Source organism: Vanellus vanellus, assembly GCF_965231255.1.
Source record: "Vanellus vanellus genome assembly, chromosome: 2".
NCBI lineage: Eukaryota > Metazoa > Chordata > Aves > Charadriiformes > Charadriidae > Vanellus > Vanellus vanellus.
The window spans coordinates 38,569,425-39,019,012 of record NC_138906.1 but is presented as its reverse complement, the minus strand read 5'-3'; the positions used below and the strand labels follow the sequence as shown (position 1 = coordinate 39,019,012).

The 449,588-nt window shown below is 39.2% G+C and overlaps 3 protein-coding genes across 7 annotated transcripts; 2 read left to right on the top strand and 1 right to left on the bottom strand.

Annotated features, from left to right (window-relative positions):
* Positions 1 to 79,188: 79,188 nt before the first annotated feature.
* JAZF1 (JAZF zinc finger 1) lies at positions 79,189 to 274,497 on the top strand (the record flags this gene model as incomplete). The annotated part of the gene is made up of 5 exons (XM_082479950.1): positions 79,189 to 79,303; positions 188,130 to 188,202; positions 245,653 to 245,849; positions 267,197 to 267,366; positions 274,077 to 274,497. The coding sequence occupies 5 exons, from the start codon at positions 79,189 to 79,191 to the stop codon at positions 274,251 to 274,253; spliced, it is 732 nt and encodes a 243-aa protein (XP_082336076.1). The 3' UTR covers positions 274,254 to 274,497.
* A 3,069-nt stretch (positions 274,498 to 277,566) lies between these two features.
* On the bottom strand, positions 277,567 to 342,485 carry TAX1BP1 (Tax1 binding protein 1). Of its 5 annotated transcripts, XR_014270592.1 has the most exons (19): positions 342,420 to 342,485; positions 339,226 to 339,409; positions 322,244 to 322,346; positions 318,254 to 318,441; positions 316,433 to 316,591; positions 306,238 to 306,386; positions 305,998 to 306,088; positions 304,205 to 304,390; positions 301,294 to 301,521; positions 299,830 to 299,976; positions 298,988 to 299,081; positions 297,680 to 297,798; positions 296,326 to 296,451; positions 294,332 to 294,403; positions 288,210 to 288,384; positions 287,719 to 287,867; positions 279,397 to 279,482; positions 278,161 to 278,720; positions 277,567 to 278,122 (listed from the first exon to the last, which is right to left on the bottom strand). XR_014270592.1 is itself a non-coding variant. In XM_082499647.1 (18 exons), exons 2-18 carry the CDS (start codon positions 339,400 to 339,402, stop codon positions 278,519 to 278,521), a joined length of 2,451 nt encoding a protein of 816 aa, XP_082355773.1. In that variant the 5' UTR covers positions 339,403 to 339,409; positions 342,420 to 342,485; the 3' UTR covers positions 277,567 to 278,518. The 5 variants fall into 5 exon arrangements, 4 of the variants coding, with proteins under 4 accessions (XP_082355773.1, XP_082355775.1, XP_082355774.1 ...); XM_082499647.1 differs by having other exon boundaries at positions 277,567 to 278,720; XM_082499649.1 differs by lacking the exon at positions 304,205 to 304,390 and having other exon boundaries at positions 277,567 to 278,720.
* Positions 342,486 to 358,339: 15,854 nt separating this feature from the next.
* On the top strand, positions 358,340 to 445,571 carry HIBADH (3-hydroxyisobutyrate dehydrogenase). Its single transcript, XM_082479838.1, has 8 exons — positions 358,340 to 358,439; positions 366,857 to 367,017; positions 371,561 to 371,670; positions 374,161 to 374,282; positions 431,262 to 431,395; positions 431,952 to 432,028; positions 439,087 to 439,243; positions 444,582 to 445,571. Exons 1-8 carry the CDS (start codon positions 358,358 to 358,360, stop codon positions 444,738 to 444,740), a joined length of 1,002 nt encoding a protein of 333 aa, XP_082335964.1. The 5' UTR covers positions 358,340 to 358,357; the 3' UTR covers positions 444,741 to 445,571.
* Positions 445,572 to 449,588: the final 4,017 nt, after the last annotated feature.

Here is a 449,588-nt window from a genome sequence, read left to right as displayed (position 1 = left end):
ATTATTTCTGCGTGACAGTGGCTTAGGAGAAAGTTTCCCTTCACCACTGTTACTTGACACACTGCTGCTTGTCCAAATGGCCCGACAAGGAAAGGCTAGTGCAAGCCAGTGGGCGAGTATCTCTCTGAAAACTGCACGGTCTCAAGGAAAGCCCAAGCAAGATGCTTTGCAGTAATTATTACACTTCTGTCCCAGCTATAATTTTATCTAGCTAAGCACTGTTTCTTACTGATAATATACGGAAATCTTGTAATCTTGCTGCTTAAGATACTCCTAATATCGTTCTGGATTTAAAAAAAAAAAAACAAAAACAACCATATGGACATTTAATTTTCCTTTATTCCTACCCCCATCTTTGAACGACCTCTCTCTTTCCAATTGTAAAGCTTATATTAAGCCCTGGAGATGAAGGATCACTCACCATGCTTGGACATAAATAATAGAGGAGGTAGAGTTTAGCAAGTATTCCCCTTACACTCCTGAAGCTCTTAGCGTCCTGAAAACTTCGCTGGGGAGAGAGAGACCCCTGTAAGAGAGGATAGTGGCGGGGGGGCGCGGAGCTGGGGATGGGGAGGGGGGGCGATGAGCAGAGCAGCGGGGCTGAAAAGGGACAGCGGGGATGCAGAAGAGGGGACCTTGTCAGCACTCCTCCCCCCTCCCCCCCCCCTCCCGGGACCCGACGGTATCAGAAAGCGGAGCATCAGCCCCGCAACGGCCCGCAGCATGACGTAAGGGCCGGGAGCAACCCGGCACCCGGGGTGTCTCACGGGGGAAGGCGGCCGGGCACCGCTCCGCGGCCACCGCCGGCGGGTCCCGGCTCGGTGGGGCGCCCGGCCACCGCCGCCGCCGCCAAACTTGCCCAGAAGTTTAGGGGAGGCAGGGAGAGGGGGGGCGGCGGGGCAGCGCGCCGCCGGGCTGTCACTGCCGGGTGCCGCCGGGGCAGGCGGAGGCGAGGAGCCGTCCAGCCCGCCGTGGGGCGCGGGGAGACCACGCTCCCCTCCGCCGGGAGCTGCCCGCCCGGCTCGGGGCAGCGCGGAGCGAGGTGCTGCATGCGTGCCGCCCCATCCCATCCCATCCCATCCCGAAAAGCGGCGCGCGGAGACTTCCCAAACTCCCCGACGTGCGGAGGGGGAGCTCGGCTGCCCCGCAGCTCGGCGGCGGCCGTGCGCCCCCGGCCCCCCGCCGCCCTGCCCTGCTTTGCCCGACCTTCCGCGGGGCGCGGGGGTCGCGCACGACCCTTCTCCCCGCACCGGCCCGGCGGAGCACCGCGGGGACCGGGGCGGGGGGGGGGGGGGGGGGGGGGGGAAGGAGAGCGGCGGGATCCCCGCGCCCGGCAGCGGCGCGGCAGACACTGGCGCTCCCGCCTCCGGAGCAGATGCGGTGGCGGGGGGAAGAGCCCCCCGCGGCCGCAGGCTGCCCCCTTCCCCAGCCGCTCACCCCAGCGCTGCTGCCCCGCTCCGCTCCGCGCCGAGCCGTGTGGCGGAGCGCGGGGTGCGCCGCGCCGGGCGCCTTCCCGGGGCAGCCCCGTATTTTTAGGAACTTACCGCCCGGCGCGGCGCGGCGGGGACGGGACCGGCAGCGCGGCCGGAGGAACCACGTTGGACTGAGGGACGGTTACAATACGTTCTATTTAGAGAAGCATTACATCACCCTCCGTGACGTCACGTGGGATTCCTGAACTTCTAAATCATTGCGGTCCGTGCCGGGCGGGAGGGGGGGGGTGAAGGGGAGGCGGAGGGGGGGGGGGGGGCGGCCTGGCGGTGCGGTGCGGGGGCGTGGCCTCGTTGTGCCCCGCCCCCGGCGGCGCGGGGCGGGGGGCGGAGCGGGGGTGAGTCAGCCTGGAAACAATGTCCCGCCCCCCGCGCCGGGGACCGGCACCGCCCGGGCGGGGGTCGCCCCGTGGGGACCGGGGACCCCCGGGGACCCCCGGGGACGTGTAGCCCGGAGAGACGGCTGCGGAACTCGGCTGTGTGTCCGCCGCCGGGCGGGGATGGCGGTTTGCGGGGGCTGCCAGCCCCGTCTCTTTCCCCCGGGACAGCGGCTTGGCGAGGCGCAGCGGCTGCGGGGGACGGGGCGGAACAGGGGGGCGGGGGGGGGAGCCGGTCCTCCAGCCGTGCCGGGGGGGGGCGCGGAACCTCCGCCGACCTCAAGTGGGACTCGGTCGTGCAGCCCCAAACTCTTGTTTGTTTGTTGTTTTGGTTTGTTGTTTTGGGGTTTTTTTTGGTTTTTTTTTTGTTTTTGTTTTTAACCTAGAAAACGTCTAATCAATAACTCAGTGTCCGAAAAGGGAGGAAACCTCCGTCCCGAGCTGCAGCCCTGCTCGGGTGTACCCCGTCCACGCGTGTCCACTTGCACAGGTGTGCCCGGGCCACGCGTGTCCCCCCGGCGGGGCTCGGGTGCCGGGGCGGACTCGGGGGCGCTGGGGCAGCACAATAATAAAGAGTCTTAACTGACATAATCAGGTATTTCACTGCTTTTTCAACGCTTAACGTTCCGCACCAAGTTGCAGAACGTCTGTAGTTATCTGGGTCGGTGACCAGTGACAAGTTCCACCCTGTAACTACTTCAGCGCCTCCTTTTCTGGGTTTTCTTGTATTAAGAATAATTCCTCGGTCTCAGCCTAACGCTCCTCCGCCGCGCCTCTAGCACCTGGCTCTGGAGGTTCCTCTAGCACCTAACTACCCACACCGCAGTTGTTCAGGAGGTATTCTTACCAAAGATACGCGTGATAATTCACTGGATTTAGCTGCTGATTCATGCCATGTATGACTTAATTTCGATGCAGTGTTTTAGCACCTAAGCCTGGGGTGACTCCTGAGGAAACCTCAGTGTTTCTAGGCAGGGACTTAGAATTTGCAACATATTGCTCGGTTTGGTTTTTCTCTGATACTTAATTAACAGTGGAGAGAGTAATATAACGTGCACTGCCAAAATCAGGAGATACTTTATAAATGGCAATAATACAGCACTTTACTCCCAATAATACCATTCCTGCGCAGGCTTATATTAGGCTATCCAAAAGTCGTCCTCAGCTTTTAACAATTCATTGTCACTTTATGCAGGATTTAAGGCAGATAGAAGCGGATCCTATCAGTGACTGATGATAGGTTTTGAACTCATTTAACTACTTAGGATAAGGCTGGATGATGCTGTCACTGTAAGCCTTCGTTTTGTCAGGTATTATCCTTGGAAATTGCATACCGAGTGCAAAGTGCCTTACCTCTAGATGTCCTGAAATTATAAACTACAGAGATGACTAAATTAATAAATGCAGTTACTTCTGTCACACAGGAAGGGTTTTAACATACAGAAACACTGCAGTTATTTAAGGCCATGACAAAAAGATTTAAGTGCGGGAAGCAGCTCTGCATCTCTCATTGAGATTTCATCAGACAATTTATGTACTCACACTTTTCGCAGACGCACAGCCGGGACTGTGGCTGATCAATGGGTTTTCCTGGGGTAGGCGTAGCATTTTTTTCTCCAGGTTTCTCATTGAGACCAAACTGGAGCTGGCAGTGGAGAATTCAGATGCCGGTCAAGGATAACAGGGCCTAAATCCCCCAGGTACCTGTGAAGTAAGAATCAGTTATGGCAAATTTGACACAGACAGAAGCAAAGAAAATGTGAGGTGAAGTATTAGCCATAGTTTCATGTTACCAGCCTAGTGGTGATGCTTTTTTATGAATGATATTGTAGACCCCATGTGACTTGTACACCGATTATAGTGAGTAAATAATTGGACCCACTTCGGGTGTGCACTGTGCTTTAATTTAATAAATTTTGTTTAAAGTTCCTGACTTGAATATTCTGCATGTCCTTCTGCCCTGTGCAGAGTGTTGTGCAAAAAGACATCCTAAAAGCAGGATGAACAAGACCGCCACATTAGTCAGATCAGTAACTTTACATGTCACGTACCTATTTGGACAGACCTCTACCACTTGAAGAGACAGGCAGCTTGCAGCAGCGGTTTGTGTGTGTCTGCCACTGGGAGGGTAGTGACAAAAGCTTTGATAGGTGGTTACGTTGGTTTTCGCTGACAGCAGAGCAGAGAGATTCTGGATTCCTGAAATGAGTCTCAAGTCCCGAGGGAAGATTCTTGACTCTTGAAATGAGCTGTAGTCTTGGCGGGGAATGAGTACAGAATAAAGTCAACGGTTCCTCTCAGGTTTAAATCTGCTGCAATACATGTCACATATCATTGCTTTCCCCCATGCCCAACTTCTGATTCACTTGTCACCCTCAGCTCCTGTTGCTCTCCCCACTCTTCCAGGTCTTTCCTTGCCTATTTCTAGTTTCCTCTTACCTGTTACCAACTGTCTCTCCATCCTAAGGCAACTACTCTGATCTCTGAATGGGGATATGAAAAGGAGCACTGAGACATGCAGCTTTGTTTGTTCTACACCCACTTCAGTGCCTGGTAGCTGAGCAGTTCGCAGAGGAGAAAATGTGCCAATCCTCCAGCCTGAGGACACCGACCAGAGAAGGGACATTGAGAAAATGCAATTGCCGAGGTCTTTCTTGATGCGAACTGTGAGGTGATGACAGGACAAGAGGAACTCCCCTGCCTGCAAAGTTGCTGCTTTCCAGCTGAGCCGATGTCTGCTTGCGTGTTGTCACTGTGAAGAACAACCCTTTAATATGAACTCCTATAAAGGTGGTTTAGATTAGCATATTTTACTCAGCAAATGAAGAATGTGTGCAGAGTCAGTTACCACAGCTCAGCTGACAAGCCGTAACTTGAGAACGTGCTTTATACAGGGGACAAATTTGGGCAAATCTTAGAGGCTAATCAAAGGCACCTCCTGTCACAGCGAGACGATCATTCTGCAGAACTTCAAGTTCCTGCTCCAAAAGCACCAGATGTTCCCAGCAAAAAAAGCCTTGTGAGATTTGGGACCATGGTAGGCAAGGAAACCTACCTTTTCTGGAATATTGTTTCTGGAATTATTGACTTTTGGAAGCAGCTTTCCAAAATACTCCCACCTAGGGCAGGCACCTGGCATGGAAAACTCCATCCTGAATGCTTCAAAACTTGGCAATGTTTTTAAGTGGCTGAAGAAACTTATAACGAAAATTACTGAACAATCAACTACATGAGGCACTACCTGGTTTATCTGTTGTTTCATAACTAATTTAAAGGTAGAAAGTCATACGCTGCTTTTCTATTTTCATACTCAGGCTTTTATAAAGCTGCTTTCTTCTGATGGCAAAATCCCTACTTAAATACTTTTCTGTATTATATGTTCTAATAAATGTTTTCCAGATAGGTCATTGTCATTTTTATTCTTTAATTATAAAACCCCAAAAGAAGAGCATACTCTTTACAGCAGTAGCTTAATTGGTATGAATACTACTCAGACTTTTGCAGTGAAATGAGTTAGAATGACATTTGGTTTGATTGATAGTAAATGACAGTAGTGCTGTTTCAGCAAACACCTAAAATCTTTGTCATATCATTAAAATCATTGGGAAGTAAAGATATTAAAATAATTACAGGAGTTTTGTATGTCAAATATCAGTCTCAGTAAGACACTATTGCTGTCACATAAAATTAATATTTACTGCTGGCACAGTTGAATATTTTACATACCCGTTCTTCCTATAACATCATTAACCACATGTTTAACTAAGCTGCTGCCAGTGTTGAGTGTTACTCTCAGCTTTGGCACTTGCAATTATCTCGTTACAAGTACTTTTCAGCAATATCTTTTAGTCTAATCGAACAGTAATTTATTCACCTCCTTACACGCTACTAACACTTCAGATCTCCCCATTTATCATTTGAAACTACCTGCAAAAAGTAAAAAAAAGTCATTCAGCACTCTTCTCTCTTAATAAAGATCTATACTAGTCACGCACAAGTGAAGCCTTAGAAATAAAATGGTAAGGGGGAAAATTGATTTCTAGATCTTAACATATGCTTTAATCCACGGTGATAGTCAAATGCATTTTAAAAGGGGGCAAAAATTATGCTATTTAATGTATAATAATCCCAGTGATATCCTGAACAAATGTAAATCTGGTGGTTTTATGCAACACTTGATTCCTTAATTATTACGTCTCTGTTCAGATCTCATCTCTACTTATTTTAGTAACAGACTGAAAGGGATATGAGCAAAGGGAACCAAGTACTCTCTATGGTTTCAGGGGCTCACTAGGAAGTACCAGATTAGGCTTAAAGCTGAGACAGAAATTGGAGAATAAATCGAGTTAACCAGAAGTCAAGTAGTATTCAACATTTAAAAAAACTTCTATTAGCTGAGATTTAAATGGTAAGCAGTGTTCCTGTTCAGACTTGTCATTTCTCCAGTGGGCTGGAGAGGAAGGGAAGTGTGATATATCACAGGGATGTGAAACAGTCCTGTGGGATACCAAGCAAGTCATAGCTGCATGTCTTCGCTTTAAGCACATCTCCTCGCTCATTCATCTGATGGTCTCACCTTTACCTAATGACATTCCTCTGTCTTAATCAGGTGACATAAAATAAAGGGAGATAGGTCTCAGTAGAAGCACATGCAATGCAAAAAAAAAAAAAAGCTTTGCGAGAGAAGACTAATGTGCCCTGTTTCTTCTACGTACATCTATAGAATGGATTTGCGTGGGAGCAGTATTAATTCCCACAGTTCTCTGTTTTCTAGAAATTAAGATGCCTCCTGGTTTTACAACATCAAATTGAAATCTTCTCTCCTATTTCTGAATGATGTCCTAGACTCACTTTGATACTCGTACAGGTACTGCATGACACTGAGAATGGATCTAACAAGGGATTCACATTCTCTTTGACAGTGTTTATCTGCAAAGGCAAACTGACCTGAATTTGGTTGAATCAAACAGGAGCAATCTGTGTTTCACCACATCTATGCTGCAGAAGCCACAGCCCAGAAATGTTGCCATTTCTTTTCCATTTCCTGGAAGGTTACCTGTGAAATCTCTTAATGCCAAACTCCCCTGTCTGAACTAAACTGCTGAGTGTAGAACCAACCCAGTGTGCATTACTACTGAGAAGCAATAGAGCTGGCGGTGGAAGGAGACTCTTCCTAGATCTGCAGGCTTCTAACCGAAGTTCGAGATGGGCTGGTCAGGGACATCCAGCTGAGCTTTAAGCAACACTTTAACTCTTCCCACATTACACAAAGTCAGTTTTATGCCACGTTTCTCCTTACGCTTGGTAAACTTAAGAGGAGCTATGGGTTATGTTTGTGCCATATAAAAAGAATGGGCAGGAGAATGGAGAGGCACAGTCCTTCCTGCAGATAAGACCCTGATGGAAGTTAATCCTTGCAAAAAGGTGTGTGTCGGCCTCCTCAACTCGCTGAGAACAGCCAGGGTGCGCTCAAGGCCCAGAACTGCAAGATGGAGAGTTGTCTCTCCTCTTATTCATCATTTCTCTTGCTCCACTCATGAGGGATCCCAGTATGTCAGGAAGCACATGGTGTTTGTCCAACCTCCTCCCCTTCAGATCTCAGCGTACATCTGTTCTTGATGCCTGTGCTGAGCACACATGTTCTCCCAGCTCTGACACGCAATTCCATTTAACTCCTCACCTTTTGTGCACGAGTGAGTTCTCCGAGTGGGTCTGATCTCAGATACCCGAACGATCTCTTCATCATAGCTCTGTGCCATGTGGTCCATTCCAGGGAGACAGAAAAGAGAGACTTTGTATTTCCTTCTATATCCTTAACAATTCAAAGAACAGTCTGTCTCCTCCATACTTGGACATCATTATTTCATGCTTTTTTGGGATGAGACCGCCAAATTATCCACATTTTTGTTCTCCCATAGAGCTCCTGCATGATTTATTTTATATTTAATTTACCCTGTTTGATTCTTGTTGGAATACTCCTTGTTATAACTTAATTGTTTAGTGCATGAATATGGATAGTATAGCTCCAGTCAGACACATATGGAGGTTTATAGAGATTTTTGCTGTTTGATTGGGCTTTGGGGTCTGTTTTTTGTTGTCTGGGTTGTTGGTTTCTCTAGTCTTAGGGGCAGAATGAGAAATAAGAGGTGAAAGAGATAACATTTTGTATGTTTCTGAGAGTCTAATTTGGAAACCATATTGAAATAGGAAGGCAAAACCACAAATTCTTCTACAAATTCTGACCTGCCTCATTTGGTCACACCTGCGATTATTCATGGACTGGAATAACATGGCAGCTCTATCTATTGCTAAAAATCATGGGGTCATGTGGCAAAAAGATCTTAAAGATATTGTAAGTGTAATTAATTTTTTTTTTAACAGACTCTCTCTTACCAGTTCTCTTCTTGGGGATGTCAAGAATGTCAGCGGTACAAAGGTTGCTCTTCCTCCTTTAAATGTGCTATAAAGATGGCTCATTCACACCTTCATATGACTCATTTGGAGTTTTTTGCTGCTTGAAACAGAAGTGGGGAAAATATTTTGCACAAGAATCCACAGGTAGTCTATTTCAAATGCTTCTACTAACACTGACACTTACATCAACTCAAGGGATGGGGAGAAATACATCCGCTCTCCTAACAGAGAAGTCCTGCAGAAGCTCAAGTTGTGTCAATCAAGCGTAAAAGTGTAGACTGTCAAGGGCTCATTTTCTAGCCCACAGGTGAGGGCTGCAGAGGGGTTGTAATGGAGCCTCCCCACAGTTAGTGGCTTTACAGCCCCTCTTAGAGTTCTCTGCACTGTCTGCTTAGTTAGGCTTTGTGTGGGAGAGTCAAATTTTTGCCTTATTTTCTCGCTGAAAAACTGAGAAGGAGATGACAAGGAGTAACTCCAGCAGTTCCCAAGCAATTGCAAAGTTCATAATCGTGACGGAGCAGCAGGAGAAGTAGAGTGTTTGCTACTGGGCAGCACTGCCAGCATTTCAGTAAGGAAAGGTAATAACAACTTTTTAGTGCGATTTGGTTTAGACACGTGCAAAGAGCAGCCCTATCAGGAAGAAACGAAAAGCCATAGTGACCCAAGGGTTAAAATGCTTTTTTTGGCAAGAAAATTAATAAAAAACAGTAAAGCAAAAATCAGTCTGCGCTACTAAACCTCATCTGCCACTAAGAACTTGCATAATATACTGCTGACATCATGACTATATAAATTACACGGTACTTTCACATGTGACATACAGATTATATTACTAGTGTATAAAAAAAGCCTTTAACTTTCAAATTTTTAATTTAGGTAGAACTACTGCAATATGTATTATAAAATTAGATGCACATAAGAAAACAACGACAGCAGTTTGACTTTTTATTACTTTTACCCCAACAGGTGCAAAAACATTCGTTTAATCAAAAGCTCATAGATGCACAAAAACCAGCTTTAGAAAGGGTATAGCTTTGCTTTCGTTCTTCTAACAAAGAATGTGTCATAGGTTTTATTTTAGCTGAAGTACAGAATCAGGTTTGTAGCATTTTGATGCTGTAAATCCATGGGTGAAATCCTGGCTTCACTGAAGTCAATAGGAAAACTCCCATGGATTCAGTGGGGCCAACATTTCATCCCGTGTCTGTAATCAATCACTAAAATGTAGCAGGGTCCAATGAGTGACTACATTGGAAAAAAATTACAGCAAAATACTTGGAGCAGTTTGCAAATATTTTGGAGGCTTGAGACTCGGGCATTAATGCCTCTCCTAGTTACTCCTAGAAAAACATTTACAAAACTTGTACTTGTAGGTAGGTGAGTTCCAGATTGGATTTTCAAAGCATGTTCTATACTTGACACTAAAAAATACATCAGTTTTAACTCTTTCTCAATGATTCACTTGCTATTTTTGCAAGTTTCGTTTGCACATTTTGTTTTTTGGTTGGAAAGGAGAAACATTCAAATATCGTCACTTCCGAAATGGAGACATTCATTGATCTTAGATGATAGTGCAAGAAAGCAAGATAGATAAATATTTGGCAAGTCATGTATTTTATTTTGTAATGCATTAAGTTTGTCTCCAAACTTCAGCACAGTAGTATGAAAAAGAAGAAATGACATATGAAAGTGACAGAAAATTGAGAAGTAGGACAACAGACACAGTACATGGCATGAACCCCGATTTCCTCTTCTCCTCCCCCTCCTCTCACGGATTGGACAACACACTGTATGCTCCAAAGACAGTTATATTTGCAATGTAATATTTAAGAGGAGCAAATTAAAAAGGCTTCTCAGGGTTACTAAAATGCAAGATACATGAAGTGCAGTGAAAGTTCCAAGGAGAGTTTTTTTCTTACGTGTTACGCAAAGTTACAAGTAAGACAATTATTCAGATATAGCCGAACTTTAGCAAATAGCAACACTAGCAGCCAAATGAACATGTTATGTAAATAAACAAGAAATTCCAATTCAGACTTACCTGATACAGAATAATACAGTAAATTAATTCCTTCTTTTAAAAGTGATGTGTTTCATTTGTAAGAGCAACAACAAAAGAAAATCCCCAGTATATTTGTCATCATAAAAGTCTCTCAAGGCCCCATCAATAAATTGCAAGGAAGCATGGGTGGATGGGGTGCTCTTTATGAGCAAGTAACAGGGAAGCAAGAAATTAAATCTCATCCTTCTGGCTCAGTAAAAGCTCACCTTAAATGCAAGGGAATTGTATCTCCATAACCGCCGTATGAACCAGGCACAGAGTAGCCATCGTCCCCACTCATATAGCTGGAATGGACATATTGGAGCTTGAAGAGAACTCACAATGGGGAACAAAACAGCTTTTCATATTTGCTGCTGCTGCTAGAAAAGATGAATGCACTTAAATATACCAGATGGATTACCTAGCTCCTTTAAGCAAGCAGCACCACTAAAAATCATTTAACTATAGCAAGGTTGACTAGAAATGCCTTTAAGAAATACAGGTGCATCGTGGAAAAAGAGAGAACTTGTTTTTCTGAAGCTGTAATTCTAAACGGTTTCAAGTATTGTTTTAGTAGTGAAGATAAATAGCTAATGTCAGGAGAGAAAACCGACACAACTCTTGCCAGAAGATCCGATGACACTCAGCACAAGGTAGCATGAAATAAACAGCGCTGTAAAGATCACAGGGTTCGAATGGAAATTAAATGGCCAGACAGCGATAGAGTTGGCTTTCTTTGGGAAAAATACCTGGGGAAAACACAGAAATGTGGCAGCGTATTTGTGCGAAGGAGAGTAGAACAAAAGAACGCAATTGCCACTGATTGAGACATCAATTTGTTTGTGGAAAGCCCTAAGAGATGGCAAAAAGCCTGCTGGAAACGCAAGGGGAAAAAGACTTATGCTGAAATCCTAGACTCAGCGATGCTCATACAAGTTTCACTATTAATTGCTGACTCAGTGTTTACATCCCAGATTTTCCCCACTGGGTAGGACATACAGGACACACCAGGTAAGACGATCAGAGACAGTGAAGAAGTGCTGTGAGTTACTAAAATATACACACAGATAAATGCCGAGGCCGTCAATGACTCAGGAATGAAATTACAAAGAGAAAGTGTCTAGAAGTCTGTTGCTGTAAATATTCTAGAAGAGAAAAACTCTTGACGTGAGTAATTTTGGAACAGGGTGCTGAGTATTTCCTAAGGAGTTTAATTTCTTTTGGAAGTGTTGGGCTTGAAAGTGAAGCAGAAAATAGCCAGGCAAACCATAAGATGTAGTATGTGGGGACATCTTCAGGGAATCAGAAAAGAAATAACACTGATCAGAGCTTATGGGGATATTATTAGATACTTGGCTGTACCAAAGTCATTGTACTTCCAAGATGGTGAATGCTACCATCTAATTATATTTTTGTTTACCATATTTAGAGAAACACATGACAATTTTTCAGACTTTGTAATTGAAAACTTTTTTCAGTGTACATAAGCAGTAGCTTGTACTTTGGTAGATTGTGTTTAAAAAACATTATAAAAAACAAAGTATGCTAAGTTGTTCAATCTGAGAAAAGTTCCTGGTGTTCTAAAGATTATTGTAAACTTAAGGAAAGCATCTTTAATTTTCTGTTTTAAAACAGCACTTAAAACTACTATCTCATCATGCAGATTTGTTTTTTTTTTTTTAATGTGCGGTAGTTTTTAAAAGTATCTATAGACTGTGCCTGCACAGACATAGCTCTTATGGGGTAATGCAAACTCTGAGCCAAGCCTACTATCAGAGATATTAACACAACTGATTACGCTGATGGAGTGAAGCCACTATTTTTATCTTACCTGAGATAAGGCACAGAGGATATAAATTGCTGTTCGAAAGGCAAGGGGTAAAATTTTTAAAAATGAAAAAAAAAAAAAAAAGAAAAGAAACCTTTTATTTTAAAGGTATGTCAGCAGTAAAGACTACACGGGAGGGAAAATTGTATTAGGCATGTTCTGTGTCCCCACAGCTGTCCAGAAAGACACACCGGGAGGGAGACAGAGCACCTCTGTCGGGCCTGCAAGCTGCAGAGCCAGCTGAGGCTGTGCAGCTACACGTGGGGCTGCCTATGGCCCAGGGCACCATGGCAGAACCAGCTTCCATCTTAAAGCAATTATTAAAACCTCTTAATCCCCTTATCCTACAGAGCACTCAAGGCACATTTGCCAAATGCAACTAATAATACCCCCCAGCGCCATTCCTGCCCCCGTGGCCGGTGCTCCAACACTTCCAGGTCCTGCACACTGCAGGGAGGCACCAACAAAGCCTGGCAGCTATAAGAGAATTGAAGTTTGGGACTTGAAAGATTTTTGACTAAGAATTGCTTTCCTTTATCTTTGGTGCCTTCCCGTGTGGCGAGCATTAGCTAACATATGTGTCTAGAGACCAAGAGCCAGATCTGTTTGTTGCACTGAATTTTTGTCACGAGGGTTGTGCTTAACCTTGACAGATCCCGCATTTTCAAGACATATTGCTCCTCCTGTTGTTTCAGAGCTCGTGAGGCTCCAGATCAGAAGCAGACCTTGAGTTTCTCTACCTTTGTCATATCTGGGATTGAAGACGAAAACATGCAAAAGTTTCTCTGAGCAGCCCAACACGAAGCCAGCAGGCGTTTGATTGGCATGTAACCCCTGTGATACAGGGATTGCTGGGATCCCTTGCTGCTGCCAAATCTAATGTTTTAAAGCAAAGTTCTGGCTTCTCTGAAAACAGCAGTAAATTTCCTGGTGATTCGTACAGGGGTAAGATTTCACCCCTGAGGTGGATGACAGGAATACTCACTGACCTACCTCAGCTGCTGGCTTCAAGCACACAAACCTGCAGGCAACCGTCTCATTCTCAGCTACTGATAGATAGAGTGACATAAGGCAGACTTTTCAGCCATGAAACATTAGCTTTATTGCAGCCTTCAGAGCAAAATGTAACTCCCCTCTTTTGTATTAGCTTTCCTAAATTAATTTCTTCAAAGACAGGAAACAAAAATTAAATAAACAGAAGTCCTAGATATAAATGTCAAACAAAACCACCCGAAGAAACCTGCTAGGAAGTGCAGAGTACCACTGTGTCTCATTATTATGTGGCGCTGGTTTTTCATCTGCTATATGTAAATGAACTCCCCTTTTGTTAGCCTAGTTGCAGCATCTTGTTGCTGACATTTTCAGAAATTTCAGGCTAGCTAAAAGAACTGCTGGTTCTAATCTAAAATGTTAATAACACTTGTATCAGAGCCTCAACTACAGAAGTCAGAGTAGGTCCATTGATTTCAGCACAGTTATAACTATTACCCCGATTAATGTACTGAAGTCACAGAATAGTTTTCACTAGATAACTTCCTAAAGTAGATCTTACAGACTTGCCTTCATCTAGGACAGAGAACAGCAGTAAAACCTTGAGAATATAAAATACTCATTTTTTCTTTCATAAATAAAATCTGCCATGTTTTCAGCACACGCTTCACCCCAGTGTTATTTCACAAACACAAGGTGTTCTAGAAGGCAGACCCTCCCCAGCTTCTCCAGTAAAGCTGTACAACATACATGATTTATCACCAGGTTATCTGGGAATGTCTTTAATAGGTGCATCTTACCATTTTCAAGATACAGGTTAAGACTCAGGCTCTGTTTCACCTCCAGTGGTAACAAGTTCTGTAGCTCCAGGCCTTCTGTTAAGAATGCCTGTGCTGTTCCCCACTAGTTACATCACCCCGTTCATCCCAATTACATACACTGTAGCTGATGTAGTGCTTTAATAATTTGTTTTATTTGTGCACTGATTAAAAATTTCTAGATCAAACATTTAATGAAAAGCTCTTCAACCTGACAGGTTTGCTGCTGAATGCAGTCATTTACAACTCAAACCTTATAATAACCAGAGCAAGTGTTGGAAAAGCTGTTCATGCCAAATGCTCAGCAACTGACACATATAATCTTATATCTTTTCATTCAGACTTTTTCTTAAAAAAAAAAAAATCTGAGACCTAATTATATTGGTTGTAACTGTTCTGAAATGAATGGTGGCAGGAACTAATACTTGTTTATTTTCTTTCCTGACAAGTGCTCTGAATAAAAACAGTTTCTAGACATGATGGAATGACTTTTCCTATGACTCAGACACATTCAACGAAATAAGGTTTGAAGAAACCGGAGCTTGTTTTCTGTCTAACAATAGTAATTGAAAATACCCAGAACTTTTAAGTATTTACACCATTTAGAAATGTCAGGCTAAAAACTACATAGGGAGGCCAAAAAGTCTCCAGCAAACAAGCTCTCGCCCCACGCTTTTTTTGTGTGAGTGAGATATTGCACTTATTCACTCAGGCTTATTTCAATTTAATGAATTTCTCTTTTCAGTTTGATTTTCTATTTCATTTTTAATTTACAGGTGCCACTTAAAGTAAACAGTCATATTTCCAATTGGCAACATATTTAATGTTCTTCACAACTCCGGGGCAAACTGGAGTTTTAAAATATACTACTCAATAATATAGGAAAGGCACATAAAACTTCGTGTTTATTTCCATGTTGCAAAGCTCTAACTAGCACACTTTTTGCAAGCTGCTTAGCTCCCAGTGCTTTAGCTATTTCAGCTTTTCTACCTAGCTACCTAGTTTGGCTCTGTTTTATAATGAAGTTATCTTAAAAGTTTGTTATTGCTCTGCAGTAAGTAGTTATAAAGAAAATAAATATCAGTAAATATTATTTTAAAATTTGGTAAAGTGTCTGCTGAAAAGAGACATATCTGGTAATTTAAGTACAGTAATTGCAAAGGCATGAAAACCTGCTCAGAATACAGATTTATCTTTTTTAACTAAATTACTAAATATCTCTGTCTATGTTCTTCCCTCATCCCCAATAATACAAGTATCTTTTTTGATCCCAGGAAAGCTCTCAGGCTGCCAATTCTACTCCGGCAATTGCAATTAAAGCCCCTTGGCCTTTCCCCTTACATCTCATGCTCAAAACACGCAAGACGTATAAGCCGCAACGCGCACCCCGTTGTGCTTCCTTGCTCACGCTACCTAGGGCCATCTGCTCTCGCGCTGAAACCCCACAGTCGGTGTTTCCACACAAACAGCATCTCCGAGCAGCCTTTTCGAGGCGTGCACTCAAGCACCAAACTCCAGCAAAGAACTAAAGTCGCGTCGATAACCCCAACGTTAGGATGGTCCGGATGCATTGGCAATACTGCTGCTGGGTAAAGGACGGACCGTAACGCTACAGATTTGTGGTAGGTAGGGGTAGGCTTAGCACAGGGCTCGGCCACGCTCCGTCTCCGAAAGGACGGGAGGAGAGCCGGCCGGACGCGCCTTTGGCTCTGCCCTGCCGGGCCATTCCCCATCGCAGGGCTCCCTCTAGAGGGGCCCGGCCCCGCTGCCGCCGCCCGCCGCTCTCCGCACACCGCCGCTCCCGCACCGCCTCTTCCCGCACACCGTCGCTCCCGCACCGCCGCCCCCCGCAGCCTGCGGCTCCCTGCACACCACCGCTCCATGCACCTCCACTCCCCGCGCACCTCCGCTCCCGCACACCACCGCTACCCGCACACCACCACTCCCGCGCCACTGCTCCCGCTCACCGCCAGTCCCCGCACCACCATTCTCCGCACCTCTGCTCCCCGCACACCACCACTACCCGCACCTCTGCACCTGCACTGCCACTCCTGCACCTCCAGTCCCTGCACACCGCTGCTCCCCACACCACACCACTATTCTCCATACCTCTGCTCCCCGCACATCACCACTACCCGCACCTCTGCTCACGCATCTCTGCTCCTGCACCACCATTCCTGCACTGCCGCCCCATGCACACCGCCACTCCCGCACCTCCGTTCCCCACACACTGCTGCTCCCCACACACCACCGCTCCCCACACCACCATTCTCTGCACCTCCGCTCCCCGCACACTGCTGCTCCCCACATACCACTGCTCCCACACCGCTGGTCCTGCACTGCTGATCCCCGTACCTCTGCTCCCCACAGTACCACCACTTCCCGCATACTGCTGCTCCCGCACCACTGGTCCCCAGCACATCTGGCCGCGCTCGGCCAGCAGCCACCCCAACTCTCCTCCACCGGGCTTGGGGCTCAGCTCCTCAGTGCAACGCAGAGGGGGAAAAACCACAGCAGGTTTGATGGGGAGGCAGAGAAGCTGAGGGAAACCAAATTCCTCCTGTTGTCCACAGTGGTGTCAGCAGCACAGTTGTGCTGTTACTGAATTTACAACTGATGCAAATATGACTTGTGAAAATACCAGATCATTGGAGTTCATGCTATTTACAAGAGAGCAGTTACAATGCATTGCCTCAAATTATTAAAATACAGCTTGGCCTGTAGGATGGGTTTTGGAACAAAAGGACACATAAAAACCACCCTAGATAAATCAGCCACTGAGGTAGACTGCAAAAATCTCATAAACGTAGCCCGCAGCCACCCTTCTTCATGCTCCAAAAATCCACCATGTTGAAGGACCCCACTGCTTGCTGATGTGCTTCATCACCACCACCACAGAGATCAGCAGATGGATTTCCAAAACAGTGAAATGAGAGAGAGATGGATCTGAGGGAGGGAGGCGTTTCACAGTGACTTGGAATAAGCCCTTCTCTAGAAGTGCTAAGAAGTGGCTTAAGCTTAGGCTTTCAAGGTTGAACAGAAGCAGCATCCCTGTTCCCTCACTCCACATTTGGGTGATGAAACGTTGGCCTCAAAGGCAAATTCCAGCCTGCTCTACGGGTGCTCCTGCTGTGCTCAGCACCTCACTGCCAGGGGAGCCTCATCCACCACCCTGACCTCTGCTGCATGCATTTCCTCACTCATCCCAAACATACTTCACCTACATGGATATTCCTAATCACAAACTAGAACAACTTCAGATCATTTCTTTGGTTCTACATTCATACTCAGTATGGCAGTACTTACAGTATTATTTGTACTGAAGTACCTAAAATATATTAAGTCCTGATGTCAAAACGGCATGTAAAGTAATGACAAAGCATGTTGCACCTACAATACTTGAGGCATTTTCAAGGAACTAAAAAACTGCTCTGTAATAGCAATGCAACACAGCATAGGTGTCTACTACTTGTGTGGTAATTCATCCTCCAGAAGAGCACCACTCCCTCCACCAGCTACAGAGAGGTCTGGATAAACAGCATAGATGAACTTCGTGTAGGTTTCAGACATACAGGATAGTGGAGATGAATCTCACCTGTAGCTTATATAATACTTGCAATTAACTAATCTGTTCCTTAAAATCTGATCTCTCTATACCAATAGACCTCTATCTAGACTTGTCCACTCTTACTTCCAAGTAAGAATGCAACATCACAGGACGAGGGGGAATGGCTTCAAACTGGAAGAAGGTAGATTTAGATTAAACATTAGGAAAAAATTTTTCACTTTGAGGGTGGTGAGGCAACTGGAACAGGTTGTCCAGAGAAGTTGTGGAAGCTCCATCCCTGGAGGTGTTTAAGGCCAGGCTGGATGGAGCTTTGAGCAACCTGGTCTAGTGGGAGGTGTCCCTGCCCACAGCAGGGGGGTTGGAATCTTCAAGGTCCCTTCCAACCTAAACCATTCTATGATTCTACGATTCTATGATTCTATGACTCTAGGACTATGTTGCCTCTGCCTTTGGTAATCATTAGCCTGAGCATCTGCACTGTGCCTGTAGCCAGTCTAAAGCAGAGAGAGAGATTTGGACCAAAATTGCAACCTTGAGTTTATAAGCCAGCTAGCTTGGATCGGCGTGCAGTTGGTCCTGTATATAAGTAACACCACAGAAAGCCACAGATGGAGGTACTCCAAAGACCATTTCAATAGCATTGTTGAAAGAAAAAAAAAAAAAAGCCTCAAAAATAAGTTTAAGTGGCCCTAACATTTTCTTATCTGTGTTCAATTAAACAAGTGCAGTTATTTTCTATTTATTTATAGATGACATTTTTGTTATGCCAGAGTTTTATTATATGTTGTCCAGCTTCCAGAGAACAAAGGACTGTGTTTATAGAGCTCTTACTTATAATTAGTGTCACCCAGTTAAACAAGGCACCTCTGTTTTATAACTGCCAAAGCTGTCACGCTTTTTTTCAGAATGAATTTCAGTGATGGACTACTTGAGCCACAGTTTCTTTAAAAAGTAGCACAAAAATGTGTTACTACTCTAGCCCTGCTATTCTAACCAACCATATCAGGTGGCAGGCTCTGCCACAGTGCCAGAGCTCAGAAAATGCTTCCTCTATTATATTTCCACTTAATTATACTTGTACTTTTCAATAACTTTGTGTCATAAAATCATGGCATATAGTCGATTTGGATTAGCTTTATCCTACCAGGTTATGACAGACTTTCAGCCTAGTCATTAATCTGTCGTCATAAGTTTTGGAATCGTATAGACATGGGAGTCAGCCATATTTAAATTGGGAAGGTATACTTTTTTATGAGTCTACATTTAATTAGAATTCCAATAAAAGTGACACATTCATTTGAGGCAGGCTTAATATGCTGAGGTTTAACTTTTCTTCGAAACACCTTTCTCTTAAAGAGAAATGTCTGCAAAGAAAAGCAGTGTTTTCTCCAGACATAACAATCTTCTTGGCCTTTCCCAAGGAACTACAGCCCCCAGGAAATACTGCAGCTCAAGAGGAGACTGGGAGGTTGTTGAACTACTCAGCTTGAGTCTATCGCTGCTTCTTGTTCATTTACTCACCTGCCGTGAGTTGCATTAGCAGTGTAAAAGGTGAACCAAGCTTCATGGGGACAAGCGCGTTAGGTGTCACCAGGGCTGCTTCTGCTGTGTAAAGGACGTGTGAGCTGGTGATAGATTTCTCCATGACCCACACATCCTCTTTTCCACTCTACAAACCTCTCCTCCCTGCTTCACATGGATCTCAGAGAGCCCCTGGCTGATGCTGATGCATCACCCACTGCCCAGGCAGCTCCCTGCAGATGAAAGAGTGGGGAGAAGGTGGTGAGGGTGAGTTTGGATGGCAGAGGGCATAGGCAGAAGAGGCAAGCCACAGTCACAAAAATGATGCAGAATTAGGCTCTGCACCTACCTGCTTCCACGAGCCACCAGAACTCTCACAAGGCATTACCTTGTTCTTCAAATGAAGGCATAGGTTGGTTTCCAACCTGGTCAGCCACACCCTGCTGAGAAGATGGGATTCTGATCCTCCCCCCCCGGAGTCAAGGAAACAGCCTCTGCTTTTCATGGCCAGTCTATCAGCTCCCACAACACTTTTTTACTTTCCTGGCCGAGGAAACAAATGGCCTCTCTGTCTAAAGACTTCAACTCAATCAGTCTCCACGCTTTAAATGCCCACAACAAACTCACCAACTAAATACCAGAACTTTAGTACCTTGGGCGGATGGACACAGGCTATCGGCGTCAACAGCCTCAGTCAGGCTGATAAATTTTAATTTACATGAGCCAAAATAACCTATAAAACTGATGCATTTTTAAACAATTCTAACAGGATGGATAACATTTGCTGCTTTATAGCAGCTAGTATTTTTTCCTATTTAAACATACTTTTATTTAAAAAAAATAGGCCCGCTTAAACTTACATTTAATTTTATAACACACTATATTAAGGCCAAGATTTAATACCTGAAAACTGTTTACGTACACTTTAAAAATATTCTGAATCAATGAGTTCTCCTTAAACTCCAATGAGATAAAAGGTGCTATTCTTTAGTTATATGTAGTTAAGGAAACTTTTGAGGTCAGCTCACCTTATAAATATGTTGCAAAGTCATGCACTACATTAAATATTTACATTATTTTCAGTCTTTGCAATTGAGCAAGTTCTGATATTTACATTTCTCCTGACTGAAAGCACTTTCAGACTCCGTTGTACATTAAAAAAAAAAAAGTTTGCCTGAATTCGTGCTGAGCATTTAAGTTAGCTCACAGGAGCAGGAAGAATCTTTACTTCATTTGCACTGCTGAGAAATGCATGAGACAGTTGAAAAAAATAAAACCAAGAAATTTGATTTCCCTGTTGAAATCATTGAACAGATCATATTCATTATCAGGATCAGTTCTTGGAGAAATGGCACCCACTCTTCAAAGGCATGAGAAGACGCAGAGGTTCCGGAGGGTGTGATGCCCACTGACTTCATCCCTCATTGATTATTATGAAAGTGGCTGGGCACTGAGCTGGCTGCACAATTCCAGAAATCCTTCCAAGGACAGAGGTTACCTTGCACGACTCTCAGATACCATGCCTGTGATGCACAGGCCTAGTGTCTGATATCATTATGGCTTCTTTCATAAAGCCATTAGTTTTATTAATTTTACATGCAAAACAATGATTTCATAAGCTATTTTCTTTACTCCTTACTTTCTGACAAGTAAGTTACTAAAATTATAATGTTAGCTTTTGACCATTAACAGTCAAGTTACAGTTTCCACCTAAATACAACTCGGTAAAATCTCCAGTAAAAATTACAATTCAGTAAATAAGAAATGCTTTATTTGCTGTTTCTTTAGATGAGGAAATGTAAACATTGAGAATCTGGATAAACATTAAACTATTTAATCGCTTAAATAAATATTTCTAGATGTGTCCTTTTGGGCTAACAAAATCCCCAAGTACCAAATTGAGCATGAAGTGTTCATTTGTTTTAATTGCTTTTCTAACCAATGAAAATGAATCTTTTCTAGGAAAAGCAGTATATAAAAAAAAAGCAGCACAAGTTTAAGCATCACTACTTTAAAAATAGAAGCTTACTGCTTATATCATTGTTAAAACTGGCGATTCAAATTACCAAGTATGGGATTCCTCTGATCAACTCTGATACATATCTACATCTGAGTTTAAAGGGCGCTAACTTTCACTGGGAATAAAGAGGCACTTTTAGGGCATAATTCCTCTCATCTGAACATAGACATCTTAAATCCAATGAGATGTACATCATTAGATATAGAATAGAATAGTTGAGTCGGAAGGGACCTACAATGATCATGAAGTCCAACTGCCTGACCCCCTTCAGAGCTGGCCAAAAGTTAAAGCATGTTGTTAAGGGCATTGTCCAAATGCCTCTTGAACACTGACAGGCTTGGGGCATCGACCACCTCTCTAGGAAGTCTGTTCCAGTGTTTGACCACCCTCTTGGTAAAGAAATGCTTCCTAATGTCCAGTTTAAACCTCTCCTGGCGCAGCTTTGAACCATTCCCATGTGTCCTATCACTGGATCCCAGGGAGAAGAGATCAGCAGCTCCCTCTCCACTTCTCAGGAAGCTGTAGAGAGCAATGCAGTCACTGCTCAGCCTCCTTCTCTCCAAACCAGACAAACCCAGTGTCCTCAGCCTCTCCTCATTGGACATGCCTTCCAGCCCTTTCACCAGCTTTGTTGCCCTCCTCTGGATGCATTCAAGGACCTTTGAATCCTTCTTAAATTGCGGGGCCCAGAACTGCACACAGTACTCTAGGTGAGGCTACACCAACACTGAATACAGCAGGGTAATCACCTCTTTTGACCGTCTGGTTATGCTGTGTTTGATGCACCCCAGGATGCAGTTTTCCTTCTCGGCTTCCAGGGCACACTGCTGACTCATATTGAGCCTGCTGTCAACCAGCACTCCCAGATGCCTTTCTGCAGGGCTGCTCTCCAGCCCCTCCTCTCCCAGTTTATAGTTCTGCCCAGTGTTACTCCGTCCCAGAATCCTGCATTTGTTCTTGCTAAATTTCACGCCACTGATGATTGCCCAATGCTCCAATGTATCTAGATCCTTCTGCAAGGCCTCTCATCCCTCAGAAGAGTCAACAGCACCTCCCATTTTGGTATCATCAGCAAAATTGCTATTGGTGCATTCAACTCCTGCATCCAGACCATTGATAAAAAGATTGAATAGAACTGGCCCTAGAACTGAGCCCTGAGAAGCACCTCTGGTGACCGGTCACCAGCCAGATGTAGCCCCATTCACTACTACCCTTTGATCTCTGACCTTCAGCCAGTTCTTCACCCAGCGCACTATGTAACACCTTACAGTTTGACAACTTGTCTAGAAGGATGCTGTGAGGGACAGTATCAAAAGCTTTACTAAAATCCAGAAAAGCTATATCTACTGCCTTCCGTTCATCCACTGATCCTGAGCTGTTTCCCTTGGAAAAAAGATAATAAAACAAAAGAGCATGAAAACAACAATACTCCATCAGACTGAAGGTCCCTGTATCCCAGTACTCTGTCTCCAAAGTGGCCAGCCATCAATGTTTAAAGAAGAGTACACGAGCAGTGCAGGTCTACTTCTGTCAGGGTCCTGGGAGTGCTCACAGGCCTCAATGGCTGGGACGGGCCTCTCCTGGGACCCCCACCCACATCATCTCCTGCCAAGGGTGCAGGGGACGTGTCTCAGCTCAGCATGGGGCCTTCAGTCTGCCTGAGCGATGCTGTAGGTGTGCCCGTCTCTGACCCTGTCTCCTGGATGTGCCTGGGACCTGCACTGCGGGCAGCTGCTGTCCTGGGTGGACCTAGATCAGAGATTGTCACACATAACGCTAGGCATAACACTGCATAACTATTCTATTCCATGCTATTCTATGCTATTCCCTGCACTCATAATGGAGTTGAATAGCTCCAAAAACACTTTCAAGGACAAAAATCAGAAAGGTAACAGGATTTTATTTTATTTTTCTGAATCTGTTTCAGGGCCAATGCTTGCAAGGATTAACAGGACGAGCATGTGTAGCCAGGAGTAGGCTGATGTATAGCTTCAGTCTAGCTTGAAAAAACATCCCTTTCAGTCTGGCAAAGGAAAGCCACAGAGCTACAGAAAGTAGCAGCAGGAATACAGGCCAAGCAGCCCCTGTTTCCTGAAGAGTGAGAATTTGAAGAATGAGGATCAGTACTGATCTCACACAAAAGAAGAAGAAGAGGTGTGTGGTACTGTGCAGTATTACACCTTATGACGACCATCATAATTTTTTGCCTTCAAAAAATTCCTCCACTGTATTTCTTGGCCAGCAATGCATGAAAAGTGCTCTCATGGCAGCGCTGTGCTTGCATTGCATGTGGGGAGATCTGGGAAGTGGCAGCTCCTGATGGTACAGCAAGCCTGTAGCCCTTTCACACAAGCCAGAACACCTGGGGAAATAGAGCCAAGGAAGAGCAGAGCTTGATCCCACTGCAAATTTCCAATGGGAAAGAGCCAGAGAGAGCCAGGGCATGACTGGTGCCTTGGTGGTGCAAGAGCAGCAGGCAAGAACCTCGCCAAAATGGCCCAGAGGAACCCTTACAAGGGGCTATACTCAGTGCTGAAGAGGACAAGAAGCAACCGCCGGGGGCCACCCTTGAGACCAGCCTGGGAGTCCAGAAATCTTCCTCCCTTGTGTGGGGCACGAGGGTCACCTTCATGGAGCATGGGCAGCAGGCACCTAGCCAAAATGGCCCCAAGGAGACCTGACAAAGGGCCATGCTCAATGCTGCAGAGGAAGGCAAAAAACCCACAGGGACCAGTGACAAGCTGCCCCTGGGGAAAACTCCTTCCTGACCCCAGAGCTGGCAGTCCGCTATTCCCTGAGCATGTGAGCAAGACCTGACTCCTCATCCCACAGGCTGGTCACACCTCCTAGGAGACACTAGCACTGCCCATTCCCTTTCTTCCCTCAGCCTGGAGCCATCTCAGAGGCTTCCAAGAGTAGCAAAATGCCCCCAGCCTGATTGACCTTGGGGGCAAGAAGCCTTCCCATGCCTGGCAGGAAACTAGTGGGAGTTCAAAAGCACTGGGGGATGGCACTGGGATATTTGTGCATCCCATTTCTTATGGCTGCTGCCCCTGGCTCCACAGGGGACGAGGACGGCAAGCTCTGCAGTGCTCCTCAAGTGCCAAGACTGCATTCCCTTGGTCTTGCCACTGCTATCCAGCTGATAAAGCCTAAGAGCCTCAGGCACCTCCAGGGGTTGGTGGTTCTTCTCATCTCCTGAGGAGCTTGCCTCTGTTCCTCGAAGGCTGAAGCAGGATTTCAGTGCATCAGATGAGCTTTGAATGTGACCCCACCAGGAGCTGGAATTGCAGCAGAGAACCTCCAGCAGCCTCGTCCAGCCTCAAGTCTTCCTCTCTCAGACCCCTCCAAGTAATTCCACCAGCTCCTCAAGGAGTTCCTCTTGGATGTCTTCAGGCTGCCCCCAGGCCAGCTCTGTCCAGGTAGCGAAGCCAGGCAGGTTGGCAGTGGGACACAGGAGGATGCGCCCTTTATCCTGCTCCAGGGCATCGTGACCTCTGCGTTGCTGGGTGGTGGGACTGTGACATGGGGGAGACAGGGCCCCCTGCAGCCCCGGTCACTGCCCCTCTGTCCAGCATCCCTCAGAGGAAAGCTGTTGGTCAATGGGCTGTGTTTATACGGGATACAAACCACACTTCAGCCATGGGCTAAAACTTCCTCAGCTCATTGTTGACTTTAACCTTTCTGAGACATATTTGCCTAACTCATTTCTTGGGATGGTGTTCAGATCTTATCTAAAATCATGACAAATCTTTTTTTTTTCCTTTAGGATTTAATATTTTTAGTAATGAAAGAGCAATGAAAATGTTATTCTTGTCATTTTGTATGGTTTAATCATACTTTCCTGGGTCAAAATGTTCAGTGTCCTTTGATTTAGCCTGAATAAAGAAATAAATAAAAAAATCTTTTGGTTTTTAACGCACATATTCCGTAGGGCTTTTTTTGTTCTTTCACTGCACTGAACTGATATCTATCAAAGCGACCTCTGCCACCAACTTCTTAAAGATATTCTAGCAGACATGCTGATTTTAGGCCGGTCTTCCCCATTTGCAGTAATTACTGAGTAACCTTCAGAAGCCCACCTGAACCCAGGCGAGAGCTGCTGGTTAATCAGCAGCATGCTGGGAGGAAGATTTCTCAAAGCCATCTCCGCTAAAGAACTACAGAGAAACCCAGAAGATTGCAGTCTCAATCACCCAACGGATATACGTGTAATCAAAGAAACAGAATGAGGTCAGGAAAATACAACTCTGGAGGAACTGTGGAGAGGTAATGACATGCTTTTGGCACTAAGGAGAATAGCTTTTATCTGCGTTATCAGGCAAAAGAGTTACAGCCCAAACTGCAACCTGGATTCTCACTTTCACTCCCAAACAAGTAAGAGTATGGCCTCAAAGAGCTCCAAACCCATGGGTTATGAGACTGCCGCACGTTGCAATGCAAACACCTAGGAATGCTTTAATATTTCACGGACAAGCCCAGAAAACCTTCCTGCTGTGCTCTGCACACAAACATTTACCCTCCAATACTATACTATTCCTATATGTAGCTGTCTCTTTCTGCAGCCTGTCCCAATGGCCGTAAATGTCCATTTTTGTTTGGAATTGACTGTTCTTCTTCAGTTTCTTGTGTTAGCGTGATTTATTTGCTTGCAAAATGTAAGCCTCCTCACAGGCTGTAGGAACTTTTGACTCGTCAGGATGCCTTCCCTCTTGCATAAAACCTCAGGTGAGTTGTGCAGCTCTGCCATGGTGGTGAGGCTCTCTGTCTCTCCAAAAGTTTTATTGAGCATCACACTTTAGATACTCTTAGCCCAGTGCTGTTCACTGAAGGAAATGGCTGGTCCAACATAAATAAACCCCAGTTGAGGAAGAGCTGCACAGAGGAGCTTTGACAAAAGGAGGAAAGGGACAAGGTCTATCCACAGCTCACCTACAGCATCTCTCTCTCTATCCCACCACACAGTGCCTTAGCTCATTACACAGGAGGTTTCATCCCAAGTGATTAGGCAGCAGTGACACCTAATGCACAAGCTGGTAATTCCTTTTAATACAAAAATACTGAAGGCTCCTCTGGCTGCCCATTTCTAGAGCCAGGGTGTACCCTCATGGACAGTTTGCAAGTTTTAATAAGCATCCAAGTGGCTGGTGGACGCAAGCCCATCAGCACAATTTCTGAGCCCTTGCTTATTATCAAAGTCAACAAAAGTTCTTGAAAAAATAGCAAACATGCTTCTGCCATATAAATCTGTTTTTTATTTAGTGCTCTCCTTTTAAAATTTTAACTGCTTAATTTGAAATTATGGTCACCTACTTATCTCTTTTAAATTCAGATTTTTTTAATTGTTTTTAAAATAATCATAATAAAGAAATACATATTTGCTGCTGAAGCTTTTTTTTATCTAACAGATACCAAGTACTGAGTTGGAGGAGTCTTTTCCTTACCCCATAGAAACAGAATATGTTAAGGGATAAACTCACGACTGATATAGGCTCTTTTACAGCTCCAGAGAGAACATCCTCCTCATTTCTATTTATTCAGTTTTGCCAAGTCAATAATGAGTTCATTCAAACCGAGAAACTGCTTTGGATTTGAATAGTACGAAAATTTGTTTTCCTTTTTCAAGCTATGAATAAAAAGTCTGAGGGGCTTGGTCATGATAGTTCTAAAATTCTGAAGGACTGAATGACCAGAAATAATAAGTTGATCATTTATTGGTAGAATTTCTTTAAAAGAAATCCGTTTTAAATGAATCATATTTTTTCTATGCATCCAGCATATTCCACTTTTTTTTTTTTTTGGCAGATCAGATTGTTTTCAGAAAGCTAGTTTTCTGCACTGTTACTTGAATTTCTCTTTCTATCCAAAAGCATTTCTACCCAACAATGAATAGGAGCAAGTATTCCAATAAATAAGAAATATCCTTTACTATACCATAATAACATTTAGGAATTTTCTTTAAGTTTTAAAAGGCAAGTTCTATTTTCACTTCTATATGAAAATGAAGCATACTGCTAGTTAACAAAAAGAAATATTAGATAAAGCATAAAAGCAATCTAATTGTAAATCAATATATATGAATATTTACCTATCAAAAACCTAACTTTCTTAGGAAAAGAATTAAATTGTACAAAGGCAAAACAGGATGAATGTTGCTCATTAAAATCGTGGTCTTCTGAAGGTTAAAATCTTTTATTTAAAACAACGAGCTCTGCTTATTACAGCTGAGCTCTTTGGGAATAAAAGTATTTCTCTGGGCATTGCTATATCCGTTTCTGTGGTTCTTTATACTTTAGCTTGGAATTTTGAAGGCTAGTGGTGATTTTGAAGGTTGATCACGATACAAGGTTTTCCTCCATTATGAACTATTATGTAAACCTAGCTTGAACAAGCTACATAATTTTGCCAAATGATTCCTGAACCTTAGCCAATAATCTGATTAAAGAGAGCAGGAACTCACTTTTTATATTTAAAAAGTGTGTTTGGAGAAACTCCACCGGTCATTCAGATTTCATTAACCTCCACGTTAATAATTCACATTCTGTCCATTATATTACATTCTGTCTTCAGGACAAATTCACCCCTGGTATGCTCAAACTTGGGAAAAAGTCACTCAGAATGACTCTGTTTGCTCAGAAACAAGTAAAACTAGAACAAAAAGAAAGAAAACGTTTTACATTGCAGGTCCCTTCTTTAAACTGCTACAAACGTGCTCTGCTGCTGTGAGTCTCCTCTAGAAGGTAACATAGCAGCAGCTCTCAGAATTTAAAAACTAAGAAGCATAGGCAGCAGCACAGAGCGGGAACTGTAGAAAATAGCTTTCTTACCTAACATGTACCCAAAGCATTACCAGCTATGCTGAACGGAATTCTGCACACTGTTAGAGGAGCAATGATGATTCATAAAAAGATAATACACTGAGCTATCTCCGACGGAGTCCGTAGCAGATCTTAACAGATGGGACAGATCTCCCAGTGTGCTCCCCTGCCAGCATCCATTACCTCTCTTGTAAATATGGAGCCAAAACATTACTCAGTGCGTGACCTGTCCATTCACAGAAGTCATATGCTCCTTTGAGAAGACCCAGGGAGTAGAAGCAGGAGGGAAGGCAGATTTTACGTAAGTCTCTTCTCTTTAAATGCTGTCTACAGTTTCCTCTGCCCTGAATCCCAAAATGTGTTGCTTCCGTGTTCCGCTTCTTCACAGTGTAAGAAGTATGTGGCCTTAAAAACACGTTGACCCTTTTGCAGAACATAGTCACTTATGCTGAGCTACCTGCATGAATAAAATAAAAGTCCAAAGGGCTCAAAGATTATTTTGGAGAAAAATCTAAATATATGTATCTCCAAAGTCTCAGACTGGAATATCATGCCTTATCCCCAAGGTTTGCTTGTTCTTACCCATCCTCATCAGCAAGGCCTCCTGCTGAAAGTTCTCGTCCGGTTTATCCATTCTAACTCACTTGTGTCAAGAGCAGGTCAGTTCTCTCCCTCTCTCCCTCCCTGTCTTTGAGCTTCATCACTAGATACATTACAGTAGAAAGCAAAACAATACTGTCTTGATTTTTCTAAGGCAAGATGATTGACACCTAGGTGATAGATAGATCCTACACACTTCTTTGAATGACTCTTATAAATAAGGTAGTCCCTACCACCTAAAAAAATGCAGTTCCTTGCTTATTTTTGTTGATTCGATCACAAAAATCCAAGACACTATTCCCATGGAGAAAAGAAACCAAGTAATCTTCACCCACCGTTTCTGAGAGCAGGCTAGACTTGAAATGGATAACATATAGCTTGAGGCTTGCGATTTTTTTCACTTGTCCACTCCCTGCCCAAACACTCCAAGTCTAATGCATCTATATAATCTGCTTATAAATGTTTCCAGACTTCCAGACAATGCAAAATTATATTCATGCCCAGCTCTGACAGCCTTTTTCAGAGACATCGCAAAACATTGTCCAAACTGTGCTGATCTGCAGACACTTTTCATATTCAAATCTAAGCAATTTCACATCAAATATTTCTTGCAGGTCTAATTTTAGAAAAATTCCTGAAGACTATTATACTGTAACAAAATCTAAAGTGAATTAATATGACCCCACAAAGTGAAGTACAAAAAGCCTGTATTAATATTCAAAAGCCTGGATATTCACTTCTTAGAGGTCTTGTTCCCATCAGCTTTTGCAATTCTTTAAAAAATGAAAGCAAGCCCAATAGCCAAAAATTAGAAGGTGGGTTTTTTTAATAAGCTAATGGGTGAAAAAAATTAATAGATGCCTGATACACCTGGATGAAGCATTCATATATATGGCTGCCTTATGTTTCTGTGAAAGTGCTGCTCTCATGGGAGTCTGTTCTACAGCATTTTGGTGTGTGGCTATTGAAAAGTCTTAGTATCAAGGCAAGTCTAATTTATATTTTTGTTGCCAAAGACCTCAAGAAACCATTTATGAAAACAAAGTAGTATGTCTGATATCACACAAAGCAGTATCTACCAACTGTAAGAAATTTGTGTTGTGCTGCCTTTTTTCCCATGAAGGATACAGTGTAATGTAGCACTCATAAGAGTAAACCACGTTTGTACTAAAAGTGATCTGATTTGGATCTAACAACATGATTATATATACAAAAGGATGATAAGTTGACAATATCATTAGACCATTGACAGAAACCAGAAAGTTTTCAAAGATAATCCCCACCCTTTCTTTTAAAATTCCTGATTATGCTATAGATATTACCAAATAAAAAAAATAAGTCCAAGATCACATCTGTACTGCTCTCAAGGTAAGCAAACAGTGTTTCATTGGAAATTATTTTATTATGGAAAGACATGTATATTTTGTAATAACTGTGTTTCAGAAAGAGCTGAATAGTGGTCCTTTCTTCATAAAACTGAAGAAACAATTGACAAATCTTTTACTATAAGAAGTCAGGGAAGTATACCTGAAGGGTTAAGACGACTTCACAAAACATGGGCATCTCTTGAAAAATTGCTTTTTCAAGCAGAAGGAAGCAGGTGACGATGCTTCACATCCCTTCAGACTCATGCAGTTGACCCAGACTATCTTTTCTCAGAATATAAGGATGCAAAGTGCAAATGAAAAAAAAAAATCTATAAAAAGGGAAAAAGCAAGCAAAACCACCAGAGCTGCAGAGCAGCCCTGCTGAGTCAATTCACATGGGCTGGAAACAGGACCCTATGTGCTAAATGAGAATTGACAGATTACCTGCTAATTAGATGAGTATTTAGAGTGATGGTGGATTTGGAGATCAACGCACAATAAAAGAGTCGGTGCACATCACCAAAGCTGCGGGTGCCCATGTGGCTGGGATTATCAGCCTCTGAGTGGATTAGCATGAGCAGAGTGCTGATGTGCAACTCATGCTGCTGTTGGGCAGGGACTAGAAATTGGCATACAAAAGGTTGTTGGGCTCTCTAGCCAGACTGCTATTGGCATTCAGAACATGTGTAGATCTTCCCAGTTTCCTGGTTTTATAATTTGAATGCAAGGTTTCTTCAGCTACTTTTCAACATCTGGAATGTTCACCTTTTTAAAGGGGTGGGAGGATTTGTCTTGGCATACGTTGATACGATTGATTATTTTAGCCAATCTCAGGAAAAGGAAAAGCCTAATACTGAAGAACTGTTCAAATACAGGGCTGATTTGATGGATGAAAATCAATAAAACAACAGAAGTGAATTATCCCAATGATGGAATGGAAAAATATCAACACTAAACTAGAAATGAAAAAAAGCCCTTCATCTGGCTATACGTCCAGGTATTATCAAAAACCATGTATTAATGTTATCTCCTTGACTGCATGCACCCCGCAACAAAACATGCAAGAATAATAAACTAGATGTAGCAAGGGGACCCCACTAAGTGGTAAAGCTTTCATAAGACCTGACAGAAGCTCTGAGAAAGGTTCTATTAAACCTAGAGAAACATTTTCCCATGACAAAAATCGTATGAAGACTGCAGCAGATAGCCTGAGTAGGGATGAAGAATCAGGAATTCTCTAAAGAACCAACCCTGCTCTGTTCTTTTCTCTGCAGGAAGATACAGGGAAGAAGGAAAAGGAGATAACTGAGGAATAAAGGAAATCTCTCCATTACTTTATAATGAACATTCTAACAATACTTTTTTACTCACCTGCTTGCCTACATGGAGCTATATCAGAAAGTGTCATTATGAGAAGAAAATAGGAGACAAAGCCATGATGGCTGAGAGATCATATATTCAGTAAGAAAGACAATGATACTTAAGAACAGCAAGAAAAAATATTTATTGGAAAATATTCTCTCCATATACCATCTGTATGTCTTAGTCCTAAGACAATGCCCTAATAAAATAAAAAATTAAATAAATAAAAAAAGCCTAGAGAAAAAAGAAGGATGTGGGGGAAAAGCTAACAACCACTGAGATAATGTTTGCTGGACAGAAGAGACCATATATGAACTAAGTAGAATTCACCAGCCTTTACAATGAAAAATAAGATTTATTAAGAATCAGTTGGTTTTGCCTTCTTTTTTCTGCAGATATCTATAGATGGATAAATAATAGTTTGTTGTGAACAGACAACACATTAATAGACTATATCATAGGCCTCTAAGTAAAGAGGACTTCTGGTGTCATACCCGTGTGGGATGGTCATAATGACTGGGAAATTGGAAGATTGCTGTTCAGTGATCCAGTCCTGGGACAGAGAGGGAGAAGGAACATAAGATTCCTCCATCACATCAGGATCCAAGCCTGTTACCTGGGAGCTGAACTCCCAATGGAATAAAAGCTTAGTCTATAATCATGGCATGCATCACAGATCAAGCAAGTGTCCCAGATATGACCCATGCACTTTGAAAGCTTTGGTGCAACTAACACATCACAGTCATTCAATAACATCTTCTACAGACTGGATTTCCAGCATAATCCTGTGTTTTCTTAACTTTTTGAAACCTTTGCATTTTGGGCTAATGCCCATTCTGGGGAGTAGTACTGTTAAAATAAAAATAATAATAATAATTAAAATAAAGCAGAATGGCTGTGAAAACTTTCAAAATTAAAAAAAAAATTCACCATAGGACTGTATAGAATGGTCATGTTTTTAAATTTGGTATTTGGAGTGATGTGGGCAATAGTGCATTGCCGGTTTGAAGAAAAGATTAGATTTTTTTTTTCATACAATGTGATTATTGAGTTATTACATACCAACCACGCTCAATAAAAAGACTAAAATAAAAGAGTCCATAGGATCACCTAGAAAGGGAGAGACACTGGATAGATACACACAGCGAGAAAAGCATGCACTAGTCTGTTTTAGTATTAGGGGACTTTAAAACATCACAGGGCTAATTGGCTACCGTTATCTCAGCTAAGTGTGAACATGGATAATTAGATCTATGGCAGAGAAACAGAATGATTCCAACTGAATCAATGATTTCAACAACTGAAATGAACACGTGTGTAGGTCTGGAGGAGGACCAGGTTTAACATGCGCACTGTTACCTCTAGTACCTGTAACCATTTTGAATTTCAGGAGTCTCTTGTAATTTAGCTTGTGTCAGAGAAAATGATTAACAGATAGACTAAATGTGCATCTATACATGTAGAGATATATATTTATATATCCATATGTATCAATCATAGTCTACCTGTCTCATACATATTATGCTTCATAAAAGCGTTTCTTGCTTATGATCCACAGACCTCTGAGGTTTGCAAAAGCTTCTGAAGGAAATCAGTACTGGAATTGTATGGGGCTCTCCATGTTTCAATCTCCAGGTTGAATTCACCATGGCATAACTGTTTCATTTTTATCTTTTTCCTTTTGTTGTTCTTTCCAGAGAATAAATCAGAACATTTAAATGAAATTAGTCAGAAGAAAATGGGTACTCAAAAAAGAAAAGAAGTAGCCCATCTTATTTACAAAGCTCCAACTCCTGTCCATTATTGACAATACCTTAGGTTCCAAATAAAGCTTTGCCAAGAATGACTTTGATAAGATTTGGGCTAGTGGGGAGAAATGGACCTGCAGTTACAATACAGCATACACCAAAGACTGGGGTTTGTACTGCACAGAAATACAGAAGATGTTTGCTCAATATTTATACTCACAAAAGATGGTAACATCCTCCCTCCAGTATAGAAATTAGTTAATCATGGCAAGATAAATTGATCAAAAGTCTGCAGATCTGAGTCACTGGGAGCAGCTGGTGTTTAGCAGCCTATGTGTTAGATACCAAGGAAACCTTAAAAACAGGAAATATCAAACGCAACTCAAGAGAGTAGAACTGTTGTGAATTTGTACTTTTCTGATTCATTCAATGATTTGCAGATGTCCTCCAAAACCTATGGCCAAGTTATAAGAATCTAGGCAAGCTTAGTCTTTAAATGAAGCTGACCCATCAGTCACTAATAGCAGACCCAAGCTAAAACGCTACGGATTTTTTTTTTTTCTGCCAGATAAGAAAAATGAGTTTCTAAGAAGTTTCAAATAATTTTGTTCTTAAAGAAACCTGTGTCCCAAAATCTAGTGGTTAAAGAACTAGTAAAGCATCTGTTATTATTTTTAGAATTTCAGTAACTAATTACATTACAGCACATCAGCCAAATTCCGACCTGCAGCCAAAATCTGCTCTGCTATGTTGTTGTAAATCTGAAATAGCTGAATTGCTTTCGGGGAAAATTTAAACTGATTTCACTGAGATCAGAATTTGGCCCCTAAAATCAGCAAGCACAAGTCTTCATCAGCCCAGTTTGACCCCATGCTGTTGGAAAGGTTACTTTGCCTTCAGGAATTGTACAGTAATGTCAAACAATTTGAAGGGCATCGCCAAATACCACTGGTATCAATAAAAGTCTCACCATTAGCACTGAGGAGCGTTGTTAATCCTTAGAGGAACTGAATAAGCAAATACATACATAAGAAAGGAGCTTGTTCTTTCCCCTCCCAAAAAAATGTTATTGACAAAATTCCTGCCTTAGGAGAGGGAATTGCTGTGTTACTCTAATATTAAGCATTGGGAATAGAAATTCCCTCCAGGAATGCAATTTATTTACTGTGCTTTCAGCTGGACAGAATTTGTTTACCTCCTATTCTGGAAAAAAAATTTAACAAGACTTTATCTGTTCTATTTTAATTAGAGATATGTACACACACATGAAGACCAGCAAATCCAGGTCTTTTCTTCTTGTCCTTCCCCCACTGCAAGCAAACTTTAAAAAAAAAAATTATAATTTTGTAATTAATAACTACACAGGAAAGCAATAACCTCAATGCTTAACTTTGCAAATTAGCTATTGCTGACCTAAAACCACCTTTATTATAATGTCTGAGAGAACAGTATACTGAATTAGAGCTGAGTACAGCACTACCACCCTCATACATAACGCTGTTAGAAAACTTCTTAACCTACAGAGAATAAAACATTCTTCCTCTCTCTGGAGTAAGTTCTTCCCACCAGCTCAGGAGGTTTATTGACTAGTTGTTTGAGAAAAATGAAAACTATTACAAAGCCTCTTAAGCAGTAAATAAAAAAACAATCAAGGAATTTTTGGAAGAGATCCCACTATCCATGGGTAGACGGATTTAAAAATAATTCCCTAAAGACTACTGGGTTCTAAATTGACAGTTTTATTTAAAGAGAGGGACCCAGACATTGCCCTGGACAGCCAAGTCACTCCAATGCCCAGATAAGGTCAAAAAAAGCAAACAAAAGGTAAGAGGGCACAAAAAAGGGGGGCTGAGAAATGTTGCCATATGAATGATGCTATTATTTATATCAGGAGTTCATGCTCCTCTGCAAACACAGTCAGCACTATGAATGCTATCTCAATAAAGACACTGCAAAATTAGATGGAATTAAGAACTGGAAGCGAAAAAGGACATGAAGAAAGATCTCATAGAAAGAGAACTTGAAAATGTTGGAGTTGTTTGCTTCAAAGAGAACACTAACTACAAGCCATCATAAGAAAATACCAGTCATCTAGAAAAAAAAAAAAAGAATATAGACATTAATTTACATTATACACAACCAAGTAGGCAAACAGTGAAAAAACAAAAGGTAGTAAATGTAAAACTGCTGAAATTGACTTTCTCCATGCACAATTCTTCTGCAGAACCTTTTGAAGCCAAAAATTCAGGAAGGAAATGGAAAGATAAATGCAAGACAAAAAATGTATAGAAATATTTTAAGGCACAAATGCTTCATTTATACTCCAAAGAACACAGTACAAGTCCTGAGTCAAAACTTTCTGGAGTCAATGGACTGTTTTTCCATTTGTCTTGAACTCAGATGAGCCTATTGTTATGAATTTCCATGATTTGTGAGAGAGGATATAAATCCCAACTTTAAAAGAATACAAATGTAGTTTCTGTGTTATTATTATTTCAAAAGTACTTGTCTTGGTTTCTCCCTTGGGATAGATAATGGAAATGGTATAAAAAGAAACATAATGAAAATGAAATTTGGAAATAAAATTTACCAGAAAAAGAAGCAATATCAAATAACAGCAGTCCCAAAATTGAATACAGTTATGGAAAGCTGCCATCTGAAGAGTTGACTTGTTCACATCCATTACTCAGAAATCACTTCGAAGATGGCAGATGCCTAAATGTGTGATACTTAGTACTTCATAGAAATCTACAGTAGACACAGATACATGTAAGACGTATTTCAGCTGTTTAAACAATCTCTTTTGCACAGAAAAGCTTTTGATCTTTTGGCTGGTAGTTTTCATGAAATATGGGGAAAGAACTTAAATGTAATAACACCATTAGTGACAACAGTACTTGGAGGCACCTGAAACAAAAACAGATTGGTAAAATTAACACACACACACAGAGAAAAAAAATGGACTAGAAAATAAAATAAATGTAATTATGCAGTTCAATTCACACAGCAACTGGACCAAAACCTTCATTATTTCAAATACTTGCAGCATTGCCCCCCAGTGAGTTGGATGTGTGAAAACTGTCTTCATGAGAACTGGAATATATTTGTACCTTAGTGACTAATAACAAAATCAATGCTCGTTTGTGCTTGTAGCAAGCATCATGTGGGCCTTTATCTCTAGCACTGATCAGTCAGGAGAGCAAGAGGGAGGAAGACAGCAGGTAGAACAAAGGAGCAAACAGTACAAGAAATAGGAAATGGAAGAAAGTGAGAAGAAATCAAGGAAACAGCAACATAAGCAAAAGACATAAAAAAAGAGAAACTAATATCATATCTACAGATGAAGTGACGTTTCATCTTAAACTCCATTTTTTGAAGTCAGAGAGGGATTTCCATGGCCCATTGACCTTGTGCTCACCTTTCCCAAAGGGCTGTTTCATTCACCCTGCTCTACAGCTACAGGGACTCTGTTTGCTTAACAGAATTTTGCAACAAGGCTAATTACTTTGCAACTTTTTCACCAAGTACTGAAACCATTTTTGCTACAGGAGTTGTTCCCCACCCTTGTTTCTTTTCCTAACTTACTATTGAAAAAAAAAAAAAAAAGATATAACCAGAGAAAACTGTTCAAAAATTAAAAATATTTACAGAAGAATGAACACACATACACATACTCAATGAAAACTAGGTGAACAGAAATAAATTAAGATTATGGGAGGGAAAGAAGTCTTGCATAGAAAGGAAAATATGGAAAAAAGACACAAAGTGTTGTGGAAATGAAAAGAAAAATAAAATATGACACAAGAAAAGCTGTAAAGCAACAGTGGCTGATTTCATGAGTTTTTATAAATATCATAAATATTGTAGCTACTGAAATCTGAGATAATCCTGAATCTAAGATAACTCCATAAATTTCCCATCTTGATTTACGAAAATGCTTTAAAATGGATTTGCTGGCATTTAAAAAGACATTTTGAATCAATGCAAGGTATACAATCTTGAATTACCTCTCAGTTACGGAGGGCTAAGAACCAACAGCCCAAGTGGTAAGTTCCTGCAGCTTGGTTACTCCCATCCCACTGCTCCAGCAAGGAGCAGGGCAGCTGGGGGGCAGTTGGGGCAGCCCCAGCCCTGTGCGTGGGGCACCTCCTTGGGGATGGGTGCTGGACCAGGATGTCCACCCACAGGTGGGGTTCAGGATCAGCAGAGACTGTGGCCCAGCAGGGGTCCGAGGGCTTTTCCAGGCCCTCAGCAATGACTTGAAAAACAAGACTTGCTTCCCCTTAGTGTCTTTCCTGGCCTTTTTCCCACCCCAGAGGTGAAGTCATTGCCTGTGTTGGGTGGACTTGGAGCACGTGACTGCATTGGAGGAGAGAAGAGATGGTCCTTGCAGAAGATGGACTAAGAAGGCAGCTCCACGCTCGTGAAACAAAACTGAAAGGGGGTCCCAGAAGTTGAGATGGAAAGAGAAAGCTTCTTGTAAACCCCCAAAATCTGTCAGCTCTCTAATGGACTCCTCCACTCAAAACATTACTAACTCCACCCAGCCCATTCCCTCAGCAAAATCATAATGCAAAATTTTGTAGCCCCTCCATGAACAGCGCTAAGAAAAGCCTGGTAACTGTTCCCAATCCTCCTTCCCTTCCCCACTCTCCTTTACCTGCTCCAATATTTCTCGGCCACCACTGCAAGACTGAGTCATTATGATGCTGAGAAACTTTGAGCCAGCTCTGGGACCAGCTCCAGCAGCAGTGCAGCTGCTCTCACACGATGCTGAACCTGAATCATTAAGCTCTGCCAGACATGAGCCACAAGGGTATCTGGGCACACAGATCCCCAGTGCTCCCACTTGTCAGAGAGTTTATTAGCCCAGGCAACATGCCAGACCTTGGCAGGCCCATGGGTCTATGGGGTGCAAAGCTTCAAGGTGTGGGAGCGCTTCATGCTTTTCCAGGTTTTCCATTAATTGAGGTTAAACTGAATTTGCCAAAGGGGTGACTTGAGCTGTTTTTCCTTTTTGGTTATTTTCTCTATAAACAAGTTGACTTAACTCAACACCTATTATAATTCTTTCCATAATAGCTTAGAATACAGAATTCATGGATTATCACTGAAAAGTTTTGTGTCAGTCTTTCCCCCTGCTGCTCTGGTACCTGGTTCAGTCATGCTTTTGATCAAACTGGTAGACTAGGTGGCATCTCCAGTTCAAAACACTGCACCTAGGTGAGCAATTCAGTTGTTCAAAGATAATCTTGAAACCTCCAAAGCAATCCATGTAATGGATCCAGTGCACAGATCTCTTTCTGTCAACCTGGTGATCATAGGCCCAGTACCCACTCTCCAACTACACTCTAAAAAGAGGAGCCTGGGGCAAGTTAATGACTTGTACAGGTATGACATAGTAAGTACTTGGGTTACTGAGCTGTGGTGGTCCTCAACCCTTTTATTCAAGTTATGTATCAGCCCAGCTGTATATTATTTGGAATAATTTGGTTGTAAGATACCCAGATCCAAGGGAAAACAGTATAATCATCAGAGAATGAGTTGTCAGCATGCTTTCGGAGCTTATTAGGAAAGAAGTCTTTAAATTCAAAGGATAAACACAAAAGATGTTTTGCTTGCTCCAACAGATAGAAAAGTGGAGGACAAACTCAAAATATAATCTAATATAATAAAGTTACATAAATAATAAATACAGCAGAAGTTACATAATTCTGTGTTATGTCAAAGGAAGAGTATATGAGAAGCAGTGAGCCATTAACCCTTGGAAAGACTAAGGAAACTATGTATTTTGTTGGTTTTATGAACTAGGCTTAGTTAGACAGAATATGGCTTGCCTAGGATTTCACTATGGATTCACAGATTTTGCTTTACGTCAAGTGTTAGAGGCTAAACCGACACATCTTTGGAAAAGGCAGTGAGGCAGCATGTCCACCTGGTGAAAGAATGAAAATCTACTGGATAACAGGGTTCATGGTGCTGGGGGATATGGTGTAGGAGAGAACTTTGTAGAGTAGGGTAGATGGTTGGACTCGATGATCCCAAGGGTCTCTTCCAACCTAGACAATTCTATGATTCTATGATTCTATGTTTTAAAATTACTTCTGCAGTCACAAAATACACATCTTGTTATCATCTCTAGAGTTTACCCTTTGTGCTCCCACCAAAAGCATATAGTTGAAAGTAACTAGCATTACCACCACAGAAACAGAATTCCCCCATTCTCAGTGTGGAAAGCATTTTAGTAAGATTATTTAATCATAATGGTAATGATTGTTGTGAGATTCACAGTACATCAACTTAGTCTAGAAAAGTGACTTTACCACCTCTGTGTATAGAAATCTATTACAATTTCTTTTGTTGGTACCTTAACCACCTCCCCAGCCCCTAACTTTTAGAAACTTAGCACTCTTTCTCTCACTGAAGTTTTATATTGCATTTATCACCATGGTATCCAAACACAAAAGTTTTTTTAAATCTCTCTGTAGGAGCTTTCGGTGTTCTGCAGAGAATGAAACAGACACCTTGTGAGTAGAGGAAGGGCAAGAACCATGACGCTAATGACAGCAGCAGGGAAAGGTGGGATTTCAGAGCAGCATGTCAGAAGACAGACCCCTTCCTGTGCATTTTTCCACCTGCATAAAGAGCTTATAAAGCACAACCATGTTTCTAGAGTTCTTTGAGCTTTACAGAGAAGAATTATTATGAGAACAGAGAAATTGTTACCCTACCAACAACAAGACAATGATGGGAAAAAGGTGTAAGAGCCTTTCTTTGTTGAGCTTGAGCCGAGTTTCAAGTTTTCATAGTGCTGCTCATGCTGAATCTCCAGGCATCTATTTGAAGAATGTATACCAGCCTTCTCAACCTACTCTCACCTTCTCATTGTTACTGTTTAAATTGAAATAACTGCTGCTGGCCATACTTTACATCAGACAAAACAACAAACCAAACTAACTTTTCTATCTCAGGTTTTCACTAAGCATTATATTTTGGATGACTACTGACTATCGGGTACAGAACAGAGTTCCAAATTTTCCACTGACCACCTTATATTCTCTGTCTCATTCCCTAACAACTGTCTTCCCCCAAACCAATATGACACTGCAAGATAGTCCAGAAGGCAGACTTCCCCAAACACTTCAGGGAAAGCATATTAAAGAGCTTTTCCGTGCCAGAGAGGAAAAAAAAAAAGTGTTATAAATAAAAAAGGAGGAAATGTGACTACTGGAAAATGTGCTGGAACTTGTCTTTCTCAAAGTAACCCTTGTGGCATCCTTGCATTTGGTGTTATAATCCAGATATCCACTTTTCAGTGGCACAATGCCATCTTCTGTGAAGTCATAAGAGGGAGCATATTTTAAGCTATATAAATAGTGGGCTCTTGGAACATAGGAGGACATCATTACACAGAATTATCATTAAATAAAATGGTCCTACTCTTTTAAGTTAGGACATAACATAAGCTAACACCCAATATTGTCAGAAAGCTAAGGAACATAACACACTGGACAAAAATGTGATTTCTTTCTGGAAAGGAAGAATGAAGATAAAAATAAGCAGGTAAGCGGATGGGTGCACTTTGTTTATCCTCTCTAGGAGTACTTCCATCTACCTTTGTCTAGTTAGCTGGAGAATTCTGGCAGTTTCTTATTCTCTTATTTAGCAATCAGGAAGACAGATCTGTTTTCTTTTCAACTTGGATTATCTAAGAGACTTTCCTGCTCTGATTGACTACCGGTCACCATGTACGGTCACAAAGCAGCAGCATACAAGTTTTCTTAACAGCACTATCCCAAAACTGTTCCACAACAGTGACTTTCAAGAGAAAAAGAGAGTATAATTCTAGTCTTCTGTCTTTGCTGAGACTTGTAAAAGAGCAATTACTGAATGGAACAGCTGCCAGTTGAGAAATGGAACTACAGAAGCATAGGATACGCTATCCATACAGACAGCAATCGTTTTATTCCAGAGATTAATTCAAATTAAGATATGGTTTCCAGGACAGATGAGAACTGGTCATCTAAAGGTGAAAAGATTTGGACCTTATGGAAATAAGGCACCTTTTTGCTGCACAAGTAATAAACTGTACATTGGAGATGTTACTGACTTCTGGAGGAAGGACCAAAAGCTTAGCAGCATGTTCTGAACAAATACAAAATGCAGCTAATAGGAATACACAATTCATTGCTCCATTGTAGGTCAGAGCTCACAAGCGTTTCAGGGTAATTCTCTCTGTATTCAGTAGAACCAAGGGAAGTATAATACTTCCTGGGAAACCAGAGATCTCATTATATTAGTTTGGTTTTCTGCTAAGCACATACTCCTGTCATCTGATATATTGTTATTAGCAGATCCTAGAGTTATCCTGAAAAGGTAATCGCAAATCCTTCAAAATATTTTTTTTTAATAAGTATGGGTTGATTTGTTGCAATTTGCTAAAGAAAACAGTCATTAAAAAATCTAAATTTTTTTTCCTAACTGATTCTGATTTACAGCTGAAATGATTCAACAAGTATTATTATCCCTCTGTATCACAATTATTGCTTTTCACACAATTTGCAGTCCAGTCTCTGAGATTTTGCAGTTGTCCTCCTCCAGGCGATGTCTGCAAAAACTATATGTTACTATAATTCTGCATAAAATCAAATTCAGTGATAAAATGGAAAGTGGAGAGGGAGGAGGAAGGAATGAGAGCAGATCAAGCCTCCTAAACTGTTGATTTATTAGCATATAATACTGAAAACCTTCTTTAAAAAAAAATGGCCCACAAGGTCTGTTTTTGATAATTTTGCCTAGAACAGAAAATTGACATATAGGGATACATTTTCAAAGCACTGCACAAAGTTTTAACAACATGATTCCCATTGACATTAACGAGTCACATGGCTGAAATCCTGCACAGTGCTTTGAAAATATACCCTACAGCCTTTTAAGCCTGCTTTTGGGAAACCAGAGCACTTGCCTCCTAAGTAACCTTTCGGTTGCAAAGTCCAGATTGCAACTACAGGCTCCGTTCTTCACCCACCAGAGAAAGCTTCCTTCCATGATGTGTGAGGATGGATGCAGCAGGAGTGTTTTGTGGGTGTGTGTGGAGCTGCTCCAGTGACCAGGAGGGGGTATGGGTAGGCAGAGGAACGTGGTCTGATGGCAGCTGCCATAATTGGAAACAGCTTCCAAAATGGTTTTAATTATGATGAGATTTGGCCTGGCATCTACTCTAGCTGGAATCAAGATTGCCCAGCCCTCTGTCTTGAGCTATGCTCTCACTGTTGTAGTGCAAGATCTTCAGATATGTCAACATATTGTGTTATCGGGATATTTTTTTTTCCCTTTTCTCTACTAAATGGTGCCACAAAAGGAAACAAACAGGAAAGTTTGCAGGGAAATGCGGCAATTGTGTTATACCACCTGCTAATTTACCCCTTCACACATCTTGCCTGCCTTATATCTTTGGTCCATCATAGCAATAACTTTACTTCCTCACTACTTTCTCACCAATAAAATGAACATTTGAATAGAAACAGTTCCTCTCTAGTGAAAAACTGCTTTCCACTACAAGAGTATTTTTCCTTTTTTTTTTTAGATTTTGGGTGACTCTGGTTTTGTTTGTTCAATACACTAGCTGGTATATATCATGACATACAAGAAGATAATACAAAGGGTCACATCATTACCAGGACCCTGATTTAAAAACAAAACAAAAAAAAAGGCCCACTTTTTTTTCAGAAATGTTCTACAATATAATAGCCAGACTATTTCTTAGCTTACATGGTGGCAACACCATTTTCCCTAGCAAGCTCTGGTCAGCAAAATGCAAGGCAGACTAGGAGACCTGTGACATGACTTGGAACAATGTATGAAGTTACTCCATTTATTTACCTGTTAATTACTGCCTTTCAGCAGAAGGTTACTGCTTCCCGAGACACAGGACCTTACAGCATGAATGCTCAGTCTTCTCAGTGAACAGTAAAACAGGTTAATTTGGGTCATCGTCAGTGGAGGAGACCACACAATCCCTACAAGTTCTGTTTCTGCTTTGCAGATAAGCTTCATCTAAGGTAACAGTGCCTGTCAGTTTTAATAGCAACTGTATAGCAGCACTGTGTTTAAGACCAATATACACAGGTACATTTAATAAATAAATAAATTAAGTAATAATTCTTCTGGGATAACACTTTGTTTAAAATTTCTCTGAAATTCTTCATGTTTTGACAAAACCTGGATGTGAAATATTTCCTTCTACTTTAAGATTTTTTTATTCAGTATTCCAGGTTGAGTTTCAGGAATATACAAAGGAGAAAAGGAAAGACACACACACAAAAAAATGTACTGCTGGCTTCAGACCTGTAAATGCAAGCACAAACAAACAAACAAAAAGAATTTGCTACTTCTCTTTACACAGAGGACAACACCATAAAACAGAATTTGCAAATCACTTGTTTCAATATTCTGAGGAGAGTTGAGGACTTAGCCCAAAGTCATCATTTTGTAACAATTCTATAGCCTTGTGTAACAAAATGTTTAATTTAGATATTTTAAGTACAGAAAAAAAAATACTCAAAATTATGGATGTTCCTAAGATGCATTCATTCTGCCTATTTTGAAATAGCACAACAAACTTAATAAGCTGTTAAGAGTAATAAGGACATCATATTAGTAGTTGAGAAAGTAGAGAGAACACAGCAAGCTCAGACTTTATCATCTGATGAAAGTTGCAACACATATTCCTGGTGAGCAATCTTCATGCCACTTTCCAGCAGCATTAACATATTACAGTGTAATTTTTTCATTTCTAGAGTCCCTTAAACAAACAAACAACAGTAGATGCAATCAAGAGAACCGGCCATTGAGTAAGGCCTCCCATATTAGAATTTCATTAAAAATATTATGTCCAAGGATTAACACAAGGATGGTGTTACCGAATCTGTCAGTGCAAACTGAGTTACAGAACTAATAATAGTTGAAAGTAATAGCACAAAGCAAACAAAGAAAATTCATCCAACTCTACAGATGGCCAGTGCTGAGCTTTATCTTGCTCTTCTAAAATCCTCAGGAATAAAAACTATGTTGTTTTGTCTTTCCTGCAAGATATTGGCCTGGACTAATCTGCAGTGCAAGCACTGGTTCATAGATCCCTTACAAATCCTTGGGAAAAGGAAATCCCTGTGAGCACCTAACACCATCTCACTGCAAAATGAATGTCCAGTATAGTACATGCACAGAACAACTACAGTGAGCAAGGATAGGCTGACACTGATACCAACAGCTGTGCTGACTTTAGAGATCCACGTCCTTGCACACATCCTAAATCAATGCATGGGCTTGAGCTCTTTCATTAAGCTGAAATATGTTGTACCTGGCAAATTCACCACTGCTTTGGATAGTAGCTTCATCTGAAATATTTTATTAAATGTCTGTGCTCACCAGTCCTTCTAACAAAAGGTGCAGCCATGGGTGGACACCAGCTCATTCAGTTTGACCCAAGCCCGTCCAACTCTGAGTCTGCTCTAAATCATTTGCAATACAAATGATCTGCTGTAAAGTCAGACCTTTTGTCATTGCCCATCTACCATAACCTGTGGCCCACCCAGATTTCTGTTCCTAGCTAGGCAACTGTTTCCAACAGCAAAGTTACAACATTATAATGTACTGAATAACACATTTCGCTTGTCTCATGTGGTTTATGACAATAATACTTTTGAATCCCTCTTCTCATAAATACTGGAAACTTTTTACTTTATTTTTCTTTTCTACGAGAGCTAACAACACTAATATGTACAAAGAATAACTCAGCTGGTAAATAGCTAGGACCTATTCAGAACAGCATGCATTTTTTGTTCGGACTATAAACCTTCTTTTACTTCAAATAGAAAGCAGGCAGTTAACTGTGTAGGTCCTGCCTGATTAGATGCACATATCACTTAATGATTATGATAAAACAAGGGCTATGTTATGCGAGGCCAGATAGAGAAGACAGTGGTCATTATCGACTGGGTGTTGTTTCAAGGAGATGCAAACTATTAATTTTTCCTGGAACACCAAATATAAACAGAGCAACATTCTTTGCCATGTTAAATGGATATCTGAGTGCTTTTCCCTACAGTCCAAAGCACTGCTTCAGAAGTATAAAAAAGAGAAGAGAACAAGAAAGAACACACAAGTAACCTGAGAAACCTGAGAATGGTTTCCTTTTGCCTGGATGTCCTCCACGCAGATGGGAGTTCAGCAATACGTTCCATTGAAAGCTTCATGCAACAGACTCATGAAACAACATACTATCAGATGTAGACAAAAGGTGGCTCCATAACTTCAGTAACTGTTCCAAATCACAATGAAGATCCAAGCCTTATTTGCTGTATAAACATAAAATAAAAGATATTTCCTGCCCCAAAGAGGTCACCATTTAAGTAGACAAGACAGACAAAAGCTTGGGCAAGAATAATATTTATGTTTCCTAAACACAGTTGGGAACTGCAGCACTAACTGATGGAATCCATTGTAGTCCTAAAATACTATTCACATTACAACCTACACCACGTCAAAATTTTAAAGTAGCTTGCTTGGGTTGTGGCGCACAATACTTAAATATTGTGGTGCACAACACTTAAATCACTAGTGTTACCAATTGAATATCTATTCACAGACTCAAAAGGATTATGGCAGTGCACTGAAGTTCATGCTGCCATTCTCAGCAGTTATGACTGATTGAGCTAATACAAAGTTAGCCCACATAAGTAAATCCAAGCTGCAATTACACCTCCAGGTAGAAGTATACCTATTCTCAGTGACTCGCCCAGTATAGGAAATAAAGACTGCAATAAAGCTAAGATCTGAACAATGATATTTGAGTCCTGATCCAGCATCTCACAAATCTACTCTTACTCTCTAGGGTCTTTTTAGGTCCAAAAGTTCATTCCTATATCTGTAAAATTCAGACTGCACTAATATTTCTGACTGTGGTGTATGAGATGTAGGAAGCACATGAACTCAACAGCGGGAGAAACTCTTCCCTCAACACTCAAGACAAAACCAGCTTCACTGCCAAGAAAGCCATGTAACACACATATGAATCCCTGTATGATTTAGGTGCCTTGTCCCATGTTAGACCTGGCTCTGGATTTATATGGCATTGAAACTAAGTCCTGCACCTGAGGAGGAATAACCCCATGCACCAGTACAGGTTAGGGGTTGATCTGCTGGAAAGCAGCTCTGCAGAGAGGGACTGGGAGTCCTGGTGGACAACAAGTTGACCATGAGCCAGCAATGTGCCCTTGTGGCCAAGAAGACCAGTGGTCTCCTGGGTTGCATTAAAAAGAGCATGGCCAGCAGGTCAAGGGAGGTCATCCTCCCCCCTACTCTGCCTTGGTGAGGCCACATCTGGAGTACTGTGTCCAGTTCTGGGTTCCCCAGTTCAAGAAAGACAAGGAACTACTGGAAAGAGTCCAGCAGAGGGCTACAAAGATGATCAAGCGAATGGAGCACCTGTCTTATGAGGAAAGGCTGAGAGACCTGGGGCTGTTTAGCCTGGAGAAGACTGAGAGGGGATCTCATCAGTGTTTATAAATACCTAAAGGGTGGGTGTCAAGAGAATGGGGCCAGACTCTTTTCAGTGGTGCCCAGCAAGAGGACAAGGGGCAACAGGCACAAACTGGAACACAGGAAATTCCATCTGAACATGATGAAAAACTTCTTTACTTTGGAGGTACCAGAGCCTGGAACAGGCTGCCCAGAGAGGCTGTGGATTCTCCTTCTCTGGAGTTATTCACAGCCCACATGGATGCATTCCTGTGCAACCTGCTCTAGGTGACCCTGCTTTGGCAGGGTGGCTGGACTAGATGATCTCCAACGGTCCCTTCCAACCCCTACCATTCTGTGATTCTGTGAAATGGGAGGAGGGGAAGGACAACACAAATTAACTTGGGTTGTCAGTGATTGCTCTGGGCTTGGGCACTTGTACTCTTTATAGTTCGGTGTTACTTCTAGATACATTTCTTTAAGTTAATACACTCCATAAAAAGGAATGCCTTTTTAAAATAAGTTTCCTTCAAAAGAAATTTAATCTCACAGCAGCTTGTTGATTAAATCTTTAGCTTTGTGGAATACCTGAGCAAACAATAGCAGCAAATTTCTGACACCAATTGACTTTATTGAAGCAAATACACCAATAGGCAACCTTCTCCAGAGTAGCTGCTGAACTACATTGGGTGATAAATTCTGTCTCTCCAGTGATGGCAACGAAGGCATTTTCCTGCACACCACAAGGTGTGCCACCCGGTGGCAATCCTTTTGGTGTGACTCTTCTCCTCCCTGCCAGCACTGGAGCAGGAAACGTGCATTATCTGAAATGTTGTTCAAAGGTAGCTCACTGACAGACAGCAAGGACTATCTTGCAGAAATATTGTCAGCTTTAACTATTTACACCACAGCCATTTAGTTGCAACATTTTTTCCCAGCAGGGGACAAGCGGTCAGTATCTCCCATCGTATTTTGACAGCTTGTGAGATGTGAATATAGCTGGACAATACATTACAATTCTGCAGACCTATGCGAAGGGAAAGAGTGTTACATTTTACATTCGGGCACTTCACACTGGTGGACAAAGGATTAGAAGATACATCAAATTTTGATAAAGAATAGAAATACTTTTTTCAAGTCTTCTGGATTTCAGCAAATTCAAACGATCTCTTTGTTTTCTTCTTTACTTTTCCTGAGGTAAAACATTCATTTTTTAAATCATACTTAGATGATTTCTTAAATTATGTAAGATGAGCTCTTTAAAGATATCCACAGCTCTTTAACTTCAGTTAATTAATATCCATCCCACTGAGGTAGGTAACTAACAAAGCTTTACTTTTTCAGTCACACTTTTGTCAAAATCCCAAATTAAATCAACAGGAGACAGAATACCTGCTCAACATGTGGTTCAAAGAATTCAATATGGATATCTTCAGTTACATTAAAAAAAGTGGGCATTAGGCTCCTGCATCTGAACTTCACTCCAGAGCCACTTCTGATCTGCTATCCAAGTAAGCTGAATACTATCTGCTGAGTTTCCCTGCAAATGGTGCCTCGTGAATATTATTCCACACGCATGCCTCACACCTTCCACCTCTCTGCTCTCATTACTTGTCATGATGCCAACTTCTGGGATGCTTTTCCACCACAGAGAGCAAGTGGCTCCAGCAGGCCTGGCCATTCACCTCATGTAGGCTTTCCTGTTCACCAGAAATGGCAAAATTCACCGAGGCCAAACATTTACTTGTCCTTTCAGGGATACAGAGGCATATTCAGTTTAGGACACACCTGTGATAGCCAGGAAAAATGCTGTCCACATTTCTGGATGGAACTGCACATGGACAGCATGGAGGGCAACAAATGGACCTGGAGGCACATGGGCTGAGTTGTATCCTCTCTTTCCATCTTTCCACAGGCACATGAATCATAGCAATGACTTGCATTATAGAGGATCCTGCCAACTGTAGCAGAAATCTTCCTTCAGACATTATTACAGGGGGCGGGAAAGTGCCAAGTCCAGTTGGACTGAGACTAATTCAGGTGACAGACTTAGGTAATTTAAAATCAAAACTATATTTGATATTCAAGACCGGTCCACAGATTGACTTTATTGAAGCAGCATCAATTCCAGTTGAAGGTCTGACAAATAGTGACCAGGCCACTGAAGATTTACATGCTTAGTTTTGAAGGCTATTATCCTTTGGGCATATTGCACAGTCTGACTCAAATGATTGGTAGTAAACACATACAATCAAGACCTCTGTATTGATTTTGCAAAGCCGTTAAAAAGCACTGGAATCTGTTTTTTCCAGAAATACATTGTTAAGGTGAAGTGATTTAATAAGGAATAACTTCAAGTAAATATGCTGCTGGGCATCTTAGATCCCACTTTCTTTCAGCCAGGAGCCATGCACACCTTTTCAGCTTCTTGTAAAGTCTCCTGTGAAAGGGAAAGGTAGATATTCAACTGTCTCTAATGTAGGAGGACAGAAGATAAGTACAGTAAACCCAAAGATTTTTCAGGTAGAATTTCCTTCAGTGGCTTCCAAATGGTGGCCAATGATGCTCTTGTGCCTGGAACATCAGCCTGTACTTTAATGTTTCTGGGTACAACTGAAGAAAAAGAGCAATCGGGAACTACCCCTCTTTAGATATGCAGTTGCAGTGACTTGAAGCTTATGCTACTTCTCCTGAGAGGTAGTACAGTGCCTCCACTCCTATTTGAATGACATACTGAAGCAAGGTCCTCATTCAGATATGATCCTCTGTGGCCTCTACACAGTTCCGTGGATTTGTCAACATCTGTCCCTTTCTATAATGAAACAATGCTGCAGGAGTGGTGTTGGAAGTTCAACCATACCTCTTGCGATGGAAGAAAAGATAGCCTTTAAGAGCTGATGAATAAGGTATGCAACACTGTACTGGGATGTTTACTGTTCGACCACGCTGAAGCATATGTGAGCAGGTTTAGGAAATCAGTATGGTGATTTAGTTAAACAGCGCTGAGTTGCTGACATGTTCCTTAAGGAAACTGAGGTGTGCCTACACAAGCATATCCACTCCCAGCCCAACCTGTCTGAAGTGATTAGGCTGTTCAGGGATCACAGGAGTCCTAGCGGAAGACATGGGTAGGAAGCTAATGGCTGTAAGATAGACATAGGTACTGTACACTGTTGTGTTAGAATGGGATCCTTCACCCAGGTTGTCCTTTCTTCTTTCTTAGCCCTGAATCTGGTTCCAAGATGGCCTTTTGTTGACTGACTTCACTACAGGGCTAAGACTGGCCAAGGGACACCCATAAGAGTGAGAACTCAGTCTCAGATCTTAGGAAGTATTAAAAATAAGTTGGAGTCAGCCTAAGTGAAAGAGGTAGATCAATCTTCCCCATTGGAGGTGGTGTCACAATATAAAATACAGAACGGGTGCATGTTTATAAAAATCAGGACATCTTTGATGTAGCTAGTGCAGTTGTTATTACACTACTTGTCTTTATCCATTCAAAATTGTGGCATTTACAGTGGTAAACATTAAAAATACAATACTCAATAGTGACCAATGTTTGTGCCCCACAGTATTCAGAGAGGACAGAAGCTCCTTCAGAGGGTCTGATGATTGGCAGCAATAATGCTTTCATTTATACTGCTTCTTTGTGTGAATGTAGCAGCTGGAGAAAGTCTTTGACTGGGGTTCTTGAGACTACAGACTCCACAAGAGAAAAGCATGGTCATATAAGGAGGTTTGTTTTGCTGCACTGCCAATATGACCACGTTTTACAACAAGAATTAAAATGGTTTACAGAAAAAGAAATGCCATTCTTGATCCTTTGCATGAGGCAGATGTGTGCTCCTCCTCCTCTTTCTGAAGGCAAGGCTTTCCAGTGGTTCCTCTTGGGATGGCACAAGGAAAACTCTCCCTTCCTTTGCTATCTACTTTAGCTACAACCTGACCTCAAACTGTAATGAAAGAACAGTGTTTTTATGAGGCCCATTCCACGTTCAATTTCGCTACTGAAACTGCTAGCAGCCATGGTCCCCTTCAGGACGGCTTTTCCAAGGACACCTCTATGGTCTAGAATTTACAGGACTAGTGTTCTCTAATGTCCTTTAGTTTGCTCTTGCTTGTTTGGTGGTTTTAGACTTTTCTTGGGGTCTCATCAACTTAGTCAAGTTAATCCAATGTAGCAAATGCTGTATCAGCCTCTAACTTAGGTGACCTCAGACAAGACTGGAAAACAAAAGAAATGTGGTAGAAGTTATGTTGCTTATGCATTTGAGACAGGGATCTTTCAACAGCGCCGTGCATTTGGGGAAGGTTATAGAGACAACCTGCTTTGCTGGTTTATGTCACTAGGACCACAAGTGTTATTGCCAAAGAGGCTGCACCCAGCCTAACCTATGAGGTTAGTGTGCAGAGGGATGTTTTTCATATTTCTCTTTAATATTCTGACCACCTGAAAAGAACAAAGTAGCAACACTGTAACAGCTATGCCTTACTTAGCACTGAGGATGTTATTTCTCAATTGGACAAGAAGGTTTGATAATACCATTTTTATGGTTTTACCTACATTTTTAATGCACTCACAAGAAGCCCTATTGTCAACCTTTTAAATCTCTGAATGAAAAGGGAAAAATAAAACACTACAGTGGTAGCAAAAAGAGCTACTGGAGAAATGCAGTTCCACTAACTTTGCTGTTACATACCTGTGCATCTTCAGTGAAATTTAAAAATCACCTTTATGAAAATAATTGGTTTCAATACATCACTTGTTCTAAAACTTATTGAAAACTGATTAAGTATAATTTAACCATTCCATTGCCAATCTTTTGGAGTTGTTCCAGGGTCATCTGAATATCACAGAGCTGAGCTGAAAATATTGAAGATCCTAATAACTTGATCGGCCAATCCAGTATGGGTCTTGAAGGTCCTGCTTTGTCCCTCAGCCTCAGAATGAGGAAGGAATCACAGAATCACAGAATGGTCAGGGTTGGAAAGGACCTCTGGACATCATCTAGTCCAACCCCTCTGCCAGAGCAGGGTCACCTGCAGCAGGTTGTACAGGACAGCGTCCAGGCAGGTTTGGAATATCTCCAGAGTCGAACAATCCACCACCTCTCTGGGCAGCCTGTGCCAGCACTCTGCTACCCTCAAAGCAAAGAAGTCCCTCTTCATATTTAGATGGAACTTCCTATGTTCAAGTTTGTGCCCGTTACCTCTTGTCCTGTCACTGGGCACCACTGAAAAAAGACTGTTCCCATCTACCTGGCACCCTCCCTTTAAGTATTTATAAGCATTGACAAGATCCCCCCTCAGTCTTCTTTTCTCTAGACTAAAAAGATCCAAGTCCCTCAGCCCTTCCTCATAAGAAGGATGTCCCAGTCCCCTAACCACCTTTATAGCCTTTTGCGGGACCCTCTCCAGCAGTTCTCTGTCCTTCTTGAACTGAGGAGCCCAGAACTGGACGCAATACTCCAGATGTGGCCTCACCAGGGCAGAGTAGAGGGGGACAATAACCTCCCTCAACCTGCTGGCCACACTCTTCTTGATGGACCCCAGGATGCCATTGGCCTTCTTGGCCACAAGGGCACATTGCTGGCTCATGGTCATCCTGTTGTCCACCAGGACTCCCAGGTCCCTTTCGACAGAGCTGCTCTCCAGCAGGTCGGCCCCCAACCTGCATAGTGTTATTCCTCCCGAGATGCAGTACCCTAATAACTCATTTAGGAGAACTGAAAGATTGCTAGGAGTTGGGATGAAAGAATGAGCTTCTGAGAAGTACTGGGAATTAGGAAGTGTCTCAAAGAAATGGAAGAGAAAAGGGTGACATATAGGAATCTTTTTGTTTTTATTAAAGGCCTTCATACGCAGTAATATTTACATCAGCCTCACTGCAAGATGAACTCAAACCACAAGCAGAAGGCTCAACTGCTTATTACCCTAGGTATACAGTTTTGCCCCCCTTAGGTAACAAAGTTATTTTTTATACTATTGGAAACGACACAAAACTCTCAAAAAGAAAATACACTTTGTTTTTAAGCTACCTGTCTTTTGTTTATTTTCTTCAAGGTGTTTTTGAATCTCAATAAGCAAAAAAACCCACAAAAACACAGCTCACTCTCTCCTGTTAGTATCAGCTATTTTTTAACATCACTGATGTTTTTAACAACACTGATGTTGTCCAGTTCTCCTAAAAACAACAGGACTTTTCAACATTTGGTTAGCTTACAATTTCATGTGAATGGGTTTAAAGAACAGTACTTGACATAGATGAGATACCAGCTAAATTTAAAGGTCTTCTGATGGAAATTATTGCAGTCCTGCCAAAGTCAGCAATATCGATTTAGGCTATCAGATGACAGAGTTTTTAATATTCTTCATAGTGCAAGCTGATGAAAACTTCCCTACAGTTACCTGGTTTTAATTTTGCCATTCTAAAATCACTCTAATTTCACTCTGATATGTGTAATATGAATGGAATGGGTCCTGACAGTATCACACTCTGCTGCTTCTTGGGGTACCAATGAATTGTCACCACTGCTGTTGGTTAGGCTGTTTGTGGTTTTCTTACCTCAAGGTCAGCTAAACCTTACAAGGGCAAAGCTTCTTCTATTAGCAGATATTATTTCTGTAATAATCTTATGATTCTGCTCTATCAGTATTTGAAAAACCTAATAGTGTGTAACGACACTGGTGTGCATTAACTGAACATGACCATTTCTGTACACCACAATCATCAACTCTACCAGCAGTCAGAGAAGCAGCAGAAATGTAACTCTAATTTATCATGAACTAGGATATTCTGATATCATAATATTTCTGACATCATTTATAAGTATAATAAGGAACACGAGAAGCATTTGCCACTTGCATTTTCTTAATAAAGATTACTTCTGCTTAAACTCAGAAATATTTCAGTTGAAAATCAAACCCATAGTATAAATAGTTCAAAAGCCTTTAATTTTTTACACACAGTCCCAATCACAATGCAGAACAATGAACTGCCCTGCTTTATTATATACTTTGTTTTTTTCCTCAGGCATTTCTTAAAAAAACACAGCCTATACCTGGAATCCTGGTTTACTCCTCTGCAATGACTCAGGAAAACTAACCTTTCAGTAACTAAATTCAAGTGTTATACAATCTACGTAACCACAGGCCTAGCCAACAGACTGCCATAGAACAAATTAAATGTTACTACAATTCAATTCTGCTTAGAAAAGAAGTGTTACATTTCACAGAAGCCACACAAAGATTGTTATTTAAAAAAAAAAAAATCAGGATAGATTTTCATGGTAGTAACAACCGGTGAGTTTTCACAGAAGTTACTAGAACTGTGCCAATTACTCCAACACATGATTTAGCCCAGAAGTCTAATTATTACAGTAACTTTTGGGTAGCATTGAGTAACCCTTGCTTACCAAATTTATTCTCATGAATTCTGAAACCTCTGCAGGCTTCTAATATTCTGGTTAAGTGTAAAATTTAATTATTAGAAAAAGTTTAGAATATCAACTGTTTTCATATTTTGTAGGCAAGATCTGGGACATAAAACTGGAGTTTTGTCCTAAAATGAACAGAAAAATCCTCTACTTCTTTCAAAACAGGCTTTCCACAGGCTTTCAGAACAGATTGAAGAAAATGAAATTACTTTCTTTTGCTTCCCTCTATCCCCTAACTTCTGAGGGAAACAACTAAGCTTTTTGATAAAAGAGCAAAACCAATTAACTTCTGAGAGTCTGCAGGATAAGGTTTTGTTTTGGTTTTGTTTGCTTGTTCCACAGATAGTACGCTTCTTTCCCTACACCTATGCAATTGGAGCATCTGTTTGTAGATAGAATTGGCTGGACTTTATAGCTCACGCCAGAGGAACTCCATTTAGAAGGGCATATCATCCTGATGCTGTAAGTTTATTTTTGCTTTGTGGAAGAAGGGCAAGAGTAATAATTATGTGCTCTGCTTCTGGGTCTCAATATACAAGTCCTCATCCAGAACAATAAACAATCACAGATAGCAGACACCTATGATTTACTAAAGTTAAAATAAATTTGAGGCCGGGCTTGAGGCTTTGAGGCTTGTAAGGCCAGGCGCTGTCTTTTGGGGAATTGTTTTTTGTTTGGTTGACGAGAATTTTAGTTTATTAATAGAGCAAGGGATAAATGCAAATACAATACAATTATTTCCTTATTATTTCTCTGTTTTCAGAAGTTCTGTGTTAAATCACAATTCAACACTCAAATAGCCTGGTAAGTGAGAAACCCTGCAGAAAGTAAACTTCCTATTCAAACAGAGAAGAGATCCTACCCTTCTGTTACCAGACATAACCTCTGAGATATGTTTAGTGAAGCCAGAGTGGTTTCCAGCATGCAAGCAGTCAGCAGTGAAGAGGTCTTGCAGTTTTGCTTTCTGTCACAGCCCTAAATAAATCTGAAATATATTTTTACGGCATTTACTACAAATTCTGAGAATGAAAGAAAGGCTTTAGACTTGTGATACGGTAACAAATGATGAGAATTCTATTTTCAGTGGCTGTGAGAGTAGCAACTTGAATAGAGGAGCTTCTGAAAGGAAACAATTCTCTCTTGACACAAGAGCCTGTTGGCCCAGAAGCAGACAGCATGCTAGCTGAAGCCCAGGACTCTGCTAAAATAGCTGTACCTGGCCCTTGTTCACAGCTGGTGTGCAGCCAGTAAACACGAGTGTAGGATGAGCACCCTCTATATAGATATACCTTGAGGCTTCCTGGAAGCAGCTTCCAGCTTCCTCAATTTTCAGAGCTCATATAGGCTTAGAAATACCTCTGGGGTACTTTTAGTGATGATATGTAGTTATTCTTTCCAAGCTAAGGAACGTCAAAATGCAGCAGTGGTCCATTCTTATTTCTCTCACTTTCTATGATCCGTCCTGGAAACCTTTGACAAACACTTTGCTTTTTCAGCACTGAACTTCCCATACACACACTTAATGAGTCTCAGGTGAGATACAGGGCCACTTTGCTTTCCTGCGAATCTCAAAGGAGCTGTAAGGAATGGGAGGGGCTCATGGCATTGTGTGTGTTTTGTGTGGAACAGAGGGTTCAGAAGTAGATTACAAAAAACTACTCCTGGAAACTAAAATATGAAGAACATAGGATATAGTGCTCATCAGGCTAAGGGCAATCCAGGTTAAGAGACTATTACATCTAGTTCTTAGTTAAAGGCTTTATTTCCAACAGAAGGTGTTAAGACTGCTGTGCATCTGCCATGCATCTTTCTCTTAATTCCACTGTTTCACCGCTCTTGGAACTGCACCCCTCGAAACTCATTTGTCATCCCCCAAAGAGACGAGTCAGCTGAGAAACACCTTAAAAATCCACTCTGACCAGAGAACTTCTGGAATTCAGAGAAAGGACTTTCTCCTCAGGCTGTTAGAACAACCAGGAAAACTAAGAACTGACCATGGATGTCTTTCCAGGGCTGCAACTAATTCCCAGCCTCATCTAACATTAAATATGGATTTCAGAATTACTCAGACTAGGAAAATATACCTTGAAGTGAAACTTGACTCGTGAGCTCATCCCACATTTAGAGAACAGGAAATATAAAATAGTCAAGAAGTCTCTGAAAAATGCAAAGTAAAAGTAGAAAGATCAAAAAGGAAACCACAAGAGGGCAGATGGACTACATAATGGATGATGAAATGATTAAACACAGAAGGAAAAAAAAGGAAGGTGTCCTATCTCTTAAGAGAAACCTCATCTGGAGAAACAGGTATTTTATGCAGAAGATGACAAGTTAGGAGCATTAAGGGAATTCTACTTTTTCCACTTAAAGACTGTGGAATTTTTAATAGTTGAATAGTGTTATATCAATGGTTACGGAGATTCGGAGGTCCTCCAGTTATCCACGGGAACGACTGACATATACACCTTTGCTCCCACACACTTTAGCCTCTCTGGAGACACTGGCAAGCAAAGTGACAATTAAATCCTTGGTCTTGTGACAGAGACTTTTAAATCCTCACCAGCAATGAAATCAGAGCTGAAATGATAGACCAAGCCTTTATTCACATAGAAAGTCACAGGAACCTAACCATTTGGAAGGAGACTAGTTAGAAAAGGGATTACTTGCAGGAATAAGACATATATGGCTGGGACCATATGCTTACATAGCCTTTCTTCACTTATGGACAAAACCATGGTCTTCTGGAAGTCCATGCTATAAAGCTGCCCCTGACTTCCATGCGGTAGCATTGACCTGTATCTACTTTACTCCTAGAGGGCTAGTCAACCACTGTACAGGAAGTTTTTAGCATCTTTTTGCTTTCCTTAATGTGAATCAGCTCTGGATGAGGCCCTTTCAGATTTTTAATTCTCTAGGGGACACTCAGCTTTGGGGAACTCTGCAGCAGTGATTGTTCGAGCTGCCACCAGCACTTTGCTTAAGGAAATAGTCTGGACCTGCAGCTTTCCTGCAAAAGCAAACCAGCAGTTCTGAAGCTTTGTTAAAAAGGATACAAGCAATGTGTTCAAATTGGGTGGTACTATGATGTGGAGAATAAAGAGCCGGCTCAATTTATAACCTGAAAGATGTACATTAGATGCCTGCTTAGCTATTGCCAGGGTCCTTGACTAGAAAAGCCTAAAACCACCAGCTGCCACTTCTACCAAATACAGACTGTTCATCTTTCATTAAGCGTGGCTATGTTCTCTACATTAAAACATTACGAAAACCTCCCAATCCCATTTCCTATCTGCTATGTAGCTTACTTTAAATGTATTTGAGTAATCTGTAAAACTCCTGATTTCAAAGGTTCCTTTTTTTTTCATGTTCACCCTTCTGTCTTTTTTATTTTTATCCCCTTTTAATCTTAAAGACATACAATAAAAAAGAAACACATGCCTATGCTAAAGCTTTGGTCCAGGTTCTGCTTTAATTCACAGGAGTTTTCTGCTGACTTCAGAGGGAAGGGATCTGATTCCAAAAGGGAAAACAATGTTTAAGATAAAAACCAGTTTAGTCAGATTGAACCTCACATTTCTTGACATCAGTTCACATTGCTACACAGATGACAATGTGAAGGTCGCGTGCTCTGAACTATACAAATATTCTCAGCGTGGCAGAGTTTATGGCAGCAACTGTGCTAATATCAAAATCTGCAGACAAATTATTCAGAACGGCTGGTACCAGGTGTAAAAATGGGAAGTATCCTCATCAGGAATGTGTGGGGTCTGTTATATATATAGATCTAAAAATGAGATTGCAAACACTGTAGGAGCAGAAGGCTGGAATCTTCCCTGGTTTATAATGTTTTAAATAAACAGCTTTCATTTCATTAGATATATACTGGCTTAATCAAGAGTTGACTTTGACACAGAAAATTTCAGAATATAATCCATCTTAGTCCTTTATAAAAAGACACTTTTACAATGTATTCCTAATGTCACATACAAAACCACAGCAAATGGTGGAACGAAGGCTTTACAGTGATGGGACCTGAGATACTTCAGCTCTCAGCGGCTTGTTCCAATCCAGCCTAGGTAAGTGTGATCAAACCACTAACTAGACCACAACTATCTCATGATCTCCATAAAAAGAGCTTGTTGTTACCTCAGCTGCTAGCAGATATCTGACAAAAATACCACTGCACCTTAAGTTCTTATTGTTAAGTTTCAGGTTAGCACTTCTAAATGGATAACCTCAGGATAACCTCAGAGATAGCTTCCCCAGGTAAGATTTGAAATATGTTCATGGGGCAACACAGAAAACCACAGAGTGCTGATTTCCACATTCATATGATCCATGCCAGAGGACCTGAAATTTCAGGGGCTATCACAGTGTCATGTCTGATGGCACTGATAAAAAAAGGTAGATTAAATAATCATATATATTCCAGGGTATTGGAGGAGCTAAGGAATCTGAGATAGTTGAGCTTGCCTAAATGTTAGCAGAACAAAAGCAAGAGCTCCTTGGGGTGTTGTTCCTTATACCTTGCTGACGCATACTCTTTCCACAAGGTAGCAGAGCCCTTGGGAATCCCAGCTGCCATGCTCTACTCCCACACAAAGCACTTCCTAAGTGGGAAGGATCCACAGGGAGATATCTCTCTCTCTCAAGCAGTACAGAAAAACCATCATAATTTCTGATCCTCTGTCCAAAGCTGAGAAGCTGAGGGAAAAGGAAAGCTGGGGAGAAGATTAGCATGTGGTCACCTCTCAGCTGATCATAGATGATTTAGTTCAGGAAATGAACTAAGATTTGGATCCATTCCAAGCTATGGGATATCGGTTGGGTGGTAAATGTAATTTACTAAATGAACAGCTACATCAGGTACCTTTTTCTTTCTTTTTTTCTTGTAGGGTTGTGACAAACAAGTTTATACACAACCCTAATACTCTATTTGAAATTTCTGCTTTCAGTTGTTCATAATTTTGCTGCAGTCAAAACAATGTTAATTAAGTTAAGTTGCCTGTGTAATAAATACTAAAAATGTCAGAATTAACTCTCTCTTATGCATAGCAGAAAACAGGCTATCACATAATATTTTTTTCTGTAATTCCTTTATTGCATTGGACAAAGAGTAAGCTCCTCTTTCTAAGGCACTGGACGGGTTCCAGGAGATCTGTTTCTCTCCCTAATTCTGCCACAGAGATGTAATACAAAATATCATCATGAATTTGCTTTTCTATGTTGTAGTCAAAGGATTACCTAAGCTTCTTGAAAAAAATCCATCCATAGGACCATCTTTTGTAGCACTTCCATGATTGTTTCATCTAAGTAAATAGCTAAACACTCAAAGTTTGGTTTTGGACATTTTGCTTGCTTTGCTGTATGTACAGGAATATGGTTGAACAGTTTTGCAAGCCTTATGGGCCATCAGTAGTTCACAGACCACAAGTAAAAAAGCATGGTACTTCAGGATTGACTTAAGCTTGTTGGAGCCTCAATTTTGACATTTACAGAATGAGGCAAACTTGATTTTGAAAGCTTAACATTTTAATGTTTTTTTGTATGTTGTCAGGGGTTTTACCTACAAGGTTTGTAGATGGCTGGGCTTGACCCCAAGACATTGTCTCTTTAGCTGCTTCACCTCTGAAGAAATCAGGGCAGCCATTTCCCCCAAATTCTTATGTATAGATAGAATTAGTTTAGCTTTGTGCAGTAGGTATTCGTAGACAGTATCTTCAAAGAAAAAAAAAAAGAAATATTGCTGCTTTCCTATTGTTTCTTATCATTTCCTGTATTCCTATCATTTGTTTTCTTTTTTTGTATCTGATACAACTAGAGAAGATTTTTTTTTTCTCAAGCAGAGGTAAGATAAGAATGAATCACTGTGATTCCACATTGTCTCTGACTTCAAGACTCCTTGAAGTCCCTCATTCATGAGGTGAAAAAATCTTGCTATAGGGGGTAGATTGTATCCCTTGACCCACCGATCACAGAAAAACCCTCCGTCTCAGGGAGTTTTCCTAGTACAGAGGAATCATCCGCAAGATCCTGCTGAGAAAATCATTGTTATGCAATTTATAGTGCAACCACTTATCCATGTGCCTCTCTTGAGCTCCACACAACTTACACAGAAAAGCCCTCAGTTAACGTTCATGGGACACACCACCTTCTCCCTCACCATCCACAAATTTTAAGTCTCATTTCCCTGTGAATTAAGGCAAGTATTTTGCCTGTAGGAATCCAATCTTATATTTAATATACAAAGCTATGGCAAATTACTGTATGACTATCAGAAGACTAATTTATCTCAGGTTGAAAGTATAACTTATAACAATTTATAACAACCTTACCCAGAGTGTTAAAAATGGTCTTTTTCTACCACATATCTTATGAAAGAATATGTGCAGGAATTAAAAAAATCCTACAAAACACATCATGCTTCTTTAAAAGTTCATAAATTATTACTTACATTAAGTTATGAAACAAAGTGAAAATTGGAATTGAAGTGCATGATCTCTCATGTCAGACAGATTATATTCTGGATGTGTGAATAAAAGGAAAAGTAAGATGATACAGTGTTTTCCTGATTCTAAAGGAGATTCTAGCAGAGATGAATTAAATTTAATTCTGTCAATATACTCTTTGAGTGTACCTAGGTTAGCAATTTTTCCATGGAAATTTTCTGTTTAGATTTCTATTTTTTCATTAGATTTCTATTTTTTATGTAATTCTCCTTTTTGAAGTTAGAGTGAATTATATTCTGAATAATTAATATACTATATAGTGAATACTGAATATACTATCTAGTTGGGCTTATAATTTTATTATAAGTAATTTCATATCACATATATGCAATCCATCCCTTTAAAAATAACATGGGACACCTGATTGTACAAACCATTTATAGAAGACAGAATTATTTTAGGTCTTGGTTGTGTATCGACAACATGGATTTTGTAAACACAAATAAAAAGGCAAAGCTTGATTTAATAAACCTGTATTTCAAGAAAGCAATTCAGAGAGAATAAAGTTAGCATTTACTTGTGGGTGTTATGTGTTAGGTACTGCAAGTGAGATACAATTTTCTAATCCGAGTCAAGCCAGAACAACAAGTCTGCTTTATTCATTTGGTGCTTCTTGTTCCATCTAGGAGATATGATAGTTGGAGAAGCCAAAACAGAGACTTAACACACAAAGTTTTGAACTCTCTGATACATTCAGCAGAGAGGCCGAAGTTCTGCAGAGATTAAAATGTTCCTATAGAAGGTTCAGGCAACCTGTCAAAGAAGCCAGTATAGGAAGTTTAGTGAAATAGCTGTCGTGTAAATAAATAGAGGGCAATATCTTCCAGGGATTTGATATCTTCACCAACACTTGTTAGGATGGACTTGAACCCACAGAAAAGCAGTCCTCTGTAGCAGTGAAATTTTTTTTTGCTCTGGGCCACATATATTTATTTACCCACACAAGTTTGAGTTTGCAGTACACCCTGCTGTCTTTGAGAAATCCATTGAATAATGGTTGTTCCTGCATTATCTGCTCTTGCCCTTCCAACATTGAAAATGTTACAGTTGTCTCACATGCATAGATGACATCAGTCCATTTTCCTGATCTGTTCTTTTCACCTGTCTTGCAGCAAAACCGGACTATCTTCTTCAGCAGTAAAGCTGCAGACTTTTTAAAGTGAAGATTAAGTTTGCTATATGCAGTTTATTTGCAAATCCACAAAACAGCAATGAAATGGTTCACAGAAAAATGTATGGATCAGCAGTTATCTGCAAGACCTCAGGCACAAAAATGGAGCCACATTTAAGAGCCAGCAAAAAACAAAGCAAAGTCAAAACCTTAAGACCCTAAGAATCTAAAATGTATCCTATCATAGAAGCTGAAAGCTCCCATGCACCTGGAATGCTCTGATAAAAGTTGTATCGCTTATTTACAGTAAATTCCAGTTTTTGCTTCAGTCATATTGTCATTCCTAGAAGAAGAAATGAGGGAGGTAAAAGGTACTGGTCTATGAAATTCAGCATCACCATTTGGCAAATACTGAAGATCAATAGGGCTTTACTCAATACATTTATAGTCCAGTTTCCCTATTACAGAAGCTCATTCAAAGATACACATGCCACAGGAAATAGCCTTAGCTTCTTTAGAAAACTTGCCAGGATTTTAGTTGTAACTGGTACTTGCAGTGAAAATATAAAAGGCAAGAATCTATGCTTACAAAATGTTCAAACATATTTGTAGGCCATATTGCAACCCAAACTACCATGGTTTCAGGGGCTACAAGCATGAACAACACTTAACTAATGTGAAGTATACTGAACATGCTATTTCACCAGACATCTCAAATGAAATTCCATAGGCCTGCTTTTCCACTGGAAGGAAAAGAAAGATTTTTCTGAAGGAAAATAGTACTTCATGAAAGAACCCTTGCCCAGATAACTTAAAGGATGACACCACCTGTCTCAGTAACAGACTGACAAAAGTTACTTTAGCAGTTGGAACTCATAACAGGACTTTTAAAAATAATAACCAGACTTTTAAAAATAATAACCCCACGCTGTATGTTGTAAACTATTGTTCCTAATTTTTCCTGGGTCAGCTTTACTGTACAGACGTGAATCATAATCTTCTTTGCAGTTTTTGAGATTTTTAAAAACTTTTCAGGAAGAGAGGAGGTGGGTAGGACTGCCTAATTATTCAGGTTTAGAATTTCCTTAGAGCAATATGTCATGCATCATTAAAACCACAAAATCACAGAATAATTTCGATCAGAAGGGATCTCTGCCTAGCCCAATGCCTTCCAGAGAGCAGGTTTCTCGGATCCTTGTCCAGTGAAGGTCAGGCTTTCTTTAGCACTGGAACAGGCTGCCCAGGGAGGGAATCTCCCTTCTCTGGAGATTTTCAAGACCCGCCTGGATGCAGTCCTGAGTAATGTACTCTAGGCAATCCTGCCTTAGCAGGGAAGTTGGACTAGATGATCTCTAGAGGTCCCTTCCAACTCTGAAAACTCCGTGAATCCGTGATTCTGCAACGATGGAGATTGCTCACCCCCTCTGGGCACCCATTCCAACATTTGACCACTCTTGTGGTGAAAATGATTTTCCAAATATCTAATCAGCATTTCCCACGATTTGATTAGTGTCTGTTGTCACTTTTCCTGCCACTGTACACCTCAGAGAAGGGTCTGGCTCTGTCTTTTTTGCACCCTCCCATTAGGTGGGTTGTGAGAGTAGTAAGATGTCCTCTTAGCTTTTTCTTCTGCACGCTGAAGAAAGTCTCTCCCTGTACATCACATGCACCAGCCCCTGATTGTCTTGGTTGCCCTCCACTGGACCCACTACACTATGTCAGTGCCTTTATACTGGAGAGTCCAAAACTCACAAATAACAAGTAAAGGCTATTATATATTCTATATAGTACATGTACTCCATATGCATACATATATAAGCATAGAGAGAGAGGGAGGAAAGGCAAAAATACTTTGCATTCCAAAGTAGTATTGTCTTTTGATTAGACTTTCAGTTTTAGGTCCTCATTACTTCTATTTAATTATTTTCACTGTAAAATTCAATTTAATTACATTTCATTTTCATTTAAATAATTGATTTTATCTGAGGGGGAAAAAAGTCAATATCTGTGGGTCTTAAACTGCAGGCACATTTAATTCTGGGTGAAAAATCATACACGCTGTAGTTGCTTTTCCCTGTTGAAGGCAGAAAGGTAGAAGCCAAACTCTGAAAACGCTCAAATTACTTAAAAAACCATTAAATGTTTGGGCAATTAGCATTAACCACACCATTATTCCAGAACACACATAGTGAATGTTCATACAGTCACCACACATAACAAACGAAACCAAAAAACCACCAATGTTCAGTAATGTGGGCTGGCAGTGACAAGCCAGATCATTCCCCTGCAGAGAGAAGGCCTTTTCTGAAGTTTACTTCCTTCTAGATAGGATGGCTTCTTGCCTCTGCAGACTGCAGATGAGGTCTGTCCAAAGAACTCGCTTTCAATTTTGTGGTTAACAGACTTCCAAGAATTATTATCCCAACTAGGAGGGGGAACTATTTTCTTAAGTGATATAAATTACCTTGTGCAAAAAGTGGTGAGGACAGTCTTATTCTGGTCCAGGCTGGGCTTATTTCAGTTTGTGTTACATCAACTGCTTTAACCAAATGGAGACCAAGCCATTTCTAAACCAAATAAAGTGCCTTTGTAGAGGTTTACAATTGCAAAACCTAAGCAGAGCAGTTTGGGGTCGATATAATACAGCAGGCTAAACCTTGTAGAACTTTACATGGTCAAATAAAAATAGAAAAGGGGTGGTGGTGTGCGCATTATGGAGAAAATCACTCTTTTAGTCCGCAAAATTTTTTGCAATTATCATTCAACATATCAATAAATCAGGATACTCTTTATGCTGCCTTTTTGAGAAAGTCAAGAAACTTCCAGAGATTTTATTTGAAGAGACATCTGTGTTCTTTTTTGTTTATCATCCATGCATCACTTTCAGTGATTTAAATGGAGCCAGAATAATATTGCAGGTATTTGCAGAGGTGCTTCAGATAGTAGTATAAGCATTTTCTCCAGGCAAATTCTGGCTTCTGCATAGGTTCATTATTTTACTTCCCTAATGCCTTTTTCTGATCACACCGGTAATCTAGCCTCTGTTCATTTGAGAAGGAAAAGACTTCTAATGGATATTGCACCTTGCCTGGGTACTTATTAATGCCTGTTCTTGTTCAGTGATTATACAAAGATTGTTTGTACAAAGAAGTTGCACTGGCTTGAGTTGAATGGTTTTTTTTTTTTTAAAAAAAAAGAAACAACAAAAAACCACAATGTATTTAGGTCAGTACAAATTCCTGGTTGGAAACTTTTAGATAATCTCAAATCTTTAGCTATATAAACTTCAAATACTTTACTGGAGAAAAGCAGTGTCAACGCAAAAACTTGCGATAAGATAACAAAAGTTAATTTTATGAAACCCAGTTGCATTTCTGACTAAATCAAGCTGGGCAAATTCCCCCCACCTAGTTTTATTTTCAGAGAAGGAAGCGTCTTATTTGGAAGGAAGCTCCTCTTCCCACTACTAAAGTTGTACAGCTGTAACCAATTGCTTCATAAGCATGCAACCTGATTGCTTTTCTTTTGTTTGAGATGGAGTTGAAAGGAACAACTTCAGCTGTAGGTGAACTAAATCCCTGTTTGCAGAGATTTAGTGATTTTTGGTTCTTGTTTAATGGTTTCAGATCTTGCTGAAGGAATTTTTTAATTACTAAAAGAAAAAAATAGGTTCTCGGAGAGACAATGTTTCATCTGTATTAGGCAACATATAAACCTAACTCAACAAAATACATTTGCAGTATTTTACACAGGTTTGTTAATAATTACATATTTTATAAGTTTTACCCCTATGCTTTTTGCTGTATAGAACCACTGCATCTTTTCTTTTCAAGTTCTCCTAGCCTCTGGCATTATTGAGGCCTTCTAATAGGATTATTACTTGACTCTCTAGTTAGCGCTTGAGAAGGAGCAAGGCACTGTTCTACAGTCCAGAACTACAAATTATGATCCCCTCTCCCTGTTAGGTTAAATGGCAGTTTCATCCTTGGAACACCATGCTGTCAGAAAAACCAGGCGCTCCACTAAACAAATAAGCAGACCTATCAAAAACCTATCACAAATAATGTAAGCATACACGTTTGTGTGTGTGTATATGTGCATACTTTTACACACATGTATACGCATATATGTGTGTATATATACATGAGAGAGAGAGTGTGTGTGTGTGTAAAAGCCTGACTTTGTGAACAATTCCCAGAACTCCAAACCTCAAACCCCTGCTCAAGCAACCCTCAGCTTCTACAAGCAAGGGAGAAAAGATAGTCCTGACATATTATAAGCTTGATCTGCTACAAACCAAGGAAAGAAGATCCAATGGTCCAGGGCCCTACAAACGACTGGCTTGTCACAACTCTTTCCTTAGACCATTCACTCTCAACCCACTTTTAATTTAGGGACATCAGAGAATTCTTGTGCTACTTCTGATAAATCCAAAGAAAAAACAAGGCCTTTGTCTGTGCCTCTGTTAAAAAAGCTTTAAGGGATCTGCAAACACTAAAAATTGATGGGTTTCAAGCCAGGCACCTCAGCTGGCCTCAGGTGCATTAGTATATCATACAGTTGGAGTAAAGATCTCTGCTAAGTAGAACGCTGGTCATTTATGGTTTTACAGATCACAACCAACAGCTAAAAATGAGTTCAGAAAGCAGAAGGCAGACAATGCAGACCATAAGGAAGACTTATAATGTAGCTGGGAAAGCTTAATAAGGAAACCACTGATTTTTTCTGCAGTGGCTCAAATTTGTTTGAGATTAAGGTTTCTAATGGAGTAGTCATAGGAAAATGACCAGTGTGTATAACAGATTACAGAACTCCACTGTCCTACTGATTTATGACACCCTCACAACCTTCTTTGTACTAGCTGCCTGCTCCCCTTTGCAGTGGGTCCTCTGTCCCATGGGCTCTTGTCTCAAGACGGAATGAGACTAATCACCCACAAAAATAAAGTACAGCTTTCCCATCCTTGAACAGGCAGATGCTATCCTGTCTGAAAAGAGAGGAACGAATGAGCAGCTAGGTGTCTAACAGGTTAGTCAAAACCTCCTAAAATCAATGAGACAGAAACCATCATTATCTCTTCCAGTTGTTGTACCACCTTGCTCTTGCCTTGACTAAATAACAACTGCTTGTCCTCACCCATCCTGACCACTTTCTTCTGCTACTAATACACCCACCTTGGTCACCACGTGTGGAAATGGAGTACAAAAGACACTTTAAGTGTACTCTCAAATGACCACTTCTATGCATTAAATGAGGAGAAACAAAGCAGGTACTGTATGGAACTCAGTGAGGCAACAATCTTTGGCCACTGGAAATGCTCAGCAAGGTGAGAATACCACTATTCAAAGGGTACCTCATCCATGTTTAGTAACAAATGAGACAAAACCATTTTGTGATCCAAGGCAGTGAGAGTCTTTATACTGTCAGCACAGATCTTAATCCATCTGCAGGAGGAGATGCCAGTGTGTCTCTATTCTGTTCGCTGCTCAGCAAACAAAATGACGTAGGTCAGGTAGTACCGTGGCCAAAAGACAGTATGTCAACTGTCCCCATACAGCCTCAAAATTGAAATGGAGAAACACTAGGTAGCATCTGGTAATAAGAAGAGTATCGGGTATTAATTAGCAATAGATTATCACTAGACAGTAATGAAATTGTGTGTTTCTTCAAGCCACGTTGAGAGTTTATGGTCCTTAAAGAAGCACTGACAACTGTCGCTATGGGACCCAAGACTTCCCCATAAACTTCCAGAAGCAAAAAGAAGACAAGTCTCAAACATCAGAGACAATTAGAAGTGCTCCCAAAACTTCTATTATTACAGTGAAAAATGCTGGCAATGAGGATGTGGCCCTCTGTGCACTTCTACTACTCCCTCGCAAATGAAAAGTTCTGACAGAATTAAGCAGCATCGCTCACAAAGCAAGAGGAAGTTTTGCAGTGAAGGATATTCAAACAATTTGGATGAGCAATGCTGGTCTGGACTTACTTAACCTGTCCAGCAAAATCAAATCTGCTGATTATGATTATGCAGATGCTGTGGTGACAGCATTAACTTCCCCATTTCTTGAGCGTGAGAAGTCTGGCCTGATAACTCCAGAAATAGATTTAGCCTGGAACTTTCTATGAAATAGACCTCTCGCCTGAAAATAGCCTGCACAAGCACAAGACTACTTTGTAAAATGAAGAGGGGCACTGGAAACATGCTTAAATCAATAATAACAGTAGTTTTCAGGGATAAATAGTTCTTAGGCTCACTGAGGTCCTTAAAACTCACTACTGTGTCAAATGCTCCCACCTGGAACTTAAACAGTAGTGAGTAAAATAAAGGCCATTTTCTTCCACTTGCCCAAACTGTCCACATCCCTCGTAGACCCATCAACTGCCTTTCATTATGGTTTTGATTTGTCCTGGCCTATTAAGGTGACACACAGCAGTTAGAGAAATACTGTCACCAACACTAGCCTCCTGTGGTCCTCCAGTGATCATTCCTTTTTCTCTCATCAAGGTGCAAAAGACAGCCACTGCAGAATTGAAGATATTGCCTGAGTACTAATACTCATTTTAATGTTTATCAAACACACACCCCAGAGGAAAGAGGAAAAAGTATTTGGCTCCTGCTTTTCCAGGCAGTAGAAACAAAAGAAAATCAGAACAAAACCAAAACAAAGTGAATCATAAATTGTTCACTGCCAATCTTGTAGTTTGACACTGCAGATGAGACAGAAGAACTCTACTCAAAAAACATTAATGCTGCAAAGCAGCTGTGAACTGCATGTAAACCCATGTAGGTGTGGAACCCCTCCGACTTCAGCTGGGGTTAGTTAAGGGACGGGGGAAAGGAATCCATCTGCTTTCTGTGAGCAGTGGTGGAAAACCTGTGGCGTGGAGGCTAGGGTATGGCCAGAGTTCCACATCACATAGTCTGATCTCTTCTTTTCTTTGAAATCCTACCCCAAATGAAAGCTCCAACAACTTTTACAGATCTATGAGAGTTTACTTCAGCTGAACAAGTTCTTCTAATCTACATAATACACTAAGTTCACAGATGTAATTATTCTTTCATCCATATAAAAATCATTGTGACAATGCTCAAAGGACAAAGCAATTACTAAAAAAGGCCAAACACAGCAACATCTGACTACTAATACAACGAGGCGATAGGAAGACAATACTGTTACATATTAAGAGTTTTTAATTAAATGATAATTTTTCTGTTTGTACATCAAAGAATCATTTCAGGTTTAAAATTTAAGAGGCAATATTTGTGTGCATTTCCAAGACAACAGAATGTGAACATGCAGTTTCTCAAGCTACAGCTAAGCTGGAAATGTGCCACACAAACCAGCTGAAGGCAAAGTGTGAACCTGTCAATGCTTTTGAGTACATTTCTACTATCATCACAGTCTCACATCTGTTAAACATGTAAGAAGCCTCTAACTGTACTCTTCAATACATTCACACATCTGTACACCCAAAACTATACAAAATGAAGTATTAAAAATAGACGTAGCACAAAAAAAAAAAAAAAATAATCACATATATGCAATGGTGAACCTCTTTCAGAGAAAAGCTAAGAAAGTTTTTTGTTTATTTAGCTCCCCGAGTGTTTTCTTCTGGTACAATTTTGGGTGTTCAGATTATATGATGGAAGATAGATTGGTACAAAGAATTAAGCACAAATAATCTGAATACAAAACAAGAGCAAAAAGAAGCAAGTGAGCTCTTGCAAATAATATCTCTTCTGTTTGGTCCACGTACAGGACAAAAGCAGTGATAAGGATTCTTGTTTCACTATGCCCTTTCATACTTTTGTGGGGCTGGCTATGGTCTAGTTACAATATACACATACAGAAGTGGGAAAAACAACTGAAGATCTTGGCATTGTTATCTGTAGATATACACAGACACTATTACAAATATATATTTCCATTAAGAGTTTTGTAAGAAAGAAAATGAAAATGAGTAGGGCTTAGGATATGCCTTGTTTTCCTTCTGTAAGATTAAGTATCTCTAGGCCCATGGAACATTGTTTTTTCTTTTTCATACCGTAGTTTGAAAAAGTTGTTGTTGGATAGTCAGTAATTTGTTTAGGCTGAAATATGATGAATTTGCAGGATACAGATATAAAAGCTGGAAATAAGAGGCAAGACACTTCAGCATTCTGCCAGTGCTTTATAATACCTTATTAAAACACCACAAACCTGTCTTTTATTACACACCTTCCCTCACTAGGAGCTCCTGGCATCTGATGTACAAGCACGTTAGCTTCTTTTGTTTCATGTGAGATAACTAAATCAGGAGATGTTCTGAAGAGTGAGTAATGTCCAAGTTTGTTTCCAAATACTGCATTATGCATTGAGCATTTTTGTTTGTTTGTTTATAAAGCAGACCCATGACTTTCTAAGACTATGATGAGTAGTTTTTTGTTTATGTAAAGCAGGAGCTTCTGCAGTTGTTTACAGATGAAATTCTGCAAAGTGCTGAATACCTAAAATCACAATGAAGACAGTGGGTATACACAAGTCAGAATATACACAAAATGGGTGGGGGTTTAAAGTATCTCATTGCTTCCAACCCTTGCGCATTGTTATGCAGATGAGGAAAAGGATAAATTTTGTGGAAACATGCCAACTTTTTTTTAACATAAGATTTATGATGTAATAGACATTGAAAGGTATCAGAGGAATCCTTGAAGCCTTCACAACCATGCATTCCTCTGAAGGAAATGGGGAATCTTCGGGTTGTCTTGGCACTTATCTTCAATGGGCATTCATATTTTCAATGATCTAGAGTTGCATCCCTTGCCTTGGATGGAAAACAGCAAATACTGTCTTTGTGGAAGTGTTAGATCCCCATTATTGATCGCATTTCCCATGTTTCTCTCAGACAACTGTTCACATAGTTTCTGCCCATTCCTTTTTCTTTTTTCTTAGTATTGTACTGTTCACCTGGGATTTTCCTCATTTTGGATTTTTGCACAGCACCATTTTAGTATTCCAGAGATTTTGCTGTCTCAATTCCTATTCAATATCTAGTCCAAATAATGCAATGTATTTGTGGATTTGAACAGATGATTCTAAGTAAACTATGTGTACCAATCTCCTCAGTGGACGGGAGAGTCTCTTCAGAGGTGCTCAGCTGCTACTGGAGAACTACACAAATATTCACTAGTTGATGTTGTTCTGTTCTTTTGTTCAGAATTTCAGTGGCCACATTCAGTCCTCACGATCTGCATGATGATAACAGCCAAGTTATTTGTACCTCTGATTTAAGCTGTCACAAGAAATACATGTTTATTTGACAAACCATCATTGGTGGTGATTGCAAGTGATTTGCAATATTCTTGCAGCTGAGCTTCTGACAGTTCATTCACCACAGAAGATCATTTGAGAGGTTTACTAAGATGGGGGTTTCTTTCATTTTAAAACAGAACTTATTCTGAACTGTGGATCTCCTTTTCAGTGATGTCAGGCTCCACAAGCAACCATGGCCAAGCCTCCTGTTAACAAAATTACCTGATTTTCTTTTCTTAGAGACTGCAAAACATCACAAGTGCTGTAAGTTAAATTTATGGCAAAGCCTTCTCCCTAACTAAAGAATGTGAGAAACCCATGTCTTTTAAGAACAGGAAGAATTCCCTGTGTAATTGCCTGCTTGAGCACTGGGGATTCTCCGACCCTACGTATGATTTAGCTTGCGTCCATGCCTCAGTGCAGAATTCTCCCTGTCGCTGGTATTCTTGGCTCAATGAAGAATTTTTTAAATGGGAAATTCTCAGGCTAAACAGAAGAGAGTCTGTTCTGAATTTGCAGGCTCTAAAATACACAGCTCCCTGTGAGTGGGAGAACCAGAAATGAAGGACCTGGATTTTCCTAGGTAAATTTAGATTTGGGGCAGAGGAATAGGCAGGAAAACATGAGATGGCACTAAACCATACAAGACTTGTGTCCCATGTCTTTGCACTCCAGATCACTGATGTAAGTTAAAGCTGCCTTAGGATTGCTGTAGGATTCATCCTGTAACTATAGCACCCTAAATGGTTTTCAGGGTCAGCGGATAAGAGAGTTTGACATTCCATCCGTTGTGATGACACTTCTACTCCAAAGAAAGAAAACTAGGAAGTGTTTGTTCTAATACAGGATTTATTTTGGGGAAAATGATACTATAATCTCAATACATTTTGGAATGAATTTGACTTTTTTTAATTGACTTCATGAATTATTATGTCAGTAGATACCATGAAATCCAGGTACTCAATTTAGGAAGTTAAAGTGAAAAAGGCAAAAATTTCAGAATTACAGACTTCTGCATTTTTGAAGATGCTGTAAAAGCTATTAAATTGAAAGTTTCACTCTATACTATTAACCTTCATTAAAGAAAAAGTTTACTTTTCATTGAGATAAACTTACAAAATTGTGTTATTTTTCTAGCCAGTTATTTAAAAAAGTATATGTTAATTATCTTTGATTGTCTGAATGAAACAACATTAAAGGTTTTTGTGAAGTATTCCACCATAACCCACAGTAAGAATAGGTTATTCAATACCTATGTAATTGCGGGTTCTTACAAGAGACCACTGAAATAGCTTGCATTTTATAATTCCAAGGCAGACTAACTCTGTAACAGTGGTTTACGCTATAACATCATGTTAGCTCCAAATTTCATGAAGTAGCCAAGACAAGAAAATTCCTTTTTTTCTAGGTTACAGGTAACTGGAAATACAAAGGCAGCTTTGATCTCCTGTTTATCTGAAGCTTTGTCCTTCTGAAAACATGGAAGTCTCTCAGAAAGTTCAACTAAGCAGGATTTCTATCTATTGTTTTGGGGCATCTGGAACTAGTGGGGAATACAGTGCTTTCCCAGCTCAACATTTTGTTTTTCCATTGCACCCTGAAGCTACACAGTGCACTGCCAAGAGAAAACTAATTCAGCAGTATAAATTAAAAATAGGATTCTCATGACACAAACTGCATAAATATGTTTTACTTGTATAATGATTTTGCAGCAGTGATATGTCTCTGTTATGAATTCTTCCCAAACTGCAAGACATTTCTTATATGGCCAGTATGCAGAGGCAAACAGAAATAACATGATTAAAACTGTTATTGAAAAATGAATTTTTTTATTTTTTTTTTTTAGGGGAAGGTGTTGCCAGCCATTTCTTTGTACTATCCAATTATCCTTGGTTTATTTTCTCTTTAGAACAAACACAAGTAGATATTTTCAAGTATGCCTTCAATAGTGTAAAAATCAGAATTGTAGTAAGACCATAATTTTAAAAAGTTTCACTGATTCACATCATTCTTGTGCAAGAGTAATAACAATCTTCTCAGTAGAGCTCCACTATTATAAATGCAGCTGAAAACAAGTACTTAAACTATGCTTTAAATAAGACTCTGAAGCAACTACTAGCTTTTCTTTACTATTTGACAGAGGGATGGTGTCTTCAATAAAAGTCTTATCACCCTCAAAGCACCAAGGGCAGCAACTACCAAGTTTTTAAAATTCAGACTTCCAGCGTTCCAGAGAGCATCAGGACAGAATAATCACAGAATGGTTTAGGTTGGAAAAGACCTTGAAGATCATCGAGTTCCAACCCCCTGCCATAGGCAGGGATGCCTCCCACTAGACCAGGTTGCCCAAGGCCATGTCCACCCTGGCCTTGAACACTTCCAGGGATGGGGCCTCAACAACCTCTCTGGGCAACCTGTTCCAGTGCCTTACCACCCTCAAAGTGAAAAACTTCTTCCTAATGTTTAATCTGAACCTGCCCTCTTCCAGTTTAAAGCCATTCCCCCTTGTCTTATCGCTACATGCCCTAGTAAAAAGTCCTTCCCCAGCTCTCCTGTAGGCCCCCTTTAGGTACTGGAAGGCCGCAATAAGATCTCCCCGGAGCCTTCTCTTCTCCAGGCTGAACAGCCCCAACTCTTTCAGCCTCTCCTCATAGGAGAGGTGCTCCAGCCCTCAGATCATCCTCGTGGCTCTCCTCTGGACACGCTCCGGCAGGTCCATGTCCTTCTTATGTTGGGGACTCCAGGCAGGTCCATGTCCTTCTTATGTTGGGGACTCCAGAGCTGGATGCAGTACTCCAGGTGGCGTCTCACAAGAGTGGAGCAGAGGTGCAGAATCACCTCCTTTGACCTGCTAGCCACACTTCTTTTGATGCAGCCCAGGATACGGTTGGCCTTCTGGGCTGCAATTGCACACTGCTGGCTCATGTTGAGCTTCTTGTCAGTCAGCACCCCCAGGTCCTTCTCCTCAGGGCTGCTCTCCAGCCATTCCTTGCCAAGCCTGTACTTGTGCTTGGGATTGCCCCAACCCAGATGTAAGACCTTGCACTTGGCCTTGTTGAACTGCATGAGGTTGGCTTGGGCCCACCTCTCCAGCCTGTCCAGGTCCCTCTGGATGGCATCCCTCCCCTCCAGCATGTCTGCTTCGCCAAACAGCTTGGTATCATCGGCAAACTTGCTGAGGGTACACTCGACCCCACTGTCCACGTCGCTGACAAAGATGTTGAACAGTACAGGCCCCAGTACTGACCCCTGAGGAACACCACTCATCACTGGTCTCCACTTGGACATCGAGCTGTTGACCACAACTCTTTGAGTGTGACCGTCCAGCCAGTTCTTTATCCACCGAGTGGTCCATTTGTCAAATCCATGTCTCCAATTTAGAGACAAGGACATCATGTGAGACAGTGTCAAACGCTTTGCACAAGTCCAAGTAGATGACATCAGTTGCTCTTCCCTTGTCCACTGCCGCTGTAATCTCTTCGTAGAAGGCCACCAAATTTGTCAGGCATGACTTGCCCTTGGTGAAGCCATGCTGGCTGTCACCGATCACCTCCTTGTTTTCTATGTGCCTCAGCAGAGTCTCCAGGAGGATCTGCTCCATGATCTTGCCAGGCAGAGAGGTGAGACTGACTGGCCTGTAGTTTCCTGGGTCTTCCTTGTTTCCCTTTTTGAAAACTGGGGTTATGTTTCCCCTTTTCCAGTTGGCAGGAACCTCGCCAGACCTCCACGACTTCTCAAATATGATAGCTAGTGGCTTAGCGACTTGATCTGCCAGTTCCCTTAGGACCCGGAGATGTATCTCATCAGGTCCCATGGACTTGTGCACCTTCAGGTTTCTCAGGTGGTCTGGCACTTTATCTTCACCTACAGTGGGCAGTTCTCTGTTTTCCCAATCCTCGTCTTTGCATTCTGTGTCATGGGCAGTGTGGCTGCGGTCCTTACCGGTGAAGACCGGGGCAAAAAAGTCATTGAGTACCTCAGCTCTGTCTCTGTCCCGGGTAACCAGTTCTTGTGTTTCCTTCCGGAGAGTGCCCACATTTTCCCTAGTCTTTCTTTTCTCGCTGACATACTTAAAGAAGGATTTTTTGTTTGTCTTAATGTCCCTGGCCAGATTTAGTTCTATCTGGACTTTAGCTTGTCTAGCCCGATCCCTGACTGCTTTTGGCAATCCAGAACAGTCTGGGTGGCTGGTAGCAATCTATCCTCAGATAAGGTCCAGCAGTTAATTACCACAATATAACTACTAAGTTATTAGTAAAAACTGGTTATTAGAAAGAGTTGTCAAAAGTCATTGAAAAAGGTCTAAGAGCCAGACCATCTAAGGAGATAAGGGATCCAAGACCATAAACCATCAGTTTAAGGAAGAAATTAATTAAAGTAACTCTAACCAAGTTTCTTGCATTATCAAAATGGACTTAAAATAAGGCACAAAGATAAGAAGTTAGTGAAGAAAAGATGTAGTCATAATGTATGCATTTATAAGCAGATAATAAAATGATCTAGAAATCTACTCAACTAATCAGCCCACAGCCTTGTGCGGAGGTCTGAATAGCAGCGCATCCTTCTTCTCACAGGCAGTCCTGCTCTCAGTTGTGCCTAAGAGTCTACCTAAGCTGAAATGATTGTTAAACTAAGGATCTTAGGGGCCTTCAAAGTAACTTCTTCAAAAACAAATAAAACATAGCCTACCAACCATTTGAGCTTTTTCTCAGCTCCATTTATTTGAAGTATCCTTTAAGACAGCTATTATCATGTCTGAAATGGATCTACTCAGCATTTAGCCCTCGCTTGACAATCACTTGGGTCCAATTTCTATTTATTTCTCCCACAGAACCAAATGACAGGGGGCAACTCCTGAGCACTTTCTCCTAGTTTGCCAGTTTGTCGTATGGATACCCTAGTTCTCTCTCCTAGTAAGGCCTGAATAAGAAAATGATCACTTGTAATAAAGAACTTCAAAATACATTGGATCGGGTAAACTACTAGTAATAAGTTTGATAAGACTACTCTGTCTCCCTGATACTTGAGGAAAGAACAAGTACATGGGGAAGAGTACATGTTCTTTCTACAAACACCACTTATTATCAGGACATAATATGTTTTGTCTGTAATCCACAGATGGTAATATGACAACAATGGTGAATCAGGGATGACAAGAGTTAAGTTCAGGGCACTCTTCCCTGGGTTTGTTCATGCCTGTCTGTCACGAGCCTGGTCCCTTGCCCTGACACTCAAACCAGGGACAGAAGGCCCTTAACTAGACTGGGAAGAACCCACCCCCCTGACTCTTAAGAAAATAAAAACAAACAGGAAGATTGTTCCAAGTACTTAAATCATAGGGGAAAAAAAATGAAGTGGTTTAACTATCCTAACTTCTAGCGAAGCCGTTAAAGCTGAATATCTACAAAATCAGGCCCTACAGAGTAGGAGGAGTACTTACATAAAAAGATACTGACCTGAATCCTTACCCTAACGGATACTGAATAACTCCTGACTTTCCAACTTTTCTCAACTGCTGCAGGAGTTAAGTGCTCTCCCTAGCTCAAAAGGTCTTAAAAATCCAGAGAATTTAGCAAACAATGAATGAAAAGAGACCTGCAGCTAACTGAACAAGTTCACACATCAGAAAGCATTCATTACATTGTCTATTACTAGCAGGTGGTTAACCATGGACGTTTATCACTTGACAGCTACAAAACTACTTTAATTTCTTTTAAGTGACCAGTGTTCTTTGTTAATAGCTATTCAAGGTTATTGATATCAAACCAATGTCCATTACTGTTTTGTTTCATAACAAATAGACTAAAACACGCATCTGTTGACCTCGACAGATCAGCCACATGAAATCCTTGTATCTTATTCTCATTCTGATTAGCTTAATTTCCTGCCTTAGAAATTTTGTTTGAATTATGCTGGTGATTGACACTGAGAGTGCCTACTCATATGTAAACAAAAAAGTAAAATCTACAGTCCTGATATTGTTAACAGTGCTGAGGATTCACGCTCACCAAAACCACTATAGTTAGAAACAGGCCTATGTGTTTGACTGTACAAATTAGTCTCCAAAACTGCAACTTATTAGGGAAGATGCTTACCTTACCATTTTACTCCTCTTCTCCATGCATTATTTATTGCTTTATGTCTTGATCCACACGGGCACTTGCACGTACCTGATTTTGTAGCTTTATTCATGACAGCAGCTTGTGTGGCATGAGTTTCCAGGATCATGGTCTTAAGCAGGAACTCCTTCGCTGAGTCAACTCACAGTCAGCAAGTTCCTTCGATAAGATCAGAGAGATAGCGGAGAAATTAGAAGAACAGTAACCTGTGAAGTAGCTATGTTCGAAATAGGTGGATCAAATGACAGATGTCTGATACCAAAACCCTCTGTATTATTCAAAAGAGCTACACATTTTCATGAAATGCCTAACAGCAGCAATTCCCCAACCCTCTAGACTACAGGTTGACCGCAGTCAATCCTGAAAATGTACTGTGGACTACCCTGTGTCCATGTTACCATTTTTTTTTTCAAGTGTAAAATCTACAATATTGTTACAGTTCTGTGGTTCAGCATCTCATGGCTATGCAAACTCTAGCTCTATGCGTTGAGAAGGCTTCTTCACATGGTATTTTTCTGGAAAGTAGGGTTTGTGCTTGCTTTGTTTTCTTCAATATAAACTAAGTGGAGTGGATTCATACATCAAGAAAAATACAATTGGATGAAGGCAAAACATCAGAAAAATATTAAAGTAAACCTGTAAGAAAATGACTAAAATAACCTGCAAAATAAAGCTTGTTTTCTCACCGCATACAGTAAATTCTCTGATATACAGGACACCAGGAGCTATCTCCAAGATTTTTCATGCTTTACACAAATGGGCAAATACTCATCTTCCCATTCACTAACCATTCTACCACATTTTTAGGCTTTACTACTCTTTGGCTCCTGCAGCAATGCTAGGAACATCCCCACCTGCAATAGAGTTAATAAAACAGCCAAGGGCTCTGCTTATTCTTACGCACACGCTTAATTTTACAGAGGTGAGAACAGTCTGGGACTGTTAGCCATTAGCAGGATGAGTGGAATCACTACAATTAAGAGAGCCTTATGCAGATTTTGAGGCTTTTTTTAGTCACACTTTTGCTCAAAATCATTAATAACATTGTAGAGCTGTACAGAGAAAAAAATTATAAACCAGAAAGAGGGGGGTGGGGGGGCAAGAGCCTTCCTGACAAGCAATCTCTCGCTTCCCCCCCTCCCCCCCCCCCCCTTCTTTTAATTTTAAATAAAGCTGTCTGCGAATTTGAGCCTAGGGAGACCTTCATTAAAATCAATTAATCAGTCAGCCTCTCTGCTGAATAGCTTTCCGGAGACGAAAAGTCAAAACAGGGTTTTGGGACCGCGGTGTGCGCGACTTCCAACAACTCTCCCCCCCCCCATCCCCTCAGCCCCCTCACCAGGGCTGCAGCCTCACGCCCCGGCCCCGCCTCAGAGGGTACGTTGGCGGCCGCCGGGCGAGGGCGGGAAGGATTCGGCCCGCGGGCTGTAACCGCCTGCTCGGGGCTGCGGGGGGACGACACACAGAGGCCCCGCTGCCCCCCGAGGCCTGGCCGGGCCGCAGGTGCCCCAGCCCCCCCTCCCCCGGCTGGTCACCAAGCAGGTGAGGGCTGGGTCCAGCGGCCTCCGGGAAGGAGCGGCCGCCCCTCAATTTAGCGACCTCGGTGACGGGGGGGGGGGCTGCTTCCCGCCCCCCCCCCCGCGATGCGGTGGAAGTGACCGGCTGCGTTCGGAGCCAACTGCCGGCGGCCGGTAGAACCCCGGGGGCGGGCGCCACCTTACCGGCCTCAGCACCTACCCAGGGGAGCAGCCCCCCGCCCCGCCGCCTGCCAGAGGCTGAAGGGGGAAAGTTAGCGGCGCGGCGCGCCCTCCTCCCCTCACCCGCCCCCGCTCGGTGCCGGACGGCCGCTTCCGCCGGCCCCGCGGCGAGGAGGCGCGGGTGTCCCCCCGGCGGCGGAGGGCGGCCCGGGTGCCCCTGCTCCTCCCGCCGCCGCTGCCGCCGGCGGCCGCCGCCGGGGCAGCACAGCTGTTACAGAGCCGCGCTGGTCCCTCCTCCCAGCTGCGGCTGCCTCATCTCCCCCCACCCAGCCCGTCCCTCCCCTCCGCCGCTCCCGACGCTGCTGCTGCTGCCGCCGCGGCCGCCGCCACCTCCTCCTCCCCACCCCCACCCGCTCGCTCGCTCTCTCTCTCTCTCCCCATCTCTCTCTCGCCGTCCCGTTCCCCCCTGCCCCCGCCTCTCCCCGCCCTGCCGCCGCCGGCCCTGGCAGAGCAGGCACCGCAGGGGGATCTCGATGTAACACCATGACAGGCATCGCCGCCGCCTCCTTCTTCTCCAACGCCTGCAGGTTCGGGGGCTGCGGGCTCCACTTCCCAACCCTGGCGGAGCTCATCGAGCACATCGAGGACAACCACATCGGTGAGTGCCCCGCAGGGCCAGGGCCGGGGCCGGGGCAGGGTAGGGCAGGGGGGGGGCGTGGGGGCCCGCGTGTGCGGCGGCGGGCTGGGAAGGAGCTGCGGGGGGGGGGGGCGGGAGGCACAAGGTGCAGCGGGAGCCGGGGCGCGGTGGCGGCCGCCGGGGGAGGGAGGGTGAGGAGTGGCAGGAGGGGTCCTGCGGGCGACGTGGAGGGCTCCTCGGGGAGGCGGCGTGCGGCGCGGCGGCATGGGTGGGTGCGGGGGAGGCGTGCAGCCCGCCGGCCCTGGCGAGGGGGAGTTAGTTTGCATTGGCAGGAGGGAGCGCAGAAGCCCGGAGGAGGCGGCGGAGGAGGGAGGAGGAGGACGGGCACAGCACGCCGCCTGCTGCTTCCGCCCCGGCTCTGGCTGTCAGGGCTCCGGGGAGGGAGGGAGGGAGCCGCCGCCGCGGCAGCCATTCCGCTTCCTACTCCTCCCGCCGCCGCCGCTGCGTCCTGTCAGCGCTGTTGCTAGGTGTGGTGGGGAGGACGGGTCGGGCTCCGGCCGCACCGGCCGCCGCAGCGCGGGAGGCGCCTCTCGGCGGAGGGCCGGCGTGAGGGAGGCCGGGGCCGGCGGCGCGGTGGGCGTGGAGGGAGGGCCCCGCAGGCGGGCGGGCGGGCAGCCAAGCGGCGGCGGCAACGGTAACGGTGGGGCCGGCGGCCCGCGCCGCCGGTGCAGCCCGCCACTCCCCCACCCCGGGGCCGCGCGGGCGGCCGCGCTGGGAGCCGCTGCCGTTAGCCGCGGAGCTGAGGCCGGGCCGGGCGGCGCCGCGCCGGATCATCACCTGTGGGCTTCCCCCCCACACACCTCCGGCACCGCGAAACGGCCGCTGCCCGGTCGGCCGCCGCCCCCCGCCCCGCTCCCCCCAGCCGCCCGTCCCGCCGGGGGCGCGGGGGCGGGGACGCCTGTGGGGCGGCGGGGCGATGACTCGTCAGTGCCTTCCCGGCGAGGGCGCCTCATGGGCGGCGGGCGGGAGCGTGCGCAGGGGCCGCCGGGGCCGCCCCTCGGCAGGGCGGGCGGCGCCCGAGGGGGAGGAGGGGGCGGCGCGGCTGCCGGCCGGCCGCGGGCGCCAACTTTCCCTCTCCCCCCGCCCCTTTCCCTTCTCTCCGGCGGGACCGGCCTGCCCGCCGCCGGCCGGCCGGGCCTGAGGCGTGCTGGTGTTGGAGGGTCTGCCGGCCGACACGGCGCCGCCAGCCCCGGCTTCTCAGCCGAGCATCTCGTCCCTGCGCCGTCCCCCGCCGGGCACGGCGCTGCCGCCGCCCCGCACCTCCGCTCCCCTGCCTCGGCAGGTGTGCTGCCTTGGCTGGTAGGCTGCTTCCCTTCTGAAACCTCTCGACTTTCTCTCTTCGCTAATAAAATACAGCGCTTAAACTGTCAAAAAAACCTGAGCGAATTCTTTGAAGCAGACCAGGTTTTAAAATCTGGGGAGAATACTGAAGTTTTAAGTACCTGCAGACCAGAGGCTCCCATGTTTCATTAGAAGTGTGAGGAAACAACGTGCTGCTATGTAACAATGAACCTACCGTGCATTTCACTTTATTAAGTTTTAATAGGCAGGCCTGAATACCTGAAAAATAATCAGTCAAGTTTAAATTGTGAGTGTAACGTTACGTTAATGTAACGTTATAGGTCAGTGAGATGAAAGGTGTGGTTCTCATAATTATCACGATGCCTAGTTGAGGTAACAAAACCACATACCACAAAACACTGTAATTTATGACTCGACATGGTGCAAGCGTACTGTTGTGATATTGTTGGGGGATTTTTTTTTTTTTTTTTGAATCTCAGATTCTTAGCTTTTCCTACACCGTGCATCGTATTACACCAGAAAAGCTTAGGGGAAACAGTTCCCCAAAATGAAAGTTCATAAGTCATCTTCTGTGTCCCGCAAGTGGATTATCAGCCCCTAAGTGCCACAGCCCACAGGGTGTCAGAAAAGATACAGTCCAGCCCATGTAGTCTGTATGTACATTGCTCTTTAGTCCCTGATCACTGTGTCTTAGACTTCTCCACAGAGAACTATATGCTGAAATATTGTAATTTCTCTTAATAACTGTATATTGAATTTTGTAGCCAGTATTCATTACTTTTTTCCCTACCTCAAAATTAAGAAAGTGTTACAGATTCAGCACACATGCATTTAATTGAGTGTGTCATTTGCCAACACTTGCAGGACTCAGAACTGACACTTTGCACACACAATGTCACACATGCAGCTGATTGAATACAGACTGGTGGAGAATGGTGTACAGTTGCTCGTGCTTCATCTTTAGTGCTTCACCTTGTAGTGATGGCAGGTTAAACTTGACCTGCTTGTGAATACAGGATGGGGGTATGTTATGTTACTCACCTGTATCAAACATTGGAAAAATCAGCAGGGAGTTGCACTGGTGACATTGCGTATGGATCCCAGATCTCACGTGGAGGCTCAGCTGTACGGTTTGGTGTTTGTGAGGGGCTCCTAGCACAGCCTGAAGGAAGAGAATCTGTGAAAAGTTACCAGATAAGTGCTCAGCCAAAAGTGATTAACCTTTCTGGAGGTAGCTGGGAAATAAAGGGATAAATGTCTGAATAGGAGCTTATGTTGGAATTACTTTCTCAGTAGGTCTGATGCGAAGTGGTCAATGTTTGTTCTCATACAGGTTTAGAAATGCACACTGAAATTTGTCGTGTTAAAAACTGACTGTAGTTTTCGGCATACAGAGCAAAGAGTAACATGCCATATAAAACATACATTGCTTTGAACATTCAGCATGTGCTGCAGGAATAAAGAAAACTTGATTGAGTTATTTTCCATTATTAGTTTAAACTGAAGTGGGCGATTGCTGGGCAGACAGTGTTATAGCACAGATAACAAACTTCATGCTGCAAACAGCTCTTTGCGGGGAGGCGTGTATGGCATGAGCTCTTGATGGTCTGGCTGCTGCAGTGCTGCTGCTCTGCCACCTCGTTCACATTATCAGTGGAGAGCTGGTAAGAATTTGGTCATTATTCAGAGCTGTATTGTGTCTCTGAAAAAGTGGGAACAAATACTTATCAAGGGATCTTTTTTTGGTCAGTCTTGCAAATAAAAATGTAGTATAAGGCAAACGCTGTTGTGGCATTCTGGGGACGGAATATATTTGATTTCAGAGGGCTTCTGTAGTTGGTTTCCTTCCTCATTATGTAACAGAAATGAATAATCATATGGTAATGAAATAATTCAGTGTATAGTGGTTTGGTTTTTTTTCTCCTTTGTCTTACTAACCACCTGATAAATTGCCAGGTACTTGAAAAAGTATAACTGCAGATAACCTGGGGGAGTTGTGCCCATTGGATGAAATATTCAGTTCTGAGATGGTGCTACATGTCCATCAGCATACCAGCTGCTTTCTGGGTTTTGCATTTATGTATTGAAGACTTCTGAAGAGTTAAGTTAGCTTGGGAGCACTGCTCTGGGGTCTTTCAGAAGGCCCTACCAGTGTCCTCTGCAACAAGATCATGTTTTGCAGGAGAAACTCATTGAGTCTATAACAATACTATCAAAAGGACTGTATTCACATTTTCTGTGGCTCACAGCTGAAAATAGATATTGATTTAAAACTGCTGATTAGTAAATGCTTCTCTGTGAGCTTTTTCTACCAGCATGTTGTCCAAGCAACCTGAAGTGCTATTAACCTTCTCTGCAAGAGGGGCTCTTAGTTTGTCTTGCTAGGCCATCTCCCTGCCTCTTGGTTTTGGCTGCTCTGAACCCTTACAGGTAGTTTGGTTGACTTTTCTGATGTCTCTAGTCTGGGAGCAAAAGGCCTCATTTACTGTTATTTGCCAGATTCTCACTGTAGAATGGAATGGACTTACTCCAGTCAATTCCCCAGAGTACTGTCAAGAGAGGAGAAGAAAAAAAACAACAAACCAACCCTGAACTGCTGAGTATTCAGCTGTGGCAACGTGGCAAATTTTATTGCATCTCTGCAGTCCTGGTAGTGTCTTCAGCTGTGATGTTAGGAGTGGCACCTCTTGTTCCACAGAGTGTTTCTGACATTACATTTAAGTCTTAACTTGGTATAAGTAATCTTCTGGGGCATTTTCAGTTGTTCGTAGAAGTCCAGAGGGTCACACACTTTGGTTTCCTGTGTTTTTTGGGGGTGGTGTCGTCTTCCGTCCGTCCCCCTGTCCCCCTCCTGTGATTTGATTCTTCCTCAATCATACCCATAGTTGAACTGCATCCTTTAGAGTGGGGGGTGAAGTAGCTCCTTAAAGCTGGTTGCTAATACAAAGTTTACTCTGATGCTGAAGAGCCAATATTTAAACTGAATGTCTTAATCAGATTTTGACCACGTCAGTTTGGGGTTTTTTTTAACTTTTGCTTTGTATTTATAGTTGAAAAGTATTTTTAATCACGTGTGGAGATGAGGTTGTTGCTTGTATGAGCCACTATGTGTTCACTTGGTCCATGCTGAGTACCGACATGCTGTATGCACCTGTGTAGCTGTATGGCTTATTTGAGCAGTCCTGCTTCTCTGCAACTCACTGAGCATTGAGGAGATGGATGTGAATGAAATGAGTATCTGAACACACAGTGGCGGGCCCAAAGAGATGGAAGAGTGGATAGGAAGAGATACAAATGATAAATCTGAAGGCACTTACCTTAGTGGAAGTAGAGTTTAATTGTGTTGCACTGAAACTGCTAGAAGAATTTGAAGGGAAGAAAAAGACTATCTGCTTATACAGTAATTACACAAACTAAGATGATCTACTGCCGCTGACCATTTCATCATAACTTTGCAAGAAGTCCCAGTGTTGGATAGCTTCCAGTGAGGTATTTGTGTAGTACTGCTGTCGGAACTGGGAGCTGTGATGCTTCTCATCACAGTTGACCAATTCCCAAATATTAGGATGGAACCTGTAACAGGACAGTACTTACAGTGGGAGCAGAGGCATCTGCTTTCCTAAGTGACAGGATTAACAAGAAAAATAGAACTTCTTTAATAAAAGAATAGTTGCAGAAGACGGACCAAAATCTTATATATAAAATACCACCCATCTGGAAAGTTCAGGTCATACGGAGGAGGAAAGAGGCTTCTGAAATTCCGTGTCTGGTGGTAATTTTGGCATCTGCTACCTTCAGTGACTTCAATTCTTATTTAATATTAGGCAGTCAAGGGGCCAAATTCCTTAGCAAGGAGATCGAGTGGTTTAATAATCCATTGGCTGATGCATGCAGCTTGCTTAATGTTGTCCCTTTCAATATTTTTTCAGAAATGCTAATAAATGTTGGGCTGTGTCCTCACTTTGATGGTGAAAGGTGTTGGGTTACAAGCTGGCTGTGAGCACATGCAAAAGTGGTATTTAGTATTGCTGAAGTGTTTGCTTCGGTCCCTTCTCTTGTGTTGCCCAAACTTCCACCAGCATATTGGGTGAAGTGCAGTATGACATAAATGACAGCTTCTGTATTGGACCTCACAGCACGGCATGTAAAGCATAAGAAGATGCAAGCCTTTTGTGTTGCTAGTGATAAGGATGAGGGGCTACACGCTTCTGCATTTATGGAAGGCCGAGCAAACTTAAGTCTCTATGAAAGATTTGATTTGCTTAAAGCTGAGCTCTTTGAAAGAGTGTGAACATCATCTAAGTGGTTACTGTCATATAGCTCTACTGTCATATAGCATTTTTCAGCATTTGGAGTTGAGATGGGCTGTTTTGAGGAGGTGGTAGATCTTAACCTAAGGCTTTTTACACTTGAGTGATGTAGCAACCTAGCTATATGGGATGCTCTGTTTGGTGTCTGGAAATAAGAGGACAGCCTATGCTTTGTTGCCATACTATGTAATGTACATACACCTGTGGCCTTGCAAAATAAATGAACAATTACATGTATTTACCTCAGCAGTAGTACTAATTACTGTTCATGGAAAGCAACTAGAAAAACCTAATTGTGGCTATGTTGATTTTAAGTTCATCCTCTGCCCGGTACTTCTACACCTGTAATTTTTCTTATTTATGGGAAATGCATTTCACAGTGGAAGGATGTATGTTCCAAGGACGTTGCGCATTCACTTTCCAAGTTGGTGTAGTGAGGAAAGCTCTTTACTTCAGGAAGGCTTTTCTGTCAATTAGAGTCTTTTTTTACTAACAGTTCTGATCAGCACTTTTTCCCCCTACTCATAATCTTGAGCAAAGCAGGGTTTTGGATTATTTTCCAGTTTCAGGTCTGGTTTCTTTTGGTCTTTGGGTTTGAATTTAAATAGTGATAAAATGTAGGTGCAACAGTTGTTGCAAAAGCTAGGTTATATTAATCATATGGAGGTAAATGGAATTGCCATTAAACTTTAACTAAAACATGATTTTTGATAGTTCTATGGCGTGAAGTATGTTTTTGCTCTGAGGTTACCAAGTACATTGAGGCTAAAGCATAAAGTGTTTTAATGTTGTAAAGCTTGAAAAGTGTATTTCCCAGGAAGAAAGGACTGAAAACAAACATCTGCAAACATGCTGCAAACTTATTTTTCCTTTTTAAGATCGAAGGCCTTGCATAAAGCCAAGAGGGATCTTGCCTTTTTCCTCTGTCGGCTTGAGTGGCTTTGGGTGAGGCCCTTCACCAGGGCTACAGAGTCACAGAATGGTGGGGGTTGGAAAGGACCTCTGGAGATCATCTAGTCCAACCTCCCTGCCAGAGCAGGGTCCCCTACAGCAGGTTGCACAGGACGGCATCCAGCTGGGTTTGGAATGTCTCCAGTGTGGGAGACTCCACCACCTCTCTGGGCAGCCTGTGCCAGTGCTCTGCCACCCTCAAAGTAAAGAAGTCCCTCCTCATGTTAAGATGGAACTTCCTATGTTCAAGTTTGTGCCTGTTACCTCTTGTCCTATCACTGGGCACCACTGAAAAAATCTGTTCCCATCCCCCTGGCACCCTCCCTTTAAGTATTGGTAAGATCCCCCCTCAGACTTCTTTTCTCTAGACTAAAAAGATCCAAGTGCCTCAGCATTTCCTCATAAGAAAGATGCTCCAGTCCCCTAATCATCTTTGTAGCCCTTTGCTGGACCCTCTCCAGCAGTTCCCTGTCCTTCTTGAACTGAGGAGCCCAGAACTGGACACAGTACTCCAGATGCGGTCTCACCAGGGCAGAGTAGAGGGGGAGGATGACCTCCCTCGACCCGCTGGCCACACTCTTCTTGATGGACCCCAGGATGCCATTGGCCTTCATCCCTACCATCAGCAGGGATTGTTGCTCTTGTGCACAAACAGACCTAAACAAATATGAATCAGAAAATTAAAAACTGAAGAAACATCAGGTGACTTGTAGCAGTTGTGTTGTACTTCACTTGTGTAGGGCATACTTTGGGGGAAATTTACAGTGATTATTATGTGTACTCTTCAGGGTGTGAGAGGATGTTTTTGTAGCTAACCTGCAATCTTTATGAGAAAAATAAAATAGTCAGGTGGCTACCAGTCAAATTATCTTTTTATCACTTCATCATTTCTTAGGGAATGTGAAAAGACCAGGAATTGTATAATAAAAATTTGAGGAAGAGGTGATGCTAGAAGGTAAAGGAACATATCTGTTCGATCTGGAGACAATCTTACCTACCATTCCTTCCTCCTATAAAATATAATGCAAATACAAACAAGTAGTCAGAAGTATTTTGTGTCAAGCTGCAGAATACTTAAATGCAAAAGAAATAAGCACTGGAGGCCAGCTGCTTCCACTGTACTCTTCAAATTGCTCCTGAATGTGCTCTTTTTCCGTTATTTATAATTCTTTTTCTTGAATAAGCTGTGTTTCACTGAGAATTAATTTTGTCTCTAGTAAGCACCACTAATTCAAAATGTAGATGATAAACATCTAAGTAGCAGCTATATACACTTTGAGAAAAGCAGAGACAAAGATTCTACTGTTAATTTGAAATGGCGGCAAATAGAGAATTGGTATGATAAATCAGCTGTATCTAACAAAGAAAAGTCCTTAGTTTTAGAGGAATGTCTCTGTGAGGAATTTCACAGTTAAAATTAAACAACCAATTCCTTTTACTCAGTGTCTAATTCTACCCTGAGACTTTTGCAAATACTTTGGAGGTGTACGTATGCTTTATTAAACTTATCTTTTGCTACAAGAGGCTGGAGCAATATTCTGGTCTGTAGAATAATTTTCTTTTATTTTAATTTTTGTGGTTTTCACCCTGAATTACTAGGAGGATCCTTCTTAATTTTGTGCCATGATAAACAAGGTGAATGCATTTCTTCACCAAAGATGCTCATGACACTACGGTGCTGTTTGCGTGTCTGATGAGTGCCCAGGATGGAGTACGTTACCTCTGTGCAATTTAAGATACTGTAATTCATTAAAGAATGAATTGACTTAAATACAGGTGTTAGTTATACCTTTTTAACATTCCATCTTGTGTTACAAGGGATGTAATAGAAATAGAAAAAGAAATTAATCAGTTTAATAGAAAAAAATGAGTAGGATTTTGAAGCCAAGCTGGTCAGTTCTCAGTGGCCAAAAAGATTAGAATTTATTTGTGGACAAATTTTGAAACATTTCTTCTGATTTTGAGAAAGATTTCACTGTGTGCTAATAGAGGCCATCTTATTTTTTAAGATTTTTTTTGTGAAAGGCTGAGCACTTTCATTTTGAAATGTTGGCATTGCTGAAACTGCTCCAACAAAATGTTTTTTTAATTTAGGAAATATTTGGACACTTCTGAGATTCCTCCCTTCTCCCCCCCCCCCTTTTTTTTTCTTCCCCCCTTCCCCCGCAAGACTACTTTGTCAAACTTGAGTAAGCTGCAAACGTTTCTGTTCCTTCTGGAAATAAATTTTTTCCCCAACATATTTTGACAGATAGTAAAATGTACATTGAATAAAAATAGAACTGCTGAATAGAATAGACTATCTCAGTTGGAAGGGACCTGCAATGATCATCTCGTCTAACTGCAAATATGAGTATGCTGTGGAAAGGAGAAATAGATGTAAAGTATCACTTATTTCTTCAGCAGTGTGTAATGTAGTCACCATCTTACTTTCTGGGAATTATCCCCGTAGAAGCAAGTGAAGCTGTAGCTGAGAAACTGGGAGGTAGTATATTTAAGACGTGAAAGATCCAATTTCACTGCCATATGAGATTGGAGTGGGTATGCGAATATGAACTCAGCCCCTTGTGTGGTGGTGGATGACAGTGGCATTCAGTGAAGAAAACAACACAATGTCATTATTTCAGTCCTTTATTTTGATGCAGTTCTACAGTGTATCTTCATCAGAGAAAGTGTGTGCATTAGTGTTATGGGAGTGACCTCAAAATGCATTTAAAGGCTTCATGCAGACTTCAGATGCTTGCCTGCTTGCAGGTGAAAGCTGAATACCAAATTACTGAGGTCTACCCTTGCTTTCTTTGTCTTCACATCAAAGGACTGACATTGATCCAAGTAAATTTGGTGAAAAAAATTATAGGAAACCCTGGAAGTTTACATGTTTTTCTAGCAATCTGTTGGACACGCGTTGCCGCTCCTGTAACTTGCCGTTGAGGAGCGTCTGTTACCTCACAGGCATCACCGATTGTTGTACTGGGTTAACTGGGTGAAGTGAGAGTTGTTAAGGTCCCAGCTTTGATGCAAAGAATAAAAATAAACCTCTTGTATACTTATCTGTATTTCAATTTGGGGCCAGGGAGCTTTTCTTCCTGTTTGTCCCGTTATGCTCTTGGGATGTCTCCAGAGCCTTCCTACTGAGGCTTCAGGTCTTCATTGTCTGAACTTTTTTTTTTTTTTTTTTTTTTGCATAGGGGCGGGGGGAAATATTAATGGGGTTTTAAGGAAAACTCCCAATAACTGCCTTTCCCCATAAATTTGTTTGGGCCGTATTGTAATACTGACTCAATGAGTATGCTGATGTCAAAAAGATGGATTTGTGGAAGGGGAGCAAAAAATCTCTGCAGCAGTGACAGCACAGAAAGGGGAAGAGGCTCAGGAGTGTGCTGCTTTGCACTCTCAGTCTTGGGCTTGTTCATCCCAGTGCAGAGTACCATGGTTGTGGTGGGGTGAACCAGATAGTCAACAGCTTCATTGACAGTGAGAAAGTCACTAGAAGTTGCATAGAACTACTGTGATATTTGGAGGGAAAAGGAAAGCTAAAAAGTGTTTAATAAGAAGTCCCATGGTTGCACAACCTTCCAGGGAAGAACTAGGGTGACCTGGGGTCCTCTGCTGTAGCTGTAAGTGCTCTGTGCTCCTGGGAAGACACAGGGGAAGGCTGTGGTGTGGTTGTGGAGGGTGGGAAGATAATGTCGCATGGATTTTTTTGCATGTGCTTCCACTTCAGAGGGCTATGCTAGAGAGTCTTCCTTTTTCCATGCTCAGTGTAAACACTTGCTATGCTTTAGAGAGACTTTCTAGCTGTGCTGTAGGACTCTTTCCACACTGTCCTAGCATTGGTAATAATTACATTTTCCTTACACCTCAGAAAATCTCTTAAATTGACTAAATACTCCTGAACTGTGTAAATGCGCTTACAGATGGGAAAGACTGACGCTGTAGCTGGTATCAGTCCTCATGCTTTCTCTTCAGCAGTCATGCTTAACAGTGATTCCAGATTTTGGGTTCTGTCCTAGGGCAGCTATCCAGAGAGTTAGCTACCTGTACATAACATCTTGTTCTTGTTTCAGCTATCCACAATAACCCCTTTCTCACTGGCAGATTTTTTGTGAGCTTGTAAAGAGCCTGTCTTCAGAACAGACCAAATACCTGTCTTTGCTGACAGTTACCTTGGGGCAATTATGCAGGGCACTCTTTATGCTAGATTCAGCAGGGAGATAAAGTCGATGTTAGACACCGTGATCTGGAACATAGTTAATGCCAAGGAGTTTTAGTGGCTTGCTCAACCTGCTTCCAGAGCCAGGGTAAATATCAAGAGCTTGATCAGGTATGCGACAATAATTGGATGCCCAGGATGGGGAAAAGATATTTGTTGCTGTTACCTTCTGTGGATATTTCTGGTTGCATTCTTGTATTCCAATATTAAGTGGTTGGATTTGAATTTTTAAAAATGCCTTTAAACTGCCTTTATCTGATGAATTTTAGTTCTCTACCAATTGTCATATCTTGGAGATAGAAGTCATTGTGAAAGAGATGGGTGAGAAATTCTATATCTGCTCTTGCTATATCTGAACTGTATGTATGGCCTCAAATGCATTTCAAATATTGAAACAAATATAATAAAAATTAACATTAATTTGTAAGCTTAATGGATGTTCTGGAGATATACTGCGTTAATTGGTAGCTGCATATTTTATCTCAATGGCAACTTGACTTTTTCCTTCCTTTCTTTTTTAAATAAAAAGTGTAGTCCCTGTAGCAGTATGATCCTAATTCTACATTATTCCACTGACCTCTGAAACATGATGGGTGTATAGCTAGTGACCCCTTCTTGCAAAGTGCACAGTGTGCCAGCCACAAGATTGCTTACTACCACTAAGTATTCTGGAAATGAAGGAATGCCTCTTCCCTGACCCTGCCTGTATGGAAGCCATAGGATTTGCATTTGGAAACCAAATCCGCTTGCTCCCCCCTGCTCCCAAACACCAACTGTTTAATATTGGAAAGGAACAGAGTTTTGCCTGCAATGGTATAAGCAGCTGCTAAAGATACTTGGTACCTCATGAATTCGAAGATTGAGCCCAAACACCTAATTTTGCAATTGCTTGTTCTGCAGTAGCAGGTGTGCATAAATATTGAAGGGGTGTTAGTATTTGTTTATAATCTCTAGTGGTGGTGTGTGGTTAAGAACCATGGCATGGAATTGAGTATACAGTTTTCTAGAAAGTATTGTTAACTTATGTGGTGTGATAATTTAAAATTTATTATGCAGTCATTGTATTCCATTAGACTTGTTATATCAATAATTAGGGACAATAATTCATGCTGATCTTTCTGCATGTGTAATTTAAAAATATTAATTGTAATTGAAGACCAAGTAAATCTTTCTTTCAGAAGCCTGCAGAGATGCAGGTGGTTAGGATAAAAAGTGAAAACTGAAGAGAGGTGGCTAGGAAGAGCCCACATATTTAGTTTGGTTTTGGCAAATTGATACAAGATCGTAAGCTGCAGGGGTAAGAAGAAAAAAAGCCTTCCAGTGCCTGTATTTTGGTAAGACAATTGCATGGGATTAGTCATCCTTTCACGACTGGAAAAACAAGATACATACTTGGGGGTGAAGTTAAATTTTTTTTTTTTTCTCGTCTGTGTTGACCTGTGGAACAAAGATGGACCTTTACATCTTTCTCCCGTTCCCTTCTAGCTTTGCTTCCTAAACTAGCAAAATTCAACTCCCCTCATCCCCTGCCACCTTTCTTCTTACCTGCCAAGCCTTGGCTGGCAGTGGAAGGAAAGGGACTATAAATTCCATACCTACCTGTTACTGTCCATGGAGGAAACTCTGCTCAGGCAGTGTTTAACTTTTGATAAGCAGTTATGTTCAGCAGAGCGTTCTGCTACACGTACACACAGACCACAGGCTTTGGTTCTGGGTGCCCCAAAGTGGTTTGCCCCTTGCGTAATAAGTATTTACCTACAAAGGCATTCTGCATGCGTTCTGTGGTAAGAGTGGGTTTAGTGTTTTTAGGCAAAGCAGAAATTGCCTACTGTTCTGTTACTGCTTTAAAAAATAAAAAAATCTCCAGCTGGTGTCTGTGCTCACCTACTGCTGACTCTTCTGACTATGTTTTGTTCTCCTGTTGCTGCACAGATGAGAGGTTTATTGGATCCTTTCTATCATGGCTGCTGCTGCTGTTCCTCTGTCCTGGAACCACTGAACCATTTCATCCTGTAAAATCTCAAAGCCTTCTTTTATTGTGAATGCTGATTGTTCCAATTTATTTATTTTTGATGCTCTGTAGGGCAGGTGTGGCTTAGGAACAGGACATTTAGGCATAATAGTATGATACACTGTACTTGTATTGTTTAGGCCTCTGTGTTAGTACTTTAACCCTATAAACACAGAAGGTGCCTTTCTCATCTTCACCACGTGTGATGTTTGCCTTTCAAACTGAAGAACTAATGCCGGAACAGCAGGTTTCGGGGTTGAGGCAACTCTGATCTGCACATATTGGCTCCATTCTTTACTAATGTCTAGTCTAATGTTCACTTTCTTTCTTCTGGAGAAAACAAAGAAGCAGAGTATAGCAAGGAGTATAGATTAAGAAATCTGAAGTTGAAGCAAGGAAAGGAAGGAGTTCGTGAAAGACAAAGGAGTGCTTTTTTTAATGAGCTCTTTGACAGGAAGTCTTGGTTAGCGTTTTTGAATCTCAAAAGCTGGGCAGAGTTACCTGCTTGAATAGAAACAATGCTTTTTTTCTTGCTAGTCAGAGATAACCCTAATTCAGGGGCAAGTATACAGGCCACCCACTTTCTCCTGACTCACTTTGAGGTTGGATGCTCGGGGTTGTTCATGCAGTCTGCTTGAGGCATGTACTTGAGGGAAATTCTGAGCTCTTAATAGGTGCCAAAAGTATCCTCAGTACACTGCCCTCAAAGTCCTTCACTAATTTATCTTGAAAACCCATCTTGTCCATATTGCTACACTCCTCCTGATATCGGATCATTTCTATAGGTTATTGTAGCTGTCTTTCCAAGCTGTCTGAATTCCTCTTAGTATTTTGAATCTCCTTCCTCTGCAGGTGACCTGTCATGGTGCTTATTTTTTTTTTTTAATTAATTTTATGTAGATCGCACTCCTCAATGGCAGCATTAATGATCTGGATGTAGATTATTCCCCTCCATATTTCCATTTTGAAGCAGAACTTTACATACCCGAGACGTGAGATTTTTTTGCTTTGTTGTGCTCCTCAGGATGCTGAGAACCGAATGCCTTATCCAGAAGGCAGGCTTCAAAGCACTGGTTCTCAGCTACTGACTGTGTATGCTGAAGTACTCCTGGTGAAGAAATAAGCAATCTCCTTCTCAGATATGACATATCCTCTTTCTGTTCTTCCAAGAAAACAGCAGACTTTCTCTTAAAGTCAGTTTTAAAGCCATCCTGTTTGGAGTCCTTGGATTCGTTAAACCTTGGGCTGGTGGCCTGTCCCTTCTAAACAAACATTGCTTTGTTGCTGTTGTAGCAGAACTGCTTTTTTTCCTTTCCCCCATTTTTTTTTTCTTCCCCTATCCCCCTCAGTGATTCCCCGCCAGAATAGCACTCTTTCCAATATCATAAAGGCCTTCCCATCTGGCTACCGTTTGATTGCTTTCTACCTTGTTGTCATGGGTAGGTGGTTTAGTAGAACAGACTTGTTAATCGCTTCTCTGGCAGGCGGTCTGCAGCTCATTTTGAGACTGGTTTTGTGGACCTTCTCTCCCGACTTGTCCCCAGATTTACCCACCACGAGCCCATTGCAGCTTCCCACCTTTGAACCTCTGGTGTTAAGCAATCGCACATCTTGTGTGGTGGCAGTTTTTAGAATCCCGTAGGCAGAGCTAATGACAGGCATTCAAGAAAGCAATTTTTTATTTTGTGGCTTGGTTTGTTGTTTTTTGGGGTTTTTTTTTTGACTTTTTTACTACAAGCACAACAGAAGCATGAAGACCGTTACCAGAAGGTTTCATGTTTTTATTTGGGTAGATACAAATCTAATTTGGATTCCTTTCCAAGACAGACTTCTCTCTCACAGGCATCTGAGACAGTAAATTGGCTGTCCCCCATTTTAAAACAATGCACTAAGTTAAACTGTGCTGTGTTGTATATTTTGAGCCCCAAAGTGTCTTCCAGCATGGCAAAGATCTGCTTTCTCTGTTGGTATCCTTGCTGTGCAGTGGAGTATCATATGTTGTTGATCATTAGGTAGAAGAAGATGAAGTCTCGCAGTCCTCCTGTCTCCTTGCTCTCTACTAGTTGATTCTGCGGTGTCATGGCTGTACAGTAGGATGTGGAAAAGGATTCCTACAAACAAACAGCTAGTGAGCAATCATGTCCTAAGCAGTACAAGTTTACCTGGGCCAAACAACATACTGCCACTTCTAGTTGAGTGTATATCCACGTGAGTTCAACAAAACAGGAGCTTCCCTGTATGGTATCTCACAGAACATCTCAGCTGACACTGAGACATACCCACTGTTTGGTGCCTCCAGTTGCATAGGTGATTGCTGGGCTGTACATCCCAGGGAAAAGCACAGCTGTGATGTTGCTCTGTTTGTAACGCTTTGGCTGTCATATAACCACAGATACACTCTGAGTTTTCTTTACTTTGAGAGGGGAGAACTAGCGGTATGGGGGATGACAACACGTATCCTAGTTTTTGCGTAATCAGCATAAGATACTTTTCTAGAGGGGTTGATACTTAGGAAGTGCTGAGCCTCTTCACTGTCTGAAAACTGATGGTCTTTTGTGGTGTCTCCTTTTGGTACTGAGTACTTTTTAAAATTGACTTATGTGGTTTAGTTCAACAAAGCTCATTGACTGTTATGTGGAAAACCTGTAGTACTTATGATGACTAAACTGAGCTTGGCAACTCTTCCTACTTGATGGCCTGAGGAAAGAGAAGATGTGGTAGTGAGAGGTAGATCTGTGTATGGGCTGCTCCATCCTCCCTTCTTGGATGTTGTTTCTGGAGATGGTGCAGGGGAGAGCACAGAGCTCCTTCTGTGCTGTAGCACAGATTTGAGAACATTGCATTTCTAGTGATTTGATGGGCCTGTTAATATAGTAGGAACTTGTTTAGCCATAGTTTTGTTTCTATTGCTTAGGATGTGTTGTAATATGAAAGACATCCAGTAACAGTGACGTGACCTTACGAGAATGGCTTGAATAACACATTAGCTGGATTGGGGAGATGCAGACTTTTTAGCAGATATCTCGGTTGGAGGAGAACAGAGAAAAGCCTGTATGTTTGCCTGGCACAAAAATGTAGTAATAATGAGATATGTTGCTAAGTGCATGTCCGTCAGTTGTGTTCAACCGCTCAGATAACTGCAGTGATGGTCACAGTTTAAGGAGTTAGATAAACGGCATAGTGGCTTGTGGTATTTTAATGTTTGCTTGGGGCTTGAATTTGAGGATTGATTTCCTGAGAAGGAACAAGTTCCTACACGTTTTGTGATCTGCAGGTCTTATGCTGAGTGAGTGCGTGTATGTGGTTGGCTGATTTTTATCAGTTCCAGTTTTGAGGGAGCAGCTAATACAGAGGTCTTCTGGTGAGGAGTAAAGATTTTCAGATAAATACAATCTTTTCCTGCTGATGTACACTTGTGGTGGTGTCAGATTAATGGTACTATTTTGAACTTGATATAGGAAAATGAAAATGGTGCTCTTTGCTACCTGAGCATGGGTTACAAGCACTGCACCGCATAGCTAGGTGTGAATATAGGGGGTAGCTAGGGATTGAGTTTTCCTTCTCGGCATATATCCAGTGTTCCCAAAGAACTGAAAGTGCCAAAGATGACTTCTAAAAGTCACCGATGACTTACCACTAGATAGAGATTTCGGCATTGTGTCCAACTTCCATAATTTCTTCTCCGTACCCAGCTTTAAAGTTAGTCGATTTGGATCGAGGATTTAGTCCTATATTTTTGTTTGCAATTTCCCACTGCTTTAGGTGAACAGATAAAGCATTGCCTGTAAGAGATAGCCAACACTTTTCTGTGCATATGTGGACCACAGGAGAAATGAATCTGTTTATTAAATACATGTAGGAGTTGAATTTGCATGTTTTTGTCTTTAGGTAACTGAGAACCAGCATGACTGGTGCAGATTCTGTCTAGTGGGGTGAGGGAAATAGGAAGGCCCTTTGCAAAGCAGATTGGAGTAAGATCCAAAATACTCTTGTCTACACAGTGCTAGTAGGTCTGGGGTTTTGTAAGATTTGTGTTACTTGTTTTGCCATCTGATCTCCTTCATGGCTATTTCATTTAGTGTAATACATCTCGAGCTTTTGCTTCAGCAGTAATATTGTAAAAGAGAAAAGAATAAAATGCTAGCTCTGTGTGGTGGTGTTGGGTGTTGCGTTTGGGGGTGTGGAAGGTTTTTTTGGTTGTTTTTTTGAAAGCTCTGTCACCTTCCCCTTTTTTGCTAAATCTTTCAACCAATCTTAAAACTGGTGAAAATCCTAATACTCAGCTTTCCTGCATCTGGCCATGCCACTGTAGAAGTGAAAATATTGTTCCAGATCTTGGTCTGATTCATGAGCATTCACCTTGATTTAGGTAGGGGGAGGAAGGGAATACTTTGTTATGAAAGAAAATGTTTCAGCTCCTCAGTAATAAAGTAAACATATCTTGCACTTAAGCAGGAGAAGTGTTGGTGGATAACAATAGTAGAATTATAGTTCAATTGATTGACGGTAATAATAAACTAATGTTTGGCAATGTGTCTTTTCCGTTTAGAAGTAACTGCATGGCTCAGCAAACCATGGAGGAGGAGAACCAACCTGGGAGGTGGAACCAGTCCTGGGCTGGTGGCAGGGCTGGGTCTTCTCCTTACAGGAATTGTTGTGAGATGCCGGGGAGGTGCGTGGGCAGGCAGGATTTGTGCACCTAGGACATAAAGAGGTAATTTGCACCTCTTAGAAGCAAAACCTTTGAATGATCCCTGACACTTTTGGATTGCACATGAATGATTTCTCTGCTGAAAAGATCCCAATGAGCATATCAGGAGATTTAGGCTCATAAATAAGCCTATGCATAAATACATAAAAATGAACATATGCATGCATGAAGGATATTTACACTTCATTTGTCTACATGTAAATGCATGTAAGTAGATACTTTGGTTTTGTTTTCCGTAGGAAACTGAAGTCCAATTTCCCTTTCAAGGAGGTGAGATCACAGAATTCAAAATGGGTTTTACTCTAGAGAGAGTAGATAAATACTTTCTATTTCTGATTGTCCTCTTTGTTTTTTTAAACAGATGTTTACAATAACTATGCTCTAGCCATTGTTTTTTCTCTGTCATACAAACTGTGCTGCTGAGGCTTTGATAACCATCTCCTCTCAGTTGGTCGTGAAGGAGAAAATCTTAAATGGTCCAAGTATGTTGGCAGGTGAGGTGAACCATGAATATTTATCCCAGCAGCCAAGTATTTTAACTTCTGAGCTTTGTGTTGTGTCTGTGAGCTTTAATTTCAGAGCAGTGTCTGTGAGACCATTTCTGAATGCTCCAAGGACTTATTATTTTTATTAGTTGCTGTATTTATTTCTTGATGCCTTTTGAATTTTCTGTTTTTATACTTATTTGTTGTTGATTCTGTCTTTTTTTTTTATTTTCCTATTCTAAAGTTTTTCTGTTTAGAGCTTTTGATGTTGCAAATGTTGAACTTTGCTATACACCATCTGACTACAGTACGACTTAATGACTCGCTTATACGTTCTTACTTGTAGCTCTATGAATTTGGCAATAATTAATTGGCTTTTTGACATTGATAACCAAAAGCTGCTGTAAGATGTGTATTAATAATACTTCAACCTGGCTTGGGGAAAAAAGCAACAAATAAAAAAAAAAGTCATACCCTGAAGGAGATGGTATGAGAGAGAAGTTATACAGCACATGCATACTGTGAAGACCGGCAAAGTATCTTGTGTGGTCAATAAAGCTGCTGAGGCTGACACGGTAGGCAGGGGTGTGCTGAAGGCAGCGACTCACAGTTTCAAGGAGGGTGATGGGTTCTCAGAGGAGTGCAAAAACGGCTGTGAGCTAGAGGTCAGCAAAGAGAAACAGCCTGCCTCTCTCTGCCTCTTTTTTTTTTTGTGAAGTGATGGCATCGTACTTCCATTGTGTGTGCTTGGGCCAGGAGACTATGCCAAAAATAGCCCCATGGAAGGTAAGGGTGAGATGGAGACCCTAGGTGGGTAACAAGGTGCTGTTTCTGAGTCCCTTACTAGAGTTTTAGCTGTTGGAGGAGTACCTTATCTCTTTTTTTAATTATATGGGATTACATTTGACTTTGTATTGAGTAACAAAATGTGGTGCTGCCAGTTTGTCTTTGCAGGGGGAGAGAAACTGGAAGAAGAAAGAATTGATGAATAAAACGTAAGCAGTGGTTGGACAGAGATTGTAAAAGGAACACTCTTTCCTACAGTTAGCAAACCTTCTTCCTCTCTTCTGTTTTGTTTTTGTTTTATTTTTCATCTCTCATGTATTCTCTCTGTTCTTCATAAACGTCAAGCATTGAACTAAATGTAGGCTGGGGTAACAGATTAGCTAGCTCTTTTAAAACAGAGCTGTATTAAAAGATTTCTGAATGATTACTTTTCACACAGAAAGTAATGTTAAGTTGTGAAGTCACTGAGGATCAAAGAGGGTGCTGATGAGCAGCTTGTCCCTTAATGAGTATCACTTGCCACATCCTTCTACTCTTTCAGTGTTTGTATCCCTCGTTTGACTTTCTTAACCACATCACAGACTGTCCCTTGTCTATTTTTCTGTGCATAGTGCCAGTGATGGGGTAGCTGGAAAGGAGTGTACCTGTGATATTAGGTTAATTTTAAGTTACTTACTGAATCCCCTTACTCTTGGATCAGTTCATCTATAGAAACCACTGCCTGTAAAAGAAGTTATGGCAGAAATCGCAGGTTATGGATGTACCGTAGCTTCTCTTTCTATAAATCAAACCCGTATTGTGGTCTGGCCTAAGGGTGCCTTGGGGGGTCTGACACTGCCATGAAGACGGCTTGTATTTATTTTCTCTGCTGCCTTCCTCCTCAGCCCACACCCACACACTCCCGCCTTCTGTCAAGAGCATGAATGGTGATTGAGGTCTTCTCCATCATGAGGCAGGGCAATGTTTCTGGGTCACCACGCTGTTCTCAAGCAGCACATATATTCAAGGTGTGTGGGTTTCGTTTTTGTTTGGTTTGTGTTTTTTTTTTGTGGTGCTGTTCATCTTTTTTTCTTCTTTTAAATCTAGAGAGGTTTCCCTGCAAAATATTAGGTTAAAGTGCTTGCAAGGGTAATTTAAAACTGTGCGTGGTTCTAACCAAATTTTTATATAAACTCCAGCTCTGCCCTTTCTCAAACCATGTCAGTTCTTTCACATGAAAGCTAATATCCAAAGACCAAAAGAGGGTTTTCTGTTGTCTTCTAAGTCATGCTAAAGGTAAATGTTGCTCTTGGTATTAGAGTGCTGGAGTGAGAGTTGTCTTACCTTGACAATATTTACCTTCCAGATGAGAACAGGAGTTTGGTGTGATTCTGTTGGCTGTAGGTGCTTACAAAGGAAGTTTTCTTTCACTAGGAGAGTTAGGAACTTATGTTAACATTTTGCAGTCATTTGTTTTATTTCCCTCCACTCCGTTTTCCTCCCTCCTCTGAGTTCGCTGCTCCTCAGCCTTAGCTGTTCTTGCATTGGTCTGTCCTTAATCCTTTTGTGCCTTGGATTGTGCCTTATTCTGCACAGGACTGAACGAGGTCTTCTGGATCACCAAAGTGCACAAGCAGTTGTGTCTTGTAATCCTGTTTATAAGTGTTTTGGCTTCTGTTTTAAAACACATTCTGATGTGGCCTCCCATTAAAAATGCAAAGTGTTAAAAACTAATTTTCTGTGATGTTTACAAATCTTACTCAAATTTCCTGTCTAAATCTGGGCTAGTTCTTCTCATCTTTCTTTTTATAGTTCTCATCTTTCCGATTTCAGTGTCCAGTGTACCACGTTTTGTGCTCTTCTCTGTTGCGTGTGAAACTCAAGGAGGAACGTTTAACTTAACCTGCTCTGGTCTTTAAGAGCGTGATGAGTGGTAATAAAACCTTTTTCAAACTAAATTTGACATCTGTCATTGTTGTAAGCACACTCAATTGAATGCTGGCACTAAGCATATGTAAAAGGCAGTTATATGTACAGCTATGGATTTCAGGTGTTTTTTATTCAAAATAAAACTTTTTTTTTTCCTGTGAAAGTTGGGCCATTGGTTAATTTAAGGAATTTTAATTTTCTGTAAACTGGGGACCCTAGTGCATCATGCAGTTTGAATAATTGTTCTCTCAATTTTTAGGAGTCCCCACAACACCTCACCTAAGGCTCAACAATTCCTTTGAGGCTATTTCTTTGAGACTATTTCTTTCTATTAAGGTCTCTGTATAGAAGTAACGGTTGTTGGTTCCCTGTCTGCATTCAATTAATTTCTGATGATTTTTAAGGTCCCGTTGTTTAAAATCTTCCTCTCTGGAACTTTCTTGGCAGTAATAGTCCATATGGTGTAGGACAACATTTTGTGCATGTCTTGCCTTTGTTTTGTTTACATAGTTTTGTTCTGTAGCAAATATTTCTCATGTTATTTGTAAATGTGCCTTTTCTCCAGGCACTTTATATGTTGCATGAGAGTCAATTACTTTAGTTCCCAACTGCAAATGTGGTGCTGGTTCAACAACTACTGCTTTATCTCTTTCAGTCACTGTCGTTGGTATGAGCTTCCGACCCCTTGTGTCATGGTCTTGAGGTGAGAGTCCAGTTAGCCACTAAATCACATGCTAATGATCTTTCAATGCACAGCTGTCATATCACGTACACTGATGGTATATTTAATTGTAAATCATGCAGTCTGATGTAGGTATTTCAGATTTTTTTTCTAGGGTTCCAGCTAAAAACAGTTTGGAAAAATCTGGTTTTTAGCCATCTATTCAGAGAGAGTCATAAGATTAAAGAGTATTTTGTTGTGTGTTTAATTATAGTACCATATGGTCAAATAAAGTTACTTTTTCAGTGCAGTGGATTGTTGGAACCCAGTGTGACCAACCTTTGCTTTCAGACTGTAGAAGTCACTTGAAAAAAATGTATTAATATGGAGAGAACAGTATTAATTTTCATGTGTATATACTATACTAAAAGGGTTTCTGGAAAATTTCCAAACAAACACAAATTGGACTATCTCAAGATTTTCACAAAAGTCTGCATTACTCTGCTCGTTTCTCCTACCAAGAGCTAGATTTGGATGGAGCAGCAAATGTGCAGTATAAGAGTGAAAGATCAGTGAAGTAAGGTCTAGAGATCCTGCTGCTTCAGGCTTTGCTGAAGAAGACCAGTTTATATGTGATTAGGATGCCTCTCCAGACACGAGCTATACCTTTGAAACTGGATTCTGGCTAATTGTTGTCTGGCACATGTAAGCAGTGGGGGAGCAGGCAGGAGTTGGCATGGGAGGACGAAGTATTCTTGTGTGTGTCATCCTGGGTTTCCCTCCCTTCCCAGCTTTTTGGTCAAGCCCAAAACTCACTTTTGGCTCTGTATCAGACCCATGATTTTGAGGTGGGATCAGCTTTTTGAGAACGGGATGATTTGTGATTCATGTGGATGTAAACATTTTTACTGATCGTGCCTTCTCAGTACTCATTTGTTGTGCTCATCTGCTTCTAAAGAAAGTCTTCTACTTCAGCTTTTAGGATCAGACATCACTAAAGTTTGCAGCCTAGAGCTGTAGAGAGAGGGATTATGTCCTGTCTAAAATACTTAAAGTAGCAACTCTAATCTGGGATAGAAAAGATAATCCTCAACAGGCTTGTAAACTATATTAAAAAAGTAGTGGAGGAAGAAAGTGCTTCTGCTGTTCTTTAAAAACGTAACACCATAAACTATTAGAAAATGGCTGATGGATGCTGAATTATCCAATTTCCACTGATGTAGTTGATGCCATGAAGTCCTAATGGCGTAAATGTGCTGGACTAGCACATGCATGTCACAGTGAGCCATCAAGGCAGCTGTCTGCATCAGTATGAAAAACAAAATCTCACCCTATTGCCAAATGCAAGTTTGTATAATGTCTGTAGATGTAAATCTTTTATTTGAGCTTACTGTCCTTCTTGAGATGACTAAGAAGGAAAGGTGGTGTTTTCAACTAGGAAAACACTCTCAGCTGAAGAGGTTAATGCTGAGTGCTTGCTTTGTGCTGAAGGTACACTGCATCTGCTCTCAGCTTCCTTTTGGCTAGGTAGCCGTAAATCAGCCCGATGTAATGCGAATATTGTAAAACAATGTATTTTAATGTCCTTATTGTGGAAGGCTGCAACATGAAGACGGGTTTTAAGATCCCCTTTGAAGCATCTTCTATGTTTTATGCAAAAATAATCTGGCCCTGAGTGAATACATACCTGACTAAGGTGTCTGAATCCCATATTTGATTAACTGTGCAAAGGACAAACTTTTAGACTTCGGGAATAACGTATGTTCATTTCCCCCCCTACCTCTTCTTGTTTTTTTTCATGCAACAATTGCAGCTAAAAGAGGTGAGAAAATTTACAAGCTTGTCAATGGCTACATGGTAGTATGAGTTTTACTGCCTCCCATGTGCTATATGTGTTTCCTATAAAGCGCGAGTTCTGTGACTGAGAAATAAAACAGAATTTTTCACTCCATTGTATTTGCTAACAACACAAGGTATGGCATTCAGATACAGCTCATGCGTTACACTTTTAAACTGTTGGAATTTTGCATGCAATCCAAAAGGCTTTACATTTTTGCCTCTGTGGCTCTTAAACAAAGCAGGAAGGAAGGAGATGATGGAGAAGGTGATTCTCTATCCAATTTCCATTTCCTTCTGTCTTTAAAAGGTTTGTAATAATGTTGCTGTGTACATGCAAATGATGTTAATCAGGAGATTTTCGTATCAGCTTTGTCAACGTTTACATTCACTTTACACATTGAATTTGCATTTGAAAAGGACTGTTATAATCAACATTTAAGGGATAACATAGTCAAATTTACATTTGATTGAGTGGAAATGTTAAGTAATTTTAGCTGAGCTGTTGCTAGGAAACAAGCCAATGTTTTTGTAATTTTTTTTTTTCTTAATCCATACTGTCTTTCTATTTAATCGGTAATTTGTCTGGTAATACAAGACCACCAGTACAACTAATGTCTTTACTAATTTCTAGACGCATAATTTTCTTACTTCTCAGAACTTAAGGTGAAGTTTTGGAGGAATATGCTTATAAATGGTTTAATAGTCAGCTCTTTGACTTGTTTAAAAAAAACCATACATTCTGGATGTTTTTATGATAAGCTATCTTTTTGGAAGTATACTAATGCACTTCCTTTTTTCATGATCGATGTTTATAATGTTAGTCACCATTCAAAGAACATCACGCAGCTGCCCAAGAATTCAGCTGAGTTTTATGTACAGCTCCTCAGGGTTTGTGTAGTACACTGTTTTGGTCCTTATCCCGGGTGATCATTTTGATAATTGCGTTATTTTCGTTCAAGTGGGCAAAACGAATCATAGCCGCAAAAGGAAATCTTCTGATTTGGGGTATGCTCTGGCCGTCAGTTGTGCATCCCTTGGAACTTGCAGGAGGACTCCACAGCTTGGCACTTCACAGCAGTGTTCATCTGGCAAAAATGCTAATTAAAGGGAAGAATAGTTCCTATTCATATCAGTCCCAAAGCATTTCAAGAGCATTATCTGTGTGGCGCATATAAATGTGGCTATCCCCCGAAATTTGTTACAAGGCAATTGAAGGAATGTGGCTCCTTACAAGGCCAAATGGAGACTCTCTTGCCTCCCCGCCCCGCTGAAGCAGACAGAATACGATTTTGCTGTAGATATACTGTCCTTCTCGCTTTGTGTACCCCAAAGCTTTTTACAAGGCAGGCAGGCAGAGGCTGGTGGTACGGTGACTCTGTTGGCAAAGATAGTAGCTGTTACTCACACATCGATAGCTCGGCAGCATCCCGGGGCATCCAAACTTCTGCAGACCAAGGCCCAATATTATCCCTTTCTAATCCCTTCCAAAAGCAGAGGTAATTCTTATCTTTCAGTCTTCATGGCCAAGTGAAGTGGGCAGACGGGCTTATACCTTGCGGGCAGAACTAAAAAGATCCAAGTCTCGTCGTGACGTGTAAACCTCGTGGCTTTCTGGCTGGGGCTAGGAATACTGCTGGTTTTAATCATATTGACAGCAGTTTTGGGGCTACTATTATTGTAACGCTGCGTAAACAGTACAGGCATTCCAGATCCATGCTGCAGGAAAGACTGCGGATTCCTTATATTTTTATGGTCTCCCAGCGGTATGGGCCGCATTCCTCAGATTCTGAGTAATCCGTGCATGTGCAAAATATGTATTATAAAATCTGATCAAGCAGGGCCTACCGTTGCAGTGGAGCAGATGTGGGTTTCCTTCAGCTCTTAGCACCTGTTGCATTCCTTACTGGAAAATACTGATTAAAATAGTTTTTTCTCACTATTCATTTTATTTGTCTTGGGGGGGGGGGTGTAAAAAAAAAAAAGTAATAATTGGCCTCAGTGGTGCAATGCTCAGGCAGCTAATTCTCGTTTGCATACTCCTGATTTTCACGTGTTGGTGGCTGCGAACAGGCAGTTCTTCGGTGGCTTTCGGAGCCTCTGACTCCAGGAAAAGGCATATGAGCTACGGAGCCTAAGCCCTGCTATGGAGCAACTGAGAGCTGCATTTATGGAGGGAAAATGGATTGACTTGATGGAAGAAGGTGGGGAAAGAACATAGGAGGAGTATATGTGTACATCAGTGTAACAGAAAGGGTTCCTGGTCATACAACAGGACTAGGAAGAACAAAACCCCTTGCTTACAAGTAGTGAATCCTAGTAACTTTAAAAAGCCAGGAGAATTCAGATGCTCTACCCAGCGTTTTAAACCGTTAGTCTTTTAACGTGGTCAGGCAGAGTACAGAAAACTAAATGAGCAAATTTGAACAGAATATTGCGGACTTTAGTGTAGAGGGTGGGGCATAGTGTGGTGTATGTGCATGGTGGGAGCTTTTGTGTCAGTCCTTGCTTGTCTAACGTGTCCCTCCTCTCTCTGTAAGACAACTTCATTTAGCTTTCTCAGCACGAAATCTTGGTGGAGACAGAATGCACTTACAGCTGTCAACTGTGTCTACATAAAACTTCATGTAAACGCCAATGCCTACTTCATGGAGAAATTACGAAATTACCTTTTTTTTTTTTTTTTTTTAACACTGAAGCACTGAAGCCTTACAGCCTTAAGGTCTGGACAGGGTCTCAGGTGGGATGCATAACAAAAGACAGAAGCTATTACTTAGCAAAGTTGTCTCATAGTTCTGTTTAAATACTACTTTAAATGACTGTTATTTTCCAAGAAACTTTAATACCTTCTATTGCTCCCATGTTTTACGTGAAATGTTCAAATAACATATGTGGTTGCCTTTTGGGATGCTGGCCATTGATAGTACATCTGTGTTACACAGTGCAAGATCAAGATCACTGTCTATTGCTAGCTTGTGCTAACCGGATGCTTACAACTCCTTTAGAACTTCTGTTTCCCACTTTCACACCCCCCCCTGCCGGAACAGTAACTGCAGTACAGAGCAGGTGTGGGGCCTTGTTTTGCTTTTTCCTGGACAGTATTATCCTAGAGATTGAAACACTGTCTGATTTTACAGGCATGAAGATGCGCAAAAAATGTTCTTACCTGATTAATTCTGTATGCTAAACTTTTATTCTGGGTGCTGGATTGAATTTTTTGTCATACTTGAATTTGTCCGTTGTCCACCCCTTTTCTGGAAAGGGGGAGGATAACCTAAAGATGGATGCAGAAATGCAACTTGTGTTATACTCTTCTTTAGAAAGGTTTCTTGACCTAGCAGAATCTCTTTAAGTAGGTGAACTTACTTGTTCACCCCTTAATTTTCATTATTAGAAATAAAATATCCCTGTTTTGTTTTGTTTTGTTTTTTTTTAATTGATCTCAGTACCATCTCTGAATCTTTTCCTAGTTCCTTTCCTGGGTATACAGCAGTGCTTATTAACTCATGCATTCACTGTGTTTTATCTTCACCTTCAGGAAGGAAGCCCAGGACTTGCTACGTGTTCTTAGTTCTGCTGATCCTTCAGTGTTTTTACTGGTTGTATATTATTATATGCTTGTAGAGCCATTAATTTTATTACTTACTGCTTTGTTTTAGTTTCAAAGAACTCTCCTTGTTATTCCTCTATCTTGCCAATTAGCTTCCATTGCTATAGTAATTATTGAGGTTGCTTACTGTCAAGTGATGCTACTGGATTTACTTTCTCCCTGTGCTTACTGTGTAGTTGTTTTTATGGTGTTAAATTTCCAGGTGTTTGTATGCACCTCATTCATGAGAGTTTCCAGTGATATACTGTTGCTAGGAACTGGAAGGTAGAAGTTTATGTGATTTTAGTAAGGTTAATTTCTTTGTGGGTATCTCTCCGCAGAACAAAAAAAGCACAGCAGCAGTGGACAGCCAAAGGGGGCTCCTAATGTAATTGAAAAAATTACCTAGATTCTTGAATGTGTACTGCAGTAGTCAAGTTTTTAAGAGTAATGACGTACTGGAGTTATTGTAACAGAACTTTAAATGTGGGGGAAGCAATCTATTTTTTTTTTTTTCTATGAATGTGCAATCTTTGTATCTCATCAGTGTATTCCTTTGTGTTAAGCTTCTTCACAGGATGTAAGTGTAATTGCATAGCCCTAAAAGTGGATATTCATCGTTCTTGGTGATAGATTAATTAATTTTTAACCGCAATTTAAATATATCATGGAACTGTGTACAGCTTGAGATATCCAGCATATCTTGTTTGAGTGCGTGCAACATAAAAAGTATAGTCTAACATGGAAGTAAAAGGATTTCCAGCTTCCTTCCCCATAAAGTGTTGCAGCTTAATGGGTATAAAAGGTGCAGTCTAATCAGGTTCCTAACTCTGATGTGGCAACATCAATATTTCTGTTTGAAATAGAAGTCTGTAAAATTGAGCTCCATGAGTACTTCAAGGTGCACAGAAAGAAAAGAAAAAACTTTAAATCTTAATAAAGCCTGTAGCTAATTCTTCATCAGAGCTGACCTCTCCAAAGCTCTCATGTATACTATTAATACTGGAGGCAGGTTGTGTTTGACCAAGTTCTTCATTTTGTGGAAGAGGAGGAAGGCTGATTATTGAAGGCAGGTATATTGGCTTCATCATAATGATGAAATGTCATGCATGGATGAGATGAGAAGCAAAATTGTGTCAGTTCTAGTGATGTTCAGTTGATAGTTTTAAATAATCTGCTTGGACTTCTTATGACTTTGCAGCTTCTTCCTCAGAAGGCAGCACAAGTTCTTGAAAAAGGTCAATAATTTGTAAGTAGGTACTGAGAATAGGCTGAAAAAGGAGGGAGAAGAGGAGGGGACGGAAAAAGGACTTTTTTTGGTCTGTCACGTCTTTTCATGACGTCACAAAATACTGTTCATCGGGTGTTTGCAGTATTCAAACATTGTATATTTGGGTTTGGCTCCCTAAGATGTTATTCAAAACTTAGTTTTTCCAGCTTCATTCAGAAGTATATTTTGCCAACTTATGTTTTAATGCACAGACACAGTGTATGTGTGTTATGACAACGTTATGTTAAGTCAGCATCGTTATATTTGTTTCTTTGTAGGAACTCTAATTATAATCTGAACTTCTTTTATTAGAGGAATGAAGAGGTTGAGCTGGTTGCTGAACTTGATTTTGCTAAATCATTACTTATGTCATTCTCTTGCTGTATTGCCAAGAGAATGATTTTTGGCACCCTGGTATGAAAATGATTATTTAACAGTATTTTTATATCCAATTTCTGTATGAGGCTCTCTGAAGGCATACTGTAAAGGTGAAATACTCCATAATGTGTGTGTGTAAGGGAGACAGAATTGTGTTTTCATACCCATGTAGCAGAAAAGGCAGCCTGCTGTTTTGGGAGCTGGGGCTGCTCTCACACATGGAGTGCTTCTGCCTCTGGCCCCTTTGTGTCGGTGGAGAGGGTCAGTTCCATCCTACCTTGCTGATGCACCTGAGTTGCACAGTTGGTCCTGACGTGTGAAAGGATGGCAGAAATGTGAAGTGTGAGAGTGAATGGCAAACCACAACTCATTCATAGAATGTATATCCCTACAAATGCAATAGATACTGTCCGGGGATTGAGGGAGGGACTTGTGCTGTATGAGTCTATGGCTGGAGGCCCTGATATGGTGTCCAGTTAACAATGACGATCACTTGAGGAGCAGAAGGTTTGTTTGCACCACGGGGTATGCATAGTCTGGCAGCTTGTCTTCTGTCTATGCTTCTGGATTCTGTACTGGCTGCTCCCTGTGTTTCAATGCATACCACTGTGGTATGAGACAAAGACTGAAAGATTGTTAATGTTATTCTTCTGGTCTTGGCTGTGGAAATGAACTGGACTGTGTCTGACGTCATCTTGTGACTGTTCTGCCTCACTTTTCTAATGCTTCATTAGTGTGATGATGCGTCAGAGTTTTTTGTTCCCTCCAACCTGGTTAAAATTGCTTTGTCTGTTGTATGGAGACTACTTTTCTTGGGTTTTTTTATTCCTCCGTGGAATTATTGTTCAACTGATTTTCTTCGTAGTTGTAACTTCTCTTAAAACCTTATAATTGGACCACATGCATAATGTGATAAGCTTCAGGTAGATGGAGTGGCACAGACACTTCAACAGCAAAATGGACAATGTGAAAAAGGATGGGAGGCCACAATTTTCCCTTTTATTTTCTATACCAGAAATAATTCTTATGTTGTTCTTCCTTAACAACTGCGTGTTGATGTACGGCTGTTCTGGATAGCCCACAGGCTGCAGCAAAAGCCGTAAGTTGTTGCCTTTGATACTGCGCCACAGGCATGAGATTCTTCCAGAAGGTCCAACCAAGCTCTCCTGCTTTCTACACTGCTTTTTCTGGGCCCAGCGTCAAACAACATCCTGTATATCGAACAAACTACTTGTGTTGTGTGCCTCCTGCATGAACTGGAAAAGAGATGATAACTGGAATAGTTGGCTTTGGAGCTGATGCAACTCCAGTGTGAATGACAGTTCGACTACTCAGTTGGCCAGACTCCTATCTCCAGACCAGCAGGAAAACTCAAACAATTCTCCCTCTGGAGTGTAATTCTCATGTATGTGAATATGTAGGAGAGCCCAGTCTCAGTCATGTAGAAGTCTTCTGAATGGGCACCATCACTTTCTGGCCCTCAGCTAGCCATGTAAACTCTTCCCTCCTTTGGTTGGTTTTCAAATGTTTAAGGAGAGTATCTCCTAAACTGCCAGCTGTGCCATGTGTATGAACTCCCTATGAAACAGAGATAGTTGGGGCCACAACCTTCAAAGAGAGTAACACTCCTGTCAAAGTATCCCCTCTTGTACTTGATGGTTTCTGCTTCAGCCCAGAAAAAAGCCACCAACCCATTCAAAAAGATCAGCCAGGTACCCCAAAGCAGCACTTACAGCTTGCTGTCTGCCAACAGAGTGCCCCCAGGAAGCTGGTGGTGGAGCTTGCTAGTCTGCATCCTCTCTCCTGACCTGAGTTTCTTGCACCTTCTCTGGGCTAGACCTCTGTAACCTTCAAGTCTTTGGCACAGATACTACTTCTAGCCCCTTCAAGGCTGATTGCATCCAAGGTTTCAGAGCCAGGATGGCGTCTCCCTAGGTTGCTTGCTGCCTCTGGGAACTGATCTTCTGAAGGTAAGAAAAGTATCTGCTAAGCTGTTATGGCTCGCTGGCCTGTGCCGTGCCTGGAAAGGGACAGCAAAACCCTAAGGCACTTATGAGATTGGGAACCTGTGAGGATGGACTGTATGTCCTGCTGTCTGATGTTGGGGAGGTGTTGTCAGCTGCCTCTCTGTTAAGCTGTCCCTGCTGGATCATCATAGGTTATTGAGATCACTCAGTCCTTCAGGTTGGAAGGGACCATGGGAACTCACGTAGTACAACCTCCTCAAAGGGAACACTGAGTTCAAGTGAGGTTATTATGATAGTATCTAAGTAGCTGTCTAAATTGGCCGAGATAATCTTTTTACTGTATTGCACCTCTCACCTTAAAATGTATCCCTCAGTCCTCTCTGTGTCTGCACCTGAGGCTGCCTTTTGCTGTTGATTCTGAATGCAGAAGCAACATCCCAGACCCAAGGAGGTCCCATACTTTGAAACCAGCCTTGTCAGCTCTTATTGTTCTAAACTGCACAGTGTTCTTCAAATTGGTGGCCTGGCACAAAATGTACTGCCTGCTTGCTCTAGCAAGTAAAGTTAATGTAATACAGCAACACCTACAGTTTCCTAGGGATTCCTCACTTGAACAGGTTTTTATGTTTAGACCGAGATATTTTTTCTGACTTCATTCTGGCAGTACTCTCCCATGCTTGGGGTCTATGTTTTGATTTTTGAGAGCGGATGGTTTTTTTGTGGGTGTCAATTGTACCCGTGGCAGTCCCAAAAGCAGCCAGAAGTGCAGTGCCCTCTCTGGTCCCCATCGCACCTGCAGACAGTGAGTTACCAAGGTGATATGTTGTCTGTGGTATCTCAGCTTCTTCAGTCTGGCAGCTCACCTGTTGAACTGAACTGCTCTGCTGCTGAGCAGCAAATGCTACCCGGCAGCACAGGCTTGTTGGTAAAACACTGCCCCATAATGGGGAATCCTCAATAATTAAATGTTGCAGCTAGCAAATGGAATATAGACTTTAATTTTTTTTTTTTTTTTTTTTAGTATGAGTAGACCCAGAAGACTTCAGTTCTGGATTACTGCTCTGGTTCATTCAAATGTCCAGTAACACACAAAACCAGCTGGTAGGTCAGTGTTGCTGCCACTGATGTAGAGTAGGAACGGTGAGAAGAGTTGCAAAACCATTCAAGTGGGCTGGAGCGAAGTGAACTGCAGGGGATTCATCAGCACTCTGACTTCGTTGCTACTTTTATTCTGACCTTTCTGCAGTCATCCAGATTGTGGTTGAGGAAGGCCACGGCAAATTGCACCTAGAACATGAAAGCCCTGCTTTTCAGTGTGGCTTCTGACAGCCTATAAGCCTTTTTTTTTTTTTTGTTGGGGGTGATGGTGATGTTTTTCTGTTTGCTAGGTTTTTTGTGTGTGTTTGGTTTTGGTTGGTTGGTTTGTTTTTTGTCCCAGCAGAATATTGCCAATAGAAATCTGTTAAAAGAAAGGGAACTGTAAAAACAACAAAAAAAATCCTAAATTTAAAAGCTAGGACATCCTCCTACTACTTGCTGTGGCTCCCTGGCTGCTGGGACTCTTGGTTGTGTTGCAAATGCTTAGTAAAATAAGCGTGAGACACCCACTGTAAATCACTTACTGAGGCAGAGCTGGCTTGGCCCTCTCCAGGGTTATGGTGACACTACTGAAAAGTGAGGAACTTCAAATTACTGTCAGGATCTGAAGCCCAATCAGGCTATTTTCTCCATTCTCTTCTCATTACTTCCCATTGTTTTTTTCTAACCGGTTGTGCCCAGTGGGTAGCATGGAAAGCCGTGAGTCCAGCTGTGCTGGAAACAACATTTTGGTGCAGTTGTGGTACCCTTTATTCGTAAATGTGAAAAAACGGAGATCCCCTTCAATCTGGGGAGGTGAAGAGTCTGCCTTCCTGCTTCAGTACCTGCCCTCTGCATCAGCAAGACGTTTCAGGCAGAAACTGCTATTTTGCATCTTTTAAATACAATAGAACACAAAACTCTTCTCTTCTTTGCAGCTTACATTATTTAGCCTGTACTGATCCGTAGCTTCATTCTCTCCCTGCAGCATGTGGTGCCAAAGCTGCCGCTTGACACTTCATTGGCAGCATCTGAACTTTTTGGGGGAGGTGGGGAAAGGGATGGAGGGTGAAGCCTTTTTTGACAGCAAAACATGCTTAAGACAGATGGGTTTATGGGGGAAGAAGCTCATCTTCCAGTGTGTGTTCCTGACATAAGTGGTCTGACACCGTGACTTGGTAGGGCACTGAACTAAAATGTTGTGACAGCAAACTGATGTTCTTGTGGACGAGATCTTCGTGTTCGGTTTGCTTTGCAAAACGGTGTGAGATGGTACATCTCCCCTCTGGACCCTGCGTGTGCCTACACGCATCACTGCACCCAAATGTCCCTTACTTTTCAGAGCTGAAGCTGGATAGTTTTTGATCAGAAGTACTTGGTTCCCATCTCTTATTTGTTTGGATGCATTATTACTTTTCAACCTGAATATGGGTTATTGAACTTTTCTTTTTTTTTTGTTTTTTTTTTTTTGTTCCCGCCTGGCGTTGAAGCCTAAATCTCAACTTGCTATCTTGAGAAGAGCAGTAAGCTCGGCCGCGAGGGCCTCCCTTTTTACCTTGAGCTAAATAAACATTGCTAGACCGCAAGGCCCTTCTCCTCAGGAGCCGTAGCCGCGCTGGCGCTGCTCGTCATCATCCGCGCCAACAACCGACAGATTCACGCGTGGCGCTTCGATAGCTCAACCGCACCATGAAGCAACGCGCCTTTACAGCTGCGTGTCACGATTGTCGCGTTCACCTCTCTCACTCACCCACCCTCCCTTTATCGCCTTTAAAAAAATATCTATATCTATATCTATATCTATCCCCCCTTTCCGAGGGCGCCGCTGTAGCGGAGGCGGCGAGCGGCGGGCGCCCCCCGGTGGCGGCGAGGGGGAGGGGCAGCGCTCCGTGCTCCTCCGGCGGCCGCGCCGCACCGCACCGCCCGGTCCCGGGACAGGCTCCCGCTCCGCGCCCGGCCCTGGGGGGTGTGTGTGTATGTGTGTGTGTGTGTCATCTCCCACACCCCCACTCTCTCGCCCCCGCCCGGGGGGAGGCTGGTAAGCCAGCTTTGAGTTGCTCTTAATAATAATTTTGTTTTTCTTTTTTTTTTTTTTTTTTTTTTTTCTCTTGGCTTCCTAGTTCGTGGCACGGCAGGTGAAGACAAACATGGTTAAGCCACTCTTGAGATTTATTCCCTTTGCTTTCCAAACAAGCTGGTTTTACAAAGCGGGAGCGTGTAATTTCTTTACTTCAGAATGCTCATTATATTTTACCTTTGTGTGATTTATTGCAGCGCCTGTGCTAGGTATAAATATTAAAACAATTTATCATAAATTGAGTGTTGTGAAGCCAACATCTGGTTTAGATAATGTGTTTTTTTTGAGGCTAAACTTTCACTTTATTCTTGTACAGTTCATAAACTACAAGCAGGTTTTAAATCCCTTTCTTTAAACCCAGGTCTTTCATTCTGTTGTTGAGTGGACGGACGCCTGCAATATTTATTAAAGTATTGGTATGCTCTGTCGTGGCTTTAGTGTGTATTTTTGGAGCTAAAATGTTAAAATTCCCTAGTTAATGCGTGGGGGTGAGGATGCGCTTTATAATGAGATTGCTGGGTCCCGTACTGCTTTCTGTCTGCTGTGGCCCTGATTCTGTTTCATGTGAAGTGTTTCTCTCTTGGATACTTGATCAGGAGGCCAAGTACTAGTATTGTGGTACAGTTTACATAGCTATGGCACCACCATAAAAACTGACACCACTATCCCACCCCTATCCCCCAGTTCTTAGTTATAACTTAGTTATAACATCCTAAGGAGAAAGACATCATGTAGTTGTCCATTTTATATGTTGTGAAGCTGTTTAATAGCTTAAAAAAAGGCTCTGCTTTCCAGTTTCTCCTTCACAGGAAGAACTAGGCGGTTGGATTGACAGTTCAGTGTATTATAATGGGTTCTTCCCCAGATTTGAACTTCTGTAATAGAACAAGTGTTTCTGTCATACGCTGTAATCCCGCTCTCTCATGAGATATCCTGAGAAACCTCAGAAATAGCATATCAAAATTGTAAACCACAAAGCATAACCCCTAATATAGCCCTGGGGCAAACCTCTGTCTTCTGAATTGCATGGCACAACGGAGATCATAGAATAAAAGAATGTTTTGCCTTGGAGGGTTTTTCCCTTCCTTTTTCAAGCCAGTTCTAGTATTTACAGTATCTCTGTTCTCTGCAGATTTAATTGAGTCAATTAAGATTCTTAGGCTTGATTCCCCCAGGTGTAGGTTAAAAGTTTCTCTCTTTTTTTTTTTTTTTCCTTTCCTTCCCTCCCCTCCTCCCCCCTCGTTCTTACCAGCTGCTGCTTCTTGTTCTTGCCTGGTTGTAGAGGAAGCAGCTAACTGGGATTTTGGTACAGTTTGAAAAGCTCCCTCAATTGCAACGACTTGATCTACTGTATGGGCAAGCATGAATAACGCCTGACTTCATGTGCCTTTATTTCTGCTTCCTTTTCTGCCCTTTACAGTGTTTCAGCTTTTTGAACTGTGTCTTCCCACATTTTTTTTCTACGTAGAAAAGAGTCTTCGTGTTTTTCAGTAGTCTTATCACCTTAAACAGTTGCTGATGTCTTATGCCTTGCTGCAAGAACTGGCAGTGGGGATGCCTATATTTCAGCCTTTCCCATATTCAGTGCTGTTCCTCATCAACACGGTTACCAAGGAGCTAAGCTGATAAATTCATGCGACTGTTGGTGACCACTGACGTTTAAGCGGTGCACCTTTCTCAGGTCTGTACTTTGTAGCCCATGTATTCCTTTTAGATATTTCTGTTCTCTGCTGGCAATGTGGTGTCTCTCACTTCTTGTTTGGCTTCTTGCTTTGGTTTTGGGCTAACTGCAAATACCCAGATACACCCACAGACTGCGTTTATTTATGTATTCAGGCATGTGCCAGACTCCTGTTGGAAGTGTAGCTGTCAAAGGTTTCAGTTTAGTTACTTTGAGGACGTTTGGTTGGCATCTATGTCTTGTATATCAGATGGGATGCTGCCAACGAGCATTTCCTTGGAAGCCCAGAGTAAGGAGTGTTGTGGCTGTGGGTACCAGGAACGTTTTTAGTTCATGCACACAAAAAAGCACTTTCTCGTCTCTGAGATCAGTCTTCTTCATTTGGCACAAAGAACAATGTTGTTCTTGGTGCTGTACTTCGCATGTGGCTTGGATCCTTGTATCTGAACAAAATATATGTTCTCAGAACTCCATAGTCACTTGTTCAGGGAAAAAAACAAATTTATATACGGTTTTCCAGAAAGCACTGCTCTAGGTATTGATGCTCATTTGGATTACCTAAGTTGATTTGTCAGTATGACAAATTTAACTGGCAATAATCTAACTTTAAAGGAATATTGATGGGAGTCTGTGTTGTGGCTTTAGTCAAAAGAAGAGTGTCTTTAAAGCAAACCTTGCTGGTGGCCTTAGTTTGTCCAGTAGGTCCAGGCAATAATAAAGTCTGTTCTTGCAGGCTTGTTTCAGAGGCCAAGTTAATGCCTTGTTTTCTGTTACTCTGTCTTCAGCTAAAGGCTTGAGAACAGCTCGCTCCTCCTACATTTCTTGCATAGGTAAGATTACCGAAGATATTTGGTAAGTTTGTTACTGGATTGCCAAGAGGAGTGAGTGATAACTGTGCTCCAAACAGGAACAGGGGAAGAGCCAGTGCCCAGAAGACCCCCACGGGTGTGGTCGCAGTGTGTGTAAAGACTGCAGGTTTGCCATGTTGTGTCTTGGAGTGGTCTTCTGTACAAATGTTAGCTAGACTGTAAACTTTGCTAGGGATTAGATGTGGCTTTAGGACTTTCTTCCTGTGCACAACCTGGTGTGGAAATCGGCAAGGTTCCCACCTCCAGCTTCTACACTATTAGATACCCTTATAAATGACAGCTGTCAAAACAAACCAGCAAAAATACGTTTGTGGTGGACTTCTTTTTAATGGTTTGGGTGTTTAACTGTGACAAAACTGAGCTGCTAGCCATCTCTTCCCCCCACTTAATAATGAAGATTGGCAAAGCTTTGTAGCATATTAAAAAAAAAAAAAAAACAAAAACAAACCACAACAAACACCTGATTTTGAACAAATAGACTTGAATGTCTTTATGTGCATGTCAGGCAGCAAAATCTGTGTGTGCTATTGAGAGCTTGAATTTCTTTCAAAGGACCAAGTTTGTGGGAGTGAGATGGCTTCTGGGGAAGGAAAGGGGCGTTATAAACCCTATGCGGATAGCTTGGGTACATGTGGGAATGCATAAGCAGAAAGAGAAATATTTGCAATGGGTTTTAGTCCCAGTGAAGTACTTGCTTTCCTGTGTGCAGGCATTCATGTGTCATCACTGACACAGGAAGGGGCCAGAAGCGTGCTGAGGTTGGGTGGGTTTGGCCTGTGTAAGGAGAGGGAGGAAGAGGTTTGTGCCTGTGGGATGTGGGTTCTCCTGACTGGTTTTGTTGTGGTGATGTCACATTGCATGTTGCAACTGATATACAAGTGATATTGTGCTATTCAGTGGGATTCCCCAGTTGGTTTGCTTTAAAATGTCTAAGATTTATTTATTTATTTATTTATTTATTTATTGGTTTGGGGTTCCTGTTGCATAAGGGAAGTCTCAGGTCTTCCAGGGCTGACCCCATGCTCCAGAGAAATGAGTTGTGGGGTAAGAATTTTGTGGGCTTGGTAGTGCATTTGAGCAGCAGGAGTTTTAGCTCTGTTTGGCGTGCTTCTGTAGATAATCCTGGCTCAGAGGCACAGATAAAAGTGGCTGTGTACAATTGTGATTTATGTTTAGGCTTCGAAGCCAAGTATTAGCCAGCTGTCTGTTCTTCCCCTGGGTGCAGCAGCTGTTTCAGGTTTGAAATTCTTACTTTAAAAAACCCCAACAAAGTACTGCTATCAAAATTTGGTTTGCAGACCAGGAAACCTCACTGTGTTGATCTGCTCTGAGCCTCTTGCACAGCACTGATTACAGGACCTTGTCGCCCTAATACTTTTCTGAAAGCACATATCCTCTGATCTTGAGCTTAACATTTCTAGTATCCAGTCATCTTAATACTTGGTAAGCTCTTCCAGTGGTTTATTTTCACTATTAAAAACATGTGCTTTATTAAGAATTTGGACTCCTGTGAATTAAAATTTGAAATCTTTCTATTGCAGCCTTCCCACCTCACTGCCCTGTAGTTATCCACCTTGATTCCCTAGTCTTTCCAACACATATATTTCCTAGACAGTCATTCCCTCTCCACCATGTTAATGTTGTGGGTGTTCTTGAGGGGACTTCTCACACACGGACCAGCTTTGGTTTCCTTCATCCCAATTCCTATTAGCAACATTCTGCAATTTCTGTCTGTATCTCAGGATTTGTATCCTTGGCAAGCATGTCAGTAGTAACCTACTTAATAACATAAACTTTAAAAAGTTGCATAATAATGGTTTAGAAGTAGTGTAGCGATGCTACTGCTATAGAAGCTCATCTGCTTGTGATGACTTCTAAGTTACAAGAACATTTTCAGACTTGCAACGAGTCTTCAGTTTGTTCAGTTAGTAAAGTAGGGATTTGAGTTTAAAACTCTATTTAAAAATTTATATAGTACTGAGGTAGGATGTTAACTGAGTAACCAGCATCCCCAAATGTTAGGGGAGACGAGAATTATTAATATTTTGTGATGGGCAGTTAGTTTTTTGTTGGGGGGTGAGGTGTGAGAGAGAATGAAAAAAGAAGGTGGAATACAGCATGGGTGAAGCAAGTGTGTGTTGGTACCTTATTTCTAGTCGATAGAGAATAATGTGGATTCAGTTCCTCGCCCAGGAAGGGCTCTGTTCCCATTCCCTTGGTGCTGGTGTGTGGAGCAGAGCCCTCAGTCGCCATGTCCTGCCCTGGTGGTGGCCAGGAGCTCGTGGCTGTACTGCATGTCTGTGCCTGCCTTGGCTATGACAAGTTAAGGAAGCAGGCAGAATAGTCAGCCCCTTGGCTCAGGTTGGCCATCCCTGCTTTGGTTAGTGCAAAGGAGAGCAGCCACCATGCTTCATGCACAGGAAGAGAATTGGTGAGCCTGGTCTCACGGGTTCCGCTTACTAAAGAACTGTGGTCTGTCCCCCACCCCATGGTGAGGAGGAGGGGACACATAAATCGTAGCTGTGGAAAAGATTGATTGGTGTTCAGGCACTTACCCAACAGGCAAGTGCATTCTGCTGGTGCTAGACTTGTGCTGGCTCTAGACTTGTACTGGCTCTTTTGGCACTACTTGTGTGGAAGAAGACTTTATTGTGGCCACTGTAATGCTAGGTATGTCTGTGTTAGGACAGTCTCTGTGCCACCAGATCTTCAACTCTTTTTGGCCAGGCAGGGGTGTGAGATGTGCTCCTTTCAGCCTGCAGCCTATAGGGCCAAGGCTGTGGTTGAAGCATGCTCTTTTGGGGTTGCTGGTTTTCTTTTTGTCTTCCCTTTCCCCCACTCTTGTGCATTCCTGGATCTCAGCAGAAGAACCTACTGTGGAGTTTCATTTCTGACTTAAATGCTACTGACATTGTCAACAACAAATTTTACTTTGTCAAAGCAATGAGAAAGCTATTCAGTAGTTGGACTTGATCTTCTTTCTGTAAGTCTGTAGTGATTGGCATTAATTATATTCTCTTCCTTTATATTTTTACATATAGAAGGCTGCTTTAGTCACTGTCAGGTTAATACATTAATTGCATATGTTACCCTTCTTTAAATGTTTTCTTTCAAATTTGCCAAAACTTGTTTCTATGTTCTTTGACTTTTTGAAAATAAATTGCAATGACAGTGAAGATTTTTTTTAAATTTTTTTTAAACTCACAGTGAAGAAAAGCTGTTAACAGCTAACAAGTGTTTGAAACTTCATGAGCAGACATTGAAAAAAGGCTTGAGATGCCACTGCAGTCTGATTCATTCCATGCCTCTAATGAATACAGCCGCTGTATCAGTAGCAATTAGGAGAGTTTCCAAAAGAAATTTCCTGAAGACTACATTGGAGAAGAGTATTTCTAAAGTGAGTGTCATAGCTTTCAGCAGGGTTTCCACCACAGCATCTGTTGGCGATACCCATGCCTGTTGATACGACAGGAGAAGGCTCTCAGTTGGGTCAGGGGCCATGTGGAGTGGTCACTCTGCTCCCTGACTTCAGGTTTAATACCTGATGCGGTGTGGCATGCTGGTTTGAACAGGATTTGGCAGTCACTCTGTGGCCTGTGCGCTTCCGTCTGTGCTCACCATTTTCTCTCTAACGTGAATGAAATCCCACTTCCTCACTTAATATTAGTGACAAAGAAGATGAGTGCTTTGCAGTGTTTTGTGTGCAGTATTAGTGACCAAAGAGAACTGTCACCGAGTTTGTCGCCTTTAAGAAGGCGTGTTTTTAAAATCGGTTCATGTTTATAAATGCAGAGTTAAGAGCAGCCACGTGTCCTATTGGCAAAATCTTACTGTAGCTGTGAAAATTAAGCAGGTAGTCAAAAACTTTCTTCTTGATCTGCCAGTGGGAAAAAATGTTCTTTACTCTGACATAGGTCCCTACTGTAGCCTCAGACAGACACGTACTCACAAATTTCTGAAAATACTTGAAGATTATATATTGTTCAACTAAATTAGGATTAATGTCTTTTTAATTCATTTCTACTAACAGATGTCATGCATACTAAAGACCTGTGAAATGGCTTGGCTAGCCCTAACATTATGTTTAAAAAAGAAACTTCAAAATACCATCCCTAATGGAATGTTATTACTAATGGTAAGACTAATTTCTGTGTCACTGTTAAATGTTGTTAATCCTTAAGAAACTCACATGCATTCCTTAACACACTAGAAAAGAACCAAAGAAAAAAAAAAACAACAACAAAAAAAGAACCCCTTTGACCCAGAAGACCAGCAGATGTTTTGGTAAGGTATTTATATGAAGTTTTTTTTTTTCTTTCAGGTTTTGCCTTATTGTCATTTGAAGACTTTAAAATTTTACTGCTTTTTTTTTAAAACTTCTGTTTGAGGGATTTATAATTCTCATATAAAAAAAATAATCCTGTGAACAGATATTGAGCATGTTCTTTTAACTCAGCAGCAAAATAGAAGAAAGGCTATGAGAGTTAAAAACTGGTGGATTTTCTCTCTTTTTTTTAATTCTGTTTTATCTAGTTTCAAAACATGATTAGTTGCTACTGTTTTAATAATGATGAAGTATTGTGAAAGGCTTATGATATTTTGAAAGACACAAACGTATTTGAATTGCCACACTACCTCTTTACCCCCTTCCCTCATCTCCCTCTCCCCCTTTTCTACAACTTTCTTGCGATAGTTTTTTCTATCAATTGGACCCTAAATACTGTCAAAATAGATGCTCAGTTGAAGTGGGTCTCGCAGATACATACAAACTGGTAACGGGCCTATTATAATAAGCAAATCCAGCTCCTGAATTTACACTTGAACTAAAAAAACAATCCAGTTTTCAGTTGGAGTGATGAATGCAATGAAAAGCCCTTCTTTTTCACCAGCTTAAATGGCAGTCTGACCACAGTGGATTCCGATTTCATCTCAGTGTAGTACTTGATTTTTAAGCTGTGGAGCCCAGAGAGCCAGCCCTGTTCTTACAGCTTAGGACACGAAGGTTGGATAACTCATTTTAGTAGATTTGCCCTGTCAAGGGAGAAGCTGCTCTGCAGGTAGCTAAGGTGTTCAAAAGCAGATGAAAAATCAGGTCTCTGTCTCTTCATGTGTTTGCTTTTTAGGGCAGTGTGTGGGAATAAAGATTTTCATTTTTCCTCCTAAACAGCATTGAAAAAGTGTCTTAAAGTACAAACATGGTACAATTTTAAGTGCTCTCTTGTATACTTCCAGTTAGTCTTTGAACACCTTCATTTCCAAATGCAAAACTTTACCATTTTGCAGGGGTGGAGGGAACTACCCTGCAATATGCAGCTGTAGAGTTTTGGGGGTTGAAATACTGCGCATCTGTGGTTTGGACCATTTGGTGTGAATTAGTGCAGTTTCAAAAACTAATGGAATCAGGAAATAAATAGCATTGTGTGATAATGTAGCCAAGCAGAGTTTTAATCCATCCTTCTTTGGTATCAAAACTGCCAGTGCTGTGGAGGAAGTGACTTCTATGGAGCAAGTCCTCTGGGCACTTTTGGGACCTTCTCAGGCATGGCTGAGGCTGGCACCTCTGCGATTTCATAGCTCTTGCTAACCCAACTGGCAAGGTCACTGCTTGGCCATGTCCACATACCTTGCAATCCTACCTCTGATGGACACATAACTGTAGAGAAACCTGGCTAGGGTTCTCATTCACACAGTGGTCCTAACCTGTTAGGGGTCAGTGATGAGTGCAATGCACTTTTTTTTCCCTTTTTTTTTTTTATGAAATGTAATATTGGCTTTATTTTTGCTCTCATTCCATTGCACTTAATTACCTTTTTAGCAAAGTTACAGCAACTTTGGGGACAGAATGGGGAAGACCCTTGGTGGTAGAGCTTTACAGTACAACCACATGGCTGTCTTTGAATGAGTTTGAATGACTTGCATGAGTTACAGGCTGATGTATTTCAAATTAAGAGTGAGAACATCTTGCCTGCTGTTGGTTTTGTTTTGTTTTGGTTTTTTTTTGTCTTGTTTTTTTAATTATTCTATTTATAAACTTGAGAGAAGACTGGTTCCAAGTTTTTACTGTCTTAAAGAATAAAAAAAGTGAAAAAAGGGAAACTCTTCCCCAAATGCCTTAACGGTAACTCCTTTGATTAGAGTAAAAGGTGGGATAGGAAAATGCTGATGCCAAAGAATAGATAGTGCTGAAAGTCCAAGTGTTTCCTAGGCTTTCTGATAGTCATCCTGGAGAGACGGAGAATAATCTGTCAGTTCTCAGCTTTTATACTCCAAGATGCAGTTAGTCACTGAGATTTATTCTAGTAAAATTCCTGCTCTAGTGGTTGTGGTTATCACAGCATTAGTTTTATTTACTCAAAAGTTTAAGAACACTGCTTGCAACTCCTACTTTTGAGATGATTATTCTGCATGTGTAATGTACCGTCTTCATGTGGAGCTTGGAGCCTTAGTTTTAGGAGAGAGAAGGAAAGGAATTATTGTGCAGAGCTGCTTTCCTACATCCATTATTCTTTGGGGAAGATGGAGAAAAATCTCTTCCTGTGCTTTTTAGGATAATGTGTTTTGGTGAAGTATGACCATGTCTCTTCGATCATTGCCTTCCTGTCCAGGCTATTGCTCTGCTTATTAGTAGGTGCCACCAACCCAGGCTAAGCTGGATGTTTGCCAGAAGACAAACTTCTAGCACAGTTCTGCAAAGTGGCATCTTAAAAACATGCGTTTTAGTGCCTGATGTGTTAAAATGTGTGCTCTCTGTCACATAAGTGATGGATTCTTGTATTTTACTTATTTTTGTTTCTTTTCAGCAACCTACCAAAGTTAACAGCATTCTTTACAATCCATTCATAATCATTCTAGAAAGTGATCCTTTTTTCATTCTTTTTTTTTTAATTTATTTTTTTCTTCCATCATTGAACTGCCTGGATGTTCACAGTTATAAAATACAAATGCAGTGACTGCAATCCATCTGATATTACTAGCAGTTTTATTGTCTGTTTTACAAAGATTCCATCATGTTTTTGCTGTCTGGAATTCTGAAGAAACACTTTGATTATTCCAGAAACCTTAAGTACCCGTACCTGCCACTGCTTACAGCTTCAAGTGCATATAATCTGTGATTTGAGAATCTTCTGGCACAACTAAATCTAGAAATATTATCCTTTTTATTTAAATGCTTGTGTGGTGCAATAAGGTTAGCTTTCTAAGTAACTTGTAACATTAGTGGCTAACATCTCTGCTCCAGCATTGGTAGCAAAACTTGGCTTATTGTTGAAAAAATGCACCACCTTCCCACGGAACTGCAGGGAACTTGAGATATATTGGAAGAAAGTTGTGTTAGGCCATTTTTTTTTAAAATGGTTGCTTTGAATGTTCACAGAATCATTTGGGTTGGAAAAGACCCTTAAGATCATTGAGTCCAACCATAAACCTAACACTGTCCACCACTAAGCCATGTCCCTAAGCACCACATCCACCTCCAGCGATGGTGACTCCACCACTTCCCTGGGCAGCCTGTTCCAATGCTTGACAACCATTTCGTTTCTTTCGGTGAAGAAATTTTTCCTAATATCCAATCTAAACCTGTCCTGGTGCAACTTGAGGCCATTTCCTCTCATCCTATCACATATTACTTGGGAGAAGAGACTGACCCCCACCTCACTACACCCTCCTTTCAGGTAGTTGTAGAGAGCAATCAGGTTTCCCCTCAGCCTCCTTTTCTCCAGGCTGAACAACCCCAGTTCCCTCAGCCACTCCTCACAAGAGTTGTGCTCCAGACTCCTCACCAGCTTCGTTGCCTTTCTCTGGACATGCTCCAGCACCTCAATCAATGTCTTTCTTGTAGTGAGGGGCCCAAAATACTTCTGACATTCCCTGTTTGTTGAGGGGGGCGGAGGGAGGTTCCAATAGCAATCCTGGGCCAGAGCTTTGGGTGGGTGTGTTGTCATGAGCACTTGGGCTATGGAGTAAAAAGGCAAAGCAAAGCAAACTGAGATGGCCCCCGCGGGTGGGTGGGGGAAGCGTACTACATGTGGATTGCTTAAGTGAGTCTTCCCAAACTACTCTGAGGTGTCCTCAGGAGAAAGAGCTTTGATGATGTTTTTAATTTGGAGCTAAGTGCAATTTCTTATTGTCCCTTCGTGTTTCTAAAGCATCTCTTATCGTTGTGAGAGTATACTATTGAAAGCATCTATCTGTCTGTATTGCTTATTGAATTTATTTTAATTTTTTTAAATCACAACATGACTGTCATTGAAATAAAGCATCCCTAAATTTCTGTGGTTAAGGTTATGGGTGTTTATCAATCTTTTAGCTGGGAAGAGGGGATTGTGTCCTTTGTAGCTTCCAAAAACTAAAAGAAATATGGGACCTGGAGTTTTGTGAACAGGTGGAAATATAATTCTGACCTTCCCTCGTTGTATATTTTTATATTCTGGGATAATTTGCTGGATGCTCCTTTTTCAGGGAACAGTTGTGTTGTAGGTTTCTGTTTCCTTGTGGAATTTTGTTCTAGCGATGCCTCGTGCAATTTAGCGCTTTTCCCACAGTTAAGCTCTCTATATTAAATAGGTGCGTGTGTGATGAAATAGAAGCTGGAGAATTTTTTCGACGGGGGGTTTATGACACCCATGTTTAATCCTTTCGCCAGGCGCTGTGGGTGCCGTCAGCGAGAGCACCGAGACGTTCCACTTCTGTGGGAGCAGCAGCAGAGGGCACTGCAAGGCAGCGGATTGCCCTGCGCTGGCTGCACGCCGGTTGGCAAAACGCAGCTCCTCCTGCTCCTTAATTTTCTTCCTTTTCCTACCAGCTTTGTAATTAGCTTTTAAAATGCCGATAGCTACTCTGTTCCTTAAATAAGTTAACTCTCTCTTGGAAATTGCATGTCTGTTTCAGTGCTGAGTACTACCCATACTTGTAGATTTCAAATTTTTGTGAAGCTTCAAAAAATAATTTGTAATTAATTATTTTAAAAAAACCTTCTCTATTTACAGTTCAGTCTTATTTATCACTTCAAAATATCATCCTGAGGTCACTGACAAAAATATGACTGATAGGAAAAGACAGACTGGGCAGTTACAATGGTGCCATATTAAAAGCCTTAAAATCTCTGCCTCCAGTTTTATTTATGAACAGAGCAAATGTATGGTGAGTTTGCCCGTAATCTTCCTCTTCTCAGCCTTGTAACCACTTTTGAGAATCTTTATAACTGGAAATCATATTCCTTCCTGTAATGTTTATAACAACATGACTGAATTGGAGATTTAGTTAAGTAATTGAGAAAACTATTTGGAAGGGATATCTTTTATTTATTTTTTAGCTTATTTTAAACTTGATTAATTTTCATGAAATTTACTGACCAAGTTTGACTAAGCAATTGAGTTTTAAAATGTGCAGTTTTGTGAGGAGGGTTTGCAGATTTGATAATTGTTCCCATTTTATTTGAATAATCAGCATTAGATGATCCGTTTTTTGAACCTCTTAATTCAATTAAGGACATTTAAAATTAGACTGGCAATGCTTTAGAGTGAGATATTACAGGTACTAAGAATCTGTTCCTGTTGATACCCATGAAAGCAAAGGCTTTGGCATTTTTTTAGTGAGCTTTGGTTTAATATCCTGCTGTCTTTCTACCTACATTTTATGATGGTGTTTGACTGTGTGTGTGGTACTTCACTAATCCCCTGAAAGGCAAGGCAGTTTTAGCAAAGCATGTGATTCACAACGGTTTTCTGCATATTTAAATATGTGCCTGTATGCTGCCCTCCTTAGGGCACTGCCTGCTTGTGGGAATGCAAAGCAGGTCATTTTCCTTGAGCTCCCTGTATGCCCATGTCTGCGTGCTGCACTACTATTTCATTTTGCCTGCAAAGTAATGCCTTCGAAAATGTAAATGTATGCCATGTTTAATTTCAGATTAGAGTCATAGGAATTAATGATGGCTTTTTAAATCAGCACATAGAATTATACTTTTGTTCTGGTTTCAAAAATCCTTTTTTTTTCCCCTAGGCTCAAATCTGTGCAAAAGCTACAGAACAAAACAAGCAGAAGTTGCAGTTTAGTTGTGGCTAAATCCTATCCAATTCAGTGGTGCCTTCCCGTTAATGTTGTTGGACCTTCATAGATTTCTGTGGTTAAATTTCTGACTGGGGCTTAAAAAGAGTCCAGAGTACAAATCTGTTTATCAAAGAGCCTGTTACATTGAACTCGGGCTATTGGGAAGGCGAAAAATGTGTCTCTACAGTAACCTGCCCACTGGTGTGATGTGTTCTGGGCATGGTCGCTTTGCTGTGAGCTCTGATGCAGAAGTGACTATCGTCAGTCAGACTTGAGGTCCCTGTTAAGCAGCGTTTTTGGCATGGGCTTCATTGAGGATGCCTTTCTGGGTGATAGGAATGGGGGAAGGTTGTGTTGATCCTGCTGGAGAATATTCTGCTGGTCACCTGCAAATTGTGGCTCAAGGCCTTCCTGAGCCAAAGTGGCATCTCTGTATGGTTTACAAGTAGAAAATGAAAATTAACAAATGCTGCTGTAAGCGCCTAAAAAAAAAAAAAAGTGTGTCTCCAGTTTCCATTTTTCAGAAGTAAAGTCTCATGTGAGAGGGTGAGAGGATGACGCAGTGGAGAAGCTCAGGGCCGTACAGGTTCTCAGGACTCATCTGTGGGGAACAGGACAGCTCTTCTGTCCCTGGCGGTAGTTCTGCCTTTTGAGAAAATTCTGGTGAGAAGTGTTGGAGGTTTCCTGATGCTTCTGGCCACGGACTGAGCTGGCCAGAAGCAGGTGAGCTCTCCGTGCTCAACTTCAGGCTATGTTGGAGTAAGATGCACACATAAAAACATGTATGAGGGCGAGGGGGCAGGAAGGTGTACGTAAGCGTGCATGTGTACACACGCACAGGACCCATGTGGGCTGATTGCAGCTGTGTCACTTCAGAAAGCCTTCCTCCTATGACCTAAACCACAGCCATCGGCAGCACTTTGCACATTCTACATACACTTGAATAAAACCACGGCTTTTAAAATTAGTGTAGATGGTGTGAAGTCAGTTTTCAGGTAAATTTTCAGGTAAATTTCCAAAGTTTTCAGGTAATTAAAAAAAAAAATGGCATGTTTTGGAAAACACATTCACAACAGTCTGGACTTTCAGAGGAATGGACGGAGGGAGGGAGGATGACATGGTTGCATTTCATTTCTCATTCTGTGTTTATATCTCGATAAAGACTTTCAAAACCAACCTAGATTTTCTGTTTTCAAACAATTTTCACTCAAGCCCAGCTAACCCTGTGACTGAACTGAAAACTCTTTCTGCAAACTTACATAATAATTTCTTAGTTTTCTATTGTAATTCTCTGACAAGTTGAAAAATAAAGACATTGGGTCCTGTGAGTGAGAGAGAGTGTGTGTGTGTTTGTAAGTTAAAAAAAAAAAAAAAAATCCATGTGGGTTATCGGTCAGTAATAGTCAGACCATGGAACAGCTGAAAACATGGAAACAATTTCCTCCCTAATTTGGGCAGATTGGAATGCATCCCCAAAATCCAAACGGAAATAGTAAAATTTAAAAACTTTTTATTAGTACCTAACCCAGCTGCACCTGGCTGGCCTAATTGCCTTCAACCTGGTCATTACTCAAAGGCATGAAGTTTAGCCACCAACAGCACTTATTAATGTATAATAGGAATTTACTTGTAAAACAGAATTATTGGAACGGTGTGATATCATAAAGACTGAGGTGCTGACATTTTAGATTGTTTTATATAGGGAAGTTGAGTTATAATTTAGGAGTTGGATATTCTTTGGGTGATTAATCATTCTTAGGTATAATTTTAAATGTCTGGTGGATATACATAGAATTAATGTTTGTAATGACCAGCTCATGAAGCATACTTATGTGAATAAGGTCACATTTGGTTTCTGGACAATCTACTTCTGCAGCATTTTGCGAAAGGTTGGTGCAAAACCTAGAAATGCTGAGGGCAGCAGATTAATGAATGTTTCAGCAAGACAGCCCCTCGCTGATTTCTGTAAAGATGTCAAAGCCGAAGCCCATAAAAGTGCCTGCAAGTTCTCCCCTTCATATCAATGGTGTGAGAAACTGAATACATTAATTCTGTTGGACCTCAAACTTAGAATCTGTCAATATGATTCTGGTGATTGATGGTTACAGACTTTTACCTACCTCATAAATATAATGTGCCTTGATTACAGAGGCACTGCTAGTGCTACTATAGTTAGTTATGTCAGCACTTCCATTGTAAACCCTGTTTCTTTAGGGGTTTATAACTCCATCATAAAAATTCACTCTGGGATGAAATTTATACCGTAGGCTTCTAGACTGTAAGCAAGGAATTTAAAATACAGATATACTAAAAAAAAAAAAAAAAAAAAAAAAATCAGTTGAACAAAGGCAAAAACCCCAGACTTACTAATTTTTTCATCTGTATGTGGTATTTCTGTAGCTAAGAAATTCCTTTGGTTTTGAGATGAAAGGCCAGTACTTTTTGCTCCCTAGTGGAAGTTAGGCTCTGTGTGGGTGTCTCTATGTAGCCACATACATACATGTGTAGATTCGTCTGTCATAAATATTTTTAAAACACGATATTGTGCAATAACTTTTTGAAAAAATTCTTGTAGTGTTAATACCTTGAAGGTTTTATCCACAACATAAACCAACACTAAACACCAATTTATAGATAAAATATAATTGCTGCAATGGAGTGTGAAGGTCAGGGGGAAAAGCATTAAAAACATATTCAGTTAAATACAGGGATTTGGGTGTGATCCTCACCTGGGCTAAGTTAACTTCAGTAAACCTATATAGACTTCTACTAGCAAGGTATCACTGACCCTGTGTGTGATCTTTTTTTAAAGGATGAATTTTTGAAAAGCTTATTTTAAGCAGGCGTATAATCTGTTATCTTAAAACCACATTTTTTAATACTTTATGATTACCTGCTAGAGGTTTTATTTTAGTAATATTTTGTGTTTCTTGTGTCTAATGCAGCAGAAGAGACCCAGAAAGGTTTCTGTGCTGTTGCTGGTAAACAGCACTGTAAGATGTGAATTTTCTTAAGTTACAGTAGAGTTTTGAATGCTTTTCAGTGCTCTTTAATTCAATGTTAAATGTATTTTTGTGTTTTGGGGTTTCTAACTACGTATTTGTGGTTTCCTTTTTTTTTTTTCTTGCTTTTACATGTTGTAAAGCTATTGTTTGGATTTCAAAGAAAACTGAAAACAGTATATGTAACATACCAGAATGGTGTTTCCATATGCAGACTTGGTTATATGGTAATTAATGATTGGACCTTAATATGTAACACATCTTCCCAATGGGGAGGTATTTACAAGTAGTGTAAAATTGGTCCATTACCATATAATTAGTTAATGTGTCTTAAATTTTATTAATCTTGTCTTACTGTGCGTGTAACTGCTTTTCAAAGACTACTGAAAAAGAGGAAAACTTCATTACTTCTTTCCCCCATTCTTTCCCATTGCTCATTAAAACAAAATTAAGATATCTAGCTAGCTATCATCTTTATGAATTATAGATAGAAATAGCTGAGGAAGAATCCATTAAAATATATTTCTCTCTTGAAGTACCTAAATACCTTTAAAAAAAAATCTAGATCGGTCTGAGATGATGGTTGTTTCCATTACTAAAAGTCCTGCTGCTTCAAAATACCACAGCTTCTGATAAAGAATTGAGCTTAGCCTTTTTTGTTTTAAAGATACAAGTTAACCTCAGACAGATACCTTCATTTCTTTTACTGACATTAGCTCTCCAATTCGTTCACTCTTGGGTTTTTGGCATATAATTTCTAGCATGACTGTGATTTTTAGTAGCCTACAGTTTTTCTATTTGTAATGTGAACTGAAGCTACGTAGTTTTGATTCTTTCCTCTCTCTCCCTCCCTTCTCCCCCTCCCCCCGCCCTATCTTCAAATAAAAAGACCAATCCTCCCAAAAAGCAGCTTGCATATATCAAAGAAGGAACCTGGAATCTTGAATAACTTTATTTATGAAAGAAGAGGGAGTGGGTGGTGGAACGCTAGCACTAAACCTTTTGAGGGCGGGCATCCGGCTCTCACAGTTTACTTGACTGGTTGGATATCTTGAAAGCCTTAATTTAAAAGTCATCTTACAATCCTTTTTAATTGGCTCCAAAGTAAGTAGTTGAGCATTTATTCTGATAAGGAGGTTTTTGGCTCTACGTGTGCCATAAAATCAGCAAAAAGAGGGATCTGTTTAATACAACAATGATGCTGGGCTTTTTTGTTTCTAGGGTTTGCCCTAAACAGGATTTACCCCTTAAGGCAGCAGTAGCACACCATAAAAAGGCCATTCTTTTATTCCATGGCAGCAAGGCTTTAACTTTCTGGTTTTCAGATTTCTTTTTTTAATAGGCAGCAATAACAAGACTTCCATAGGGTGGTTGCTCTAAGTACTGTACATGGTGTCTAAGATCAGAACGCTTCGCCTACAATGTTTTATTGCTTTTGGTTTATAAAGGCCTGGGAAAGAGCATCTAGCAAACTTCAAGGTTCAGCTTGTGTTTCTGGAAACTTTTCTGGGTGGGGAAAGCTTGTAGATGGAATAAAGTCAACCCGGTTTTGCTGACTTACACTTATATTATTGCTTCAGAGTTCTCAAATCTGTGTACTCCCAAACCCTGATGAATATCCTAAGTAGTTTGCATTGTAACCAACAAAAACCAGTGAAAGCCAGAAAATTTAATTGAAAAGGTGGAATTAAATACTTCCACGCACTATTAACTCTGTTGCTATAGAAATGTCAGCCTTTCTTTGCTCCCACGTATCTATTCATTAAGTAGATGTGTTTTTTATCTGAGGATTTGTTCCTGCTTCCCCAGGAACTTGAAATCTACTTTACAGCCGTGGAGAGTATTTATTTGGAGAAGCTAGTTACTTTGTACCACCCTCTCAGTTCCTTTTATCATCTGTAATTTCACAAGGGTTTAAAGTCTCTCCTCCCGACTAAACTGTAGGCGGTCTGCTTTGACAGGTAGCCTGTAGAGCAGGCAGGCACCCGCCCCCACCCCCCCACCCCACCCCCACTGTCTAGTTCATGTGTTTGGTGTGTGTGATGTTGAAATTTCATGCAAGTCCTATGCTGTTATAATTTGCTTGTTTGCACAGACAGCTTCTTTTATGTTGCTTGTCCAGCAGGTTGATCATGATTGTTCGTTACCTGTTCAGTAAAATTCCATTAGTAAATTCTTTGTCTAATAGCAAATTAATGTTGTGAATTGTATGGCTCTGAGAGGTCTGACTTCTCTGGAATTTCATGTTTTTCCAACCTTATTTTAGTGTGATGAGCATCCTGTAATGGTGGTGGTAGTCTGATGAACTGTCTTCAAATGCTGCTGAAGCATGTTTGAAGGTGCAGCCATGCTGCTGAGGATACGGAAATTTTTTCCTCTCCTGCTGTGTAAGTCCGTGGTCCTGAGTGCTCCTGGTGCACTAGAGAATGCTGATAAAAAGACAATAATTTCAAAGGGAAAAGAGCAATGCCTTAGAAAGCGGTTCTGACCCAAGGTCTCCTTCTCTTCCAGTTGCTGAATAATTGCTAGAAATGTTTCGGTTTTCTGGAAGTTACTAGGAACTCCTTTTATTGAAAATTGTTCATGGCTGTCCCCGTGAAGCTGTATGAGCGCCTGTCTTTTGGTGCTTGTTCGCTCATTCGCACCCGGGTTCTCATGGTTTTCATTTGTACTGATTGATTCAGAAAATGTGGCAGGCTTTTTCTGATGTTTGTGTGAACCGGGTCATCTTATTGCCATGAAGTTCTTTGGAAGTGAAGGACTAGCAAATCAAAAGAAGGGTACTCGGACTGGTACAGATGAAACAGCGTGTCTTTCCCCTTCTCCAATAAAAATGGGTCCTCTGGCCCTCCCTCCTGTCTTCCCTAATCCTCTTAAAGTATTAGTGTGTCTGCTTTCTTTGCATGTAGAAGTAGAGTGGGCTTGCAGGAAGGAGTGGTTATACTCATTCTGGCAGTGTGAACTTGGAGCACTACGTGGTGCATGCCCTGTTTTTTTGCTCATGTGGTAGGGTGTAAACTGAGCCTGCTCCTCAGAAGAGATGAGATTATTCAGTGGTCATATGCCAAAGTACGCATGTGGTACTTAAAACTGCAGAACTGCCCTCTAATGCAGCCCATGCTGCTTATTTTCTCCTTTCTCTTTCAAATGCCCTTTGTAATTGAGGATGCTGGGAGCCTTGAGCTCCTTGGAGTAGTAGCCTCTCCTTCCTCCATAAGGCTCTGTGTATATGCTGACAACTGTGCAAGAAACCAGAAGTAATGGCGTACCTGACTAGGGATCAGATGCTTTTTCTCTCTTTCAGTCCCTCACCCACGGCGTAACATAATTCTGTTGCTGTATCTAGCAACAAAATGGCCTGTCAAAATGTCTTCTGGTGACACTTAACTTCAAAAAATTTTGGTGACATTTGGCATACAGTGTTAACAGTGAGAACCTGAAGAGCATATCTGAAAGGTCACTTAGATATATAAGAACAATGTGTCAGAATCTAATGATCTTTCAGATGATTGTGAGGAGCTCAAAGAGTCTGGAGGAAGGTAATCTGGGTACTAATGAACTTTACAAACTGTCCAGCTCTGCGGAGGTTGCTTTAATGCCCCAGTTAACTGGTGCATTTCTGTTAATTCTGAAGTATGGATGTCACTTGAATGCTGACAAAATACAGGGGAGAACTTTGGTGGCTTTTGAGGCTTTTCTTTATTCTTTTTGTGAAATCGGGGACTTTTTTACAGCCAGCAACTCCTTCATTAGCTTGATGGACTATTCTGACATTCTTAACTCAAGAATAACTGTGTCCTTTCCCCTCTCAAAAACTGTTCATATGCAGTAGATTCACCATGACTTTTCAAGCTGGGTATTTTTTTGGAGGGCCTTGGGATGTGGAATTCTTGAGATGGTGAAAGAATTAAATGCTGATCATCTATCCTTAAAAAAGGAGTGAGGATTTTTGTGTGTACATGCCATGTGTGCATACATGCAGTCTCCCATACGAAAACTGACTTTCAGATAGATCATTTAGGATATAGAAAATCCTTCTTTGGTGACTGTAAGTGCACATAAAAATCTTGAAGCTTCTTTTACAGAATCATAGAATGGTTGAGGTTGGAAGGTACCTCTGCAGGTCATCTTGTCCAACCCTCCTGCTCAAGCAGGGTCACCTAGAGCAGGCTGCCCAGGACCATGTCCAGACAGCTTCTGAATATTTGTAGGATGGAGACTACAACCTCCCTGGGCAACCTGTGCCACTGCTTGGTCACCCTCACAGTGAAAAAGTGTTTCCTGATGTTCAGACAGAGCCTCCTGTATTTAATTTTTGTGCCTATTGCCTCTGGTCATGTCACTGGGCACCACTGAAAAGAGCCTCGCTCCGTCCTCTTGGCACCCTCCCTTCAGAGATATTTATACACATTGATGAGACAGATCCTCCTGAGCCTTCTCTTCTCCAGGCTGAACAGTCCCAGCTTTCTCAGCTTTTCCTCATAGGAGAGATGCTCCAGTCCCTTTGTCATCTTAGTGGACCTTTGTTGGACTTCCTCCAGCATATTCCTATCTCTCTTGTACTGGGGAGTCCAGAACTGGACATAGTACCCCAGGTGTGGCCTCACCAGTGCTGAGTAGAGGGGAAGCATTACTCAGCATTGCTGGCAATACTTTGTCTACTGCAGCTCTGGGTACCATTCTTTGCCACTAGGGCACATTGCTGGCTCATGTTCAACTTGGTGTCCACCAGGAGCCCAAGGTCCTTTTCTGCCAAGTTGCTCTCCAATTGAGTGGCCACCAGCATATGTTGGTACCTGGGACGGTTGTTCCCCAAGTGCAGGACTTTGTACTTGTTGTTGAACTTCATGAGGTTAAGGCTTCTGTGAACAACCTACATAAGTTTCATAAGCTGGAAGTACTTTCCAGGCTCAGCTTCATTTTAGTATGTCCAAATGTAAAACCAGTTGAAATTTTTCAGTTTATCTAGGGGGTGAAGGGGAAAGCATGAACTTTGTTAACTAGTGCTGTTAGGAAAGTTTTTAGCAAGTCAGAAATGCAGACTGTATTTTTTTTTTTTCTCATGCAAGCAGTCTGTACAAAAAAAAAAAAAAAATCCCATAGGATCTGGCCATAAATGTTTGCTTTTAAACAGACACAGCTTAATATTTTCAAGGAGAGTAGGCATACTGTTGTGTCTGCATTACCCTCAGGTTTCAGTATTTTTCTCAAAGAGCAGGTAGCTGCTGATAAATTAACCTACCACACTTAGTCATGCAGAAGTAGATGAAATATAGTCCTTCTGATCTTTGAATGTTCTTCATATTGCCTTTATTTAGTACCATGGCTACTGGTGTTTTGTAAGCCTCTGAATTTTCTAAAGGCTGTGGCTAGCAACAAATTGTAGGCATAGGTCAGACTATGAGGATCAGAATATTCTTTGATTTTGTCCCCCTCTGTTCCTTCTGAAAAAGGAAGAAGGAATGTCTCTGTTTGATAAGTGAATTTATTTAGCAGACTTCTGGATGCCACAGTAAAATTTGCTGTGTGTTCCCAAATGAATAGACAGAGCTCTATAGCTTTTTGTCATACTCTGGTGTCAAGGGGATAGATGTGCCAAACAAACAAAAAAAAAGATAAAGATGGATAAGTTTTGTTAATACTCCTCTAGATTTAGTTGTTTTACCTTTGAGTCCAGTGTTGGATTTTATTCTGTTGTCATCATTCACAAGATGATGGCAAGAATCTTGCAAGTTGTTTGTGGTCCAAAGATCTGCTTGAAACTTAGGCTGAAGAGGACCAGGTGGAACTGTTGAAGCTGGAAGTGAAAATGTGGCATTTGAGTGTTTTTTCTAAAAATAAATAAATAAATAAATATTTTAAAAATGCTTTTAAAAATATAGAAGATGGAACACTTCATTAAAAACACATCAAACATATTGCAAGAATTTGTTAACGTGTTTTTTCAGGTACTGTGGCCCATAAGAATGTTCCTGAAGCACATTACTGTTCATGGCACTTTTAAGAGTCAAACATACTAGATACTTTAATCGGGATAATAATTTAGAGTGTCAAAAGGGTAGTGTACCTTCTCAGCATTTCCATTTGGTATTATTTTATTCCTTTAATAGTACTTTATATTTCTCAACCTTACCTCAATTAGCAGTACTGACAGATGCTAGTTCAGCATTTTACCTCTAGCCAGTAGGGCTTTCTTTAGAATAAATGTCAGTAATTTTATGTTGCTAATTTGAGGTGATATACCTACATGTAAAATTACATTTTAACTTTCTTGTTATACTTGCAGTGAGAGATGGCAGCATAAAGAAATATAAGTGAATGTGCCTGAGAGATAGTTCAGGACTGGGAGGTTCATTATGGAACTTTTATAGCTCATTTTGAGGTGTACTGCAGTTTTTGTTAACTCTTTCTTCCACTCCCCATCTATTTCTCCTTACAAGTCTTCCCTCTTTCCTCCTGAGATTTTTTTTTGTATTTGTTTAAAAAACCCATTTATTTCATTAGAGGCTTCGCAGAAAAGTGTGGTAGGGATTTGGATATTTAAAGATCTTTAAATGCTGTTACATGCCACTTCTTAATAACAATCATTGCTTGTTTAGTGAAAAGAAGACATCTGTTAGTATGCTATAAAAATGTCAATATAAATGTTATGAAAAATGTCTGAAAAACGTCAGTATAAATGTTATGTAGTTGAAGTACAGAAACGTGATGGGTTTTAATGTCAGGCTGTTCTTGAGAAAGACAATAGGAAAGCTTGTCCCAGGTAATAGGGAAGCAAGCAGAAGGAAAATATTTCTACGAAGTATGCTGCTGATCAAGCACAATAGTCATGACAATACTGATGATTGGTATCAGCAGATGCCGTCAAGAAAAGCCTGTGCTTGGGCTTTGTTCTCTAATTCACCATGCAGAATAGAGGGGAAATTGCATGAGAAGGCAGAGCCGCAGCTTAACATTACAAGAAATTGCAGTATTAACTGTTCCGTAAATTACTTGGGATTAATTTTTAAAGATGGTGTATTTTTACCTGTGTAGTTAGGTATTTCAGTCTTTCTTGAATGAGGTGGTTTTTTTAATAGTTTAGATTGTACTGCAGATTCTCTCAGTCAGTTACTAAATTACACTTTTATCTCTTTGGTACAGAAAAATACCACATGTGTGCATACTAATAACTTTATATGAGGCAGCAAATCTGGCCATACATACTGATTGGAAAGTAAGCCAGTAATTGCCAAGCAGGAGGAAATAAATGCTTTCTACTGGAGTACAAAACCCAGTATACTGATTAAAGAATTTATGTTCTCTTTTTCAGCATATTCTTATACCTGAATAGAAATTCCCAAGGCGTAGAACTCAGATCTTTATTATAAATAGTATGGAATTGCTTAATGTGGAATAATTTGTTTCTTGGTTTTGCGACATACATTTAAAATTGTTCCTAAATGCCATTATTTATAAATGAGTTAATTGACGCTTCCTATGTCGTTGCACAGTCGTGAGTCTTTCTGTAGCCTTTGCTTTACTGTGTGGATATGCATTCATTACTGTAAAGCAATTTCAGTATTTCAATTTCTAAAATTAAAAAAAAAAGCTTAGTGCACTGTAATACTCAGTTATTCTGTACCTGAGAAATCTTCTATAAATTTACATAATGACTGTAATTTTGATTTAGTTGTAGCTGCAGACATAAACTTGGCCTAATTTTGTGTTGAGCAAGAATGTCATGTTCATAAAGGTTCGATTAAAAATAGCAATGGTATTTTTCAAAAAAAAAAGAGAAAAATTATTAAAGTCTCTTTAACACTATAATAAATTTCTCAGTAGCTATTCACTCATGTCTCACTACTGATCTGAAGATTTTATAATATTAGCCTGTGTGCGTCTCCTTGATTTTTACCATATTAGCCTGTGTGCGTCTCCTTGATTGTTAATGTTGGGGTGAGGGGAGGGGCACAAACTGGACAAGTTAATATGAAAAGTAGAAAAAACCTCTTTTCATATCACTTGTTATTCTGCTGAAGCTGAAATGTGCCACTGCTTTGGGTGGAATGAGTGGTACTACTTGCAGTCATCTAACACAGAATGAAATTAAATATGTCGTTTTTAGTAAAAGCTCAGCAATTCTTTCAAAAAGTTACAGAGACTTTTTTTTTTTCTTCCAAGCTAGCTACACAGATTTCTTCTTTTCTCTGCCTTGAACTTTTGGCCTTGCCCTCAAGAATATGGGTGGTATATGTTTTAAAATTGATGTATTAATGTTGAATTTTTATTGTCACCGTTTCTGTTCATGCGCCTTTCAAATCCTTCATTTGTTTGTTTCTGAACTTCGGACATATCGTAAAAATGTCACCATTGTGGCTGAACATTAAGCACCTTCCCATTTTGCTCTGGGCCGTTGAAATAAATTTGGACCAGGTGCTCCTCTCATAACAGAAGTCCTTGATGTGCCCTGATAGCGAGCGGGAGAGCGGAAGCTGTCAGCCTTCAGCTGGCTTGAAGAATGCAATTAGAACAGTTTTAATACTGTTGAGGGACCCCATCCAATCAAAGCTGTTTGAGTTAAGCCAAGTCTAGGATCCTAAACATGTACTTTAAGCACGTCAGCTTTGTCTTTTTAGTTGGAGCGGATCTGTCATTCCCACACATTATATGAGGGTGCTTTTTTATTTTTTTATTTATTTTTTTTAAATACTGGAAGAGATACTCCCATTCCTTACCAACTGGCTGTTATTTTATCTGTTAGCTTTGTCTTTATGGCATTGTTAATACTTGTGGTTCAAAGCATTTATTGTCAAATTAAGGCTTAAAATGCATTTTTAAATGTCAAAAGTGCCTATGCCTTTACATAAACCCTAGATTAGGTAAATTCATAAGCAGTTCATCACTAGGTTTTCCAGATTTGGCTGGTGAAAGAAAAGGGAACATCAGTACAGATCAGAACACATGAAGTATGTAGAAAAAACCCTAGAAAGCAGGCAGTACTACAACAAGACACTATTTTTACTGAAGACTTAGCTTCAGTTAATTTCAAAACTGGGTGTGATTCATTGATACTAAAAGCAAAGGGTTGAAAAACTTGCAGGCTCATCTTTTTTTTTTTTTCTTTTTTTTTTTCTTCTCCTTTGTTTAGTTAGGATTTTCGAGTTTGCTTGTTGCTTCCTCCATTGCTCAGTGTTAGGGTTGACTTCACTGGAATTAATACTTCCCTGAGGGATACTCCTCAGCTGGATGTTTCATTTGTTTCCCTGCTTTTCCTTAGTTGGTAAAGTTGTGGCTCAGTTGCCCATTTTGAGCCTCACTAGGTTGCAAAGTAGATAACAGAAGCAGATAATGTAAAGAAGTTTCTTGTAAACTGTTTATTAGAGATTTTTTTTTTTTCATTGGTTGTGTTTTGGGGCAGACGGGATGGTCTGTTGCGTAGTCTGACCTAGTTCTAGATCTACCTAAAAGAACAAAAAGGTAACAACTACCTGCTCTGATCCCTCCCCAGGTAAATTCTAGTTTTTCAGATGAGGAAGGGAGTAGAAAGTGAACTTAGTTTGTGTGGGATTTGATAGACCAAATTGTGTTTTGTTGTATCTTTGGTTAAATCAATGGCATTAGTGGCTTAAAAATATATGATTGTCTTATTTTGACTTATGGTTGCTTAGTATGAAAACTCTTTAATTGTGTTCATAACTTGCTGCATAAAGACATTTCCAAGGCTTGGTTCTTTGTTGTGAGTTGGAAAGGGAAGTACTTTGAGCTTTCTAAGTAACTGTCACCCATTTCAGGAATCTTTATATATGTATATGTAAACTAGAAAAAAGCTCAACTTACTATCTGCATCTTAAAAGGCTGAAAAGAGGAATTACAGACCAGATATCTTAATTTTGATTCCTGAGAAGATACCGGGACAAATCATTGAATAACAGAGTAGCGATGAACTGTGCTGTTTGGTCTTGGTTAATATCTGCTGCTTCTCCACAGGCAGCGTCTCTTCCTTCACCCTTGTCTTGTCTGTGCAAAGCCTTTTCACACAGCTTCTTATGAGAGCACCATGGTGTAGACTGTAGTCTACACTGTAGTACTGTAAGAAGAATGCCAAAGTAGGAGGGAATTGGCTCCAAGCAGACAGTGATGGGCAGACTAGGTTCTGGAGATCGTGGTTCTGGACCAAATGCTCATTCTGCGCTTTCATTTGCCATGCTGCAGGCAGTGTGAGTTAGTACAGGCAGCAAATCAATAAACTCCTCTCTCCGCTAGTTCCTACTACTGCCTTTCCTACTGCCGGTGAGTAATTCTTGACCCTTTCCAATGGTGTCTGGCCTCTTCCCCTTGAGCCTGAAATCCAGAGCAGAGTCTGTATTTCACTGCTGTTAGTGGTGGTGGTAAAGTCAGAGCTGAAATGGTTAAGTCCAGTTTTGAGTCAACAAAAGAAGTTGGCCAGCCCAGCTTAGTCCCAGCTCCCAGAAAAGCCCTCAGTGAATCAGACCTGACGTCTTGTCACAGTCAGGGAGAAATGTATGTCTTTTTCACCCTCCCTAAATACATATTTGGACAAAAAGTAACCAGCTGAATTTGCAGTAAGAAAGATTTGGGTGTAATGGGAATTGTTTGAGACTGGTATCTCTGTTTCTGGAGGTTATTCAGGCAAATGCTAGGAATCATATAGCTGATCCTTTTGGCAGATGAGTGGACTAGTTAACCACCTGAGGTCCCCTGTCATCTTTTTTTGGTCTCATGTTTTGGCCGGTTGTAAACAAGTTTGTCATTGGGATGAAGATGTCAGAGAGGTGGTGTTCCTATTAAATTTTCCGGAGAAAGACTCCTTTTATACCCTCAGGTGATGGAAAGGCTATGCGGTGACCTTACTTTGTCATCTGGTGTAATGGAGAGGTGAGGAGTGCTGTAAGCACAGGGAAGTGTTCAGGAGGAATTAATGCTGTGTTAATTATCAAAGAATGGACTTTCCAAGCAATGTTCCTCTCCATACTGATCTTCTGGTGTTCATTCATGTTTTCATCTCAGTCAAAACTTCTTCTGCCACCAGGGATGAGTTCATGGGAAGTTTCTGAGCCTCACTGGATGGAGCTCGTGAAGTGTGACTGGTGTGCTTTTCACTGCCAGGAGCCTGTCCTTTGCAAGAACTGTGGGTCAGGCTGTACCACAGGATTGTCTTCAAAACAGTATTGTGAGCCCAGTTTGGGTAAGACCGCAAGTGAAGTCAGAAGCCCATTTTTAGTTCTTCTGGATAAGGCGTTGTCTGGCACAGTGCCTACGAGGAGGGGGCTGTAGTAGCTGGAGAATTGTTGAAGGCAGCACATGGCCCACGGGCACAGTGCCTAGATCGAAAAAGTGCTATCAATCTCCCATTAAAAAAGGGAGGAAAAAAAAAAAGAAGTATGTATTAGAAGTTCATTACATCTCCCTAAAGCAATTATTTTTTTTTAAAGTGCAGAAATCAAAAATTTTTTTAGGACCAATATTTAAACAAATATTAAATTAAAGAATTGGATGAATTTTAGACAAGGGTAACATTAAATCTGAAGAAAAAAATTACTTGCTGCATTGGACTTGACTTCCTTCACTCCAGTAATTACTGAGTATTTTAAATATGCACGAGCTATGTCCCATCTGTAATTACAATTATTTGCTTTCCTGATGCACTGAGGATGGTGAAGGTAATGATTCTACAGCAAATTTAAAGCAGGTTCTGCTCATAAATTATTTTCCTTCTGTGTTGCAGATCTGTCCTTGCAAGCCGTCTGCTTTTTGAGCATATTTTTGTTATCACTTGCAAACACTTTAATCAGCCCTAAGTGCTGTCACTGTGGATTAGAATATTTGCAGTGCAGGAGGGCACAAAAAGAGGAAAGGAATTGCAGGAAAAATATTTGGAAGCAGCAGAGAAGTCCAGGTAGCTTTGACATGTCAAGTTATCATGTGGAGTTCTTCCATACTCCAAAGCAAATAACGTTGGGAGCTCTGCAGACAAATATACTCGGATTCTTTTGTCATAACTCTCAGCAGAAACCGTGTAGTAGAGCGATGGTCGCCAAACTGCTGCTTGTTTGATGCAGAGATGGGATGTTTCCCTGAGTGGCAGAGAGGAGGGGGGTCAGAGGAGGCAGCCCTCTGTGCCTTTTAGTGAGTTAAGATAGGAAAGCGAAGTCCCTGCCTTGCTGAATATGATACACGGCTTAGGGCAGTTGTTTGCCTAGTATCAGTCAGGAGCTGATGAGTGCTGGTACAGGGTTTTACTCTCATACTAGGTTCACATCTGACATGCATGCCCACGTGTGAAATGGTCGACTGTCCACTGTTTAATCTCTGTGCTGAGCTTGGCAGCAGTTAATACAGTCTAAGCAGTAGCTGTGCGGGATATATAGGGAATAGCTTTACGTAACATTGAACATTGCCTTTTCTCCAGTAGCAGAAAATCTGACTGTGCCTTATGCTTTGTGCATGACAGTGTGCTGGGTAATTCTGGGTGCCTGCTGTTGCATAGCTTGACATAACCATCTGCAGCAGTACAAGCACTAGTGATTTAGCATTTGCAGGGCAGCCAGACCTTGATGAAATAAATCCGCAAGCCCTTCTCCTTAATACTGCTGTGAGCTATAGCTCTGAAACGGTAATGTCTAATGTATTGGCCTTCCTCCACACGCATACCTACACAATGTTTGAACTGTAAGTTCAGTTTTGTGATACCTCTGCAAAAGCTGGAAGTTATTGAAATACTAAAGACAGAAATCCTCAGTCTGTATCTTCGAAGGTTCCACATTGATATTCCACCCTTTGTTCAGCTACCGGTGCCACAGGAATGCTATGTCCTCATGGCTAAAATGCTGTCTAAGTTCCTGTACTTCTTTTAATGGTGTTCTGAAAACATGGGGTTTATGAAGCGGCCATGGCCATTTACCTATGAATGAATGTGCGCGTGCATCTGTAGATGTGTGTAAATACATCTATCTATCTTGTGCTTGCATGCATATGTATATATATGTGCGCACACAGAATTTGCTACCTAGTCAAGAGACAGTGTGACACGCAGTGTTTTATATCTACCTGTAAATAGGGGGCAGTGAGGCAGAGAATACAGCCATGGTAGGATATAAGAATATGATCATGTGGGATCACACTGGAACCCTTTCTGCCTGTTGGCAACAAGGAGCTTACTTCATTCATCAGTGCAAGTTAAGTGGAACACAATGCCCATAGGCTTAATTTGGTGTCTGGAAAACTAGAATAACCTTCTTCATCTGTGATATACTGTGCACAACACAAACAAATGAAGTCTGTCACTGCGTTCAGCAAGCCTGGTTATAGACTTTGCCGTTGCACATTGAAGGCCACTGCTGGTGTCCACAAGGGATGAATTTCTGTGTTGTTTTTTTCCCCCCTACCTCAGATAAATAATAGTTGGCAACTCAGTAGCTGCCTGAACATCCAATGAGTTTTCAGTTCCTGGCTTTCTGAAGTAACCTCTTCAGAAACCTCTTTAAATGATATGAATGCAAGACTCGGAGAATCTTGACCTCTTGAAACTCTCTGAGTCTTGAATTCATATAATTTAAACTGTGGAATCATGTCCTCTCCCTGATAACAGTTTAAAATTCTCCTGACTTAAGCTGAACAAAGATTTCTGCATAGTGTCTGTCAATGACTGTTCACTCTTAGAATAAGTACCCTTTATTTACCATTCAAAAAAAGTCAAGAATAAAAAATCACAACCTGCTTGTGGAATAGTGGTAAATGATTGTGATTTTTCTGGAAGAATGGCTAGCAAGGTCTGTAGTTACATTTGGCTTAGCTGTTGCTATTACTTTGAGACTCGGTTTTACCACAAAATTAATTTGATCAGCTATCAAAATAAAGTTGTATAAATCAGAAGACCAGGCATGTATTCTTATCAGTGATAAACCAATAAGAGAATTAAATTAGATAATAGATAATAAAAATAAGATCAGAACAAGTCTAAGAAACAAAATAAAACCCTAAATCCAGCAGCAGTGACTTTTAGCAGACTGCTAAAACATAAAGTTGTGGTTCTTATGCTATTATTTAAAAAGAGTAAATGCAGGAATCCTGTGGGGAAATATTGCTGTCAGTGTTACTCTTATGATAAAAAGATATATGGTTATTATGCTTTATAATGTACAGTTTGAGGGGTTTGGGTTTTTTTGGGGGGGGGTTTCTTACAGGATCTACTCTACGGTCAGTATCCTTAGTTTTAACTTGAGGAAAGATATTAAAGAAGTCTTTCAAATTCCAGATCGATGGTACGTTCTTGCGTGCAACCTTTTCTTGCTCACCAGCCTCAGGGGTAGCACATGCACGTGTATTTATGAAGAGACAGTTGTGTTGACCCTTTAAGACCAATGTGGACTTCAAAACATAGGGGAGTGTCCATGTTTTTGTGCATGTAGCTGACTGCAAATACTAATCTTTATGGTAGGAAGAGATAGTTCAGTGTAGCTTATTAAGGTCCCTCAAGCATTTCCATTTAGAGAGTTCCAATGTTTATCTTATTTTCTTTTCTATTGGAACAGCACAAGAGAAGGCTTGTGTTGTGTACCTTTGCCACGGATCTTGCATAAGCATGTGGAACTTTGCTCCAGTGGATGTGAGTTGACCCTTTTAGGTGGAAACTGCTCCTTTGGACTGGAAGAGAAGCAGCCTGACTATGGGGCAGGCAGAGAAGCTTGTGAGTTACGGGGGAGAGGAAGCAGGAAAGGTAGTAGTGGAGATCTGAATGGGAGAGACATGCTGATATTTGCGAGAAAAGACCCATATTCAAATCAAAAACGTGATGGTTATTTTATGCATAAAATGCTAGGGATCAAAAACAAGGTATCACTGATCAGGATCAGTTAATAAACCAGTTAAACTTACTGGTTAATAAACCAATTGAAATAGATAAGCTTAGGTGTATAATGTTTTCCTTTTTGCCCAGTGTCTCCAATTGGTAGGGAGGCTGTTAACAAGAACATGAGATGATACATTTTCTTATTTACTTTCTTGTCATGTTCCATGCTAGAGGAGAGTTAACATCACTATCAGTAAACTGGGCAGGATCATATGGAATTGAACTAAGTGGTAGTTTAGAGAATGCCTCACTGGAAACAATGTTTGATAGCTGAGATGGGTGAGAGACTTTCCAGAAAATGTTTTTCTTGGCAGCTCTGTTTGGCATTTCAAGAGGAAATCAGGTAATGATATCAAATAATAGCTTTTCTGCAGGAAGGTACTGAAACATTATCAGTCAGTGCCTAGCAGTTTCCTATTTGAAAGACCAGAGGGTTTCAAGGTAAACTTTAAACTAGAATAAGCAATGAAAGTATTAGAAGAAATACATAGAGTAGGTGGGTTCAAAAAAGACATACTGGGATATCGGCAATGGGTTTATGTTAAGGGAGATATGCGGTATTGATAGATGTCACTCAAAAAGTTTAAGGCATTCATTTTGTGAAAACTATTGTGAAACCAATTTGAAAATTAGAGTGCAGAGAAGTACATTATTCATAACAAAGTTTACTCTGGTTACAAAAAGATAGATAGACATTAATTAAAGACATGCTCCTTTGTTAGTTATAAAAATCTCTCAAGTCTTCAAACTCCAAAGTTATTTCAAAATATCAGGAAGTAGCAGGCTTGCCAAGATGAATTAAAGTGATAAAACACACTTGAAAGAAATTCAGAAGGAAAGATAACCTCAAGGCAATAAAAAGCATGCACATTGGTGTAACTCCAAAAATAGATTGTATGGAGATAAATATGTATAAGGTCTTTCACAAACCTGTGTGGACGTGTGCTTTTGTGGGAGAGCGTTGGTTTGTGATCTATAAGTGAATACTCCAGATTGGTGTGAAATATGATTTGCCCTTTGTGAGAACTTCTGGTAAACACACTAGCAGAAAACAAAATGGAAAAAGGAAAAGGAAATAAGTACTGTCATCTCTTGTGTGGACTTTACTGGTAGCTATTACTTGGGGAGAAAGTTCTCTGATAGAAAACAAAAAGATGTTTTTAAATTGTGAAACCTTCACTAAAAAGATGGATATTTGCTGTCATAATTTGTCTGTATTGTAAAAACGTTTATTTACGTATTAATTTGAAAAATACTCCTGGGAGGATAAATAGGTCATTAAGGTGCTTGGGTTTTCTTCTGTTGAGTGAATGCAGAATGCTGAACATTACACTTCACTAATAAAGCAGCCTCCTGTTGAACTGCTTGTTACTTCACTGCATCATGCCTCTTTTAGACAAAAATAGGCTGCGATAGCTATTTTTTGTTCTGTTATTTAAATAGTAACAATGTGTATAGCAGCTGACTTTGTCCGCTTTGGAATAGCTGACTTCTTCCTTGGTTTCATCCATCCACTTTCACCTCTTCAGACAAGACGAAAGATACAATGGTGGATATGGGCAGGAGGTTTCTGCTTCTTTTAAGAAGGTGGAATTACAAGACTGCTTAGAATTTTGCATTAAAGTGTGTATGGATGTGTGTGGTGTTAGTAGGTTTTAGTATTTCACAGCTGGTTAGCACTTAAATGTTGCCAACATTGTACTCCAGTACCTGAATCTATTGTTCTGTCTGGTAGCACTACTGGAAACTGCTGGTCCTTCTGAGGAATAGTCTTTTAGCCTTAAACTACAGTTTCAAAGCTGCGACATTGCTTTGAAGTTTCCTGTTCATATATTATCACGGGGGGAGCTGCCATGCTGTTTGACAGGGACTGTGGGGTGAAGGACTCGGGGTCGGGGGGCTGCTTTTTCTCTGGACACAGTTTTGCACCTCAAACGAACATTCTTTTCCTGATTACTTTTGGGGCACTTCTTCGAGAGCAATTCATAGTAGGCATAAAATTTCAACACAGGCTATTTAAAATGCTGCTTTTATTCTTGCCTGTTAGCTCTCACAATTGAAACCCTAAGGAATACTTGAAAAGTGCTGGTCACAATTTCGCAGGTAATAGGATCATAAATAAACATCTGTATGCAGATAAGGACTTAACAGAAATCCATCCCTTGCAGGAAAGCCTGCTCTGCAGCTCTAAATTGCTGGATTTATCTCAATAACATGCAAAGTACTACAAAATACATGTGCACAACACCCCCTAAACAATTAGAGACATCTGTCCTGTTGTGGTGGGATTTAGGATTGGAAAGCTGAGGTTAGATTGACTAGATATTATGGGGGGGGGGGAGTCTTGAGAATGTGTTGTACTTGGAGTGATTTATTTTATTTCCTTGAAGTGATAAGCACCTGCAGTTCCCATTGAATTTCCCTCTAAGAATCACTCTAACCAAAATATGACTTGACTTACACACATCCCTCCATAAAAAAAGTTAAAGCTTTGCTTGCGTTTTAACTCTGGTGTAGTTCGATCATATTAACGTGTAGATAAGGATAAACTTTCACATACAAACGTGGACAAGTAAATAGAAAAAAATAGTAACATTTTATTCTAAACTGTATACTGACTACAAAGGGGGGGGGGGAAGCTGAGTGGGCCATGAGAAACAAGAGATGGTAGGGGTTCATTTGAACCCATTGGAGAAAGGTGGCTAATGGAAGAAATAAATGTGCAATGGATTTTTTTTTTGCCAAGTTTTGCATGGAGAAAGTGGGTAAATTTTGACTTGACTCAGCTCTGACGGAATAAGCACCGTGATTATTCATGCCCTGTTTAACCACAATATGGGTCCAAAATTAGTCTGACAAGCACCAATATGCCAGTTATTTTGTGCAGAAGAAATTATTGCTGTTAACCAGGAAAAAAAAAATTGATGAAGGATGAGTAGGTCGAGGTAGCTCTGCTTGACGGTCCAGTTTATGCCTAAAGAGAAGGGTCAGAGAGGTTTTTTTCTGCATGAGCCTCAAAAAGATCATAAAAAGCTAAAGAAGGTAGAAGATGAAGGGGAGAAGGTCTTGGTTTTTTACTGTTCCATTTTACTTTAAAATACTGTTAATTTGCATATTGCTTCTTGTCCGCTGAGAAGTGAGTCTGTGTTTATGATTTTTTTCTTTTTCTAATGAAATCACTATATTAAAGACTAAATTTTAGTCACTGAGTGCATGAGTTGATAGTGATAGTGGACTTACTCGTGAACTCTCATAGCGATTAGTAATGTTTTCAAAAACATACAAATGGAATTTCAAGGCCATCCTTCTGTTACAGGTATTTCTTACTTAGTGTTTTGTATTTTGTATCTCAACAATGCTTGTTGATGTAAATGCCGGGGTAATGTAACAGCCATAAAAAAGAAGGTGCTCATTTACTGAAATTAAATCAAATGTAGGTTTAACAAGTGCCACTGAAAGAAAATTGTGATTTGAATTTGTAGGCTGCTGTAAAATCTGTAAAATCTGTTGTTCACACAAAAGTAATAACAGAAATTACTGTTGCTTAACTTTTTTGATAAAAATCTAGAAACTTGCATAGCTGAAATTCCAGATATATCTTCCTTAATTTTTAAAAAATGTATTATAGATAGATAGGTAGTATAAAATGATACATAAAATGTATATACGGGTTGGTGGGGTTGTTTTAGTCTGTTTTCCTGCTAGCTGGTAGATGAGTAAAAAGTACACTTTTTTACATATAGCCAGCCAGAAATAAATGTATTTTAGGTAGCTAAAACACACACAAATGATTATTCAAGTTTTCTTTGGCATTGTTTGGTGAAGATGTTTTTAGTTTTTGGTTGGTTTTTTTCTATTTGTGTGTGCTTGTTCTGTGCCTGTTATTTCATACACCACCCAAACTTAATCCTATTACTATTTTAAGTATGAATCTCCTTCCACTTGTGCTTGTGCTATCTTGAGAGGAGGAATTTTTTCCTCTCATTTTGTTCTCCTGAAAGGTGAAAATTTAGCAGCTTTTGCACCCCTTTTTTTGCATGAATGTTTCTAAATTATCTGCCCATGTTTTTTTCATTCCCATTAGCAGAAGTGAATGGGCAGGAGGTCATATCTGAGGACCTTGGTAATTTCGTCACGTTATTTTAATACTGTTTACAACTGCAATGATTATGAAGACCACTGTAATTTGTAGGCTGTTTTTTCTTTTGCATTTTCACGTGTTTTTGAAATATTACAGCAACATCTTATGTAGCACGTCTAAACCAATTATAATTTCTGTATACATTAGATATCTAATGTTCAAGACTGTCGGATTTGTTGTAATCTTCAGTACTGCTGATGTTTCTTTGTAACATAAATATTTACTTGAAATACTACCTTTAATTTTAACAATGTAAATACAAAATGAGTTCTTGCAGGTTTCTTCTTTTATGCTGCAACTGCACCTGAGCCTTGCAAACTACTACTTTTATTCTCTCGTTTTGGTGCTCTCTTGAGCAGAGGCTGCCAAATAGTTTGAATTCCTCCTCCGTTTTACTGTGCCTGTAATTGTGGTGCAACTGCTCCTAGCTTTCTGCACACTAGTCCTAGAAGGAAATTCCCTCCCTTCCTGCCCTCTCCTGGATACTGTCAGTACATGGATAACTGTAATATTTGAAATACCAACCAAATCCGTCCCCTGTTACGGGCTGGAGAGATGGGAGCTGTGATGCCCTTTCAAGACGGGATATCCCATGCCCTTCTTTACTAGCTGATCTGTGTTGTAAGAGGCAAAACCAGCGAGCCCTTAACATGAATCCTGAGAAGGATCCACCTTCCAACTCTAGTTGATTAACAGCTATTGTAAGTCTGTAGGCAGTAATACCGGTGCTAGCATCTGCAGTAGGGCAGGGTGTGGAACCCCGTATTGCAGTAGTACCTCATTAAAAGTTTCTGAGGTACGCTTTGTAGCTTTCTAGTGTGCGACATTAAAGCGGGAAGTAGGGAAGCATTAAACATGTCTACACTTGTGATTTAGGGTGAGTTTTGCCCAAAATAAATAAAGCATGCTTGTCTCGGGATAATTCTCCTACTCACAAGAAGCAGCATATTCCCTCCTTGTAGAACACCTTCTTTAGTCGTTCGATGCTATTTTCAGCTGAACCCTGTGGGCTGGGTCCTTGGAATCTCCCTTCTTAATGCTTTGAAGGAAAATTAGATCTGGAATCAGTGAAAAAATACTCTTTAATACTTCACAACACTTGCTTCACTGTTGTGCTTGTAGGTATTTAGAAAACAGACCGTAGTATTTTGCTCTTCATAGTATAACTTACTTAGTGACACTTACTGCATCTGTCCATATGTTCTAAATTTGTGCAGGGTCTACAAAATCTAATTATTGCCAGTTTTTTTTAATTGTTTCAGTAACCCCATCATACCTGTTTGCTCAATGTCCATATTGCTGAGAGTTTCCCAACTAAAAGTTGTTCTTGCAGTCTTTCAAAATGAAGTCTTCAGTACTTCTGAAGACGAAAAGGAATCAGAAGTTGAATCAAATTAATTACCTTCAAGTCACAGCATACACTAATAACACACTCTGAGCATACTAAGAGTGATACTCCACATGTTTGGGGTTTATTTTATGTATGGACACGGGGATTTAAGTACAAATAGAGCAATGTTTTGATGTTTTTCTAATATTCTGATTTTTAAATACTGAGAAGTAATTTATTTCGTCTGTTCCACTACAGTTGCTGGGACTCTTTTGAGGCATTGATAACACTGATCAGAGTGAAGAAAAGCAGTTCAAAATCTGAGCTGTCACGTCAGTAGGAGAGCCCACTAGAATAGCCCCTCTGTTTTGACCCAATAGAGTTACCATACAGGGGGTGAATTTCTGCTGCTGCTGAAGTCAGCATGACTTTACTGGGACAATGTTTTCAGATGTATTACCTAAAATAAGATATTTTTATTTTAATTGCTATTTCTGGTACACCATGTGTGATCCCAGATTACATAAGCATCAATTCTTTCATTTTTAAGATTTGAAATTATCATCAATATTTTAACGGAGCGTTAGCATGTATTAGTTTGGGGTTTTTTTAATGGTAAGTATATTTATATAATGTACTTTACTTATGCTATTTTCCGTATTCAAAGAAAAATGAATGACTGTTTCTATACAATATTTTGTTCTAAAAAGTATGTTTTTAAATGGTGAAATGTCCCTTTTCCCCATAGGAACTGTAAAACTCCTACACTGTATATAATTGTCCAACACTGAGTAGTCGCTGTATGTTTGACATCAACAATGGTTGGCCGTATTCATATTATTACAGCTGCTCCAACTTCAGATGCTGATTATTTTTTTTTTTTAATTCACTTTTAAAATAAAGTTAATAGTGAAATATGTTGCCTTTTGATTTCCAGGGGTATCCTTATGTCCTGGTGAGGAGCGTGTGTGTAGAAACATACATTTAACTTCCGTTGTATTCCTTACATCCTCATCTCCTCAGTTTCTTCTTTGTTTGACCCTCTGTATGTTATATAGCAACAGAATTACACAATTACATTACAAATTGCACTAAATTCTTGTTTGCTTGTGTTTTTTTTAGTGTATGGAATGTCAATTCAGGGTAGAAATGCTAAGGTTTTGGAACTGCTATAGTAGAAAAATATCTTTCTGCGATCAATACATTTAAGTTGTTACGGCATTTCCTTCCAGTCTTTTTTCTGTGAATTTTTCGTAATTTTCTGTCTAATGAAGCTTGTTAAAAATACTTGCTAAAAAGCTGTGTTTGACTCTCTAATAGATGAACCTTTTAGTTTTGGGTTTTTTTTAAGTATGATTTGCAATCTCTTATGAAGACTGTGCAAAATATAAAAATTTGTCTTTCATCATGGAATAAAAAATTCAATTATGGCAAAAATTGGTACCTAATTAATGCTGTATTAAATTGGTGGTAACACTTCAAGTTACCATCTTTCCCAAGTTGACATTGTGATGGATGACTATTTTTGAGGTATACATGGTAGCTAAATGTCAATTCCTGTTGATTTTATTGAGTCTTTGGAATTTAATTAGTGTTGTGCCCTTGAAAATGTCCATAATAAACACTCCCATTCTGTACACGCTTTGTGTGGTAGCACTTGCACACAGTATGGTAATCCCATGTATAAGAGTGGGGCATGGTTAATACCAATGTAGTGATTTCTTTTTAGATTCATTCAGAATCTACATTTTGTCATTGTTGATACTAGAATTGTTAAATGGCCCATATTTTTTACAGTACCGAAAGAGGAAAGTCCACTTTGTATTAAAATGTAATGTTTCTGGAGATAAAAGACTAGTCTTTCTAGGACTACCTGCTAAACAAAGCTTTTAAGATTATTGCAGGGTTGTAATAAATTCAATGTGTCTGTACTTGCATGCATTTTTAAGAAGTTAGGGGGTTTTATGTGGGGGAGATACAACTGTTATGTTTGTTCAGCAGTGACTTCCAGCATTAAGTATAACCAGATAAATTCTGTGTATAAATAACATCTTGGGTTTGTCTTTGGAGTTACTGCTGGGAAAAAATGGTTATTTTTTGTCAGATTGGATTCCCTACACAGCTACACATACACCTACCTGAGCATGTAAGGCAGACAGGTCCATGTGAGAGGAGGAGGTGGTGTAAGATACCTAGATGCTATAAATTCACAGCTAATATGATGTGATGGCTTGGAAAAGTTCAAGAATGTATCTTTTACTGCCATGGGAATGTTGACATTTTCTTCTTGAATCACTTAAGACCGTAGGTTTCCAAACCATTAAGGAAAAGCATTGTTGGTGTTTTACTGGCAGAAGCATTCATTGGACTGTTGTCTAGGGCCAAAGTGACTGTGGGTGCCGTTATTTAACTTCACAGTTCCTGGTTTGGTTTTGGGTTGGTGGGGTTTTGGGTTTTTTTCTGGTTTAGTTTTGTTTGTTTGGTTTTTTTTTTTTGGGGAGGGGGGGGGGGGATGGTTGGTTTCTTTGTTTTATATCAGAAGAAGTAAAGAACACAGCATTAGGTGAAGTCTAGAGGTTGATGGAACTATCTTGAATGAGAATTTGGGATAATTTAAATTTCCAAGGCTTGTAATATGTGACCATTGTTAATAGCGCTAGCAAGCTAGCCATCTTTCAATATTGACATGATTTACAGTATTGGTATTAAGCTTTGCACTATACCAAAGGTAAAGTTGATTTACCAGCTCCTAGTAAGGATGTTTCTTCTGATTATGCAAGAAATATTTCATATTCTGTGACAGACTAGGGTGAATCATATTTATCATTAGCAAATATTTCTCTCTTAAAAGAAGGAGGAGACCAGTAGTACCAGGAAAGAAACCCTGGCAAACAATGTAAGTGGAAAATGGGATATGAACCAAGATTCAAGGGAAATATTGGTAATTTAGAGACTGATGTAAATCACCATATCCAAATACGGGTTCCTTATCCATAAACCGTATTGGTGCTCTGAACAAGATTAAAGGAGTCTAATAATGAAATTACCCATTTAGCAAGCTGTTTTTCAATATTAAATTACTCTTTGCTTTCTCTTCACTTCTCCTGAAGGTAAAATTTAAAAAGGTTGAACATTTTCGTTTATGAATGGCTAAATTACCATAGATTACTATTAAGGTTTGATATCGGGCCAAGATTCATTTTTACTTGATGTCTAGTGTTTAAGAACAAGAGATGTCTGATGGGGTACCCACTCTTTCTTGAGTGCCTGCCAAATCTTGTATGTCAGCATTCCCTCTGATCTTTTAATGGGGGTTAAAAGGAGAAAACCAGGGTTTTTATTGCAAGTGGAAAGTAGTTTGCAATACACAGATTTCGTTTTCTTTTAGTTATTGTTATGATGGTAGTGCATCAAATACCATTTTATTTTTATAGGAGCTTTTTTCTTTTTTTTAAACTCTGAAATATGGTAGAGAATAGGAAGAGGGAAAACCTCTCAGAATTTTTGTTAGATAATGAAATACTTAAAAAATATTCTTTGAAGATTACAAATGAATGTCTGACTGAGCTTCACAGTTGTTTTGGGATACCATGAAAGGCAACAGTTTGGCACCTTTTTAAAATACCTTTATTAGCGCTGGGGATGCGTTGTCTGGTATCTGCACCCACAGTGGTCACGGGAGCTGTTTGACCCCTTTGGTGGAATGTGCTGGAAAGCAGCCAGTGAACCACAATGCAAATCTCTGCGGCTTTTTCTTCTCTGCTTTCTGTTATGGCAAAGTCCTGGGCAAATTAACAGGGCATAGATGTACTTACCAAAACATTATGCTATCTTTTTCTATAGTACTTAATTGAGACTGTAATCCCCTCAAGGATTTAGCATCTTTTTTAATCTATTAGTACTATTTTCTGTTCTAGTACATTCTACTTCTGAATAATATTACTGTTTCATCTGAATTAAATGCTTCAGGTTTGGGTGGTTCTGGTTGGTTTCACCCCTACCTAACTATGGGAATTCAGATCTGTCTGCCATTGTACAATCCTATCTGTCTTCACTTTTCTTTACAGCCAACTCAGCTGTAGCACTTACAGTGCCACCAGCAAAAAATAGGAGACTGCAAGCCTGCAGCTCTTCCTGGGAGCTATGGAAATCCATTATCTCTTTCTCTGACCAAATGACCTGAAATGTGAGAGAGCTGAAGTTGCTTCTGCAAGTGTGTTTTTCTATGGAATATAATGGCTATGCTTTGTCAGTTCAAAATCTACTTTTTCAGGCAAAAATGTGGGGGTTTTTAGACTACCAGTGAATAGTGGATCTGAGTTCACTGTGTGTTCTTGGAAAAAGGTTACTCACAGCATCAGAATTTATGCAGGGTATGTCAAACCGCAGTTGTTGTCAAAATCGCAATTAAAAAAAACCACCCCAACCAAACCTATGTTTAACCTCAGGACAATAATTTAGTCTCCTATAGGTGAGTAAATGATGGAATTACCCACACAGATTCTTTCCACAATTTTTTCTTTTTCCCATTTCTCTCTTCTTTTCAGACGAGGTAGGGAAAAAATAACCTGGAAGTGCTGTTTTTCCTAAAACTACCTATGTATATTCCCCATTCTGGCCCCTTTGGCCTGAGAATAAGTGTGGCAGGTTTCTGAAAATTTTCTGAGCATTTTCTTGTACCTTATTGATCGAATCACTAATGCTGTAGGAACCACTTCAGATTGACATCTCTGGTTGAGCAGTTCAAACTATCCTTTCCATAAAATCTGTGTATTTAAGAGGACTGTACCCTTCATAAGGATCCATTAATCCTACTAATGACTTTGGTGAACCTTGTCAGTTCATGGGGGTTTAATACCCATACGCTAAAATAATTCTGCCTAAATCTCATGACCCTACTTATTCCAATAAATATGCAATGTACCTTGTAATACAAAAGAGCACGGAATGCTGCTGCTGCTGCTGTTTGATTTCAAGGGGTAGAGAGGGATGGCAAGAAGTTTAAGCAGGAAGCAAACACTGAATAAAACCTTGGAAATACCTGTGGGGGGCAGCAATGACTCAGTTCATTCAGGAATGGGGCCATAATTCCCCTAAGGGCTACCTTTGTGTCTAGCCAGAGTTTACAGAAAGCACCTTAGTATAAAAAAAATAGCCAAATGAAGAGCAGAGCACCACTAAGATGTTTTGGGTCTTGGGAAACCTTGTCTTTTCTCTTGGGCTCTCTAGCTGCTGCTGCGTGCTGGCCCAAGCAAAGCAGGACTTGGGCACCTTTTGATTTTGCCTCCAAGAAGCTGCTGGAATAGCTGCTCTGCTGCCCTTCCTGCAGCTCTGGTGAAGATCCAGCGATTTTATTTTGAACGGCAGCTGGACTGCATGAATCTGTTCTGCTGTCAGTGAGCTTGTATGTCTCCCTTTGTTGGTAGACAGCTAGGCAAGAGTAATTTGTGTGGATGGAGAAAAAGACAGAAGCTGTATGAAGTGTGCGGATGATGTAATGTGGGTCAAACCCCTGCAGAAAGAGGTGTCAGAGATGTAATGTTGATTTTATGTGCCATAGGTTTTTCTTCTTTGGACGCAGTTCCCATTGTACAAAGTTGGGAGGAGGAGATGCCTAATTTTTAATACGAGCAGTTTACAACCATTCACAGTTAAACAGTTTATAGGATTCTTGGTAACAAAAGGTGGTCTAATTATAGAGGAAAGGAAAACAATATAGTGAGGATATTTACAATGTGCGACCTATTTGAATTATGATCTTGTTAACTATGCAAAAATGACAAAAACCAGAACCATCCCAGTGAATTAAATGTTTAGCCTTTCATTAATGAACTTTTTTAATATAGCAGATATGAAGGAGGTTAATTTTTTTCCCTGCAACATCAAAAGAAGCTTGCACTTCGGGTGAACCTGTACTTTCATAAGATTCAGCGCGCTAGACTTCAAACTGGAAAAAAAATGACAATATTTTTTCTTTACAACTAGCCCACACTAGAGTGTTTAGTTTCTGCCAGTAAATCACATGCCAGGGTTTCTACTGCCCTTTTAAATCAATTGAAGGTGTGATTCCTTTCCCTGTGATTTTTGTTTAACTTCCCTTTTGTAGTTGATCTTAATTGTTCTTATTTGCAGGCTTTAAATGTTGATGGACTGTGTCATTTATAACCCTTTTTCATTGCACAATGACCTTCGTAGGGAAATTTCATACATGTTTTCATTAGGCTTTGGTGGCGTTTTTGTTTTATGCATGTAAGTGAAACTGGCAATAAAAATTAGTACACAGAAGTATAGCTTTCTGATTAAAGCAGTGTTATAAAAAATCTGCTTGCACTATAGATAGAAACATTTCAGAGTGTTTTGCAAACCTGCACTGAAACTGTGCTAACACAGATTGCCAAACGTTATGTCCCCAGTGAATGAAATGTCATGTTTTTCCTGGACAAAAGCAACGAACCGTGAATTTTGCCCCTAGACTAACACTTCGTGTAATCTCAGTTGCGGTACTTCTACCCATTGCATCTTATTGCTGTGCTCGGTGGGAGGAGTTGTACCCTGTACAAACTGAGATGCCAAGAAACCCCATATCCCCTGTTAGAGGATTTATTGGTCACCCTGTGAAGATGAGTTTCACCCAAGATAATCCTGTCTGTGCCACGAAGCTGCTGCTGAACTAACAAGGCGGCAGGGGTGTGATGAGGCTATGGAGAAAGAGGAATGGTGTTTGCTACAGTGCAGTGACAGTAGCGTGTAATAAAGTTAAGGTAGCTTTAGAGGTGCTCAGCTGAAGTGTAGTAACAGCAGCATACCCATGTCAGCACGTGGCTGGGCACAGGCTGCAGAAATGTAGAGCTAAGCAGAGTAAGTTAGATTTAACCTCCAGGGTAGCCACAACCATTTTACCTTGGCTCTTAGATTAAATTAGACGCGGAAGTCCAGAACTAATGGTTTGCTCTGATTATTTTAAGTAGCAGTGGTCAAAAAAGACCACTTTCGTATGTTCTTGCTTATTTGCCTTAGTCAAAGTTGATCTGCACTTTTCAAAAGGGTATGAGATAGGTAAGCATGACATGACAGTCGTCTTTGTTCCTTTTTTGGCCCCATCCACTCCATGCAATTTCTGAATCCCAGACTTTCTGGCATACAAGCCAGATCATGTGAAAGCTTTAGCACTTAGACTAGGATGTTGTAACCAGTGCAAATTTGCCTTCCTTGCTGGAGGTTGATAACATCAGCAGCTCCTCTCCGGGAACAAGATGACCCTCTTCCCCTCTTGGAAAGATGCAACTCAACAGTTTCAAGTTAGAAAAACATGAACTAATTTGGGTTTAGCTAATTTACAGCTGTACAAGAACAGAACTTTCTAATCTTAGTCCTTCCTTGCTGTACTTTTGAGAAGCCTGTTCCAACCTTTTTTTCCCCTATTTTGGCCAGGCTGACATTAGCTGACTGTGTTCTCTTGTTTTTCTTTGTTTTCTGTTTTTTAGGAAGCAAGGCAAATCACATGCTTTATCACTCCTTTTCTTTTCCTCCTTCCACTTCCAACCTTTAAATACATTGGCTTTTTCAACCAACCCTGATTCAAGAGTAGACATATCAGAGATGTATCGTTCCCTTAAGCTGCATTTTAAAATTAAAAATAAAAGGGGGGGGGGGGGGGGGGAGGAAGGAGAGAGATGCTATTTTTCTGGATGAAGGGACTGTGGGAGAAAGGAAAACAGTGGCTTAAGCCTGATTGTATACCAGAGAGTCCGAGGGGAGAAAAGCCCCTGTGGTACAAAGGAATTGGGGATTCTTCTTTTACTTCTTGTGTTCACAAAAGTCCTTGAGCTTTGCATTTGTATTTTCCTCGTGGCTGCTCTTACAGCTGTAGTATGAACAAGGTCTTCTGGGTGGCAGCTCCAAATAAAATCCTCACCAGTTTCTCTCTGAAGAAGTTCTATGCACTGCCTGAGAATAAATCAGATTGTAAACATTATGCTTTTGATGCTGTGTCTCAAGTGAAAGTATCATTAGTAGCAGAAGCCCAGTACAAAAAAAAGCAGAAATTTAGGCTTTTTTAGCAGATATTTAGATTGCACATTATAAATAAGTGTTTCTGCCCCACTACTTAGAGGGTTGGCTGCTTTCTCATGTATTAAACAGAATAGCTTCTGACAGTAATTTGGAAGAATGTATCCAAAAGTGATAGAGATGTGTTCTTTGGTGGTACATGAGCTAAGTGGTGGTGAGGCTGCCGTGTTTTCTGTTGCTATTTCAGTGGTCATTACTGCAGATTGACATGCAGATTTATGTTGCGTTAATAAACAGAGATTTGTCCTCCTATGGCTGTTGGTGCTGCTTCTAAACTTAATCAGAAGATATACTTGAGGGCTAAAGGGGGAATTAAGGATATGGGTGCTGCTGATGCTTAAACTGGTACTGCATTTCCCGTTGAATAATTGCCAGGTTTATCTGTGTTTTAAAGGAATAAAGCTAGCCTGCAGTTCTCTCGCAGAGCAGGTTAGAGGGCAATATGAGGAAAGTCCATTTGATCTCTCTGCTCCTCCCTTCTCTCTATTCAGTACCTCTGCTGTGTCCTGTCTTTCTCCCTTTTTCTGAGGGAAAATGTGAACGTGTTGTATGTGAAAATACTATGCTCTAGGGATACAGCCAGTAGTGCCAGCAGTTCAGCAAAGTTGAAATAACATCTTTGGTTCATAATAGCGTTTTCTTCTATAATATGTTCTCACTTCATCCACCCTCTCATAAATTAAGCTAGTTTTGAATGGGCTAGCTATCATTTAGGTCCTTTCTGAGGTAGGGCAAGTACAAGAAGTTTATCCTAGCTGTTCAGAATGGGCAGATGAAGGTTGAACCATAGTCTTTCAATTTCCACACTAGTCCCGTCTCACTGGATGGTCTTTTTTTTATCTTCCTTGTACTGTTGCGCTTTCTTTCATGGTGACTTAATTGATCAGACAGGGAACTGGCCATTAGTCTTTGTCCTAAACAGACTTACCTAGACCACAAAGCTTGTTTTTGGCTACTGTCAACCAAAACCATAAAGGTTTACACTATGGGAGTCAGATTTGTTCTGAATAGTTCATTTCAAAATCACTTAAAACTGTAGTACATGTTGTAGATCTTGAAGTATTGTGTGTTAAAGAAACAGTTGAACATAGTTTTAAGTGCTCTCTGCCTCAGGTTCTTAATTTAGAATATAAAGGTGTTTGCCTTAAGAGTCAGTGGAATAATTAGTGTTCCAGGTAATTCTATTTAAATTGAATTGCCTTTGCTGCCTCATATGTTGCTGGTGGTGTGACATTAGGTAGAATCCTAATGGAACACCTTTTATAGGACTGAAATTTTTACTGTGAGATCTTGTACTTAACCTCAGGGCCTGAATTGTTGAACCATTAATGCAATTGCTTTCCCAAACTGTTGATTAGGTATTAGATTTGGAAAGAAGAAGAAAGCAGTGAATCAGAGCTTAATTATAATTCACTCTGCTGCTTCTTCATGTTGCAATTTCATTGTTTCGCTAGTTTTTTGTCACCATGGTCTGCTAGAATGGACAAGACCTGAATTTTAAAATTTTAGTCATGATCCCTCTTCTCCCACAGCTTTTATCATCTATTTAAGGGTGTGAAAAAGAGATCAGTATTTTTTCCTTAGTGTATTGCTCCTTAAGCTGAAGTGTTAAGCAAGGGAAGCAAGACGGAAAAAACCTGCTATGGCTTGTAGCATAAAAACCCTATAACCTTTCACACAGTCTAGGTGTTCAGCTTCTCCCCTTTCCCCAAGTCTGTTTTGAAATTGCTCTTTGTTTGGTGTCTCAGTACCCATCTGGTTGGTTCCCATGTCATTCTCTAACCTAACATAGCTGGAAGCGTGCCAGGACTATTAGGAATCATATGCAGCTTCATAACCTTGGCTGTGTGTCATGAGTGTTTGTCCCCCATCAGCAGTTTCACATTCCAGCACCAAAAGGCTGAATTAATACAAATGATTTGCAACAAGCAGCAGTTTTGCTATTAGATGTTTGTCATGTAATTACAGGAAGTGGATCGGGTGTTTGAGGACGGCAAGAGAAAGTGGCTGAAAACGTGTAACAGCTGGGACAATTTTTCAATTTTAGTGTGGTTGAACATTCTGTTCTGTTTGCCTTTAAAAACAGAAGAGTGATCTTGCTGCGTCTGCACCAGGAATGAAACACTACTGTGTGCACACTCCTAGCAATGGAGGCTTCCACTGTACAGCAGACATACTGAAAAGCGTCCCCAGGATGGCAGTCATGCTGCTGCAAAGATGCTTAGGAAAGAAGAGGCTGCCAGAGCAGGCTATTGCTGATTTTAAAGTTTTGAATGTTGCTCCTTTTGTCTTTACAGTTATGCTGCAATAGGTCATGGGGGAGTAGAGGAGGGGAAGCCATGCCAGGGTCAAGTCACCATTGCTTCTACATTCTCTACAAAGCTTATAGCTAGGTGAATTAATAAACCACGGAGGTGGTAATGTGCTAAGTGAGTTTTTTAAATAAAATGTATGCACACGTTTAACTGCAGTGAATCTTAACCCAGCCCTTCCTGGAAGATGACAGCAGTTGGTTACGTTCTTTAGATTCCCTAGGAACAAAAGTTAAAGGCCACTTTATCTCCTTCTAATAGCTTTTGAATGTGTTGGCAGGTGCGTGCGACAGCTCAACGGTGGGCTTGAAATCTCAAAGATAGTAAGATTCCAGAAACTTTGTGCAGGGTTTGGGGGTGGGGGTTATTATTGCCTCTGCATAGTAAGTGACAGGGAGGAGTGTGGAGCGTCCCTTTATTTGGCAGTCAGTCGGTGTGCATGGAGCTCAAACAAGGCTGTGTCTGCTTGGCCAGTGACAGGCATAGGGTTGCGTATTTAAAGCAGTGGTATGTCTTGGGGAATCTGTGTGGAAGCTGAGGATAGGTTACATGGGATTTAGAGTGCATGCACTGGGAACTGGCAGGGAAGAGTAAGGACAGTAGAGGTGCTACTGTGGAAGGTAGGGTGGCCACTTGAAGTGGAGACAGAAGGTATAAGTGACATACAACAAATCCAGTGGGAACTGGTTTGGCTCTTCTTTATGTTCATAAAACAGTCGATCTTCTAAGCTGAATTTTGGGATAAATTCATGTGGGTTCAGGTCAGAGAAGTTTTATTCTAGAAGTAGCTATAGAGATGCTTTTGAGACATAATGATGAATGAATGCATAATTTGGTCTCTGAAGCTAAATGTGGGGGACATATTACTGAATTTGAAGTGCTGTAACATTCTGCTGTTGAGGGATACAACTATGCTGCTGAGATTTGCCACAGTACTTGGAAACAAATCATGGTGCCCTTCCCATATAATTGCTGGAAATCTGCAAAATGAGATTACTGGTTATTGTCTTTCTTAATAAATAATAGAGCTACTGGGTTTTTATTTACAGTTCCCTAGTTCAAATTCTTGTAGACTTAGATATCTCATCCTCTAAAACATTCCTATATTACAAGTAACTTGCTAGACTGATGCTGTTGAATTAGTTTTGTGTAAGAGAATTTGCAAAACAGTCTCCTGAGAACTGCTAGCGTATGGTTACAGAAGAGCTGAATCCATTAGGTTTAGCCCAGGTTTATGAGAGTTCATGGGGGTAAGGAGCAGTTGTTACTATGAATGCATTTGTCAACTTCATGAAGTTTGTAATTACAACTGGCATTTCTTAGCCTGTTGATATCTGAAAAGAGATATTATTTGTGACGCTTGTAGTGGAGAGTTCAGGATAGGGGAATGTAAACCGCTTTATTAAAACCTGCTGTGCTAATTGTTTTACTCTTGGGGAAGAATACATTAATGTTTTGCTTGAAAATATTTCCTTTAAAAATGTTAACTTTCAGAGGAATATTGGATGACTTTAAATAAATAAAACTGAGCTGTGATAATTATATCTTCTATTTGGCTCTTGAGTGCATGTATTTCAGTTTAAAATGGCTACAAATTGAATCTGAGCAACTTTTAGCTTTGCTTGTGGTAATAACTGCATCTTATTCCTTCAGAACTTTTATGCAGCTGGTTTAAATAAAATAAATGCAGATTTCCTTTAATAGCCTTCCAATGTATTTAACTACTATTAGACTTTTCTGAGGCTTCTTGATGTGAAGTTCCCTTGCACCATCATTAATGTAATTGCAACAGGGAATTACTGTATTTAGTGGTCCCTAAATTGTTTTAATAGGTTTGGAGTATGTGTTTGTTCTTCTTGAAACTCCATTTGAATTTCTAACTTCCTTGAGCACCTGAAGAGAGACTTAATAACTGTGTAAGTCTCCTGAGGCATGATCCCAAGCTGATACAAACACACTTGCTGACTTGGACTTTCAAACCAGGCTGCTGTGGGAGAGTTAATTATTTAGTTGATAGCTTTGCTAGCATTTTTATGTGTGTCATGGTAACAGGTATGAGATTACTTAAACTGGAAACAGAGACCTTACTCATCTGTTATCATAGCTTCACTTCTGTAACATCTTCTCTGGGAAATAAATGTTTGTGTTATTCTATCCTGTGTCAGGTAATATGTCAGAATAAAATATATACATTTACCTTAGTGGTATAATGGTTGTCTTGAGTCTGTTACAACTCAACCTGAAAATGTGAAGTGTTGTGATGCTACTGGATGAGGAGAGGGGCATGAACAAAGGGATCTGGGTGTGAAAGAGGTTGTTGTTGTTGTCTCTTTCTGTGGCTTGTATAGCAGATGTCTAATTTGATTTCTCCTTTGTCTGTCTTACCTTGTGTCATTTTAATAATTGCCTTGATTCCATTTGGAGTCTTGAGCTCTGATATGGAGCAATGTTTTTGAAAGAAATGCTGGCAAAAAAAGTTACAACTCTTTGAGAATGTGACTACTTTGGAAATTGAGGTAATTTTAACCTGGGGCACCATATAACGTATTCATGTAACTATATTTTTTCAGACATGAAACCATAGTTTCTTTATACACCCACTGAGAAGCAGTTGTTGTGTCTGCGATATGGCTCCTAGCTGCATTAAATTACAACTATGTGGCTTACAGTGTGCATTTTTCTGTAATCTGTGTAGAACAGATTATTTGGCTCACCCTAAGAATGTCTTGTACAGATGGTGGGTTATCTCCACATCATGATTCTTAAAAATTAAGTCTGTTGAGCATCCTAAAAGGTTTTCTCATTCCTAAGATGGAGAGCAGATGGTGTTTGTAGAACTGGTTGTGTTTGCTCATTGCTAAATTCTCCAAATCGGGTATTTGAGGTATTAATCTTAAAAGAAACCCCATATAAAAGAGAAACTATTTCATGTGGTACTACCTCTGGATGACTTTGGAGAAGGGTTAATGAAGTTCTTTCACATGTAAAACTTACCAAATAAAACTGTAAGTTATGAAGAACTACAGGTAAAATTTTTTTCTCGTTAGTTTTTTGCATTACACTGGAATTCAGAGGTTTGACTATAATTTTGAGACTCCTATAGAGGCTTAGCATGTGAACTGTAAAAGAAAATGAAATGCTAGGAATATATGTGGGGCAAGTAGGGGGAACCGTGTGAAAAGAAAATCCAGAAAAAATGGCCAGCCTGCGTAGAGTAGTATCTAATGTTTTCTGTTAACTCAGAATGTTGTCACTTACTCCCTGAAACATTACGTTTTTTTAAAGAAGTTACCTTTGGGACATACTGTAGCATCTCTAGGTCTGCATCATAGATCTGCCTTTTGAAATGTAACAAAGAAAAATGGCTAATCACTTGAACAATCTTCATCTGGTTTTACTGTGTTAATTAAAACAATATTTTGCTCCAAAGTGTTAAACTCAAGGTTTCAAAAGCTGATTAACAAAGCCCCTAAGTGCTTATGTTGTCAAAACATCATAACTAGATTCCATTGCTAATCCCATGAAAAACTGAAAGTGCATTTTTTTTCTGGTGCTTCCCAACTACTTCGGTAGTTGAAGAAACTTTGTATCAGTTGGGTTCCTGTTGATTCTTAGCACTGTCAAACTAGTGCGTATTTTTAAAGGTAATAAAAGTCATTGAAATACCTCATTGCTGCCTCCCAAACTTGATGACGTATTTATCTTCATCCTTCTTCTAAAATACTATGCAGTCATCACGTTTAACACATCTAAAACGTGCAGTCACCATGGAGACATCCTTGCTACTAGTGGTCTCCGAGGAGTGCCACTGCTTTGGTGCTCTCCAGTCTCCCAAACAATATCTGGTACAAACTTGATTGCTGGAACATACCCATTTGCCGTATGTTCATAAAGAAAACAAATGAGCTGAAATGAGGTATTGTTTATATGGCGTGTTTTTGCCTGTGTGGAAGTAAGGCCTGTGTCATGTGGAAGCGGGGCAGGACATACATAGCAAGATGTCTAACAGAAATCAGATCAGTCCCCCTAATAGTGAAAATCCCAGTAACGAACCTTTCTGAAAAGGACATAAGCAATCACAGTGAAAACACTTTATTCATCTAGAGTGTGTGGTCTTGTAACTTCCACAGCTGCTTGTTTTGTGAGCCACTGGTAAAGCAATGCAAAGTGGGACCACTCCGGATACGTCTGTCCTCTGGTTTTATGTGAAACAGTTGCGATGTGATTGTTTGTTGACAGCAGGTATTTCCATCTTTGCAATGATTCATGAAACCCCGCAGTTCTCTACTGAGAGACTTAAGACAAACTATTTAAACTCAAAAATGGTTTGTTGAAAGATGTCATAATCCTGCACTGAAAGGTGTAAGGCCATAGCAGGAGTTCAGGCAGCTGTGCCATGCTGTTGTGAACCACATGGAGAGGTTGAATATAAGGACTTTCTCACTTCCACATAAGTGGTTTTGTTGAATACCTAAGAAGTGGAAAATGAGTGGAAACTATGAAAGTGGGACAAAACTTAACACTTCATGCAAAAATCAAGGTCATGATAGCTGATTAGCTTACAAGATTTATGGGCATACTCGTATATCTCAGTGCTTGTATTAGCCAGCTGATGTCCCTTGATGATAATTTCCTTGACATTATTTTTGGGCTACTGGTTTCTTGTTCCTTGATAATGGCATGCTCTCATTTTCTTGCAAATTCTCATCTGCATCACCTTTCACTGTGCAATCACTTAGCACAAATGTAAGCAGACTTAAGAATTTTAACTTTCATCTCAGTTGAAACTTTGAGTGAATTCTGACTCACAAGGAAGCTTGTTCTCAGAGGCACTGCCACCCTTGTCCTCTCTTAGCCACGATGTATTATGTATCAGAGGTCTTGTTTTTGCCTCATGAACTTTTCACAGAGCAAATTACCATTTATCTGAGGCTTTGCAGGGTACAGTTCCTGCACGCTTCATTTTATCCTAGCTGATAAATTCAGTAATGACAAATTAATTGCTTCCATTTTTTGACTGCTTTGCTGGAGAGGTCTGACCCCAGAGTCCTTTTGTGTGACAGCAGTAATATTTTGAAAAGTAAAATCTCTGCTCTGTTTCTGTAGCCGTGGCCCAGTGCAGTCTACCTATTTTCCTCTATGGCAGCTATTTTAAGAGTTTGAACTTTTACTGTGCTGTTACCAATAATGCTGCAGTGCTGCCTGGCTTGCAGTTTGTGGAAGGCAGTGCCTGATTTCACTGGGCAGCCTACATCTGTCTGCCACTACCACCGTGATTATTTCTGAGAGTGGGAGCATCTGATAAGAGCATTCTCCAGCTTCTGTGTTCTGTTGCCAGTGCTGTCATCGTGGCTTGACGGCCCAAAAGATGAATGTAATGCATCACTAGAATTCTAAAAACAAGTGTCTTCATTACTATGTGCACCTAGTTCTTAACCGGTTAGACTCAATTCTTCTAGTACTATTTTCACTTTGGTATCTGTCCGAGTTATTTGATCTCAGGGCCTCCATTGTTTACTCTCTTATCACATACGTTACTCCTCAAAGGCAGTAAGATTAAGCTGTGTGAAGAAGGATTGCAGGATCAAGCTATTTGTTCTTCTAAGCTTATGCCAGAGGCTATAGCATATAAAACAAATCCATCTTAATAACCGTCTAAAATACCTGGAAAATTCTTTTGTAAATACCTGTTCTGTTCTTGTATCTCTTCTTTTCTGAGTTAATTTTGGTTTTGAATAATATTGCTTAATCCCTTACCTCCTAGGAAAGAAACAGCAACAAAGACAAAAACAGTTTTCCATGTGACGTGCAGAAATTTATCACTATATATAGCATGCTGTAAATTCAATTTGCATAGTTACATTCTTTTCAAACTTGTGATGGGCAAAGTATCAAAGTACAAACAGTTTTCCCATAATTTGTTGTGCAGTTTTGAGTTCGTATGATATACTCTGTTATTTCCTGTGACTTCTGGAAATGAAGGATAAAATTCTTCATTTAAAAGTTAAATTTGTCTTTGCAAAATTACTAAGTTCAGAAAGTCTCCCCCCTCCCGGTTTGTGTTCTTACCCTAGGCTCCAGCTCTTCCACACTGTTACTGTACCTTTTGTTCCTGTCCAGCATTTTGTCTGGTTTATTTCTGAGATCTCAAAAGACCGGTTGCTCATCTGAACAGGCGAGCTGCTCTCTGTCCTGGCAGCATTTGAGAGTTCAAACGTCTGGCTTGTCTTTTGGTTACAGTACCTGTTCATTTGGCAGGTCAAATACAGACCCAAATTTTGGTTTTGGAGAATGTTTTTTGTTGGTTTTCAGATTTCCTCTGAAATTAAAAAAATTGCTGCATAGCTGCTATAAGCAGGTTGGAGGGGGCAGAAAGAGGGAGAGACAGAGAACACATTAGAATGGGTAAATAAACAAGAGTTATAGCAGTTCTCACACATAGCAGTATTTTCTGGTTGAGTATGGAGCCAAATGCCAGTGGCTTGTTGGGTGCGTGAAGTTCCAGGCATGGCGAGACTGAATGTACCAATTCCTCAAACTGGGAGTCCTCCCAGAAACACTTGTGAGATGAGGCTGGGGGCTGGGGAGAAGAAATGCTGCTGCTTATCCAATGGAGTGAGAGGTTCCTTATGGCCCACTATTGCTGAGAACATGGGAGAACAGCTTCAGTGTTACTCACCATGATAAGAGTTAAAGAATTTACCTCCACCCAGAAGGTGCACCACTCTTCTGCAACTGGTGTTTTCAGGAGTTCTGTCTTTTTCAGCAGGCTGACATTCCTAGCTTAAAATTTCTTGATGCTTTTGAGCTAGTTTCAGAAGTTTATGCTTTTTTAGGATTTTTTTTTTTTTGGTGATGAAAATATGCAAATAAATAAATTGTTAAAATACAGAACTAAACTAATTGTTGTTAAAAGAATTATTTTTTTAGTTGAAGCAATGATTTTTTGCAAAAACAAAAATTTTTTTTTTGCTACTAATTTCTGACTGGCTGACTTAAGAGGTATATTGGAGTTAATTACTTTTCTGAAGAATGTGCCGTAATTTTGGAATTGCGGATATGATCTAGTTCCTAGCTAAATCTCTTAATGCAGCCAAAAATCTTATTCACAACACTGCTTCCATATTGATATGATTTTTTTCTTTTTCCTGAATTTTCTTTCATTACTTTCAGTTCAGTCATCCTTCCCATACATAGGTGGATAGTGGTAAATTCTGTTCCATGGCAAATTATTTGGGAAGCTTTAAAAATAGCAGGACTTGTATTAAAAGGTGTTCAGTTGATCCTGTTATTGCAGAAGGAGTGCAGTTGATTGTGATGACAAACATCAAGTGAGGTCAGAAAACACGTATATCTAAGAAGTTGTTGTCCTTTTGATCTGAACTGATTCCCTTTGCTAATTCTGTACTTCAAGGAATGTTTCAGATTGTGTGTATGGAGGTAGCTGAAATTACAGGTTTTGCAAGAAACAAACTCAGGAAGCAGTCAAAAAGGTGAAGGAAATTTGGAAAAATAGTACAAGAAATAAATGCTGATCGTGCCAGAGGCTGGCACAAATTAAGCTGGGAAATTCTGAACTGGGAAGGGTTTAGTTTTCCCTTTCAGAGGTTGGCTTCTATTAAATAGATAAGGTGCGAAGTTATCTGGCAGGTTTTTCTCTCCACCCTTGTTTCAAAGTAAAGGAGAGGGGTTAAAGAAATACTTAGAAGAGCAGAACAAAGAAGGTTCTGCTAGATAGTATCTCTATGTTCATGTTGTCAAGATGCTCTTGTTTTGTCAGTAAGACTATTTGTTTATGACAGTTCCGTGTTCTATCCCTGTTCAACAGATAACTTTTAAAATACCGAGCCACCTGAGATCTGTAAAGAAATTGTGATAAGACCTCTCAATGAACTTCCATTTTCCATTTCAAAAATGTTGTTAATTGTATCTTTTGCATATCTAAACCATTTGGACTGACAATTCTGTGTTCCATGTATGAGTTTGGACATGTTCTTTGTAATTTTTAATAAAGTTTCATAAGATTTTTAAAAAAAATTAGGAAACAATGTGTTTCCCTAATGTTAAAGAAAGGACACCCATTTCATTCAGATGATCCATAGCTCTGTTTTGGAACAAGTTTTAGAATTTAACAGAGGGCAAAGAGGACTTTTTTTAATGAAAAAGCTGTTCAAATTTGGCCAGGTTACAGGTCTCTGAAAACTGTTCATTGTTTTAATATAGTAGATGTTTGTTAGAGATTGTAAAGAAGGAGAAGTTTCTAAAATTGGAGTTGTCAAAGGCTGGCTGTTGAAGAGATTGAAAAATTACTTCCTTTCACCTCTTCTTGTAGGCTGCTGGAGCCTCTTGGGCTCCAAATATTGAAAGGCAGAATGAAAGGCTTTCTCTCATTACTCTGTTTTCATCTGATCAAAACATGCACGTAAGCACAAACTACCTTTATGGACTCGTGACAGGTGAGGGGTGAAGGAGAGAAGTTTTTCAAGCTTGGGTTTAAAGGAGAATGGAGGTCCAAGGAAACAGGCCAAGGTTTTAATTTATTATAGTGCATTTCAAATTGTTGAGCTTTGTAGGTCCATAGCTCTATACACAGTCTTGATAAGTCAAACCTGTGAAGGTGGCTTCACTGCAATAAGGATCTAGGAATCTGATTTTCCACTTGACTTATTTCCAGATCTGGCAAGCTGTGGTATATATATATATATATATATAAAATATTATTTAAAATTATTACCTAAATAGGACAAAGAAAGTTCTGGTTGTCATTTAAAAATACAAAATGCATAAACCAACTTTTTCTGGAGCTGTCAGATTTACCTGTCTAACAAAAAGGCTTAGAACACATACTATCTTTCATTAGTAAGTATGAATTTTCTTACTGAAATTAAAATTTACTTTAAAAAAAAAAAAAAGGGCAAAAAAAAAAACCAAACAACCAACAAAACCACATGGCTGGTTTCAGACATGTAGCTTACGTTACTGGGTATTAGTACCAAAACTGATTCAGAGTTTTGTCTGATAGTTGATTCTTTTGGTCCTTAGAATCTTTCCATCTTATCTTTTATGCATGCAAAGGAAAATGTATAGAATATGATGGTATTTCTAGCTTGTGTGTGCCTCGTGTAGCAACTGTGAGGTCATCAATGATGGTTGGGGATTTTTTTCCCAGTATAGCGTCAGTCACTAGAAAAACAGCTCTTAGACTAAAAGGTCAGTTGACAGAAGGAACACACAAATGAGCTGTGTATCTGTTCTGTCATGAAAACTATCCACGTTTAACTGTGTGTACACAGTGAGAAACAGCTTATATTCATTGCTTATAAAAGAGTAGTTCTTAAACCTCTGAGCAATACTCAAATTGATTAAAAGAACAATTAGAAGTGCCTTTTTAAAATTCTTCTAAATATCATCATACTTGATTTCTCTGCTTTTACATTAAACTCATTGCTTGAAGGTATTTTTTCAGTCACGCAATGTAAGAACACTTCAGGATTTTGTGGCAGATGAAAGTTTATAACATAAACCATAAATCTCTACACACACGCACCCCCTCCAATACAAAATAAACGAAAACTGAAGGTTAGGTGCAATAACACCCATTACTTATGCAGACATATCCATAACAACTAGTACTTACCTCAGTGCTTTCTGCTCGAGGATGATGAGCCTATATATACACTGTTTTTTCTCATCAAGGCGTACTGTATCCCCTGTGTTTTCATAAAGCGCTGTAATTGGACATAGTGTGACAGAAGCTTTCTAAGTCTTCATCTTGGCAATGAATCTGGCTGCAAAGTGATTCTAGTTGTATGAAGCATTTGAAACTGTTTATCTCTCGCTGCTGGTATTCATAGATTTGTTTGTATTTCTTCAGTGTCTCCTCTAGGCCTATAAAATTCTCTGCAGTGCTTCAGCAGACATTTTGCCAGGAACATGACAGTGAACTCAAACTGAGTGCCTCTTTTTGATTTTCAGGGTGGTAGTGGTGGTTTTGGGTGTCATCCTCCCCACCCACCCTGATCCCACTGTTCTGGTGGCTCCAAGTACTTGTAGATCATTGAATGTTTGGATGCAAGCAGTGACTAGTGTTATATACATAGAATCTCCGGCATTTTCTCCTCAGTGTTGCATCTTACAGCTCGAGTTCTTTATGTCTTTATTTACAGTGGTAAACTGTAAAGTATGACTGTCTTAACACTACAGGTAATAATGTAGGCAAATGGCATTTTTTTTGTTGGAACTGTGAAAAGTGTGTTTATGGTAAGATACTGAAGTACAGTTATGCTCAAATCTCACTGTCTGTAGATACTTAGTTGTGCCAGCAAACATAATGTAGCATAAGGAATCTCATTTTATTTTATCCACAGAAAACAGAAGAAGGGTTGAGGTGTAACAAAAAAAAAAAAGTGAGTTAAGCAAAGAAATTAGTTTGTCGGGACTCTTAAGTTATCTGTGGCTGAGCTGGATATGGAACTTGTAGCCTTTGACCCTAGCCAGCGCAGAACAGTCACTCTGTTGTTTAAAATTTGGACCAAAATTAACTTTGGTACTTAATCAAGTACTTAATTATTTTATTTAAGATAAGCTTTACTATTACTGATGGTGGGCTAAAACAATACTTCGTGTGCACTGTTTTTCCAGTCGCCTCATGACAATTTTCATCTTTGCTTTAAACCTGGAGGAATGAAGCTGTTATAATGTTATATGAAGATCTTTGTACCTGGACAGAAGACAAGATCTAAAATGTCTTGATTATGCTGGAGACTAGGACTGCGTCCAGACTTGCTGTAAGAAGCAGAAAAGGATATAATATTCTATGTCATCTCCTAATCTGTTCAACAGAGTCCATGAAACACTCACATCTGCTTCACTTCTTAGGGGTCCTGTTTGAGAGATCTGTGGCATAGCTGTTACTGTCTCTGGGTCCACTATTGCAGACGGTGTTCTAGCTAGTAGGCTCCCTTCCTGGTTTATGTCCATAACTGGACTTCAACAAAATTAACGGTGGTTCTTTTACTGATGGGATCCATTCAGATTTCATAACGTGCTGCTCTTCTCACATTCAGAGTCCAAGTCTCAATAAAAGCACTGAGCAATAGCTGCAGCTATTGATCATCGTTAGCCAGAGAATTCAAGGATCCTTTAATGGTCATGATAGATACTACAATGTTCCTTTCCCCTTCCACTCCAAACCTACTCTTAAGTAACCAGATCTATAGTGTAAGGCAGAGATGCAGTTTGCATAGGTAACACATGAGGGGAACTACAGCTGCTGTTGAGTTGTAGAAAAAGTAGTCTACTTTCCTTTTTGGTAAATTAAGTGATTAGCTGGCGGTTTGGAGCGATTTGACTTCATATGAGAAAATAAACTGATTAGCAATGACCTTTTTCATGCCTGTGTGAGGAAGAGCTAGTGTGTGGATTCCCCAGACCTCTGGTTAGCATGCTGATCCTTCTGACAAATACCTCAAACTGTATCCCCACTGATAACTTGACAGGCATTTATAGCAATGGGGAGATGAGATCTGAAGATGTTCTTCAAGCCAGGGTTTTGTCTTAATTCAATACAATATCAAATAGAATATAAAATGTAATCTTTTTAAGAAACAGAGTTAAAACCTTTTGCTAAGAGCTGATTTTTATTTTTTTTTCCTCATGGGTCTTTTCCATCTCCTGTAATAGCAATTAAATTTGAAGCAGGTATTACACAGCTGTCTAACGTTCTCAGGAAAGCCTCGCCACTGCCTGATGCTGTTCAAAGGTGCATTGAAAAAAATTTATGATCTTGGTTCCTTTGCAGCTGGAGTGGCTTTTAATATTGCAAAACATGCTGATTTATAATCTTAGCTGGTAGCTGCAGAGAGGCCATTTATTGCATGGACATGGAGAATGGACTATTGTCTTTCCAGCAGACACTACCTCAGGCTGCATCGTGACTGTAGTGCCAGTCTGCCTCCTGTAACCTCCTCTGTCCTAGTCCACTGATGATTTAGACTGAGGCATGTTAGAGCATGTTGTACCTTTACCGTGCCTTACTTCCAAAGCCTGCTCCACCTGATATATTTCTGTTGAAGACAGATTGCAATGGGTTGTTGGAGTATCTGGGTCTCATCTTGTATTGGAATGACATGACAGTACATGCCTTCAGACCTGGAAGCTGGAAAGTGTTTACCCCAGTGATATGACAGAAAAACTTACATTTTGACTGCTCATATTGAAATTCTGCTTACCAAGGCAATACAGAGGGCGTTTTTGACAGCTGTCGGTCTGGTACATTTCTTATTAAATTTAGTAAAGTGTTTCCAAGTACATAATGGAGAAAAAGGTAGATACAATTAGGAAAAGATGTAAGCAAGTCTAATTACTTCATCAAATTGGCAAGCTTGGCTTCTGAGCTGCTGGCAGTGGAGACCCTTTGGTAAGGAGTGTCTGAAGTTTTTTATGATTCAGCCAAATTGTAGGACTTTGTTACCCATTTCAAAACAAAAACAAGAAACCTTCAACCCCAGCATTTTACATTAGCACTTGGCATGGACAGATAGCAGTAAAAGCAATCTTCTTTAGATACTTTTGTTTGTTTGTTTTGATTTTAACTCCCTTCTTCTCCCCAGAAGGAAGAAAAGCAAAAGAAAAGTTATTAATGTTTCTGGCTTCAGGGGTGGTGCTGACATGGGAACTTTCAAACAATGTGCAGCTTTTTCTTTGTTATGGGGCTTTTCTAAGCATCTTGTCTGCAGTTCATTGGCAGACAGACAATGTCAGTCTCCCACTGAGGTGGTTTATTTAAGGTGTTTATTTCCATAGTCTTTAATTCATGCCACCTTCCCAGCAGTTTTCTGTCATAGAAGATATTTGTCTTCATTTTGACTAGGCTATTAGGTAGTCTACTGACTGTTGTGAAAAGCTTTAGACCTAGAATAAATTATAGAGGGGTTACTAGGCATTTCTCTGCTTCCTACTGCAAATCAATACCACTCTGTAGAGAAACGGGTGAGCACACTGACACTGCATTAAGGAATGACTGTTAAAAGATGCTAAAGTCCAAACTGAATGGAGAGGGAGATACATCACTTAGCCTTAGTTGGATATATTTATAAACAGGAGAGTAGGGAATAGAAGAGGCTTGTTGGGAGGCGCAGGGAAAATGCTTTGAGGGAGGGGAGTATTCTTGCTGGCAGTCTTAACTTCTCTTGTAATCCAACTTCCACACTAATTTACTCCATGTTAGTTCTGAATACAAAGAGTGTTCAAAGCAACTTCAGCTAAGTATTGTGAACTAATCCCAGCAGGAATGCAGTTATATTGTCCTGATCCTGATACTTAGGTGTCTGTTGAACCTGGAGAAAGATTTGTTGCCAGTTGGATTCTTTTATTAGTTTGCTTAGAAACTGAAAACCAAACAAGCTCTTCCTCTGAATAAGTACCCTTTTAATAGGCCATACCTTTTTAAATAAGTGTTTGATGGCAACGTTTTAAAGAGATTGGTTAAACTTTTTAGGCTATTTCTTGACAAGACAGAAACAGACTACAAATGGGAAGCCATCTGCTGTTGCATATAGTAACACACTTGAAAAGGCAATGTTATTTTTTGAATGTTATGTGCAATTACATTTGTGAGATGATTATTGAAATATGTTCTGAGAAAGAATTACTATTTTTAAAGTTGAAAGTGTCTTTCTATAGACTAGTAGTCTTTTCGGGCCAAATTATTTAATGCTCTTTAGGGAATTTTTAGAAATTGTGTTTAAAAGTAATTCCAACAGAGTAAGTAACAGCATAGCTGAATAAACATTGTGCCAAATTCATCAAAGTTTACATTGTCCTTAAATTCGGCATCAGAACCTTTATCTAAGTATCTCGATTTTATCATACCTTTTAGGTAATTTGATAAATGTGTGCTTTTTATTTCATAATCAGCTGTTGATCAGGAAAAACAGTACAGAATAAAAATAATATTAAAATTTATTACTGTAATAATGGATATTGATATCAACTTCTAACAGTTAATTGCTGTTTAGTAGCAACAATAGTAGAATTTAGAAGATACTAAACCATCACTTTAGGAAGCTAATTTTACATTTAATTGCTGCCAAAAAAAATTACAACTGGATTGTTTAGAGGAATGTGCATCTTCTGTTTGAGATACCAGGAAAGGTGTGTGTATATATATATGGTAGATATTAATCTATCATAATCTAAGAAGGCCTTGCTTGAGTTTTCAACAGCACTGATGTCCTCCTTTTTCCCCTACCTGTTTCCAAGTTCTTCTTGATTCTAATTACTTACAGTGCCTAAGAAGAGCAAAATAACTGATGTTTTGGGGATTCTGAATAATCCATTTTTCAAATGGCTACAGACTTGTAGCCATACAGTAAATTTAACACTGTTTTGAAACAGAGCAGTACTGCCTTTTGAAGCTGTACTGAGCTAGGAGTGAGGCATTGCTTGTCTGCATTCTCACAAGACAACAGAAATACACAACATAACAAGCTCATGTGCAAAATTGAGTAAACGTATTTTCTTCATACATAATTCCGTGCAAGGAGACATTTCACTCTTTGTAGGAAATTTTCTCTTTTGTCTCTTTTATCTCACCCTAAGTTAATTAAAACATATTTTTGACATATAGGTGTATTTATTAGATTGCTTGATCCTCTTAGGTGTTCCTGAGCAGAAAATGAGCTTTGTCTGCTGAGAAGACTTCTGAGGTTGACTCCTTTGAACCTGGAGCACCGCTTTCACCTGCCAGAAGTGCAGTGTCCTTCTGTTGCTTTCTATTACCTGAAACATTAAGGAAGCACAGACACTTCAGCGTACATGAATATCAGGCAAAGCTGTGGAAGCTGAATAATTGAATGTAATGTTTTGTGAGCTTTTTTAGTGAGTAGTCTTCCCGTTGCCTTAATTTTAAATACTTTTTTTTATTATAGTAAACTAACTTTGCATTCATTGGTGTGACTATTTGATTAATAATTCCATATCCAAATTCCCTGTGAAGGCAAAGAGAGTATTAGAATTTTAAAGGAATTGTTAACTTACTGCATTTCCTTTGTGTTCATGCTGGGGCATTCAGTTTTATTTGTTGAACACAGCATGTTTTCAATTGGGATAATAAAGTAAAAATACAATGTGTAAGAACATGCCTTGGCCTTCAACATCTTTGATTTTTAAGCTTATTGATCTCCTTAAATCTCTACTTAATGTCAACATTTTTAGGCTTATCTGAATTTATTTTATATTTTAAACTGATTGTTCACACACACACCCCTGCCTTAAGTTTTGTCTTTCAAAGACATTGAGGCCTAACTTAATTCAATCTGATTCATGTTTTATCTACATCAGAGCTATTGGAAGTAGAAAACGTATCTCAACACCTTTCTGTTTTGAAGAAATGACTGAAAAAAAATAGCTAAGGAAGGGTCATGCACTTAGTGTTGAAGCAGTGGATAATATTCTAACAGGAATGTTTTAATGGTACCGAGTGGCGATAGCGGCCGAGGCTGCTGCACACCCCTCTGTTTGGCGAAGGGGAACCAGCGTACCTGCCCTGTTCCTCAGGGAAGCCATTTCGGGAACCCCGTTTCAGACCACAGGGACCTGCAGCCGCGGGGCCTTGGTGTGGCACTGGCGGTGCCCTGTGTTTCTGTGGCAAGGTGTCACCTTCAGGTTTCCTCTCGTCCGCTTGCTCTGACTGACTGCTCCGGCTTCCCCTGACAGGAGAAGATATTTTTTTATTTTATTATTATTGTTATTAAACGCGGTACCTCCCTATCATCCTTTCCCGTCACCACTGGCGTAGAGCACCTGAGGGGTGACAGTGCCCGCCAGAAATGATAGGGGAAACACCGCGGCTGCCGCCTTGCGAAGGGAAAGCTCGGACGGTGAGAAACGGCTCAAAAACCCCCTCCCGTTGCGGGAGGTGAAACAACGTCTGCCCGACGGCAGGCGCCGGCCGCTCCTTACCTCAGCGGCACCCGGGTGAGGGAAATGGCGGCGGGCGGCCGGGCCCGCGCTCTCGGCGGCGCCACGAGGGGGCGCGGCGGGCCCGGCTCTCCGCGGGGCTGCGGCCTCCGCCGGCAGCGCAGCGGGGCCGAGGGCAGCGCCCGGTCGGTGCCTCTCGGTGTTTGCGGGCCGGGCGCGCCGTGCCCGTCCCTGGGTGGAAGCGCACGGGAGGTTTGCAAAGACGGTGTTAAATCCAGTGCGAACCGATCCTGGTCGCTGGCACGACCTGCCCCCGGCGGTATGTCTGTTCACACCGGAGCCGAGTGTCTCGTTTCCCTTTTAATCTCCGGGTAAGGAAGGGCTCGTACGAGGCGTTTCTTTGCGCTTGTGTCTCCCCGTGAAGGAGTGGCCGCCGCTGACGGGTTTTTCCCCTCCCCGGCTGGTCGGGTTAAGAGTTAAAAGCGGCTTTTTCTCCGTGAGTTGCAGCTCTGCTCCCCTCCCGCCCCCGGCCCCGCGGGCGGCCCAGGGGGAGGCTGCCTGTGGAGATTTTGCAGCCGGCTTTAACGGTGAGGAAAAATGCATTTGGCTCCGCTGAAAAACTGGTTTTCTCGCCAAAGGAAACTGGCACGGCTTTCCTGGGCACAGAAAATGTGCCTCAAAAATGCCCTCATCCCTGTGGAAGCAGTTCATGAGGGGTTGGGTGAGGGTGAAACCTCAGTTTTATCTTTGTGTGGTATCAGTTGTGATCATTGTGCTGAGACAGCAAATTACAGGATCCATTTTCAGTCAATCCGCGAGACTGCCTCTTCCCTGCTCTGCAAACTCTGTCCTGTAGGAGTTGGACCGTGGTGGCCAGACGTCAGTCAGCGAAGGGTACCAAACCACTTAACACACTTGGCTTCCAGTGGCTGGAGATACTGGAACTGAGGTGGTAACTTCAGTTAGGTGAAATAATCTGAGGTGGTATCCAGGGTACAAAAGTGCAGAGGATCTGCTGCACCATTAGTACTGAAAACAAAATAGTCTTGTTGCTCAACGCTTCTGGTTAACAGCGCTTTAAGAATTTCCAACATACCGGTCCTTGTTATCTGAGTGTTTGAATATTAGACTTTACAAAAAGTGCTATAGAAGAGATGCAATAAACCTAAATAAAAACAGTTGTCAGTTATTTTTCAGAGAAATCGATGTTTGGCCTCACAGTAGTGCACAAAAGTGAACCTAATATCTTCAGTGATGATGATGTCTTCCTCTTAAAGAAACCCTACCCCTCTGCAAGAAATACAAGATGTGTGTGTGTTTCTTGTTCCCTGTAGGGTAGGCTTGTTGCTGGATGTTTCACACATAGCACTGGTGACAAATGTGGAGTTGTTCATAGTCTTGGATAAGGCACGCTGGTGGTGAAATTATTTCCAATGAAATAAAATTGTGTAAGGCACAGTATGTCCAAATGAAATTTGGAGAAGATGTTTCAGGAAATAAAGGTTATGTGAGCACCTGGCATTCTTAGGCAGTTGGTTCCCATCCTTGCTCCACCAGCCACTGGCTCCACCACCCATGGTTACCATCTTCTGGAGGGGGCTTCTCTTGAGTAACGCTAAATAATAATCCCATTTCCCTCTTCCTTACAAGAAATTGCCTAGTTTTGTGCACTTCCTGTTTCTGTCAGCAGGAAGTGAAGATTAGGAATCCAGTCTGTCTTCTACAAGACTGTGCAAAGTAGTAGCCCAGAAGTTAAGCTTCTTATAGCAATTTTAGTGACTCACAGGAAAAATATGTATTGTTTCCTTCTAATACAATCCTCCCTCAACAAATAAACCAAAAACCCTTCAACCACTGTTTGCAGAGGAGTGAAGACACAGTAAATAACTTACAGTAAAAAGCTTTCCTTTTTGATTCCTGGTAAAGATGAAGAGGTTTAATTTGTGAAATACTAGCTGCACTGCCTATAGTGGTTCATTTTAGTGCTTTCAGCCAAAATTAGAAGTGGCCTGTTTTCAATGATACTTGAAAATTTAGTGCTGTGTTGATAGTCTGAAATGGAGATCTTCTGACATTGCAAATGAAATATGTGCCACTGAAGTTGTTCAGTTGTGGTTTAGCTGGCCATGGAGTTGGGATATAATCATATTATTTTAACTCCTGGAGATCATTACTACTTTGGGAAATAAAACCCTCAAGCATCAGAACTGTCAAGATATATATTTTGAACTTTTATTTAAAGTAATACTAGGTTTTATTTATTTTGGAATGTTTAGCCAGGTTTTCATTATTAAAACTAGATGAGAACAAGGGTTTGAGTATTTGAGTAATAATAATAAAAAGGCAAAACACAAGCCTATAAATTTTCAAATTTTTTAATAGGAAAACTAGCTGTTTTGAAATAACTGCTTGCTTTATGCAAAACTGTTTATCCTAGAATATGGATTTAAGTGTGTTACTCACCTCACATGATTGACTTGAAAAAGCACAGACTTGTGGTTTATGTAAAGATGGCTCTTCTACTACTAATTAACCAGGTTTTGCCCAAAAAAGGCCAAACCTCCCAATGGATTTGCCCGGGCCAGGCCTGCGTTCTCATAGAAACCCACTAAACTCAACCCTTAATCAATCCATTGCCAACTTCAAAAATTATTTCCTCATAATTTTGGCAAAATACTGAACACAAGATGAGTGTTCCTCATTTTTCTTTTTTTGTCGGCTTCCAGATGTAATGGGTAATGATGTGTATGACCTTAGAGAGGGGAGAAATGTGTGAATTTTGGAAACAGAAGTTTTTGACTGAACACCTAGAAAACCCACGTGCAGGACTGGGTCTGCATTCGAAAGCATCTTCCAGCCCTTTTCCTCCTTTCTCTCCAGTCTGTCAGCATGGGGAATGAAAAACACTTTCCCCGACTGCCATCCCCATACCCGCTTGCCCATGGGGGCTCACAGCCATGCTGGCAGAGTGTTTTTATTGGCCTTGTGTGTCATCTGGGGAGGTGGTACAACTATGTCAACATCCTTTTGTTGTGCTCTTGCTGTGTCCCCATTAGAGGGCTCTGCCAGCATAGCTGTGGTGTTGCCAGTCGTGCAGAGGGCACCGAGCGTACTTGGGATCTACAAAAGTGATTAAAAAGACCATCGTGCTGGTGTGTGTGTTTGGGGAGGGTGCTGCATGCCACAAATGTGGGTTTATCATTGTTGCGGTATAGGATAATATCCCTAAACTTTGGACTTCTTTTTCTTTTAATTAATTTTAGGGACGTTCTCCAATTTGAGTGAATTAAAGGTGAGTGCCTTTCCACGGTACGTGAGTTTTTAAAACTCTCAGACAAAAGAAACATCATAGTGTGGTGAAGAATAAAAATACTCATTTCATTACTGAAATGGGATCATTTTAGAGTTTACTGATAATATATGTTATGTCCTGTGTGCTTGACTGTTAACTGTGAATGGGCTTTTTATTTTAACACTCTCCAGTGGCATCTCATGAGATTATTTGGCTTGAATTAAATGTTAGGAAATTCTGTGAAAATGGCATTCTAATTTTTCTCTATTTCAAGCTTCATTAAGTATATTTGCACTTAGAAGTTGCAAGCAAGATGTTAACATTTCAAATGCTTAAAAATTGAATACATCTCACAATTTAAAATAAAGTAGCAGTAGACCTCTTTTTTCCCCTGCTCTAAAGGACCTTTCCAGCACTCTGCTGATCTCCTGTTGATTTGATTAATGAATATTTTACCGATTAAAAGTAGCCATTAATTATTGCATTTGGTTGCAGCAATAATTGTGTGTTTCAAATAAAAACTAATTAACATAATAAGTGGAAAAGCATCACGGCACATGAATTGTGCTTGCAGTTCACTACACCTGAAAGATCACGAGACGCCTTTTTGACATTTGTAGCTCTGCAGCTAGTTACCAGCAATTACGTTCCATTTGAATAGAAATTAAGTATCTGATTTACAGCATTACTTTTTATATTCTGAGATGTGAGCTACTGAGAATATTATGAGAATGTCTGCAATCACAGTGCACAGTAATATTCTCTTAATGAATCACGGTTATACCCTCCTGCACAGCTCCCTGCTTCATAGTTGCTGCTGGAGTTTTGGTTGGGTTTTGGGAGGAGAAGGTGCATGGGAATTGCCTTAAAAAGCGGTTGATCAAGTGCCATCCTTTCTGCCAGAGGCAACCGCAGGCTGAGGCTGTAGGCTGTTGTTTAGCTGTGCCAGAGGTCAGAGGAGGTACATGTGGACTGGACTGTATCTCTGTAATCAGCCCAGCTTCTAACAGGACCAGGAAAGGCCACAGCTTGAATCTCTAAGCAGAGGGAGGATGCTAGTTGTGCTCCCGTGCTGGAGAGAGGGGATTTGGATGCGGGATGGTACGTAGAGAGCTCACATACCTTGTAAGGATGGGAAGGGAGCTGTGATGTTGTTCTTTACAGGCTGCATGTGACCTTCCCACTGAGAACGCTTACAGTATATGGTCCTTTTTTTAAATTAAAAAAAATATTTTAAATAAAGAATTTCACAAATTCTGAACTTGGTTTACAGTACTGTAAATTAATGTAAAGCAAGAAAGCAACTCTTAGGGCAACCTCAGGCAAGTTCTGGTCAACCAGATTGCCCCACTGAGGAACAAAGGAACAGATCAGCTGCTTGGATCTGTCCGCTACCTCGCGGTTATCCTAGCATGTTTGATACTGTACAACCTCGGTTAACGCAAATTATTTTGGGGACAGAGGAATAGAAGTTTCTTTTTGATTTCTGGCACGGGAAAACTCTTCTTAAGGCAGTAGGTTGTCTGTAATAAGGATTGCAAGAGTAGCAAAGTAATATATTTTCAAATAAACAGATGAAGGCATGACTAAGTTGATCAAGTGTTTGGGCAGAGAACTTCTGTCCTGTTCTTATTTGTGTGTTGTGTTATTTATATATAATATATGGCACTGGAACGTTATGCACAGTCTCATTTTTCACTTTAATTGCCTATTTGAAGACAGCATGACAGATCCAAAGGTTGCTTTCAGCAACTGGGGAGCACTGTGGTCACTTACTAGTGTGCAATAATTAACTTAATTGCAGAAATTAGAACACTTTAAAGATTCAGGATCTGTGATTGGACTCAATGCATTGTTTCTCTTTTCTGTTGTGCATATCTGAAATATGTTTTTCTTACATGTGGTTATATCAATTTTTTTTGTTTGTAATGAAGGATACTTTTCAGAAGATTTGCAAACCCTTGTGTTTATGTTTACTTGGCTGTTGACTGAAAATGTCAAATGATCTACTTGGTTGTGTTGCTGAGCTACTATTTTAACCTGAAATCCTTTTAGTAATTATGCATTAAATTACTATATGTGAAGCTGTAATCGGAACCCTATTTGGCTGGGCAATGGGAGGTAAGGGATGGCCTTTATTTCTAAGAGTTCACCATCTGAATTAAATAGTGGCAGCTTGCAAGGATGAAACAGGATTTCTCAGTAATGGTGTTATATAAAAATGTTCTATTCTTCTGTTTTTTTTTTATATAAAAAATGTTCTACTCTTCTGTTTGCTGCAAGACTAAAGCACAGATTTGTTTCTGTGTAGGTTATCTGAAATAGCATATACTACCTTATCACCCAGCAAGATACCATTTTCTCATATGACAAAGCTCTGAATTCTTGTGTCTCCCAGAGCTTGTCTTAAAATGGAGTTTCACGTGTGCTGGTCTGCAGCAGTGAATGGATGCTGTTGGTTGTCGTGTTTTTGGAGGTTTTTGTGCTTGAATTTTCAGCGAGCTGCTTTTGAACTTCTGTGACCCCCATTTTTATACGGTCACTCTTGCAGTGATGTCCTCTGACTACTTCCTACAGGTTCTGCAGTCATAACACTCAGTGAAGGTAAAATGCTGGAGTGTTCTCTCTGGGATCAGGGTGTATTTCCTACGAAGCGCCAGTTTCTACAAATTCCCATTTTGTTCAGGAACTTTGCTGAAGACCGCCTTGCTTTCCTGTGAGGGGCACCAATGTGAAGAGGCTAGTGTGTGCTAAACCAGGGTGTTAAGTCAGCAGATGCTGCTTTCTATGCCTTCCAGCTGCCTGTGTGTGCATTCCCAATATATACTTGTTGGCTTTTTTTCCCGAGGCAACCTTCATTTAAATAAACCTTGTTTGATATTTCCTTTTGCTAACCACTTGTCTACGTGCGTAATATGTAATTTGCAGTTGTTAAGATTAACGCTAACTTTTTTGTGCTTGCGGGCTTTAGGAGAGATTCACAGTAGTTTAAATTTTGAACTGTGACCTCTGATGCCTTACCTTGGCTTTGGACTCCATTATCCTTCTGCATTAATGCAGCAATTGCAGTCAATCAGTTGCTGACTGGAAAGTAGCAGTCCTGGTTTAAGTAGCAGCAGAGTGCCAGTAGAGCACCGTCAGCCCGATAGAGCTGTCTCCCAGCAGGCCAAAAAGGCTGAGGTTTCATGACCTTCTTGTAATATTTATGTGGCCTGTGTCTTTCAGGTTTGGTTGGTTTTTTTTTTCATGTCTTCATGCACTTAGGATCAAGTTGATGGGGGAAATAAACTGCGTTCAGCTAACTGAGAAATTCTTGCAAGTCTGGGATAGACCAAACAGGGAGAATTTTGTACTAAAAAATATCCTGAAGCATCTAGTATTTGCTGCAATTGTGAAAATTGAAATAAATACAGTGTTTTCTTGTTTGTACTTGCCTGAATGTAGCTTTCTTGGTCACCTATTTAATGAGATCTTAATCTGAAAATGTGGAAGAGTTTGGTAACTAATCAGTTTCACACATTTTGATAACTTAAACTTGTGTGTAAATATTAAGGTGTTCTTCAAGTCAGGTTTAAAACTCTTGCAAAATCATGGTATTTATCCTCCCGTGTTCTGTCTTTGAAATGTAGAGCATCATCTCCTTTTTGGAGATGAGGAAAATTTTTTTTCTATTAAAGGTATAATTAGGGGACCGTGTTAATATCTGTAAAATCATAGTTGTCTGGGATCTTATCCTTTAAATTCATAAGAAGACCTGAGTATCACTGCTATTTGGAATTGAAACTGTGATATTCATAATGGCTTTCCTGTAGTGGAACTTTTGGGTGGGGAACGGTTTCCAGTAACATTGAATTTATCTGTTTCTGGTTTTTTAAGCTACATCCATGTTAAGAACAATTGCAGACTTTTGAGGAAGCCAACAGAAATGTTTGCCTTGGCATCATTAGTGAAGCGAGCTAGTTTCAAGGGAAGTGTAGGTTTTAATTAATTAGCTGAGCTGACTTATATCAGCCAGTTTTCAAGGCCAAGTGAAATACAAGACAGGCACTCCACAAACGTGGTGGTGGGTGAGTGGAATGTGTATACGGATGTTCTGACAAAGCCAGTTGTGAATCTGGGGGACTTGGGGTTGGCAGTTCATTCCACTGTGATCTTGCACCAATCTTGCACATAAAGGTGAGATTATCATAAATATCTTCAAGTGACTTGGGAGATAGATTATACTGCAAGTCCTTGGTCATTGTAAATATGAGTTTTAGCGCTTTTAAAATCCTTTGCAGGGCCTTTATTTTCATAACATTTGAGGTGTTTTGTTACTCTTTTTGAAATGAAACAGAAACAGAAATAACCCCCTTGGGCTGGCAAGGGGAGTTTGTCTTACTGCTATTGTTGCAGCTATTTGACTTAAGTAATGGCATGACTGATAGAAGACATGCTTTTCAAAGCTAAGTCTTTTTAAGATGTGTAAACCACTCCTGTCCGTCTTGCCTCCCAGTGTAATATCTACAACATCGGTGAAATCTGTTGGAGGGTTACAGGTACCAAAAAATCTTGAAAATCCCTTCACTTCATTTGTATCTGAACAGGCATTCATATGTCCTTCTTTCGGTACCTGGACTCTTGTCAATCTTGACCTCAACTTCTGCCTGTTAATTGGTGGTGCAGTGGGGTAAAGGCAGCACTGGCTACTTCATATTCAAGATGTTGAAGAGTAGTTTAAACTTTACCTCCTTTAAGTCATTATTTTTTCTTCTGAGACTACCTTTACCACTTTGCTAGTGGTAGTGACCTTTCCTAGTCCCTGTAAGAAGAAAGCTTGCGGTTGTAAAATAATGCCACTGAAATTTGTTAGCACTTTCCTGTGTGCCCTTTATAAGGTGAAAAGTGATTTTTCACAGTGATTTAAGTGCAGGAACTTTATGAAAGTGAAGTTCTCATATGAAGTTCCTTATGATAACTTTCATATTTTTTTAGGGCAAAACTTAGAACTCCATTATATAATGACAAAGATGTGGGTTTGTGCAGAAATACTCATGTAGAATAAAGTTATATAATTCATGAAGACTGTACTTACACAGGTTGCATATGCCTGTTTTATTATTTGCTCTTTTTAAAATACTTCACCAGGTTAGGATTTTGCAGTTTTTTTTCAAGCTCCAAGTTATTTCTGCATAGAGTGAGATGATTTAGTAATTGTAGCTTGGTTCAGTAGTCAGGGATTCATTTTGTTAGAATACGCTCCACAGAAAATGCCTGGCTTCATCTGAGTAGTTCAGAGATGGCACAGTGCAATTTATGGTCTTAGCCTTAATTATACACTCGTACTACTTGTCTGGTTGCCCAGTATGAAACAGGTTGTGGATATGAGAAATTGAAGGTGTCTAATCCTATGGATGATTAGTTGAGTAACTCTGTCTTGTGGGTGTTAGCACCCATGCTTTATAATCTTCTAGTAGTAAGGTGGGGGGTGACCTGGAACAAAACCCTGGGGTAGTGGATATGAAATGAAAATTTTATTTTTATAACATGTCATTAAAGAAAAAGAAAAAAACAGACTTTCCAAAATCTTAACACCATAGTAAAATAAAAGAATATAGCTAAAAAAAACCCCACAGCATTACAGGAAGTACATAGTGCTTTCTTCCTTCCCACTGTGGAATGAAATCAGTGGAACGTAATGCTTATGAGAAGAGACGAGTAATGAAGGCAGCTAATGTACAGCGGGTGGCAATTTGTTCTACCAGATTTAAAGTATTACAGCAAAACTAATGAAGTAGTGAGTCTTCGATAGGCTGTGTTAATTCAAGAAACGAGAGTAGCTAGTTAAAGTAATGCTAATTTTGATGGTTGGATTTGATGATCTTAAAGGTCCCTCCCAACCTAGACAATTCTATGATAAGCAACCAGTCCCTTTAAAATCTGTAGTTGTTTTGGTGTGTGCTGTCTGGATATTTTTCTTACAAGAAGGGGAGCTCAGATCAGTCCTAGGTTGTACTTTTAAAATACTTTTCAAGAACTAGATCTGTCATCCGTGAGTGTTTAATCCATTATAGATGTCTGTTTGGAAACTGGCTGGCTACTTTTGGCTGACTGACCAGCCTATGCCTGTTTGAAGAAACATTGACTAAATATTTTACGTTATAGAGGCCCATTTTGTGAGATTGATAACAGATTTTTGCCTCCCCTGCTCCTCATCCTTGACTCACATAGTTCAGTGTTGGCTGATACATAACATCCTGGTCATTGGGGTAATGTGTTCAGAAGCTTTGGCTTTGGGCAGCATGTGTTAGAAAATGGTCCTAGTGTCTGCATGAATGCGTTTAGGCATGAGAGAGTAGAGCGCTGGAAATCCAGACTTGAAGGTCGTGGAATACTGCTACTTAATCTCACTGTAGCTGTGTTTGCCATCCTTAAAAAAAAAAAAAAAAGGCAAACTAATTATTGTCATGTGGGTTGGGTGTTTTGGGTGTGTATTTTTTGGGGGGTGGTTTGGGTTTTTTTTGCAAGCCTATGATGGTTGTGGTCTTTCTGTAGTTGTTAACAATAATGTATATTCACCCTGTGCTCAAAAGCGTTGTAACATTGAGAAAGTAAATCAAGACTGTCTAAATTGGAAGTAAGAGACAATAGGGAGGGGGAGTCAGGGGCCACAGGGAAGAGGGCAGTACAGGGAAAGGATTGTATATATGTTTAGTCCTGTGGTACAAGAATGAACAAGTGGTTATAGATGTCTCCATGTGATTTTTACCTTCTTTGTATGTTGGGACATTTTGAGGGGAGAGGAGTGGGCAGTGAGGGCAGGAGAGAACAACAAGGGGGGACAGGAGGAGTAGCAAGAACCAGAGTTAGGAAAAGGCCGGAGAGAGGAAAGGTGTTGGTTGAAGTTGGGCAGAGGATGAGGAAGAGGGAATGGAGGTGGGAAAGAATGGACTGGGCAATTCTAAGACAGAAAAAAGCTGGCGATGGTGAGCAAAAGTGTACATGTGCCTTAGATTACAAGGCTGTACAGATTTTAGTGGGGCTGCTGGTGTGGCCTTTGTGCCCCTCCACCTGGGCAAGGGCTGTGCTGGGGCCACGTGGCTGCTGACACCTGTGGCACAGCTGGCCTGGTCTCTGCTCCTCTCTGATCTTCTCTGGGGCGGTGGCTTCAGTGCAAGTTTCTCTGCTTTCTTTTTATCTTCTGTCATTATGGCTGGGGAGGAGAAATAATATCCAAGTGTTATGTATTGTTCCTGCTACAGTGCAGAAGTGAATGCGACATTCTCATGAGTGGCAACCAAGCAGCTGGTTGCAAGAGGAATAAAAATGTGTGAAGTATTTTGAGAGCTAAATTAATACAAGATTTTCTTGACCACCTCCTGGATTATTTTTTGGTGGAATTGGGGTATACAGTGCAATCAACTTGAAATACATGTGAATTCTGATACGTGGAGGGGGAAAGGACTGATGCACTGAATGGAGACTCTGCAGTGCATTCTGAGCGTGTCAGACAGCACCTACTGAGAGACTGGATTCTGATTTGTGCAGATGCTAGCAAGTGAATTTCTCTGTGCTTTGATAACGTGCTCCTACTAAAGTTATGGGGGTTTTGGTTTTTGTCTTTGCATTTTCATCTTCAGCTGGTGTTATGGTGAGCCGCTGGCAAGCAGCGGGAAGGTGGTAGGCTCTTCATTAGAGCTTTCCCTTGTCCTCTCGCATGGATACATACAGCACTCTGATTTAAACCAGTCCTAATTTTGTCTCCTTCCGTCACAGAAACTGTTGTTTATAGATGGAGGTTAATCCCATTGAAGAACTGGGTTAGTAAAGATGTAGTCGTTTAACCACAGATGCCTAAACTTGGGCTGAGGTAGTTCTCAGATAGTCCTGGCTGGGATTAATGCTCAGCAGACATTCTGGATCGAGACAGTTTCACGGCAGGCTGTACACTATCGAAGTGTAAATCTAACGGAGCTCACCATGACAGCAGTAGTATGCTTGGCCTGCTAAATGACTGTGGGGTTTGTAGAAACAAAGGCAAGTAAAAGATCTTTGTGTGTTGCATGAACCTAATTTTGCCTCAGAGAAGTCAATTATAAAGGTAACTCGGAAGATAGCTGATGCTTTGCTGTCTTTGATTAGCTCAATAGGAAGCAGAGTGTGAGCATGGTATGCTGGTAATTACTGCAGAGTTTCGCTAGGCACCAGCAAGATCTGCTTCTTTTAAGGATAACAGGCTTGGGGTTGCTGGTTGGATTGGCACTTGTGCTTTTATCTTTCTTGTCTGAACTTCCTTAAAGGTATTTATCTCTTTAGGGACATACGGATAAAGGCATGTTAGCAAATCCTGGAGCCTGAGCTTTGCAGGAGCAGATGTAGGAAGAAAGATTAGAATCAGTCTGAGCTTTGAGGGGGCGGGACAGGGGATTCCCTATTCACCGAATAAAGACATTATCTGCTTCGGACAGTGGTGTGACAAATGCACCTTCCTCAAGCACAGTCCCCATTCAGTTCAGTTAAAAATCTTCCTTAAGGCAGGGCAGCAAAGACAGATTTCAAAATAATTGTATCATGTTTTAAAAACACAACAAAATCCACAAAAACCACCAGAAGCAACTGATAAGTCAAATAAATGTGGCTATCAAGATAATGAGCTTTTAAAGATTAGCAATGCTTAAAGTTGTAGGATGAAACAAGAACAATCCAAAATATGGGTTTTACCTGAGGTTTCTCCTCCCAAAACAAAATAGATACTTCTCAGAAATAAAAGATGGATAGCAGCAGTGCTATGGGGAGCCATTTAGTAAGAGCAGTTTGTGTTCTTTATAGATAAAATGCAGAAGTTGCACCTAGAATTGCTTTTAAAGTAATGTGTAAAATATGTTGTTAATGTTACGTAGAAATCTGCACAGGCATGATGCACATTTTCCATTGGGAACTGTTGCAGACTGTTGATGCTCAGCTCCGAAAAGTGGATTTCTACAATGTAGGACAAGGCTGTATTTGGAAGCTCAATATAATCCTATTTTTTTGATATAAGAAAACTACATAAACTATGGGCACACTCCCTTGGTTTTGGTTTCAGAAATTTAAACCAAGACTACTTCTTTGTTAGATAAAAGCAAAACTTAACTGAAAAGGACAATGAAAACAATGATTGAAAACATATTCTTTCATCTGAGTGAGTGCACTCGAGGGAATTGGATTATGTTTGCTTCAGGGTGTTTGGTGAGCAATGCTCTGCTTGGCAAGCATTTTGCTTCAAGTGCGTTTTTGTATGACTTTTCTGATTGAGAGCTTCAGAAAATAAGCTGTAGAGGAGGGAGAAAGCAAAACTCACAAATGCAGAAGAAAAGCATCAGTCCCATCTTAAGAGAGCTAATCACTCTTGAAACATCTCAAAATGTGTCAACTGTATTTAGAAATAGCTACATTAAAAAAGAAGAAAGCTTGACCCTTTTAACACTGTAAATCATGGAAAGCAGTGAAAACTAATATTTATGAGGGGGATTATGAAAGCTTGTGTGACAGTTGGAAATTACATCACTGTTGATGTTTCAAATTCTTGTGTAAAAGTAATGCAATACTGTATTTATGAATGAATGAACAAATGATTGTGTTGTGCTAAGCATACTCTACATGGATAAACTGGGTTGAGCTATTTTATATCTCTTGTCTTTGCTTATGTTACTTTGCAGTATACAGTCCCATATGTTTCAATGTAAATATAGAAAACTCAGTGCATGTATTTTTATTCCAGATACAGACCCACGTGTATTAGAGAAACAAGAACTTCAGCAGCCAACCTACGTTGCTTTAAGTTACATTAACAGGTAAGTGTGGTTATTTTACAGGTGTAACTGATCTTGGTTTGCACAATATGTGTATATATCCATATGCCAAAATGGTATGCTTATGTATGCATTCTGGTTTTTTTCATGTTATATGAGGCCATGATAACACCTGTTTTGGAAAGACAGCTGAATTAAAATTTAACTAATTTTTTTATCACTTATATACGGCACAAGTAGCACTTCAGCTGCAGGGTTCAAATGCTATGGGGATGAGATTTTAGCCTTTTATGTTTAAGCTAAATCTTGTGCAAAACAAGACAATTTATCTTTGCTTAATTTTTTACTATCTTGTACTCCACACAAGTGAGTGGAGAAAGACTTTTTTTTTTTTTTTGCAATTAAAAGTGAAATTTAACTGTTAGTAGTCCAATGCATAAGAGATATTTTTTTTTATGGTACTTTGGAAGTTTTTCAACCACTGCATATATTTTTAAAAATCTTGCTTACCAGCCCTCTATAACCTAGAACTTTGAAAAATTTAAGAAATTAAACCAATTTTTAAAGCATTTATCTAAATCACAGAGCCTTGGCTTTTCAGTTACTGACTGATGACAGAACTGAAACCTCCAGAGTACTCCAGCATGGAGGACTGGAAGGGTTGCTCATGTCTCAGGCTGTGTTATGGTAAAGAGCAACCTAAGAGCTGTTTGTTATTTTCGATCTCACCTAAGCACATTGCAGAATTCAATGAAGGTAGCTCAGATTACTTTTCCTCTGGGACAAGAGTGGCCCATGGAGCATGCTGCATGGCAGGGAAAGATGGCAAGGTTTTGTGCAGCTGTGGTGCCCCTTTTTCAGTACGTTTTTCTAACTGTCTTCTAATCCTAAACGAACACTGCATGGGTAGTGTAATTCCTCATTTAAAACCCTTTTTCCTGTTCTAGGTAAATCAACATGCTGCTCTTCTGGGATTATTTTGCCTTCTTTTGTATCACAGGGTTTTTTTGATCAGGTGTACTGTGGTTGAAAGTTAGTGCATTTTGGAAATGCATTTCTCAGAAAATACTCTGTATGGGATTATTGTCTTTTATACATGGGACACCAGTTTCCTTTTGTATCTTTGCTGTGTAGAGGATGAGACACAAACTCACAAGCCTGGAAGATTAACCCAAAATTTAATTCAGGATAGGGTGAGTTGATTCAAACTCTCATGGGTTATACATAGCACAAAATTTTTCTTTCTAATTCTACTTCATGTTAAAAATTGGAAAAAAAAACAAAACAAAACAAAAACAACCTAACCAAACCCAACAAATGTTTTCAAAGACAGAATCCACCGTTTGGCTTTGTATAATATTTGCTGTAGAGAAAGGGTGTTGGGGGGGGGAGGCAGGGGGGAGAAGACTTTAAAGTGTGAAAGTAAGAAGTGGTGTTCACTTGGTAAAATGACTAAATTTTCTCCACTGCATGAGGCTGTGATGATTAAGAATAGCGAGTATTGACATGATTTCCTGCTTGGCAAGTAACTCCTGTTCTTCCTGGAGACAGTCCTACCCTTTAAAGCATATTTTGAAATTAACCATGACCCTTTTTAACACTTATTTCTGTTGATCTCATTTAAGGTATAAAACTCCCCCCTGGCCCCCAAGATGAAGGTTTGGTATGTTGTTGTGTATGTTGGTATGTTTCCCTCTTTCCATTATATACTTGGGCATTTTCTCTTGTTGCTCCTGTGATTATTCCACTTAATGTGAGGGAGAGGGAATTTTTTTTGAAAATTAGGGAAAAGCTGTTTTGAGACCACAGAAAGTGCCACGGGACTTGGTTGTATGATTTGGAATCAGACTACTTTTGAAGTAGTTTGAAAGTGATATATCATCTAGATTTCATGATTTTGGTACCCTTTTTAACTGAGTGCTATGTGACGAGAGAGTTTTAGTTACTCACTACATATTTTGTCCACACTTTTTTACCCTTTCAATTCTGAGAAATAATTCCGCAGAGCTGAATTGAGTTGTTCTTAATGTAAAACCCAATCTGAATTGACTCTTATTTAAACCAGCTGGTATTTAATTGCTCTTTTAATTGTATTTTAATTTTTTCCAAAGTGCTGATGTCTTTCATTGAACCACCTGCTCTATGCAGCTCAAGCTCTTGAGGGAGCAGCAATATCCATTACACTACAAGACATGCCTTTCTATTTCCCACTACATATGCCAGAGCCGAGTTCTGCTTTGTTGTCCCAGGCTATGAACTCAGATTTTGTAGCCTAATACATGTCATAAACATGTTGCATACTGTTAGATATCAAACACCAGATACTGCTGCACTTTTTTTAAACCCGTGCTTTTATGGCTTCCAAGTGGAACTGAACTTTAGCTTGGTTCCTGCTGTGAGTTCCAGACCTTAAAACAGTCTTCCTCTGCAGGTTTGTATATTCAATATGTTCTGTGTGGGCCATGCGCTCTTGTGGACCCTGGGAAAATAGGGACTTCTGATTCTCAGGGACTGTCAAAATTGTATGATAAGATGTACACTTAATATATGTTGTGGTAGAAAGATTAAGTGGGTGCGCTTTGTGCTCTGCCGATTGCCCTGTTGTATGGTGGCCATTATAAGCTAAACCAAAACAAAACATAAATCTGGGTTGTCTGGTTTGATAGCTGGGAGGATAAAGTTATCAGTAAAGCAGACAGTAGAGACAGAAGGGTACAGGAGCCTTTGTTTCCAACCTGAAATGTACTCTATTTCCATTTCCTTTCTACCTCTGGTTATTTTCTCAAGCATATTAATATGGCAATATTGTATGTGCCCTGAAGTTCTGAAACAACCTTCAGATTGTAGATGTCTGAATCTATAAGGCTCCGTCTCTTTCTCTGCTGGAGATTTACTGCTGTTACAGCCTTCAGTAACTACACACAGATGCAACTTCCATAGTGTGTGATCCTCATGTAGACAGATAACATTCCTTTTAAAACCAGTGGGCAAAATATAAATTATAGATCATAATGGTTTATTATCGCTACATCAAACACTTGCACCAGACATTGACTGAATTGGCACAAATCCTTTTCTCAGACGAAGTTTAGTGTAGCCTTAATGCAGTCCCCAGTATTGATGATTGTTCCCTACTAACGTACGGTTTGCATTCTTAGAAGTCAAAATTAGAGTCAGTAAGGCATGCTACTGCTAAAGCAGATGCAGTTCATCTGCTTCTGCTCTGTAAATACAAGAGTGGTTTGTCTGCAAGTAGTTCAGTGGTGCTGCTATGTGAATGGGATGCTGTCTGTGATCTCTCAGGAGTAGTTGCAAACGAGCACTTGGGCCAACATCCTCCACTGCTTCATAAAGGTATTTCCTTTGTATATGGTTCAAGACACCTTTATATTTTGTATTGCATTAAAATGCAGTGCTGAAAAGTATTGCATTGAAAAGTAGTGCTTTCAGAAGGATTGTATGTTTGCTGTATGAAAAAATTGTATTCAGATATTTCATTGTCAGTGATTAGTGGCAATAATTAATATTGCTTATACTACTACTTAGATATAGTATTTACAGCTTTAAGTTAACTAACGTAACTATGAGTTTTCCTTGGTGTTCATTGGAACCTACGTAGTGCTGTTTGTGCCTCTAAGTCTGTTGGTCTAGGACTTTGGCAACGGTGGTTCTCAAGATTGCTGTATCAGCATGGGAATGTGAAGCCCTGGCATTGCAGCACACTGCCAAAGCTTTTAGGCTTGTGCAGTCTAATGGAGAGAGACTCCTCAGTACTTGCACGTTTTAAAATTTGTTTAATATGGATACTGCTGGTTACCTGTTAGTGATGAAAGCAGCTGTTGTGGGAACAGGGTTTGTGTGTGGGGGTTTTTTAAACCAAACCAAACATTCCAGTGTTATTAGTACAAGTGAGAATGCAACAAATACTTTCTTTGGCTAAAAAGGTAATAGTAAAAAAATGCTAAAAATTAAAAGCTTTTATTCCAAAACTTAATGAATGAAAAATCCTTTACAATAAAATTTTAAAGGAGATGGTAAGTACCAGAAATAGGAAGAAAGCATAATTTATTGGAGTAAATTCCTTTCACTTTGAAAATGGAAGGTAGGAAGTGCCATAGTAACTTGGAAGCATATGCTGTAAAGAGAACAACTAAACATGCATTTAATACGGTTTCTATAAATTACATGTTCCTTAGATACAGAAAATGCTTTGATTAAAAAATTTTCATCATGGTGGGGAAAAAGGGAAACCAGAATGCACCTACAACTGAAACTAAGCTGCCTTAATTATAGAGTATTTCTATTGCAAATCGCATAAGAGCTATACTAGGGAAAGGTTGAAAGCAAAGACTATTGTAATCTTAAAATCTTTTAAAAGCTACCAAAATACTTTTAATTACATTAATCCTAGGTTCTTTTTTAATAGTGGTTTTCTGTTGATAATTGAGGTGATACAAGAAAGGTTATATCATAAAATAGGTTTTAAGCATCAATCCTGCAAGCACAGTTACAGCACACTGAGTTGAACAGTTTCAGTGTTGCATGTGGGCAGTCTGTTGAATGAGGCTGTTGAATGTCTATAAGGTTTATTCTTGTGCACAGCTGGAAGAACAGATGAAGCCTGTGATCAAAACTGGATGGCAGTCTTGGGTGAATAGTCGAAGATTGTCATTGCATATCTCTGAGCCAGTCCTAACATTTTTGCTCCTCCTTCTGAATTTCCTTTTAAGTAGCAAGATTCTGCCTCAGTCTTACCATTTATAAGTTCTTATAGGCTTCAGGCTTCTCCCCCACTTCCCTTTCCTCTCAATGGTCATTGACTTCTCAAGAACAAATTTCCCTACTCTGCTTCCTTTTTTAATACCACTAGCAGTAAAATCAATCATTTCTATGGGCATATGCATTTGTGAAAGGAATTAATTGCATGTAAAGTTCTAACCGTTGCAAACTGTCCCTGTGTCTTGTCCAGCTCACTAATTCTGGTTCTACTGCTATTACCTATTTTTTCCAGCACTAAAATTAACAGCCAACACCACAGGATTTAGTGATCATTTGAAAGTTATTTTAAAAAGTGGTAAGTCTTCAGGTAGCGATATATTTAGTATGCACTATGTTACTAATGCAATAACAAGAAGAATGCTTTGGATTTGGAGGCAGTGCCCTTTGACTACATACGTGTGGTTTCTTAGCGGAGCATCCAAACCACATGATACTGGTCCTTTATTTCTTTGGCCTCAACTCTTAACTTTTTTTAAGGTACTTTGCTCGGTGCTGGGTAGAAATTTAAAATGCTTCTTATGCCTTTCTATACAGGAGGTTTACTCTTGCCATTGGCCACTTCCATTCATATCTGATCTTTATCACTGGGGATATCTTCTGCTGTGTGTTTAGTGGGTTTCCTCTGACAGTTGGTTCTGCATATGCATTTAGTTACAGCAGTTAAACACGCTTTCGGTAAGCGTAGGGATTTATGGTAAAGCTACCCAGCAGCATCCACAGCTTTTGCAGTACCATTGCACTTTTTCCTGTGGTAGTGCTATGACAGATTTTCTGGGGTAAGCTATCAGCAGTAGTTAAGCTGTCAAGAGGCACTGTCAAGAGACTTCTCCATTTCAGGAAACCTACTGGAGATCAGTTTTTCTGCACAAGAAAATCCAGCCAGTGAATCTGATAAACTCTTGCTGTGCCACCTGTTCAGACCCGCTACATTTTGTAGTGCCTAGCACCACAGTTCTTGCCCTTTGTCTGAAAATTTAACTTTTCCTTTCTGTAATATGATACTGTCTTATTTGAATTGCATATCACTGCTCTGTAAGTGCAGCGATTCCCTCAGACTGTTGGTTCTCATCACATTGAAGGGGCACGCTGATGCTTCCAGTAGCTGTTGGATTGGATGTGTGTGACAGAATACAGAAATGAAGGGATCAAAGTAACATGTCAATTGCTAGATAAAATTTTTCTGTCTGAGCTTATTTTTAGGTTTGCAGTGACCAAGTTGATCATGTGTTTTTATTCATGCAGCCGTATCTTTATGCTCTGCTGTTTGACTTGTTCTGGAGATGGAACAAGACTAACTTCAGATGATAATTCAAACAAGATGCGTAGAAATAAATGTTAGTTAGGGTAAAGGGAATGCCTTTTGGTTTGGAAGGATTTATGCAGTTGGCTTTGTTTTCTCTTTCTCTTTTTATCAGTTTCAAGCTAAGTGAAACTGAAGATTTATGTAATGTAGAGCTCTTTTATTTCATGTCAGCAGTAAAGATCAAAAAGAAGATTGGCATTTTAAGGAAAAGCCGTAATGCTGTGCCCTGAAATAAAAATTACATGGTGAATTAAAGCGTGTAGGACACTGCAAGAATGTGGTTTTGTTTTTAATTGAGAGATAATTAGCTTTCTTCTGGCAATGCTTATATGGAATACTCAGGGATAGAAAAAATTCCATCTTGTGAATTTCAAGTAAAAGCAGCACTGCTGAGTCAGCATAATTCCTTGTGAGTGTGCGTACAAACACCTCTCTGTGTGTAGTTTAGTTAGCAAACACTCAAGCCATCAGTATAAATTCTCCAAACTTTCAGGATTCTTGTCTTTAGTGGTGTTTCTTCATCTGTTGTCAATGTGGCATGCCAAAATTGATGAAAAGATCATCTTGCCTTTCTGGCACTGTTTTTTGTCTTGGCTGGTCCTGTTTCAGTTCTCAGCTTTCTGCATATATTTGCTATTTACCTTTGCACAGGTCACTTTCTTTTGGGTAGGAAGAAATTCTTCAGTTTCCCTCGCTTTGAAGAGGAGTGCATTTCTTTTCTGTGATGTTTTAAATTTGATCGTAAGCAGCAGTAGTGCTTTCAGAAGGATTGTATGTTTGCTGTATGAAAAAATTGTATTCAGATATTTCATTGTCAGCTATGTGGGGTAACAGCTCCTTCAGTATCTATTTCTTTGTATGATCACACAATGAGGCCTTTACTCTTATTGGACTACGGTAATAACATACATTCATTCTTTATATTACAGTTATTTAACATACTCACAAAGCTATTTGAAAAACATACTAATGTGCCAGTTTCATATCCTCTGCAGAAATGACAATTTGTGGGAACTCTATTGTGCTTTGATTTCAGAGTGAAGGATGAGCAAAAATTTTACATTTGTGCATTAGTTTTCCTTCAAGTACAAACTGAGATAAAATGGCTGAAAACAGTGGCTCTTCTTCCTATCTTTACCACTCACAGAAATGACTGCTGTATACAGCTAGTTACCTCCTGTCCTGTTTTGTTTTGTTTTGTTTTTTTCATTAAAGCACCATCAACAACAGTAGCAAAATATTACATGCACAAGAGAAAATTACAGAGTAGATAACTTTCTAGGAAAGGTCCTTGCTCTCCAGTGTTTCGCTAAAAGCTTGTTGTGACTATCTGAGCTACATGTGATGACTTGCAGACTGGCAAACTTACTATCCCTGGAATCCCAAGGTGGTCCAGACCAGCTGCTGTTAATATTCATTGACTGTGGCCTGAATTTTTAAATTCTAAAGGTTGCTTATTGTTGGTCTTTTGTACAAAAGTAGTTGTTCTTTTTTATTTTCTAATGTTACTGCTTTTTTTTTTTTAAAAAAAAAAAAAACAACAATATTTCATGGCAATGCTACCCATTTAGATTAGTTGCAAAAAGGCATGCATCAGATTAATCTACAGTAAGACTAAAAATGTGAATTTTCAAATAAAGTTAGTAGTTCAAAATGCAAATTATTGCATTACTTTGGTTTTCCTATATTAGCTTTTAGATGTGTTAGTACTTTGCGTATTCTTAGATTCCTTCCCATAATCAATATCCCACTAATTTGTAACTTATTAAAATGTAACAAACCATATTCTGGAGTAATTCCTGAAGTGTCTGTAGGCACTTGGTGTTTCCCTCCCTTCTCCCTCATTCTTATTTTTGAATATAACGCTGCCAGGTAAGGGCGCTCACACATCATTTGCAAAGTCTTGCTAGTATTAAATGAGGGACTGTGAGCATAAAAGCCACGTAACAAAATAGAGTTGCAGCACAAAGTATGTCTTTGTATCTTGTTTTAGACATTTAGAAGTAGGGCTTCAGTTTGGAGGCTGCACACCGAGGCTGTTCCGGTTATGCTTTAGAACAGCCTATAGCCTAGCCTAAAGATTAAGCACAGATGAGAGAATATTCTTAGTGCTGGAGAACTTGGCTCGTAAGGAAAGAATATTGATGTCATCTTCCGCTACATAAAATCTACTCCGAAGTGTTAGTCTCAGCCTTAATTTTCATTAAATATTTTTGCAATTGGGTTGACCTCTCAATTTGATTTTGAGCCAGAGAGAAAGTTTGTATATCCTGCAAGGATGCATTCATTCTCCCACCACTTCCTCTGCAATACTCCAGTGTCCCAAGAAATGGAGACCAGGTGGAGAGGTTGACGGAGTTGGCTTCTTCACTTTTGTTCCTAATGAGGCCGGGGGTGCGTTCAGCAGGCTGACAAGGGAGTTTTGCAGTCCATCAGCAAAACGCTCATGGAAGATGGTTCTCTGAGATCTATGACTGGAATAACACAGATTATAATAGTCACCAAGCACTTTCAATACAGAGCTGGAGGAACCTGTGTTGTGCACTGGAATCCCAACTAGGTTTCATGCCATGGAAATGTGAAACAAAATGAAGGTTAAAACTGAAGTCAACTGAAAGCAACTGGTAGAAATGAAACGTGAGCACAAGAGAAATGAGGATATATATTATGACAAGGAATTAGTGAAGCTTGACTGCCTTGATTGTAAGCAGATATTAGATAGTAAAGGAACTTCTAATATGATCAAAACAGAAGTAAGAAGAAAAGGTTCCTGAATTTTATTTTGCTTTTGATTTTTCCTTTGGAGCTGCTCTCATAAACATGCAAAGTGGTACTAATGCTAAGAGGAGGAAGCCCTGGCACACCATCTGTGAAGGATTTTTTTTTTTATCTGGTTACTTTTGCTAAGATAGTATGGCATCACGTAATCAGAAAATAATTTTTCAACAGTGTAGAGACATATGCAAAACCATGGGACTACCTTTTTGTTGTTGTTGTTACAAGTGCAAAAACAGAGAATAGCTTGCTCTGATCTTGTCCTTGGATTTTTCTGAAACTTGTTGTCCACACCTCAGAATGTGAAGACAATTTACAAGGCTGTAAAAGTGAGAATTTGCACTATGAGGTAGAAATAAAACCCTGAAAGTGGTGAGCATACATGGGCTACTTCTGATATACAGCTGTTGAACCTGTTTGTGAGTACAGGTGGAAAGTTACATACCTTTGACTTCTGAAAGGCTAGCTCTAAAGTCTAATACAATGCATTTTAACAATAGTTGTTGTATATGTTTGCATTACATGTTGTTTAAGCAACATGTGTTGAGTTAAGGTGGCCTAAAACAGTCAAAAAGCTTGCTTGGTTCAGTGACCAAGTGCTATTGAAGGGAGGCTTTATTCAGTTAATTTGGCTCAATTATCATACAATTAGTCAGGCTGATTTTATACTTTTGGAGTCTTGGTTTCACTGAAGCAATACATTTGCAGACATTAGATTTTTTTGTTCTAATTTCCCAGAGAACTGTCAGAGAACTGAGAAAGGTTTTCTCTTTGTTATTGTTGGGAGTTGGTTTGTTGTTTTTTGTGGTTTGTTTTTATTTTTTGATCAAGCACATCTTGTTTCCCCAAGTGGTGTATGAGGATACAGGCAGAGATGGAAATAATTACAACAGTAATTCCATCTACAGGTGTAGATGGTCCACAGGGGTAGACAGTGCTGATTAGTCCTTGATTTACAGAGGAATTGTGGGTTTGCCTTGCAGGGTTGTTTATGATCTAGTCAATATTAATTTAATGTATGTGAAAGACACCCTAACAGAGAGGGGAAGTAGCTGTGGATTGGGGTACGTGCTCTACAGCCTTGGTATTACCAACTGTACTGACATGGAGAGCTATTTCAGTGAGACTAGCCTCATCATCCTAAATTTGTATGTAAGCTCATGTTAAACTCTTCTCCTGTAATAGCGTGACCTTCCTTTTTCAACATACCATTTTTTCTTTGGTATCTGCTGCTGTGGTGTACTACAAGGAATAGTGAAGATTTGAGTAATTTCCTTGACTTTCTTTTAATGCTGTTAGACTGAGATTACTCAGTTTGGTGGGTTTGGGTGTGTTTAAATATAAGAGCCTGTTTTGAATATTTCCAGCGCTGATACTTTCAGCTTATGCTTTTAGTGTGATCTTTGGAATCTGACCAACTACAGAAATACTACCTGTTACCTGTATTGAGATCCTAGAAATGCTCTGAATTTGCACACAGTGCTATATAGCAACTCTTTAATAAAAAGAAAACCAAGAGTGTTACCACTTTCAATAATGAAAAAATACCTCTTGCTAAATGCAGTTCTCATAATCTGCTAAATATACTGTAAAAATTACAGTTTGTGGGGGATTTCACATACATGCAGGGGAATACTTAGGTTTCCTGTTCCCATTAATTTTGCCACGTAAAATATATCCCTTTATTTTTTATAGTTTTTATACTGATTTCTTTTTCACAGTTCTTAGTCATTATGCACCCAGAGGTTACCCTTTTTGTTGTTGTTGTTGGTCCCCATTTAATGTAGAAGGCTGGGAAAAGCGTTTGAAGAAACCTGTAGTACAGTTATATAAAATTAATGTGTTCTTTGTGCTAGTAGAAGGAACATATAATCAATAAGTAACAACTCTAATTTTTCTTTTAATGCTCCATGTAGTGCAACCTCATTTATTCTTATTGGCAGCTGAGGTCCTGTGCACATAATTGATCATTTGCACCATACATTTTAAGGACCTGTGAAATGTTGCTGGTAGTTTTGATTTTGTCCATCTGGTTCAGGTAGAACAGTGTAACTCAGCACAGTTAGGCTAGAAATTGTAGACAATGCCACTGCTCTACTGTAAACCAGTGTACATTCCTTTCAGTCGACAGTGAGTTCCCTATAGACTTAGGACCAGCCCAGTAAGGGCCCTTGACTGGAATAGCACATTGACTTCAGGTGTATCCACCTCGAAATCTGTTATAGGAAGCTTCTTGTCACAGTTTCTAATTGACTTCTTTTACAAATCACATCTGCGTCAAGGAGGACTACCTTCAGTCACCTCAGCGATGTGTTGCTTGTGAGAGATCGTGTTGACTATCTTCCTACATGACTTGGACCATTAATATTATGAAGCTTATTTTTTCTCTAACAATATTTTTGTGCAGGGATTAAATCATTCCCCAAACTGAATGTAACAGATTTAGTTTTGATTTCAGACTACAAAATTTACAAGATTTTGCTTACATGATGTGCAATATAAAATCACAACCTATGTCCTTTCCCAAAAGTATAGTAAGTCTAGGGATTTATTTTTTTTTTAAATTTAATTATTGTTTTAATATGATTGAGAGGTAAGGAAACAATGCTAGTAGTGCAGGCTTTATAGGAAAAGATGTCATATGTTCAGTGAGCTAGGCAATTAAGTGCATTTTGACTTCATATTCATGTGATCCATAAAAGATGTTCAGTTTCCTCATTATTATTTTTCCTTTCCCTTTGCTACCTCAGTGATGGTATATGCAGGCAGAAAATACTGTTTCAGTAAAGTTTGGGCTTAGTTATTTCACAACCCAATGTCTGAAAAGCATGCTGGGGGTTTTGTTCATATGTTGTGATGAAAAGGCTTACAGTTTTGTAGTAAATGATTATGATGGGGAAAGAAAAGAACTATGGCACAGAGGTATTCCATCCACATTTCTTGAAAATAATTTCTTGGCAAAAGTTGTAATAAAGTAGAAGTCCATTAACTGTGAACAATTTTTTATTTGTAACAGCAGTAATTGTATGCATACTGTTTGTCAATGCACGTTCACACATTTGGTATAAGAAACACTGCTATCTGAAGAGTTCTTCAGTCTTGCTGATGTCCTCATTTTGTTTAAGACATCGTTTGTTGGGGCAGCATGTAGGGCACAGTGAAACTTTGAGTGAAACCTGAAACTGGATGAAACAAACCTTAAGGCTGGATCAAGTTCACAAGAACATTTGCTGAGGTTTGTAAGTCTGGGTTGAATTTGCAGCCGATCTGTGCTCACTTACTGTCCGTTGAAAGAACTGCAAGAAATGTATTGGTTTCATATGGTTTCAGCCTTCGGTCATTTCATACTACTGGTCACTTCAGTAAAAGCTGGACATTGCTTGCTCAAACTCCAGTAAAAGTGAACTGAGGCCTGTGTAAAGTGATTTTAAAAAGCCAGGTGTGGCAAATGGTTTGACAGTATCATCAGGTAAGAAGGAGACAGAAAGCAAGAGACTTCTGTGCTTCCAAAAGCACGAAGAGGGAAAGGCAGGCATAGTCGGGATCTCCTGCCACTCTTGAGAAGCTCCCAATTGGTCATAATTGGGCTGCAGGACAAGTGTTAGGATTGGACCATGCATGCAAGGTGGGGTTTTTGTTGACAGGGAAGAGAGCTTAGGGAAAGGCTGAAGAGCAAAAGTGAGGATAGCTTTCCCTTGTGGGTACAAACATGGGAGTTTTGTGGAGAATTTCTTCTAGTCAGGGGAAAACAAGGGAGAAATTTTAATTGCCGTATATGAGTATTTGGGGGGAATAAAAGACTGGATTCAGCTGAGTTTTAGGATGACAAACGTACAAAGAAAGGAGAATTCAAGGGAGGGGATACAGAAGCTGAGTCCAGGAAGAGTCCTTCAGTGTGATGGGTGGGGGCCAGTATCTCATTTTGGCAGTTAGAGAAGGGAGGCACTAAATTTCTCATTGAAGGGTTATTTCTGGATACTGATGAGTAGATGTAAAAGGAGAGCTTTCTGTTTTGAATCATCTCTAGTAAATATCATAGAATCACAGAGTCATTTTGATTGGAAGAGACCTTTAAGAGACCATAAAATCCAACCGTTAACCTAGCACTGCCAAGTTACCACTAAACCATGTCCTTCAGCAGTACATCTACACGTCTTTTCAATACCTCCAGGGATGGTGACTCAACCACTTCCCCGGGCAGCCTGTTCCAATGCTTGACAACCCTTTCAGTGAAGAAATTTTTCCTTATATCCAATCTAAAGCTCCCTCGGGGCAACTTGTGGCCATTTCCTCTTGTCTTATTGCCTGTTACTTGGGAGAAGAGACCAACCCCCACCTCACTACAACCTCCTTTCTTCTCACTGCTGGGAGAACTTTGTTTCCTCATCCTCAGAAGATATTGCTTATACTGCTGCTTGCAGCTCTGCCTTGTGAGCACTGTATCACAGGAGAAGTCACGTGGATGCATGTTTGAATATCTAGGACTTGGTATTGTTCTTTTGAGGTAATACCACTAACAAATAGTTCCCTTTTTATTTCCCTGTCAACAATGCTGGAATAAAATTAGCTAGCACTTGAAACTGCTGAACTTTGGTTTTAGTGCCAAAGTATATGGACATGTATTTGGCAAAAGAAAATTCAATAATAAATTAAAAGTGATCTCCCAAAACATATGTAGGAAGCCTGGTTTCTGGCAACACAACATATTTCATGCCAATCAGAGTTGTGGAACCTGCTGGCCATTTTTTACTAAGCTTAACAGTAGGGTAGAGGTCTTAAAAGTTAGATAAATTAATCTAATCTTTGTATAATAAGTTGTTGGCTAGGCAAGAAACACCCCAATGAACGCTCTGGGTACTGAGGGAAAGGACTCAGCTGCTAAATGCTGTCTGGCAATGCAGCCCTTGAGTAGCCTTGGCACATAGGAGTCTAGAGAAAGCAGGTTTCCATTATTTTTGCTGGTCATAGGCAATTTGTTTTCTGTCTATATCATCTAATGGCAGACTCTCTACGGCCTTCTGTTTGGCGCTCTAACGTTTCTCGCAGTACTTCCCAGAACTACTGGTTAGTCCTTAGGGAATTCACTAAACACCTATGAGAAATTAAGTGCCTTGCTGTAATGCTGGCTTCAGATCAGGAGGAGTTGTAAAGAACAGCATAAGGTAGAAACAGTTCTAGGAGGAACTTATAATAAGAATAATCACCCAGATATGCAAGAAACCTCCCAAATCAAATCTTCCAGTTATGTCTCTTTGGCACTTGTCTTCCTGAAGATATTACGCGTTGCAGACAAAGGCAGGCAAAGTCTGTGGAGCTGAAACTGGGACTGGGGATCCCATAGTAGCCATGACAGAGAACGGTATTTAAAGAGACAAATCCTATTGGTCTTGAATAGTGGGTCTCCGTGCTTATTTCATTTGTAACCAAAAGTTTTCTGCTAACTTTCAACAACTAGTCCACAATATCTGAACTATAACCCTGGTTTTCAAGTGACAGATGATGACAACTTGTCTAGATAACTACATTAACATTTACTTTTGGGTATCGATCCTAAAAACTGCATGTACAGAAAGAGGGCATACTGACAGGACTTTTACATGATAGCAGCAGTTCACAGAAAGTAGCATTTTCATGATCGTGTCTGTGATACAGCTTTGAGGAGAACAAAACCAGATAGTCCCTGAGGAGCAGTTCAGCCAAAGCGACTCAGAGGGTAAGAACTGGCCACCACTAGCCTTGTTGCTCTTGCTGCCTGACTGCATATTGGCTGTCTTGTTTTCCCCTCCTGATTTCCTGTGAAAATGAAATTAATGCAACTCAAACTGTGCCTCTGAGGTGTTGTTTTTCCTGAATAGAGCATTTCTAGTTCTCGGTGCCTTGAAACAATAGAGACAGAGCTGATGACTTAGATTTTATTTGGTGAGATGCTATGCGATTTAAGAAGTATCACATAGGTTGAGAGGTAGTGACAGGATATCAAACACTCATTGCTGTGAGAAGGAACATAGGATCTCACCAGATAGGAAAGAAAAGTGAAAGGAGAAAAGAGTGAGGTCTACGAGGAGGCCATATTTGCTCTTTACTTCCGTTTGTGCGTTATAGCTTTGAGACTAAGAATATGTATTTTTCAAACACTGCTGGGTGAGATGCAGAGGAAGGGAGGTGTTTTGCATGAAATCCCTTCTGTTGCACCTCTTGTTGAAGACTGTTGCAATTGCTGTTACCAAAGAGAGAATTACTGACAGTAGCCAAGTTAAGATGAATGTAGACTTTCAGTTCTTCTGTTTATCTCTTGAGGGGATGAAATGAGAAATGTTTTCTATGGAAATTAGAGGACAATTATAATAAATATTCCCAGGAGCATGTAAAACACCTAAACATATTCTTCATCAAATATTGTCTCTGTTATCGTAGCACAAGTCAGAAACTGCTCTTTTCTTGCATCATTTGATTCTTGGGAAAGCCATTAGTGAAGGTATGAAGCTGTGCGTCAAGATGCACAGGTTCTGTTCCCCATCCCATCAATTACCTCCTTTGCAATCTGAGGCAAGTCATTTTTCTGCCCCTGTGTCACCTCCTAATCTGTCTGATGCTTTGGCTGACTCTTGACAGATCCCACTATATCTGTGATAAAAAGTATTTTATATCAGACAGGTGGTGTTGTCAACTGCATCTCTCTAGTTGGTGTCTGTTCCTGCAGCATATTGAGAATTACAGTTAATAAGCTAATCAAATAGAAGTATGTTAATTTAATTTCAACGAAACAGATGTTACTTTAAATTCCATAATACGTAACATAGAGATCAGTTTTTCAAGACTGGACAAGATGGGCAATATAATGTAAATTAAATGCAGAAATTTCCACTAACGTAAGTGGAGACTCTACTGTGGTTTATAAAGGTTTGGTTAGTTTTTCTGCCCTCAACGGTTCATTTTCCTACATATTTCTTCTGCTTTGGTAGTCTGGTTTAAGCAAGAAACAAAACTGTCAAGGTGCTCTGCTCTCTAGTAGAAGCCTGCACAGAAACACGCAGCTGTGTGAAAACGTATATGCTGGGAGACTTCTTTCAAATTTCAAATTCTTTGTGCTTGGCATTCATATAATAGCTTAGATCTGTTGGCTTCCTGAACTTGCCATTTGTCAGAAAATGGGCATTTATGAACTTGAATGTATGGTATGAATCTAATACGACTAAAATTAGGCTATGTAAGCTTCAAAAATTATATTCCAAGAAAATACCAACATTAATTTGTAGTCCATTCTCATCTCTTAATTTCTTTTTTTTTAATGGTGATTGGTAAAAAGCCCACACCACAAAATACCATTGTCCACACTTAATATATCGTCCTTAGTTCTGTGGAATTAGTGAGCTTGAAAACCTACTGACAGGAGAATATTTTAGTCCAGATGGCCTCAGCTTTGTGTAATTTACCTTTTAATGTATGGCTTGCCAGCTGGGACAACTTTGCTTTGGGTGAAATTTGCATAGCCATCAGATATTTGTTACATGCCTGGAAAGAAAAGTGGGAGCAAGTTCTGGCTTATGCTAATACTTTGCTATCGCCACATGCTACCACTAAAGCAGCAAAAAAGAATTACACTTTTCATTTGTTCTCAGCAGTTAAACTATGAGTCTCTGCCTTATAAAGATTAGATATTTTTCCATGAGCTCTTTAGTACTGATGAAGCAGGCAGTGCTTTAATCGTGAAATTGTTTCACCTTGTTAAAATACTGCCGTTCTTGTTGAACAAATTAAGTTATAAAATACTGAATACGTGCACCAGGCATTTCCAGACTTCAAATAAATTTTCAGACAAAACAAACTAAAACATTATGGGAATTCGCTTTTTAATGCTTGTTTTTATTCTAGTTCTGTTTTTGTTACAGTAGTTTTAAAAGATTAGACATTACTGGTTCTAAAATAGTGCCATGCTATTCTTGTAAATGTCCCAATAACAACAATAATTAATATCCCCACATTTGCATTTTAAGCCACTCCATTTCCCTAGTCATCTATTACTTGGATGTAAAAAATAATTTCTAGTCAAAACTTGGCACAAAATACCCAAATTCCATACTTTTTACCAGATGTAAAAATAAAAGTGAACAAATTCATCTTTTTTCCCCTCAATTAAGGGGCTCAATAAAGTATGAGTTAAATTTTGTCCTTGTTTTGATAAATTGTTTTCATTTTTGAAAGTTCAGAAAAGCTCTGATTTGAAAAAAAAAAAGAGGGGGGGGAATAATAGAAAAATTAAGAAGGGAGGTAGAGGAAAGGGTATCTGCCTCATGACTGTTAATAACATGAAAACTGCTGCCTTCCGGTATGCTGAACAGCCTCAGCTCCTTGGTGATTTCAGAGGAACACTCTCTTTGTATAGCGGAGCACCGTAAGAAAACAAGTTGCCATCTCCATTTATAGGCTGCCTCCATATTTAGATGGGTTTGCTCACAGGCTTTGGTAGGGTGCTGATCACATCTGTCTCAAAATCCATCCAAGTGGTTAATTCAGGCCAAGGGCCTTGTCAGAGGTGTAGTTGCTTCAGAGTAATGTGTGTCCTTGTCTTCCTGAGAAAGTTTATAAATGTTTTTCCCCTACATCCATTTCTTATGAAGACCCTGGTTAGCCCAACCCACAACTCATTACATAAGCCTGTAGCTTCCTATTGAACCTTCTGGAAGGAAACTTCTCGAGCCCAGAGTGAAATTTCTGGATATTGAGAGAAACCCATTGAAAGATGGATTTAAAATTATACTTGATGAGATGCAAGTTTTATTCTGTTTTTGCTGTTCTAATTTTAAGTTTTCATTGGGGAGAAAAGTTGAGAAATGTTGAGACTCTCAGAAAATGGCAGAAGTGTCTCTTGCTTTGGGTTAGCGGCCGCACAAAGCCCCCCAGTGTGCTGGCCAGAGCTCTGCCCTGTGGCACTGGGAGTGAGTGGGCGGTTGTTTCATACAGAGCTCAGGCGCGGTTTTCCTGCTGGATTGGTAAAAGTCTGTTGCAATATTATGGGTTTTATACCAGTGAATCATCTCTAGTTAGAAAAACTTTTCCTTCAAGTCTGACTTCAGTTCATGCAAATATCCCAACTGCGTCTCCCATCAGGGGAATTGTACGGTTGTGGCAGATTTCTGTCCAGAAGTGCTAGCTTGCCCAAGGCGTAGGTGTGAAAGTTGCATGCAAGTAAAGTACACTATTTTCTCTTCAATAAATGTGCATTGCCAGCACCTGAGGAGACTAGGACAAACAGTGGCATGTAATGACCAGAACAGGTTTGAAGCCTGGTGTCAACTGTTGTTTTTATTACCGCAGTGGATTTTTTGTAACGCTTTGGCTTTGTTACAAATTGAGTTGAGGTTTCAGGTCTATCTTTGAAAGTGATATTTTTTGAAAACCATAAATGTGTGGAAGTACTCTAATGCATTTCCAGAAGAAGGAGCAGGGAGGGAAGGGAACGGCGTCAACCTATATCACTGGAAGCACATTTCCTCTGTGAAGTGCAAGGTGCTCTGCTGTTCAAGTCCCAGCTACTTGCCTTGGCAGAGGACAAGATGCTCATCCTTGCTGTCTGGTCCGCTTTATGTCCTGCGTGGAAGAGGACACGGATCTACTAAGGCAGTTCATTGACACAGTCTTGGTGAGTGTAAGATACTCATTAATTTAAGTGGATGAGGAGTTAGGCTGATATTGAGCCTAAAGAAGAGGAAGGGAAGAAAAAACTCAACTCAACCTTGCCCTAAATACGTAAATATTGGCATACAGGAACAGACATTTAAAATTTATCACAGAAGTGAGAGTACTTTGCAAGGCGGTGCCCCGTCAGAATGACAAAAGAGCAGGCGTGTTTTGGAACTTGAAACTTGGGATTCCTTCCCATTTCTGTCTCTCGTGGTTAGAGTTCTTCACTCTTGCTAGATTACAAGTCCACAGGGACTTTTAAAACTACTTATTCAGACTTTACTGTTTTGGATGTACAAGAGTTAGTTGCATTAAGCTGTAGCTTGGAAAAAAAACTGAAACCATTTTTATAGCATTTTTAAAATAACTTTATTAAAGGATAGCATAAAAGATCACAGTTTCTCTATTTTTACAACTCTGCTTTGAAAAGATAATAAAGCTACTACACAGGACATGTATTAGGCTGGTGATTAATGTGTCTGTGTGTTACAACTGCGAATACTCTGAAACATACTTTATATTGGAATGAATGAAAATGTCACATAATGAAACCGCAGAGGAGGAGTACAGTGCTAAGAAAATACTGTACACTAGTCTCTCACTAGGTAGCATTTTACATATAGCAGAGTGGGCTAAACTTTTTGTGCCTTCCATATGGGGATCTTAAAGTACTTAACATCAAAGAGGAGCTCTGTTTTGATAATTGATAGAGCCTGGGTAATCCTATTACCCAGACCTTAGCAGTAAGCTGGGGCTCTTGACTTACTGAAGGCTACAGTGGAAGTTTTAAAGTAGTTTTTCTAGGACTATTCTTTAATCACAGATCTATATTTCAGGCGCTTGAGTTTTAATAGCTTGGTTTTAAGATGAGATTCAGCATTGAATATCTAAATAAATGTTGTTATTGGGAGGGACATACTAAGACAATTCCTTTTTCCTCTAGGGCAGGAGGGATATCTTTCCTCTTTTAGACAGTGAATAATTTAGGCTGGAAAGGATCTCAAGAGGTTTTGTAGTCCAGCCCCTGGCCCCAGGTGTGGTTAACCTCAAAATTAGATGACGTTGATCAGGACCTTGTCTCTTTATGCAGCCTTTTCCAGTGCCAAGGTACTCTTGTGAAACCTTTTTCCTTGATATAAAATTGAATTTTTCTGTGCTAAAACTTCTGTCCATTGACTTTTGCCCTTTTGATGTGCACGCACCTCTGAGGAGAGCTCAGTTCAACATCCTAGCTAGACAAAACCAGCCAGGTTGCTCAGCTTCTTCACGTCTTGTGTGTTCTGGCCTCAGTCATCTTAGTGCTTCCCTACTGAACTGGCTCCTATTTATCCCTTTCCCTCTTTGTTGGGGTTGCAGAAGTGGACATACTCTTCCAGATCTGTCCGTAGGAGTGCTACATACAGGGGAGTAATGGCTTCACTCAACCTGCTGGCTGCCATCGTACTAAATGCAACACAAGCCATGACTTGCCTTCGTTGCTGCCATGATGCATGGCTGCCTCATTTTCTGCTCCTTGACCACCAGAATCCCCAGGTATTTTTCTGAAGAGCTGCTGTTCATCCGGTCAGTCCACAGTCTGTACCTCAGCATAGGGTTGTTCTGTCCCAGACACAAGATTTTGCAGTGATTTTTGCCACCCAGGAAGGCTGCTGGGAGCAGTGGGACAGGAAGTCTCTTTTAGAAGGAAGTGCATGCCCTTTAGTGGAAGCCAAGGTCAGGATTGTTTGGGAGTGCTTGGTACAGATTTTTAAAAGTACCCAAGCTCTGGCACTGCTGCAGAGAAACTCCACTAGCTGTGGCTTTTTCCAGATCTCCAGAGAAATGCTGCAGACAGCAGAACATTGTGAAAGGAAAGCTGTGGCTTTGTAAGTGGGCAGTGGGAGAAATTCAATGCCCTCCTGTCATTCTCAAGATGATGTCCTGTATTTAGCCACACAGACTGTGTGGGAGAGCTGGAGATTGCTGCCTCAGGGCTGTGGTTATTTTCTTTGAAAGGAGGAGAATGTTGTCACTTGCAGAGGGCTAAGACACTTCTCTCTTCGATCACCAATTCTTTGCTAGGAGGTAGCATTTCCCAAGACCTTACTTACTGCAATGATCTGTAGTAGCCATGCTGAACTTTAAAAAATAAAATAAAAGAAGTAGCTCAGGCGTAGATAACTAGTTGTCTTGTCGTATGTGGCTGGCTGTTGAACACCAGAAGTTTGAGTATTAGTCACCAAATACCAAGTTGCTGACTAACACAAGTTTGTGTGAGGAATTTATTTTTGGGTAGCATGTCTCTGAGAGTTTGCTGTAAGAATAGCTCAGGTGACCTAGTCAGCTTATGTCTTTTGTGAAATTTATCTCAATTACAGATACAACCACTAAGTATTTTAATAAGTGTATTACTAATAATTTTAAAAAACCATGAAGGATTAAGGGCCATATGTTCTCCCAGGCATGTGAACTTAACAAATGCAGCATTTTTCTATAAAACCTTTTTTTTTTTGGTATGTAGCCACTCCATCCCTTGGCAGAAGCATGATTCTATACAGCAGATCCACAGGCTACAGGCGAGGGTGTGTGGTCTTACAGCAACATGGGAGGAGTCGGGTCAAAGGCAAACTTTTATATATGCACTGTGCTACCGACAGGAAAGGAAGCAGTAAACCACTGCTGCCTTCCTTCAGTACTGGCTCTTTTTCATTTCCCCTTCTGCAGCTGAGGAGTTCCCCTCCCTTCTCTGCTTCTCATGTAAGAGCACAGATGCAATATTACAGAGCCAGTAGAGCTGTGCTAATAGGGTTGAAGTCTAAATGAAGAACCAATCCTGCAGAGACAACACTGTAGATTGTGTTGCCTGAGATGCATTATGTGGAATACAAACCATGTTGGATGTATGCAGTATGAAAAATAAATCAAGCAGCAAGGGGAACAGCATGGTATTTTCTGGACAGATCTGTGCTTCTGGATGCCAAACATGGTTACAGTAATCTCATATTTAAGGGGTACAAATTGAAACCCGATTTGAGTGTAGCCTGACAGTAGAAGTATTTTAATTGACACAGCTACAGTTTGCTGCACAAATTTTGTTCTTTGCTGTGTGTGGATGTGAATCAATTTTCATTATTCCTTTTGAATGTGTTTAAGCACAAGAGGAAAGGGAACAGCTTAGTATGTTTTGTCTGATCTTTGATGCTAAACTTCAGATTGATACACGTTTAATAAGTGTAAAAGATGCCTATTTACATGCCTTTCATGTTTCTTTCATAATGGTTTTATACTGTTTAGTATTCTTGGGTCAGCTATACAGGAGTATATGGAAGTTCTATAGTATTACCACAGTAACTAGTTCAGCTTCCAAATAACAAAAAGAAATTCTGGTTTTTAAGTCTGAAGGCAAAACTTTGTGAATCCTCAAGTCTGTATTCAGCTTCATCTGTTTCAAGTGCGATGGTTGTGCTTGCACACCTCTAAAACTACAGCAAACAGCTAGTAGTTCAGCAAAGGAGCCAATTAGACAACCATTGAAGAGCAATCAAGAACATTTTCTTTATAGGGAAACAAAGAGTACTTTTAAAGGATGATCGTTAAAGGTTAAGTGTAGCCTGCAAGAAAATCAGGCCATGTAGAACTTGTGAAACACTTGATTTCAGTATTTGCTGTACTAATTTGACATACTATTGGCACAAAGATCAGGTCGTTACACTGAACTCACTTCTGAAGAAGAAATAATACCGTACTGAAATATCTTCTTCCAAAGCATTTTATATTTTTTCAAAGTTTTTGGAGTTATTTAATTCCATTTGCAGCTGGGATTGCAATCTTCCTGCTTCACTTCAGAGAACCATCGTGTCTGAACCAAATATTCCTCTCTGCTGTGGGACTGTTTCAGAAGATATGTTATTGGAAGAATGTTATGCAACTTGATATAGACATTTAAATCTGTTCCATCTTCTTGATTTATAAACTGACACAATCTTCACAAGTTTTTCATATATAGTGGGATAGTCTCATTTCTCAGCATTTGGAATCATTTAACTGAGCAAAGAACTTAACCTATAAAATAGTGTGCAAGACTGGGTGGTATTTTAGTTTTGCTTCATGAGTATGAATGTTGGTTGCCAGTCTGTTATGGTCTTTAATCCAGCAGTTGCTGATACTGTGTTTTGTAGGCTCAAAATTGAACAATGAAAGAACAACGCAGACAGAGGACACAGTTGCACGAATGAGAACGACCTTGGACACAGTGACCATCAGAAATATGGCTGTGGACAAAAATGTAGCAAAAGGCTTTTTTTGTATGTCAGGGTTTTTCCTAAGCCCATATCTTAGTTGAAGTCTTTGGTGTCCACATTTTGGCTATCTTTTTTTCTCAAGTGCTTTGTAGGTTTCCTATCTGCCCTGTAAGCTTTCTTTTTCTCTTGCTTCTGTTTATGGTAAGAAAATACATCATAGTTTACCTCTTTCTCACTCATTTTGAAATCAGTCCAAAGAATTCATCAATCTTTTTCTTTCTTCAAGAAGATGTGAATTTTATCCACTTCAGAGTAGCAAATACATATTGGGAACTGATTGAACTGAAAAATTTTTTTCCCTCTTCTCCATGGTGCACACACCTCTTTTGCAGGAGCTGATGACATGAGAGCGCCAGTTGTCAGAGTCACATAAGAATATCTTCCCGAAACACCACACATACATCATCATAGTTTAGTTCTTTCTCATACTGTTTAAACAGCAATATCCTTGGTAACAAGACTGTAGGAGTTGTAGCTCAGTGTGCACTCTCGAAAGATCTCATTGCGTGCAATTGAGAAAACCTTAAGTCATTTTAGTGGCCAAGTTGTGCTTTCAGAAATAAACTGTATTACAAAGCAAATCTGCATCAACTTCTTAAACGACAGGTCTGATACTGTGTCCTGCAGAGCCTGATGCTTTTATCAACTGCAGCCAGCCAGAAGGTAGATGGAATGGATTGACTAGTGCCAAAATCAGAGCAGACTTTTCCAATAATTTTAAATCTCTACTGCAACATCTGGGGGTGTGTTGTAAACTTCTTGGATGATATTCTGGTGTAGGGGTCCCTGTAACGCTCTGAGGGAGCAGGAAGGTTGAAGTTTGCTGAATGGTTTTCAACTTGTTTCTCTCTCTCTTACTTGTTAGGCTTATAAGTGTATATCATTTTAATAGAGGCACTGCAAGATGTTGTGAGTTTGTAGGGCAGTTCTGGAGACTGAGCCATGTTTATCTACAAAGTGTCTGTATGTGCAGGCAGAAGCATTTTGCAGAATCCTCATCCTGTTAGGTAACCTGTGTGGGTGAAAGGGTTATTTGGTTTTCCTGTTTCTAGTACTTGCCTGCATTCTTTTGTTTGCCTCAGTAAGTTGCCAAGGATGGAAGTCCTAGGGTCTGAATCCAATTCTCACCTGAAAGGTTTCAGTTCTGATTAAGGTTTACAATATGGTGAGGCAATGGGAAAGAGTTCTGTGGTGTTTTGATCTGATTGATGCTCTTCAGTGAAGAGTATCTCGGTTTTATAAATTCTTGAAGCAGATCATTCTTTGCCAATACCTATGTTTATGTGTATATATTAAAAAAGTAAATTATTTCATCAGTCTTTTTAAAAACAAATGATGGGCATCATACTGAAGAGGAAAAACAAAGGATGGAAACTCTCCTCCTGTGGGTCAAAGTTACTTTGCTGTCCCCTTCTGATGTGAAATAAATGCCTAACCCTACTGGTTTGGCCGACCTGTAGGGTCCATTAGCAGGGGAAGTCAATAAAATGCATCACAATTAACAATGTCTTGTTGATCTCCCACGGACTGGAACTGTAGTGGATAATTGTCTAGTAGTGGGAGTTTTGCCGTGACTAGCTTTATCATTTTGTCAGTTTGCTAATAAAAGGTCACCAAGGGTACAGAGCATCTGAGATTTACATATGGCAGATAAGAAAACGTTCTGGGGAGCCTGCTTCAGAGAGGGGCCTGGGCGTTTGTTGCAATTGACACCCATGCTGCGATTTCAGAATTGACAAGAAATGCTATTACTAAGCGGATCTGCTGAGATAATTAGGATTCAGGGTTGCATTTTTAATCTGACTTGAGTCAGATAATTTATCACAGCAGTAGCAGGCTGTCAGGGTCGCACAATAAATACTGATTATGGAAGAATAAAGATTAAGTGTGGCCTTGCAAAAAATTAGGCCAAGTAGTACTTAAAAAACATTTTATTTCAATATTTGCCACGATAATTTAATGTAATACTGGCAAAAAGATCATGTCGCTAAAATGAGCTTATTTATGAAAGAAGATAACGTTGTGCAGGAGTGTCTGTACTTGGTATCTGTTTAAATTTTAAATTTCATTCCTAATTGATTGCAAAGAAATATTAATTTTGAAAAGCTGATTTAGCATGACTGTTCCATTCCTATCACCACTATAACAATTTGACGTGTTAAAGAGAGAAATACTCTATCCTGAAGGCAGACCTAATTTGTTAGCATTAGTAAGTTACTGCACTTTTAATTCAACGCCGCTTTTGTTTTTGATTAGCACATGGACAGTTTATGGCACTTTCATTTAATTAAAGAAACCCATTTATTAAAATATGCAACTTTGAAAAATGTTTTTGAAAGCCATTTACAAACCAATATATTAAGGATTCAGCACTTCCATACTCACCTATAGCGTCTTAAGGATATGGAATCAAATGAGAACATAGCATTTATGAACATAGTGTGTTTTCTTGAAAAAAGCTAGTGCAAAGATGAGTAATTAATAGAGGTACATTGTATTAAAAAAGAAATTTCAAGGGATCCTGAAATGTAGTAGCTACCTATAGAATACGGTTTCCCAATTAGGCATCTCATACCTCTTTAGCAATACAAAGCAGCTTTAGCAGGCATGTTTAGATGATGTGTTCTATTTGTTACATTGCTTTCTTTTCTCCTACAAGATCTTAACTTACTATTTGTGTCTGTAAGAACTCTTTAAATAAGTAGTTTGTTGTTACTGAAATATCTACAACTTCATACTGTCAACTCTGCTCAGCTGAAAAAAATATGTTTTGAGATTAGCAGCCTTGCATTTTGAGTCCTTTTTGATTTGCTTTGTGGCATTGAGTATTTCTTGTAGAGTGGCTGATGTTTCCACTTTTCTGTTGGCAGCATTTGTGGCTAACTCATTATTTTGGTTCTGGAAGCAGAGTTTGTGGTCCTTTTTTATAATGATAAGACTCTAGTAATCATCTGCTTAAGGAGAGCACTAATTACTGTGAAATTTCCTCAGGTAAAATTGAGAGAATGAAGCATGGATGAGCGATACTTAAAAAAGTAGTATGTTACAAAATCTTAGGAATATATACATTTTAAGGGTAACTGTAGGAAATGTAAAATATGTTGAAGTATTATTTCAATTCCAGAAAGTAAGTAGATAATTTTCAATTATTAAAAGTCTTTAATAATCTTTGAGCATAGATTGTCTTCTAAGGGGCTATGCATGACTGTTTTTTCAACAGATACTCTGCCTTTGTCTTAGGAGAGAGTAAGGGAGGTGTTTGTGTTACAGTGTGAGAACACAGTTTTTGGATCAGGAATTTCAAAATTCCCCAATATTGACTCTAAGGCATCGTTAGAAAATGTTTCCGCTTGAAGTCATGAAAATGATGAATTTTGGTAGATGCATCAATAACGAATTATCTTGTTTGTGGAGAATAAAGAACTCAAATCTCTCTTTTGTCGTGCAGGTCTCTCTCATGGCAGGCATTTGAAATAAAACTTCTATGTCACTGACTCTTCTGGTATACCTGTAGAAAGCTTTAGTCTTTATTCTTTTGAATTATCTCATTGTAACCCGTGAACAACTTAACCCTTTTGTGTTATTTGCATAACTCCAGGAAGACATTCCAGTAGTAGTAATTATTATTATTATTGTTGTTTATTATTGATTATTTTCTAGGTAATGAAGTGACCTACTACCCCACTTGAATAACAAGGAGCAGAAGTGTGTATCGCTATAGCATTCAGCTATAGTGTGAATTATAGCTGAATGTGAGCTATGGTGTGAGCTATTGTGGGAACGACACACTGTCTGTGAGACTCTAATGCTTGGGCCACAGGATATTAAAGCTAAAATTGAGGCGAACAATGAGAGCAGAGCACTATGTTGACCACAGCTTGTAAATAGTTTGTTACTATTGCCATTGGGCAATGAGCACTGAGGGCCACTAACCTAAGACACAGCTTTTGTGGACCCAACAGTCTACCCTGCCCAAGTCTGGGGCAGAGTTTTCAAATTAACATTATTAATGTATTGTTAATTTTGTGTTAATACAGTACAGAAATTCTGGGAAGGTGTGAGCTTAAATTCTGTACAGTGAAAGAGCTCTGTTTGCAGGCAGGTTGGGAATCACATCTGCTCAGAGGGCATTATTTAGGAATTTGGTTTCAAATAGTTCCTTTCATAGTTTAAGTACAAGGGACAGTGGCTGGAGTTGTGCCTGGAATAAAATAGGAAAAAGAAGGGAAGCCGTTCCCTGGAAGCCTGGCAGCTCCGCACCCTGCAGAACCTCTGGGCTGCTGTTTCCTAGGTGCATATCTGTCAGGTAAGGATAAAGGGTGGCAGGCAGAGAGGGTTGCTGAGTGCCTGGGTGATGAAGAGAGGATACTTTAAAGAGCCCTCTCTCACCATCCACACAGCTCCTGTAGCTGTTGTCTGCTCCAAGTGTCCGGTAACTCGCATGGTGATTCATTAAGTATACCTACCTTAGCAGTGGTGCGGACAAATGCCCTCAGTGACTTCGCTTTCTGCGTACAGCCATCTTCTCTGTAAGAGCTGTTTTTGACACCGTGAGGTTTTGCAGCCGACAAGCTGAGAGACACACATAACTTCCCCTGTAGCAATATTGGCAGAAGATGTGGTATCAAGTTCCCTTTACGTAATTATTATCTATTTATAATACAACCCTTACATTAGCAGAACTCTCTAAAACCGGTTACATCATTTACATGCATGTTTGTCAGAAAGGTTGCTTGGTTTTGGTAGCGTCATGTTAATTTACAGACAAGGAAAGAAAAAGGTCAGAGGAAGAGATAACATTTGTCTGTCTTCTGTAGTGGTCTTGCACTGATTAATTGATGAAGTCTTAAACTTACATGATACCATATGTTATGACAAATTAATTCCTGATAAAATAATAGGAGAATAAAATAAAAAGCAACTTGAGCATGCTTGTGTTCCTCACTAGGAACAGACTTTAATCATCTTACTGAACCCTATTCAGTCATCCTGCAATATAGCGATTGATGTAAATGTGCAAGTCATAGAAGACCTAATGTGATGTGTTGGAAAAGTTATTTCCAGTGGAAGTAAGGTGAGACCAGTGCTGTTGCAGTGAGCGTTGTGACTTACTTGGGGGTGGGGTGTAGGGAAGCAAGATACAGCGAAGGGAATAAAGTCACGCATAAGAGGTTAGATCTCCTTTAGAGGCTAACCAAGGCTAGGAGAGAATAGCTTAGAGAGAAGTAAAGAATCATATAGCTAGCAGAACAAATGGTTATAAAATTGTTCATGGATCTACTGAGGCTGGAAAATGAAAGGAAGTTCTTCGTTTTAAGAGTTGTAGTGACCTTGATACATAAGTTACTTTAGAAAATAGAAATTTTTCATCTGGGGCACTTATATGCTCTGAAATTTCACCAGTGGTGACTAGGCTAGATGATTTGTCACAACTGTTTAAAATGCTTTAAAAAAATTCTCCTGTCTACGATGTATTTGAAATACAATATCATTTAATTTCAGAGTGGAAAAATCAGGACTATAAATGTATTTGCCAGTTGAACCCACACCCTTTGATTCATACAGTACTGTGAGCTGTATGGAAATCTAAATGTGAATAAATATGTATCAGGATTTGGTTAGCCAGCACTCAAGCCATGAAGAAATACTGTGCTACAATTTTATAATGCATATTGCAGCTGTATAAATACGAATAAGGAATCTGTAACACCTCAGATGACTTTTTGCACTGTTTTAGATGGGCCTTAGGTGGTGCTGTTGCATTTTTTGCTTTCAACTGTTACTGTTTTTAGAGCTTCAATAATTTTTATTCTGCTTTGCTTTCTAGATCATACTAGGAAACTAAGAATAGTTGGCTGCACTAATATTTGTAAAATTTACCAAGGTGGAACACTAAAACGTAACCACTTTTAGGGTGCATTTCATTTCCTAATTTGAAACACTTTAGCACCTCTATGTAAGAAGTAAGTAATACTGAACTATGCTCATAGCATAAGGCATATCTTGTTCTACGTGTGTTATTTTGTCTAACGGTGTATAAATGCGAGTATAAAAATAAATTAAAGACACAATATTGAGTAAAACCTCTCAGAAATTAAGCTCAACATGTGGGACTGATGCTGTAAGTTCACAAGTCTTTCAACTTTCCATATGGCTAATTAAAAAGAAAAAAGTGGCTGAATTTTAGAAAAGAAATGTGTATGTCACATTGGCAACTTGCAGAGTGCCTCCTCTGTTAAAGGACCTATGCACAAGTTTTACATCCAATTTCCTGCCCTTATCTTCCTTATGCCAGCTCACAGTGTGGTTCATTGGGAAACAGTTTGCTTTTTTTTTTTCCTTTTTCTTTTTTCACAACATAAAAAAAATTCCCATGAAGGTTTTTTCCACTACAACTGCCTACCCTTTATGTTCTGCAGCCTGCCAAGCTTGCCAAAACTCAGCAGGTAGCCCACATGGTATGCATGTCTGTGTGAGAACGCTCCCCTGATGTGGACAAGATGTTGGTTGTAAAATGAAGCCAACATCTTGTCCACAAGTGTGCAAAAAAATATCCTCAATCTGGACAGACATGTTTTTGTAGGCTGAATGAATTGACTGTACTAATTCAAAGACCAAACCTTTTAAAACCAGGGAAAAATAATTATATAGTTACAGTACCAGTAACGCTATCAGTAGTAAGCTGCAGACATATTTGTTAATCTGAGACCATTTGGTTAGACTTTTACTGCCCCTGTATTTACAGTCATTCTTTTAGCGTCTGTAATTTTAGGGGTTTTACCGCTCCTCTTTTAGTCTCTACAACCTGGGCAACTAATGTAACCCCAAGACTGTGGGCTAGCAAAGAACAATACAGGAATTAAGAGGAGTGATGCTGTCAGTTCAGTCTGCAGTTAGCCCAGAACTCCCCTTGAGGTGGATATTTTTGCTTTGTACCTATGCTCTGTGGGTTGTACATGAGGACTGAGGGAAAGAGTAATGTAAAGACAGGGAGGGATAGCAATGACAGATAATCTTAAACCAGACTCCCTTACTCCAAATGGTAAATGCCAGAGGCAAAGTTGGTTGCATAACCAAAACAAAAGCAAAAAAGCCCTGCAGGGTTATTCCTTGGAACTGTGCATGCCTCATATTTTCCAAACTAAAATTGTCAAAATATTCTGATTAGTTTAAAACTTGGAAGTATTCAAGTTGGATTTTCTTATGGGAGAAAACCAAAAAATTGGCACAAAACCCAAAGCTAAACTTTGGTGTTTTCACTTATTTTAAGCTGAAATATGGAAAAGGATAGAATGTGTTTTAGTTTTCACTTTGATGTTCTCAGTTTAGGTTTGTGGTTTAAGCTTTTCTAAGCTATCAGATTTTGAGTACTCATGTAAGTTAAAGGTGTTCTGAATTGCCCAGGTTTGTCTAAAACTGTAGGTTTTCTCTGATTCATGTTAAGGATTTTTTTCTCAGAAATTTAAAACATCACACTATTACATTACACCTAAGGGTGCAGGTAGTGACTAAGTATATCTACACTTTAGCTCCAGACCACAACTCCTGCTGACCCACACAGCTCACCCACTGAGCTCATTAGGGTGGAAAACCAGGATTCACTCTTTTCTTTAAAGGATGCCTTTCCTTGTGACCTGATAGTATATGCTTAGCTTAGTTGCTTCTGTTTCTCTCATCTGCCCTTCCAGCCTGTGTGTTAAGGCTTGGGACACCTGGAGTCCAGAGCATTTCCTGCACTAGTGTGGGTGTGCTGCAGAGGTAACCTCGGAGCTGCAGTTGCTTCCTCTAGATTCCCACTTGAAGTTAGTGGAATATGGAGATGCTTAGCATACCTGGACATTTCCAGTAATACAGATTCATGGCACTTACTTCAGGCATTTCATTTGTTTGATGCCTTTTTTCCTCTTTTTTTTTTTTTTTTTAAATTTAAGTTCTTTGCTTTTTACCTGGCAAAGTACATATTGCATGTTTTCCATTTACTTGCATTATTGAGTAAAAGCCCATGAAGGTTTAGGCTTTTCTAAATGCATTACGTAGCATGTGGACACATCTTTTTCTGTAGACATAATGGCCAACAGCTTTGAAAGAATGTTTGGCTGTTTTAAATCTGCAAGTTAACATGTAGTGAATGTTTGGGCATGTTCTTCCACACAATGCTTTTCATATCTAGATCATCAAGGTGTGTGGTTGATGTGTGTCTGGCTTAAATACCTTCTGGTTTTGTCTTGATTCATTTTGGTTTGAAATTGCATGTTATACAAGATTTTAAAATTGAACTTCAGCATAGCTTTCTAATGGAAAGACAAGATTATTTTTTTTTTGGTAGAAAAAGATGAAACCTTTTATACATATGGACATTTTCTTATGAATAGTTCATGCTTTGTTTCAGGGAGGTAATTTTCTTCATTCCTTTAAGAAGTCTTTCTTGATGCACTAATATGCTTGACTGTCTTGAAAAATGACTGCATACTACTGTTCAGTATGCAAGAAAAAATTATGGTGTGTGTAAAACTCCTTCTTGATCGTGCATGACATTGCCCAGTTTATGAGATCTTGCGACTAAAGAGTAATCTGTTTTTAAGCATGTAATTGTTTTTGGCAGGCAGGTATTGCAAAATACCTAACTTAAACTTTCTTCTGTTCTGAGTCTACTGCAGACTGTGTGCTATGCCCATTCTCATGGTGAAAAGGACTTTTTCATTTTTCTTCATAAATGTCAATTTTGAAGTTTCATTTCAGTCTATTACAGGTGAACATGGCTCATAATTTATGTGTTACACTGACAGACTACAAATAATAATGTCTCTTGGAAGAGCAAGTCAGGAAATCACCCAGCATATTAATTACAATTGTCATGCAATGACTGGTCATAAATTTAATGTCAAAGACCCAGACTTCTTAAGAAAGCATCTTAAATGCTCCATTAAAAAATTTGCCCTTGAAATTGCATGTTAAGATAGTATGTATTAAAATGTAACAGTGATTTTTTTTAATTTTTTTACCCTGGAAACATCTTTTAAAATAACAAATTGGTAGAAAAGTTGCAGGGTTTTTTATCACTTTGTTATCTAACCAGAATAGAATAAGAATTCTACACCTACGTGTCAATAAAAATATATCATTAAAGTTAGTTACTGGGTTTGGTTATTTAATGTCACTTCAGAAGCACCTGAGAAGCTTAACAAGGCAGAGAAAAGGACAGCCTCCTCCATGACGATGTGTAGATGTGGTGTGTGGTACAGAGTGGCTAAGCCGCCGCCTTCTCTGTGTGCCCTGGTGTCTCCAAATTTCAGCCTGTAAACTGCATGTTTCTGAGCAGTGACACATGTGGGTGCTCAGTCATCCTACATACCTGCTTGGCTTCCAGACCACGCAAGGTCAGCTTCTTGAAAGAAAGATTCCAGTTGGACTTTTCTGTCCTGAGTAGACCATTTGATTTTGCTCCACCACAGAGGCAGTACATGGTAGGGGATTCACGCATGGAAGTCTTGACCACCTCGCCCATGCCTTATAGATGAGTCACGCTCCAGTTCTGCATGTGGAAGTTGCACAGATTTAAACTTTGGCCTCCCTGCTGTGGGTTGGAGGTTGCCTGCTGCTGTGTCTGTACTGTTTGCTACATGCAGCTGGGATGAGAGCCAAGGTCTGGCTTGAGTGCAAACCCCAGCCCATGCTCAGAAGGTTTCCCGGGGGTACTGGCTGAGATGGGTGGGAGTTCTGGGCTCAGTACCAAGAACCGGGAGTTTACATGAGGATTTCCAAGTGACTAGCAGTTTGAAAGACCCAACTGTAGATGCCTTTGCAGGGGCCTCATTTTCAGAGAACATTGTAGCTATTGAAAGTCAGTAGGAGCCAGTGAATATTTAGAGATTTGTCTGAGGTTCCAGTCGTGGTTGAAACAGCTATAAACACTGTTAAAGAAGATCTGGGCCTAAATGTGGAGGGAAATGGGTCACAAAGGAAAATGAAGACGAGAGGAGGGAATTGCAGAAAACACAGAAGGAGCTGGTGTTTATTGCAGTAGGAAGTTGAAGGAAGTGGTTTGCATGTCCTTAGGAAATCCAGCTTCATTAGTTCTGTTCTTTACATAACTTTCTAATTTAAGCTGGATGGGTAGTGGACTCACAACTGGGGAATGACATGGTGACAAATAGCTGTTAGGATTTTGCACAGTTGAAGTCCTGTCCTTTTCTCCAGTGTATCTCAGAAATCGCTCCCATGGTGTACGTCCAGCGCAATGTCTGGATTAGTATATGGGAACAGGCAATGGAAAGACTTGTCATGCAAAAAAAATTGAGGAATATTTGGAGAGAGTCTGTGATGAGGCAAGTCAGTCTAAAGTTGTCATCACTTTCGTTTGGCATAAGTTGGTGCTGCTGCAGAAAGGGATGATTGCCTCTCCCTGCTCAGGCTACCTGTTGCCTTTGTGTGCTGTCTTTGTGCATCTGACGTGGTTTTGGTTGGGTTAGCTTTAGCTTTCACTTGGGACCAGGCCCATGTTCCAGCTTGCCCACAAGTGCACAAACACTTCTGTTGGGAAGAGACAGTGGTGCGAACAGGCAGGTTGGTGTGGAAAGAAAGGTGGAACCGTCCGCCTTGCCTGACAGCAGCAGGGAGTTATGCCAGGCAGGGGGATTGCAAAACCATCACATCCATTGGGACAGCAGGAGAGTCGGAGGCTGGGTCCAGGGAGGTGTGGTAAAAATCAATAATCAGCAATAATGTTCTTAAGGACTTCTCAAAATCATTAAAATAACATGTTGTATCACTTAAATTACTTAATTTCCAATAATTATTCAGTAATTATATTGTCATTGACTTCTGACACTTAATATTGATAACATAATATGGGGCCTTTTTTTTTTTCCCTCTCTTTTTATTTCTTTCTTTTTTTTTTACTGGGTCTGATTAGAGCACACCTTTAAGATTTAGGACCATTGCCCTTGGGGGTACAAGCCTGTATTAAAAGACATTACTTGCCCTGGGAGCTGAGCGCCTTGTGTAAACCACAGTGCTGAGGTGTGTGTGGGAGCTGGATAAAAGACATCTGGATGCTGGAACATCCATATAGGCTTACCAGCAGGCGTTAGACAGAGACTTCTTGTAGTTTTTACTGAGGTGAACTAGTTTGAAATAGGTGATGTACAGGAAAAATAAGTAATATCTGCAGATGTTATCTCTTACTTGGATCCAAGGCATACTTGACAATGAGGCTGACTTTTTGGAAAAGATAAACATATTAAATTCAGAATTAGCTTTGAAATGCAGGCAAGCAGACTTAGCTTCATCATATTTGGAATCCTGAACACATCATGGAGAAGTGGTTTTAATGTCACTACCCAAAATACAAAACCTGAATGGCGGTAAAACAAGATGCTAGCAGAACACTTACTTCGGTTAGTGTTACTCATTCTATGTTTCCACACCTGTATGAGATGCCTGGTCATGGTACAGAAGTTTGTCTTCCACTCCTGATAACACACAAGTTACTGGTGGGACAACCATCAGATATTGGACATTATCCTCACCTGGGAGAGATTTCTTGTGGCTTGATGCTTTCTGAGAGAACAGCCCTATGTTACAGTGACACTGCATCTGCGGGGACTGAGTTTGGGACTTGACACTGTTAAAAATTTCATTAGTTTTGGCTGCCTCATTATGACAAAATAGCAGGTCTGCCAGATGGAGACATTATTAAAATCCTAAATTTCCACATTTAATCTTATGAAAAGTGCAAGAGTAGTGCAAGAGTAGCTTACAATGGCATGTAATTTTGCAATTTTCTTTCTGAAAGGCAACGTGGAAAATGTTAAAACAGTGCAGAAACCTATGCCCTGTTTTCAGCTCTTTTTGAGTGACTTTTTGCAAGTATTCATGTCATCTTGTTTGCAAAGCAGAATGCCATTTGTCTCAGGGCATTGGCCGATAATAAAGATTGTTAAAGAATAAAAACAAAAACAACAACAAAAAAACAGTAAAACTAACACAGCTCATAAAAGTAGCTTGTTTTGATCTGTTGTTTTTCAGATTTACCCCTGAAACTGTACAAAGGCTACTTAGACTGTCTGAGAGCTGAGGGGTCATTACATGGTTATAAGATGCTCTTGAGAGATGAAAACAGGGGAGGCAGAGACAGCCTGAGGATACGCTCTTACCTTTTCTGTGTTGCTTGCCTGTATGCACTGGCTGAGGGAGTTTACTGGAGGAATGTATAACTTGTCCTCTAAAGCTGCTTCTCCTTATTTTCCCCAGAAGTAGCTTGGGAATCTTTAAAGATGAATATTTGGTATTTTTAAAATCAGTTTGGTTTAGCCAGCCCAATTGCCTGGGCAATGGTGAGAGCCCTGCCATGCTTTTGGGACCACATGAAAAGTGGAGAAGGAACTTTGGACCTGAAAGTGGATATACTGTTGCATAGTTCCAGATGCAATTTATAACATATGAGAATAATCAAGTCCTGAAAGGGTAAAAGTAGAACAAGAGGTCCCCTTTCATTCTTTACAGAAATCTGTTGTTAGTGTGGTCTTTTGCATGTAAATAGCAGAGGGGTTCTAGACGGGAAGCTCAATACTTAAGAGCCAAATAAAATCTGTTGTAGTGGATTAGGCTAAAATGTACTAAGAGCAGCCCCTGTTAGAATTATGTTTTATTTCTCATTAGAGTGTAAATTGCAAAGGATTGTCAGCAATAAATTTGGAGTTAGGTTGATAAAAGACATCTTCTACAACTTGTTAAATCTAATAAAACTCATTAATATGCCATGATTCAAGATTTCTATAAAGGTTAAGAAAAATATGGCTAAACCTAAATAAAATATTATTAATCGTGTGTTTATTCTAGACTTAAGCCACATTAGCAATTATATTTTCACTTCATTGTTCAGCAGTTGCAAATGTACCAAAAAATATTGGCAGAAGACTGTTCCTTAAGTGAAAACAGATAGCCTTAAACTTGGGAAAGACCTGAAGAAAAGCTATTTAATTGTTAAATATATAAATAATCCCATTAACATTAGGAAGAGAAATCAAATTATTCTTTTCAGATTCTGTTATGACCTTGCAATAAAGTGCATGATTTTAAGCATTGCAGAAACTGTTTCTACAATGCCAGTCGTGACTTGAAGGCCAAGGAATTTCCTGAAAGAGTTTGTTATTTGGGCAGTAAGTTTGTTGCCGTTGAAGGTGGTGAGTTGCTTGGTGTAGACTTTGTCTTACTGGCTTTTAGAACTGAATAGCAGGGGGTTTCTAGATAAAAAGTGCTCTACTGAGGAACCAGAGGAAACTTAGAACTGCATAAATAAATGAGGAAAATGCATCTGATTTTATGAAGTCAATACAGAAGTACACAGGTGTGTATGTTGGGCTAACAGCGACACCCAGGAACTCAACTGAATGAGTTTTTACTGAAAAATATTAATGAAATAGTGGGCAAGTCATCCCCAGAAGTTGGTTGGGGTTGCTTGTTTTAATGTGGTGTTGCCTTCCACTGCCATGTTGCTACAGCACAGTTGGAGGGCATTCCCCAGTTGAGTTCAATGGGTAGCAACAAGAGATTTAGATTGCAGATTTGCCTGTAAGTAAATAAAACAGAAACTAGTTTTGTTTGAAATATTAACAGGGGTTTCCTCCAGCAAACATGAAGTTAGTTGCTGCTTTCTCTGAACTGGCATATCTCACAGGTGTGCCCATTTCACTGGTGTATGTGAGGAGAAATTCAGAATTTCCCAGATTCATCTTAACCTTTATAACAAAATTTCAAACTAGTCCTTTTTTACCCCCACATCCTTCTCTCATCAGAGTTCTGCATGTCCTGTTTTTAATTTTATTTTTTTTTAATTTTTAAAGAAGACAGTGAGATAGTATCTTATGAACCCAGAGGTGATGATTATCCCAACAGAGAAACCAGTTGTGGGCTCTTTCGTCAGTTCCTGGATGATGATGATAGAGGAATGGGAAAAGTACGTTCTGATTCAGCTGTTTATTCCCACATGTAGTTACTAGTTTCTTAGTGATGTTCGTTTCCTTGACTAAGAATTGCAAAACCAAGAACAACAGTGGTGAAATAGCCAGAATATTTGAAAGCACTTTATTCCAAAGTGGAAATAAATAAGACATGTAGAGAGCTAAATCTTTATGGTTCTTTGTGCTGATTGTCTTGATTATGCCCAAGTTTTCAATTAACAAAAAAGTGAAACAAAACCACCACAGAAGCAACTATTCCTCATGTTTCTTAAAAGATGAGGTTTTGTACATCAAAACATCTCTTTTGTTTACCTGTTAAGTTCTTATGATGACAACAGAGAGCCACCATGTGAAGACGACTGTAGTACTGATGTTACACATCTTTTACGGTCTGTAATTTAGCATTTTGGAATGAATACTCTTACTGTATGTCTCCTGTGCTCGAGGAAGCTCTCTGAAATTTGCCCAATGTTCAAACATGTGGCCTTATCTTTTGCAGTTATATAAGTACTTTTTCCTAAGTCTGATAGCAGGAAGGTAGTGTTTGCTTTTGGCCGCATGGGATAAGCTGTGTTCGAGCAATATATAGTTTAGAGGCCAGCTCTAAAGAGTGGTGACTCTTAAGAGTGGTGACAGTCACTGCTTATCTTATGTATACTTTACCTGAAAAATTATGGGGGGGGGGGGGTCTCAGGTTTCTCTTTCCTACCTTACCTCTTCTGTGTAATTTCCCTGACAAATTGACTCAGATTTTTTGAATAAAAACTAGAGGGAAAAAAAAAAAAACCTGCTAATGTTGAGGGTAAAATGAACTGTGATATGAAAGATTACTAATCTGGTCGGTGGTATCTTCTTGATCACTGTCTGGTAGTTGACACTGAGAAGGTGTTCACAGAAACTAGGGATTAGACTCCCCAGGGAAGACTTAACTGCCTCCCTCAGTAATCAATGGAGAAGAGAGATGCTTCTCAAGGAGACAGTTGAGACTAGCCAAATTTAAGCCCTTCTCTCTGCATCAGTGGCAGTATCAGTGAAGTGGAGTAAACCAGCCAGATTAGGTAAGTGAAGTACACTGGACGGAGAGGTAGATGAGGAGGTTTATGTGTATTGCAAGGAGAGGAATTCGTGGCGACTTGGAAACATTAACTTGATCTCGGTAACTAATGGAAGGAGGTTCTTCCCAATTACTCAACAGTGGTTTCCTGCTTATTCCATGAAGGAGTAGTGCATTTAAATGGCTCTACAGAGATACTCACAATTATAAACTGAACAGGCCCCTGATCAATTGTCTGTATCAAGGTTTACAAAGCTTTTGATAGTACAGGATGGTTACCTAGTCTTACTTCAGATGAAACACAGGCAAGGAAGTTCCCTCACCACTTCTGGAAAGAAGTTGGACTCTTTTGCAGCCTTTTCCAGTTGTACTCTTTTCCAGTTGTACTCTTTTCCAGTTGTACTCTTTTCCAGTTGTACTCTTTTGCAGAGTTTTGCAGTACTCTTTTGCAGAGTAGAGTCCAAAATCTGTACCCTGTGATTTGGAGTAGAGCATACATTTTATAAAAACATTCAATATTGGTTTGAAGCCAAATGACAAACTTTGTTTCACTTGGTAAATTTTCCTTACTGTTAACTAGGTGTTGGTTTTTTTAATTTGAAGTCAGAATGTTTCCAACTCCCATCTATTAGACAATGTTATCCCTCTGTTTATTTAAATGTGAGGACTTTTATGTATGTTTATAATCCACAGTGAATGGTTCATTAAGTTATTCGTTGAAAAATTAAGAGCTTTTTAAGATGGTCATCTAAAATAAAATTTCAGACTTCGTTCTGTGGCTGTTGTGGTGTTTGCGTGCTCTGGAGAAGACTCCTCTTTTTTTTAATGGGTAAAAATTATGAAGAGTTATTTTCCGATTTCTAACTTGCTGTGATAGCCAAAGGCTTAAGAAGACAAGTCAACCACAGCATCAACTCTTGGAAAGGAAATCAGATGTCTATCTGGTTTAGAACCAGATTTTGGCAGAGAGAAAGTTTTCTCAGTAGTAAACCGATTAATATGGATAATAATGTTTAGCTTGCATAGATTGTTTTTTAGAGTGTTACCAGCTAATTATAGTCATTAATCCATTGGTAAAATGAGTCTTGAGCCTTCTGTTCTCATCTTTATTTTTGTTTTGTTTACTTGAATGAATTTTTAATGTGATAGTGGCCAGATTGTTTTTGATAGCCTGATGTCATGGCTGATTGAACTGTTCTGTTTCTTCCATTAGCTCTCGTCAGCTCATCACTGCCAATATTACTCTGAGTAGCTTTCCTCCTCCATTCCTGCATCAGTCGTGTGGGTTGGGGGACAGAAGGGTTAGTGCTCAGTGGTTTTGGTTATTTCTGTCAGAGTTTCTTTAAATGTTATGCTTTTCGTGTTCATGTTTCTGCCATTAAATCATGACACCGTGGTGTGGTTTTCCTCTGCTATGCTGAAGATACTCAAATTTTATTTTCTCTTAATCCTCATCACCTGTGCCCTCCCATAATCTGAAGAAGAAAGCATTGACGCTGTTGAAATTATGCTCTGGCCCATAAGAGTTAGCAGCAATATTCCTGGGAGGATGGGGGAGCAGTCTGTAGATGTTGCTGGGACTTTAACCCCATAAACTGTGCCAGCTTTTACGCAGCTCCCATTCTTGGCAGTCCGATGTGTAGAGACACGTGGTGTGCTGAAGCGCTTCTCCAGGTATGCAGTGTCAGATAAGCCTAAGCGAGGGTGATGCTCCCCTCCAGTTGGGAAGTTACTGGGAGAGTCGAATGATCATGATCTAGAGAAAGTTTTCTCAGTGAGTTCATGGGCGTACACAGACACACTGTCATTTTTAACTAGAGAATTGGGCGATGTCTTACTAATCTCGATGATTTAGGGACAGTTATATGAGGCTAGCTGTTTGGAATGAATGAGCATGTCATTTTACCTATTTATTTCTTAACACTGAGCTTCCACTGTGGTAGATGATTTCAAACCAGCCCTCCTTTTCTGTTATCATGGGACTACTGTAAGTGAAACACCCACCTTAACTACTCCTATCTTCTCTATCCTGCACATTTTAACTCACCTTTGCAGTGTCTTCTCCTGTCAGGTCGCCATGTGCTTTTGAGTTGCTGCTGACAAGAATGTGAACACCCCCAGTATCGAGTCCTTCTGTGGTAGCACTCCCATCTTATTCTACTTACCTTGGCTCCCACTCAAGTGCTGCAGTGACCCTGATGGTTTCATTCCACTGCATGCAGGATTCGAGCAGCGCTGAAGCTTGCTGGGCGTTTGTATTTGATTTTGCAAGTTGTTGAGCACCTCATGCAAGTGTTTTCAATTACTCCAGTGTCAGTGGGAGATGAGGATAAAAATGGTGCTGAGCCGCTCCAGCAAGTTGCTGTTATGTCGCCCCTGAAAATAGATCAGCCTGTATGTGAACTTAATTACGTAAGAGGGAAGGAGGTAACTTGGGGAGGGGATTAACTTTTGGTGCTAAGTGCCGCAGTTTTTACCGCAAATACACATTTCTCTTTTTTTTTTTTTCTTCTTTTTTTATTTTGGTAGACTACAGTGTTTTACAATAATTTGTAGCAAAAGCAAATAAAAATATTACATATATTTAGTCTTTTGATGTCTCTAGGGTAAAGAGCACTCCAGCTCAGGAGTACGTTCAACAATATCCATCTTATATCAGATACATTTAATCTGAGAATCTCATTTAGGGTTATCGAAGTAGGATCAAGTGTTTGACAGCTTTGCAGTAATTACTCCACAGCTATTGAAAAATTAACTGAATCTGTTTGTTTTTAAGGGACAAATAGGGCTTTCAGACAATACCAAAATCAATGTAGGAATTTTTTTTGCATTTAAATTAATAACTTGTATTAGTCTTATTTTCATAATTGTCATTAAAATTAATATTTTTATGAAATTCATATTTTGCCTTTAAAAAATTCAGACCTTTATGAGTCTTCCATTTAAAAAAAGGTATGGGCCCTGCATATAGGGTTTTGTTATTCATCCTCTCAGTTATGCAGCACAATAGACATGATTTGTTATGGGGGTAGAGAGGAGTATAAGTATTGTAATTGATTATATGTGAGCATTCACATACAATTCACATACAAAAATACTATAAAAGCAATTTCAAATTCTTCCCTTTATAGAAAGGGGTCTGTGTCAAGGGGCAAGCCTACCCGACTGATCCAGAAAATCCCAGTAGCTTTAAAAGTTCCTGAGTAAAATTTATTGCAAACTACTGTTCCTATATTTTTACTCATGCTGAGAGTATGTTGTAAAGAAGCGACAGTTCAAATAAAAATCAGCTTCCATGAATGAAAAACTGTTTTATGAAATCAATTTGGACAGAAAAAAGGACACTAGCATTGAAAGAAAAAGATGATGATTCAGGGAAGACAGTTCATCACACAACTTTTGCATTTGCAAAAATTTGTTTAAAAAAAAATCCTTCTTCCTTCTTTGAAATGTTTCTTTGTTCCCCTCTCCTTGTGAAAGATTAGGAGTGTCTTTCAGAGTTTCTAGGAAGTCAGCTCCAAGAAAACTTGTGAACTATCTATTATAATTGTATTTCATCATTTCTATAGAAAATAGGTTTTAAAAATCCATTCTGAGCAATGATCTGAGCTCTACCTTGATCCTATTAATAAAAGAGCCTTTAGATTTTTTTAAATTGATAAATACAGAAATGGGAAAAAATATTTAAGGAGCTGGCCTTAGAAATAGCTAAAACATTTTTGAGGACTTGCATTAAATCATTTGAAGATTAAAAGCTCTTGCTTAAAGATTTGCAAGAAGCAAAGTGTTTTTTGTCAGTGCACTAAAGCATTAAGTTTTTTACCACAGATGTTGATTGATGAATTAAAAGCATTAGGGGGAGCTATTATTGACTTATATTGACAGCAGTCCATAGGTTGTTTGCCAGGCCTGTAGGTTGGAAAATTACTCCTCTGATGCTTGACATAGGTTTTGGGGGGAAAAAAAAAAAGGACATGTATCTCTCCAGTCTCTCAGTATTTAGTGGGTAGTTTATGTGGTAGGAATATGCCAAAAGCAGACTTAAAAATATGCCAAAGGTGGACAGAGCGGGAAGGAGCATGAGGAGGTTTAATAGATTTTAGCTCCAGTGAATGAAATTAAATCTGAAAATCAATATCCCAAAGATTAAAAAAAAAAAAAAAAGGAAAAGAAAAAAAAGTCTTCCCATTTCCAGAGAGAGTACCATGTTAATATGTAAAGCAAAGTTTGGGAAATACTTGTGACAAGCAACAAACAGGAAGCTATTTCATTGTCTGCCTTTTAAATCTCTCTCTACATGATCGCTGATGTGAGAGGAGTGCCCCTTGCCAAGGGGCCCACTGGCCCGGGTCAGGGTTATGGGTGAAACGCCCCCACGGAGGTTCATGTGTGATGCTCGGGGCAGAAATGGGAGCAAACCCTGGCCCTGTGCCTTTTGACCAGGACAGTGGTTCTCCAATGTAGCAGTTCAGCAGACCAGAATCGACATGCAATATTTTCTCAGACCATAATGCACTAAATTTTACCCTCTGGCTTCTAGTGAACTGCTGTTTAATATTATTTTGTAGACCGTCAAGGAACCACTAAGCATGCACTTGTGGGAACCACTGTGCTAGCTGAGAGGGCCAGAGGTTTCAAGTCCCTGTAGTTGGTCGGGTCAGCTATTAAACATAGCTAATGTTTGCACAGAGGTTGGTGTGGTTTAGGATTTTCATAGGATGAACAGAAATTTGCATTTAAAGCATTTTATTAGACTAGCTTTTTGCAGGTAGATGAAATAAAACAGGAATTTGAATATGCATTGGAAGATACCATGGCATAACGGCTTAGGGACTGACTGAAGAATGCAGATAGCATTAGCAGTGTTTTGAGGCTGTTTCTGAATTTTCTCTGCCACGTTTCCTCTGTTTGCCAGCTTTTCCGGAAGCAGAAGGGGATGCATGGTATCGTGTCGTCTTATTGACAACCTCAGAAATTAAATTAAAAAATAGTGTCAGCCCTGATCACGGTTTATTACGGTATTTCAAAATTTGAGTTTCTCTTTTCTCACTTTCCAGTTTGTGAGCTTTTAAGATGTTCTCAAAATATATTTGCAAACTTCTCTAGAGTAAACCACGTTAAAAAAAAAAATCTAAAACTACAGGGGTCAGAACATTTCCCTTCTTTATATAAATGCTGTGGTCCTCTTCTCAAAACAGATCCTTTTTTCAGGGCTTAGCTTAGAGAACCATCAGGAATCACACAAATTTATCATTCTGTTATGTGTGCTGAATCCTGTTAGGTATGTGCTGCATGAGTAAGAGGTCTCAAAAAGCCATATTGTCTTAGCCTCAAATTTTTTTAAACTTCATTTTTTAATTATTTTGGCCCTCAAAAGAAGTTATTTTACTTGGCTATTAAAATGAAAAAAGAATGTGCATATATGTTTAGTATCCATACATATATTTAATTAATATTTATGCATGTAATAGAGTGTATGTATATACATGTCTGTTTGTGTGTGTGTGTGTGTGTGTGTATGTGAACATATGTTCTAGCAACTATATAGGGCTACTTAAATTCAGGATATGGATTCTGAATCAGGGCAGAAGACCTAAACCAGAGCAGAGGTGTGAAATGGAGAGGGCTGAGATCAAAAGACCCAAAGTCAAAAGGAGTGGTGCAATGATACTGATAATGCATAGAGTATGCACGTCACACTTGGGTGTAGAAAAGTTATTGGAGAACAAGGCAGAAATGCGAGTGTGGTTTGATAATACATGTAAACGTAATTGGAGTGTAAAGAAAGAAGTGTAAAAGGTTGAGCTCTGATCTTTTCCAGAAGAATGGTAAGTGGAAATGATGGTAAATCTACCAAAAAAGCTGTGGAGATTTGTTAGAGAAAGCTCTCTGTTTAATTATCTTCCCTGTACGTATTCACACAGCATAAAAAACTGCAGAAAGATCAAGGAAGTAGATAAATTATATGTTTTGGCACACAAACTAACTTAAAAATAATATAGACTATATCGGTCCCTGGATACCAGCTGGAGTTTGAGCTGAGGTAGATACTGCTTTAGGCAGCACCATGTGCACGTCATGTGTGTGTGTATGTATTTTATACACTGACATTGCATGTATTTTGTGTTGCAGAAAGTAAAAAGTGAATGCCGATGCTTTTGGATTTGTCTCGAGGATGTGAGAGGTCGGATGTTTTTGCTGGTCACTTTGTGATGGGTGGTGCTGGTGAGGTTTCTGAAGGTGAAGTAGGTGAAGATTTTAGGTTTTGTTCCTCATTACTGTTACTAACACAGAGTTTTGTATTTAGAGTTGCATGAGGCCAAATTATCTAATGCATCCCATGGGGTGTCCAAATATAACGGTACGAACTGATCACGGTTAGGAGCCATGGCGTGAGGGGCCTGTCAGGGATCTCCTAAGCCACCAAGTCCCCTTTCCTCCTGCCTCCTGGCTTTGTAAATCCGCACTTTGAAAAAGCGAGATCTTCGGGGCATCCTGAATTCGCAGATGCCGTTCACACAGACTCTCTGCCTTCCCATGGTGAGTCTTTTCCTGCCTCACCGGCCCTCACAGCCCTTTCCGGATCCTTCTGGAAAAGGCGACTCTTAACGATAGGGGAGGAAGTAGAAGGGGGCATGTTTTGGGGCGGTGGCGGGTTGGTGAGGTGAGGCGGGCCGGGGCGGTGAGGCGAGGCGGTGAGGCGGGCCGGGGCGGTGAGGCGAGGCAGTGAGGCGGGCCGGCGGCGGCAAGGCAGGCCGGCGGCGGGGCGGTGAGGTAAGGCGGGCCGGTGGCGGCGAGGCGGCGCCGCGGCGGGCGCCTGCAGAGGGCTCTGTGACACCGCGTTTCCCTCGGCAAAAGTGCAGTCGGCGGCGGGGGTGGGGGGGCACGGGGATAATGCTTCCAACAGTCTGGTCTTAGTCTGGTAAACAGACTAGGAATTGTGGGCTAAGTCCTTTTCCTCAGGCTTTGCACCAAGGCTGAGATCAGATGACTCAGTCCGGACTCATTATTTTAATAGCCTACAGCTAGTTCACATAGCAGCGGGAGTCCACAAAAAAGGCATTTAATTGTTGAAACTCAAACTGGTACATTGTAACTGCAGATTATAGTATTCAGATTTAAGTGATTCAAGTAATTTATAAAGCTTTTGCACAAGCAAACTGAAAGTTAAAATACTGATATTGTAATAAAAAGTAAATAAAACATACTTTTGTGCATTAAGACCCAATTAAAGAGCATGATTTCATTTAACAAACTTAAAATAGGCAGGTGATATTTGCCAACATTACTACAGCTGTGTTTTATGTTAGGAAATTAATTAAAATAGTCATTTATACTTTTTTCCACTTGCAAGTTTTAGGCCTTTCTGTATTACACCATCTATTTTCTCTTCAATCATTGTGTTAAGGTGCATTTGTAATCTCACTTAGCAGGCTGCATCTCAACTTCGGGTGTTGGGTTGATTTTTTTTTCGATACCTAATGAAAAACCGGCTTTCTGCAATAACGCCAGCAAAGCAGATCAAACAGCACTGAAGGAACTTCCCTGCTGTCTGCCTGAGAGGCAGCGCGTTGTTAGTTATTCAGATGTCAGTGTTTTCTTCCGCATCCTAGCAGGGTTTCACTGATTTCATCAGATCAGTCCGAGCTGGAGGTGGGAGGGTGGCTGCCGGCGAGGGGCGCGAGGGAATGGTTTCTGTTAGACTGAGCGAAACCGGGGGATTTACTGCGCTCACATATGTGCCCAGGTCTGGTACAATAGCACACCCAGAGAGTTAACGAGGACAAAATTTCAAAATGCAAATCAGTGTTCTGCTTTTACACCTCATAGCTGAATAATGGAACCTCGGGAGTTATTCTTGATTCTTAGGTACTTTTTCTTTCCCCCTCTAAACTACTAATACAGTGATTACATAATGAACTGTGAACTTTGTCAGTCATTTGTTCCTCCAGGCAAATCAGCTTAAAGTGTAGAAAGGTACATTTTTAAAAGCACATAATTACAGAAACGAGAGTTCATTCTTCCTTTCATATAAAAGAGCAAAACCGTGTATGATGGTTATCTTCTTCCTTCTCCACTTTCCCTTGTCTACCTTCACCTGAACTTTCTTGCCTTTTAGGAGGAACCTTTCATATCTTTTTTTTATGAATGTGTGACTCATTGCAGCAGAGTCTGAAGGATTGAGAATGTTCACTTTGCCGTTTTAGTGGGGCTGGTTTGTTTGTAAGTTGCTATCGTCCTTCCAAACAACTCACGATGCCTGAAAATTTGGTTTATTAAGACCAGACATTTCACATTCCTAATGTTAAGATTGCTGCAATTTTCCATTATAAGCTTTACTCCACCCAGTACTCTGAATACAGTTTTTATAAATTAATTTTAAAAAATGCTTTTCCATCTAATTCCTCACTTACATTTTAAGTTTGGGAGAGCATCTTTTGAGCCGGATGCTCTTTCTCAATGGGAGGATTATATTCTGTATCAGTGTTCTCCCAAACAGATTTAGTGTTTCTTTAAAAATGAAATTGAACAGTGAATGCATTGTAAGTTACTTTGGTGTCTTTGTATTTGAAAGAAAAACAGCATCTATAGGTTTTAAGAATTAATTTATTATGCAGCTTACTACTACAGTTTCTTTTTTTACCATATTTTTGTTGAATGGGTATTTTGGATTGCTTACTGTATTGATGCTGCTGGAGGAGCTGCTGCAGACAGTATGTGACACGTTTCTGAAAAACGTATTGGTTAATGTGTTTGACTACTACTATGTAAAATACCAAAGGTTGGCGTATTTATGCAGATTGGTATTAGACATCCTTATAGCTAGTAAGCAATGCTTTGTGAAAATATCTATTTTTAAATTCTTGCTTGATGAATCTGTCTTTGGGTGTTGACTTGAATTCTCAGAAGAACTTGGTATGAAATGACACAAGAATACCCAGACATAAATGGAACATTACAGGAATAAAACATCTGACATTTCAGCTCCCTGCTTCTTAAAGCTAAAAGTCCTTGAGGCATCAATAAAACCAAACCGAGTCCAACAGTAAAAGTGCATGTCATGCATACACAGATCTATTTCTATGTAGGGCAGACTGAAAGAAATTGTTTTTACATAAATAGTTATAATAAGCTCTTCAAGAAGGAAAGAGGGTGGACCAGTAATGGAAAAAATACGATATTTTAGGTTAAGCACATCTGAAAGTAAAACGTCCTACTGGAACTAGGCAATTTGACAATACTGGAGCCTGTGCAGAGAGCCAGAACAGGGCTGGTACACTACTTAGTCCCACATAAGAATTATTTTGAGGTTCAAGTCAAACTCAGGAGATGCAGACCCCTTATTTTTATTCTATGAGCAGCTTAATTCCATCTTCTCCAAGGAGATTGGAAATTTATTGAAGTTTACAACGTCTACAACTAAAAAGGCAAATACAACTTAACTCCCCTGCACTTTCCTCCCACTAAAATAAAAGTTAGATTTTTACTCTGCCTTCAAGAATTTTGCACTTCATTCATGTGAAAGTACAGAGTAGTCTAATAAGTCATAAAATCTGAAATAATAATATTTAAATTGAATAACTGATAGGTTAAATTAGAGTGTTACTGAAAAGATACCATCAGTAGTCTTTCATGTGAGACTGTCTTTAATCATTACAGTAACTTCATATTAAGAAAATTAATTTGGGGGTTTTGTGATGCAAATTCAAAAACTGTCAGTGTGCATTTTTAAAACTATGTATTTTCAAAAATACTTTAAATGTAGAGATACTCCTTTGTATTTCATGTAATTGATGTCTGCTAAGATGCTCATTTTGGTCTCTTAACATTTTATGGTTGTGTGACATTACATTATTCTTCTATATTAGCAAGGGTATGAACTGAAATGTAAGGATTCAAGAAGTTATATTCAAAATTAATTAAGCAATAATCCATAAAGTTGTTAGCAGCAGGCAATGGCTGGTTCATTTATTAATGGCTGTAAGTAAAGCCAAGGCTGATGAATGTCTTCATAAACCATTTAGTAAATGCAAGGAGGATGATTTCTGAAATGACGACTGATAAGTTACACTAAAGGCAGGGTTTGCTGCAGCGTTTTGAAAATCTTTCCCAACTGCAAGAAAGTCTGCAAGTGTTTTACACCATCCAAATGCTTCTTTTTTGCCAATGGCAAAACTCTGGGTTTAGTTTGATAAGAAATAAGTTTATGTTGAAGCAGAGCACAGCTATATAGTGTGCACTTTGATGGGATGGGCTTGAGAGGGTTATCACAACTTTTTAAACTCTTATGTGTTAGTGACAGAGGTGACAGACAATATCATGCTGAACAGCAGTTGCCTTCTTGCTAATTACCTCCTTGAATTATCTCTTATGTTTAAGCATTGCCTCTCACTCCGCGGAGATTACAGAATTTTGAAGTTGTAGATAAGTTATAGCTCCTTTCTGAAACTCACTCGTTTACTTCAAAATAGAGCGGAAAAAACTGGGGAAGGAGTGCGAGAGGAAAGGAAGAGGACTAGGAATATGTTTGTAATGTTTTGGAAATTACATTTGCTGTCTTAAGTTGATCTCGGTGAGCTCTAATTTTGTTCCTTTTAAACACAGAAATGTCACTTGTTTATTTTAAAAATGGCAGAAAACGATGTGGGCTTCTCCTCGAGTCCCCATTATCAGTCTAGGGGATAAGTAATGAACTCTCATTATGAATGAAATATCTAAAATAAGACTGCATCTGTCCTGATTACATTACTGTTCTAATATTATCTATTCAGTGTGCGTTTTTTCTGTCAGTGTTAAAAAAAAAAATAAATAAAATGCAGTCCTGGATTTTGCATTTGCTGTACAACCTACACAAATTCAAGAAAGAAAAAGCCAAAACACCATGTTGTTTAAAAAACGAACGAACAAAAAAAAGCCCCCCCCCGCCCCTCCAAAAAAAATCCTTCTTTAGAAGATTCAGAACAGAACGTTCATTTCTAAGTAAACAGCTATTTTTATGGTGGAGTGAACTTACAACATAGACTACTTTGGTCCTCCGTGAAAAGTAGATATAGTACAATAAGTGTGAGCATGGTACTAACAGAATAAAGGAGAAAAAAAACCGTGAAAGACACAGAAGAAAAAGAACTCTTTCCCAAACAGAAAATATTAAAATAAATATAATAAATATGTAATATATTAAATAAATATGAAATGAGAAGTTAGGGCTTATGTCCAGTGTTTGGGATTTATCTTAACCTAAATATGAAATGTAATTCACACTGACGTTTTTGTCTGTATATTGCCAAAATTGAGAGATACTAAATTCCTTTCCAGTACTTTTAACACTGCTTGTATTGATCAAGAGTGAATAAACACACCTTTCTCTGTAGGCAGGTATGTGGTTTGGGATGCTTAGGTAGTTGCTGCTTTATTTTTAATCCATTTGAGTGATAATACATTATTTGGTATATCACTGTCCATTAGGTCCACTTACATATGTTTAAATATGAAATTACTCAATCTTCTGAATCAGTTTTCCATGCTAGAAACACAAAATATCTACTTGGTGGATATTTTATTGTGTCTTATTGTATCTTTTAAGAATGTGTGAAGAGCAGGCAATTAAAATACACCCACTGAACTCTTGCTGATACTGAACAGATTTCCTAAGGTTGCAGCCTTGAGTCTACTGACAGCAATATGACTATGACTAACTGCATGCTGTGTTCGAGTCTTTTCAGTGATGAGCCAGAAATGCAATGCAAAGTCTGCTTTTAACTTTTTTTTTTTAGTTACATGTGCATCCTAATAATCTCTGCTACATCTGTTGAAGATGCGTATACTTAGAAAAAATATGTATTATACTATAGCTGATTTTGTGGTGATAATATTTTTACATCTCAAGAAAACAGTTTGAATAATGGAAATGAAAAAAATTGTACCAGCAATAAATTATTCCTAAGACTAATAATAAAAAGAAATCTGATTCTGTCCTGTCTCTAAGATACTCATCAGTTTGTCATAAATATTCCTTACTTAGGACATAGGGAAAGCTTTCAGTAGATGAGCCTGAATACAACTGGTACTAAGAATGAACACTGAATTCCTTTGTAAGACCTGATCTCAGATGTGCATGTTGAAGTCCAACTTCAATGCGTGGTGTTTCTACAGTATATGTTGGGCTGAAACTGCACTTTCCAGAAACTTAGAAATGCCCTTTAATGATTTGTTTCGTGGGGTTAGGGCCTGTGAAATGTGATATAGGTTTGGGGGAGTAATTGAGAGGGAAGTCTGATTTTGTGCTGTTTCTTCCTCATTTTTGATGTTTTCTGTGAAATCGGAAAAAAACAAGACAAGCAAAAGGGAGTTTTGTATAAATCATATGCTTTAGCATTATGGAAATACTCTGTAATCTAAATAGCATGGAGGCATGTGTGTGATTATGCACGCATCTTGATGGGGCTTTTTCACATCAACATTTCTTTTTAGAGTTTTGCTAGAACTGTGATAGAAGATCTCTAAAGAAAAAAAATGGTTGATAGCTTCTGTGAAGCAAGAGAGGTTTGTGCAGAGCTGCAGAATACTTGTTTCCCCCAAACTACAAAGAATGGTATGTGAAAGTGCTCAAGGGTGTTCATCAACTAATTTGAGTTAATAGATGGTATGAAACTTTCCTCATTATCATGCAAATAGTGTGGCAGGGCATTACTGGGGACATTGATTGTCTTTGCTTTGGCCCAGTTTTGTGAAGTTCGACAGCAAAAAGCCTTTCATCCTTGCCAGGAGACAAGACCAAGCCTACTGCTTAACTCCCGCTGTTTAGATTTCACCAGATTTCTCCTTAACCCAATAACAGTTCAACTTAACAGTTGTCTTCTCTTCCCAGCATTAGCTAAACCAAACCATGTTGCTTTATCTGTGCTTGTAAAGGCAGCAAAGGGTGTGGAGGAAAGTTCTTGACTTAGGAGTTCAAGAGTGCATTTCGGGGTCTACAGAGTCCCACCCTACTGAAATGGGGTCCTGCCTTTAGAAGAAGATCCTCCTAATCCCTCTTCAAACTAGAGGTCTCCTGAAGTTTTAAAATCCTGTGCAACTAGAGGTGCTTTCCTTCCCCAGCCTTTTTTTTTTTTTTAAAACACTGCTAATGTGATGAGGAAGACTGGGAGCTAAAATTACCATCCCCACCTCCTTATTTCTCTTGGTACAGCACTGACAAAGAATTGCATAAATGTCTTGAGACAAAAGTGGGAAAAGATTGAGGAGAAAAGCAGATACAACCAGCACCTTGCTCTGATAGGCATAAAGAGTAGTAGGAGAATTAATGTGAGGCTTTCAGTATGTAGTTAAGCTAGTGTGTGCCCCATCTGTCAAGTAAGTTTGACCACTTCTGATCTAGATATAATAGAACCAGAAGGTAGCACAAATCTGCTATGAAGCACTATGGATTTTTTTCCGCATCTTTTCAATCAGTCTTGGTGTTGACAAGTGTTAAGGATCAGTCAGCTGAAAGAGGAGTGATGGAAGCTTAGCAGAATGATTTGTCATGTTCTGGGAAAGGTGATGGGCTTTTCCCAGTACAGGTTAGCCAAATTAGGAAAACGTGAATACGTGATGAATGTTACTAACAATGTTTTTCCATAATTTTCTGTGTGATAATGAGAAAAGGTCAGAACTCACTGTTGATACCTTTTCCCTTTGTGGTTTAGTGCAGCTTGTCAGTGATGAGGCACAGGGCAAGGTATGTGTATTATTATCAGGTAGTGCTGTCATTGTTTTTTAAGCTGGCATGCAACTGGACAGTGTTGTGAAGCAGTCCTGGGCTTGAGCATCTCCGCAGTTTAATCTACTTGTTTTGCAAGCTCAGAATAATCCCACTCCCCTCTCTAGTGTGCATATGCAGTAACTGGAGAACAACAGGCTTGTGATTGCATCATCTCCTCTGTTTGCGTATGTTTTAGAGGCTAGATCATGAAGCAACCAAATGTAGCAAATTAATATTCAGACCCCACAAGGTAGCTGTGATGCATGTTATTCACTGTCTGTATAAATGTCTGTGGACATAGAACCAGATCTGGTCCAATCAGGGGTGACTTCCCACATCAGCAAGTTGTATCACCAAGGAAGAGGAGGAAAAGGCACTTGGTGCCCTTATGGCCATTATTAAGAAGATATATTCTGAAGGGGAACCTGTTTGTTTCTTTCCCTTTCAAGTGAGATCTCAAGTAAAAAATTTCAGTTTATTTACAACTCACTTTACTACCCTTACCCTCAGTCTGGGTGTATGCATCCAGAGCTCTAAAACTGTCTTAGAATTGTGTGTAGTAAGGGTTTTATGATAAACCAACAGTGGCATCGTCACGTGAGTCATACTGATGATGGGGCACGATCCTGAAACAGTCAGTACACGCTCATAGCTCAAGAAAATTTCTGTGAGTGTTCTGCTTCTGTTCTTTCTTGATTCCAAAGCTTTTGGGGGCAATGAGACTTATAAACGTTGAAAAGGTTTGATTTGAAAAGGCTTTTTTTAATTTTAATGTCACCTCTGCTTTTTTTGTGACTTTTTATGTTGGCAACAACAGCTAACACTCTTTGTGTTATATTGCTACCTATATGGAAGGTTGTGCAACACTTTCCATTATAAGACTGTTTCAGTTGCTTATTACGTTGCCAACATTCAGCTGTTTGGGCTGAAATTTTCCATGCTGGGTGTCTCCTTCAGGCTGAATTTCTTGGGAAAGTTTCAATAAAAATACTTGAACCATTCCAGGGAATGAGAGGAGGGGGAAATACTATATTTTGCTCATGTTTATTAAAGTTGCTGTGAGCACTTGATTCAGAAATCATTGCACCTACGTGTTTTGGAGCAGGGAGTTGAATTATTAGGAAGGTGAAAGGGTGAGGAAAGAAAAAATGGGTCTAGAAGAGATTTCTTTCTTAGAAATGGGCTCCTCCCTGACTTTATCAGCCATCTGCAAGAAAGTACACAAACCCTATGCTTTTCAAAACAGGGTCAATGAATGACTGGGAACTGAATGATTCTCCTTATTCCACTGTGCCTACATGGGATATTGGATTTGGAGAGAGAGGCTTGTGAGGCGTAAACACAATCCTGTGCAACAGGGAAGATGACTTAAATCTGTGTAGTGGTGGAACTAGAAGGGTAGGGTTATAGACTTAAGAATAAGAGGTAAATATGCTCAGCAAGGAGATGGATCTGAAGGTGATGAGAGAGACTATTAAGCAAGGAGATGGGATTTAACCTAAGTGGTCTTTGAGAAGCCTTTGTTAGTTACAGTTCATTTTCTGTTTCCCACGCATCTCGTGCATTTAAATGAAGCAGGGAAAATTGTATGCAATTGTGTAATTTAGAGACCAGTATTCCAGCATGTTTCATTTCTGAGCACTGGATGTTGCAACCATAATGTACTTTCAACGTGAAAATTAAAGCCTTAGTTAGAAATGTCATTCTATACCCACCATTAAAACGCTTATATGTAAGCTTGGAAGAACACCACCAAAGTTAGATACAAGTGCAATACTGCATTTCAGTTAAAATAATGAAAAATGTTTTATTTTAATCCATTTAGAAAAGTTTCCTTTTCAAAACCATAGCGCTGCCAGTGCTTCAGCAAACATGTATGGGACTATTTAGATCTGAAAAGGTTAACTGCATACTTGAGATATCAGGAGCTGAACTTCTCAACGAGCTCTGCCTTCTATTTCTCTCAGGTTGACAGTCTGGACAACAAATGATGTTTTGGAATATACCCAACATGCTTAGCCCAAATGGGAGTGAGTTAACAGGACAGGGAGAAGTTTCAGCTATAACTTCAAATTTTCCCGATTTTTATGAACTTCAGCCAGACTAGTTATACCTCAATATTATTTTAACATTGTTATTTGTGGCTGAGTTTATTAAATAGCAGCGTTTATGCTGCTGCTTTTAATGTCTCACACTTGAGGTTATCTTCCAAGTTTTCAAGGATTTATAATGTTGCCATAACATTTTCTTAAGGAATAAGGCTTCCCATCCAGAAGCAAGTATACATCATAGTACAAATTCCAAATATAGCGAATTAGATGTTTCCTAGTTAGAGGAAAGCAAATGGGTACTGAATGCCTATTTTATTAAGATCCCTTTACTTTTTTTTTTCTTGAATGAAATTGAGACTTCTATTTGGGGACTGTTTTGTTGATATCATCTGCACCCTTGTTCAGAGAAGAGAATTTAAAACTGAACTGTTACTATGGATATCTGCTCTTTAAATATTAACTTCATAGAAATGCCATATCTGGGTTTGACATGATGTATTGTTTCTGTTCAAGGAAGATAAGCTTTCATGTCATATACCTGTTTATTAATGTTTGCAGGCTGTGTTGATGTTATGTATCGTGGCAAAGATCCACTTATTAATGGCTTCACGGTTTGGATGGACAGGATACATCTTTATTGCTTTAATGGTACTTAAAATTTTATGCCACAGTGTTTTGAGGCTGTGTGAAAGTACACAGATCTCTTTTGCAAAAGAGCTGTTTTTTTGATATCTAGGCCAAATATTTCTTTCATATTTCACACAGATGCCTAACCCCCCCCCCTTTTTTTTTCCCCCTTTCCACTTCTCTATGCACCCCTTACTATTCCATGAGAGATAGTGTTTCTTAGAGGTCTTTCCATAAGTGCAGTCAGGTCTGGACTCACAACCAGCAGAATCTACCCAGCTTCTACCCAAACAGCCCATGTGTTGTGAGCAGTCACAAAATGTTGGGTTTCTATGGAGCCCAAATGAATACAGTGATTCATATTAATTTAAACTGTTGTTTGGGGCCTGGAGAAGAAAATGGACTATCCTACAGCACCATGTTGTAGATGCTGTGGCAGATACTATGTATTGCTGAGACCCAGTGTGACCTGATGGTCATGTTCAATGCAATTGTTGTGGGACTGTGGTCTGCAGAATCAGTTTGTCCAGCCAGCCTGTGGTGTGATCCTTCTTCATACAATGGCGGGATATAAACTTTGAACCAGATGACTGATGAAGCAGTATTCCCTCTGCCTCCCTCTCCTCAGGGTCTGCTGCTCTTCCTCAGGAGCAGGTGGATCTCCCAGTCCTCTGTTGGATTCTGGATGTAGCTCAGTGGTTACCTCCATGTGTTCTCCTATGATAAGGAACGTCAAGTCACATGACAGGCAGTTTGGTCACATAGCAAATATAGTGGTCACATGACAAGAAATTTGGTAGAGTGATGAGTTGGCCCCGGCTAGCAGCCAAGTACCCACATAGCTGCTCACTCACCCACACGGCCCCGACCCCAGCAAGATGGGGGAGAAAATAGGAGGAGCAGGAGCAAGAAAACTCACAGGCTGAAACAAAGGGAGTTGCTTACCAAGTACTGTCATGAGCAAAACAAACTCAGTCTAGGGAATTCCCTGCCTATGGCAGGGGGGTTGGAACTAGATGACCTTCAAGGTATCCCTTCCAACCTAAACCATGCTATGATTCTAATTTAACTTAATTTATTGCCAGCTAGCATAAATATTTAATTACTGATTTGGGTATTGGTTATTGAGAAACAAAAGAAAAACCCTAAAACACTTAGGGGGGGCGGGGAAAGCCACCTTTCCTCCCCCTTTCCCACGTTCCTACACTCACCTTCGCTCCCAGGCTAACTTCACTCCGGACATGTCACTTCCCCTACTATCACTGCAGGCCACACTCAGTCCCTTCGGTGAGGCAACAAGTGGTGCAGGGGTTGGGGTCAGGTTGTAGTGGTTTCTCTCTGCCACCCCTTGTTTGTCACTCTTGTCCTGGGCTCTGATGTTGGTCACCCATGGGCTTGCAGTGCCTCTGGGGACATACCTGCTCTCCACCATGCAGCACCTCCTACTCCTCTGACCTCGTTATTCTCTCATTCCTTCTGTTGTTTTCTCATCTGTTCCCTTCTCCTCTCTACTGCCAGCATTTTCTACCCCTCCTTAAATACGTTTTCACTGAGATGCCACCAGCTTTGCTGATGGGTCCAGCTGTGTCATGTGATGGGTCCATTTTGGAGCTGGCTGAAACCAGGCAGACCCTGACCTCTTCTCACTGTGCAGCCCCCCCACTACCAAAACCTTGCCACCTATACCCAATACAAGAATTCAGGATCTTCATTATTTCCTCCATAGACGTGTTCTCTGTGGCCGCTTGTATCCCTGAGTCTGCCTCATTCTATTTCGGAGGCTCCTCTGAGGAGAGTGTGACTATTGAAAGAAAGCCAGGTCATCCTCACTTAGTCCAGTATAAGTAATTGCTGGTAATTTTTGTTATTCTGTTTCCTTACTGGATTGCAAATGTGAGTTTCTGGGTGACAGCTAGCTCTGAGGCGAGGTCAGTGTACCACCAGCATGGTGCTCTTACCTCTCTGAATTAATTTATTGCCAACTAGCATAAATTTCATGGTTTGCCAAGGTTGCAAGAGCTCCTTATGTAAAGATTGTGTCTTGGCTAAAACCTGGTTTAGTCTCTCTAACCTGGTCAGACAAATGTCTGGGTGTTGCCTAACTTCTCATTCTGTATCACGTGCTAATGTGTATTGTTTTATTCACTGACAGGTGCAATTTGTACTTTCACATGAAGGACTGAGGATTGTATGGGCAAGGTGATTTACTTTAGCCTGTCTTCTTAGGTATCCTTCAGGATGGCTCCTTATGCAGTGGAAGGGAAACACAGAGGATTAAAATACTGCTTGAATGCTAAGTTTGAGTTGCAGAGATCCAGTTGTGGGGGAACCCCAGTCTTTTCAAGTGAGGATAAATACAGGTGCCAGCAGTGATACTTTGAATGTCATCATAATGCAGTATCGGGTGTTCTGTTGTAACTCTGTGTAGGCACTTGGAATAAAAGTGTTCTTTTTCACTTCAGTTGTTCTTTTGTGGAAGGCATCAGAATAAAAGTGAAAAAAGCTACTTTCATTCCAGGTGAGGGATCCCATGCAAACAGTTGCACTGCTGGATTTAACTGCACTACCGGTGCACACCTTGCATCGTGCTGGTGGAATTCTCTCTCAGCATCCCATGGAGATGAACCTTTAGTTGCATTAGGCCTTCAGCAGCTCTATAGAGGGACCTCATTAGGTTTTCAAGAGTTGGGAACTCCAGTCTGGTAGTCGGACATCTTTTATGTCGGGCAACATTGTCTAAAACCTTTAGAAGAAGGATGTGATTATTCTAAGTTGGAAATGATGTATCTACACAATCTAATTCATACTGTCCCTTTGATCTTCAGATTCAATACATTTGCCTGTAACATTTTTCTCTGTTATAGTTACTCACCTACCTTTTCACAGGATTGAGTGTAATTATTGTAAAGGATTTAATATAGTTATTATAATATTGTGCGCAATGGTGATCTCTGATTGGAGTTTAAAAAAACTTGTGTGTTTGCACATGATGCAAATATCTAATAGAGGTTCTGTCAAAATCGGAAGAAAATGGCCCAGATCTTGAACACTGGAATAAAGCTGTTGATGGAGAAGTTTGTATTCTTGAAATCTGTGTGTTGTGGAGAAACTTGTCATGGCTACGTTTGAAGCTCCATTTGGTCACTGAGGGTGAAAGACACCTACTTTACCTTTACCTAAACCTTGCTTGTGGACAGTGTTTCACACCTCTTGTCCTCATGGTTGTCCTTGTTCTAGATTTATGACTGATGCAGCTCGACGTGAGCAGGAGTCTTTGAAGAAAAAGATTCAGCCGAAACTCTCTTTGACTTTGTCAAGCACAGTGTCCCGTGGGAATGTATCTACGCCACCTCGCCACAGCAGTGGAAGCCTTACTCCTCCAGTCACCCCTCCAATCACTCCCTCCTCTTCGTTTCGCAGTAGTACTCCTACAGGTAAGCACCTACTGTTTGGTTTATCCCAAATAAACTAGCAATTTTGCTATGTGGCATTTGGAGAACAATAGACAAACTGAGGCATTGGGAAGAAGAACCCCTAAAAATAAACCAGAAAAGCTTTGGACTCTTTTATTTGCATTTGGTTTGCAATCCCTAAAATGCATTTGGGCATTTGTTTCCAAACTCTTTGCTAAAGCAGAGAATGCCACTAACTTTAAAAATAGCAGCTGAAATTATTACACGAAGAAACTAAACTTAGCAGAAATTCCAAATGTGCAAAAGACCCCCCCGATGTATCAGTAGTTCTGCACATGGTACAGTGCCAGTTTAAGATACAAATAAAAGTGGTTGGGATCTTCCCATCTCTTCCCCCCTGCCCCTTTCCTTTCTTTTGTTTGATGGTTTGTGTTTTTTTTGGAGGGGTGTTGAATTCATAGATAAAAGTTGTAGCGGTCCTTGCGACGCTCTATCTGGAAGTTCTGAAATGAATTGGTTGTTCAGTGTGTCCCTGTATATGAAAAAGGGAAATATGTTGAGAACAGCTAAATAATAAAGTCCTAATGTAATACAGAAAATTTTAGAAGTAAGATTTTCTTCATTAACTCCTATTTGAAACAAACTGATTCATTTCCTTGACATCCTACAGATGTCAAGGAATTTCTGCTTTCTTTTGTTTTACTTTTTGTACAGCTCCTCCTGGGAAGGCTAATTCATGATGTGGTCGGGTAGTATAACTTTGCACATCTGTCAGGAACGTTGGTTAGCAATGTACTCTTTGAAACGCGTTCCATCAAATATTAAAGAAAAAAGCCAATATCTGTCTACTGAAATACTTATATTTTTATTATTTATATATTTTTCGAACTTTTTAAGTTACTCAGAATGTTGTTTTACCTGTAGCTAGGAGAATCAGCTTGTTTTGGCTAACTGAGTTTCTGGGAATCCTGCCTGCCAGGTTATAAATAATACCAGCTTCCACTTTCTGCACCCTCTGTTCCAAGTTCCCCATTGGAGCCCTGTTCCAAGGTCAGGGTTTTTAATAGCCTGGTAGCAAAAACCGTATATTCTTTCTTGGAAATTTTTTTGTGGGTTGTTTTTGGTTTGTTTTTTTTTTTTTTTTAAGTAACTATCAACTGAGTTGCATTTCAGAAGCCTCACCCCAGAATTTCCATTTCCATTGTCATCTTAAAAGTTTTTCTGGACCTAAAATAAGCATTGGGATTCTCCTGATAACTACAGATTTTTTTGCAGTGTTTCCTTGGCATAGGATTTTGTTCTCTGCGATGGTTATAATTTACACGGATAAGGTGCTCTGGGTCCTGCTGTGGCTGAGTTTCTGTTGGTGCAGTGCCTGCAGAGGGAGCCTGGGAAGGCCAGCAAACTAATTTTAGATAGGCAGCTCACATGTCTGTTATTGGCTGATGTGAATCTTTTTCCCTCAAGTGCAAGTATATATGGCAGTTGACTAGCAAGGTGATAAAACCAAGGATAGTTAGGCAAGATCTGTTTCAGGGAAACAATTTAGAGCATGTAAATCGTCCTGCATTTCACCCTCGCAGTGCCTACACAACTTTCAAGCCCTACAGGCATACCCTCCACTGCATCCACTAAGAATGAAGAATATTGCAGTATTCCTTCTGTGTGATCCTGTTTGATTTGTACTCCGAGCAAACTCTTGTTAACTCGTCTCTGAATACAGGTAAACATGTATGTTGTGGTAACTTCAGAAAATATAGAGGCTGTTTTTCCTTAGGTTGCCTGAAAGGACATAATCTGGGTTGATATTAAGTATTTGTTATAATCACAGTCATAGAAGTCAAGTAAATCATTGTCCTTATCCTCCCTTAGACCCTTACTTTGTCAAAAATAAAATGGGATTGCTTTGACCCAATTTATTCACGGAACATTCAGAGTGGCAGTTTCTCTTCTATCATCTCCCATCTCGGTTGTTCGATACTTTGTTAGGGTACCAAACTTCAGCAGCGTGTCTAGCATTATTGTTACTGCATAAGGCATAACTCCAAGATGGTGCCACTTCCGATGCCAGAGGCAAAGCACACCTTACAGGCTGGTGAAATGGCATACAAATATGTATGTCCCTCAGCAGAGAGTGTCTGTCCTATATGGCTGTTTGCCATTCTTGTTCAAGGTAGAAAGCAGGAACCTCATTGATTTTTTGGGTCCCATTTTCCATGCAGTGTCTTCCCTTTAGGTATGCTGCTTGTCTTGGCTTTGCTAGGTGTGGTAGTCTTATCTTGGGTGAAGCCAGTGGCTGCCTGAATCCCAGTCACCTCTGTGCACATCCTTACAGCTAAGTCCCACCATTTGCTGATGCTGTTAAGCTACTGTTGTCATTTTTCAGCAAAGTGTAGTTTCATATAATGCTCTATAATGATCTCTCGTCCATGTATTGACCAGACACGATCCCACTTAGCTTGTGAAATTTGATAAGAAACAGTTCAAGGTGGTTTGGCTGCAGAGAATGTTTGTTAAGTTTTGCAGTAAAAATCCATGCCAAAAGACTACGGGCCAAATTCGCAGACAGAGCTGAGCAGCTTCCAAGCTGACACACATACATGCTGCAAATGTCGCATGCATATGTATAGCACCTTCTTCTGCATAAATGAGATTATTCATGTAGAAGCAGAAATATTCAGCAAAGAAGTGTGCTCTTTAAGGCTCTTCGCAGGTAATGAGGTAGGCATGTATTTATCTGCAGACTCTGTATGTGTTAGTCCCCTGAAATGGCCCGTTTGTGGTTTTGGTGGGAAGTAGAAATGCAGCAGTTAATTTTCTATACCTCCCCTCTGTTCCCTCAGGGGTGACTGGCATGTGCTCTCTGCTTACATTTGGCTTTTTGTTCCCTCTCCTGTAACAAGTTTTCTCTTCTTCTTAAAACCTGCATCCTCTAATGATTGCAGAAAGTTCACTTTAAAATTTTTTTCCAGTTTTTATTTTAACAATAGTGTCTCCCAGGAGACTGTGTTTAGTAGGCTTAAATTCTCTTGCTAGAGTTCGTAGGCAGGATTTAGCAAAAGAAATGGCTTCCATCAGCAATACAGACTCCTTAGGGTGATAGGGAAATACAGCTAAGTAGCACCAGCACATAGCTTATTTTGGAAAGAAGTTAACAGTCTGCAAACATTGAAATATCTCTTTATTGAAGGAGCACTCAATTAAGTCACAAAAACTTATGTTGCCTTTATTTTCAAATGTCAGTTTTAAACCCACAAAACTAATGAAGTCTAGTTATGGATAAAAATGGGGCTGACATTGCATCTTTAACATACGCTGTTAATTTTTTAAATGTTTTCATACATCTGTGTGGCTCACAGATGAAATTTCCACCCCTAACTTCCTGGCTTTCGAGTGTAAGTCAGAGCGTTGACATTCCTTTGAAAACTATGATATCTCTTCATATTGAAAAGCTTTAAAAAAGATTCAGTGATAGCAACTTATTGGTAATTCATTATTAAAATAACCTGGTCCCAATTTTACTTACGAAAGTAATTCACAGTAATGAGTCTCAGACTTAAAAAAAAAAAAGGCCACTTTTGCATTGAAGGAGTGCCAAAAATCATCTGAAACCACTGTTTTGTGTTTGTTTGTTTTTTCTTCCATATTTATGACAACTTTTTTTTTTTTTTAAATGATTCCATGCCTTGGATTGTAAATTTCAGCCTGGAGTGAATTTTTGGCCTTCTTATAAATCCTAAAGCAGGAGTTTAATACTACCAACTGGCTTTTTAATGGCTCACCCCTCAGACTTGCCCCCCGCCCCCAAAGCTGGAATATTTGAAAACCTCATAATTAACATTATATTTTGCTCTGAAGAAACTGGCTCTCAGACCTCCTTTCCTGTTTATTTTTATTTTAGTAGATTACAATTAACAACATTTATGCTGTTTTAATAGGTTTGTAGACCTACTTACTGCCTGATCGTGTTGGGCAGCGGATGGCAGCCAGTCCGCGCAGCAAGCACTGAGGATGCTATGGTTGGCTGGAATAGCTGCAGCCGTCTGTCAGTCCTTCCACTTGTAAAGGAGATGAAAGAGTGAAGTTTTCATGGGTGGTCATAGCTGACCCCATGAGAGAATTGGCAGGTCCCATTTTGATTTGCAGCTGTCATTTAAGTAGGTGGCTAACTATTAGTTTATCTTATTAATTAGGATAAATGCCTTTCTGGGGAGTCATATTTGTGCAATCATTTTTGATTGACTGCATTTGAAAGATTTTACCTTTCCTTAATATGGCAAACTTCCTTGAAATTTCTTGAACTATCCCAATTTCAATATTTACAAAAGCAACCCCATTTTTCTACCCACAGAAAATACCTAACTTTTCAATCTCTCTTTTTTTTTTTTTATTTCTAGTAAAACATGAAAGTAGTAATAATTTTAATTTGGAGTAAAAAACACTTTGTAGGATTGGCTTTAAACTTTAAGGAATATATAATCTAAAGAGTCATACTGTAAGCAAATATGCCTAAAAATTTAGTACAGCAATATTTTAAGACTATGACTGAGGCTTTCAAGTTAGTACTATTGATGTAGAAACCATTGCATTTACCATGTGAGGATACTACCTGAATGATGATTTAGTAGACCTATAGTAACTGAGTAGTTTTTTAGATATATAGAGCATATTCTTAAACTGAAAGCAAGACTGCTTTGTAGCTGTATCAGTAATCCTAAAGCTGCACTTTTTCAGCCAGTTAGAACATACCATGTGAAATGCGCCAGTTTTTTTCTAATAAATCATACTAGTGATGAACCATGACTTTATATAATATGTGATTTAAAGACAGAAAGTGAAATTCAATATATTTTCAATCAAAAAAAAAAAATCAGTCTTCACCTAGTGTGTATTTTCAGAGCCTGGTGTAATTAGTAGTACTTTTGATACCTAATATGACTGCATTCTTAAATATCTACAAGGATTTAAAATATGTTTGTGTTTGTTGGAGGTTTAGTTAACAAACTAAAGAGGATCGTGTCCCATTTACATCATTGGGGAGTATCCTCTAAGATTAAAATAGTGTATATATAAACTTTTATTCAATAAAATTAATAGATTCTTCTAACACAGACTATTAATCTTTTCTCTTATTCAGCTGGATTTTGTTTAGGATTCAAATGCAACTACTGGCAAAACTGTGACCAAAAAATTACAGCTTCCTTGTGTTAACAAGAGTTCTTGCTACTGATGAAATAATTTAGAGCTTCATTGTTCCCTCTACGGGTGACTAATTTACAGGGGCGGAAGGTCTGCGTATTACAACTACAGATCTCCTTTCTGCTCCTGCCAAACGCAGTTGGGATTCAGAAATTAATCTGTAAAGATGTACCTTGCTTCTGGTCCATTAAGGACTTGTCTGCTGTGGGAACTTTGGTGTTGGGAAGCAAAGCACTCTGTGGCAGTTTATGAGTTTTCCCAATAAACCTTGTTATCTCAAGTAATGTTATCTCAATGACATGAGATATCATTGCTATAATTCTGCTGTATAGCATTTGCCTTCATGGATAACTCATAAAGGAATCCCAAGGGCCTTCTCTTGAATCTATTCCCTTTTCCACTAATGCAAAATTTGAAAGAAAACCACCCATTGTTTGCTGGTAATAGCAATCAAAAACACAATAGTAACCAGCCGTTGGAATTGGGCATTGAAATAGAGTAACAGGCATGCCAGAAACTAATATGGTTTAGATTCTAAATGTGTGTTTAATTTTTGTTACTTTAAGTTGTTTAAAAAATGCGTTGTCTTGTTGTAATGCAAAAGCTCGTTCCTATTCATAGGTATCAAAGCAGCTAACATTTCGGTACAGTTTCCATATGTTGTGCTTTCAACAATGAAGTAATCATACGGCACAGACAGCTGTTATGCAGAGTGCTATAACAGCACGTTAAACAGAATCCAGTAAGAAAAGGAGATCTGCTCAGCTAAGCTATTTCATAAGTTTAAAGTGGATGGTAGAAATGTAAAATAAAAGGGATCCCCCCTCCAAATGAATTGAGGACTGAGAGGAGGAGTTAGGTGCTCAAGCTTTTTTTTTTTTTTATGTGCTATTAATATGTAGCCAAATTAATCTGAATTTGTAGCAGAACTGCTATTTATATCAGAATCTCTTTGGCTTCTGTCAGCAGGTGGCATTTCTGAACTCCATGTTAAGTTGAATCAGAGTAGACTGTGAACCATTAAATCTGCTGTTCGTTTGATAATCTACAACAGCTTTTTCTTTGGGCAATGCAGATTGGCTCAATACTGCTATGGCTAGAAAGAGCGTGCTCTTTTGTAGTGGGCTGCTTTTTTTTTTACGGATAGTGAACTGCAAAGTATTTTTCAATTAAGATTTTAAAGGTACTTGAAATTAGACTTGGGAGTCAGGGCATGTCAGTGGAAACAAGTAAACGTTGATAGCTCTCTGAAAATCGTGCTACAAATCCAGATCATGTGCACTTAAGCACATGATTAATGTTAAGCACCTAATACCGAGGAGGTGAATGCCTGACTTGGAGCACTTAACAAACGTTTTGTCAGACTGGAATGAAGTGTTCTGCACTTGTAGAGTTGCAAGCTCAAGTATTTATGTATGCACAAAAGACAAACTTTAGCCATTCGCTTCAAAAACTCTTCACCTGCGTTAGTGTATTTTAAATGCTTAGCTTTAATTATTACACCTTATGTTACTGTAGTGGAGTATCTTGCAGGTGTAATTGAAAAAATAATGAAAAGTAGAAATATGAGATCAAATCCCAGGGCTTTTTTATTAAATCGTTGCTGAGAAGTGGGCTGACAGTGCTACATTTTTGTGTGTTTGACTTACGGGATGTGTATAGCATAGTAAAGCATGAATCAACTAAGTTCTACTGCAGCTTGAAAAAACACACTTTCAGATATCTGAGGAACCATCTCATTGACAGAAGTTTCTACTTGCTTAATTGCCTGTTCAGAGACTAAAGAACTTGTATGCTATGTTTTTATTAAAAATTATATAGATAGATCCACTCTTGTATAAACAGTACGGGCAAACAACTAAGCGATACTTCACAAAATGAAGACCAAATTTTGTTCTCCAACATAATGAAAGTTTGTCTGAACGCATTCGATATTTCAGGCCTACAAAGTACAATAAAATCTGTGATAAAATATCTTGAGGCAACTGTATTGTGGTGTGTAGCAAAACCTCCCTCTGAGGGACTTCACTGGTGCCAGCATTTCACATTTCTGTGCAGATGACGAAAGAGAACTTTATAATTATTGGAGCCAAAATGGTTCCATCTAATTGCAGGTTTGGGGGCTTGTATTAATTCTCCACGCTAATTAATATATACATATGTTTGCCCAGCATTTAGCAGTCTGAGGCACCTATTCTAACAGCCTTATGGGTGTTCTTGTAAAAAATAAATATATAAATAATAATTAAAAAATAATGAATGGCATTGTGGAAAACAGTTGATCAACATATGAGTTAACTATAATATGTGTGTGTGCTTAGACATGGTATGAGATTTTAACCTGAGCTTTTGGCTGAGGTCGTGACTGAGCATGAATAATAAGTAAAATCTGTGGTAGTTTCTAGTTTCTGCCTTAAGGAATAAAGCTATAATAGTAGGAGGTTTCCAATAACAATGAAAAATAGTAAGTAAAAGTGTAATTATTTCCTATAGGGGTTTTCTTAGCACAGGTGGGATTTGTTCCCAGCAACAGCTAAAAGATGTTTTTCCAGAGCTAGATGCCACATTCCCCTTCTGCGGAGCCAGGCTTTAATCTCTTACATGTTCATCTCTTTCTTCCAGTAACCCAGAGTAAAAAACGCTCAAGTGCTTGTCACTATGCTTAGCAAAATGCTTCAGAAATGGATGGATTTTTATTCTAGCAGTCATCTGCTGTCAGGTGGTTGTCCAAGTTCCTTAGAGAGAAACAAGAGTATGTGTTATATTGGTTACTCACTGACAAAACCAAACCAAAACAAACTAAAAGACTTGTGTTCCCAGAACATACTGAAACTTAAGCCTGGAGGATCTTTGGAGCAAAGATGATCTTGTATTGCATGTACAGCAACAGTGCTGTGGTCATATTTCGAGCGTGACTGCATAGCAAATAATAATTACTAACTTACAGCCCCTAATCAAACAGCTTGAAATTATCATGAAGACCGAGAACATTATCTAAGTCAAACCTGCACAAATGGGTGGCTTAGTGATTTCTAAGTACACCTAGATTGTATGGGAGTTACTGTATCTTGATGTCCTGAAGCAGCTGGAGCTCTCTTCTGCTGAGGGACCACTGGCAGACTGCTGGAATTCTTGTTGCTCCTGTTTTCTTGATCAGTTTTCATGGTATTCTGATAAAGCAGTGGCAATAAGTAAAAGTAACTTCCAGTGATGGATTAGTTTCTCTTATTTACTGTTGGAGATAAACAATTAACATCTTGTAGGAGCACGGAGGGGGCTCTAGCATCAAGGTGTTGCTGAGGGTCAAGAGTCAGGAGAGGAAGTGGAATAGGTGTGCAGAAAGGAAAGGGGAGAGAGATTTTGCCTAAGAAATCTAAACAGGACAAGTGTGTTCACAGACAGAACTTTTCTATTTAATTCATGTCATTTTTATCTTTGATCTACCAAAGAGGATCTTGATTTTTCTCCTTTGTACCATTTTGTGACATACTATTTATTGAAATTTAGCTGCATTGTTATCTGGGTATCTGCTCTGCAGTTTGGCTGGGCCCTAAAAGAAGGATGAGAGTTGGCCCAGGCTTGATGGCTATTTCTCTTGCAAGGGAGATCATGGTGTCCTTTTTTTTTGTCTCCTAGGCAAAACTGGAGTCTTTAAGGACTCTGCAAACCCCAGCCCCCATTTTCCTTGCAGGAGTTACCTGGTTTGTTTTACACAGTGGGTTTGGGACTCCCCGAAGGCCACCTCTTTGAGTGCAGATGGAGTGGATGAGAGAGGAGTGTCAGTTAAGCGTTTGCAAGGAGCACATGGCCCCAAGTGCGTGCCTACGGTTCTTTCAAAGTCCTGTAGCTTTGGGGTACGGATCCTGGAGTATTTCTGCAGGGCTGTGCTAGACAAGCCAACATAGCCCACGAGCATCTTACTTTTTCAGTGGTTTGGGGTTCCCAGTGATCCAAGGATGTAACCTTGTAAAGATGGAGCAAAATGATGGGGACTTTCCTGTAAATAACCTTTCTATGGTTTTCACAAGGATGCGTATCATGATAACCTCCCCTGCTTAGTCCTTTTTTTAACTCCATCCTAAACTAACTCATAACCTAAGTACAAAAAAGCCTATACAACAGTCACAAAATTAAATTCTTTTAAAGTGGTGCTTACAACATTTGAAATTACTTTTAAAGCTAAAAGGCTGTTTGTAAGTGTATACAGAAGAAAGTAAGATTGAGCTGATGCAAGACAATAGGGCTGTGCTGTGTGGGGAAAATACATGAAGGCTATTTTTTTTAATCACAATTCTTCTCATAGCTTTCCTCTGCATTTTCTGTTCTTCCTTTTCCTGCTTTCTCTGTGCATTTCCCTTATAATTTGATTAAATTTTTCATTTGCTCTTTAATTTGGCAGTAAAAATGTGTTGAGCCCAGCTTGCTATAAAAATATGTTCTGGGAAGATTGACACAGTTGTCAGATTTTGTGCTTTCCAGTAGAACTCTGAGTCTTGCCGGAGGAGAAGGCTCATCAAAAATTTAACATTGCATCTTATTTATCTCATCTCGCTCACTTACAGGTAGCTTTACACGTAACCTCCAGTTTGTTGTACTTTGTCTTCCCAACCCCTTCAGAGCATTCTTGTTTGATACAGACATAAATTGCACTGGCAATTGTAAAGCTACTCTGCTGTAGAATTGTATTTTAGTTGCATATACCTGTAATTAATTGTATGGGAATTTTCACAGTACTCTCCCCAAGGAACAATTTCATTGAAAAGTAACCAAGTTGTCTAGACTATACCAACTCATAAAATCATCACTAGTTTTGGGTTTTGAGCTACAAAGCAGCGATAGAAACACGGTTTGTAGATTTAAAGTACTTCCAAGCACAGGAACTGTTTTATAATCCCCATCGTAGTAGTCTAACTTCGCAAAGCATTTTTAACAGGGCCAAGAACAGAAAATGTACAATAAGCTTAAAGTAAAGATTATCTCTGTGTTAATTTGTGATAGTGTTTTGGGTTTTTTTTTATGTAGAAGTGCACTTGCTGTACATGGACGTTTCTTCCTCCAAATGTGTAAAAAATATACATTTTGTAGAAAGCACATTGTGCCTGCCTTTCACAGCTTGTGGTATAACTGGTTTAATGTAGCAATAGCTTCACACTCAAAAAGGAACTTCAGTGGTTCTGGGTAACAATGATGGCATTCATGTTTGTTTACACTGCAAGGGCCAATTGGTGGAAGGATTTTTTTTTTTTTTTTTTTTTTTTTACTATTTAGCTTTATAAGTAATCTGCTAATTACCTTGAAAATTGCTAACTGAAAGCACAAACATTTTTCAGAAGATTTGAAATGGTAGTTGGGCACATGGAACTTTCAGGTGCTTATTTAAATCATGTCTATGTGTATGCACATATATATACACAGACGTATATATATAAAACATTACACTGCAATTGAACGGGATTTATTTGTAGCATTGTAGTGTCTCAAGAACTGAAAAAAAAATCACTCTAGCTATACTAGTGCTGTACGCCTGCATTCTGAAAGCAGTTATGGTTTTCAAGGAGTTTTTACAGTGCCTAGCAGATAAAAAAAAGCATACTTATTTAGGCCAGCACTTCAGTATGCTGAAGATGGTGAAACTTAAGCAAATGTTTGAGTTTTCCTTGTGCTGTAGCCAAAGCAAATCAGAAGTAGAAAAAAAGCAAGGACTAACTCACCATTTCACACTCGATGACTTAAAACACAGAGAGGTTTATTTCACTGGGGAAATGGTGTATTATGACTCTGTTAGCCAGTACATGATCATCAAAATGATGTAAAATTCTAAGAAAAACAGGGTGGTTTGTAGCTCTCATATATTACTAAGTGAGCTAAAAGCTATGAAACATTTGCTGACTCCAAAACTACATATTCTTTTGTCTTTTTAGCACTTGTGGCCTGGCAGGTAAAAGACACCACCCTAATTCATGCTGAAGATGAAGCCTGGTGCTTTGTCCGTGCTAGCATAGGCTCCTTCTTGTAAGGTTTTTCCATATATAGTCAGTCAGCATCATTCACAGCCGTTTCTCAGCACTTCTGCCTCTAATGCCAAAGGATACAAGAAGCCAAGGAGCAATGGAAAATAACAACTTGAAAAGTACTTCATTTCAACCTCAGTGTGGTGATATATCATCTGAAACAACTCACACCTGCTAGTATATGTTTTGTACACCTGATTGAAACAGTGATAGCTCAAAGAAAGGTTTGTGACAGCACACCAGGCACAGTGCAGATTTAATTTTATCAGTATCTTTGCTTTTAAAAAAGAGGAGACATGATTCCCCACTGAATGTGTTCTTAGGTTTGGGTGTTAAAAATGCATTTCTTTCTCAAAAGCACAAAGTGGGATTAATTTAAAAACTTAACAGCTCTTTCCTGTAGATTTTGTGTGTAGGCAGGATAACAAAAGCCTTGATCCCGGCTCAGTAATCAATAAGCATTTTAGACCTAACTGGTAATTTTGAGTATTATCATTAGGGCCGTCTTTCAAATTATACTGATGGAGTTTCTTGAATCTAGATGGTCATAGCATTTAAAAGCACGTAGAGAGAAGTGTTAGATATGTTTTTGTGCAAATCTTCCCACCCTTCAGTGCATTGAAGTGGAGAATCTGCCATTGCCTCCTTCATTGCCAGTCAGGGGTTTGTAACCCTCCCGGGGCTCGTAAGCATGAAATTCCCTCGGCCCAAAGCTGCTGAAAGAGTGCTGAGCTGTCCTGGGTCTCTGCAGCTCCGCTGCACCCTGGTCCTCCATGGGCAGCCTGCCACAGGATCCCTTTGGCATGATTCAGCCCATTCACACATGAGGAGGGTCTAAGGTCCAGCCAAGGAACATCTCTGAAATCCCCACATAGTTGAATACTGCTGAAATCAGCAGCGTTCCTCGTGTAGTGAGTGCTACCTGCACAGTGATAGCAATTCCTTGGATTGGAGCCTGGTCATAGCTCGATGCATCCTTGCTGGGTTTGTGCGCTGATAAAGGCGAAGCACGCAGCAGTCAGGGTGGGTAAGGACTGTGTGCATTAGCAGTTTTATGGCCTGCACTGTAAGTGGCTGAATAGCTTTTGTACAGCTGTAAAGCATGTTTAACCTAATGTTATAAAACACGTCTCAAATGTATTTTCATAGCTTCATAAACTGTAGTTCATTTATGTAGGTACTTTTTATTGTAATCCTTTATCTTAAACATGAAACTGTTTCCTGATACCATTTCTATTTTTTCTTCTTTTTTATGAAAAAAGGGGAAAAGAAAAAAAAAAACATGCCTTTTTGTTACATGCATCAGGAGAGTCCTTAAGTACAGTAATAGTGCCCTGAACTAGTATTTTTGTATTGCTAACCCAGAATGCAGGCCTAGCAACTAAAAAGCCAAAATAACATTAATTATGACTGTTCTTCGCTGTGGTTTTTGGAGTATAAGTTTGGAACAGATGTTTGGGGGGAGAGAAAGGGGGGGAAGGATGGATTGTTTCTTTTTCTCAGCCCCAACTGGTTTTAATTCTTTCTTGAACATTTTGAGAATATCTTTAAACATTTGCCAGAGTTCAATTAACATCCCGTGACTAAAGGTGGAAAATGTCCTACTTTGTTTTTCTTCAAACATATACCTGCTCTTGCTGCTCATGCCAAAGCCAGAGAAAGAAAGTATTCCAGCTGGCATAGGTTTTATTAGTTACATTAATTTGCAGGTTAAGCCTCAAGTTGGGAGGGGTCTGCTGGATTGATTTATTTATTTACTTTTTTTATTTTCATGAATTAAAAAAAGTGCATGTAAAGCACTGCTGTTTAATTACAGGAAGGTTATGCTCTTTTTTGGTGAGTGTTTAACAGCTTATTCTTGTTTATATGAAGTTGTAGAAATCCAGTTTTAAAATAAGTTTAAAGTAGAGATTGTGTTCTTGGGTTTATCATGTTTTTCCTGTACTATGTATAAACAGAAGATTGTACATTATTGAAAGCCCTTTTTTGTGGAAAACAGGATTGGGGAAAAAAAGTTTATATAAGAATGCAAAATAACTTCCCGAGACTATTGGCACAGTGTGACCATAAAACCTCAACAGCACATTGTGCAGTGACATTATAACAATTTGCTTTAGCACCTCTGCAGCGTTCTCAGAAAGTCCTGTTCTACAAAACACATGCCATGGTATCAGTTGACTGTTTTTTCCAGAATCGGTTCTTTACATGCATGTTTTTGTGATTAGTTGCTGTTTCACAAGTAATTGGAAGTGGAAAAAAAAATTTATTTAGCTTATTACATCTATGTTTTATTTGCATACATTTATACATTCAATAAGTTGTGACATCTGCTTATATAGGTGTGTAAACTCCTTTTAGTGGCTTTATAAACTGTAGATTGGGATTTTCTGTGTTTTAAAGACTGTTCTTTGATATAACGATATCAAGATACAGCTATATCAAGATAGAAAAAGGCACACAATTGTTCCTAAGGCCAGATAGAGCCCAGCTGCTCCACCAACCCCTATATTGGCTCTGGAGAACTATTTTTTTTTAACCTGAGTGTTACTAGTTCTGTTTCTCTTGTAGCCCAAAACGGTGAGCAGATCTCATGTGTAAATAGTCCTCAATTTTACTAACAGTGAATAAGAATATATAATACTAATGTCATACTAGTAGTACTTTAAATAAAAACATTTATGTTTACTTTGTACCTTTCTCAGTTTTAGCTCCAGGATTTTAGGATTATACCCTGTATAGGCTAGCTCAACTGAAATCATTCTATACCAAAATACAGTATACTCAGTTCTGTGTTTTACCTGTAGGATCTCGAGTTTCTGTGTGCTTCCAAAGTGGATTCAAACCTTGTAATGGAATACGTTTTTAATCATTTAAAATTCAGCATGAGTTTACACAAAGTATCTAAATGAAAACTAAAGGTGATTTGAAATGTTGGAATTGACATATCTACCATTTCATTTTAAACCCCAAGATTATCTATGGATTGGGTGCATAACTATTTGTAGGTTTGTCCTGTTTCAGCTACCACCGTCCAAAATAGCTGTGGAAAGTATCTTTTCAGACTGGCTCTGTGACTGTCCAAGTTAAAATTGCCATTTCTGTGTCGACTTGTGAGAGGATAGAGGATGCCCAGAAACATCTACCTATATCCCTGCTTGCTTAAATGTTCCTTCCTTAGGTATAGCAGACCCTACTGGCTAAAAGCTACTCTTCAAATGATGCAAACAAACAAGAAAAGGTATTTTTTGTCTAACTTAGTTTCTCTAGTGCTTTTAAGTATCTTGTGCATAAAAATAATGTTAAAAAGCATATTGCTCTTTGTATTTTAATCCATATTCACATCATTATATTAGGTACATTTTTAAAATTCTCATGGTGCTTATTCACTAACTGAGCCTTGCTTCAGCCAGAGACAATAGAAAATTAGTTCTTCTGAGTAGTAATAGTTCCTAAACAGCTCATTATTTAGCGCTTGATACTTGATCTGAGCTAGGAGAGGTCTGGAAGGAAGGGTGGTTTCTCCAGAAGACTTTTTTCTGGCCAAATCCTGCTCTGACTAGAGTCATGAGGAAGAGTAGGATGCTGGCAGCGGCACCGGCTGAAGCGCGAGATGAGGGCTGTGCTCCTGGTGCGAGCATGTGTGAGAGCAGCCCGGCAGCAACAGCCGCAGACCACACAGCCCGCGGGACCCGCTGCGCGGGGGCTGGCAGTGGCCAGCAGGACATGCCCCATGCTGCTGCCCCACCCCGCACTCGGCACAAGGCCATATCAATAATAAGTTGTAATTGTTATTTTGATGGCTCTTTTGTGATCACACAGAGGGATGGAGGTCTCTGCCAGCGTTGGCAAGTGCCCATTTGACAAACTATAACCATCTCGAGCAGCTCCCTCGAGTGACAGCAGAGCTGCCAAGCATGCAGTTGGCTTTGAGAACAGATTTGCCTCTCCTCTCCCAGGAAGGAGGTTCAGAGATATTTACTGGGATAAGAAAGAAAACTTTTAACTGCGTGTGCTTGTGCCTGTTGGCTGAAGAAAGGCTTCAGCCTTCACCGTGGTGAACTTAGTGCTTGCTTTAAGTAGCTGCTTAATCTAAACACTGGAATTTCACTTGCAATCTGAAATACCACCATCTGTAGCGCTACACGGGGTTCTGTTTACACTAACTTGGGTTTTCTTCAATTCTGTTACATACGTCTTTACATTATCTTCGTGGACATGAAGGACAAAAGTATTTTTGAAAATACAGGAAATTAATCTGAATGGAACTTTCACAAAGGCTGAAAAACACTGTCCTCTGTCCTCTTCTTCCCCCGCCCCCAAAACAAGCACGCAAGCAAAGGAAAAACCCTGGCTTAGTCTGTGTGGATGATCCAGTGTCTGAAACTTGTTGCCTGAGTTTGCAGAGCTAATGTGTTGTGCTACCCGTACCGGCTCACAGCCGAGAGAGTCCTGCTACAGCTTCTAGACTAAAGACCTGCTCTGGCCCAGGGGGTTGGACTAGGTGATCTCCAGAGGTCCCTTCCAACCCTGACCATTCTGTGACTTGCATAGTAGCCACGATGCATGTTATTTAACTGCTTTGTTTTTCATTGCCCCTAGCATTAATTTCCTGTGCTTTATTTAAGAAGAATATTTCATTTTGAATTACTTAATAGATCTGTAGCTCAGCAATGAGTATCAGCTGTGGGAACATTCTCGCTGCTGATGAGCGTGGAGGAGACTGTGTGCGCCCATGGGCACAGAGGGAAGAAGTTTGACAAATCCATAAATGTGCTTTAGTGTTAGACCAAAATTCACATAATATTAATAATTCACTTTTTTTATCAAGGAAGCTGTCACAGTATATGGGAATGCAAACTTCTTAACATAAGAAGTGCTCTCATAAAACTGTTTCTATGAAATACAAACTGCTAGTCCCGCACGGGACAAAGTGTGAAGCTGAGTTTTCATGAGAGATCATTGGAATTACCATGAACTTTCAGTGACACTAGCAGTGTTGGTTCCCACTGCAGTAAGATATTTGCTCATAGTTATTCATTGTATACTTAAATGTATGCTTTCTGGTCACAAAAATAATTGGCAAGGATGTTTTGGGTTTGTTTTTCGTCATGGGAGGAGAAAGGAAGAACTCATAATGTTCTTGATCAGAGGTCAAGATAGATCATATTCATTGTAATGACACACACAGCTCGGGCTGGTTTTAGTCAGCTTTGTCTTTTTTATATTTCAAGGCACAGTATAGAAGTCTTTAGATTTAAAAAGTGACAGAACTACAAATAATGTCCACCTGCTAGAACCAAGATTCATTCAAAGTTGAGGGGAAAAATCCCTTGTAAATCTCATGGTGGAATGAATCCACTCACGCAAAAAGCAGAATTTATCTTGGCTACAGTGGTGTGAATACCAAGTAAACCTCAGAAACATAAAAGATAAGGCTCTAGATTTTTAGCAGTGTAGCTGGGATGTTGTCTATTCCGGAATGTCAAATGATTCACACTCTGCAAAATGTTTCTGAGCTATTTGAATTACTGACTGCATCTACTGTAAAAAGAAAAAGTAATGTAAAAAGATAGGCATTCAAGAGGTGAGATCTTTGCTGTAGGGATTATGTGATGTTCTCGCTAATAGCAGAACTGACTGGAAGAAGAGGCAGAGGAAGTCTTTATGGTGCAACTTTGCTTTTCATCAAACTACTAAGACTTCTTACCACGCAGGCAGTGACCATAATCCCTTTTTGTGCTTGTATTTACTTTTGGCAAGTAAATTCCTGTGATAGAGACAGCCTTCACATTTGTGATGGGTTGTGTTTAAACGCAGCATAAAAATTAAGAGAAATAACTTGCTGGAATACTTTGTGACCCTGTATGTTTTCTGTCTTTTCATAACTAGCAATTTTATGTACTACCTGCCTCTGATATGGCATACTATGCCAGCTGTGCCTAGTGGTGTCCACCTCAAGTAGGTGCCCACCTAAAGTTCATCTCCACCAATGGAGTCCACCTATTCTTTGAGGGAGCAGTGGAAAATTCCAGGAAAAAAAAACAAACACATGCAACACCCCAACAAACTAGCATTCTTTCCTTGCCTTTGTTTTGTTTTGTTTCACTTTTTTAATCTGCTGGGGGCAGCACAGATGAAGTGAGCCTTTTGGCAAGGCCGCTGGAGTGAGGCGCGAGGAAGTGACTTTGTGGGCCAGGACTGAGGGAATGTTGCACGCGAGGGCGGGGGCAATATTAGGAAGATGTTACTGCGTCATTTGGACAATAAAGCATTGGCTTTAGGTTAGGCTGAGATAGAACTATGTAGGGTCTCTGAATGAAAGCCAGATGATGAAACTGGATATGGTAAAAAGCAATGAGCTACCAAGGAGCCTCAGAAAGAGCATTGCCAGAGGAGAGAGGTGGAGAAGACAGTTTTCTTGCTGTTGTAGAACTAGTATTTAGTTACCATAATAATATTGTGTATTTGTACATCACCTTGCTGTAAGCATGTGCTTTGCTATCAGCCTTTCCCCTCCAGATATTTAGACGCTTCATCTTAGAGAAATGAGTGGTGGTGAGTTTGGGGGGAGTTTTTTTGCTGTTCTGATTTCTGAAACCTAATTCCGATATTTTTCCTTTGAGTATTGTTGGGGGGGAATGATCAGTCTGCCTTCCAAGCAAGAGGAGAAACGATAAAGCCATTATTAGCACACGTGCTACAGGAGCGGCTCTGCTCAGTCCCCTAGAAGGGCAGCACGCCCCGGCAGAGTGTCCTGTTTTTCATGTGCATGGCAACGTCCAAGTGGAGATCCATGAGCCAACTCTCTTGGAGTTATTGCACATACTTGTCCAAGTCACGCAGTTGTTACACCCTGGAACAGGCCATAGATTAGCTGCAAAGGTGCTTTTTTTTTTTTTTCCTTTTTAAAAATAAACATTTACAATTATTATTGTGAAACACCAATCAAGTTTGGGGCTTTGTTGTTTGTTTGGTTTTTTTTTTAAAAGAAAGCAAGCAAGCTATATCTTGATCAAAGTGCAGTGCTGTGCGCTTCCCCTTCAGTGCACTGCTGGTACCCTGGCGAGCTGCCCGAAGGAGCTGGGGGCTCAGGTTGCAGTTTGTACACCTGACTTGTAGCTGAGGGCCAGGGACTCCTGCTCAGCGTGGGAACGGCTTTGCAAAGCCACCATCCTCAGCCTTACAGTACTTAATTAAAATACCTCATCTAGGGGCTGTTTATTATGGCAGCGCCAACCTGTGTGTTGTGCTTTTTGTTTTTCCTCTTTTTTTTCTCCCTCCCCCTCTCTGATGTGTTGCGCGCAATCAGTGAGGCAACTGAGGAAATTAAATTCTGAGGCGGAATCAGTTAAAAGTCTGACTAAATCAGTGTTGTTTTTCTACGGCAACTGAAACAACATAATTACTTAAAGGATAAATTTTTATTGCTAATGAATTTTTTTCAAGACAGTAATTTTTTTTCATTTTGTTTATACCAGGATCCTCCTAAATACATTTTGGGATTTTTAATATTATTATTTTTTAAAGAGAGTATGAACAATTGAGTTCAGTAGGATACTGTTAGATAAAAGCAGTATAGACTGCAGTTCCAGCTTTGTATAAAGTAATATGCCTTTCAGGTACTTGGCACTATTAGTATTACTGTTTTGTGCAAGAAGAAATATATATTTATGTGGTTATTCATACTTGAAAAAGCTCATCATATTTGTAAAATCCATAGTGACACGTCTGGATTTAAAAAATTTACCCAATGTAGCATTTGCTTATATTGTTCAAACAACTCTTTTAACTATACTAGACAAAATTTTGTATTTTTGTTCAGGTAAGCTAATTAAAAGGAAACCATAAGGATGGTCTGACCTCACAGATGCTTACACACACATTTTGGTTTCTTCTATCTCTCTCCTTCTGTGTGTCTGCCTCTAAGTGAAGCATGGGCAAAAGTTGTTACAGAATTGGGTCTTACTGTACAAAGTTATTAGAAAAATTGAAAGGATGCCCTGAAAGTACAGGAAAACCTATGGAAATGCATAATTGTAATGATTGCTGCTTCTCCTCACTGTTCTGTGTATTTTTTCCCTTATATACCATATTGTGTATTAAGTTTTATAGAGCACTGGTTGTTGTTTTATAAAAGCATGATCCTTGTTATCACTAAAAGTAGTGGTATCCTTAGTAGATGTCATACAGACTCAAATAATATTTTCTTTGGGAGGACAAAATCCTATTTGGGAGCAAGTCACCGCCTTTTAAGGGGGCTTACAAGGGGTATGATTATAATGGCAGAAATTGTTGGTATCAGGGTTGAGAATTGTTGTATATTTTCTCATCCTAGGAGTGCATATGTGTATTTACAATAGGGTTTTCTGTTGCATTTGCTTAAAAAAAAAAAACAGTGAGCTAAAAAGTTTGAAAGGAACAGCTTGAGGAATTTTTTCCATCAAGATACAATCAAGGGCAGGAAATCGTAGAAGCAGAGTTGTGGTTTTGCCTCAATTTTTTTATTAGTTAATTAAACTATAACAACTCTTAACTTCATTTTAGGTTAACTGTTCCTAGAGTTCAGAAATATTTTAAGAGGTCAATAATGCTTTCTTTGGCTTTCGCTCATTCGGTGTGGGATAAGGAGTCACAGTCAGCAGGGCAGAGTTTTACAGATGTGCTGCAGAGCGTGTGTGCGTGCGCTCATGTCGACAGTTGTTGACGGTGGGAAGCCATCCATCTTTCCTCATCTGCGCACCACCCTGTATGGATGAAAACTACAGGAAAGAAACGTGGATAGCCTGACATCTGTAAGCGAACTTACAGTATCTGATTAAAGCTCAGGAGCCCCAAGTACTTGCAGCTACCAGTTGACATGCGTTTTTACTCCATGATGGAGAGGTGCCGAGTGTGAGAGTACTGGGGGAGGGGGAATCCAAAGGGAAAAATTTGAGACAATAGGTGCGTATTTAGTTTTGCCAGAAGCAAAAAAACCTCAAAGACCCCATTGTACATTGCAGTATGGGTTTCCTCTGTGAAGACGGGACATTTCTTTTTTAAAGTGCCGTAAGGCATCTGTCTGCATTTTCTTCTCGGTGGGTAGAGCTGCTTAGAGGCGTGCACTTAAAGGGCATATGAGGGAAGCAAATACAGCTATGCAAGTGTCACATAACTGTCTTTAATAACGGGAGCTATTCCAGCACTCGGAGCCAAGTCGTCTTTCAGCAGAAAGGATAAAATTGAGCAGAGCTGGAAAAGGGAAAGAAGAAAGGGGAGGGGAAACACAGCACCACCTCCTGCTGACACCACAGAAGTTTCCCTCAGCTTTCCCTCTCTCTCCCTCTGTGCATATATTTTCTTTTTAATCAGCTGGGGCTCTTCCCTCCCCTGCCTTTTTTTTTTTTTTAAACTGTATTTTTATAGTTGGAATTCTGCTTTCCTAATTTCTCTTGTTTCACGTTTAACTTCTTCAGAGAATTTCATTAATAGTTATTGCAATTAAAAATAATAAATAAACTCAGCACCAGCAGCTCAAATGGCTGTCGTAGCATATCTGGAACATAATGCAGTCTGTTCAGGGCAGCCACACAATGCAATTTATCCCCACACCTGAGGGAATGAATTTCACAACTATAATTGCTACAATATAATTCTTATTAATGTTGTGCTATAATTCCTATTAATTCCAAAGGGCTAGTAAATGCATTAGGACTTGTCAACATATTATTTTACACTGTTTATGATCTGTAGAATTACGCTCTTCAGTATTGTATTGCATAAAGAAAAGCTTTAAAATTAGCTTTAATTGCAGGGAGGGGGAGAAACACATTTTCTGTTCAGGCGCTGGGAAAGAAGGAAGGATCCTGGTGTTTGAGGAGTAATGAAACTGCATTTTAAAATCAGTCCTTTGAACTTTCTGTGCCATGCAGTTAACTGTTTATGAAGATATATTAATAATGCCTGTCCTGGTTATTAGTAAAAGAAACACTGGTGTCTTTATGAAGGAATAAATAACTATAAGAAAGATAGGTTTATAAAATAAAAAATAACTATCTTCCAGCAAAGACAAAAGTGGGGAAATTACAAGTCATTGTAACTGATGTAATAAATGCAAAATGTGTTATCTTGCTGTGCTCTTATTTATTCTTGTTTTATCTCACTACCCCACTTTTCTAGGTAGTGAATATGATGAGGAGGAAGTAGACTATGAAGAATCAGACAGTGATGAGTCCTGGACTACAGAAAGTGCTATCAGCTCTGAAGCTATCCTTAGTTCAATGTGCATGAATGGAGGGGATGAGAAACCTTTTGCCTGTCCCGTTCCTGGATGTAAAAAAAGATATAAGGTAAGCAGTAATGCACACCTACTCTATTTTTTGCTGATGTAGTGAGGGGGGGAAAAGCCTCTAAAATCAGTTTGTACCTTTCTCTTTTCACATTTATTTTTGTGGTATTTTAGCAGAGTACATATTTTATTCACTGATTTCCTCTCAAGCACAGCCAAGTTACCAGTTTTACAAAGGATGTAGCCTTTTGCATTCCTGTCTGTCAAGAGAGATTACATATGGTGACTCTTTTGCTTTAGACATTTTAACTAGCTTTCTACTATTTAGACAAATTAACTGCAGAATGCAGGAGGTACCACCAGCAAAATAGTCTCTTGAGTCCCTTTCAGAGACACTGAATAAAAAGCTTCTGCCCATCAGATCCAGATTGAATTCCTTCTGTTTAACTGCTAGAGATACTGCCTCTCCATGAGTGAGTCTGTGCCCGCGGTGCTTTTCCTGATAAAGGTGATGTGCTGAAGGTGGTGGTGAACATTTTTTAAGTCAGAGGTCACCTCGGGAAGGCAGACCCTCGGAGAAATTCTGGCATCTTTCCATCCTAGGTCTGAGTCCCCGTGACCCATCTGCACAGCCGTCAGTGCAGGGCTTGCATCCCTCTGCGTGACATGCTGAGAAATAATTCCCCCCTTGCTCCCCTTTTTAATTACTCTACATCATGAGAAATTTTTGTCTGTTTATGGGAGTGAAGCATCTTTAGCTTTGAAACTTAAGCTGGCTGGTACAGAACATGCTGTGATGTTGCAAGGACAGTATTGCTTCACATGAACTGGTGCAGAGACAGGTGAAATTGTGTTGAACAGCTTGGACTTCAGTTTGGTATTCTACAGTCATTGACATTTGGGAATAAAAATAGCATGTTGGCACAGTTCCACTAAATAATTTTCTAAAGTTTTTGCATGAAGTACTGGAAAATTCAACCACTGACCTATGCCCTAGAAAAAGCAGTGGTGGTTGGGTTGGTTTTATGCTAGTTTTATTTTATGGCTTCTCCTTTAAATAACTGAAAAGTAGGGACTTAAAAGAGAACAGAAATATGAAAGAGAAATATAGGAAGACCCATAATAGTTGAGATAAAACAGTTGTGACAGGAATGAATAAACTGTGCATGAAATTATGTAGTGGATGAAAACGTGTTTGAGTGATGCTGCAGCTGTTCTGGACTGCAGCAGCTCCCGTAGCAGCAAATCACAAGACTCAGATTCCTATACAGAACAGTGAATACTGATAATACTCACTTAAAACATGAACAAGAAAGCAGCGTGCTCATTTCTTAGTGACATACAAGTCCTTTTTGCTGAGATTAGCCTGAACTACGTAATAGTTGTTCTCCTGTTCAGTTACAGGAAAAACTGAACACCGTCTCCAGGGGCAGGGTAGAGGGAAAGATGTTTTCAGACTATTTGCAAGTATTACTTCGTGGATATACCCACGTTATTCAAGATGAATACTTTTCTTGCGTGTGGTAGATGCTGTGCCAGATGAAGGGTATGGTATAAAAGCTAAATCCCTAGCTCAGGAAGCAAACAAGCCATGGTGATTGTTAGAAGTCAGTGTGCCCACAGGGCATCTATGCATTGCAGAAAACATTCACTTAATGGCAAAGGCTAGAAGGAGAACCCTGTAATTTGCTATATCCTGCCTGTTCTCTGTTTGACTGCCGGCCCTCTGTCTTTTTATTGCCCAAATAAGCAAGCTGTTTCTGCCTGCTTCTGCTATCTCACTACCTTCATCTCAAATGCATGAGGACTGTCTAAGGGATATCTTGTATGCCATTAATGTTAGAACAGTCGGACAGGCAACGAATTAACGACCCTTACAGAGGCTGACAGGCAGAGAGCAGCAGCAAATAAAAAGTACCGTATTTTCCTACAAGGCTCACCTCTGTTTAGTCCTGATAGGAAAACACATTTCCTTAAACTCTGCTTCACCTCATTTCTCCTTTCTGTGGGCTCTGTTTCCTCCCTTTTTTCTTTTCAGCCTAATTTTGTTCTTTTTTCTTTTTATCTTTGTTTCCTTCCTTTTAGCTTTGTGTCAGCTATGTTTCTTGTTTCCTCTTCATCTTCCTTCTGCTTAACCCCCTCCTCTGATGAATTATTTGCAGAGTCTGGGTAGGGAGTCTTGTGATCAAAGCACTGGGATTTTCTGGTGGGTACTGGATAATCACAGTCAGGGCTGTAAAACAATTATAGTGCTCCAAACAGGAACACGGACATGCACATACAGTAATTGCCAGGCTCACTTTACGGCTGAGAAAGGATGCGTTCCTTTAGGGAGCGAGGAGGAAAGGAGGATATATACAGATTTTTCTTTTGTCTGGCCTTAGGTGACGTACATTTGAGAAGCAGAAGTGGTATTTTTAGATATGTTATTTGTATTACAGTACTGCTTAAAGGACCCAGTAGGGATGGGGCTCCTTTTTGCAAACAATGTACAGGGATAAAAGATGGCCTCTGCACTGAAAAGTCATTATGGAAAGGTAAATAAGACAAGAATGAGTACAACAAATACTCCCAAGGAATGGGCTGGGGCGGACAATGGAAACTGTAATGAGAACATGTTTATACACCAGCCCAGATGAGTATCAGAAGACCCTACTGGCCTCCTGCCTAGCTGCTGTCTCTTGCCGATTTCCGACAGGCAGTGCTGTAGAAGTGAGTCATAAACGTTGAGGTGCCCTGTCCAGAAGCATGTGGGTATTGAGTAGTTAACGTGCTGTGCAAAATGCCACCTGTAACAGCTGAAGTGTGGATTTATGAAGGTGGCAATTAGTTTCCCTTTTATTCAGTACCACCTCTGCGTGCCAGTTATTTGGTCTCTAGCTCTGGAGAAGGACGTTCAAAATGTATGTATGATGTAGACAAACTTATTCAGGCAACCTCCAAAGAGCAAATGAAGTTTGATACATAACAGATAGATAGATAGATAGATAGATAGAAAAAAAAAACCACAAATAATGCATATATACTATTATAGAGAAAACCCTAGAGTATTTTTCATAATTTTTCTAGTTTGTGCAAATATAATAATAAAAGAATAATTTCCATGCATACAAAATGTAGCTTATGTGTATGACTGCTTTTTGGCCTTGGGCAAGAGGAGAAGTGGTGCCTTCCAAGAATGCCGAGGTGTTGGGTTTGTCTTTCTGGCAGGTAATGTGACAAGGGTCATAGGCCTGTCGGGTGGGCAAACCCCTGGGAAGGCTGATCTGAGAGCAGTGAGACTCCACGGGGCTTAGGGAGGGGGAATATTGAAGTGAGAGAGGGAAAGAAGGGAATTTACTTGAAAGAAAGGAGCAAGCCAGAGCTTGCAAGTTGAGCAAAGAGGAACTGGCTGGACCCACAAAGAAAACTTCAGGAGGAACAGACAGGAGATACAAAAACATATATGAATGTCCAAGTCTGAAACAAGAAATCTTCCCAAACTATCCTTGATGTCTGTGTTCCTATGTGAAGGGGGTGGCGAGCTCTCAAACCTTCCGCAGTGTCGTGGCCTGCCGTGTACTGCCGTGCAAGGGGCCCTGCCCAGCAAGTGCCCTTGTGTCCATGCAAACCAGGTAGTGCTAGTCTAAACTTTTCTATCTCCTCCTGATCTGGTCCCAGGTTAATAATTGTTCCCTCCTGTTTAAGATTTTTGAGTGCCCTTCTATACTGCCATCTTCTTCCTCAATCATTTGTGAGAGTAAATAATGAGCAACCTAAGTAACCAGAGCAATAAAAGTGATGTATGAGTTTGGCAGTGGGTTTTGCCATACCTCAACAAACTCAGCCCAGACATACAACAAAGTGTTTACATTACAGCAGTGGAAAAAGTACTGAAGAGTGGACTGTAATTCTAACAACAGTTTTCTTTTAGACGGGAGAACAGGTCAAATTTCATGTTATACTAGCTCCTCATACTCTGCGTGGTTTACTATTTTTCAAACCTTCCATGGCCCAATTCATTCCACGTAGGTTTCTGGTTTAGCATTTCCTTAAATTTTTCTGCCTCAAAGTACTTTCCCCCCCTTCATCAAAACACGTGGTGTACTTGAGGCTGAGTGGATCGTTAAAAATATCTGGATCAGGAGAAGAGTACCATGGGCATGGAATAGTGAGGACCTTTGTGATTGCAGATTTATAGCATCTGTAGCAATTGATAATAGTTTAAAAGTATCTTAAAGCAATTTCTTACAACAATTAAAAGTCTGAACAGGTTTCTGTAGTTCCCAAAATATATACAGAGTTTGGGGATAGCTTTGTTTTTCAAATTTCACTGCAGTAGCATAAATTTAGCTGGTCACCCCCAGATATTCTCTTCTTTGAAGGCGCAGGTCTTTAATGGTACTTAGGTGTTGACAGATGCCTTATGGCAGTCCTCATGCCACCCGGTGACATTCCCACAGGTGCTGAAGGTTGTAACTATGTGCAAAACCATCTAAAAGCTGCCTCAGGATCTCAGAAAACTTGTAGGAAATTCACTTGGCTGCTCTTGAGGATGATCTGCAGTTGTCATGTGCTCTGGTCTCTCTTGGTGGTACAGCATTCTACCTCCTCTGAACACTCTTCACCCAGAAGTAACCTGCAGTAAAGGCTGGTACTCGTATGTCTGCTTTGTGTTGGAGGCTGAAGATTCTCATCTCCCACATCTCGGATGACAGCTGTGCAGGAGTTCTCCAGTATTTTTAAGGGTGTAAAGGACAATTTGGGGGCTGGATTTGCAACTTCAATTGAGGGATGCTCTAGAGGAGACAGGCGTGAATTTGTGGGCAGAGCAGTTGCCGGCAGTCTTGCACCATACCCTTTTTCCAGGGTGGATATTTTAGGTTAAGTTTTTCTTTTAAAGGCTTTCCACAAATCAGCCTCTCAAGACACCCCGGCTGCCCTAAAATGCCACTTCAGCGGTACAGAGTACACTGGGCGTTACGGGCTCTGACAAGAACAGTAACACGCTCGACTTTATGATTGAAACCAGAGAACTGTTTTTGCTTAATATATTGCTGCCGTGGCAGACTTAACATGTAATGAATTAATAAGGATCAGCTTTTTACATGGTACGATGGGGACACGGTAGCTATCTGGGAGACTGGGTGGTTTCTCTTGCAATTACGCTCCTTCCTACTTTCGTGATGGGATCTGCAAGTTCCTTGTACTTCTTTTGCTTGCTGTTGTGAGCTGTGGCTAGAGCAGGGCAGGGCAGCACGCAGGGGACTGTATCCCTCAGGAGTGGGACATAACACCTGAGATTCTGACCCAGAACAAGTTGGATTAGGAGGTAGGGGAGAACAGGAAGGGTTGGCAGGAGGGTGATATTGAAGGTGTTAACCTCATGTCTTTCCAGGGTTTGCTTTCTGATGTATGTAGAGCCTGCTGAAGTTTTAGGAGCTATAGCTGTGCTCTGTTTATGAAGGCTTTTTCTTTTTCCTTTTTTTTTTTTTTTTTTTTTTTTTAAATTGTCTAACTTGTCTAGTTGCTGTGAGTTCCAAGCTGGAGCTTCCACTTACTGTAAGCTGCACGTTGATAAAAGTGAACTTGTTTGCTTCAAGAGCCAAGGGGATGTTTTGTTATGTGTAACACCAGACAGCAGTTCAGCAAAGACAAAATCCCTAAAACTTAATTCAGTGGGTTAATTGATATTCAGGCTGTTAACTGATGTTAGCTTAAAACTATCAGAATAGTTTTTAAAAAACCCTGCGATATGTATCTGGAAACTTCAGAGAGCACACAGTACAGCCTCGGAGCTGTATCTTCTAGTCACAAATTGTCTTGGCATCATCTTTGATTTTTTCCTAGGAGAAGCTCTAATGAAAGAGAAGTTTACCTTTCCTTATTTATCCCAAAATCCAAGCTCTTTTGGTGGTGGAAGTAGATAAGAGAGGCTCCAGTAAGACGAATCCTACATAAAGAAGTATGACAACAGCTGTTGGGCCCGCAACAGCTTCTTCCATTTTTGCCAGAAATACGTGAAAAGGAGGACAGGGATATGATGTTGATTTAGATTTAATAAGGGTTTTGATTAATCTAGCAAAAGTGTTGCCTGTTTCCTGACCTTGCCAGTGTAACAGTGTGGTGTGGTGCTGTCTTTTGCTCTTTGCAAGGTAGTGGAGATCAGTTCTTTAGTTTTAGCTGTAGAATATTCCCAAACAATAGCTATTTTGAAGACGGCTTCTCTGGATTATTTTCCATGTGCACTGTGTAACTCTTTAAGTGTTCCCTGCAGTTAATTCTTTGGAGACAATGTGTAAACTATCAGAATTTGCTGGTGCCTAAAGACATATCTAGAAACAATGACACAAAACGGAACAAACACACCACAGGGGGAGCTTCAGCTTTTTGAAGAAGTGTGACTCGAGTCTTCATGCCAATTCTTTGTTTGCTTGTAAATGAACCTCTGAACAAAATTTGTCAGTGCTATATGAAAAAATGTCAGGAAGCAAAGGACACCCATGTGTGAGCCCATTGAGTGGTATTTTTCGGAAAGTGCCATACATTGGGAGATAAAAATCAGAATTACCTAGGTAGATATGTTTCATACGTTGGAACCACACAGATTATTCTTCTTGTCCCACCTCGTATCTTGAAAGGCCACCACCACATGCGTAACAGCAAGCAAGTGGGAGTTCCTAGCGATTTGTGTGATTTTGCCCATAACGTTAATGAATTTTTGGTTTTTAACTGGAAGCTAAGCTGTTATCGGTCCACTTGACCACTAACGTTTTACTTTCTCACTCGCAGAATGTGAATGGCATAAAGTACCATGCCAAGAACGGCCACAGAACGCAAATCCGTGTACGCAAACCATTCAAATGTCGCTGTGGAAAGAGTTACAAGACAGCTCAGGGCCTGCGGCACCACACAATCAACTTCCATCCCCCCGTGTCTGCTGAGATTATCAGGAAGATGCAGCAATAACATGCTGGTCACAAATGTGCCAAGAAATCCTCACCAGCAGTTGCTGATTTTGAGAACAGCCACCTTTTTCAGGGGAAGCATTCAGCAACCCTTTAAAAAAATTAAATGCATGCTTTAAAATTTTCTGTAATTTTGGAATGATGTATCTTTGTAGAGTTAATGATTTTGTACATTTGCACATGTAATCATCATACCCATTTTCATTACTCTGAGATAAGGTGCTATAAAAAGCTATAGGTTCTTCAGAACATTTTTCTCCAAAACAAAAACAAATAAATAAATTAGGGGGAGGGGGGGCATTGCGTATTTAGTTGTACTGACGTGTTGAACAGGAGCGAGAGGAGGAGGAGGAGAGCTTGGCACTGACATCCTTTCAAGATTGTAATGTGACGAATACTTTCAATGCATCTGTCTGTGTGTGTGCAAAACCAAAACAAGACCACCGTCGTCAAACTATAGTTAACATGCCTTACATAACGGAGTTATCAGTGGAGTAGCAAGTCTTTTAGGTAATGGAAATATAAATAAGAAAGAATGTTTAACATAATATGCTAAAAATATTTTCATACTTAAATAACATACATAAAAAGGTGTGCTTGCTGTATTTTATATTATCTTGCAAATCTTTTTTTTCCCTCTTGAAATGCTGAAAATCTTGCCATTCGAACTAGTAAACAATCACTTTAGTGTTAGAAATTACTTTTTTTTTTTGGACAAGATGTCATGTTATGTTCATGCCCATCAAACTTTGGAGGACCAATATCCCAGTCCAACTAAATATTTACCCCTGAACTATCTGTTAGAAAGACACTTGGAAATACTTAAGTGCAAATTTATGTGTGTGTGAGAAACAATTATCTTCATCTCAGATGAAGTTTTAAAGCACTTTGTAGTTCTCTATTGCCAACAGATTTAATGTTTTATGTGTTGCCAATTCTTGCAACTACTGTACAAGCATGTGCCTGTGGTTGCAAATAAAAATTAAAAATTCTACGCATGGTTTAAGGAGGTCCATTATTTGTGCTAAGGGAGTTTCTAATGCCTCTCCCTCATGTTCATTGTATTCTGAGATTTTCTTTGTGCAGTTTTTGCTTCTCATTGTAGGTCACTGCGTTCCGTTTGGAAGTGTCTGTTTAGCTTTACAATTAATTTTGCTGAAATACGACATTATGAGCCTTATTGAAGATTAAGTGCTTCTTGCAGCAGGTGGTCAGAGAGTGACTTAAAACAAAAGCCAACGTGAGAGCGCTTCGTGTCTGGACCATACCTGAGCACGTGTTGTTGCTTACCGCCCTGCCTTCAGCATTCTTCTCTCACAAGTGCTATTCGCGGAGCTCAGCTGGCCCAGAGCGGAGGTGGGCACCCCCCGCCCTGCCCCAGCCCTGAAACACTTCTTACACTGCCAGGGCTGGGGAGGAACTCGCTGTGTTAAACACAGCCAGCGCCTTCGCTTAGTTCCTGTTCTTTTAAGTGCAAAAGAAAGCTCAACTAAAGGAGGAATGAGCTTTCCCTCTTTTTTTTTTTTTTTCCCCCCCAAAGCTTTAAAGGAAAACATTGTAAGGATGACAATTACCTATTCTCCAGCAGAGTGAAAGTCTCATTAAAACACTTTTTAGGAATCATCCTAATAAATAAGCGTTTTGAACGAAACGTCGCTTTTTTCAGATCCCGGCCAGGTGACAGTGCTTGCCTTGGCCAGTGCTGTCAGCTGGCTTCAAAGGATGATCCAGACATGGGAGTTACTGGTACACACAAGGCCCCAGGCGGCTGCTCCCCACCTTCTGCAATTTTGGCAACAGATCTGGCCAACAAACAGGTTTTGGCTCTGCTCCTAGTGCAAGAAACTACAGGCTGGGTAAGTTCGTTCAACAGCTAAACAGTCGTAAAATGTCATTGTTGCATGTAAATTCCTTTCGACTATAAAAATGAAATTCCAGTTTCTATTTACTTATTCATTGTGACAGTATTATTAAACAGGTAAAGATGGGACTATTTTGTTATACTGTGTATAGTGAATGTATTGTACTGTGTCTGTGAAAAGTGTGCTTTAAATTATATTTTCATATGTTTTGTTGGGGACAAAGTACTTTAAGTTTGAAAGTGACAGAGGTTTGTTTTAGAACTGAAGGCAACTTAAAGAATTCCTGTCAAGAAAGCTGCTTATAAATGTAAATCAAATCACATTTAAAATAAACTGCCTCTGACCTAAAAAGACTGCTCTTTGCTTCTTACCAACCTGAAGAGTTGAGTTCTTGGGCTCTATGGATGTAGTTTTTTATTTGTGTGTTTTACTTTGGTATCAGCAAACTGTATTCAATAAGCACTACATCATCAATGCACAAAATTACACCAAATGCTACAACCTGGAGGGGGGGGGGAATTGGGGAATTATTATTTTGATTTCATCTGTCAAAAGACCTTCAGATTTCACAGGCTCTTTCCTTCCAACACCGCAACAGGGCTTGATGCTACAAAAGCCCCTTTGATGGCAGGAGATGGGTTCCCCTTTCTTCTAAGAGTTTTCAGAAAGGAAGCAGCTACTGCTATGAAAGGAGACATCATTAAAATTTTAATTCCATGAGGTTTTGGTAGAGGTATGTCACGTACCTGCAAATTCACTGGGTTGGTTATTTTAAGCAGCCCAGTGAGGGTGGCAGTTTAATAGGGAAACTATTTCAGTAATTCCCTGTATACACACACACAGATATATATCTAAGAGAAGTCTCTGCTTCAGCAGTGTCAGGTTTGGGAGTTGTCCTGCCTGTGTGGGATACCAACCTCTAAGATTTTGTAAGTAAGTCTTTAATAATACGATAACTAATAATATTTTGGGGTTTATAGCCTGTCCTAACTGTTTTCACATGCTACTGAGTTATGCTAAAAAAAAAAAAAAAAAAAAACAACCAACCAAAATATTCTTTCTGTATTTCCATGCCTTACCTTAGGCCATCTTTTGACATTAAGTTCCCAGTGAAAAAAATTAATCTGAGACTTCAAACGGAAAGCAGAGGAGTGATGGAGTAGCTGCTACCCCACCCGGACACTGCGATTCATCTGTGTCACGCAGCTTTTCATAAACCCAGCGCTGCACAGGATATTGCACATGTCCACAAGAGAACTGCAGGCAACAGACACTACTCAAAACCTTTATCCCTGAGTCCCTCTCTCAAACCAAGAACATACATAGACATGAGCAACAGTTTCTTTGTCACACAGAGCTGAAACATCATTTACTCAGAGCATTTAAAGCCCAAACTCCGAAATAAACTCTGGTTTATTTCAAAATAAGCAGCAGAAAAAAAGGACCACTGCCTCCATGAATAATTTTGCTTTTAATGTAACAAGGCTACTGTACAACAAGTGGAAAGCAAATTTACTTAATACAGTTAAAGTAAATATAAAATGTTTAGATATACACACATGGTTTTACTTATTGGAAAGAAATACATAAAGTTAAAACGCAGAAGGTTTTAAAAGCCCTAAGCCAAAAGGAACACAATTCACTGTTGTGAAAATCTAACAATATCTTCTACTGAATGCAATTGCAACATAATGGCAATGATTTATTTTTTTTTAAACTGTTACTTTTAGGCATTTAAGCACAGCGGTTTCTTTCAACTGAAAAATACTGCCTTAAGGTATAATGTACTTAATTTAACATGACCCCTTAAGGCAAACATTCTGTATGTAAAACTGAAGTATTTGCCATTACTTTTGTTGCAAGCATGTAGTCTCACAGTACATGCATCTACATTTCAGAAATGTACTAGAAAACTATATTTTCATAGGGTAAGTAATGTAACTTTCCAATTTAACTGTTACTCAAGGAAAAGCTACACAAATTTCTAGGAGAAACATCTGTTCATTAACTTTTTAATCATGCCTCAGTTATCACGGTCAAGAGAACTTTTTTTTTTTGGTGACTTTTTATGTAGCAGAAGAGCATCATGAAGCCGGTCTTATTTATTCTGAGGCTAAGTCATTCCTGTGTTCTTATAAATTCCACTAAGTAGGGGAATAAATAGCTACTTACACAACAAGGTGGGGGTTTTGTGGTGTTTTTTTTTTTTTTTTAGTATAATGTTAGGTAGAGAGAGAAGATAACCCAATAGCAGCTTACAGCCACGATTTACCATGGCTCCCATGAGAGTACATTAGCTTTTAATCAGAAGTTCGCACTGTTACAGAAAAGCTGCACTGTTTTTGTTCCGTAGATGGACTACTCAAGAGTGGTGGTTTTTAAGCTACACTGCAAAACAAAGTATTTAATCAAAATTTAATACATTCTGATCAAAGTGCGTCTGAACGTGCCTCTCAAACCCCTGCTGATCGTAGTCAGGCGGGAACTGCTCACTGCACATGGGGCACACCTTCCAGTGACTCTCAACGTGTTCCTCAAACTTGCTCTGGTCATAGTTCGGTGGGAACATCACATCGCAGAGAGGGCATTTCTTGTGCACATCAAAACTTCGTGAGGAGGTGGAGAGAAAGAAAAAAGGAAATGGCTGTTCAATCTGTTATTGCCAGAGAAAATATAAAAGCAGGATCCTGTCCCTACTGATGTTAAGAGCTTTACTAAAAACTTAAATTTGAGCAGATTTTGTATCTAAGTATCATACCGTGAATTTAAATGTCTTGGCTGAAAGTGCTCAATACAGTTAAAGTAGTTTTACAGAGGAATTCCAAAATAACCTGGCGTTTTAAAAGCTACCTAATTTTGACATAATTCCAGCTACCACTGAATACAAATCTATTGAATGTCTTAATAGCCAAGCAGTTTCATGGGAAACCACTCTCTCTGCTCATAAATGCTTGCTCTTAGCAAACATAACACTTTATAAAAGCTCTAAACTTAGGTTTCACAATTAGGTTGGAAAGAGAGAGGGGGGAAAACCCAAAAGTTATTCATTCATTTACTGAAGAAATTGTCCACATTCCATCAAAATAAGGTATAACACAAATAGTCTTCCCAGTCTCCCAGCATATTCTCTGACAGTTAATTGTAAACCAAACGTTCATTGAAAGTTCTTAATAGCTTTTCATCTGCACCCCCCACCTTTGAGTAAAAAAAAAAAAAAAAAAAAAGTCTAGTTATATACAAACGTATGCATGCCATTAAAGACCAATAAAAGAGAACATTTACCTGGAATCAAAGCAGAAACCTGTTCCACGTTCATGCAAGAGAAGACTTGGAGGATCAGGAGCAGAAGGTACAGTGTTCTCATCATCCTATTTAAAAAAAAAAAAAAAAAAAGGGAAATATTTTAAATAATACCCACTAGAAACAGCTTTTTTCCTTTCCCCTCCAAAATAAATTTTTCTCATCGAGCATAAACACAGATGAAATTTACCTTTTGTTTTATAATCTCTGCATCATAAAGTTTTACTTTAGCGTACAAAAGGCCACCGTGGTTAGTGAACGTGAAAAGCTGAACACGGGCTGCCTTTTGACCACGCGCCTGGAGCAGAGATCCGCACTGGCACTGCTCCTACTGACCCAGTAACTGAGGGACTGTGACCCACCTCACTGCTAACGCCCAGGGACCACGTCGGAACAGAAAAACCTGTGTTAAACCAAACGCAGGGCATCACACTACAAATCCTAACAGCATTTTATCCAGAGCTAAGACTCAAAAGTAAATTCTAGGCAACAGAATGTCAAGTCAGACTTTAGAAGCCTGTTAATTTAAATTTCAGCAAGGGGAAAAAAAGACATTGATTTCGATGCACGTGCTTGCCTCCCAACCGTCAGTTTGGAGGGATCTGCCTGTGCTGCTCTCAGCGGCCGAGCGTGTCACACCTTTGGCGCTGCCATCAGGCACATCAGCTCAGCTGCCCGGTTTGGCTGCTTCCCCTCATCAGCTCTGTCAGCTGTGCTCTCCCTTCACCGACGCTAATGGCACATAAATAGCTTCGGCAGGCACTGATGAGGATCGCTCGGCTGATGGACAAGCAGGTTTGCCCTGGAGCTGCTTTCAGGTTCGGAAGGCAGGTCAGCCTCTAGGGAACACGCCATTCCTCGCTTCTCACAAAAGCAGGAAGAAATCTGCCCACAATGGGAAATTCTCAAGCAGAAAAAATAAAGAATACCTCCAGTGACTGGATTCTGAGTTCTCTTCTGACAAGAGAGGGGTCAGAGCACTTACATTTTTTTGCAGGGGTTTGGGTTGGCTTTTTTAATTCCGTGATGACGCTATTACGAATTAATATTTAATGATGTAAGCAAACAAAATTGGGGGAAAAAAACAGCACAAAAGGAAAAGAAGAAAGCAGGATGAAAATTAGAACTGTGTTCGTAAACCTATTCTGGGGGTCCAGAAGGCTGGAGCACCTCTCCTATGAGGAGAGGCTGAAAGAGTTGGGGCTGTTCAGCCTGGAGAAGAGAAGGCTCCGGGGAGATCTTAATTGCAGCCTTCCAGTACCTAAAGGGGGCCTACAGGAGAGCTGGGGAAGGACTTTTTACTAGGGCATGTAGCGATAGGACGATTGGGAATGGCTTTAAACTGGAAGAGGGCAGGTTCGGATTAAATATTAGGAAGAAATTTTTCACTTTGAGGGTGGTAAGGCACTGGAACAGGTTGCCCAGAGAGGTTGTTGAGGCCCCATCCCTGGAGGTGTTCAAGGCCAGGCTGGACGTGGCCTTGGGCAACCTGGTCTAGTGGGAGGCGTCCCTGCCTATGGCAGGGGGTTGGAACTCGATGATCTTCAAGACCCTTTCCAACCTACACCATTCTATGATTCTAAAACTATTTATTATACAGCATCTTGGTTCTATTCTGCTATTAGATAACGCAGCACAAAACCTACTCATTTCAAGGTGGGAATTCTACAAGATTTTTTAAATTCCAGCTCCTAGTTAATTTTCCTTTTCATCTCAAAGACACCTGACATGCAAGAATTACAAATTATCTAGCAGATCTTCAAAAACGATGTGCGAGAGAACATATATAACAGCATGCACGCTGTATGTTTTGTACAGATAGTTATCACGTATATTCAAAGATATCTCATTTTTAGGCTAACATACTTTTTCCTCATGAAGAGTTAATGGAAACAGGGCAGGATGGCAAGATTCCCTCAATTTTTTTCTTCTCCTGACAACAGCTGTTTAGTTTCAACCATTTAACATTTCCATTAAGCAGCTAGTGGGGCTTGCTGTGACAGATGCTAGCAACAGACATATTTTCCCATCTAACTTGCTTGCTTCGCACCTGCAGTAAAAGGGTATATGGGTTTTAAAATATTATTTGTTCCTTTTGTCACGGAAGAGGTAAGATGTATGCATTAAAGAAGAAAAACTATTTAAAGTACTCTCATGCTACAATGCTATACCTTCTGTAGTGCCAAAAACATGACAAATGTGCTGAATACCAGAGTGTGAGCAGACCAAGACTTATCTGAGAAAATGAAGGTGCATCTTCCTTCAAAAAAATAGTTACACTACAAACACAGGCCTAATTAACATTTAAATCTTTTGGGAAAGACTTTCTTATAATTCTTTACTGATTGTCACTCAGTTACTTCTTGAACACAGCGCATTTTTGTCACAGCACTTATTAATACTTGGTCACAAATGACAAGGTGGATGAGGTACTTCTTTGGTGAAAGGGCTCTTCAGTCTCAAATTCCTGAAGTACGCTTTGCTTAGGACAGATTAGCAGACCCAATGACAAATTATTCAACATATTAAGGGTTATTAATTTTAGTTGAATAAGGAGTCAGGATTTACCAATGCTAAATATTAACTTGGTATATAAGGGCATTAACCAAAAATTATGTGGCTAACACAATACCCAACGGGTCTCTTTTCCCATTCAAAATTCTTAACACACTCAACAAAACCCAACTTTTAGAAAGGTTCTTTACACAGACCTGAAAGAAATCGCTAACCTGAATCCCCAGTTGTCACGGAACTCATCATTCCTGAATTCAGAAGGCTGGATAATTAGGTTAACGAATTATAAAAAAATGCCTTTAACGTCATGACTTAACTATTATCACTGGACTGTTACTATGACTCTTGCAAATCATCACAATGAGTTGCACAGATTATATGAATCAAAGATATACATAGTATTACACAATAAACCATGGTAAAAAGAGGGGGTTTGCCACTAGAAGAGGAAAAAGGGAAAGCCAGATATTAACTGTCAGAAATAAGCACAACTCACCTCGTTTTACCAAAACTAACCAATTTTGTCTTAAGTACTTTTTTCTTGACCACAATTGTAATCAGTTCCAAGATTGCCAAACAGAAACTAGAAACAAAGCCATGTGACGCTGCACAAAACCCACAGACCTGAAACAATCCCCATCTCCCATTTCTACAGATCATTTTAACATGCAACAGTGAGAGAAGTGACGCCCATCTTAAGCTTTAAACAATCCATGAACGGCCACAGCACTAATGTATAGTGTGGGTAAACTGGAAAGAAGAATACATACATTTTCTTTCTGTGATTCACAGCTCTGCCATGGGAGTGAAATCAAACCAACTCTTTTAGGTCTCTCTACCTCTCAGGAAGCAGTCTGCTCTCCCAAGAGGTACCTGGATACCAACTGCTCCTTTTATGTCTATCCTGTACAAAAGACAGCAACTGGCTGCCAGGGTAAGACCAGGCTAATAAAATGTAGTGGGGTTTTTGTTTTGTTTTGTTTTTTTTCCTAGAAGAAAGGCCATTTTGGAGTCATCTCAAAAAATATCTTGACCTGGTTGTCAGTTGCCAAAAGTTACGCCACCCACCCCCCACAAATTTACTGGGACTAACAACATTGTTTAAGAGTCTCAGGATAGTTATTCTGGGCTTACTGCCAACTGTAATTAGGACTACATTTCTAAAACTCACACTTTAGTATTAAATATATATACGGTTTGTTTATGGATCTCTCCCATACATACCTCCTTCTAGAAATCATCTGCTCCAAATGATTACATTTTGGTCAATTATGGGAGAATAAGCAAATGGAAAGTTAGTGCTGAACAGATGACGGCAGGAACTTGGGGCAAGTCAACTACTCTACACAAAATCACCCACTGTGTGCATGCTCATCTGGCACGATTAACATAGACCAGCTTATCCTTCTCAGAAATCATGGTTTAATTGGCCTAAGAGTTCCAAAAGCCAAAGCTATGAAGCATTCCAGAAAGTCTTCAAGTCATATAGAACTGATAATTTTTTCACGTCAACCAAATACATGGAAGTGTCCATTCCCAAGGAACAAAGTTTTGGAAGAAACAAAAGCAGAACACAATAGCAACATTAAACAAAAACTGTGATGCATTTGCAGATTTATCCTTACTTGGTCTACAACTCAGAGTAACTGAAGACGGTAAAGGCAGCGTAAGTCTCATTATAGCAGCAGTGTCACCATCACCTGATCTTACACTGCTAGTTGAGATAATGGGCAGTAACGAGAATGTCTTCACTGAGAAGGAGAAAGGGAAGCCTACTACACTTGGGGTAAGAGCAAACAGCATTCTCCTTGGCAATGTGGAAACTAAGTTCAGGTCACATTAGAAGCAAATGCCTCAGCAGAAGGATCATCTCAATCATGAGCTTGAGGATTTTGTAACCTACCAGTAGGAAAGACAAAATTACTTTGTTGAGGGTTACAAAGCAGCGGTACTCCACAGAATTGAAGATCAAATCATTAGTTGCAGGTACAGAAGCACCCCCGGGAAAATAATTCATGCACAACTTTATCATGAAAAGAACCCTCTTAAAGTGAGCTTATGGCATCTCTGATGTCTTTCCTTCTATGAACGGGAATGGTACACACCTTAGCACCCATCCAGTACTACAAGGCTATGCAAAATTCCTCCCTCACTAGGAGTGTACAGAATGTCTGACAGTAGAATGAGAAAGAAGCAGTGAGTGAACAGACCAAGCTGGCACCCTTCTTCCCCATTGCCAGCCAAAAAGCTAGTTATTATCTTATGCCACACCTCTAATCTATTAATATAATTTTGTCCTTGGGATAGGTAGAAAGATCAACCAACGCTGCCTCACTGGGATTTTTAAGGGTTATACTGCTAGAAAGTAAGCATGATGGCAGCCACGTTAGCTCAACAGGCTGAGAGTTTTTCTTCATTGGGAAGGGAAATGGAGAAGAACCTCTCTGTTGATGTAGGAAACTACGGTTGATCCATTATAGTAAGCAATTTACAATTATAGTGACACAGAACAGAAACACGATCTTTTTCATATATTGCAGACAAAGTACCATGAGTTAGATTTTTTTCAGTACAAGACAAAAAGCATATACATGGATCATTACTCAGGAACATAATATCCTTTAGGCAAAAGTAAACTCAGCACCTCAAACAAGTCTGTTACACGACTGATGAAGAAAAAGTTTACATTAAAAAAACAAACAAAACCAGTAACAAACAAAAACACCTTAGGAAGACTTTTGAAAAATAAGGAGACACATGGGATTCCTATACAGAACGTTTGCATCAATTCAGACAGGTCCAAGATATTCCACTAAAGAGGACAAATACAGTTCAAGTAAAAGAATCAGGTTTCTGATTCAAAGAGAACTGAGTCCTGACTTTCTCTGGATTTGTCTTGCATTCCCCCTAATGCTTCTCCCCCCACATCATCTCATGTTCTCTTCCTGTTTAGTTGGATTAGTGACCAGTTTGCAGCCAAATTCAGGCTGCTCAGCCAGCTGTTGGCTGCCTGTTAGAATGAGAATTTATTAAGGTCTCTCTCTTCTCCCAGGCAATTGTCAAAAAAACGTGTAGGAAGTCAGTATCTAACACCTCTACCACATGTCAAACATGGCTGAGGTTAGCAGAAGAAAGCAAAAACAATACCCAGAAAGAAATAAAAAATAGGGGCAAGGCAGCAAAATGAAAATCTGAACAAACTGGAAGAGAATTCTATTTTGAGCAAACGCCAGAGTGCAGATGATGAGAAAATAGGCACTCCACTTACATCAATTCACAGCACAAATAATGCTGTACAAGTTGTTTACATGCTGGAATGGTCCAATGACTTTGGACCAAGGCTTTACAACTCGACGACTATCAACATGTAGAGTGAAAACGTGCAACTGGACAAATGCACAAAGACAAATTCTAGGTTCTTTCCCCAGTGCCAAGAAAGATATGTCGCAGTGGCAAATAGAGTAACAACATATACAATGAAAGAAGGTCAAGTTAGTAACAGTGCAGAAATGCAGTTTGTAAGTTTGAAGCAATTCTACCTGATTTCCTGTCCAGAAAACACTTCTGGGTAAAGCATTCAAGTTCTCTCCTCTGTCATCCAGATTGTTTACAAAGTTATTCAACTGCACAGGAATGTAAACAGCCACTACAGCAGGTAAATTTGACTTGCTAGACCCCCTCATAGTTTGCTGACCTATTCTAGATCTAGGCTAGATGAATACCCTAAAGGAAAGGAGTTCCCATTTCGGGCCTTCATTCTGTAGCAGAATGCTAGACAAAGCTGTCACAAAGCTCTTCTCACACGTGAGCGTGCACTTCCCTACTCTCACCTTATAAACTGAAAAAAGCCTATTTTAGTCATATCTGAAAAGTCTGTTTACAGTAATGCACATACAACCTCTACTTCATTCTCCTATGTATTGGCCCAGGGTCTCAAAGATCTCTCATCTAAAATAAATGATGTAGACATGTTCATCATAATAGGTAAACCACCACCAAAACAGCCATGAAGTGGTGGAAGCGATCCTTTCCTTCTGGGAAGGAAATCCTTTCCTTCTGGGAAGAAAACCCTGCTCCAACAAAAGGCTCCGTATCTTACTGGTTTAAAAATGCGCAAAATTACATCTTAAACAGCTTATTTCAAAAAACAGTACAACAAATAGTAATCTCTTCATATTTATTATTTTATATTTGCTGTTTCTTCTGCACAAACCACAGGCTCCCTTTTACAATGAATTACCTACACATATGGAAGTTTTCAGTGGTTATTTCTTTAAATACTGCATTGGAACTGTTTTATCTTTGGCATACAGACTATTTTTGGGAGGAGCGAGCAACTGAAACTCATTTGAAAGTAAAACAATAAAGACATAAATTACTTGATTTAAAGGCACCTTTTCTCAAGTTGAACTTTATTTAAGCCTGTTACATTCTATCTCATTACAAAAATCCAAGCTGTGTCAGCAAATGAGCACAAGACTCTAGTACTGTTTCTCTTGGGTTTGCAAGAGGGCAAAGCACATAGATCAGAAAGAACACCCTGCTAATTAAACTGAAGCAGATGACTAAAGAAGAGAAGAGCTTGTCATATGCAATATCTACGTCAAGAATGATCAGATTAAATATGCAAAATGTGAAGTAAAGGTGGGGAACAGCATTAGGCTCACATTCTAGATCTTGAACAGGCTGCAAAAGTTCTGACAGTTTCTCTAATTATTCACAGTAATGGACATCAGGGGCAAAAGGTAGGAGGGAGAAATACATTTTTCTCCATTATAGGTGCTGAGCACAAGGGCTAAAATCATGCCTGTCTGAACACTGATCAGTTTCTGCAAAGGTTAATAGCAATTAAATGTGGCAAACTAGACTAAATGAGAAACAGGTCATGATACCACTGTACTTGCAAAGAGCACAATACTTTGCAGAAAGGTATTTCTTGTTTAATATTTTTTAAGGTGCAAGAGTACTTAGAATAAGAAAGAGTAATGAAGTCTGTTGCTCTTCAAATGAAGACATACAGTCCAGTTTATTACAGAAGCCAATTTACTAAACCCATTTTTATACTAGAACGTGAAAGTTAACTGTATCAAAAAGAACAGCTAACTAGTTTCCACTTAAAACGTATAAAGCCCTAAAAAAGAAATCAGTGACAATCTGTCGAGTTTAATGCGCTCTAGGTAACAGTCAACTAGCTCTTCCAAATACATTTCTAACAGCAAAAAACCCATGCAAAATGGAAATTGATAAATGCAGATTTGCAAAAGACAGAACAACAGACTAATACATTCGAATGAAGTATCTAATATGAAACAAATCTTCATTCAGCAATTAACTGAAAAGACTGGTATCAGAATCCTTTAAATTTTTACTTGTTCTATTACAATTTAGTTCCTACATACACATTATGAAATGAATAAGACCTGCCTAGCTATATTTTGAGCCCTCATTCTGCCACACAGGAGAGAAAAATCAGAATGAGTTGAGATTACTTGGATTTTTCTACTTTAGTATTTTAAAAGATTAAGAAGCTACTGTCCTAATACCAAAACAAGCTGTCAGTAACTCAAGAGACTGGAGGAAAAAGTATACTATCATCAATTAATGTAATGGGCAGAGTTTTTTCCTTCAAAGCAACCAAAATTCACCAAAAACACTGTTCAGGGAAAAGAAAAATCAATTTTCATAACAATAAAACAGGCTTAACAAATACTGAAAACCTACGTGCAACTCTTGATTACTCATTAGTAAACATATCTCCGGGAAAGAAAAATAATAAAAAAGGTAACTTACATTGCTATCCTCAGGATCTTCTAAACCATCAGGCCGACTAAGGTTGCGTGAAGGTTGACTACACACAACATCATCTTCCAGCTCCCAAAAGGAAGTTCTAACAGGTGGTCTTTGGATCTCATCAGGATTAAAAGCGCCATCTGCTCCATCTGAAGAAAAATTAATTAGAGCATCTTTGTTCAGGAGACTTAGTATTTTGAGATTACAGATGTGCTACCTTACATTTAAAAATCACAACTTAAACACATTTTTGTTTTAGACAATATAAAATAATAGAAGAGAAATCACCTTTTTCAAAAGATGTTTCTTTAAAACTTTATTGATTCTCATCAGTAAAATAAAGGCACTATATTGATTCTCATCAATCAATAAAGGCTTTGTATACCAGTATAAAGATTGTTGGTACTTAACCAGCATTAAATGAGCCATTGCTTTTGAAACAACGAGAGAGAAATAATATTGAGTGGGGGTGGCATGTGGAATTTACTGACCTCTTCTTTCCTGAATTGCGTAAGGGTTTCCATATTGCAATACTGGTAGTCTACTTGGCACTGCAGGAACTGGTCCATTTTCCTCCGAATATGGGTTGCGAAAATGTAATGTCTGTTGTGAAATTTGTCCTTCCATCATCCTTCCAGCTTGATTTCCTGGTGTCCTGCCAAGTTCCTAAATAATGCAAAGTTTAAAATGTAATTAACCTATGGAGTCCTAGCAAAGTTTGAAATTTTTATGAAATGTTTTCTATGAAATATTTGTTTTTAAAAGCACATCTGCTAACCTTCCCACTGTCTTTTCATCTTGATCTTGTACCAAATGTACCACACAAACCAAAAACAGTCAATAAAGAAAATACAAAAGAAAATTTAAAGAAATTTTTCCCTTGTTTTGTCATCAGTTAATGTAAATTCCATAAATAGAACTGCCACATTTTTCAAGAAATATCTGCATCCTTTTTACAATGAAGAAAAATCAATTAAATAGGTAAAGAATGGGTGGATTAACAATAACAATTAGAGATAATGTGCAGTGAGAAAAGTTTTTTAAAGTTACTATTAAAAATAAAATATTTTTTTTTTTCATATCATACCATACCATTCAAGAATGTACCATTTTAGTATGTGAAGTACATATATGTACATACTTGATGGAATTCCCTATGAATTTGTGAGAGGCACATATTTTAAGAACCATTATGTACATTGCACTGGACCCTTTCTGATATCTAACAACTGGTTGTTGACCTACACGAAGTGTAACTTAACATTAGCTAAGATGAGCTCAATCAAGGCTGTCAGTTTCAGTAGGAAATGAAGAATGTTACAACAAACTTTTGCTCAATGTCCTTCGCATGCACACACACAAGGAAAGTAACCAGCACAGAGAATTTCGAAGCAGTCTTTATGTGATCTCTACAGTGTAACTTCCTTAGAGTTACCCTTACTTGTATACGCAGTCATGCATTGCATGCACGCTAAGCTCTGTACCTTATCTGCAGATGTGTTAGATGTAGCTGTGTTGAAAACCGGAAAACAATTACTTTGTTCAAATTCAGAGATCCTATCAAACATGTTATCCTACAACAATACTTACAGAGGCCAAGATCTAGTACTTATCCTTGTTCTCAGTTCGATTTTTAACTATGTGGTCGAATATGTTAAACTGGTTGAAACAATTTTGTCCTTGTTTGTGATTATGCTTGGTAATCGTGTTCCACTAGTAATTACTAGGTTTTTTAGTAGTTATGCTGAAATATTTCTATTACCATTATACCAAGTATAGCCAAAAACTCCCTTGCCCTAGGCACTGCTAACACAGCTGAAATTTTTGCACACTTCTTTTTGTGAGCAGAAAGAAGAAAAAGGGATGTTTTCAATTAATGTATAGTATTATCTACAACATTGATTAGTGGTCTGAGGCTTACAATGACTGAAGATATGAGAACACTTTCGAGCTGCACTGTAAAGCAGATAATCTAGTTGGTACCTATTTGTTCTTACATTCAAAAAAGACCGACTATAATCTATAAAAAAAATTATGATCTTAACGTAAACAAAGGGAACAGGGGGGGGAAAAGAGAACAATAAAGTAATGAGTCAACATGATAAGCAGTGGTTTCCACATCAATAGCATGAAGTTGTCAACTTCTTAGCTGACATGAGGAAAAGGCTAGTTTGCAGGAGCACCCTGAAGAAAATATTGTTTCTTGGTTGAAATCCCTCTCCAAAACATAACAAAATAGCATGGACAAAAGCACACAAGTATGCACACTTGAAAATGTAACAGGAAAATGATGAAGCATGGTCTCTCAGATCAAGTCATGATATCCGAACAGGGGAGGGAAGACGACAGAGAATGGTAGGTCAGGAAAGATCTGGAAAGGATCCTGGAAGCATAACAAGTAACTCCTGATAAATGCAGCACAGGCTGACAGTAAAAACAACATGCTAGGAAAATGCTGTGTACCCTACAGCACTTTCTGAATGAAAACAAGTGAGAAAAGGTTTCTCCCGTCAAGGCCAGAATGGGCTACAGCAGGTGTGACAATTCTACTGAAATTCCAGGCAAGATTTTTAACCTCATGGACAGCTGGAGGAGACCACATTACAGCTACTTTACATTGACAGGATTTATGTAAACACTGGGATAACAAAAAATTAAAAATAGGTTAGAATGAAGACAATTTGCTCTATCATTCTGTAGAATAACCTAGGTATGGCGGCCATACCACTAGCAATCATGCAAAGGCCCCTGAATATATATGTAAACTCAGCACTAACTGCTAGACTGATTGATTAATTCTCTATTCTTTGATAAATTTCAGACAATTGATTCTAGGACATAGAACTATTACTCAAGATTGGTATTTTCTATTTATATTAACAAATGGAAATCAGTGCTATTTTTAACAAAAATAATCCAGACTAAGTTACTTATTTCAAATATAAATGTCACAAGCATCATATGGAACAGAACTGCACTTGTCTAATTACAAATAAGTGAATTTTAAAACCATAAAAATTTGTATTTTCATTCACAGATTTCAAAGTTATCTCACTTCCCATGAAAAATAATTTGCCCTCTATGAACTTAATAAACAAACTTCTAATTCATCCTTCTTCCTCCTTCTTCATATCCTCACCTATTTTATACATGTATACTTACAGTTTAGCAAGGGTTTGTGCGCAGCTTACTTCCAAAATGCAATGTTTTCATCCAAAATATAAAATTGCTGAATTTATTGAGAGGCTTAAATGGCCTGCTTTACATAATTCTGTTGTTTAAATATTTGTGTAAGAAAGGCAATTAATTCTTTCAGAAAAGCTTAAACAAAACTTCAAAAAATTAATATACTTAAAATTCTAGATTCTTGCATATAATCCATAGAGATAGTCATTATTACTAACTACTAAAGGGTTTCTGTAACTTATAAACTGTTAAAACTCTAAGTCATATATTATGTTATAAGACAGTAATTAAACTGACTTAAGTGTGGTCAGTGTATCAGCTGTAATTCATCCAAAGAAAAGTCTCTCACCCTTCTGTTTAATAAAATGAGTAAAGGGAGAGAGAGCATGTATGCCAAGAATATCCAAAGGAATACGCAACTTAAAATTCAAAGCCCAGCAAAAAATTCTGAGACATAAAAATGAAAATAATAATTCAAAAATAGAGATTAAGACAGATATGCTTTCCAATCATTTTGTTCCTTCTGGTCAGCATTTCCTTCTGGGTTCATGTTTAATATTTGCTAATGTAATGTTAATGAAAACCTCAAAGATGGAAGTGTGACTTTTCCTGAAGAGACTTTAAATTGAAACTTAAAACCAAGACTTCAATTACCAATTTAACTACACGACAAGTAAAACGTCTCTGCTATTAAAAGGAACAGCTCAATATATTTTTCTTAAAAACAGGTAGACTTCAGCCCTCCTAGAATACAAAAATGCAAAATCAAGTAGCAATAACTACTCTGAAAACAAAACACCACCCTTTAAAAGAGACAGAGATTATGGCAACCTGGTCTAGTGGAATGTGTCCCTGCCCATAGCAGCGGGGTTGGAACTAGATGATCTTTAAGGTCCCTTCCAAATCTAATCATCACTTACTGTTATACACATACTATCAGGTTTCAGACATAAAGGGTTTGGACTCCAACAGCAACATCAAAAAGTCGTTTTCAAACAGAAAAAAAAAAAGTAGTATCTACAAATGGTAAGGCAGCTTACAGAAAGTTATCTTTTTGGAGCACTGGGTGTAAAAACAGTAATGTTTTTCTTCTTTCTGATATGGGACAACACAATTTCTGTCTAACATCCTCCAAGTAAAAATATGCTCCTATAGGTATGATATAAAACTATGCTAGCATTACTTAAGATTTATAGACTAAATTGCATATGTGATTGAAGTGGTTAGGATTACATTTTAAATTTTTACTGAGCGTGTAAAATCTAAATAATTAATCTTTACTCAATACAAAGCAGGAACAACTAATTATCAGTGAAATTAATATTTTCCTTTTAAAAATCCATTTCTTCTGCAATATGGAAGCCATGTAGAATGAGAGGCGGTGGCATTAACGCTTTGATTTTACCATCACATAAGAGTAAAACAGAATCTAGATCAAAGTGACTGTAAGAAGGTGCTGTAAAATAGCCTTAGCCAGAAGTTGGATAGCTAGGGTAGAGACTGATTTAAAAAAATTTAAAAAAATAATCAAAGGCTATATCAGTATGTAAATAAAATGTAAACCAAGTAATTTTATAGGTTTGAAGAGAGAGCAAATGAACATTTTCAGTATGTATGTTTGGTGACATTTACAAACAAACACTGATAATGGAGTATAAATTGAAAAGCTGTTTACTATACTGGCTTAACCTTTTAAATCATGGTTCCAGTCTAGCAAGGCACTTTGATTCTTCTTTGTAATGTAAATATCTATAAATTCGGTAGACAAAGTTCCAAGCTTTTATAAACTCCATACATTATTATTACAGTTGTTCTCCTTATGTGTGATGTTTAAAATTACCCTCTCCAGCTAAACTAGATTCATCAAAACACAACTTCTATTTTGCTTTTTTTTGAATTAGAAAAATGAGAGACATCTATTAAAAATTGCATCTCTGGTAAGAAAAAAAGAAAAAATCATTTAAATACCAACTACTTAAGAATCTAGAATTTTACAAAACACTTAACTAGCTTAATCTGAAATTAGTTTAATTTTAATTTATCAGTACACAAATTCCTGTTTTTACTAAGTATCTGTCCATACTGGATTTTTAAATCAGTCCTAACTTTTCCACAATATCAATACTATCTGAATGTAAGAAAGACATTTGTTATTTCACTTTTCAGTAAAACCTAGCCTTGATTAATTGTCATATACTACCTTAGCGGTACTTCCAACATTAGAACATTAGTATTCATATTTCAGAATGTCTGGTTTAACAGTAATGTCTGGTTTAACAGTAATGGTAATGAATTTGATTAGACAGTGAACTCTTGAGAGTAGCAGTCCATTTTCTATCACATATTTAAAAATCAGAGTACTGTTTGTGTATCTTTTCTGAAGAAGATATTTCTCCAGTTGTAGTTTACCAAAGTCACTACTGTCACATGTCAAGGCGCTCTTATTATTCTAGTCAATAAGAGAACTGCAGATGTCAAAAGGATTTGGTTGTATGCACACATTATAAAAAACCTGGAGATTATACTGCTGAAACATCATTTAGTTATAGGAAAACACTGGACAAAAGCAAAAATAATCCAAACCAGTGACGGAAAAAATAAACTGTCACACTAGATATGTACCATTCATGTCTTATGCCAGGATTCCAAAGGGAATAAGGTTTATTAATTGTGCTGCCTGTCAGCCAGTAACTCCTGAAAGTATCTGGGAGAAAGTCTGTCTCAAAGAAATTAAATTCCTGCAAGTTCTGTTAACTGATGTTCCTTTAGAGGCCTGAAAGGCTGCAGCATGAGCTCAATGGTAATCTTTTCTATTTGGTCAAGAAGCACATGCACTAAGATGGTATGACCCTCTAGACACAACACAGCTTGAACCTCTTTCACTAAGAGAGAAGAGGCTGAAAGTCCACTGAAAACTTGTAGAAAAACAGTGATGCTGATGAGATGAGAAAGGAATATAGAACAAAAACTAGCAGCAATTCCTGTGTTCTGTATAGCTAGCTGCAATCTCAGATTATTAGTTTACAAAGAGTAATCCCTATCTGCAAACATAATACTTATTTTAGATCCTGGATGGAATACCATTCAAGACAGAAACAAAAAAATAATTTTTGACACCTTAACATTTTTGTTAGATTATATGTAGAAAATATTCTAGAACACTGTTACTGAATAATAAACAACATTTTCAAAGGCTGAGTCAGTTTTGGCAAGTTGGTATAGTAAGGTGTACATTTAAAAAAATATATTAGTATTATTAACAGAATTTTTACTTTAAGATGCTAGTTCATTTTGGAAAAATATCCAAATATGGAAAAGTATGTTTAAAGAGCAAGCAATTTCTCACTTAAAAATAAACTGCAATTCCTCAAACCAAAGAACATCACAAGTGTTAATTTACGAAACTTAACAGGAATCCTGACAATACCTTCTCACTGGTAAAGAGTTCCAACTGTGATGCCAGTTCCTTTATTCGTCTCTCTTTTTCTGCCAGCTGAACCTATATAAAAAGAAGTTTAAGGTTCATGTATTAGTAAATAGGAACTATTTCTCTGCATGTTATATTGTGAAAACAAGAAGTTCAGTGATTAAGTTCATCTTTTAGATGGAAATTATTTTGTCTACTATAGTTACATGCAACATCTTGTACAAATCAAAACCAGCAATTCTCACTAAGTTTATCTACTGGATAGCAGGAGTACATTAGCTGCCTTTTCTTGCCACTTTTCAGGGAACAGTTGTAGAATGATAAAATCCCAGGTTAAAACACAGGAGTAGTGCCAGTAATACTAACAGCAGGAAAGACACCACTGCCCAGAAACAGTTGCAGGTTTGCAAGCTTCATGTCATTATTTCTACAGGAATTTGTTGGCAACCATTTCAGTGACTTATTTCATTCACTTCTCTCCAGCTCTTACATCCCACCACAGAACTGAGAGAACCAAAACCTCCTCCTACCTCAAAGACACTACATTTGTTTCACGAACATTTATCTACCTTGTGTCTCTGTTGCATGCTCTGGGAGGAGATGCAACTGACACATGACACAATTCTTCTAGGCTTCCTCCTTGCTTCAAAATGATTATTTAAATAATCTTTCTCTACAAAGGGCTACTTTATTTGGATTCCAGTTACCTTGGAGACTGCCTCTCCACTTATTTTTCTAGCATAAAAGGTCAACGTTCTGCACGGTTACATATCAAAGTTTTTCAGTTCTGAAATTCCCTCTCCTAGTTCAGGTCAACAGAGAAAAATTTACCCACTGGGAAGAAAAGCTGACTTTTTCTCCCCTACCTGCACACTCGTGAATAACAAGTTTTGAATTGCAGTCAAAATGCTTTCAATTTTGGAACCAATTATTTATTACTCCTGCTATTGAGAAGTTAAAAACAAACTTGTTTTACATTAAATTATGCATGGCAATTGATGACTGCTAATTAATAAAATTAAATTGCAAAGAGTCATGCATTTTATAAAACTGAAATTAGAGCTTTGAAAAGCATCAAAAAAGGACAGCACAGCCTACAGAGAGTGCTGAAATAAGCTCTACAGTAATTCAGTATTTTATAACAAAAAACTGCTGTAATTTCTAACGGAAAGGGGTTCCTACTAGAACTGATATAATCACAGTTTAATTTAATCATTGCTCATCACAATTGGCAAAAACGGGCAGAGAGTATTCAATCCTGACAACTACACTATCACCATTAGACTGAAAACAAGCATAAAAGTTGGCCTTAAGGAAATTTGTTGCTCTTATCTTGTCTTTGTTGACCTAAAAAGCCACTTCAACATATGTATTATCACATAACCTCAAAGACTAAGGCCTCTTGTAAGCTAAAGCTGCCTATTATGCTTGACTTTGTGGTGCGTATGTTACATCACTCTAGTCAAACTATAGTTGAGATCCTCCAAATTAAAACAATTCTCTCACAATGATTTTAAAAACAAGTTATCACTCATCTTGTATGTCTCCTTAATTCAGAAAAAAATGCATTAGATATTACTACACTGGTAATACAGCATGCAATAAGAAGGTTTTGGACAAACACACCAATCGATATTCCTGTTAGTATTATAGTAAGTAACAGGATATTGGAACTCTTTACCCCCCCTTTTTTTTTTTCCTGTAATATAAGATTAATGCCATTTAGAGGTTTGTCTAAATCCACAATATGAAAAGACTGATAGCCATTTGGTAATATACTTAGCAAATCTGTCTTACTTTCAAAAAAAGCATTACAAGACTGTGTTGTTTCTACAAGCACAAAACAGAATTTCTATTTACAGCAAAAATACATTTAGTGTTTTTCCCCATTAAAACTCTTCATAACTTGAACTATTAGAAATAAGCTATACTAAGAACATACTATACTAAGAACACGATACCATTCATTGTCATCAACAAAATCTGTAACTTACTTTATACTGATCCTCCATTGCTGCTCGCTGTAATTTTATACCCTCATTGATTTTCACTTGTTCTTTCCACTTCAGTTCCAGTTTAGCTAGTTCATCAGCATAAACACTGCATTTCATCTTCTCATCCTAAAGTAGTTTATACCATGGCATGAAATATTTACAATTTTAAGGAATTTCCCCTCCCACCCCCAACAATGACACTGCATAACTCTATACTTTTCAAACGAGACCATTTACAAATGGCTTCCACAACAAATCATGCCCAACTCAAGACGTTGAAGAGGATAGGACCCCTGAACACTGCATAAATGATGTTCAACACGTTTTTTTCTTGCTTGAGTTTTCAACAAGCTGATATTTCTCTTTAGCTTCACAGTTTCAAGGGTTTTTTTGTACCCTAATACTACACTGTAATCATGACTATCCTTTCAAGTGTCTCGCTTCAATACAAAACCTTCCCCCGCGCAACTTTTACAACCTAAATATCTTTCATCCAGAAGGTCAAAGGCAAAGCTTTCCTCAAGCACCACTATAGAAGAAATAGCCAGCAGAAGCTAACGCAGGCTCTCCCATAGACAGGGTAATGCACAGAATTATGTGACAGTTGTTACATCCTGAAGAGCACATTAAAATAGAATAATCTCATTGTGATAAATAAGAGAAACAAGATGAAGAGACAAGACAACACCCAGAAAACATTTCTAACACAATTCTACAACAGTCAACTTTTCACAAGAATCAATGATGCAATACTCCATCATCATACATACATCCAAACTGGTTAAACTAAAATCAAGTTAGGATTGATGGGTAATTATATTTGAAAGGCAGTACTATTGTGGCTGCAGCGCTACTGGTGCCCAGTTTGGTCCAGAGAACCATATTTATGTATGGCTGAGCCCAAGCTAGTAGGCAACACCCACTCAGATGTCAAAACACTGTAAAAGCAGGAGTTGTTACACTTGAACAGCATATCAGATAAACACTGCTATACCTGTTCTAGACATTAGCTGGCTTATAGCAACGTGCTGTATTTGATTTATAAAATCAATTACACTTAAAACATAATAAAAAAAAAGTATTCAAAACCTTAAGCATAGAAGTAGTATTAGTTTTGTTCATTGTTTGACTGCATCTGGGTTTTCCTAAGGGATCCTTGTTTGGACCCCCCAACACCACAGGTAATCAAGAGCTAACTGAATAAAAATGTGTTTTCTAATGTTAAGATTTCTACCATAATAGCAGTGTATCACACAAACAAGCACAGCAACTCAGCTGGGTAGGTTTTGTGGTTTTAAGAATGAGCACTTATAGCTACTTCCTGGTCAGCTTTCCGAAGCAGCCATTTACTTACTGCCAACATTTGCTTGCATTTCTTATACTTCTCTGTTTTCTCAGCAATTTCTTTATTCATTTCACGTACTTGCTCCTTTACCATGAATTCCGAAACTATGTCAGATGAAATGGGGCTAACTGCAAACATTGAAGAAAAAACAAGAATATTGATTTTTTTTTTTGTTCCGTACATAAAGTCTGTATAAGAGAGATGACAGGCCAAATCTGACAGTGCATCAAGAACAGAGTGCTCCACGTTATCCAAGCAAACAGTTTATCATAGACAATCAGTATCATGTGGCTAGTGATATGTAAGATCAGTAGTCATATTGGCATGTCTATGTTCAGTTCTCTCACATGCTGAAGATGAGCATAATAAATACACACACACTACGCAGGTCAACATTAAATAAAAAACAAACAGAAAGACATGTCTCCCCTTAGCTCCCAAAAAAGTGAACACCAGAATATACGTTATGATATCAAGCTAGAAATTTTATTCTTCTGTAAAAACATGAAGTGCCTCAGCAACCTACTTCATCCCATTACATACTATAACTGAGCTTGCTGGGATTTTATTTGTCTTAGGAAGCACTTGTATTTACTTAAGACGGAAACTGACAGAAGTTACAACCTATAGTCTCTATAGACAGAAAGAATGTGTGAATTATAAAGTAACACAAACAAAATTAGTCCGCATTTACTGGCATTTATCAATTTAATTTGAATAATAAACCAGGCTTAGTTTTAACTTATTCTATGTTTATGTTTTAGAAGATTAGTTTCATAAGAACTTAAGAGTTCATAAAAATTATAACCTAGTTAAACATTTTCTAATAAACCACTACTGCCTATAAATCATGAGAACAGTCTGTAGACTTGACCTTGCCATCACATAATCACAACTTCTCAGTTATTTGATTTTACAGTAGAATGTAGCAGCAGATAGTCATTGTAAGAGGACTGCAAAATTACTATGCTATTGTACACAATTTGCAAATTTGGGGAGATCTGTTTGTTGGGTCTTTTTTAAATGACTTATTAGCTTGGCAAACCAGCTGTGTGTTAACTATCAAGCGGAAATGCAAGAGTCCATTCCCACTGGCATTAACAAATATCAACTGAACTGTTTTGAAAAGATACATGAAGTTATTTGTGAATGTTACCACTTGAAAAAAGACACATTCTGGATGAATTTTCACATTTCTAATCATTGCTTTACTAGAACAAGTCCACATACTTTATACTATAAACACTATTAGGAACTGCTTCACATAGACAACACTTTCAGGCTGATACAAATAGACAAAATTTAAGTTGTTGATACCTGGAGATGCAGGCAACTTTTTTTTTGTAACGATGGCAGTAGCTGTCTCAGTGTTAGATGCATCTGTCAGTTTCTGTTGATGCCCTATAATTTTCTTTGTGAAAAGAAGTTTTGTTTTGGTATTTAATTAAATTTAAGCCAAAGCACAAAGTAACATATATCTTGCACTATCATCTCCTCCAAAATTGGACTAGACGGAACTGCTCATTAAAACAGGAGATTTAAAATAATAATTAAATAATTTAAATAAGTATGCAAACACATTTAATTCTAATAGTATAATTGCCTCAGACTACAACTCTTATAATCTTATGTTATAAAATTCTTTCTTCCCTAGAAACAGTAATTTCTACACAAATTATTAGAAAAATATCATTTTCTAGAGAGTCCGTTACACTTAAATCCATCAACTTAAATCTAATATTCCATTAGAAAATGGAGTCTTCTGCTAATGAGTTCTGGACTTCTGGTGTCAAAGTAGTGAAGTTTGGTGTTTGTTATCAGATGTACAACATAGCCAAAGATGCGGAAGATTTTTAAGGAAAAGCCACAGGTGTTCTGATATGACACCTCATTCACCATTGACCTTCTGGATGAGAAGACAACTTTTTGAAGTAATCTGTGGATCAAAGCAGGGTAACTACCCCATTTGTTCTGTGGATAGCAGAAATATTTAAGTCTGTTTTCCTTAAGAATTCATATTTGTACACTTTCCCATTGCTCAAATGCAGAGCTTACTGCATGTTTTAATCCTTTTTAAAACCACTGGGTTTTGCAGAAGGAAATTAAATAGTTGCTGAAAAGTTACAAAAAGCAAGTGCAATTTCTCCCATTCTACTTACTGCTTGTTCTGTAAACTTGTTTACTTGTTTTTGAAGTTTTTGACATTCTTTGAATTTTTCCTTGTAATGGTCAGCAGCCATTTGCAGACGAAGCTTCAGATCTTCAACTTCTCTGCGCAGTTCCTGCTCCACTGTGTTTGAAGCTTCCTTAAAAAAAAATAAAATAGAAACTATTCTCCCTTTTGTTCAAATACTGCTATTTCCCAAAAAATCTTTTTTCAATTAAAGAAAGCATAAAGCTCTATGTAAGTACAGAAGAAGTTCCTATTTTCTTTGTGGGAAGAAAAGGAACATAGTAGTAGAGCACAGATAGACGCAGCATCTGTGCTGAACTTCATTTCAAGGAGGACACAGTAAGGGAGTAAATACACACTGGTATAATACCAGAGACAGGTAAAGAGGATTCTTGTTCCGAGTTGATTAACGTATACCAAAAGTCTGAACATATACCAAAAGTCTGAACACCTTCCAGAACGTGTTCTAGCTATCTTATAGACAAATATAGCCACGTGGCAATACTGGACAGACCACAGACTATGTTTCTACTGGAAGTGATTCAGTTGAGCTGTTATATTGATATACAAGTTGAGCAAGCTACATTCACCAACTGGATCTATGCCGTACTCGGATACTTTCTAGTAACTTAAGTCATTCGGAGGATCTGCTACTTCTTTCAGGATGCGTTTCAAAGACATTGCGTACAATTTTAATTCTTAGAAAAAACATGTCATTCTTGGATATTTAAAATATAATAGTTCTTTTGAGGGTTGTACTTAACGGGCACTTTGTATTTACTGCATTATTTTGAAAAAAAATATATTGAGCAGAACAGTAATTAAGCTGCTACATTATTACAGGAATCCTAGTAGCAAATTAATCCAATACAGCTGCAGTCACAGAAGATCCGATACAAAATTCACTTAAGTCAGAATGATGATACTTATATTGGTCACTAGATTTTTATCCAAGATGAAGAAAGTCAAGACAGTTTCCATTATATTAATATTTTTATACTTATAAATACTAAAGCAAATTAACTTCGATCACAAATATTGGAAGGAAGAATCAAGATAGATTTAATCAATGAGGAAGGAACATTAATAAAAAATTCCATCTGCTTTCTTATCTAAATGAATTTTTAATGCTACTGTGGCTCACACAAAAGAATTAAGAAAGGGAGAGGACTCAAAATAATAAAGATAAATACTGTGTTATTCTGTGAAAATAACCTGGGGGTGGAGAGGAGTTGCTGCAAGTAGTAGAAAAAGCCTTCTTTGTTACCAGCCTTCCAAATCAGCTAATGCACACGTGATTTAAGGTAGCAACTTGAGTGCCAAAAGAGAATTTGATCATAATTTGTATTAATCATCCAGAAACACATTTTATTCCCCAACTTTAGGAAAGCTAGCTCTGACAGATTTTATAAATACAGATAAACTTCAGTACTAAATACTGGCAACTTACCTGTTCATTTTTCAAAGCCGTGATTTTTTTAAGTTCAGCTAAAGCATCAGCAAGCTGCTTTTTCATTTTTTCATTTTCCAGACGTGCACTGTGAAGATCTGCCATCGTCTTATCTCGCACATTTACTGCATCACTCAGCTCTTTTGACATTAGGACAGCTTCTTGTTTGCTAGCCTGAATCTGATCTTCAGCTTTCCGAAGCTGTTCTTTTAAAATACTTGCATCCTCCTGAGAAAGAGAAGAGAGCAAAGAGAAGCCATCAATTCAAAGCTTAAATAAAGCCTGGTACATGGATTAGAAAGATTAGGAAGAAAATCAAGTTTTCCTGGTGGCTTTAGCAAAACCACTAAATCAAGAAGTAGTACACAAGTACCATTTTCCCCATTTGTCTTCTTTGCTAACAGTGGTGTGCAAACATATTTTACTGACATAAAGGCAAATTTAAATATTATTATTTTATCTATATTGGATTTTTGTTGTATTTTCAGCTTTAGTTTTAAACATATGCCAAAAAAGTCTTTATTTGTTGTTGTCACTGTAGAACTCTTAACAGGCATAAATGGCCATCCACCTTCAAAACCCAAGTTCATCATCCCACAGTAAGACACTGCAGGTAACAACAGAGTAAGAGGTTTTACAATGCCTATAAGGGGTTGACATAAGACATCATAAAGCAGCATTGGGATGTTTTTCTCACAGCTGCATTTCCCAAGATCTTGTGCAACAGGCTTCTCAGAAGGAACTGAGAACAAATAGTAATAAAAAGCAAGCTGCAGCACGCAGTGCTAAGACTCTCATAACTGCTATAGCTTCATAGGGCAGCTCAACGACAAACTGACCAAGCTGCACTACTGGCCTCTCATTCCTCAGAGAAGCCCAGGATCACCACCCCCACCCCCCAAAAATAAAAAAAAAAAAAAAAAAAAATCACCCAAAGCTACTTGCAGCCTCTGGGCTTCCTGAAGGCATAATTATCTCATATTCTTGAGTCTAGACATAAATTCAGGTATTCTCTAGTCCATTATTTGTTAATTTTTGAATAATCATAGAATCAGTGAGGTTGGAAGGGACCTTTAAGATCATCAAGTCCAACCGTTAACCTACCCTGATAAAAACACCACCACTTCTAAACCATGTCCCTAAGCACCTCATCTACCCTTTTCTTAAACACCTCCAGGGATGGTGAATCCACCACCTCTCTGGGCAGCTTATTCCAATGTTTAATAATCCTTTCAGTGAAAAAATGCTTCCTAATATCCAATCTAAACCTGCCCTGACATAACTTGAACCCGTTTCCTCTTGTCCTATCACTTGTCGCCAGGGAGAAGAGGTCAGCTCCCATCTCTCTAAAACCTCCTTTCAGGTAGTTGTAGAGGGTGATAAGGTCTCCCCTCAGCCTCCTCTTCTCCAGGTTAAACAACCCCAGATCCCTCAGTCGTTCCTCGTAAGGTTTGTCCTCCAGACCCTTCACCTAATCACTTAGGATAGCAAGTCCAGAGGATACTAATATATTTCGTAAACATTTATGAAGATGGATGAACTAGGAAATGCCCTGGATGGACTAGGAAATGCCCTGGATGGACTAGGAAATGCCCTGGATGGACTAGGAAATGCCCTAAAGTCCCATGCCTTTGCTATTTTTACAGCGCATGATGAGTCAGTTACATATATCAGTAAATAGCTGCAGTTTCACACAGCGTAAGACAAAAATATTAATGATCCCACCAGAAACATCACAAGCACTTCAAGATTAATAATCAACATCAATGTTTGGTTGCTTCCATACCAGCACACACACACTCCCTGTGTGTTTTTATTTCAGTAGTAGTTTAACACATTCAGAAACAAAACTGCAGAGCAGGCAAAAGGCTACACTATCTCAACAGCCCTACTTTTCTACTTAAATTTTACATTCATACCTCACATTACTTTAATGCAGTTTCTATTGTTTTGAAATTAGACTGCTTCCTCTGTGAAAAGACTGACAAGATACACAAGACAAAATCACTTGCATAATCTGACTTTTCCATGCTGGCCTCAAAGGCTGTGTCTAAATTAACTCCCTAGTTTGGACCAAGAGCACATTTGTGAAGCAAAACTCCCAGTCAATTCCACTATTACCTATCACACTTTAGATCACAGGACAGAACAGTCTCAGGGCATAGAAACTACATTCCTTTTGGATGAAATGAAACGGGAAGATGTACATCAGGAAAAAACATCTAATAGATATTCTACCCGTAGCACCACACTAAAACTAATCTGAAGTAACTGCACCTGGACTGCGGCAGCATAGGTACCTGTTCTTCAGCAATTTCACGCTCCTACTATATCACACTGCTACCATGTTGCATAGTAAAAGTTGCCTCTTCCTTAGAAGTCCTACTGGCACTTATTGCTGAGTTCTCAGTCAATTTAGTCCATTTACACGGTACCTTATCCTTTCCCAGGTTTTACATCACTGTATCTTGACAACACGTTCACCTAATAACTCCTTCAGCACATCTTTCAATGTCCTCTCTTTTCTGCTCCACCTTCCTCTACAGTCTCAACATACCTACATTCTTAAGTACTCTTTTCCTCAATCTCCTTCCTTTTTCATGAAGTTAAATGCAACTCAAAGGAGTGCACAACTTTTACTGATGCCCTTTCACTGAACTCACAAATTACTTTTCACGTAGTTCATCTCACACCTCACAATGTGAGACACCTCAATAAGCTCAGAATCTGCAAAATTAGAATGGAATTCACTCGTTTGCTCATTTTCTGCATCTACTGGTAACACCATAATCCTCTTGCATCTCAGCCTATACCCTGGTGATATCTTCAACTTCTTCCTTTCTCTTGTCAAACACATACAACCTTAGATGTGTTGATTTTAAACCAGGCCAATTATATTAGCAATGCTTACCTTGTTTGATGAGGAGAGCAAAAAAGCTTTCTTCATGTTTTCTTTTTCAGCTATAAATAGCTGTAATCTGCCAACCTCCTCTTTATAATACGATATCATGTTTTCTTTGTTTGCATCCAAATTCTTAAACGTCTGGATTTCTTTTACTAGTTTGGTGTTTTCTATTTCTGTATTCTTCAAGTGTATCTGTAATGATGCTAAAAAATGTCAAACTCTTCTTCCACGTTATGAAAACTACTGTTCACCTGTCCATTTAAGTGTTCACTAAGTTCTAACTCATCTCTAAGACAGATTAGAACAGGTAAAGAGAAAAATTAAACATTTGATAATATCACTGTCCTCCAGCATAAATGTTCTGGCTGGAATTCTTTCAGCTTGATCATCTAACAACAGCTCTGCTCTACAGCTAGAGGTTAAGGCCCTGATATTTGTCCACATCAAATTAAGCTCTTCTGAATTAACTCCTCTCTTCACAAATGCTGAAGAACTAAGTACAAGTGAAAAAGAAATTACTTGAAAAAAAACTAAAGATAAATTAAACTTCTAGTAGTATCTACTCACAATCATCTAAGCAAACAAGACTACAACAGCAACATCCAGTTCCAAAAGACAGACAACTACTTTAGTAACTCTAGAGCTGTTTTCAAGATGTCATCAAGTCCACCATACTATGCCTAATAAAGGATAACTTTAAAGTGTTTTTCACGCAAAGACTAGAAGATTTGTGTTGATTATTTGCAAAGGGCTTCCATGCTTGTGCAAGACGTTTTGAGATTTTATGACTTCTGGTATGTATCTATTATTGTCTACCACATGACGACATTTTCCTATGAACATAAATAATGTTTTAAATAAGCCTGATTTGCTTCATACAAATAAAGGATTTCATTATTTTAGCATAAGACAGAAACAGCTTTTTTTGTTGTTGTTGTTCAAAAGAATGAGTATGAAAACTAATAGCTATTAACTCAAGTCAGATAAGGGTTGACATTCCCAAGGCCCAATCCATTTCTGTATCTACTTTTCTAAGCAAATGGTATCATCAAATTAGACAGACTAGTACAGCGGGCTGATATATACATGTTTGCTGCAAGGATGGTCTAGCAGCTCACTCAAGTAGCCAGACACTCTGGATTAAGTTTAAGACTATTTGTCATACTTATAGGTTTGGTTTGGTGCACTTTTGCCTTTTTTTTTGGGGGGGGGGGGAGACGTGGGGGGGGGGTGTTACAGAGAGGGAGGGTGAACCTTATTTTATCTTAAATATGGGTCTCTCTCAATACCAGAAAAAGAAATCATTTAAGCTAGTAAAAATCAATGCAATATAGATCCTACTAAAGTTTCTCTAAGTTATGCACAAGACTCAAGAATAGGGATCTAGAAAACACAGTCTGGATAGACAACTTAGAAGAGTAGAAAGAAATTTATTTTTTCGTAACTGTGTTAAGAAAACCAGTTACTGGGAGATGCACTGTGTAACTAAAGAACCATCTCACTCACAGCTGTTATTTTTGGTTACAGTGCCTGCATTTTAACAAACTGGTGATCCATTCTCCTTCTTAGACACATTTTTATATCATGGGATGAATTCAGATGCTATTTTCTTCATTCACTTTTAAATGAGAACCTCTGTAACTGTCTTTAAAAAAAAAAAAAAAAAATCTGTTCACAGAAGTTACCCATTTCCTTTTTTCCTTAACAAATTCAATTTCTTAGAGTTCTCCATAAAACAGTATTACCTTTATTTCAAACCACTTCATTTCAGTGTATACAGGTACAAGGAATAAAGTTACCTTATAAAGTTCTTTTTCATCCTTTTCGGTCTTCAACACACATTCAAGTTGCTCCTTCTCAAGCGTCACTTTCTTCAGTTTGTCCTTCAGGCTAAGGCATTGACAAATTAATAGTACAGAACAAAAAAAAAAAAAAAAAAAAAAAAAAAAAGATGCATACATTACAAATAGTTCGTTTAAAAAAACTACTATGGAAAGAAATAGTAAAATAAGGAACATAACGACAAAATTACTAAATACCTGTCTAACTCAGTTTCTTTTGCAATGGCTTTTTGAGTAACAGTCATGATATCTTCTTCAAGCTGGAGAACTTTTGAAGCAGCCTCATCATGCTTCTTCTTCAAATCATCAGTTTCAGTTTTAAGAGCTTCTGATGCTTGAACACTATTCTTTAAAAAAAATGCAAATAGGTGTCATAAGAACGCATATCTTCAGAACTACAACATGCTATTTGAATTAATGCTAAGATATATCAATGTTGTTTATTATTAAGCTATATGAAAAAACAACATAGGCCTGCTGTAGATTTTGTTCTGAATAAAGGAGTATTTCACAGACATCCAATTATCTACTTCTAGTTCCCTATACAAAATGGTTTGTATATTGTTTGTATATTCAGTAACATTAATTTATTATGAGAAAAAAAGATTAAAATGTATACATTCCAAGTCATGCTTACCATACTAAACCATCCATTAATGCCATAAGCAGCAAAACATTCATACATGAATGAGCATTCTGTTTAAACAGTATCACATTTATACAACTAAAATATTTGAAACACATTTAGAAAATTGTAAAAGTGTTTGAAATTTCTCAGTGCTTTTACTTTAGAGCACACATAAAGCTACAACATAAGGCAGATTCCTAAAAATGTATGACAAATTCATTTAAAATATTATTTATATATTTGAGTACATATATATATTCAATATATTAAATTTGCGTTGCACGGTCAATAAGGAGTTTGTTTTGGTGCAAGCATTCAGTTACAAAGAGACTACCAAACAGTAATAGGGCAAACAAAAACATATTTCATATCTTTTGCCTATCTCCTTTCTGCAAAGTAACCACTGAGTGTCTAGCTTAGAACACAAAGAACTTCTATTTTTGTTTGTACTTTCTTCCACTTGAAAAGAAGGAAAGCTTGCATTTGACCAAATAGCTACATCACACAAGCAAACCCCAGTAAAGACAACTGCAGACAAAAGGAATAAAAAAAAAAAAAAGGGAAGTACCGGTACTCCTGATGGAGAGCTAGTTACTACACTGCATTCTCCTAGCTAGAACGCGTGGAAGGTTTCACAGAGCTTATGGAAGCTCGTGAAGCAGCATTCATGGCTTGGAGACTAGAAGCTGAGACAGAGGATGATGGCAACACCAAAAGCAGATTCCTTTGTCAAAAAATTGGACAGATGCAAGATGAGAAGCCACTTTTAAGTGCCACATTCATTATGTATTTACAAGTATTGTCCATACCGTTCTAAGGCACTGGACAGCTAAATATCTCCATTACAGCAAAATGGCCATTTAAACTCAGATCACCTTAAATAACCCAGAAAATAAATTAGTAACACTAAAGTAGAACACACATACCAAGGTAACATGCTACTATTTCTGATATCAAAATTCAGTAAAGCTCAGCTTAGTATCAACCATGAGAGTGGTATGAATCAAAGTGTAAACAAGGTCAAGACAGACTGACCAACATTCCTGACTACAGCATGACTTACAGTGTTTGTGCAGATACTAAGGTACAAGTTGTCTTTCCACTCTACATTTCGAGGATTAAAGCACTAGTTCATCTATTCATTTTTAAACAAAGCTTAATGCCCTGAAACAAGACTGTACTGTTACATCAAGAGAAACACATCAGCCAGAGTTTACAGAGAACCCCTACTGGCCAGATTCCAACCTAACAATGTTTTAAGTACAATAAAATATAATGAGGACTGTTTTTCCTCATTAATTGTCAAAATACACTTTTTGCAAGTGTAATTAAGCCCTGCTTTTACAAGCAACTAAAAAGAAGTTTTGGCATTATGATTTTTTGCAGGGGTAGGGGGTGTTGAATTCTGACGGGGTGGCAAATGTAACTGATGACCCCATCACTTCCTAATATACCAGGACATAAAGCAGATTTTAATTTTTGTTACTTATGCTGTTAAAAAAAAAAAAGAGGACTAATAGATTAATAGATTACAACTGTTGAAACTCAAAATGGCTTTATTATATGCCTTAATATAATAGAAAATTTCAAGGGAACGTGTGTACCATCATTTTTGGAAACAGCATTGGAGAAGATAACTCACAATATTCATAAGGTCTTTATTTTTCAAGAGCTATCAGTTTCCTGCAACCAAAAATATATGTACTTGGTGGAATGAGCACAGGATATTTTAATTAAAGTCAGTATTCCAACTAAAACTTGCTATATAACCAGCAGCAACACCACACATTATAACTGTTTGTCCTTCTCTAGTGCAGTGGAGACTAATTACTTGCCCATGTTTTGAAAGTCTAGTATTGTAAAAAGTCTATTTCAATGCATATCTGTGTTTTCTCTAAACACCACTTTGGTATAACTGTAACTGTTGTAACCTAAGCACCTTCAAAAGAATTTAATCTGATACATTATATATACAAACTGTACAAACAGTTCAAACAGGCTGCCAAAGGTAACATATATTAAAAGGAATTAATAGCCTGAAAAAAATTCACTCCACAAACAGCATTACAATTGATGCTGCTTTGCTAGTTATTCTAAAGGGACATGGTATTAAAATGTAAAAGTTCCATACTTAACAGATTCTCACCTAATAAATTTGTTTAGATACAACTAAAGCCTACAGTTTTGAAAGAAAAAAGGATTAATTTTTAGAGACGACTTGTTATTTTACAGAATTCTTAGCAATTCAATTTAGATGCTGCAATCCTAGTCTCATACACTCTGGTTACAGCGGTTTCAGAGCCTGTAAAATTTAAAATGAGTACTCTTAGTCTATTTTACAGGTTAAATTTGACTGTGTTTTAGCAGGAGTCTAAAGGGGAAGAATATAATAAACACATCAACTACATGTACAACCGCATTAGAGAAAAGAGAACTACATTCTGTAATTCCGGTTTACTTAATTTCTCTTAATTTATCTGACACATCTACAAATATACCTTTTCTTCCACCTTCTTAACAGAAAGAAAAGCACAGCAAGAGCATGAATCATTTTAATGAAATGGTTTAAAAACACCCAACAATTTTAAGGTTATTTTTACTCTGGATAGTATTTTCAAGCCAGTTACAAATGCAGCTTCCCTTGTCTCCTGTCCCTAGAGCTGCAACAGCCTTATGGGTGGAGGAGGAAAGCAAACTACATCACAAGGGTCAGAGCAAGCAGCCAGAAATTACTTATGTCTGCTTCATTGCTGCAAAACAAGAAGCTACTAAACTAAAAATTTCTGTAACTACTAGGAGCTTCACTAGTGAAATGAAACAAAATTTAAGGTAGTTGACAAGTGAATTTATTTTCCTAGAATCAAATTCCACATTGAAAATTTTGATGTACCTTCAGACAGTGAATGAGAAGATGGGAGCACCAAAATCTTTATTGCTATTCTAAAATGGCAAAAGATTTAAGATGGCTTATTTTAAAAACAATTTTATTGTAATCACATGAAACACTGTCCTCCCCCTGCAAAGAACTGCCATTACACATAAGGTGATTTGCTCACAGTGCATTATAAACAGCTACCAAAAGAACAGGGTTTTTATATCAAAGTTCGAAATTACAGATGAGTTGCTTTATCTTTGTGTAACCTAATTGTAGATACACTGATTAAAACCTCATAAAGCTATTATAAGCTCTAAAGGATATGCTAAGATCATGCCAGTGTTCTTCCTTGAAACACATTTAAAATCTATTTATTAAACTTCTGCTACAAAAGGACTAATATTCTTTAATTTGAGAATGGAATAGACAAAGTTTCTGGATTCTCATTTTCCTAACATGGCAAACTAGAAAACTATGGCAAAAATCTGTATGTTCAACAGACAAGAACAACATGCTTTCCCTACTTATTTCTTACTTTTAATGGATTTTTGCAACACCAGTAATTTCAAAGTACAGTTCAGTTAATGGAAGCAAAGCAGTACAGACCTCCCTTCCTGTGAATCAACATACACACATTTTTCAAACATACTTAAGGCAGAGAGAGATCCAACAGACAGAATAAAATACTTGAAAAATACAACTCAAGACTATTTCCAGCTGTGATATCTTGCAGTACAGCAATGGGCAGCATAGTTTTTTATGCTCCATCTTCCTTTTTCGTAACATGTAAAACTCCCTGTCCACTTTTTAAAGGCCATTCCACATCTAAAACATTCACTTTTGATTAACAGCTAATATCTGTTCCTACTGCCTACTCCTACGCTTCCAACTCTAACCATTCTATAATTCTATGATCTGCAATCTTTACTTTCTACAGCATACATACATTGTAATCAAGAAAAATGAAAAATTAAAATGAGCTACGCAACTCTGAAACCAAAGAGGTCACTTCACGAAATACAAGACAGTTTATTTAACAAAAAAAGAAACCCACCACTGAAAAACCAGCAGCACTTCAAGTTTCAGGTGGATTGATTTATCTGGATGTAATTTAATGTCAGGGGAACCATTATGCTTCATAACCTGTAGAGAATTTAGGGGATCTAGATGGATATGATCTGCAGGAGCCTTTTGTTTATCCCACTGACATCCTAGTCAGCTCCAACAGAATGATGTAACACACTTGGCTGACATCACACTCTGTTTAAAGGGACCTCTGAGGACAAATGACGAACACAACATAGTACCATTGCAGCCACTGCAAAATCTGAGTGTGCTCAGTGCCCTTGTAACACAGGGCCTGTATGTTCATAGAATCATTATGGCTGGAAAAGACCTTTAAGACCATCAAGTCCAACCATTATCCAACTCTACCAGGCCCACTTCTAAACCATGTCCCTAAGCACCATATCTAGACAGCTTCTAAATACATCCAAGGATGGCGATCCAACCACCTCCCTGGGCAGCCTGTTCGAGTCTTTGACAACCCTTTCAGTGTAGAAGTTTTTCTTAATGTCTAACCTAAACCTCCCCTGACACAACTTGACATCATTTCCTCTTGTCCTATTGGTTGTAACTTGTGAGAAAAGACCAACGCCCACCTCTCTACAACCTCCTTTCAGATAGCTGTAGAGAGCAATATGGTCTCCCCCTCAGCCTCCTTTTCTTCAGACTAAACAACCCCAAGTCCCTCAGCCGCCCCTCATAAGACTTATTCTCAAGACTCTTCACCAGCTTTGTTGCCCTTCTCTGGACCCTCTCCAGCACCTCAATGGCCTTCTTATACTGCAGCGCCCAAAACGGAACACAGTACTTGAGGTGCGGCCTCACCAGTGCCAAGTACAGTGGAACAATCACTGAAAGCAAACCTCAAGTAATTTTTCTTTCTAAAATAAAATTTAAGCATTCAGTAAAGTCAAACAGTAAACAAATTCCAAATAAACTCAATTATGTTAAGCTTTCATCTTTGTGACTATGATTGGCAATAGTAATATTGCTCTAAAAGCACTGAAGTCTCTCTATTCCAAAAACCTAAGATACCACAGTGGTAGTTGAAGAGATTAACACAATTAAATTGCTAACACTGCTAAACAGATCAAAGCTATGGTCTAACTCTGTAAAAGTTCGTGTAAGTAACATCGGTCACCCAATTACTGTCATAAACACTACAGACATGCAAGTTTATACAGGAGGCATCTGAAGTGAATCACATATGATGTTGCATCGTGCATTTACATTTCAAACGTTGATAAAACATCTTCTTATTTCACTACAAGCTATTGCTTTTGCAAAAAGCCATTCTCATGAATACATAATTTGAATTGAAGTGCAGACAGGATACCTATCTAAAACATTTAAGAAACTCAAATGAATCTGCTCGATCATCCAGTGAAATAAATTTCAACCAATCAATTTAAGAAACATTCATACACTAAAACAATAAATCAGCATTTTCTCTTCACAGGATGTTTACAGCACCTTGGGTGCTATAACTGCTGATGCCAACCTGAGCAATTCTAATTGTTTAATTTGTACCTTTAAAACGTTATTTACATGGACTTTGGGGGGGGGGGGGGGGGGTTTTGTGTGTTTTTGCTTTCTGGGTTCGGGGTGGTTTTTTGGTTGTTGTTCGGGTTTTTGCTTTTCGGGTGGTTGGTTTTGTTTGGGTTTGTTTTGTTGGGGTTGGTTTTGTTTTGTTTTGTTTTTAAAGAATGCATCCCCCTGAACACCAGATTTTGACACATACAACATACATAAACAACATCAGCATTGTTTGATTTAAAGAGGCATTAAAAAAACAAACCACTCTAGTCACTTGCTTTTATGCATGCAGTCTCAACTGGGCACTTGTGCAATGTGGTATGTCAGCAGTACAACAGCATTTTGTCACTATCTAACCAGAGAAACTCTCATAAAATGGCATCAAAAGCCAACTTAAATGAATCCCTGATATTTGAATAAAAAAACTCTCCAATGAATAAAGCTACTGTGCAAGTAGAACCTATCAGCAGAAATGTGAATTTAGATGGATGTCCTATTAAAAATCTCCATCAGATAGATGAATCAGCCCACCTTTAAAAAGTTAAGCGGTAAACCAAATTTTCAAAAAGCACAAAAGAAAAAGTTTATCAAGACAGTAAATTCACTTCTGCCTCAATTTATGCCAATGTCATAACTGAAACAGTATTCAGACGCTCACAGCATCAAAGAATGAGCAGGTAACCTGCAAATCTGTTGCTTCTGACTCAAGTTAAACATTTATGGAAACTACTGTCACAAGACTCAGACTTGTCACCACTGTAACAGTAAAGAAATCAGTTCAGAAGTACCGTCTTCCCACTAGAGGGAGACAAATGATTGCAAAAGCATCGTTTGAAGCTCTGCTCTCCACAGAAGAGTACAGAACCTGTGTTCACAAAATTGAATGGTTGCAGGGTATCAGAAGAGCGATCGACTAAAGACTGACAAAACAACTACAGCATGTTTCCCTTGTTCAGCCCAGTAATATTAAATCTTAAAACAGTAGGCAAGTGCACTGTGGCCAGAGTTTACACACAGTTTAAGAACACACAAAACTGGGAACACAAAGACCAAAAAGCATGTGTCTTTTTATTTACACAGGTATATATTTTTACATTTGTAATAGACGTATCTTATGAATATTTGCATTATTATTTTCTAGATAAGAACACAGTTTTTGAGTCAATGTTCTTAAATTTTTCCAAAAGTAAAATATATTCAGATTAAAGCAGTTTACTAATGTAACTCAACATACTTGAGTATGTACCAGTGAACAAATTATCTTAGTAGGAAACCAAAGGAAAAGTTGAAATATTGAAAACAACCTGAAACAGTTCTGGTGACCACGTACCATCTGTCATATTCTTAAGTAAAATAATCATACGCAGTAACTACATTATTACTTTACCAGTATTATATTAGTAGAATTGCAAGCTGTATATTACAGCATGATTTTAAGTAAAGGTATGCTATCAGGGAACATCGTCCTAGTACGTACAAATTAACTCTGAAAGAGTAACAGAAGGCTGTAAGAAAAAGATGTGACATTTCTGAAACACTTCCAATAATTTTGCATTTACTCTGAACTCCCACACAGAGTAGTAGCAGATTAAGTTAAACCTTCACACTCTGTAAGAGCTAATTTAATGTCATCTGGGGAGAAAAACAAAAGTCTAGGAATGGTTTAACCAGCATGAAAAATCCTACAGAGGAATACTATGTTTTCCTGTAACTGAAAATACAGCCCTTTTAAAAAGAGTGTGCATGTTGGGGGGCAGAAGAAAGGGGAGAAAGGGAAAGATTCACTTATCCCCTCCCTGAACTGACCTTGTCAGAACAACTACATATTGCATTAAGCAGCCATTTAAAAACACACATAGAGTCCAATATTCAAACTTTGTGGAACACTGTATTATAGCTAAATAGATTGTTTAGTATGCTAAGTTCTTAAAAGATTGATCTACTTTTAGCTTGTTTCATCCTAATGTTTTCCCCAAAGAGCCTCTAAAGGATTGCTTACAAAGCATGCCGACTAGGTGAAAAGCAGAGAAGACTGCCCAGAATTCTATGAGAGTAACTAGGTGGGCAAGAGCGATCAAATAATCAAGACTGGGAGGGAAACACTAATTGGGATACAGCTGTGACATTGTCTGTCAACAACTATTCTGGCTATATTAAGAAAGCAATGTTTCTACAGACATTTCTCAATAATCCAGACTACTCCCAAACTGTTTGTGAAACCAAAGGGCTGATAAAAATCAATACCAAAAAGAGGAAAGTAGTCTAAAGGCATACAAATAAACATGAATAAAAAGGGGATTTTAAGAAAAGTCTGTTTGAACAAAACATTTTCATATTATGAACTCGGAGCTTTTCCATCATTAATCTATCTTCTATTTGCTACCCTGTACCATAATAAGATAACTTATGTACCCTAACAACATCATCCACTTTCTGTTCAATTATGAAAATATAAGGTAGCTTAGGAAGGTGTCTGATCAAAATACAAAGACATGAGCTCAGATACCCACACTATTTTCTCTGAAGGAACTGCATAAGATTTTCAGAAAAGAGGCAGATTGATGAGTACTTTGTATAAAGGGGTTCATAACTCCAGGGCTTCCTTACCACAATACAAATGGTAATAAAGAAATAGTAGTTGCCAATACATTAGCAGCATAAAGAGTTCTGCACTCAATTAGAATCAAATGCATGTGTATGTACTGATGTATCCACTTCCTTTGCTCATGTAATTGCTGCTTTAAAAATACAGTACTTCATACTATTGTGGGTTTTTAAGAGGGCTCTTTGGACAAGCAAAATACTATCTGTGCACTTCTTGATGGAAGTACTTACAAAAAGGAAAAAGATATGTTGTTAAAATACAAGGCCAAAACCAAAAAAAAACACCAAAACCATACAAATAAACATTCCTGAAATTAAATTCTAATTGCTAAGTTCTGGTATCTTAAAGGCAAAATTATTTTTTATTATAGAAATTCACAGCAAAATATGAGAAAGTAACAAGACATTTTTGTTCCTATACAGTCTAACTGTATCCTTGCTGGACAGCCATCAAAAACCCATTTCACAAATTGTTCTAAAATGGTATTGTAGAGCTAATATGGATAAGAACTGACAGTTTACTTTCAAACATTTTTTAAATGAGAACCCCAAGTAACAATGAAATGTATTTATGCAGCTCATTCAGATTTATCCACCAAGCTTATGATTCTGAAAATTCATGAAGTGCATACTTTTAAATATTTAATTCTCATCGATTTAAGCTAGTTCTCACATGAAATTAAAATCATTCTCATTTAGAAAAAAAAGCTTTTCCTATAAAAGATCTTACCCTTTCTTTTTCCCTTAGTCAAGATTCCATTTCACTGTGATTGTTCAAAAGTAAACAAGGTTTCAACAGTTTCAAACTCCCTCAACAAACTCCTATTAAAGGTGTATCAAGCAAAACTGTTGACATATACATACAAGTACTTAGAAATAGCCTATTAACTGCTGTCCACAGCTAAATTATATAGGCTTCATTACTTCAAATTTGTCCATGTCACCACCTGCCTCCCACATGTTTTTAATCTCCTCCTAAAAGTTGTTTTTTAAAAAGCAGCAGCTTAAAAATAGATTAGGTCCAACTTTTTTGTGCCTTTTTTATAATATTAGATTTCCTCCTTACCATATGCAAAATTCCAAATTAAGCTTACTTGGTTTCAGGCTAGATTTATATTTTCACTATCAATTAACACTGTAAATTGATTTTTAGGTTTGTGCTTCTTTTCCCTTTGAAAAATCTTCAGACCTTTGAGAAGCCTTTTAGAGAAGCGACTAGTTACTTTTCACTCTTTATATGCCCTGGCAGTAATATTCTCTGTTAAGTTTTGATCTTTGCTTTTAATATCAAAACTTTTTATCATTTTCAATACCCTGTGTTCTATATAGTTATTCCTTAATGGGAGTTTTTTGAAAAGCCTTCCTCCATTTTAAGTTAATGTAAGCAAACTTCAAACTATCAACTACTTTCCACTATGAATTCCACAGTTAAATGTCAAACATCTGGTAACAGTTGTCATCGATTATCTTACCAAGCCTGGTACCAAAAGCCTTAAATATTTTAACCATTTTACGACATAAAAGGAATAGTGGCAGGAGGTTAATAGGAACTGACCTATTCTAGTGTAAATGTCTATCTAACTGCCGAGGGGTTTTGATAGCTGATTTTAACACAGTTTAACTGGTTCTTGAAAAAGGAGGATTGCAGACAGTATGAGTCAGCTTTAACCAGTTAAACAACTAACCTTTTGCTCTGTTTGCAGTTGGTCACATCTCTGCTTTTCATGGTTAAGTTCTTTTTCCAGTCTTTCAACTTGATCTCTGAGTTGTGCCGTTTCCTTTTCCAGAACAGAAGTTACCTTTAATAGCTCTTCTTTTTCTTTTATTATTTTTTCAATTTTAAACTGTAAAAACAAAAAAAACATTGGGTTTTGGTAATTCTTCTCCCCTTCATTCCTATCAAACAAGTGGATAACTCCAGTGTTTGAGCAAAAGCAGAAAATGTGTGTCCTCTGGCTAGGTTATTGTACAGTTTTCCCCTTTTTCCCAAATTTCTGAAGTTTCATTGCTTTAGCTGTTCCCAAGTGACAGCAACTACAGAGGAGCTAATTATGATGATGACAGCTTGGTGAAAAAACGGTTGCTGAGTGTAGAGACACATACACACACACTCTAAAGCGATGTTCGGAATTTCATCCAAAAAAATGAATGCACACATAGCCAAAAGTAAGGACTGGCACATGAATTGCGGCCTTTCAATACTTAAAGGGGGCTTATAAGAAAGATGGGGACAAACCTTTTAGTAGGGACTGTAGCAACAGGACAAGGGGTAATGGTTTTAAACTAAGAGAGGGTAGATTCAGACTAGATAGAAGGAAGAAATTTTTTTATTATTATTTATTTATTTGTTTACAACGAGGATGGTAAAACACTGGAACAAGTTGGCCAGAGAGGTGGTAGACGTCCCATCCCTGGAAACATTCAAGTTCAAACCTGACAGGGCTCTGAGCAACCTGATCTAGTTGAAGATTTCTCTGCTTATTGCAAGGGGGTTGGACTTGATGACCTTTGAAGGTCCCTTCCATCCCAAACCATACTATGATTCTATGAACCAAGGTAAATAAAAAACATTTGGAAAAAAAAAAAAAAAAACTTTCTTTAGTTTTAGTTCTATGAGTATATATATCCGAAAAGCAAAAATATCCCAGATGTATCTCTGTACTAAGTCTCTTATCCCTAAATTTTGAAAATATCCCAGATGTATCTCTGTACTAAGTCTCTTATACCTAAATTTTGAAAACTGTAAATTGAATACATGCATGTATGTCCCTAGATGCACCTGATAAAAGGATAAAATATCTGATGGCAAGGTAAGGAAACTGTACTGAGCAATTTTCCAATAAGCAACTCATACACTGAAGTTGGTTTGGTTTGGGGTTGTTTGTTTTTGGTTGTTTTTTTTTTTTTTTCTGTTTGGGGTTTGTTTGGGTTGTTTTTTTATAGTAGTTTTCAGCCTACAAAGTATCAACAAGCAAATGGAAACATCTTGACTCTAGATGTATGCATACAAGTCTAACCACATCCATCTAGCAAAGAATATGACACACAGAACACTGCTTTAAATAAAACAACAGCTATTTTAATATACTTAGGCACCTGCAATTACTCAGCTTAGCTTCCAAGGCTCTTCCCTTGTGGACACGTTAAAGTATACTGGTTCTGTAATTATTTTCTCCTTTCAGCGAGCAGCATTTCACACAAAGAGTATCTTCCCTGTCCCCAGTTAGCTGGACAGTACCAATGTGAGAGATGGGCAAACTACTCCTTATGGTTTGTCAGTCTCTGCTTCGTGCTATACCATACCCATAACCAGTTTAAAATCTTTACTCATTTAACCTGCAAATGTTCTCAACTCCAATCAAATACTAGAGAACAAGCCAGAAATATATACATTACACATACATATGTAGTTTTTTCCTCCTGGTTTGTTCTTCAATACCTGCAAATGTACGTATATATAAAAAAATAAATAAGAAGATAAGATTTTGAGAATTGTTGAATCAAACCTCAAGTAGTCCAGCTTTTGTAGTCACCACTAACATATCGGAATTTCCTTCATCTTCCATAGTGAGCAATTCTTCAACAGGGGAAGAAGTACGAAACTGGAAAGGTGTGCTTGCTCCACGGATTTCTCCTTTATGAGTCACATAACAGAACTGGTAAAATTCCCCGTCATCATTTGGTAGATAATATCCTATCAAAATAAATTCATATTTGAAGAAACATTCTACACAAAGATACAAGTCTCCATCTGGAAATAGATTATTCAGATCATGACTGACATGAATTTCATGTTCGTTACTTCAGTAAGGCACAGACAAATCGTCAAAAAAGCAAAAGGAAGTCATCCTATTTAGTAACTTTCATCCCCCAACAATTTCTTCTACCTTTTAAGACAAATGCTAAAACAGCGACGGATAATAGGTACTATATGTACACATCACCTTACATACATAAACAGCAGCTATTAACTAATGTATTTATGAAACAGAATCATTAGCAATCAGATGCCCTGAAGCTGGATCAGGACCACACTGTTATGTAACTGTTATATAATCACAGAACAAAGAGTGATTTTTTGGCCCTGGAATATCTACACAACCAAAGACAACAAACAGAATAACATGCAATGACAAGACATCTGCAACTTTACCAGGTTCAATTTTTTTGCCTTTTTTTTTTTTTTTGGTAACCACAACTAACTTCTATTTTTAAATGCCAAAGCACAGGAATCTTCTGAGTAGATGAAACAAGCTGCTAATATGGAGGGGGCAGGGCAAGCAGCGAGAGTTTAACAAAGAGCTTGTTTTTTAAAATTTAGAAGAAAATTTCTTCTAGACTTTGCAAGGTAAGAATAAATCATCTTTCTTTTATCTGTAATACTGCATGCTGCTAGCAAATTATTTCAGAAGTACTTCTGTGGGACTGTTCAATCGAACTGTTGCCCACTACACCTTCAACATCAAGCTTCTTACATCACCTGGACTCACATGATACTATCTGTGGATGTTAAACAATCATTTCCAGAACTAATGAGATTTTTACCTTTATTAGTAAATGCAAGAAACCACATTTAATGTTAAGAAAATCAATTGGTTTTATTCAGAACACTTAATTATCAGATACCCTAGCAAACTTGAGTACGATACTAGCATAGTAAATCCTCACCTGACATTTAATCCAGCAGGTGATGTCACCCATTTCTGTTCATATTTCCACACAATTCAATCTGTTCCCTTTTTAACTTTATTATTAATTTCTCTTCATCAATTTTTATTCCAGATTTCTGGAAGACTTTTCCCAGTACTCATAGCTACTTCTCCCACAAATGGTAAAACATTACATGTGGTATACGGACAGCACTTGTATCAGCAATTCATGTTTCCATTAGTCTTATACTTCATTAACTGTAGCTCAGGGAATAGTATCTTAATCTCAAAACCTCAGGATTCTGTGCTTTTAGACCTGACTACACTTTCCTATACAGCACTGAAGTTCAGTTTACCCAATTGAATGCTTAAATAAGGTGACACTATGCAGAAATTAATTCAGAGCAATATGCTTCGCAGCTCCAGCAAGTTTTAATATTGGTTCAGACAAACTGATTTTAAAACTACTTAAAGTCTTCTTTTCTTTTATCTAACATACTGGAGAAGACAGATTCCTGATTATTTTCTTCCAGCACACTTACTTGATCATAAAAAAAAAAAAAAATATTTAAAGCATGCTGCACAACATTTACTATTTATCTCAGTTAATTAAGCTCCTGTAAACTCTACTGATCTCATCTCAGCAGCACTAAAATATCTTGCCAAACACAACTGGGAGACTGTCTGAATGGAGATTAAATCTGGCAGCTCTATAAAAGTGGAGGACTGTCAGCATGGAATGTAACAGATGGGACAGTTACCTGGTCTCTGCATGTGTGGTACAACTTCTAAGTAATAAAGGGCTGATAATGACATGTAGAGTCCTAGGTTTCTAGGTCACTTTTAGTTTCAATCCAACCCAATTTCATTCATTCAATAAATTTTGGTAATTGTAAAAGAAACTAATGACCTCCTTTCAGTTCCTACAGAACGCACATACTTTTCACAGATTTCAAGGTTATAAAATGGTCAGATCATGCGGATATGTTCATCATTGAAAGTACCAGAAAAAATGACTTGGCATAAGAGAAAGCACAGTGAACTCATCCAAGCTATCTATATTTGCAGCTACTATTTGCAGCTTTAACAAGACAACAAACTAACACAGCAGTCATTTCAGGACTTCAATTTTTTTTTTTTCTATATACTTTAAGCAATAAACAGACACACACAAAGACTAAAGCCAACTGTCAGAAGTAAAAAAGAACATAAGATGGTACATAAAATTCTGTTAGTAAGCAGAAAAGCATTAAGCAAGCTTAATGGAGATGCTCTTTTTGCATGCAACTTTGAATATGTGTAGATTTTTGTCATTTGTAATGTCCTGTGGCAAGAAGTTCTGTGTTATACAAGTATCATCTCTATTTTTGTTTTGAACCTGTCACTCGGTGGCTTACATCAATGGCTCCTACTTCTTTCAATATGAACAATGGATAATCCACTCATGCCACAGGTAGCTGATTTTATAGACATCAGTCATTTCCTATTATTTCCCTTTCCCAGGCTGAAAAACCTGGCAGAAGGAAGTTCTGAAGGTCATCTACTCCAACTTCCCACTCAAGAGACTGTTTGTTGTCAGCACCAGTCCAAGACTACTGTGGCTCTGTCTAAGCAACTGTGTGGAATTCCCATCTTTTCAAACCAGGGATATCTGTTCAAGTGCTACACTAATCCCTCTTCATAAAAAAATTTCTTCCTAATGTCAGATATAAACCTCCCAGGCCACAATCATAGAATCATAGAATTAGTGAGGTTGGAAGGGACCTTTAAGATCATCAAGTCCAACCGTTAACCTACCCTGATAAAAACACCACCACTTCTAAACCATGTCCCTAAGCACCTCATCTACCCTTTTCTTAAACACCTCCAGGGATGGTGAATCCACCACCTCTCTGGGCAGCCTATTCCAATGTTTAATAATCCTTTCAGTGAAAAAATGCTTCCTAATATCCAATCTAAACCTGCCCTGACATAACTTGAACCCGTTTCCTCTTGTCCTATCACTTGTCGCCAGGGAGAAGAGGTCAGCTCCCATCTCTCTAAAACCTCCTTTCAGGTAGTTGTAGAGTTGTGATAAGGTCTCCCCTCAGCCTCCTCTTCTCCAGGCTAAACAACCCCAGATCCCTCAGTCGTTCCTCATAATCCATGGCCATTGTCCCTTTCTATATTTAATAAGAAGAGCATGGCTTTCATCTTTACACAGAAGCTATTTCTTCATTTATTCTTCCTTATTGCGCTTTGTTCCTTCGTTCCACTCGATCTTTTTTGAGATTGCGAAAGGGAGGGAGAGGATCTAATCAGCGTTGAAAATGCAGTCACACTATAGATGGTGTAACATTTTCTGTTTTGTTCTTTATGGTTAAAAACTTCAGTCATTTTCATCAATTTCTCATTGTCAAAAGGTCCTCTGGGACTGACCCTTCACAAAGCCATCATCTGCATTATTTATTCTTTGACAAGAACCACTTTACATTGAGAACGACGTTTAAAGTCCAGAGACTAAAGATAATGTAAAGACACAATGAGTTAAGAGATGCCAAAATTAAAAAACCCTGTTGATGATTAAACAAAGTCACTTTCTGTATTTTAATAGTTTCTAGCAGAGCTTCTTTTTCGCTCAGTCATGAATATCGTCCATTATTCCGTAAAAAGTCACATCCCCTTACAATTTCCTTGACATCTAAAATAAGACTGAACTTCACACAGTGAAGTGTGGAAAATTCTCCTCCAATTCACGTTTGTAAAAGTCTAGAACTGTTATACAATCCTCAGCATTTTAATGAACAGGTAAGTATTTAAAAAGCTGTGTAGGCTGGAAAATACAGGTAGATACTGCTTCATACTCACCTTGAAAAGTCAGCACACAGTTAACAGTTGATCCTTCCACATAGTTCTCTGGCATAGGTGACCAAAGAAATGTGTAATAATCTCTTGCTGTACTCCAACCAACCTAAAATAAAATAAACCATAACAACAAAAAAAAAGTAAGAGAAAATGTTCAGCAGAAGAATTTGTTATACACTACAAAGTTAAGATATCATGGTCTGGCCTTTACAACATACTGCAATATGCATATTTCTGCTTCAACATGCAATAAAAAGATACTTAACAATGTTCACAAATCAGGAATATTTTAACAAGCATGTCAAAGATTTAGCATGAATTTTATTAAGCTTGTTACCTAAGGCAATAAATGGGTCTAAGGCAATAAACAGGTCTATATAAATTAAAACACCAGACAGTTTTCACTATACATTAAACTACTATTTGGTACATTATTTTTTTTCCATAAAGATATGCTAAGAAAATCTGACTATAAACTTCAGAATTAATCTTTTTTGGGTTTTTTAATATAGCAATGTGTAAGTTCTGCCAATGCTGACTATTTCATGTCCGCGATACAACAGGTTCATCAGAAAACAAAAAGGAGGAAAGAAAAAATAGCTCTCTTCTACTGAAAAGGCCAAATCTGATAGGGCTAAACTAGCACTTTTTGGACAACTTCTGCAATACTAAAGACTTGCATATATCCATGCTATGTCTGCAAGGAGAAAAAAAATTTGCATGAAAACCTAACTCAGCTAAGTTGGTGCAGTCTTCCCACTAACTTCAGTAAACATCTGCTTTCAGACTTTTCGTAAGAGTGCAGTTTTATACAGTAACAAATGCTATCCTCTGAAGAAACATATTCCAACAAGCTTGAAATACATGCGTCTAAACCTGAAACTCAAAGCAACTACTGTAAAGCATTGGATATTAATGGCAACATAACAGTAAAGGAGAAGAAGAAATATATCTGGTTTATTCCACTGACTAAAAAATACCCAAAACCTTGTCAAAAGCTAGGTGTAGTATGATCTATCAGTAACTGGGTATGCTGTCTTGGAAGACTTCAGAAGAAGAAAGGGGACAAATTGTTTACAAATTTTTACCAGGTAAGACAGCAAAGAGAGGAAAAAAAAAAAAAAAAAAAAAGAAAAAAGATTAAGTTACCAATCATGATTTCTATTACTTCAATAGACAAAAGTTCTAAACTTCAAGTTCATACTAAATCCTCCTTTAGAAAGGATACATTGCAATGATGTATTTTAAAAGCATTAAGAACTACTTTTTAAGGAGTTGTCAGCTTTAAAAAAAAGAAAAGAGAAAACAGATGTTTAGATAGGCAAAGAGAAGGACTGAAAGTAATTCAATACCAATTATATATGTAAGTTACTAATTAGCATTAGTAAAAAAAAATCTGAATAAATTATTCCATAGTTGTCTTTTACACTTTTTCACTGTGCTAATGTTTGGAAAAAAAGAACTGATCTGTGATGACCACATCTTTTTTATATTCTTAAAAAAAATGATGAATGACAGCAAAAGAAGATAAAATTTTCATTTTGCTAACTACAGTCACTACTTTAAGGCAACCTTCATTAGAAAAAAAGCAGTGCAGACTCTTGACACATCCACCAGAATGGAATCACCTACTACATCTTAAGCCTGTTAGCCAAAATTTTGAAGATTTCTACAGTATGTCCTATCAAGGAGCTTTTAAAGATGTCAGTGAAATGAGATTTCCTGAGGTTGTTATTCCCACCCTGCTAAATATCCCAGAAATAACAAGGAAAGCTCTTCCAGCAACTTGAAGAGGGGAGTCAAAGCAATTTTTCCCTCGATGAAAGTTCACAGGGAGAAACATTTTGCAAATTTGCACAATAGCGATTTCTTCAAATCCAATTCAGATGTTAATAAGCCTTTTTTGCTGAACCTGCTTTTACCTCAGAAAAGAGAAGCATATGCCATTACTTGCTGCTGTAAAATAAAGCAAGCGGATAGCTTTTGAAATGTAGCTATCAAGTAGTAAAAAGTCCCCATCTTGTTCTTTTTCATTTCAGAAGAGAAACTGAATTATTACGTCCACAACAAATACTGTATAGAACTGAAGTAATCTTTTCATCCTACTCTAGCTTTCATTTCGGTTTAAAAAAAAAAAACACACACATGCACTCTGATTCTGATGCTATTTTCCTCAGTAAAATAACATCCTTCCTTCTGATAAAATTAACACTGTGGAAAATGTGGAGAGAAGGAACAAAATTCAGTAAATATAAAACCGAAAATGGTCCCTCTAGAGATCAGCTCCTGATTCAATTTTTCTCTGGGATTGTAGCATTTTTTTATAGTTGGGTTTTTTTTTTTTTTTAAGATATCACATGTTGATTTCTAAATTTAATAATCTATTCTGAAACTAACACTTATTTTTATGAATGCTTTACCTGTAACAGTAATCCACATGAGCATATTTTTTTAAGGTCATTTAAAACTTTAGTCATACTGACACAAACAAAAAGAGTAGTTATGTAGAGAACAAATAACTCTCCTGGCCTTTTTCCTCAACAGGTGCCGTATTTTCAAGTGTGACTCTAATCTGCGGGCTACCGGTAAAGAGAAAACTGTGGCAAATCAAGAGCTAGTGGGCAATACCTTGGGAAGAAGAAAATACCCACATATATTTCCCCCAGCAATTCCCTCTATTTCCTGTCACCCATCACCTGTTTCCCCTACCAAAGCTCCCCATCTTACATTCTTACGACCCTGAGAATCCAACTATTTCTTAATAGGCACATGCAAGTTATAGAATCATAGAATCGTTTAGGTTGGAAAAGACCCTCAAGATCATCAAGTCCAACTGTCAACCCAGCACCACCAAGTCCACCACCAAACCATGTTGCCAAGCACTAAATCTGCACACCTCCAGGGATGGTGACTCAACCACTTCCCTGGGCAGCCCCCCTCAATGCCTGACAACCCCTTCAATGAAGAAATCCCTTCCAAAATCCGATTCAAACCTTCTGTGGCTCAACCCAAGGCCGTTTCTTCCCATTCCACTGCCTGTCACCTGGGAGAAGAGACCAACACCCACCCTGCCACAACCTCCTTCCAGGTAGCCGCAGAGAGCAACAAGGTCTCCCTTGAGCCTCCCCCTCTCCATGCCAAATCACCCCAGTTCCCTCAGTCACACCTCCTAAGAGTTATGCTTATCAGCAGGTGTGGACTACCCAACCGCTCTTTTCACTGCGGAGGATTTCAGAAGATGAGGGTCTTCCCTGCTAAAGGTTGTGCATGACGAAACGCGACAACGCAGAGAAGGAAATATGAACAAATCTCATCTTCCTCCCAGTTGCATACATTTAAAAAGGGGAAGTTTGTCTATTCTGCAGCAGTTAACTTAGTAACATCATTTAACATCTTTCCTACTTAATGATCATCATTAACTTCCATAGGATTATTTCTTAGATAACAGTAACAAGGAACAAAACCAAAGTAATGATATGCTGAGAAGAAAATAAAGACAAAATTAAGTCACAGGTTTTTTAAGTCTAGGCTCTAGATCTTAAAAAACAAAAAACAACAAAAAAAACCCCACTGTCAACAGGTTTTAACAAAACCTTTAGTTTAGTACTTTGTATCTTTTGACAATATTCTCTTTAATAAGCCCAGTATGAAGTACACAGTTGTTCAGAAATACAAAATACTCCTACACAGTCATAATCTTCTCTATGGAAACTGATTATACTATCACAGATATAAGACTATAAACACACACTGGATTGCTCAGCAATCATCTAAATGTGACCTTTGACACAGATCTCTCTTTTCAGCTCAGAAGGAAAACTCATTAGTTGCCTAAAACCAGGGTTAAAACTATATAAGGAAATTTTAAGATTGCTTAAGAGACAGTAAATAAAAAATGAGATAAAGTAAGACTAGTGGCAAAAGCTACAGAGGAAATTAACAAAAAGTGAAAATTATGAAGAGGAAGATGGGAATAGTTGTCAACAGCCCCACAGTGACTTTATATGAAAAAGAAAACAAAACACAGTAGGCTCTGGAAGCAAAACAAACAGCATCCTCCTCATCACCAGGCATGTTAGCTTGGAAAAAATATTTTCATTTCTGTGAAAGAAATCAGAAAAGCTAGACTGTTTCTCTGACTGGTAATCGAATCAACAAAGCTTACTACAGTTAACGTAGAATACCTTCCAGATTAGTCTCCAGAGGGGAAGAAGAGTCCGGATCCCAGAGAGGAACCCCTTTGTTGTAAAGGCCTTACCTGGACTATACTGACAGGAGAAAAATTGCTATTTAAGGCAAATGTCCATGTAAGGTGATTTTGTTGTCTCTTTTGTTGGATTTTTTGTTGTTGTTCTTTTTTTAATTAAAAAGACCATTACAGCAACTGGAAAACACTGGTAATAGTGTAGGATTCAAGAAATCAGATGATTCAACAGGTAGGTGTTAAATACAGTTAGCATAGCGTATATAGCGTCGATCAGTAGCGTATGCTGGAGAAAAACTGAGAGAATATTTAAAAAAAAAAAAAGTATTTACTTATTGCATACAGTTTTAAGAAACGGCATATTGCAGTTACTTAAATGCAACTTTCTGTGAAAGCTATAGAATTTGGAGGTAGCAATACCTGAGCACAGACTAAAAAAAGTTCACTGGCCAGCGTATTCCTTAATTTTATACTTTGAAAACGCAAAGGTAAGTTTTGTTAAATAAAAAAAAGATAAATTAATTTTAGTCTTTCATTTAAAAAATATTTTCCCCATAGTACGATGGTCAAGTAGCAAGGTTATCCTGCCACCTCGCAAAACCTTTTGTGGCTGATGCTCTAAGTCCTTGAGGTGATGTGGCTCCTTTGACCCCACTGTACTTGCACTGAAACAGCAATAACACAGAATCTACTCTGTGAAAAAAATCCAATCCTAAATCTATTTTGATTATTCATACCACTAAGCTTATCTATGCAGGAGTCTCCACGAAAATCCCAGAACAGCAACAGAGTAGAAGAAAAACTTCAAATGCAGAATTTACGTTAGAATTGGAAACTACTCTTAACAAGTAGAACCAAAGAAATTTTCATATATTTGAGAAGCCCTCAGCATGAAAATAGAAAAAAGAATGGCTGCTTCTTTAGTTTTATGTCCAGACTGTCTTTAGTACTCTACTGGAACATGAATGCACGTTAAAAAGTAAATGCAGATGCTGTTTAAATAATCCACAGAACTTTTATTACAAATTTGTGTCTATTAGCCTTGCCTTTTTCACATCATTCAAATTCTAGTTGCCTCAAAGTTTAAAAAAAAAAAATACAAAACCAAAACTTGAACAATTTTTACACGAAAGTAGAAAACGGAAATAAGTGTTTAAGCATTTAATTTACTAGCATCTTGCAATATTGTTTCTATTAAAAAAAAAATAAGAAAATGGAAAAATGGCAGCAGTGGCACAATGCATCAGAAAAAAAGGCAGACAAACAGCAAAGTCTTTTGCCATTATCAGAGAAAAATCTTCAGGCCTGTAAGAAGAAGAGTTTGACCATTTCAAATGCCAAAACAGCTGATATGACTAACAGTGAGCATATGTGTTTATGAAAACATTACAAAAAACACACAAATACTTACAGAAAGATTCACAAATCTCATTTCTGTATTTGAACTTAAATAACAATGTAAAAGAATAGTCACTGAGAGAAATTATATCCATTATAAAAACATATTTGGAATCAAGTCTTCAATTGCATCGTTTCATTTTGTGTCCTTCATTTCCTGAGCAAGTTCTAAAAATTTATGATCTAATTACTCAAGCTGCAAGCATATTTATTTACATTAATAATTAGAACTTAAAAGCTGTTAAAAAACTGGAAATGAGGGGAAAGATGTGGAAATCCACACTTAATTCCTGTTTAGACCTCATGTGAAGTTACAGCCCTATTCTGCAATGAAAAATATATTTTCTGATGTATTAAAATGTGAAAACAAAGTTTTTAAAAAAAAAAACACACAAAAAAAACCCACAACACTTTCATTAGAATACTAACTAAAATGGCATACAAAGAACCCAGATGCAAACACTTTTATAACACGCTTTTTCGCATTTAGTCGATACTGTTAACTAGAAAAGCACTTTAAAAAAAAAGTACTAAAAATTTAGGATAAGACTTCACTCAAGTGAAACAGTATCTCTATCAAAACAGCTATAGACTGTTATTGTACAAAAAACTCAGTTGGAACTCCTTTAAAGAAATAACTTCACATACCAGCTGAAAAACAGAAAAAACAACACACAACTGAAAAAACAGAACATAGAAAACAAAGCACTGCCAACTACTAACATAGCATCGAGTTCCAATCAAAGTGTTAAAGCGGAAACAAATGCACATTACTACTTTTTTTTGCCATCGGAAATCTTATATAAATGAGAAATTTCAATAGGACACAGTGAAACTTTCTGTGAGCCAGGAGGAGTACAAGAGGCACAGTTTACTAGACTAATCTAAAAACTTGGCATGGGTACTGGCAGACATCACATTATCCACGTTCAAGCACACAAACATTACAAATTACACAAGAACTCCAGCACAAAACCTTCTGAAGTTCAGAGGAGGAAAAAGGAGAACGACCTGTCAAACCATGTACAAGACTTGTTGTGAACTCTGAACTCAAGTTCATCATCTGATGCATTGCCTGGCTGTGCTGATACCATCGTTTTTTAAGGAATTCATTGAAAACTCTGAAAACATTTTGCTCAGAGTTAAAAACTCAAAATATTAATGTCATTTCTTAGACAAAAGAGTAAATAAGACTTAGATAATACAACTTCCCCTAGACCAACAGGAAAAAAATAATCCACGTTATAATCAGAATTAGAAATAAAGTCTCTGCTACTAACCTGGTATTAAATACATTCTTCTAACTTTTCTGTTTCTCTACATTTAATTCTCAGAAAATCCACTCAGAAATCCATTTTTAAATGAGAAAGCTGTGCATAAATCCAACTCTTGTTTGCTAGATGTTAACCAACAGATTAATAATCTAGAAACCAAATCCTACTTTTACATTCTCAACCCATGTTTTTAAACCAAAAACCATGACTAAACATCATGTCTCCTACAAACATGTCATATCCAGATGTCTTGGTTTGAGGTAAAACAGAACCAATTTTCTGTTCAGTAACATCATTTTTTAGCTAAACCTCTTCAAACTACTCAAGTTAACAGCATATTGTGCAGAAACTGCTCTCAGAGTGATAAGACCTATGTTTATAGTTGATGCCAAGGGATGGTACGAAGAGAGGCTCCTGCTTATTGCTGTAACACCCAAGGCAAGATAACAGTTATGTGCCCCATTGGAGGGTCAGAAGCTGAAAAGTGTAGAGGGGTCCCACCTGCGTCAAGGAGCGGACAGGACAGGTGACCCAAAACTTACCAACAGGGTATTCCACCCCATCTGCCTCATGCTCAGTATAAATGCTGAAGGATCAAAGGGTCAGCTCTCTTTCTTCAATGGCCGATGTCCAAGGATGACTGTCTGTTCATCTGCCTTTGATCCCAATCCTGAATCCAGATATGGATCAAGTTCCCGTACGTCACTGAGTCCAGTCTGGGACTTCCCCAGTGCCAGCCGGTGACGTGACTGTCATCCTGGGAGCCTGATACAGGGTGGTTTTTTTTTTATATTTCATTATTTCTTTTTTATTTTATTATTAATATTTCATTAAAGTAGTTTAGTTCCTTCTAAACTCATAAGTCTCTCTCTCTCTCTCTCCTGTCTCTCTTTGACAGATGCCCACCCCTACCTCTCTTCATTCCACCCAGTGGCCGGTTCGGCCCAAACCACACCACCAGATTATGTTGTTATACACAAACAACATGTTACTCAAACAAACCTCACTTGATTCAATTCTCCTTCCATAAAATGGAAAGCTTTAATAGGCCAATAAAGAGTAATCCATTCGCTATATCCCTATTTCCTATTTTTGAGCAAAAAGGCTTATTTCAATTTAGGACATCATAAACTACTTTTTAGTTATATAAACCAACTCTGTAGTCACAGTGGAAACGCTTAAGTCTGGTAAAGGTTAAGATATCTAACACCGAGTACTTTGCAATTTGGCTGGGCAAGTAGGGACAACCCATGTGTGCACAATACTCACACCAGACAGGTTTTTCCTTCTACTCATAAACAGGTATGTAGTCATCATGAAAATTTTTCCTTCTTCTGTGCTGCCCCACACATAGAAGCTCCTTTCTTACTGAAATGCCACTCAGTGCAACTAGCTTCCCCATATTTACATTTCACTCACAGTACATTTCCACAAAATAGCTAAAAATTCATAGCTAGAACGTGCCTGTCTATATGCCAATAATATATATTAATGAGGAAAAGTAATATTTCACTGTACCTCCTTTAATTTTCATCTGATTCATCTTACAACAAATGTAAGCTTCTCAAAGAAAGCTCTGCCTTATAACTGCACAGCATTTACAGTGTAAAAATTATTTCAAACTTCATTTTTCATTTCTTGAGTTTCAGATGAACGTGGAGAATAAACACTTTTCTGATTTTATATTTTGTTTAACCTCTTTCTTTTTATAATGCCTTGGTAAAGTCAGTCAATTCAATCTTGAGAGAGAGTGCTTTAAAGAAACAGCACCGCAGGGGAAGCTCACTTGGCATCTTCTCCCCTGGCCTCAGAAAGCTGTTACACAACTGAAAGAGCAGCAGTGTACTTCTGCTGCATTAAAAGTGTCTTACCAATCTATACAATGCACATACTAACTACAGCAGACCAAAGAAGCAAACCCAGGAAACGCTTGTTTAGCTAAACCAACTTAGATATAATTAATGAGCGTTTATTGAAAATACCTAATATGACCCAATTTAAAAAACAAAAACACCACAAACAAAAAAAAAAAAAAAAACAACCTCTACAGAGTGAAAATTATGCCTTTTTTGTAATTCAGAAGGTAAATTACATAGTTTAGAAAATAATTCGGTGAAGTACTCTACGTACTGCAAGAAGACAATAAACTATCTCTGAAAGATGCAAAATTACAGCCAGTAAATATGGCTCTGGACATGCGTTACACAGTATAATTATTACTGACAACAGTAAGTCAGCAGCCTTTACATATTTCAAACAGTAAGCATCAGTTATTCTGACCCAAACCACAGAAAACACAAGCGTCTAAGCAAAACACAATTGGGCTGAGTATCCTTGGAAGTGATGTCTCCACAGTAGATTTGGTTTGTGCCATAACCCTGAGTTCAAGTAACATTGCTTCATAGTCACAGTAGTGCTAGTGCTACTGTAACCTGTAACATTCTACAAGAGGCAGCTACAGATAACAAGTTTTTCTAACCCAATTAACAAATGGAAAAATTACAACATCTGGGGGTAGTGAAACTCACACCGGGCAAAATTACTGCGAGTTTACTGTTAATACTGACATGCTGCTGACGCAATATACTTTTGAACACATGCGTCATCATCAAATAATGGTATCTAGATGACAATTCTGAAAAAATCAAACCATATAAGAAACTTCAGAACATGGACATGAGGAAAAATACTTATTAAAGTATTAAGTACATTTTAGTAACACTAAGGCATAGACATTTCAAAATAAGCAAACAATATAGTCAAAGCTCCAACCTTGTTTTTTTTTTTTAGTATGACTGTGATCACCTTAGACCACATGCAACTTTGACTTACTTCAGTCCAAGCCATTTAAGACTTCAGACATGACCTCGTTGCTCATACTAAGATCAAAATTTGTTATACAGCAGGAGTCCTAAAGCTGAAACATCTTGAGGTTGAAGATGGCTGCAAGGTACTCTGTTTAGACCCTTTATGAAAGGCTGTAATCTTAAGATGATCTCTCATGCCCAGACCTGAAGAAGTCCATCTCTGCTGAATGTTACAAACACATATAGGCAATCTTTTAACTTGAGCTGTTGAGACCATATGGTATTTGTTGCAGTATCAAGGCACTATCAGGGTCCTAACCTATTATCATCTCACATTGGTTGCATTTCTACCTCATAGTTCAGAGGAATATGTCAAAATGACATTGACAGAGTGCCTAGACCATAGGATCAACTTTCTCTCTTATTAGGTATAAATCAAAATAAATACAGAAACAATATGAACTCTCTAAAAGAAAACTTGGTACATATGTAAATGGCTGTCAAAGGAAATGTTATGACAGATCAAAGACTAACAAAGTTACTGTTTACTTTAAGAGATAAGCATGAAAATGATTTAAAAGGGGGGGGGGGTTTAAGTAAAATATTAATTTACTATCACATTTCATGAAAACTATAAATTAGCACAATTTTTTACTTCAAAATTGTTATCCGCTACTGACCTCTTTGTTATGCCAATTCTGTCTCTGACCGCACAAACCTACCATAGCAAATATTTTTAGAAAATTAATGACACTTAGAATTAAATGTCAAAATTTCTTGTCAAAGGTAACATCAGGTAAACAGAGATTATTCTTCTCTTCATCTAGTATAGAAACAGTGAACAACACTGACATGGACTTTTTTTTTGGTGAGAAAAAGATTAACTCAGTTATTTAAGATATGTCTTTATGAAGAAGGTAAATCAGCAAACAACAGAATCGCTCTAATTTGTGGATATAACAATTATCAAAACATTCTGAATTCTAACAATTCTATTCCCAACTATTTTAACAACAGGACATACTCTCCACCACGCATTCCTGTATCTATCACGCCCTGCTGTGCAGTGATGATTCCGTGCCAGAAAAATTGTATTTCTAGATGCATGTGATCAATAACACATTCAGCTGTTGCACTGTACTTCATAACATATGATATGTATATGGAAGTAATTGCTATCTTTAAAAATAATAATAATAATAAAAATCAATCTACGACAAAACCAGGACATTGAAATGACTCCCACAAGTTGTACTGTTACTTGCAGTCCAAAGGAGGCTAAATAACCCAGAGTACTATACAAAAACATATCTATATTGTCTTGATACAGCACAACCACCAACTTAAGAGTCTCTTAAGTGTCCATCAAATCCACTGTTAAATTTTGTTACAGAAGTTTTTGACCACAGACAAGTTAATTCTGAGGTTTGCTATAAATTAGTACATTGAAAAGACAGAAATTAAATTGCAGTTAATACTGCACTGATGCACAAATAGTAGCTCAGGTGTGACCTCCTACATACTGAGTACTCTCTCAGAGCAAGTAGGCACTTCTTGCATTCAAATAAGTTACTAAGATCTTCCCAATCCTGGTTATTCAGTTTTTCCATAAGTTAAGTTACCAGAATGTCAGATCACCATTTTGAAGTTGTGGATATTAAGAATATGGACATTATGAAAGAAAACATTTCATTTTATTCTCTAGGGGTACATTGAGGCAGTCAATACCAAAGCATGTCTATAACGTAGGTCAACATCCTAGAAGAATGGTAATGTAGACTACTTAGAAAAATATACCAACTAGAACTGAGAAACAGAAAAGTTTTGATGGAATAGTTAATTAATGACACAGCAAGACCAAAGTCATTAGCTTAACATATGCAAGATTACCTGCTGATATCACAGGTCTTTCCACCATGCTGGCCTCAGCAAAATTAAATCTTCAGAAACCCAGGAAGTATTATGATAAACCCCACAAATACCCACACCCTTAACGCTACTCTCCTGAAGCAGTATCTTTATTACACCCATAACATTTTTCCCTTGGGCCTTTGAGACGTACAATAAACCTTCCTCCCTTGTATACTGAACATCTGTCAGTCCTACTTGCACACATATGCCCTAGACAGAGGGGTAAGCACTGTTTCCTCAAAGCCAAACAGGTTTTGCAAACACTTCTGCAAATCTGGACATTATGCATTAATAATGCAAAGAGTATCACGTGGCCATATGACTATTTCACTTTATTGCAAAATAAAGATGTAGACTTCCACATCCCATTAGGACTACCTACCAAACAGATCATTTTTGCAACCAGATGTAGTGCACATATTATTTTTCCTCATTTCAAAGGTTTAGATTTGGATTACTCTAAGAGCCTCTCCAGATTTTGATTCATCAGTTATAAACAGAGAAAAATAAAGAGAGGACACCGGTCTTGGATCATTCTGGGAATACAGATCTCCTAGGAAATCGATCAAGAACGATAAGCCTTCTACCCTTTGACTCCATGAAAAAAACGCGTGAAGAAGGACTCAGGCTCAGGATATCCAACTAGACCAGTACTTATCTGTAAAACTGCGTTTTTTTTTTTTTGCTTGGTAACAAGCAACAACATAACTGATCAAGATCTTTTGGCACTTGATTACAGATGACCCTCCAGAATATCACAAAAAGCAAAAAGAAATAGCAGCAATGAAACACAACAGACTTAAAGGCTGAGTCAAAACCTGTTTTTAAGCCTCCTGTAGGGGACAAGGAAGAAAATGAAAGACAAATATATACAAAAAGAATAAAAATGCTGCACATTCAGAACTTATGCTCTGAAGGGTAACGTCGTCTTCATTACTGTACTTCCCGCCCCTGCCAATTTTTTGCCAAAGATCCAATCCCAAAAGCAGTGTATGGCTCTAGATACACCTAGCTTGTAAGAAAATTAGTATATCTGAAATAATCACAGAATGGTGGGCACTGGAAGGGACCTCTGGAGATCATCTAGTCCAAACCCCTGGCTAAAGCAGGTTCACCTAAAGCAGTTTGAACAGGATTGCATCCAGGCAGGTTTTTAGTATCTCCAGAGAAGGAGACTCCACAAACTCTCTGGGCAGCCTGTGCCAGTGTTCTGTCACCCTCAAAGTAAAGAATTTTTTCCCCTCGTGCTCAGATGGAATTTCCTGTGTTCCAGTTGGTGTCCATCACTCCTCATCTGTTCACTGGGCACCACTGAAAAGAGCCTGACCCCATCCTCTTGGCACCCACCCTTTAGATATCTATAAGAATTGATGAGATCTACTCTCAGTCTTCTCTTCTCCAGGCTAAACAGACCCAGGTCTCTCAGCGTCTTCTCATAAGAGAGATGCTCCAGTCCCATAATTTGTCTTACCTAATAATACTCCTACATGCAACATTACCTTTTCAGTTTACGAACACTGAGTTTGCATTTTTCAAAACAACAGAAACCTATTTTCTCAGGAACAGTTTTAAATCTACTACCACCACTGCAAAGTGCCTTACACTGAGCATTACAAAAGTTCAACGTTTAGCAACTTAAATCACATTGGGAACAGCAAAAACCACATTTCATCTACAGCTTATGCAGCAAAGTTGATAGAATCTGTTGAGTTTTAGAAGAACTGTTATTTGCCTGCTGATTTATTTAGTTCTTTGTCATAATGTCTTATGTCACAAGTCCCTAGATCAGGTCTGAAGTTTTACCTCCCAACAAGACCTTTTTGATGCCTCTGATGGAGAACAGGGACGCAATACTTTATCTTGCCATGGCTCCTATTTTAAATTGCTTTGTAAAATATTCTTGAGAAGAATAAACAACTGCAAATATGAAGGAACCTGCTGTGGTATCTTTCACTGAAAATATTACCTTTTCATAGTACAAAACAGAAGCCAATACTCAGTGATTAAAGTGGAATACTCAGCAAACACAGAAAGCTGGAAACATTGCTAGTGAGAGGGGGAAAAACTCACAAGCATTAAGTCCAGCAAGTGAAAAAGAATGTGTACCAGGTGAAAAAGACTGATATAATGAAGAGCAAAATGAAGTTATGTAATTAATTAATTAATAAATAAACACAATAAGGCACACAGAAAGAAACTTTAATATGTAATTTATGGCTTCTACCAAGGATTCCATTTCTCACATCACTTTTTTCACGTAAACTGCACAACACTAATGGCAACTACAACAATCACAAATGCAAACATACATGGAATAAAAACAGTCATAAATAGAGTCTATTAAACATGTAGCACACACTATGGAAACATTTAAAAACTCACAAGCTAAAAATTAAGAGTCAGTATACAAAATAAGATTTTGCTTCTGGAACTATTAGCTCCATTTCTATTTGAAAAGGAAAGAAACTAACAAACCAAGCCCTTAAAAGCTGCTCTTCAGAACAGAACTCTAAAAAGATTTGAAAAAGAAGCTTCAATTGTCATTCCACATTAAGCAGCCATGCCAATAAAGTAGGAGTAGCCCTTCCCCCACACACTTTCCTAGTCCACTTGTTTCCATCACAGTAATGCCAGCACAGTTGCCCATTGCATCACACAGTGATCAAGCTGAAGAACCAAACCAGTTGTGAAACAAGGTGGTAAAAGCTAGGGGAGGAGGGGCTGTATTTTTCTGGCAGATCACTTCCCTGATCCCTTTCACTGCGCAGCTGCACAAACAGCTGGACTAGCGAAACAAATAGGATGATATAAGGATACAAATAACCAGTATCTACTCAAGACATCATCACCACTGAAGAAATGTACTTGGACTTGCAACTCAAATGAAAACTATTCACTTAAAAAGGTACCTATAGATTTTGTTCAGTTCAATAAAAAAAAATTCTTAGCTAACCAGTTGACCAAACAGGACAGAATACAGTTGAAGGCACTGCCCCTAAAATGGAACAAAAGTCAACATTAGAACCAAACACAATACAATGTTCGGGGGGGGGGGGGGGGGGGGGCTTCTCACTCCATACTTACTTAAGCCTTAAGCTTACTTCAGATGACACCAGCTTAAACAGGTTTGTTTTCTAAGCGAATTATTCACCTCAGAAAGACAAGGTGAACTTCTGTTCCCTCTACGTGAACAGTCAGTGAACTGATGCTTTTGAGTTCTCTCGCTTTCCTTGCACGCCAGGCCAATATAGAAGGCCATTAATTATTATTCAAATAATTAGTCAAGATTTGCTTTTTTTTTTTAAAATGCTGAAAATCACTGTACTAAATATGCATCACATCATTCTTACATATTTTATTAAAGGTAAATTATAAAAACCCTGCCTATTTCATCAGTTTTCAAACCATCTCCAAGTGTTTGGTTGTCCAGGAACAATCAGTTCTCTAGAAATCACACATTTTTTCACTCAGATCGCCATATAGTACAACTTCTGTCTATTTTCTATTCAAAAACTACTACATTTTCACAGTTGATTTTACCATAAACATTAGTTATACACATACATATTTGTAGACTCAGACACAGTTGGACAGCTGGCTCTGTTTAACTCACTGTACTATATACTAAGAAGGTATGTTCACAAAACTTACTCAATATAAACTGACATAGTCACAAAAAGACAGCGATTTGCGTCCTTTTCCTCATCTCACAATGCTTCCTTCCCTTTTGTTGATGAGAATTAGGTGAACTGGAAATTCAGTTGGGGAATTCCATTAAAAATAATCCAGTCCCAGAATGTTAAGCCTTAACCTCAATCAATTCCCTGATTTGATTCATCACACAAGAGCTTGTTTCACATGAAGGAGGGGAAGCACAAGAAATAAACCACCCTGCACCAAAAAAAGTTCCTTTCAGCACTAGTACTACCTCATACCAGCTCAATATGTTCCTCAAATGACTGCCAAAGCTGTATTACCTGCCACTGCTAAAGTAGAATAAAAACTCATATATCAATAATTTACAAAAATCTACCATCACAGTCAAGATGAAATCAAAGATACCTGTACATAGCATTTCATGCAGTCACTGAAAAACTGTTTCACACTTTTTTTTTTTAATTTTCCTAATTAGTATTTTAGGGTCCTATCTGACTGCTTTCCTCAGATCAACTGAAAAAGCCACAACATTAACTTCTCAAGTTATATTTAAATAATTCCAAAATGCTTACTTGTAATATGAACAGCACGCTCTTTAAAGTTTTCATAAAGGTTTTTAAGTTTCATTAATGCTGTTAGCTAAACAATCAAGTGTGCTCAGTTATGCTATTTGTCAAAACTTTTCAGATAATCAAGATATATATCCACCTATTTTTAAAAACTTCCCACTACAGAAACGCGCCTGTTTGTAAGTTAATGCCTCTCCCACACAATTTAGTGACTATATAGTAATTGCATATAGCGTTAAAAATGCTTCCGCGTTGTTATAAAGCACAGTACTTCTATTTTGCAGAAGAGTACCTTATCTTGAATAGAGAGTAACAATCCATTGATGGTCTGCAGATTACAGTGAAGTAAAGCATTTACACTCTGAAATCGTGGACAGTTCTAAGTGAAAGGTTCTCTGATACCAAGATAGTCTATTACCTTTCCCACTTCCCCACTGCCAAAGCATAATTTCTTTAAAGCCCAAATCAAGAATGCTATTAAGCACTGAAGTAAGGAATTTAAGCATCATCTACTAGGAGCTATACTGACAAAGAAACATAGATCAAGGTCTCAAATAAAAGCAGATGTAAGAATTAATCAATTTCTAATCCCATAAATGAAACTTTATTAACCTTTAAAACAACTCCAAATAAATCAACTCACTCATGTGAGGCAACTTAGATGCGGCCTCATCCCTCCTCCTTTTTTCAAGGGTCTGTTTTGAACGATTTTAGTGATCTATAGTGTTCAGCCTATTCTAGCAGCAAAAATGAGTCAGGGACATGGGTCAGGATATCTCCAGCTTAGTTTTTGTTCTTTCCACATGCATTTCACACTTACTCTGGCTCAGACTCTTCACATAGTCCTGTTCACAATGCCACTCTGTGCCCACACATCTCTTCACAAATCACGTCCATTGTATTCTGCACGACACCACTGCATCACACCTTCCCTTTCACCCAGCAGACTTAGCGTACTTATTCCTCTAGTTTTGATCTCCAGTTTGATCTTTGTTACAAAACTCACACTCCAATAGCAGGAACCAATACATCACATAAGTAATGTTCCACTTAAATTTATGAGAGAGCTTTTACTGTTGTTGGAATTTTTTTAAAACTTATTTTAACTGTTATGGGAGAAGACATTAAACATTTGAGCAATAGCAATAGAACAAGCGTTACTTACCTTGAAAATACCAACCCAGTCTTTCTGATGAGGATGGATAAATTGGGTCAGAGTGTAGTGACATTCAAGGTGTGTGTTCGGAAGATAGCTTTTTGCCACATTTTGAAAAATCACATGTGCAAAATTGGAAGTCTGCAAAGCGTTAGCTGAAGATGGAACTTCTTGAAAGGAGGACATGATTGATCTGTAACAAAATGGTAGAAGTTGCTACTTCAATACAGTGGAAAAATGAGTTAAGTTAAAAAAAATTAATCTATTTGAAATATACAAGACAGAGAAACCTAACAATTAGTTCCTCTGTTCTGAAAACAGATAGCTATAGACCAACTCCAAAGTACACTGTCCCAGCATCACTCCAAAACAATCTCTCAGAATTAAAGGGCATTCATTTCAGCGATGACATCAAGATGCAGGAAAAGCATTGCTTAGCTGAATGCCCCCAGTATTGTATCTCAGATATAGTGGCAGAAATGGGAATTAAAAGTGGTGGTGTGAAAACAAAGCAGGGTTCTAACTTAATGAAATATCTTTAATGGTTCTAGATGTGGCAGGGAAGGAGAAAGCAAGCTCCGCGATTTCCCCACTTTAAACTCTCCTAAGAATCTGTACTGCTCAGTGCTTCTAACATAGTTTTTATATATTGGGTTTTTTTTTTTCCCCTCTCGGTAAAAGTAACAAAGTTCCATTTTAAGACACTTTTAAAAGCCAAGAAAGTTTATCTAAACAGGAGGGATTTGTTTGGGGTGTTTTTCTTCTTCAAAGAATTCTCTTGCCTCTGTTTAGCAGTCTGTAGACATCTTTACTGTTCTCACCGTAACATGTATGCTCCCAGCTCTGCATGTTTAGCTTCATTACCATAAACAATGGACTTCATTGATAGCGGGAACATTTAGGTATGCACGCAGTTTGATGGATTAACACTAATCAGTTGGACTGCAAGAGCTTTTAATCATGCTTTCCATTCATCAACTCATTCAGGATACATACTGCTAAAAATTACAGCAATGCAAGATGCTTCACAAGCAGAACAAGAATGTCCTTCAGATTCAGCAATATCTACCAAAAATATAAGATAGGCAACCGAGCAGTTTCAAGTGTTTGATTTCAACGTACAACCACAAGTTTGTCAAAACACTTGATATTAGGAGGATTGAGGCCTTATATATCTAACACATTTCTAGAAAGATGAGCCATCCTATTCTTGCTTATTACTATTAAAAGTAATTTTCTACCGACCAAGCAAATTCACACCTTCAATGAGGTAACTGCCAAATGTGTGACACAATATATTACTTTCATTGAAGATACATGTGGAAACTAATCCCAAAGAGGGATGGGCCACTGCAAGTCCCAAGAAGTTCAAGGATTAAAGGCTGTCTGGGTATTCCCCACAGCGTTTTAAAATTTCTTTTCACCAGTTAAAAAATATGTAGCAAAGAACTCTGAAATAAAATGCACTCTGAAGTAAACGGGTACTCATCATTTGAAACAAGGAAAAGGTAAACAGGGATTTTTTTAGGCTTAAGCCCCCAACAGTTTAAGCCTATTACTGCCCAATTTTGTGTAACATGCAAAGTACAAATAGGGCATAATACATAGGGCAACTAAGATACTATTTTGATGTACGAGATGTTAAATAAAAAGCAGTTTTGTACCCCGAACAACACCAGTAGTAGTAAGATAAAATGCTAAGCTTGTGAAGACTAACAGATATAAAGGACAACACCAAGAACTTACACAAGCAAATAACTGAGTAAAGATCAAAAGACAACTTTTGAGAGACAATAAGGTACTCATTAATCCTATCTGTTATCTAGCTTCAGAGTCCAGAAGAGTGTAGAAAATTTTACAGCATAGTAAAATCCTGAAAACTCCCACACCTCTCAGAGGATTACATTTAAGACATCTCTCAAACACACTCTGAACTATAAGTGGTATGAAGCAGCAGTTTCTACAACTATAAAAGAAACAGAATAGCCTTAATTTTTTTTTGAAGTGCAACAAATTCATTAATTTTTAGTAATTTAGTAGTACCTGAAGCCAAATAATACTGACATAAAACAGACTGTTTCAGTTGTTATCCAGAAGTAAAAAAAGAGTAAACAAACCATTAATAACAAAAACAACTGGTTTTAACTTTTTTTAAAATAGGTCTACTTTAAAAAATCTGACAGTTTATTATAAGCACATTACAAAAAAACAAACAAACAAACAAACAAAAAAAGGCATAAAACCACCCACCAACCCCCTCCCCCAAACATTCATTTCTGCCCACTGGTTGCCAGCTACCTCAGCTCAGTACTAGCCTTGGTGAAATCAGGGAAAGGAGGCTGGTTTCCAAGCCCAAAGCAGAATGATTCACAAATCTGAATTTGCGCAGACCAGCAGAATCATTTGGGATTACTGTTCCCCAGCAGGAAAATCCCTGGAGCTTAGGTGAAGCTGATATCTACTTACAGTTCAAGGATAGTTTAGAGGATGCTGGGTGCTTGCTTAATTAGCTCACAGCTACCGGCTGGGAAAGAGGAGAGGGGGAGGAGGAGAAAGAGGAAGAGCTGTGCTTAGGCTTCATTACCGACATGACAAGCGATTCCCTCGGGAAGGCTGACGCGTTTGGTTTTACGCACCGAAAAGGACGGAGAGAGGAAAAGCTCGTCGGGCAGGAAAAACAAAAGCAGGACGAGCCGCAACCGCCCCAGCCAGTTCCTCCCGGAGTCCTCCAGCTGCGGTCCCGGCGGGACGGGGCGCACCTGACACCCCCGGCCCCCACCTGCCCTCCCCGGCTCCGCGGGGCCGGCCTGCGCCCTGCCGCCTCCCGCCCTCTCCCTACCCGCCCTGCCCCGTCAGCGCCGGCCGCGGCCTCACCTGCCCGCCGCCCGATCACCTTTGCTCTGGGCCTTCGCAACGCACTCCCCGCCGCGGCGGAGCAGGGCAGCCCTGCCACCTCCCACCGCCCAGACCCCGCGCCCGCCCGCGACGGCCGCCGCTCCCCTCTTCCTCCTCTCCCGACTACGACCGGCCAAAGACAGATCGGGGGGAAGGGAGGGGGCGGAGGGGGGACGGCTTCCCGGTGGCGCAGAACTGAGGCCCGCGGCCTAACGGCGCCGCCCGCCCCAGCGGCTGCCGGAGACCGGCAGGAAAGAGGGTGTCAAACCTACCCGTCTCTCCCCAGCCAGGCGCGGGAGGGCCCTTACCTTAGACCGGCGCGGAGGGCGCCGGGGACATCAACATGGGGCCTCCGCCATCAGCGCCTCACAGCTCCGCCCGCCCGCGTCACTTCCAGCCCCGGCCCTGCCCGCGCGGGGGCGGGCCGCCGGCGGCGAACCGGCTGGAGCCGGAGCCCCTACGGGCCGGCGGGTTCGGCCAGGCCCGCCCCGCCCTGCCTCAGGCCCCTCAGGCCTTCGCGCCCTCAGGGGGGGCCGTGAGGAGCTGACCAGGGCTGTGGTCCCAGCCTGTACAGAGCCCTGCAGCTGTTACCGCCATAAAGCGCACCTGCCCCTTACCACAGTTCCCTCCCTTCACGTTCGTTATTACAGTATTACTCTGTAATGCCCCCATACCCTAATTTAATTACCTCCTCCTCCGTCCCAATTCCAAAACGCAGGCTTGCTTGCACCTCATAAGTCGCCACCATTAATCTCCCAGCCTTTGCCGGTCTTCCCAAGCAGACGGAGTGGTGAGATAAGAGTGACCATAAACGCTTACGCGCAGTTCTCCTCTTAGCATACATTGGTGGATCTCCATGAGAGTACGTTACCTCATAAATACACCAACCTACTTGATTTTCATCCAAAGTCCAGTCATAGATTGCTTACCAGAGTAACGGAGCTGAGTAGCAAAGAACAGGGATGAGTAACGGTCATTGGTATGTGGGGCTTCTCCCAGTATGCCCAGCAGGGCTTCTCCCAGTATGCCCAGCGTTGGTTGCTACCACAAACTGTCTTCGAGATCACCTTTCTCTCTTTGCTGCTGCTGTTTCTTACATGTTTTCATGTGTATTCTCAATAAATGGGTTATGTGGAGAGCCATAATATTATATTAGAATTAATACTAGAGCATATTATAAAATTAATTAGTAGAATTATTGACTTAGTTTTTTGACAAGTTCACCAGCTTTTTCACAGTCAGTCCTAACACAAATGAAACTAAGCTGGAGCATAGAAACTGTCCTTTTAAGTAATTAAGCTTATTCATCGCACGTGCTTTTGTTTCACACTTCTTGTTTCTGAAAACAATCTTATGTCCTCAGGTGTATCACAGGTTACTAAGTCATCCTTTGATTCATATACACAATTAATAATTTGTTATATCATCCATGTATTCCATTTTCCCTGGAAAGCAACAAACTCCCTCCATTGTACTAATAGATCATTTTAGAAGACCGGGGGGGAGGGGGGGGGTGGTGTTAGACAGTCCAAACCAGGACACGAAGTGTGTCTTTGCACTTTCTCCTTTAAGACCAGATCAATTTTCGTAGTGGGAAATGAAAGTAGTAAAAAGACAGAAAAGCAATGAATATTTCTAAGGCGGCGGGGAGAACTATTTCTTCTTATCTCTAACCTGCATTCCTTCTCCTCGCTGCTCTTTGCTCTATATGACGTGATAAAGGGCTGTCTAAGAGTCACAAGACACTGTTCTCATGTGGGCTGGGACTTGGGAAGAATTTAGTTTACAGGCACTAGCTGGGGAATATCAATGTTGGTGAGACTAACAAGTAGTTTTGTTTTCATTTAACACCATTATAATACTGCTTTATGGGAATACAATGGGATGTTTGAAATAAAGATGTTCTTTGGCAGCTAGCATAGTTTGTACCATTAACGCCTCGAAAAAAACCTGTTTCCTAATTAAAAAAAATAATTATTCTCAAGTATGAGATTTTGAAGAAACTTGAGGTATTTCTGTACTTAGTTCATAAATGTTCTTTCAGTCAAAAGAGTTAGTTATGGTTTAGTCATAATTCAGGATTATTATTTCTATTGCTAAGTGTGTATGTAGGATGTAAAACAAACTACATATGCTGGTTGTCACATGTACAGTCCAAATATTTGTACAAATACATCACGAATAATCTTTTCTTGTCCTTATATCCACAATTTTCAGGAAACAAAATGTATTTTTAAACTCTGTATCTTAACCACATAAGTCTAAAAATATTTCTTCAATTATTCAAACTAATAATGTTTCTTACTGAAATAAAGGTATGATTTAATAAGTGTTCTCACATATATATTTGTACCCTAAGCTTAAATGCCAATATTAGCCCTCTTGAACGGTGCAGAGCCTCTTCTCATTTTGTTATTGCCCCTTTGAGAAATTAAGGACTTCAGCCAAATGGTCAAGTTGTGCACTGTGATCCCAGGATCGGCAATCAATATGCTTGTACTGGTAGAAACAAAGATTTGGATCAAGAGAAACGTGCTTGGAACTGGTGAAACTTCCACTTGTGCTGAGAATTAATGTTCAAGTGCCTTAATCGGTCTGAATTTCCTAGGTAGGGATCATGAGATACTATCTCCTGAAATTCATCTATGTGATATAAATCTTTTGGAAAACTTGCTCTTGAGTAGAAAAAAAAAAATACACTATTTTTCTATCTTTGCCTACATTCTCCACAAATATTTAAAATTGTAAGATAAAAAAGAAGTTTGATTAGCATTTCTAGTGAATCCCTAGTCTTGTGAGACTCTAACGCTAATACACTAATTCAATTAGAAAAGTTTGTTACATGTATGATGGCAATAATACCATCTCCTTCTGACTTAATTTTCATCTTTCCACCACCATTGATACCAGTAACAGGAAAATGTTTTCATTCAAGCCACTATTTTACAACAAATGGTATACTTTTCATGTACACCAGAATTGTATTCTAAGCATGTAGAATCAGTGTTTAGCCAATATTTGGGTGGGCTTTTTAAGCAAAAAATGGTGAATGTCAAGTATCTTTTTAATGCAATTCTCCCTATATATATGTCATAGAATCAGAACCATGGAGGTTGGAAGGGAGCAGGTCAAAGGACAGCAGGTTGCTCAGGGCCTTGCTAGGCCATGTTTTGAATGTCTCCAAGGATGGAGATTCCACCATCACTTAGAGGACCTCTTCCAGTGCTTAAAAACACTCATTGTAAAAAAGTTTCTGCATATCAAATTGGAATTCCCCACATTCCAATTTTGTCTCTTGCCTCTTGTCCTTTCACTGTGCATCTCTGAAAAGAGTTTGGTTCCATTGTTTCTATAACCTCTGCTTAACTGATTGCAGAGAGCGATTGGGTCTCCCTGTGGCCTTCTCTTCTCAAGGCTGAAAATAAATCAGTTCTCTCTCTTTTTGTGTCTAGAGGTACGATTCACCAAAAATATATGTCTCATTTTGTTGTCAAAAACATTTCACCAGGGTATTTACTTGGAAATAAAAAGCTGGCAGAACCCTTTTCTTAGTGACTCAGTTTCTTAAGTGCATAAATATGAGGACAAATAAACAATGGCAAGTTAAGATCATGGCTTTGATAGAAATATAAGGTAATAATGCTATAAGGTAATAAGGTAAAAATGTATGTGAATGCAGTAACTGGATTTGAGCATTGCTAGATTCAAAAGACATTTGAAATTCGGTCTGGGATATAAAAATCTCTCTGCTTTCTAACTATGCTGAGACTTTCTTTGCCAGGCTGAGACTAGTCCCTCTTCAGCTGTGAGATGAACGAAGAAGAAAAACTGTAAGCAGCTAACCGGAATTGCCAAAGGAAGTGTGGGGCAATTACGGACTCTCGGGGAACAGATTCAACCATGTTTGGAAAACATTTACTCTTTTTGTAACTACACTATCTTTTTTAACGTCTGAGCTCCTTTAGCAATTTATAGCCTTGAAATTAGAAAAGGGCCCGCATCACATCTGTTTAACCTTGGGTACATTTGAACTTTTATTCAGATCCAGAGCCTAACATTTTTTCTGTTTACTTTCTGTGTTACAGCCTGAACCAAAGCCATGATGAGTTTTGGATCCAGCCCTGAATTCTTCCCCTGAGGCCCATCTTTGCTTTGTATGAGTGACAGAAAAGTTATATATTTCTAGTTTTTATTACCAGAGAAAGGTACTTTATGTTGTGGATATTCAATCTATTGGCGTGACACGATGATATTGATGAAGTGTGGTAAGGAAACGCTTCGGTTCTAATGATTTGATTTCATTTTGGTTTGACTCCTATTTCAACACTCCCAACTTTTAAAAGTATGGGCCATGTGAGATGTAAAAAATATATATCGATGTCACTAATCGGAAGCTCTTTCTGGTCACGTTGTAAAGCACACTTAATCAACTTCTTTAAGATCATGTTACAGAAAACTATTAACTATACTCTTAAAGCAGTTAAATAGTTTTAAATAATGTTTTATATTATGGCTGACAACACTGACTTGCCCAGCGTTTAAGGAAATCTAATCACAGGGCATGCAGACGTTGCCTTCCAGTAAGATGGCGTGGCAAAAGTTCGGAACATATTAGAAATCACATACCATTGCTAACATTTCCTATTAAGGAGAAAGTCTCTCTCTGTATATTTTGGATTTCTTTTCCAACACTTAATTGCAGCTGATGAAGAAAAGCTATTCAAAAGCTGCCAGGATTTTTAAATCTGTATGAGTGAGATTGATGAAATTTGTGGGTTTTCCCAAAAGAGTATAGGTGAGAGCAGACATGTAAATTTTGTATGTGTGTGCATGTACGTGTGTGACAGTGAGAGGAGAGAGCAAGAGCTTACTTCTAAGGTGTGAGACTTGGCAGCACTGCACTGTACAATGGGCACAAGAAACCGCATGTCTGTAAATGACTGCATTTGAATTGCTGTTATTTCACTGTTGGGTTACTGTATTGTTAAAGTGAAAAGGAATGTTTTTAATAAATGCAAATAATGAATTAAATGCTTGCACATACTGAGGCTATACTCTGGTGTGTAATTAATATATATGCACTGGAGACCCAGGTCTGGGGGAGTGTTTCATTTCTTGTTTATGATGTTTGCAAGGGTTTTTTTTTCCTTCTAGCATACCCCTTCCTGGCATACACAGAACTGCATGTAAGTGACCACTGAGTAGGTGTCACTTAAATCTTAGCAGATATAGAACAGGTAAATACCTTTGTTTTGTATGCTTTGGTAGATTTACTGTTTCTTCCAGCCTTTTATCTTTGCTATCTGAAAGTAATAGGAAGCTCCCAAATGACCAACATTTTGTTTTCAGAGGCAGGAAAACTGCATGTGGCAGGAAACAAACAAGCAATGAGATTCCAAAGTTCTGGTACCTCAGGGCACAGCTTTTAACCCTGGGGGACTGAAAGTAGAAAGGCGGGTTCCACAGCTACCTACAGTATGCATCTTGTATCCCCTTCTGGGTCCCCTTCCAGCACTGGCTGCCACCGCTGACGGAGCACAGAAGTGTCTGTATACTGCATCTGCAAGAAGCTTGGCAGCTTTCCTATTTTCTTATAATGGTTTATATATTTTTCTCAAAGGATCTAAAGATGTCTGAGTCCTCATACTAATGCTGTCTCTTGGTCCCCTATCCTGGCAGTAACAGTTCTTGTGTTTCCACCACTACACTAGGTTTTCTCACTCTGGTTCTCTGAGCAGATATATCTGTCACATCGTGTGCTCAAACTGGGGAGCTTGGTGCTGCTCCACAACTCTATGCTGAGGCCAGTACCACCCAACTGATGCAGGATTTTGTGCTCACGCTTGACTTGGCACGGAGGAGAAGGGCTGTCAGGTCATGCAGCGCACTTGTGAGAGGTTGTGCCTGGCCTGGGACTGGAGACAGAGAGCCGCTCATGCTGCTTTCCCCCATAGCCCCACATTCAGCTTGGAGAGGGGTCAAACCTCTTGTGTTGCTATTTGTACAGAAAACTTCTCAGTCAACAGGTCTTGCAGCTAAGTTCTCACCTTCTCTTACTGCTTGAGTTCTAAAAGTCCTGCATTATCAGTTCTTAAATTCTATGAAAAAAATAACAACCCTGTTGTTACATACATTACATACAAATCAAGTACTAGGAAGCACAGTGCTAAAATTAAAATTTGTCTTTAATTCATCCCCCTGATTATTTGTTATTCTATTGTGTCTATTAACATTGTACATGTATGTTTTGTGCAAATTTACATACAGAAAGTAATGCAGTCTTTCTGATTTTATTTGATCAGCACCACTTAGAAATGCAAACTATATTTTTATCACACATTTGCTATCTTTTTTTAAACTGTCATACCTTTTCTTATTTCACAAATAAATTTCCTTGTATAAGGAATATTTTAAAAGGATCTGTTGGGCCTGTAATAAGTGTTTTGTAAACAAACACCATGGTTAGAATCTGTTTTTAGAGTGTACATTTCAGTTATCTTTACTGGAATATGTCAGTGGGCAGCATATTTTGAATATGTCATGTTTGTGCTGAAGGAGACTTTTTAAAGCTTTATGAAACTGCCTGCTTAAATGCTACCACTGAGACCTGACTGAACTTGTAGCATAGCATTTCCTTAACATTGGTTGATAGAGGTGTATGAATCTGAAAACCACCGAGTTATCTTAACAGTTTTTGAGAACTTTACCCATAATAAACCGCACATTGAGATATATATATTTATTCTAGCATTCCCAGAACCCAGGCATTCTTCTGCCTGTTAGAAGAGATGCCAAAAGCAAATTCAATCTGTAGTTCTCTCTCTCCTTCCCAGACCTTTGTTGACTTGTGGTCTCCATTCTGCTGCAATTAGTCAACCACCAAGGGAGAGTTCATTGGCCGAATATTCTTCCTAGTCCTATTCTAAATTCAAATTTAGTTAGCCGTAGTTTTTGTTGTATTAATCACAGGAGTTGCTGGGGCCAAATCAGCTCATTTGTCAATAGGCATTTGCACAAGCTTCAAAGTGGGATGAATTTTTTCCCCACAGAAGAGCAGATCTTATGAATTTCACCCATTGGATGTCTAACATCATCATGATTTGCCATTTACATATTGCTTTTTGATCATTTTACACTCAATATTTCACTTAGAAATCATTTATATCCCAACTGTACTTGGCCCTCGGTATTATTAGGTAGCATGAAATATACTCAGTGATGGTATGAAAGTTATTTCCAATAGGGCTTATGAAGAACAGCTGAGCAAGTACGACCTCCTGACCTCAAAGTGTTTGTTTACTGGGAACTATATTCCAGTTCTCTACATTTAATCTATCTTGGACCAGGCTGACATTCCCCTGCTAGATTTATTGTATCTCTAGAGGCTATTACAAACACAACATTGTCACTGCTTATCTAATAAAATGATAATAGGATTATATTACTCTAGTGATAACGATACATTTATGTTCATTTTTAATAGTAACAAACCAAAATTTGATTTCATGTTCAGTGAAGATAATGTGTTACTGGGGGAAAAAAAATAAGCCATTCAAAAAGTGTTTTTCTTTCAAACAAATCAGTCATGGAAAATGTTTTTATTCCATCTTATTTGTAAATCAAAGCTTCAGTTTGTGTACATGAGCAGGCTTACCATGTCAGTTTTACAGAAACAATAATAATAATAAGGAAGTCTGACTCAGAAAACTCTGGTTTTCCTAAATCAACAAATCTGGACTTTGGAAGCTTGTAATGGTTTTCCTAGAAGTTGTCAGACATCAAAAAGCAGGCACAACAGACCAGATTTGTATTTCAATTATATTTAGTCATATTCAAGGTGTCCACCATAAACGAATTTTTTATTGGTGGTGTATTCTTTTATTTATTTATTTATTTACTTACTTAGTAGTCATTGTATTTGGAGTAGTAGTAGGTTTTAAATCATAGCCAAGTTTTAGTTTAGTAATGTGTGTTATAAGGGGAGACTCTTAAATGTATTTCTCAACTAGATTTAACTGGTTACCTTTAGTGTAATCAACGTCTCTCTGTAATGTATGCTATTTATCTCCCAGGTGAGGCAACAAAAATCAAATTACTTTTTAACTTCAGTATTTGCACATTAACAAAAAGTTTGCCTTTTCTTATTTTAGATGCAAATTATTGCATCTCTCCCTTTTTTTTTCCCCTTTTTTTTTTTTTTTTTGTAGAGCTCTGACACTATAATGCTGACCTTTACCAAATGATCCTATTGTTTTGGTGACCAAAACCCTAGTGACTTTGCTCTACTGGAATTTATATCCAGGTGAAGCATGGATCATTTTTTATGAACAAACAGCATATTCCTTCTAAAAAGTATTGTTATCTGCTAGTTTCTTCTGAAATTTTCACTGCAGCTATTACTTTTCTTATGTGCTGCTACTTAAAAGTAACCTATACAAATAGCCTGCATTAGGGGAATGCATTAATATATAACACAGATTTAATTAAAAATAATAAACATGCTATTCCATAAGTATGCTTGCTTCATGGTGAAATTATAGTGCTAGACTTAAACTAAATGTGTGGTTTGTATTTAGAACTTGTAAATGTTACATAAAGTGTAGTCATCTTAAATTTTCAATAGGGCAGAATGGAGATTTGTTACAGATTCTGCAACTAATTGCCTCCTGTTGATATACATTCCAAATATTTTTATTACAAATTCCTTCCAAAAATCTTTCAATGGACAAGACAGTCTAGGCAATGCAGGCAATATAGACAATACAGGACCACAATAATGGCAGTAGTTTTGTGTGGAATAGAGGAGACATGTCGATTCACATTGATTTGTGTCTTGTTCTTCTAAAAGTCTTTTCTGTCCTTCTGCACATAAAGTTGATGTTTCCTATATCCTCTATATAGCTAAAATTCCAAAGGAATTAAATTTATTATTAATTGCACACACAAAACATAGAAAATTGAGTCCAAATTTTGCAACCAGGTATACAATTAAACGCTGGTTCTTTTGTGTTGAATTGTATTACTTAAGTAACAGTGTCTCTTTGTCGAAAGTTAATTAATTGCTCTCTTGATCTGCAGTAGGTTATGGTCCTGGGTACTAATTCTTCTAGCAAGCCACTTACAAGGAATATCTCCTAATACACCTTACTTCTCTGTGGACCTTATGTTGCCTCCTCTAAAATGAGGAAAAAAATCCTAAGAATGTCAATAGGAGCAAGATCACCTCCCATTTTGACAAAGCCAAGACTTTGCTCAGGAGTGTGCCCCACGAAGAAAATGTTTCTGAAGCAATGTGCTTTACACTTTTGTGTAGGAAAACCCAAAGACTGAGTTAGTGCCAGGATTCCTCTTTCTATATCATAAGGAGGTTCGTTCAGGATTTTATCAGAATGATGTGAGGCTGATGCTTTTAGACTGATATACATACATTGGTTGGGAAAAATATAACTATATTTTCTATGTTTTATAAGCATGTACCTTTTCCTGGGCAACAATTACCTCGTCCTTACTTGGGCCCCTTAAGTTTGAGATCAATTTACCATGTAGCTTTTCCACATTACTCTTCCATGTTGCCCCACCATGTTCATTCTCTTTTCCTATGTCAGTACCTCGTAACTGGCAGAAGAGCACTGAGTGACTGTTTTGTGCAATTCCTACACCAATCAGTATGTTCTATATGTAGTGCATTGCAGGTAGAAGTCAAAATGAAATGACCATGACTGATACCAAGTATTTACCATATGTAGCAACATTTCTTTTGGAATTTGTTTCCTTCTTCAGCTGCTTTTGCAAAAGGCATTCATGTAAGTCTAAACCGAAATTCGTCATCCTCTTTGCATCTGTGTCATGTAAAATAAGCATGTAAAAATAAAGTATTGTACACAAATATCAACAGTTTCTAAATCCATTAAAATAATCTGAAACTTAGTTTTCAGTTTAAACACAAAAATGAAACCAACCCCAAATTGCAGGTCCTTAAACTTTGACTTTTTTTGTGCCAAGTCTCCAAATGGAACAGCTCTATATTCTTCATGGTGCAACCTATATGCAGTCACCCGCATAGAACATCTGACTTATTTGTAAAAGATAGTAGTGATTGAATTTCCTCATAACCAGAACTGCAAAACATTCAATTTAGCAAAATTCTGTGATTAAAAGGACTTGTCCACCACAGCATTTTGCAATGAAATTCAGCTAGATGTAGTATCCCTATTGTGTTTTACTTGGGTGGGATTTTGAAGAGAACTTGAAGGAGATGATTGAATTCTTCTGGGAAATAGGTACTTGAATCTTTTCAGCTCTTCCAAGAAACCCAGTCAGCACACTCCAGCCGAAACATCTTAATGGGACTTATCAAGGATAAAAAGAGGGCAAAAACTCTAGTGCGTAACTGAAAATGGTATCAATTAGTACCAATACATATGCACTGGTACCCTGCGGTAACCTGCCCTTTCTAACATTCACCTGATGTCCCAGTGAGATGAGACCACTTTCCAAACTACAGTACAAAATGCTTCTGACAAAACAGACAGTAAGTTTTCATACCAAAACAAAGTTTCTCTGTTCCTCCAGGGCACTACATTCCCACAGAAGCCTGAAATTTGCTTCCCCTTAAGTATATGCAATATTCAGAATATCACACACATTCAGTTCATGGTTGGTTACTAAATTACATACTGCTGCAGAATATATCATACAATTCAGAAAGAAATAAAGCAGTTCAGATTACACAAGGGCTTCTTTTTTTTTTTTTCTGTAGGCAAAAATAACCACTTGCATTGCTGCTTATACATTCCAGTTGGTTATCTAGTGAAGTGCACACAGCTAGGAAATGAATGCTGCCCTGAGAATCCCAACTCGAATATTTACAACCTTGAAGAATGTCATATTATGTTGGACTCAAGGTCCCGCTAGCCCAGTAGTCTGTCTCCAGCAGTGAGCAGCCAGAGAGGAAATATGCAGGGATATTTCTCTGGAATGCTCTCCCAGCTCCAACTATTTGCAGCTCAGGGATTGCTGAGCAGCTTCACTGCACTTTTATTGCATTTTACAAACGTTATGAAAGCTCTCCAATGCAGAGAAGTAAAGGCAACAAATGCAAGATGAAAGGTTAGAAGGAGAAATAAAACACTGTAGCTTTGGCTGCCAATTCATTTTGAATCAAGTCTCAAATGTGCTGTTGCATCCACTGTAGTTTCTTTTGGCTACAACTAAGTAGCGTTAATGTCAAATTTAAATATCGCTCTGCAATGAGGGTCCCATTTAAAAGGTGTTGTATGCCTGTAATTCTTGCTAAATTCAGTGAAAATTACCCTTAGTTATCAACCCAGACTATAAAATTCCATGTCGTGAAAAGCAAATCTCCTTAAAGTAATGGAAAATTTTAAAACAACTGATCCAATGTAATTATCCCACATCAATAGAGTTAAAGTCAGGGGCAGGCTCTAAAATTGAATCTAAATACCCTTAGTGTAATATGACACAGAGCATATATTTCCCGTTGCTTTCAGAGGTTCCTTATTAAGGGAAAAAGAAATCCTTAAATCTAAGAAAATGCAAATTGGCAAAAATATACTATAAATATTCTGTATTTGTAGGAGATTTTTGATTCTTTATTTTGTCTTATTATATGAGACCATTAAAGCAAACTAAGATGGCCACATTTTCAGCACTAAGAATAAAAACAGTACCCTTCTTAACATTATTTTCTGTTTATTTACATGTTTGTTTATGTTTCTTTACATATCCTGGAACATAGTGGGCACAATGTACTGTGGTATATCAATAGCAGCTGCTTTCTGTATTACGAGTGCTCTGACAAATTCTCATGTTTTAACATCCATGTTACAACGTCACAAATGTTAAGGAGCACACCAAAGGTCTACACATATTTTTTACAGCATAAGAAAATAAATCTCAGTCACTTTAACACCAAGGCTTAGACTTACAATGTCACTAAGCATTCATGGGGTAACGATGTAAGTAAATATACACAAGTTTTTGATGATGTAACAAGGTGGGATACAGGAATACAGGACCACCAATACAAAGGTACTCTATCTTTTTCTTCATGTTTCTCAGATCCTGCAGAAATGTGCCAACAGCAGTCTACAAAGCAAGATGATATGGTAACTATGCATTAATAATAGCAAGGCAATGTGGCTTAATGAATATGGTAATAATGGTAATGGCTATGACATGGTTATATGATAATGAGAGTCAAGAAAGTTGCATTTTCTTTCCTTTCTCTTTCACTGACGTGTTGCATGACACTGGGAGCCTATTGTCTTCCCATGACCAAGAATTTGGTTTTACATTACCAATACCCAGTAGTTTAGGAGCCGATTTAAGAGCTTTCTGTCCCATTCATTCATTCCAGCTTGGCCCATTCAGTTTCTCCAGAGTGAGGACCAGTGTGCGCCAGTGCAAGCATTTGTTTGGGCAGACTGTAAAATGGATGAGTGAAAGGCTGCGGGTTAACAACAGTTACATTGGTATACCTGAGAGGGCTGTAAATTGTAATGCAAGGATGGGGATGAGCAGCCAGAGCAAAAGCAGTGGGGATTTTTTTTTAAATCCTGCTCATCTCACGGGTCCAGTATAGAAAGCTGCCAAAAAGCAATTGAACTGACTGGAGTGACTGGGGGGGCCTCCAGGTATACCTAGGTTTGGGGAGCAACAATTACTTAAATGGGTTTGGTAGCTAAAAGATCAGTTCTTACAATGACATCTATGATTTTTTTAATAAAGGACTGTAAGATCTACCAATGAAAACAGACACGTACCAGTTACACGTTTACTACTTGTCATTCTTATATGTATTTTTTTGCTGTTGTTTTTGCTGTAGTGTACAAAATGAACTCTTTACTTACACTAGAGCAACAAGCAGGCTAGCAAGTTTTCCTCAAGAAAATAGTTCCTTCCTACCATAATCAGTCAGATATTTTGAGGTCCCATTTCATGCCTAAATCATAAGGTTGGCATTACTGCTTTTAAGATACAATACACCATTGACAGAACAAAACTTTAAAGCCAATTAGATGTTGGCAATCTTCCTACCATTGGCAAAGGCATGCTTGTTAACAGTTCCCCTTTGTGGCACATTTGCAGTGTAATCACTGATTTCTGGAAAGCTTTTTTGGCACTTCAAGATATTTTAAAATATCTAATGAATTTATTTTTATGGACAATTTTAGACTTGACTCACATTTTTTAAAGCATTTTACTTTAAAAAGTAGGGGTTGTATGCACACAAATGAGGTATGTATCCCCATTTTAACACAAGGAAAATAATTTGTAGAAACGAGCTATACTAATAATAGTTTATTTGCATTTTAACTAGTTAACAATTTCAGAAATCATCACATACAAATCTTTATGAAACACTATCTTACTAAGTGTGAGTAAGGAGATACTGCTGCTTTGTTGGAAAAAAAAAAAACAACCCAGAATATTTTTATCCTAGGTTTTAATGTAAGTAAAAGCTTTCATGGCTATTTACTTAGAAGTATTTTGAAGTTAACAAAGCTTTTTTCTTCATTTTGTGTGGAAAAAATGTGATTAGGTTGGCAAAGAAATAAGAAACACACAAAACAAAATTAACTAGGAAGGCTTAATTTATAGTAAGATAAACTTTTACAAAAGGCAAAATTATTTTTAACAAAATGAGCTAACTTTACTATAAGCCTACTAAAAGTTCAAACATCACTAGAGGGCATTTTGGAGAAAAAAAAAAACCACCACTATTAGTTTCATTTTCTCCTTTCTCCTCCAAATGCTCCGCAGTATGGTAGCCTTGCATCATCTCATCCTGCAAATGCTTCCTTCCCATACTGGCTACCTTGGAAGTAGTAAACCACTAATATCAGTTGTATCAGTGTTCATTAAGTAAGCAGAGATTCCATTTACTCTAATCTCAGGTATTTCATCTGTCTGCAAAAGCATGTGCTGTACAAAAGCAATGTAAAAACTATAGTAAGATAACAGTGGACATGTCTGTAACAATAGAGTTTATTCACAGGTGTGTTGGCAAAGTAAAACAAGTCTAAGTCTAACACCCTTTTATCAACAAGACTCTTCTTTTTCCAGTTTCTCATGCTCTGTTTGGAAGTGATTGTAGTGTATTTTTGTTATGCTGGTACAAAGTGAAATTCTCTTTATATACACCTTTTAAACAAGGAATGCTTTATTTTTACCTACACAAAACCCTCTTAAACATGCTAAAGGTCTAGAGAAAGATGCAGCCATGCAGGTAAAGCTGCATCTTTTAATGAGAGCTAAAATCTGATTGTAAGGCTCACTCTGAGTGTACCATTAGACTCTTCACTTGAACCACCTATCTATTCTTAACCCCTCAAAAAACCAATTATTTTCTAACTCAGTTCAGACTTGATAGGAGTCTATAGCCAGTTGGAAAAGGGTCAATGACTCTGAAAATGTAAGGCAGTTAAGAATCAGGTAAAAAAAAAAAAAAAAAACAAACCAAAAATGTTTTCAAAGTTCTGTGTGATTATGTGTAAAATTCAGGTTTTAATGACTTCCAAAGACATTATTTGGACTACACCTCACTACAAATTTCTGCCAGCATAACTGCATCAATAAGGAATCGCACCTCTTCTCATCCCAACAAAATTTGTGCTCAAGATGGTTGTCAACCTCGTCACCACTGAGGAGAAAAGTAAACATAGTTCAGTAGCTTCATTCACTTGGCACACTTCAAATGGCATGGTGGAAGAGACAAGTGAGCTTATGAAAACATTGGTATATATGAGTCTCTGGGGCTTCAAATGTTTTGCGAAGTGCTAGCAAATGAAAGGGTTTCTGTTTTTGTCTGTCTCTTTCCATTGCCTTAGCTGCAGAGATCTTTTTTTCTTCTCAAGTCATACTCTGTCTTAGTGCTCAGCTGAGAGGCCATGAGAGAAAGAAGCAACTGGGTAACAGTACAAGATCAGTCTGTTGAGCGGTAGCACTCACTCATGCCAGAGCAAAGCTGCTATATAGCCACAGCCTTCTTCACTGCCCACACAATTCCTTTATGTTGAGCTGGGTTAATTTAACTGTGTATCATCCATTGCTTTATAGGTACAAATATACAAAAATATAGCGTGGTTCCGATCAAAGAGCCAAGCTCGTATATCGAGTCTATTCTTTCTGTGCTAACATATAACTGAGAGAATAGCTGACTTTGAGAGACCGGAGATCTGTTCCTGATGACTACCCTCTCCCGGAAGTCTGTAAACGATACTACATAACAGCTACAAAAAAAGCTCTGACCTAGCAAGAGTAACCTAATGACTGAGGGAGTACACAACATTCCTCCACAACAAATTAAGGCAAGTTTGCTGTAAGGAAATTAACTATTTTGGTCACGAGAGAGAAACACGCCGGCTGCAGGACTGGAGCTGTAGCCTTGCTGTGAGGAGGCAGCATTCCCCTGCCCTCCCTCAGAGCCTGGCCTGCTCCCTCACACCCCTGAAGGGCCTGAAAGCCCCCCCCCGGGGCTGCCAGCAAGGTCTCCCAGTCCTGTCAGGTGAGCAGCACGGCTCTTAACAGCTTGTTCAAACACAAATCTAATCGAAGTTGATAAAATCCCTCTGTCAGGCCTTCGGGAACTGCACTCCGGGCAGGATGAAGCCAGCCACAAGCTCCAACCGATCCCCTGCCATCTGACGAGGCAAAACCAGTACAACGCCGCCTCTTCCCTCACCCCGAGGGCGCTGTTTGCGCCGCGCTGAGGGTACCCCGTCCCCGAGCCGCCCGTCCCCCACCACAAACTGCCTCCGCCAAACACCCGGCCCTGCCTTCCCTCAGCCGAGCGGCCCTCCCGGCGGCGGACACGCAGGAAGGAGAGGCCGCAGCGGGCAGGCGCAAGCAAGGAGGGCTGGAAGGAAACACCTCCCCCAAGGGAGCCCCAAGCAGCGGGACTGCATTACCCGCCGCCCCGCCGCCAGCTCCGCTGCCCCAATAAGGTGCCCCAGCGCCTGCCCAGCCCCCGCCCCGCCCCGCTCCGGGGCGCGGGGAGCGGAGCCGGCCCCATCCGTCACGGGTGCGGTGGGCGGGGTCACCCGACAGCCGGGGAGGAGACTCTGCGCTCCCATTGGCTGGGTCCCCCAAAGGAGCGCCTGTGGTTGGCTGCGGCAGCTGCCGCTCGCAACACCGGGGCGGAGGCGGGCGGTGGCGGCGGGCGGGGAGGTGCCGAGGGGGCGGGGGGCGGCTGGCCGGAGGTCACTCGGCGCGGGGGCGCAGCATGGCCGCGGCTGTGGTGCTCGGGGGACCTGCGGGCTGGTGGTGCTGGCACAGGCGGGTGCGTGCCGCCCGCGCGGCGATGGGTAAGGAGCTGCCCCTCCCCTCGGCTCCAGCGGCTCCGCTCTAACCGCCGGGCGGGGAAAGGCCGGGCCTTTCCAGGGGCTCGGCCGGGGAACGCTGCCGCCGCGCCGCCCTTGGCGGCCGCGGGGCCCTCCGAGCCTGACGGGCCCGGCCCCGCGCCTGGCGGGCCCCGCGGTCGCCCCGCCGTGCTGCGCCCCCGGTGAGGGACCCCCCGGGGGAACGCTGCGGGAGGTGGTGGTGCGTGTGTGTGTCATGGCTGTCACGGCGCGCTCCCGCCGAGAGGCTGCCGCTGCCGCGTTATTTGAGGCCGTACCGGGGCTTCGGAGTGGCTTAGCTCAATAAATGTTTTCACTCATTTGCTTAAAATAGCATGCCTGCAAATTATCACAGCCCGCGAGTGGTTCCTGGGGCACCCGTGACATGTTAGCAGTACCTGTCACCTACATTGCGGCAGTTCAACCCTCTCGATCCTTGTGTCTGATTATTTTCCTTAAAATTAAGGTAAATCCAGTGGCGCTACCTCCTGTTCCAGCTCCACAGGCACTCGCTCGCACGTATGCTTGATTCATGGGCGGTGGAAGGAACAAACACCTTTAAATGTCTTGTTGGTGCAAGTGGATAAAGAATGCACTTCCAGAACTGGAGCCCAAACCTTTTCCCGTTTTCTAACTTGGAAATCACGCTACTATTCCCAAGTATTCCAAGTATAATTAGCTGAAGCAGCTAATTAAAAATACATCTTCAGTAGTCTTTTCAGTGTCATTTCGATAGCAGTCTTTTGCTCATGTGTGTTACTGTATAGTTAGGCTGCAAACAGACGAATAGGTGAAGACTTTTCAAGTAGTGAAATGGAAGAAATGTATTATTTTAAGTGGTATGTGATTCTAAAATCTTGACAGGAATTATTTGATTACTTTTGAGTAAGTAACTTCTTAAAAAATTGAAACTCCCCTTTAAAACTCATTGAAACCGATCAATGAAGTCTTTGACACTTAATTTTGAAATTCGCTTTCAGTATTGCTTTTGCTTGACTGTCTCTCTTCTGCTAATGCAGGATTTTTTTTATAGTTGCAGCTCTGGTGTTGTGCTAAGTGATAGATCAGGTGCAACAGGCGTATTGGTCACATGCTAGTAAAGTTAAATACAGGAGACCTGTTTGTGTATTTAGTCCCTTTTGTGATACGACAATTGAAAGCAGTAGCTTTCAATGTATTTTGAACTTTCTATGCATGGTAGCTGTCATATATTTCTGTGAGAGCTTTGAAATCCGCTTAGTCAATATTCCAATGGTCATGTTTAATGTAGAGAAAATATAAGGGATCTTGTTTCTTGGTGTGAAAAACAACCCAAAACGCTACACTGGCCCTTAAAGTTGAAAAATATTGTTTGTCTTTGCCTGAAAACCTGAATGACAAACTGTGACTAAGTGTAAGGAGAAATTGTGACTCTCCCAAGAAACTTGCATAGAACAGAATTTCACCCACAGTATTTAAGCTCTGACTTAGTCAGTAGTGACTGCGCTGAAAGTCCTGTTGACTCTGAGAAGTGTTTATGGGATGAAGGTCTCAGCATTAAGCCGCCTTAACTGCTAAGCTCTACTGCTTAGTTATATATCAAGGTTTCCCCATCTCTAATGCGTTTATTACATTTGCCATTTTTTTCTTTAGTTTTGAGTAGTCTAAAAGTTGTCCTTTGAGTCGTGATTTCATCAACTGTCATTCGGAGTGGAATGCCACCCTAGTGAAGGAACTCTGCCAGCTCTGAGAGCTGTCCAACGTCACAGCTTGGTTAGTGAGCGAGCTGTCTTGGTTCACTTGTTGAATGCTCCTTAGTTACTTGGTCAGTTGCTCTTTGCAGCTGGTGCAGACCATGATGGATTGTTTCTTCTGTATGTTTACACCAGAGGCTGTTAAATCATCTAGGAGGAAAATAGGTCAGGGCAGATTTTGGAGGAGCATCTTGGATACGTATGTTTCTGTATTAGCAAGTTGGACAGAGACCATGTAATCATGTGATCTGCAGCTGGCTGTCACTGGCAAAGGTGCTTCATGGAGAAGGTGTATATGTCCTTACTTAAAAATACATTTTTGATGGATGTGGAGAAATCATTCCTGGGGACTGCTAAGGAGGAAGAAGTGGGGGTTAATGAGGTGTCATGACTGAGAAAGGAAGATTTTCAGGTGCATGAGGATTCATCAGCTGAGGGACCTGTTCATCAAAGAAGACAGTACCCTGCTAGAGAATGAAAATGTCCTTACAAATAGTTTTGGATGAGTAGTAGAGACCTGCTCACTTGATGGTTAAATAGTACTTTTGTTGGTGCAGGAGCTGTGTTTGAAATGTTGAATGATTCCATGCTCTGGTGCAGAGAAGCATGAATTACTAAGCAAGGATACTGACAGAAAGACCTGCTGCTCTACAGTACAGCACATTACTTAATTAAGGGATCAAGCATACACTTGATATTCTTTTTAGCTGCAAAGAACATACAGCATGTTTTTGTCTTTAATGTATTAGAAAATATTTAATGAGGTATAGCTACAGATAAGAAAAATGAGGTAAGAAGACTCTGACTTTTACAAGATAGCATGTCTGGTTTTCATCAGCAGACCTTTACAGAGGCAAGGAAAAGCAAGTGGGATGTTTTCAATGTAAAGCTGGCCAAATTTAGAGTCTTGTAATCTTCTTAAATTATGATTTTGGCAGAGTGCAGTTCTCAAAATCATTGCATAACCTTTGAAAGCCTCTGACCCTGGGGCAATTTAAATTCCATTGGCAAAAGCTGCTTGGAGCAGAAGGACCTGATTCTGTCCACATACAGCTGACCTCTCTAACTTCCATGCTTCTCCATCTAATTTCTTCCAGGATGTAGTTCAGTAGAGGATTTATGAGTTTCCATAGAGAATTCTGCACAAAACACAGAAGCTCTCTCTGATGCTTTCTTTAAAGCAGGAAGGAGAAAAGGAATGGTGTCTTCTGTTGTATTTGTACCAGAACCTAAGATGCTAAATCAGTGGCTAAATCCTTCATTTAGTGGCTCAGATTGAATTGTCATCATGTTTCCTTTTTCTTGTCAAGTTACTTCATATGCAACTGTACTTTCTCATAAAGCCCTGGGCAAAACCAGCAGCTTCAGTAGTTGAGCTTCCTTTCGGCATCTTCCCATGCTCCTGTTAAATCTCACCTACTGGGTTGAAAAAGAGCTCAAGATTCACTGATCCAGAGAGATCAGGAATATTAATATGACTTGCAACCACTCTGATTAGGAAATTCATATGGGCCAGGAATATGTGAGCTGTTATTCCTTGTGACAGGTTGATCAGTTTCATTTGACTGTAGAGCTAGGAATTCCATCCCAAGAGCTAGACATTTTGGTGAACATGGTTCAAAATAGATTTTATAAAGCCAAAAAGTAAGTAATAGAGTTGCGATTACAATTTGAGAGTTACTGTTTTCTCAGTCATGTTCCTGGCCAGTTGGTCTGTGCCTTCCTTCAGAGTACAAGTATATTGGACCTTTTCCAGCTCTACTCTCTGTGGTCCTATCCAGCTACTAGTTACTTCTTGTTTGAATACTAAGAGGTGTCCTCTGCACTGCATATTCTAGTGTCTGTGCAGTCTAGTATTTGCAGTGAATTCAAGGCACCACTGGACCTGAAATTCTTTCTTGAGACTGTAAGAGTCATTACTTTGGGAGATAGTGTAAAATGAAATGTAAACATCTGAAATGATCTAAACTTGTAACTGTAATTGTTCAGGTTAAAAAGAAAATGGCTTTCATTATCCTTATGTAGAAGCTTGAAAAGACAAGTTTTAGGTCATTGACTGGCCATGTATTATAAGGACAGTATCGCAATCTGTGCATTTCTGAATTTACTCTCTTAATGGATGTATTTTGTTCAAGAAAAGGCCTTCAGAGATTAATAAACTTGCTGATTTTTAAATTAAAATATTTTTAAAGTAAAATTCTTGTGGAATTGTAGATTAGGTCAGGTGTTTCTATTGTAGGCTGACTTTTCAAAGCAAAACATTTTTATCTGTATAGTCTATAAGCCACCAATATGGATGGCAAGAAGGTCATAAATTGATCCTCCTCATCAATGGAGTCTTCATAGGTATGGGGCTCTGTGGGCACATGTTCCATCAAGAGAATAATGAATAATCTCCTGAGAAAAGCCCAAATTCTTTGGAATCAGTGTAGCTGTAGCTGGTTTTGCTCACAAAAGATTTCATCTGTAGATTAACCTATGTTGCTGGTTCTGTTCCCAGTGAAGGAGAATTAATTGCACATGGTATCAGTGATTATTTTAAAAGTAGCTTCTATTGCTCCTACTTCTGATGTTCTGCCCTCTGTTAGAAGTTGCATGTGGACTGGGAATTTTTCCAGCCATGTGATTGCAGCAGGTTACTGTAGATTTTATGGCTGAAGTAAAATCGACTCAATACCACAGGGACAGTTTCTGCAAATGATTATACAATTGATGGGATTAGTTAAGCGTACGTGTATGTGGGTTTGCAAAATATCAGTCCTTAGATGTTTGAATTATACAGTTATTTCAAAACTGAGCTTGTGCCACGTATCAAATGGTAAACAGTGTCTAGATATTCAAGCTGGACATCACTTTCCATGATAGCACCTGTGGAGTTTCCTCTAATATGAAGATGTGAAAAATCATGTCTTCTTAGATGTCCTCTGTTTGGCAAACTCCCACTGTCTTACGTAGTCATTAAAAAATATGTCACGATTCTAAATGCTGTTGATTCAAATTTAATTGAAATCAGTTCAATTAGTTATGTCTGTGAGCTAATTTCATCAGTCCTTTAAAGCGGTTTTCCTATACTTGAGTACCTGGGGATCTGGAGGTTTTTCAAAGCTGTTAATCAAATTATATCATTGTAAAGTGGCTAATTTAACACTGGGCTGTGAGAAGTTAAACCAAACTAAGAAGTCAGAAACTGAGTCAGGAATTGGACTATTTCTCTAACAGGTCCCAATTCCTGTGGATTTGAATATGTTCCAGTTAGGGACCATTTTCTGTTCTGTGCTGATTCATGAACTAAGACAAGAGAAAATCAACAGAGACAGACAAAAGGGGAAATAATAGAATGCAGTGACACAAAACTAGTAATACCAATTAGCATGTTGCCTTATATGCCAGCCTAACTGTGGCTATGCCTTCTGGGGATATTGCAAAATGAAGACTTTTAAGGAAGGCCTTGTAGTAGAAGAATGAATTAGTTTCATGGATATTTACATTGTGAAGAGCTGCTTTGGAGAAGTTACAGAAATGCTTGTGGGCAATAGGCCTGTCATTGCAGTCCAATTACCAATGGATGTCTTAATAGTAAGATGTGATGATAGCCATGAAAAGTCATCAAAGCAAAGCAGTCTTACGTGACATGGTAGAGAGAAGTAAGGCAGGATGCAGAGAAGGAGTGACAGAAAGTAGCATGGGCAAAATATCCTTCTCTATTCCAAATATTTCCATGAAGATCAAGGCAGGATTATTTGTGTTAAGTTGAGGCAGGTGGTCTGAAGTAGCTGAGATCTCAGATACGATGAAGGAGGAATCAATGAGATTTAAGCAGGTCATGGATAGGCCTTCTAGGCTGTAGGTATGAGTGACAGGCATCACTGCTGGTGTCAGCACTGATACAGAAAAAAAGTATCAAGAAAGTGTTCTGAAGATGATTAAGAGATTTCTTGATATTTGTTTTGAGGTGCTGGTTGGATGTCCATGAGATGGTGGGAGAAAGGAAGAGATCAGGATAAAAGTGAAGAGTCTACAAGAATAAGTCTAGACATGGTAGCCAGATTTATGCTTCTGATGAAGTTACTTGGAATTCACAGAAACAAAGAAAACTGAGGTTTGGAAGCAGGGCTAACTTTAAAGCTAGATCAGATTGCTCAGGGTCCTCCAAGGTTGCTCCAAGGATGGAGTTTCCACCACTTCTCTGTGCAGTCTGTTCCGATTCAGAACCTTTCCCCTCATCAGGAATGCTTTTCTTATTTCCAGCTGGAATTTCCCTTCCTGCAGCTTTTGGCAATTGCCCCATGTCCTATTGTTGTGCATCTCTGTGAAGAATCTGGCTTCGTTTGCTCTGTAACTCTTCTTCCCTCTCACTCCATAGGCAGTGGAAGACTGCAATTGGATTTTGCTTCTCCAGGTTAACCAAAGACAGTTCCCTTAGCCTCTCTGCTCATGTGCCATGTTCTCAAGCTCCTCAGTCATCTTAATTGATGTCTGCTGGGCTGTCTGCAGTTGGACCAGATCTCTTGTGTATTGTGCTGCATAGAGTGGAATCACAGATTTCTTTGACTTGTTGGATATGCTCTTGCTAATGTAGGGCAGTATGTAATTAACCTTCTGCTTCAAGGATGCACTACTGACTCATGCTCAACTTGTCTATGGGAATCCACAGGTCCTCTTCTGCAGAGCTGAAACCTGTCTAGCCAGTCCTCAGCCTGCAATGACCTCTCCTGCCCCAAGTACAGGACATTGTGTTTGTCTTTGTTGAACTTATTGAGGCCCATTTCTCCAGTCTTTCTGAATAGTAGCCCTGCTCTGCAGTTTTTCAGCCATTCCCCCCAGTTCAGTGTCAGACGTGATCTTGCTGAGGGTGGTAATGTCCCATCATCACAGTCGTCGATGAAATTTTTAAGCAGCACCAGCCCCAGTATTGATCCGTGAGGAAGATAACGCATATCTGACTGTTGCTGGTCTTAGAACTGCTGATCACTGTTGTTTAAGCCCAACAGTCCAGACAATATTTCTTCCCTCAGGCAGTCTTGCAGTCCAGTCCACTGCATACTTTCACTGCTTGGCTACCAGGATACTAGGGGAGGCTGTTTTGAAAACTTTACTGAAGTCAAGGTAAATAAGATACACTCGTATTAAGGGGTAGAGAAAGAAAGATGCTGAAAACCAGGACTTGAACCTCCACAGGTAGCTGTAAGCTTCAGGTTAGCAAAAGAAGTAATTTTAGATTAGTGTAGGTGATGTATTGGGGAAGACTGACTCATAGAAACTATGAGAAGAAAAGACTCCAAGATGATTACTATGGCTGATGATGGTCTTTCAGGTGCTTTGTTAATTTGTTTCCTAGATTTGACATATAGCACTTCTTAAAAAAACAATGTGCTCTTTTCCTGGCTTATCTCAGTTTGCACTAAGCGTTTTCCCAGTGCAATTTTCTTTTAAATTGTGCTACTTCTCTAGCTATGTAATTGCTGCAGGCATCTGTGGAAACTGTCTCAGACCAAAGTTCTCTCAACAAACCTGATTTATTAAATGTGGCACTTCCAAAATAGTGCTGCAGATGAAAGAGCATGACCATTGCTGGCTAAGAAGGAGCTTAAAGTCAGAAAGACTTTAAAATGATTAATCAAGTGTTATTGGCCTAGAGAGGATTCTTTGCGAAGCATTGAGACCTCTTAGAGTCTAGATCCAGCTTAGGCACATTTTCTGTATGTGCACTTCAGAGTTACAGTAATTCCATATTTGGTTAGCCTTGTTTCTGGCTGCCTTAGTTTTTATTCTGCATAACTTTTTCCTTTGCTGTAAAGGAGGAATTATTTTATGTAATCAGCAAAGAAATCTTGGCACTGCCAAATTTTGCTGCCCTTGGATTAGCAGTGTTGTGAGTGATGAGACAGTGATTGCAGGAGATGGATGCCTGCAACACGACTTACTGTCCAGCATTTGATACACACTAACCACTTGTAAAAAGTAACTGGCTGAAACTAGTGTTTTCTCTAGGTTGTAGATTATGCTTTATAGTTCTGTCTTGGTAGTACCGCAAACAGAATACAGTAGTTATTCCTGTAAAGACTTCATCGTTTTGTGTTTATACTGTAGTTTGTTCTAGTTTTCAGTATATGCTTTTAAACTATAGTGCAAGTGATTACATGGCTCAAAGAATTGGCAATGATTTATTTTTGAGACTTTACTTTTAGGTTAATAGTTTATATCTGGGTGCAGGATCAGAAGAGTCCAGTTATTATCTGTGAGGGGCTGCATGAAATAAAGTGGCAGCCTCAGTCCATTTCTAGAGAACAAGTGCTCAATCCCAGGGCTGCAACTGAAGTTGCTCCTTTCAGGCTGAAACTCAGACCTTAGCTTCCAGGGATGCTGTCCAAGTTTGATTATTACTGTACTTTTTAAAACACATTTTCCTAATTAAAAACCATTTTCTTTGCTATGTAAAAAATCATTCAGGATGGTATTTGTGGTGCAATGTCAGCTATAATCTATGGTTTAAATTATGTGGAGTAGGAATCACATTTCTGCCCTTTTTAATGTTTAACTATTTAAGTTGTCTAAATTGGTGCAAACAGATTACATGCTAGCTTTTGTTACATCATTGTTACGCATTACTCTAAAATGCAAATCTATTGATATTTGTTGTTTTGAAATCAGTGTGTTCTAGGGCAATGGCTTCCAAAACCCCAGTTGGATTCATTGGGCTGGGTAACATGGGAAATCCAATGGCAAAAAACCTGGTAAAACATGGATATCCAGTTATTGCATATGATGTGTTCCCAGAAGCTTGCAAAGAATTTCAAGACTTGGGTGCTCAGGTATAGTAATAAACTTTCTTTATTCTAACAGTAATTATGTGTATTGAATGGTTCTTGCATGCATTATATTTTTTAAGTAATCTGTTTTATTTCTTGGTTAAGATCACAATTGGAACTAAAACAGCTTTGTAAACACAATCTGAATCTGGGAGGTTTATCTTGAAGCAAAGTCATGATTCTACCTTAAGTTATTTTCATGCCGTTAGCCAGAATCGCTACCTTGTTGGACTTCTCCAGCTGGTTTTTTTTTTCCACTTTTTATGGGAGTAGGTTGATGGCCTGTTCCTTAACCTCCTTCTTTCTCCTGCTTCCTCCTCCCCCAGGTCTAGATGGCCAGTGGGCTGCTTTTCATCTAGTTCCTACTTTGACCTTTTTAGGTTAGATGACCCTAGTTAAAAATTCCTGCTGGCATAGCTGTAAGGGTTATAGGGACATATGAGCTTTCCTGCTGCTTCAAGGTGCAGTCCTCAGGGGCAGGGGAAAAAATCTAATTATTTAAGTGCTTATTCTCTTGGAGGTGAGGAAAGTTATGGTGAGAGAAAAGGAAGGAATGAAAAGGAAAAAGAAGGGAAGGAAATTGATCACATTAAGGAGGTTTACCTTCCTGCCATATACCCTGAGAAATCTTGGCCCCATTCCAGTCTGTGCTATTGCTTTTGTTGATCCGTTAATACACCCATTAATGCATTCAGTCTCTCAGGTGGTTGGGACTGTCTTTTCTAAGTGTCTGAAACATATTTGAATGGCTTTTGACATACTTCAAAACTACAGTAGTTTAGACAGTTGTGGTGGGATCAGTAGGTACATAAAACACTGAAACAGAAAAATATACTCAAGTAAGAAGAAACCAATGCAAAAATAATACTCTGATGTGATAGCGTAGAGGATAGGAGGAAATTTTCCAGCAGTGGCAAGGAAATTGTAGGCAGATCTAGATAGAGGAATTGTATGACTTGAAAGTCTAAACCGTTGGAGCTAATTGCAGCTGTTTTAAATAATGAAGTAACGCCAAGATTCCCGAAAGATAAAATTATATAGTGCACCTGTTGATAATTAATTGCAGTTCCCTCTGAATAATTACAGAATCTTGGCTTTAAGTGGGAAAGTAGGCTTTTCAGCTTGTTTTCCTAGCTACTGTTTTTATTTCGTTAAAGCAGCTGAGACCCTCAGGGATGAACCAGACCTGTCTAGAGTAAGGCACTGGGCAAATGGAAAGGAAGTCTGTTTTGAACAATTGGCTGTATTTTTAATTTGTGTCCTGCAGTGGGATTTCTTTGCTGTGGCTGCCTGTTTGGGTAGCTTATTGCCATAGTAATAGATTATTTGGCATCCATGGCAAGACTTAACATGTGATATTAAAGGTAAACGGTATTGCTTTTAAAAATAAAGCCAAAACTATGTTTTAAGATTGTAAATCACTAAGAGAATACACATGTAGGCTTAAATACAAATAAAACACACTTAAAGAAAATATGTGAACATAACTTCCACTTCTTGATCTATAGGTGTAAATCCTACGCCAACATTTTTTTCAGGACTTGGAAACTTGTGGGTCCAGGGGGCCTTGTAGAAACTACTGTAGAAGGAACATTGGGCTCCAAGGGCTGCTTTCTCTTTGGTCTGGCTGGTAGAGTAAAACCATCAGGAGTGTTACAGAGGTGAAAAGATGACCCTGAAGAGACATTTAATGTTGTCAAATGTCCATTGTCTGAAGTCATTATTACTACTAAGGTATATGGAGGATGAGGCATGTTTGATCGTAAGCCTGCTTATTCTGTGACTCCACTTTCTTTAGACTCTGAAGTAAAGAGCTGGGAGGTAGTTTATGTCAGGAGGCAGCCACCTGCCTGCTGATGGGGAATAGTAAGGGGAAAACTGTCTGCAGCATATGGAACCACTTGAGGTGAAACTTGGAGAAAGTTGCAGGGCTGCAAACAAGGGAGAATACTGAACAGTGCTGCGAGCAAATGGGTTGCCTCCACCCTGTACTGTCTCTTTCCCCTTCCTCATAGTTATCACTTACTTTCTCACACAGCGGACTGCATATATGTCACACAGTTACGTTGCTTCAGTTTACATATCTTTGAATCATATCTCAAATTTGGAAGTTTGAGAGTGTTACTCAAGTCATCTGATGCATAAAGCACCATAAAAATAGAGCTTTCTTCAGTGTGTTTAGTGAGAATGGCATTTCAGGCAAGCAGAATTATTAATTGACTTATCACAAATATAAAGAAAAAAATAGGGATGCATTCAAACAAATATAAGCAGATGCACATTTTGAAGGGCATAAGCCAATGACCAGTATGAAGAAAAGTCGTCCCTATCCAGTTGCATACTGCAAAAGTTTGCTTGAACTGGCAAGTATCAGAACATGTTCAGAACTTGCTGGGGTGGTACTCTGAGCCAGTATGATCTATGTTAGTAATCAGCAATTAGTATTTGATATGTTTTTTAAAGTTACACACATATTCTTAATGATTTCAAATCCTTAATGTTTTTTAATAGCTTTCAAATCATTCAACTTTATTTCTGAGACAGGAAGTCCCAAATAAAAAAAAAGTTTTGTGTGCTGCTTGTTGAACCAGGTGGGTATGTAGGTTTTCTCTGGGATTATTAATCATATTTGTTACAGTACCAAAAAGCCAAGAATGACAATTCCCACTTTCATTCCCACTTCTTTTGCTACTTAATTCCTCTCTCCTGCTCTAATAATACACATTGGGACTGAAGCAAACCAGAGATACTCAGAACTAAAGACAAAGGTGTCATACTCCTGTATAAAGAGCTCTCTGGTCCCCAGAGAAGCAAGTCATAAAATTAACTAATCAGGTATAGAAGCTTTTCAGCTTATAATTGCCTCATTTATTCCTCCTAACCTTTGTTCTTTGGGCTAGAGCATGTTTCCTTTTGTAACTATGCATTTTACCAGATGTTTTGTGTAGTATTAACTTATTCTTTCAAAACAAAATCTGCATGTTTCTAAGTCCCATCTATGCCAGTTTCTTTACTTTTTTTTGAGAGTGCTTTGCTCAGTGGTTATATACAATCTTCCCTTCTTTTACTTATTTTGCAATAAGTAAAAGAGAAATCAAGAAGTTTATCATGCTGTATCCCAGGAATCCTTCAAGATAGTATTCAGAAGTTATTACAAATGTTTATATACTTTGCTTTCTTTGATGCTGACACTTTATAAAAGCATTATATATAAAAAGATAATACATTTACATAAGTGCCTCTAGTATCAAAGCTAACAAAAATGATGACAAATAGTTAAAAATAGATAAGGAATGGTGAAACAAGGTCATAAACTTGTTGATTTGTCTACATTATGGAAAGGAACCAATTTATGAGGTAGCTGTTAAACTGCAGTTTCTTTAACCCTAAAGCCACGTGATACGGAACTTCTAATTTATTCATGCTGACTAATAACTGGATATAAAATTTTGCTTAAGACATTTCTTAAAGTTTAAAACCCAAGGCATATAGTATATCTAGCATTGTAATATTGAGGTTGCTCTTCATCATTCAGCAACAAGAAGTGGAAAATAAATACTACAAGCCCTATCCACAAACAAAATCTACTCTCTGCTCATTTTGCTTCCTGCTTGGAACCTAATTCCTTTCAGTAAGACTACCTGAATGAGTGAAACCAGATTTGGTCCTCATGGCTGAAGATAAAAGAATAAGCTGTAGTTGTTTTGTTGCTGTTTTCCCTGAGCTATGACTGTATTAACAATACATATTTTAAAGAAATGAATTATTTAAAACCAGTATTAGAAAAAATACTAGTGGCAAATGCCTTCTGGGTAAAACTCTAGGTTCTTTGAGTTCATTGGCAAAACTCAGTGCTTTAGCTGTCAGTATTTCACTTGCTGAGTGTGTATCTTAAATACCATACTGCCTGCCTCTGAGAATGAGCTGGGGAAGGTAAATTAGGTATGTTTATTTAACAACAAATAGCTAACAATATATTTGGAAACTTACTCAGACATTTTTGGTGAAGTATGCTTGAGCTGCTAATTTTCTTTTTTGAAAATGTCAGCCATAATATTGTGAGAATCATCAGTTGGTTTTTCTGTTGTTTTTAAGGGGAGGCTCAGAGGTGCATTAAGCCTTTTTTTCTTTTTTCCTCAGTCTTCCTCTCTTCCACTGCTGTGTAAAAGCCAAGGAAAAAAGTGAGATTTTTGCCATCCTTAGTATTGCTCATTGCAGAGCGATATTTTGTATAGATGTATGGTTTATAATGAATTGAAGATTCATGAATGGGTTGATGAGATGCAAACATCCCCTTTGATGGATGGTCTGGAGGAACTTCTGTGACATGACATCCTTTTCAATTTTTTTTATTGTTTCTGTTGCTGAGTCCAATTAATTAACATTTCCATTAAGAGGGCAGAGTTTGTCTTGTGTTCTGATTTTTTACCTAGCTTAGTTGTGACTGGTGAACTGCAAATACTAAAAACAAACTCAGCAAATATGTCTAACATTTCTTTTTCAGGAAATGTAAGCTTATATAATTATTTATTTTTTTCTTTTAAAGGTAACAGATTCCCCAGCAGATGTAGCAGAAAGAGCAGACAGAATTATTACCATGCTGCCTTCTAGTCCCAATGCGATAGAAGTTTACACAGGAGCAAATGGAATTCTAAAGTAAGAATTTGCTGCAGTCTGGAGAATTCTCACTCCTACTCAAGGCTGTGTTACACAGTTTGTCAAATGATCGCTGTTGCTGTAACTCTTGCTGTGCCTTCAGGGCACTTGATGCTCTCCTCTGTTTTGTCACTATTGATTTTTCTAATTACATGAGTTCTCTTAAGCTGTGCATGCTTTTGAATGGCTTTTGGCTAAAGCCTTTATTTTATTTTCAGTAGAATAATAATTTATGTGAATTTGAGACAACTTAACTGACTATTATCTACCTTCTCAGCTGCATGTTTCTTTTAGTATAATGTAATGTACTACCGACGAGTATAACTAGAATATTTTCTGGCAACAATTATTTGCTCAAATACTTTTTTCTTTAATTTGAAATCCTGTAACTGAAACATTGATCAGAGATGCCATTGTGTCTCATAATATTAAAGTTAATTAACTAGAATAGCTGATAAGGCTTTATTGATTTCTACTCTTATTCTCTGTTTATTACACAAGAAAATATCTAAAGAGTCCATTTAATCTGAAACAGTGTTTTTTAACTTTTGTGGAGGGATTTCCACTGAGCCGAAAATCCATAGTTTGCAGAATTCTAATACTCAGAGGTTTTGGACTTGCCAAAATAAAAAATAGATAGTATTTAAAAGACTCTTCTGGCCACGTGTGCACTGCTGCTAGCAGGCTGACTAAGGCTACTGAATACCTTTGATGGACATGTAGGATCTTAACTGCTATCCAGGTTAATAATGTAACGGAAGAAACATATAGCAGACAAAAGTATAGTAGATTGTCTAAAACTGATGGTAGCTTTTCTAGTTATTGATTGTAGGCAATATTAAGGTGAAGTGATTAGAAAATTAAATAGAGGAGAGGGATTTTCTATTCTCCTTCCACTATGGAAAATAATAGTTGCTTCCTTCCCTTACTGTCTGTAGTTTAATTCCCCGTAAAGTAGGACTAAGCAGATCTAAGTATCCGTAGCTTAGACCCTTCAGGGAGGAAGGGTAATTGGATTGGTCCTGAAAAGCTGAGCAAACAGCTGTGGGAGAATTGTACCCAGGATGGCAGTGCTTTGAAGACCATTTGGCAGTACTTACTGATATAATACAGCCAGTTCATCTTTTGAGTACCTAGATGTGGAAAATACTGTGGGGAGCAGAGGATGTGGAAAGCAGTCCTGTGCTGCTGCAGTTTCTCAGCCTCTGTATTTATTCAAAAGAACAAAAAGTAATTTGACAATAGTGATTAATTGTTGCTCTGAGTGACCTGGTCCTTGGTGAATGGTTCGACTTTGATAATTTCCTGAAGCTTTTGAAAAAGCTTCTGTACTGGAAAAACTATTGATGCTCTGGGGTGTTTAAGGGTTAACTGAGTCATCTTGCTGTGTTACCAAGGAGCCTGTGCCACTGATCCTTGTCCTGAATATATCTCCTGAAGGGGAGATGATGTAGTTCCGAATCTGCCACACTGTTTTTCCAGTGCAAACTAACTGCAGCAGCTCATCCCTTCTGTGGGAAAGGGCAAGTTCTGTGTATGTGGCGCTATTTGAGTCTGGAGCTACAGTGGGGTCCACAACTCTATGTATATATTGAGAGACTATTTCCAGCTATACAGGTAATTTGATTCAGTGAAATTCACTGTACTGCCAACAGCACACAAGGTGCAGCAAGGCTCTTTGTCTGTCATATGTAGCTTTAATTTACTGACCTTTTTATGACTGAAAAGTTGTGGTGTTTGCTGGCCCAGTGGATGTTAAATCACGGTGCAATTGAATGGAAATAGGGATAAAAATATAATAAATATTTTATTGTTGAGGGCATTTAAAAAAGTGTACTTTTATTTTTTTAAATACATGTACAACTATCTGTGTTCTACAGTTTGGGATACAGTTCTGCCTAAATTTACTAGCTATCAGTGAGAAAATCTAACCTTTTTCTCCATGCTTCGTTTAAATCTGCAGTGGGCTTTTGTGATGTTAGTTATGATCTTTATGTACAATAAATTGTAGCAATGATTAAAAATGCAATCGGGCTATTTTGATAAGAACTTAAGATACTGTATATATATAGAGAAAGAAAATTGTATTGTTATATAGTAAATTCTCGGCTGTATCAACACTTAGTTCAGTTGCTTAAAATGCGTATTAGATGTTTTGTATATGATATACTGCTCAAGCTTGTATGATGGCAGGTTTTCCTAGTGCAGCCTTTTGTGTAATTTTTTTGTAAAAGTGTTTAGGAAGAACATTCTTTCTGTGTCCAGGTTTTATTGTGTTTTGAGTTGTTCAAAATTGTGTAGTATACATACTCAGGACATACTCAGGAGTATACATACTGGGCAGATCTTGCTCAACAGAGTTTAAAACTTTGTGTTTATTAGTGTACCAAAAAGTGACTGTACTTTTATCATGCTGAGGAAAGCCAGTGCTGTGGTAATAGTTGCAGATGTCTTGTGCAACAAATACTGAATAATTAATCTTTATTTTAGGAAAGTGAAGAAAGGCTCATTGCTAATAGATTCCAGTACTATAGACCCTGCAGTTTCAAAAGAATTAGCCAAAGCAGTTGAAAAAATGGGAGCTGTTTTCATGGATGCTCCAGTTTCTGGAGGTAAGTCTTCATTAATAGTTGACCTCATACTGGACACATCTCTTTGTTTGCAGCCTCATCCACCAATTTGTACCCTTGTTGGTACATGTTGCTATATGTACAGTATTGGGTTTTTTGTTCCATTATATTAAAGAAATGCATGTTATTTTAGGAATATTTTTAGAGTATAGGAATATGTGTTAGACCGGGAGAAACTGAGCTTTCTTTCAGAAAGTTGTGTTTTTATGCAGGTAATCACATCTCTTCAGTCTCCATCTGTTTCTGTTAGGGAAAGACCGTTTGGTTACCATTAAGCAGTTCTGCTACTTTTTCATTAATTAAAAATGAGATAAGGAAGGGGGGAAGAAAGGATTTCATTGTCAAGAAAAAATAGAGCTTTCCTCTGGTTTGATAACAGTTGAAGAATGTGGGTGATATTTGTCTGTTCTTGAAGTTGCTAACTATTGGTCTTGTGAGTATTTAATCTCTTGTAAGACATAATATAGAGCAGGGCAGTCCTTCATTTTGTGGAGAGGAGAGCAGGAGCATAAAATTAAGGTTTTGTAAACAAACCATAGCTGATTGTTACTATTGAATTCTTCTCTAACACACCTAGGATTGGAACGTGAGAAAAACCCATTTTTTACAATCCACTCTAAAAATTAATATAAATAGCATTGTGGGAATTCTTTATTTTCCTGTCTTTAATGAGGTAATTCAGAGATATACCTGAAAGAGAATAATAATGCAAAGGGAAGAAGAGAATTTGGCTTTACAGAGTTTGTCAGAGGTATGATGCACAAGCTGGAAAGAGCATAGCCTGAATTTCAGATCATAAAGATGAGCATGGGTGAGGAGCAAAAACTAACCATCCTTTTAATTTTCAACTGAAAACTAAGTAGGATTTTGCTACACACTAGATGCCAAAATTTTCATCCAAATTCTAATGTGAACAGAAATTAGGAAGACCTGTGCAGGCAATATTGAAGAATATAATGGGGAAGACAAGATTCTTGCTTCCTAGCCAAAATATTAGTCCTTGGTTTCTAAAGTTAGATAACTTGTCAGCCTGGGAATAAAAGCCACAGAAAAGTGTCGTGGATGGATTATATATCTATCTGGTCCTTTTCTAAACACGGCATGGCCTTCCACTTACTGGTTGGGCAATTCTGACATCTTTCAATCCTTTTCCCAAATATGTTGTTTACCTGAGGGAATTATTTACCTTTTGGTAATGTCTGTAATTTGGTTTTACCCACAAGTGTTTGCTTTAAGGCTACAGTATGCTATTTCTATAAATAAATAAATAAATAAAAGTTTGATTCCAAAACAACCCTATCTGTTTTAGGGGGTTTGTTCCTTGAGAAAATGGTAATGCTGAGACTGGGTTAATATGGTGACATACAGTTGACTAGTCTGAATACAAATGACTTTTTTGGTGTTAGTGGTTTATCTGAATACAAGTTATTTGGTGTTTAATGTCAGTTACAGATTGAGTGTTATTCTGAAGGAGGGGGAAAGAATTGATACTTAGCTTTCTAGTATGTAATGTGATTGTGAACATCAAGGAGCACTCTGTACAAATCATGTTTAAAGTGGTCAGTTGCTAGGCATGTGGAGAAGTTAACTATGTTAGAAAAAGCTTTAATGTTATGCTTTGTTCTTTCCACCCTTCATGACCTAACACATCAAGTCTTTGGGGTGTTTTTGTACGTCCTGACTGCATTGTTGGCTTTTAGACAAAACACTAAATGGAGAAATATGCTCAGCTCTCTAGAAATTGGCAGGCATAGTTCTGTTGCTGTGCAATACAATAGACTTGGCAGAAGTGTAAGGGAGGGCGTTTGTGGGACGCAGTGAAGAGGAAGAGAAAACAGCATGCCTGAACTGTCTTCTTTAGACCTGTCTGTTTACTAGCTATTATTGGCAGACCTACTTGTGTTTTTAGGTATTTGGGTGTTGCCTGAAGGATGTTAATATTCATCTGCACTGTGAAAAAGTTATTTCGCAAACTAAATAATATTTGGAAAATTGCTTGGTCTGTAAACCTTATGGAGAAATAGTGATGATTTTAATCCTGTCTTGACATTGCAAATGTATCTGAAGTCTTAGCATTAGTGCTAGATTTTAGTGGCTTATTTGCAGCCTTACCCTTGAAAGATTCTTCCTCTTGAACTTTTTCAGATGGGCCTTCGTGCCAATGTAGTAGTGCTGTCTTCTTCATATGATTGGCCTACAGCGTTTACTTGCAGCTTACAGTCAGGATGCATTAAGTAGGAGTTGATGCACCAGGTTACTACAGTGTTATTTTGTATTAACTGACTTTGGAAAAGGCTTCTTATCCCAGTAGCTGCATGCAGATTATGCTGCTAATGCTGTCTAGAGATAGCAATCGCTTTACCGCAGGATTAGGATCTCTTGCAGGTCCTCATGAGAAAGTTGTGTCACAGTTCCCAATGCTGCCCTGATTTGTGAGCTTTGTGAGCATATGACAAATGATGAAACATCTTCAAAATCTGTGATTATTTGATTTTATTTTTAATTCTAGAAGAGTAAATTTATCTTTTGGCAATCTGCATAAATAAAAGGCTTTTAAACCACACATTGTCACAGAAGCATATTTAAAACTGACTTCTCTTTGCACTGAAGACACTACTGGCTGAGTAAGGGATCTAAATTTAGCCTTTAAGAATCGTGTCGTTTGTCCTCCCACTGATTTCACTGAAAGTATGATAGAGATTCTCAGCTTTCAGTCCAGAGCAAACTTTACTAGTAGTTTCACTGATGCTGCTGTAACACTTCTTTCTTATTAATTCAGTATACAAAATATGCATTCTCTGAAGTACAGTGGGTGAAATGTGTTTGTTTATTTTGTTTCTGATGTGATGCTTTCTTCATCATAAGCATTGTTAGTGTTCAGATATTACCTGTCAACTTTTTTTCCCCTTCCACTGACTTCTGAAATTATATCAGCTCCTCTTCTGCTGAAAATATGTTGTACTGCATTCTGCTGGAACGTCACAAAAAGATGTAACAGCTTGATTTGTTGTTGTTTTTTTTTTTTTTGAAGTTAAGGATAAACTGTTTTCAATTCTTTTGTAAGTTTGGTTCTTTAGATCCAATAATGAAACTTTGGTAGATCTTTCCCCTCACTGTCTACTTTAGCCAAGATAGTAATCAATAAAAAAGTCAGACTGCTAATTGTTAATAAGAGCTGTCATGTGGAGGACTGTAGCCATGCAAAAAACATAGAACAGAATCATAGAATGGTTTAGGTTGGAAAGGACCTTGAAGATCATCGAGTTCCAACCCCCTGCCATAGGCAGGGACACCTCTCACTAGACCAGGTTGCCTAAGGCCACGTCCAGCCTGGCCTTGAACACCTCCAGGGATGGGGCCTCAACAACCTCTCTGGGCAACCTGTTCCAGTGCCTCACCACCCTCAAAGTGAAAAACGTCTTCCTAATGTTTAAACTAAACCTGCCCTCTTCCAGTTTAAAGCCATTCCCCCTCATCCTATCGCTATATATATCGCCCTAGTAAAAAGTCCTTCCCCAGCTCTCCTGTAGGCCCCCTTTAGGTACTGGAAGGCCTCAATAAGATCTCCCCGGAGCCTTCTCTTCTCCAGGCTGAACAGCCCCAACTCTTTCAGCCTCTCCTCATAGGAGAGGTGCTCCAGCCCTCAGATCATCCTCGTGGCTCTTGCTCCGGCAGGTCCATGTCCTTCTTATGTTGGGGACTCCAGAGCTGGATGCAGTACTCCAGGTGGGGTCTCACAAGAGTGGAGTAGAGGTGCAGAATCACCTTCTTTGACCTGCTGGCCACACTTCTTTTGATGCAGCCCAGGATACTGTTGGCCTTCTGGGCTGCGATCACACATTGCTGGCTCATGTTGAACTTCTTGTCAATCAGCACCCCCAGGTCCTTCTCCTCAGGGCTGCTCTCCAGCCATTCCCCGCCAAGCCTGTATTTGTGCTTGGGATTGTCCCGACCCAGATGTAAGACCTTGCACTTGGCCTTGTTGAACTGCACGAGGTTGGCTTGGGCCCACCTCTCCAGCCTGTCCAGGTCCCTCTGGATGGCATCCCTCCCCTCCAGCATGTCTGCCTCGCCAAACAGCTTGGTATCATCGGCAAACTTGCTGAGGGTGCACTTGACCCCACTGTCCACGTTGCCAACAAAGGTGTTGAACAGTACAGGCCCCAGTACCGACCCCTGAGAAACGCCACTCGTCACTTGTCTCCATTTGGACATTGAGCCGTTGACCGCAACTCTTTGAGTGCGACCGTCCTGCCAGTTCTTTATCCACCGAGTGGTCCATCTGTCAAATCCATATCTCTTCAATTTAGAGACCAGGATATTGTGTGGGACAGTATCAAAACGCTTTGCACAAGTCCAAGTAGATGACATCAGTTGCTCTTCCCTTGTCTACTGCCGCTGTAACCCCTTCGTAGAAGTCCACCAAATTTGTCAGGCATGACTTGCCCTTGGTGAAGCCATGCGGGCTGTCACCGATCACCTCCTTGTTTTCTATGTGCCTCAGCAGAGTCTCCAGGAGGATCTGCTCCATGATCTTGCCAGGCACAGAGGTGAGACTGACTGGCCTGTAGTTCCCTGGGTCTTCTTTGTTTCCCTTTTTGAAAATCGGGGTTATGTTTCCCCTTTTCCAGTAGGCAGGAACCTCGCCAGACCTCCACGACTTCTCAAATATGATGGCTAGTGGCTTAGTGACCCTATCTGCTAGCTCCCTCAGGACCCATGGATGTATCTCATCAGGTCCCATGGACTTGTGCACCTTCAGATTCCTCAGGTGGTCTCGCACTTGATCTTCACCTACAGTGGGTGGTTCTCCATTTTCCCAATCCTCGCCTTTGCATTCTGCGTCAAGGGTAGTGTGGCTGCAGTCCTTGCCAGTCAAGTCTGAGGCAAAAAAGTCATTGAGTACCTCAGCTCTGTCTCTGTCCCGGGTAACCAGTTCTTGTGTTTCCTTCTGGAGAGGGTCCACATTTTCTCTAGTCTTTCTTTTCTTGATGACATACTTGAAGAAGGATTTTCTGTTTGTCTTAATGTCCCTTGGTGATAAATGGTAGTTAAGGGTAGAATAAGGCATTTTTTGTAGGAACCGTGGGCTGGAGCTGGTTAGAAAAGGTTGGAGTTTCTATTCCAGCTGTCATTTCAAACTCTTTCATCTTACAGTACTACTTCCATAAGCTCCAGCTAACTGTTAAGTGATGGAAAGAGTTTTATTAGTAATTGAGATTATAGCTCTCTGGTAATGGAGTAAAATGTGAGTCCTTGAAGACTGAATTGCAGACTTATTCCCTGTATGGCCAAATCTGTACTTAACATGGAGCAAAGAAAAAGAATGTTTAATAATACTGTGAAGATCTTTTCTTTGATTTCCTTTCAAAGAGCAAGATATTTCACAGTTCCGGCTTAAAAAAAAAAAAGGACACTTTCTCACAACTGGAAAGTGAATGTATTTCAATGGCATGATCAGACTGATAGCAGAGATTAAATAGGCTAAACTGAATAATTGGTGAATGTGTTTCTCTTACTTGAACATTGCAAGTATAGTGCAGTGCCTTTTCCAAGGGAAGCAGGGGAGAGGGCCTTGCAGAAGAGTTAAGGCTATGTCTGTGTACACTAATGCTTGCAAAGGTGATTTGAAAGATGTTTTAAGACTAGACTAAATAATAAAAAATGAGTTGTTCAAACGTTACATCTCTTAGCTTTTAAGTTCTATTGTAATAAGAAAGCATCATCAATATGTTTGCCAGAATAAAGCTGGTTAATAGACCTCTCTTCTGTTGGGAGAGCCTTCATAGAGCTACTTTTTAACTGGCTTTCCTATGTTTTATCTGCTTTGTTTCTTTAGCATTGCACATTTCTAGAGAAATGCAATCTTATGACTTTATGGGAGTGGAAGAGTTGATTGGTTGATTCAATGTCTCTGAGAGATTGAGTAGTTTTTTAATAATCAGAAGACGTAAAATACGGAGTCTTCTGTATTCAGTGGTAGAGAGGTTTTGCTTGGTTTTGGCTTTTTGGTCTACTAATGCAGCGATCGGAGTATCTGTTAGGATCATTGAAACACTGTCAAGACAAAGCAGGTTCATGAATTCAGACCTAATAATTCTGACCTGTCCCCTGCAAGGGCAGATGTTTGTGTTGGTGAGGAAAAGATCTAAAGGCATAGCAATATTTGCTCCATTGTTATTTCTGGATTTATGCTTCTGTGCTTTATTTTTAAAGACCGAATGCGTGTACTCAGAATGGCCACAGTGTTCCCTGTGCTCCTGGTGCCGAGCATTGCATTTTCACCTCACTTCTGCTGCTGTTCCTCAGTCATTCCATGTCTTGCCTAACTTTTTCTTTCCTGACATATTTCTTAATTTCCCTGTTTACATTTTTGCTGAATGCATCTGATTGTATTAATTTTTTGCAAAGTTTGTGATCTAGGGATGGTTGTAGAAATTATGATGTGCGACCTAATGTTAAAGGTATTAGGAAATGTGTTGTTGTGTTATTCTGAAATTTAAATGAGGTAAATGTACTGCAGGAAGTAACTGATAACAAAAAAGGGAAGGATTGGGAGAACTGATTTAAGGAATCTGAAATGAGGACAAAGAAATACTTTGCAGTCTGAGATGCTTAAAAAACTTCTGATTCCTAATAACTTATGTTTTAAACTATTTAATGATATTTATGTTTGTCAAAATAAAGCCACTTTAATAGACCTCTTGTGGGAGAGAAGATGGAAAGGAATGAAGATCTTGAAAATGTTCCACGTTGGCAAAATGCGTATTTTGACACTGGGGAGGGAGGAAGTATAAACCCTGTGCAGAAATCACAATGTTGGCAGCAGCTACTGTTGCAGAAGAGTTAGATAGTACATTTACTCATGTGTGGACTTTGCGAGGGTATTTTTCTTCTGTGTGTCTATTATGCTTTTTTTTTTTAATGGAGAATGCAAAAGGTAGCAGAAGACAAGGAAGAATAAAAAGGTTTGTTGAGAATATAATCTAAAAATGTTCACTGGGATGGAGACAATTGTTCCTACAATGACTAAAAGGGTGGAATGACTGATTTTATTGAAGTATAGTGTATATTTTGGCTGTAAAACTGTGTGTAGTCTGGCCAACTAGTGACCAATGTGTAAGGAAACATATCTGTCTCCATTTATTCAAAGGTGTAAAGATGAGTTATTCAGGCTGGCCCGATGGGGTATGACCAGGAATAATAGGCTGGAAATTATTAAGGGAAGAAAAATGCATGCTGCGTCTACTAGGAAAAACTTCCTAACAACATTCTTCATACACTGTGGAATAATTTTCCAAAGGAGATGGTTGAAGCCAAATATCTCGACATGCTTTAAACTGTACTGGACAAAGTGCTAGGAACTATTCTGTAGGGAAAAATCTTTAACTGGCAGGAGGATGGCTACATGATCTAATAGGTCTTTTCCATCTCTAATGTCTACAGTTCTGTTGTGTTCTCACACATTGTGTTCAAAAACAGTTAACGGAAAACTGTCCAGATGGAAGTTAAAAATCCCTGTGGCACTCTTCGAAAAAGACTAAGGGATAATGCCAGAACTAGAGCCAACATTCCTTTTCTCAGTAAAACTAGTTCTAATATCCACGGCTGTATGTGAGCTGTTACCGCATTCCTAATAGCTGTTCTGTTTGCTTGTGATTACGTTAATGCTAATATCTGGCTCATCCTTTCAAGTGTTCTGTGATACACAGAGTAAGAAAGATCTTCAAATTTCAGGCTGTCATAGGTCCTAGGGAATAAAAATTAATTTAATTTCAATTTTTAAATTTTGATTGCTTCTTCTAGAGAACTTTTAAAGTTAAGGAGTTGCAGGTGGTGTTTGGAAATGTTTCTGGAATGCAGTGATGACTTTGAAGCTTTCTACAAAGTTTGTTTTGGTTTTAAATGTTCATAAGCTTCTTTTTCCCTCTTTTTTCAGTTTACATAGAGCCTCTTGTTCAACGTGTGTATTTTTCATTTTGTCAGAAAAACCTAGTGAGACTCCTGTGCTTGGGACAGGGGGGATGATGAGCGCCAGACCTTAATAACCCCCTGACTCCTTCTGAGTCCTGATTCCATACTATGCTAAGCATGGATGGCACACGTCGGCACCAAGCCCAGCACCACAGCCCACTAGAGCAGCAAGTACAAACTGGAAGGTGCAGCACAGAGTAGAACTGGGAGTGCACTGTGCCTGCACAGCAGCCTTCAGTGTGTGGACAGTCCCCACCAGCTATAAGCGTTGGAGGTGCCACTGGAGAAAATGCAACTTATTCTGAATCTTAATGAAATGCGGTTGTATTTGCAATTCAGTGTTGCCTTATACAGACTTTCCGTCTGTGGGTGCAACACCTGTTGTTTAAAAAAAAAAAAAAAAAAAAAAAAGTCCAGAGAAATCTGACTTGCTTAAGTGGATTGGGCCACTGAAGACTTAGAATTACACATTTTTTTCTGTCTCTTGTTCAGCAAGGGTGAGCTAGACATCTTACACTAGACACATCAGAAGAAACATTAACATCCTAAGTACCTGAATCAAAGTCTTAGGACACATTCATGCAAACTGTTCTGTGTTGAAGACTCCTTTGTTAGGCCTACTAAACACTTAAACAATTTTAAAGGGGTAGAAAAAAACCCCTTTCCAGATGGGGGAAACTTTGTGGGCAGGGACAACTGCCCTTGTCTTGTAGTGCAGGCCTTTGAAAGTCAATTGTTTGTTGATCCCCTAAATGGCTGAATTCAGGATCACTAGGAATGAAAGCTGATCTTCTATTGACTCCCATCTAGATGATGCTAGTATTCTGGGTTACTTGTGTTTCCTTTTTAAAGTCATGGTGATGAGTTGAGCCAGGATGGGATTTAGGTGTGACAATATTATCTGACAATCTGGAGCCATTCTAAGTCACAGGTTTTTTGCAGAAATTTCTCTTGTAGTGGAAGGCATCTTTATGTTTTGACAAGTGTTAAGACACTTGTCTTGTTTAGTTGTGCTAAAAAGGGGGACAGTGTTCTAACAGAAGTACTCCCTCTGCTTTTTAAACAAATACCTGAAAATTACTTCATGTTTATAGTGCTTCCTGTAATATTACCCATTTTTAGACAATTCAACAGCTTGAGCTTTTATCCTTAGCAGGACTGCTCCTGGTTAATCCACAGAGAGCACATAGAAATATCAAGATTTCTTAATTCTTCCTTCTCCAACCACGTTTTAAAAAAAACATGATTTATATGATTAAGTAAAAGCATAAGGGAAACAGTATTTATTGCCTTTTACTGTTGATAAGTATTTACAATTCAGCTGTGAGCATACAAACTATGTAAACATTCACCTTTCAGTTTGTCCAGCAATATTTAGTCCTGTTGGCTCACCGCTTCGATCTACTGAAATGCAGAGGACAGTGGAGAGTCATGCGGTTCCAGAGCTGAAGAAAGAGTTTTTAACTACAGTTCTCTTCATGCCAAGCACAACATAGGACCTGAAGTGAAAACAAAATGACTTACTGCACTGTATTTGACCTACAACTTTAACCCTTAAAACTTAGTTATCGTTTTCATTCCTGTAGTTTTGCTGGGACACAGTGCATGGAATTTCCTAGACCTTACACAGCTTTAACCTGTACCTGTTCATAAGAATAATTAAAGGGTGGCTTGACAGGAACAGAGTAACTCACGGAAATGGCACCCTAATGCTGACCCGTCAGTTTCTGTTACAGGTTCTATAAGCAGTTGTATTTTAATTATTCTGCACTGTGGAAGAATGTTAAATTTGTCTGCAGTAAAAAGTGGGAGGAGGAGGTGGAAGTGTGAAACACTGTGTAACACTATTAAAACCTTTGCGTATTTTAAATAAATCCACATAATGACTTGATAGTATCCCTTTGTGTTGTCTTGAATAAGGCATTTTACGTCGAGTGTGCTGGAAGAATAGAGATTTCCTCTTTCTTTTAAAAGTTGGAGGACAATTGGAGAAAGGAATTTTCGGTAGCGTAATCAGCATGTGAAACATTGTAATAGACCTCTAATTAGACTAAGCTAGGAGTGTGTATAGCTTTCCTATTTCTGCAGATACTCATCTTAGAATTTATATTAGTGGGGAGTTAGGGGTGATGCTGGGGCAGTGGGAAGGTTTTGTAGCGGAAGCGCTAAATGAGAAGCTGATGTGAATTTGGCAAGCAGGAGAGTTTCCTGAGATGGAGCATCCTCTTTGCAGCCTTGGCCTGAATCCTGGCTGCCTCGGAGGGCTCCCACCCTCTCCAAGATGGAAGTTCCCACAGAGAGGCACTAATAACATCCCTCACTGCCTCAACATATCATGCTAAGGCATGAGGCTTGACTGCTGTGAAACAATGCAATAAATGCCTCCCAGGGCCAAAATGAACATGCCTGATCACCTAAATGCATCATTCCTGTGCTGGAACAAACTGGACTATAGGAAGGCATTTCTATTAGTGGTGCAGTGACTGGCACACCTAATAAAGAAGAGAGTGATTAATCTGTTACTGTTTGGTCACTGGCACTTTTTTGCCACTGTATACTTAGCAGTTCTTAACACTAAATGTGACTACGTGCACTTACTTAGTATGTTGTTTTCCTTAGTAGACAATTATACCAATCTTGAATGGAGCATTTTTTGGTAACTGGGTTAAAGGATTCTTAGAAGATTGAAACAGTAGGCAGCAAAGCTTGTTAAGGAGTTTTTATTTTACAAGCCCTCAAGAATTCAGAATATGGCTTGCTTACTACTTTAAAAAGTCCAAACGTCCCTTATAGACTCCATTTCAGAGCCAGCACCAAATCTATGCTATACTTGTCTGAAAATCCAAACATGCACTCTTGGCCGTTACTGTTTACTGAATCAGAACCCTACTGTTTCCACTTGCACTGTATCTAATTTATCGTAAGTGACCACAAAAACTAAAATTATTTATATGTTGGCACCTAACAGCTCCACTATAGTTAAGGGTCTGTTGGCATTTCCATTATAAAACTTCCCTTTGAGAGGTTTATAACTTGGCGGGTTTACTTTTGCTTCAGGCTCAAATGTGCCATTTTCATCTGAGCACAAATTCTTCTACAGAATTTCATTTAAATCAGTTTGGCCATTATTTATTTTAGAGTGTGTATGCTGGGGAGTGGAAGGGAACACAGTATTTAGTTTTGGTTTCAGAAGCTTTTTGGTCAGACTATATAATGAAAGAAAAATGGTGCTTTTTATTTTATTTTGTAGGTACTTAACCCTTCCTTGGATGTGTCAAAGGTACTAAACCCATGCTTTTTAGATTGCTCCCAATGCTCACGTGCCACGCATCCACTCCCACCTACCCATCTACCCATCTTGCCTGCCCCTACCTGATGACATTCTTTGAGGAAGCATCCCTTGGCTTCTGGCAGTGAAAGGTTTTTGGGGAGTGGATACAATAATATACCGTGGATGTTCTGTTGAGAAGCCTCAAGCCAACAAGTCCAAACGAGGAAACAGATGGAGCCTAATTGGAAAAAGACAGGCCCAATGCAGTTGTCAGTCAAACGTAAACCTATGTGATTAAGACTGGCATTTCCTATGGCTCTGCCATTTCTTATGGGATGTATGTAAATTACTGCTTGGGTGCAGTTATCCTTGGAGTCTAAAAGTAGTGTGAGTTGCTGTTTTCCCTTGTTGCTGGATGCTGAACCACAGAGGAATTTCAACTCTTTTTTAGTCATAAATTCTTGCCGAAAAGTACTGTATTATTATGCTAATTAAATTCTTGCCACATGAATAATACATATCTATAATGTTTCAGTACTAATCATAGCAACACAGTACCAGTGTTCTTTAACATCATGGTTTAAGAATACAAAGAAGGGAAATTGCGTACAGAGAGGTAGAAACTTTTATTAGACCAAATAATACAGCTGAAAATAGAAAACAAGTTTCTGAGTCAGTTCTTTCATCACATCGCACAAGAAGCAGTAAAGTACAATAGCTTTTTTTTTTCCTTTGCTATTGAATTACTCACAAGAAAAAGCTACTTGATGGAAAACAAAGTGGAGAAAGGATATGTGGTTTGGCAGCTTCTTGCGTGCTCATCATTTGGGGGGTCTTTTTTTTCAGGTAGTTCATGCAGATTACTGATTGGACAAACAAGTAATAAAACTGCTTTGTTGTATTTTATCTTCTGTTTTATTAACAAGAGGGAAAAGGGAAGCATGAGTATAATTAATTATGGTGGCAGATACCAACAGCTTATTGGAACCATAGGGCATTAGATCCCATTGAAGCATTTGGAAGTCTTTTCCATCTTGCTTTTTTTTTTTCCCCTAAGTCCAGTTGTTAATTAATTTGTAGGTCAAACTTCCAAATCTTGAATGTTTTAGAGACAACTAATTTTAAATTTTATTAGTGTGGGTTTAGTTTGTTGGCATTTAAAAGCACTGAAGGCTAAAACTTTAACATATATATTAAAACCTGCTATTTTCAGATTTGGACTCTGGAAGCAGAAGCTTGCCGAAACAGCAAATGTCATGAGACACATGATTAGTTCATCACTATCAAAACTTTAATTTTAATAATGTTTTCACTGGTATCCTTTTATTGCTAAGGATCAAGAAATTTAAACTATATGCAGTCATGGGAAAGAAAATCATTAGAAGTACCTTAATAGAGCACATCTATAAAGCTCCAATTCAGCATAAAACACTTCAGCATCTAATTAAGTCCGTTTTTTTCCATGGGAATTTAGTGCAAGTTGAAGAGGTGTGTCCTCTGTGTTAAGTGTCTGTGGGGTGATCTGTCTGTTTTATACTACTGAGTTACTATCTTTGAAACTCAAGGATTTCAAAGCACTAGGTAGAGGTGACATCCTGGGTGTGATTTGGCTGGGCTTTTCTTGCAGCTATAAGCTAATTGTTTTAATTATTTGGATATATCCTTCGTTACGAACTAAACATAGAGGATTTATTATTTGGTGTCACTGAAGTTCAAAGATTTATTGTTTGCTATTTTCAGCATCTAACCTTATTGATACATAATTTAAACCTTGTTGAAATATAACTTAGCACAATGACTTATACTCCTTTCTGCCTTTCTTGGAAATGGGATAGTATTGGGTTAGAATATTTTATGGTTATTTTCAAAGCAGCATCTCCTGCAAACATGACCTTGAAGCAGAACTATGTATTTAGGCTTTGCAAGTTGTTATGTTTCATTACTACTGTATTTATGTCCCTTCAGCACAACAGTGGCTGACTCAATTCAGTGCTGTCCTTCACTTCCTAACTCTGTAATTGAAGCAGAAATAACATCCATTTTTCCCCTCCCTTCATCCACTCTAGTAGGTATATTGCTGTTTCTCACGAGGTTGCAGCTGGGAATGAGCATTCTTGAATCTTTATCACTTTATTTGATAACAACTTGAGTGTCCTCTATACTGGCTGGTGAAATAAAATTCATTTTATATTATTAATTTTCTAAATTCCAGTTCTTGCCCTGGATTTTCAATGACAAAATATACAGGGTTTGGGAGGAAAAGGGAACTGTAGAAGGTTTATTAGCTGAAAGGTACTTGTCTGTAAGTACCTGGCATAGACTACAGTTGCAAAGGAGTATTTCTTTTATTGGTGCATGTCTTTAGTGTAGAGTTTTAACTGTTCCTAATGCTCATGTAGGTTACTGAAACCACTGAACTTTGTCTACAACTTTGCCAAGTGTTATTAGAATATGCACCTGTACTGACAGCTCTCGCTAGGAAGGTGTCTGCCTGCTCTTGGTCTGCATATGTGTTGCTTCAACTGGATCTGAACTTCCCAAGCTGAGGATGTGTTTTTGGAGGGCAATACAACTTGGATACCCTAGAAGTCTGGAGTTAATTTGTGCAGGCCATCATTACTTTGCCTCGCTAATCAGATGGTTCCTATGAAAGCCAACAAATTTAATTGTCACTTTGAATAAGTACTCACTATGATGAAGTAGAACTCCATGTTTTTTATGTATTTAAATAAACTGCACGGACATTAAGCTTAGGGAGGGAGAAAATTAATCGGGAGAAGTCATAGTTCAGGCATTAATGCCCTGTTTGTAAGTGTTGCATATAGGCTATAAACATTTTTCTTTTCCTTAAAAAAACAAACAAAAGCAAACAAACTAAAAATGGCCAGAAAGATGTAAACATACTGCCAAAAAAACAGTTCCTGACTTTCTTTTCCTGGGTTAATTTTCATATATTTGTGGAAACTTCTGTAATTTTTTCCCAGTATTTAGAAATTGTCAATATTGGCGAATATTATATTGGAATAAATCTGGTGTATTTAACTGATGATAGTGGAAATGCTATCAACAAATATAAATAATTGCTGCTCCTTCTAAAGTACAAGAGATTATAAGAGAGTAACTTATGTTATAACAATACAGTAGAATCATATAACTTTATATGAATTAGTGTTTCAGTTATTAACAGTTAATATTTGAATGTTTCATTTTCTCCTTCCTCTTTATATTGACTCCATGTACAGCTCAGTCAGCAGCAATTTCTTAGTATGAGCTTCTTAATGAGCAGAGATGTTGCAAAATTATTTTTATGGACTTTTTTCTTACTTTCCCTAGTACTGTAGTATAGTTTAGACCTCTTATTCATGTACAAAAGTAAATAAGAATTTAATTGCAGTTCTCCACTCAGTGCTAAGCCAGATACTTGGCATTCAACTGTCATAAGGGTTTCCTTCCTCTGCCTTGCAATGACCTTAACTTGACTTAAAACGACTAGTTTCTGTAGGGATTGCAATGGCTCAGGCTCAGAAAGGTTCTTGTCTGTCACTTGGTGGTTGCTTCGTGTGTGTTTTACATGACATCGTAGTGTCTGTACTATCAGTTCCTAACAAAGACAGAAAAACTAGTTCCACATATTTTAATGCAATTTGCATTAAACTGCTTCTGTATACTCAGCAGAGCAGCAGAGACATCTCAACACCATGTTCTTCTTTTTAAATAATATAAACTGGAAATACAGTAGGTTTAAGATATCTGTCTGTTTCATTACAAATCCATTCAAAATACTAATCATAATTCATGTTCCCTCATTCTTTCCACATTTAGGGGTGTTACCTGGGTTTGGAATAGCCAGCTGTCTCGACCACTATCCGCATATTTAAAGGAATAAGAAGTCTTGGCAGACACTGTAACAATTAATTGGCTTTTTCAGCCAAGTCAGGTTAGGAAAGTATTTTGCGGGGAGGGGGCTGGGTGGGAGGGGAATACAACCTCCTGGTTTCAAGTTTGAATTCTATTAACCCTTTAGGAATGGTAATCTGACTTTTTGCTAAACACAGTTCTCTATCTCTGACATTTGTGAAATTTATTTCTTAAGTTAAAAATTCTAATCTATTAATACGCAGGACAAATATATTTTATTAGGGAGAGATGCCTGGGATGAGGTGGCAAGTGCTGAATCTAAATCATGATGGATTTAAAAATCTCTGAGGTGAAATAAGCATTAGAATCTGTATTAAAGAACTCTAACCTCCTCCTAGTATATACTTTTAGAACAGAACAAGGAGGAAGGTGGCATCTGAGGCACAGGATGGTGCCATCTTCCTGTTGAGTTAGGGTAAAATATTTCGGTGTTGGACTTGCTGACCACACCTTGGTTAACCACAGATGCTTAGTTAATATTTAATTCCCAGCTCAATAGGTTTGCTTATTTTTATTCTAAAACCAGAACAAGTACTAAACACCAAATTTTAATTACATGTGTGTCCTTGCATTCCTGAAATGTTTTGTTAGAAGTATTGGAACTGTTATGCAATCTGTACAACTCGGTGTACCCTTTGGTGCAAATGAATCAATTTATGGCAAAGAATTTTCAATGCAGTTGCTTTTAACAGTTGGATGCTCTTGTTCCAAAGACTGTTTGTTTGTTTGTTTGTTTCAATTGTTCTTTATGGAGTAAACTACTAGTAGTTTAGACTGGAAACTGTAAAGTTAAACTTTTTGGAATTGTTACTGCCCCAAGTGGGAATATAAACCATATTGAACAAAATTTATTTAGCCTATTAAAAAGTCAGCCTAAAACTACATTTAATTAGTTTACACTATTACATCACTTCTAGTGGGGAGTAGAACTTACGCAGAGTAAAAGGAGCTCTCTATCAGGTGAGCTGACTGTGGCCCATATGGGGCTTTAAGATAATGATGAGTTTAAATTTCCTCTTAGAGCTAAGTGAGAATAAAACTGGAGGCAATAAATACTCTTGGCCAAAGCCATTAAATGAAAAAGCTGGGAATTCTCCAGCTCTTGACTTAAATTGTTTGTTTATCAGCTGGCGCCTAGTCTGGAGTCAAGAGCTGGAGATTTCTATCTGTGACAGAACTTTGAAACTCTTGCAGGACACTTTCATTTTAACTTAAGGTAACTTGAGTTTATAGCTTTGGCTTTAAAGATTACTAATGATTTACTCATTTCCTTACCATTTAACCAGAGAGGACTTTTTCCCAGGAAGGGATCTGTGTTTATTTAGGGCCTTTGTCTGCGGAGGGATTAAAAGGCAGCCCACCAGCATTGTGAACTTGATGGTAATAAAAGGTCACCAACACACACCATAAAAACGTTCTTACTATGGAATTAATTATACAGTGTAATTTTACAAAGCATTTCAGTAACCCTCCTTTTAGGCTTCTGCTGTATTTTATTTTTCTTCAAATGGAAAAATTCAACTTTTGGCATTAATTGTGCGAACTAGACTCTGTGTGTATGTGTACAGCTGTTTACAGCATAATATACTCATCGGCAAGTTCAACTCACAATTGAAAACAATTGTAAAATTCTAACCAAAGTTAGTTCTGGACATGTGGACTTTGAAACTTAAAATAGTGCAAACTGGGACCATGAAAATGAGAGAGAGGGAGAATGAAAAAAGGACTTGTTAGGTAAGAAATGCAAATGATTAACATAAACATTGTTACCATGTTTGGTATTTTTATAGAATATGGCATATTTTCCAAGCCATTAAACACTGTTCAAACAGAATCCTGTTCTTTTTTCTAAGCCACCAGGTGGCATTGCAGCCCAGCCTGCTCAAAATAGGCAATTGATAATTTATAAATACGGAAAACATTTCTCCACTCTATTCCATTCATTTTCTCTAACTTTTAGGGCTTAATTTAGAATATCTGATAATGATTAAGACTCCAAAAAAACAAAAGTGATTTAATTCTATATTTCATTTACCAGAGGTAAAAAGTGTTAAAATAGCCATGTCAGGGTATTGGCAGAACATTTTTTTGCTTTGGTAAGGTGGTAACAACAGAATTACGTTCCTGTTTAACTTAATGAATGAGCTTAGATTCATCCACTGTGAAAGTCACAGTAATTTCTTAAAAACTGTGGAGTGGACAGGTGTAGAAGAATATGTAGAGGAATCCATGTGGTTTCCTGTGTCGAGTGCAAAGGTATCTTGCTATATTCAAAATAAAGATGAAAATTACAATTACGAAGTGTTTTTTTCTTCCTCTTTTGCCATAAAAAGATATCTTTCCACCTTTTCCAATTACCATTTAATCATACCCTCCAAATTGTTTTATAAATGGACAAAAAAAGAACATACCCATGAAAAATAACTGGAAAATCATATTTCACCAATTAAATTATTAAATAGCTAGTAATATGTGTCATGTGGCCTGTTTGACAAATTTAGTACAATAATGTAGGCAAAACCATAGTAAATCTCTAGTTTGAGTAAGGGGGGATTTTTTTCCCCTGTTTTGTATTTTTTGACTGTATACTTTTATGCTTTCCGCTGAAACGGATGAATTTAAAGTGCTACTGCAGTGATTTATCTGCAATTTTACTAAGTGCCACTCTTCTTGTGCCATTGCCCTTTTTCTTAGGCCATTTAATGGGCATAACCCATTCTAAGAAATGTATATGTTTTCAAAGTAAGTGTCTCTGACCTCCCACTTTGTTGAAGTCCAAACATATATGATTTGCTGCAGTCTGAGTGTCTGAGATGCAGCATAACCAAAATACTAAAATTCAGATACTAAGGGAATAAGAAAACCCCTATTTGATAATTTAGGTAATGAGGATCATACTTTAACATCATTGATGTCCTCACTAAGAAATGAAGTAGTAGAATAGGTAATTGAGGCTTTTGACCCTGGATATTAAACTTTTAAACTTGATACAACAGTCTGCCTCTAAGCTTTGTTGTATACTGATATTGCTACTTACTTAACATCAAAAAGCTGTGGTAGTTTGCCTTTATAGATTGCGCCTGTGTTCTGGAATTGCCTCCTGCTGTCCTTGAACTGTTTCTTAGTTTAACGTGTTAGATTTTCTCATCAAAGCTTTTAAGCACGACGTTTAGTTAACACTTGTTCTATCAAATCTGATACAGTAGACTGGTTTGGAATAAAACTGTTCTTTTCATTAACAAACATGATAGCTTGACAGGCCTCTTTCCCAGCACATCATGGGTTTTTTGTGTAATGACATGCACATGCAGATTTTACATTGCATGTAATCTTTATGTTTGCCCAGTTTGCAGTCATTGCTCTAGGACTAGAGTAAATGACTGTTTTTTGCCAAAATTCCAAAAGTAAACTGGCCTCATTAAAAATAATGGTTGCTGAGAAAAGAATCTCTGTAAGTTGTAGCAGTTTGGTTATAGACCTGTTTAAACATAGTTTTGATTGTTAACACAGTTTTGATTCCCTGTCTACTGGTTCGGTTCAGTGTGACACCACTGCTACTGAGAGCTGCTATGGGATTCACAGCACAGAGGTGAAAAACAAGAACGTCTGGATAAAGGAAAATAATAGAATAGTAGCATCCATTTAAGATCCGATACATTGCTTGAACTAGCTAGATAAATATTGGGGAGTGGAGGAAGAAAGGAGAAGAGCAAAGTAATAAAATGTCTCTTAAGCAGAGAATCAGAGAATGGAATGACTTCAGAAAACAGAATTCTCTCACTTTTCATTTGACATGAGTGATATGTGTGTGTATACATACTGTGTCAAAACCATGGCAATATTGTATATTGCTTTGCCCATTTTTAAACTGGTTTGAGAAACATTTTTTAAAATAGAAAATTCAATAAAAGTGTATAATGGGAATGTTTAATTACTATAATCAGTTACAGCTACAGTCATCTTAGAGTGGCTGGAGTTTATAGTATTTGTGTACTTACTGCTTTAAAGTTTACAAGAGTTATTTCCTACATAGACACTTCTAATTTTTTTTCATCCTTCTGTTCGTAAATGTTTTTGGCTTGGGTCAGTAAAAATGGAAATACTTAAATACACAGCACATGGTCTTTAGAAAATTTGAAAAATCTTCGGCTACTTTATTGTCAAAAGTTGGGGTTTTTTAAGATACATCTACATGTATACAAAGGATGGTGCTATGCATATGATTTTTCGCAGCTGATGTTCCTAGTAATATCTTGGTTTAGCCCTACATGAAATTTCAAAAAATACAGAAAGGCCTTTTCTTAAGTGGAAAAAAAAATCTGCGTATTCCCAAAGACTCTTTGTAGTAGATGTACTGGAACCCCACTACTAAAATAAAACAAAATCCAATTTATTGTTTTATTTTATTTTGCAACAAAACACTAGTTAGTGACAAAGTGAAGATACCACATTAATGATAACATATGAAACTCTTAAGCTCTGGTTTATAGTCCAGCTCATACCTGCTTGGAAGTAAATGTAGAGGAATAAATTAAAGCTGCTTCTGTAGAAACACCCTCAAGCTTTTAAAGTAGGTGGTTGGCACCATTGTTTTCATGAATTGGGTATAAAATAGATAAATAAAGAGATTATAAGGTAAAACTTCAGAATCCCCAGCAAGTTTCAGAACTGAAATCTGCAGAATCTGCTTTAGAAGCAGAACTCACAGCTGGCGTATGTTGGATGACAGAGCAAGACTGAGAGCTGTGAGGAACCACCTCTTCAATAAGTGTAGTAACTTTTCAAAGGTCAGTCCTGTTACTCATTTCAAAAGTCTTTTTCCTGTAGTTAGACTTTCCTGTACCTTTGCTCAGGGCTGTGCCTGACTGGATAAAATGTGGCGAGATTGCAGAATTTCTTCCTCCCGGCACACTGAGGAACTCTAATAAGAAAAGCTGTTCTGTGGGGAAGTGGGGCGTAGGCTGGAGTGTTTGTGAAGCAGGTGTTTGCGGTGTAGAGCAGTGAGGGGAACACAGCTATCGGAGTAAAAACCATTCAAGAGCAACTGGAATATAAAATCCCAATTCTTTTATGGTGTTCTTGTGGCCCGCTTCATTTAATGAGAAAGAAGGGAGAGACGGTGTTGGAGAGCATCTTTTATGTGTATATTTGGTTGTCTGTTTCACATTATTACTCTGCTGAAAAAAAAAAAAAAAAATCATTAGAGCAAAAGGCGAGGGGTTTCCTCTCTTGGAGGAATGCTACGCATCCTAGAAAAGCGTGCATTTCCATCCTTCCCTGCTTTTTGAATAATGTGGCTGTTATAAATACTTTTGTATGTTTTTTGTTTTCTTAAAAATAAAACATGTTAAATAAGGTAAATAAGGTGACAGCCAGCAAGCTGAGAAAATTTGATCTTGAAATTTTGAGTACATCATTGGCTTGTTCCTAATTTGACTTTTTTTTAATGACTTCAGAAATGATGTTTCAAGCAAGTAATAGTGTACATAAACTGTTTAAAGTTCTCACCTATGGACTATATACTTTTTAGGTGCTAGTAGATAGGACATGTTAAATAGTGTGCGTGTGTGCATTTATATCCATGTTCTTTTCTCTTATCATACAGTTCCCTACCTTGCATATCAGAAATGACCCAATAAAACGAACAACAAAAAGTGTAAAATTTCTTTACAACAACAAGAACCTAAAATAACCATGTTATAATACTAGTAAGGTAGCTGACTGTGTGAGTTATTGGGTAATAAGATATTCTCTGATGTGTTTACTGCATTCAGCTTTCCACACAAATATGTATTGAAGCCATAAAATGACAGGAATTGTAGGAGCATACACGTTACCTTCTTTCTGAATTATTTCTGTTGCATTAATGATTATCTAGTGAAATAATTTTTGTGGCTACTATAAGAATTTGATGGAAAGGAGAATTGATAGACTTTCAGTTTGTCAGTAACCTGATTATGTTGTGATCTCAAATTTTGTACCTGCGTTGTGATCTCAAATTTTGTACCTGCGTAAAATCACTTAATGGTTAAAAGATGCAACACTGCAATGCCTCACAAGACTGAGATAACTTTGAAATTATTTATATATAAATAACATATTTACTATATATACAATGTACAGTAGTATAGAAAACTCAGATTAAATGATTAGACAGTGGAAAAAATATTTGTTGACAGTATTTGTCACTTCCACACAGCGTACTGAATGAGGGTGGTTGTGTTCTAAACATAGTATCAACACTTTGCCTTCCTTGTAGTGTCAGTTTCTGTAACGTTTTAGATAAAAATAACTTTGTTTCTAGTAAAAAAAAAAAGGTTTTTATCTGTATTGCTAGACTATAGGAAACTTGTTATCATTTTGAAGAAAAATTAACCAGCAAGTTGTATATGTTACATTACATTAAATTAAACTTTGTTATAAAATTAGATTTTAGATTTTATTATTTAATACACAACAATCTTCCTTATGTTTTTCAAGGCTGACTGACCTGACTGTAGAATGTGTCTGTGTTCATCTGTTAACTTTATTTTTCTTTTGAGTGACACACTTGTGTCCTATATTGTGAAAGTAACCTGTATCCTTTGAACACCAATAGAGTAACAGTCAGAGTAATCAACAGAGTATCAAACAGTAGGAGTAACCAATATTTTATCCAGGGTATGCATGGGAAGCAACTAGAAGATAGTAACTGAGAGCGGTAGATATTGAATAATGATGAACTACTGAACAATGTGGTTTTCTTCTACGACAGGTCAGTGTGAATGACTGAGGGCATGGATATGTATGGTGAGAGAAAGTGAGGATGGAAATGTGTGTGCTTCCCAGGAAAAATGGACAGGCAAGTAAGGTGCTGGAGACTGTTTTGGAGGAAGAATGTTCTCTAAAGGCAGGAAGTCAAAAGGCGAGGAGACATAAGACTGTCCTAAAAGTTATAGCTTAGCCTAAAATTTTCTCCTAAAATGTCTTGGGTAGCAGGGCGTGCTTGACTTTTTTGGGGGATTTTTGTTTTTAAAAGTGAAAGCAGCATGCTGAAGATGCTGCTTTGCTTCACCTGTGGTTTTCTTCATGTGGACTCTGAAGCAGGCAGCTCTCCTAGGCAGGTGGACTCTGAAGAAAAATATCTAAGTAGAAAATGCAATAATGAGTACTGGGGGCAGAGTGTGACACTGCTGGACTGTGGAAGCCCAAGAAAAAGCTTACGTTTCATCCACATAGGTAAGACAGATCCAGAGTTACTAACTGGAACCAGGAAGGGGGTCAAAGGGAAGAGAGGGGTCTGTACACATATGGATGCTGACTTGGAGAATTCTGTGCTGATGAACTCAAGCGCCAAGTGTTTATATCTATCTCGAAATGAAGAATAGGAAGCTTTTATGTCTTGTTTTTGTGGGAGGAGTTTGTCTGGATGAGTATATTATACCATAAAGGAATACCTTTGTTAATGGTAAGCTTGCTTTGGCTAATAGAAAAACTATAGACATATTGGATGAAGAATATGATTTACTCAAGGCTTTGTCGTGGGCACAACCAACCTGAGAAAGCACTGTAAAACTAGAAAATCTAGAAAGCAGTATTGGTTACCACATCCCAGACTACTTCTTGCATGCCAGGGCTGTTCTGATATCTGATCTACTGAAGTGGAATGTTTTCTGTCACTCATTGGGAGGGAAATAGCAGTGTACTGTCCTAGTGTCTCATTTTCAGAGAAATCCTGATTTATAGGGTCTTCTGGAGTCATCTAGTCCAGCCTCTCCCTTGAAGCAAGACTGTTGCCAAGATTGGATGAGGTAGGCTGTGGCTTTCTTCTGCCAAGTCTTGAAAAACCTTCAAGGATAGAGATTCCACCACCCTTGTCTGGTTAACCAGGTTCAGTGCCAAACTCCCCTCCCAGCAAAGAGGTTTTGTAGCCAGTGTGCAGAAGTCAGATACAGATGCCAGAGTTATGTCCCAAAGTGCAAGGGAAAAGAAGCACGTGGAAGAATGAAAACTCTGTAGGTGTACTTTTCTAGTCAGTCCTGATATTTTTGAGGTGTGACAGATCTGAAACTTCTGTGTCTTGTTTCATGAACACTATACCTTAGACATATTGCTGGAATGTTAAACATAACAGTTCTGAGAGTCTCAGAATTGGTCTTAAAATACTAAACAGTGCCAGTGATCCAAAGACACATGTATCTAGACTTAAGATGCTCATTATCTAAATAGTTTTGAAAATAGGCTTTGCATGTCAAGTTGCATTTGGGATCCAGAATTCAGACAAGTTGATACATGATCCTGTTATTTCTTTGAGCATGTGGTTTTCACTGCATGGATTCAGTCACAAATTTGGTGGCTTGTCTTTGCCTGGATAGATAGTAACAAAGCCAAAGGAAAGTAAATAGGCAATATATAGGTCTTTTTCTAACTCCACAGCCTTCAAGAAACTGTTGACATATTTAGTCAATCACCTCCTTGGATGCTTCTGTGAAAATGAAAAATGGTTATATGATTTGGACATCTATAGCAAACCCATAACAATCGTTAAGTGGGTCTTTTATTGTCTGATCACATGTAACCTTTTTCTTAGAGGTGGGTCATTTTATCACAGTGAAAAAAGCTTCTATGCTTCTTTGATCAGGGTTTTTTTGTATGCTGGTGTTAATAAGTCCTGGGAATTCCTTAAGAATGGAAGCCTAATAATTATCTCTTTGCTGTCAAAGAGCTACTCTAGTTGATGCTTGGTTTTTGCAATGTCTAATGTCAAGGTTCTATACCAGCAATTAGTACCAACACTTCCCACATACTGAATTTATGGCACTGTGACCACATTTTTACATATGTTGAGGGATACTTCAGTAACCCTCTTAACATGAGAATATTAAGAAATATGCTCTGTTATCGCTCCCTAGAAATGTAGTTTGCTGCACTTTTGGTTTTTTTGCTGTCTGGCAGCAAGTTTAATAAGATCAAATTATGTTATTCTGTAATGTTTTTCACCTAATTATATATGATATTTAAAAGAGAGGGCCTTGCCATGCTGCCAATATAATGTGGAAATACAAAATAACTTCTGTTGAAGACACTTTCAACTGTTAGAAGACATTAGTGGACAGATAAAGCAAAACCACTGTCCTGGGAGTCTGCCAGAATGCAAGTAAGCTATTGATATTGAATCTTTGACCTTACAGTATTCTAGGAATGGGTGAACAAAGGGATTACTTTTTCTCCTGAACATGAGTAATCAATGAAAGTTGGAGAAAAATAGTATTTTTTAAAAATGCTACCTGGGAGTACTTCTAATAGGGTCTCAGAAATTAATTTCTGTTATTTGCTGACTGAATGAGAGTTAAAAGTTTATAAGAACCTATTTTCAAAAATGCCTAGCAGAAGTGGTGCCTGCAGCATACATGTATGCCTTACCAGTCTTACCAGCAGTACCAATGTATTTTGCTACAGGTCAGACAGTCTGACTATGAGCGATACATGAGCCATAAATCCTTACACCTAAATTTCAGTGTTACAGACCATTCTTCTCTGTCCATTGCCACAATAATTGAACTGTTTCTGCTTTATTTTTAGAGCAGAAAATACAATAAATATCGTCATTTGAAGCTCGCTTAGTGTATAAGGGTGTATTTTTATTTATATATGAGGAAAACCACACAATCTATTTCAGCTCAGAATTCATTGTAGTTAGTGGGTGACTTCATATGCTTTTCTTTAATATTTTTTTTTCACAGGATTGAAATCCATAATCTTAGACTGCCATACAGTTTCCATACCTTGTGTACGTACATCTACTGTTGGTAGATTAATAAGGTAGATGATATTTGTTGGAAACTGTATTTCTCAATGAAAATTAATGTCTCTTGGATAGCTAGATTCAGAATTAGCAACATTTCTAGTAAAAATGGTAAAGATTGTGGAATCAGCTCAAATCAGTGAGGGACTAATGCAGTGGGGTGCTATTGAGAGAGGAATGGGCTTGTTTGCTCACCATGTCTACGTAATTTTTAAGTGTATTTGGGTACTGGTTGGAGTTCCTGCATTGTGCTGTGTGGTGGGGAATTTTTCTGTGGCTATGCTGGACCTTGTTTTTTCTTTGCCACCACCTCATTTCTGTGACATGGGAATTCTGGCCTGATTTGTATATGCATTGTGTTATTACAGTGTGTCCAAACCCAGTAGACAGACAGACTTCTGGCTAGCCACACATTGTATGTATATGTTCTGCTGCCAGACATTTGGACAGATTTGGGAGCTCTGATACTCACCTTTACTTGTCTCCTTTACTGCACTTATGCCACGGAGTGCAGGTTCTTCAGGTCATTTCCATATTTTGATGACTATAAATACTTGTTGCTAGTGGCATTTATTTTCAGTCAGCTGTTTTTCATTTGAGCACTGATTCTAGTTTGCCTCCTTTTAACTTTGAGAAAGATGAATGATTGTATTTATTCTTGAGAATAAATGCAATGTAGTTCTGAGCTACCCTTCACATATTCCTGGTGCTGCAACCTATGGTGTTTCGTCGGCTTTCCTACAGATCGTAAATACTGTTAGAGTAAGAGCTTTTGAGAATGATGTTTAATGTCTTATATAAATGGTTAGTGCATTGATATTCACTGGAAAGGCCAAAGAGTATCAGGAGATAAGGGTTAAACTCATGGACCCTCTCCAACCCCAGACTTAAAGTAGAGATCATGGAGACAGGTTTTCATACCTTGTGATGAAAAGAGTTGGTGTCTGTCTGGTTTGATGACTGTCATGGTTTGGGCCAGACTGGCCACTGGGCCTCTTCCATCCTTATCAAGGGGGGTGCTAAGTATCAGTACAGCTTGTTCTCATGGGAAATAATCTCCCCAGTAGATCTGTGGGAAGGAGCCTATATGCCTCTTCAGCTTAGTATAGTCAGTGCTATGCACAGATACAGAGATTACTGTAGGAGTTTCCAGTAAAGAAAACTTTGCTTTAGGGGTTTGAAACTCTTGCTGGAGAAGTACTGCCTGAGTGAATGTTGTGACTCACCAGGGTGATGAATCTTAAGGAATATTTCAATTCCTTCCTGCTGACATAGCTTCCAGTTCTGCTACCTGAGGTTTAGCAGTATTTTCAGAGTACCTAGAACAAAAGCACCCTTCTTTATGCAACTCATACAATTTTACTGTGGGAGCTAAAGTGACTTTACCAAAGTTCATCTACTCCCTTCTCTGGTGGGTGGGGAGATGTTTATAGAAATGCTTCTGTGGGTTCCGTTTTTGGCAGTGGGTCTACCTTATCACCAAGACGAGCACTAGCAACTTTGAGTCATTAAACATGAGAGAAATGGATTCAGTATGAGGGCAGATTTGGAATGTTGCTTTCAGGAATGAAGGCAAATAAGTAATTAGTAAAATGTCCACCTCCATTTCCATCTCTGTCCTTGCTAGGAGTGCAGGAGAGTGTTTATCCTCATGATTATTATCCTCTTGTACTTGCTGCAATTATTAGAGTATACAGTGTGGCTTTGGGGGGCCTGGCCAGAGCAGCTATTCTTTTGAATAGATCCCTCAGCTAATACAGCTAGAGCAGAGGCTTGATCAACATAAACAGGACAGCAGAGTGACAGGACAAAAGGGAGGACATGGCTGCTCTAGTGACAGGGGTAGTATCAGACCACCATTATGGTGGGCCTATCGCAGTAGAGGTTGGGAGGGAATTGAAGGAGGCTGGCACATGGTTCATTGCATGGTACTGCTGTCCCAAACCTATGACCCACAGTCTCTGTTTTCAGCAGAACCTTAAAAGGGAGTGTATTAAGCAGCAAGAAATTTAATACAGTGCTTCTTGCTTTGAAGCTAAGATGAGCCTGTTGTAGGATTTCATTTTGCTTGGAAACTGATGCAGCAGGCTGTGCCCCACAGCAGAGGGGAAGCAGCCAGAGCAGAAAAACTGCTTGTAACATGTGACAAAGCAAGTTGCAAAGAAGCCATTCAAGGGGAAAGGAAGCTTTCTTTATCTAGAATGATTGAAAATTGTGACTAAAAAGTTCCTGCCTGTCATTCCACGAGATTAAATTCTCTGATCCACCGTCCTTTTTTTTTTTTTTTCCCTACTGTGTTATCTTATCTGTGGTAAAGCTATTGCTTTGATGGTTTAATTGTATGTGTCTCTTGACCTCTTTAATGATAGCTCTCTGTTGGCCCACTCTTCCTTGCCTTGACCAGGTGGCCATATGGCATCATCTTAACTTCCTCCAGTGAAGTGTTTTGAGTGAAAGTGCTTCTCCCAGGCAAGAAAAACTTGGTATAGTATAAATCTCTCTCCTTGGTCTCCTTGAGTCTCCTATTTGTGACTTGGGTCTCCTGGGTTTCATTGCAACTCTGCACTTTCCTCCTCCCAGTCTCCTATTTGCAAATGTGCTTCAAGCAGCCATCTGTAGTTTGCCATCATCTTTTATTCCTGATAATGCAGGGTTTTTTAAATGTTTGTCTCCTCACTCATAGATTTTGTGACTCGTTAACTTGTTTTTTACAGTTCATCAAAGTTAGTAGCAGATGCTGGGAGCAGTAGAGAAACTAAGAGTTTCCTTTGCCATAAAGAAGATATGGTTTGTCAGGACTAGGAAGTGTACTGATAGGGGCTTCACTTAAATCTTCCTACTTAACACTGCCCATTAAATGGTTGAAATACAAATCTCAGATAACAGCCTGTTTGGCCAAAGCAACCTTACAGAGTGAAGTGTGACTTGTAGTTTTTGCTCGAACAACAAAAGTAAATGCTAAATCTAATTTCCTTGGATTTAGTTAGCATAAACATTTTTTCATATGAGACCTCATAGAGTCTGAAGGAATTGACGTCCTGAGAACATGACTGAAATTGAAAAGATGTATTTATGATTGGCATCAGCCTCAGAACTGGGTGACATATCATTTGTCCTTTTTTTCATCAAGGTAGTAATCATGCTTGTTGCTCCCAAGAATGCTCCCATGTCCCTTCATGTTCTTCTGCGTTTTATATCCTGATCAGAATTTACATTTTCTCAAGATAATTCTTTTCAGAAGAAAACTAAATGCATTTTGGGTTGATTGCATTATTGGTAGTGTCTGAAGTTGTACTTATGTGTCAGGCTATGTGGTACTACATAAATACCTGAGTTAGCTGTAAAAAGGAAGTTTATGTTGCTCTGCTTGTACACTTTTGAGTTTGTGAGTTAACTTGGTTTGTAGTTGGCTTGTTTGTCTGACATGAAGTGTAGATTGTGCTGTAGACAAGCTCAAAGCAGAAATCTAGTGGCAGTGAGACAAGGTTAAAAACTGGAAAATAATGCAGTATGATTATGGAGTTTTTATTACCCAGTCTTGATAATATTTAAGTGTAAAATCAAAGGGCAGAGCTGAAAGAAATTAGTCTGTGTACAGAGTGAACTTATGTATTTCTTGTGCAGACTTCCTTTTACAAAGTAATAAAGCAGCAGTAATGGTGCATTATTGTTGTGTCAAAATTATACAAATAAAAGTTTGGGATAAAAATAGGTCAAGTTCAGAATTGCATCAGGCAGATCTGCATCAGTAGAGTGCATTTTTATTAAATATACATTATTGTAATATTGTCTGTATTCTCAGAAGAATTTGCAAAGTTGTTCCTGTAGTAAATGTTCTTTTACCTCTGTGTTTTAGTCTTTTAGTCATGTTCTTTTTATGTAGATGGAATGGAAGGTAAATGTAAATACCAATTTTTATGGAGAAAAATATGGTGAAAAAAATCTTTCCCTGTGTGTTCACATAATGATAAAGGAGGGAGCGACTCCCAATTCTTTTGCTTATTAGAGATTTGTATATCTTTTGGAGGGAGCTATTGTAAACTTTGGTTTTGTTTTCTTAATTGCACTGTCCAAATCATTTTATTGCCAATAAAATGCCACTCTTTACAGGTGGCATGTCCTTGCCTATATCTGCAATTTTTATTTTTTTTTTCCAAAGTCTCAAGTCTACAGTGGCAAGTTCTGTGAAATGTCAGGAAGTGTTTACTATTTATTGTTTTCTTGCATCACATGTGTTTAAATCTTGCAGATTAACTATATTTGTGGGTTTTAGTGCAAGTTGGATGGAAGCTTGCTATATGGAAATAACAGCTCCCATCTGTTTTGGAATAAATTACTTGTCACAGTGTTCTTTACAAGGTGAACACTTGTCATAGACATCCTTCTGTTTCTGCCTTGATTATATTTCTGACTTGACCACTTCAGTTTTCAGAGAACTTGAAAATTGCTGAAGAATGACCTTACAGACTCCATTATTAATCTCACGTACATAAAGGAATGGTTTTCACAGAAAACATTCAGCACTCTGCTTATAATGAGCTGAGGCAAGGAACATACGTGTTCCTACTTTGTTATATTCTATCTTTGGCTTGTATTTTGATAGAAAAGGATCAAATTTTGTAAAAGCAGATGAGCTAGGGTTTTGTACCAAATTAAATACTGAAAGAATTGCATTCAGGTCCACACATATATTCTCTTCTTCTGGGCCTATTTGACATCTGCTCTTAATATTTGTGTATACATTGGGTCTACTCTTAATTCCTTTATGAGAACAGGCTCTGAGTGGTTGCTGGGAATGTGGGAGAGGTACAGCAGATACCCAACAGCTGCTGTTGAAAGAATCCCAACACCATGTGAAGCCACCTTCAGCGCAAAGGATCTCTTCTCTCTCAACAGTATTCCCCAGTGAGCCCTGGAAAAACACTGGCTGCCATCAATAAGTGACTGGATGTGACAGGCTGGGTAGCCAAAGTGAATCATTACAAAAGGAGACAACCAAAGATTTTCTGGCAGCCCAGATGAATGGAGGTGCTTGCTAGACGCAAAGGTTGCTCTTTTTAACCCTTTAAAATGCCCTTTAATCAGTAGCAGTGGCCCTAAGTGAACTGATTCTGAGCTAATGAGAGATTTACTTCTCTAATCTCTTTGAGATCTGTCTCTGCTTTCAGAACAGGAAAACTACAGCTATCTAATTCTTCCTTTCTCTTCTGCACCTTTCACTACCTCCTGCTACTCTGTGGATCTAGAAGTATTATGGATGGTAGAGTTCCCTCCCATCCCCACAATTTCATCTCCACATTGTGAACTGGTTGTATGGAAAAAAAGAAAAAAAAAGTTATATGTTTTACAAATCCTTCAAAATTATTTTGGTCACTTGAGAGTAGAAATCACCAAGATACATTGGCCTTTTTCGGGATACGATGACAAAAGTACATTCAATTAAATTGTAAGGCAACAAATTAAGATACGTGATCAAGCAGCATGGAGTCAAATACAGTTCAGTGTTGATAAATATAAAGTGGTACTCACTAAGGAAAAAACACTTGATTAACTCCTCATTGCTGCCTGATTTTGAATTAGCTGAGTACACTTAAGACATTTTCTTTTTTTAAGCCACTCACTGTATATCCTTGCATGCTAATTAGTGAAAGCTTCTGTTTTGTATGGATCAGCATACAAAGCAAATAATTGTTAGAGTATATGAGAAGCAGGTCTGAGAAAATAATACTAAAATGTAAATCCAGTATAGAAATAAGTGATGTGCCATACAGCTTTATGCCTAATGTATTCTGGTTGTACTGCTTTCACAAGGATGCAGCTAAAATGGGGAGACTTTCAGACTGTTGAATCGGAATTTGAAACAAAGGTAAAGGATGAAAATAATAACAGTTTTCCTTTTAAAATTAAGTCTCCAAAGGTAGATCATGGTGGAAATATACACTGGCACAGTGTAGACTGAATAAAGAGCCCATCTGTGTTCGGCTTTTCTCGAGGTATGATGATAAAGGGACATTCAACCAAATTCTGAAGCAACAAACTAAAAACTAGCACTCAATTTTTTTTCTAATGCAGTGCAGTATTAATCTATGAAATGAATGCGCTGACGTAAGTTATCATTTAGGGAAGAATCTTGTTAGGATTAAATTAAAGAATTAAATCAGTATATACATCTACCAAAAACACCCACAGATTAATTAGACATGATTAAACAAAAATCTAGGAGGCATATACATTTTCATACTTCACTGTATCAGGCACCTAGGAAATGGCAGAGGTTAAGAATAAATAATTTTCACATTATTCTCCTGTAGGATTTCAGCCTTTCAGATTGAAAGAACCCATTGACTCTTCTTGACTGGAATTTTTGAACGTATGTGTGTGGGAGACTAAGCTGTTCTACCAGTTTTAATGAGAACCTTGAACCATGTGAGCTTTAAAGCTGATGTTTCATATGAAACATCAGTGCAGAATCCTGCATAATGCAGGAATAAAACTTGCCATGAGAATTGCATGAACAGACTTTTTGATTTCTTTGGCATTTTTGGAAGAAAGCCACAGTGCTTTTATAGCTTGGTCTAGAAATACCCGTGTGGTGCACCTCTTCTTGCTTCTGATAGGGAACAAGAGATTGGGATGAAAGAGTCAACAAAAGGAGCTATTTCTCCATGTCTACTTGCATTTATTCTCTGAGTGGAAAACAGTTATGCGCTTTTTCTTAGCAAGAAACAGAACTATTAGAAGTTTGGCTGTCAGTTCTGTGACTAAAGAATACAGAAAGTGAAATTACTAGTTGATGTACATCTGATGTAGATGATGGGATCTCATCAATCCGTATAAATATCTGAAGGGCGGGTGTCAAGAGGATGGGGCCAGACTCTTCAATGGTGCCCAGTGACAGGACAAGAGGCAATGGGCACAAACTGGAACACGGGAAATTCTGTCTGAACATAAGTAAAACTTCTTTACTTTGAGGGTGACAGAGCACTGGAACAGGCTACTCAGAGAGGTTGTGGAGTCTCCCACTCTGGAGATTCTCAAAACCCACCTGGATGTGTTCCTGTGCAACTTGCTCTAAGTGAACCTGGTTTGGTAGGGGGGTTGGATTAGATGATCTCCAAAGGTCCCTTCCAACCCCTGCCACTCTGATTCTATAGTTAGACTGGATCAGTACTGGATAATACCAAGTGGTGGAATCCTATCATCTTGAGGGTACTTCTCAGGTGACCTAGTTAGCTGACATTAGATTTGCTCCATTTTATCAAAATACCTGTCTTTGGATTATCTGCCCATGTCTTGTTTGCCAATGGATCATGCGTCAGTATCGCTTCTTTAACTTCCATTTATCTTTATTTATCTTGATTTGTCATGAATAAATGTTAATGTCACATAAATAGGAAAGAATAGCCTGACAACACTATTTGCATTATTGTTACAGAAACTTTGTACTAAAGTTGACTTGGTTTTTTTAGACACCAGTAGCCGGAGTGTGGTGTCATCAGAGCTGTCCACATTGTTTTGTGTGGAAGGGGTCATTCAGGATTACTTCAGTGAAACAGAACTTTCCCAGAGTGCTAATTTATCCCTGAATAGGGATACTGTGGTTTTTGTGGACATAAAGTAGAATGAAACTCATTCTAGATTTGGTATTCTCTCAGACTTTCCTACCCTTCTGGTTTTTTTTAGAAAATGCTTTTTCATGCCACCTCTGTAAGAAGGAGAGGATGGGGAGAAAGATGTGAGTTCCGTGCACATCCCTCAGTTGATTTTCACAAGAATATATTTGGCTTCATTAGGAATGAAGCTCTTAAAGCTCCTTCGAAAGCAGTTCTCCTAAATCAAAACCAGATGTGCCAATAGTTTGCATTGCCATTATACTTCTCTTCCACTCTTTTTCCCATCCACCCCTGCCCAAGTCAACAAAAATAATTTTCTTTGGGAATGGTAATCTTTCTGCCTTATTTGGGGGTTTTTACACCATTTGTTAGGATCCTTCAGTAAGGCTGTTAAGTTTTTGCTTAAGTTACCTTGCTTAATTGAACTTGAGTACCTTTATAAAAAATGAAGAACAAACATGAATCTATTTCAAAATCACTTTTTCTGTCTGTAACAGTTTTGTTCTTAATTCAAATGTCCGGTTTTTGGTGTACTTGGAGATACGTCTTATTTTCTTTATCATTTCCTCTGTTTTGCAAAAACATCTTTCCATGTCCCACCCTTTTACAATCTTGGAAAGGTTTTGCGGTTGTACAGTTTTAGTCAGCTGTGTCCTTCCTCATCACTAGTACTTTTCTCTTTCACACTCCTGCCCCATTATCATATTTGACTTTTGTTTCTCTTTTTCCAAGAAATTGGGTGTGTTCTAAATATTGCAGATGTTCCACTTAGATTTGTTTGAGAATATTCCCATACTGTTGGTATGACTATGGTCCATGACCCAGTTATCTCAGGCCTTGGCAAATTGCATCTTTTAACTTCTCCTTGGTCTCTCATGATCCTTTGTTTCCCTGCTCTTATCTTTAACCTAAAGTCTTCATTTCTTGCAGTCTCCTGTAAATGAGTTCCTGGAATCCTTTTCCTCGTTTCTGATCTCTGTCTGCATCGCATATCTTCCCCTTTCAAGACTTAACACAGCAATGCCACTCTCTCAAATATATCTTTCATCCCATCTCTCTCACTCCATCGCTGCCAAGTGTTCTGCCAGCACAGTGAGAGAGTTTCTCTCAAAGCTTGACTCATATCTTCCTTGACAGCAGCTCAGGTTCCTAGACATTAATCAACTTATAGTTTTACTTAGGATTGCATCTTAATATTTTTCCCCACAGTCTTCCAACACTGATTTTTTTAAAAAATTGTTTAGCAGTCACTTTTGAAGACAAAACCTTTCGAGGGTAAGTGATAAGTTTTTGAAGTAAATCTCCTGTCCAATCCTTTTCTCTTTGTTGAAACTCACTGATGAAAGGAGTTGAAAAGATGAATTAACACTTATAAAGGCAACTTCATTACTGTGGAGGGGACAAGAACTAGGTTAAAGAGACTTGATTTGATTTGTTATCATCTGCCCTGAGACCTGAACTGGCTGTAAAACACACTGCATGTTGATCTAGCTAAGTAACCATGCCTTGTACTCACTATAGTTGCATTCTTTGCTTTAGAAAACCTCTCCAGTGTTCTTGTTCACTAACAACATTTCTTTTGCTTGGTGGTAGTTTTAAAAACACAATTATTTTAAATTTGCCTTATATGCTAGATATAGATAATTACACTAGTTTTGTTCTAGCTAACAGTATCTGTTAACATTTCTTATGTCAGCTTTTGAATAACTTTTCAAAACGAAGGCATCATCACAATGATGTTTCAAGGAGAAACTTTTATTTATATACTGAGCAAATCAACAATAAGGTGCTTAACTTTTCCTTTCTGAATCTTAACCTAACTTTTCTATTATATGTTGTGGTACTTACATGATGAGTTCTCTAAGTAAAATCTTTCATATCTCTGCATCAAGGAAAACTGCTAATAGCTCAGGCTACTACTGAATCTAAATTAGATTCAGTAAATAAATATGTGAAAGAAGTAGGTGGTTATTGCTGCAGCAGACCTGCTAGTTGAACAAATCTAAATACCGGCGTGCTAGATAATATGAGAAATCTTGCTTTTTATTACCTGTACCCCTGTGTTAAAGCAAATACCTCAAGCACATTTGATTGCTTTCTTGAATATTCAGTTTGCCTTTTAAAATGCTCATCAGATGAGGTTCAATTCTGCCCAAGTTTTGTAATTCCTGTTTCTAGTGGTAAATTATGTAGATAATGTGGCTTTAACTCATGTTTGATTAGATGCTGTATGTTTTTAAATTAATTTCTCTCTAAGCTCTTTGCAAGGAATAGTAACCCACTGCAGAGAGGTTACAGTACTATGGACTCTGTCTGTTCTGCCTTAATGATACAAGGGAATAGTTGAGCAAGAATAAATGAGGTACTTTTGGTGGGTAAAAATGTGAGCTGACTGTCAGTGTGAGATTGGTTCTAGGAGCAGTTAGCCAGCAGTAATAGGGCACACTTGAGTAATTGAATTTGCATAACAAGGCTTGCTGAAGAGATCTGACAGGCCCAGAGATTTGTCTGGCTGGAGATCTCCAGATGGACGTGACCACACAGCAGCTGGGTGGCACGTTTCTCAGCATGGTCAGCAACACCCAGACTGTCAGCTGGCCCCTGCAATTGCAAAGCCCTGGCAGGCCAGCTGGTGGCTTCTGACAGCCAGTGGCCCCGTTAGAGAATCTTTTCATTCTGCCTGTCAGGGTACAGGACCTGCAGGGACCAGTGGTAAGATGTAACAAGTCACCAGTGAGAGTTGTTAAGATGCTTCAGAAACCTGCTTCTGTTAAATAGCTGCTGCTTTACCGCTGAGAGTGAACCTTCTGAAAGCTTTTTCCATCCTTTAACAAGGACAGGACAAACCTGTTTTCCAGCATTTTGTTTGGAAATCTATCTCTTGGTGTTAGTTTCTACATGTTTAGTTTCAATACCAATATTTCTGTGTCTAACCAAGCATGCCCGGTCAGTGACAGAAACACATTTTTATGTGCTTAATATGTTTGTAAGACAAAATACTGGAGCTTTTCCTCCCTGTATTCGTTCCATGGGTACTAACATTGCTGTATTCTAGATTTAGCAGGCTCAGTTAAAGGGAGCAGTTCATGGAAATACACTGTAAAGGAAAGTGTTAGTAACAATGGAGGCATCAACTATTTTACTTGGGTGGCGTGCACAAATATTCTGTGTAGCTAGGAAAAGAATATGCATAATACTAGAAATCTCTTCCTTCCTCCAGGAAATGATGTAAAAAATTAGGACTGTCCCTCTCTTGTTCCAAGTTGCTTGGTCCTAACATCCCTGAGCCCCAGACACTAAGCATTAAGCTGTTGGATTTAAACTCTGTCCCCCGTCCCAAACCTGGGAAAGTTCCTGTTCACCAGGAGTTTAGAATCCAGGTCATTCCACTCCCAAAACAGTTATAAAACCACTAATGGGAGTTAAATAGTCTCATCTGCTTACTATTTCTGTCCTCATTGATGTTATTTTTCCCTGTTTAGAAGATGACACAGTCGAAACAAGTAGGTGGCTGCTGTCTACCATACAGGCTAGTGATTTGGGCAGTCCTTTTTTTGATGCATGCAAACCCTCACAAACTGAGGGAACTAAGATGAGTTTTTTATTGGATGTAGTATCCCTAGCCTTCCTAATTTCTTAAGGATCTTCTTGCTTCACTAAGTTTATGAGGATGGAGGAGAGACCTGTTTTCTACTGTTCTTCAAGCATCAATGTCTGGATTCTTTCTGTCTGGATTCTTTTCTTCCAATAGACTGCTGTCATATCAGTAGCCCTAACTTTTACCTTTTTACTGAAAAATTCTATGACAAAGTTGAGCATTAGTCCCTTCCTTCTTGTTGTGTTCTCTTTCTTTCTGGCAAGTAGCGTTCGGCCTTCATAAACCTGACCAGTCAATTCTGCCACCAGGTTTTCTGCCTTCCTCACTTGATTAGTCCTGTCACTTATGATTACGATTTATCACAACCTTTATCAAGTCCCTACCTTCCACTTCTGGAAGCTTAACAGTCATGTTAACTTAACAGTCATTAACAGTCATGCCTAATTCAACTGTAGCCATGCTCTGCTGCCACTCTCAAGTCATGGCAACCTGGCTGTAGGCTCTTCCCTACCCACTTCGTAATTTGAAGGTTGCAGGGGGACCCCTGTAAGACTCCTTCTCTAATTTAATGGTTCATATCTCTGCAGATGGGCTGGGATTTCCTGCCTAGACTTCTGCACCCTGGCTTTAGCCAGGCTGAAGTCTTTTTTTGATGAGGGAGAATGTTGTACCCAACTGAGTTCAGGATACTTGATAGCAGCAAAGGCCTTCTTGTTCACAGAGGACTCTCTACTGGTGAGAGCAGTGTGAAACAGCCTCATGAAGCATCCCATATATCCAGTCTTTGAGTCTTCTCTAGCATACTAGTTTAATGTTGGGATCTTATTCCATTTCTCCGTAGGCTGCCTCTAATTCCCTGCCTGAACTACTGCACCCTGGATTTAACAGGCTGGTGCCCCGCTGGCACTGCCTGGAATCACCTGTATAATGTCCTATTGTAATTTATCTGTTTAATCCATCTTGTTCTGTTGCAGGATGTATGTGTTCCCTTTTGTTTCAAGAGAGATAAATTAGATGATTGTTAAAATAAGACAAAAAACTTCACAGTTTGGAGGGATGGGTGAGTTTCTTTTTATCAAGAGCATTTTGATACCACCTCAGAGACTGTCCAGAAAGGGTTCTCTCTTAAAAGAACTCCATATGAATGGAGAATGAATACGAGAAATTTTCAAAGTAAAGACCACTTTGATTGTTTTATAGATTTCAGACATTTTTACTTGTATTTTTTCTTATTGACTGTAGTAAATGCCTAGCATGCAATAAGTAACAAAAAGTTCCGCTTTGAAAGAAGTGGAATAATGCCATTAAACCTTTTAATTAATTTTTATATCTATTCATCAAAGAAGGCTGAAATCACAAGTTATAAATTTTGTTGAGTCCTGTGATGCTGCAACATAAAACTCACAAGATTTGGCTTGTAGAATGGGAACCTCAAAGCATTTCTGTTCAAACAGCAATGATGACTGAGCAAAATCGCTGGTTTATGTCCATCAGGTTAAAAAAAATAGGCACATAGAGAACATACTCAACAAAACGTCTTCCTTCGCCACCCTGAATTTTTGCTACATAAATTGTTTTGGGCTGGGGAAATATTTTAAGTCTGATGTTTATATAATCCCCGTAAGCCCATATGCTAAATAAGCAGAAACCCTTTGAGTGCATTTTTATCTGATTCTGTAAATGTCCTTTTTAGGACATTAACCTATCATTTGAAAATTTTTTTGCATGAATTTAAATATAATATTATTGAGAAATATTGTTGATCGACCAGTCTCTCCTAGCACAATAGTGCAAATCTCTAATTGAAACACTTAACAGCTACCTCAAGAGGAGAAACTTGGCAACATTTGGAAATGCTTACATATGTAATCATTTTACTGTTTCCTATGTTAAGGTCTAGCTAGCCCTTGACACAAGGTGGAAAATTGCCTTTTTAAAAGTAAGTGCTGTATCTTTGCTTCCTGTAGGTGATTCTGATCCTTTTTGTTTTCTTTTTTGTGTGTGTATTTTGCACAAAGGAAGTAAAGGGTTGTACTTGAGATAAATATATAGAGGCTGCACAGAGACAAGGAACGTAGTCTCTAAAATTGCACTCTACACACAGAAAAAGGAATTGTTGAAATGCCAAAGTGCACCTTATATGTTTAGCCAAAAGTGATTAAGGGGCTGGTATTTCAAATGTTGTAGCAGGTATGATTACCTTCCCCGATAAGAGCATAAGTTAGGCTGTGTTTAGCAGATCTGATTACTGTCTGTGTATAGTCTGTGCCAATTTTAGCAATTTCTTGTGTGGATGCTTTACTTCTATGCCAGTTGCTGGTTCAGGCATTTAATTTTGGATGTAATTTTGAATATTAAATTGAAATTTGGAGCAGTTATTTATTTACAATTATATAGAATTAAATATGTAAGTTTCTCAATGAACAGCTCTCTTCTCTCTTCTTTCTTTCCCCCACTCTCCAGGAAAAGGGAGATGCAAGTGTCATCAAAGCCTCTTTTTTGATGTTTCTTAGTACAGAGAGCCACAGATTGACTTCCCGCTGAGACTCTGGATATGTAGCCAAAAAAGTTTATATTAAGTACTGACCTGATCATATTTCTGTATTTTCCCTACTAAAGCCCTCACTGAACTGTAGTATGTTGATGAATAAGGGATACAACAGAAGCCAAAGCCCTACTTCATGTACATGATCCCTCCTGTTAATCTAAAAGAAAAGACACAATGCAAAAATTAGGAAAACTTTGCTGTTTGATAGTGTCTATTAGAATTAAGTCTGTATTCTGAAATAAATTGCTGTTGTTCACTTATCCTTCCCAGTTTCCTTATCATCCATTATGAATGAAAGCCCAGATCTCTGGTTGGGCTACATTTGGGGGCAAAAAAAAAAGAATGCTTCCTAATTACATATTAGAAGACCAAAGTAAGCACAGAAAGATTGCAGGATAACCTCTTAAAAACCTTATTTTCTGTGTTTATATCAAGCAAGTGCTGGTCTTTCTTCATGTACATTCCTGTGTACTTAAAAAGTTAATTTGAAACTGTAATGTTATCTACCTATGAAAGCACATGTATTTTTTCTTTTAATTTAAGAGCTTTTAAAAGCATACTTTAAAAAATTATTCTAGCCACTGTTTTCTCGTTTGCTAACATTTCAGAATGATCTTGGGCATTTTATAGGTAGCTATAAACCAAGTAGAAAACACGCCAAATTACATTGTTTATTCCAGGTTCTTGCTTCTTCATTAATTTTTTTTTGTGAGTGAGGAGGAAAAAACAGTCCAAATCTATCGAACGAATTGCATGCATGCCAAAATATTCTAGAGAATACTTGAAAACGGGAGTTTACGGCTACTCTCTGACTTCTTTCTTCAGCATTAACAATAATGATGTCTCTTCAGTGCATATGATTCAGTGCATTTCTAGTGCAATCTGATTTTTGTAAATCAAAAATTTTAAAAATAGAAAATAAATGTGGCTCAAGATGAGAAAATGAGATCCTCAAGATGAGGATGGCTGTTTCTTTCCTTCCAGTGTATGAATCATGTAGGTTTTACTGGTTCTGAGGTTGCTTTTCTCAACAAGTAGCTTTTGAAAGGATTTGTTATTTATTTAGATTTTACTGCTAGTACCTTTCTGTCTTCTCTTAAGAAGGAATGTTTCTGTGCCCTCAATGGCAGCCTCTTCCTTGTTGCCTTGACTGCTCTGAGCAGTAACAAGTAATTTTTGTCCACTATTAAATTTTCCATGCTTAATTATCTGATTTTTTTTTTGTAGCAGATTTATGTGCATAGGTTTTTTTCTAACTATTTCATAGTTATGGCTTTTTTTTTTCCCATCTGATATAAATTTGGCATCCCATACTCCACACTGGTCATCTTCCTCATCTTTTGTTTTCATCATATGTGAGTATGTGTGCAAATGTATGTACAGTCATCATCAAGAATTCAAACTGCTCTCTCATCTGTTCCTTTCAACTTTCACCATTATTTAATTTTGCTTAGGAACAGGCAGTGCTCTACGGAATCTCTACTTCATTTTTGATCCTTCCTATCAACTATTTTCCTAGACAGGGTGCAGTTCTGTCCTCCATCCTTGCTTCTCCACCTTGCAAACCCTAGTTATCCCCTTCCTTGATTACCACACGCACCTCCACTCTAGAGTTAATAGCTGCAATTGTACTGAGTTTATTTACAATGCTTGAGTAGCAAATAACATCTTTCTATCATATTTCGGTTGTATTGTTCTCTTATATGCCTCTTCTACATGATGAGAAAGAGTAGAAGCAAAACAAAATAACACAGCAGGTAAATGAAGTGGACTGAACTACCCAGGGTTTGGAAAATTGGATTTATTTGATTGCCATCTGCCTGCCTTCAGGCAAGAATGGCAGTTCCCTTTTTTCTCTAAGTTCATCGATGCTGTCTCCCATGTTACCACTGTTGTGGTAAGCCATCACCACCTTCAAGGTATTTCTAAAATGGTTGGGGAATCTCCCTGTCCAACATACCAATTCTGGTTAAACTGTTACTTAATACATGTTGTATCTTTGACTCCCAGTTTGTATGCAGAATCTGACACTTGGTGTGACTTGTAGCATCTGCCCAACACAGTCAAGACTGTGATGGGTTGTTACCTTAGTCTGAAAGGACTGCTCTTTTGCTGGACTTTGGTTGTGTCAAGGAGCTGTTTGGAACAGGACAAAACAAGTCCCCTCTCCGTTATTCCTCTTCCTCTCTAAGAGGCAAAAGTGGTGAAATGGGGTTTGCTCGAACAGAACAAAAATGACTAACAGCATCTTTGAAAGGGCTCGTAGAATGAGTGGACAGTGAGGAACCACAGAGGCAAAGCAGCTTTGGAGAGCAGAAGAGGGCTACATAGCTTTGTAAGAGCAGACAATGCAATCTAACTGCAAGACTCGCAGGTGAGCTGATCCGCAATAGAGTAAGAGGTGCACTGTGATCGTGAAGGTGATCATCAATTACAGATAACGGAAAGGATTTGGGACATTCTAGCAGGCAGGTGTACAGTTTGTGCTTGATGGAGACCTAACTGCAGCCTCTCTGTGTTAACACCTCTCACTACAAGGCCTGATGTTTCTGAGCATGAGTGCGCTGTGGCTGTGCTACTGTATGGCAAACCCCTTTCCCTCTGTAAGTTCAGAGGAGGGGTACAGAAGTTGTTTTAAACTACTGTCAGATACTGCTACCCATTCGGGCACGCTGCAGCTAGCAGTATTTGCAGCTACATAGGACAGCCTTGGCAAAACAAGCCAATGCTTACTAGTCAACTGGCTTACAAGAACTGTTTGGTTTCTGAATGGAAAAGCAAAGCTTAAACATATGTCTGTGCTGGCAGCATGACTTACTTTCCTGCGTAAGTGTCCAGAATTCCTTTATTCCTTCTTTACATTTCCAGCAGAGCGCTTAACTGGGAGTTCAGACATCAGGGTTGATGTTTTGTCCAAGTTTTAGTCAAGTTGGTTTGACATGTTCTTCTTTCCTTGGCTGCCAATGGTTATAAGTCAATATTTGGCGTGATCATTCTCATCTCACCCACGGTCATTCCATTCATATGTGGGCAGTTTTGGGGATTTTTCTCAGTTCTTTTCCAGTCCCTTGTCCTGAAAATCCCTTAACCCTTTCAATACCAGGTGACAACGATGCATAGCGAGAGGTGAAACCATTACGGTTTTCATTTTAAAAATCACTGTAGCAGTTTTCATCTATTTTGCAGTACTGTGTTCTAACAATAAACCATAGTAGTTACTATGCTTGTGTCAGTTAATATAATTTGGCAGATAAATGCCATGTGGTCCTACCAGCTTCGGTCTGAGTTATTTATATACCATGATGTACAGAATCCTTAAAAGCTAGCTTAGAAGTTCTGCTTTTTTTTTTTTTTTATGAGAGTCCTAGCCAGGTTAAATTAAAAAGAGATGTGGAGAAGATATAGCAAAATTGTACCAATGTCATTGTGACTGGTAAAAGGTGGGGGGGTTCTTTTTTCATGGTTTATTCTCCACAGGGAATAGATGAATTTCTAAAAATTGTGTTGGGTGGGGCTGTATCATGATACTGAATTACATAAGGGAAAGTCTTCACTGTAAATGTAATAAAATGTGGGGGGATTCCCCTTATATTCACGAATATAACTGGCACAAGTTTCTAATCTTCTTGAAGTATATTGGTCTTATTAAGCTATGGTAGCTTTCTTCTTTGAGCTATGCAGCATCACTCAAATTGTTTCCTATTTACAGATTGGTATTTTTATTGCCTCATTGACCTTAGAAAAGCAAGAACAATTTCTGATCTTTTCCTGATATGAATTGACAGTAGCAAGTCCTACACTAGCATTCTCTATTTTTTTTCTTATTTGTATCAACCTGGGGTTTGTATTTGGACAGCCATTTTGAAATGTTTTACTGTACATCAAAATAACAAGTCCTAATGGATTGCTTCCTGCTTGACTAGACAAAAGTATTTAAAAAAAAAAATAAAATTGTACCTTAGCAAGTTTGAAAGAAATAGTAGAGCAAAATAAAGTAGATTTTCTGTTAATGGCTTTGCTTGATCAGGTATTTATATTCCGTGTATGATTTTATTATATATTAAATTCTGACAATAAGGTAGCTTTTCCTCTCTGAGGTCAGTAGTGTTCAGATTAATCAGGCTGACATTTCATGCCGGTGGGTCATGAACTGTTGATAATAGCATTAAATGGTGATTCACTTGCTGCGGGGAGCACAGCTCATTATCCAGTCACTATATTAAATCATCGCCACAAACAGCTAGAATCCTGTGTGTGTGCACGCACGCATCTGCGCACACACACACACACACACACAGAGGAAAATCAGGGGTGGGGATCTCTATCCTGGAGCTATATCCATTTCTCTGTTTATAGCAATTGTTAAAGCTGTTTCCAGCGTGCGGGGATGATGGACTTTTCCCCATCTGGGAGACTGGAATAGTTGTCTCTGAGATATCTGTTTATGTATGAAACAGGACTACATAGTTTATTTTCTAGCTTCTCTCCGATAAAGGGGCATAATTTTTGTAGCCAGTTCCATGTTAGACAAAAGCAAAGAAAAATACACGCACATCATTTCTAAAATGTTAGTGTTGGAAAATGAACAAGATGCAAAATGAAAACAACTGAAATCTAAATTGCTTGTATTCACTGAGTATGGATTTTTAATACTGTGTTTTAGGGGCTTCTATATTAGTTTCAGATGTGCTACTTCCTGTTAAAAACATTCATATTTTAAAATAGAAGACTGTCTAAATAGCTTAACAGTGGATTAATTATGTTGAATGAGGGGAAATTCCACTCTCTAGTGCTTGAAAGATTTTGCAGTTAAATGCAAATCTTACTTAAATTTAAGTTGCATTCTTTAAAAATGAAATTTGAGTTAAAAGTGTTGCAAAGCATGTGTTTATCAATTAGTATGAGGTGTTGGGCTTTTTACTCCTACCTGGAGCAAATAATTGATGAGTTTTCTCCCTCCCTGTCCTCTGCCCCCTCCTTCTGAGCCAATATAATTTGTTTCAGTGCAAAAGTGACTTTCGTTCAAAGGCAATGCTTAGAGGCACTTCACTTTAAGATACGAAGGCTTACTTGAAGTATGAGCTTCTCAAGGTCTTTGTAACTGACACTGGAGAAGTGATTTTTTTTTAATATACTTTGTTTTTTTCTAGAATACATTATGTTTAATCAGTATACAAATATTAATTAGCATAAGAACCGTGTTAACCTCAGTATTAACTTTGAAATTGAGAAGGGGGGGTCACATATATGTAATTTTTATACTTTTATATAAATGGTTACAGAGAGGGAAACCTTTTTTGAAGCAATTAGAACGCAGTATGCTTTTAGAGAAGCAAAAAAAAAAAAAGGAATTATGAAGGGAAACTCAAATTGCCTTTTTTTTTTTTAATGTTAAATAGCAACTAAAAGCTGCCAAAAGAAACAAGATAACATGAAAAAACTGTAGGCCACTAGAGGTCACTGTTTGGTAATCAACTTCTAATGAACCAGAACTGTCAGGAAGGCCAATAAATTACACTGTGGATTTTTCTAATTATGAATTCCTATTTAATCATTCAATGACAAGTTAAGTGTGGCAGCAGTTCTATGTACTTTGCATACACAGTTATGTTAATGTACTATTATATTTCTTAGGATGGAGGTCCTCCATCATTAGAGCAGTTCATTACCAAAGACTCTCTTATCTAATCATAATTACTGATTATGAGAAATAATTAACTTTGTTACCCTCTTGATTTTGTTCATAGGCAAAATGCACTCTTTTTCGTTTCTTTTTTTTTAAATGGAAGACCAGAGCAAGTATTGAATTTAGATATCTTTACATGAAAGAAAAATGGTTAGTTTGGTTTTGTGCAAAATTACTTAAGTTGTAGTGTTGGAGTAGTTACAGTTAGTGGGGAAAAAAGAGGTACACAAATTATCTTATAGTGGGTCTCCTTAAGTTGTCATTCAGTACAGTTAAATGTGAAAATATGTTTTGTTTCATGAAAGTGCAGCGTTTGGAGCATGTAAAGATTTGTAAATTTAAACCATATGATTGCATATTTGTTCACCCTGAAACAATAAAGGAAATAATAAAAATAGTATCTCTTTTTAAAAATATTTCCATACTAAACTTAGAATTACTTCATACACAAAGGAGTATGACTTTTAATTAAATTACAAGGGTTTGAACTCATTGGATAAGTGGCATCAAGTACGTTTGGGAACACTGAAAAGTACACTACATTTTAGGCTGGAGGGCAACGCTAAATCTAGTTCTCTGAAAGAGATGTACTGTCTTAATTGCAGAGGAGTAATAATAGAATTATGTGAAGAGCATCCCTAAACAGGAAATAGAACTAGTAAAGGTCTTATAACGAAGGGGTTCCTTAAATGGAAGCTCTGTATCTTTCCAATTTAGGCTGCTTTTCTAGCAGTTGTTGTCATCTTGCATTATTGTACTGCTTTGCCTTTCCAGTGACGAATAAAAGCTTCGAGAATTAACTGTGAATATGCTGAAATTGGGCAGCAGAAAATGCTTTGTTACTTTATGGATATAGAGTTAGGCGTGCTTAAAAATAAGCATATATTTTAAAGGAGAAGCTGAAAGATAGACTGTGTAGGCTGTTTACTGTATCCGGAGGTGAGATTTGATGCCGAAGTGCTTGCGGAAAGGACAGACATATCTAAAGCAATGCACTCCGATGGCGGTTCAGATTATCAAAAAAATTCTTGGTCCTCATACCACTGATGACACTTCAAGGTACAATTTTCAAAAGTCCGTTCAAAAATGTTCAATGCAGTTTTCAGTCCTAATTTTAAGAATTTCCTTCCGATTTCAGTCAGTACAGCTGTTATCAGTTGTCCTGTCGTAGACTGTACCCGAAACAGGTAAAATTAAAACTTGCAGCTGGGCAACTCTCCAGCAGAAAATACTGGAGATGGATTTCTTTTAAAATTACTTCTTTCTGTTGCTATATTATTTTAAAATTTTGTTAGATTGCTGCTATTAAATACGGGATACCTTTTAAATGTTGTGATTGTAAATACGCCTCTACTGCTCAGGATTGGGGTATGGCATTGCTACATCTTCAGCTCTTAGATAAACCAGAAATGCTTAGGAATAGGTATGTTATGATGTTCCACCCCATTTTAATGCTTTTTGGTTTATTTTTCTGTGTTTAAAATGTGTTTCTTTTCTTCGATAACGGGAAAGGACTAATGAATGTATTGATACAAATTTACCTGCATGACTAGGCTTCTGCAGCTGGCTTTCTAAGAAGCAAACCTTTTATTAAGCAGAGCACTTGAACCCATACCTGTTGAGCAATGCAGTTTAAATGCATACTTCAATGTGATTATTTGGATTTTTTTAGTAATGTGCTAAATGCCTTCTTCATTCAGCAAAAAAACATGCTGCAGTGTTTTGTTGCTTTTGGGGGCCTATATGAGGGTAAAACATGTTAAAGAAAATTGTAAAGGACTCAAGTGTTTCAAATATTTTGTTTTTGTAAAAGGGGATTAATGTCTTGTTACAGTTGTGCTAATACTGGAGAAATATGTAAACAATAATATTTAAAAACCCTGGTTTATTTTTCCTTCAAAGGTCCTTGTTTTTCTGTTATAATACAGGGTTTCAGTTATTGTGTATCTATTCCACAATGCTGTGTAAACATACTTGCATTTTGCTGTGGAGTTAAGGTAGAATGCGCGAGCATTTCATGCTTTCCAGATAGAGACATTCAAGTCCAACTAGCAAAATCTGCAAACATGGTGGCGTATGGCTAACTGCTTTTTGTGATTTACGGGGCTCAGCAAGTTGGGCCACGCGTCTGGTTTTGCTGGTCACGAATTTGCATGTATGTTGCTCTGTCAAGACAGATGAGATGCCAGGGTGGCAAAAGCTGTGATGCCAAGGTGGACTGTTAGTTCTATTTGTAGACTTCTCTATCCCACACAAACATTAAGCATTTGGGGTTTTGGTGTTGTTACTCATTTTGGTATTGTCTGTGGATTCTAGTTAGAGCAGATAGAATAGCTCTTCTGGGATTTTGCCTTTTTTTTTTTTCTGAGGGGACATTATAAGTGTTCGTCCCTTTGAGCTTTTTCTCCTATAGTCCTATAACAGCCTATTTTCTGGTTGCTGCTCTTCTGCATAGAGTGGAAGATTCTGAAGAAAGCAGGGGTGTGATGGCCTCAGTGTGTGTTATACTTGCAGCTCTGTCACCTTTCTAATGCAGGACAAAAAAAAAGTTCTTGTTTTTGCAATATGTGATTGAGGTGAAGTTTTATTTCTGGGACTTGAAGCCTCATCGGGGAAAGATGGGAATTGTGCTAGCGCCTGTCTGCTGAATTTTAGTTGCTTGGAGGCTTAATACTGGCCCACATAGTTGAGAAATTGTGTGTGTGTTCATGTTTCATTTTTGGACTTCCCCTAAGACACTAGGATTTCGAGCAGTAGTGCTGGACAAGAAGGTGATGGTTTATCTTCTTTGTTTCTCTTGTATTTGATATTTCTCTTTTTATTTGGTGCTGTGCTTGCTCAGAACTTAGCTATGGTTAACCAGATCACTTAGTGCCATGTACTTTACATTTGGACTGACCTGAATTTTGCTTTGAAACTTTGGTATCTTGAATAGATGGAATATACTGCTCCTGTTCTTCACTGGCCATCCAGCCTTCTTGCTAATGTTTGGATAAAAACTGAAATACTTGTTTTGAACAGTGCTAAGCTCTATGCACTTTTGCTGTCCAAGACTGTAGATACTTGCAATCGCTGTTAAGTTTTAATATGTCTGTATAGGTCTGCAGCCTCAAATGAGATTTAGACCATGTACCTAAATATTAGGAATGGATAAAGGAGTAGCTAAATTTAGTACTCCAGCAAGAATACCTAAGGGCTTTTTCTGTTGTCTAGGACTTTTATGGTGGACTGTGGGTTAAAGGGAGAGAATAGGAAATATGACCAGCATGAACTACTGTTTTCAAATGTTTTTGATATGTTATTTTGAGCATTAAAAATAAGCAAATAATCTAATCAGTCGTATTTTATTTCCTTTCTTATTGCAATGATGTTAACCTTTTTAGTTGGTAACTTTTCAGCTGCTTTTTTTTTCACTTTGGCATTACAGTGACTAGAACTAAATGTAACGCTTTTTAAAAGCTGCTGCAGACAGAACGATCTCATTGGGCCTTTCAGCTTGTACTTCTGTTGAAAAAGTTAAAGTGTCTTCTGTGCGTATTTGCCTTTTGCAACTTATTTTCTTTGGCTAATCCTTTTGGAGGCATCAGTGGCTACTTAATACTGTCTTGTAAAATTTTCCTGGTGCATTCCCTTCATATTAAACTGCCTTAAGAACAGCTTCTACTCAGTTTTTGCATGATTTATTGAGAGAGCATATTCTTTTCTGTATTTTGGCATCCTTCTATAATACACCTAAATCAGATTGAAGATTTTTATTCCGGCATCCATGGCCAAGTTCAAGTACTAATCCCTATAGAATTCCACTCAGGGCTTCCTTTAAAAGCATAAAGCTTCTCATTACAATTTTGTCTATTTTGTTTAAGCCGTTCTTTATGCTTCCCTCTACGCTACCTTCTACCTTCAGTTGCTGATGATTTTTACATATTTTTTTGTGTGCCCAAAAGGGATATCCTCAGCTACAATTACACATGTATGTACCTATTGTTTATATGCATGTATCCTCATGATTCATGTAAATCCCTAAGCATGTTCTCCGTGAGGCCCCTGAGGGTCCTTGTGCGTACAGCAACACTTCTCGGATTGCCATGTGGGACTGGAGACTTTGGTACTCTCTTTTGTCTTTGGACAGCACCTAGCAAAATAGGGACCCAACCGTGACAGCAAGTGCTAAAAAAAAAAGGCTATTAAAGCAGTCTCTGGCTGCATCTTCTGCCTTCATATTATTCTAGGAGGCAAAATCTGTTTAATTACTCCCTCTCATGCTGGGCTGCCCAGAACAGGTAGCATGTTGTGCACCTCTCTTGCATCTTTCTTTCAGTCTCTGCTACTGGTAGGAAAATAGCTGCATGGAGCATTAATGCTGATGCACACAGTCTGATCCACTCTTCTTCATTCTTGCCTGTGCTTGTGGGAGGCGGGGGTGGAGGAGGAGGAGGGAATTATTATTCTGCTGCTGACACAGGGAGAATGAGAGTGGCTTGATGCAACAGAAGATTATGTTCCCTGAGGATAAACAAACAGAAGGAGATAAATTAGGAGAGAGGATAATCCTGTTAATATGTGCATTCCTTAATTCTAATTCAGTTTTTCAAAACATACGATTTCACAGAGGTTAGAGATTTAATTAGTACCTGTAAACCATCTCTTAAAGTTTACCTTTTAGATTGTGGAGTAACGCTTTCAGTTGGCATTTGAGATGCGCAAATTTGCCCATAAACAGGAATTGTAGGTCGTGATATGAATATCATGTGAGGGAAAAATAATAATGTGCACATCACAATCCCTTCCTCTATTAAAAAAAAATAAACTCTTGTTCTCCGCACTTTTTCATGATACTGTTTGTTAGGAAGTCAGAGCAGTTTATTCCTTGCAGTCTTCTGTTGCTTTTTCAGCAGAAGCTGGGCCATTGTGATATTTATCTGAATTCAAACAAGGCTAATTAAAAGAGCTGCTGACAGTTGTTGTGATCTGACTTTGACTGGAGCTTGATGGTCATTATGGGTAAATAATGAACCAGGTCTGCAAATGTAGCAGCTGCCAACTTGGGATAGAAGAACAGCTATTGCGTCCAATTTAAGGATCTATCGACCGCTTCCCTTCTCCCTGCAGATCTTTTTCCTAGCAGAAAACTAATGTTTTCTACTGCTTTGTTTTGTGGTTTCAGCTATTTCTGATATAGTCTATAATTTCCTCTTAAATATTTAACCTAGTCCATTATTAGCTTTCAGAGTTAACAACTTTTCCATTGGGCTTTCTTTGCATTTTTATTTTGTTATGTTTTGTTTTGTGGGTGGGTCTTTTTGCAGTTTGTTTTTATGTACGATGTAACTGCTTAAATAATGATGATAATGTGTATTTAATTTGCCTGTTGCTGCAGAATAAAAATCCACTAGGCTTTTTTTCTTTGCACAGCCATAATTTAACAAATTGTGTAATTGGATTATGCTGCAAAAGAGACACTTCTACTTCCTTAAGCGTGCTTTTGTCTGGAGTAATATTGAGTGCTCGTTGTATAAATCTTCAAAGCACTGACCTGAACCTCCATTTTCATTTTTGTTCAAACATCACCAGTTTATGAGGTATGGTGATGCAAAGCTCTATTTATCAGAAGAGAGAAACAGCAATGACTTTCATTAAGGTGCACATCCAGGTACGCTGTCGCTTCATCATGAGCTTTGCCTTGTCCCATTAGCAAGCAGGAATGGGTGCATTAAAGGGAAAACGGCAAATTTTAATAATAGATTAATTCGACTTTCTTCTAGAGTCCCTGCCATCATAAACGTAGTACAGGCACTTAAAAGCCACGACAGAATTTGATATACACAAGAACTTAGCGCATCTACCCAGTGCTTGCTCAGCTGCCATTAGGAAAGGCAGCGTGTATTATGTAAAATGTACAGAGGCGCTTGTGCATAGTGCGTAATGCGGCAGAACTGGGGATCTTGCTGGGAAGAAATGATCCCAAGCGTGCCCCTAAAAGACAAGCCTTGCTTTGAGATATAATGATGAAAAATTGCCCGTTTACTTGTGTCTTTGCATTTCAGCAAAAACGAAACTTTGACTGTGGTGCTGTGGTGCTGCCGCGGGGGTTTTGTGCACGTATGTGTGCGTCCGCGAGCGTTTCTGTTCGTGCTCTGGAAAGGCCAGTGATACGTTAACAAGGGGTTATGTTATGCTGGTTTATGTTAAACCAGATCACCCCCTAACATGTGCAGAGCCATTCATCTGTGTCACCAAAACCCAAGAGAACATCTGACATGGACTTTGAAACAGAAACAGTGATCACTTACAAATCAAACATGGCACGCTCTAAACCGATTGTGCACGGCAATCTTTTCGAGAAAGGACAACTAATTGAACATGATAAAGTGTAAAGTTAATTAACACCCTTAAATTTGTTGATTACTTTCACGGGATTATATTGTTCGTTGAGGAGCAGCTTTCTGTCCCAGCTGTCGCCTTTTTAGCGAATGTCGCTGGTAAACAATAGAGACACCATAACAAGTCGTAAATGGTCCCTGTGACAGCAGCCCCTTGTGAGGCTGCATCTGTAGAAAATGATTAGAACAATTGCATTTTAAAGACGGCTCACATTGCAGCCCGGTCCCATCGGCCCTCTTCTTTATCTCTGCTGATGGCAGACTGGTTAAAACATTTAAGTTCTTTTGAGCAAATTAAGTGATTTACTGTGTTTTAGTTATAGGCAGCAGAATAGCTTCATAGGTCTGGCTGTGATGCTGATTTTTATAATAGGGAGAAACACAAGCCCTTTGAGTGGTGGTGTGTTGTGGGTGGGTTTGGGGGTTTTTTGAGACTGTTGTGTTTACTTGTTTCCTGGAAATAGATTGAGGATGGCAGACCTTGTCTACGAAGCAAGTAGAAAAAATTGATACCCTATTTAAATGTTATAAAATTACTCGTCTCCTTGTGGTTATTTTAAATTTGCAGTATAATTTTCTGCTTTTATTTCCAGTAGGGATTTGTAGCTGGTTTTACCTATACATCCTTTAATTGGTTTTGGATTTATATATGTAGCAAAACAATAGTAACCTTTTCAGTTAATCTTCCCTTGTGTATCTTTATTTAACTTTTTGTGAGTTCCAAAAGACAAAGTATTTCATGTGAGCTGGCAGGTACTTAAAAAGAACCGCTTAGTTCTTAAAAAATGCACACACACACACAAAAGATACACAGATGCAGGCTCTCAAGTTCAACCTATCTGAAAGAGCACAAACATGACAAGAAATTGCTTGTTTGAGGCAACTACAGTCGCTTAACCTGCATTTTTGCAAAAATATAAGAATAAAGGACCAGTGTGCCCTTACACTTGCCAAAGCCTAACAAGGCAGAGCCTCAACTCTTACCCTTGAGGGTGCAACGTTGTAAAACAGGAGGGAGGATTAAAACTCAAGCACTGCTTTTCTTGTTTATTTTTTTATCCAGTTTAGATCACAAAATTATTTGTTAAAATTGCACAATAGTCTGCTTGTTGAATAGAAAAATGACAAAATAGATGGGTTCTCGCTGTTATAGCCCTCATCTCCAGCTTGTCCGTTGGAGTCTCTGGAGCAGCTATATTCACACTGTTTCAGTTTTTCTTCTCAACTTTGTCAGCAGCAATTTTTTCTATCTGCAGGTGCAGTGCAACAGTGCTTTAAATATTTTTGGCACAGGGATACACTTGGGTGCTCTGTGTTTTCAGCAGCGTAACTGTTTTTGCCATCACCGCTGTGATGGTGCTGTGATGTGTAGTCTTATCACTTCTTTTTAACTTGTCTGCACTCTGCACTGCAGTGTAGTAAAACTGAAACCAAAAGCAGATACTTTCATGTAACATCTTTGCACTAACATCTCTTTTTTAGCAAACTCTATTCTTAATAAGCAAACTGGTTGAAACCACACTGCTTTTATGGATGTAGCTCTAGATGTAAGACTTTTTTTTTTTTTTTTTTTTTTTTTTTTTTTAACTGGAAACATCAGTGACAAATTACAAGACTTTTTCCAAGTTGTTAAATGCTGTTGTAATAAGCAACAAAAAGCAAATACAGAAGGGCAGTGAGGCTACTGAGCTAGGCTGCCTGGCCTGGAGGCTAAAACTTGACGTCTTCTCTGTCACGTTGACTGTCCCAGGATAGCTGTGACTAGTTGCTCTTGTCATTTGAGGGCTCCTAAGCTTCCATTGGCATTTTTGTCTAAAATGTTGATGCTCTGCATCAGGTTCACTGAGCAATCTAAGTGAGAAGCACGTGGGTTGAACTGATCGGTGCCCCACAAGTAACTGAGCCAGATGTCACAGGATGCGTTGAAGAGGAGTTCTTTATGTACCTCTTCTGATAAAAGAAATTAGTTTTTCAGATCTTAGTCCAAAACCTTCTAATACCCGAGTGGGAAGCTCATCTCCAGGTGGGTGTACCATACTGCAGTGCCACTCTATAACTTCTCACCATGCTTTTTCCCAGATTAATTTTTTTGCGTGCTCTCTCACTAGCTAGATCTCTTAGTATATTTATCTGTAAATCTGTTCCTGTCAGTTTATATCGCTGGCAAAAACTCTGCTGATGTTATGACCTACTGACTTGGAGTTGAGCTAGTCTATGGCATCTGCTGGTATGACCTCCTTAAAGGATTCTGCGCACAGGTGGGGGGGATCATCCTAGAGAAGCCGAGTGTCTGACTGCAGCCATGGGCTCCAGCAGTCTTGCTTGGCAGAGGAGGAAATCTTACACATGCTAATCACAAATACAGTTTCTCATAAAACCATTCCCTGAGGAAGAGAAGAGGCTTTTTGTATTTTAGAAAGAACAAATAGATTCTGAAGGACTTTTGACCCTAATCAGCAGTGGTACGTAAAGCACTATCTTAGGAGGTAAGAGATCTTTAAAAAATCAAAAGATGAAAAATAATCATTAGATTTTTTAGATTACGTCAGCTGCTCTGCTTTCTCCCTTGCTCTCTTTTGTGTCGTTAGAAGCTGATGATATACTTTACTGGCCTGTGCTGTTGGTATGGAATCTGTGATTGTGAAATAAAGCTGTGCATTCTTGACTAACGATTTTTTTATTTCTATTTTTATCTGATGTTACAGTTCTTGTACTCCTAGGCTCCCTGCCAATTTTTTTTTTTAAATTGCAGTGTTATAGAATTGCTGCATTGCTTGTTTAATTCTGATAAAATAGCTGATACTTGGCGAGGACCCTAGGTGATAAAATTTACCATGAAGTAAACAGGTATTTGTTTTTTAAAAAGAGAATTTTCCAAGCCTTTTGCATTATGCAATAAATTGCTTTTTTTCTACTTAACTAATTTATTTTTTCTACTTGAAATGTAAGTGTTTGAACAAGTGAGAGAGTGCAGCTGTCAGAAGACTAACCAGCTGAAAACTATTGTCAGCATTAATTTTGCTCTAATAAATGACTCTCTGAAGCTATTTAGCAGTCTGTAATCTAGATACAGGGCTATTGACCTATGATGGATAGTACTGGATTTTGTTTGTAAGCTTTGACTTAAATTGTCTACTTAATTTGCTGCAGGTCAGATCACAGGATTAGTGGTAAAGGCCATTATGTGGTTTGAATAAAAATAGCTAGAGGAATGGAATGAAAATCATTGTGTTTATTAATGTAGCAATCTTTGTGGTCATGTACATAGTAAACTGGTAGCCAACAAGATGACAATGACCTGTTTGTGTTAGCTCTAAATCTAGGCTTTACTCTTAGCCCAGTTCCCGTGAGTTGCCCAGGGAGGAGTCGTTCAAGTGAGATTAAGGACTGGCTGCAAATATGGTGTCTTTCAACCTGAGCAGGAAGATCTTTACCACTGTAGATATTTCAGTACCTTAATAGTGTTGTTCTAGGAGCAGCAGTGTTGCGTATATAGACTGATTTTTTTAAAGCTGTGGGTCTGACTGAGTTCTTATGGATGCTCCCGTTCTAGACTCACCAGTACAAGAAAGATACACGTTTACTGGAGTCAGTCCAGCTAAGGGCCACAACGATGATGAGGGGACTGGAGCATCTTTCAGGAGGAGAGTCCAAGAGATCTAAGACCGTTTAGCATGAAGAGAAGGCTCAGGGGAGATCTTATCAATGTGTACGAAAACCTGATGGGAGAAAATGAAGAATAGAGAGCCAGACTCTTCTCAGTAGCACAGTGACAGACAAGAGGCAATTGGTACAAATTAAAACACATGAAGTTCCATCTGAAACACAAGAAAACACTTCTTTACTATGAGGGTAGTCAAATACTGGAAGAGTTGGCCTGAGAGGCTGTGGAGTCTCCATGCTTGGAGATAATTCAAAAGCTGACTGGAGACAGTCACAGGCAAACTGCTCCAGCTGACGCTGCTCAAGCAGGGGGGGTGAACTACATGATCTTGAGAGGTCTCTCCAACCCCAACAATCCTATGACTCCGTGATTCTAGTTGTGATATAGGTTGATCAACCGCTTCATCAGTGGGAGCATCTTTCCTCTGTTGCCTATTTTCACAGAATTGGTAGGTATTTAATTTTTGAGACCTTGATCTGTCAAATTTGTCTGAAAATCTTCAGTGACTTCAAAAGATGGTGCATGCTGGAAGGCAGGATGGGGGAAATAAATACTTGACAGATACAGAAAGTGGCATTTGTAGATGTAGTCACACAGAGACGGTGCATCAGTTGAAATTTTTATGAGAAAGCAAACAAAAATTCTTCAAATTCTTCAGTGTGGAGGGCTGCAGTGTAGCTGTCCTTGATGTCAGAAAGGAAGTCCAATACTGACCACTTCATTCTTTGCCTGTGACACAGCACTTACATGGGCTTAAGGCTTTAAGTTGAGAGAAGCTGATTAGCCTGCTGTGGTTGCTCACTTTGGCAGAACTTTTTGTGCACAAACTTGGTTGCCATGATAGCTTAGTTATGGCCTTCTTTTTTTCTCTTTCTATTGTTTTTTATTGCATAATTTCATTTATTAATGGGGAACAAGGAAAGCAAAAATGTCCAGTTTAAGTGGGATATACTTCTAACAGAATAACTTTTTTGCTATTTGAGGTTAGATTAGGGGGTTGGTTTGGTTGGTTTTGTTGTGTTTTTTTTTAAAAAAAAAGAAGCTCTATCTTCAACTGATAAGCTTTTTAAGAGTGCATTTTCATTTGTCACTATACAACATCTAGCTCAGTGAAGGCAGTTCCAGTTACCTTCTGGAAACTATTTCAATAAAAGTATTTATTAATGTTTATTATGGTAGCTAATTGGTGATGAAGAACTGTGAACCATAGCTGGAGAGCAGCCTGACTTACTATAGAAACAGAATGGCCTGCCACGTGGAAGAAGAACAAACTGTTTCACTGGGACATTCTGTTTGTGAGAACACTGTACCTAGTTGAGCATGTTTAATTTGAAAGTAGGTCGTTATCTGCAGCTGTACATCCTAACAGGCCAAAGTCTGATGTATAACACAGAAAATTTATAGTGGCTCTGCTTGCTGAAGTGAAAAATAGTGAGGAAGCTGATGTCTTCATCAGTTTGGGCCAAATTTTCCTAGCAGTTCTACCAATTAAATGTTGGGGATGAGGAGATTAAGGCTGTATGAGTAATTCATATTAGAATTAGGCTTCTTTTAAGGAGTAGAGTATTTCATGGAGGGTATAAGTATCACATGAAAAATTTGCTGGTTTTGTGCTCAGGAACTGTATAATCAAAGAACTATGGTGTGTGCTTACTGACCTGTGTTAAAGACAGGAAAGACTTACAGGAATAAAACTGGGAATAGTGTGTTTGTGTGTTTGTGTACGTGTGTGAATTATTTTTACATTTCTTTTTATGTAGTTCTTTACATAGTTATATCTGTGTTAAGTTTATGTGTAGGAAACTAACTCAAGGTTTCTCAAATTAAGTAGAATTTTGTTTCAGATTAGAAACATCATAAACTGCAGAGATTCAGAAGGCTTGGTTTTCTATGCATGCGTCTTTTAGATGTTCAGTTTCGTGAAAATCAGGAAGCGCTGATAAAAATTAGCCTAGGTTTGGAAAAGCTGATAAAAGCAAAGTTAACTTTGAGCAATAGTTTGTCAATAGTAATCTTCAATGACTAGTTTGATAAAGCAGAAATTTTATTTAGTAATTCAGACACAGTGAATTTTGTGGGGTGCAAAGTTGCAGGAAGGGTTGATTGTTTCTTCATATGAAACCAGAAAGAGTGACCTTGCCAGTTTTCTGTTAGTCTTGTGAATTGTTTAACTGCCAGTATGCCTGAAAGATAAGGTGGCTTTATCTTCATCAAATGTTTGAAAATTAAAATCTTTGATCTGGTAAGTACTGGGACTATAGGCTTACTTTTACATAGACTTTGAGAGGTTCCTCATAAGTGAAGTATTAAGCACAGAAATTTTACATCATCAGACCCTTACTGACAAAATAAAGTACTTAAGTTTTTTTAAAAGTAGTGATCATAGAATCATAGAATGGTTGAGGTTGGAAGGGACCTTGAAGATCATCACATTCCAACCCCCCTGCCATAGGCAGGAACACCTCCCGCTAGACCAGGTTGCTCAAAGCCCCATTGATATTAAATCCAATGTTATCTTGATTCAGGTGTTGGAGCTGCTCGTGCTGGAAACCTTACTTTCATGGTTGGTGGAGTGGAACAAGAATTTGATGCTGCCAAAGAGTTGCTGACGTGCATGGGTTCTAATGTGGTCTACTGTGGAGAGGTTGGAACTGGACAGGTAACGCTTCCTGAGGGGTTGCTAGTTATCTCTGTCTTTTATTTTTGTTGCTTTGTTTTTCTTTAATGATACCTGCATTTTTATTCGAGTACTAAATGCGTGATCATATATCTTCATACTTGTTTGCTTGTTTACTTGTCTTCAATAAAATTATCTCATGGCACTCTTCTCCAGCGTGTTGTAATAACTTAACACCAAAGCATCTGACCTGGTGCTTCTCTACATTGGCTTGTGGAGATTATACTTCTTAGAGAGCACAGATTTTAGTTTTGTTTCTTCTAAATTTATGTTCTGAAGGACAAAGAGCCCCTGCATGCCACGTATACTAACTAAGCTACTGTACTAGGAACAAAAGTATTTCCTAATCTCGGAAGGAACTATAGGGCGGCTTTCATTGACTTTATACTATTGTGGATCTGTGCTTACTGGTGCTACCTTTAGAAGAGAGCTGTCAGAACATACTTGATCATACTGTCCCGGACCTAGTTAAGGAAGATTCCTACATGTTAGCTCTATGAAAATGCAGAAACTAATTGATGGTTTAACTTATTTTCAGGCTGCAAAGATCTGCAATAACATGCTTTTGGCCATCAGTATGATTGGAACTGCTGAGGCTATGAATCTTGGAATCAGGTTTGTTTGATTTTTGTATTGGATTAAACCACTTTTTCTGTGTTAACAGTTTTTGTGTTTTACAGTTGACTTTTGCAGAGACAATGATTAGATAGCATAGATAAACTCTTGCCAGAAATTCACTTATAAAGCCATTAACAGGCTAAAGGGATTATTTAACTAAAGTACAACTCTTCAGAACAGGAATGTTCTCTTCTATTCGCTGTATAGATTGTTTCATTCTGCATCTGAAGTTAAGAGTTTATTTGTTCTGCTGTAGTGCAATGTACAATAATGTTTGTCTTGCATTATAAACATGCAGAGGTAATACAGAGGTAACTTTTTCTTTGCATTCTAAGCTAATGTACAGTGTATTCAGAGCATTACACTCCCCTATGGCTCTTGTTGGCTTTGTTTATAAGGTAAAACTTCTAGTACAGTCTATATATCAAATTAAGATCAAAGCATAAAACAGAACATTTACCTTCCTGTTTGACTTTACCACTGCAGTTCGTCCTGATTGCCAAAACTCCTACTTTGTCAAAAAGCTGGAGTATGCTCCACTACACTCTTGTCGATGCTAAGAGTACTATTTCTTTTCTAGCAGGTGATGGACCTGACCTGTAAGTTGCAGCATATTCAAACAAAATCATTTTTCCTTTCCAATTGTAACCTATTTATTTTGCTGTGGTCTTTGAGATTTTGTTTTGTTTTCCAATAGAGTGCATGCAAGTACCGGTTCGGTATCACAGTACTTGAACCTTCATAAATTTTCTTAACGAGATCTAAATCATTTGCAATTTTATACGCAGAGAAGTCCTATGTTTCGAAGAGATTATCTTGCAATCATGTATATTTTAAGGGCTCTTCACGAATTATTTATCTGCACAGTTGCATGCTTAAAATTGGCCTGCTAAAACTACGCGTACTGTAGATACTTATCAACTGGGCTTTAGACCGTGTGCTCGTGTGGATTTGATACGCTATAAAAACAGCAAGAGGGCATCAAATGCTTAAATAAATAAAAAAGAACGCCTACATGTGCGCACATACACGAGGCAATGTAATGGATTCACATTTCCTCTTAATTACCATATCAAGATGCAGTTGTTTTATTGAATTGCCCTTGTCTCAGATGTTAGACTATCTTGACCTATTAAGTTGTCATGTTGTAATTGAGATAAAAGAGGAATTTGCTTTGCATCAGTGCTAATTGGTTTATCAATATCCTGTACCATTTACATTTTAAAATTGAGAGTCTGTAAGATACTGAAGCATGTCTGCATCAAGCCATAATAAAAACAGTAGTATTGTATACAACTATTGTAATACAATGTGGTGTAAAGCTTTCATCAGATTGTGTTTTAAGTCATGGTTTGCTTAATAAAGCATATACAACTGATTTTTCATTCTATTTTTATCTACATCTGTAAGAATGATTGGAGTTAATATTGGAGATAAAATTAAATCAAGAGGTTTGGAAGACAGATATTCTAGGCATGTAAGCCTTGTGCAGAACGAATTCATGTCTGTAGCCACTGTAGCCTGAAGGTGTTTAGAATTTTCATTTTTCATTTTAAACTTTTCCAGTTTAAATTTTGGCTGAATTTGTAATCAGTGTTTATAAGCAAAAATCCAGGGTGAAGGTGGCAATATACAAACCTTCCTACCCTGCAATTGTGGTAGTCAAGAAGGAACTTTACTTATTGTAGAAGAAACCAGCTGATTGTAACCTGAATTATACAAAGAGCAGAATCTCATTTAGTGCAAAACTGCATGAGGTTTAAGACAGAAGCTGTAATTTAAAGCCTTATGAAATAATTTAGAACTCTTGCATTGATTTTAATGTGTTGTGATTTAAATCCTGGAGAGGATGACTTCTGCTTAAAACTAGAATAAGAGCTTTCCACTTCTGGTGTGTACAAATTTCTAGTATAAAACTTAACAGTTGTAATTCTAATTATTAGAAGTTCTGCTGTATTAATAAATTTATTAATTTTTTTTTTTTAGTCTAAAACTCGGTAATATGTCTGCCTAGCCTGGAGAGTGTAGGAAGCTGAAGTTAATTTATTAGATTAATGCATATCTGGTAAAGAAAGTCTGACTCTGACCTAATGATGGTAAAGGACACCGGAAATCTAAAAAATTTATAATAGGGATTGTGGAGCTTAGACATGTTCTTAACTTTTAGGTAGAATATAAAGTATCTTCATGTCATAGGTTGGGTATATCTGCCACATCATTTAAATCTTGAGTTTTAGGGACTTTGGATAATTAATTATTCAAAATATTGCTGAATGAACTACATTTAACTAGAAAGTTGTATTTTAGCACCTTCCAGAAACCAATATATACGCTGACCTTAAGTCTTCCAAACAGTGTGATATTAATTTTATTAATAAATCACTTATTCTCTAATATTTTCATAAAACATGCAGCCTAAATTTTCTGAAGCTGTGAGTTAGTTTTATTAATTTCAGATTTTTAAATGACATCTGCTACTGTTTTATTTATTTTATATTTGAAATTATAGAATTTTTGCAAACTTCAGCATAAGTAGCAAATAGAATGTGGTGAGGAGGAAGGAAAACTGACATTAATGAACAAAAATTCCATAATAAACTCCCAGAAAAATAGGCAGTATTGCTATGTAATTTCTGCATTTGTATTCCATTTACTTTTCTACTTTATTCTAACATCATCTTCATTTACTAGTCATCTTCATTTACTAAGAAGTCCATTTTCACTGGAAGTGATTTGGTTTAGGTTCCGTAATTAATTTAAAAGTTCTGGCCACTGCTTGGGGTTTTTTTTGTGTTTTTTTTTTTTTTCCATTAATTTCCTGATGCTTTATGAGTGTTGCTACTAAAATTTAGAAGGTGTGGCAGACATTCTGGAAATGAATTCACATTTTCATTTGTATTTTATTTTTTTCTAGCATGATAGTGCAACTTGTCAGTAGAAAAATCTTGAAGAGATTTTGCTATACTGTTTTACGGATAATGTGCATATTGCAAAATACTGTAGTGACTTACTGTGTAAAACCAGTAAACAAAGTACCTATAAACTTCACAAGTAAGAAATAAAAACATTAAGTGATACTGTCCACAGCCGTAGACTATTTCTCTTTTTCTTTTTGATGATCATCTCAATGTCAGTAACTGTCTTTTACTGAGCCCTGAGTTCCAGGGAAACAATGTCCAATACTAGCAAAATAAAGCTCAGAAATGAAATATTGCTGGTACCTGGTTTGTGTTTAGGTCAGATGGAAGTTGCTGCCTGTCAGGTAGTTGGCAGTCCTTTCAGAAACTGCCTGCAGAGGCTCAGGGAAGGGCTTTTGTAGGGACGCAGGATGGGACAAGGTTGCTTAATATGCTTGGGGTATAAGGGACCAGGAGAGCAATCAGGGCTCTAGGGCAATAACCTCACTGCAAAATCACTTTTGTACTTCCAACAGCAGAGAAAGTCATCTCTAGAAGGAGGGGGTGTGGTAGCAGCCAAATTTATGTCAAAAGCTGCAAAAGCAGCTCTTCCCCAGGAAATTTTACTGTGTATGGATTTGTGCCTGCTTGCTTTTTCAGATACATAAAGTGGAAAGATGGTAAAAGAACTTTGCCCTCTGATGCTGAGTCTAAACGTAGTTTCAGCCTCTAGATCTGGTTTCTGTGAGCACCCCTGGGCTGTAAGTGGAAAACAGGAGCAGAAAGGGGAATCAACACCATAGAGAGGAACATGTGCTGCAGGCTGAGGGATGATTAGCCCTGGGCACATCCCTACTGCAAATTTTAGAAAGAGTGCCTTGGAAAAGAATTTCTCCAAGAGCACCATGGCTCTACTGTCTTCATCATGGGGCTATAGCTAAGTCTTGTGAAGGTTAGTAATGACACTTGAAAGCACATACCTTGTTTAAAATGCCAATGGCAAAGTCATTTCTAGCTGTGTTAGAAGGGTCCTAAGTTTCTGCTTGAATATTTGCAACTTTATATGCTATTTATCCGAAGAGCCTTGAGAAGGGAAACTCAACAGTTCAGCTACTTCAGTTGTTACACCTTAAAATGAGACCAGGACTTATCATTTTTTGTGAGATGCCATTTCAGATTTTCTGTCTGTTCCAGACTGATCTCTTGGAGAAGTGTATGAAAATTTCAGTATGTTGTTTTATCAAAGCTCAGCAAAACTTAAGTTTCGAGCAGTGGCTCCAAGGGATCCTAGTTTAACCATTTTTTTGGCATGTGCATCTGTTGCTGAGTTTCTGCTGTTCAGTTCATTAGGAATGTTATTGAAGAAGCATTGATTTGAGGGAAGCAATTGTTTTTGCTCTATTATAAGTACAGTTAATACATGGGCTTCTTTCCTGCTTATAAGGGAGAAGAACATTTTGGTAATTGTAAATTCACATGCGCATGCACAAGCTCTTGCCACATCCAATGGCAAGTTGTTATGGGGACTGGCAGACTGTCATCATTTTGATAGCTTGAGCAGTATATCTCTTGAACAGCAATGGAGCTCTTATGCAGAGAGTATCATATGTTCCCAGCCAATTTACAGGGAAACAGCAATAACATTTTATCATGGTTGAGAGCCCAGTAGCTGCTTCCTATTAAACTTGCCCTTTCAGATACCTGTCTTGGATTAATTTGTTGATTTCAAATGGAAACTCAGTCTTCTCCACTGAAGCATGACTTTCTAGGATAGACTCTCACTGAATGACAATTACTGTATATTCTAGCCGGTTTCAGACCATTACAAGCTTTGGGCACAGTGGAAGACAGAGGACTTCTTCAGTAACTGATTTTAATATATGTCTAATTTTAACTGTCAGTTATATATGCACCAGTGGATGAATCCTCAGAAAGATGAAATGCAAAGCACTTCTAACTTGCTCTTATTAATGATACACTTGCTGCAAAGGAGGAAAAAAAAATAGGTTCAGGTCTCCTGAAGAGAGTCTGCATGGTGTTTAAGAGCAACAGAGTTTGAAGAAGCAGGGATTTAAAGTGACACTATCTTCTTTTTTCTTTTCCTAGAGCAAAAACATGCCAGGTGTAGTGCAGATAATATTTTACATATCTGTATAATACACATATATCTTTTAAAATGTACTTTCACAGAGGGGTAGTTGGAACACTGTGAGAAGAACGTTCTTTGGGAGGGTTATATGCATTTTGAAATAATAAGCTCTCTGTCTTGCGGTATGCTCACAGCTATAGTTATGGGCCTCTGCATGCAGCTAGGTATGGCACAAGCAGGCACTACACTGCTAAAAATACTGGTCTGGATGTAACAAAGATAAGGAAACAAACAAGCCAAGAGATTTGTTTTGGCCAAAAAAGCAACCTCTGTGTATTTGAAAGCTCAGGTGTTGTCTGGTCCCAATGCATGGTTTTTTTAGATGACAACAATAAAAGCATTTATTCAGAGTGATTCTTCACGAAGACTTTGATACAATGTACAAGATAAAAGTACAAGTAAAATACTGTGAAAACATATTGGTGCTGGAAAATGCATTTTTTAAAAATAAATGGTAGTTGAAAGCATTCAATTGAGTCAGGAGGCTGGAAAAAAATGGGGAGGAGAATAAAGCTTGATCCCATTCAGGCCAGCAGGGGACTTTCCATTGAATTCCTGGGGCTGCTGCAGCAAGTTATAAATAAGACTGCACAGCAGTAACGCTAAAAAGCTACCTTTGCGGTACATAAGGTGATTCTGCTTTGCATTAGGAGGGCAGAATTGCAGGAAATGTGCGCTGTTATGGGAACAGAAGCCATGCTGTAGGGCCCACTATCTTAAATGTAGTTTTTTAAATCTGAAATGCCTACTGGAATAAATAGTTTTAGCAACTATTCCATTGGTAGTGAGCTTTGCTTATCTACAAATTAAAACCTTGAGCGATACAGTGCCTGGACTTGGTATTAGTATCCCCATGGCTATCGAGATGCGCAAGAAGTCTGTGATGTAAGAGCTAATGTGAGGAGTGTTGTCTTCTATAAAGGTTAAAGCTCAGCTGGAATTGTGTGGACAAGGCATTATATTTTAACCTGTTTGCTTGTCCATGGCAAAGTCTGTTGCGATATATCCCTTTTAAAACGTCCTTTTCTCGTCTTGGATTGTTATTGGAGATAATTCCCTTGCTTTCTTCTTTGTGATGAGCGTAACTGAACATTTGTACACGGCCAGATAAGCTGCTGCTGCTCGTTGTTCCTATGAATGTAATTTGTGTAAAATTACACTTGCAACTTGATATCAGCATAAATGTGAATGCATAAGAGGATTAATTTTCTATAGTGTTGAAGTGCTTTCAGGGCCCACATGGAGCAGCAGCTTATGCCATCAGCTCTGTGATAGAACAAATGACGTTTCTACTTGGACAAGCTTTGTTTTATCAGGATCAGTAACCTTATCAACAATTGACCCAGAACTATAATGTATGTTTGCGAATAGATAACATATGTCACAGGGAGAGGCAGGCTTGCCTCATAAGCAAGAGTGTATAATGAAGATTTAATAATAGCAAAGCAAAGAATGTGCAGTTATATACCATAGTAATATTTTTGGAAAGTGTAGTGGTTTTGTTCACTTATTAGAGCAGGGTCATTTGTATTACCTTGCTTACATCAAAAAAGCAGTAGTGTGCACACACATTGCATAAGTATTTTCACACTGCCACGCTTGCTTGTGAATTTTTTGCTTTGTTCTTCTTTAAAGAATATAATTTTGATATGAAGAACAAGTATGTGACCTAGTGAGTAGCAGAACAGAGAATGTGTTTTAGTAATTGAAATACAAGGGAACTGCTGTTCTCAGAGGACCTTTATTTTGCCTGCACTTTCAAAATTGCTAGGTGAAGGGGATTTGCTTAGTGCGAAAGGAAAAAAGCTCTGAAAACCAATTGCTTAAATGGTGAATTGATGCTCTTTAATTTAAGTTACAGCATCCCTACCCCCAATATCAATACTCTGTCATTTTTCATGACTTATAATAAAGGGAGAGAAATGATGCTAGGGTCCTAAGATATAAAACAAGTCACCCATGTCTTGTGCATTTTGACATTAACACTTCTCTTCCTTGACCTTTGACAGATTAGGCCTTGACCCAAAGCTGCTGGCCAAAATCCTAAATATGAGCTCAGGTCGCTGTTGGTCAAGCGACACGTACAACCCTGTTCCTGGAGTGATGGAAGGAGTACCATCTGCTAATAATTATCAAGGTGGCTTTGGAACAACACTCATGGCTAAGGTAGATAATACTTGCGTGTAAAGTATGTACAGTTGCTTGTCTCTGGGCTTCTAGCAAATGTTCTTAGTGAAAAATTATGGTTACAGGGAAATATGTGTGCGTGAACAGAGCGGAACCCAACCTCTTACTGTAGCTCTGATTTAATGAGTTGTGTAGGGGGCCTATCGTTAGCCTTCAGCCTCTTTCTAGCTACTATTACTGCTGACCCACTCAGTGAGATTACATGCACTGTCTTTTTGAGTTTTGCCTTAATCCAGGAGTCCTGATGGACTTGTGCATATGTGCATTCAGCAAGCTATTCAGGTGCCTCTTGCTACCTTGAACTTAGGACCCTAAGCTCAAGAGAGCAATTCAGGGAAATCCAGGTGACCTAATTAGGTTTGAATAGTGGCATAAGCATCTAAGATTTTGCACCCAATCTCTTCCAGATACCTTAAATGTGCCACTGGACATGCCCTCTAGCATCCCCTTCCTTGCTAAGCCATTCGGAATGCAGAAAGCAGACAGGTTTCGACCCACACCCCAGCAGACTGATATTCTGCAGGTATCTGCACCATGCTGTGAGCTCTCCTGAATTGTCTTTGCTGGTGGCAGAAGTAGTGCTTCTTATGAATAATAACCTAGTAATCTAAATTATTTGACCACAAACTATTTATGCTTATAAATACTGAAAGGGAGGGTGCCAGGGGGATGGGAACAGACTTTTTTCAGTGGTGCCCGGTGATAGGACAAGAGGTAACGGGCACAAACTTGAACATAGGAAGTTCCATCTTAATACGAGGAGGAACTTCTTTACTTTAAGGGTGGCAGAGCACTGGAACAGGCTGCCCAAGGAGGTTGTGGAGTCTCCCACACCGGAGACATTCAAAACCCACCTGGATGCCATCCTGTGCAACCTGCTGTAGGGGACCCTGCTCTGGCAGGGGGGTTGGACTAGATTATCTCCAGAGGTCCTTTCCAACCCTGACCATTCTGTGTGAAAGTGGGAGATCTGGGTTTTAGGTCCTTATCAACATGAGGAAGTTGTAACCTACAGCTATCCCATCCCTGGAGAGTGCACTTACTGCTTTGCTCTTGGCTGTTCTAGGAAAAAGCACTGTCCTGAGTCACTCTGTGGTCAGGAAAGTTAAACTCTTAGAGGCCAGAGGAAAGTAGGTAAGGAGGTCAGGGCTCTACATCCCACTGATGGGGACACACAGTTGGAGGAAGGAGCTGTAGAACTCTAGCTCTTCAAGTACTTCTGTATTTAGCACAACGATTGCCAAAGGTAAATTATAAAACCAGCCCTGGAAGAGATCTCTCATCTAAGCATGTAAGTGCAAGAAATAATTTCACACTGAATATTAGTTTCATGGTGATACTGTCCTGAGGGAGTTCATATAGGACAGGTTTTGGGCATACCAGTTTATGAGGACTCCCAACTGGTTAGGCATTCTGGCCATTTTCAGCCATTAGAGTGGAAATTAAGTGCTGAAAACTGAAACAACATTCGCAGAGCTGGTGGCCAAACTCAGATATTGCCATGCAAATCTCCACAGTGCTGGAGTTCCTGTGGGGAATATCTGCCTACGGATACTGTTCCTGTCATATTGCAGTTGATTTATGTCAATTGGTGCATTTGCACATTCAGTGGAACTAACCAAATTCTGTCCAGTGTGGGTCCAGAGTGTTTTGCGTGTGGTAGCACCAAAAAATTTTGCTAATGCTGCATGACTCAAAACCCAGTGGTTGGCCTACTACATTTTATGTTTATGGACTGACAACCAGGAGCTTTCATTTCTTTGAGAGGTGTGTTAAAATACTGGAAAGCAGCAGGTTTTACATTATGTTCATGTCATTGAACATAGGGGACAATAAAGTGTTATTTAAATTACTGATTTATAAAATGTGTTAGGTTATTGTTTGGAGTTTGTCAGGCCTATTGATTAGAGATAAGCAACTTGATCCTGGCACTGCATCAAAGCTCTTGTTTCCATCTTGTGTACCGTTCTCAGAATCTGTTCTGCCTGTTGTGCGCTGTTTCACACTGCAACCTCTGTTCTCATGATTCATAACTCTTACTCTTGTCCAGAATAATCTCATAGTATAAATGGGATGGAGGTACATATTTCCTTCCGTCCCCTTTAAATTTCTTTGTAAAGGTTTTTTTTTTTCTTTTGGTCTGCTTCTAAGAGGGACCTTCATCTTCTCTGGAAGCTGCCTTAAAAGATCTTCCTTTATTGGAGAAACAGCAGCCTGGCTTGTGCTTGTTGAAACTGCCAGGTTTTGGTTATAAAGCATCAGTGATAACTAAGAGGATAGTTCCTCAGAGAGGTTTGTAATTGCTGTTCACCTCTTCTGACTATGCCTTTCCTGCCAGCCCTGCCTGCCGGGCAGCCTGAAGACTGCCTTCTTTAGGCTGAAATCCTCAGTAAGAAGGAAAGACACTGAATTCCTTTCATGCCTCTTTAACAGTGCTATGTTATTCTATATAGACAGAAGATTACTTGAATGAGTAAGTAACCAAGACAGAGCTGATCATATTCAAGGTATTATTTGGTGTAGCGGTGACCTCTTAAGACAGTTCTTAGTTTGTGGAAAGACTTTTGCAACGATGCCTTTCACCCTGGTATGTGACGTGTCATGCAGCTTGTGAATTGTTTGAGTTGGGGACTTTTTTCTGGGAAATACAGGGCATGGTTTTCCCACTTAAGAAAAAAAAGAAACTATATTCAAAGGAGAAGGAGGTAGGTACAACCCTGAGAAGAGGATACTCCACAATGAAAACATCTAGAAGTCACTCTTTCATTCACAGCACAGTTTCATTCACAACACAGTCTTTCATTCACAGCACAGTTGCTAATCAAATGTCTTCTTTGAATCCCGAGACGAGCTAGATTTATATCATACTATGCTTGACTCATGTCAAGACAGCCTTTGAGTTTTATTCCGAACGGACGAGTTTCATTTACATCAACTGCAAAATGAGCATGCAGAACCAGCTATTTCCAAAATGAGCATTTTTTTGCTTTTTTTAAAATACATTGGCAGCTGTCTCCTGAAAGAGAATCTGTTTCCCTATTCCAAGCTGAGAAAAAGCGGTTAGAATAGTTGGTACACTGAGACATCTGGAAGATGTTGTCAGTTCCAAAGAGTATGAGAGGAGCCATAAACTATGCTCTGATTTTTGCTTTTCCAAAAAGGTCAGCAAAGGGCAAATTTCTTTCAGAGCTGTTTTGTACTATTTTACTCACGGAGTCTCCAACCTCAAGAGAAAAGATTCAAAATACTTCACAACTTCAGCTAAAGATAACCTTTACTTACATTTTGTAGTTCTTTTTTCCCTTCAAAGTTCTAATTTATAGAATGGAATTTAAAAAAATCAAAACAACCTTCCAGCATTTTGGAGTCAGGAGTCCTTGTCCATTTAATTATTGAGATGCTGTCTGATGTTTCAACCCTCTTGGAGCCAGACTTTCATTATTAAAGTGAAAAGACCTGCTTTACGAAATTGTATTTGTGTAAGCAGTCTGTTCAGAATTTTCAGGGGTTGCTTCTGTGAATGCCTCTTCAGAGAGAAATAGATCACGATCACCTCTTCCAAAACCAAGCACCCTCACTAGGTGTTAGATGATTTTGCCGTTCTGCTATTCCATGACATGATATTAAGCTTTGTTGAATAAAATGGATAATATGGCAACACGTTTCACAAAGAGGGTTTAGAAGAGGCTAGGAGTATGTCATGCAATATCTTATTGTAAGTGAGGTTAAAGTAACTGTTCCTAGATTTACCAGGTCATCAGTCTTTCAACAGAATTGCTACACAAGAAGGAATGATCTGCCCTGATGCAGATGAAGAATATTTTGGATCCTGTGACATCTGATATGTATGTTTTTCCCATTTTGTAGATCTTGAAGTCATTCAAGGGTAATAGGAAGAGTAACTATAATTCTGATTTGTATCAGAATGACCTTTATAGAGCCGATTTACAGATCGAAGTGACATTTAGAGAGTAGAGTAAGATCTTGAATTTCCTTGTGCTAATTCAAATTCAGACACACAGAAAGTAAAGACCTGTCTTGTAAGTCATCCCTGAGAAGCCAAAGGTGCTCTTAGCGGTACCACAGTCTCTCAGTTCTTCTGTATCAAAGATTTGTTATTTAAAAAAAAAAAATAAAAAAAGCAAATTCTATAAACCACCATAGTCCTGGATGGAGAGAAAATCCAGGCGCTTCCTAGTAACACTTGAGAGGTTCTTTTGCAATTTTCTTGAAATGTGGACTGCAAAATTGATTTCTGTAGCAAGACCTTATAGAGGTAACCATGAGTGCAAGCATTACCTTCATAGATAGACAAAAGATCTGTTTATATATCCAGACCCTTGTTAGCTTTTCCTTCTTTGATTGGTTTCATGTCTGATTCAGCTTAGATTTCAAGACATGCTCCAGCCTAGCTTGTCATTTCTGTCCAGCATGCATGCAGCTGACTGTTACTAGTTAGTCATAGTACCTGGTACTTGCCTTTGAGTTCTGTCCTATTTATTTCAGATTATAGCTGTAGTTGACCAAGGGCTCTTGGATGACAGGTTTCAAATGAATCCTCTTGCAACCTCTCCCCCTTTTTTCAGCCCCAAATTTAGTGTTTAAAAATGCAGTAGAATTATTCTCTGTATCCCTTTATCTTCAAGACTTGTAGCAGACCCAGTATGGTCCCCTAAGGAATTCTTTAATACATCCTTCCAGTTAGGCTGCAAACCATTCATATTCACAAAGTGGCCTAAGCCTCTCATTTTGTTATTAACTGGTCACATTACAGTAAAAGTGTGTAGGCTAAGTGGCTTCAATTTTGTTGTTATTCAAATCCCTCCTGCTTGATTTTTAACCTGTTTTTAGAAAGAAAGATGTCCTCTTGCCCGAGCAAGAAAATGATGTCATTAGAACCTATGTGAAATGCTTAAGTGAATAGCCAGGGGAATTTTAGTTTTGGAAATGACATAACAGAGTGGGGAAAAAGAATCTGAGTCTTGCTACCAGGTTATATAGTGATCTAGAATCTTAAAATTCCTCCTCTCCGGAAGGAGGTTGCATGCCTTGCAAAGTTTGGGGGTTTTCTGTTGAACAACAGTTACTTTTTTAAAAATGAAAAATTAAACAAGGCTCCGTTCTTCCAGGACTGAAATTTTAATGCTGGAGTATTGTATTTGTTGGCAGTATAGTCCTCTTCACAATGGAAGCCAAATAACCTATACTATGTATATGGTTATTTATATCCTTGTTGTTTCTCCCCTGACTTTTTCTCTTTTTCTTCCCTTCCGTTCTTCCTCTTTGCCCTATTCCTCCCTCTTCTCCCTCCCCACAGGATCTTGGCTTGGCCCAGATTTCTGCCACCAACACAAAGACACCAGTTCCTTTGGGATCCCAGGCACATCAGATCTACAGGATGATGTGTGCAAAAGGCTATGCCCTGAAAGACTTCTCAGCTGTGTTCCAGTTTTTACGTGAGGAGGAAAACTTGTGAGCTGTCCTTTGGAAATGGACATCATAACAAACCACATTTTTTTATCCTTATAGCTCGTTTGAGAAGTATGTGGGTTTAATCAAACACTGTGTATACTGATCCCATACAGACTAATCATCTTTGGTTGTCTAGATCACAGTGAACTCCAGGGTTTTTTCATAATTCTTGAAAAAGCAAGCCAGAGGAAAGGATTGTTTGGCAATTAGCCAGACAGTGATTTCTTTTCTTTTTTAAGAACCATCAAAGTTGTTTTTTTTTCACTGGATGCAATAAATAAATATTTTTTTTTTTTATGAAACACTTAACTGTTTGCATATAAAATAACTTACATTATGGCTACAAACTTAGGTGAATCTTGAATAGTAAGAGAATGTTATATGGTGATTTTATGGTATATGGTGATCTATTAAAATTAAAAATGAATACTTTATGGAAAAAGGGAAGATTTGTTCAACAAAGAAACACAGCCTGAGATGGATTTTTTTGTCCTTGGACCTACCAGCCTTGAGTTGATCAGTAGTGAATTTTTCCTGGGATTCAGGTTGCAGATTAAATTTATAGGCACACATTTCTAAGTGGAGAGCTGTTACAGCACGTTTACCTGATAGACTTAGTTAAAATAACATAGAATGTGTGTCCCTCTTGTAAAGCTCCGTTATTGTATTTTGCTAACCCAATTTTATATTTTCTTGTATTCTGTCACACATTTTCAGAACTCAAGAACAGCACTTAACCAGAAGTTCTAACAAAGTGTACATTTGTTTTAGGTAATTACTGAAGTATTTTAAATCTACGCAAACCCCGTTATTTTGAAAATAAATAAAAATCTATACTGGTAAATACTTGGTGTATGATTATTTGCTTTTTGTTTTGATGCACTCTTGTACACACACAATTAACCAAAACCAGGTACTAAGTGGTCTTATTTTTTAATTTGCTTGGTTTTCTATACATTATCTTGCAAAACCAAGCTTTTCAGGAGCTCTTGTTGTGAAATGCAGATGGTAATCTTTTTGCATATTTATTACTTTAACCATTCACCATCTCCATGGTCTTGCAAAAGTACAGGTATATACTTGGCTTTATGAATATAAATACTCCTGTTGATTTCACTAGAACTACTCACATTCAGACTTACTCGCAGGCTCTAGGCTTAACGGTCAATTGTGCATTTACATTCCTATTTTGGTTGTACGAAGGATCCTTTTATATGTGCACATTTGGGTAACAAAATTGTGTGCTTGAATTAGTTCAAGTCTGTGAATAATCTTGTGAGAACTTGGAAATTATATTTTAACACATTAGTAACATCACACAAAGTCATTAAACAGTACTGGTTGATCTGTTCTCCTTTCAGTTTTCTGTGAAAACTGTTTGACATTCTAGATTATTCAGGGATTTGGGGCTCATTAATGTTATATATGAGTGTAAGACCACTGGGAGAAATCTTACTTTTTAAAAGTTGTTCATCTCTCTTTTGAGAAAACTACTGTTTCTACAGGATTGCATTCATTCCTTGAAATTAGACACAAAACTACCTGCACTAAAAAATATTAAAATCACAAAGTCGACTGGGCTGACACCCCAGAGGGCCGTGCTGCCATCCAGCGTGACCTGGACAGGCTGGAGAGCTGGGCAGAGAAGAACCTAATGAGGTTCAACAAAAGCAAGTGCAAGGTACTGCATCTGGGGAGGAAGAATGCTAGGCACCAGTATAGGTTAGGGGCGGACCTGCTGGGAAGTAGCTCTGAGGAGAAGGATCTGGGGGTCGTGGTACACAGTAAATTATCCATGGCCCAGCAATGTGCCCTTGTTGCCAAAAAGGCCAATGGAATCCTGGGCTGCATAGGGAAGAGTGTGGCCAGCAGGTCGAGGGAGGTCATTCTCCCCCTCTACTCTGCACTGGTGAGGCCACAACTGGAATACTGTGTCCAGTTTGGGGCTCCCCAGTTCAAGAGGGACAGGGAACTGCTGGAGAGAGTCCAGCAAAGGGCAACTAAGATGATTAAGGGCTTGGAGCATCTCCCTTATGAGGAAAGGCTGAGAGAGCTGGGACTCTTTAGCCTGGAGAAGAGAAGGCTGAGGGGAGACCTTATTATGGCGTACAAGTATCTAAAGGGTGGGTTGAAGGAGGATGGAGCCAGGCTCTTTTCAGTGGTTCCCAGTGACAGGACAAGGGGTAATGGGCACAAGTTAGAACACAGGAAGTTCTGTTCAAATACACGGAAACACTTCTTTGCGGTGAGGGTGACAGAGCACTGGCACAGGCTGCCCAGGGAGGTTGTGGAGTCCTCTTCTCTGAAGATTTTCAAGACCCGCCTGGATGCAGTCCTGAGTAATGTGCTCTGGGCAATCCTGCTTTAGCAGGGGAGTTGGACTAGATGATCTCTAGAGGTCCCTTCCAACTCTGAAAATTCCGTGATTCCGTGACTACTCAAGTGCTAGAAAACGCAGAAACATGGAACCGTAGTTGCAGATGTGTGGTTTGACCTTCGATAACAACATCACATACTATAACATTTTTCTTCCTATGGGACTCCTGCATCACATAATACAACGGATGGACCCAGTCTCATAATTTGAGGTTATGTAGTGAAGGACGTTTTTGCCAGGAGAATTCTTGTTCATTTCCAAGTTTTATAATGGATGAGGTAAGGAATTTTAGTAAAGTCCTGGTTAAGTTTGTCTCCTTTGTATTTGACTCGGAGATCTGGCTGGCATCAGTAGGGCTGCTGAGAGATGCTTCCTTCTGCTGTCCACCCCAGCCTGTAGCACCATTTTCTCTGAATGTGTTTGCCGGTAACCCTGGGCTTGCAGGAGGCATCATCAGTTGTTTTCTGAAGACATTATATGCACACATAAATGTTGGGAGCCATGAGGAAAGAGAATATGCTCAGTGAGACACACTCTTTGAAGGTTTTAGCTTCTGAAATCATAAAGTCTCTGTTAAGCATGTGGAAACTTCGTTGTTATTTTTATTTTTCTCCCAAAGGCTTGTAGCTTAGGCTTCCTGGGGTTCATTTCGCCTCCCCCACAACCTCTGAACAAATTTTAAATTCCTACTCCAAAGCGTAGGGTGCTCATGTTGGAGTAAAGACTGCCAGAATGCTATTTTGGCAAACCATCAAAATGTTCTGTGGTCTCCTTCTTGGAGGAGGATGTTGGCTGAAATTAAAAAAAAAAAAAAAAACAAAAAACCAAAACCAGCTTCAGGGCAGACAGCCAGCATGTAAAATTTTAGAACAAGCAGTTAGTTTGGCAAAGTTAGAAACAACTTTTAAAATAAGTCTTATTATGGCAAGTGCCTTGAAACCTTTAATGATGTCCAATACCTAAAGCCAGTAATACAATTTATATTAATATACACTTTTTTTTGCTAATTCTGCAAGGGAATATTGTGTGACTGGATACATATAATGGTGGTGGTATTCATGCTAGCTATGGCTGTTCTGCATGTGCATTAGGTATATAACGTATCTTTTGCTCTGGATGGGATATGCTTCTGGCCTATGGAAATTAAGCAAGTACTAAAACTATTGTCACTGCCAGAAACAGGTGTTGAAAACAGTGATTGTTGAGCTGAACAGAAAGATTGTAAAAATGGTTGAATTTCTACACTAATTACCTCCCAGTACATACACACAAATTAGGTGCAACAAATTAACTGCATATTTTGTAAATGTCCCAAAGGGAAACTTGAGGTAACTTCTTTTTAAATTAGTTTGAACGTTAAACTAGCCCTCCCATCATGCTTACTTTGGAACCTCACCTATATCAAATGCATTTATTGACTAACAGGAAAACATTGACAACCAATAAAAGTAGTGATGGTTTTAAAAAGAAAATTCTAAGCAGCCTTCTCTCATTTATGATTCAGTATAACCCGTCTTAAGCAACTATTTTTGGTGGTCGTTTAACAGAGGAGGCCTTCTATTAAAACTGCTGAGTACTATATTGCTTTAACTTTATTTATGGCTCTTACAAGCCTCGGGAGGAAGAAGGGGTATTCTGACCAAGTAAAAAGTATTATACGTGATATTCTGGCTCTGCTTTAATCAATGGGAATTTTGCCATTAAGTACAATGCTGCCAAGATTTCACAGTGTGTGTTGAATGCCCACGTGATTCCAGTGCAGATGTGGCCAAGATGCAGCTCTGGAGGAGCTCAAGCACATCTTTCAGGCAGGCATTGTGCCACATTACTGGCATCAGGATTATGAGAAGTTGGGATGGTGGCTATGCGAGGACAGAGCCAGCAGGAGCTGCTGAAGTTCATGTTGCTAGTCTCCATCCCAGCCTTGTCCCACGGTGGATGAGAGAGATGGTGAGGGGGACAGAATAGCTGCTGTGTCTTCCTGCCTGAGAACAGAGCTTTTCAGCTGTTTAAATCTTATGGCTATTTGCCACAAGAAGATTTAATTGGTTTATGGAACAGAAGGACTGCGGCTGCCCCTGGAGCAAGCAGGGGAGAGCTACCATCATACAAGAGCTACTGTATTTATGCAATAGATGTCTTCCTAAGCTTTTAGTCCACCAGAAAGACCAAAGCTACCCAGGCACAACTCTGAGGGTACTAACTTCATTGGTAGTGGTACCTGTTGCTTTTGATTTGTCTTTACAGCATTATCATTGTCTTCTTCATATAAAAATAGATGTAATTCAGCTTTTCTCAAGAGAAGTTGAGAATATTGTTTGTCTTTACCAGGCTACCTAAAAAGTTGTGGAAACTTTCATGCAGTTTAGAAACCTCTGTTGTGTTTCCTTGGTGCACAACATGAAGAGCTAGGGTCCTCTGCAGTATTTTAGATTTAAGATTTGATAAGACACCCTTAACGTTAGGGGACTTTAA

Coding starts and splice junctions, on each gene's coding strand:
- TAX1BP1 (XM_082499647.1), bottom strand. CDS start 339,402: ATGTCCTCCTTTCAAGAAGTTCCATCTTCAGCTAACGCTTTGCAGACT. Junction 306,089..306,237: donor AAAGAAACTGAGTTAGACAG/GTATTTAGTAAT, acceptor TCAATGCCTTAG/CCTGAAGGACAAACTGAAGA. Junction 294,404..296,325: donor CAATGGAGGATCAGTATAAA/GTAAGTTACAGA, acceptor CTTTTTATATAG/GTTCAGCTGGCAGAAAAAGA.
- HIBADH (XM_082479838.1), top strand. CDS start 358,358: ATGGCCGCGGCTGTGGTGCTCGGGGGACCTGCGGGCTGGTGGTGCTGG. Junction 371,671..374,160: donor GGAGCAAATGGAATTCTAAA/GTAAGAATTTGC, acceptor TCTTTATTTTAG/GAAAGTGAAGAAAGGCTCAT. Junction 432,029..439,086: donor GCTATGAATCTTGGAATCAG/GTTTGTTTGATT, acceptor GACCTTTGACAG/ATTAGGCCTTGACCCAAAGC.